At 40.3% G+C, this 576,716-nt stretch overlaps 1 protein-coding gene across 7 annotated transcripts; it reads right to left on the reverse strand.

The window, feature by feature from the left end:
* Positions 1-27,718: 27,718 nt before the first annotated feature.
* Positions 27,719-338,259, reverse strand: LOC140197690 (nuclear factor 1 B-type-like). Of its 7 annotated transcripts, none has more exons than XM_072258024.1 (12): positions 338,100-338,259; positions 328,900-329,431; positions 165,315-165,368; positions 138,455-138,523; positions 131,353-131,467; positions 130,012-130,130; positions 112,913-113,041; positions 111,691-111,878; positions 104,356-104,524; positions 100,166-100,251; positions 68,393-68,481; positions 27,719-35,869 (listed from the first exon to the last, which is right to left on the reverse strand). In XM_072258024.1, exons 1-12 carry the CDS (start codon positions 338,100-338,102, stop codon positions 35,740-35,742), a joined length of 1,683 nt encoding a protein of 560 aa, XP_072114125.1. In that variant the 5' UTR covers positions 338,103-338,259; the 3' UTR covers positions 27,719-35,739. The 7 variants fall into 7 exon arrangements, with proteins under 7 accessions (XP_072114125.1, XP_072114123.1, XP_072114124.1 ...); XM_072258022.1 differs by lacking the exon at positions 338,100-338,259 and adding an exon at positions 334,765-335,385; XM_072258023.1 differs by lacking the exon at positions 338,100-338,259 and adding an exon at positions 334,765-335,384 and having other exon boundaries at positions 104,383-104,524.
* Between the last annotated feature and the right edge of the window lie 238,457 nt (positions 338,260-576,716).

Consider the following 576,716-nt stretch of genomic DNA (forward strand, 5'->3'; position numbering starts at 1 on the left):
AACTTCTTGTTCACAAGTTAATCCTGGGAATGGGTAAATGCTTCTGCTCTGTATAAACAAAATGTGTGCCACTAAATTAGTGTTAATGAAATACCCTCCAAGAATGATGAGTGTCCTGTTGTTTAATAGAAAGTGATGATTATTTTTGGCATTTAATTCCAAGAACAATTCCCAGGAGTTAAATATTGTGTGAGACATTCGTATATGAAACACAAAGCAAAAATGCATCTTCTGATTTAGTAACCAGATACCCTTCCAAACTTCACTTCTTAGTGCTAACATGTTTTTAGAATGTAATCCATTTCAAAGTGCTTTTCTTTTCCCCCATTTACTACTAAAAGCCAGAAACAGCTGTGGAGAAATTATCAGTAACATGTTGTCACAGACAGTTAATTGGGTATTTGCATATGGAAGTTGAAGTACAGTAACGTGAAAATCAAATTAGCAGAGTTTCTACACTGCCAGAAGTTTTTCACTCAAAAGTCTTGAAATAGCAAGGTTTCATTTTGAAAAGAGAAAGCAACCATCACCAAGATCACAAAAGCCTTTCAATGTGTTATCTCTCCTTTAAAATAAATTGCCATGGAGAAAAAGGGGAGCAAAATTTCAACTGAAATTTCGCTGCTTTACATGACTCTCCCGCATATTATATCATTTATCATAAGCGTTTATAGTCACTCTGAGCAAACAATGACTGAGCCCATCATTCACATTCTTTACTTGTTAAGAACAATTAGCTCTGCTACCATTTCTGCCAGTAATCTGGTGATAATTTGCCATAGAAATTTTACAGTCTGTCATCATGATTCACACATCACCAAAACAGGCCCTTTGTCCTCAACTAGGGGTCTATGATGACCAAGATGGCCATCTAAGCTAGTTCCACATGTCTGAGTTTGGCTTATAACCTTCCAAAACTTTTCTGTCCATGTGCTTGTAATTGTTATGTTGCCTACCTCAACTACTTCCTCTTGTAGCTAATTTCATTTATGTAACATCATCCTCATAAAGTGGTACCCCTTACGATCCAATGGAATGTCTACCCATTCATCTTAACTTAATGCCCTCTTGTTCTTGATTTCCCAACCCTGGGAAAAAGACTGAGTGCAGTCACACTGTAGTCCTCATGATTTTATACACTTCTCTAAGCTCACCTCTCAGTCTTCTACACTCCAAGGATAAAAGGTCCTTGCCTGACCAGCCATTCCTTAAAGCTCTGTCCCTCAAGTCATTGCAATATCCTTATAAAGCTTTTCAATGCTTCTTTCTGTTTAACAACAACTTTCTTGTAGCAGAGTTACCAAGACTGGCCCGAAACATCAACTGTTCGTTTACTTCTGTAGATGCTGCTTGACCTGCTGAGCTCCTCCAGCGTTTTGTGTATGTGTTACAATACTCCAAGTGCAGCTTCACAAGAATCTCATACAACTGCCGCATAGGTTTCCAAATACTATACTCAGTACCCTGACAGATGAAGAATCCTCAGAACAACTAATTCCTATAGTTGCCTTGTTCTGGAGGCACCTTGAAGTACACTACAGAACTCATGTCTCAGTTTGTTCTACTGTACCTGTTAGTATTCTCTGCAGCCTGGCAATCAAATGAATTCATGCAGTAAAAGCAGCAGGGAGCAAAAGGTTGAGTAGAAGAAGAAAGGATAAAGAATATTGAGAGTTCTTGATGGCTAGCAGGGCAGGGACCAGTTCAGTTGTATTGCACATTCATTGAGGACCTTTCCTTTTTGTATAATTATGTGGAGTTTAAGTTTTTCTTGTGAATGTGCTGCATCTGATACTATGTGCCAGTGATGCTACTGCAAATAAGTTTTATCATTGCACCTGTGCATCCATGCGCATGTGACAATAAGCTCAACTTTAACAAAGCTTAGATCTGTTACCCTCCCCAATAAATGTCTCAGGTTATGATGAGCTCACAAATGACCACAAATTTATTTGGGACCAACCACGTACACACAGCTGCTAGAAGCTGTCTAAATTTAGATTTACAATGCACAGTTTTGCTCACACCTTCTCACAATTTCCTGATAATGGTGCAGGACAGAAATGGGGAATTTATGCTTAAAACAGAAACTCTGGAAATATTCAAGGGGTCAGGCTGTATCTTTGAAGACTTCAAAAGAGTTAACATTTCAGGTCATCTTCTGTTCTGGAACTTATGGTCTCTTATAATAGAACAACCTTAAGAATAGAAACTGCAAGTAAGAGAAATTCACTCAGTCCCCTAAGCGTGTTCTGTTGTTCCACATGATAAGGACTGTGGGAACCTCAATGCAGGTCCCATAGACCTCAATTCCTTAATCGTTTAAAAATATATTTCGTTCCCCATAAGATATAGCCTCCACCAGTTCATTATTCTTCATCACCCGCTGCAAGAAGGAACTTCCTATACTCCTCAAGTTTAAATTATTGCCCTATAATCTCCCAATTTTCAAGTTTCCATTCTTGAAACATCCTGATATCTATCTTGCCTTCTCAATTTCCCACCAAAGAGCTCCTTAAAACGGCATGACTCAGAGGAAGCTCCCCACCAACTTCTCTAGAGCAATTAGTAATGATCATTAAATTCTAGTTCTGCCTGTAACACTCAGATCTAAGGAGTGAATAAGAGTTAACAAAAACATTATTCTCCATTTCACCACAATCCCTTCTCTAAACACTCTCTTGATGTTTAGAGAGAGATGCTCAGCATCTGTTTGGCTGTAGTTGAAATTAGGGATTGATCCAAAGGATTGTTTCAAATTATAATTTTACATCCAGTCATGGCAGAATAATGTGCAACTTAAACCAATCAGACATCTCCATATTATAGGGGTGCTTCTCACATTTTTCTTCCTGGCAAACTACCCCTGTGCAGTATTCTCTACATGGCTATAAGAAAGGACTCACCTGGACTGGAGGAGGAGATAGATAATCTTAGAAATCAATCCTGAATAGCAATAGGCTGAGATGATTTATCTAAAGGATGCACTCTCTGATCCCTTATAATAGTAACAGACGTTAAACCTCTCTAGTCCCTTTGCAAACTGACTAATGCTGGATCACAGGAATTGCTCCCAAGGAAAATGTCTATTTTTTAAATACTGTACATTTTCAAGTTATGCGAAGCGTCCGTTCCTGAAGACCAACTTTTTTGTAAGTAAAGAGACATTGTTGGCTGAGATCACAAAAGTTACACTGGTGGGTTAATTAGCAACAGATTAATACATAGCTATTGTAAATTAATTTTAGATTTTGGTTAGAATTAGTTAAGTAGTACAGATCTGTATTACCGATTCAAAAAATGCCAGACCAAGGCAGCTGTTGCACCATTCAACCTGTATATGCTGATCAACTAAGAACCATCAGCAAGAGCATTAACAATATCATTGTGAGAAAGGAAAGCTAACCCTTGCTCAACAATCCCTATGCTAATTCCCCAAAGAAGTGGTTTGACATTCCTCATAATCGATTGGAGGACAGATTGTTGGAGTGCTCTGCCTCTTGGAACACTGGAGTATCCAAAGCAGCGTACATGAGCATGAAAACAAGCCTTTCAGTCCACTGAGTCTGTATCAAGCATTAACCTCCCATATACACTAACCCTTAATGAATTCTATTTGAAACTCCTTATTTGCTCATCAGCTCCCCCTAGATTCTCCTTCTCATCCACAAGGTAGGGGCAATTTATAGTGGTCATCTAACTAACCATTTCCATGTCTTGGGATGTGGGAGAAAACCAGTATACCTAGAGGAAACCCACACAATCACAGGGGGAATGTGCTAATTCCACAGGTCACAATCGATCTCAGGTCCTGGACGTGTGGGGCAATAGCTGAACTAGCATCAGTAGCAGTTATCTTCCATGCTAGTGAGGTAATGGACAGGTGCTTGTCCAATGTTTGAGCTTCTAATGTAGAACCCAAGTACTGGGAATTTTCTGCTTATACTATAATGAAAACTGAGACCTTAAAGGTTGGATTTGTGTATTGAAGTGGAAGCTGCACAAAGCCCAGAAGTTGGAAGAAGACACCTCTATGTCCTTGACATTTCATGTATTGTTCAGAATGGCTTGAAAATGGCTCATATGGATATCGTGTATGCCCTTCAACCTTCATCTGCAGTCCCCCCCCATCAAAGTGCTTCTTAGAGTCCCCTGGAGTCAGACATCATTCTTGTGTGAAAATGTATGTGAACTACTTGTACTTCTACTAGATGCAGCCACTTATGTCCAGTGACTCACTACTTGCGAATCCTATCACTGAGTTAACATCTACAGTACTGAGTACCAGTGTCAGATCTGGTGAAGGAAGACGTCATTGGCATCTTCTTGCCCACCAACCAGGAGTTCTTAGCTATGTGAAAGTGGAAGGGTGTGGTGATGAGAGATGCGGGGGAGGTGGGCGAGGAAGAAGGGCTGGAATGATCCATCTGCAGTTTGGATGTCAAAAAAGATCATACATTGAAGGTGCAATGGGATATGCACAGGGGCATCAGTATGATACTGTCCATTTAAAATGTTCCTGGGCTGCTGCTCACTATACCATTGTGCTGGTTCAAATAGTGTTATCATCTCAAGAGAGTGAATCCTTTGTCTCAGCCCACCGCTACATAAGATCAATTTCCAAAATTATCCATCTCCTCCTCCAGTCTAGATGAGCTCATTCCTATAGCCATGTAATCTTCACTGAGGAGCACTGCATAGGGGTCATTGGAGATGGAGAGGGAAAAAAAAATGCTAAACACCGCCATAAATGTACAATTGATTTTTTTTTAGATTATGAGAACACTCAGTCCTCTTTTATTGTCATTTAGAAATGCATACAGGCATTAAGAAATGATACAATGTTTCTCCGGTGTGATATCACAGAAAATGAGACAGACCAAAGACTAACACTGACAAAACCACATAATTATAACACAGTTTCAGCAGTGCAAAGCAATACCATAATTTGATGAAGAACAGTCCATAGGCACAGTCAAAAAAAAAACTCTCAAAGTCCCGCATCGATCGACTCCCGAATCCTCGATAGCGGCCGCAAAAGGGAGAAACTCCCTGCCATAAACCTCCAGGCACCGTCAACTTGCCGATACCTTGGAAGCGGCCGACCCTGAGTCCATCCGTCCGAAAACTCCGAGCTTCCGAGCAGCCTCTCCAATACAGCCTCCCGAGCGCCATCCTCTGCCGAGCGCTTTCGACCTCTCCCTGGCCGCTGAAACACGAAAAGCTGAGGATTTCGAGGCCTTCAGCTCCAGAGATTCCGGTTACCACACAGTAGCAGCGGTAGCAAAGCAGACATTTCAGAAGTTTTCCAGATGTTGCGCTGTGCTCTCACGTCTGTCTCCATCAAATCAGGATTGTGCATGGTCCCCTACTTCACAGATAACAGATATTCATCACCAGAGAGGCCGCACGCGCTGTCGCCGCACCGTTATCTTCTCCCCTCGTTATACATTATTCTGCCATGACTGAAGGTAGACGATCTTGTGGCACAGTTAGAGATTGGCAGGTATGATGTTGTGGACATCTGAGTTGTGGCTGAAAGAAGATCATAATTGGCAGTTTAACATCCACGAATGCACCTTGCATCAAAAGGACGGACAGGTAGGCAGAGGCGGCAGGGTGGCTCTGTTGGTAAAAAAGGAAATTAAATTCTTAGAAAGAGGTGACATAGGATCAGAAGATGTAGAATCCTTGTGGGTAGAGTTAAGAAACTGCAAGGGTAAAAAGACCCTGATGATATGTACAGTATGTACACGCCTCCAAAAAGTACCAAAGATGTGGGCTACAAATTCCAATGGGAGATATAAAAGGCATGTAAAAAGATCAATGCTGTGATAATCATGGGAGTTTTCAAGATACAAGTAGATTTGGAAAATTCATTTGCTGCTGGATCCCAAGGGAGGGAATTTGTGGAATACTTATGAGATGGCTTTTTAGAGCCCACTAGGAGAAAGGCAGTTCTGGACTGGGTGTTATGTAATGGCCCAGATTTGATTAGAAAGCTTAAGGTAAAGGAACTCGTAGGAGACAGTAATCATAATATGATAGAATACATCCAGCAATTTGAGAAGGAGAAGATAAAATCAGATGTATCAGTATTACAATGGAGTAAAAGGAATTGCTTGCAATGAGAGAGGATCAGTGTAAAGTTGATTGGAAGAGGGCACTAGAAGGGACAGCAGAACAGCAATGGCTGGTATTCCTGGTGGAAATTTGGAAGGAACAGAAAAGATACATACCGAAGATGAAGAAGTATTCTAAAGGAAGGATGAAGCAACTGCGGCTGTCAAGGGAAGTCAAAGACAGCATAAAACCAAAAGGAATAGTATATAATATAACAAAAAAATAGTAGGAATGTAGAGGATTAGGAATCTTTTAAAAACCAACAAAAGGGAATTAAATAGCCATAAAGAGAAAAAAACAAAATATGAAGTGCAGTTCACCAATAATATAAAAGAAGATACAAGGAGTTTCTTCAGATATATGTCGAGTAAAAGAGGGATGAGAGTGGATATCAGATCGCCGAAGCAGTTGTAGTAGGAAAGAAAGAAATGGGGGACAACCTTAATAAGCATTTTGTGTCAGTCTTCACTGTGGAAGACAGCAGTAGAATACCAGAAATGTGAGTGTCAGGGGGCAGAAGTGAGTGTCGTTGCTATGACTAAGGAGAAGGTGCTTGGGAAGCTGAAAAACCTGTGGGCAGATAAGTCACCTGGACCAGATGGACTACACCCCAGTGTTCTGAAAGAGATAGCTAAAGAAACTATGGAGTCATTAGTAATGACCTTTTAAGAATCACGAGATTCTGGATTGATTCCTGAGGACTGGAAAATTGCAAATATCACTTTACATTTTAAGACATGAGGGAGGCAGAAGAAACGAAGTGGTAGCCCAGTTAGCCTGATTTCAGTGGTAAGAAAGATGTTGGAGTCTATTGTTAAGGATGAAGTTTTAGGCATTTGGAGGAACATAATAAAGTAGACTAAAGTCAGTATGGTTTTCTATAGGGGAAATATCGCCTTACAACTTTGCTCAAAATGGTATTACAGGAAAAGTATTAACATGGATGGGAGACTGACTGACGGGCAGAGGGCAAAGAGTGGAAATAAAAGGGACTTTTCTGATTGGCTGCCTGTGGCTAGTGGTGTGCTGCAGGAGCAGGTGTTGGGACCGCTTTTTGTTCAACAACTTGGATGACGGAATTGATGGCTTTGTGACCAAGCTTGCGAATTATACAAAGATAGGTGGAGGGGCAGGAGGTGTTGAGGAAGCAGGATGTCTGCAGAAGGACCTAGATGGATTGGGGGAGTGGGCAAAGAAGTGGCAGATGGAATATAATGTAAGGAAGAGCATCCTCATTTACATTGCCACAACAAATAAACGTGGATTATTTTCTAAATGAGGAAAATTCAAAAATCTGATGTGCCCAGCATCTTCGGTATCCTTGTGCAGGATTCCTTAAGGTTAACTTGCAGGTTTAGTTGGTAGTGAGTAATGCAAATGTAATGTTAGCATTAGTTTAGAGAGTACTAGAATTAAAAAGCAGGGATGTAATCCTTAGGCATTGGTCAAACTACTCTTGGAATATTGTGAGCAGTTTTGGGCCCCTTATCTAAGAAAAGATGTGCTGCCTTTGGAGAGGGTGGAGAGGAAGTTCACGAGAATGATCCCAGGAATGAAAGTGTTAACATATGAAACGTGTTTAATGGCTCTGGGCCTGTGCTCTGTTTCTATGTCTTAGGCACTGTGGGGGAAAAAAACCATTTATCTTCAAGGCTGATGAGGGGATGGATGTTTGCTTATCCTGCAGCATTCTGTTGCTCTTTTCTTCTGCTGTACATGAGCAGCAAGAGTATATGTGTCTTGAAATGCATCGGGGTGATGTTCCTGTCTCAGCTAAGTAACTCTGGGTGAAACCTGTAAGTCTTAGATCAGTGGACAGTGATTTAATGTTTTGTCGGAATTCTGATTAACAGGGATAGTTTGCAGGTGAGAAAAATAAAGGCTTTGCTCCCGACAATGGAGCAGCTTGCAAGGCTGGCAATTGAGTTGTTGGAATTTGTGACTTAATCACATACACATGGACCTTAATCTTGAGTGTGTTTGCTTTGAACCTAATGACCCTGAACGCTTCTTCTTGGGGTTCACACCAAGCTTTGTTCTCATTTTGAATTCCCCTCAATCTTGCTCAATTCTCGGCTTGTAGAAAGACAACCCCTGTTATCCTCTTCATCCTGTAGAGTTACAAAGGAAATTTGGGTTACCACTCCTGGCCACTGATGTAAGACAAAGATAATTCCAAGGATGCTGAACGTGGGAAATCAAGGTGTATCAGTTGCACAGAAGAAAACTAAACAATGCAATGTCAGGAACAAACTGAATTTTTTAAATTATTTTATGTTAATCATTAATTTTCTGTGCTCCTGTGGAAATTCCTAATTACTTTGAGGTAATTGACTATTTAGAACATAGAACAGTATTTCACAGGAACAGGCCCTTCAGCCCACAATGTTGTGCTAAACTAATTAAACTAGTAATTAAATGCCTAACAAATCTAAGACTTTCACAATGTCTGTAATCCTCCATTCTCTGTCTATTCTTGAATGCCGCTATTGTTTTCAATCCACCAACTCTGGCAGCATATTCCAAGCACCCACCATGTCTGTGTATATATAAAAAAAAAACTTGCCCTACACATCTGTGAATTTACTTTCAGGTATGCCCTTTAGGATTAGACATTTCAAAGCTGAGAAAAGATGCCAACTGTCTAATCTAACTATGTCTCTCACAAGTGACTGTGCTGAGTGGCTGTGTCCTGAGCCCATTGCTATACAATCTGCTTACATGTGACTGTTCAGCCAAACGTACATGTAATCACATTTTCAAGTTTGCCAATGACATGACGATGGTGGGCCTCATCACCAACAACGATGAGACAACCTACATAGAGGAGGTGGAAGAGCTCAAGACCTGGTGCCAGGCAAATAACCTCTTCCTCGATGTCAATAAGACAAAGGAGATGGTTACCAACTTCAGGAGGAATCATACAATTCACACATCTCTTTGCAGTGCAGCGGAAACTGCAAGTTCCAAACTCCTGGGAGTGCACATTACACACAACCTCTCATAGTCCCAGAAGATGTCCTACACAATCAGGAAAGCTCACCTGTGCCTCTACTTTCTGAGGAGGCTGAGAGCTGGACTGTGCACTTCTACACTCATGTCCTTCTATGGATGTGTGGTAGAGCATCCTAACAAGCTGCCACACTGCATGGTGCTGAAACTGCACTGCAGCAGATAGGAAGGCTCTAAAATGGGCGGTCAAAGCTGTCCAGTGCACCAGCAGCATCATCCTACCCACCATCAAGGGCATATATATGGAAAGGTGCAGGATCAGGGTCAGTAACATCATGAAGGATGCCACTCACCCTGCTCGTGGACTGTTTCTCCCACTCCCATCAGGGATGAGGCTACATAGTATCCATGCCAAGACCACTGGACTCAAAATAATTACTTTTCCAAAATGGCCAATCCACAACTCCACCCACTAATTCACCCTTCCATACACTACCCACACCACTATTTTATAATTTCCTGTCAGAGTCATTTAAGGTACAGACACTCATGTGCCTGACGTCACTTTATGATCATAAAATCAATCTATGTATAAGCTATCATATGTATTTATATTTATTGTGCTTTTTATTGTGTTCTTTATCTTATTATGTTTTTTTTGTGTTGCATTGGATCTGGAGTAACATTTATTTTGTTCTCCCTTACACTTACTGTATGAACTGGAAATGTCATTAAACAATTTTGAATCCTGAATCTTGAATCTTAAACCTGCTTCATATCTCCTCTCAGCCTCCAGAGCAAACCATCCCAAGTTGTAACAGCTTCTCCTTATAGCATATGCCCTCTGATCCAGGCAGCATTCTCTTCTACATTCTTGTATTCATGTCCTTCCTAAAATGGAGCAATCAAATTGAATGTAATATTCCAGATGCAGCCTAACTACAGTGGTGCTAGAAAATCTGTGAACCCTGTAGAATTTTCTCTAATTCTGCATAAATATGACCTAAAATGTGATCAGATCTTCACATAAGTCCTAAAACTAGATAAAGAGAATCCAATTTAAAAAAAACACAAAATATTGTACTTTTTCATTTAACACACACAAAAATTGCTGGTGAACGCAGTAGGCCAGGCAGCATCTATAGGAAGAGGTACAGTAGACGTTTCGGGCTGGGACCGTTCGTCAGGAATAACTGAAAGAAGAAATAGTAAGAGATTTGAAAGTGGGAGGGGGAGAGGGAGGGGGAGATCTGAAATGATAGGAGAAGAGAGGAGGGGAGGGGTGGATCTAAGAGCTGGAAAGTTGACTGGCAAAAGGGACACCAGACTGGAGAAGGGAGAGGATCATGGGACAGAAAGCCTGGAAAGAGGGGGGGGAGGGGAGCCCATAGGGTGGAGAGCAGGCAAGGAGTTATAGTGAGAGGGACAGAGAGAAAAAGGAGAGAGAGAGAAAAAGGGAGGGAAGTGTATTAAATAAATAAGTAACAGATGGGGTACGAGGGGAAGGAGGGACATTAACGGAAGTTAGAGAAGTCAATATTCATGCCATCAGGTTGGAGGCTACCCACACGGAATATAAGGTGTTGTTCCTCCAACCTGAGTGTGGTTTCATCTTTACAGTAGAGGAGGCCATGGATAGACATATCAGAATGGGAATGGGATGTGGAATTAAAATGTGTGGCCATTGGGAGATCCTGCTTTCTCTGGCGGACAGAGCATAGGTGTTCAGCGAAACGAGCTCCCAGTCTGCGTCGGGTCTCGCCAATGTATAAAAGGCTGCACCGGACGCAGTATATCACCGCAGCCGACTCACAGGTGAAGTGTTGTCTCAACTGGAAGGACTGTCTGGGGCCCTGAATGGTGATGAGGTAGGAAGTGTAAGGGCATGTGTAGCACTTGTTCTGCTTACAAGCATAAGCGCCGGGAGGGAGATCGATGGGAAGGGAGGGACGAATGGACAAGGAAGTCGCGAACCGAGACCTTAGCAAGTTCCGGAGAGTTTTGTAGGTTTTTTGGGTTCTTTTTCACCTCCTTCAGCATTGCATTTTGTGCTGTTGGTTTGATTTTTACAGAATGCCTGCTCCTAGGGAGAATATCTACAGCACTGAGTTTCCTCCATTTGTAGACAATATCTCTTACTGTGGACTGATGAACACTCAGGTCTTTAGAAATACTTTTGTAGCCTTTTCCAGCTTCATATATCTCTATAATTCCTCTTCTAAGGACTTTTGAAAGTTGTTTTGATTGAGGCATGGTGCATGTAAACAGATCTTTCTTGAGAAGGCTCTGTCAGTAACCTGCCTTTTTTCATAGGGCAGGGCACCTTTACAACCCCCACCTCCAATTTCATCTCATTGATTGGAATACCTGACTCCAAGTAGCTTTTGTAGAAGGCATTACCCCAGAGGTTCACATGCTTTTCCCAGCAAACACGTGTAATGTTGGATCATTTTTCTCAATGAATAAATGAACAAGTGTAATGTTTTGTGTTATTTATTTAATTGGGTTCTCTTTATCTAGTTTTAGGACTTATGGGGAGATCTGATCACATTTTAGATCATATTTATGCAGAAATAGAGAAAACTCTACAGGGTTCACAAACTTTCTAGCACCACTATAGAGTCTTAAAAAGCTGCAACGTACCTTCCTGACTGTTTCCTGAGGTGGTAGAGTGGTTAAGTTGTTACAGCCACTGCCTCACTACCAGAGACCTTGGTTCAAATACAATATTGGTAAATTGGTTTATGATTGGATTAGTGAGTTGTAGTCGTGTTATGATTAGGTTGGTTAGTTGGTTGGAACATTTTGCAAGGAAATGAAACTTATTATCAAAGTATATGTCACTATATACAACCCTAAGATTCCTTTTCTTGTAGGCATACTCAGCAAATCTATGGAAAGGTAACTATAACAAGATCAATGAAAGATTAACCAGAGCTCCCCCTGCCCCTTGGCTCCATTTTGCTAATTTTTTCCTTACCTGTTTTTCCATCTATTACCCACTAGCCTCTGTCTCAACACTCTGTACCTCCCCCACTTCTTCTCCATCTGTCCATCATCTCTCCCTCATTTGATTCCACCTATCACCTACCAGCATCTGTCTCATCCTTCCCTCTCACTTCTTCACAGCTGTTATCTTTCATCTACACTCTCAGTCCAGATGTAGCCTCTCGACCGGAAATATCCTTTTACCTTCACAGAAGCTGCTTGTTCTGCTGAGTTTTTCCAATAGTTTGCTTGTGTACCCAATGTCATTACTGAAAGCTTTTAGTCAACAATGTTCATCAAAGTAGATTTGAGGCCAGTTGAAAGTAAAAACAGCTTATTCCAATACGTTGAAGCCTAGTTAGGCCTTTCCAAGTATTCTTTGGATGGCATGCTTTCAGAAGGATATTAATTATTGGGAAGAATTTAGAAAATGATTATATAAATAAGTAACCCAAATTTAGTAGTTATTTTGCCCATACCATTCTGTTAACGTTAGCACCAATGCTTTCAGAATTTAATTCTAAATTGTAACATCTGATAGAAGTCTATTCAGGGAAGCCTGAACTAGAGCATACAAATGAAAAGAAGATGAATAAATTATCGTAATTGTTCTCAAACCTCAATCCACTTGGTATTATGTTTAGTGTACATTATAACTTACAACAGAAGGTTCTCCAGATTCATTATTTATTTTAAATCCACAACACATGGGATTTAAAAAGAAGGGTGTAGGTTCACAAGTGTGACAGTGTGCCACCATTGTACTGAATATTATTCTTTATTGGTTTCATATGCAATGACACAGGATTTGTTTGGTCTGTGGGCAAACTAGCTAAAGATTCAATCCAGTAAGCTGTCAGTAACCCTGGGCATCAGGTTGAACATGTTGATAAACACACACTTTCATACGTTCCATATGTCTATTCTCCGCCCACCCAAAACTGTCCATGTTCGTTCTTTTAAAAATGTTATGCTTTGTCAGACATTTAAATCATGCATAATTTTATACCATTGTTTTCGCAATGTTTAAGTACAACATTATTAATTTACAACATTAGTAATTTTAATGGAAAAATGTGAAGCACACATCTTGGCAAAGAACAAATTACAGTAAAGTTCTTATATATTTTACTTACAGTGTTCTGGAACATCAGTTATTTTGCTATGCAATTAGCAACAGATGGAAAACTCTAGTCTAAACCAGACTGGGAATATAGAATGGATCATACTGCATTTCATGTTTATTAATTAAGGTTTAGAATAGCAGTAAATAATTATAAATAATTAAGCACTTAGGGTCTTGGTGAAACTGCATCTGGAGTAATATGCAGCATTTTGGTATCCTTATCTTAAAAAAAGAAAAGGATACACATATCATTGAGGGAGTGCAGAAAGGATTTACTGGACTGGTTCCAGGGATGGTCAAAGAGGCTAAGTGGTCTGAGCTTATTTTCTCTGGAGTTTAGAAGAATAAGAGAAGATCTTAATGAAAATCATAACATTTATAAAGGGCCTGACAAGCCAGCAGCTAGATTCTCAGAAAAAGGAATAAGCAATTTAGGACTTAAAAGAGGAAAAATTTCTTCGTGTAGAGCATGGTCAACCTTTGAAATTATCTCTCCCAGAGAGCTGAGTTCAATCAAACCAGAGATTGATACATTTCTGGATGTTAAGTATTGGGAAGTGTTGGCACGTGGCCAAGTGGTTAAGGTGTTCGTCTAGCCTTCCGAAGGTCGCTAGTTCGAGCCTTGGCTGAGGCAGTGTACTGTGTCCTTGAGCAAGGCACTTAACCACACATTGCTCTGCCACGACACCAGTGCCAAGCTGTATGGGTCCTAATGCCCTTCCCTTGGACAACATTGGTGGTATGGAGAGGGGAGACTTGCAGCATGGGCAACTGCCGGTCTTCCATACAACCTTGCCCAGGCCTGCGCCCTGGAAACCTTACAAGGCACAAATCCATGGTCTCATGAGACTAACGGATGCCTATAATAAGCATTGGGATAAGGCAGGAAAATGATATCGAGGTAGACAATCTGTAGAGCAGGCCATCACTTCAATACTTCTCCAGGCCAGATTAGAGTATCATTCACCCTAGTACCTGGTGGCTGATAAACCTTGTGGGAATCATTATCCATCTTAAGCAGAATATAATTATCCCTCTAATTATTAAAATCCCACCGGTCACCAAATTAGTATCCACTTCTGATTCCTTTGAAAAATCTCCCACTCAAAGGTGCTAGGCATTCTGGCCTTCTATTCAACAGATATCATTCTCAGCATCATGGGTAGCAAATACATTATGCCAGTTGGATAGGATCAACTTTTAATGGATTTCTCTGACTATCATTGCCTTGGCTCTCATAATAGTGATTTTACAACATTATTCTCATTTCATACCTTTCCACAAGATGTGACTAGGCTGGAATAATCTGCTCAGTCTCCCTTTATAATACAATCCCTCCAATCCAGGTAACACCTCTGAGAATCTTTTCTAGCATAATCACATCCATCCTATCTATTATGTGGTGACAAAATTGCACAAAATACAACCATTGCTTTGTAAACCTATAAGAACTTCTGTCTCAAATCTTGTACTTAGTGTCTCAGCTGATGAAGGCAAGCATGGCATATGCCTTCTTTAACACTCTTTCTACCTGGGTTATCACTTTCAGGGAACTATGTACAGTTATTGCTTGGTCTCCGTCCTATTGCACTCCCCAGGATCATGTCATTCACTGTGAATGTCCTGGGGTGGTTTAACTTTCTGAAGTGCATCTCTTTGCACTTGTCTGAATTAAATTCTATCTGCCATGTCTTTGCCCACTTTCTCACTTGATCACTATCCAGTTGTAAACTTAGACAAACTTCTTCACTGTCCATTGTTCAATGGACAGCATTTATCAGTGCAGCCAAGCTATCCCAAAAGCACTAGACAGCACAAACAAAAACACACTGGCCACAACAATTCCAATAATTAAACTAAAACTTGTGTATAAAACTCAGAACAACTGATTCATAAGCCTTAGTAATGATGACATCACTCTGAGTTTTCCCCCAGTTTAAGTAAATCATGCTCACACCTCTCTTTTCCCAGACTTGCGCATCTCAAATTTTTCAACACATTATGAATTTTGTTGATTTTTGATTCTTTCTCACTGTTGATGAACATGTGTTCCAGTTTGATGTATTATTTTACTGAAACAAAAATAATTCAGACGTATTCTGGAATGCTGGTGGGAGCACTGGGGAACTAGAGTTTGCTATGTGCATTGATTAACTTTTGGAGATTGTCCAACTTGCATGCAGTACCCAGAAAGGGCCTCTAAAATAATCCAGTGATAAGTGAAGGCCTTCCTATTGCTTGGGAATGTAATGCAGAATCAAATCCCACAATTTCTCATCTATAGTTGCTTCAATTGCCTTCCTGGCTTGCCTGTAATTTTAATCATATATTTAAGCATACATTACTTGCCGTACCTGTCTAAAATTGTAAACTGCAGTTTGGGCTTGAGCCAAGCAGTGATCTGCTTACATTCAGCCTTCGTTTTTAGGAGAGAGCTTCAATAATGTACACACACTTTGTTTCTTCCTGTTTAATTGTCCCACATAGCATTGTAATCTGGAATTTCATCTCTTTATGTGTGGAAATATGAAGAACCAAAACTTGTGGAACAGACATTAGATTATGAGAAAGCTCTGGGAAGAACTGTAGTTCAGTGCTGTTCAGTGTTTTAAAATGAACCTTAAATGTAATTTATATGCCATATATTGCCTTTAGCTACATTTTCAAAGTTTTCTGATTAATTCTATTAAATAAAGCAATCTGAAAAAACTAGTTCTGTTGGAAGGATGGTGAGTGTTGTATTTATTGCATGAGCATTTAATGTAATTTGAGCAGCATTTTAAAGAATAGGCCTAATGACATTTCACAAATTCAATTGACTACAACTCCTCCAGACTTTTTTAAAATTTAAATTATTTCCATAGTATCTCCACTTTCATACCTCTCAACTAATCTGCCAAGATAATTTTTAAAATGCGGAGAGAGGAGAAATAAAGTCATCACTCCAGTTCTGTTGAATAATTACAAAATAATTCTAATCAGCTTTAAGAAACATTAATATTGCACTTCATGCAGCTTGAAATGCTGCACATCACCCTGTCAAAATCAAAAGGCAGGCCACAGGGTGCAAACTCAATGTATATGTTCATAATGCTTGAGGGGTAGTGGTGTGATACTGTTATTGGGCTATAAGCCACAGAAACTCTGAACTTAATTCCCACTGTAAATTGTGAAGCTGAACTCGGTAGGTCAGGTAATTGTGGGTTGCAACCAGAAAATAGAACAGCAATACAGTTTCCAGATTTTGACAAAAGTCCAAAATGTTCACTCATCTGCTTCTGGGAAAGAGGACCAACTGGTCCCACGCTATGTTGCTGACTTCTGGTGCCCCTAAACAGCCCTGCAAGATATGCAATTGCAAAAACAACTGTTAGTGAAAGATCTATCACTGTCTTCTCAGGGAAATCATGGATGGACAGGATTGAATGCATTTATAACCATAATGTTAAGTGTATACTTTTAAATATTATAATTTGAAAATTATAACATTTATAAATTCTCTTCACTGTAAATGCACATGATGCATATATCCTCATGACCATTTTGAATTAATCAAAGTAGTGCAAATATGAATATATACACGATATTTTGACGGTGTTTTTGTTGTTTATGTTTATAGCAGATGCCTTTATTGTTTAGTTTCTGCAGGATAGGGAAAGGGTATGCTAATATTGCCAACATTTTCCGTTGAGCTTTAGGGTAAAGCTCACCATTATTATGGAGTGATAGTAACAGCAGTGTCTGGACTACATCATGGTTGGGATAAATACTGAAACCAGAAAATAATGATCTGATCTATCTTGCTCCTTCACAAGTATCTAAAAAAAAAAACTGTATCTAAATGATAAACTTAACCTATAAATAAGAATGTGAAATTTTGCACTTACTAATGAAATACAGTAGAAAGCATTCTGGTCATTGTATTCAAGAGAATAAAAACTTTTAACATTGCAAGCAATTATAATTATTGCCACACAACCTCTATAGTCCAGAAAATTGACTTTTACAATCATTGAGTCTTATTTGTTAAGGGTTTAATTAGTATTGAAGATTTTTTTTAACATAAGAAATATTATTCTGTTTCCCTTACCCTATCTTTCTTCTGAACGTTTGCAACAATTTGTGTTCATTATTTAAATCTAATTGAGAAATTATTGCTTATACTTCTTGGATCATAATGGATGATGAATTGGTTTTCGTTGTGCATTTCTTTTGGCTGGAAAGGCTAGTGACCTTCTTGTAATTTTGAGTCATGAATTGTGAATGTATATTGTTAGCATTTCGTGTGTTGTTTGGCAAATGGAATAATACAGTAGAGTTTGCATACTGGAAGCATGCCAATTAGGTGCTTGGTCATATCAGTCCTTGTGTATGGCTGTTGCGTTGAAGACCTTAGACTCTGTCAACCAGGATCACACAGCATGAACTATACATGTGAAACAAAAGCTCAATAACAGATACAACATAAACTCCATAACTTGCACAATATAAATACATTTTCTGACAACTGAGCTAGGGATTGGAAGGGTCCAAAGAACTGTAATGAGTTAATATTTCAATGGAAACTGACAGATGTGATGCAAGAATTTCTGCGCAAGAATTGTGAGATCAAGAGCTTCCAATTGACAGCAGGAGAAAGGCTGTGAACAGAAGTGTCGGGAGGCTGTTTGAACACCTTCCAGAAGATCTGCTGCAGTTTAATTGGTTGTGACACAATTAGCATCACTCCATTACTGCAGGCTTTGTTATACCTGTCTTCGGTCATTTGCTGTGCGTGGGGTGGGTGTATGATGGGAAGAAGAAATTGCAGATAGTTGTAAACACAGTTCAGCCCTTCTCAAAAACCAGCCTCCCATCCATAGTCTCTGTTTACGCTTCTCGCTGCCTTGAGAAAGCAGGCAGCGTAATGAAAGACCCTCACCCTGTGGTCATACTCTCTTCCTGCCCCTTCTCTTGAGTAGAAGGTACAAAAGCTGGAGAACATATACCAGTGGATTCAAAGACAGTCTCTGTCTCACTGATAAAATAATCTTGAATGGACTTCTTTTATGATAAAGAACTCCTGATCTCTCAATCTACCTCACTGTGACCTTTGCACTGTATTTTTCTGCCTGTACTCCTCTTTCTTGGCAACTGTAATATGATATTCTGCATTGCTCTTTTATCGTCTGTCCTATTTCAATATACTTATGCATGGAATGATCTGTTTGGATGGCATGCAAAGTTTTTCGCAGTATTCTGGTAAATGTGACAATAAGAAACCAATTACCAGTGATGAAGGCATCCACATTAGCAAAACGCCTACACACATAGGTGCTTCAGAGTCACCATACCCTATCTGAGACTCCTTGATCCTAGACCTAGAGGACTGGACAGTAGCAAGTGTGGTCCTTTTGTTCAAGAAAGGAAGTAAGGATAATCTAGGTAATTAAATGCCTGTGGGCCTTGCATCATTGTTAGGGAAGCTAATGGAAAAGATATTGAGGGATATGATTTATGCGCATTTGAAAATGCATGGCCTACTTAGTGTGGACTAAATGTCAACTTTGTGGGAGTAGGATATTCTTTACAAATTTGATGAAGATTTTTAGGGAGATGTTAAAGGAGCTTGATGGGGTAGGGAATTGGAGATTATCTATATGAAGGCATCTGATAAGGTCCCTCATGGTAGGATGTTCAGAAGCTAAGGATGCATGGGATTCAGGGTGTGTTATGAGCTTGGATTCAGAACTGGCTTGTTCATGGAAGACAGAGAGTGGTTGTTTAAGGCTGTTATTCTGGTTGGAGGCCTATGACCAATGGTGTTCCACAAGGATCGGTGTTAGAATATACGTCCATGTTGTTTGTGATATGCATCAATGATTTGGATGAAATGTAGATGGGTGGATTAGCATGTTTGCACCAAGATTGATGGAGTTGTGGATAGTGTAATGGACTATCACAGAGCATAAATGGGATATAGAATAGATACAGACAAGGCCAGAAAAGTGACAGATAAATGTAACTGAGACAAGTGTGAGGTGTTGCACTTTGGGACATTAAATAAAAGGAAAAGGAATACAGTAAAATGGTAGAGCTCTTAATAGCATTGAGGTACAGAGGAATCCTAGGATTCAGGTCCATAGCTCACTAAAAATGTCTGTGCAAATGGTTAAGGTGTTAAAGAAGACATATAGCATGCTTGCCTTTAATGGTAAGGGTGTTGAGTATGAGTAAGGAAGTTATGCTGCAGCTATATAAAACTTTAGTCAGACTGCATTTGTATTGTATGCAGTCTGATTGTCTCATTATAGGAAGGCTGCCTGCACTAGTAGGCATTGAACACACTTGGACTGTTCTTCCTAGAGCATCAGAGGCTAAACAGAGACCTAATAAAGTTATGAGAGGTATGAACAGGGTAGACAGTTAGAATCTTTTTCCCGAGGTGGAAATATCAAACACCAGAAGATATGCTTTTAAGACAAGAGGAGGAAAGTTTGAAGAGAAGTAGGTTACCAAGAATAGTAATGGAAGCATGCAGTTTGGTGGAGTTTAAGAGGCTTTTAGATAGACACTTGAACGTGAAGGGAATGGAGGAATATGGATGATATGCAGGCACAGGATATAAATTTGCATCAAGTTTGGCACAACATTGTGGACCGAGTGGCCTGTTCAGTGGCTCTACTGTTCTACATTTGATGATGGTTAGAACTCACGGGCTATCCAAGGTGATCAGCACCGAATCTGGGACAACTTTGGAGAAAACGTCAGTCAGAGTCATGTACCTGTAATGCTCTCTCTATGGTGGTCAAGGTCATGATGACCGTAAATGTCCTTGCTACATGATCTTTCCAAATAACCAGAGCAGAACCTCTGACATTCCTCTAAAGTTATTCCTCATTACTACATCAGAGAGACCATATTCACAATATTCAAAGTGGATAAGATGGCATCTCAGCTGGTAGCCATTGACTGCATTTATGTGCCCATAATAACTCACACAAAGAATTTTCTTTTTTTTAATCATTAAGGTGTTCTATGACCAAAAACAATAAGATGTAGGAGTGCAATTAAGCTATTTGGCCCATTGTGTCTGCTCTGCCATTTCATAATAGTGATTTATTATCTCTATCCGCACCATTTTCCTGCCTTCTCCCCATAATCTTTGATGCCCTTAGTAATCAAGAACCTGTCAACCTTTGCTTTAAATTTACCCAATGACCTGGCCTCCACAGCTTCTTGTGGCAATGAATGCCACATATTCACCACCCTCTGGCTAAAGAAATTCCTCTTCATTTCTTTTTAAAGGAATTCTGAGGCTGTGCCCTCTAATACTAGACTCCTCCACTACAGGAAACATCCTCTCCAAGTCTGCTCTGTTTAGGCTTTTCAATATTCAATATGTTTCAATGAGATCTCCCCTCAGTCTTTTAAACCTCAGTGAGTTCAGGCCCACAGCCAAAAAAATTCTCCTTATATAATAACCCTTTCATTACTGGGATAGATCTTACAAACCTCCTCTGGATCGTCTCCAATGCCAGCACATCCTTTCTTAGATAAGGGGCCCAAAACTGCTCACAACCAGTACTTTATAAAGCCTCAGCATTATTCCTTTATTTTTATAGAGTCAGCAGCACAGGAACAGGCCCATTGGCCCATCTAGTCCATGCTGAACCATTTAAACTGTCTAATGCTGTAGGCCTGCAACCAGACCATAGCCACGCCACCCCCCACCCCTCCATATCCCTACAATCCATGGCTACCTATCCAAACTTCTCTTAAACATTGAAATTGAGTTTGCATGCAGCACTTGCTTTGGTAACTCATGATCCTTTGAGTGAAAAATTTTCCCATCATGCTCCCCTTAAACTTCTCAGCTTTTACCCTTTTCCCATGACCTCTGGTTGTAGTTCCACCCAACCTCAGTGGAAAAAGCTTGCTTGCATTTACCCTATCTATATCCTTCATAATTTAATATACCTCTATCAAATCTCCCCTCAATCTTCTCCATTCCAAGGAATAATGTCCCAACCTACTTAATCTTTCCCTAGGCCCTTCAGCCCTGGCAACATCCTTGTAAATTTTCTCTGCATTCTTTCGACCTTATTTACAGCTTTCCCGTTGGGAGGTAACCAAAATTGCACGGTACTCCAAATTAGGACTTCCCAACATCTTATACAACTTCAATATTATATCCCATCTCCTGTACCCGATACTTTGATTCATGAAGACTAAACTGGCAAAAGCATTCTTTACAGTTTACCTACCTGTGCTGACACTTTCAATGATTTATGGACCTGTATTCCCAAATTCTTTTGTTTTACCGCACCCTTCAGGTTCATACTGTCACTACCTATATTCTACTCCTCTTGGAATGAATGCTAATATTACATTTACTTTCCTTACCACCAGCTGAACCTGCAAGTTACCCTTTTGGGAATCCTGCAGAAGACACTCAAGTCCCTTAGCACCTCCAATTTCTGGATTTGCTCCCAGCTTATAAAGTAGCCTACAACTTCATTTCTTCTACCAAAGTGCATGACCATATATTTCCCTACACTGCAACCTATCTGCCACTTCTTTGCCCATTCTCCTAAGTTGTCCAAGTCCTTCTGTAGATTCCCTGCTTCTTCAACACCACCTGTTCCTCCACCTACCTTTGTATCTTCCATAAATGGCCGAAAAGCGATCAATTCTGTCATCCAGATTACTGACGCATAATGTGAAAAGAAGCTGTTCCAAATTGGACCCCTGTGGAACACCAGTGGTCACTGGCAATGGCCCCTTTATTCCCGGTCTTTGCTTTCTGCCAGTCAGCCAATATTCTGTCCATGCTAGTGCTAGTATCTTTCCTGTAATATCATGGGTTCGTATCTTGTTTAGCATCATCGTGAGTGACACCTTCATCAGGAAGGATTCTGTATCATTGCACATTCTGCAGTCAGCACTGTCTAGTGGCCTTCTGCCTCCATAGCTCTCACATTAATGTACTCTCCAACCACAGAAGCTGAATACAGATACAATGAGACTCAGTGTAGAAAGAGCATGCACCATAGGGCTCCTGAAGAAAATGTTACGTTGCCAACTGCAGTTCAAGTTGCAAAACAGTGTAAGCCAAACATGATCTCATCATTGTATAATGCAGGCTGCTTAGTTTGTGAACTGAAGACAACTGAGACACAGGGCTTGAGGATTTGGAGGACAACAGGCACAAGTGGAGCAAGACAAGGACACAGCTTCCAGGGGACATTCCTGTTCAGTGTTCAATGCTTCATCTCATGGATGTACGATGAGAGAAATGCTAGTCTCACATGCCATATAGGACTCACTCACTAAAAAATCATTTTGCTATAGTTTTGGTAAGTCCTTGGCTTCCAATACTCCAACCATGAGATGAATCAGTCCACAGAGGAGCCCAGATGATGGATATACATCTGTCAGGATTTTTTACAGGACCAGTAATTGATCAGACTGACTATAATTGAGTGAATCTCTGCTGGTCTACCACAACACCTTTATAATTCCTGATGGATTCAAGTTCAAGTTCAGATAAATCCAGGGTATCAATGCCATGAGCATGTTACAGAAGCAGAATAGTATTATACCAACAATGAGTTAACATAAATTTAAATTAAAATAAATGATACATAAGTTATATGCCAATAAGCAAAAAAGCATAATAATACTGGAAAAACATAGTGGCACCAAGATTAAAGAACTCAAACCTCTATATAAAATGTCCTTTAATTTTATTGTCAATATTTACATCTGTGAACTAGTGGTACATATAGAAAAGAGTATACTATATAGAAGTTTGAGTTATCTTGATATTGCCCCATTTTTTGGCATTTCTTATTAGAAGAGCTTCTCACAGCTTTTTCTTGTCCATTCCCTCTAAAGGTGTGCCCGATATATATCCTGGACCCTGGCTCATAAGACCATTATCTTGAAGTGCTCTTTGTTGACCAAGACATCTTTGAGCTGGCTCCCTCTCTCTGCTGTTGCTTTGTCTCCTCCATATTAGCCATAGTTAGTCATTGGCTGTCAGGTTAGGGCAAGTGCACCTCACTAATTACTGCACAAAAGCCACAGAGGGGATTCACAAGGATGCTGTATAAATGGAATTTGATTTGGAATAAGTTGAGCTAACAAGGCATATAATAGGCCATGCATTGGAATAATTCGGGCCCCTCGGAAAAGAAATTGGGATGAGGGGTTCAGTAGGAGATGGATTTGGGATGAAGTCATGTGACATTATACAATTAACTCCAATAATATGCTATTCAGTTGGGGACTTGGATCTTACCCTCATTTCAAAATCAGTTGATTCTTCTTCCCACATTTCCTTGAAACTTACTAGGCTTATTGAAATGACCTGTATGATTATACTATGGTATTGTATAACATCATAAAGTGTGAGTTATGTATCTGTTGCAGTATTAATTGGAATGGCATCTGGTGCTCCAGAAAATCTACCAGTGTGGCACAACCAAAATTTTAACTGAGTGAATTAATGGAGTTTTACTAGTGGAAAGTTTCACTATAGAAGTGAACATGGCTGGTATCAATAACAGCAAGGTAACATGGTTAGAATTAGAAGATGGAGTTTCTGACTGAAAATGAAAGCCAGACATGCTCCTAGTAGTAACATCACTAATTTGAAAAAAAATTAGCTCCTCACCCAATCTCAGCTGTCAATTGCTGTCCAACTTTGAGTGGCAAGACTCTGCCAACAAGGCCTTGCCCAATGTAATACCATCATGTCTATGGGGCAGAACAAGGCTTTCTCAAAGAACAGCTGAAAAACTTCAGCAGGCAGCTGAGCTGTTCCTTCTTCTTTGCCAGCTGTCAAAGCTGCCCAGAGCTTTGAAGTGTAATTCAAGAACTACTGTATTAAAAATAAAATAATGAAAGTGTTTAGAAGAGAAAATATATATAATTAATTCATTTTAAACAATTTTTGACTATGAAGGATGTTAAAGTAAATTCAAGTAATTAGAAAAATTGGAAATAAGTACACTTACCTGCTTCACATGCAATTGTTCCTCTCCAATCAAGTAAACTGGTGGGTGTTCTGCATCTGTAAATCCCAGGCTAAATGTTGGCACAAATTTGTGCTCTATTGTTGGGATTTATGTGGTGTTGCTGTCAGGAATTAAGCTGGAAGATTTTGTGACCTTGTAGCTTCAGTCTTCCTGACATATAGATGGAGGTAATTTCTGCTCAGCCAAGAATGGCTATTGGACAAGTATTTTGACAATAGAGAGGTCAGGAGAAGTGGTGATGAAGCGAAGCCAGATATTCTTGAACTTATGGTCTTATTCATGCTGTGAAAAGCTACAGGGATAAGGCAGGAGAATGGGGTTGAGAGGGAAAATGGTTCAGCCATATTGAAATGACAGAGCAGACTCAATGGCTGAATGGCCTAACTCCACTCCTATATCTTATAGTTGTTCTTTTTAATGACATTGCAAACAAAAGCATATGAGACAGTAAGGGATAAATGAAGGAATACTCCATACAGCATATTTTTCTTGCTGCAAGAGGATGTGGTTACCAACAGGTCAAAGGGACGGAATGTTTGCTTACCTTTGCAAGAATCGTTCAAGGTATCATTAGTGACATTGACAGCAGCCGTATTTTATTAATATGACAGAGGAAGAAAAATAATCAGGCTCAAACAAAAAGTATTTGTAGCGTGCTCTGCATGTGTATATATATGAGAGACTACAAAGAGACATAGTACAGAAACAGACCCTTCAGCCCAACACATTCATGCTGTGCATAAAGTACCCACTTACACATATATAAGGACTTTGCAGAGAAAGTGCAGTTGGGAGACAATTCAATTGTTTGGAAGGATGATAAATCTGGAATGATTTCTTGAGACAGTGAGGAGGGAAGTGTTTAGATGGCAACAGCATGTTTAAAGTGGCTGAGGAGAGAGAAGCATTAACAGTATCAATTTAACATAGAGATAGGAATTGAAGATTGGGTGGGCAACAGTTTATGGGAGACAGCATTGACAAAATGGGGAAAGAGACCCAAGGAAATAAAAGGTTTGGTGTTAGCAGAGCAGTAGCTGCGGGTGGATTGTTGCAAATGGAGTATTAAAATTTGGACAACTGAAAATTTACCAGTGAATTGGAAGCAGTCATTTTCAAAGTGTGTTCAGTTAGAGAAGAACAAGATACAAGATGAGATTAGGTTTAAGGAACTCATTAGATTTGTGCTAGGAATGATGATTGATTGTTTACATGGAAGAGATACGTTGGAAGGGCAGCAAACCTTGGGTCAAGACACACAATAAGTTGAGTTAGTGGTTGAACCAGGTGACCTTAAGAAGCCACGAAGTCCTGCAGATGTTGGAGAAGGGGAGAGGGAATATATTTGGTGACAACAATTTTATAGTAATTGGGTGGAAAATAAGGGTTTTTAACTGAAAGGCATTGGATACAAGGTGGAATGTTCAAAAGAAGATAAAGTGTAAGAGGAATAGAGGTGTATTAGATGTGGCTAGCTAAAAAGCACCCAATTTGTTCTTTATGATTCTGACAATTGATAGAAGGTTTAATAGGTGGAAAAGGATATTAAGGGAGAAGGTATGTTTACCTAGCAGACAGCTCTCTACCCAAGCTGTGATATTAATGCAGAATATTGCTAGGCAAGGGGTTATTCATTTATCCGTGCACACTATGGAAGAAGAATTAGAATCAGAATCAGATTTATTATCACAGGCATGTGACATGAAATTTGTTAACTTAGCAGCAGCAGTTCAATGCAATACATAATCCAGCAGAGAGAGAAGGTAATAATAAATAAAATAAAACATAATAATAAACAAGTAAATCAATTATGTATATTGAATAATTTTTAAAAAGTGCAAAAACAGAAGTACTGTATATTAAAAAAAAATGTGAGGTAGTCCAAAGATTCAGTCCATTTAGGAATTGGATGGCAGAGGGGAAGAAGCTGTTCCTGAATCGCTTAGTGTGTGCCTTCAGGCTTCTGTACCTCCTACCTGATGGTAACAGTGAGAAAAGGGCATGCCCTGGTTGCTGGAGGTCCTTAATAATGGATGCTGCCTTTCTGAGGCACTGCTCCCTAAAAATGTCCTGGGTGCTTTGTAGGCTAAGTAAATAAAGCTTATGGCATGCATCCCTTTATTAGTTGAGGCACTGAGCTCAAGAATCAGGAAGTTGTGCTGTAGCTTAATAAAACATTGGTCAGGCCACCTCTAGAGTATTGCATTCAATTCTGGTTGCCCTATTATGGGAAGGATTGGAGGGTACTGAGAGGGTTCAGGAAAAGGCTTAGCAGGATGTTGCCTAGATTAATGACATGTATTATGACAGACATTGATAGATTAAACATCTTTTCCCAGGGTTGAAATGTCTAAAGCTAGAAGGCATGCATTTAAGATGGGGGAAAGTAAGTTAAAAGGATTTGTGCAGGATGATTTATTTTACATGTAGTGGTGGGTGGCTGGAATGTGCTGCCATGTTGGTGGTGCAGGTGGATGTAAGAGAGGTGTTTAAGAGGCTCTTAGGTGGGCAAATGAAAATACAGAGAATGAAATGATATGGGCCACGCACAAGCAGAAGGGATTAAGTGCCATTAGGTTGGCACAATTAGTTCAGCATAACTTTGTGTGTTAAAGGGCCTGTTCTTGTGTTGTACTGTTCAGCTACAGTTAGGAATGACCAGAGGGTCCAGAATTGGAAGAGCACACTTAACAAATATATGGATCTGAGAATGGCCGTAGAGCTGGAATGGTATAAGATCAATATGAAGATTTAAAAATAGCAAAGATGATTTTAAGATCAAGATGCTATTAACTGGAGCCAGGGAAGGTCAGCAAGCACAGGGCAATGGTCGTAGAATGAGAGAGGGTGGTTGGAAATGAGTTAGAAAAGTCAATAAATAAGGAAAGAATTTAGCAGGGGCTCAACATTGTAATTGGTTGAAAAAAATTATTTTCTTTTTATTACTACTAGGTACCCTGCAGAGGGCTCCAAATGTGGTGAATTCCCTACTCTGAGACGGTAGAGGGTGCAATCTGGAGCAACCTATGAAAAACTGGAGGAACACTACTGATCAGACAACATCATTGGAGGGAAATAGACAGTCGACATTTCAGGTCAAGCCTCTTCATCTGGACTAATAGGTTTGGAGCTGAAATATCGACAGTCCATTTCCCCCTATAGATGCTGCCTGGCCTGCTGAGTTCCATTAGTTTTGTGTGTGTTAGGCAAGAAAAAATGTCTTTGCGTTAGCTAAGGCAAGTAAAAGCATAGTAATTTTAAGTACCTGTAAATAACAGTAACAGAGAATAGAGAACAACCTATATAATTCACAGGGCAATCCAGTTTAAAAAAAAATTCAGCAAGAAGTTCAAATTTCAATGCTGCTTCTGTTTTTTTTGTGTCTAATATGGGTTTTAAGCTTTGAAACCTTAGTACTTGAATCAGTCAAGGCCAAACTTGAAATTCTATTGAAACTGTATCATTTACCTCCTCAGGAATGAACAAAGAGACAGAACACCAGTGGTTGTAGCATAGCTCATTTTTATTTTTAAGTTGTTTTTTTTTCTTTATTTGCATAGGGAACATATCCACTTCCAGTAATTGACTGCAGTATGAGCAGCTGCTAGCAGTATAGGCTGGATATAACAGTTACAATCACATAAGTCAAGCTGAATTTACACCAGTTTAAAACTTGTGAAGATTTAGACTCTGTAAGGGAACAGTCTGGACAGTTCTCAATGCCTTTAAACCATCTCAGACACCTGGATCCAGACATGGAGAACAAGAGTACTTTACTGTCCATGGCCAATTCAGTTACCTTTTCCTTTTGCTCCTTTTGGCAACTATAGTAGTGTGTATGGGACTAAAGCATCACAAGTTTCAAAATGGAACAACCCTGGTGCGTGGCTAGCAAGCACTTACTGACTACTTGTTACCTACTACTGGACTAAACGTAGCATCATGTATCTATGGAAACACACAGTCCTACAAAAGTTGTTCTCAAGAGAAAGATCTCAAAAGGTTTACAAGTGGGCTCCCTTCCCTTCCTCTCAGAATTACCATCTGCAGATTGACTAGGAGCCACACTCGCAACGAAAAGAATATCTGTACAATGCGCAGTGTCAAGACTTAAATGGTATTTGGGCTGTTACACACATCAATGCAATATATATATATGTGTAACTACCTTTGTGAATATGGAGCAGGTAAACAAGCTCTTGGAAGCTGACAGCTAGGCAGGATTTACCCTTACGTTCTGCAAGTTGGATCATTTTTGCAGAAAACAAGTTGTCTGAATGAATTGATTTACAACTGAACTCAACAGAGACTGCAAGATTAAACAGGCACTGCTTGTTTGACATTTTTGGTAAACATATGCTGGTATTATTTTTGATTCAAATCCTCATTTTGCATTAACATAATTCAATTTAATATCCCAAGGTCTCCATAAAAGGAACATACATTACTGTAGTGACCAAGGTTATAACAAAGTTCCTTCAGTTGATAATACACATCAGTCCCTGCAGCACAGTTTTGATAATAAAAATGCATCATGCTATTTATTTAGAAACACAACAGTTCTGTGATGAAAGTGGTTTCAGTGTCAGTGGACTTTACTGCTGCCTCTTAAATATAAAGGCTTTGCAACCTCTTGTCATTTCTGAGAAATATCGAGCTTTGTTGGAACAGATGGGACAGATCCTACAGCATTGAACTTTTCAGTCCAGTCAGGCAGGCAACACGAGAAATATTTTGTATCTGCTAGTTTGAAATATTGTGGAATATTGTTTCTACTAGTTCTGACTAGTCATCCCTTTGGCTCTAGAATGAAGAAGGGATGCTGAGATATGCTGTTTAGCTAACTACCTTGGAAGAGAAAAGATTACAGAGTCATGTTGTGGTCTATCTAACTATCAAATATGTGTGTTTTATTTACACATGCTCTTAGTGAAACTAGAAGTTCCCACTTGATAGCACTGTATACCTAACAAGATAACTATCTGCGAGTTTAAAACTTCTTAAAATCACGTACCTGTCACTCAACAATGTGTTCTTTACTGAGTACATTTGTATTCCTATCATTTCAAGAAGGCAAACTTAGTACAACCACACTGTCCTATTTAAGAATGGTTCCATATTAGCAGTAGATCATCAATGTGCAAGCTTAATTTAGGAATTAATGAGCCTGCATAAAAAAACTCAGTCTATGGAGTTCAATCCAGATAAGTGTGAAGTGGTTCATTTTGGTAGGTCAAATATGATGGCAAAATATAGGCAGTGTGCAGGATCAGAGGGATCTTGGGGTCTGAGTCCATAGGATGCTCAAAACAGCTACGCAGGTTGACTCTGTGGTTAAGAAGGCGTACGGTGTATTGGCCTTCATCAATCATGGAATTGAATTTAGGAGCCGAGAGGTAATGTTGCAGCTATATAAGATCCTGGTCAGACCCCACTTGGAGTACTGTGCTCAGTTCTGGTCACCTCACTACAGGAAGGATGTGGAAGCCATAGAAAGGGTGCAGAGGAGATTTACAAGGATGTTGCCTGGATTGGGGAGCATGCCTTATGAGAATAGGTTGAGTGAACTCAGCCTTTTCTCCTTGGAGCAACAGAGGATAAGAGGTGACCTGATAGATGATGAGAGGCATTGATCATGTGGATAGTCAGAGGCTTTTTCCCAGGGCTGAAATGATCGCCACAGGAAGACACAGGTTTAAGGTGCTGGGGAGTAGGTACAGAGGAGGTGTCAAGGGTAAGTTTTTTACTCAGAGAGTGGTGAGTGCATGGAATGGGCTGCCAGCAACGGTGGTGCAGGCGGATACAATAGGGTCTTTTAAGAGACTTTTGGATCGGTACATAGAGCTTAGGAAAATAGAGGGCTTAGGTAAGCCTAGTAATTTCTAAGGTAGGGACATATTTGGCACAACTTTGTGGGCCGAAGGGCCTGTATTGTGCTGTAGGTTTTCTATGTTTCTATACATGTAGGTGGTGGACATCTGAAACAAAAGTAGCAAATGCTGAAACACTGAGATGATCATCAGAATTTTGACACTCTGACAAGAGACTGTTTTTGATATAAGCCTTTCCCAGAACGCTAATAACAGTTCATTTCCAGTATAAGCCTTCCCCTCACTCTGTTTTCCAGTAAGCCTGACAAAGGATTATGTCCAAAACGTCGTCGTCTTTCCCTTCTCTGTGTGTGGTGCCTGATTTGCTCAACCTGTTCAGCAATGTTACTTTTAATTATAAGTGGATAATACCATGGTCTGAAAGCAAAATGCCAGACCAGCTTATGCTGCCAAATGTAAGTGGCCACTATTTTATAATGGAGACCATTATTGCTATTTTATTTTGCATCTGGAATCATAATCCAGTCATTTCCATTAAATTGGCAGAAGATTCATTGGAATTGTTCATTATCAAGAGAAATAAAAATCGCATAATGTCTGTAATGGAAAGGAGGTCAAATGACTCAAACTCACGGATGGTTGGATTGAGAACATAGATTTTTTCAGAGTGGTTAGGCATCTTTCGGGTGAGGTGAGAAGTTGCCACTGATACTGAGACCATTTTTTACAAATTTAAACATACAGTAAATTCTTAAAATACAGATATTTCCAGAGACTCATACCTAGAGAAAGTTTTTTTAAATCTTTTTTTGCTATTAAATACCTCCTGTAAGAAAAAAAAAGCTGCAACAAAAAGGTGAAAATTGACCATTTCCAACATGTCCCCTTTAACTACTAACAAAGTGGCAAAAGCACTGTGAGATGGAACAGTACAATAAGTTGCTGCTGTGGCATCTGCGCCAAACCCACCACCCACCCTCCCACAACACTGCCCCCTGAGAAGGAACTGGTGCAAATGCAGGTTTAAACAAGGCAACATCAATGGTCCAGACTTAATCTTATTCAGTTAAAACCACTGATGTTAGCTATCCTGCTGCATATTCCAGTGAAGTCTGTTCAGCTGCCAACTGCACGCTCAGGAAGTATAAAATTCAAATAAAAAAGAAAATAAAACGCTAAAGAGCAATTTTCTGTTTGAAAGGCATGTAGAGAATTAGTTTTAAAAAGTGCAAATATGAAAGAGTTAATCAGCACCCTTTCTTAAACCGTTTTCTTACAATTTTTATTTCCTTCTGAACTTGCATGTGCTACACATTAAAGATAAGCAAGAATAAATTTTGCCATCAAATTGGGAGAAGTCTCACAAAGCATGCAGCTGGTTATTATCAGCAGCAGACTTTAACGGGAACAAGTAAACCATGTCTGGTATCATCTTGGGACCTAACCGCCAGCAACATTGCATTGTCCTTTCAAAAACAGAATACTGTACACTGTATATGGGATATCTTTCTGACATTTCTGCATGGTGCAAGTGCAATGCAGTGGTGTGCAACAAAAACAAAATCCTTACCAGTGCCATAACCAAGAGGCCCCAGGTAGTTCCCTGAGTACTCTTGTTTCCACACTGTACAAGATCAATCAGGAATCTTCTCTGGGTTCATTCATTGGGTGGGTTGCCAGTACTGGATTTGTTGTCAAACCCCTTGTGCACTTTCTCTCTAATCATAAATACCAACATTTAAACTCACACAAACTTTTACTGTAGGCCATACACACTAATAAAAACAGTATTCCTTCCGACATTATGAAATGTTTCTGCAAACCAACCTTTTCAACACTAAATACAACAAAATAACCTTCATAAAATATAACTTTTCTCCATTTAAAACTGGATTAAAAATTAGGAACCTACACTTTTTAAGCATAGGATTACACAAGTTCAGCATATGGACAGTCTTTTTTGTAATATATAAATTAGGTAACTGGAGAGTTTTAACTCAAGTCCAGTTTCCAGACAGGATTTTTTTCTCTTAAAAATGGCATAATAAACTGGTCTTTCAAAAGCCAGTGTAATCATTTCTTCCCCCAATTAACTCATTTAAAAAAATGTTAGCATTACAAAAAAGGGTAATTACTTTAAAATGTTCTTAACAAAACTATACAGTGTACAAATTACAGTCTGCAAGGCAGGTGGTTCATTTTCAAGACCCCTCTTTGTTTCCCCTCACATTACACAACCATAACAAATCTACTAACACTTATTCACTGAGATGCCGTGCTTGAATCATGCTCCCACAGCTATTGCTATTGATATTTGTTTTTGCCAGATTTTTTTCAATACAAGTCTCCTTTGCTGTTAATTTTTTTCCCAATCTATTTTGCCTTAACTTTTACAACACACTGGGGAAATGGCCAAGGCTGCAAAGCACTTTAGCAAAAGGCAGAAACAGTGCACATAGAACGGGGTGGCTTCAGTTTGTCAGAATTGGCATCCTGGTGAAGGAGGAGAACAGAGACTTGACTTGAGTTGCAAAGCCCTCTAATATTATAAAGTTGATTCTCAAGAACCTCCCTTTCATTTTCTCCCTTTTCGCATGAAGAGAAAAGCTCTTCGGCATACACCTTAGGCTACACATCATATAAATGTCATAGCCAGTTAGAGCAGAAATGATTGGGTAATTCTCCTGTCAATCAAGCCTAGAGCCCTTACTGTGTAGGTTACTGAGACTGATTTTAGGCACATAATTTATAGAAAACTATCCTCTACTCACTGCAATATTTTGGAGAAATAACCCTGCTTTTATAAGGAATTGTTGCCGATTTTTTTCTTTCCACTATTCTTTCAATCAATTTTGTTTTCTGAATAAATTAATTTTTGTTACCTAACAACAGATTGTTCACTCTGTCATGTTCTGCCCAGTCTCCAACAAGTTGCCTGATGAAGTGTCAGTAAATGCTCAGAATCGGGGACAACATTTAAAAAAAAATTGTGTTCTCAAGTTTCCTTGTGAAACTTAAGATCTGTCATTACAGTTAAGCAATAAAGAGACTTGCTCAAATAATTTTCCACTGCTGATCTGTTGGGTCAATTAAAATCAGCTTTGTTTAAAATTATATTTGGAATTGTATTGTTTATATCTTGATTTGAGATTTTTGCTATTCCAAATGATTTGGCTTTAGGCTGCATTGATACTTAACAATGAGGAATTGATATCATTGATAAAATAGAAATCTCCTTGGGAAGCTAAAATATTAAGTGCTATTTGAATGAAAAAAAAACATTTTTGAGCAGAACATTAGAGAAATGAAATGAATATCATTTCACCTCTAAATCAACAGCTACACTGGTTCGAGACTGAATAGATTAAGTCACCTCTAAAGAATAAAAAGCTCAGTTGAGTCATCAGTGTTGGACATTGGACAGAAGATTTAAGACCTATAGATTTGCTGCTAGAATTGGAGGCCAGCAGTGATAGATCTCTGCCAAAGTAAATTTTTCACAAGAGAAAATCGCAGCTCCTAATTGATATTGAAGCTCAAGTCAAGCCTGTCTCCAGTGAAAATGACAACTTTTTTAATATACTTTTTTAAAAATTCAATGAGTTCATCTTGCACCCCAGGTGGAAAGTCAATAGAAGAACCAAGTTGAAAGCTTGTCACAGTAGACAGAACAGTTACTTTGCAGCCTCTGTCTTCCAAATGGCATTGTATCACAGCTGTGCTGTAGAGCTCTCCTTAAAAATCCCCCCTCCCCAAAGCATCCTCCCCTGACCATCTTTTAAGGACCTATCATACTGCATAGAAAGCAGCACCACTTTGGTCAATTAAAATGGAAAAAAAAAGCTTACATCACCTAATCTGCATACTAATGTGATAATCAATATAGCTAAAAGCTTTACCTATATAGACAAAACTTGGTATTGCATAATTCTTACAAGTTCAAAAATTCCCAAACAAGTAATTGATAGATGAAAAACATGAAAGATTAATAGAAAAAACTTGCCAAAAATACTGAAAAATATTACTGGCTGATTAAAAATTTTAAGCACCAACTATACACAGCCATGATATGCTTTATAAATGAGATAACAAAGTCAAAGTATTTGAATATTGACAATTAGTGATGTCACACTGTCCTCTGGAGTACAAAATAACTTTTTTTCATACAAATGGTAAATTTTATAGGATGAGCTATAATATATGCAGCAAACGTGTGCAGTGATGTCACTGTTTTATTTTAAAGGCAAGGCACGTAATGTGGACTATATAACTTCGTGCAAATCAAGGATAGATCCATTAGAGTTACAGAGAAACAGAAGAGGCAAAATTGACTTGCCATGCACACACTGGTGTCCTGCCACTAGCACTATCAGGCAGATAGCAAGGCTAAAGAAAAGCACCATGCAATACTCAGCACCCTGTGATTAAAAACAGCGTTTACACGGTAGAGTGCGGAAAATATTAGCGGCTGCATCCTGTTGCCATTGTAAACTGTGGTGCTCTTCACCAACACCCTCCGTGAGACACCAATTCACCTTGGCATCTGTGTCCTTGGAAACTGCTAATGCCATGCTTTTTTTTCCTGACACACCTGATACATATATATTACATTTTTTTTTTACTTCCACAGAGGTATTGGAGAACAAGGAATCAAGTGCAGAATTTTCAATTCCATTCAATTGCTTTCCTAAGCAAGCATGTCGCAGCAGGATGTGTCCATATTTCATTCTATTCTTTCCTTAATTAATGCACATTCGAAGGGGACGATAAGAACTGTTCAGAATTATTTAAAGGTTATATATTGCATCCCCTCAATTTAGAGTCCTAGGGCATAAGGACTTTTATTAATCCCCTTAATCAGATATGTTAAATTGCACTTGCCTCTTAAGTGTTCTTTTAAAGAATTACTGACATTTTAGGGGAAACATAAAAATATCAGTGAGCTTCATTCTTGCATTCAGATACTTGTAATGCATCTGATACTTTGAGGGACAATTACAGCTTCAAACTACATTATGGTGCTTTTCCAAATGCAGTCTTGCATCAAATTTGTTCTGTTCAGATCTGTATACTAAGCATTAAAAGTAAAAGGAAAAGAGGGTTCAGTGACAAGAATAACTTGTGGAGCCAATCATCAAATGTAAATCCAGTAAAACTGGATGTATTTTTTTTTGTTTTGTTTTCTGCAGTAGCATAGTGTGCATAGACTAATTGTGTGCTTTATGGGCTTTTTGTCCCCTCAGACAACAATTTTGTAGAAAACACAAAATTACATGTACATTCCTCATCCAGCCTTTACCTTACAAAGTCAAATCTCATCAACCAGGAGGACTGGGCTGTAGTTTAACTACTCTTGGACTGAGTGAAAAAAAAGATACCTGAACCCCACTAATTGGCTAAACATGCAAACTCTCAAACATCTAAAAGCTAATAAGTGTATAATGTTTATCAGATCTGGAAATTAAACAATTGTCCCCTAGTGGATTCATTGTTCAATAAAGGCCGGTCACTTAGACATAATCTGTCACCTCACCATCAAATACTAAAATCACCTTCTTAGTATCACAGATGAAATACCATTTATGCAGATTTTAAGCTTGCAAGAAATTGGTGATTGTGAGTGCAGCAATCACTTGTCTGTGTTTCTGAAGACTTTTCTATACAATCCAGAGATGCCGCTTGATCCTTGTTGTCCTCAGTTTGTCGTTTCTGCTTGGAGGAAGGGTTCACTGATAAAGTTTAAACTGTAATTCTGTACATTGGTTGGCAGGATGGTAGCCCCATTTGACACTTGGAATGGGACCAAACTAGCCCAGGTACCAGGACTAGAGAGAGAGAGAGAGAGAGAGAGAGACGGGGGGAGAGAGAGAGAAAGAAGACATAATTAAATATAACTTAATTCAGGACTATAGATATAAGAATTACCAAGTAGTACAATTAATGCTTATGCAACCATTTTAAAAACTCAATTAATAAACCTAAAATTAGTTTCCATGAAAACAAAAATTACTAATTTCAGCATTAACCAGTTCTATGCTACACAAAACTCTGATAATCTGGCATCCAGGTGTTTGGAAATTCTGATGGTTTGGTATGGTATTTCCAATATGTGAGCATGAGGTCCAGAGTGCCTCTCACCCAGAGTCACTAGACCTCATGGTCAGTGCCCAGACTGTGGACAGATGTGTGGTCAGAGGAAGGGGTTGGTCTCCAGAAAACTAGGGGTCATCAATATGAGTGGGTTTGGAGTCTGACAGAGGTTCATAGTACTTCTATATTTTCTGTTCTCTTTAAATTATGGCATTCACTAGGAAATTAATTCTAATACTGTTTACATGTAAAAAAAAGAGCGAAATTAAAGTGTGCTTAGGATTTATTAGCAATTACATCGAATAGTTCAGAAAATCTGCTAGTATGCAGCACCAGAATCCTGGAAGTTATAGATTATCAGAGTTTTACACCGGTCTTCACTTGGACTCAAACACTTCAATAGAACTCAATTCCAATGAGAAATTATACAGTAGATGTGAAACATTAACTCCAGTTCTTTTTCCACAGATGATGCCCAATGATGGAACATTCCCACCGTTTCCTGTCCTTAATTCAATAAAGAAGAGCTTGGCTACAAGGGGATTCAACCAACTATATAAAAATTACTTTAAATACTTGGGGCAGCTGCCGCCAAAGGAAGTGATTATGCTCTGAAAACTACCATAATGAGACATAATAAACAACTAAAATTGTGCAGCATCTATTTTGAAAAGTATATAAAAATAAATTACTACTGGCAGTTTTGAAAACCTTATTTGTGGAATCATAACAGGCTTTCAAAAAAAAGTGTAATCAATCCATTATGCCTCTGTCAGCCCTTTGCTAGATCACTAAATTTAGTACCAAACTCCTGGCTTGCTCTCTTTCAAGAGTGGTAATCATCAGTTAATTAATTTTTTTTTCAATTCCTCCTTAAATAGGGTAGTGTAGTACTATAAATTAGTTCTCTGTACTCTCTTTCCATAAAGATTTTCTGTTCCTCTTCCTTCACTCCCGAGCAATGATATGAAATAAATAACCTCTTGTCAGTGATTCACACTGAAGGCAATAATCTTCTTAGATGGAGATCATAGAAAACCTTTACAATTTAAAATATCTTTATTCCACAACTTCCTTTGTTTCAGTCAAAATCTGCTTAGAATTTAAGTTCTTCTGCATAACAATTTCTTCGCTCTCTGACATACCTTGCGAGTCCAATTTCAGATCAGTAGTAGAATATACGGAAGAAAACTGCAAGCAGTAATCTGATAGGAATATACAGGGGGTGCACAGGAGTTTAAATTTTTACTGCTTTTAGATGGTGGTGCCGTTAAAGGCAGATATTGTGCTTGTATATGTGTACAAACACTCAGGTTTGTGTTGGCAGCGGCATCTCTACCTTCATCACACTGAGTACCAGCTTCGCTCAGGACTGCTGCAGTTCACGCTACTGATGCTTTATTGTACTGCTAGATCCATTTCCACAAATCATCATATTTGCAGATGACACAACAGTGACTGGCCTCATCAACAATGACGGCGCATTAGGGTTGAGTTAGGGTGGCTATTAGAATGGTGCGAGTACAATCTTGAGTCTCAATGTGGACAAGACTAAAGAGATGATGGTGGACTTTAGGAAGGTGCAGGATTAATATTCCTCACTGCACATACATGGGTCCTCAATGGACAGAGTTAGGAGCACCAATTTTTTCGGGTTGCACATAATGGTCCGCCAGAGTCAAGAAAGTAGATCAGAGTCTTTATTTCCTGAGGACACTCAGGTGAGTGAGGCCTCCCCCCACCGTGCCCCGCCCCCAATTCTAACCAAGTTTACGGGAGCACCATTAAGATTTTCTTGATCAGCTGTATCACCATCTGGTATGGAAAATACAAGGCATCTGATGGCAAAACTGTACAAAGGATAGTGAGGACGTCTGAGAGGATCGTTGGGCTCTCCCTTCCACCCGTACAAGATATTACCAAGATCACTTTGTATGGAGGGCCCTCAGCATTGCCAATGATTCCTCTCAACCATCCAACAATTTTTCTGACCCTCTGCTATCAGGAGGAGGACTGTTTGTATGGGAAACAGCTTCTTTCTCCAGACCATGAGCCTACAGAACTTCCTGCCACCACCCAGGTCCCACTACAAATGAAGTGTCAGTGTCATTATACTGTTTATTTTTTAACTTGTGCATAAATGCACCTTATTATTTGTTAATTTATTTTTCATAAATAAGTCACCAATTTCCCCCGGGATCAATAAAGTATGACTATGACTATGACTATACGTTGTGTGTGTGAGTTATATGCACTGAGTTGTGCACCTTGGTCTGGAAGAACGTTGTTTTGTTCGGTGGTATACATGTATATAGTTGAGATAACATCACACTTGAACTTGACATTATGTTTAACAGTTATAGGAGAAAGCGACTGCTGGTAATTTCAATTTCTTCCACTGCCCTGGGAAAACAAAATGTTTTTATACTTTCCTATCTGTTATCACTTTTATCATTTTTCTCATATGTTCCTTACAATGTAATTTTAAATAATATTAGTCTTTGACATGATTTAAGTCACTTGCAATCATATTTTCTCTGAATTATTTATTTCAACCTAATGACTCCTTGCTCAGGCATTTCCTGCAATATCATTCTGCTGTATGTATACTCATGTCCCTTATAGCCACCCACATAATCACATGCCCTCCTACATTAGATTGCATGGTCTTGGTCTTGCAAATTCAGCTAACCCATGTCTTCTTAGCAACACACTCAGAATGATGGAGTAACTCTGCAGGTCAGGCAGCATCTAAGCAGGAATATAAACGGTCAACTTTTCAGGCGGAGGCCCTTCATCAGGACTGGAACACAAGAGGCAAAAGCCAGAATAAGAATATGAGGGTAGGGGGAGGGGGAGGAGCACAAGCTGGCCCCTTATTCCCACCCCCCTTCCTATCCAGTCCTGATGAAGGATCTCAGCACGAAACAGTGACTCTTTATTTCCCTTTACAGATGCTGCTGAGTTCCTTCAGCATCTTGTGTGTGTGGCTCAACTGAGCATTTGCAGAGCCTCGCATGTCTTATTTATATTCTTATTTCAAGTTTCTCTTTAATGTTTGCCAAGGCTCTTATTATGCCACCATGTTTTGAGGAAAGTGTTCTGTATTCCTTTCTAAATTAAAACTGGTTCAAAATTTCCAGAGGAAATATCCTGTGATTCCTTGTGCAATTTCTAACATGTAACTTCCTTCGTATCAGTGTTCTGATAGATGGGCCTGCTAAGCAGAAGACACTGGAAGCGCTTAGTGATAGCATTCTGTCTGCACTCCGCTGTTGGATACCCCGTGGAATCCAGCATGAAGTGCAAACTCTCTGTTCCTTTTCATCAGTTACAAAGGGAAATATGCCTACTTGCAGCAAGAAATGGTTGACAGACATGAATATGTTAAACATAATTTTCTTTTAAATTTAATTAAATACTTTAAAATGCATTAATTAACAAAACTGTTTTAATTTTACTTCTTAAATTATACATTTTAATAGTATTTTAGTTGAGTAGATTTTTAATGTTTCTGAATATTGAGCAGAATGATAGCTAATTTGTGCTAGAGGCCTGGTTCAACTAACCTCCAAAGCAATTTATTATTGTCTAATATTTTATATACTGTACAAGTTCTTATCCTGTCTTTTAATATTGTCTGCTGGGCATTTATAAAATCGCCTTTTATTCCTCCTCATTGGCTTTTTAAACTCTCCAGTCCATTTTCAATAACCCTCGCTATTATTATTAACTTTATTAGCTCAGACTTCATAGACTGCATACTTTCAGCACATCTAATTGTTTTCACTGAAAATTTTTTTGCTGCATTCCAGTTTTGACTGCAGTAGGTTCTTTATATGGCATAACATGCACACTGATCAATTCATTTTTGCTCAATTAAATATGCTTGGTAGATTTCAAAGTGTGTCATAATTCACTAACAAGGTGGAAGATATCCTCAGCAGCACAGACAGAACAAGCAGAAGGAAATTTACAGGATTCGTCAAGACCTCCAATAACTTCAGTCTTTTGAATCAATGGAGTTATTTTAGAACAGGAAATACTAGAGATATTCAACATGTCAGGCAGCATCTGCAAAGAAAGAAACAGAGCCGATGTTTCAGCTCTGATGTAAGGCCCTTGGCTCTGTCTGACTTGTAGATTATTTTTGGCTATTTTTACTTGTCTTTCATACTTCAACTATCTGCAGTTTGTTTTTATTCAAGTGCTTTTTGAAATCTAATTATAGCTGTGTTCATTCTAGTAGAATAAGCTTTAGATATAGCAGAGATCAGTAAATAGTTGACTTTTAACTGCCTTCTGAAATGGCCCAGTAAGCCACTCTGTTCAAGGACAATTAAGGATGAGCAATAAGCACGGCTTTGCCAGCAACATCAGCATTCCAATGAAAGAACAAATAAATATAGAACCAGATGAGAAATAAACGATGGTGAATTTTTCAAACAAATAAAGAGGTGCAAAAGAAAAAGTAGCTCTTGTTTAATAAGTAACACGACAAGAAACAGATGGAATAATAAGGTACTAAAGAAAAAGTGGAGCGTGCATTTGATGCAATCGTGAAGTGATTTCTGATGATAGATAGCAATGTAAGTCTACACTAAGCCTCTGTCTAACTCTTGGCTGAAGTAGTGTAAAGCTCCTAGGAAAAATGGCAAATGTACTTTACAAAGTGATTATCTCTGCTAACACCTAGCTAGTTTTTAAACATCCAATTTAACCAAAAAGAGCCACACCCAAAACAATTAAATTGCTGAATATTGGCAGAGTCCTCTTAGAGTGTACTTATTCAGACATACACCATTCTCACCCTTGCATAGAACATTTGGAGGTATTTGGTGAACCTGATTTTGCAGATGGGTTGGCAGAGTCAGGGATTGGATGAGGCAGAGCTAACAAGGCACAGAAGATTTCATATATATAGGAATATATGGATGGCTGGGATTATTCACAGGGCTTTTGAGAGGCCACCTTTAACAGCTAAATAATGGAATAATTTGACAGAAATTAGTACAGGCTTAAGTAATAATGAGAATAGATGTGCAACTGCTTAGTGACTGAGACATTGTGGAGTTTCTTGGCGAGGTACTGCCTTACACCCCCAAAGTCCTGGGTTCAACCCTGACAATGGATGCTGCTTGTGCATATAGACTTTACATACATTTTTGAAGAAAAGTTAAGGCAAAGGTGTGCAAAGCACAAAATATTGATTGTTATGAGATTGATTGAATATTTATCAAATTGCAGCATACTTACAAAATAAAAAATCATGATTTTGCTCTTTTATTTTGGGATACATAAAAGAATATATTCCTCAAAATCTGTTTGCGTGGAACCTTTAGTATTTCAAACAATGTTATGCAATCTTTGTAATTAAACCCAGGCTTTCAGGGGAGGCTATTATTTTATCAGCGACTTTATCTTCTTGGGAATAACTTTAGTTAAAGCAACAGGCACTGGAATGTTAAAGAAATGCACCAAGGCATTGTTTGCTAAGATGGATCAAAACTATTTCAAATCCTTTATGAGGTTTGTACTTGATTCTGCTGCAGTATAGAGTTCCTCAGAAAAAAAAGGAAAGCAATTTTGTAATGTGGAGCAATTAAAATGATTAAAATTGATAAGCACAACACTAAGCAAAATCCAAAAATATTTTAGCTACATTAAAAATTAACGGTGCTAAACATCAAACTGCTACTTTGAAGGATAAGTGGGCCATAAATATTATAGAAGATTATTAACAGATAATGATTTTGGAGAAAATAATTGTTATTGGCATTCATTAAGTAGACTTTGAACAAATACTAGATCCAATCAGTTTGGCTCAGATTCCATAAAATATATTGAGATCATAAAACATACGTTTGGGGAAACTCAACGGAAATGTGTCTTCTGGAAACATGAATCAGATAAGATAAACTTTGGTACTCTCAAGCAAATTCATACATATAACAAAATCAGAGCAGGAGAAGGCCACTCAGCCCAACAAGCCTGTCCTGCCATGCATCAGGTTCATGGCTGATTTGTCCCAGGCCTATTGTCTTCTGATCCATTTCCAAATAATCTTCAATTCCCTAACCACTCAAACAACATCCTTTTCAAATACTTCCAGTGACTTTGTCTCCACATCCTACCAGTGTACAGAATTCCTACATTCACTACCCCAAGAAGAAATTGCTGTGCACCTCACTCATAAATTATTACTTTGTTCTCTCACTTGCTTCCCTCTAGTGCAAACATTTCAACATCTACTCGGCAGATTTTAGCTGTTTCGATAAGATCATCTACTTTTCTGCTGAGTACCATAGGGTATATGCCTTATTTTTACAGCTTTTTGAAATATGATAAACCTCTTGTACCAGAAATTAGCCCTCTAAATCCCCTTTGAATTACTTTCAGTGAAAGAATATCATTTTTTAAAATCAGTGAATCAAAACGTACTCACCAAAACTACTTAGATATTAATGATTCTCTATTTTCAAACTACAACTCTAGCAAAAAAGGCCAATATGTCATTTGCCTTCTTAATTCCATGCTTCACTTGCATGCTTTTTGCACAATAGCATCAAGATTGCTCATTTGTGTTTTCTGGAAGGAGCCTTTTGATTCCTCCTACCAAGGAGCATGACTTCACTCTTTCCCACATTGAGCTTAATTGGCCAAGTTTTTTGTCCACATATCTCAACCTACCTACAGCCAGTAGACAAACACACCATAGGCGTCACTACATTCCTTCCTAAATTTTTGTGTCATAAGCATATTACATTCTGCCTCTTTCTCTTCCAAGTCATTGACAATAAATAATCAAGGGTCAGTTGGTGGTCTTTGGAACATTTCACAAGTTAGGAAACTGATCCTTAGGACACCACAGTAGTGATAGATAGTAATAATTCACAAGAAAGATAGTAATATTGGAACATATTCTCACCCCGGTATTGAAAAGAATGTAATCCAATTGCATGATTACTGTAATATCCATTGTGAAGAGTGTATAGTCATTTATAGTATGTCAGAAGTGTACTGAGTCTAGAGTAAATAATCAATATTGATTTAAATGCAGCAGGGTCATATTTCAATGCAGTGGTATTTTTTGAGGTGGCACAAAAGATTGACATCTTTAAAAGATATTTGATAATATTATACAATTAGTGTCCTTATAAATTATTAAATGTTACTCATCAAGCTTAAATTTGGACTGAAACTGACTACAAAGGAACACATAAAAATTCTATTTGGAATACAATTCTCTGATTCTATAACAATATAAGGAAAATGGACACTGAAGAACAGTCAGCTGTGGCAAGTCTACATGGATTCGAAGTCTTTAAAACGACATTTTTTTTTTGATTAACATATCCCAGACTATAGGGAGCTACTGCTAAAACCAGTAATTGGTCATGAAAATGCATGCATTATTTAAATATAAAGATCCAAAATTGAAAAAGAATTGGATGCCTTGACCAAATTGTCATTGGAAGGACTTTGTCCATTTTGTTATCCATGTTAGTTTTCCTGTTTTGTTCTGGATAGAAGAGTCAATTCTGACTTATTCACAGGTTATTAGAAATAGATAGAAGATTCTTCAGATTCATTTTAGATTTCATATAGAGAATATACACATACTTGCTGGTATTTATAAACAGGAAAGTACAAAGTAATTTCATAATGAATAAGATATGGATAGCGCCATCAGCTACAGGAGCAGAATTAGGCCATTTGGCCCATTGAGTCTGCTCCACCATTTCATCATTGCTGATCCACGTTCCTAATCTGCCCCCAAATCCTGTCTTCTCCTCGTAACCCTTCATGCTGTGACCAATTATGAATCATTCATCCTTTAATTTAAATATACCCAGTGACTTGGCCTTTACAGCTGCCTTTGGCACCGAATTCACAGATTCACTGCTGTCCGGTTAAAGAAATTCCTCCTCATCTCTGTATTAAAAAGATGTCACTCAATTCTGAGAAACACGCATAAAACGCTAGAGGAACTGAGCAGGCCAGGCGATATCTATGTAAAAGAGTAAACAGTTGATGTTTCAGGCCAAGACCCTTCATCAGGACTGAAGAAAAAAGATAAGGGCAGAGTAAGAAGGTGGGGGAGATGAGGACTAAGTACAAGGTAGTAATGATAGGTGAAACCGGGAAGGGGAAGGGGTAAAGTAAAGAGCTGGGAAATCAATTGGTGAAAGCAATAAAGGGGAATCTGATAGGCGAGGACTGAAGGCCATAGAAGGAAGGGAAGGGGGAGGAACACCAGAGGGAGGTGATGGGTAGGTAAGGAGAAAAGGTGAGAGAGGCAAATGGGAATGGGAAATGGTAAAGGTGGGGGGTGTAATTACTGGAAGTTTGGGAAATCGATGTTCATGCCATCAGGTTGGAGGCTACACAGATGGAATATAAGATGGTGCTCCTCCAACCTGAATGTGGCTTCATTGTAGCAGTAGAGGAGGTTATGGACTGACATGTCAGAATGGGAATGGGAAGTAGAATTAAATTGGGTGGCTACCGGCTGTCCCGCCTTTTCTGGCAGATGGAGTGCAGGTGCTCAATGAAGCAGTCTCGCAATCTATGTCACCAACATACAGGAGGCCAGATGCAGTAAGTGACCCCAACAGACTCACAGGTGAAGTGTCACCCCATCTGGAAGGACTGTCTGGGGCCCTAAATGGTAGTAAAGAAGGAGGTATAGGGGCAAGTGTGGCACTTGTTCTGCTTGCAAGTATAAGTACCAGGAGGGAGATCTGAGGGTAAGTGGACAAGGGAGTCATGTAGGAAGCAATCCCTACGGAAAGTGGAAAGAGGGGTGGGGTGAAGATGTACTTGGTGGTGGGATCCGGTTGGAGATGGCAGAAGTATTCTGAGGCTGTATCCTCTGGTCTTAAATTCCCCTAGCATAAGAAACATCCTCTCCCCATCCCCTCTATCGTGACCTTTCAATGTAAGATTGCAGAAAGCTAAAAGTCTAAAAGGATATATTGCAAATTTGAAATGAAATAATTTGAAGTCCTGGTTGCTATCCTGAACATAAGAACCTAAGGACTGTAAGTATATAGTAGTCTATACTGCATAATCTCCAATGGCCAACAATAAAATAACCCTTCTAAAACAGAATTATTGTAAATGTGGTTTGAATAACTGAGGTTTTAATCTACTGGGAATCCTCAACTATACATTGGCAGTTCTCACCTCCATCTGGGGAAAATTAGGCTGTGGTTGGATGTGAAATGCTTTGCTATTCTTTGCAAATAAATCCTTCCATTTTCAAAGAACTAAATATGTTGATTTTATACCTTACTGAAATAAGAAATTTTAAATTCAACCAGATCTACATTACTCATTTTAATGCTGATGCTTAAAGAAAATGGATTTTGCCAAAGGCCACTAGTCAATCACATTAGCATTCACACTGTCAATGCTCAAGATTCAAAAATTGCTGCCATTGCTAACAAGGTTCTTGTAGAATTTGTACTTCCACATTAGTGCTATTCTGTAACTAAACGGTTTTAATTCTCTCTTAATCAGAACCTCAAAGAAGAAACCCGTTTTAGGCATATACTCCATGAGAATTCGTTATTGAGAATGCATTGTGAAGGTGTAAATTATTTAAATTGTGGATTTTTATGGTAAGGGTCATGTGGGAAACTGAATGAAAATTGTAATAAATTAGGAAAAAGATCTTTGTTAAGATCTAACAGTGGAATACACACTGGGGGCAGAATTGGGTTGGGTGATGGTGTGAAATAGTACCTCTGGGGGAGACGCAGCAAGGATTAAGTATTTAAAGGGTGAACCAATGAGTCTACAATTGGTCAAGCAGAACCACTTTATGTATTATCAAGTTGGCTTCATCTATGATGCCCCGCAGTGACTTTCACAATGTGAGTCATTTGAACATCCAAAAGTTAGTACTGTGGTTCACATGCATACTGTCTGTCTAGGTATCTCTGCGTGTACTTTGAAAGTTTTGCAGAAGCTACCTGACAACCAGATTTTGGACAAAAATTCTACTGCATAATGTTATTGAGTTTAATGGCTATATTTCTTGGCCATAACATTTAACATATTTTTTAAAAAGTTAAGCAACACACACAGAGACATTGACTGTACTCTTTTCCACAGATGCTACTCAGCCTGCTGAGTTCCTCCAGCATTTTGTGTGTATTGCTTGGATTTCCAGCAACTGCAGATTTTCTCTGTTTTTTAAATACCTAATTATTTCCATTCAGCTTCTATATTAATTATATACTATATGCATGTTCTAATTTTTCTTTAATATTCTACAAAACAATTAAAAATAATTCGAAGTTTTGTCTCTTCCCAGTCGGCTACTCAGTGGGTTCACCTGAAAGCCCTTGATAAGGCCTGTGACTGTAAATGTAAAATGTGTAGTGCAAATTACCAAAAACACATACAGGGAACTTCCTTTAGCAGTGAGCAGCGAGATTTCATGCTTTGATACTGAATGCTAAATTTGCAAGTGAATGTCACATAAAGAAAATTACTGTGATGAAATAATGAAAACGTAATGTGCAAAGCACAGTGACCCTGCAATACTTATTCAGGATGAATTATCAATCTTTATACATCGGTGAACTGTGGCTGGATATGAAAACGTTTCATTTTTATACTGGAATGTCTCACATTTTTAAGGCAGTAAACATTCAGCAAAAATATAAGTAAATTTGCTTTCAGAAGCAAGGCTAAGTACTTAATCTGGTCTAATTGTACAGATTTTGAAGTAGTTTGAAGAGTCTATGAAGTCGGTACAGGCTGAAATCAGCTTCAATAACTTATGCACAGCAGATGACACATTTAAGTCTTCACAATTCCACGGTTCAACACCTAGAAAACAAGTGCTACATTCTGGCAAAGATTATGTAGGCTAGTCTGTTCGTAACCCACTGCTTCAATGGAGGAATTGGTTTCCTGTGGAAATCTGTAAACATTCGGCTGGGTGTGAAAGGTAAACTCTTTCGCTCAAAGTGGAAACATTTGCACCGATTATTATGCACAGATCACACATTAATGCCACTTCATCCATGTTTTTTCAACACAATTGCAACCACTTTCTGCTGAAATCCCACCTGTTGTGAAACTGGTCCATACACTGCTGGGCACGATTTGCCTTGGCAAGACTGACATAATGACAACATCAGTGTGTCCTAGCGACAGGAGCTGTAATATGCAACTGTGACCTTTCTTTATAATTCCCAGTAAAACAAGCAGTAAACCCCAAGGAGATGTAAAGTAAAGAGCTCCCCACCGGGACATTGATGTGCGGCTGTCTGCCTCTGCCTAAAATAATTTTCAATGCCCTCATACTTCTTCACACATGATTGCTATGTCTTACTATACCTACTAACACCAATGCACAGCAGTGATCTCCATAGGGTGCAAACCTTGTATTGGCTTGGAGTAAGTGACAGCTCAGGACATGACCTACACTAATGAAAGGGGAGGATCTATCCCCTTCCTTCAAATACTTTTTTCCCATTTCTCCCATCTACACAGTAACGTGCAAAATGCAAAATAGACTCAAAAGGCTGAAAACGCTCAGCAAAACTGGCAGCATCTTTGGAAAGAAATACCACAGAAATGAATGCCTTCAGAATTTTCTGCTTTTATTTCAGGTTTCCGGCATCTGCAGTCTTTTAATTTTCCTCCATCTCCATGGTAGCTTCCTTTACAGGCACTCTAGCTGCCATGGAGACTACTCCTTCAAGGCTTACCATGATTCTCAGCAGTAATGCAGCAGCCCCTCAAAACTGAGAAGGAATTCATCACCAAAGACTCCATAGACAATGCAAAGACATTCACCACCATAGACTGCATAGGCACGAATTATAATAAAAAACAGCTGAACAAATCCTTAAAGGTAATTATCTTTTCCAATTTTGCTATTATTTGGGGCCCAGCAACTGGGCACTTGTGCCAAACACTGCAACTCTTTGACATACCTATTAAGGGTGAATTCCAACATTTACTTAAGACTTGAAACATTAAATTACAGTGAATTTTCCTCATCTTTGCATGACGGCATAAAATCAATATTGCTAATGTTTTAAAGTATTTGGAACTTCAAAATTCTCACCAAGAATAACAAACTATTCTGTGTATTTCTCAGTATTGCACAAGGGAAGTAGAAAAAGCAGGCGTAATCATTCTTGGAGAATTGATAACATTCACAACTGTACAGTAACTCCCAGAGAGAGCAAAAAAACAAGTAGTGTGTGGTTTCTGAGAAGTGGAGACTGATGTCACACAGTATAAATGAGATGGAAGTGTGTGACTAAATGTCCAATACACCATAACTAAAAGGTTATTTCTAGTCCCCTAGCCTCGACACTGGAACAGAACCAAACCTCAGGCTTTGATATAAGACAGAACCAAGTGACTGGAAAAGTTATCCCAGAAAATTATGAGAATTTTCTATTATTTTTATTGAAATCTTTTTCATATGTCCTTTATGTGTTACATAACAAATCTTATATTTAGACATATCATCAAAGCAGATGTGTTTTGTTTAATATATCTCTGTTAATGCATGATTTGAATGGCTACTCTATCAAAATTACTGGTTCTTAAGATGTTGTTTGCAACTTTTTATGCTTATCTACTGAGAAATCCAAAAAAATAACAGAATAAAATTGATCAACTGATTAGATAATGCTCCTAAATTATGTCATAATGTAAATATGTACATATTAGTGTTAAAGACACACGTCATTAACATTTAAGATCTCCGCTACTCAAATATTCATGACCCATTCATAATGCATAAACAATATGCAGTATATTAGCTGTTTTCTCTATATCCAAGCTGCAGATACTGATAGCTTTCACTCTTCTGATTGAACGTTATTCACCATCCAAACAAGCGTGATAAGGAAATCACTTTGTAAGAATTCAGGTCCAGAAAATGCTATGCATCTAACTACCCAGTGAGAAATCTTAGCTTAAATAAAACTGAAATACCCAGGTCTTAAGGGTCAGATTGCAAGGATCTGAAAACTGCACAAAGCTCAGATGAATAGTTTATACATTGTGGCAGGGGCAGCTAGCTTCCCTCAAGACAATAAACAGGGGAATTACTGTAAATGCACCTAAGGATTGTTAAATTATCTATAACATTCTATAAGCTTCAACGTTCTTGAGTTTTTAAAGATACTTCTCTATCAGCTTAAAATGGCTTGGCCTAAGCTGAACAAAAACTACAAATAACTTCCAAATTTTATTAGATTAATGTTTTCCGAAAAACATACTTGACTGGTAGATGACTTAAGACTATTTCTAGCATAGCTTTATTAAAATATTAATTGGCGTAATCCAAAACACATAAAACTGTTGATGAAGAATAATGTCCACATGGTTAATAACTGAAATAATTATAAACCATTCCATTTCTTTTCCCTGCACCTACTGATTCCCTATTCACTGGTCTAGAGTATTCATTGGTAAAGGTTGCCTTTCATTATTCTAACCAAGATCCTGTTGGAGCTACTCCAGAAGTAAAGAGCAAGGAACATGATGTAACTCTTCTCTTATGCCTTTTCTTCCGAGTGAGGGAATGCTTTTGTTCACTCAGTATTTATTCCACAAAGACTAGATACTAACCCACAGGAAGTCACAAATGAGGATCTACAGCTAGATCCAGTTACACACCATGTATCTTAAATCAGCCAATGAAAGCTTAAGCCACCAGCTTTTTAGCAACAATGTTACTGATTGGTATTGATATTATTGGTAATTGTATTAATTGGTAATTATATTAATAGATGTTACTGGTAACTGCTATCAATAGATCTCTTTTATCTCATCTGTTATACAACTCACACAATAGACAGAGCAGTTTTTTTGCCATCATGAAAGAACTTATAATGACAAGTATTTGTAAGCTTGGTGACTTTCAGTTAGAATATACTCAGACATATTTCCTCTGTTTATTCTGACCACACTTCTTACTACCTCAGTAAAGTAGCCAAACTATTCAAAGCTCACACCCACCCAGGGCATTCTTTCCTCTCCCTGCTTCTCTCAGGCAGAACATACAAAGTCTGAAAGCACATATTATTGGGCTCAAGAGCAACTTCCATCCCATGTTATTAGAAGATTGAACAGTCCCCTGGTAGGATAAGATGGACTTTCAATCTCACCACCTACCTCAATATGGCCTTGAACCTCATTGCCTACTTGTGTCGCACTTTCTCTAATTGCGACATTTTATTTTGCATTCTGATTTATTTTCCCCCGTCCTACCAATGTACTGATAGCATGAAAGGATATGTATGGAGAGCATGCAAAAAACATTTGATTTAACCATTGTACATGTGTCAATAATATACCAATTTACCACTGCAGAAATGTTGCAATACTTTGTTTCTATACTAAACTCAGTACAATACTGAGATAAATTAAATAATATCCATTTCAACCAAGTTAAATTTAATCAATTAGTCCCAGATAAGTTGATGCAAACATTGTAAATCTGAAGATGAAAACAAAATGCTGAAAATACTCAACAGGCCAGACAGCTACTATGGAAAGAAAAAAACATGTGTTAATCAGTTATGATTTTCTCTCCACAGATGCTGCATGACCTGCTAAGTTTTCCCAACAATTTCTGTTGTTATTGTAATGGGGAAAGTACCGTCTGCAACCCTGTGACCACTGTTTCTTCAGCAGCACTAACCAAGCCCTGCAGCTGTCTGAGCTGTCATCATTGTTGAATGCTCCGTTGACCTTTACACCAACAGCTGATTCCTCCCTTTCAATGTAATGGGGCCAAAGTCTTTGGCACAAGCCCAGCAGGCCTGAGAGCTCAGACATCTGTGGAAGTTGGCACTGAGCTGCTGGACTCCATTAGCAGAGAGCAGGATTGTCCTAAGGTCACGCTCAGCTAAATGCAATGCTCCAGTAGGGCCTATGCTTGGGAATTGTCCAGTTATGTACATATTGACTGGCAGATCCTGATGGATCTCCACCTAAATTTGATCAATGAGGATTGGAAGGAAAACCCTTTGAAACCCTGTTTTCTTCAGAAGAATATAGCAACAGAGAAAACAGCATAATTTCATAACAACAATGTTCCTCAGTACTTACAGAACTTAATCATGATTGTTGACTTGTCAGTGTAACTCTACAATTTCCTTAATCCAGCCACTGCATACTATAAATCTATCCCACCACTTCACTAAAAAATTGTATCTAAAGGCAATGCTTCTGGTACTCATTGGAAACAACTGTACCATTGTTATATACATTGTTGAGCCACTTCAGTAACCAGAAGTAGCTACCTAATTATTCTGCTGCGTTCTGCAGAGATGTTGCTTTTTATAAAATAACCTGAATGGAAAATTGTGCGGAGAGAAAAACAAACTCCAGTGTGGAGCTTAGTGACTAAGAAGCAAGCTAATTGTCCCAGAAGAGAACAAGATCATACTTATGACAAACAACAAGCAGTTCAGCAACAGAGAAATTAGCACCCAAGATCAATTCATGTAATAGTAACAAAAGACTTTACTGTCACATCCTTGGACAACACTAAAAGGTGTAGTATTTAATATTCGTTATGAGCGATATTTCTTATTTGCCAGTCACTATTCACTCTCATGACTCTCTTTACCAGCTTCCTACAGAGTTGGGCAATTTACAGTAGCCATTAACATATCAACCTGCAAATCTCTAGGATGTGGGAGGAAGCAGGAGCATCCAGAGAATCCTAAGTAGTCACCAAAAGAACATGCCAACTCCACATGGACAGCACAGGTCAGAATTAAAGCTGGGATGTCTGGAGCTGTGACAAAGTAGCACCAACTGCTGCATTACTTGTGTGTGACCTTATATACAAGCACTGGTAACTTCTTTTAAATGCAAAAGTAGAAATATTTCCTTCAAAATAAAGGAATTATAAAACAGGCTTCATTCCACTTTATAATGATGCCCGCTGTTTGCCAAGATTTACTTCTAATTGATAATTAAGGCTCTGTTCACGGATCTGAGCAGATGGTATAATTACAATCTGAATGTGAATTGAATAATCAACATGTTCTTCTTGAAGTGTAAAGTAGGCCTGTATAATATTACCTTTCTTTATGAGATGACTATAATCAAGAGAATAAAAAGAAACAACACATTATTTTGCAGAAAGTCTGGCTTTCCCTTTTTAAACATCAATCAATTAAAACAGTTATGCTGAAAGCTCTCAAGAATATCAGTTTACAAATTTACGTGAATAAGTATTAAAAATCACAATGAATTAATGGATTAAATTGCTTCCAAGTGGACATCACGTAAGTTTGGCAAAGAATTTAAAAATAATAATCTGCTGAGTCTGATGGATAAGCAAAGTATGTATGTTTTTCTCACCCAAAAGTATCTCTTGCCATACCCTTTATTACAGTAATCTGAGAAAAATTATCAGCCAAACATGTTTCCATTAATGTTAATGACTTGAGGAGAAACATGATAGTTAGCTGGCCAGACAAGGTAATTGAGCTGTGGAACTGCAATGGGACAATGTTGGACATGTTCTTGAGCAGAAGGGTCAGCCACCTCCATTTGAAGTAATGTACTGTAGCTGTATTTCTGAAGGAACCTCTTCTCCAGTCATTTAGCAGCATGTTGTCCCACTGCAGAACTATGGACATCATAATCTTTACAGGGAAATCTGGCCATAGTGATTGTTTGTAGCTAAGCCAACATCATATAGCCCTGATGCTTGTGTGATTAGTATTGGTGTGTGAACTTGACAGAAACATATAAAACTCTGGTTATATTGCAGTTCAGGAAGTACATAAGAAATTGGAGGAAGGATTGACCATTAATCCGTGTATCTACTCTGTCATTCAGTAAGGCCATGATAGTTCAGGGGCTGAAATACTTAATAGGATCTGGGCAAGCCTCGCATTTATTACTCATTTCAAAGAATATCATCCATTTTTATGGGCATTAATATGCAGATAACCGATGGTGTTGGACCATGTACAGGCAGAATGGATTAGCAATTCAGTGTCATTAGCTTATTTAGTTCAGCACAATATTGTGGGCAGAAGGGTATGTTCCTGTGTTATGTTCTAATTCGTAGCTGTACTCTCTTACAGAGCTATACACTTGAGCATAACCCTGGGGCAATCCTGCACTCTGCTAATGCAGACCTTATGAAATCCAGTAGCTCAGTACCACCGTCTTAAACTGCTCCAGTCCTTCTGCTGAAAGTATTTCCACAATGTTTCCAAGGAAGGAGTTTCCTTCTTCTAAGTGGTCCAGTTTCATACAATTCATTGAGGTAGATTTTATTGTTAACCATCAGTTTGGAGTCGTGAATTAACTTCCTATTTAGAAGCCAAGTGATTGTCTATAATTGTTGTGATTTCTATAAGAGGTACACAGGTGATTCAGGACAAACAATGAAAATCTACTCTTTGGATAAGTAAATCAGCAAAAGCTGATGAAAATCAACAATAAGGAGGTATTAAACAAGAGTGAGAATGAAAGTTATAGGAAATACAAAAGTAACTTGTAGGTTGTTTAAAAAGACTGCAATAAGAAAGAGATAGTGATTTAGTCTCTTCCAGTCTGCCTTGCTTGACGGACTATATTGTGGACATCCGATTGAGAAATGTGTGGATGTATTGAAAGACATATTTTCGAACCTCCTAACATTCAGGATTGGGCTGGAAGATGGCAAATGTTGCATTCCTGTTCAAGAAAAGATGGGAAAAAGGAAACAGACAACTCCAGATCAAGTTATGTCATTTTGATCATTGGGAAAAGATACAGATCTGTTTTTTTTTGTGCATTCACTTTCAGAATCTGACTGTTGATGATAAGGTCAGTATTGATTACCCATCCATAAGTTCACTTGATGATCCACACCACAGTAAGCTGTTTACTTGAAGCATCTGATGAATATTTTATTTAATTTTATTTTAGCAAAACAGCGCAGAGAAGGCCCTTCTGGCCCTTAGGGCCACACCGCCTCTGCAACCCCCTACAAACCTGATTAACCCTAACCTAACCATGGGAAGTTTACAATGACAATTAACCCGTACGACTGTGGGAGCACCTGGGGAAAACCCACGCATTCCACCGGAATGATGCACAGAGACTCCTTGCAGAACTGTGGCAGAATTGAACTCTGATCTTTGGAACGGCTTGAGCTGCAATAGTGTTGCTCTGAGTGCTACACTACCTTGGCACCCTGCAGAGCTGTTGGGTTAGCAGTTCCAGGAATTAGCCCAGTAAAAATGAAGGCCTTTGAAAACACTTCCAAGTTGGGTTGGTGTAGAGCCTGGAGGGGAACCAGAAAGTGGTGGTGTTCTATGTTTGAACTTGGTGCTCACCAACCTAGTCTCATTTGCCTGCATTTAACCCATATGCTTCTAAAGAACCAATCTATCCAGATCCAATGTGGAATAATTTGTTCCGGTAGATCCCAATAGTTGGAGTGCAGTCAGGAAATGTTTCTGAACAGTTTTGAACTTCTGCACTGGCACATGTAGATACAGGAATCGTAAGCTTGACAGCACTTATACACTTTTGCTTGGACCTGCTTGGAATCTGATAGCATTCTCCCACAAATTGGGGCCATGAAGGGAGTCTTAGATTTTCAGGATTGTGGCAATCAGTGGATAAAGTGAGCCTGCACTTTCAAGAGTGTATATCGTATGGAGTTTCTAATTTGAAGATACATGCTTATGTGGTTGGTCCCTAATATAAATATTTGGTTAAAGAACAGAAGATGGAGATAAGGACTAATTCAGTGGTTCTCAGATAACTAGGGTATTACTGAAAGGCAAGAGAGGAAGCAGAACAGAGGCTTCTATTCTTTACCATTTATGTTATTAAGTGGTGGCTAGGTTGGTGGCTGATGCAATATAATTTGGGATAGATGTATCTCTCTGGAGGGAAAGCAGTAATAAGTAGCACTTAAAGAGATAGGAGTTTTCTTGTACAGGTAAACTTAACATACATCTCACACAACAACTGGAAAGGCAAATGATATTTCTTTGAAACATTTTAAAAGATACAAGTCTTCTTATGCACACTTAGCAGGCACTTAATCACCTTCAGTGCCTCCCCTAACAGCCTGAATAATCTAGAGAACATGCTATTAAGTACCTGTCTAGATCAATCTGATACAGCAATTCATCATGCTACCACGTCATTACCTTTAGCTTTAATTACACTGTTACATGCTATGATAAAATAAATTAAAATACAATAAGTTGCAATTAATTCAAGAAGTACTCATGGAATAAAAGACAAAACAATCAAAAAGGAATGATGTTTTTCACTCATCACCCTTTAGACTCTGTTGCAGGCAATGGCAATGGAAAGACTTATGCCTCACATATGAAGTTTACCAGCTTCCAGCTATATTCAACTTACAGTGTCAATGTATAGGTACAGTACATTAGTATGCTGCCAGAAGTAAACACAAACATTGAAGTCTCTAAGATAGTCTACAAAGTAAGTTAATTTGCTGAATAGTTTCTTCTTGACCCCTCCAGTTTAATATAATAAAATTGACATGCACCTTCTTGGTGTGTTTCCATTTACTCCTGATGTGTCACATGTAATAATGCTGTCTGAATACTGGAAGGTGGAGAATGATCTTTTGGGCTTGTGCTGTGGATATTTTGTTTGGCAACTGCTCTATCCTATCACTGATTTCGGATGGTTTCAACTGGCCAAAGCTGAATCAACTGAAGAAGTTCAACTAGCCTTTCAAGCATGTTGTTTTGAAAAGTAATTCATTTTGATGTTGCTGCTTTATCTAATGAGCAGGGTTAAAGCAACATCAGTTATCAATCCCAGGAGCACAGTTCGTTAAGTAAACCTGGATTTTCTGTTCTCCCTATTTTCTATAAAGAACCTTTGAAACTGTTATACATTGGTATTGGTTCTGGTTTAGTGTTGTCACAAGTACTGTGATGCAATGAAAAGGTTTTGTTTTCCATGCCTCTCAGACAAATCATTCCATACATAATTATGAAAACAGAATGCAGAACATAGTGTTACAGTTTCAGACAAATACTGTGCAGTTAGACGAATGATGTGCTATGGTCACATTGAGGTAGATTGGGACATCAGAAATTCGTCATTTCATGGATGAGAGGTCCACTCAAGATACTGATTAACAGCAGAATAGAAGCTGCACTTGAGCCTGATGGTTATCTATTCTCAAGCTTTCTTCCTGACAGGTGGAAGGGGAAGAGAGAATGACTGGAGTGGGAGGGGTCCTTGATTATGTTGACTGCTTTCCTGACGATGTGTAGACAGGTCCATGCACGCTAGTTTGAGTGATGGACTGGCTTGTTCACATAACTCTCTGTAATTGGGCAGAGCAGTTGCCATACCAATTTTTGATGCCCTCAGATAAGATGTTTTTCATGCTCCACCTATCTATTGCAAGTTTTTTTTTGTTTTTGGTCTTGTATTATTTTCAATTTCATGAGTTTTTTTTTGCTCTAAGCAAATGAAAGGAATTGTAAGAAAGAATGCTACAAAAATAATATTTATACCCTTTTACCTTCAAGAAAATATTCCTGAGAAACAAAAACATATGCAATATACACTGATTCGAGATGGTGAAAATAATTTTTTCTTCAATTAAGGCCAATAAGTCTCATCTTTATCTAGAGTCTGAAATGCACATTAGAGGAACCAAACAGTTGTACATGTTAAGTTTCATTTTGGAACACATATTCCTTGATAATGGCTAAGTCTGCTAAAATCATGTAGCTTTGAACAGAGAAGTACAGGAACAAAAACTGGACAACCATTCAGTATTGGCCATGGAACAAGGAAACCCAGGACCTGGAAGCAACAAGACTGACAGCTGGAGTGTCCTTTCAGGATAAAATGTGAGGAATTCAAGATTGAAAGGTGGAAAATCTGGTCTCTACTGCCAGCTTGAACACAACCAGAATTAATTATTTTTGGCAGCTACACTTGAAACTCCCTCTGTAGCCCCAACCAATAAAGCAACTGGGATGCTCGCCACAGCCACATATACAAAACAGTGATGGTCATTCTGCTGCAGGACATTTGCTTCTGGTTGACCATGATGCGGTGACAGACCCCTCTGAATAACCCTATGGGGCACCGTGGTAGCAGAGCAGTCAGCGAGATGTTATTACAGTTGGAGTTTGGAGTTCAATTCCGGCGTCCTCTATAAGGACTCTGTACATCCTTCCCGTGGAATGTTCATGTTTTCCCCGGATGCTCCAGTTTCCTCCCAAAGTACAAAAACATACTGGGTAAGTTAATTGGTCATTGTAAATTATCCCATGATTAGACTAGCTTTAAATCAGAGTCGTCAGGGGTTGCTGGGTGGTGCAGTTCAAAGGGCCAGAAGGCCTATGCCCACTGTATTGCTAAAGAAAATAAATAAAAGGCAGAAAAGTAATCTCAAAATCTCCACTCAGATCTACAGTATTTGGTCAGTAATAGTTCAACATTATACTTTTTTAAAATACGAGGCAAATTTACAAATACAAATCCCAGATGTTCCCCTGAAAAGAGTATTACCTGGACACCTCTACCTGTATTCTGCATCAAACAAGATAATTTACTGGTGCAATTTACTTCAGATTGGCTGCTTGAAGGAATATGACTACAGTGTGTTATTTCTGGTTTCTATTATGCTGTACTGCAGAAATTAAACTCAGTGGAGGTAAACTTTTCAAAATATTGCTGGCAAAATGCATGACTAACAGCCACTAAATATACGACTATACTTCATCTTCTAGGAATGTAGGTCATATATCACTGTTACATATACATTAATTCATCTTTCAGCACAAGGGCAGTATCTCCACATATTCTCTGTTAGGGCTACCATGGACAAAGCAATGAATTGGACTCAGCAAATTTTGCATACTCCCTCTTCTACAATGCTAAATCAACAATATGTTTCACACTTATAACAGCCAAGCAACTCATTAACTACTTATGCAACTGATGAAAATGGCATAATTACAGGTGCAACATAAGGAGGCAGTTTCTTCTGCTTTCACTAATGAAAATATGTACCGGAAAATCATGAGCACCTATCGTTTAGAATGGTAAATGGAGTATTATATGTTCAAAAAATCTGCAGATGCAGAAATTGATTCTCAACGTAAGATAGTCAGCAAAGATATTCCTGGTGCTAGCCAAGGCCAGAGGTTTCCATCAGGATGTCCATGAAAACCTGCCAAGACCTTTGCTTTAATCCTGGAAGTAATAGCATTCTCTTAACAAAAGAGATGCTCAGGGCAATGAAAAGACCATGGTACCATGAAGTAAAATTTCGGTGTTGTCCCATTCCATATTTACTGGTGCACCACCATAAAACTTCCATAAATTTGGCATTCGTTTTTCACTCAGAAGTAATATATTTTTGATGTCAAATATTATGAAACAGAACTTGGCTGATCACCAACAGAATCACATTTCATGTTGACCTCTTTTCATTATAACTTGGATGAGGTGGAGATGCAACAGAATATAATGAACTTGGATGAGGTGGTAGAGAAATGCCAGTTGCAGAAGTAGAATAACGAATAAAAAGGATAGGGTTGAAAGTAGGAGGGAATAAATGGAAAAGAGACCAATTGGACAAAGCAAACAAAGGTGTGACATCAGGACAAGTAATGTCAAAAAGTATCTGTCCTGAGGAAGTTTAAAAAGATATCAAAGAAATAATATCGACAGCTTCATCCAAAACAGCTGGGATATTGGATAAGATCTGAAAATGTTCCCTTTAGTATTGAGTCCAGATAGCTAAAAAATGGTGAATGAATAGATCAAAATTAAAGGTAACCAAAAGTCTTGGGTCAGACTTCAGGACTGTTCAGCAAATCTGTGAATTGCCTCTCAGGTGTGCAGACACCATCATAAGCAGTGATTACTGGATAATGAAATGAAAGGGGTATAAGTAAATGGTTAAATTATAGAAGGTACATTTGGGATACAGTAGGATAATAGGAGGTGCTAAGATTGCCATTGTAAGAGGATGAAATGTTCTGATGAAATATCGTTGACCTGAAAATGAACTCTGCTTCCCTCAGCAGAGTTGCTGCCTGACCTACTTTATGTATTTTCGGTTTTAATCTCTTTTTCCCAGCCTTTTTTGTTTCCTTTGGCGGAAATGTTGGGAGTGACTAAAAGATTGAAGTAGGGTGTTGCTGAGGGCAAGAACATTTTGCAACATTTTTATTGGACAGTCTGCAGATTCATTTGCATTTCTGTTTGTAAAAGTAAATAAATTCAGTTAATCTTTTAGTCCTCTGATAGTTCTTGAACTGCACATTCACGTGTGACATCCCTGATGTATCCATTTTGGATACCCTTTATTCTGGTGTACCATCTCTTTCTGTGTACTGAGTATCATTCGGAGATACATGTCCCATACAGCAAAGAATGCTTCATAGAAATCAGCCCATAACTCAGATATATATTCATTATTTACCTTATGTCCTTAACCACCATCTCCTTGTGTATACTACCGATCTAAGTGAACTTCTTTTCTGCACACTCTCAGCCCCATTTCATTATCTCCTTTCTCCCAGTACTTATTCAACTCCACTTAATTCCACCTTGACAATCCTCTATTGCTTGGTGGTAGGGGCACTCTCATAGTCCCTGAAGCAATCTCTCTGGTTCTTTGAACTTCTTACCATTCTGCATTCTCTTTCCTCCCCCACATGAACATTTACCTCAGACTCCTAATTCATTACGCTCCTTCTCCTCTGCCTCCTTATACAGGTCATATCGCCTCTCCGCTCTCAGTCCTGATGCAGCTTTACAACCCAAAATTCTTGTCCTTCCACAGATGCTGCTCCACCCACTGAGTTCCTTCAGCAGACTGTTTGTCGGAAACTGTTTTATATTTACAAATCTGTCTCAAGGAAATCTCTTTAGAGGTGGTCCTGATAAGCAGAGAATGATGCACTGGATGTGGAGGCTGATGGGGTGGTAGCCGAGGACAAATGGGTCTCCCTTATGGCACTTACCCCTGCAAGCGGCAGAACTGCTACACCTGCCCATCATCTCCTCCTTCACTTCTATTCAGGGCCCTAAACAGGCTTCCAGGTGGGGCAACTCTTTACCTATATATCTGTTGTGGTCACTTACGGTATCTGGTGCTCCCCATGCAGCCTCCTCTACATTGGTGAGTCTCAATGTAGATTGAGGACCACTTTGTCGAGCACCTCTGCTCCATCTGCAAAAAGCATGATTTCCCGGTGACCAACTATTTAAATTTATATCCCCATTCCCGATCTGACATGTTGGTCTATGGCTTCCACTTCTGCCATAATGAGGCCACTCTCAGGTTGGAGGAGCAACACCCCATATTTCATCTAGCTAGCCTCTAACCTAATGGCACGGACATTGATTTCACCACCTTCTGGCAATTTTTTCCCCTCTCCCTTCCCTCTTTTTCTACTCCCCACTTCTTCTCCTCATCTGCCTGCCATCTCTCCCAGGTTCCTCTCTTCCTTCCCTTTGTCCCATGGTCCACTCTCCTGTCCTATCAGATTCCTTCTCCACTTCTTTACCTTTTCCACCAATCACTTTCCAGCTTCTTACTTCACAACCCCTCCACTCCCCCACCTTCTTATTTTGGCATCTTCCCCCTTTGATAGTGATTATATTTCATTACGAGTTTGAGGAGTCTTGGTATGTCACCAAAGACACTTCCAATTTTTAAAGATATACAACAGAGAACGTTCTAACTGGTTGTATCTATGTCTGGTACGGACGGGCCACTGCACAGGATCAAAATAAAAACTGCAGAAAGTTGTAAACTCAGCCAGCTCCATCATGGGCACTAGCCTCCCTAGCATCAAGGACATCTTCCAAAGGTGATGCGTCAAGAAGGTGACATCCATCATTAAGAAGATTCATCACCCAGGAAATGCCCTCTTCTCATCTCTACCAACATGGAGGAGGTACAGGAGACTGAAGGCACACATATAAAGTGTCAGGAACAGCTTCTTCCATGCTGCCATCTGATTTCTGAATGGACAATGAATACATGAAGTACCTCACTATTTCATTTTCCTTCTCTTTTTGCACCAATTATTGATTATTTTTTTAAAAATACTGTATATACTTCTTATTGTAATTTATAGATTTTCATGATTATGTATTGCAATATGCTGGACTGCCGCAAAGCAACAGCAAATGCCAATGATATTAAACCAGATTCTGATACTGACAAAGTCAACATCATTGTGCTTTTTTGAAGAACTAACAGTAGAACTGAGGGAAACATGTCAAGCTCAGTCATGGGAACCACGGAGGCAGGAATCCTTATTTAAGCAAGAAAGTGTGAACATAGCCTCTGCAGATCAGGTATGATGGATAAGAGGAAGTTGCATTGAGTTTGTGAAGCAAGTGGATGGAATCAAGCGGTAGCTGTGAGTATTAATGGGACTGAGTTTGATAATGGCCACCAACCAACCTCTGGCATGGAAGTGAGGAGCCAGATGTGCATATAGGAATGTGAAGTTAGGATGAAACATGCAAAGAAAAGTGCAGACATGTTCCAAGGTGTAAGAACAAGAAACCTTATCTATACAGTCACCAATGTGCTTTGAGTGAGATAGTAGGGAGGATACCCATGTAGAACTAGAACAATGACTTTCCACATATGCCATGTAAAGGTGACCACAACTGGGATGTATAAAGGTTCCCATAACTACATCTTTTATATGGAGAATATGAGTGAAGTCAAAGGATTAGCTGTCTGATGTGAGATGCAAGAGCGTGGTGGTGAAGGGTTCTGATTTTTCCTCTAGTTAAGGCAGAAGTGAAGGATCATCAAGATGTGCAAGTCACTTCCTAAGGCCACTCTAAATATTTATTTTCAGTCTTGTATCACATAGCAAAAGCTGTCTGTGGATATTTAAGGGATATATAGTAAACAAAGTCTTTATCAGATTGGAAAATGCAATAGATCTCATGTAATCCTGAATATAATTTTAGTTACTAGGGTAAAAAGATGAGTAGCTTTAAAATATGAAACTTTAGAGCCTACTATTGCAAATTAATAAACAGTATTCTTTATTGAAGTCAATAATATAAATTGCCAATAGTTGAGGTCCCAACACTGGTCCTTATAGCTCCTATATGTTGCGTCTTAGTAATTTGGAATGATCCCATTATCTCAACTCACTTTTTTCTGTCACTTGATAAGTTGTCCTTTACTGAATTTTATCTTATGTGGTACTTTAATGAACGGTGTTTCATGACATCCACTGTTTCTCCATTATTCCCCTTGCACATTACATCCTCAAAGACTCTAACAGGTATCTCAAACATAAATTCCATTTCATAAAGCCACACTGAGTCAGCCGAACTGCATTATAATTTTTTAAGTGCTCATCCTTAATAATGAACTCCAGCACTTTTCCAATGACAGATGTAAAGCGATCAATGCTTTTTCTTTCTTTTTTCTTGAATAGGGATATTGCATTTGCAGGTTTCCAGTCCACTGGGATCTTTCTAGTGTCTTGGAGATTCTGCAGAACTTTGATTTATGCATCCACTGTCTCTGCAGTTATTTAATTTAGAACCTTCGTGTACAGGTCCCTAGCTCCAGTGGATCTTACAGATTTTGGACCTAGTGGTTTCCATTATACTTTCTCCTCTGAAGATAAAGATTGTTTGAGGTTCCTCCTTTTATTTGCCCCTTTATTCCTGCTATTTTTGGTGTCTTCCATATTGAAGCCAGATGCAAAATATTTATTTAGTGCTTTCACTCTTTCCTTATTTGTCAGTATCTATTCATCAAAAGGACTAAGCTCACGGTGCTACTCTTCTTCCTTTCTCTTATTTAGTTCTTTTTAAATATTTCTTGTTGATTTACTTGTAGATTCTGTTTTCAGCACGGGATAAGCTTTTTCAGCCCTTTTAGCCACGCCATCCAGCACCCCCCGATTTATTCCCAGCCTAATCACAGGACAATATACAATAGCCAATTAATCTATCAACCAGTCCGTCTTTGGAATGAGGGAGGAAACCGGAGCACCTGGTGGAAACCCAGGCAGTCACAGGGACTGGTAGCAGCAGGAATTAAACCCTGGTTACTGGTACTGTGAAGCTTTGTGGTAACCACAACCCTACTGTGCTACCCCATCTGTAATTTATCAGTATATCTAGTCTTACATCTTTCTCATTTACACCAATCCAGCTTACCCTGTTTAAATCTTGCTACTTTAACAATGAACCACAAGGTAAATTACATAACACAGTGTTCCTTCCCTGATGGGACAGCTTACAGGAGGACAGTTCATCACAATCTTGTTCGCTCAAACCTCTGAACAGTAACTATAATAACCAGAAATCAGCAATTCTGATAAGTGTCTTTGACCAGCAGGTTGAGACAGTTCACATCGCCCAAAAGAGGTTGTGTCCAAAGCATTAACGTGTTACAGTTTATCTAAGTACATTTACAGTATCTTGCTGATTTGATTCACACTAATTTAAATAAGTTATTGAAATTGCATCCAGAAGTGGTATAATGTAACACATTTTCTGCTCTTGATTTTATGTGTTCGTATTCTGGGATGTGGCAATGTGGTGATGGACAGAGCTTACTGTTCAAATCCAATGCACAAGGCAAGAGTGGTGAGTTGCCATTTACAATCAGTATAGTTGCTTTGGAGTAAGTACTCCTACAAGGCCATTGAGCAGAGGAACAATGCTGGTTTTCAATTCAGAAAGGTTCTTCACCTGGAGTGGAACGTGCAGGTGTTGGTTTCTCTATATCCATGTTTTTCATTGCACCAAAAATCATCATCTGGTCCTGTCTTCTGATCCCTGCTATATTAACTTTCTACATGTTGGTTTCCATGCTGGTTTCAATTATGGATGCAGTTAATTTGTAAACAGCTCCATAGGAAACTCTTTAACCTCTCATGCCATCTAATAATTGCATAACTACATTGCATTCTCCATCTCTGAAGGAAATTATACACCTTGCTTGTACTGTTAGAAGCCGTGACTATTGTTTGATGTATGTAACTGGTTGCTTGGCTAGTTTAGCAACATTCCTTCAAATATTTTCCAACAAACCTTTCAATCATCACACCCTGGAGTGTCTAAATGTTCAGAAATAAAACAATACAAAAGGCAGAACAGGCAATTTCCACCTATGGTACCTTTCCTCTACTAATGCTGACACCACCAATTTCACATGACCATCACAACTGCTTAGATATAGAGACACTTATGAGGCTGGTACAAACTTTCAGAGGGCTCAGACGACAACAGTTTGTTTGGAAAAATACTGCCTTTCTTTTAAATATTTTTTAAGCTTTATGATGAAGCATTGTGATCACTGGGGTGTAGTCAGAAGGAATTAATAGTGTCTTTACTTAGGAGTATTAGTCAGCAACATTCAATGAGCATTCTCTTAAGTTATATAATCAGAAACTTGAGCGTAACTTATTTACTCAGGAATGAATTCAGATAGTGGGGAGAATTTCACGTCACAACACAAAAAAGGCTGAAAGGCCTGCAGCACTTCTTGAGAAACTTGACAACTTTTATCGGTTCCCCAGCAGAAAGAAAAGCAAAACATATCATTTCGCTTTTATAAAAGGTGTAAAATGTCACTTACGGGACAGCCAGGAACTTAACCACTTGGCTAATTTTAAAATCCTCAACATTGGAATCATTCATGATATTGATCAAAGCCACATAGAAAAAAAATTGACAAAAGAGGGACCAAATACCAAAATAAGCTAATTTATCAAAGATGTAAGAACAGAACCACATAATCCACTGTAAAGCCTCCTCTGTTTATAATTCAAAGGTGATGTTAACAGAGCATAAAGCACTAATTTCTGAACTTAGAATAAAATGTTCACTCCTCAGTGGTTTCATGATCTTGACAGCAGCTAAAGTATCTGTTGTAAATGAATATTTCCTTTCTACTGACTCTCAAATTTAAGTTAATTATTTATGCATGTAGGGTTTTCTTAAGTGTCCATTTTGTTTCAATATTATTTCTGTACAGTATTTGGTTTATAAAAGGAAACTGAAGATTATGTTAATAAACTTTTGTGATACTTTGTATTACTCATTTTCCTTGTTATATTCTTCATTGAATTCTCAGCAAATTGTTTAAGAAAAGAGTGCTCTGTGGCAGGGGCAATGTGCAAATTCCAGATGGGACAGCTCTAATTTATTTTCCCTAAAGACTATATTTGCAGCATTTTCAAGGTGGCAGTTTCTACAACATTAGCATGGAGGGAGATCTGTATTGGAATTGTTGCACTGCTAGATTCTGCCATTGATAGTTTCTTCTATAATCCCTTTCCAAATCAAAGCTAGTAACCAGTCCTCACACTGTGTCAGGTTATGTTGGTGTTGTATTTTGAATGATGTTACATGCTCCTCCTTTCCCCTACACAGCCTCTGCCAAAGTCATCTGACAGGAAACTAAAGATTAAGTTTGTCCTACCGAAGAGAACAAAGAGCCCACAGAGCAGTGAACCAGTTTACTGCAGAGTGCAAACTTTCTAATCCACTCCAAACCTTGGGATTTTCTGGAAAATGCTAATGCAAAGTTGTTTCAAATGCTTTAGCATTTTGTCTATGGATCATCTTTCGACACTTTAGCATTTACACTCACCATTTCCATAAAGGTTAACTTGAAGTACCAAACATAATCATGTGGAAAATAGACGTTATTGATTGCTATGGTCTATTGTTCCCCTTTTTTAAGTCCCTGTAGTTCAAGTTCAATCTGGAATTACATCATGTCTCGTTTCCCTTGGTTACGAGACAGCTTGCGACGTGACCATGATTAGAGTGAAACAAATAATCATCTTCATGTATCAACTCCTCAACTACTCAAATACAAACTTCTTTTCCACAAGGACACCTGAAGTACGAACTCCAGCCAATTTATGGATTATAGTTTAAATTAGATTATCTAATGGCTTCTTAATGGATTATTAATCCACATGCATTCATATGCATATCTAGCTTTCTTGGATCAAAAGTTCCTGAGAGGAGTAACTACAAAATTATATTTAGATCTATGAAAATTTAATGGATTCTGCTGCATTAATCATATAGCATATTTTCTATGTACAGTGAGGCTTCTTGGCTGTAAGTTTATTTTTTGTTAAAGCAATCAATCTGTTTTTCCTCTTGCAAAGAATTAACATGTTTTTCTTATTGCACTATCTATCAAATTAAAAGTTTCTGAAAATGTTCGACAAATCTAAATTACAGCACTGGCGAAAATAAGATCAGGTGTAATAAATCATTTAGTCTGCATTTTTCTCCCAAAAACTTTGATTTAAGAACACAAATCAATCTTTTGAGCCTTTCACATACAATTATCAAGTTAAACATCCTCTTCCAGGGTATAGACTGAAACAGCTGCTTCACTGTAAGTTTAATGCAAGTTACTGCAGTAACATAAACTTATGGCAGGAAGTGTTGACCCATGTATTTGCTAGGATAGTCAAACAGAAAGGTTTAGTTTTTTTTCAAGAAGAGGAAAAGAAATGAGGGTATTGATGCTACAAGCAAAAGGATTAACCTTTTGAGTACTGATTTTCATTCTTAATTTTTATCATTTGACTATTATTCCCAACACCCAATATCTATAAAACCATCAGTTACTTGAAATTCAGAAATCTTTAAAGCTAATAACAATGCAAGAAAGGCTAAGAAACTTCCTACAATACAACAATTAAATGACGGATTGGGCGCACTGCCAAATCATACGTTTTTCTATGAATTAGAAGAAACTTAGATCTGATCTAGAATACACAAATACTCCTAACAAAGTCCCACACGTATGGCTTACTTTAAACAACACTGCCCTATTACATGACTCACTGAACCATGCTGTAATGCACAGTTCTTAAAGACAGTCATTACACCTGCAAACAGAAACAAACAAATCTAGTGCACAGTGGTAAATGACCTCATCAGGGTAGTTGGAATTTGCCTTTAAAATTCCTAAATATATTACTGTCATTGTAAAACATTGTACATACATTTGCACTCAATAAATAAAATAAGCAATATTTGCCCTGTGATTAATCTAAGCAATACATAATCAAAGAAGGCCGTTCTAAATTTTCAAAAAGCTGAATTTTTAATTGTACTTTAAGTATTAATTTGAAAAAACATGATTCTTAATAAAAGAGAAAAATGTGAGAGCCAATAGTGATGTGCACAATGTTATGTCACTGTACATATTTTCAAACGCTTCCCTAATTTACTGGCAGGGGTCTAACTTTTCACACGCTTAACAAAAAGTAATAACTTCTCTTCAAAAAAAAATCAGAATTATAACTTTTAAAACTGCAGTATCCCTCTTTGCTGCCCTGCATCTGTTCAATTTCAACATCATTAAATGTCATCTTTGCTGTATGATGACTTAATTTTGTTTTCGTGAAGTTGCAGTAAGTATATGGTTTTGCACAATTATTAAGTGCCTCTATATTTGGAAATAGCCCCACTTGTTTCACTGTTTCAAACATACAGTTATCAGTGTTTGTCTTGAGTCAATATTCCATAAATTTATAATGTCTCATCTTTTGCTCCTTCCTATAAAATTCACTATGTCACCTGGGTCATAAACTGACCTTGACTGAGCTCAATGCATGGTTTGCTCCACGAAAGATTTCTCTACTTTTGGCTAAGTGCCAGGATATACATGGCCTTATTTGCCTATCCTCTCTATCTGGAAACCCTAAGTCTTTGCTGCCCTCATTGCTCCTGAGATAAGAGGCTCAGGCAGATGGGTCTGGAACCTATGAGTCACAAATCTGAAGATTCAAATATTCGTGCACCATTGTACTGTGCTACTTCACTGCAGATTAAACTAATTATTATCCAAAAAGTTATTTTTTATAACAAAGAAATTATAAATGAAAAAGAAATAAACAGTATCCTAAGTACCAAACATTAAGGGGTTAAAATTTCTTCTGTGAAAAGCTTCCTTTAACAGAACTCCAGCCTTCTTACAGTACTCTGAACAGATGTTTTACATTTAATTCTCTGAAGAGGATGGCAGCCATGTTTATATGGAGCAGTGTGGGAAAGTACAAGTACTTTTAACATTTCCAAATCCATTGTACTCAAAGTACGAGAAAATACTGAGGTGGGAACTGACTCTTTTGATTTATACCAAATAGTAACAGTCCTGATGCTGGACAACAAGAAGAGATAATGCAGCTTCATTTTTGATATGCATGTGTAGATTTTAGAAATATTTAAAATATTACCTTTGCCAAGCAATTCCCAATGTATCGTCACTGGCACTGGGGTATAAATGCCTGCCGTTTTGATTCATGGTCCAGTCACAAATCCTCAGCTGTCAATTGAAACCTATCAGTGAGATTGGGTGTCGAGCAGAACTAGACTCCAAGAATACATGCAAAAAATTCACTTCCATTAAGAAAGGCATTAGTCTGATTAAGATGCAACACAGATTTCAATCAAGAAATATTAGAAAGTCAGCCATATTGGTTCAACATTCCAGACAGACAGATAGAGTAAAAGTTAACAAGAGAAACTGTTCACTTTGTTTGCTTAGGGAACCATTTATGTAGCTGGAACTGGCAATTCCTTTCTTCCAGTCCAGAAACCCTTTGTGTAAAGCTATAAAGCATTAATGCAGGAACCTACACTGATCTTGGATGGTTCTACATTAAATCCCTCCAGGAATTTTATTCAGTAGCAAAATTTAGAATCAGTAATGTTCTTTGTCTGTCTTTTTCTTTATAGTGACACCCAGATTTAGATTCAATTTCAGTGATAGTCCTCTGTAGTTCTCTATAAGACATCATGGGGTAGATCTGCCCCATTTATCAAAAACAGAATCCTAAAACAGTATATAGAACCCTAATAAACAGTGGAAAGTGAAATATACATACACAGAAAAAAATCTGACACAATATAAATTGTGAAGCTTAGAAGAGAAAGAAGAATATAGCTGACAAGGTGCTTACATTTGCATTTACATATATAAAATTTAACCTTACATACAAATCACACATTTAAATTACTTTACTACAAAAAATACAGATAAAAAGTTCTTCTTAACTTCATAGGATCAAAACATAGTTATGCCTGGTATAGTGCATTTATTATTAAAATAATCAATACTATTGAAATAACACCAATCACTAAGAGGGTAAAATTAGTAGATTATGAATGATGTTCATTGAATTTTCCTGTAAGGTATATCTGACTTCTTAAACAATTTTCTAGACTTTAGCTGAGTTTTGATTTTAATTATATGCAGACAAGTTTCCTAAGAGGCTCTTTATCTCTATTTCCATCAATTAACTGGTTCTTTCCCAATCTTTACTCAGTGATGTGATCCATTTAGAATTCATGTGGTAGAATCCAAGATATTTAAGACTAAGTGGGAGCAAAAGGATTATTTTACTGTGAGATTCTGATGTACTTAATAATGCCAGGAAGACAAAATAAGCCCTGACAAAGTGCATATTCCCATTTCAAAAGAAGTTCATGTTTTGGAGGGTCAAACAGAATTAATGGCTCAGTCAAAAAGAAGCTTCCACTGATTTTGTATCACTTTGAGTAGATTACATGCATAGAATTGTTCTGACAAAGAAGCCATTAGACCCATCAAATTTATACTGGATCTACTGCAGTCAATGCCATTTGGTCACCTTCTGACCTGTTTTTTTTTACCTTTGCATGTTTAACATTTCCCTGTTGAAAGCCATAGCTGAATCTGTATCCACTGCAATTTCAAATAGAACCCCCCAGAAAATGGCCAGTCCTCCTATATGCTCCAACTTTTTGAACCTGGATGTATCTCTTTTAGATATCTGCAGTTAAGCACAGCCAATCTTGCCAATGCATCCACCTTAACAATTGTCATCACACTCGTTATCTTCCCTTTTTACTCAGAGTTGGATAGCATACTTTTCTTTGATAAAAATAAATACAGTGCATTCATTGGACCAAATCATGGTAGAATTGACCTGCAGCTCAAGCTGCTCAGCTGTGGCAAATGCCTGCAAACAGCTACCTGGCTGGTGCAGTAAGGCCTCAGAAGCAGCTTGTGTCTGAGGGTCTGCCCCAATAATGCCCTGGCAATCTTTGACAGGAGCAATGCTATGGATGGCGTCTCACTTTCTGTCAAAATTGAGAGGCATTTTAAACAATTTTAAGAAGACTTTAATCTTTAGGGATTTGCACCATATGAAAATTTTATATTCATTATAATAATTATTAAAAACTATTTAAACATTTTAAAATATAATGCTTTAAATACAAGGAAGTTATCAAAAGTGAGAAAATAAAAAAAAATGTTACTCTGCTATTTAAGAAGGGTGGGAGGCAGCAGAAAGGAAACTATAGACCTGTTAGCCTGACATCAGTGGTTGGGAAGTTGTTGGCATTGATTATTAGGGATGAGATTACGGAGTACCCGGAGGCACATGACAAGATAGGCCAAAGCCAACATGGTTTCCTGAAAGGAAAGTCCTGCCTGACTAACGTACTGCAATTTTTTTGAGGAAATTACAAGCAGGGTAGACAAAGGAGGTGTAGTAGATGTGCTGTACTTGGATTTTCAGAAGGCTTTGACAAGGTGCCACACATCAAGCTGCTTAGCAAGATAAGAGCCCATAGAATTACAGGGAGTTACTAGCATGGGTGGAGCATTAGCTGATTGGTAGAAAACAGAGAGTGGTAATAAAGGGATTCTATTGTGGCTGGCTGCCAGTTACAGGTGGAGTTCCATAGGGGTCGGTGTTGGGACTGCTGCTTTTTATGATGTACGTCACTGATTTGGACTATGGAATTAATGGATTTGTGGCTAAATTTGCCAATGATACAAAGATAGGTGGAGGAGTTGGTACTATTGAGGAAACAGAGAGCCTGCAGAGAGACTTAGATAGTTTAGAGGAATGGGCAAAGTAGTGGCAAATAAATACAATGTTGGAAAGTGTATGGTCATGCACTTTGGTGGAAGAAATAAATGGGCAGACTATTATTTAGATGGGGAGAGAATTCAAAATGCAGAGATACAAAGGGACTTGGGAGTCTTTGTACAAGATACCCTAACGGTTAACATCCAGGTTGAATCAGTGGTGAAGAAGGTGAATGCAATGTTGGCATTCATTTCTAGAGGTACAGAGCAGGGATGTGATGTTAAGACTCTATAAGGCACTCGTGAGACCACACTTGGAGTATTGTGTGCAGTTTTGGGCTCCTTATTTTAGAAAGGATATATTGACATTGGAGAGCGTTCAGAGAAGATTCACGAGAATGACTCAAGGAATGAAAGGGTTACTGTATGAGGAATGCCTGGCAGTTCTTGTTCAGGAAAATGAGGGGGGAATCTCACAGAAACATTCTGAATGTTAAAAGGTCTGAACAGATTCGATGTGGCAAAGTTGTTTCCCATGGTAGGCGGTCCAGGACAAGAGGGCGTGACTTCAGGATTGAAGGACGTCCATTTAGAACAGAGATGTGGAGAAATTACTTTAGTCAGAGGTTGGTAAATCTGTGGAATTTGTTGCCACGAGCGGCTGTGGAGGCCAAGTCATTGAGTGCATTTAAGGCAGAGATAGATAGGTTCTTGATTAGCCAGGGCATCAAAGGGTATAGGGAGAAGGCAGGAGAGTGGGGACGACTGGAAGAATTGGATCAGCCCATGATTGAATGGCGGAGCAGACTTGATGGGCCGAATGACCTACATCTGCTCCTATATCTTATGGTCTTAAGTAAAAAAATAAATTTTCCATGACATCTCCAGGCCAGAAACACATTCAAATCAAAAGGGACTCTGATCCAGCACTGTGTTTGAATGTGACACTGGGGCGATCCAGTGTGATCAGGTTTCACCACTGAATACTTCATGAAGTTCAAGAACACCCATACAAAGTTAATAGATACTTCACTCTGAATGGCTACACACAGGTAATTGCCTGCCAGGCCCACTGTTTCCATGCATAAATTAACATTTTGGCCACTAATTTGCCCTGTCCTCCAACCTGTCACTCATTTTATACACCTGTTCATGTTCTCTTTATGCCGTTTTTACTCTTTGCTTGTTTCACCTTTAGCCATTTTTTCTCTCCTGCTGCATCCACTTCTTCTTCGTTGTTCTCTTTATATCTTTCGTCACTCAGAGTTCTGGCTTTGGAAACCCTAGATGCTAGCTAGACTACTGTTTCTCCAAAGGCTGCCCATTGCTTTCTTGCTGTTTTACTGATCAGTCATCGATTCCTATTGGCTACAGGAGCTCCACACACAGCAGATCAGGTGGCATCTCACTAGCACTTACAGAGAGTACTGAGTACATGGAACACCCTGCCATGGGTGGAGGTGGGGGCAGAAACACCTATCTACATTTTCATATTGGTCAATTATATATATCTTCAGCAGCTGAGGTCCCAGTACGGATTCCTGTGGAACACCGTCAGTCACAGACCTCCAGTCAGAAAAAGCCCCAGTGATGAATATCCTCTGTTTTCTATTGGCAAACCAATCCTGAATCCATCAGCCATGGATCCCATGCATCTTTATCTTCTGGATAAGCATCCCATGGGGGACCTTGTCAAGCACCCTTACTAAAATCCACGTTGGGCAACATCTATTGATGTACCTTCATCAATCATTTTCATTATCTTCTCAAAAAACTTAAACAAGTTAGCCAGGTATCACCTGACCCACATATAGCCATGCTGACTGTCCCTAACTGTCCCATATCTTCCAAATGTTCAATAATCCTATCACTTAAGAATCCTCTCCAGTAACATCCCTCCCATTGATATGAGGCTTACTATTCTATAGGTTCTTTTTTCTGGCAAAGGGATACTTTATAAGTGGGAGGCTTTCAAAAATGAAATATTGTAGGCACAGAGTTTGCATGTTCCTGTTAGAAGAAAAGACCAGGCTAGCAAGTTTAGGAAACCATGGCTTTCGATGTATATTGAGGCCCTGGCTAAGAAGACGGACTAGGTGCAAAGCAAGGAACAAATAAGGTACTTGAGGAGTATAAGAAATGCAAGAGAACACTTAAGAGAGAATCAGGAGGGCTAAAAGAAGGCATGAGGTTGCTCTGGCAGACAAGGTGAAGGAGAATCCCAAGGGCTTCTATAGGTAGATATATTAACAGCATAAGGGTAGGAAGGGACAAAATTGGTTCACTTGAAGATCCGCGTGGTCAGTTATTCATAGATCTGAAAGAGATGGTGGCACAAGCAGACACTTTCCAGTCTCCACCCAGCTAACAGGAGTGACCTGCTAGTTGTTTCCATCTCATCATCTGCAGCTCTCATCCTTGTACACTCATACAAACCTTGTTGCCTTGTCGTGTTAAGTATCTGTTCTCTCTTATTTGTTGTCTTGCTATTTTGCAGTTTATTATTAAAATGACTGCTCACCACTAATTGTCTCCACCACTCTATGTTTTGATCCAGCCTCCTCTACATCTCTTGACAGGATGAGTGAACTAGCAATTGACACAATGGAGCATGCTCACCTAAAGGAAGTCATCTGCTGACACGAGCACATGATCCAGAAGCAGCAGGAAGCTAAGGACCATCTGCTCGCCACGCTCTTCCAACTCTCTCTGTCTCAATACAGGAACCCTGCACCAGTTAACCTTCTCCCTCTGAGCCCTGGATTCCGGCGCTCAAACGAAGGAGCCGAGGATCCCCAATGCAATGTCGCAACTTCCTGTCCCAGTGCATCCTACACTTCAAGCTCCAGCAATCTCTGTATTTCATGGACTAAGGCAAGATTGCCCTTGTCATCACTCTCTTGATTAGGCAAGTGCTGACCTGAGCTGTCACTGACTAGGGCAATAAAACCATCATCGGCAATAAAACCACCATCTGCAATAAACAAGAGGAATTCAGTACTGAGATGTGCTGAGCTTTCAACCATCCAGAAAGTGGGAGGTCAGCAGTGGATTGGATACTTCGCCTGCGTCAGGCTTACGCTCAGTGCAGTGGAATTCAGGATCCCTGTGCTGGCGTGCAGCTAGAATGTGCAAGCACTGCTGGCCCACTACTACCGTCCCAGCCTCTCGGAGTGCCTGAAAGACAAGCTGTTGACCTGGGAGATCCCACCAACCTCAAAAACCTCATCACTCTGGCCCTCAGTATTGACAAGTGTCTTATGAAACAACCCTCCAGATCACCATAGAGAACCCCAGAACCATTTAAGACTGCAGGACCCACATCAGCTATGCCTCCAGAACCCATGCAATTAGGAAGAACTCTCTTAGCAAGAGTGTGAGTGTCGGCGAAGAAACAACTTGTGCATATACTGTGGAGTAGCTGATCACCCATGCATCAAATGCCCACTGCATCTGGGAAAATGACACAACCAGACAGAGTCAAGGGGCCTTCTAGCTCGTAAACACCCCCTGGTCTCTCCTCCACACGCCGAAGGCTTTACATGCAGAGGAGTCTGGGGGACTTCCAGCAGCCAGGCAACTTTCTGGACGAGACTCTGTGTGTGTACATCCTGAACTTCCTACCGAGCCTATCTTGGACCACTTCTGCATCATGACTATTAACAGATGTCCCTTCGGGTCTGGGATGGTCAGAGCTTGCACATGGCTTGTGCAGGTGAGCATCAGAGAGCACCACGAGCCCATCAAATTCCTCCTCATTGACTCACCCATAATGGGTTACCCCAGTTCTTCACTCACGATCCTCCCTTTGCCTGGTCACCTGACTCCCTGTTGAGTTGAGCACCCACCTGCCTGCAATCTCAGTTGATGTCACCCTGTAAATCCGTGAAGATGGAGGAAACCCTCAGCCTCATCAAACTCCCACAGGAATTCCACCTCCCAGGCACCACCCCTCCCCAAATTCTTCGGTCCTCTCTCTCCCCTCCTGAACCCCAAGCCATGAATAACTACATTGCTGAAGCGCTACGGCATGCCTTCATTCGACCGTCCCAGTTCCAGCCAGTGCAGGATGCTTCGTCGTCAAGAAGAAAGTTGAGGGTCTTCATCCCTGCATTGACTACCTTAATGGACAGCGCAATCCTAACATTCTGTAGGGTCCAGATCTTCACCAAACCGGAACTACAGAGTGTGTACATCTTGATCTGCATCTGCCAGGGGTATGGGTGGCTGTTCATAACACCCACTGACCACTATCATAAGACCAAAAGGGCAGAGGAGCAGAATTAGGCCAATAAGCCCATTGAGTCTACTCCGCCATTTCATCATGGCTGATCCTGGATCCCATTCAAACCCATATACTTGCCTGCACACCATTTCCCTCGATGCCCTTGATCAGCTTCCTGTTTAAATATATTCATGCACTTGCCCTCCACCACAGTCTGTAGCAGAGCATTCCACAGTGTCGCCACTCTTTGGCTAAGAACATTCCTCCTTACCTCTGTTCTAAATGTCACCCCTCAATTGTGAGGCTGTGCTCACTAGTTCCGGATACATAGGAAACATCCTCCCCACATCCACCCTATCTAGTCCTTTCAACATTCAGTAGGTTTCAATGAGATCTCCACACATTCTTCTAAGTTCCAGAGAGTACAGGCCCAAGCTGTCAAACGCTCCTCATATGTTAACCCCTTCATTCCTGAATCATAAGACCATAAGACAAAGGAGCAGAAGTAGGCCATTCGGCCCATCGAGTCTGCTCCGCAATTTTATCATGAGCTGATCCATTTTATCCTATTTAGTCCCACTGCCCCGCCTTCTCACCATAATCTTTGATGCCCTGGCTACTCAGATACCTATCAATCTCTGCCTTAAAGACACCCAATGACTTGGCCTCCACTGCTGCCCGTGGAAACAAATTCCATAGATTCACCACCCTCTGACTAAAAAAAATTTTTCGTATTTCTGTTCTGAAAGGGCGCCCTTCAATCCTGAAGTCATGCCCTCTCGTACTAGACTCCCCCATCATGGGAAACAACTTTGCCACATCCACTCTGTCCATGCCTTTCAACATTCGAAATGTTTCTATGAGGTCTCCCCTCATTCTTCTAAACTCAAAGGAATACAGTCCAAGAGCGGACAAACGTTCCTCATATGTTAACCCTCTCATTCCCGGAATCATTCTAGTGAATCTTCTCTGTACCCTCTCCAACGTCAGCACATCCTTTCTTAAATAAGGAGACCAAAACTGCCCACAGTACTCCAAGTGAGGTCTCACCAGCGCCTTATAGAGCCTCAACATCACATCCCTGCTCCTATACTCTATTCCTCTAGAAATGAATGCCAACATTGCATTTGCCTTCTTCACTACCGACTCAACCTGGAGGTTAACTTTAAGGGAATCCTGTACGAGGACTCCCAAGTCCCATTGCATCTCAGAACTTTGAATTCTTTCCCCATTTAAATAATAGTCTGCCCGTTTATTTTTTCTGCCAAAGTGCATAACCATACACTTTCCAACATTGTACTTCATTTGCCACTTCTCTGCCCATTCTTCCAATCTATCCAAGTCTCTCTGCAGACCCTCCGTTTCCTCAGCACTACCGGCCCCTCCACCTATCTTCGTATCGTCAGCAAACTTAGCCACAAAGCCTTCTATTCCATAATCCAAATCATTGATGTACAATGTAAAAAGAAGCAGCCCCAACACTGATCCCTGTGGAACACCACTGGTAACCGGCAGCCAACCAGAATAGGATCCCTTTATTCCCACTCTCTGTTTCCTGCCAATCAGCCAACGCTCTATCCACGTATGTAACTTTCCCGTAATTCCATGGGCTCTTATCTTGTTAAGCAGCCTCATGTGTGGCACCTTGTCAAAGGCCTTCTGAAAATCCAAATATATAACATACACTGCATCTCCCTTGTCTAGCCTACTGGTAATTTCCTCAAAAAATTGTAATAGGTTTGTCAGGCAGGATTTTCCTTTAAGAAATCCATGCTGAGTTCTGCCTATCTTGTCATATGCCTCCAGGTACTCTGTAACCTCATCCTCGACAATCGACTCGAACAACTTCCCAACCACCGACGTCAAGCTAACAGGTCTATAATTTCCTTTTTGCTTCCTTGCCCCCTTCTTAAATAGCGGAGTGACATTTGCAATCTTCCAGTCCTCCGGAACCATGCCAGAATCTATCGACTTTTGAAAGATCATTGCTAATGCCTCCACAATCTCCACACCTACTTCCTTCAGAACACGAGGGTGCATTCCATCTGGTCCAGGATATTTAACGACCTTTAGCCTATTCAGCTTCCCGAGTACTTTCTCTGTCGTAATTGTGACTGCGCACACTTCCCTTCCCTGCCACCCTTGAGTGTCCGGTATCCTGCTGTCTTCCTCAGTGAAGACTGATGCAAAATACTTGTTCAGTTCCTCTGCCATCTCCTCATCTCCCATTACAATTTCTCCAGTATCATTTTCTATCGGTCCTATATCTACTCTCACCTGTCTTTTACTCTTTATATACTTGAAAAAGCTTTTAGTATCCTCTTCGATATTATTTGCTTGTTTCCTTTCATGGTTAATCTTTTCTCTCTTAATGACCTTCTTGGTTTCCTTTTGTAAGGTTTTAAAGACTTCCCAATCCTCTGTCTTCCCACTAATTTTTGCTTCCTTGTATGCCCTCTCCTTAGCTTTAACTTTGGCTTTGACTTCTCTTGTCAACCACAGTTGCATCCTTTTTCCACTCGAAAATTTCTTCTTTTTTAGAATATACCTGTCTTGCACATTCCTCATTTCTCGCATAAACTCCAGCCACTGCTGCTCTGCCGTCTTTCCCGCCAGTGTCTCTTTCCAGTCAACTTTGGCCAGTTCCTCTCTCATGCCACTGTAGTTTCCTTTACTCCACTGAAACACTGACACATCAGATTTTGGCTTCTCTTTTTCTAATTTCACAGTGAACTCAATCATGTTATGATCACTGCCTCCTAAGGGTTCCTTCACCTCAATCTCTCCAATCATCTCCGGTTCATTACACAATACCCAATCCAGTACAGCCGATCCCCTAGTGGGCTCAACGACAAGCTGTTCTAAAAAGCCATCTTGCAGACATTCTACAAATTCTCTCTCTTGAGATCCAGTGCCGACCTGATTTTTCCAATCTACTCGCACGTTAAAATCCCCCACAATTATCATAACACTGCCCTTCTGACAAGCCTTTTCTATTTCCAGTTGTAATTTGTAGTCCACATCCCTGCAGCTGTTTGGAGGCCTATAAATAACTGCCATCAGGGTCCTTTTACCCCTGCGATTTCTTAGCTCAACCCATAAAGATTCTGCACCTTCCAATCCTATATCACCTCTTTCTAATGATTTAATATCACTTCTTACCAATAAAGCCACGCCTCCCCCTCTGCCTACCTTCCTATCCTTCCGATACACCGTGTATCCTTGGATGTTCAGCTCCCAGAGACATGCATCTTTTAGCCAGGTCTCAGTGATGGCCACAATATCATACCTGCCAATCTGTAGCTGTACAACAAGATCATCCATCTTACTTCTTATGCTGCGTGCATTTAAGTACAACACCTTAAGACCAGTATTTGATACTTTTTGCTTTGATTTCACTGCAACTTTATTGCACTGCAACTCATCCCAATGGTTACACATTTGCCCCATCACCTGCCTGTCTTTCTTGACATCTTTACTGCTCACTATCTTAGACTTACTTCTGTTTTCCCCTTCCTCCGCTCTATCATTCTGGTTCCCATCCCCCTGCCAAATTAGTTTAAACCCTCCCTAACAGCTCTATTAAACTTTCCCGCCAGGATATTGGTCCCCTTCGGGTTCAGGTGTAACCTGTCCTTTTTGAACGGGTCATACTTCCCCCAGAAGAGTTCCCAATTATCCAAGAATCTGAAGCCCTGCCCCCTACACCAGTCTCTCAGCCATGCATTCATCTGCCTGATCCGACTACTCTTGCCCTCGCTAGCATCCTCATGAACCTCCTCTGGACTCTCCATCCTTTCTGAGATAAGGGGCCAAAACTGTTGACAATACTCCTAGTGTGGCTTGACTGGTGTCTTACAAACTTCAGCATTATCTCCTTGTTTTCATATTCTTTCTCCCTTGAAATAAATGCCAACATTGCATTTGCCTCCTTTACCGCAGTCTCAACTTGTGAATTAACCTTCTGGGAGTCTTGTACGAGGACATCTAAGTCCCTTTCCAACTCCAATGTTTGAGTTTTCTCCCAATTTAGTAAAGAGTCTACACTATTGTTTCTTTAAACAAAATGCATTGTCATACATTTCTCAACATTATATTCCATCTGCCAGTTTTTTGCCCATTCTTCCAATGACAGTCAACCAGAAAAGGCCCCCTTTTATTCCCACACGCTGCCTTAGACATTCCTATCAGCCATTCCTCTATCCATGCCAGTATCTTTCCTGTAACACTATAGGATTTTATCTTGTTAAGCAGCCTCATGATAAGGAGCCTTGGCTCCTTATCGAATACTTTCTGAAAATCTAAGCAACTGACATCAACTGCCTCTCCTTTGTCCACACTGCTTGTTACTTCCTCGAAGAATTCTCACAGATTTGTCAAGAAAGATTTCCCTTTATAGAAACCATGCTGACTTTGTCTTATTTTATCATTAGTCTCCAAGTACCCAGAAATATCATCCTTAACAATAGACTCCAACATTTTCCCAACCACTGGGTTTAGGCTAAGTGACCTATAATTTCCTCTCTTTTGTCTTCCTCCCTTCTTAAAGAGTGGAGTAACATTTGCAATTTTCCATTCTTCCTGGACCATGCCAGGTTCAAGTAATTCTTGAAAGATTGTGGCAAATGCATTCATTATCTCTTCAGCAACCTCTTTCAGGACTCTGGGATGTAGTTCATTTTTCCATGTGACTTATTCACTTTAGGACCTTTGAGTTTGCCTAGCACTTTTTTTCTTTGTAATAGCAATGGCACTCCCTGCTGCTCCTGGACCTCTGGCATACAGCTAGTGTCTTCCAAAATAAAGACTGAAGTAAAGTATTTATTAAGTCCACTTATTAGTAATTGTTCCCCCATTACTACCTCACCAGCATCATTTTCCAGTCGTCTAATATCAACTACACCTCCCTTTTACTCTTTACATGACTGAAAAATCTTTTAGTATCCTGCTTTATACTGTCGGCTAGTTTGCCCTTATATTTCATCTTTACCCTTCTTATAGTTTTTTTTAGTTGCCTTTTGTTGGATTTCAAAAGCTTCCTAATCATCCAACTTCCCATTCACTTTTGCTACCATATATACCCCTTCTTTGGCTTTTATGCTGTCCTTAACTTCCCTTGTCAGCCACGGTTGCCTAACCCTACCATTTGAGAACTTCTTCTGTGGGACATATCTATCCTGTGACTTGTGAACTATTCCCAGAAACTTCAGCCACCTCTGTTCTGCCATCGTCCCTGCCAGTGTCCTCCTCCAATCCACCTGGGCAAGCTCCTCTCTGATGCCTCTGTAATTCCTTTTATTCCACTGTGATACAGATACATGTGAGTTATGCTTCTCCCTTTCAAATTGCAGTATGAATTCAATCATATTATGATCACTGCCTCCTAAGGGCTCCTTTACGTTAAGCTGACTAACGTAATTTGAGTTATTACAAAATACCCAATCTAAAATGACCTTTCGCACAAGCCCTTAAAAACCTATCTCATAGGCATCAATAAATTCCCTCTCTTGTAATCCAAAACCAATCTGATTTTCCCAATCCCCTTGCATATTGAAGTCCCCCAGTAGACCTTAAGGCCACAAGACATAGGAGCAAAATTAGGCCATTTGGCCCATCAGTTCTGCTCCACTATACAATCATAGCTGATTGTTTTTTTTTCCCTTCCTCAGTCCCACTCCCTGGCCTTCTCCCCATATCCTGTGATCAAGAACCTACCAAAATCTGCTTTAAGTACACCCAACAACCTGGCCTCCACAGATGCCTGTGGTAATAAATTCCACAAGCTCAGTACCTTTTGGCTAAAGAAATTTCTCCGCATCTTTATCTTAAATGGACACCCCTCCATCCTGAGGCTGTGTCCTCTGTCTTAGGCTCCCTACCATAGAAACATCCTTTCCACATCTGCCATGTTGAGAACTTCCAACATTCAAAAGGTTTCAATGAGATCTCCACCCCCATCCTTCTAGATTCCAGCGAGTACGGACCCAGAAATATCAAACCTTCCTCGTATGATAACCACTTCATTCCTGGAATTATCTTTGTGAATCTCCTCTGAACCCTCTCCAGCACATCTTATCTTGGATGAGGAGCCCAAAACTATTCATAATACTCAGGGTGAAGCCTCATCAGTTCCTTATAAAGCCTCAGCACCACATCCCTGCTTTGTATTCCAGACCTCTTGAAATGAATACTAACATTGCATTTGCCTTCTTCACCACAGAGGAAGGTTGTTCTGCACAAGGACACCCAAGTCCTTCTGCATCTCAGATTTTTGGATTTTCTCCCCTTTTAGATAATAGCCTGCATATTTATTTCTTCTACCAAAGTGCATGACCATGCATTTTCCAACATTGTATTTCATTTGCCAATTTCTTGCCTATTCTCCCAATCTGTCCAAGTCCCTCTGCAGCCTACCTGTTTCCTCAACACTAACTGCCTCTCCACCAATCTTCACATTACAATTGTGACATTACCCTTTCCTCATGCCTTTCCAGCTTCCCTTGCAATCTCAGCCTCACATCTTGGCTACTAAATAGAGGCCTATATATGATTCCCATAATGCTTTTTATTATCCTTGCAGCTTCTTAACTCCACCAACAAAGATTGACCATTCTCTGACCCTATGTCACCTCTTTCTAAAGATCTAATTCCATCTCTTTCCAATAGAGCCACACCAGCACCTATACCTTCCTACCAACTATGGCTTTCTTTCAGCCGCAACTCAGTGATGCCCACAATGTTATAATGACCATTCTCTAATTGCAACTCAAGTTCTTTCATATTATTCCAAATGCTATGTGCATTTAAATACAGCACCTTCCATCCTGCATTCTTCACCCTTAAGAATTTCGCTCTGTGGTACAACTTAACTCTTTGTTCTGTTTGCAATTGCACCCAGTCATTGATTTGTCCTTCCTTACATTCATGTTGCATATTGCATCATCTACTTGTAAACCCGCTGGCTCATCCTCAGCTCTATCACACTGGTTCCCATCCACCTGCCACATGAGTTTAAACCACTCCCAGCAGTTCTAGCAAACCTGCCCGCTAGGATACTTGGTAATGCTATGAACGCTTGGTGATGCCTTTCGGACCTTACAGCAATCCAGCCATTTTCCAAGCCTTCATCAATGAGATCTTCCAAGACATGCTGCACAGGTATGTGTATATCTACATCAATGGCATCCTCATCTTCTCCAAGGAGCCCCCAGACAATGTCTGTCACGTCCAATCAGTTGAGCTTCTCAAAAACCAACTGTACTGCAAGTTAGAAAAATGCCAATCCTATACCCAGTCATTGTGTTCCTGGTTGCTGCTCAGTTTCATCTAGGATCCATTGCTCATTGAGAATTTCAAATAGACTGATTGGGATCATCCTGGGCTGTTGGGTGCTGGCTGTGGTAAGGGGTGTGGGGGGGGGGGGGGTCCATAAGCAGACAACTCCCAGTCTCTGCCCACTAACAGATGTTCCCTTAGACCTGGTGTGAGACTAATGCAGAAATGCAGGGGTCCTGACAGAGGTATTTGAAACATTCTTAGCGATGCATGAGGACTGAAGGATAGCTAATATTCTTCTATTGTTCAAGAAAGGCTTGACGAATAAGACGGGAAATTATACATCAGTGAGGCTGATGTTAGTAGTGGGTAAATTGTTGAAAGGTGTTCTAATGAACCTGATATATGAGTATTTGGATGGACATTGTGTTCTTGGGGATAGTCAACATGGCAGGTCATGTCTAACCAATCTTAGAGAGCTTTCAAGGAGGTTACCAGGAAAGGTAATGAAGGAAAGTTAATGGATGTTACCTACATGGTAAATTCCTACATGGGGGGCTAGTCCAAAAGGTTTAATTGCTTGGAATTAGGATGAAGTAACCAACTAGATTCAGCATTGGTTTAGCGGAAGAAGCCAGAGTGTAAGCAAATGGTTGTCTCTCTGACTGCTGACATGCTGCATAGATTGGTGCTGGATCCATTGTTGTTTGTCATCTACAGTATATTAATGATTTAGACATGCTAAACTAGATCAGCAAATTTGGGGATGACACCAAGAGTGAGGGCATAGTAGAGTGAGGAAGGCTATCAAAGCTTGCAGTGGGATCTGGACGAGCTGGAAAAATCTGTTGAAAAATGGCAAATGAAATTTAATGCAAGTAAGTGTGTGGTGTTGCACTTTGGGAGGACAAACCAGGTTAGGGCTTACACAATGAGCAGTAGGACATTGAAGATTGTGGTAGAATGTAGGGATCTAGGAATACAGACCTAATATTCCTTAAAAGTGGTGTCACAAGTAGTTAGGGTTGTAAAGAGAGCTTTTGGCAAGTTGGCCATCATAAATCAAAGCATTTAGTACAGGTGCTTGGAAGTAATTTTGAAATTGTATAAGACATTGGTGAGACCAAATCTGGAGTATTGCGCACAATTTTAGTCACCTACTTACAGGAAATTTATCAATAAGATTGAAAGAGTACACAGAAAATTTACAAGGTGTTTCCGGGATTGAGGACCTGAGTTAAAGGGAAAGTTTGACTAGGTTAGGACTTCTTTATTGCCTACACAGGAAAGTAAGAAGAGATTTACAAGAGGTATACAAAACTAGGAGCGGTAGAGATAGAGTAAATGAAAGCAGGCTTGTTTCCACCAAGGTTAGGAAAGACTAGAACTAGAGTTTGTAAGTAAAGGGTAGAAGGTGAAATATTTAGGAGGAACCCGAAGGGCAATGTCTTCATTCAGAGGGTGGTGCAAGTGTGAGAGAAGTTGTATTTAAGAGAGGCTTGGATAAGTACATAGATGGGAGGGGTGTGGTCCAGGTGCAGGTTGTTAGGACTAAACAGAATAATAGTTTTATATGGACTAGATGGGCCAAAGGGCCTGCTTCTGTGCTGTGGTGCTCTATGACTCCATAGTTCCAAGAGAATCCCTATCTCCCTTCTTAAATGTTGGAACAACATAAGCTACTTTTCAGTCCTCTGGGACCTTGCCTAAAGCGAGGAAGTACACAAAGATATTGGTCAAGGTTCCAACAATCTCATCTCTTGCCTTACTCAATAACCTTGGGCATATTCCATCAACCAGCCCTGGGTACTTATCCAACTTAACGTTCTTTAAGGGACCCAACACTACTTCCTCCATATATCAAAATGCCTTAGCAAATTAGCACGGCCCACACTGATCTTTCCATCCTACATGTCTTTCTCCTTGGTAAATACTGATGCAAAAACATTCAATTAGGACCTCACCCACATCTTCTTCTTCCAAGCACATGTTCTTTCTTTATTCCTAAGCAGTTTTACTTGCTCCCTAGTTATGCTCTTGCTCTTGATACAGTATATGTATAGAAAGCCTTGGGATTCTTTTTAATCCTTTTTGTTCTCCTGTCTCTGCTAATTCCCTTCTTGAATTTGTTTCTGGCTTCTGAATAATCCACAAAGGCTGTGTTCGATTTTAGCTTCCTAAACCATATATAGAGTTCCTTTTTCTTCATGACTAAATTTACTACCTCTCTCAATATCCAAGGTTTCATGATCTTGCTATCCTTGCCCTTCCTGGAACATATCTGTCCTGTACTCTATGCAGCTTGTCTTTTAGCAACCTTCCTATGTCAGGTATGGACTTGCTCAAAAACAGCTGCTATCAATTAATTCTCTCTGGTTCCTGCCTAACACTCTCATTTAATATACTCCTGCAAGTTCTGTAATTGTCCTTCTCAAAGCTATCTTAACACTTAAGGAATTGTAATCACTGTTTCTTGACTGTTCTCCCACAGAAAGGTCAATCACCTGGCCAGGCTCATTAACCAACACCAGATCCAGTATGGCCCTTCCTCTTGTCGGACTATCTACATATTGACATAAGAAATCCCCATGGATGCACCTTACAGATTCTGCCACTTCTAAACCTTTTGCATCAAGGACGAGGTCCCAAAATGTACTGTGGACGTTGAAGTTAGCCATAACAATAGCCCAGGACAAATAAACTCTTCTCAGGCTTCCCGCCGGGTACAGGTATTGATATCGATTATAACTAACATTTTGGTGACAAACTCTGCTATCTTTAATGGGGAAAGCACTAGATCCTTTTTTGATAAGCCAGAAGTTTGTGCACCTTTCCCTAACGTGTCTGCCTATCTGCTCCTGAATATCACAGTGGCTGTAGTAAAATTCCCCTCAGGATCATCACCCAGTCAATTCATCCTACTGGACTTTATCCATTTCCTCCTTGCCCAACTCAATGGACCATGGAATCTTCAGAGTATCTCCCAGCAGAGAAAAGGTACATTTATTGTATCTAAATTTTAACCAGAAGAATTCTGCCTTGACCTCTCAAGAATATTCTATTTCTCCATTATTGTAATGATCTTTAGAAATCAGAAATCAGCTCAATCCCTTTTTGTTCCTATTTCTTGAACATATTATTTATTGAAGCAATCAGCAATAAATAATATATTTGAGAATATTTGACATATTCTAAATCATTTTTCCTACCTTATACAGGTCCTCCCCAGGATGTGAACTCACAACTTATGAACACCCTCGACATACAAACAAGTGCTTGGGAAACCAGTGCATAGATACAATGAGAGTAAATTTGCTAGCATCTGCGGTATTTTCTGCCCTATGTGATTGGGACAAATCCACATGCCTTCTCTCCCTCCCACTCCCTGCTCAATCCCACTTATGTCCCATAGCAATCAGGACTAAGTTGAGCCTCAGGCAGAGCTGGGAATGTTGAGCGGATCTAATACTAGCACATGTATTACCTGAATAAAATAGAAGCATGAACAAAAAGTTATTTTTTTATCCGTATACCAACTCCTGTCATCAGTCCAAAATTTCTTCAAATTCCCTGCCTATGTAAATATCTAAAGTGAAAGATCACACAGAGGGAAAGGTTAAAAACAAAAAAAAATGGCTTGCACTTTTAAAAAAATTCTACATCTAAAACTGAGTTTGATTGATTATAACAAGACCATGTCAATAAGAGGAGAGTTCAACTATTTGTGGTATCATTTTTTGTCATCATTATTTTTTCACTTATTTGGTACTTTCCTTTTCTGTCTTGTCCTTAAAGTGCTCTTGACTGTTAAACTATAATTGTATAATCATATTACATAGCCCTGAGCTTGAGCTCGTGTTTAAATCTGGTGTTCTACTATAAGACCATCATAGGCAAGTGTAGATGTTTAGATTTTATCAGTCCATGCAAATAAGTTCCCAATTTCATCACGTGAATGGGAAGTTCCAAGTAGTAATATTATCAATTGGAGGAAAAGGAAATTCAAAAGCAAATTCGTCTCTGGAATATCCATAATCGCTTTCGTATCAATGCATGGAATCAACAAGCCAAAACTTTGACCACAGAGGCACATGACCCAAAAGATCAGCAAACAACAAATTAAAGTCCAAATATAAAAATATAGATAGAGCACTTACATTGTACATATTAACATTACAATCAGAGCAAAAATGGCTTATAATTTTATTTTAGAAAGAAATGAAATAAAATGATTCTCAAAACATATTTTGTATTAATCCTTCAAATAAATTACCATTAAGTTTACAGGAATGAGATTCTCATCTGTTGACAAAGGGAGAAATTGAGATACAATTTCAAATACTCTAAAGCATGGGCTAATCAATATCATTGAGTAAATATGAGGCAGTATTAATTAAGGGGAAATAAAATCCTGCAAAAGTTCAAACAATTTCAAGCTCTAATAATCAGAAATACTATAATATGCAAAATATTTGAAGAAATGCTGAGCAAATTGATTTCCCTTTATGTCTGCATTCTGAGAGTTTTCATTTTGGTAACGGACAATTTGCACCATTTTGCCTCATTCATGGCATTTTTAAATTTTAATTATAGGTCATTATCATGTGAGTGAAATGTATTGCAAAATAATTAGCAACTGTACAGTCCCATATTCTGACATTAAAATACTGATTGAACAGCTGGGGTCATCAGTAAAAATCTGCTGCTCTCCCTTCAAGTAGCTTTAATAATTTTTGATCAGGTAGGCAGCTAATATATTTGTACTGAAATCAAAAATCAAAGTCCTTAGGCTTCCAATCCAAGCTTTGTTGCTTTTAAGCACAACTTTCAAATATCTCTAGACCTTTATTAGCATTTTAATCTTTCATCTTTAACATTTCTCCTGGAGCCTAATCCATTCTAAAACTGGAAAGAAATGAGGATTAGAATTTTAGCCATCAGTGAACTGGGTTATAAGAATGATTTGTGGCAATGACAGGTGAATTTTTCATGAAAAATGAAAAAAATTTCATGAAGTAACAGCCACACTATAAGAAGCTGGAAAAGAAAATCCAAAATAAAGTTGTTGTTACCCTCAATATCCTGCTGGTTCTCCAGTTGTTGCTTTGATCTAGTTTTACTTACTTCATTTGATTCACATTTGAAAATTATTAAGTTATCCTAAAAAAAATAGACTGTACTGGGCCAGTTCTTTCAGCACTTCACATGCCAATTTGCTTTCCACTTCACTCACAAATATGAATGCGTCTTTTAGTGTGGATTAAACTGCACTCTAAATTGGATTGTGCCATAGTCATACATGCAGAACCAGCAAGATGTTGCAACTCTGCTATGCCATCTTCCAATAGCTACCATCAGACAGGATGTACAGAAGCCTTAAGTCCCGCATCACCAGGTTCCAGGGCAGCTACTTCCCTTCAATCATGTGGACCACCATAATCAACACAGATTAGCAAAACAATGACCACTTTGCATTAAAATATACTTTTATTTATTCTAATTGTATTTGTTCTTGTAAACATTGTGTTTTATTTATTTTTTCTTGTGAATGCTGCTTATATGATGCCTGCAATTCTGTTGCAAGTAAGTGTTTCATTGCATCTATGCATATGACTTAACTTTGATCTTTGACTTTGAAATGGCACCAATAAATAGGGATATTGTGGCCCTGCTAATGCTATTGCTGAATCTTTCTGACCTCTTGACAAACTACTGACATTTAGCCTTGTAAATGCAAGCAGGTTCTGGACCTTGGAACACGTCTATTTGTATAGGGAAGTCCCAGATTTGCTAAGCTTCTTCACAGTGAACTCGATAGTACATTGTATTACTGAACTCCACTCATAACCAAAGACAGAATACTAATTTACTGAGGTTCCCTTGCTCACTTCAACTGATATATTATAGATGTCAGGAATAAAGTTCAAAATGAGTTTACAGTGATTATTGGCATTTACTTTAATGTTTTCGGTTACTTTAAAATGTTCCAGGATTATTTCATACAGTTTGGAAATGTATTTATTCCTCAGATAATAGTTGCTGTGTGCTTTTGGGCATTCAGAAATACTTGGAATTCTCCACTGCCTTGACAATAAAGGCAAGGAGCATTTAAAGTCCGTCTGTCAAAAGGTTTTCCCAGCTGTTGTGTGGATGGGGAAGTTTTTGGTCCACTTATAGGACTAAATAACATGGTGTGAGGGCAGGGTCTTATCAAAGACACTCTCAGCTAGCAAGTTCAGACCTAAGCAGACAAGCTAGGACGGAGAGAATGTGTTGTGGATCCAGGCCACTGTGTTCATGGCACAGGAAATTTTTGATGTTTTGCAGAGAAAGAACCCCCATTCCAATCTTTCCTATTTAAAGGATAGCTGAATGTTTTTGAAAGTTTGTTGTCTTACAGCTTGTTGGAGGGAAGCTGCTGATACTGATCTGCAAGATGTTCTGTCAACCTTGTAGACTCTGCTGCGGCAGGATTTGATTGTTCCATCTCTTTAAGCACCTCTGTTCATGGCACAAATGGGTGCTCTGTGCCACAAAATCAATAGGTGCACATGATAGGAATATGGAGGAGAAAGAGATGGACTGCTGAGCAAGGAGATCTTTCAGAAGAAGCAAAAGGCAGAGGGTGCAAGGGATGGTGAAGGTGGATCATCAAGCAAAAGTGTCCATTGAAGATGTTTAAGTGGCAGACATAGTATGTGGACCTGAATGGCGACAATAACAACTGAAACCCCACTTCTTCAAGGAGGTTAAGATTTACACTTTTTCCTAAGCCATACAATGGTACATGGACTATTCTGCACCTGGAAGTGATCATCATTATTTGTCCTCTTGAAGAATCATTCCAGAGAGATTCTGGTTAAACTGCAAAGTGTCACAGTATGTAGCTCTCTGTGCCTGAAGTAGCAGGCCTCTTTTATCCAAGAAAGACAAATTCATCTTCTTTTCAAGAGCAGTACAGCAGTTTGGCTATATGGTGAGCTTCCCAACAATGCACTGTATGATTGACTGCAAGTACATTGGCTCAAAAACTTCAACTCAGAATGCAAACCTATATAGTAACAAAGAATTAATGCTAGACTCTGAAGGAGTCCACATAATCACCCTGTACTCCTGATCATTGGATGGCTGCTTGGTAGACAAGGCTTATGGGGACAACAGCATGCCAGTTCCTGATTCCACTCAATGCTACTTTCACACAATGGTCTAATCATAAAAGACCATTATATCACTGAACCACCACGAGTCTACTGAATCCAGGAATGAAATTGAGGTGCTTTTCTTTAAACCCTAAAGAACCTCTGATGGTTTACTGCACCATTTTTACCTTCACAGGTATCCCTTGCCAGCAGCTGCAGAGGAGAAGAAGAGAATGAGCAGCAATGTAGAAGGTGATTATCATATCCTTTGCTGTATGTACTCAGGAAGAGACATGTTCAGCAACTCCATTAAAGCAAAGTCAAACAGAACTGCCAATGCTTAAATAGTGAAGCAGGTCTTGGCTGTATGGACTACATTGTAGCTTCACAGCAAGCAACACCTGTGCCACATGTAATAATAGAGTCTAATCACTTACTCTTGATTTTCAAAAGGTACCACCATTGTGCAGTCCCCCATTGGCAAGAGCCCAGGTTTACTGCAGATCAGAAATTTAACTGAACTAGTCTCTCAATTTCTGTGTTTACTATCACATTTTGGAGTCTGGGATCCTGCAGTGAGAAAGCCAAATGACTCCACAAATCCTTTCCATAATTTGCAAGCTACAAGTTAGGGGCACAATGGAATAATTGCCACTTGCCTGGATGATTGCCTAACAACACCCACTGACACTTGAAACTATCCAGGACACAGCCTGTTTGATATATGAGCAACAGACAATATGCTGTAGGAACTTAGCTTGTCAAGCAGCATCTGTGGAAGGAAAGAAATTGCAGATGTTTTTTTTCAGCTGAAACCCTGCAGCAGGACTTTCTGTATGCTCTATTCACTGCGTGAATTTTCCATCTCAGCACATGTCATCACCTTGACATAGTGGTGTCAAGAAAACAACCTCTCCCTCAACATCACAAAAACAAAGGAGCTGGTTGTGGACCACAGGAGAAATGGAGACAGGCTAACCCCTATATACATCAATGGATCTGAGGTTGAGAGGGTGAACAGCTTTAAGTTCCTTGGCATAAACATCAGCGAGGACCTCACAGGGTCTGTACATAATGGCTGTGTGGTGAAAGAATGGTTGAAGAAGTTTGGTATGGCCCCCACCAAATTCTAAGAACTTTATATAGGGGCACAACTGACAGCATCCTGACTGGCTGCGTCACTGCCTGGTATGGGAACTGTACTTCCCTCAATCGCAGGACTCTGCAGAGAGTGGTGCAGACAGCCCAACACATCTGTAGATATGAACTTCCCACTATTCAGGACATTTACAAAGACAGGTGTATAAAAAGGGCCTGAAGGATCATTGGAGACTCAAGTCACCCCAACCACAAACTGTTCCAGCTGCTACCATCTGGGAAACGGTACCGCAGCATAAAAGCCAGGACCAACAGGCTCCGGGACAGCTTCTTCCACCAGGCCATCAGACTGATGAACTCATGCCGATGGAACTGTATTCCTATGTTATATTGACTATCCTGTTGTACATAATATTTGTTATAAATTACTATAATTGAACATTTCACATTTAGACGGAGCTGTAACGTAAACATTTTTACTCATATATATGAAGGATGTAAATAATAAAATTCATTTCAATTCAATGCCAGTGGTGAAGAAACAGATTATAGAATAAGAAGAATGTGGGATCTGAGAAAGAACAGTTACGAACTTGCCATTTTCTTCAGTGCTCTCTTTATCACTGTTGGCTATGGACTCATTGATAATCATACTTTCCATAGTGATGGAAATAGTCATGTTCTTGCCAATCTGGTATTGTCTTCTGCAAGAGAGGGCGTGGTTTTGCTGGGGGGGGGGCGGGTGCTGCAGGGTTTGCCTGCCAATGTTGAATTCATAGCAGTGTGGGGAAGTGTGAGATGTAGGTGCAATGCTTGAAGCTGTGCAAAGCATGTGGTGATATGGTGCAGAATATAAATGTCAGGTAAGTTATACACACTGACAGAGATTATTAGAAGGTGAGAGAAGCAACGACAAGTGTTTTTGTCTCATGGCCTAAGCAAAAGGCAAATCTTGGTGACTACACCTCTGTATACCAGACCTTGGCATTTTATTCCTGGATTGCTACTGAAGTATTACATTTGGCTTCCTGTGGAGAAGCACCTATCTCTTCCTCTTCACCTCAGCCAATGAGCCAACTACGGCAGTGGATGAAAACTTGGGTGTCCATTCTCATCCAAGACATTTTACAATGTGGGTGTTAACTTCCATTGACTGCCACAGCCAGTGACACCTCCTCTTTCAGATGTGAGACATTGCCTTAGTCAGTGCTGGTCAGAATTATCTGGTGCTCTTCTTCCACAAAATAGAATACCTGGGTTATCCACCAGAGTCTCAAAGCTGAAAACGAGCGGTTTGCAGACTGTACATACATCCTGAAACACGCTGAGATCCCAAAGCATGTTCCCAATGCACTGGCATCTCAATCTGGGTGGAAGTTTTAATGGTATTAATTAATACTTCCACCCCTCTGTACGGTAAGCACAACACTCTGCACATGGCAGAGTAAAGCGGTGGTCAATGTTACTGCTGCAATTCTCCTTTACCTTCAGGACACAAGTTTAAACTACCTTCTGTTCAGTGGAATGAAATATAATAGTAAGTAGCCAAGTGGCATGGCTTTAGCATTTTTTCAGCTCCATCCTGTGTCCTTGCACGTTAACGGGCAGCTTTAGCTACTGTTAAAAATTTCTCTTCCAATATGGCCAACAAAACAAGAATCAGTATCACAGAACCATTTCTACGTGAATTTTTTCTTTAAAAGACCTGTTGCTTGGTCCTCTATTAACCCAGTGCCACATTCATAACAATGAAATATACAGTAAGGAGCATGACAAATGTGTCATTGTACAGATTGTACATGTCACCTGTAATTGCTTTTAAAATATACCCTCCCAACGTACTAATGTGCACTTGTGTGCTTTATATGAACCTGTCCCACAAAACAAATATATTTGAATACATATATTTGATATTAATGCATTGAAATTTGACAGAACAATGCATACTTACGTTATCTCCTACAGTAATTTCACTCTATTTTTCAATGCCACTAAGCAGTTTTATAACAGTAACAAGTGCTAACTGTTCACCAAGAACAAATAAACACATCTTAAATACACTTTTACAAAGTAGCTAATGTCCTATTACGGAGGATACTGAGTCAAAACAGAACAAGGAATTTGCTTATGCTCGCTAGAATGTTGAATTACATAGCTGTACCAAAATATTTTCAAACCATCTCTTTCAATTATTGCCATAAACAGCTAAAGAGTGAAGAAACACAAAGTAAATATGGGTATTTGCTCTCAAGAAAGGACAACAAAAATGGACAGATTTAGTTTGGAATGCTAGATGGGACAGGAAGTCCATGAACTTAAACAAGCCTGATTTTCCATGGCCCATCAATATTTTGACTGCAGTTTCCTTTCTCCACTTCCTTTAGATGAAGCATATGTGGAATGTGACCCAACTTCCTCCTCACTATATCTATACATTCAACCTTCACCTTGGTAGTCCTGTGATTTGTCTTTATGTCAAACTGCCAATCATATGCCAGAACACAATGAGAACATGGAGCCTGTGGGATCCTGAAAGCAGCACACTTCCTTGCACTCCTGAAAAGATCCCCGTGGGAGAAGAGCTATTTTACATTGGTGTGATTTTCCATTCACCATGTTATCATTACAGCTGCATTCTTTGTGAGTCCGTCACTTCCACCAAGCGCTAAACTTGAAAGAAAAAAATACAACCCAACAATTCTAAAACGTAGCATACAAGTCAATCATGAAATGTCAGATTATTCTTGACCAATGTGCTTTTTTACCATCTTTGGTGAATTAAAGCCAGAGGAATATGCATGTTAATTTGTCAAATGGAAGAACATGACTGATGCATTGTATTGCAACCAAAAGTAATCACAGAAATATAGGACTCATCCTGGTAGCCGAAGACAATTACAGGTCTCCATATGTGCTGTGCTACATTTGTGCTGCTACAGCTGTTCTCTGTGAGATATTCTAGAAGAGTGAGAGGGGTTAGCTGTTGGCATGTCAGTTATGGCAGGGCTCCATTTTGTACAACCAATTCTATCTTGCAATCTGATCTTTTCATCAATCATGCAAACCTAACAAATAGACTGAAACTTTAGTGACCAATCATTGCTCATCCGGAAATCAAGAAGTAGCAGCAGAAAATTTGGGCTTAATTTCAAATACAACCTATTAGCTATCAGGTTTGAGCAAGTCATTGCGTATTGCATTCAACGGCATAGCAATTCCATTTCGGTGGATAAAATATTTGAGAACCGTTTCTTTACCAAGTTGGGAGGTTGTCAGTCAAATTTAACATTATGAATACTAGTTCTTTATCCCTAAAATAAATATCTCTTCTAATTAACAAAATTTGCTAAATGCCAAATAGATTCCTGTCACTAAGTACAGATTATACCTTACTATATCTATTTGAGTGCCCAGGTAAGTATCCGCGTTTCATCCATATAGGATATCTAATGGAAGAATTGCTGAACTTCTCTCAGTTTGGGGTCTTTATCTTGTTATTAATGAAGTGTATAACATTGGAAAACTGGAACTGTTCCAGAATGCATGAATTTAATTCACATCACACTTCAGTTCAGTTAATAAATACTATTTCAGGCTTCACTATTCTAAGTATAGGTGACACTTAATCAGCAACACCTAGAAATAAGTCATGTTTTGCAGTATGTAGGGAAAATTGATTTTGGTAATTGCCTTTAGAAATATCAAACCAGTAAGGGAGAAAAGAGGGGTCTGTTTTTTAATGAATGGATTCACTCCTGTGCTTGTTACATATAGCTCTATGTAAATGCTAATACTACACCATATTCACAGTCTATACATTGTTCACATTTCCATTTGCTGGTTCAAATCTTAAAACTGTGAGGCTGAATTTACAATAAGTATAAAGTTATCTCACTGTTTAAAAAATGCAGGTTTTCTGGTGCAGACGCAATTTGCTCACTTGATACCCTGTGATTTTTTTTAATGTGATGCTATTCATTTCTAATCATTACAATTGCTCATTAACCTGACTGGCCAATTAACTACATATACAGACAGAGCAAGCAGTGTACGGATTTTGCTTGTTGCTGTTTCGATGAGTGTGGCAGACCCATTTTGTATGCTCTAATTAGTTATAGATAGACACTGCAACAAACTGCCACCAACTACCTCATGCTGCTTGATTAACGGCCATGCCACAGATGTCAGACAGAGACCATGGCTATAGATTCCCATCAAGATTCAGACTTCCTTTATACTGACAGATGAAAGAGCTCTAAGTAGTTAGAAAACTATAAGCCATGTCCTGTCTTTCTCTGTGCATTCTGCCACGTTTGCATCACTTTGAAAAGAAACTACCAGTTTCAACAGATCAGCTTTGCAGAGACTAATATATCTGCATACAAAGGCATTAATCAACCATTGATGGTTGCCCTAAGTTAATAGGCTGACCCCACAAACATTCACTCAGATACTTTATTTAACTAGATGGATGAATTATATTTTAGATCAATTGACAACAGAATTATGAAAGGGCACTCTCAAAATTTTATTTGTTCAATTGATATATTTCCCATTACAATATGTTTTGATAAAGAATTACCCTCTGATATTTGTGGCTTGGTACTTTCTAAAATTAAAGATTACAGTGTGAAGTATTAGTAAATATTTCTCTGCTCAGAGCACCTAAGGATTTCAGTGCAATACTATTTATTACTGAACCTGAATGATATATGTAATCTTGAACTCTGCGTCTTGTAAGCAACTTTATCGCACTTTGCTTCAAATGAAATAACTGTAGAAGTGGTAAAAAGATGCAGCTTATCACAATGTTGGCGCGACATTGCTTTGCTGTCCACAGTTCACCTGTAGAAAAAGTCCAGGTTTCCCTTGGAACACAAGCCACTTAACAATGTCATAAAATATTATATGGTCACATGATATCATACCATAGATAATATAAATCACAATGCTGGCAGCAACAGTAGAGGGAATAAGATACACAACTGATGTTATTTTACACTAAGGGTCACCACCTATTAAAATATCCACTGATAAAAAGACATATCAACTCATCCTTCCTATTATTGTTTTCCCTTTTCTTGGCTCATATATAATGATGAATATTTACTTCGTTGACTTATTCCAACCTTTCTATTTACTTGCAATTTTTTTTGCTCTGCAAGTACAAAGGAATAAGTATCCAATACCATAAAGTAGAGAAGCAGCATGAACTTTCTTCCAAATTCACATGTCTGGAGCACCAAATACAATGCAAGTGTCTGTGTCCAATTCATTTGCACTCACTTTGCTTTCAAGATCATAAACTACAATTCTATGCTATATGTACAAAAATAAATATTAAAATCGTTTACTTACAGAAGTCTCTTGATATTTTCAGTTTTTATTCCATAACTAATGTTAACGTAAGTGCAGAAATTACCAATGCTGGATATATATTTAAAATGTACCACCTAATACAGTCTGTCAATTGAAGCTCATTTCTGACAGACTGCAATCTTTTATTTCATGCTAGATCTGTTAATGCTACTTCGTACATATTGCAAAACCACCAGCTGCTATGTATGATTAACTTACATCTATTTCTAAGCTATACAGTTCAGACAAATTGATAACAGCATTTTTGTTCCAAAAATTTGCATAAATGAACAATGCTGTTAGTGTCATTTCTGATGGCTTCTAGTGAATTTAAAATACAGATAAACTGAATGATTGCTACTTAGTTTGAAAGTCTAGTATGAAAGACTGCTTACAAGTTACAGAGGAATTATAAGTGTGTAAATTATACTTTATTATGACTATACTAAATCTAGACACAGTAGATAATTTCAGTAATGTATTTAAATCCATCTTGATTAATGAAAAATAGAATTCATAGAATATGAAATACATAACTTCTATTAAATAAGCATTAAATTTGGATTTTGAGCGGTTAATTCTGAAGTGACTGCTTTGGGAAGAATATGGAAAGAAGAAAATACAAATTTATTCTTATGTTTCTGCTTTTATTGGGTAGAAGTTGCTTTGATCTTGCCATGTGCAATACAGAAATTGAAACTACATTAGGAATGACAATGCAGCATCAGAGACCTAACTTATAGGAGTTTCATGTCTTGCTTTCATGAATCGATTCTGCTGTGGCAATGAAATGTGAGTTTGTTTGGGGGGGTGTAATTCAAAATGCTAGAGCGTTCAATAACATTGCAATGCATTTAATGTTTATGATCATTTTCTCGGAAGAATTTGATTGTGCATGAAATCCCATTAGATTAGGATAGAGCATGATCATAAGAGCTTCTAACAGGTGAAGCTGCTTCAGATTGCACTCACTAACAAAACCACAAGATATATATGCTTTCCAGAAAAAAATCATAAGTAAAATGAGCACTGGTGGTTCCTGAACATGAAGCACCCAGCAATAGAAAAGATGAGGCTTCAAATCAGTGAGTTGAATAGAGGCTGGCATAGAGATGGGAGATATGTTGCTGGGAATGAGAAGTGTTCCTTTAGATAAAAGTAAAGATCTTTGGGAACAAGACTTACAGACTTCAATTTCTGAGGAAACTTGGAATGAATTTTTTAAATTGGTTAACACTTCATCGTTACGAGCTCACCTACAATTTAAAGTGGTCAGTAGGGCCCACATGACCAAGGATAAATTGTCTCGCTTTTATTTGCATATATCTCCTTATTGTGATAAATGTAATAATGGAGAAGCTTCACTCACTCATATGTTTTGGACATGTCCAAGTCTTGAAATATATTGGAAAGAAGTATTTCAAACCTTCTCGGTACCATTTCAAGTAAATTTTAAGCCTAATCCTTTGACCTCTTTATTTGGTATTGTTGGAGGAAAGGATATTATTTTGGAGAAATCTGATTGGCACATTTTGGCTTTTATTTCTCTTATGGGTAGGAGGGTGCTCTTGCTTAAATGGAGAGATGTGGTCCTGCCCACTCACGTTCAATGGCTGCGTGATGAGGTGTCATGTTTAAATTTAGAGAAGATTCGGTGTTCAATTTCTGAATCTAATCAAGACTTTCAAACATTGTGGTGTCCTTCTTTGAACTATTTTCAAAACCTTTGATTTGCCATTAAAGCACAGATGATGGTTAATAATATACATTTTTTTCTTTACTAATCAGCTTCGGTCTTGGTAGTGGGTTAGTTTTTTTTCCATATAATAAATTTACTATATTTCAATATTATGAATTAATCAATTTGTATGAATATAGAGTAAGGAGTTTGTATGTGCGATTCAGTATAATGTATTTGATATGTTTCTTTTTTCTTGAATTCTGTATTCTCCTATGTAGAAAATTAATAAAAATATTGAAAAAGAGATGGAAGAAAACCTATGTATATCTTATAGCACAATCTACTCAACAACCTTATATTGCTGCTTCAGGGTTAATTTATGCTCTTTGCAGCAGCATATACCTGGGTGACTAATAGAGGGGCAGTGTGCCAAAATTACCTCATTCACTCAACTAAAGCTGCCTTTGAAAAATGACCATGGACAGTTATGTCTTAAAGTCATTTGTTCTTCTCATTTTCTAGCAGTATTATCTACAATATCTTCTTGCAGGATCAATATACCAAGCATTAAACTTGAGATGAATGTGGTGCTTTTATTTTGAAAATCTGACTATTTTAAGGGAAATTTAATCAAAGATATTAGAAGGGAAAATTGTAAGGAGGGATTACAAATAAATATGACAGAAAAGGATAGAGAAGCAAAACCACTAATTATTACTTTGTGGCTTTTGTGGTTGGTGTTCAGATGTTCATAAACGAGCACTTGAGGTTATTTTGGCAAAGATACATTTATTTAAGCAATAATGGACATATGCATGCACTTTATTGCAAAGTTAATGTTGAAGCCATCAATTTGTCATGGATGCTGCATTCTCGATTTACCGTGGCTACGTCCATCAAGTCTGCTATTCAGTTCAACCATATTTCAAGGACTGTTTACACTTAAGCTGTTTTATTAAGTGTTGATTTATGTTAGAATACTCTGCCAAATGCTGCAATGTTTGTATTGATGTTGCTTATTAATACTGAAGCAATACAATTTAACGAAAGGAAGATATTTTTAATTGACCATCTGAGTATGTTTCAGTATGTAAGAACAGTGACAGGGGGGATGCCTCATGATTTGTACATAAATCATATTTACCAACCACCACAGATATTTATGCATTTTGACAATTTCTGTGTAGGGACAAAATAACTAATTTATTGGATTTTCAAATAATATAGGACACCATCAATAAGGATACATATTGTGGATTAATTGAATCATACAGCACAAAAATGGGCTCTTAGACCACCACATCCACACCAACCATAGTACATTCTAAACTAATCCATTTGTTTCCATGGGATTTTGGAAGTTTCTCAGTCTCCTTCTCTTTTATGTGATGAAACTTTGCATCAGTGGTGTTTGAAGACACACACTATCTGAAGACCAAAGGCAATCCCAGTCAGAACCCTTGACAATTCAATTGTGTCCTTCTCCTCTAATTCACACTATATCAACAATATTGCATTTGTCTTCTTTGAATGAAATGAGTTCTGCGGCCTTAAAATGATTCACAAAATTGATTGTAAATAATGTGTAGTTTCTTTTCCCTTTAAGTTGATATATCATTATTATGCCTGCTTGTTTTACTTATAAATCACTATAATGAACAACTTAAGTCATCTATCAGTTCCATGAAGGAAGTCTGTTAAAATAATGGAGAAAATTCAACCTTGGAAAGTTTCATGGAAATGTTCTGATTCCAGATTCAAACCAAATGATGCATGCTATTAGAGAATGGAGGAGAACATTCATCCCAATGATTCTCTATTAGCTTCCCATTATTTTCCAGTATCCTTGCAATTTTTTTTGTTAAGCATTTAACTGATTTCTCTGTTGGTTTGCAACACTTGCTGACAGAAGATCGGATAATTATGGAAAAGGATTTTGACTCATTTTTTAAAAAACCTACAGGAATGTTAGCTGTTTTACATATAGTTGAACTCTTAAGCTCTTCTGATCTCAATGTTTAGCAGCTACGTGTCATCACCACTAAAGCAGTCAAGACTCCCATAGCAATGCACATGGAACACAGTAACAGTGTGATCAATGATGCTGTTGTGAACTCTTGTTTATCCTACAGTTAATGAAGCAATAGGAGCCACATTAGGATTCTCATCACAACCAGAGCCTCATTATGTTTTGGAGTGGGGAGGGGAAGTGGTATTCACTTCTGTAAAGGCAAGTATAGGCCAAGTTCATGTTTTGATTTCTCACCAACAGTTCTACGGGGCGAAAGGCTTTGATGATCAGTGGTGTGCTAACAGTATGGATCTGTATGTGTACATATCGAGACAAAGAGTGACAGGAATTTTGCCCACCTGCTGCTGGTGTAAAAAGGCTGGGTCCCTTGAGCTGAGTCCCACAAATTGCCGGTTGGCAGGGGGTGTACCTGAACCTGTATAGGCTGGTCAGAAATAATGAGAAGTTAGCATCAATTCAACAGAAAAACAGACCTTTTATAATCTGTTATATACACACCTTTCATTGCATTATTAAAGCAAACTGTTGTATATGGCAAATTTCTCAGATACCGAGGCAAAATATAGTTTTAAGTTGAAGATAAAGTAGAAGTCGTCAAAGTATTCAGTGAGTTAGCTAGCTCTACAGATATTCCTTGTATTTCCAAGATCTGCAGTAATTTTTTTTGGGCTTTAAGAAAATGCTCTGCAAAAATTAACAACTGTATGCCTATCTCAATAGTAGGGGTAAAACAGCTTAAGTGTTGCTCCTGGCAATACTAACAGAAGAATTTATTCAACGAGACATTTGATTGTCTGTCTTTTTAAGAGAAGACATTAATTTTCTTTAATGAGTTAACATCTGCTAAATGAAATCATATACAGTGGAATACAATGTAATCAGTGCAATACTTAAGTCTAACAAAATTAACCTTTTTTCTTTGTAATGCATTCTGGTGTGATTCTGAAGATTGCTCTATGGCCTAGATTTCAATGGATGTTATCATGCTTTTATTACTGCCAAATCGAATTAGCAAATTTCAGTACATTTTTGGCTTTTGGTTCTCAGAACATAGGGAATGGTCCAATCCAACCACTAAAGGTTAAATAAATTGCCTAACAGTTTGATCAAACTGCTGGAGACATGCCATCAAAGTGGAGCAAGGAACATCTCTTCTTTCAGGAAAACCATCTTTATGAATAAACTGACAGCTGTAATATTTTTAAGGATGGAAAACATGGGCATTTGTACATAAAATTTGTGATCGCAATGAAAAACAGCATGAACTCAACATTTGAACAAAAGCCTGCTTAGAAATTTATCTCCAGCCATTTTGTGGTGCTTGGTTGCAGATGCACATTCCATTATATTTTCCAAAATTAATTTGATTACTTTAAATAGCCTGTATGTTCTAATGCAGTAGGGAAAACTGTTACCATTGAATCATGCAGCTTTACTGAAGCAGGGATACATTTCTGAGTAATCACTCCAGGAATGAAAGGGTTATCATAGGGGGAACATTTGATGGCTCTGGGTCTGTACTTGCTGGAATTTAGAAGGATGAGAAGGGATCTCACTGAAACCTTTCAAATGTTGAAAGGCCTAGACAAAGTAGATATGGAAGAGATGTTTCCCATGGTGGGGGAGTCGAGAACAAGAGAGCACAGCCTCAGGATAGAGGGGCATCTATTTAAGCAGAGGTGCAGGGATATTTCTTTAGCCAGAGGCTGGTGAATTTGTAGAATTTACAACCATAGGCAGTTGTGTAGGCCAGTTCATTGGGTGCATTTAAGACAGAGCTTGGTAGATTCTTGACTGGACACGACATCAAAGCTTATGGGGAAAAGGCTGGAGAATGGTGCTGAGGAGAAGAAAAAAGGTTCAGCTATGATTTAATGGCGGAGCAGACTCGATGGGCCAAATGGCCTAATTCTGCTCCTATCTCTTATGATTTGAAGATTTGGTTGAATGTCACATACAACAGGAAGGGGAACAAATCACCTGTCATGATCATCTTTCTTTTATACTTATAATCTTTGATTAGTTTATGATTTTGGACTTCACCTGCCTTTTCAGGTTTAATTGGCGGTTTTACATCAAAGTACATTTCCAAAAGGTTTTGGTGCACAAAATGCTGAAGCAAAATAAATGGGTATTGCAAAGGCTACGGAGTACTGCTTATCAAAAATGACTGCACTTCAATACAAATTAGCATTGCAAAACCTTCTATTCCGATTGTAAATTTGAGCGGAGTTTCTGGTTTTTCTACACTTCTGCTTTTCTATCCCACTCTAATTATCCTCAACTTACCACCTGTTCAGTAAAGTTTAAAGTTAAATGGTACAAATGTTTCATCTATGTTTAATACAAGCTCCAAGGTACAACCAGCTTATGTAATAATTCTGATGTTTCAACTCTACCTGACCTTTCTTTTATTGCTTTGTTCATCTGATTCCCACTTTCCTTAACTTGTACCATTAACAATTTTATCATTCAATTGCTCCTGCTTCTATCCCTACTCTAGAGGCCATGTTCTTCCTGCTCCTTTTTCTGCATATTGAAGCTTGCTTTCTCTCTTATCTTTTCTACTTCTGATGAGAGATTACTGATCTGGAATGCTTCTTTTGTCTTTTCCTAACCTGCTAAGTGATTTCTAGCAGTTTCTCTTTTTCCCTTACTAAAGCTGTTTGCTCTATGATTTATGAAAGATTAGCTTTATTTGTCACATGTACACTGAAGCATACAGTGAAATGTGCTGTTAGCACCAAATCAAATCAAATCAGTGAGGATGTTGCAGGGCAGCTGGCAAGTGTTGCCACCCTTCTGTCACCAGCATAGTATGCCCACAACACACTAACCCTAACCATACATTTCTGGAATGTGGGAGGAAACTGGAGCACCCAGAGGAAACCCACACAGTTACAAGGAGAATGTACAAGCTCCTTACAGATACTTGCAGGAATCGAACCCCAATCTTACAACTGGCTCTGTAAACAATTGTGCTAACTGCTACGACACAATGCTACCCCTGTAGCTAGTTTGAATGTAAAAATAAAATTGAAATCTAGAAGAAAATCACATTTTGGAATAGTGAGACTAATTTTATTTTATGGTTACTGATTTTAGCTTTTGGAACCAAGTTATTTATCCTGTCCTTTCCTTCCTTTGCTGGAGCAGAGTCTGTGGCTGCTAAATGGCTCCAGGTACCTTGCTAGATAGCTAACGTTATTGAAAAGCTCTGGATTCGAAGTGTTGGCAAATGGTTCAGTCACAGGTTCTGGCTTTATCTTGTCTTCACCCAAAACCAAAGATCAGAGAGTGGCAGTGAGGAGAATGACCCATGGCAAATATTAGCTCTCCTAACCAGGAACACTGAGGTCAATTGTAAAAGCCACTACCCTACTATTGTGTGATTAACTAACTAAACACAGATGGAGGATTAAACTGAGGGCTTTTGCAACTGAGCTGGTGCTATTCAGCTACTCACTATGTAAGCCTGGAAAACCACTGGGGAATCTCTGCTGCTTTTACACTGTCTTTATTAAGAAATGGACAAATTTGCTCAAACCATAAGTGCATGGTCAGCCACAAATAAAACTTTTTAATTGATTTTGAAATGAAAATCATTCTGTAAGAATACATGTTACAAATTTCAACAGTATAGCTGTCCCAATAAAGTTCATGACAGATGCTTTGGGTTAAGGAAAAAATATGCAGGTACAGCATTCATTGTAAGCTCACCTTTAATTCTTGGGCTCAGGACAACTACCTGTACTTTATACGTGACCAGACACGGGTCTGAACAGCTGAGAAGCTGCAAAGCCACAGCAAATCAATTAGTACACAAGTCGCAGCTGTCTGGAGGTTTTCTCAAAAGAAGACATTGTTCTCTTATTTCATTGCTGACAGTCTCCCACGGAACCCATTAGTGAGCCTTTGTTAACTTCATCCAGACAGAGATACAGAACACAGTGTGGCAGTTTAACCACAGTACTTGGGAAAAAGATGATCTATCTCAGCACGTTCCAGCACATCTGATTTTCATCATTAATACAGTCTGCGACTGCTCTCTTGAAATTTGCTGTGGTCAGTCAAAGCTCATAATACCGTTTCAATTGTAGGTTGCAGCTGCCACAAACCAAATTTTCTGGAATAATTTATTATTACCGTAAAATCAAAAGTTCGAGTATAATTATATCTCCATCCAATGCAATTCTTTATTTTGAAGGAGCTGATAAGTTAACGGTCAAATAAGCGGACCTTTACTGAAATTCATAAGTTCACAAGAATTAGCCCTCTTCATCAAATTGGCTGTGTAAAATTATTGCCACTCTATTGTGTTTGCATATTTTAGGTTCTGTTTTAATAATGCAAATGAGAGAGAAAAGCACAAAAGGCAAGAAACAAACTCATTTAACTAAGCGCGTGTAACTCAGCAAAAATACTTCTACAAGATATTATATTAGTTACCTCATGAATGTGAATTCTATTCCTGCATCAGGAATTTATAACCACAGGGTAACACCTCATCTAACTTAATGGTACTTACTGGATGATGGGGATGATGATGCCTCACCTTCGGTTGATGTAGTGATGGGTTTAGTGTCTGAAGACATGGCCAGGGTCACCGGTCTGGACATGCCATGATGGGGTGAGGGAGCCAGTACTGATGTAAAATGACCAGGCACTTTGCCCACTACTTGACCACTACTATTTGGCTGTGGAAAGGAACACAAGAACGCAAATCAGTATTCCCTCTTCATAGCTTTGAACATTGGAAATCTTTATTTTTAAACTTCAAAATTTAAGCCATCGAAAACATTTTGGAACAAGAATCCAATATTAGTAACAAGTGTCGAACATTCTTATATACACAGTTTTACCTATGATAACTCATATAGAATTTGCTGTGATCTGTTCATGCTAGTGGTCAGGTTCCACTTAAACCTCTTCCCAACCATCCCCATTTACATTTCCCAGTGTAACCTTCTATCCTTCCCTCACTTATATCCTTGCACAACAATCAATCCTTCCGAGGAACAGCATATTTGGGGAGGAAAGGGATTACCAATGTTTCGGATTGCAACCCAGCATCAGAACTGAGTATTCATATTTACTCTGTTTTCACTATTCCCTTAACTTAATCTAAATTATTTACTTCAATCACTTCCAGTGAGAGTGAGTTTCACATGATAAAAACTTTCCTTCAGCATTCTATATTGAATTGATCACTTGTCTGAAAACTTGTTCCTATTTTTCTCCCTTCATGTGTTTTAAAGATTTCTGTAAACCTATTTGCATAATTACCTCTATTTTCCCAAATAAGTTGTGACTTATTACTTGCAACCTTTTGACCTCCTACCCTATGGGACGTTCTTCTAGACTCCATGTAAATACAAACTGTTGTGCTGTTGAAATCCTGATTTTAGCATATTTACACATGTACACAGGAGCAGACTTTCCAGGAGAAATGGCAGCAAATATAAGCATTCAGCATAACTACAACACAAAACTACCAGAATTTCTGTTATCAGTACTCCTCTGTTTTCCAACTTTTTTTCCGGCATGATCAACAAAATCAACGTTCTGACAAGTAATTAAATTATTCGTAAGCCCTTCATATTGTAAGATGTCTCAAATGCAATCTTTTGATGCACCATGTGTAGGGAGTTTTTAAACTAAAATGAACAAGTAGTATTTCCCGCAAATCCTAATTTTATGTCCATAGTTGGTAACTTCCTCAGACAAATGTTTCAACGTGTAATGAATTTTAAAACAGTTTATGTCTTTGCTGCCAAATGTTGCTGTGGTATTCCAACTTGTACCTTTAACTTTATGCGTACTCTCCAAACCTTATGTCACCCCCTGTAAATGTTTAACATATTGATTAAAGTTTGTGCTATTTTGTTGATATTTTATGATTCCTGGAATCATACAAAGATACATTCTACTCCCAGCCCATTTTAATGCTCGACTCACACAGTATGTCTATTAACATTCAACAAAATAATGTTCAAACAGTACTGTTCTCATAACTTCAGAACTAAGGCATCCAACATATATCCTTTGGGATATGAACGTTGGATTTTCAGAAGGCTGCAATTTATTATGGGGAATGATAAATGTGTGGAATTAAGCTAGCAATTCCAGCATGTGGAACGTTTATAGCAAAACCTATTTGTGTTAAAATAATAGCACCTGATAAGCAAGATCGCTTTTGGAACAAAGGATTTAAAAGAGGAAACTTGGATATAGGTTCATCCAAATGAACTACACTGTTAAAGACTTTATGCTTACTCTTGTGAAAGTAGTCCATTTGCCTACTCAAAAGTTGTATGCATTTGCTTTGCAACAAATTGCTTGACTCACTTCTCTATATTATTTGGAATGTTGCTTTTATTACGTCTGATATGGCAATCCATATCATATTAAACATTTCTGCAAACCTATTAAACTTTTTTTCTTCTTTCACTAATGGCAGCAAACATACTCTCAAGGAAGAGTTATTTTGTTAGCAACCATTATGGACATCTTGCTTTTTCAAACATAATTTGATCTGTGAATTTTGTGCTTTGGCTAATCCTTACAAGACCAATTTCCCCCAAACCCATTCAAGTAGTTGAAAAGTCGAATATTGTTCTTCATAGTTTAGTATCTCCCCTTTACCCTGAAGTGCCACTTACTGGCTATCATTGAAACAAGCTGTTCGGTGAAGATAGTAATTGTAGAATTTATCTAAAGCAAACTGACTGCTCTCTTCTCTATACAGCATGATCCTCAGAACCTCAGCAAAATACATTACAGTTTAGACATAAGACATTTAAATATGTTAAAGAATTAGCTCTGGATTTCTGCAGTTTTTGGGATTTTTGGTAGAAGAATTATGACAGCTTCCTTCCTTGGAGAGGGTGCAAGAGGGAAAGAGGGTCAGAGCTAATGAGTAGTGTATTTTTTGCAGCTTGTTTTCAAAAGTGACGGCATCAATTTATTCTCTAGATTCTGCAATGTGTGCTTTAGAATAGGATGCACAATGCAGACTATTTACCAAATACTCATGAACTCTTTCTTGATTTGTGGAAGTAACACCTGATTCCATAAAACAGGATGTATTTATTAATAAAACTACATTAATAATTTTCTCGCTTTTTCCATTATCATTTGTAATACAAGAGTTACTGAATGAAACTTCTTAACATGTGAACACCATCTGCTTCATTTTTATTTCTTCAAAAATGTAATCCTACCCAGACTGTTGCAATAACAATGACTAAAGTTTACAAGGCTCAGTGACTTAATTTCGAGCTAATTTATGAAATATTTTAATAAACATTAAAAGGAAATGAGAAAACTTTAGTTGGAGCAATGAATCCAAGGGCAATGGGCTATTTAATGATTAAAATATTTAACCCATCCTTCATAATTTCCTTCTGTCATTCCGTCCACATTCATCTTGTACACTAGTATGGAATAGGCCCAACAGGCTACTTAACCCTTCCAGGACTGCAAAATATTAGACAAAATCTAACATACGTTTTTCAGTAAATGTTACATCATGAAATATAATTAAATTTAGGATAAATCTCAAATAAATTAATCAGTCAGAAAAAAATCAATTTGTAATAGCTGAGACAGATATGCATTATTTTGCATAGAAGTAAATCGAACTTGTAGCATTAAGAATTTTTTTCTATCACTAATGTGAAATGCAAATAGAGTTTAATGTGGAGGTATGTGAAATGATCCATACTGGTAGGAAGAAAAGAAAAGCAAAATATTACTTAGATGGTGTAAGATGAATGCACAAGTATAGCAAGTAATCAGAAAGGCAAATGAGTTGTTGGTTGTCATTGGAAGGAGACAGGTAAAAGAACAGGGCAGCATTATACAGAGCTGTGGTGAGGAGAATCATGTACAATTTTGTCTCCTTTTTTCCAGGAAAACTTATTTGGAAAACAAAGATTCATAAAGGAAAGTTTAAGCAGATTAGACCTATATTGTTTGGAAATTTGAAGCATGAAAGGATTTTTTTTAAACATATAAGTATTTAAGGGGCCTTGACAGATTAGACACAAAGTATTTTCTCTCTGGTGAAAGGGAATATAGACCTAGGGACTATAGCTTGGACATAAGGGGTTTCACATTTTATACCGTTAAAGAAGGAAGCTCTTCTCTAGTCATTTATGAACCTCTGTAATTCTCTACCCAAGAACAACATGGAGGCTAATTCACTAGTACATCTAAAGCTGAGATAGACTGTCAATCTTTAGGATATTAGGTAGAAAAGAGCAGATGAAGCCAAAGAGTAGGCCAGGCAAGAAGACTTTGAATGGCAGTGCAGGTCCCAGAGAACATACTACTTACTATGGTTCCAACTTTTACCAGGAAAGAAAGTAACATATGGTATAAGCCCTTTCCTCTTTATAGATTAACTCCACCTATACAGAGTCCTGTCATATGCCCTCTCTTGCCTAGAAGACATTTATCTGTGAGCTTCAAGACTCACCCCTTTTTAGGTTTATTGGCCACTATTGAAAAAAAATCATCTTGATCTGTACTGCCACCAATCCCATTCTTGTACATCGATAATCTCCCCATTCTTATATGTCGCTAACCTTCCCTTCTTTGTACATTCTTGCATCACCCTCTATGTCCTGTTAATTTAAATGTTCCCCAAAGTGAAAATTGTTCAGAAGCAGTCAAAGTGCTCCAGGTTCAAATGGTTTAGGGCACAGACAACGCTATCAGATTATAACCAAGCAGCTTGCTGTTACATCACAAATAATGCATATTATAACATCAAGAAATTACAAAATACAACTGCCACCAAGAGCAGTTGCACTGCACTGAAGTGCTTACACCAATGAATTTTGAGAGTTGAGAATATGGAATACTAGAAATAGTGTGTTCAAAGGACAAAGGTGAATTGGAGAGGAACAGTAATCCAGATTGAAAAGAAAGGGAGGGAAAGGAGGGGGAATTAGTAATTAAAAATAGGAGTGCAATAACCTAGAGTAGATAGCAGAAAGAAACAGTCCGCAAGAAAATGAATCTCATGGTTGAATACGGCGACATATATGTACTTTGATAATAAATTTACTTTGAACTTTGAAGAAGCAGAGAGAATGGAGAGAACTGCATTCAGGAGTTAGAGGAAGAAGGATACCATTAATTTAGAGTAATAAGGAAGAAATGTTCCAGAACAGGAAGGAGGCAAACAGGAATCTAGGAAAGAAACAGCCAATTCTGCAGTCTCACATTAACTTCCAGAGTCCTGCATTCATCCCTGTCACATCTGTACAGCAAAGACAGCTATGTCTAACTATTGTTTATTGACTATAGCTCTGACTTCAATACTATAATTCTAAACAAACTCATCATCAAATTCCAAGACAATGAGACATAGACATAGGAGCAAAGATAGGCCTTTTGGCCCATTAAGTCTGTTTTGCTATTCCATCATGGCTGATTTATTATCCCTCTGAACCCCATTCTCCGACCTTCTCTCCGTAACCTTTGACATCCTGACTAATAAAGAATCAATCAATCCCCGCTTTAAATATACCCAGCAACTTGGCCTCCACAGCCACCTATGGCAAAGAATTTGACAGATGCACTATCCTTTGGCTAAAGAAATTCTTCCTCATTTCTATTCTAAATGGATAATCCTCTATCTTGAGGCTATGCCCTTTGGTCCTGGACTTCTCCCCTATAAGAAACATCCTCTCTATCTAGGTCTTCCAATATTCAATAGGTCTCATTAACATCCCCCCTCATTCTGTTTAACTTCAGCAAGCACAGGCCCAGACCCGTCAAATGCGTCTCATACATTATGCCTTTCGTTCCTGGTATCATTCTTGTGCTCCTTCCCTGGACCCTCTCCAATGCTAGCACACCTTTCTCTCAATAAGGGGCCCTGCACTATTCACAATACTCCAAGTATGGTCTGATCAATGCCTTATAAATCCTCAGAATCACAATCTAGTCCTCTCGAAATGAATGCGAACATTGGATTTGCCTTCCTCATCACTGATTCAACATGTAAATTAACCTTTAAGGAATTCTGCACCAGTACTCTCAGCTCCCTTTGCACCTCTGATTTTTGAATTTTCTCCCCATTTAGAAAAAAACTATTCACCTTTATTCCTTCCATCAAAGTGAAGTGTATTTCAATTCACTGTCTAAGGAACTTACCTGATGAACAGTAGGCAAGACAAGCTTTTCAAGGTGCCTTGGTATGTGTCAATAATAATAATAAACCATTACGTAGCATTCCAGTGAGGGAAGGAAGATGGAAACAAGAGTCTAACAAGGGAAGGTGAATGAACAGCATTTCAGAGTAAGAAGGAGATGGGCACCAGTGATCTGGAATGTGAAAGAGCAGGTGATCAGTATTCTAGAAGAGGGAAGGATGGGAGCAGCAGTTTCTTTTCAAAGTCTTTTTTTAGCATGTCACATGGGTCAGTCAGCCATTCTCATCTGGCACATGGTGTCAGGATCTGTCTCCTTTCGGATTAACTGGACGTGATATGAACGTTCCTGATTCGAACCATTTCTTTTACAAGGCCGAGTGGCTAGCTCGACGCTCAAACCGGCATGAATGGAAAGCATGCTCGGGAAGTGGCCTGACTTGGATTTGAACTCAGGAGCCTTTGCTCCGAAGTCCGGCGCTGATGCCATTGCGCCACCAGCCGGCCCCTTTTCAAAGTGGGAAGCAAAGAAGTAACAATAATCCAAGGAACGTAGGGAATGGAGAGAAGCAATAATCAAGAAAGGGGAGCATGGCTGAAGATAGGTAAAATGATTCTGCCAAACTGGAATGAGAGTATGAAGAGATTTGAGAGGAATATATGGGCCTGAATATGAACAAATGATCTGAATAGGGGCATTGTTGGTGGAAGGTAGGCAGATCCTTCATTGAGGCATTTTAGGAACAGTTGAAGAGGTGGTCTATCACACACGTTTTGCTGCTCTGAAAGTGAGTCAGACTAAAGACAAACAAGAACCTTTTAAGCCATGGATTTAAATGATCAATGTAAACTAACAACACAAGTAAATTCCAAAACTTTGGCAGCTGCTGTGAGAAGTGTAGAGATCCTTAAACCTTTCACTCTTTGTGCAAGTTCAGACAAGTAACCTGGGTGTTCAAACACACAAAACGCTGGAGAAAGCAGTATCCATTGGAGGGAAAAGGACAGTCGATGTTTGAGGTTGAGACCCTTCAGGGAGAAAGGATATGGCCAGTTTAAAAGTGGGGGGGGGGGAGTAGGAGGAGTTAGAATAGGAATTGGTGGGTGACAGGTGCATCCAATTGACAGGACAATGATAATCAGGTGAGGGAGGGGGAAAATGGGAATCATGTCAGAAATTGGGAGGTGATAGGTGGAAAAAATGACTGAGGCCTGAAAAAAATGGAATCTGAAAGGTGAGGACAGTGAACCATGGAATAAAGGGAACATGAGAAGAGGAACTGGAGGGAGAATATGTGAGTGATGGGCAGATCAAGGGGAAGGTAAGGGGAAAGCGGTGGGATAAGGGAAAAAGGAAAGAAAGGGAAGTGGTTACCAGAAGCTAGAGAAAATGATGTTCATGATGTCAGGTTGGAAACTACCAACGATGTGTGTACATAAAGACTCCAAGACACACTACCTCACATCCCACTATGAAACTCCACCACCTTTGAGAAATTACGTATGTATTTATAAACGGACAGAAAAACAGTGCCACGTGTACTTGCATGTGATTTTCTGCTTTAGAGTCAGTTTTTAATGATGTAGTAAAATAAATAAGTTACACAGTAGGTCTTTGGCCAGTACTTCCAGCTCAATTATTGTAAAAAAAGATGGCCTTTCAATTGTCAAAAATTAACATTTCAGCATTAACTCACCTGGCTTGTTTGTGGATTGGATGGCCCGCAGCCTAGTTGTACAAAGTTCTTTGCTGTGTCCTGAGGGGTAAGATGCGGTGGGTATCTGATTGTAGGATGCGAGAAGTAACTACTGGGAGCAGGAGGGAGAATGGAAGAGGCTGAAAAATGTAGCGGAGATGGAGAAGGTGGGCTTCTCGTTGAGATGACTAGAAACAGAAAAGAAAAGGTTAAAAAAAATTGTGTATTTCCTTTATACCATTGGCCTTATCTGTACATCTCATATTTTCAGTTCCTGTAACAGTGAATATTATTTCTGTGCATAATATAAGCTTAGTAATGGCTTCTGTATACTGCAAAGAAGGATAAAGACTTAAGGAATTATAGCTCAGTGCAGAATTTTTTCTAAGTAAACCCCAGCACCCAATCTAATTTTCTATTACCATCGTGGTTTGTAATCAGTTTAACAGTTTGGCTGTTGTGATTGTTTGAGCCTGTTAATTCAAAGTGTACTGTTCCCTTTGATGGATATTGCTGGAGCACACTTATTTGTCCTTTTTGCAGAGCTCTTTCAGAGGAAAAGTACTCCGAAGAGAATAATTCAATTACTACCTTGGAAAAACACAGATACCATTCATGAAGAACTATATGCATGCTGAACTTCAAGATTTTTTTTTCTTTTTAAGATCAAGAACATTATACTACCATTAATGGTTCTACCATTAGTAAGCATGAATATTGAATCCTATGGGAAAACAAGCCATTGTATTTAAAATTTTTCATTAGTTATATTTATTATTGTGTCAATGTGTAGAGAGACAATGCAAGCTGATACAGATTTTTTCTGATGTTCCCTCTTCCTTATTGTTTTCTTTCAGCAAACATACTCTGCACGTTTCCAAGAATCCAACAGAAATTTATTCAACAGTTTGGCAAGACCAAAGAGGTAACAAATAGCCAGGTTCCCCCTCAAACTTCAATGTGCACTGCATAGCACAAAACAGAAGTAGATACCAAAGCAGCCACACTTTGAATACTGAGTGCACCCTCCAACTATGGTTTTGCACTGTGCAACAGCTAAAGTGGTCAAGTGAAATGTTCTTGGTTGAAATGAAATCTCCCCAACCTGGTTTAGTAATGTAATGTGCATCATCAAAAGGATCCTGAAAGGATGGTGCATCAACTGTATTTTCCAATTTGTTTGCATTTATTTAAATCACAGATAAAGTATGAATTGAATTACCACTGTGTCCTGGGATGCCAGGGTGATGATGCGGTGGGAAAGTACTCAGTCGTGGTGATGAACCTTGTGGAGATGTGGGGTCACTATATATTGGCTTCTCGGGCTTCTTCATTGTAGGAGATGACATTTCTACCAAGTCATAGATAGAAATATGAAAACAGGTAAATACTTATATACAGGTGTATTAGGCCACTCTAGAAAGGTGTATTGTTTCAGTACAACTTTGCCAGTATCTCTGGAGAACCCGCTATTACCACTTTTGGGTCAGTTGCTGTCAATCACCTGTGCGTGTAATGGCCCAAAGCCAAACAAAAAAATAGCAGAGAAATATGGTTAATAAATGGGATCATTCTTAAGATGCAAAAACTATTATTTGCTTACTCTTCTCACCCTAACAATCCAGAATTATTCATCAGCAAACTAAAAGCAAAAGACACAGTAATAAAATTACTATAACCTTCAATGAAAATAATATTGCTGCTATTTCATCTTTTAACTCAAGAAAGGAATGAACAGATCATGGCATGTTGCATAATTACATCGAAGTGCAGCCAATTTAGGGAATATGTTAACCAATAAGGTCTCATGAACAACAATAAAATTATCTGACACCTTCCTTTCCAGTCCTGTAGAAGGGTCTCAGTCTGAAACATTGTCTGTTTATTTCCCTCTATAGATTCTGCCTGATTTCCTGAGTTCTCCAGAATTTTGTGTGTGTTGCATAAAATTTTCAGCACCTAAAGAATCATTTGTGTCTACCATTTGAAATTTGGTTTGTTAAAAAGCTCAGATAGACCAGAAACAGGTTTATGTCTTTTTTATTGTATATCATCAGAAAAACATCTGAATCGAAGTAAATGTGCTTTTACTACGATTATCATTTTACACACTAACTTGCTGACTGTGAAATTAGGGAGTTTAATGATTCATATCTGGCTTGTCCTCAATAAATTATTTTCAGTTCACTTACTGAAAGTTTGGAAATGCATACACGAAGGTAGAAATTCACTTGCACTGTAAAATAACATTGTACGGAGATCTTTGCCAGTTTGTCATTGTATTCTGTGTAATGATTTGTCCACCTAAAGAATGTGATCAAAGTATATTTCATGAAAACTTCCCATCAGAACCAGTAACTTCAGGAGGATCACACAGGATGCTAGTTTTAATACCATAAATCAATGAGTTGCTTTGCTATGTCTCCCTCCTTGCTGTGAAACGGGGACATCTCTTTTTCGCTTATTAGGGAGAGAGAGAGTCTGTGGTATGCTGAATACCGGGTGAATGAGTAGTCTTTGGATACTGTAAGTCTGTGTCTTATTGATGCTCTGCTGCACACTTGAGTGCTCAATGGGAGATGCCGATGCTTTTTTGCTGGTGGGGTGGGTGTTGTTGCTTTGCTGCTGCTTATGCGTGGGAGGGGAGAGCTGGGGGGGGGTGCTTTGGGGCACATTTAACTGTCATTCATCCTTTGGGGCACTCCTCTGATTTTGTGGATATTTCCGAAAAATAATTATTTCAGGATGTATATTGTAGACATTTCTTTGACATTAAATGTACCTATTGAAACCTATCTAAGATGTGCTCTGACTAGTAAAATGAATGGTCGATGCCTCAAAGTATTGAAGGAAGTCATTATGCAAGTTGAGGAACTCAAAATGGAAAAATAGAGTCAGATAGTGACTATGCACTCAACTTCTCAGAGGCAGATCTGAGCTTTCCTAAAGAAGAATGTTCCATGAAGCCAATCAGAATATGGCATTGGGAAAAGACATGGTCAAAGAAGTCAATGCAGACTGCTACCTCCTGCAAGTTCCTGGGTGTCAACATCTAAGAGGATCTATCATTGGGCCAATATTATGATGCAATCACAAAAAGCATGCCAGTGGCTATACTTCATTTGGAGTTTGAGGAGATTTCGTGTGTCACCCAAGACTTTTGCAAATTTGTAGAGATATATAATGGAGGGCATTCTAACTGACTGCATCACTGCATGGTATGAAAGCTCTAATGCACATGACCAAAGAAGGATGCAGACTCACGTTATAATTCAGTCTGCTCCAACACAGGCATAACCCTCCTCATCACCAATGACATCAACAGAAGGTGGTTCCTCAAGAACGTGGAATCCATCAGAAGTATTTATCACATGCATATCAATACTTACAGTGAAACGTATTGATTGTGTTAACAACCAACACAACCTGGGATGTGTTGAGGACAGCCTGCAAGAATCACCACAGGACCCTCACCATCCAGTACATGCCGTGTCCTCATTACTACCATCGGGGAAGAAGTACAGGAGCATGAAGACCCATATTCAATATTTTATGAACAACTTCCCTTCTACCATCAGATTTCTGAATGGTACAGGAACCCAAGAATGCTGCCTTGGTCTTCCTCACTCGCTAATTATTTATTTATATGTTTATTTGTTGTAGCTTTTATGTCTTTTTGTATCGTACTTTTACTTGTTTGTTTGTTGTAATTTTTATGTCATAAAATCTGTCGCAAAATAACAGATTGCATAACATTCTGTATGTCAGTGGTAATAAACATGATTCTGATTCTGATTCTGACCTAGGTCTAGTTCAAGAAGAAATTTAAGGGCCTTCCTTGTATAACCAAGATCAGAGCTACAGAAACATATCCCACATGTATGTGGCTAAACACATTTGCATTATTTACACAAATATTTTACATATCCTTTGTAATTCAACATTATATACTAATAATCTGATATATTTTTTAACATACTTCCATCTTTTTTGAAGAAAAAGGCAGTAAACAACAGCCAAATGTAGCAGCACTCTGTAAAGGACCTCTACAATGGTCAGAGTCTTCCAAAGGAAAGAGTACTTATGAATGTGAGCTTTGATTTAACGTGGAACATAGTAAGTTCAATAATGATGGAATGCTTGTAATACTTATCCTCAGAGCTGATCCTCTCATTCTCAACTTCTTTTCTCATAGAATGCAGACCCTGGAGCACTGCTGCAGCCATTAGATAAGCAAGGTACCAAAGTGTTTATTCAGGCAAGGCACCACAAAAGTGAGGTATGGCTTTGGTCTTACCCAGATTCAAAACTTAGTTGGCATTTTGCTTCAATTGTGATTATCACTTGTGTTTAAGCTGATGTTTAGAGAATCAAGGACAGAGTAATGGGAACATGGAGACCATCACTTTGGGGTTGAGTTTCCTTTCAATTCTTATGATTCATATAAGGTACACCCAACTTTGATAATGGTGTTTATTGATTACCTTCCAGCACTGAGGGTGTGGAGAAGTCATCTCTCTGGCGTGCTGTATTGCCTAGGCTGAGGTAACACCCGCAGTTCTGTTACATCAAACAGCTTCAGCAACGTACAATCTCAGAGAACTTGCAATATATTTCTATGTTAGACATGGAGGACATCTTGTATTTGTCAGAGGTTTCATGGAAGGAATGTCTTGTTTATTTAAGTAATACAGATTGAGGATATTGCACCATTGGGTCAAAGGTAGAATGCAGTGAATTGGGATCGTAATAGGATTGACACTCAAGGGTGTTTCTTTTGTCCTGAATAAATTCAGGCTTCTTAAATATGTTCTGGGTTTTATTCATAGATACAAGAAGGGAACATTCTTCAGACCTCATTTATCCAACATTATTTCTGGCACTTATGATGCACAAGTGACATGCCTTGTGTCAAATGACTATTGTTAACAATAGATACATCAAACATGACCACAAAATACAAGCAAACAAGTAACATAAAGTGCTCTTTATTTTGTTCATCACAAGTTGTGAACTGAATTATACACAAATGGGGACATGCCGTTATAGAAAATATCTGCTGCGAGACTGAATATTTGGGCTATGACATCCAGTTAGAACAATGTTTTTGTTTATTGTCTTTTTATTTCCATCAAATAAAGTACATTTATTATCAAAGTACAGATATGTCACCATTTTCAACCCTGAGATTCATTCTGTTGTGGGCATACTGAATATATCATAAGACCATAAGACAAAGGAGCAGAAGTCGGCCATTCGGCCCATTGAGTCTGCTCCGCCATTTTATCATGAGCTGATCCATTCTCCTATTTAGTCCCCCCCCCCACCTTCTCACCATAACCTTTGATGCCCTGGCTACTCAGATACCTATCAATCTCTGCCTTAAATACACCCAATGACTTGGCCTCCACTGCTGCCCGTGGAAACAAATTCCATAGATTCACCACCCTCTAACTAAAAAAATTTCTTCACATTTCTGTTCTGAATGGGCACCCTTCAATCCTTAAGTCATGTCCTCTCGCACTAGACTCCCCCATCATGGGAAACAACTTTGCACATCCACTCTGTCCATGCCTTTCAACATTCAAAATGTTTCTATGAGGTCTCCCCTCATTCTTCTAAACTCCAAGGAATACAGTCCAAGAACGGACAAATGTTCCTCATATGTTAACCCTCTCATTCCCGGATTCATTCTAGTGAATCTTCTCTGTACCCTTTCCAACGTCAGCACATCCTTTCCTAAATAAGGAGACTAAAACTGCCCACAGTACTCCAAGTGAGGTCTCACCAGTGCCTTATAGAGCCTCAACATCACATCCCTGCTCCTATACTCTATTCCTCTAGAAATGAATGCCAACATTGCATTTGCCGCCTTCACTACCGACTCAACCTGGAGGTTAACCTTAAGGGTATCCTGTACGAGGACTCCCAAGTCCCGTTGCATCTCAGAACTTTGAATTCTTTCCCCATTTAAATAATAGTCTGCCCGTTTATTTCTTCTGCCAAAGTGCATAACCATACACTTTCCAACATTGTATTTCATTTGCCACTTCTTTGCCCATTCTTCCAATCTATCCAAGTCTCTCTGCAGTCTCTCTGTTTCCTCAGCACTACCGGTCCCTCCACCTATCTTCGTATCGTCAGCAAGCTTAGCCACAAAGCCATCTATTCCATAATCCAAATCGTTGATGTACAATGTAAAAAGAAGCGGCCCCAACACGGACCCCTGTGGAACACCACTGGTAACCGGCAGCCAATCAGAATAGGATCCCCTTTATTCCCACTCTCTGTTTCCTGCCAATCAGCCAATGCTCTATCCACGTATGTAACTTTCCTGTAATTCCATGGGCTCTTATCTTGTTAATTAGCCTCATGTGTGGCACCTTGTCAAAGGCCTTCTGAAAATCCAAATATACAACATACACTGTATCTCCCTTGTCTAGGCTACTGGTAATTTCCTCAAAAAATTGTAATAGGTTTGTCAGGCAGGATTTTCCTTTAAAGAATCCATGCTGAGTTCTGCCTATCTTGTCATATGCCTCCAGGTACTCTGTAACCTCATCCTTGACAATCGACTCCAACAACTTCCCAACCACCGACGTCAAGCTAACAGGTCTATAATTTCCTTTTTCCTTCCTTGCCCCCTTCTTAAGTAGCGGAGTGACATTTGCAATCTTCCAGTCCTCCAGAACCGTGCCAGAATCTATTGACTTTTGAAAGATCATCGCTAATGCCTCCGCAATCTCCACAGCTACTTCCTTCAGAACACGCGGGTGCATTCCATCTGGTCCGGGAGATTTATCTACTTTCAGACTATTCAGCTTCCTGAGTACCTTCTCTGTCGTAATTGTGACTGTGCACACTTCTCTTTCTTGCCACCCTTGAGTGTCCGATATACTGCTGATATCTTCCTCAGTGAAGACTGATGCAAAATACTCGTTCGGTTTCTCCGCCATCTCCTTATCTCCCATTACAATTTCTCCAGCGTCATTTTCTATCGGTCCTATATCTACTCTCATCAGTCTTTTACTCTATCCATAGAATAATAATCACAACAGAATCCATGAAGACTGCACTTACTTGGACAATCAACCAGTGTGCAAAATACAATAAGTTGTGTAAAAATAAAGAGAAAAAAAAATAATAAATTAATAAGCAATAAATATCAAGAACATGAGATGAAGAGTCTTGAAAATAAGTCCATTGGTTATGGGAATATTTCAATGATAGGGCAAGTGAAGTTGAGTGAAGTTATACCCTTTGGCTTAAAAGCCTATTGGTTGAGGGGTAATAATTCTTCCTGAACCAGGTGGTTTGAGTCCTCAGGCTCCTGTAGCTTCTTCCTGATGGCAGAGACAAGAAGAGAGCATGTCCTCGTGGTGGCGGGGGAAGGGAGGAGGTTCTTGATGATGGATGCAGCTTTCCTGAGAAAACATTTCATGTAGATATGCTCAGTGGTGGGGATGGCTTTACCTGTGTTGGACCGGGCCGCATCCCCTACTCTTCGTAGGATTTTCTGTTCAAGAGCATTGGTGCTTCCATCCCAGGCTGTGATGCAGCCAGTCAATAGACTCTCTAGTACATCGCTATAGAAGGTTGTCAAAGTTTTAGATGGCATGCTGAGTCTTTGCAAACTCCTAAGGAAGTAAAGGTGCTAACGTGCTTTCTTCGTAATTACACTTACATGTTGGGCCCAGAATAGGCCCAGTGAAATAATAACACTGAGGAATTTAAAGTTGCTGACCCTCTCCACCTCTGATCCTTCAATGGGAGTGGTTTATTGGACCTCTGGTTTCTTTCGCCTGAAGTCAATAATCAGCTCCTTGGCCTTGCTGACATTGAGTAAGAGGTTGTTGCTGTGGTACCATTCAGCCTACAACAGTGGTGCTGTCAGCAAACTTGAATACGGCATTGGAGCTGTGCTTAGCCACACGGTCATAAGTGTAAAGTAAGTAGAGCAGTGGGCTAAGTACACAGCCTTGTGGTGCATCCGTGCTGATGGAGATTGTGGAGGAGATGTTGTTGCCAATCCAAACTGACGGATCTGCAAGTGAAGAAATCGAAGTTCCAATTGCACAAGGAGGTTTTGAGGCCAAGGTCTTGAAGCTTATTCATTAGTTTTGAGGGGATGATGGTATTGAATGCTGAGCTGTAGTCAATAAAGAGCATCCTGATGTTTGCATCAGTGCAGTCCAGATGTTCCAGGGTTAAGTGAAGAGCCAATGAGATGGCATTTGCTGTAGACCTGTTGCCCTGGTAGGCAAATTTGATTGGATCCAAGTCACTTCTCAATCAGGAGTTGGTATGTTTCATCACCAACGAATTAAGGCAAGTCACCAAGTTGTTCTTGGGCATTGGTATAACTGAATCCAGCGTCACTTAGACTGCTGAAGTGAGAGGTTAGAGATCTCAGTGAACACTCCAGTCAGTTGAACAGCACAGTCTTTAGTACTTGGCCAGGATTCCCATCTGGGCCAGATGCTTTTCATGCATTCAACCTCCTGAAGTCTGATTGTATGTCAGCCTCAGACACTGAAATCATAGATTATTTGAGGCTGTGGGCATTTGTGATGGTTCCTGCATGTTTTGATAGTCAAAGCGAGCACAGAAGGTATTGAGCTCATCAGGAAGCAAAGCCCTGTTGTTGCCTATATCGCTTGATTTAACTTTACATTACAGTAGGTGAAAGAACTCAAGCCCAAACACAACTGTTCAGCATCCTTCATTGATTCAAGTTGTCTGGAATTGCCACTTTGCCCTTGAGATGGCTTTCAGATCACACCTGGACCTCTTCTAACTTTCTTGGTCATCAGACTTGAATGCTTCGGATCTAGCTCTCAGCAGATTGTAGATCTCATGGTTCATCCAGGGATTATGATTGCAGGAGAATTGTAATGACTTTGTGGGAACACACTCAACCACAACTGTTTTAGTAAAGTTGGACAACACAAGCAGAAACTCTGTATCTGGAGACCACTAAGCACCACGGACTCAGGCAGAATAGCTAAATCAGCTCAACCAAAGATTTGATTATAAAGGTAACTCTGGATTTGTTCCTTTGCATGAAAATTAAACACAGAATGTAAAACTTTACCCGGAATAATCTTCATAATAAAAAAAAATTTGATTATATTCAAATCATTGTTTAAATCTGTAGCCAAAGCAATTACAACAGCCTAAGTAGCCTTGAGAAGAAGCAAATATTTTATGGCTGCACCTGGAGAAAGGAATATCATATAGTTTCACACAAAATATGCTGGTGGAATGCAGCAGGCCAGGCAGCATCTATAGGAAAAAGTACAGTCAATGTTTCGGACCGAGACAATTCGTCAGGACCCTTCCACCAGCATTTTGTGTGTGTTGCTTGAATTTCCAGCATCTGCAGATTTCCTTGTGATATCATATGGCTTGTTTTTTCTAAATTTTTTACCCATAACCAACGTTGTAATTGGAAAAATCTAATTGGTTTTTGCCTCAACCACTTTCAAACTAAATGTGCAGTAAATTGTTCTACAGTATATGCAATGTACAAACAGAACACAATTTAATTGTGATTGCACACCTCCTTATGACTTTTCCTCCACTCCAACTTCCTATTTCATTTTATAGACAAAAGACAAGGAGTAGACCATTCGGCCCTTCGAGCCAGCACCTCCATTCACTGTGATCATGGCTGATCATCCACAATCAGTACCCTGTTCCTGCCTTCTCCCCATATCTCTTGACTCCACTATCTTTAAGAGCTCTATCTAACTCTTTCTTGAAAGAATCCAGAGAATTGGCCTCCACTGCCTTCTGAAGCAGAGCATTCCACAGATCCACAACCCGCTGTGTGAAAAAGTTTTTCCTGAACTCCGTTCTAAATGGTCTACCCCTTATTCTTAAACTGTGGCCTCTGGTCCTGGACTCCCCCAACATCAGGAACATGTTTCCTGCCTCTAGTGTGTCTAATCTTTCAGCATTTGACATTCCCGCCGTCCCTGGAATTAATGCAGTGACCCTACGCTGCACTCCCTCCATAGCAAGAATGTCCTTCCTCAAATTTGGAGACCAAAACTGCACACAATACTCCAGGTGGGGTCTCACCAGGGCCTTGTACAACTGCAGAAGGACCTCTTTGCTCCTATACTCAAATCCCCTTGTCATGAAGGCCAACATGCCATTAGCTTTCTTCACTGCCTGCTGTACCTGTATGCTTACTTTCAGTGACTGATGAACAAGGACACCCAGATCTCGTTGTACTTCCCCTTTTCCTAACTTGACACCATTCAGATAGTAATCTGCCTTCATGTTCTTGCCACCAAAGTGGATAACCTCACATTTATCCACATTAAACTGCATCTGCCATGCATCCGCCCACTCACCCAGCCTGTCCAAGTCACCCTGCATTCTCGTAACATCCTTCTCACATTTCACACTGTCACCCAGCTTTGTGTCATCTGCAAATTTGCTAATGTTACTTTTAATCCCTTCATCCAAATCATTAATGTATATTGTAAATAGCTGTGGTCCCAGCACCGAGCCTTGCGGTACCCCAGTAGTCACTGCCTGCCATTCTGAAAAAGGACCTGTTAATCCCTCCTCTTTGTTTCTTGTCTGCCAACCAATTTTCTATCCATGTCAGTACCCTACCCCCAATACTATGTGCTCTAATTTTGCCCACTAACCTCCTATGTGGGACCTTATCAAAGGCTTTCTGAAATTTTCATTTTCTTTCATGAACTTATCTATTTTCCTTTTGAAACCACTTAAAGTATTTTTCACAAACACTTCCAGGGGTAGTAGTTTTCATACAGTTACTACTCTGAGTAAAGATCATTTGTCCTTTGTTACCTATTAAATTCAAGAAAAAAGTCCTATAGTCCTTATTTTCCAAAACAAAAATAATCTCTTTGCATACTACTTAGCTAATCCCCACAACCCAACTAGGTAAACTTACTCCCCACATACAGCCGACAGAGCCCTTTGAATTTTATTCCTTTTATATATTTCAAAGATATTCTTATGGCAATACGTGAATATAGTCTTAGATTATTAAAACTCTCCTTGTGCAACAATCCTGCCATCCCATAGACCTGTCTGACGGATTCTCAACTATAGCAGGTATATCTTGACTTGGGTAAGAAGACTGAAACTGTACACATTACTCCAGGCATGTAGTCCCAGATCAAGCCAACAGAATATGTAATAAAACAACACAGTTGCCAATGTAAGGCAAAATAAACACACTATAATGATACTTCTAATTCTTCATCTTCATACACTACTGTGCAAAAGACTAAAGCACACATACACAGCTAGGGTGCCTAAGATATTTGCACAGTACTGTTGTAATTTATTTATTGCACTGTACTGCTGCCATAAAAAAAAAACAAATCTCATGACATGAGTGAGTGATGATAAACCTGATTTTGATGTGGGCCTCTATTATGGACTGAGAGTGGGAAGGAGGTAGGGAGAGGGGAACCATGGTTGGGAAGAGGGGAAGGGAGAAGGGAAGGAGTGGGAAGCACCAGAGAGACATCCTATAATGATCAATACACCAATTGTTTAGAATTGAATGACCATGCCTGGTATCTCAGGGATGGGCCTGTCTGCACCCACACCACCCCACGCCCCTGGCAGTCCTTCTCTGCCACCTGCCTCACACCCATCCTGTCGTGCCCTACCCTTGCCATTCTCAACATCCTTTGCTTCCGCCAGATTTACAATCTCGTTTTGCTCCGCAATGATAAATACAGTACTGTGAAAAAGTCTTAGGCACCCCAGCTGTATATGTGCACAAGGCTTTTGCTCAGCACTGCAGGTGATGAACAGAGAAACATGCATTCAGTTCAACTCATCCATGTTAACAAAAATATCAATCCAAGTTAATTCCATTTACCTGTGTATAGCCATATACATCTAAACATTCCCCATTTACGTACAGTACCTGTCCAAGTATCATATAAATGTTGCAGTTGCTTCTGCCTCTACCACCTCCTCTGGCAGCTTGTTCCTCAGTGTGAAAAACCTGCCCCTCAGATCCCCTATAGATCTCCTTTCCTAGCTTAGACTCCCTACTCTGGGGAGAAAGACTATCACTATCTAACCTATCCATACCATTGTGCTACTTTCCAAGTTGGTTTGCTGAAGTTGACAAAGAAGAAATGGAAGATTTTCAGCAGATTCAAGAGAGTAGATGTCTTCAGTTCAGTTGCTGTGCAGGATTTACTGATCATAACCTGGCTACTGCTTTGAAATCCTTGCATATTACCAGGGATGGCATGGGGGGAGGGGTGGTGTGCAGGAAGGCAGGCACAATGGAATTTTGCTGGAAAATAGGTGCTGTACAGTCGCTGGGTAACAAAAGAAAAATCAGGCTTGGTCACAAAGCTCTGCCCAGGGGTTGTGGGCCTCTCCTTCAGTATCACTCTTCTGGAATTAATATAAAAGTGTCACGTGACTCTGACAGTAGGCATTTTTACTGACAAATGCTGCTGTTGCAAGACTGAATGAAAATTAAACAGAACCTTCAGATAAAATTAACAGAGAAAGTGATTCAAGTATTTTACTTTCAGGCATTCCCAAAGTGCTTGATTAGAATTCTCCCTGGTTATTACTCCCAGATAGACTACTCCATTTAATATGTTTCCTGCACAGATTTATTACTCTTTTCTCCTAACTTTCCTTTTAAGCTAGAGTTTCTGCTAATTACAGTTATTCTTCTTACTCACACGTTGCTAACTATTTGCAAGTGCATTTCATTTTTGTGTGTTCTGGTCATGCTTATTAGAGGCACCAATTTATCAAACTGCTGAATTACTGCAAAACTATTTTGGCCAAGGTAGTGGTGACTCACTGACAAACATCTTTTGTGTAAACTTAATAACGGGTGGGGAATATTAGTTTGTCCGCTAGTAATTATTATTCAGGTCCAGCAGTTCTGCAGTAAGTCACAAAGGACTGGTATTTAAAACTTGGCCGTACAACATACAAGTGCTGTTCTTGGGTTGTCAAAGCTTCTTTGTGTTAGAACAATTTTTCTGAAGTATAAATAATATATTGTTCACCAGATTTTGGCATTTGTCATAGTTAATATCATTTAAAATATTTTTAAAAGTCACTATTATTAATAAATTGCCTTGTGAGCATTGATTCATGAGCTCCACTCTGTTAGTGAACAAGTAAACTGAATCTTTTCGTGAGTTGAGCGAGTGCATCATTTAAAGCAGTGTTTTCAGCAGGATGATGTGTTTACAGGCAGAAATTTAAATAGACTGATTCCCAAGCATAATGCAACTTAGTGCCTGACAGCCTCCCCCCCTGTGAGAGTAAGTATTTTTTATGTTAAGACACAGTGGGGTCTTCAGACAGTTGAAGATCCAGTTGCTAAGCAGTTTTAAAGCAATGCTGTGAAGAAAGGTTGCTTCAGATGTGCTGTTGCCCAGTCAGGCTGGTTACAAATACTGGTATCTGTAGCAGCTTAAGCAAAAATAAACTAATGCCAATCACAGATTGCCGCATACAGTTTCAAAGTCAATCATCCCCACGTAAGATGATAATGTCCTTATAATATTTTTAGAACTGGATTTCATCTTGACTAACTGCTCATAAACTAAGCTTAAAAATCAAGAGGGACAACACTAAAACAGCATAGCTACATCCTAAAAACAGATTATGTTCATCTTCCAGTCAAAACAATGGGACTGAAGCCATAGCTAACAAAATAAATAAGCTTCACAAGGGAGAAAATGTCAGAAGTTAAACTGGTGTATTTGTTGGATCAAGATCCAATCTATCATACTCCATAACCAATTTCAATGACTCCTTAAACTTTTGCCCTTTCCATCTTGAAGATTACTTTAATTAGGCACCTCCATTTAGTGGACTGAACCAAGTGAGGTTGAAGAAATTAATATCTTGTAAGGAGCTACCTCTTCGAGAGGGACCTTCACATTGCGCTCAATCTAATTTAACCTTCTGTGCACTGAGCACCCACATCATTTGCCGAAATATAACTAAAATTACTTTTACCTCATAATTATAAGTATTTCTGCTTTAGCCCTGTATTATCTCCTGAAAACTTTGTTATTGATGGTTGCAGGATAAAATAGGTTAATTTTAATATAATTACAATAATCCACAAGGTGATTATTATTATTATTATTGTTATAGCCCAATATAGAAACACAGAATTAAAGGCTTATGGGGTTCAGGTAGTACCATGGATTAGTTAAGAGACTAGAATCAGTACAAAGATAAATATATGGTTTTCAAATTGCCAGACTATTACTGGTATGGTGTCACCAGGTCAGATATAGGTTATTCATAATAAATACTAATGGTTTAAATGAAAAAAATGTTATATATCCAGATTTGCTGATATTACAAAGTTAGGTGGGAAAAGACTTCGTGAGGAAGATGCAAAGTGTCTGCAAAAAGGGCAAGGAGGCAGCAGAAGGTCAAGGTGGACACACTGTCAATGCACTGGTACAGTCTGACAATGTCCAATTCAATAGAAATGACAGAAACAGAAGGTTTAAATGATGGTGTACAAAAGAACACTGGCATGCTGGTTCATGAGAGGCAGAGGGTAATCATACAGGTACAGCAGTGATTGGGAAAGTCCATAGTTTAAGATTAGGAAAGTGCATAGTAAGTGCATTGTTAAGACCTCACTGTGTCTTAACATAAAAAATACTTACACTCACAGGTGGGGAGGCTGTCAGGCACTAAGCTGCATTATGCTTGGGAATCAGTCTATTTAAATTTCTGCCTATAAACACATCATCCTGCTGAAAACACTGCTTTAAATGATTTAAATCAATTTCACAGATTGGGTTGGAAAAAGCAATGCAGTTTAGTTGGAATAAAAGTACAAAACTCTGGAAATGCTCAGACTAATGCCTCTGATTTGAAATGTTAGCTCTGTTTCTCTTCCACAGGTGCTGCCTGACCTACTAAGTATTTCCAGCATTTTCAGTTTCTGTTTCAGATTACAATCATTTGCAGATTTTTTTTGTATTTCCACAACTGCTAAGGTTGTGCTTGGCTTTGATGAGACTTCGGAGTACTGTGCGCAGTTTTGGTCTCCATATCTGAAAATCAATTTGCATGAGTTTCAGTCGGTACAACAGTACAGTGAAGCACCAGATTGTTTTCTAGGATGGGGTGATTATCCAATGAGGAGAAATTAGGTGGGACTGGTTATACTCACTGAGCTAAGAGAAATGAAATGTGATCTCAGTGAGACAGTCAAAATTCTGACAAACACGTTTCCTCATTTTGGAGATTCTCATGAATTCAGAATAAATGACTGGCCATTTGATGCTAAAATAAAGGGAAATTGATTAATACCACGGGTTGTAAACTTTTGTACTTTCCACGCTGGGATCTTTGAATGAGTAGGACAGTGATCCTGTGTCATTTTGTGGAATGTTAAAGCAGATCTGAGAGGCCATTTTACATACTCCTGCTTCCAATTCAAACTTTCTCAGAAGGTCAAGAATATAGTAAACCTAATAGCTCTATGTTCCATTAACCATTAATATCTCTTATTTTTTTTCATTATCTTTAGAAGAAATCTGATTTTCATTGGATTTATTGAGTAATTATGTTTTTAGTTTTCTGAATTTAAGTGCCCTCCTTAACCTCTGGATAAAGACTAATGCCCATCTCTGTGCACTGTCAACAACAGTGAGGATCCTAGATGTGGGAGTTCTGGTCTTGGAAATACCTTTGAAGCAGCATCCAAGTAAAAGATGAAGGCGGACCCTTTAAGCTGGTACTTTAAAAAAAGAAGTAAAAGTCATCAATTTAATGTGCCATGTTCGACTTTAGTTCTAGGTCATATTCAATTGATATTATACTTGGAGCTTAAAGAACTAATAACCTGTTAAATAACTATCTAATCCTGCTAGCCTGGCCAAGCAGGCTATTCGCAGTCAAATGTAACACAACATTAAAACTGAGAACACAATAATATTACAATAATGTAACATTCTGAATGCTATGCAGTTTGCTTCTGCATACAAATTGCATAATATGTATATACAGTATATTAGTTAAATTTTCTAGAGTTCCAATGAAATATATTTATATAGTAAAATTGTCTAACTGGGAAAACCCTTAAGAGTGAACAAATCTTCATTGGTTAATTTCATTATAGGACACTCAATGGGCTGCCAATCCACTTTCTGTGCCAACTATTCCATGAAGTTGTGATACTTGTTCTTACTAATCAGCTTGTGAAGAACGAACTGCTTGGCTGTTTATCTTGTTGTTGGGCACTGAATGTGATTCATATCATAGTATGCATATAACTATCATCTTATAACTCTATTCCAATTGCTGCTTCAATGTCTGAAAGTATACAGTCATTTTTTAATGGTGGCTAACCCAAACCCTAAATGCAAAGAATCATGCAGCATGGAATCAGGCTCTTCAGTTCACCTGATCCATACCAACCGTGATTCCCATCTAAGCTAGTCCCATTTCCTACTAATGTGCTGTTCTGGGAGTAAACATTGGTTCCTGGCACAGAAACAGCATCACTTCTGATGGTGACCATGGCAACGCCTTCCCCTTTATACCTCATTATCAATCTGCATGTTTTGTTCCTTCACCTTTTTTGCTGGTTGCGCTGCCACAGGCTGGCTCTATCCCTGTTTGTCCATTCGTCGCATGGAAATCTCAGGTGATCGCTTTGCGCGACTGTCAGCACTAGCCTCTCAAAAGTCATGAGCAACATTCTCCCCCCTACATCTCAGCTATGCTTTATCCAAAGTGAGGTTCTGCATCCATGCTGACAACAGCCAAATCTGCTGTACTACCGCCTCACTCAAGGTCTCCACTTTCTGATTTGGCATGGTGTTAGTCCATAAAGGCAGTCCCTGAAGGTTAAAAATGTCATCTAATGGGAAAGACTAAAACCACTGTTATAAGTTTCAATTCCCAACAGAGCCCTCTGGACACTGTTCCACCCTTCTGCTGGTCATTGTCTAGGACTGAACTTGACTGGGTGTCTCCTAAATTAAAAAAAAAAGTCAAAGCATGCTGGTACTACTCTATATATCTATTTCTGGATATGCTAGTGACGTACTGGACTCGACCAAATACATCACGGGCACATTCCTTACACCAACGGTAGTGCATACAGGAGGTGCTGCTTCAAGGAGGTCACATCCATCATAAAAGATCCCTGCCATCCATGGCATGCCAACATCTCAGAGCAACCATCAGACAGGAGAAGTTTGGAATCCCACACCACTAGGTTCGAGAACAGTTACTTCACTTCAACCATTCAGTTCTTGAACCAGTCTGCCAGCCCATGTAATCTTAATCACTATCTCAGTAAAGCAACACAACGACCATTTTAACTTACAAAGGTCTTGCATTTTTCTTGAATAATTTATGTCTTTCTTGTGAGTTTGTGGATTTTGTGTCTGATGCTATGAGCCTGCGATGATGCTCCAAGTAAGTTTTTCATTGCATATTTACATACATGTAGGTACATAAAATGATAATAAACTCGACTTTGACTTGTTTATTTCCACGTTTGTAGCTAACAGCATGGTATTTGATCTTGGCATTGCCTTCAAAGGCTTCAGGCATCCAGTCACACAGAACACCCACCTTCCTGTCCACAACACCAGTACATCTGCCTCTGATTCAGCTCATTGGTGCTGAAATCTTCAAGCTTATGTTTTTAACTGCTAGACCACTGAGGTACCTTCCAAGGCAATAGTCAACATGTACCCTCTGTAAATATCCCTGTCATTTAAGACCTCTGAATTTTAACTCGCATTCAGCATTACCCTGTGCTCACTGACATGCCCAGGTACCTGGTCCTGTAGTACACTTACACCTCTTTGAATTTCAACACACTGCCACTGGCCTTTAGCTACGTAGATGCTAAGGTCTAGAATTCACCATGCTTGACTAGATGAATGGCACCCATGGTGCTATATAAATGCATGCTAACATAATGCAGCAGTTTGAAGCTCCTGGGGGTGCACATATTATCCATTCATTGTATCACATTGACGTTCAACTTCGTCAGGAGGAAAATGTTTTCTTTTGTCTTGGCTCTTCCTTTTTTAGTAACATTAGTTGTAAATCTGGGATGACTTCAGTGGGAAAATTGCATGAAAACTCCTTAACATACAGCTATGATCTTATTCTTGCCAAGTAATTTAAATATGATGAATCATCCTCTTAGTTCTTGTCACTTGGCATGGAACATAATTTATACTTTATTTTATATCTAAGTGTGAGTGGAAGTACACCAGTAATCTGTTTTATATTTCACAACGTATCAAGCTCACTCCAAGAACTAACCTTGATCCCTTTCATGCCATGTTCTGCTGACACTGGTAGGTGAGCTGGGAGATGGATAGAATTCTCCAGGTGGACTGGTGTCTATGCTGTCATCAATAGAGATGGTCTTAGGCCGTTTGCTGGTAAACAAGTACATAATTCAGATGAAGATGTGATGATAAGATCACCAGTTCTCTTGGAAATAATTTTAGTGCATTTTACAAAATTCAGCTATAAACATTGTCAGAAGTCCCATTAAAATGTTAGAATGACCTCAAGGAAAATAGAATTTTTACGCATTGTCTCCTGGTCCCAAATATTGGCAGCAAATTTGCAGAGAGCCAAAAGAGCATCCTACCTGTCTGTAAAGAAGTAAGTTGCACTTTTGTTCTGTAAGCAGCAACTTAATGGCATCAATCACAGCAGTACAAATTGGCATTTGTCAAAAAGTTACATCAGTCTGTTTTAACTTTCTGTAAAGCTTGTGCCAAAATAACCAGAAAAATCTTTTAAATCAAGGGAAATTGATGTGGAGGAATGTGCTAGAGAATACATTTGGTGAAAAAAATACTCTCCCTCCGGTCTATAATACAGAAAAATAGTGAAAAGGAAAACAGACAGTGTAAAGAGAAATGTTATTGTTCTTCAGTTACATTTTCTTCAGATATTCATTCATTGAGTGTGATACTATTAGCAAGGTTGGCACTTATTGTCTACCATCAACTTCATCCATAAGATGATAATGGCTCTTTCACTGAAGATTGTTCTTGATCTTGATAGCTTTACAGTTCGCTGGAAATTCCATGGTCATCAATAACTTAAATTTGCAGCATGAGATCTGAATTACCATCTCTTGAAATCATTCATCCAATTGTTAATTATTATGCCACTCATCCTTGCTGATATCAGGTAAAGATGAGAAGCTTATCCTCTGTGATACGCACAAAATATTAAACTATGTATTTTTTACGCTGCTACTAAAGATCAGTTTCTTCGAAGTCAATGGAGTCAAATTTCACATGCAGAGAACAATGCACATACCGATAATATTATGCATTTAGCACACATGACCATGGATAAGTTTCCACCACTCCTGTGTCTTTGGGTCCTTTTTGTGGCTCTAGGCTACAACTTAATAGTGTTGAAGTGAGCATCTCTGTTTAGGGAGATATACGTTTCTTTTAACAAGTATCATTTCATAGAGAACACTTAAGACCAAATTATTTTACCCTACGATGCACTTTATTGAACAATAGCTGAAGAGCTGGAGAGGGCTCAAAATATGTTCTTAGGATACATTTCCATATGCCACTGCAGGTATTGATGATTTAAATAGAAAATGTATTAAATCAATGAAATTACCTGCCCGGTGGAGAAGACAGTGACCTCTGTAGGCTGGAGTTTATGTCATGGTAGAACGGTTGACTTTGAATCTCTGCAAGGTTATAACTAATCCCACTTCCTTGTGTTATAGCCACTAAAAACATAAAACAATTGTGAATTATGATAGTCAATATTTCTGCACAAAATAATTTTACATTATTCACAAAAAATAAAATTATTTGGAATACATCTGTGTATTGGAGTAGAATTTGTTAAGAAGAACACAACATGAAAACATGGACTACTTTTAAGACAATATAGTTTGATAATTACAAGCTATACAGATGAAATCATAAACATTTCTGAACAAGATTATCATATACTGTTTTCACTTTTTTTCTTCATTATTTTTCAAAGGTTTTGGTATCTCAAATAGCTACAAAGTTTGTATCAGCAAAACTAATCAGAGACAATTTTACAAGTTTCTGCTTTGTGTTGGAGTGACTTACAAAGTGTCACAAGAAATAGTCAAAGTGCATCATAGCTCGGGCTGATAACATCTTCTAAAGTCAACAGGGTCAAGTTTATCTATCTAGTTGCACATAATCACAGTAAAAAAAAACATTGTAATCTAGAACCAATTTCTGATCAGCCTGGTAAGTTGCAGAGCTCAGTAGTGCAAGAGTGGGTAGAGATCTGGAAGACCAGATGGTGAGGGATATCCCACTGCTAGGCTGAATCTGCTGGAGAACTCTATCCACAAGCAGGGAAAGGCAGTGTCAAAACAATGATCTGTGGAAGTCCCAGAGTGAAAGCAGCCTACATTTGTTTTGTAGGGCTCAATAGTGAACTTGCCACGTTCCTCTCAGTCCAAGAAAATTAATTCCAAATGTATTTGGCTGGATATTTTGGCTCCAGCAATGTGAAACTTGTTGTAGCGTGCATGGAGCACACAATAACTAATTCCTATCAAAATTACCGTTTGTGTCTCAGGACCTGATCTATTTATTAAAGAACATTACTGCCCACAGTTTACTTGTTACACACACACAAGGTGAAAAGGCCATTGTGATTTTAAGCCTGTAAGATTGGTGTAGTCAACTGTGTGGATGTGGGGTATGGAAATCCAAAAGTCAAGGGATATCCCTTTGCTGGATAAATAATTGGATGGTAAACTTGAAAATGTGAAATACTTAATATCCAAATTAGGAATATACCTACAGTTAAAGAGTGCTCAACAAAAAACGAACATTCTTCTGTTAGCAGAGAAATTCAATTTGTAAATAAAAGCAAGAGGCAACAATGCTCCTATTACTGACAGAAGCTCATATGGAATAACTATAGAGTGTAAAAATGAAAAATAACTCCTTTTTACAAAGTGCAGAGAAATAAATCATTTGACAGATGAAATAGTCAAACCAGCATATGTGACCTTACCCTCAAGATTCTACATACAAAGAATGAGCTTGTAGGTATGAACATAGTTGTGATGATGCAAAAAGATACAATAAATATTGTCAAAGAAGTAATATTGAAACTATTGCTAAGATAGTTAAAATTGCTGAGAAAATGTTGCAGGTTTTATGGCATGTACAATGCAGGTAACACCTGGAATTATAACCATGAACCATTAATTACAGGATGAAGAATAATTCGGCAATATCTTGTTCTAATGCAGCTAAAATAATAAATGAACAACCATCATTCAATCAGCTGACCATTGGTTGCAAACAGAGAAAATAATAATTGATTTTAAAGCTAAAGGGTGTGATGGACTGAGTAAGGTGACTATGGGAATGATTAATGAACGTTTGAGGAAGATTTCAGCCAAGGGTAAGCGGAGAAACTTAACCCTCTCATGGCATGTAGAATTGATCAGAACTCACATTTAAAAAAAAATATTCATTCAAGGGATTTAGGCTTTGCAAGCTGAGCCTGAATTTAATTGTCCATCCCACAATGAGACAGGACATCACAACATGGGACACAACATCAAAAATTTCAAATAGCCTGAACACAGACATTTTTTAAACTTTAAAAGGACTGTAAATACTTCTTACAGAATTATGAAGATGGGCAGATTTGGTGATAAAAAAACTCAAAGTCGGAGACGGATGAGCAGCAGGGACAGAGTTATAAGACTGCAATGAAACACGAAACCTACAATAGCATGACGTTAGGCTTCAATCACAATTACATCTTAGAAGAAGACTGGTAACAAGATGCAGTTGGATTTTTTTTATGTATTCCCTTGGGATTAAGGATGACTCTATAATTATTAATCACATACTGTATATTATATTCAATTTAGATTGTGCATCTGGTTGTTCAAGTTATCAATATCTGCATTTGTTAGAGTGCAGGTAATGGTAGTGTAAGAAAATTTATGTAAAATATACAAAATAAAATATGTGTGATCATGGATTTACAGCACTTACTGATTCCTCATTGGAATAGGTGTTCTAAAGTTGAATCTCTACAGAGGATTGTCATGTTAGAACGGTAATGAGCCACTGAGTCACACTCCAAAGCATTAGAGAGAATGAAGCACTTGTGGATCATGCTCACTGATACCGAGTTACACAAAAAGCAGCAATAAGCAGCTCAGGTAGTTCAGAGTGGAGAAGGAACATATAGGTGACCAACTTCAGAGGTGACAAAGGATAACATGATTTGCAACTGCAGGGAATCTTTGGCATTTTTAAATATGTCCTACAGATGTAATGTGGCAGGCAAAGACAGTAGTTCAATCAAGTAAAATGGTCACATGCAGTATCAAAGTGAGATGGCTCATGGGCTGAAATACAACTAAATTGCAAAAAAAAAAAATTGGTTAGAGACAAAGATTTGATAGCTTTGGGAATAGGCTGCCATGATTCCATTGAGTTTGACAGTCATGATAAGTTACTTCCATAGTGAAGAATCTCACAAAAACATATGAAAACACTTATAGAACGAGGAGATCAGCCAAAAAGTATAAACATGTTTGAGGTCCTGCAGAGGGAATCTATAATAGAAGAAGAAAATAACTTAGATAAAATATATAATGTCAAAAAATGTTAATTCATCTGTGTTGTTGAAAAATCTAGAAAAGCAGAGGGTTTTTTTTTTAAATTGAAGAGACCTTATACATAAATGAAAGTTAATATGCATGGCACAGCAAGAGCCTAAAAAGCAAATGATATGTTGGCCATTATTGTAAAAGGACTTGAGTATAGAAAGAGAAATCTTAGTCGAATTCTACAGAACCCTGGTGAGGCTACATCTGGAACACAGTGTACTGATCTGATGAAGGATCTTGGCCTGAAACGTTGACTGTTTACAATTTTCCATAGATGCTGCCTGGCCTGCTGAGTTCCCCCAACATTTTGTGTGTATTACTTTGATTTCCAGCATCTGTGGATTTTTTCTTGTTACTGATCTGGTCTCCCTTTCTACTTGTGATGGAGAAAGTACATTGAAATTTCACTGAATTGATTGCTGGGATAGCAAGCTTGCTATAGGAACAGAGATTAGACAGATTTGGTCTGTACACTCCAAAATTTACCTGGATGCGAGGTGACTCGTTGGATCATGGCCCAGTATAGAAACAGCATTGCCCAAGAGTGAAAAAGTATATATATAAAGTAACTGATATAGCCCAGTCCATCACAGGTAAAGCCCTCCACTCTACTGAGCAGATCTACAAAGAACATTGCCACATCAAAGTAGCATCCATCTTCAAGGACCCCACTATCCAGACCATGCTCTCTTCTCACTACTGCCATTGGGAAGGAGGTATGGGAGCCTTAGATCCGATGCTACAAGTTCAGGAACAATTATTACCTTTCAATCATCAGGCTTCTGAGCCAACTTGGATAACTTCATTCACCTCAGCACTGAACTGATTTCACAACCTATGGACTCAGTTTCAAGGTCTCTACAATTTACGTACTTGGTATTCCTTATTTATTTATTTATCATTGTTTCTTTTTTGTATATACTCAGTTTATCTACTTTTGCACATTGGTTGCTTATCAGTTTTGGTATCTAGTCTCTATTGCAGTTCTGTGTTCTATAATTAATGCCTGCAGGAAAATGAATCTCAGGGCAGTATATGGTGACACATACCGCACATACGTTGATAATAAATTTACTTTCTACTTTGAATTTTGAAACATACTCAATTTTATTGGATTGTTTCCTCTGTTGAAAACAGAAATAACAAGCTCATGATAAGCACTGCAATGAAAGGGATGAGAGTCTGGAATACTCTACCCAAGAAAGGTGTGGAGGCTCAGCTGTTGAGTATATGGAAGACAGATATGATATACTATTGTTTTAGATTATGAAATAATCAAGAGTAAGGAATTATTGCAGGAAAATGATGCTAAAGTAAAACATCAGCTGTAATTATATTGAACAGCAGAGCAGACAAGTGGGGCTGAATGGGTCACACTGCCTAGAGACACTTGATTGTACTCTGTTAGGCACTTACAGTTGCTAGCCATTGAACTTGTTACAGACAGGGAAATTTTCAAGGTGGACAAAGCTACACAATTGAGCGAAGAGAGGGGAAGACAGCAACTTCCACCACTTCCAACAGGGAGTTATGAGGGAGACTGCAGGAGCTAAGCAGTTGGTCCATACACAGAGCAGCTGCTGTCTGACTCTAGCAACATAGCACAGTCACCACGTGGGCTACAGTGCAGCTCTAACACCCAACATCCACGCTGAGTAACTGCAAAGATTGCTCCAGCCCAGCCAGACAGCCAAACACAACGTGGCTCCTCCCACAAGAAGCAATCGCCCTGCATCCTTGAGATCACTTCAACTACTTGTTTGCTGTGGGAGCACCAGTGTGGGACAATGTAGTCAAATGGATTCTTTGCTGGGTACTGCAAGGTAACGTTAGAATGAATCTTTCTCGTACTGACCACAGATCTCATTCATGAGAAGAAAGTAAAGTACCAATATACACAACTTTGTCCGATGTTCAAATATAATGCAGCAAAGCCTTATTAAAATGGACTTTGTTTAATTTTATATTATCAAGATTTAAAAAAAAAATTCTACAATGCCGTTTGGCAATAAAATATGTTCTTCAATTTCACAAATTTTCCAGGGTAGACTTTAGACTTCATTGTGTAGTTTTTAATTAGTGGAGACAATAAAAGTTGGATTAACGCTTATTGTCAATTTGATGGTCATGTTAAAATCCTTTCACTATATGGACTGGGACAAAAATCATACCAGCAGCTAGAAATTATTTAAGACAGTGACGTTTCAGAGGTTCTACTGTTCAGTAAGACAGCATCAGGTAAAGTGCCAGTAATATGTGTTTTCTGAATAATTCACATTGCACAGTTGACTGCAGAGAACCAAATGGAATCTGTAATTCAACTTACATGGTCTATCCGGTGGCCTTTCTGGGTCCAGACAAAGGTGTAATTGTTCATCCTTTACCTCTTTTTTATGATTGCAAGTTACTGCTAGAAGCTAAAAACATCAGGTCTAGTCCATGAGCAAATTCCTTTCCAGTCCTGAAGAAGGGTCTTGGCCCGAAAAGTCAACAGTTTATACATTTCCATAGATGCTGCCTGACCTGCTGAGTTCCTCCAACATGTGTGTGTTGCTCTGGATTTTCAGCATCTGCAACAACTCAACCAACACACACAAAATGCTGGAGGAACTCAGCAGGTCAGACGGAGATGTCAGGGGAGCCAGTGGGAAATGGAAGAAGAAAGGGGGAGGGAGAAAATTACGGGATGTTTGAGAAATTGATGCTCATGCCATCAGGTTGAAGGTTGTCCAGACAGAGCATGAGGTCTTGCTCCTCCAACCTGAGAGTGGCATCATCGTGGCAGGACAGACAATGGACTGACATGTTGGGATGGGATTGTAGAATGGAATTAAGTGGCTGACCACTGGGAAATCTGTTTTTTTGTGGATAGAACAAAGGTGCTTGACAAAGCAGTCCCACAATCTACGTCGGATCTCATTAGTGTAGAGGAGACCACACTGTGAGCATCAGATACAGTAGATGATCCGAACAGATTTGTAAGCCTTAGCTGGAAGGACTACTTGCACCCTGAATGCGTGAGAAGGTGAATGGGCAGGTGTAGCACTTATTTTGCTTGCAGGGTTAAGTGCCGGAAGAGAGATTAATGGGGAGGGACAAATGGACATGGGAATGAAGAACAGAATGATCCCTGCAGAAAGCAAAGAACGGTGGTGAGATAAGTATATGTTTGGTGGTAGTATCCTATTGAAGATGGCGGTAGTTGCGGAGAATGATGTGCTGGATATGGAAGCTCATGGGATGGTAGGTCAGGACAAGAGGAACTCTATTCCTGTTACAGTGCCAGAAAGATGGGGTGAGTATGGTTGTCTGGAAAATGGAGAAGATGTGAGTGAGGGCAGCATCAATGTTAGGGAAAAGGAATCTCCGTTCTTTGAAGAAGGAGGACATCTCTGAAGTTCTGGAAAGGAAAGCATTATCCAAAGATGAAGGTCCTGAGAAAAAGGGATAGCACTTTTACAGAAGACAGGGTGGGAGGAGGTATAGGAAGTTAGCTGTGGGAGTTGGTTGGTTTATAAGAGATATTGTAGACAGTTTGAGACAGAGATATCGTAGACAGTTTGAGACAGAGATATCGTAGACAGTTTGAGACAGAGATATCGAGAAAGCAGAGAGAGGTGTCAAAAATGGACCAAGTAAATCTAAGGACATGTTTGAAGTTGGAGGCAAAATTGATGAAATTGACAAGCTCCATATAGGTGCATGAAGCAATGTCAATACAAAATCTTGCATATTTCTTCAGAATCCATAAGTTTGTGGTTATGGGTATAAATGACCATAGTTTTAAGTTAATGAAATAAAACAACAAGATATACAAAGCACAGGTGATTACACTGTGTCTGCTTAGTGGTAATGAATGCAGGTAACTTTCTATTTCACCATCTCTGCAGGATAAACACACTTTTACCCTCATCCTGAGCAGAAATGCATTCTGATAGATCATATGATGAGGCATGGACACTAATTTGCTTTACTGTACGGGAACCAGTTTGTAATGGGAAATACTCGCACACAGTTCTAGCTGATTATAAAACAAGTAACTAATTCTCTAAGAGTAATCCCAATTAGCCATACACTTACTTCGAGATACTCGCATAAGTTCTCCAATGCTGAATACTCCTGATTTTATAAAGCTGTCCTCCAGGTATGCTGAAAGAGAAAGAAAAGAGTAATTTAGTTAAGATATTACTAACAATTCATATTTTTTGATATTATTAACAATTCATAATTAATAAATGTTTTTCATAATTTTGTATGGTCTTGAGCATCAAAGAAACAAACAGAAGTATGGAAAAGTAATGTCATAAATAATTAACACATTGTAAGAACAGTGACTATATAACCAAATAAATAACATACTGAAGGTTTGGACCCTTATTGAATGGGTTCAAACCTAAATGTGGATTTGCATTCCATCTCTAACTACCCCCCAAGTTAGATTTGCTGGTCAATACAGTTTCTACATCTTTGAAACCCAGGTACATACTGCAGCCAGTAAAATTAAGAATGGAATTTAACTGTGTAAAATATGAAATATGAACAAGTGAGACACTCCGCTGTTCCACACAAGAGTAGGATAGTTACGAGAGGGCATCTATAAACAGAGAGGAAAGGGTTAATGCTTTATTATGGCAAGAAGATGTCATATCTTATTTATTGTGGAATGTAAGTTGCAAATCAGATTAGGTGAGGAGGGTGAAGATGACTTATGAAGGGTGATTTATAGAAGAGTGTTGTAGAGTTGTAAGTTCAGTCAGAATTTAATTTCTGATTCTAGAAGTGCTTATTTTACATTTAAAATGAGTGAGCTAGTGATTACATAATATAATCTGTCCCATTCAAAAGAAACACAGAGTAGAGCTGAAATGTTAATTATGAACATAGAAGAAACTTTATTTCTTCAATAGTTTCTTCATACATGTTTATTGGTGCCATGAAATAAAAGTGAAAGGTGTGCAATAGAACACATTTACCTATTAATACTAAAATGCTAGTGGCATTAAATACCCTCAAAGATTGCAAAGAAGTATGAACTATTGTAACACACCAGCCAATGGAAAAAATGTGTGTGAAAATTTGCAGGTCAGCTCATTAGCTAATTCTTCTTTCGGTTGAGCTCATTTAAAAGGGTACATTGAGGTGCTAAAAATGCCGTTTCTGCAACAACATAAAAACTTCCAAATGACAGCAGGGAAAACAGCAGGCGAGTGATAGATGTGGCAGAATATGAAGCAGACCCTTCTCTAGGGAAATGGTTATGGTGAAGATTGGGCGATCCTCCACAAAAATCAGGACCTGGAGCTTCTTGAATATTCTGGTTTTCTGATGTCATTGCTAATCCATTTTTGGTTTGTAAAGTTAAAGTAGCTCATATGGTAAGGGTAGTGTCAAAAATTATTTAAAAAATCATTTATGCATGAAGTAACATCACAACAGCTGATCCAAAATAACAACATGATCACAATTCAGTTAGGTTTTTTTTACTCCAGTTGTTTGCATGTGGACAATTCTGTTCTGCACCACTGTTGATTATAATTGAAGAAAAAAATACAAACAGATGTATTAAATTATAGATAAAATAAAACTTCTAATTGTCACAGGATATTTCACTGTAGTATCATTTGCTCCCTTTTCTTATGGATGAAAAGCCATGATTCGTATTATGCATTTAAATTTCTGATTCTAAATAGTTCCTTAACCTTTATCACAACTAACCAAAACCACATAAAACAATGACCACTATTCCCAAGATGCCAATTAACTGTTGCATTATCCAAATGACCAGATTTGTTCCCCATGTCTAGATAGCGCATACAGCAATACCATCTTTCTCCAACAATACTCATGCACACACTTTAGAAATTTCTCCTTTTATCAATCACTCTGCATTCATTATTAGAATGAATGTCCGAATCCCCCCTGCCCACCATTATCCTGACCCTGAACTTTTTTCCATCTTTCAGTTCTTTCTCTATAAGTCTCTTCTTTCTCCTCTGGTGGTATCATGGTTCTTATATTGTTAAACATCTCCAACCAGATAGAGTATGCATTGGATCATACTTGTTCTCATTTTGTAATATTTTCCTTACTGAAAGATACCACATCATTTGATAATTTTACCTACTTTTTTATTCAGTTACTGAGATACAGCATGGAATAAGCCTTTCTGGCCCTTTGAACCACACTGCCCAGCAATCCCCCAATTTATTTCTGGCCTAATATCAGGAAAATTTACAATGACCAATTAACCTGCAAATCAATAAGTCTTTGGACTGTGGAAAGAATCTGGAGCACCTGGAGGAAACCTATGCGGTCATGGGAAGAACATACAAACTCTCACAGCCAGGGGCAGAAAATGAACCCAGGTTGCCTGTGCCACCAACTTAAACCAATTAAATTTCATAATATTAAACAGGAGATTTAAAACAGGATATCACACCAAGGTAGGTGATTGAGCTAGAATATGGGTAGATCAAGATTTTGTTTAAGGTGAATCACCTAGATGGGCCAAATAGTCTGTCTTATTCTTTTATTCTATTGAAAGGCTGCAATTGAGTTGCATCACTGTAATCTCTACTTGGGCCTCACTTTCAAATTGAAAAGTTGAATCACACTCCAAGATTCATGCCTGGGGTAGTATATTCTGCCTTTTCTGTGCATCTAAGTTTCACTCTTCATTTCCTTTTTCAACTCCAAGGGAAAGGCTGAAGATTCAAGTTTGTTCATATTCTCCTCATTTAAAATTTATATGACAATCTCTTTAAATCATTTTTATTAATACCTTAGCAATCTAAAGATATTACTTTCACCAATTCCATGCATAATCGAATAATTTTGACATGACTGCTGCCAATTCATTTCTGTTATACCTTTGCATATGTATATTATGTCATGATATCTGAAGCAAATTTATGTAAATAATTATATTTAAATTTACATAACTAGTTCAACAATTGATTAGCCAATAATTTTGATCTGTTTAAGAAACTACATAACTATCCTAAATTTTAAGGAGTACTCTTTCATCATTTTTTCTAAAGTCGGTGCATTGCATCAGATTTGTTTGTATTTTAGGCAAGTTAACATGATTAATAACAGTATTATTTCGTTGTATGTTTATTCATAATGTATTTCCTTTCACAATTATAATTTTTATTAATTCTTAACAATTCAAGTGGCTGCATCAAAAAGGGTCTACAGTAACCCTTTTATGCTTGTTATTCCATTCCTAGATTTCACAAAAGGAGATCATATTCCAATGTGTCGAACAAACAATTGCATAATATGAGTCATGAAACTTCTGGATTCGATCATTGGTCTCAGCTGAAGAAAAAAACATTTAGTTGGTATGATGACACAGTCGCAATGATTTATTTCAGTATTCCTGGGCCAAAGGAGTAAATAACTCAGTTATGTTTCATACTAATGATTCTCTTGTTCAGAAGTGCATACATATGATATTGGGAAAGATAGGATCAGAATTGACTGTGCTGCCTATCTGTTTGGACAACTTAGCCTGCCATCATGCATTCATAGGTGAATAAACCCTTGGACAAAGTACCAGAGACCTCTGATCCACAGTTTGGATGGCATTGAAAAAATAGACAATAGCAGAGAATGGTGATTTCAGAGAAGTTTAATGAAGCCAGAGTTGCATCAACTAAAGCTTCAAAATGACCAGAAACTACAGGTCCACAATCCCCTATCTGAAATTCTGAAAACCAAAAAGCTCCAAAAAATGTTTTTTTTCCGCCAACAGCTGACGTCACTCAGGTGTGACGTGGCAGCACTAGCTAGACGTCAGTTGTGGCTCAGCTCGTCGTACTGGTTACACGTGCATTTGCTGTTCGCTGACATTTTGTGTTCACTGTTGACTTTGTGTTTAATTTCACTGTGAAAATATCAAAGAGAGCTGCAGATACCCCTATGGGTAACAATGAGAAAAAGAGAAGGAAGCATCTATCCTTATGGATAATGCAGAAAGTGGAGTTATTGCAGAAGCTTGATTGTGGTGTGTCTGTGCGGCGTCTTACTGAAGAAAATAGTGTCGGAACTACCACTGTATATGATTTAAAGAAACAGAAAGACAAGTTACTGAAGTTTTATAGTGACAGTGATGACCATGAACTAATAAAAAATAGGAAAACAATGCATAGGGCAAAAAATGAAGATCTTGACCGTATGTTGATTGAATGGATTAGACAACGAAGAAGTGAACATATGCGGCTGAATGGCATGCTGATCATGAAACAAGCTAGAATATACCATGAAGAACTGAACATTGAAGGTGAGTGTCAATATTCAGAGGTTTGGCTGCAGAAATTTAAGAAGCGTCATGGTGTAAAATATCTGAAAACCTGTGGTGAAAAAGCATCTGCTGATCATGAAGCAGCTGAAAATTACATTGATGGATTTGCCAAGATAATATCTGATGAAAACCTTAGCCCTGAACAAATTTACAACGCTGGGTGAAACAGCTTTGTAATGGTGCTACGTTCCTAGAAAAACATTAACAACGGCTGATGAGAGAGCACCAACAGGTTTTTAAAGATGCTAAGGACAGGTTAACTATTCTTGGGTGTGCCAATGCAGTAGGCACACACAAGGTGAAGTTGGCAGTGATTATAAAAAGCCAACACTCGAGATGTCTGAAAGGTGTACGCAATTTACCTGTGCATTATTATGAAAACAAGAAATCATGGGTAACCCGAGAAATGTTTTCTGACTGGTTCAATAACCACTTTGTACCAGCGGCACGAGCTCATTGCAGGCAAGCTGGACTGGAAGAAAACTGTAAAATTTTATTGTTCCTGGATAACTGCTCTGCACATCCCCCTGCCAAACTTCTTGTGAAAAGTGATGTTTTCGCAATTTACTTGCCGCCCAATGTGACATCTATATTACAGCCTTGTGACCAAGGAATTTTATGCTCCATGAACAGCAAGTATAAAGACGATTTTTTGAATTGTATGCTTTCTGCAGTCAACAGAGGAGTAGGAATCCAAGACTTCCTGAAAGAGTTCAATGTTAAGGATGCCATTTACGCAGTTGCTTATGCTTGGAATGATGTTGATCCATTAACATTAACAATGCTTGGCACAGACTTTGGCCTACAACGATGTTTGATGTAAATGAACCTACAGATCAAGATTTTGAAGGATTTCGTGTCATTAATGAGAAGATGATGATATCAAACCTCGTAACTTACGCTAAAATGTTATCGAACAAAAGTGTAAATAAGCTCGAGGAAGCTGACATCGAAGAAATGCTGAACATTGACAATGATGCACCTGTTGTGCATTCCTTGAGTGATGAGGAAACTGCTGAAATGGTGTTAAATACAGATAAGCATGAAGATAATAGCGATAATTGCTGGCCTTGAACAACGTGCATTTATCAGTGAGCAAGAGATTATGGCAGTTTACTCAGTTAAAGAAAGATTGCTTAGACATAAACCTATGTTAATGAGACAGATGACACTTGAAGAAGTCTTTAAAAATGCCGTCTGTCGTGGTACTGCTTCATAACTTGAGAATCCAGTTCCTGGCCCATCATGTACCTGTAGAGTATTTAGCTTTGTTTGCCAGACGTAATGCAATTTACCTTGCTTAGTTCGAACCTGTATATGTCCTAGAGTATTTACGTCATTTACCATATATTTGATTCGGTTCATTTGAAGCTGTATATTTTTATGCTTTATTGAATGTTTAATAAAACTGTAATAGTATTTGTAGTCTTTATTTATCTCACTTAACTATACGTTTTGTGTTCACTGTTGACTTTGTGTTTACTGTTGACTTTGTGTTTAATTTCACTATGAAAAGGTCAAAAAGAGTGCGGATCGGGAAAACCCGGAAGTTCTCTCTCCCGCACTCGTTGTTTGAGTATGCACAGACTTTTTTCTTGTCATTATTCCCTAAACAATACAGTATAACAACTATTTACATAGCATTTACATTGTATTAGATATTAGTCATAGTCATACTTTATTGATACCGGGGGAAATTGATTTTTGTTACAGTTGTACCATAAATAATTAAATAGTAATAAAACCATAAATAGTTAAATAGTAATATGTAAATTATGCCAGGAAATAAGTCCAGGACCAGCCTATTGGCTCAGGGTGTCTGACCCTCCAAGGGAGGAGTTGTAATGTTTGATGGCCACAGGCAGGAATGACTTCCTATGACGCTCAGTGCTGCATCTCGGTGGAATGAGTCTCTGGCTGAATGTACTCCTGTGCCCAACCAGTACATTATGTAGTGGATGGGAGACATTGTCCAAGATGGCATGCAACTTGGACAGCATCCTCTTCTCAGACACCACCATGAGAGAGTCCAGTTCCATCCCCACAACATCACTGGCCTTACGAATGCGTTTGTTGATTCTGTTGGTGTCTGCTACCCTCAGCCTGCTGCCCCAGCACACAACAGCAAACATGATCGCACTGGCCACCACAGACTCGTTGAACATCCTCAGCATCGTCCGGCAGATGTTAAAGGACCTCAGTCTCCTCAGGAAATAGAGATTATAAGTAATCTAGAGATGATTTCGATCATCGGAATGGATCAGTGGGAGGATGTGCATAGGTCCGGAGCTCTCCCGGGTCCTAAAGTCCACCCACGCTGAGACAGGTTAATTATCAATTTTCTAAAATCTGAAAAATTCTGAATTCCGAAATGCAACTGGCCCCAATGATTTCAGATAAGGGATTGTGAACCTGTACCAAATTTTCCCATTTGGTTGATGGAAAGTAACATCATTGCGTTCCAGGTGTTCAGTACTCAGGAATGTTTATTTAGAAGTTAAATGAACACATCTGTTCAAAATCTATCGAACATTTAAAGTCTTAGATATAGTGAACGCAGAGAGGATTTAATGTATTTAGTTTGAGATACAGTGTGGAACAGGCCCTTCCAGCCCAACGAGTTGCACCACACAGCAACCCATCTATTTATCACTAACCTAATCACAGGACAATTTACAAGAACTTATTAACCTACTAACTGACACACCTTTTGGAAAGTGGAAAGAAACTAGAGCTGTAGTTTTTACACTTCCTTCTTTGCACCCTCACTCCAGACACCCAAAATGAATGTTTAAAAAAAAGCATTATTCAAAAAGAACAAGAGGCATTTTCTTAGTCAAAATTCATCCATAAAATCTAATTTTAACATTTATCATTATCTTTGTGAGATTTTGATACTTCTTATGCCTCTCTCAGTACCCCAGAAGTGCTTAACTAATTCTCAATCACTTTCAGCATACATAAAAGATAATGCATGTAAAGCAAAGAATTAGAGAAACCTATTTCATGGAAGAAAGGGCCAACAACATGCTGTGTATACGCTGGCTCTTCTATCTTCTTACATCCAGGTCTTTTAATAAGTAAGCTTGGATCAGTTCTACGCAGAATCCTCTATGATTTATGTTTTAAATGTGTCACTTCATTATTAATTTTGGATCAAGAAAAAAATAATCATTTATGGAAGCTGAATATATCAAAATTTGTCAAAGTGGGGTTGATTAAAGGTATATTATGGTGGATAAATGAGCTCTAATTATTTGAAGATATGACAAGGTGAGTTGATATAGGAAACCTTGTAGATTCTGTATAGGTAGATTTCAAAAAGGCAGTTGACAGTCACATAAGAGTCTGCTGCAAAAATTAAGAGCCCAAGATATTGGAGGAAGTACAGTATGTTGCCATGTATTGAAAGCTAGCTGTCATACATAAATTAAATGGTTGGAATATATGGGTCCTTTTTAGGCTGGAAGGATATAACTATTGGTGTATGTCAGGGATTAGTTCTTGGCCTAATCCCTGGGATACACCAATTATTTACAGTAAATAACCAAACAGTTATTTACTGTTTACATTAATGTCTTGGAGGATGGTATTTCTTGTGTTCTTGTGAAGTCCCTTCAACTAAGACCCTGGTTGTGTTTATGATTATCCTCCAATCCAGGATTCCTCCTTGTGACTTAAGGCAGAGAGTAAGTGCCAGCATTTATGAGTGGGAATCTAGGTACTGAGCCTGGTGTGGGTTAGACCCAGAAAGGTTCAATGATTCCAATCATTTCAATCAAAGGGAGGTGAGTACGTTTCTGGCCAATAATCCCAACAAAATAATGCAAGCCCAAAATGTAGCAATTTTTAAGCATTGTAATTATTTTTATGTTTCAGTAATTTTCAATTTGTTCATCGTTTTTAAAAGCATCAGCCCATTCCCCTTAATATTTTGGAATGCTCTGAATCTTAACAACATTGAAGGACGTTCAAAGTCCTTTGACAGGTTTGATAGTTGTTTTAACAAATGATATTGTTCAATAGAAGTAAACACTGTACAGGGATTCACCGATTAGAAAACAGCTTGTAATCCAGTTGTGAGCCTCATAAATGGAACTCAGGAGTCTTATAATACTGGGATAGAGGCTATCTCAGGTAATCTTCTATCTGAAATGATAAAGAGAATGATGAACTTCTGATCTCGCAATCTATCTTGTCAAGGCTCTTACCTGTCTATCCCTTTTACCTTGTCACCTGCACTGCACCTTCTCTGTACCTGTAACACTACACTCTGCATTCTGTTATTGTTTTCCTTTTGTACGATCTCTATGTACTTCTGTATGGAATGAACTACCTGGTTGACATGCAAACAAAAGCTTTTCACTGCATCCTGGTACATGTGATTATAACAACAAACCATACCACCTTTGTGAAATTGGCTTATATGATAGAGTTGATCTTGGTTCTCATGAAAATTTATTGGCCTCTAGCAACAACAGCCGAGTGTTACTCATCTTAAACCCAAGAGATTCTGCAGTTGCTCAAACCCCAAGGTAACATACAACAAATGTTGGGGGAACTCAAAAGGTCAGGCAGCATCTATGGAGAGAATTAAATTGTTGTTGTTTATGGCCACAACCCTTGATCAAGATTGGAAAGGAAAGGGAAAGAAAACAGAATAAGAAGGTGGGAGAGGGGAAGGAGTACAAGCTGACTGGTGATAGGTGAAGCCAGGTGAGGGTCAAAGTAGGTGGAGAGGGTGTGAAGTGAGTAGCTGGGAGGTGGTAGGTGGAAAAGGTAAAAAGTTGAAGAGGGAATCTGATAGAAAGGAGAGTGGACCATGGGAGGAAGGGAAGGAGAAGGAACACCATAGGAAGGTGCTAGATGGGTGAGGAGAAGAGAAGGGGTAAGAGGAAAGCCAGAATGGGAAATGGAAAAAGGGAGAAGGAGGAAAAGGGAGAAATTACCGGAAGTTAGAGAAATTGATGGTCATGCGGTCAGGTTGGAAGGAATATGAGGTGTTGTTCCTCCAGCCTGAGAGTGCTCTTAACCTATATCAGGCCATCAACTGACATGATGGAATGGGAATGGAAAGTGGAATTAAAATGCTGGCAACCTGGGAATCCTGCCTGTTGCAGATGGCGTAAAGGCAATTAACAAAGCAGTCCCTATCACCTGCTAGTGTGTACTCTTGCCTCTCCCACCCTCCGCGGCCCCCTTCCTTTCTGGTTCTGATGAAAGATCTTGGCATGAAATGTCAATGTGTTTATTCTTCTCCATAGGTGCTGAGCTCCTCCAGCATTTTGTGAGTGTTATTAATTTACTGCCTACACAGTGAGTTTCAGACACTGACCTGTCCTCTCTTGAAAATAGCTTGGAGAAGTTGAACAGCTGAGTGAAGGTAGTGAAGGTAAAGAAGTGTGTGCAAAAGGTAGATGGGCTAATTCACTGTCTGCTACTGGAACCTCATCCATCTCAAAGTCACATAAATTAACTGTGAATATGAGAATGGAGCTAGCCATTCTCTGACACTGGCTGAACAAAAGTGTCTCATGATCTGGATTTGTGCCTGGATCTTATGTTGTGTTTCTCACAGAAAAGTGATTTTCTCTTCCGCCTATATTCCTGGCAATACCTAACATGTTTCCAAAATGACTTATGAAATCAGCACATAAAACCTTACAGAAAATCCTAAGTCCTGATAACCTCCCATGAAAAAAAAATCCCCATCTCCTCTCTAGATCTTTGGCCAAAAGGACTTTATCTCCATTTTCTCAGAAAATTGTCAGATGATTTTATAATCTCTCAGCTTTTATTGGATTGTATCTCAACGTACTCCATTCCAGAGAGAACTGTCGTAACCTTTCCATCCTCCTCTCTCAACTGAAAGATGGTATGCAGTCAACGTTCGGTAATAAATTACAAAACCAGCATAAAAGAACTGTCATTATATCACAGGCCTATTATCTGCCATTTTTTTTTGTTTCTACAGGTGTTAAAGGAAAGAGTTGATTGTCTCCTGGCTATTTTTAGTATATGGCCCGTGATCTCTTTACACAGTTGCAACCATTTGCACATTTTGGAAACAAAAGTGCAGGATCAAAACCTTTCTGAAGCAAAAGCAAAGCTTCTGCAATGCAAAAGTACTCATACACATTGCTGGCAGCGCTACATAATTAAAAGCAGACTGTAAAATTACTAGCTAAGGGCTAAATGGCTTAACTCTTTATTGTACAATCTAACTTCCTCTGTACACAAAGAATACAGTGTGCAGAACTTCTTAGGTAGGTCGACTGCAGACAGACAGTTAATGAAGGAAACATTTCATTGCTCTAATGCATTTGGCAGTGTTTGGAACAGTTCCTAAGAACAAGCAAACTCAGAAGATTTTTTTTGTGGAAGAAGTGAAACCGGTATTTCATCTTTAGTATTTCCATACAGTATGTGTATGATTGTCTGAAAATGAAAATCTGGAAATTATGCAGAAAGAAATGCCATCTATATCTTATTTATAACATGCAACCATGCTGTTTTGTGAGCAAGTTTATCAGTTAGTGTGGTGTGAACTACCTGTGCCAAAAAGTTCTTGGGTTCCACCTTGTTCTGTAATGATGTTACTGAAGGATAGTTTAACTCAGTCAGAACAATAACTAGTTAATTCTGGCATGTGTGAGAGTGTGTGTGTGTGTGTGTGTGTGTGCGCGCGCGTGTGTGCATGCATTTAGATACTTATGAAATCTAGGCTCAGATATAATGGCCTTTCTCATAGATAACTAACGAATAATCAACCTGGCCAAATATCAAATACTACAGATACTTTCAGAAGTTTAGGTTGCATCTGAGAAATGAAATTGTATTTCTTCCTTCCCACTCCCTAAGACATTCCTCTGTAATAATGGCCACTTCAGTAAGATACCAGAAGGCACTAGTGCCATGAAACTATATCCCAAAATGAGTTATTGCCTTCGGGTGAAGGAAGGAGAAAATCAGACAGAAAAAAATAACAAAAAGCAGATAACCACAATTCTGGAAACTGACTTTGTCTGGTGGTGATCAGTAGTAATCTGACACATTGGACTCCAATTACATTGAACTCCATTACACAAAACAAGCAGGACTGAGAGAAATGCCACAGTTTAAGAAAATGGATTTAATGGGTATGGACATTTTTCTACAAACAACCTAAATACTTGCTAATGTATATACATTTGCAGGAATGTTTTGATCACGAGACTCTTCTTTCACCAATGTGTTCAGAAACTGAACTGTATCTTCCAGGATTTTTGCTTGTCTGCTACACACTGTAATCAAAATGTCTGCCAGATTGAATTCAAGTCCATTTCCAGTATCCAGACACAAATCCCTATTCGGTGTTGTGTTCCTACATGTGTACATAATAAAGAACTTCAGTTCCCAATGTACACATGAAACCAGAAATGACGTTGGTGAACTGGGGACATGCGCGAAAGCGTGAAGCTAGCAGCCATGTCTGGAGTCTCCTGTTAATAAATGTGTTAGCTTTTAAACCCGCATAAAGTTTGTCTTTTATCAAGAACAAACATAACAATTCAAGAAGCAGGCTCACTACCATCTTTTGAAGGGCAGAAAAGGGTGAGCAATAAACGCTGGCCTTAGTGACAGAAACGACATACTACAAAATAAAAATAAACACAAAACTGACCATCATATTATTTATTTAGCCAAAATGGAGAAATAATACCAAAAATAGTAATGTAGATTATAAATGTGGTTGGGATTTTTAAAAATGTTTAATGTTTTATTTTAATTGAGATACAGGATAAGAGTAGGCCCTTCCAGCCTTTCATGCCACCTTGAATTCATTGTTTACAGAATTAAAATAAAATGATAACCATTGATGCCAGTACACAAGAGATTGACATGCATATGCAGGAGTCTGAAGCAACAAATAAAATGCTGGAAGAACTCAATGGGTCAAATAACATCTATGGATGGATATGGACAGTTAGCAATTTGGGTCATTACCCTTCATCTGGACCCCTTAGTGCCTGCATTCCTTTACCTTCTAGTGCTCCTACAATGTGGCTCCCGAATGCCTGACAACAGTAGGTTTTCCATACACGAGGCTTCAAGTGATTTCACTTTGACCGTCAAAGCATGGAGGGATCTTCACAAACCCCCACAGCCCCAGATGATCCTGTGATTTGAGTCTCTGAGGCCGACGTGAGAACATTCTTCAGAAGGGTGATCGCACAGAAAGCATCCGGCCCAGTTGACGTAACTTACCAAGTTCTAGGAACCTGTGCTGATCAACTGACTGGCGTGTTCACCAATATCTTTAATCTCTTGCTTCAAGCAGGCTTCAATTATACCAGTACCTAAGAAGAACGTGGTTAATCTGCCTCAATGATTATGTCCATAGCAGATACCATTTCACTGGCTCTTCACTCAACCATGGAACATTTGGACAGCAAAGATGTATACATCAGGATGCTCTTTATTGATTACAGTTCAGCATTCACTATTATCACTCTCTTAAAGTTAATTAATGAGCTACAAGACCTTGGCTTCGAGCCTTCTTGTTCAATTGGATCCTTGATTTCCTCACTTGCAGACCCCAGTCAGTTCAGGTTGGCAAAAACACCTCCTCCACAATCTCCATCAGCACAGGTGCACCACAGAGTTGTGTGCTTAGCCCCCTGCTCTACTTGCTTTCTATTTATGACTGTGAAGCTAAGCACAGGTCCAATGCAATAATTAAGTTTACAGATGACACCACTGTTATTGGTCGAATCAAAGATGGTGACAAATCAGCATATAGGAGACTGAAAGTCTGGCTGAGTGGCGCTACAAGAACAACCTCTTACTCAATGTCAGAAAGACCAAAGAGCTGATTTATTAACTTCAGGTGAACGAAACTGGAGATCCTTGAGCTGGTCCTAATCAACGGGTCAGAGATGGAGAGGATCAGCAACTTTAAATTCCTTGGTGTCATTATTTAAGACAACCTGTCCTGGGCTTAACATGTAAGTGCAATTACAAAGAAAGGAAGGCAGCGGCTGTACTTCCTTAGAAGTTTGTGAAGATTCAGCATGACATCTAAAACTCTGACAAACTTCTATAGATATGTGGTGGAGAGTATACTGACTAGCTGCATCACAGTCTAATGCCCTTCAATGGAAAATCCTACCAAAAGTAATGAATGTGGCCCAGTCTATCATGGGTAAAGCCCTCATCACCATTAAGCATAAATACAAGGAGTGTTGTCACAGGAAAGAGGTCTGTATCATCAAGGACCTCCCAGTACACTGGCTATGCTCTCTTCTTGCTGCTGCCATCAGGAAGAAGATACCAGTGCCTCAGGACCCATCAGTTTCGGGAACAGCTATTACCCCTCAACCATCAGGGTCTTGAACCGGTGGGGATAACTTCACTCACCCCAACGATGAACTGTTCCTACAACCTATGGACCTTACTGTAAAGGACTCTTTCTCTCACGTTCTCAATATTGATTGCTTATTTATTTATTATTATGATTTCTTAAATTTCTTTTGGTGCCGGCTGGTGGCGCAGTGACATCAGCACCGGACTCCGGAGCGAAGGTTCGTGAGTTCGAACCCAGTCCTGGGCACACTTTCCATCCGTGCTGGGTTGAGTGTCAAGCTCGCAACTCGGCCTCATAAAAAAAAGACTGCGCTGTGAGAAGGACGTGGGGGACCACTCACAGAATCTTTCCTCCGAGACAACCACTTGAAAAAAAGTGGTCGCCGAGGCTCTGGCAGAGTATGGCACACACACACACACACACACACACAAAAAAAATTCTTTTGTATTTGCACAGTTTGTTGTATTTTGAACATTGGTTGTTTTGTTTGTCTTGTTGTTGCAGTCTTTTATTTATTCCACTATGTGCCTTGGATTTAGTGAGCATGCTCAAAAGAAAACAAATCTCAGCATTGTATATGGTGATGAATATGTACTTTAATAATACATTTACTTGGAAATTTGGAGAATGGCACAAGGCTAAGGGCAAGCTTCCGACCGTACCATCTCAGTACATGGGCTCTATTGCATTGGCAATTGTGGTCATATCAACACTGTTGCTCAGCGAAAAGGCAGTTTATACTTGCGCTTCAGAGTTACAGACACTCTTCAGTGCTTTTGCTACTGAAGTCTGCAGCACAGCATTCTACCACTCTCTGTGAGCACTGTAGATCACAATCATGATAGCAGCATGAAGGTAAACCTGTACTACTTAATAGTAGTCTGAGTTCTGCCAAAGTACTCAGAACCTGGGTGACCACCGCTGCAGAGTTTATCAAACCAGTCATCAAACACACCACAAGCTTTGGAAGTGAGTCTGCTACCACTTTCACCTTGGAAACAATAAGCTCCAACCACTGGATATGGCTTTCACAAGCAAAAAAAAGTCTAATTTTGCTTGTGAAAATTACCTTTTCCAAATGTTTTCCCATAAAGATCCTGATCTACTGTATGTATCCAAAATATTTCCTTTTGATTTATTGATTCATGGATTAATAAGATATTTATTCAACAGACCCTTAATTGAGCGGCTCAGTCAGTCTTTTCCAAAGGCAGTGAAGTTAGAATAGACCATGTTGCTATGGGTCTGACGTCTTCCATGTGCCAGTGTGTGCAAGAATAGCTGATCCCTTTTCCTAAATGACACTAGTGAAACAGTTGTGTTTTTATGAAAATCCAGTGGTTTTGTGCCCACTTTTACTGATACTGGCTTTTCAATTAATTAATTGAATTTAAATTCCCTTGTTGCTATGGGTAGATTTGAATTAATGCCAATCAATAGTCCACACCTCCGGACTGCTAATCTTCTAATTCAACCACTGTACTGTACCAACAGATGCTGACACGTGGTGTCTGAGTCCTCTACTTTAGCTCCATACCTCTTCTATCCAGAGTCACATTGTTGTCCTCTGGTATCCTCTAAATTATTGGTAGAATCTGCATCTGAACCTAGGTCCCAAATTTGAAATTGTGCAATGTTAAATCTTTGTTTACCTTGACTACCTTTTGGTTGTTATTCCTTCACTTGTCAGAGTTTGTGTTCATGGAAGTCTTTAAATGTCACATTCAAGCAGCTGTATCAGGAACCCAGTGCTCATCAAATGGCTCTGTCACAGCCCAGGTGAAAAGTTATTTCCCTCTACAGATACCGGCTGCCTGCTGAGTTCCTCCAGCAGTTTGTTTGTCGCCCCAAACTCCAATGTCTGCAGTATCTTGTGTCTCTTTAATGTTTGCAAGTCAGAGACATCTTGGTTCAACTGCAGAGACCCCTGGTGACAACACAATTGGTATATTGTGTCTAGGTCTGGTCTCTTGATCCAATAAATAAAGAATAGTTTTAATACAGGGAACATCCTGATGCAAGGCTTTTAATCTGAAATATTGACAGCTCCTTTCCTCCACAGGTGCTGCATGACCTGCTGAGTTCTTCTAGCAGATTGTTTGTTCCGGATTCCATCAGCTGCAGTCTCCGGTGTCTCCAAACTTCATCTCCTTTCTATCATCCTTATCCTTCACCTCAGCCACACTCACTGGATACAGGTGCAGGAATCCAACCTGCATCATTTCATTGCTTGCATATTCTGCCAAACAATCAACCAAGCTAATTCTGTGCAAAGCAGAGGTGGGAAAAGTCAGAGGTGGATGTTAATAATATCGTCGTTAATCAGTAGGAACTGCCAGATGAATAGCAGGTACAATGTGAGAAAAAAAAAGATTCAAGTCTGAAAGTCTGGGCGACTGGTAAATGGCGTCAACAATGGACACTCCAGTCATGGCCAACTCAGTTCCAAAACTGCCTTCTTCATGCAAGATATTTGAGGTAAACGTACTAGTTCCATTGCAGGCAGTCAGTACAGCCTCTGGTTTTGTGTTTCAACTTCCTGCAAGGTAGCAAGCTCTGTGTGGCAATGGGTGTAACCCAAATAACTGGACGATGCAACTGTAGGCTGGGATGTGGGTTGTCCATATCAGATGAGTATGGGTAAGCTGAAGGCTTGGAAAGAGAGATATTATTGGCTGAGGTTATCAGCAGCTGGCACTAAAGAGGCATTTCTGTTGAACTTCTTAGACCTTACTAAGGTTCTTGAGGTTTCAACCAATAATAGTGACACCCATGGCCATTTGCACCAATTATTTCTGAGCAAATGCTTGGAGTGGTTTGTCTAGTGGGGAAGGAGTTTAGGATACAGCATATTTATCCTGCTTTCCACTTCCACGGATACGGCTTTTTCCTGCAGCATTTTTCACTGATTCCAGTCAGATAGAGATCCAATCCAACTGACAGCAACTGCTGGGGACAAAGTACACCACCCCACCCCTGCCAAGGACTGTGAGTTAGCTTTAAGCAAGAGATAGCAAGTCATGATGTTGACGGCCCTAGGTATGCACTCAACCATTGACGTGATATCAGTGCCGGCTACCTAGAGTTTTCATGAGAGCAGGGGTACTTGAATCTGGTAATGCAATCAGTGGGTATGAGTTAATCACACATCACAGTCTGCATCCCATTTGCAGAAGTTATTCAGTTTAGGTCGTGTGCGATCTCAAAGTCCTTTGTAAAGAGTTTTTTTGGTAAGATGTTAATTTAATCTTTTTTTTGTTTATAAAACATTGTAAAGAGTGATAATGAATTAATTTTGTTGAAATATGACAAATGGGTTGTTTTTAAACTGAAGTGGTTAAAATAAGACTCCCTAGACTTGTGGAAATGCTGGAATCTATTAGTAAGAAGATGGGTGTTAGAGTATTGAGAAAATAACAGTAGGACTAGACAGCTCCAACACAGAATTGTAAAAGGAATATCACGTTTAACAAGTCTGCTAGACTTATTTTGAGAGTGTAACAACAATGTAGATAAGGAGGAACCAGCAGACATAATGAACCAGTGACAAGCAGCTACTAAACAATATTAGACTGGACTTTAGCAAGGATATTGGAGCATAAAATTAGAAGATTGTGAGTAATATACCAGCTCCAATTAAGCAAACAGGAAATAAGAATAAATACATAATTGTCAGGTTGTTAAACTGTGATTAGAAGGGTGCTGCAGAGCTTGATGCAGGTGCTCAGAATCTATTTTGATCATTCGGATGAAAGTGCAAGTACATTATATTCAAGTTTAGTGATAACACAAATCTGGATGGCTGAATGCATTGTCCAGTGGATGCACTGAGACCTCAGGGGCATTAGAGGCAGGCTACTGAAATAGGTAAAGGCATGCCAGATGGAATGTAATGATGACAAAATGTGGTAATCACTTGGTAGGAAAAAGAGAGAAGTGAAAATGGCTCACTACTTAAGGGAGAATATGCAGACCAATAAAAAGGGCTTACCAGATGGAATCCAGGAATGGTGTACTTTTCATATGAATAGAGATTAAGCAGACTAGATCTATATTCTCCACAGAGTAGAAAAAAATGTGTGGTAAAAACACATAAACTTCTTTTGAGACTTGACAAATTTAATCCAGAGATGATGTTCCCCCTAGATTGCAGTGTCTAGAATCAGAGGTCACAGTCTAAAAATGGGAGTTCAGTTGTTCTGGACAAAAGACAGTTCAAATTTCTTCACCGAAAATGTAACGAGCCTTGGATTTCTCTATCCAATTGAGAAATGGAGGCTCAGTCAAAATATATTCAATACAGACAGCTGTAGATATTGGAATAGGGGTAAGTTCCTGATCTAACCCGGACACAGAAAAGCAGCCATGATCTTATTGAACAGTAGAGGAGGCACAGGGGAAAAACAGCTTTTACTGTTTACATTCAATATTTCAGATTGCTTTGTTCTGCAACACTTAGCAGTCTATCTACATTTGATCAGTGTTTTGCTTTTCTAACCTTTAGACCAAACCTCCCATGTCCTCACGTTATTCCTCATCTGCCCAACTTTTGCCCACTTAGTAACATCTTTACATTCCTTTGTAAACTTTTGTGAGCTTTCACACTTGTTTTCTGATCTATTTTTGAGCTGTCAGTAAATTTGGCTGCAATGCACTCAGAATATTATTGATCTTAGATATATTGTTGTTCGTCCATTGTCATCGTCGATGAAGACCTCGACACCATTATGATGATGATGGCATCGAGACTAGCACGTGATTTGGATTTAAGTGAGGGAGAGTTGCACAGCGTCAGCCTCACTCTCTTTTCCCAATTCCCATCTGGATCCAGTGGCAAGACAAGAGTCGAGACGACTAGAGATGGGACTAGACACAGTGGATGACCAGGATGTCTTCTGTGTCTTGTCCTACTCCACACGTTCCACAACGCTTGCAGAGACAGCCTTCTTGACCGTTGGACCTTCCATTGGTCTCGTCCGCTCAATCAACCGGAGTCTGTCTTCACATGCTGGGATGGACAACTCTCTATCTCACTGAGGGTTTGAGACCCGTTGGCTACCCTCACCTGGTTTAGCCAGCTTGTCGAAGCTATTGCCCAGGCTGTGGCTGCTGTCGCATGCAAACAGCTACAGAGAGCCACAGGTGAGAGCTGAGTGCCAGGTGGGGACCAAAGGTGGGCTAACCGCCTTGAAAAGGACGCGACATATATATATATTAAACACTTAGGATATACACAATGAGAATTTTTATTTCTGTCTCCCGCAAATGGTGGGTTGGGGAGTGGGGAGAGGAGCAGTCAAGCATTATCAGGGCTGGCACAGGCTGTCTGGCTATGACTTCGCAAAGGAGGTCAGTCTCCCCAAGATTAGTACATTCTTACATAACCCACAATACTCACGATGTTCTGACGGTTGTCAGGCATGGGTTATGGGTTATGATAGTTGAGTTTTCAAATGGTAATTCATACTGAAGGGCTGATGGGAATGTCTGTTGTCAGTTTAGGATGGGCATTCAACGCTATGATCAGCTGAAAGCAGGTGATGGCCACTGGAAAACCAGTAGCTTGAAATTCATGGCTGCCTCTGATCACACAGTCATGTGGACTAACAAACTATCTGGTGGAAGAACTCAAGAGGACTGAGCAGCATCATTGTGCTGCTGCGGGGTTTCTCCCACAGTTGCTGCTGGACCTGCCGGGTTCCTCCAGCAGATTATTAAATGCTCCAGATGACAGAATCTGCAATTTCTTGTGTTTGCTGTCTAAAAGTTCACTGTCAGCCAAGGGCCAGGGCTTTAGAAAAGAGAAGGTGCCTGTTACAGGCTGGATGAGTGAGAACAGCTGAGTCCAGGACCAGTTCTATAGGATATCATAGAATCATAGAAATCTACAGCACATTCCAAGCCCCTCGGCCCACAATGTTGTGCCAAGCACATAACGGACTCTAGAAACTGCCTAGAATTTCCCTACTGGATAGCCTTCTATCTCTAAAGTTGAAGGCTGAATCATGAATCGAAAGGGGTTTTTGCTGAAGGTCAGCAACTCAGTAATGGGAGGGCTTGTAAATGGCAGAAAGAGGGAGGATTCTTGTGAGTTTGCAGAGGGCCATAGTGAGGCAAGACCTCTGAATGGAGAATCAGATGTTTTGTTTATAGCGAGTACCTAGCTATAAAATGGAAACACAATGTGATCCAGACATGCAAAGTCAAGTGAAGCGGCAAAAGCTGTGCAAGCAAGCAAGTTTCTTCAGAGTGGTCCAGAGGACAAGGATAAGGAGCTAGTATGATGCAGTCAATGCAATTAAAACCACGTCCATTAAAACCCCACTGTGCATACGTGCAGAGAGATGGTATAATTTGTCTTGAGCACAAGAACCATGATGTCGCCTGCTTTTGCCAAGTCTGCCTCCATAAAGAGAAGCACCACCTTCATAGAACTTTAGAAATACCAGATGTTCACCACTGGCCACACTCTATTAATACAGCCTGAAGTGAACTTAAAAAACTCCAACTTTGACTATTCAGTGACCCACTGATCTATAGCAAGGTGTCTTCCAGTTCACTGACTGTTGTCCAAACCTGTGCAGAGTGCAGTTGTGATGAGCCAGCACTATGCACACTGAAGACCCCTCCAGTTCCTTCCGAGCACCTGACAGCAATTCGCCAATGGCCTGTGCAACACCACATCTGGCTTTCTTTGTATTAGCCCTGGGGTTCTTGTGGGTGTCACCAGCCACAATATAAATGCTTATTACTGTTGCTCTTAAGGGAAGAGGGAGAGTGGATTGCTCTACGGCAGAAACATCATGACAGCTGGTCAAGAATCTTGTACATGACTGCACACCAGTTGCATCATGGGACAGTGGAAGGCCTTCTGTTTCATGAAGACTCATGGGTCATCGAGGGCATTCCTTAAATGTCACGTGCGCATAAAATGCCTCCCTTCACCAGGTGGAACCTGAGCACTGATTCACACTGACTGTTTCCCTCAAATAAAACAAAATACATAACTGTTCCCCATTTGAGAATCGAGGATAGATAAAGCACAACTTTTTAAGAAATGGTATCAGTGGCCTATCAGAGGAATTCAAAGTCACTTGAGCCAAGGAGGTTATGATGTACCAAGACTCCTCTGAAGTTGAAGTCGCTTCGGCAGGAATCCGCGTAAAGACCGGAAGGAAGTGGCAGTCGCAGGAAGCTGTCGACAGAGCGAGGGCACGGCTGCAGCACAACATCTTGGTGGGCACTGTGGCGGTGGGGCGGGCAGGACTGGGCTGTTTCCCCAAACCACGCTACAACAAAACCCGTGGAAAGGAGAAGCGTCAACTGGTTCAGAACGAGATACGAGCAGAAGTGGAGGAAGAACGATACAGCAATATGGTCGGCATGTACAAACAAGGCGCCTGGACTAGATGGGAGCATGTGGAACCTTGGAAGTTCACCTGGACAGAGCTCCAGAGAGCCGAACCATTGCGCATCAAGTTTCTCATCCAATCAGTCTATGACGTTCTCCCAAGCCCGGCCAACCTGCACTGGTGGGGCATGGCAAACACTCCAGCATGCCAACTGTGCTGGAAGAGGGGCACCTTGGAGCATATCCTAAGTTGCTGCCCGAAGGCGTTAGGGGAAGGGCAATACTGCTGGCACCATAACCAAGTCTTAAGGTCTATGGTGGACACAACCAACACAGCGATTCAAGGCAGCAAAAATCAGCACATTCCCAAACAGTCCATCACCTTTATTAGAGCAGGGGAGAAGGTTCAACATCGGCCTAGCTCCTCGGGAGGGTTTCTCGCCACTGCATGAGACTGGCAGCTCCAAGTCGACCTAGGGAGGCAGCTCAAGTTCCCAGAGAACATCGCAGTCACTCTGCTCCACCCGGACATGGTGTTAATATCGGAGTCTACAAAGCAAGTAGTGCTGCTGGAACTTACTGTCCCCTGGGAAGACCGAATTGAAGAGGCCAACAATCGCAAGAGGGCTAGATACACAGATCTTGTTGCAGAGTGCTGAAGCAATGTCTCAAGAGCTCGCTGTGAGCCAGTCGAAGTGGGCTTTGCTGGCCATTCATTACAGCAGACTCTAAAACTCCTTGGAGTTAAAGGACTGCAATGTAGAGGAGCCACCAAGAACATTCTGGAGGCTGCTGAAAAGGCCTCATGGTGGCTGTGGATCCAGAGGGGGGACCCGTGGATTAGTGTGCCACTTGGACACAATTTGGGAGCTGATCACCCCCGGCTGGGTCGCCCAGTCGAGGTAGTCTGATGATTAAAGACCCAAAACACCCCATGACCCCGGGTTCATCACTGAAGACGTGTCCAAGTAGAACCAGAAAGTGTATTCTACAACTGCAAATTGAAGTATCGCTAATTAGAACCAGTGGTAACACAGTTTTTAGATTTTTTAGCAAAATTTAAAAATTAATTATCTGGAAATTAGACATCAATTTTCTGACAGATAAACAAAAGATGTTCCAGAAGATGTTATTATTTGAAAGACGGAAGAAAATCACTTAGCAAGTTGAGTGAATTAAGTGAATTAGTGAGGTGTAAATAGACAGTACAAAATTAATCAGCTATGTCCGTTCTATATGCCATCCTAAGGTGGAAAGAAATTATTGAAAGCAAATTGATCTATACAAATCACTGGAGAGTAAAGTAGTACTGTAATAGTTAACTATAATATCTTTTAAGTAAGATGCATTCCTGTTTAAAAAATAAAACACAGAAAAATACTTAAACTTTCTTGTTATGTGCAGCATGCTGATGCTGGAGAGGGAGATTAAATATTATAATACATATTTGTGGATAAATTGTAAATTAAAAAATGAGGTCTGCATTGTCAAGTAAACTAAGGTGATAGAAATATACTGCATTAATCACACTTGGTTGACATTTAATTAAAATTTAATCCATTTTATAATGTTTAGCTGTATTTCCACACCCAAAAATTCAAGGATCAGATTACAAACTTGTGAGTGTTACAACAGGACAACAAAAGCATCTGCTGTTTCACCAGACATAAACCACTCAAATCCATACAAGAGTTCTCAAAAATATGAATTAATTTTTTATTAAATCACTAATTCAACTTGTGAATACCAGAATGAATAGAAATCGCTCAGCACTTAATCTGAATCAATTTCAGTATTGTGTGGGAAGTTTACAATTAAATGAGATCTTCTTTCCTCATGACTTATAGTGTTCTCATAAATAGTTTTGGACCCTCAAAATACTTGTATGTACTTTTTCAGGGATGCGTGACACCATGTATAATGTGTACATGTGGAAACATCATTCAAATGGATTTCTTTTTGCTTCCACATTTAAACACATCTTTGCAATGCCAGATATAATATTTTGCTAAACATAAATGGGTCAAGGCAAAGAAATGTTTTTGATGCAAAGCAGCACAGGTTTTTAATGACCACAGCGAAAATGTTTAAGCAAACATCTCTAGAGATAATAACCTGGTTGGGATAACTACAGCCCTTATGATAACAAGACTCAGAAATAACAGCAGATGATAAGCAGAAGTGAACTGCAACCAGCTTGCAGAGCCGTCATGTTAAACGGCAAAAGGAAATTTTCATAAACACCCCTAAGCTTCATTCCCTAGTTCAATAGCCTTTCTCTAAAATATACAGTTACTGAGGCAAAAGTGAAAAATAGATTCCTAAGCAAAGATTCAAATATACAGTACAAAGAAAAGCAAGACATTCTGTAATCACTTAGCAGGTTAAGCAGCATCTTTGGGTAGAGACATTCCCTCTGTTTAATTCAACTCTCTCCCCCTATATCTCAAAACACACTTGTTTCCAACATTCCCATTTTCATTGAGCGATCCTTGATTTGAAATATCAACTAAATGTTCCTTCCCATAGCCACAGTCTGACCTGCCAAGTGTTTCCAGCAGTTTCCACTTTTGCTTTTGAGTTTCTTGCTTCCTTCCAGGTATGTTGACACACTCCACTTATACACACTCACAATGGAGCAGACACCCAAGCACACACACACTTACCCATCTACGCATGTTTGCACAACTGAATTTCCTTCCATTAAGGGGTCAAATCTCTGAAGGCAGTGTAATGTAAAGGTCACTCCATGACCTTCATCTCATTGACTTCAGCTAAAAATGGAGGAGGGAAGCCACTGAGAAAAGGGTTATAAGGAAACGATCCTCCTTCTGAAGGGCAGTTGTCCATACAGGCTCAAACCATCCCATGAACAGAGACTATAAAACATCTATCAGATTTGTTTGACTCTAGGCCCCCTTTGATTGGATCCAAGTTGACCCTTTCATCACCATCCATGTTGTTCCACCACCAAAAGCTGCCTTGTGGAAAGCCTACAAGTGGAGGAATCTATCTTTGTTGAATTTCAGAAAATGCATCTTGTTTTCAGCCTATGGAACACAACAGTTTGGAGCCGCAAGGAAAACTGGAGAGGAGGGAGGAGAAGGGGTGACAGTGATATTGATGATGAAAAAGTGTGTCATTTCACTTGATACCCCACAGTGCCACCTTAAATGCTGGCATGTTTGAAGGGTGGGTCACGGGAAGATATAAAGTCCGCAGACTGCCACAAGACAATGGGACCTGGTGTATGGAATTGCTAGAATGTTAGTTTTTAGACATAGGATTTAGATCAGCTTTACAGTTGGGGTACTCTCCTGACCAGACTCATCAGCATGCACCAGTAGTTCTTCAGGAGGAATATAAATAACAAGCTATGCCGATGACTTCTATACTGACAGAGAGACACACAGCGAGAGATCATTCTTTACAAGGGTCAGATGTATGCCCTGTGGAGACCTGTCTCTTCCTGCTGCAGCAGCCATGATATCACTTGCATTCCTCTTTGCTACAAGCAGAGTCATGCTCAGATGGTGAAGTCAACTGGTTCTGAAAAGAGTGAGGGAACCAGCAGTTCTGGGTCTGATAGCTGCAGTAGCTTCAGGTCCCAAAGTGAATGCTGGTGTGCAGTGAATGCCAAATGACTGTAATACCATTGTCTCCTATTGCTGGTACTCCAGTAGCCATGCCCCTTGTATACCTTGAAGAGATCAATTGCTGTACTTTGACTAGTGTTTGAATCACTGAATGACTTGACTGGCTTCAAGTTATGCTTTCCAACAAACTCTCACATACTGAGCATTGGTCTGGTTAACATGTTATTTGCATAATAATTTGTGCTGCTGTGCCAAATCAGTACTAAGCAGCAGTCCAAAGGGTTGAAGGTGGTGGCCAGTATTTAGACATACAGTATAGAGCTGCTCCAAATGAATGAGCTTATTGTACATTGCTGTTTCAGCAAGTTGCCACTCATCAGGGAAGTCCAGTTTGCTGTAGCAATATGTGTTATGGGGTCAAGGAACCATACATAAGCAGTGCCCAGTTCAAATTTGTAATTGGCATGACTTCACTTGGAAATGATCACCACTATAGTTTACTCTAAGTAAAAATTGATTTGACATTGCATGGTGCTTTAAAAATACATGTTGCTACACTACTCATTTTCCAGGTTCGTGTCTCTGTCTTGGTCTGGATCGGGGTCCCTTTAAATTTACCTTGCTTATGTTATAATCCGGACCGTTGATTCCCTGTTTTCCCGTGTCCCTCGACTTTGGTGATTAGAGGCAATTAACGCTCAGCTGAACCGGTAGTTTATAGTCTCCGGCTTTCAGCCGTTGCAAAGTCATCCAAGGTACGGTATGCTGATGTCATCTGGCCGGAGCAAGCCTAGTCTCTGCCGAAGCGAGTGCCAGTAATTCGCCTTTCCTCAACGGAGCAACCCTGTCCAGTTACCTTGCCGAAGCCAGCCTGCAAAGTTTCCTCATCGGGGGGGTCCATCAGTTAACCCGCCGGAGCGAATCAAGAACCGCTGTCGACTGTTCCCAGGCCGAGTTGAAAGCGCGCCACTACCCGGAGGCTCCGAGTCAAGTCCTGGCTCCGGCGGCATTCTAGCACCAAGTCGAGTCCAGGCCCTGGCGGCATTCCAGCACCAAGTCGAGTCCTGGTCCTGGCGGCATTCAAGCGCCAAGTCGAGTCCCGGCCCTGGCGGCATTCTAGCACCAAGTCGAGTCCTGGCCCTGGTGGCATTCAAGCGCCAAGTCGAGTCCTGGCCCTGGCGGCATTCAAGCGCCAAGTCGAGTCCTGGTCCTGGCGGCATTCAAGCACCAAGTCGAGTCCTGGCCCTGGCGGCATTCAAGCACCAAGTCGAGTCCTGGCCCTGGCGGCATTCAAGCATCAAGTCGAGTCCTGGCCCTGGCGGCTTTCAACCACCAAGTCGAGTCCTGGTCCTGGCGGCATTCAAGCACCAAGTCAAGTCCTGGCCCTGGCGGCATTAGGGTCATGAGTCCCGGCCCTATGTCCTGTACCCAAGGAGGGGTCCCGGCTCTCTGCTCTGTGTGTAAGCCCCGGCCCTATGTCCTGTACCCAAGGAAGGGTCCCGACTCTGTGTTCTGTGGTTCCATGTACCTGCTCTCCCGAGACCGAGGCTCTGTGTTCCCATGTTACCCCTCTCCCTAGCCCATGTCATGTCCATGCCTGATTCTGGGGTCCGAGCCCGAGGCAAGACCCAGGTACTGGGTCCTTGCCCAGTCTCGGGCTTGGGGTCCATACCCTAGCCTCTTCATGTCTCCTCTAGTTCTGGGAGCTGATTCCGAGTCCTAGCCCAGACCCTTGGTCCCAGCCTAGTCGTAGTCCTCAGTCCTTGTCCAGTTCGCTACTCCTGCTCCTGCCTAGCTCTCCTGATATTGAACAATAAACTAAATTTAATTAATCTCACATGAAGTGTCTTGCATTTGGGCCCACCCTTGCTCCCTATGCCCCCGCCATTGTGACAGTCTCCTCGTTATTTGTTACTGTAACCATCCTATTATGCTGGTTGTTTTTATGAGATTCTTTACATATTTTGTAGGTTATGCATAACTCAGTTTGAATTAAAACAAACTCAAAGATCCGTAGAAGAGAGTTGGTTGGAATCTCCTGAATAAAGGTCAGGTCGCAGTCATATGGTGTTGGCCACCCAGATTACATTGCCGTTTTAGCATTGTTACAAAGGAGAGGTCTCATTTTGCTAGTCCTTTCACTTCAATCCCAAATGGCTTTTGTGAATCTTCCATCAATCTAGGGAAAGAGGGGAGTGAACACAGGGACACAGCACAATTTGGGATATAGAATGAGGTTAATGAGAGGAAGTGAAGTGAAGCACTGCAGGTCAGATTTAACACTTCATTTTAAAATTACCATCCAAAGTGTTTCACTCAGCTTCAAGTGATTCACTAACCTGGAGTATTTTTTGTAGACTCACTGTGACTGGGACTGTCTTCTTGTCCTGAATCTGGTAAAAAGAGAAAGAAACACATCATAAAAAAGTGCTTAAAAGTAATTCAACGAACTGAAAACCAATTAGCTAGAATTAATAGTTTGTCCTGCAAAATCGGCTAATTTCAATTATAATACAATAAACTCTCGCTTATTTGATATTTATTCATCCAGAATTTTCATGCAACACACAAAATTTTCTTAGAAAATTTAGCAATACCATAAAATTTTACTTCAAGTGTTATGCAAGATGTGTGAAAATAATTTTTTTAATTTTTTGTTTATACAAAAAGACAATGCAGTCAGGGATATCACAAATTAGTCCTAAAAAAGAGGTCATTGACCAGAAGCAGATGTAACTAGACATACTGCACATTTCACAGCTATTATTGCAGATCTGCAGGGTCCACCATGTTTTGCTATTGTAGCTTTTCAAGTCATGTCACTATTGATTCTTAGCCATTGGAAACATAGATTTTGCTGTCCAAGTGTTAATCATCCAGACTAGCATCATCTCCAGAAATAAGGGGCAAACAACCCCATTTGCTGTAACCACTAAGAAATTCTAAGCAGGTTTAAAGATAATAATGCATATACTCACACAATAACCAATCAGGATACATACACATGCCTCTTCAAATGTACACCCCTGAATAAAACCATTAGTTAAATCATACCTTGCATGTACTATAACGATTCTTGCTGCAAACTAAACATCTTCTAAGTACAATAGTCACTGCTATTATTCTGCATAACTGACAATCTGAAGTAAATTATCTGCAACATAGACCCTACAATATCTGGAGGAACAGATTTCAAGACTTTGTTGTTTTCAGAATAAATATAAAACTTAAATGCTCATTTTAGTATTTAATATGATCTACAAGTTTAAAAATAAACCCTAGATATCTTTCATAGAATAAAGACAATAGTGCAATAGAATTTCAATTCATATCAAACAGCATGTTGGTTGCCTACAAGCATCATGATCCAGCATACAAACCTGCTTCCATCTTTCTCAGTTTACTGTTTAGGACCTTGCTTTATGATGTGATTGGAACAAACCAACAAGATTACCATCCAGTAATCCCTTCAGATTTGGTTTGCAACATTTTTTTTAAGCGTCTGCTTATTCTCATTGTGTTCAGTTCCAACTTATTTCAAGAGCTGTCTAAAGGCTCCTCTTTCTCCATCTCATTCCTACTCTACTCCCAGTTACAACTGACACATTCACACACACACACAAAACCAGCCCACACACATATAAACAAGAGCATTAATTATCACTTGTCATTATGCTGTAGACCACTTAATATGATAAATATGATTGTATGTCTGGCAAAGTTTGCAACACAAGAAGTTGCCACTAACAAACTATAAAATATACTATATACAGTACGTGTGTATTTATTATAAAGTTGAAAAGTGGACAAGGGGTAGACTAGAGCAAGCACTTAGTGGATGATAACAGACACTCGAGAGGCCATTATCAGACAGCCATGCAGCTGTCAAAACAGTCTGTGTGTAGATGTTGCCAGCACTTAAGGCAAGGGTAATTTTTTAAGCGACCTGATTAAAAGTTTAATTTAATTTATTTTACTTTATTTCATTTGTTATTGAAAATGATGCCAAGGTGAAACTATTACTGCATTTTTACAAAGTGAGCCAGCTTTCCTTGCACTTATTTCCTTGACGAAAAGCACCACATGACTACCACACTGGGTGAATCTGAAGACAAAGGGAACGCAGCAGACGACAGGGAGCCCATCATTGGCCAGTCTCATCTGGCAACAGGCCTTCAGGCTGGGTGAAGTAAGTCACTTGCCAAACCAGAAATAAATGAGAAAACCCAACACTTTAATTGTGTAAGAAGAGCATTGTTTGGCGAGAGATTCATGTTTAAAAGACTTACAGGAAACACTCAGGCACACACACACACATCATTGATATATATACATGTGCATTGCATGCCTACAGATACACAGAAAGCAAATGATTAAATCAGAGAAAGCAGAGTAAATTCCTTAATCTTGGATGAATTGGAAATTAAATAAACCCTACATTTATATAAGCAATAGGATCTGAAGGTAAACCCAACGGGAGGCATAGTGCCAAAACAGGACAAGGCCAATATGACTTCAAAGCCATTTCTCCACCAATGTCTAACTGCAGGCTGCATAAAATGAGCATTAGGGTTTACACACTCAAGTGTAGTAACATCATGTCAGATCATCTCTATAGAATATGCATGATGTAAAAATTTAAATCCTGGTGACATATCTCATGAAAGTTCTGAAGTTATGAAACAGCCAAATGAAACCAGCACCAAAATGCATTTGAGTGTCAATCGCGAACTCAAACAGATTCTGCTGAAGTTGATGTAAACCAAGTAGCACTGCCTGAGCAGGCAACAATTACAAAAGTAACAGGTGCATTTCTTAGCTAATACAGCCACAAAGAAATCCATGAAGGCAGATAGTACTTAACATGAAGACATTTCATTTATAACTTTCTGGAATCTTGTTAGCACTGGAATGTGTGTTAACACTTGCGGGCTGCCTCAAGCATTTCCTTAGGTTGTGTTGGTTGTTAGCGCAAATGATGCATTTTACTATATATTTCAATGTACACGTGATAAATAAATGAATCTGAATCTTCTGGAATGAGACTAGAATTGTTGGAGTTGGAAGGATAGTAATTAAATTGGACTCTGAGTTGCCTACCAAGGATAAATTTATAGTGACTTGTAAAACTGTTCAGCCCCTAACTCTTTGTTTGCGTAAATGAGAATTACAAACAGGGATGTTGATCAATTTAACTGTGCATCACATGCTCTTTTTTTTCCCCCACAGTAGAGCTCAATAAAAGAGAACGTTGTAAAGAATGAAAAACTACAAGTTTAAAAACTGAAATGTCAACTGTTCAAAAGTATTGCTCCCCTTTGCTCACTACTTAGTTGAACCACCTCTTGCAGTTATTGCAGCCAGTAGATTTTTTGGATAGTTATCTGTTAGCTTTGCACAATGTAATGGAGCAATATTTGCCCATTTCTCCTTGCAAAATTGCTCAAGCAGTGCCAGTTTAGTTGGGAAGTGACAGTGACAACAATCTTGAGGTCTTTCCAGAGATGTTTGATTATGTTAAGGTCAGGACTCTGACTAGGCCACTCACATACATCTATTTTCTTCATTTGAAGCTATTCCATTGGTGCTGTAGCAGTGTACTTTGGGTTGCCATGCTGAAAGATGAACTTATTCCCCAGTTTAAGGTTTCTGGCAGAGGCGAGCAGGTTTTTATCCAGGATCTCTCTGTATTTAGCAGCATTAATATTGCCCTCATACCTGACCACATTTTGAGTCCCTGCTGGTGAAAAGTATCCCCATAGCATGAAGCTACCTCCACCATACTTTACAAGAGGGATGGTGTTACCTAGCTGATGCGCAGTATTAGATTAATCCCTTATATAACAGTTAGTGTTGAGGACAAAAAGTTCCACTTTAGTCTCCTCCAACAACAAGATCACCTTCCACAATTTTTCAGGATCATCTAAGCGACGTTTTGCAAAGTTTTTATTGGCAAGCATATGCTTTTTCTTAGCCGGGGCTTCTTCCTTGCCATTCTTGCATAAAAACTCTTTTTGTTCGAGGCCTTAGAAATTGTGGAGCCATGATCTTCATTTGCAATTGCAGCCACTAACTTTTGCAGCTCACTCAGAGTGACTGTGGGCATCACTGTAGCCTCTTTTACAAGTGTCATTCTTCTCCAACAACTGAGGGGCGGCCTGACATTGGCAGTGTGGCTGAGTATTCATATTTTTCCACTTTTTCACGATGGACCGTACTGAACTCCAAGATATGTTCAGTGCTTTTGAGATGGTGTTGTGCCTTTCCCCAAAATCATGCCTCAAATTTCAACCAAATTTATTACTAAAGTACATATATGTCACCGTATACAACCATGAGGTTCATTTTCTTGCAGGCATACTCAATAAATCCATAATAGAATAATAACCATAACAGAATCAATGAAAGACTGCACCAGCTTGTAATTTCAACCAGTGTGCAAAAACTGTGCAAATACAAAAATAATAATAATAATAATAAATAAAGAAGCAATAAATATTACACACATGAGGTGAAGAGTCCTTGAAAGTGAGTCCTTTGGTTGTGGGAATATTTCAATGACGGGGCAAGTGAAGTGAGTGAAATTATCCGCTTTGGTTCAAGACTATTCCTGAACCTGGTCGTTTGAGTCCTGAAGCTGCTGTACCTTCTTCCTGATGGCACTAGCGAGAAGAGAGCATGTCCTGGGTGGTGGAGGTCTTTGATGATGAATGCTGCTTTCCTTCGACAGCAGTTCATGTAGATGTGCTCAACGGTAGGGAGGGTTTTACCCATGATGGACTCAGCCATAACCACTACTTTTCCATTCTCGGGTATTTTCATACCAGGCTGTGCTGAAGCCAGTTAATATAATCTCCACGACACATCCACAAATGTTTGTTAAGGTTTTTGATGTCATGCCGCAAATTCCTAAGGAAGTATAAGTGCCACTGTGCTTTCTTTATAACTGCACTTACGTGCTGGGCCCAGAACACTTCCTACGAAATAATAACACTGAGGAATTTAAAATTGCTGACCTCTCCACCTCTGTTTCTCTGATGACGACTGGCTCACGGACCCCTGGCTTCCTTCTCCTGAAGTCAATAATCAGATCCTTGGTCTTCATGACATTGAGTGACAGGTTGTTATGGTATTACTCCATCTCCCTTCTATATGCTTGATTCATCACCACTTTTAATTTGACCTACGATAGTGGTGTCATCAGCAAAGTCGAATATAGCATTGGAGCTGTGCTTAGCCACACAAACGAAAGTGTAAAGCGAGTAGAGCAGAGGACTAAGCACACAATCTTGTCATGCACCTGTACTGATGAAGATCACAGAGGAGATGATGTTGCCAATCTGAACTGACTGGGATCTGCAAGTGAGAAAATTGAAGATCTAATTGCACAAGGATGTACTGAGGCCAAAGTTTTGGAGTTTATTGATTAGTCATGAGGGAATGTTGGTATTGAATCCTGAGCAGTAGTCGATGACGGACATCCTAATCTATGCAATTTTGCTCATGATGTTCCAGGGCTGAGCGAAGAGCCAATGAGATAGCACCTGCTGTGGACCAGTTGCTCTGGTAGGCAAATTGGAGCAGATCCAAGTCACTTCTCAGGCAAGATTTGACATCTTCCAATCATTTCATCACTGTGAAAGTAAGTGCTACTAGATGATAGTCATTGAAGCAGGCTACCTCGTCCTTCCTAGGCACTGGATTAAGTGAAGCCTGCTTGAAGCAGATGGGTACCTTAGACTGGTGACTCAAGAGGTTAAAGATCTCAGTGAACCCTCCAGCTGGTTGATCAGCACAGGTCATTAGTAACTGGCCAGGCAGCCCATGTGGACCGGATGCTTTTCATGGGTTCACCATCCTGAAGGCTGCTTGCACATCAGCAATAGAGATGGAAAGCACAAGCTCACAGGGGGCTGTGGGAGTTCGTGATGATTCCTCTGTGGTTTGATGGTCAAAGTGAGCATAGATGGTTTTGAACTCATTGAAAGGGAAGTCCTATTGTTCCCTACGTCACTTAATTTAACTTTATTAGAGGTGACAGTATTCAAGCTCTGCCACAACTGTTGAGCATCCTTCGTTGATTCAAGTTTTCTATCATCGTTTCCCAGCCTTGCCTTGAATGCGCTTTTGTCTTAATTTTGGTTTGGTCTGTTGAAAATCTACTATACTGTTAAACTTTATAAAAAGAGGAGGTATTTTTTCAGGTGCTCCTCCAATTTTCTACATCAACAAATTGGGTGACTGGTAAATTAATACGTAGTATTTTACGTGAGGAAATTCAGTGTAGAAATTACGAAGGGGATGAATAATTTTTCAGCCCCACAATTTGGTTTATAATTTTCTAATTTGTTGACAGGTTTTGGAATTTTACTTTTGATTTGATATGATACACAATGTTTTGTAGATTACCTCAAAAAAACCCTACTTCAATATATATTAAATTTAAAGAATGAGACAGTAAAATGTGAAAATAGTTTTGGGGCTAAGTACTTTTTCGAGGCACTTTTTTGAGGCTCTTCACTTGTAGAACAAAGAATGTAGAAAAGTTCAAAGTTTAGAGTAAAGTTATTAACAAACTACATATATGTCACCATATGTTACCCTGAGCTTCAATTTCTTTCAAGCACTCGCAGTAAATACAAACACACAATAGAATCAATGAAAAACCATACAGGATGGACAAACAACCAATGTGCAAAAGACAATCTGTGCAAATACAAAAAGAAAAAAAAACAAAATAATATTAATAAAAATGAATAAGCAATAAATATTGAAAACATGAGATGGTGTCCTTGAAAGTGAGTCCATCATTTTGTGGGAACAGTCAAGTTGAGTGACTCAGAGTTCAGGTGAGTTAAAGCATTGTACAAGCCCTTCGGCCCATGATGTTGCATCAACTTTTTAAACTACTCTAATATTAATCTAACCCTTCCTTTTCACATAGTCCTCCATTTTGTTTCATCCACGTGCATACCCAAGAGCTTCCTAAATGTTCTTAATGTAAGGCAGATGGAGTTCAACCTGGATAAGTGTGAAGTGGTTCATTTCGAAAGGTCAAATTTGAAGACAGAATATAATATTAATGGCAATACTCCTGGCAATGTGGAGGATCAGTGAGATCTTGGGGTCCATGTCCATAGAACACAAAGCTGCTGTGCAGGTTGACAATGTTGTTAAGAAGGCATATGGTGTGTTGGCCTTCATGCACCATGGGTCGAGTTCAAGAGCTGTGAGGTAATGTTACAGCCATATAAGTCTTTAGTTAGACCCCACATGGAGTACTATGTTCAGTTCTGATCACCTCATTACAGGAAGAATGTGGATGCTATAGAGAGAGTGCAGAGGGATTTACAAGGATGTTGCCTGGATTGGAGAGTATTCCTTATGAGAATTGGTTGAGTGAACTTGGCCTTTTCTCCATGGATGAGAGGTGACCTGATTGAGGTGTATAAGATGATGAGAGGCATTGATTGTGAGGATAGCTAGAGGCTTTTTCCCAGGGCTGAAATGGCTAACACGAGGGGGTATAGTTTTAAGCAGCTTGGAAGTAGGTACAAGGGGGATGGCAGAGGTAAGTTTTTCACACAGAGAGTGGTGAGTACATGGAATGCACTGCCAGTGAAGGTGGTAGAGGCGGATATAATAGAGTCCCTTAGAGACTCTTAGTTAGGTGCATGGAGCTTAGTAAAATAGAGGGCTATGTGGTAGAGAAATTCTAAGCAGCTTCTAGAGTAGGTTACATCATCGGGACAACATTGTGGGCCAAGGGGCCTGTAATGGGCTGCAGATTTTCTATGTTCTATGTTTTATCTGCCTCTACCACCAACTCTGACTGTGTGTTCCACACCCCCACCACTCTCTGTAAAGCAACCTACCATTTCCATTTAGTTGCTAACAGTATTACTTAGAGGAGCAGAAGATTATTTTAAATAGGAGATGCTATTGTGTGAAAATGACAGGTATATCTGACTGTAAAGGGTATTATCACAAAATACTCTGGAAAAGGACCCAGAGCACTAGATTGTCAGGTAATTATATACATTTTCCTCATCCTAGCCATGACACCAACAGTCCTCCCCACTCCGATATCTGCCTACCCAGTGCACTGTCTGTCTTGTTCAGTATTATCTTCTGGCTCCTCCTTGCTCCATATTATCATAGTAATTAACTTCTTTCACAGATTGGACTCTCGTTATCTACAAAATGGATCACAGGCAGTTGCATGTTGTACCCTGCACAATTCCAAATGAAGCAAAATTTAAAGGAAAATCAGGTTCACAGGATTTGTCATTTTCCCTTCAGGGTCCTACATGTATCTGACAGGCCACTGCATGGTGGGATCCAGTGAGGAAAGCAGTGTCCAGTGAGGTGGTGCAGAGTGCTGAGCTATATTACAGAGAGGGTAAATGCTTGAACAAATCCCAAGCTGGTCAAGTACTTGCATTGCTTGGCTAGTCTTTTGAAGTAAAATTTAGAATCGTAGTGCCTGCCCAGCACTTCTCTGGATCTTGTCTCCCAGCCTCTGCAGCCTGCTGACTGTCACCTAAAATTCCCACCAATTTTACATCAAATTCCTACCTACTTTGAACTGACACCCTAAATCCAGCCATACTTACTTCCAGCTCCATTAACTGAAGTGTCACATTGACTGCTTGTATGTCTCCTACTCAATCCTTCTCCTTAAATCCCCCACTCAAACACCCATTATCCACCTGTCACTTCAAAAACAACCCCCTTGCTCCCTACCACTTCTCACTTGTTCCTTTGCAGGTAATGGTAACCCCTCCATCTAATCATCCCCTCTGAACCTCAATGTCCAGATCTCCTCACCACTGATGACCTGACCCTCTCTCCCACTCTGTGACCCGGGCTCATCTTGTTCCCCTGTATCCCCATCCTCCGCCACTTTCCCAATGCGCAGCACTCAAAGGAAATATCTTCAGAAAAAATGTCTTCTTAGTATTATCCATTTCGGACTTTATTTACTTCTGAATTCTGTAATGACAGCTCCCTGAACAAATCGGTTGATTGTCTGCTGCACATTACTTCTTCAATGCATCTTCATGTGTCAATACAGTGTCTCGTGTTCTTCATATTCATCTCTAAGTGTGGTGGTATCTTGTACACAATGAACCATTATTTCTAATTATGCATTTTCTCTCTGATTAGTCTCAAGGTATGGATTTTCTTGCCTGTGGCCCTCTATCTCTAAAATACCCCTTTAAGATTGCCTTAGAATCTACTTCTTGACCAACACTTTGTTCATTTTTCCTGGTCATCGGCTCAGCAAATGCCTCTGATTTTGCCTTTACTTGCCACCCAAGGCAATTTTCCTGACTTAAGTACAGCAAAATTCTCCCTTTGGAAACTACAGTGTCTATAAAAAAATTCATCCATTTCCCCACCCCCACAGAAGTTTTTGTGTTTTAATTGTTTTATAATATCAAATCGCAATGGATTTAATTTGGTTTTTTTTGACACTGATCAACAGAAAGACTATTTCATGTGCAAATGAAAACAGATCTCTACAAAATGATCTAAATTATTTGTATTTTTATTGACACTAATCAACAGAAAGACTCTTTCGTATTCAAGTGAAAACAAATCTCTACAAAGTGATCTAAATTAATTACAAATATGTAACACAAAATAATTGATTGCATAAGTATTCACACTCTTCAAGTCATTATTTTTAAAAAGCCAAATTAAATCCACTATGATTCAATGCTGTAAAACAATAAAACATTTGGCAGCAATTACAGCCTTAAGTCTGTGTGGGTAGGTCTCTATCAGCTTTACATATCTGCACACCACAATTTTTACTCACTTTTTCTTTACAAAACTGCTCAAGCTCCGTCAGATTGCCTGGGGATCATGAGTGAACAGACCTTTTCAAGTCCAGCCACAAATTTTCAATTGGATTGAGGTCTGGACTCTGACTTGGCCACTCCAGGACATTAACTTTGTTGCTTTTAAGCCATTCCTGAGGAGCTTTGGCTTCATGCTTGCGGTCATTGTCTTGCTAGAAAACAAATCTCCTCCCAAGTCACAGTTCTCTTGCAGACTGCATCAGGTTTTCCTCTAGGGTTTCCCTGTGTTTTGCTGCATCCATTTTACCCTCTACCTTCACAAGCCTTCCAGGGCCTGCTACCATGAAGCATCCCCACACATGATGCAGTCACCATCGTGCTTCATGGTAGGGATGGTGTGTTTTCGATGATGTGTAATGTTTGGCTTACACCAAACATAGCGTTTAGTCTGATGGCCAAAAATTTCAATCAGAGCATAGAACTTTCTTCCAACTGATGTTAGAGGCTCCCACATGCCTTCTGGCAAACTCTAGCTGAGACTTCATTTGAGTTTTTTTCCACAGTAGCTTTCTCTTTGCCACTGTCCCATAAAGTTGTGGCTGGTGAAGCATACTGGCAACAGTTGTATGCGCACTCTCTCCTATCTCAGCCATGATGTTTGTAACTCCTCCAGAGTTGTCATAGGTCTCTTGGTGGCCTCCCTCACTAGTCCCCTTCTTGCAGAGTCACTCAGTTTTTGAGGATGGCCTGCTCTGGGTAGATTTACAACTGTGTCATATTCTTTCCATTTCTTGATGATTGACTTAACTGTCCTCCAAGGGATGTTCAGTGACTTGGAAATTTTCTTGAATCCATCTCCTGAATTGTGTTTTTCAATTAACTTTTCTTGGAGTTGCGTGGAGTATTTTGCCTTCATGGTGTAGTTTTTGCCAGGATACTGACCCAACAGCAGTTTGATCTTCCATATTTTTTACTACAATCAATTGAAACACCTATCTCCATTTAACTAATTATGTGACTTCTAAAAGCAATTGGCTGCACCAGTTATGATTTGGAGAGTCATACTTAAGTAATCAATAATTTTGTGTTTTATAATTTTAATTAATTTAGGTCATTTTGTAGAGATCTGTTTTCACTTTGACATGAAAGAGTCCTTTTATGTTGATCAGTGTCAAAACAGCCAAATTAAATCCACTGTGATTCAATGTTGTAAAACAATCAAACATGAAAGCTTCGAAGGGGAGGTGAATACATTTTATAGGCACTGTGTGTATACATATAAGTAAAGATAGGGTGGAGCTGTTCTGGGGACTGTTGATAATATATTTTGCACTAAACAATTGTTGACAGTATATTTCTCCCTAAACAATTATTGTTGTACAATCTCCAATGAAAAAAGAGGAAATGATCAATCTATGCGTCATAGTCAAATTAGTGGCACAACACCTTACAGTACCAGTGACCCAGGTTCAATTCCTACCACTGCCTGTAAGGGTTTGTAGGTTCTCCCTTTAACCGTGTGGGTTTCCTCTGGGGGCTCCAGTATCATCCCACAGTCCAAAGATGTACTGGTTAGTTGGTACTGACCAATGATTAGGCTAGGATTAAATCGGGGAATTGCTGGGCGAAGTGGCTCAAAGAACTGGAATGGCCTATTCTACACTGTCTCCCAATAAATAAATAAATTCCTTATTCAGAGGCTTCCCAAATTACCAATGACTTGATTATTATTATTTTTATTTTTTTCTCAGCTCAAGCAGGTAAAACTTCAATTAATAATAATTATTATTATTATGAATTGGTATAGATTGTCGCAATAGTAATATCTACAATTGGTATCATTCCAAAATCACCACACAATAGCATTAAACAATTAGGTCTATAAAGAAATACCTATGTAAATCTCCAGAAAGCCACAATACTAACACCACTAGAATAGTCCGAAAGTTCCTCGCAGTTGAGAAATGAGTGTGTTTGGCTATGCCTCTACCTCAGGTTTTACCCACTTGAGCTGAAAAAAAAAATATAATAATTATAATATGTTTCCTCGCATTCATTAATGAATGGATATAGTATACCATACATTCCATTTGTTTAATTATGGATAATGCTAGTGAAATAATTCAATGAAATGGAAGAATTCATGTTGAGCGACATGTTATTGGTAGCTATAGAAAGTGCACTTCAAGACTAATGGAGAAATCAGCCTACAGATTGTCCCCAGGAACAGAATCCTTGCAAAACTCAGGTACCGCCTGTACTGCTAAAGTAATTTCCTAGATCCGTGTCCTTTTCAAATCAATCGCTTAAGAGAAGCTCTGTATTATGAGCTAAATATATGCCGTGAAAAAAGTATTTTCAATGGGCTTATCTGGAAACTGAGAGCAATTAACAGAGCACAATATGCACGTTTTATGTAATGTAAATTCCCAAAGAGGTGCACGATCCTGCCCAGTATCAAAAACTTTGCTGAGAGTTTCACAGATGTTGGAAATGATCCTGCCTTGCCAAGTCCTGCAGTCCTGCTTTACATAAAGTCCAGGCCTTTTTGTGCCTCATTAAGAGCAATGAACTGTTTAAAAGCAAACTTGGCTGCTGTTCCACACTGTACGCTGGCTGTCGACATTTCAAGAAAAAGGCTTGGCAGCCATTTTATGTCTGACCTATGCTGAGCACACGTACAGAGTGCCTGCCAAAAGATCTGAGTGTGCCAAAACTTTCTTGGCACAAACAACAAATTTTATAAAGATAAATTTGCCAGAAATATTGTAATTACAAAACACCAAAGCCAGGATGTTGAACATTCCAGCTGTGTCAATATAAATATCTAATTTAGTAGACTTCCTGCACCTAGCGTAGAGTAAGCCAAGTCTGAATATCTGTAGTGAAGTTAAAGGCTTCTGTTTCGTTTTCCATTTTTGCTATTAATGAGCAACAACCTGAGCTGAAGAAATCTATCATCTTGAATGAGTCAACATGCATAATAGACACATCCTTATATACAAATCAGAAGCAGTTTCATTCTAATAAAATGATGAATCAATGCATTGATACATTTTTGTTTTTAGTACAAGAATCACAAGAGTGAAAGTAGCAAAAAAAATACAGGTAAAAATACAGAGTATAAGTAACAAGTAAACACTATCAGTTATGATGCAGGATTAACTTACAGAACAATTACAGTATTGAGAAACCCTTGCTGATATGCCATCAAAATGACATTTATCTACTACATAAAGGATATTGTGATCACCTGCACAGCAAATATGAAACCTAATTAAAAAGTATGCTTCCACCTAACTTTACCCCTGAAGCCATAGATTACTCTATGTGAAATAGTTATTTAACTAACAGACAACTGTATCATTCTAGGAAGTCCCAAATAAATCAAGAAATTATAGACATCTCTTCATCTATAAGGGACTAACTGGCATGTCATGCAGGAATGCATTAATTTGTTGATTGTCCTTTAATAAATTAATTTTGATTTAATTTGAATTTGAATGTATGAGTGGCTAAGGATAGTTACGAACAGGAAAAGTAGGCAGACTAAAGTACTTTGAGAGAAAATAGTCATGCAAATTTGACAGTTGTGTTCTTGATATACAAGCTGTTCAGCAGAAATTAGAGATCTAGTCACATAAGTGATTGCAGTGAACCATATGCACAAGATTGCTATCGATATCGTTTGAATGTTTCTTATTATTATTTGCATGGTGCCCTTGCAACTTTTCATGATATTCAGTCCATCTTCCTTTGTTGCTTTATTTAGAGGAAGACTCTAGGATTTTTTTTATCTTTAAATCAGAAAACTCTTCTGGCGGGTTTACCCTCACTCTCTAACTCCGGATTATTTTATTTCCAGCTCTCTGGAACTCATCCACAAAGTCATATTGCTTTGTCCCTCCCTATATGATATTCTGAAGACATTGATCTCATTTACACTGTTGAGGTGACTCCCTACTGCTATCCACACTCTGCCTACCTGTTCTCAAACATTCCAGGGCTCACGAATATTCCTCTCTGGAAGTTTACAAAGTTTACACAATCATAAAATGCATATTGTTGTCCCCTCTGATTGTTTTTTTAATCATCTTTTTTTTACAACCTGAGAAGAGCACAGTCAGTTTACAGGAATGCATCTGGAAACATTCTTCCCTTTATTCAGCATCCGTAAGCATTTAAGGCAATTTTGTTTACTGGTGGAGATTTCATAACTCATCAAGGCCAGGAAGTTCACTTTGGAAAATAGGAGTATAGAAATTGAATGGGCTTAGTGATAAGTCACATGTTACTGATTTTGATACAGGCAGAACACCAATTTAGTGCTCTCTACTCACTATAGTAACATCAGGTGAAGACTACTACTGCTACTGGCTAGCTAGACGGCCAACAGAATCTTAGTGGGTATGAAGAACATCATGGTATCTATCTAGTATGAAATACATTTCAAGCTACTTTGTACCTCTTCAAAGGAATGTGGCCCAGAAATTAGAGCAGGGGCTAATATTCTTTTTATAACAGAAGCAGATCTGAGAATATCACAACGTCGGAGAGAGCAGCCTCCAACTTTTCTGGACTTACAGTGGTGAACTGGGACAGAGGAGAGGGAAATAAGAATTCAAGCAAAGTACAGAGAGACAGTAGTAGTTCAATTACTTTGCAGGAGTGGTTGAAGTCAATAAATACAGCTTCTTACTATCAAGACGACTGTAAACTAACACTGTACCAGATACTCAATATTAATCAACTAATCATCTCTGTCAGTAAAGGTTTATACCTCACATTCATATACATTTCCTTACCCTTGCACCTTTAACACAACCGCAGGGTGCACATCTAGGCATTCAAAGGCTGCACACCGCTAACTATCAGCCAATAATAATAGAATTACCCTAAAAGATTCCACAATATGCACAGGCATAGGTCCTTTTGGTTGCAAGTCAGGATGGTACATAGTCAGAGGCAGCATTAACCAAATGCAGCATGTCTGCTAACAATAAGGATTGTGGTGGCCATTGTTGGACAAGTCACTGCCAAGCCACCAATGAAAGTGATAACATCCTCAACTCAAATCCTCCCTCACACATTCAGCAAATCTTGCAACCTTACTCTCTTCTGACTTACCAGCCAGAAATAGTATGAGCGTGTGATTTTGGACTGAAGAGTCTGCTCCCATGCTTTATATGACCCAGCAGGCCAGCACTCTGCTCTAACAGCTTTGATGTGGCATGCAGTTTGATTTGTTTACAACCTGTGCACCTGCATCGAGATTACTACATATCAGAGTTATCAGTCATGACTTCAATGGATAACTTGCTGACTCATCATGTGGTTGCCTCAAAGGGACAAATGTAAAAGACACAATGTACTAGTGCAGGAGCAGCAGACTGATTCACTGGTCACAGTTGCTTTGGTGACCTGCAAACCCCTTCGGTTCCAATATAGGGCAAAGTGGACAAGAAGCCATTGTGCAGAGCTGCTCAAGTATACGTGGTACAGTGCAGAGTACTGCAAAATGTAAGGATCGTCACTGCTGACAGAATACCACTCACTGACCACATTATTCACTGCCTGTGGTCACCCACCAGCTGACATGGAGAAAGTGGAATCCATGTCAGTTTTGGCTTGGAAAGTTTATCAAATAACAGTTGAGAAGCCTTTTGGCACCAGGAAATACTTTTAGAGGCCATCCAGGTCTGGAAAATGGCATCTACAGCTTGAGCTCACATCTGCGGTGTGACTTTCATTGGATTTAACACTGGGAAGGCCATTAGCAGGCAAGCAGTGAGCAGAATCCCAGAATTGCTACTGCACAAAAGGGCCAAGAGTACTGCACAGAGTGCAAGTACGTCTGATGACACAAAGGTTGGGGGTGTTGTGGATAGTGTGGAAGGCTGTCAGAGGTTACAGCAGGACATTGATAGGATGCAAAACTGGGCTAAGAAGTGGCAGATGGAGTTCAACCCAGGTAAGTGTGAGGTGGGTCATTTTGGTAGGTCAAATATGATGGTAGAATATAGTATTAATGGTAAGACTCTTGGCACTGTGGAGGATCAGAGGGATCTTGGGCTCTGAGTTCATAGGACACTCAAAGCTGCTGCGCAGGTTAACTCTGTGGTTAAGAAGGTTTACAGTGCATTGACCTTCATCAACCGCGTTTAAGAGCTGAGAAGTAATGTTATAGCTATATAGGACCCTGGTCAGGCCCCACTTGGAGAACTGTGCTCAGTTCTGGTCACCCCACTATAGGAAGGATGTGGAAACTATAGAAAGGGTGCAGAGGAGATTTACAAGGATGTTGCCTGGATTGGGGAGCATGCCTTATGAGAATAGGTTGAGTGAACTCGGCCTTTTCTCCTAGGAGCAGCGGAGGATGAGGGGTGACCTGATAGAGGTATATAAGATGATGAGAGGCATTGATCATGTGAAGAGTCAAAGGCTTTTTCCAAGGGCTGAAATGGCTAACATGAGAGGACACAGTTTTAAGGTGCTTGGAAGTAGATACAGAGGAGATGGCAGGAGTAAGTTTTTCACGCAAAGAGTGGTGAGTACCTGGAATGAGCTGCCAGCGACGGTGATGGAGGCGGATAATGATCCTGGATAGGTACGTAGAGTTTAGAAAAACAGAGGGCTATGTGTAACATTAGGTAATGTCTAAGTAAGTACATGTTCGGCACAGCATTGTGGGCCAAAGGGCCTCTATTGTGCTGCAAGTTTTCTATATTTCTGAGTTGCAAAGTTGCTTGGTGTGTGATGCCATGGGTACTTCACAGCAACATCATTTTAAGTCATTTAAAAAAATCTATTGATACTCATATACAGCAATATTGGTGATTCCCAGACTGCAGACACAGCTCACGAATTCAGTTCCGCTTCACGAAAACGGAAGCACGGAAGCCAAGTCAGTCCACAGATATGATTCAAATGCAATTGCTTTATACCTCCACTACTGACTATCCTGTTAGTAAATGCACAGTCTCTGGAAAATAAAACTGAAGACCTCAGAGCAAGATTGCAGGAGCAGAGGGACAACAGCGACTGCTACGTACTCTGCTTTACAGAAACATGGCTCATACTGCCATTTTGGATGTAACACAGTAGTCCGATGGCTTCACCAATCTCTACAAAGACAGGACAGCTCAAATCTTTTAAAGGTACTGGAGGTGGAATATGCTTTCTGATTAACCCATCTTGGTGCACAGACCATGCCATGGAGAGCATTCTAACTGGTTGCATCACCCAGGACATATCCTCTTCTCATTGCTACCATCTGGGAGGAGATACAGGAGTCTGAAGACACACACTTCACATTTCAGCAACAGCTTCTTTCCCTCCATTATCAGATTTCTGAATAACATTGAACTCATGAACACTAGCTCACTATGTACTTTTTGCTCTCTTTTTGCACTACTTACTTAATTTAATTTTTTATATATTTCTTATTGTAATTTATTCTTTTTATTATTACTATGTATTGTACTTTACTGCTGCCAGAAAACAACAAATTTCATGACATATGCCACTGATATTAAACCTGATCCTGATTCTGTGCAGTGCTAATTTGATGCCAGCACCATTTCTAGTGCTCGCTGTCTTAGTTGTGTTAACAATATACAGTTACCACCTACCAGTTGAGTTTATAACTTTCTTCCATTAACTATATGTTAATTGCAGATTGATTTATCTCAGCTGTTACTTGGACTACAGATTTGTGTCTTCTGTAGTTGTTTCAAGTTTCAAAAGTCTGCAGAGAATGATAGAGGTATATAAAATTATGATGGGTATAGATAGAGTGAATGCAGGCAGGCTTTTTCCACTGAGGCTAGGGGAGAAAATAAACCAGAGGACATGGGTTAAGGGTGAAGGGGGAAAAGTTTAAAGGGAACATTGGGGGGGGACTTCTTCACACAGACAGTGGTGGGAGTGTGGAATGAGCTGCCAGATGAAGTGGTAAATGCGGGCTCACTTTTAACATTTAAGAAAAACTTGGACGTACAAGGAGGAGAGGTGTATGGAGGAATATGCTCCGGGTGCAGGTCAGTGGGACTAGGCAGAAAAATGGTTCGGCACAGCCAAGAAGGGCCAAAAGGCCTGCTTCTGTGCTGTAGTGTTCTATGGTTCTGTGGCTCTGAGTGCTGAAGTAGTGACAAATGCAATCCTTTACAGCACCGGGGTTCAGTTCCCTCCACTGTCTGTAAGGAGTTTGACATTCTTTCCATGATCACATGGGTTTCCTCAGGGTGCTCTGGTTTTCTCCCACATTGCAAAGATGTATAGTGAGAGTTAGTGCATTGTGGGCATTTTATGTTCGTGCCAGAAATGTAGTGACACTTATGGACTGTCCCCAGTACAATCTTCAAACTGTGTTGGTCATTGATGCAAATGACGCATTTCACTACATGTTTCAATGCTTTCATGTACATTAAGAAAATCTGAAGGATCTACTGTCTATACCAGTAGAGAGATTTGGATGCAGTCAGTTGTAAACTGCAGCATGTAGATGTCTGCAATCCCAGATAATTCTCTTTGTAGCTTCCCATCAAAGAAGATATTAAAGATTTCACCAACTTCCTATACACAACAGACAAATATAAATTATAAGATGGTGCAACTATTTTCAGCTCCTGCCTGGAAAAAGCCAGATGCATTGCTATGGTTCATTGCTGTAACAACTTGCAGTCACTAGTGATACAATGCTTGCAGTAGAACTACAGGTGGTAAGTTTCAATGAGGACATTTCTGCTGAAGGTCATATGACTTAATCTTTTTCCCACAATACAACTGAGGGAAAGGTTTGCACCTCCAGCACCTTGAATGGATATGGACTCTTCTTTCCTTTTTCAGGAGAATGTCTTTTATTGAATGATCACTATTTTGCTGGTCACACTGAACTAGAAAGGGTATGCAAACTAATGCATCAGTGCCTAGGAACATCTGAGTGTGCAGAAACCTTGAAGTCAGCAGTAAATCTTTCAGCACTTGGCATACTGTTACTTCAGACTTTTGAAACTTGAAGCAACTACAGAAAACACTAACCTCTAGTCCAAGCACCAGCTGAAATAAATCTACCAACAATTAACATATAATTAAAGAAGTTTTAAATTTGACTGGTAGGTGGTCACTTGCGCATTCAACTTTGTATTGATAAGACAGCTAAGACACTGAACATCAAAAAGGTAGTGATGGCATCACATTAGCACTGCACACCATAATATCCAATGAAATTCAGACCACAGATATGGTCTTAAGCTCTGGGTGCCATTTTTCTACACCTGTATTGTCTGCCATTGGGAAGGAGGTACAGGAGCCTTAGGTCCCACACCATCAGGCTCAGGAATAGTTATAACCATTCAGCCATCAGGCTCCAGAACCAGTGTGGATAACTTTACTCACCTCAACTCTGAACTGAATCCACAATCTATAGACTCACTTTCAAGGACTCTACAACTCACGTTCTCAGTATTATTTATTTACTTTTTTATGTACTTGCACAGTTTGTCTTCATTTGCACATAGGTTGTTTGTCGGTCTTTGTGCATAGTTTTCTCATTGATTCTATTATATTTCTTTGTTGCACTGCGAATGCCTCCAAGAAAATTAACCTCGAGGTGGTATATGGTGATGTATATGTACTTAGATAATAAATTTACTTTTGAAACTTTGTAAATGTGCACTTTTTGGTCTAAACGTGCATGTCAACTGAACCCCAATTTAGATCAAAGATATCACCTGTTCTGGTTGTCTTTCAGAAATGAAATCCACAATCTATGTTAAGGCAAAAATAATCAAAGTTGTAAATTTAAACTTAAATAATCATATTAACATTTGTGGTCCATATGTTTGTTCGGTTTTGCATGAATATTCAGTCAGGCATAAGATTGAAATGTACTAAAAGCAGTCTTTTATTGAAGCTGTCCAGTCCTAATATTTCCAAATTTGCATATAAATACAATTCCTGGTGTAAGTTGCTCAATTATTTGAAAAAGACAGAAAATAAATAAATAGCAGACAAAATTCTAGCTAAAAGACTTGTTAATCATCTAATTTATCACAGCTTTAATCTCAAAGTAATTGAATGGTTGTTGCAATTACTGCACATTTCATTTCATTCTTGTGAAGAAAAATTCCTTATTTTACTAATCCATGGTGTTAATTTCCCTTGGCACTTTCTGGGGGACAAAAAAAGCAAAAAGCAACTTGTGTTTTCTATATTGCTCAGATTTGACACACATTGCAACATACATCCGCTTCTGTTAATTACAACACTGATCGGTCTTAGGGGTAACATTCCCCAACGTATATTAGAACAGCCAGTTTAAAAACAAGTTCAGTCAAATATGCTATGCAATCTAACTGCGGTGAGTGCACTCTATAAACTAACAGATGGCCGCAGAGCCTGCAAAAGGATGCACGTGTAAGTTTACTTATTTTGGCACCATGTTCATGAATACTGGCTTAAAACCAACATGTCAAATGTCTGACCACTCATTGTTCTAAAGAGCACATCCTTCAGGCAAATATTTGCCTACTTCAGCAACTATACTGCAGCATCCCCTGTGCACCTCCATACGAGTTACATCAGAAGCATTTGTGGCAAGAAAATGTTTACAGTGTTCTGTTAGTTTGCAGATTTATGCCTAGGTTTCATGATTTTGAGTTACAGAATCATATAGCACAGAAAAAGGCCCTTCAACCCATTTAGTTTGTGTTGAACATCAGCCACTCACTCACCTTAATCCCTTTCTATATTTTCTAGATTCTACCACTTACCTATACATGAGGGGCAATTTACAGGAGCTAATTAACCCCCCCATCAGCAGACCAGAGTAAATTTTATTATCAGAGCATATCAAGTTCAAAGTAAATTTTATTGTCAGAGCATATACAACCCCGAGGTTCATTTTCTTGCGGGCATACCCAGCAGATCTACAGAACAGGAACTATACGAGGATCAGTGAAAGATCGGCTAGAGTGCAGAGGACAACAAACATAAATAAATAGCAATAAATAATGAGAAGATGAGATGATGAGATAAAGAGTCCTTAAAGTGAGATCACAGGTTGTAGGAATATTTCAATGATGGGGCAAGTGAGTGTACTTATCCCCTTTTATTCAAGAGCCTGATGGCTGAGGGTTAGTAACTGTTCTTGAAGCTGCTGGGGCGAGTCCTGAGGCTCTTGTACCTTCTACCTGATGCCAGCAGCAAGAAGAGAGCACGATCTAGGTGGTGGGGATCTCTGATGATGGATGCTGCTTTCATATAACAGCAGTTAGGATGTGGACGAAAATCGGAGCAACCAGAGGAAATCCACATGATCACAGGAAGAATGTAGAAACTTCGTACAGACAGCATCGGAGGTCAGGACTGAAACTGGGTCTCTGGTGCCATGAAGCAGAGGAAACACTAGCTACACCTAAATGTAAGTTTTTCTGGATCCAAAATGCCTGAAAATATAGAGGAGCAATTAAAGTTCAAGTTTATTTTTACAAACCAGTTTTTCATTACAGTTCTAACAGGACATACCACTATCCAAACTTGGTTAAATATCCTAACCAATAATATCTTAGCAGATATTAATATTCTATGCTGAGTGGCAACACTGTACAATTCTCTATTGTATCCAAGCATGGGTTTCCTTTACTTGCTGGAGAGCTGAAAACCAAAAGAAACAATATAACGTCGCCAAACACTAGCAAGGATTGTATGGGATAACCAGCTCCGATGTTTCGTAATTGTTCAATCATTAAACCCGAGCATGTTCAAGAAATATAGATTTTTGTTTTAATCTTAGAAGAAACTCAAGAACATTAACAAGGTTCTTCATTAGGTACCCAAGGAAAATGGTAATTCACCGAGTTTACTGGCACTGCTGTTTTGAGGTTCAGCATCAAATGCTCACTTAAATTAAAAACTGAATTTATAAAGCTACAGTATGTTCATTGTTCCAACCAGTTAGCAACCACTTTGATGCTGATGCTATAAAAATAGTTGGAGATTATGCGCAGGAGAACTTACTTTAAATGAACTATTCCCTTGAGCATGGCCACCTTTGCTGACTTTTGGTGCTAGGGTTGTCTGCTCAAAGGTGTCCAACTACTATACTTCTGCAGGCATGCAAAAACTGAACCTTCACCATGACTTTGCCTTGCAACCAAGACTGCCACTTATCCAAGCAGAGACATTGCCAGCCTCACCCCAAAGTCTCAATCTCAACTCTCCTCCAGGAATCAATCATACATTTCTTCAGCTAAACAGACATTGAAGGTCCTGCTGTCACCCAACCCACAACTGAAATCCCAATACCCGCCCTATCTCATTCCACTGTAACTGCTTCCACCAGTATCCCACCATTTGACCAATTTCCATGACGCACAAACTATTTTACACTTGTTCAACAATGGCAGGACAAGCAAATGCCTGTGATTTAATTGTATTGAATGTACAAAACATGTTCTACTGTGTTGGATTCTTTTTGCTGCAAGGGGGACAGAATTTTGCACTGGTGGATCCAAGCTGGTCTGATGGGTGAACCTTTCCCTCACAAGCAAGTTTCCAGGACTTTATCTTCTCAAGACCAACATCAGTATAAAGTGTTGATAACTCTGTTGCTACTCTTGATGAAACCATGGTTCAATGATGCATGATAGAATAAAATAGGAAACATATTTTTCTCTTTGAACAGATGAGCATAAGCAGATTGATATACAGTGTCCAGAAAATCTGTAGATGCTGGAAATCCAAGCAACACAGGCAAAATACTGGAGGAACTCAGCAGGCTAGGCAACATCTATGGAAAAGAGTAAACAGTTGATGTTTCGGGCCGTGACCCTTCATCAGAAATACATTGTCCTACAATTTGAATACATCATGCTTGGACTGTACTAGTCACTCCCTAGTGATCCAATAAACAATCAGTGAGAACTATTGTGCACAGGTGAGCTTGTTCTTGACCTTCACATCTACACCTTACAACAAAGAGTTGGAGGTCAGATGTCAGCACACCTGGGCTCCTACTCCAACTCTGGACCAGGATTGAAGCTCAAGCATATCATGCAGATGCAATTTACATGCGGCCTCTCAGTTTTTTTTTTAAGTAGTCGCTCTGGATCAAGTCAACTTATTTCCTTTCCAGTTCTGAGAGTTCTGAGATGAACATCTAATGTCAGTCATGAATGCATAGCTCCATTCGTTTAAATGGGATCAGCAAACTGAACTGGAAATCTCAGTGGAAATGAATGCTTTTTGTTTTCTCAAACTTTACATCATCTCAAGTATTTCAAATTAGTGTCTGTCATTTAAATACATCATTAAATACATATATTTTGAACCATTTTTAAAATTATTTAAGCTTCCTTTGAATTCAATTCAATGAGTCACAGACACAAAGTACAATGAATCCACTCTGCTTTGCATTTAGCACTATGAACCAGGACCATTTGCCTTTTGAAGGAACAAGTCAAGGATGTTGTTCATTGTAACAAGAAAGCAGGTCCAATGAATGAAAGCAGAAGCCTGAAGTAACATGGAGCTGTACAGCTGCCTTACAGTTCAATCCTGAATACTGTACTGTCTGAGTGGAGTCTGCACATTCTCCCAGTGACCACATGGGTTTTGTCTGCTTTCAACTTCCTTCCACATGCAAAGAGTGGAGAAGAAATAAGTTAATTGCCCCTATTGTGTAGGGGAAAGGTAGAATCTGGGGTAGATGTTAGGAATTTGGGGAAAATAAAATAAGATTAGTGTAAACATGCGCTTGATGATTGGTGCAGACTCTGTGGGCTAAACCCCTTTCCAGTTAAAAAAAAAAATTAGGGCAACTGTAAGGATCTCAGTTGAGAAGCATCTGAGAATTAGAGGGTCATGAATCACAATGACAGGTACCTCAGCAGGGAATCACATTTCTTATCGATTGATAGGCTCACCCAGTAAAGAAGGGAAAGGAAAACAGAAAAAGTTGTAAATACTCAACAGGTCAGGCATATATGTGGGAAGGGAAAAAAGAGCCAATGTTTCAGGTCGAAGACCTTCTGTCTCTATTGAGACAAAGGCAGCATGTTACGCTGTAGGGAGAGTGATATCTTTGATAGTGGAACACCAGGGTGACTATGATGATATGATGTTAACAATGTTATCATCAATGAGTGACTAGAGAGTGAGAACATAGACAGAGAACATAGGAGTTGTGAAATGCAAAAGAGGAGGGCTCCTTCGCTCTTAGAAAGAAAGAAAGGAAAAAAAAACAAACTCAGCCAGTATCACAGATGGAAAACAGATATGGGCTGAGAAATCAAATTACCTGAAGTGTAGAATTCGATATTAAGTCCTGAAGGTTGCAAGACACCCAGACAAAAAAGAAGGAAGTGAGTTCCATTACAACTACAGACATAGTTGCTTCAACTGTACCAACACTAACGTTGTTGCACATGCAACAACATGGTGTAGGAGGGTCAGTAGGATTTGTTTAAAGGTAGGATTTGGAATAGAATTCAAGGTTCGATCATACCACAAAACTAATTAAGTGTGTTACATGTTAATTATATTCTTATGCACTGTTTGAAATACAACGAGGTTTTCAACAAATCAGGTGACATTTTCATGAATAAGAAAAATGAAAATCTCAAAGGTGATGAAATCATTCATGAGTTAAAAAGTCTCCTCCCAGGAGTGAATATAATTAAGTGTTCTTTAGTTACCTACTGAGATTTCCAGATCTGCTTGAATTAATAAACACCTAAATCATCTGAGGAATCATTCAGTTCTCTTCATTACTAATGGTTATGGACCACAGTCCTTCAGTCTCTCAGTCTTCACTGTTCCCTCTTTCCTAAGTATTGCTTTCATGCAATTAACTTACTTTTTGAAGCTAAATGAAAAACAAATCTTAGTAAGTATTCTGTTATTCTGGCAGGTGAATATGTAAACTGGTAGACCCATCCAATCCTGACCTGATTGTCTCTCCATTAGCTTTGGGTCTTCGTTGCAAGAGTAGGAGGGGAAAGGAGAACAAAGTATCACCAAAAAGCAGGCAAATGCAAAACTGCTATTGTCCACTGACCAATGAATAACTGATGCTCTGTTCTCCAACCTTTTAACAGAGATGAACAATCTAAAATATCGGATCATATTATGAAATAGTTGTGCACACAATATACACCTTTTCTAAATTTATACAGATTAGGACTTCTATTCGTTGGAGCATTACAGACTGAGGGGTGCCCTCATAAAAGGTGTATAAAATCCTAAGGGGCATAGGTAGAGTGAATGCACATATTTTCCCAAGAAAGGGAATCAAAAACTAGAGGGCATAGGTTTAAGCGAGGAGGGAAAGAGGTAAAAAGGACCTAGAGGGTAACTTCAGTACGCAGAGGGTGACCACTATGTGGAACAAGCTGCCAGAGAAAGTGGTTGAGGCAAGTACAATATTAATATTAAAAAGACATTTGGGCAAGTACGTGGATAGGTGGGACTTAGAGGGAGATGGGCCAAACTGAAGTCTGGTAGGCACCATGGTCAGTATGGGTAAACTGAGGCTGGTTTTCATGCTATACTATTCTATGAGCCTAAGCACTGCCGATGGCAAGTCCAGGTTTCAGATGCTGAGATCCCTGCTGCCTGGTAGATGTTGGATTTTGTATCAGGTCTGATGTCTTGATCTTCAAACATCCTTTTCTTCAGTCAACCAAAGTGTACGCTGGTGCACTAAGGCCAAAACTGGATTTGGGAAATGGTCTGCATTTTGTTGGGTCTCATTGTTAATCTTTATTGTTGAGTGCCCGTGTTGTACAGCTGAGTGGAGCTTTGTCACATGGATGCTGAGTGCAAGGCACTGCCTATCAACTGCTCTGATGATCGAGTCAATAATTCCTTGGATCTTGATGTCCAAACACTCGCAAAGCTGAGAATCATCCACTCACTACTGCTCATCACGGAAGTTCAGTTAAGCTTTGTTATGAAAACAGTCACTGTAGGTTTCCTATCAATTCTGATTCTCATGTTAAGGATATTAAGGAATCACCCCATTGGGCACAACACAGGCTGTGGAGCTAATCAACAGTTTAGCTGTAATTCTGAAGACAGACTCCGGTACAAGTTGTGTCTCTGCTTAAGCTTTCCCAGTGGAACTTCAACACTTTCACCTAAACAACAGAGAGAAATATCCATTGAACATAAAAGCAGGGCTGTCTGGTTAATGTCCTTCCTGTAAATCTTCTTGCAGTTATCAGTACGATAATAAAATACGTTGCCAATACTACAATCAAGCAGCAATTATTTATTAGTAATTTTCTCACAGATGCTCAATTTGTGTTCCGCCAGGATCTGTCACCCTTACCATAGCCTTGGTATGAACATTGGTAGCAGGGTTAAGATCCAGTGGGGAGATGAGAGTGCTCTCTTTTCACAATAAAATGTGGTATCAAAGTGAAGTCAAAGGAAGCTAAGGAGAGACTGCCTCATGGGCAGAAGTTGCACCATACACAACTAGTTCCAATTGTCTGAGGTCAGTCACTCCAAGAGTTTCTCAGAGCCGTGTTCCAGACATAACCACCTTCAGGTCAGAAGTGTGGACATCCACCAATGACTACACAATGTTCAGTTATTCAGAGTTCCAAGTGTGAGATTGTCAGGTTGTACATGAAATCATCTGTAATTAACCTGCTCCCTAAGAAAATCATAAACCACCAGAGCTGCCAACAAAATATTAAACAAAAAGTGGATATCACCACTGGCCACCAAAATTCAGCAAAAGCTGAGACTGACAGCAAAATGTTACAGGAGGATGTCTAGGACAGAGTCTTGGAGGCAGCTGTGGGATTGAGTAGGCTCATAATTCTTTTAGTAGTTAGCCTGTCTCTCCAATGGAGTCAGAAAAGGAAAGGAAAAGTCAAAGGTTGACCACATGATGGTGAGGGCAGATGTAGAAATTGGCAGCAAACTTAATGAATAGCCAAGTTATGCATCAGTACAGGATGCAGCATCCTGATATACAGGAAAATGGAGTTGAGGGAGTAGCTCCAGGTAGGACTGGAACAAAGACGGTTCCACATGTCCCAGAAAATTCAGATATAACTAAAATTCATAACTGTTACTTTGATCTGGAGAAAGTGAATGGAGGTGAAAAAGTTGTTTAATGTGAGAAAAAGTTCAGCCAGACAAATCAGTTGGTTGGTGGTGTGGTACGGGCCAGGCCTCTGTTTAAGAAGCAGCTCCTTATCTCTCTTTCCCAGTTCTAACAGAGTCTTCAATCTTAAACATTAACTGTGTTTCTCTTCCTGCAAACACTGCCTGACCTGCTGAGTAATTCCAGCATTGTCTATTTCTATTTTGAATTTCCAGCATTTGCAGTTTTTTTAAAATTTTCATTCAACCTTTCCCCTTCCCTTATTCTATCACTTTACACTCACTGTGTCGCCTTCCGCTGTGCTAACAGTGGCATATAAACTGAGATCACTACAGTCTTGTTTTCTCAGACTCCCAGAATTTTCTTATGTTAAGGCAGACAAAAGGTCCACATCCTTATGATAAACTAGCTTTGTTTTAAAAGAAAAATGCTATCATTCTGCTTCCTCTCCTCTGCAAAGAGTCACAAATAGATATTTAACCCATATTTTTAAAAGCAAAATTAAAAATTTCATTTGCTGGAAATTTGAATGATTAAAAATGGAAAACACTCAAAAGTTCAGGCACCATCTGGGAACATAGATCATCAGGCTGGAGATCTTTCATTAGTTCTAATTTATCTGTCTTGAATCACTTAGATTTTATTTACTATTCAGACATTTCGGAATAGGTACTAAATGTGAAACGTGCTCCTTTTTAATAAGTAACCACTCTAAAGTGGAGGATGGATTTAGATACATTTCACAGAAGCCCAGGTTATCATTGCACTGGACGATAAACTTAATGTAGAAGGATATTCCAAATAAAGCAGCATTTCAGACAGGTCAGCATGTGTCAGGCAAGACCTACTATTCTTCAGGAGAGTGACAAAAGAGTAGAAATAAAGAACAAATACACATAAATGCAGCCCACACTTGAGAAATAGCAAACTAACATTCTTTTTCACTACAGTTGTTTGTGAATTTCCAGTTTAATCTGTCACTGCTGAACTGCAGCAACTACTTACTGGTGGTTGACAAAACAAGGAATACACCTAAATACTTTATTAATAACACTTTCTCTGTAAAAATTAATATGGTAAACAATCACCACAAACAATGAAGAGGGAAACGAAGGCAAGGCTGAGTCGAGGGTCAAAGCATGCAGGTGCAAGGCGAAATCAGAGCAAGGTCGAGGCAGATTCGAGGCGAAGTCAAGGTGAGCAGAGCGGAACAAAGTTGGAGCAGCAGAGAGGCAGATTCAAGGCCCGTGCGTCTAAATTGAGCGCGAGATTTGATTGGCTTCATTGCCAGACTGATTTGCAAAGGTCAGGTACAGGCAGAAATGTGGCAGTGGGGACTAGGGCCAGCGTGTATCGATGCAACAGGGCCTGGGTCCTAGAGCAACCTGAATTTGTACGATTTGACCACTAAGCCAGATGGATTGAAAAGGCAGGGTGTCGTGACCAGGGGTGAGGGTCAGGCTGATTCTGGTCACAGCTCCGTAGCATTTACTACATTCTGAGCTGCATTGAGGCTGCTCCGGGATTCATGTCTGAAGATTCACTTTCATTCTAAATGCTATTTGCTTACTTTTATTGTTTGCATGATTTTTCTTTTGCAGATTGGGTGCTTGACAGTGTTTTTTTAATGGGTTCTTTTGGGTTTTCTTTGTTTTGTGGCTGCCTGTAAGAAGACGAATCTCAAGGTTGTATAATGTATACACACTTTGATACTAAATGTCCTTTGAACTTGTTATAAATATCTGGCATGTTTTGTTGCAGTTCCAATATTTCTATTTCAACTGTTGCAATTATTTTGTACGAGGGTATTACGGGTAATATTTTCTTCTACAGTGAATTGTAAAGGGAAATACAGAATAAGATCAGTTATCAATAAGTACTTTCTATCAAATTTATAGATGCTTTAATAAATACTCCATCAAACAATATAAACTACATACAACCTCAAACTATACATTTTTGATAATAAATAAAGATATTAGATCTCTTTTGTTCTATTTGTATTCTTCAGTTTGCTGGCTTTCTGTTTTCCATACTATTCATTAAATAACATGCTTTGTGCACTGGTGTAATATTACTAGTCTCCATTCTACGGGGAAAAGGTCTTCATCTCTTACACTTTCAGTCCATGCCACAAAAAAAGCTGAAACAATGCACTCAGTTGTTATACACTATTTTCCAGCAATGCACAGTATTGTTATAAAAGATACATGGCACATATTTATTACATAAGGAATTTCAACCAGGCTATCAGTGTTTTTCCCAACATAATATAACTCTTCCTGTACCAAACATGATTTTACCCTTTACTGCTACTTTCTTGAATATCACCATATGTTGAAATTAAGATACTGTATGCATGGAAACAATTAGATTGTTATGAAATTATGCTTTACTGAATAGAAATGGATTGCGGTCAGAGTATCCCAAACATTAACCTCACCATTATGCATGTACTCTACATAACCTGTGAAGCCATTTTAGATCTTAGAAATCAAAAAGAAGCCATTTTGAAATCAACAAAATACTAAATAGAAAGGATTTACAAATCCACTTCAGTTGATTTTGAATCTTGCAACCAAAGTGACTCATTGCATCTTCTAGACAGCTTGAACAACTCTCCTCCACTACCGATGACACACATCCTTCATTACCAAAAACTACTTCAAAATATTTTGTTGTTTCTGACCTGAAAAAAAAAATTGTGACTATGAAGCTACACCAACAGTGTTTCTCCTTGAAGCAGATTATTCTGGATTCTAATCCTGTAGGAAGTTTCTCAAAATGATCCCAAGAACAACATTTGCATTATGGCCTTGTATATTGTAAATAGCCAAGAGATAATGGTGGCATGTAAAAGTATAAAATAAAGAGAACTCACTGTAGTTAACACAAACAATTTAATCCACTGATGATATCTCATTTCAAGATATGTAGATCTGACAGATAAAGACCATCATTACCCAGGATACTTGTGTTGCAGCCATTGGCTGCCAAAAATCTGGATATACCCAATAAACTTTATCTACCTGTATATGATAAGCATGCCTAATTCAATACAGGCAAAATGCTGATGTGTTACTTAATCCAATCAGTTTTTATTTTGATTAGCAAAAAGAATACGTAATTGCATTGCTCTAATTACTCTAATACATAATTGCACTGAATAAAAAACAAAGTGTATTCCCAGATCTAAAGGTTAAAAATTCTACATTGTTCAATTTCAAAGTTCAAAGTATATTTATTATCAAGGTACATACTGTATATGTTACCATAGACTATTCAGAAATTTATTTTCTTGTAGACATTCACAGTAAATGCAAAAAAAAAGCACAACAATGAATAAAAAACTGCACACACAGACGGACAAACAACCAGTGTGCAAAAGACAACAAACTGAGCAAATACAAAAAGAGGAAAATAAACAAAATAATAATAATAAATAAACATTGACAGCATGAGTTGTAGAGTCCTTGAAAATGAGTCCAAAGGTTGTGGAATTGTTAAACTACCTGAAAAATCAGCTTTCTTATTGTACTATTTTGTTGCAAACAGGTTACATTAAAATTTGATTTAGCAAATAATTTTAATCCAAAACACAGCCCTGAACTTACAACAGAATGACTAATGTAAGTGCCTTCAAGTGACAATGCATACTACATAAACGAGCTGGAATGATTACTGAACGTATCCTAAAATCTTGTGTTTGGAGTGAAAGTCCGTGAGCCAGCTTTGACCCTTGTACTACAGTTAAATTTGATGAGAAGTTACAAAATGCCAGTTCTTCAAAAAAAAATCTTGGACAGCTTTGGGTTACCTTCATACAATTATTTGACATGCATGCTTTGCATGTGACACATCACAAAATTTGTATCTCTTTTATCAGTTGGTTATCAAACGATCAGAAGTGAGAAAAGACTAATTTTTCACATATTGAGCTACTATTTAAAATATTCCACAAAGAATGACAGCACAAATAGAATTGAACTGCAACTTATGTAAGAAACTGGGTAAGTTCTTGAAGAAAAACATTGCACACGTACATAGGGTAAAAAGAAAGCAGTCCCTTAAAAAGCCCAAAACAAAATTAATAACTTTTGTTAAAGCTGTACTATTGTCTGAATTATTAACTGCATGTTACAGCTTACACTGGACAGCATTTTTTTCAAAAGTGTTGCTTCCACAGAATTTTTATTTTTGTTTATAATGGAGCACTTGAAGCTGAATACAAATATAATTTCAGACTACTTACATCATGTAGGAATTTGGAGAAAGGAAATTAATTTCATTAAATACCATGCATTTAATTACATAACAGTGCTGAAGTTTTGCAATAGTTCAACAAAGCTAAAAATGTTTTGTTGATGACTTTCATTTGTACTCAGAATCTGAAGCTTCTCACTTAAGTGTCCAACAATAATCAGCCAGCATTAATAGATTCCAGTTGTCCTGACACCGTTTCTCCATGACTGCAATGTTCTGGCGAAACCTTTCACCATGCTCATCGTTGACAGTGCCAAGATTTGCAGGGAAGAAGTCTCAAAGGGAATGCATATAATAAATCTTCAGTGACATGTTGCATTTCATGGTTTTTTTATGTTGGAAGCATGTTGTCAACCAGCTGCGTACAGTTTGGTGCTTTGTAGATGGCAAGAAAAATTTCAACAACATCCTTGAATGGCTTCCATGTGATTTTCACTGGTCCTACTAGAAGTTCTTCAAATTGCCTGTAATTTATGACCTGTTTGATTTACAGGCGAACAGAAATGCCTTCCTTAATCTTGGCATCAGTTATTCTGGGGAACATGTGTCACAAATATCAAAATCCTTCATGGAAATTTTTGTGCCTGGTGACAGCAGTTTCCATCCTTGTAGGCTTGAACCCAGAGTTCTGCTTTAGACTTTGACAAACCGAAGTAACTGACCAGGTCATTTAACTCACATTAAGTTATCAGAAGGGCCTCATTCAACATCAATGGTTCAAAATCTGTATCAGTATCAGTGTTGTTTTCCATTCCTGGCTCATGCATCATGGCATCTTCATCTGGATCCTCAGCCCAAAATCCATAAGGCACAGTGGATTTGTCCAAGTGGATGCATTTTTGTTGGTGGGAGAGGTGGGGTCATTGCCTTGCAGCTGCTTGTGTGTGGAAGTGGGAGGTTTGGGGTTCTAATATTTAACTGTCATTCATTCTTTGGGGCACCCCTCTGTTTTTCTGGATGTTTCTGAAGAAAAAGAATTCCAGGATGTATATTATATACATTTCTCTGACATTAAATGGATCTATTGAAACCTATTGAAAAGCATTCGGAAGTAAGATCTTTGTTGTCCAGTGTTATTGACATTTGAGAGTAGGCGTTTATGAACATGTTTAGCATAAATTAAAATACCCTGTAATGTTTAAACAATCCTGGCAATTAACGGAGGTACCCTAGTATCCAGAGTATATACTCTGCAGATTAGGCAGCATCTGTGGAGACAGCCCTAATGAGTTGTCAAGGTTGGTGTCTACGGATCAGTCAGTATTGCACTGCAATCAACTATTACTCAACAATGTGCTCTGGAACCAATCATTGTCTGCTAGGCAATTACTGGTCTCTACTCAGTCACTATCTGGTAACAATCAGTGTCCTACAACCGGTTAATATCCTGTAATCAGTCACTCCTCTGTAGCCGACTCACTTCTCGGTAACTAGACACCAAACTCCTCAGTTACAAAGAGTTAGCAAGACCACTAAAAACACTTAAAATCACACCAGCTACTCTAACAAGCAGCCAATATCAGTGCTAAAAGCACAGATTTATCCAAATGGAAGGACATTTGGGAAATGCCGAACATACATCATCACTAATCCCATGGTAGAGGTCCCTGGCTTTGACCTTACTGTCAACGGACAACCCTCCACAGTACTCACACATTATAGAGGATGACAAGCATCCCAAACCATGCAATATATTTTCACGTTCTGAATATGCACACAGAACGTGAAGATGTCTTGCACAGTCTGGGTTGTCTAGCATATTCTAATAGATGCTAGATAACCCAAAATATGCAACTCATCATCAGGTATATGGAACGAGCTGCTAGAGGAAGTGGTTGAGGCAGGTACAATAATAAACAGTAAAAGAAATTTGGACAGGTTTGGATTGGTTTATTATTGTCACATGAACCAAGGTATAGTGAAAAAATTGTCTTACATACTATCTGTACTGATCAATTCATTACCACAGTGCACTGAGGTAGTACAAGGTAAAGCATCAACAGAATGCAGAATAAAGTATTATAGTTAAAGAGAAAGTGCAGTGCAGATAGAAAATAAAGTACAAGGTCACAGCAAGGTAGACTGTGAGGTTAAAGGTCCATCTTATGATACTAGGGAACCATTCTGTAGTCTTATAGCACCCAGATTGAAGCTGACTTTGAGCGTGATGGTAAATGCTGTCAAGTTTTATATCTTCTACTCAGTGGTGGGGGGAGGTGCATGGTAGGTTCTGGGGTAGAAGATTTTGCTGCCTGCTTTACCAAGCCAGCGAGAAATATAAACAAAGTAAATCAAGGGGAGGCTGGATCTATGTCCACCACACTCTGCAGTTACGGGGAGATCAGTTGCCATGCCAAGGCATGATGTATTCAGATAAGATGCTTTCTGTTGTGCATCAATAGAAATTGTTGAGGTCAAAAGGGGCATGCCGAATTTCTTTAGTCTCCTAAGGAAGTAGGTGTGTTGGTAAGCCATGACTGTGGCAGCTGCTTCAGCAGTAGGTGAGTTGCAATGTTTGAAGTTGTCTGGGAGGCTGGAGTTAATGCATGACATCACCAGCCTCTTGAAACACTTCATGATAGCAGATGTCAGAGCCACTGGACAGTAATCATTATGGCATGATACCTTGCTTTTCTTAGGTACTGGAAGGACAGTGATCTTCTTAAAGCAGATGGGAACTTCAGATTCAAACAGAAAGGGGTTTGTAAATACCCTGGCAGCTGATATGTACGGGGTCTAAGGTCATGACCAAGGACACCAACTGGGCCAGATGCTTTCTATGGGTTCACTCTTTGGAAGACTCATCTTACCTTTGCAACAACTGGAGGAAGCCAGGATGGATGGTGACATTTCTGATCAAAATATGCATAGAGTATATTGAACTCATCAGGAAGGGATGCACTTTTTGGTGATGCTGCCTGACTTGGTTTTGTAACCCATTATAGCATGTAAACCCTGCCATAACTGACTGCCTGTCTGGGACTCTGTTTTGGATTGGAGTTGTCTATTAGCATCCCTGGCAGCTTTATTGGGGAGGGATCATATCTCGATTTCTTGTAAACGTCAGGGACATCTGATTTGTGCACTGCAGTCCTAGACTTCAGTGAGGATGGATCTATGGTTTATGGTTTGTGAACACCTAGATTGTCCTCTCTGGTACTCGCTCCTCAATATATTTGCTCATAAAGTTCATGATGGGGGTGACATACTCATGGACAGGAAAGGTTTTGAGGGATAAAGGACAAATGGACATCTTGGGTCAACAGCTAGGCTGAAGGGCCTGTTTCTGTGCTGCACTACTCAATCATTTCAACTTGTCCATAAGGATCTGGCATCCCAGGAGAGTTTTTCCTGGGTTTGTAGACTGGACATCTACATGTGAAGTTTTACTTCATATGGAGGGAGGAAAACTATTCTCTGCTTTGAAACTAGTCAATGCTCTTCAGCAACCACTATTCTCCAACTCTACAGTAACCAGCAACTGCTCTTTTATTGATACCTAATGAATCACTTACTCTTCGCTTAAAGGGTAATGGTGTGAACCCAGGAAAGGATATTAGCATCACGTGAATAACTCTCTTCTGTACGAGAAACTCAACAGGAGCTTCCTCTCCACCAATGAACCGCCTTCCCGTAGCTCCCATTGTAGCAAGTGGTGTCTCAGCCAGTCATAATGCATAGAGATCCCAAATGGATTGTCAATGTCACTAGATCAACCGACAACAAACACGGCACCGCAGCCTGACTGAGAGGCTAATAGGTACCAAGCCAACAGACATCTTCAGCAATGTTGCAGGTGGATCACCTGAACGGAACAGTCTTTTCATTTGTGTCCCAAATGCACATCACTGGATCTAGTAACATCAAACTGATGTTTCCGCTACAAAATAAAGATCAGAGAGCTTTCAGAAGAATATGAAACAGGTAGCCCCAGAAACTTAAGAAGAATGGTGAAGTTTACAGACTGGTGAAACTCCTTTAAAGAACAGAAATTCCTTAGCTCCAATAATTTTATTTCTCATTATTTAATTTACTGGACTCTCTTAATCATTTTTAAGATGTTATAACTGATCAGGTAACTCAGAGTAGAATACTTACATATGCAGAATGAATTTATAGCCTGGACTGAGGATCAGAGTTAAAACAAAGTTACAGAAAGGTAGTTAATTATGGGAGAACAGGTTTAAGTATTTGCATCATGGTTCTTTAATAAACAAATGATCACAACAAAGGCAATTTCTATCTGATGAAAGACCTGTTTTACTACTTTTCATTGGTCTCCACATCTGTTAACTTTTCGTAACTTCCATCAAAGTTGAATCTAGTTGAATCATGTTTGCAGTAAAATGGCATACTGGAGGAGATTCAAGTCAGCAGTTTGAAGCGGTGCCAAATCACAGTAGGAGAGAAGAGACTTCTGCATCATACATTAGCCTGTCAGCAGTACAAGACAATTTGAAACAGCAATGTCATAACATGTACCCAACATTTTGAATCTTCCTCACACCTTTACATTTCATATTCATCCCCAGAAGTAATTTATCTGCTGTTGAAATGAAATTCAATGAATTCTGTTGTGCCTCCTGATAGAAGGCCTGTCTGCTTGTTATTAGTCAAATTTCATTCAATGTCTAGTAGAAACATTAAAATTGCAAACCTTCAATTAAAGCCATCCTGGTGTAAAAATTATAAAGATACAAAAAACAAGGCTTCTCTAAGCAATGAATTCATCAACCTTTCATTGCTTGAAGAAACCTAAGTCTTTGGAATTTCATCATGTCAATTCAGATATATACTTAGGACAACTGGTTATTTAATACAGGTACTCAGAGGGAAAGAAATGTGCTGTGACATGTTTAATGCAGATAACGTTTTGCAGCTTTTGTTTGTAATTATCCAAAATTTGTTATTTCATATTTCTCTTAACATTTACTTGGCTCTACAATGAACTGAGGCTGTGGCCTGCCTTCATGTCTTCTGTAAAACTTCAGTCCTAAATGCTATTTGCTTACTTTTATTATTTGCACCATTTTTTTTTCTCTGAGTATTGGGTGTTTGATGGTGTTTTTTAATGGGCTCTTCTAGGGGTTTCTTTATTTTGGAGCTGCCTGTAAGAAGACAAGTCTCATGGTTGTACAATGCATACATATTTTGATAATAAATGTGCTTTGAATTTTGAAGAAAATGATTGTGTGGCCTCATGACTCACTGCCAGCCAAAGCAATTGCATGAATCCCACTCTCTTATTTATGGAAAGGACAATTTACAGTAACCAATTGACCTACCAACCGACACAACTTACAGTTGTGGGAGGAATCCAAGCAATCAAAAAGGGAAAATGCAAACTCCATACAAATGTCACAAGAGGTCAGGACCAAATCCAGGTCACTGGAGCAGACAGCAGCACTACCTGTTGCATCACTGTAATATAAGCAAGGAAAATTGGGAATGTCTAGTGAAGAATCAGGGCATCATAACGAGTGTGCTCTTTCAATAGTATGTCTTAACTCATTCTAAGTTCCAAGGACACCATTAGAAGAGTCCTTTCTCAAACACGAGGAATTCTGCAGATGCTGGAAATTCAAGCAACACACATCAAAGTTGCTGGTGAACGCAGCAGGGCAGGCAGCATCTCTAGGAAGAGGTACAGTCGACGTTTCGGGCCGAGACCCTTCGTCAGGACTAACTGAAGGAAGAGTGAGTAAGAGATCTGAAAGTGGGAGGGGGAGGGGGAGATCCAAAATAATAGGAGAAGACAGGAGGGGGAGGGATGGAGCCAAGAGCTGGACAGTTGATTGGCAAAAAGGATATGAGAGGATCATGGGAAAGGAGGCCCAGGGAGAAGGAAAAGGGGGAAGGGGGGAAAAACCCAGAGGATGGGCAAGGGGTATAGTCAGAGAGACAGAGGGAGAAAAAGGAGAGAGAGAGAGAAAAAGGATGTGTGTATATATAAATAAATAACGGATGGGGTACGAGGGGGAGGAGGGGCATTAGTGGAAGTTAGAGAAGTCAATGTTCATGCCACCAGGTTGGAGGCTACCCAGACAGAAAATAAGGTGTTGTTCCTCCAACCTGAGTGTGGCTTCATCTTTACAGTAGAGGAGGCCGTGGATAGACATATCAGAATGGGAATGGGATGTGGAACTAAAACGTGTGGCCACTGGGAGATCCTGCTTTCTCTGGCGGACAGAGCATAGGTGTTCAGCAAAGCAGTCTCCCAGTCTGTGTTGGGTCTCACCAATATATAGAAGGCCACATCGGGAGCACCGGACACAGTATATCACCCCAGCTGACTCACAGGTGAAGTGTCGCCTCACCTGGAAGGACTGTCTGGGGCCCTGAATGGTGGTAAGGGAGGAAGTGGCAATGTGTCTTGCACTGTTTTACTAAAATAATCCATTATAAGTTAAACCTAACTGAGCTCATGCAGTCAAACCATTTGCAATACTTGCATATGAAACCAGAGAAAAGCATCTAGGTCATTCAAACAAAATTAATATTTCCTATTAGTCAAGAGCTTCTAAACTCAAAATCAGCTAGCAAGCTAAGATCGATGCAATTATGACATTTACCTATAAAAATATATCCATTTCCTCACATAGTACGAGTACAGATTGTGTTATTGGATCAGCTACTATCTTTTGCTTACAAAGAAGTTAATTAATTTACTGAAAAAAATCCACAAGGGAAGATCATTCATCCTTACTTCACTTTGAATGTACATAGCTGTTCTATTCCAGAGAATAAACAATCCAAACTGCCAAATATATATGTCCATATGTTTACCAATACCCTTGGAAATGAAGTAAATTATATTTAAAGTGAAATGTCCTGAGTAATTGCCATGAGACTTGTCCATGGGCAAAAACTGGATTGCATTTTACCACTGTCTATGAGTCAAATTTTTAAATTGGAAAATACACAAAAAAATCAGAAATTGTAACCATATCTCCACAGCATTCTAATGAATGGAATCCAAAGTATATATGACTAATTAGAAAGAATTATTACTAAAAGTGGAGAGAGAAGTGAAAGGCTGACTTTTTTTTTCCAATCCTGATGTAGGGTCTCCGCCTGAAATGTCGATTGTTTGCTCTTTTCCTTGGTACTGCTTGGCCTGCTGAGTTCCTCCAGCATTCTGTGTGTGTTGCTCGAGTTATATACTTCATTGGAACAAATGAATATACACCTGTCAGACTTCTAATTTTAATTATGGAAGCTCATTCGTATGTCCATGAGTTGGTATTCCTAACCAGGGGATGGCCTGTACACTTCTAAAGGTCTTTTTATTCATATTATTTTAAGGACTTTATTCAAGTAATTTTAGGCTACCATTCAACCTTTCTCTGTCAAAGACAGCAATAAATGAAAGTATTCTGAAACAATACTTTTCAAGTATTATCAAACAAAGAAAGAGTAGGCAGAATTTTTCTTTGTAATATTGATCAATCAAAAAACTGCCCATTATTTTTGGCCTTGGTGGAACAAAGCACACAATAGATAGATTTTTCTTGCTTCCAGTATCAGTAAACATATTACTGAATAGGTATAAATAACTTTTAAGTCCGGAATTTCACAACAGTCTGATTCCAGGTAAAGGCACTGCCTACAAGTTCTTACATCACGTTTCAGCTTATTAATGAAATTGCAGCCCACTTTTGAAATTCTGTGTTCTGTAAACCATGAGTAACCTGCCAACCAATTACATCCACACACATTCGGCGACGGCTTTTGTCCAACTTGGTAGAACGTTCAATGATATGTTCCGTGGAACATTTGGTCTTGGCTTTAGAAAGATCATAATTCTGGCACTTGCTTGTCAAACAAGGAACAAACTTCCAAGCTAATTGTGTAAAACTATACTTACAGAAAGCTGTTACAAATAACTCAATGTTACTTTGAATATCAGTGCCAAGAGCTTTGTTATTCTGGATGATAACTGTGGTATCCAAATTTAATTCAAAGACTTGCCCTGACAAATTGTGTCTTTTTAACAGCAACGCATATGCTGTTCTCTGTTGATATAAAAATAGCCCCAACAGTGGGCCATCTCCCAGGAGTCCTTGCTACCAAATTGTATGCTTAGTCTTCTGTACATTTCATACGTTTGCAACAGGAATAGGAATCTGCTAGTCAGGAAAAAAACATAACTGGAATCTTTTGACCATGTTTCAAGGAAGCAGACCCAAGGGTTACATCTGAAAATGTCCTATGCCATTATTCAGATTATTAATCTTAAACATTCTCAGTTTAATTGTGCAATTTATATATATTTCATATTTTTCATGCTAGTTTCCCTGCACATTTGCCCAAATTTAACTAGAATAATGCATTTTGACAAATCTGTTCTACATTTAGAATTCTGTACAACTTTATTATGGGCAGATTTCAAAGGGTATATTCACTGTAAATATGATTTAAGCAGTTAACCCATTCCGAAGAGAGAAATATTTAGCCTTTCAATCCTGAATATCAAAGAAAAACCTATGAGTGCTAGGAATATAAAACATAAAATTCTGGAAACACTTAGCAGATCAGGCAGCATCTGTGTGCTGAAAGACAGAATTAACAATATACTCCTTAGATCCAGCTGCCTGATCTGCTGAACCACTTAAGACTCTACTTTCAGTTAATGAGATCATATTTGCTCTATGAATACACCCCAAATAACTTAATAATTTTGATTTGCAAAAGGGTATTAATTTTAGTCATAAAGCTGTCAATGAAACCACTGTAAACTGAAAGTTGTTGAAAAAGAATTCAAAGCTTCGCCAACACTTTGCACTTTCACTCTTGAAAAGCTTGTTGCTACTTTTACAATATGTTCCCTTTTATTTTACAATCACCAGCCAATGAAAATAATTTTTCTACATCTACCCCACTGGTTTCATTTTATACCTTGACATTGAATGAATTTGTCCATAATTTTCCACAATCCATGGAAATAATATGTTTAATCAATATTTAAGATACTGCTTTAACATAGTTGAATCCTTGAACTTCTGGCATTTTGAATATCTACACTCAATAATTATGAAGAACTTAATATGATTTATATAGTGGACAGGATAAAAATAAAACTGCCTCATCATTATTAAACTCCATGCCAATAACCCTAATGTTATTATCTTCCTTTTTTCTGTTGACTCATGTTAAATGCACGGTAATGAAATTTCTGCTGCTGCTAGTAAGCAGAAATCCAAAATTAATCATTAGCTTTATGCGTTTTTGCAATACATTAGGAGTATGGACTGCCCATTTGTAAATGTAGTCCGTTTTCTGGAGCATGCTTGAAATATAAAAGAATATATAGGTACTAATCTCTACAGAAAACTGCCGAATACAGAATACACTAACATGTGTATCATTAATCTCACAGGGCATGGATATATATAAACACATTTTAACAGCCTTCATGATTTCCGAAAAATGAAAGTGTTCCTTAAAGCCCCAAACACACCCCATGCCAAATGAACAAGATCAATAACTTCCATTAATTCTGCTGCACTCTATTCACAATTGCAGGAGGCTTACATAGCAGGCAGTCAGTGAATTCACTCATTAAAATTGCAAACCACTTATCCCATTTTCCTGACTTTCCAACATAACTGTCATCTTTTTGCCATCTACAAATATTCATCAAATTTTCTCTTTAAATCTAATGCAGTAATTATCTCTTATGATCTATATTAAAATCTAAACAAATTATCCTGGAAATAAAGGACCAGGGGAAAAAAATGCTCATTTAGTCTTCGAAAACGATCTTATGATCATATGTGCTTTGCACACAAATTTGGTGGTTATCCAATTTGACTGCAGTATAATTTTATTATATCGGCTAGAGTCCCACAAGTCTGAAATACCTGTAATAGAAATATAAAGTAATTAAGGCTGTATGAGTCTGCCACTACCTAGAAAATGACTGAGAGCCAAAGCATTGTGACTACTGTTGTTCACCACTTACATTAACATCAGACACTGGAAAGAAAAAAATAATTATCAATAACACCAGTCAACAATGTTGTACGGTCAACATTACAATTTATTGCAAGAGGATGTTAATAAATTTGCACAGCAACCTGGTGAGAATACAAAGAAATAAGGAGGCGCCTGAAGAAAGTGAAGCAAAATCTATCATTAAGGACCTTCACTATTTGGGACACCTCCTCTTCTCATTACTTCCATCAGGGAGGAGGTACAGGAGCCTAAAGACCCACACTCAAAGTTTCAGGAACTTTTTGAGATTTCTCAATGGTCCATGAACCCATGAACTCTACCTCACGATTCCTCCTCTGCAACGTTTATTTATTTATTTTATTGTATCTTACAGTAATCTGTTATGCCTGCACAGTAATGCTGCTACTAAACAAATTGCACGATTTATGTCAATGACAATAAGCGTGATTCTGATGCTGATTTTAAGGAATTATATTTCAGTTTAAAAAAAGATATCACATGTTCCTTGGAAAATAAGAATCTGAATAAGATAGAAGTACAAGGGGAACTTGGAAGACTAATTTACAAATGACTACAAGCACTAGCAGCACAAGGGCATAAAAATAAAAGGTGAAGAAGCTATGTTTAACCTAATTCAAATCATAGTTAAATTACACTTGGAGTTGTAGTTACAGTTCTTATGACTACACTTGTAAATAAAAACAGCGAAACTGAAGAAGATGCGGAAATGATGTCTTCTTTTAAGGATCCAGGAGGACTTGCTTCCACTCCAACCTTGTGGGTTATGTGGTGGCTAATGACTCTCCACACATGGGCAGGTGTTTGCTGATGGGGTGGGGAGAAGATTTACAAAGAGCAGCACTGAATTATGAAGATGTGCCTATCAGCAAAGCATTAACAGGCTGGCTCATTGAGTTTGACAGAAAGTCGAGAGGTGACCTAATTAACAGCTTTTAAGTTATGCAAAATCTCCTAAACATACTGCTGGATAGTTTCCACATTTCAGTGAAGCTACAGGCTATAGATTTAAGGTAATATTCAAGAAATCAAAGAGGAAATTCTGAAGAAGCTACATTGTGAGTGTCAATACAATGAGACTCACTTATCAGCATGTTACTATAGTTTCTTTTTTTTTAATTTATAGTCATTTATGTTTAACACTATACTACTGCCACAAAACAACTAATTTCACATCATCTAATTCTGTGATAATAAATCTGATTCTGATTCTGAGAGACATAGGGTCATCAGCATGGAAACAGACCCTTTGGCCTGCCCAACTGGTCTATGCCAGGGATTCGGAGCAAGAAGGCTACGAGTGAACGGCTGATTCCCGGAGCAAAGGCAGTTTTTACTACTCAGGATAAAAGACAGGCAAGACCGCGCAGGCACATGATGTCAGCCAGTAAAGCGCGAAAGGTTTAAAAAGACCGCCATATCCAGCGGGCAGCAGAGTGATAGGGCTTTGGCTCAACAGGCTTAGCTGGTAACGGGACGAAGCGAGGTAGGTCTACCTGTGTTATTTGCGGAAAGGAGGAAGTATGTGTGTGAGGCCAGTTTTCTGTGTTCGGTGTCAGATGTGGGAGGTCCTGGAGTCTTCCAGCCTCCTGGATGGCCATATCTGCACCAGGTGTGTCGAGCTGCAGCTCCTAAGCATCAGAGTTAGGGAACTGGAGATGCAGCTCGATCACCTTTGCCTGGTCAGGGAGAGCGAGGAGGAGATAGAAAGGAGTTATAGGCAGGTGGTCACACCAGGGCCACCGGAGACAGACAAGTAGGTCACAGTCAGGAGGGGGAAGGGGAAGAGTCAGGTACTACAGAGTACCCCTATGGCTGTACCTCTTGACAACAAGAACTGTTGGGGGGGGGCAGCCTACCTGGGGGAAGCAACAGTGGCCCTGCCTCTGACACAGAGTTGGGCCTGTGGCTCAGAAGGGTAGGGAAAGGAAGAGGAAGGCAGTAGTGATAGGGGACTCTATAGTTAGGGGGTCAGACAGGTGATTCTGTGGAAGCAGAAAAGAAACTCGGATGGTAGTTTGCCTCCCAGGTGCCAGGGTCCGGGATGTTTCAGATCGCGTCCAAGATATCCTGCAGTTGGAAGGAGAACAGCCAGAGGTCATGGTACATATTGATACCCATGACATAGGTAGGAAAAGAGAAGAGGTCCTGAAAGAAGACTACAGGGAGTTAGGAAGGAAGTTGAGAAGCAGGACCACAAAGGTAGTAATCTCGGGATTACTGCCTGTGCCACGCGACAGTGAGAATAGAACATAGAACAGTACAGTACAGTACAGGCCCTTCAGCCCAGTGTTTTGCTGACCTTTAAACTCTGCCTCCCATATAACCCCCCCACCTTAAATTCGTCCATATACCTGTCTAGTGATCTCTTAAATTTCACTTGTGTATCTGCCTCCACCACTGACTCAGGCAGTGCATTCCATGCACCAACCACTCTGAGTAAAAAACCTTCCTCTAATACCCCCCTTGAACTTCCCACCCCTTACCTTAAAGCCATGTCCTCTTGTATTGAGCAGTGGTGCCCTGGGGAAGAGGCATTGGTTGTCCACTATCTATTCCTTTTAATATCTTGTATACCTCTATCATGTCTCCTCTCATCCTCCTTCTCTCCAGAAAGTAAAGCCCTAGCTCCCTTAATCTCTGATCATAATGCATACTCTCTAAACCAGCCAGCACCCTGGTAAATCTCCTCTGTACCCTTTCCAATAGGAATAGAATGAGGTGGAGGATAAATGTGTGGCTCAAGGATTGGAGCAGGGGGCAGGGATTGAGATTTCTGGATCATTGGGACCTCTTTCAGCGCAGGTGTGAACTGTACAAAAAGAATGGGTTGCACTTGAATCTCAGGGGGACCAATATCCTGGCGGGGAGGTTTGCAAAGTCTACTGGGGAGATTTTACACTAGAACTGTTAATTTTACGTGCTTTAGAAATTGTCGAAAAAACTGACTTCCAGAACTGTTCCAGTATAGAACAAGACGAAAACATATATGTCATTTTAACTATTTCCATGACACATCGGCCAAACTGTATTGGTCCCAATGTGTCCCAATTATTCTTTTCTCCTGTTAAACCTCATCTCTCCAAGCCATTCATGCTGATTTATTCACTTCTTAGCTGAACTGAGGATCATAATCTGAATGCACACAAACACTCTAAGCTTGGATGTAACATATGCCTGGTTTCTCTTCTTTGATAGGGGCTAAAAGAGAAAGCTAAAACAAACTATGGAATTCAGTAGCAAGCTAATCTGAGAGTTTCAAAGAAAATATAGAATTTCCATCAAACAAAGAAAATAAAACAGAAGAAAGCAGGGAATTAGACTAAAAGGAATAAAATTCAATACAGTTTGGGAAGTGTACAACAAAGTAGAAACAGAAAAATAATTCAAAAGCCTTGAGATTATCTCTTGTCAAGTTTACGGTAGGTATGTTTAATATAATTTCATGTTGGATTGTTTAATATACCTGTGTTTAATTCCTCAGTTTTGTATTTAACCAAAACATTAATGAAATTTAATACAAACACCCTCCAAAAGAACCACAACCTTGTCGTGGTTTGGAGGACTACATGCCTCAGTGACCCAGAGAGCTTTACTGGTTGGAGTCAGGGCCTCTTTGTAGGGTCATGCATGCCAAACAGGTCAAAGGGTAGAGAACAGACTAGGAGTGGTCTCCAGGTTCAGGGGCTTAGCTCAAGACTAACAACCCTGGCTAGTCAAACAAAACTGTTACAGAAACAGCAATGAAGAATCCTTCTACATCTGTGTGCAATGGTATTCCTCAGTCTCTACCTGGGACTTACGTGGCCAACAGTAGTAATAACTGAGGATAAGCTACTGGCATGATGAAGGAAGCCCTGAACACCGCCAAGACCAAGATGAAAATTGGTTTCTGGATTGTACACAAGGACAGACGGAGATGGGGCACCTTCATTGGTACCCTAAACACTAGCAGCGTAATGGGCAGTAAGTGAATACAAACATTATAAGTGTTTATATGCTAATCTTAGCCAGAAGGACAAACTACTCTTTAGGTGTATGCTGAGTGCTAAATTTGCAAGAGAGAAAGAACAGGCAACTTAATGAAATAATTTGCAATATAATCACTCACAGAGTGGGAAAATGTACTCTGCCCACAAAAGAAGCAAAGGCGTAGGCAGAAAAACTATTATCTGGAAGTCAAAAAGAACAGAGGGAGAAAGATGCCAAAAAAATGGAACATTAAACAACCAGGAAGTCAGTTAAATGAAGATAAAGATAGAGAGACATGAGCTTTCATATTTTAATTGATGAGCACAGACTTTAAATTGAACCTGATTTTTGAGGCCACATCTGGCATGCTGCAAAATGATTTCAGAGATCTATAGTCTCCTTCCTACATCCCATTTACTAACAAGCACCTACAGCAACAGTAGTGATCAGTGACAATTATGAATAGTTAAATTAAACAGGCATCCAAATTTGACCTGCTTTTTTTTTGGCATTATCTACTACCTCAATGCAAATTGTCGGCATTACCTCCTCACAATAGATACTAATCACTCAAAGGCAAAACATTTTGGGTGACTAAGTTAAACATTTTAAAAGTTTTTGATGCAGCTGATGTTGTTCTTATGGGTGGATCAATTGCTTTATTGGTTTTTACAGGGAACACAGAGCAAAGACCAGCACAGAACAGGAGCAAGCCATGATGTGCCAATCTAATTGAATTAGCATTTAAACAAATAGCTAAACTAATCTTTTCTCCTTACACAATGTCCATATCTCTCTACATAAATATACGTATATAAGCATGTCTACCTGTACTACCAACCCGGTCAGCACATTCCAGGCACCCACAATTCACATTGTGTAAAAAAGTATGCCCGACATATCCCTTTGAACTCATATTAAATGCACATATTCCTTTGCTCTGTCACTTCTGACTACTTCAATATACATTTTAATTTCGACCCTTCAACTGGGATAGGAAATTAACCTTGATTAACAGCATAACCACATAGAACTTGTGATGAGTGCAATCATTCTCCTCTTTAAGATTCTTCCTCCAAACATGCATGAATTAGAATTAGAATCACAATCAGGTTTATTATCACTGACATATGTTGTGTAATTTGTTGCTTTGCCGCAGCAGTACAGTTCAAGACATAAAATTACTATAAATTATATAATTAATAAATAGCACGAGAAAGGAATGATAAGGTAGTATTTGTGGGTTTATGGAACATTCAGCAATCTAACGGTAGAAAGGAAAAAGCTATCCCTAAAATACTAAGTGTGAGTTTTCAGGCACTTCTCCTCCCCCATCTCCCCCACCCCCGATGGTAGTAATGAGAAGAAGGTGAAGGTCCTTAATGGCAGGTGCTGCCTGCTTCAAGCACGGCGCTTGGAAGATATCCTTGATGGTGGGGAAAGTTGCTCATGTGACGGGTCTGGCTGAGTCAGTAACCCCCGTAGCTTTTGCAATCCTGTGCATTGGAACCTCCATACCAAGCTGTGATGCAACCAGTCAGAATGCTCTCCTGTAGAAATTTGCAGGAGTCTTTGGTAGCATACCAAATCTCCTCAAACTCCTAATGAACCATAGCACCTGGCATGCCCCCTTTGCGACTGCATCAATATGCTGGGCTCAAGATATATCCTGAGATGTTGACACCCAGTAATTTGAAACTGCTCACTCTTTCCATCACTAACCCCTCAATAAAGACTGGTGTATCTACCCCCTCCCCTCCAATTCCCTTTTCTGTAGTCCACAATTCCTTGGTCTTGCTGAAGCTAAAGGCGAGATTGTTGTTGCAACCCACTCAACCAGCCAATCTATCTCACTCCTGCACTTCTTCTCATTGCTTAAGCAATGATATACACAAAAATGGCACCTGAAGCTAGAAAACGCCAGCTGGGTTCATCACACAACCTGCTGTCTATAATACATGGATCATTTTTATAATAAAAGTCCAGTGACTTAAACAGCACTGTTTCACTAAACAAACTGCTATCCATTATGGACAATCTGGCACATCCTCTCCATGACCTACTGAATAAGCAGCAGAGCACCCTTTTGAACAGACTTATTCAGCTTCGCTGACACAAGGATCATTACAGAAAATCTTTCCTACTAAATGCAATAGGGATATACAACAGTTCGTCTCTGCGCAACAGGAGAACACACATCATAGTGCAATAGTCTCTGTTTGATTATTTTGTACATTATTATTCCACATTGCTAAATTATTATTGTGTACATCATTATTCTGTACATTATTATTGGTTAAGTCTGTACACTGCTAAGTATGACTTTAAATGTTGCTAATGTAACAAAAGATTTTTCCACTTGGGTTCAATATAGTTATTAGCATTATTATTATAATATCAAGAAAATCATAGCTGATTTCATTACTCAATGCCACTTCCCTGTATAAACCAACTCAGATATTTTTTATACATTTTAACAGTTTTAGATAAGTGTAAATGAGCTGTTGATGGGTCAGCATGGACGTGATAGGCTGAAGGGCCTGATACTGTGTTGTATCTCCCTTTGGCACAATGGCACATTTCATTACTTCTATTAATTTTCATTTTTTAAACATATTCAAGAAATTATTCATAGCAAGTTGAATAACAAAGTAAGTTTAAAAACTTACAAAATCTCACAGACTTTGATAGGAAACAGATTTCAATCCCTAGCTTTGCTTTCTGGAGACAGGCTCTCAACCATTGCCTGAGGTCTATTTCTTGCTGAGAACACCAAGTAAATAGGATCAGTTCATTTGCCCTCAACATCTGGCTCAAGCAGATCTGAGGGGCCAGGGAGTGGGTCTGGGCAGCACACAGAATCCAGGTTGATTTGAGCTACTGCTATTGGGAGTACATACAGGTGGCAGCTGTAACAAGAGGAGGCAGTGTGCTTAACCTTGCTAGTCACATGAAGCACGATGAAATTTGGGACCTATGTACTTTGTACTTGGCACAAAAAAGTTAGCTTTGGCCAAAATGTTTCTTCTGCTTCAACTCTGGCTCCAAAACAGTGTTTGAGTGTAATAATATATGGAGGCTTTATAGGATTCAAAGAACCTGGGAATAGAACAGGAATAAATATATATATATATATATATATATAATCTCCATAAAATGCTGGCTTAAGAAGGCACATCTGTTATCAAGGATCCCAGCTATCTGAGCCATGCCACCTTCTTACAGCTACCATCAGGCAAGAGGTACAAAAGCCCAAAGTCATACAACACCACATCAAGAACAGATACTGTTTGGTCTCCAAGAAAACAGCACAATCCTAGCCACTTCATCAGTATAGTAACACCATGACCACTTTAGTCGCTTCGCACAACAACAGACTTGGCTTCTTTTCTGCAAATTGTGTTTTCTCTTGTATAACCTTGTACAACTTATTGTTCTGTTTTTCTTGTGAATGTTGATTATCTGATGCTATGTGCCTGTGATGATGCTGCATAAAGCTACTTGTTGCACCTGTGCTTGTGCATATGACAACAAGCTTGACTTTGACCTTAATAGAAAACCAATCATAATATTACTGATTAGCAGAACTGGCTCAATGGCTTACTCCTGTTGAATATGTTCTTTATATTCTTAATATTATCATGTTATGCTACCTTCTGGTAGGATGGTGTTACGCTCAGATGCAGCGGCCATTCAAGGTCCAATTAACAGTGCATTTGTTTGTCTTGTGAGTCTTTTTTGCCATTGAGAATCTCTACTAGATAATAAGAACATCAAGTACTGCAGAACTATCCCATCAGCAAGTTGACCGATAGAGATGGAGCTGGACATATTGCATATTGTTGATATGTTGATGCCTGGGCCTGCTGTGCTGAGATGGTGTGCAATCCAACAAACAGAGCAAGTGATTCAAATGGAGGGAGTGATCCTCTTGGGACAATCTTATTGGGATCGCAAGAACCTGTTGAACATTGGTATAGCAATAGAGCTGGACTTATTGCATATTGTTGTTGAGTTGTTGCCTGGACTTGTTGTGTACCATTGTGCGATTCAACAAATGGAATGAGTATTATTTTGGACATTTTTATTGGGCTCAGAAGGCCCAATTGGACATTGGTATCGTACAACATTGCGAGACCATTCATTGGTGAGACCGACAGCAGGATAGCAGTTGTGACAAGGATTAGGCTTCGGCCACAGGTTTGCCTTGGACACAGTTGCCTGTTGCAGCCAGCTAGGGGAGAGAGCAGGGACATCTGCATGGTACCCTGAAATTATGCTGATTCAAGGGCTGGCCAATCCTGTTGGTACTGCTCTCCAGTGTTTGCTCAGCAGAAGAACAACCTGGACTAGGGCAATCTACAGTTATGCCACTCAGGGACTTGAGTGACATTATTTATTTTTCTTTGTGAATGTATGTTTTTCTGAAATCATAACCATATGTGGTATTTGTGCTATGTGCTATTTGCAGTGTGCTGTGTGCTGTTGGAAATGTGTTTTGCAGCTTGGCCCAGAGGAGCACTGTTTAGTTTAGCTATATTCATGTATGTTTGAATGATAGTTAAACTTGAACTTAAATAGTCTCTTTACACATATCAGCCCACTGTTAATAGTCTTAATTCTCAGAATTACAGATTTGACTCCATCAAAACTATTTAAACCAAATAGGGCTATTGAGTAAATGCTTTTAAGTGTCAAGTATAACAAGGAACAGTTCCAGAATTCATCTTCAACAAGCATCTTTTGGACATGTCATAATCACTTTAAAAGCAACAGCTAGTTAAGATAAGGGCTGAATGAACAGTGTTGGCAGATAAAGTAAACAAAGATCTGTGTTGAAGTTTGCAATGAGTCATCAGACAGTTTTTTTTAAAAAAAAACTGGCATAGCCGATGCTGTTTGTGGTATTTCTGCATGATTTCATTTTTGGAAAGAGAATGAATACCAGCTAATGAGGATAAATATATAATCTGTTTGCAAGCTTCCACATGCTTTCCTTTTTTCTTTGAGCACTCCACAATCATTAACTTCTGACCTAGTTGGGCCAATGCTACAAAGTGATGAGTGTCTTTGCCAAGTAGGCTTATTTAAGCAAATTCATTTCAAATTGTTGCCACCAGCGTAGGCACTAACTCTGCAACCAGAAGAACCATGACTTTAGATCTAGGACTGTTGAGTCACACAAGTTAATGGCATAAGGAAGGATATTTAGATTATCTTAATAGATTATACTATTGTACAAATCCTCCTATGGCTGCTCCTTTGCACGTGCCTCCTAATCTATCCAATTGCTCGGATACCTACACCAGCACCCTATCACCCTGCTTCTTTCCTCTCTTTCATCCATTCCACTTGCCATTATCCACACACACTCCTTTTGCACTCACTGCCGTTCAAAGGAATGAAGGGGATCCATTTGAAACCTACCAAATATTGAACGGCATAGACAGAATGGATGTTCAGAGGATATTTCAAATAGTGGGAGAGTTTTCAAATAATTAGAGAATCAGGGGACCAGAGGACACAACCTCAGAATAGAAGGACAGAGATGTTGAGGAACTGCTTTAGCTAGAGGGTGGTGAATCTATGGACTCCATTGCCACAGACAGTTGTGGAGGCCAAATCATTGTTTTTTTTTAAAGTGAGGATTAAGAAGTTCTTGATTAGTAAAGGTATCAAAAGATACAGGGAGAAGGCAGAAGAATGGGGTTGAAAGTGTTTTGAAATACCGGTTATCCATTCCCCTCCACAGATGCTGTCTAACTCACCAAGTTCTTCCAGCATCTTATCTGTTGTTCCAGATTCCAGCATCAGCAGTCTTGTGTGTCTCCTCCTAAGGTTTTCTTTGCCTGTACCAACATTGTGGATATATTGCAAGTATTGTCAGAATCTAACGTTAGGGTTCATCATGACTACAAAGTTCAAAGTAAATTTATTATCAAAGTACATACGTAGATGTCACCATATACAACACTAACATTTGTTTTCTTGTGGCTGTGGAAAGAAAATCTTTGAAATGCAATAGAATCGATGAAAGACCAAGGAGGATGGACAAATACGTCATGTGCAAAAGACACCAATCTATGCAAATACAAAACAAAGAAAAAAGAAATAAATAAGCAATAAATGTCCTTAAACATGAGTCCATAGGTTGTGGAAACAATTCAGTGATGGGGTGAGTGAAGTTATCTATCTCCTCTTGCTCAAGAGCCTGATAGTTGAGGGGTAATAACTGTTCCTGAGTCTAGTGGTGAGAGTCCTGAGGCTCCTGTACCATCTTCCTGATATCACCAATGAGAAGAGTGCAAGAGAGTGAGAAGAGAGAAGAAAGAAGAAAGACTAAGTAGGCGACTTCCCATAAAAAACTATTTTTAATCAAAGCTAAGCTTGCACAATATGCGCACTTTAATACACAGAGGAAGTTTGCTTGCACCCTGTCTTGCTTTTGTGCTGAGATCACAATCCATGACATACTACCGGCAAATAAGAATGCAAAGCATAAGTAAAACAGCAGCACATGATCAAGTTTCTTTCATCCCTTGGTTTTAAAGTTTCCAGTGCACGACTAGATTAATACAAGGGAATGCAATGATCAGCAGCTTTTATGGGGAGGGATGAAATCACTGCTTCAGGTATAATATGCCATATTTTCAAAGTCTGCAAGCTCTGACAAGTCCTGCTTGAAATGTATTGCTCACAATAGGATAGATATTTCAACTGCTGGTGTTAATTAAAATGTTTAGTGTAGCAAGTTCTGGTTCGAGCTCTCCTGAGGCAGGCAGGCCTTAACAGGGATAATATGTGCAAGCCAGCAACAATTGCATTTTATGCTTTAATATTCTAGGAAGGGCTCCAGGTTTGGATAACTTTGCTTGATCAAGTTTCAAACTCTACCTGGAACCAGCATGTGATATTACATCTCAGGAATTTGAGTTGCCTGTTATATCCAGTGACTCTCTGGATTTGCCCCCAAAGTTTACAGACAGCTAGTTGAAAGCAAATGAGACTCAAATTCATATGATGTACTTTTGCCATAGATCCGTGGAAATTTAAAATAATTACCAGGTCTCCTATAAGCATAAAGTCCTAGACACTGCAACGTTACTCAAAATACAGAATTCCTGTTGTTTGCGTACTGCAGAATTCCTGTTGTTTGCGTTTTCCAGCATCTGCAGAATTCCTGTTGTTTGCATTTTCCAGCATCTGCAGAATTCCTGTTGTTTGCGTTTCCAGCATCTGCCGAATTCCTGTTATTTGCGTCTTCCAGCATCTGCAGAATTCCTGTTGTTTACTCAAATTACATGTTTGTTTTGTTTGTATGTTTGTGGTCTTCTGCTACTGTAGCTTATCCACTTCAAGGTTCGATGTGTTGTGTGTTCAGAGATGCTCTTCTGCACACCACTGTTGTAACTCGTAATTATTTGAGTTACTGTCACTTTCCTATTCACTCAAACCAGTCTGGCCATTTTCCTCAAACCTTTCTCATTAATAAGGTGTTATCATCTACAGAACTGCGGCTCACTGGATGTTTTCTTTTTGGTATTCATATCATTCTCTGTTGTGTACGTAAATCTCACGAGATCAACAGTTTCTGAGATATTTAAACCACCCCATCTGGCACCAACAATCATTACACGGTGAAAACCACTTAGCTCACATTTCTTCCCTATTCTGATGTTTGTTCTGAACTTCAGCTGAACCCTTGACCACATCTGCATGCTTTATGCGTTGAGTTGCTGCCACATGATTGGCTAATTAGTTATTTGCATTAAAGAGCAGATGTAACAGGTATACCTAATAACATGGCCATTAAGTGTATGTTATGTACTCCAACTGGCTACTTAGCTTTTGAGGGAACCAGCTAGTCGATAATAGCAGGATGATGTAACATGTTTATTAGAGTGTCGGGGCCTTGTGTTGCTGATTGATTAACTCTCTGTGAGTACCCATCACAATGTACAGTATTTTTTCACTTTTGTACTATTATCAAATTATGCAAAGGTCAGCTCATTTTCCAGGCACTCGTCAACAACTTGATGCAGTGTGCGAGTTCCACCTTCAACGTTTACTCATTAGCTGAGAGCCTGTGATCTTCTAGTAGGCTGAGATAGTTATGGTACACTGGGAATTGTCATGCCTGTGACCACAGGAATTATTACCCCTGTCATGGGAGTAACTAAGGCCAAGAATTTCCAAGGATGTCCTGAGAAAATCTTCAGCAGTTCAAAACCATTATGGACACAGACCTCCCCATTACTAACAGCATCTGCGGGAGGCCCTGCCTCATGAAGACAGCATACATCATCGAGAATCCGTATCGCGCCATCTTCATGCTACTACATTCAGGCAGGAAGTACAAAGGCCTTAAATCTTATACCACCAAATTTAGGAATAGCTACTTTCCTATACCCACATGAAATATATAGCAGGTTTTTCAGACTCCTGAACTGACCTGATCAAACCCTAACCCTACCTCAGCAATGAAAACTACCAACTATTTCTTGTACCACTATGCAAATATTTCTGATTGAGTCTTAATTTTTGCACTAAGGTCTTGTTTTTGTCATCCTTTTTTCTCTCTCTTCAATGTAAAAGTCATATTTTGTGTGTTGTCTGTACCTATGTGCTTGTGGTGCTGTTGCAAGCAACACTGCCATTATATCTGTACCTCACCATACCTGTGCACATGACAATGACCATGACTTGACTTGCTTTACCATTAGCAAGCCTGCCCCTGCTCAGGATACCATTTGTCCTATTGTCTGAGCATCATTTACCTAAACTATTATCACCCTGAAATCATTTGGTGTCAGCTCAAGAACGAGTAAGTGTTTCTCAGCTATAGCAAGCTGAATCTGGAATATTTAAGCATACCCATCCAGCTGCCACTTTGAGCTTACCCTTGAAGGCGCCCCGGAAGCTCTGTTATGTGCAGTATCCAAGACATCTTCAAGGAGCAGTGCCTCAGAAAGGTGGCATCCATTATTAAGGATCCCCATCACCCAGGACATGTCCTCTTCTCATCATTACCATCAGGTAGGAGGTACAGAAGCCGGAAGGAACACACTCAGCAATTCAGGAACAGCTTCTTCCCCTCTGCCATCCAATTTCTAAATGAACATTGAACCCACGAACACTACCTGTCTTTTTTTATTATTTCTGTTTTTTGCATGACTGTTTTTAATTTAACTATTATACACACACTCACCTTACTGTAATTTATTTATTTTTCTCTACTATATTTATCATGTACTGTATTGCATTGAACTGCAGCTGTGAAGTTAACAAATTTCACAACATATGCTGGTGATATTAAACCTGATTCTGAAGTAAGTTTTTAATTTATTTTCTATATTGCTCCAATCCTTTAAAGTAATAAAATGCAAATTTCAATGCTATCTGCTTGATTTTCTGGATCCATTTTTGATAATTTCTCAATACATCTTGAGCACTTTGGTTGGTTTTAAGTCAAATTTTGGCAGCTTATTAACAGATATGGGTCTGCAGCTCTTTCCTTAATGAATGTTATGCATGTTTCTCTGGCTATTGTTTGAGAATACAGTGCAATTGGGAAATGACTGTCTTATTTGTGATAAGGTATCATAAATCTCCCCAATAATAGAAAAGATAGCTGTTAGGATTGGATTGTATTGGTGAGATCCTGGGAAAATGATGAAGTTTGCTTTGGCACAGTACTACAGATCTAGTCAGCTTCCTGTGAAAAGGAAAATGCTTTATTATACAAGAGGACAAGCCATATTCTCCATCCGCCAGAATTGTATCTGGGTTCTCGCCAGTAACATTGACAAGAAGGCAATATTTATTAAATCATTATCTTGCTGAAAAAGGAGATTTGCAGATCATGCTTACCTCTTACTTAGAGGTCAATAAATTTGTATCAAGCAATATTTTGAGCCAGCACTGAAAACGTTCTCTGGGAAGAGTTGCCAGACTTTTCTGACGAGATCTCGGAAAATCAGAAACTCCAGATCACTGACTTTCTAACAGACTGTCTGGCCTGAGTACTGCAGTGACTTGGTCACTCACCATGATTTTGCTGTTGCTTTGTTCCCAAACTGCTAATTATCACATGTACCGAGATACAGTGAAAAGCTTTGATTTCATGCCATTCAGTCAGTCCAATGCATACAGAAGTGCTCTGAGGTTGTACAAATGGAAAGGCAGAAGGCTGAATATTGTGTTATGGTTACAGAGGGAGTGCAGTGCAGGTAGTCAAGTAAGACAAGGTCAGTAAGAAAATCAGTTCTTAATTGCACAAGAGGGCCATTCAAAAATCCAACCTCCAGAATAGAAGCTATCCTTGAGTTTAGTAATATGTGCTTTCAGGTTTTTGTATCTTCTGCCTTCTGGGAGTGGGGAAAAGTGAAAATGACTGGGATGAGAAGAGCCTTTGACCATAAAAATAGAGCTTTTCCAATTTGGTAATTAGGTCTTTTTGTGTTTTCTGAACCAAATGGCAATAGAACATGGTCAGTAACTTTCAAATCATCCCTGTGCCCTTTATATCTTCTGATAGAACGGCTCAATGGCTTTGGGTTCCAAGAGTATTATGTGTAGTTCTGGTCTTCCAACTATAGTCGTGCTGTCATTGAGCTAGAAAGGGTAGAAAACAAGATTCACAAGTATGTTACTGTGTCTAGAAGGCTTGAGTATATAAGGACAGGCTGTACAGGTGAGGGCATTTTCCCTGGAGTGAGGGGGAACCTTATAAACGCCATGAGGGGTATGGATAAGGTGAATTTGCCACATATTTTCTTCCTTCCAGGGTAAGGAAGTTTTAAACTAGAGGACATAGTTTTAAGGTGATAAGATATTTAGATGGAACCTGAAGGGCAACTTTTTCCACAAAGGAGCTGGTGTGCATGTGGAATGGTGTGTCTGAGGAGGTGGTAGAGATGGATATGATTACAATGTTTAAAAGACACTTGGACACTTATCTAGGAAAGATTTGGAGGTACTTGCACCAAAAGGGACGGGTTCTGTAGACAACTTGATTGGCATGGGCAAGATAGGCCGCAGGGCCTGTTTCCATTAAATATGTCTCTATGACTCTAAGGATAAACTAAACCATTAATTAAAAAATACCCTTTCAGTTCATTATTACGCCAGGCTAAGGTACTCAAGGGTTAAAAGCAATTTCACAGCAGACAACAAATGTAAAGCAAATATTGCAATCCTTTCTACAGTATTGTATGTTAATACATAAAAAGCATAATGCCTGAGGCAGTTTCTCATGCTCTGAACAAAATGATGGTCGGTAACTGCAAGTCAAAACAGCATGAAGCAAGATATATTTTGTAAGAAATACAAGGAGCTGCAGCTCACACAAAACCAAGTTGTGTGTGTTATAGGGGAACGACTGTGTGCTTTTATTCAATCACGGCCTTCAAGGGAAGACGTGAAAAGAAAACAAAAACTGTCAAGCAATGAGGAGGGGGCAGAAGATCAAAACTAATTGGAGTCCTTATGCAAAAAGTTGGCATGGATGCAATGGGCAAATGGGTAGCGGTGAAATCAGATGCAATTGTGACATTTAAGGGGCTTTTAGATAGACATATGAATGCACAAGGAATGGAGGCAGTAGAGATTGATTTGGCATTACGTTAGCACAGATATCATGGCCCAAAGGGCCTGTTCCTATCTTGTATTGTTCTAAGACACTATTTTCCCTCTTCTCTTCATCCAGTTTTCCTTTCACTCACTCCATTTTGCTTTCTGCACCTTGCTTGGCATCAAATCATCCACCTTCCTTTTCTATTGTCCCTCACTTTCTTTCCCAGGTGTTAACTCTCAATTGGGTTAGGAAATAGGACATTGTTCCTTTTATTTGCCAAGATCTCAGGTTGCATTGTCAACTCAAGCTTCATCAGTAACATCTTGTGTTTATAAAATGTAATCAAGCAACTCAAAGCAAGTCAGATGAACAATACTAACAAAATAAATGAACAAGGGCATATTGAGACAGATGATTAAAAACTTGATGAGTACAAGAAGTTATTCTGTCAATAAGAAGCCAGAAAAATGGAAACTCCAATATCTAGATAGGTTTAAGGATTGGAAAAGATTAGAGGGAATGTGACCACATGGGACATTTGTAAACAAGGAGGAGAATTTTGAGATTGCTTTATAAGGAGTTAAGTAGGTCAGAAAATACAGGCTGAGTCAGGACACAGGAATCAGAGTTTTAATGACTTTAAGTTGACAGGATGCAGAACAAGGGAGGGGAGGTATTCACCAGAATTAGCAAGTTATGGATGTAACAAGGGCATGAGTGACATTTTCAGCAACTGGGGAGCTGGGACAAGACAGGAATTGGATAGGGTTACAGAGCTGGAAGCAAGTAGTTTTGTTGGCAATGATATGCAAATCAAAGTTTGTCATGGAATCAATTATGACAGTAAGTTTGAAATGCCAGGAGAGGACTAAAATTGGTGGTCAGGGAACAAAGCATACTACAGGAAATGAAGATGGCATGGTGGGTAAAATTTTGTTCATTCACAACTGTAGGTCAGGTGACTCCAACGATTTAACGACAATCAAGGGACATGGTGGTGAGATAGAGATGGGTGTCATCCCCAAAAATTGCAGGAACATCTGTTTTAGATGGCACTTTAACACTGAATAGAACCCAACTTTCACCCGAAGTGCCATTGCACAAATACTTAGTACCAGCAATATAAATATACAAAGTTCAGACAAGAAGGTTTTACAACAGGTAGTCAAGACTGTCAATCATCACCAGCACCAACTTATCTACCTGCCATCAAGCACATACATACAGAAAGGTGCCAGAAAAAAAGCCAGTGACATCATGAAGGATCCCACCCACCCTGCTCATGGACTGTTTGCCCCATTCCCATCAAGGAGGAAGCTACATAGCATCTACGTCAGGGCCACCAGACTCAAAAAACAGTTACTTTCTCCAAGCAGTAATGCTGATCAGCGGCTCCATCCACCAGCCCAGACCTCCACACCCGTCATCACCACGACCTCATCATTTTCTGTCAGAATCACCTTATGTACAGACACTCTTGTACCTAGCATAATTTTCTGGACATACAATCAATCTATGTATATAAGCTATCTTACGTATTTATATTAATTGTATTTTTAATATTGTTTTCTTCATCATATTGTGTTTACTTTTGTGCTGTATCAGAACCAGAGTGACGATTGTTTTGTTCTCCTTTACACTTGTATACTGGATATGGCATTAAACAATCGCGTTTCTTTAAACCTTAAATCATGAAACCAATAACTCTTAAAAAAATATCTAATTGGAGGAAAGGAATGTAGAGAGTTGAAGAGGTTTCATATAATCATAGAAATCTAAAGCACATTACGGGCCCGTTGGCCCACAATGTTGTGCCGATCATGTAACCTACGCTCGAAACTGCCTACAATTACCCTACCACATAGCCCTCTATTTTTCCAAGCTCCATGTGCATACCTAAAAAAAAGCCTTTTGCATCCACCTCTACCAACCTCACTGGCAGTGCATTTCATGCACCCACCACTCCCTGTGTAAAAAATGTACCTCTGACATCCCCCTTGTACCTACTTCCAAGCACCTTAAAACTATGCCCCCTTGTGTTAGCCATTTCAACCCTGGGAAAAAGCCTCTGGCTATCCACATGATCAATGCCTCTCATCATCTTATACACCTCTATCAGGTCACCTCTCATACTCCATTGTTCCAAGGAGAAAAGACCAAGTTCACTCAACCTATTCTCATAAGGCATGCTCCCCAATCCAGGCAACATCCCATCCTTGTAAATCTCCTCCACACTCTCTATATAGTATCCACTATAGGTTTAGGGATATAATTCTGGAAGATGTTCCCCTAGCAGATGAAGGAGAACCCCTGATTATGCTCAATAATGAGAAAGAGGTCAGAACTGGACAAGGACAAGAGCGCTCAGCTGAAGGAGGTAAAAGACATAGGGAAAAGCGAGATTACAAAGTGCTTTTAAAACAAGGGTGCAATACTTAGACATCAAGGCATTATTAAAGCAGAAACCAATTAGGGACAGGAGGCGAACCATACTTGGTGTGAATTAAGGTAGAATGATTTCGAGCGACTGAACCAAGCAATATAGCTGGCCAGAAGTACAGTAGATGTGCCGAATCTGGAAGTTTGATTAATAAAGGCCAATGTACCAAAAGCTCTCTTTACGACCCTATCTACCTGTGACGCCACTTTTAGGGAATTTTGTATCTGTATTCCCAGATCCCTCTGTTCTACTGCACTCCTCAGTGCCTTACCATTAACCCTGTATGTTCTACCTTGGTTTGTCCTTCCAACGTGCAATACCTCACACTTGTCTGTATTAAACTCTATCTGCCATTTTTCAGCCCATTTTTCCAGCTGGTCCAAGTCCCTCTGCAGGCTCTGAAAACCTTCCTCACTGTCTACTACAACTCCAATCTTTGTATCATCAGCAAATTTGCTGATCCAATTTACCACATTATCATCCAGATCATTGATACAGATGACAAATAACAATGGACCCAGCACTGATCCTTGTGGCACACCACTAGTCACAGGCCTCCACTCGGAGAAGCAATTCTCTACTACCACTCTTTGGCTCCTACCATTGAGCCAATGTCTAATCCAATTTACCACCTCTCCATGTATACCTAGCGACTGAATTTTCCAAACTAACCTCCCATGCGGGACCTTGTCAAAGGCCTTACTGAAGTCCACAGCAAATATTAAAGAATTTAAATCAAAATGTTTTAGCATATTCTGGGGATGTGGTAAGATAGTACTTGAATGGAAACTCTTCTTACTCACTCCTTGTGAAACACCATTAATGTGGCCACAATTTCATTTTAGCTTTATTGTGTTCTTAGTTCAATTGACTGCATTGCAATTTGCTAATTATACAGTATGTACTTCAACTGCAAGTGATTTCTCAAGACAGAAATCTGTGAGAAAGAACACACAAATCAAACTTTTTTTGTGTTGTTCTTAGGAATATGAAAATGCAGAATCACTTGATTACTTTATTTTGGGTCATTTCCCAACGCAAGAATACAATTTATTTTGGTACCATTAATGACTAAGCCACTAGTTTTGGAATTCTCTCTGTAATAATTCTGTCTCAGCAACAAGTCAAGTTAAGTCAAGTCAAGTTTATTGTCATTTAACTATATAGACATATATAATGTCTATAACGCAAATGAAGGGTCTCGGCCTGAAACGTCGGCTGTACCTCTTCCTAGAGATGCTGCCTGGCCTGCTGCGTTCACCAGCAACTTTTATGTGTGTTGCTTTAATGTCTATAACCATATGATGGGCACGTGAAGGTCGTGAGTTCAAGCCCCAGCCAAGGCAATGCGTTGTGTCCTTGAGCAAGGCACTTAATCACACATTGCTCTGCGACAACACCGGTGCCAAGCTGCATGGATCCTAATGCCCTTCCCTTGGACAACATTGGTGTCGTGCAGCACACATCAAAGTTGCTGGTGAACGCAGCAGGCCAGGCAGCATCTCTAGGAAGAGGTACAGTTGACGTTGCAGGCCGAGACCCTTCGTCAGGACAATAACAAAGGGTCTCGGCCTGAAATGTCGACTGTACTTCTTCCTAGAGATGCTGTCTGGCCTGCTGCATTCACCAGCAACTTTGATGTGTGTTGCTTGAATTTCCAGCATCTGCAGAATTCCTCGTGTATTGGTGTCGTGGAGAGGGGAGATTTGCAGCATGGGCAACTGCTGGTCTTCCATACAACAACCTTGCCCAGGCCTGCGTCCTGGAGACTTTCCAGGCGCAGATCCCTGGTCTCGCAAAACTAAAGGATGCCTTTATTTTTATTAACCATATGATGTATATAGAAATGAGACAACTTTTCTTTGAACCAGGGTGTAAAGCACAAAATTACACATAACACATTATAACTTAAGAAGGCAAGGATAAAACCTACAGATGAATCACACATTTTGTAAGATATGAAATGAATTAATGGATGACACTTCAAATATGGTGCAGCAGGGAGTTCAGAAGCCAAATGGCCTGGGGGAAGAAACTGTTTCTCATTCTAACCGTTCATAGTCTCCTGACAGAAAGTCAAAGAGGATCCTGGATGAATGGGTGGGATCATTAATAAAACTAAGGGCCCTGTATACACAACGTTCCTGAGAAATCTCCCTGAGTGATGAAAAGGGGGACCCCGATGATCCTCTCAGTTGTTCTCACAGTCCTTTGGAAGGACTTCTGGTTCGAAGTTTGACTGTTCCCAAACCAGATGGAAATGCAACTTGTCAGGATGCTCTCAATGGTGCTCCTGTAAAATGCAGTTAGGCTGGGGGGGGGGGGAGCCTTGCTTGCCTCAATCTTCTTAGGAATTGGAGGCACTGTTGTGCCTTCTTGTTCAAGGAGGTGATATTAAGGGACCAGGTGATGTCATCCACAATGTGAACTCCTAGGAATTGGTTCCCTTCTTCAACTTAATACACCTAGGTTAGAGTACTTCTGCAACTTCCACCTTCAACGGCAAACTGCATGGACTCCGCACTCTCTCAGAGGTCAAAATACTTTTCCTGCTGCACTAGAGTGAAAAGCATTATACAGGCTCACTAAAGACTTAATGAAGACACACTTCCTCAATTACAAATCCAGAAAACCTTGAAATATACAAGAACATCTGATAATCCTTTGTATCAGTAGTTTTGTTTTATACCGATCTGTGTACCTAGTTATCAAAAACCTTCTTATCACAACTCTTATCACAAATCCAATGGAAATGACTTCATACATAAAGAATGAATTTTTCCAGTGTGTGTACATTGATCTTTCGTCTCCACTAAAGAAGCTCAAATCTCTCTGTTCTTCCACCGTTACTAATCTATCAACAATAAACAGAAATCTGATTTGGCTTCCTCAGTTTGAAATGGGATCATCCCACATTCATCAAGATTCCAACTGCCAGAGTTGTGAACATGAAAACGTCTGTATTTTAATCAAGGTAAAAAGTTGAGGCCATAATATGGATATCCAGGAAATCACTTATCATATTCCCCAAGAATGAATGTTTCATCCCCTTTCTCTTGTATGTCACAAGATTACCTCCGATTACGCTGACTTTTGCACTTTGCAGAGAACAGCCTCTGCAGAATTTGTACAAAATTCATGTATGCTTACCCAGCCACTGATGTGGGTGGGGGGAGTGGCTTATCATTCACAAATTCATGGTAACTCCTGATTTTACTCGAAAAACAGTGTCACCATTTCTCTGAGGATAAGGCCTGATAATTTCTCCATAATTAAGCACTCACTACCAGATCTGGAAATACATGTTTCCCTTCTCACTCACTTCCTCTTTCTCTCTACTTTGAGTAATCATTCTATTTTATCAAGTCTTATGTGGCATTGACTCAATACAATACTTTGGAAGTATGGCTAACACAGTGAGTGATTTATATCTGTGTATTTTCCACCTTACAAACAAAATCAACTTAATTGTGTATGTAAAAGCACAAGGCATTTTCAAAGTTAATGTTAAAAGCTTCTTCTGTCCATGGAAAAATGCACTTGAGGAATCTTGCTCTATATAAGCACCAAACTTTTGATGCAATCATGCAGAGTCCAAAATATCACACGTATAATGATGCAGCTATTATGCTCTCAGCTCTCCCTTGACTGCAATTAAATGCAATCTTAGATGAGTATGAAGCAGAGGAAGAACACTATTTTATCTCTCTATGTTATCCAGTGCAGTTTTACTGTACATTATAAGTTACAAGTTTGTTAGCGATTGGGCAGATGGGGCTGGCAGCTCATCCAGGAGAAGGAAAACTCTGATCTCAGACCTCCACTGCCTTGCAGCTATACCCACACACGGGGAAGGCTTTGGGAGTAAACCTCAAGGGAAAAATTTGGAGCTGGGGTCCCTAAGGCAGTCCTACATTGTGTTCAATACAGACTGGCAACTCCTGTGATGCTATTGGTACCAAACTGTATTGGTCTCTGCTGTTCTTTTGGGTTCATTAGATGTGTGGAGAGGGGGAGCTTGCTGCATGGGCAACAGCTTGCTCTCCATATCGTACTGCCCAGGCTTGTGTATCTAGATAGCTAGGATGCAACATCCACGGTCAACTCTGACTGATGGAGGCCATCACATCACAAGTAAAAAAAGTTAAGGTAATTTTACTACATGGTTAGTAATCATTTAGGCAACTGGAGGCAGAGTAGGGTTAACAGGTATCCTTATTGGCAAAATGGAGGAGGAAATCAGTATATGACCTTCAGCTTTTCACTGTCTATCTCCATGCTTCAGGATGTGGTTTCCTCCTGCTTCAAGAAGACCACTATAATCCATGTACCAAAGAAAAACAAGATAATGTGTTTTAATGACTATTTCCCAGCAGCTCTGACATCTACCATCATGAGGTGTTTCGAGAGGCTGGTCAGAGCATGCATCAACTCCAGTTTTTGACACAACCTCAACCCACTGCAAGTTTCCTTCTGCCGAAACAGGTCCCTGGCCCTACCGTCAGCTCTTTAGCATCAGTACAGTAAAGACACCTACATCAGAATATTGTCTATTGACAACAGTTGACTTCAATATTATTATTCTAAGCAAACTCATCACCAAACTCTTGACCCTGGGTGATAATGGCTTCCTTTGGAATCAGATCCTTGACTTCCTGATCAGCAGACCATGAATAGGATAGGCAGCAACACCTTGGCCATGGCTATTCTAAATATTGGTATTGCACAAAGGTGTGTCTTCAGTTCCCTCCTCTACTTCCTGCACACTCATGACTGTGTAGTCAGGTTCTGCTCTAGATCCATCTACAAGTTTGCAGATGATGCCACTGTAGTAGGCCGCATCTCAATACAGTACTAGGAGATAGAAAGCTTAGGAATATGGTGTCATGGTAACAACCTTTTGCTCAATGTCAACAATTCAAAGGCACTGGCCAGTGACTTCAGAAAGTCCGGGGTTAGCGCACACGCTCCTCTCTATATCAGTGGTGTTCAGGTTGAGGGGGTTGAGTTTTTCAGTTTCCAAGGCGGGAACACTACCAGTGGCCTGTCTTTGCACAACTTCATTTTTGGCATGGCCAAGTATGCTCACAATGTCTCTACTTCCTCAAGAGGTTGAAGAAATTTGGTATGTCCCCGTCAACTCTTACCAATTTTTATTGATGCTCAGTAGCAAGTGTTCTCTCTGGATGCATAACAGCTTGCAATGGCAACTGCTCTGCATATGATTGCAAGGAAAGGCAGTGAGCTGTGGACACAGCTCAGGACATCACAGGAACCAGCCTCCCCTCTATGGAGGCTGTCTACATTTCTCACTGTATCAGTAAAGCAATTAGCATAATCGAAGACTCCACCTACTCTGGAGATGTTCTCTTCTTCCCTATCCAGGCTCAAGGACAGTTTCTATCCTACCCTTATCAGATAGTTCAATGGATCTCTTATCGTTTGTCTGCACAGCACTCTTTAAATAGCTTTTACACTATATTCTGTATTATTATTGTTTGACCGCATTCTAGCTCAATGCATTGTGCAATGATTTGATCTGTACAACCAGTATGCAAGACAAGCTTTTCACTGCATGTTGGTACATGTGACAATAATAAACCAATACTAATACCAATCGGTGGCTGGGATAAAGAATGAGGCCACATGTAGCTGAGTTTGCAATTGAAACTAAGTCCAGCAACAACAAGTTTTACAGATGGGGCAAACAATTATGAATGCAGCCTAGATAGTGTATTAAACAATGTTAAATGGAGGTAACCACAGCAAATTCTGCAGTCTTCTACACAGTAAAGAAGAAAGATATGTCAGCATATATTCAATGGAAGGAGACCAGAAAATGAGGCTCAGCAGAACCCATAGAAGTTATCACTAAAAGCTTATAAATGTAAATTGAAACATTCTTGGTGAAAGCAACACACAAAGTTGCTGGTGAGCACAGCAGGCCAGGCAGCATCTGTAGGAAGAGGTGCAGTCGACGTTTCAGGCCAAGACCCTTCGTTTGCGTTCTTGGTGAAACATTCAATTGGTGTTTGCCCTTTATTTCAAATGAAGTGGAATGCAAAAAGGAGGGAAATGTTCTTCATTTATACAAGCTAAACATAGTGAACCTTAGAGCATGAGTGATGGGCAAGTTTGGAGAGCGGAAAATGAAAGATGGGAATAGTGCTGGGAATCAAGGATGCTGAATCCCTGAAGAGTTAGGGTGTGAAATGATAGGCAGAAGGACAACTTCTGCTCTCCTCACACCACTGCCTCCCCTACAACACACACAGGATTGTACCTGCCCCAAATGCTAATTGCTGTCATTCTAACTTTACTTGCCTACTCCCATCCATGGAAGTTAGAGATTGCACAGAATCAGCTGCAGATGATTCAGATGTGGATTCTATTGTAGAAGCTCAACGAAGAGGATATGCAAAATGGCATACTCAATGCATTGTCAGACCTGACTAAAAACATATAGAACACTTGCAACCCAATCATATTGCGACTAGTTGACTTCGAATCCAACAGGAACAACTACCTCTACAATGTGGTGAAACAGACTAAATTTCTTCTTCAGTACCGGCAACCAAACTTTGACATTGTACCACAAGGAGCTATTAGGCCTTTAGCCCAAGTTTGATCAAGGACCAAGATTGTAATGGAGAAAAAGAAGTAGAGATAGACAGTGACTAAATTCTAAAGTTTTAGTAGCTACACTCAAGGAAGCAAACCGGCCTGCTCACTCATCACACACGTACCATGCAATCATTCAGCCAATCGAGTCTACACTAACAATCCTGTACTAATTTGCACTGATCCTACAGTAATCCATTCTCCCTACACTACACAGCTTCTATCTCATTGTTATCAGACTCTTGAATGGTTCTCTAATATGATAAAAATGAACTCCTGATCTCTTAAACAAGCTCATCATGGTCCTTGCACTTTACTTGCCTACCTGCACTGCACTTTCTCTGTAACTGTAACACTATGTCCTGCATTCTATTTTGTTTATATTTTGTACTACCTTTAGGTACTCGTATAGGGACTGACATGTTTGGATGGCATGCAGACTAAAACTCTTTGCTGCTTTGCAGTACATGTAACAATTATAAACCAATTTCAAATTACTTTGTCTCATTGGCAGAATCGCCAACCCACCATTTGTCCAGCAAGCGAGAGAAATCAGCAGCAAGTGAAAATATAAACGAAACATTAATCTGACAGGGGGTGTATAATGTATACAGAATGTAAATATCAATCACATTAACTTAAGACCAATTGTCACATCTTGAAGAAGCTGGACCTTTCAAAGAATGAGTACAAAGTTAAAATAGTGGTAGCATTTATACAGAAAAGGGATGATAGAAACTAACACTATTTAAGCAATGGTATTGAAAAATCTCTTCATATATGTAAGCTCAGAAAGGCTATTCTGATCAATATATATTTTGTTTCAACTTATGCACTTGCGTGACAAGTTGATAAAAGACAGCAATTAACAATTGACAATTAAGACAGTGTAAGCTTGCAACTTTTCAAAAGAACATTAAAAATATATCCAAAATTGTTCAAAAATTATGTTATGAAGTATTACCAATTTTAAAATATTCCGGGACATGTGGAACAGTTTGTTCATCAGATGTCCAACCACACAAATAAATCACCATTCAATCTACAGAAACTATTTAACAAAAAAAAACAGTAAACTTTTTCTGAATATCAATCAAAACTTAATTATAGAAGTGCTAACACTAGAAGTTAAAATGTAAAATTTTTAAAAATCTTAAACGATGACTATTTGCTTGATGGTAGTTAAGAGTAATTCAAGGGAAAATAAACCCGCAGCTCATAGCTTCCTGCTAAGCAAATCTGCACTCAATACCTAACATCCACATTCTGCCAGCATTTACAAGTTTTTTCCTACACAAAAATAGGATACGGATAAATTATAATGTAGTATAATCAGACAAAAAGTAAATTAGAAATCTTTTCTCCCTATCATTCTTGTACAAAACACAAAAGAAAAATGAAAACACAAATATTGTTTTCACTATCCTCTCTCTTACATACGGAATTGAAGCCAGTAAATGCAACAAAAGAGCCTCCACTTAATTTATGATTCAATCTAGACAGTAAGAGTTTTTGTTATTCACTTTCACTGGAAGTTTAAATAAATTAAAAGATTACACAGAAGTGCAAAAGGCTTATGTGCAATTCTCATGAAGGTTACTTCTTCAAAGTTGATAAATATTTAAAGAGTAGTGGACTCTGCCCAACACATCACATATCCACTCCGTCTGCAGCTCCTGGCAGACCAGGTGAAGGAACTGATGTGAGTTACACTCAGGACCAACAAGGAGGCTGACAGCCTCATAGGTGAGACTTTCACTCAATTAGACATACTGAAGGTATAGGCTTCAAATACTTTAGACTTTATACTTTATTGTCGCCAATTGATAAGAGAACGTACAATCATCATAGCGATATTTGATTCTGCATGTCCCGCTCCCTGGATTACAAATCGATAGTAAATATTAAAAATTTAAATTATGAATCATAAATAGAAAATAGAAAAATGAAAAGTAAGGTAGTGCAAAAAAACTGAGATGCAGGTCCGGATATTTGGAGGGTACGGCCCAGATCCAGATCAGGATCTGTTCAGTAGTCTCATCACAGTTGGAAAGAAGCTGTTCCCAAATCTAGCCGTCCGAGTCTTCAAGCTCCTGAGCCTTCTCCCAGAGGGAAGAGGGATGAAAAGTGTGTTGGTTGGGTGGGTCGTGTCCTTGATTATCCTGGCAGCACCGCACCGACAGTGTGCGGTGTAAAGTGAGTTCAAGGATGGAAGATTGGTTTGTGTGATGTGCTGCGCCATGTTCATGATCTTCTGCAGCTTCTTCCGGTCTTGGACAGGACAACTTCCATACCAGGTTGTGATGCACCCTAGAAGAATGCTTTCTATGGTGCATCTATAAAAATTAGTGAGTGTTTTAGGGGACAGGCCAAATTTCTTTCATTTTCTTAGGAAGTAAAGGCGCTGGTGGGCCTTCTTGGCAGTGGACTCTGCTTGTTTGGACCAAGTCAGGTCATTTGTGATATTGACCCGAGGAACTTAAAGCTTTTGACTTGTTCCACTTGCGCACCACCGATGTAAATTGGGTTGTTCGGCCCGCTACTCCTTCTGAAGTCAACAACCAATTCCTTCGTCTTGCTGATGTTGAGGGATAGGTTATTGTCTTCGCACCATGCCAGGTTCTTAATTTCCTCTCTGTACTCAAACTCATCATTACCCGAGATACGGCCTACAATTGTGGTGTCATCAGCAAACTTATATATTGAGTTCGATAGAAACTTGGCTACACAATCATGGGTGAGTACAGCAGGGGGCTGAGTACACAGCTTTGTGGGGCACCGGTGCTCAGAGTGATTGCAGAGGAGAGCTTGTCCCCTATTTTACAGCCTGGGTCCTGTCTGTGAGGAAGTTGAAGATTCAGCTGCAGATCTGAGTGCTAAGGCCCAGGTTCTGGAGCTTAGGAATCAGGAGCTTGAAGACTCGTACGGCCAGATTTGGGAACAGCTGCTTTCCAACTGTGATAAGACTGCTGAACAGATCCTGACCCAGATCAGAGCCGTACCCTCCAAATATCCAGACCTGCCTCTCGGTTTTTTTTTCACTACCTTACTTCCCATTTTTCTATTTTCTATTTATGATTTATAATTTAAATTTTTAATATTTACTAATTTTAACTATTTTTAATCTCTTTAATATTTAATATTTGTAATCCAGGGAGTGTGAAGCGCAGAATCAAATATCGCTGTGATGATTGTACGTTCCAGTACCAATTGTTTGGTGACAATAAAGTATAAAATGTTTATTTGATATACCGATGATCGCCAGGAAAGTAAGGGGTGAGGGCAGTCAGTGCAGGGTTCCACTGTACCCACCTCCCTCACTAAAGAGTGAATCTCCTTAGACACTGTTGTGGGGGATATTCTTTTAGGGGTTAGCAGCAGGAAGCAGGTCTTTAGCAGTGTGACTGTCTCTAAGCTTCAGAGGGGAAGAGTGCAGTTAGACAGTGCGATAGCCACAGAAGAGACGCCATGAAGGCATGTTGCCTCCTGGATTAAGGAGGTCTCAGAGTGGCTGCAGAAAATTCTTGTTGCAGTGGGTTGGGATGAACAAATAGAGGTCATTGTACATATTGGTATAAGCAATACAGGTCAGCTCTCATAGCATTTATTTCTTTTCAGAACTGTCTCTAAAACACTCCATTTTTTCAAATGGAATTTCTGCACATTTATTGATGTGGTAAAGATTAAATACTGTGTGTCTACGGGCTTCCAAGAAATGTTTGAGTACATTATAAGGTACACAAACCATAGCTGATTATGAGTCCAACCTGCGCGTCAACAACAGCAACTCCTTTTCTGATAGGCCGAATGCATGATTTGATTCACTGAATGACGTGACATTAAGTAAAGACCTTTCTCTCCCTGACGAACAGGCACCCTGTCCGGCCACAGCCAAGGTGAAGAGGGTCTTAGTCATGGTAAAACCACACAAAGTTAGGGGACCGGACAAAATACCTGGTCAGATGCTGAGGGGCAGTGTGGCCCAGCTATCTCTTTGAGACAGTTCACTGTCCCTGCAGGCTTCAAGGCAGCCACCATCATTCCGGTTCCCAAGGCAGCAACAGTAACTGTCCTAAATGACTACTGCCCAGTAGCACTAACCTCAACAATCACAAAATGCTTTGAGTAGCTGGTAATGGATCATATAAAATCCCACCTTCCAGCTACATAAGACACTTTCCTGCTCACCTACCACTTAAACCAGTGTCCTGAGGATGCCACTGCATTAGCCCTCCACTCCATTCTGTCACAACTAGAAAACAATGCCTCATACACCAGGATGTTGTTCATCAACTTTAGCTCGGTGTTTAACACAATCATCCCTCAGAGGCTGATGGGTCAACGGTCCTTGTTGGGACTCAACACCCTTCTCTGTAACTAGATCTTGGACCTCTTGACTGAAAGACCACAGTCAGTCAGTCCGAGTTGACAGCAACACCTCAAGCTCCATCACACTGAGCACTGGTGTCCCCCAGGAATGCATACTCAGCCCTCTACTGTCCAGGCTGCTGACTTACGTCTTTACTGCCTGATCCAAACCACAGCTCAAACAGCATCATCAAGTTCGCTGATGGTTGGCTTCTTTGGCAACAACGATGATTGAGCATATAGTGAAGAGGCAGAGAGGCTTGTCAAATAGTGTGAGAACAAAACCAGAACCCCAACGTCGACAAGACAAAAGAGATGATTGCAGACCTCAAGAAGGCGCAGGTCAACCACTCTCTATTGCACGTCATTGGCTTTGCCGTGGGGAGACTGAAGAGCACAATATTCCTTGGTGTGCACATAATGGACGGACTAACATGGACCCACAACATCTCCTCACTAGTCAAGCGTCTATACTTTGAGGAGATTGAGGCAAGCAAGGCTCCCTGACCCCGAAGCATCATCGAGAGTATCCTGCCTGGTTGCATCATAGTGTGGTACAGAAGCTACAAGAACCTGCAGAGGACAGTAAAAAAGGCTTAGAGGATTACCAGGGTCTCCCTCCCCACTATTTGTGACATTCACCAGGAGAGTTGCAGACAAAATGCCTGAAGCATTGTTGAAAATTCCTACCACCCGTCCCATAATCTCTTTGGTTCACTACCATCGGGAAGGAGGTACTAGACTTTCTTGACTAGGACTGTCAGACTGGGTAACAACTTCTCCTAGGCGTTGAGACTAACAAATACCCTGCCACCACCCAGGTCTTGTCACTAGGACAGCAAGCTAGTTACTGTATGTACTGTCTACCATTTCCCTGTGTTGCATACCACATGCATTTTGAATTATATTTTATTAACTTATTAATGGTAAGAGTTTAGTTTATGTGCTACGTGTTATATATTTTGTGGGTGCACTGTGGTTCGGAGGAATGATATTTCGTTTGGTTGCATATATGCACAGTCAGATATGACAAAAAATTCGAACTTGAAATTGAAGATAACATCAAAGTAGCCGATAGAGAGATGGGTAAAAGGTGAACTGCAAAGTGTTGCAGTACATTAATTTCTCCTGGAATAGTAGTTTATAGATGATTGCACATTCACAAAGTCAGTAGTTGGAGCTTTTAATTTTGGACCAAGAGCGTAGACAATAGATACTCTAGGGAACTATTAGATAAATGAATACAAATTTTGAATAAATAAACTTTAAATAATCAGGAAGAAGAATTAAGAATGGGAAGCAAACCTTAAACAGGAAGTTTCTCTGTCAGTGGAAAGCATTTGGAGTCTGGAGAAGCACAACTCTTGTAATATGAACTAAACATAGCAACCAATCTACAGACAGTGAGCATTACAAACAATATTCCAACAAACTGCTGGATAATTTGCTTTTTATATTTCTTATGACAATAGCTAAATAATATTTGATTTGACTTTCTTGATGAAAGTTTCTTCTGAATTCCATTTCTGTTCCAAACCAAATCATCCAGCTCCCTTTCGAAGGAGTTCAGCTCAAGCAACAATCTGTATAATTTGTATTTGATTTATGAGCAGATCAATGTCTTATTACTTCTTACTAGTGATAAAGGAAAATAAATACTGTGAATAACTTGACAAACACATGTTCATTATCTGAGAACTAAACTCTAACATTTTTATAAAAATCTTTTATCAGGATGAATGTTACCATAAACACATTTAATGCACCAAAGGTAGTGAGCGAGCAAATTTCCTTACAACAGCCAAGATCGCCTTTTAGTCCATTGAATCTAAGTTGGCTTTCAATGCCAAAGTCAAAGTAAATTTGTTATTAAGGTATGTATGTGTCACCATATACTACCCTGAGATTCATTCAATTCCATTCCCCCATGATTTTCTCCTTCCCACTGACCACATTCCCATGGCCTCCTTTCCCCTGAGGTTCTACTACTTGCTTACACACCATTTTCAGTGGCCCACTCACTCACCAAGCCACATGTCTTTAGGGTTTGAGAGGAAACAAGAGCACAAAGAGGACTTCCATGCAATCATAAGCAAAGCATGCAAACTCCACAAGGCTGGGATTCAATCTAGATTGCATGCATTACAAGGCAGTGCGCCTCTGAATGTGCCACAATGTCCAGCCTCTGTTGTCTTACATCCAAACCAAAAAAAATAGCCCGCAAACAAACTTCCCTTCATTCTTTTAAAATAATTTCAGGGCTGTGATGTTTGATGTCTCAATTGTACAATCGAAGTGTGACAACAGACAGGAGAGAACAAAAGGTCAATCCTTCAGGTTATTCATTGTTTCAATGTGAGGAACTGATTTTATCAGAGGTAAAACAACAAAATGGTCTGATCTTTATTCAGCTGCAAATTAAACAGCATGAATATGGAAGGTGGGAGGGGCCAAAGTTTACAAGAGTAGAAATCTCATAGCATTCTGTACAGCAGAGCATGATACTAACAAATAACAATTAACCCACAGTGCAAGGTACATTAGACAACTTGAGATAGCAAAGGAGACTACTTGTTACTAACAACACTAGTTCATTTGCTGCTTCATACTCGACTTTTTGCCTCCTACTCTTAGCTAAGATAGGTCCCAGGAGCAAACTCCAAACTATTGCCAAGTTATCATCAGCTCTGAGATGACCAACAAGGCAGTGAGCAGTGTAAGGTCTCACTGATGGGCCGAGTGGCTTAATTCTGCTACTATGTCTTATGATCAACCACCCCCATCCCTGCATTGCTTTGACAGTCAGTGATGTCATATAACCAGGCTGAACTAGCTCACAGTGTTACGTTTAAATGGAACTAAATGTCTCACGCATTCAAAGACATTCCAGGATGAATATAACTCAAACATATCATTAAAAAGTTTTAAAATATTTTTTAAAACTATTATTACAAATTAAAAACAACAGAAAACACTTAAAAACAATTACATAAAATAACCCAATTAAATCAGAAAATGTAAATTACCTCATGTCTACATTTCTCATTTGAGTTGGGAAGAACAACTGTAATGAATGGGCTCACTGTTCCCTGGTATATGCATTGGGAAATCTACAGAGGTCTGTGCTTCAACACTGATCAATAGCAAAGCACAAACTTTCACAGATTTCACAGCATCTAAGCTCGAAAACCTGCACAACTTTCCCACACCCCATGTATAAGAGTGCAGGAAATTAACCAATAGTTGAATACAAGACATGAGTGAGGCTACAATTGGAATAATGGTTCAGTTTTGGTTACTCACATATAGGAAAGATACCATTAAGCTGTAAAGAGCGCAGCAAGCCTTTATGAGGATGCTGCCAGGAGTTGAGGGATTAAGTTATAGAGATTTGAGCAAGTTGAGCCTTCTTTCATTGGAGTGTAGAAGAACAAGGAGTGATCCTATCAAAATCATGAGGGAGCGGGAGGGAGGGGGAGGGAACGTCGACTCAGACCATGAGAGGCCTGCGTTGGGCATTTCCATGCCCTACAAGGCGCAGATTGGAAGTCTGTGTGGGGCACCACTCCTCGCACAGACTACAGCAATGTGTGATTAAGTGCCTTGCTCAAGGACACAAACACGCTGCCACAGCTGGGCTCGAAATAGCGACCTTGAGGTAACTAGAGGAACGCCTTAACCACTTGGCCACGTGCCCAACACAAATCAAGAGAGGCACAGATAAATATGCAATCTTCGGGTTGGAGAATCAAGAACCAGAAGGCATTGGTTTACTGTGATGAGGGAGAGGTTCAGCAAGAAACCTGAGGGGCAACTTTTCCACCTAAAGAATGGTCAGTATAAGAGCTGCCAGTGTAAGTGGTTGAGGTAGGTACATTAAGAACATTTAAAAGACACCATGTACTGTTGAAAAGATAGAAAAGGTTTAGAGCAGGGGTTCTCATACCCCTTGCTTAATGGTATTGGTTCTTGGCATAAAAAAGGTTGAACCCCCCCCACTGATTTAGAGGGATATGGGCCAAATGCAGGCAAATTGGATTAGCACAGATGGTAATCTTGGTCAGTAAAGACCAGCAAGGCTGGATGGCCTGCTTCCTGCTGTATTACTCTCTGACTTTACAGTGATCAACTGACCCGATGCTTGGCTTTTGCAGGGTCCATGATTTACAAAGCTAAAAGCAGGTAGCTCCAAGAAGAGCAACTGGCTTTATGCAGAAGTTCTGAGACATCAATTTAGATCACTGAAATGCAACAGAATGTCCAGAGTTGTATCCTGCAATAACTTAATAAATAGAACCCAACAGAGCAATGCAGTGAATGCAGACAGGTTGCTATTCTTCAATTAGTTTTCACAAATAATTTCTGAGGTGAATAATGAAAACTTTCAATAATCAAACTGCAACTGTATATTGCAATTAACACTGTAACCATTACTACATACTGTGCTTTGTGATTCAACTAAAAAAAATCTCAACTTTTTTTCATTATTATAACATTTCATTTTAATATTTCCTTATTAATTTTTGTTATTGTTATAACTGGTTCCTTCAGGTTGTTATAGCTGGGAGTGGTAGTGGGATAAGCTCCCGCTATCTATTAAATGTTCCCAATGGTATATGTCTCAAACACCCTTTGACAACCAAGCCCAGCTCCTAGCCTTCACATGTGGTTTAGCTGCAAAGCCCAGCAAAACCATTTCTACGGACTGAAGGGTTACTGGCACCTTAAAGCCAGTCACTTCAGGCAGATGGGGCTCATCAGGCTTGGTTGGCAGCTCATCTACTAGCAGGAAAACTATGATCTCAAACCTCGACTGCCTTGCAGCTATAACCACTCACGGAGAAGGCTTCTGGAGTAAACCCTGAGTCCCTAAGGGAACCCCACATTGAGTTCAATGCTGACTGGAAACTTGTGCAACACCAACACCACTGGTACCAAACTATATCGATCTCTGCCGCTCCTTTGGATTCTTCAGGAGAAGGGGAGCGTGTTACATGGGCAGCAGCTTGCTTTCCATAGCATACTACCCTGGCTTGCATATCACGTAGACAGCCGGGACGCAACATCCATGTTTGACCCTGGCCTCATTAATATATCTGCTCTGTATTGTATTAAGAATGAATATCTCTCTCCATTGTCCCTGCACAGATGATTCCCCACACTACAGTGTTACAGCCATCTCAGAGTGAATTTCAGTTAGTACCATCCAATCAAAGGGCACGGTCTGAGTCAAACAGTGGGTGGGTCAATTCGTCATCGTAAATTATCTTATGATTAGGTTAGGGTTAATTGAGTGTGGCAGGGCTTGCTGGGGTGGCTGTAGTACTAAATAATTAAATAAATAAAGTGCTAGATAGAAGCAAAACACAGCCATACACCCAAGCTGATGGTTAGGTTGCACTGAGGGAGCCAATCTTGCTTCGGACAGTGGAGGCAGTTCCACAGTTGGCGTCAGTGATCCTTCCTTAAAAAGTGGACCATATGCCAGGGCTTCCATTTTTGATTATTGTCCAGTGGCTCCTGTCAAAAATCCATGTGCGTAAATTTTAGGTAAGGCAAGGTTATGCAACGACGTCTCCCGCGAATAAGCAGGCTACACTCGTGCATTCAAATGGCTCCCCCATGAATGGCGAGCACTAAGCAGAGTTACTCGAGCATCTTAGACCTTTGAAACCATTCCCTTGAGAACAGTCAAGTCTTCAGCAGGTAGGTGTGGAGAGAAATAAGATTTTTAAAAACCTATAAGGTCAAAAAAAAGCACTGAACTTTTACATGCTTATAGTCTTAGTTTCTCTTACACTATTAGTTGTTTTTAATTAAAGTTATTAATTGTGAACATAAAACACTATAGCACAGGAAATAACCCTTTGGCTCATCATATCTTTGCCGAATATGATGCCAATTTTAACCAATCCTATCCGTGCGCAGGTGATTCACAATTCTGTTTCCTGCCTGTGTAAGTGTTTCTATTGTATGTGCTTCCACCACCTCCCCTGGGAGCATGTTCCAGGCACTGTCTGTGTTAAAAAAAATTGCCTCACAAATGTCCTTTAAATTTTCCCTACTTGTCTTAAATTGCACTTTCTCTGTAACTGCAATGCTATATTCCCACCTTGGGAAAAAGATGTCGTCTAACAAATCCATAACTCTCTTAATTTTATATAATTCAATTCTTCAAGACTCTAGTGAAGCACAAAGTTCCTGATTTGTGGCATTAGGAAGCCCACAGGCACATTGATGGGTCTCTAGGATGCTCATAAGCCAAATGTTCTACTTTCCAATGATAATGACGAATCTTTTGTAAAGTATCTCTTTCAATAGATACAACCCCAAAACACTTTTAGTATGCTATGCTTACTTTGCACCCAGAGACTTTTAAACTTCTCAAGGTATTTCATGGGATGAACTTTGGAGATGTTTTGAAAGTTTCAAAGGAGATGAGCAGAGCAATTCTACTGCTCATGGGAGGGCCATTTGGATGCCTGAGTGCGTCCTGTTTGTTCGCAAGAGATTTCCTTGCATATTTAATCATCTAAAAGGCTCTTAAGTGGATACAGAAGAGTGCAGAGAATAGAGCAAAATGGACAAAGTGCAGGTAAAAGGGATTAGTTTAGTTATACTGTATATTTAATTACCAGTTTAATTAGTTCAGCACAACATTGTGAGTTGAAGGGCCTGCTCCTGTTGTGTACTGTTCTACACTTTGTGCTTTATGTTTGTTCAGTATACTCTTGCGTATTTCTAGAACTCTTCAATCAAGATGAAGTCTGCTGATTCAGTCATCAGTTACAAGTAACAGATATAACTTTTCTTCAAAACTTTTTCAACTGTCAAACTAAATTACTCAGCAAGACCCTATCTGAGCTCCACAGCATATTTATTTACTTTTGATTACAAAATTGGTGGTTGAAATGAACTCCTATAGAATGGAATCATAAAAATAATCATGTGGTCAGCAGAGAACTGCCTACACACTCTCCACAGTTCTGTGTTCACATTTAATCTGACATCGCTTTCTTATACCATTCTTCCAATTTAACCTTGTGTTCTGTTGCTTAATGATTTCATGTGGATTCCTGAAAGATTAATTCCCTCCTAAACTTCAAAGCCAGTTAAAGAGAACCTCTAATACTGAACTTAACAATTGAGCAGCAATCTTAATTTTTGCTGACATCTGTATTTATAGGTAGTTCAGCAACAACATGCCACAAAATCGGCTGTACTCCTTTTTTTAATCTTCTCAAATATTTTTTTTGGGGTTGGTATATTTTGCACAGAGCTATTTACTAACTAACTCTGCCAAGTAAAATAAGGGACAAGCTCACAGTTGCACTCACACAGTAACTTAAAATACAATCACCAACATTCTGTAAAATATCAAGCAATTTTGATTCCACAAAACTACAGAGGAACCTAAGCAGTTATTGTTCGATAACCATTAGCAAGTATCCTGGACTACAATCTTCATTTAAGATCTGAAGTAAATTTGTCATAGCATTCAAAGTCAAAGTCAATATTATCAAAGTACATAGACATATATTACTAAATACAACCTTGCAGGCATTTGGAGAGAAATAGAGAAATACAATAGAATTTATGGGAAACTACATAAACAAAGACTAACAAATAACCAATGTACAAAAGACAACAAATTATGTAAAGTAATAATTTAAAAAACAAGAATACTGAGAACATGAATGGTAGAGTCCTTGTGTGAGTCCGTAGGTTATAGAAAATGTTGAAAATAGTGGTGAGTGTAGTTATCCGTCCAGTTCAAGATTCTGATGATTCTAGAGAAAAACTGCTCCTGAAACTGTTGTGGGACCCAAGGCTCCTGCCCGATGAAAGTAGCAAGGAGGGAGCATGGCCTGATGATGGGGGTTCTTGATGAATAATGCTGATTTCTTGTGGCAGAAATCCATGTAAATGTCAAGTCAAGTCACTTTTTATTGTCATTTCAACCATAACTGCTGGTACAGTACACAGTAAAAATGAGACAACGTTTTTCAGGAGGGCTCAATGTGGGGAGGGCTTTGCCTGTGATTATCTATAGCCACCATTTTTTGCAGCCTTTTCCATTCCTGGGCATTGATGATTCCATACCAGGCCATTCTGCAACCGTTTAGGATGCCCTCCACTGTGCATCCATAGAAGATTGTCAAAGTTTTAGTGACATGCTGAATCTGCGCAAACCTGTAGAAACACTGTCATGCCTCTTTGGATAGCACCAGGATAGATCCTCTAACATGATAACACTGAGGAATTTAAAACTACTGATCCTCTCCAACTTGCAATTAATTAAACTAATTAAATCAATTAATTAATTAAAGAAGAAAACTTGACAAAAATTTACAATTGAAGTAAGGAATAGATTTCAAGGTCTAGAAATAGAGTCTGTTGAAGATGATAGCAATCATGTAGAAATGAAATTTAACTCTCTAAAGTAAGCCTTGGTAGAATCAGCAAAGTCAGTGATTCCTAAAAAAGGAAAAAGCACAAAGAATAAATAGATGACAGATGAAATCAAATATCTAATGCAAGAAAGGAGACGGAAGAAAGCAAATCCTATAGAATATAAGTCCTTAGATAAAAAAAGTTAAAAGCTTATGTCAAAAAGCCAAAGAAGAACGGGTAAACCAGGAATGTGAGCAAATAGAAAGAATCCCTATTACTGATCCAAAAAGGTTACATCAACAAATCAAGAATATCACTGGTAAAAAGCTCCTCTGTTCTTCAGATGGATGTTTGAAAGCAAAGGACAGTATCATTATCATGGAAAAGATGAGATTATGAACAGATAGACTGAGTATATTTAGGAATTGTTTGAAGACGATTGAGGTGAAAAACCAGAAATTAAGAAAAACATTGAAGGTCCAAATATTTTAAAATCGGAAGTTCGTAATGCAATAAATAAGAGGAAGAAAGGTAAACAGCAGGTCCTGATGAATTAGTAATAGAACCAATTATCGCCCTTGAAGATTATGGAATTGAAAAACTTACTGATTTAATCAATAACATTTATGAGACTGGAATAATACCAGAAGGGATGAAAAAAATCAGTATTTATCACTCTTCCTAAGAAACCTGGAGTAACAATGTAAATTACATAGGACAATAAGTTTAATGAGTCATATCACCAAGATACTTTTAAGAATTTTGATGACAAGAGCTAAAAGTAAGATACGAGCTGAAATCGGCAAAGAACAATGTGGTTTGGTGGAAGACAAAGGTACAAGGAACAAAATATTGATGTTAAAGATACTATCAAAATGAGCTATTCAAGTGCAAAAAGATTTGTTTGTTTGTTTTATCAACTACACAAAAGCATTTGATAAAGTGAAGCACAGTAAGTTATTTGAAATATTACAGAGAACTCTAGATCTAGGTTCGAAAGACCTCCGCCTAATCAGAAATCCGTACTGGGAACAAACTGCCGCTTTAAGAATAGATGGAGAAGTGAGTCAGTTTACGAAAATCAAGACAGGCATCGTTAGACAAGGATGTGTTTTCTCCCCAATTTGTTGAATGTGTACAGTGAAACAATATTACAAAAAATAAGAGACATTTTGGGAATCAAAGTTGGTGGTGAAAACATCAATAAGTTCAGATATGCAGATGACACTGTTAATTGCAAGTACAGAGGAAGAAGTACAAAACTTAATTGATATAATTGTTGAAGAAAGTGCAAAAATGGGTCTATCTATCAATTGCAAAAAGACAGAATGTATGGTGATATCCAAGAAGAGGGAGAATCCTATCTGCAAACTAGAATAAATGGGGAAGGCATCAAACAAGTACAGAAGTTTTGCTACTTAGGAAGCTGGGTGACATCAGATGGCAGATGTGACATGGACATCAAAAGAAGAATAGGGATGGCAAAAGACACCTTTACGAGAATGAAGAGTATACTGACCAGTACTAGGCATGACAACCCTCCTCAGAGTACTGAAATGTTATGTTTATCCAGTATGTTATATGGCTCAGAATGTTGGACAATATCTAGTAACATGAGGAAACGAATTGAAGCTGCAGAAATGTGGTTTTTGTGGAGGATGCAAAGAATATCATGGACAAAACAAGTATCTAACGAAGATGTCATGAACAGAGCAAGCACAAAAAGAGAAGTAAAGTATGAGATCATGAATAGGTAATGTAACTTCGTTGGACATGTGATTAGGAAAGAGGAGTTAGAATGCACGGTAGTTATGGGAAAGATTGAAGGGAAGAAAGCAAGAGGAAGACAAAGACAAATGATGATGGCGGCAGCAGCCAGAGAAATGCAAATCAATACCAATGAATTGATCCACTTGACCTGAAACTGGAGTGTGTGGGCCACGGCAGTCAAAGCTTAAACTGGGCACAGCACCTGATGATGATGACGATGATGATCCTCTCCACCTCTTATCCCCTAATGAGGACTGGCTCATGGACTCCAACTTCTTCCTCTCATAGTCATTGATCAGCCCTTTGGTTTTGCTGACAGAGTGAGAGGTTGTTCTTGTGGCACCGCTCAACCAGATTGAATGATGTTCAGCAGTATTTAATACGCACGTGGTATTTTCCTCAATTAGCATGTAACCTGCTTATGAGCAGACAGAGCAAATTCATGGGTACAAAATGTGAAACTCTGTTTTATCTGTCTAAACCAGCCATGTGTCTCTTCTCTGACTTGAGAGTAACACAGTATTGAAAAAGCCCCTCAGTGCAGCTCATCCATGCTGACCAAAGTGCCTATCTAACCTAATTCCACTTGCCTGCATTTGCCTATTTAACTTTAGACCTTTCCTATCCAGCAACTTAGTGAAATGTCTTTTAAATATTGCTATTGTACCTGCATCAAATACTTTCTGTGGCAGCTCATTTCATATACGTACCACCCTCTGAGTGTATAAGTTACCCTTCAGATCCCTTTTAAATCATTCTCCTCCCACCTTAAACCTACATGTGTCCTGTAGATTTTGGTTCCCTTTCCCTGAGAAAAAGACTACCCACATTTTTAAGTTAAGATGATCTCTGGGCCACAAACTTAGTTAAAAATGAAGGGCATTGTTTTGTCTGTAACTGCCATGAAACACTGTTAAGAAATCCACCCACTCACACAGATAGACAGACACCGATTCAACTTGAGATAATTGATAAAATGGATTCATCAATAAATTTCCCCTATTTCCCAACCAGTAAGTGAAGCAAAAGAGACAGAACAAACTGCCCACTCTATTGCTTGGAATGCAGCACCTACAGATGATGAGATAGCAAAGCTTAAACCTACACTGAACCCCACATGCTGGAGAATGAAGCTCAGGTTCCTGATGCCTAATACGGGCAACAAGAGATTATCACCCAACTCCTCTGCTCAAGACCACAAGAAATCGCAGAGGGTTGCCTAACCCATCATAAAAACCTGCTTCCTCCCCACTGACTCTGTCTATAACTCCCATTGCCCCAGGAAAGCAGCTAATATGATCAAAAATCCTCCCATCCTGATCATTTTCTTTTCTTCCTCTTCCATTAGGAAGAAGGGTGAAAAAGAGTTCAAGAACATGTACCACGAGACTCAAGAATAACTTCTATCCTGCCGTTATAAGACTCTTGAGTGAACCTCTTATATGAGAAAGATAAACTCATGATCATGGGGTTGAGTGGGATACGGGATCACCCATGATGGATTGGCAAAGCAGACACAATGGGCTGAATGGCCTAATTCAGCTCCTATGTCTTATGGTCTTATCTCTCAGTCTAGCTCATCGTGGCACTTGCACCTTGTTTATCTACCTGCACTGCACTTTCTCTGTAACTGTAATGCTATATTTTGCATTGTATTTTGTTTTCTTATTGTACTACTTCAATGTACCTGAAAGTGGAATGCTCTTTCTGGATGGCACGCAAACAAAAGCATTTCATTTATCTCAGCTCATGTGACAGCAATAAACCAATTACCAATCCTCAGAGTGATAATTCAGCAACATGTTAATGGCTCCATTGCAGAAGCTCCCTGCAAACATCCTCAGGTAAGGCTGATCAAAAGTCAGAAATCTAAAACAGTAAAATACTTTTCATTTCCATAATGCTTTTAATATGCAAGACATCCCTGAGTTAAGAACATCCAACTTATGGACACCCCACAGGAATTTAGAAGAATGAGGGGGGTTCTCATTGAAAGTTATCGAATGTTGAAAGGCCTCCACAGAGTGGGTGTCTAAAGGATGTTTCCTATGGCGGTGGAGTCTAGGAGCAGAGAGTACAGCGTCAGAATAGAGGGACATCATTCAGAATGTAGATGAGGAGGAATTTGTTTTGCCAGAGGGTGGAATTCATTGCCACAGGTGGCTGTGGAAGCCAGACAATGAGGTGTATTTAAGGCAGAGGTTGATAGGTTCTTGATTAGTCAGGGTGAAGGCAGGAGAATGGGATTAAGAGGGAAATGGATCAGCCAGGATGAAATGATGGAGCAGACTCCATAGGCCAAATGGCCTAATTCTGCTCCTATGTCTTATGGTCTATATTTATACAAATGAGTTATGATAGCAATTTTAAATTCAGAAGTCCAACACATGTACATACGTTCATTCCTATAAACAGCAGAACTTTTCTCCACTTTAGTAATTGTTCTTTCTTATCAGTATTATGTGCTTTTGGGGCCACAAGCACATAGTGATTGATTTTTGTGTATTTAAGAACAAACTGAATTCTGGAGGTCTGTAAGAATAGTACCCATTTGCTACCCAGGGAGAACTTGATAGTAAAACTTAAAGGTCCTTCATGCCTGCATTGTCAGTCAACAACTGACACCGAAACAGTGAAGGAGAGAGAAAGACAGACTTTGGAATTATGCACCCTCCCCAACCCCATCATGCCTATCAACCTCTTCAACTTTTCTCCTGCAAGATGCTCATTAATACCAAGTGTTCAGCCATCCTTCCCTCAGTTATTATTTTGCCTGATAATACTCTTGTGCAAAGTCATCGTAATATGTTAATGCATGCTATACAAATGCAAGTTACTGTTAGTGTACAGCCTCATGCAGCATTTATGATATCAATTATTTTGCCAACAGCTGATAAACAAACAGGCAATGAAAGCTCCTTAATGATTATATCTTTATTTCCTTAACCATAATATTTTAGATTGCACACTAGAAAGTTAAAGTACATCTCACTGGCTCTAGTTTTCTGGTACAATATTTAGTTAAAACACATTGTAAGTAAGTGGTCAAAAATAAAGTTACATGAAAAACCAAGTTCATTATCTTGTGTTAATTACTTGGCAACAAACTCTGTGGTAACGTGCATCAAACAGCCAGCGCTGCGCTTGTGCCAAACACTCCCTTTTCTGAGCCTCTTCAGTCAGCATCACCACCTCATTTGGCACAGACTCGAAGCACTTTTGCATTCATGTCCGTCTACTCTAAATTCATTCCACATATCAAACCACAACTTATTTATGCAGACGCAGAACTGCTAAGGGAGAGGAATCCATTTCTAGCTTGGAAGCACACTGTACATTCCTTAAATTTCTTTTGATATAGAGCTATCTAATAAAACTTGCAATGGAATTGTAATGTCATCATGAAAATTCAAGAGTTCTGCAGCTCCTACAATGTTCGCATTTAACAAATACTTTGATCTGTTTTCTGGTTGTCTGGCTGGTCCTGACCTACTTTTGTTGGCATTTACTTATAGAGCACAGCCGCTCACGAAATTTGATACCATTTTCTGGCAGCCTTTCAGATTTTTCTCCGCAGTTTATGCAACGAAGAGGGTAAAGAGGCAGCATTTCAGAAAAATAAGACAAAAGGCTCAAAACTTTGGCTTAAACAAATGAAAGCTTGGACATTTTGGAGACAAGGTTTAGAAGACAAGCTTTAAATGTTAAGAATTTGGAATCTGAAGCTTTTTATAAAGACCTTGCATTCATTTTCACTCTTTAGATTTGCAGGGCTGCTACCTGTAATGCATTAAAAGGATAACTCAACATTACTAATTTTGTTTGGTTCCTTAAAGTTGTTATAGCCTGTGGGGGGGGGAGGTGGGTGGGTGGTGATGGGGACAAGCTCCCACCACCTATTAAATGCTCACAATAGCAATAACCTCTGACAACCAAGTCCAACTCCTGGCCTTCATGTGTGGCTTAGCTATTAAGCCCAGTGGAACCATTTCCACTGATAGGAAAAGGGGCAAAGGCGGGTTCTTGCTGCCTTAAATCTAGTCGCTTCAGGCAGATGGGGCTCGTCAGCTGTGGTTGGCAGCTCATCTAGGAGAAGGAAAATTCTGATCGCAAACCTCTGCTGCCTTGTGGCTCTACCCACTCATGGGGAAGGCTTCGGGAGTAAACCCTGAGGGGAAAATCCAGAGCTGGAGTTCCTAAGGCAGTCCTACATTGACTAGCATCTCCTGCAACGCTGCTGGTACCAAACTGTATTGGTCTCTGCCGTTCCTTTGGCTTCATTAGATGCATGGGGGTGGGGGGAGCTTGCTACATGGGCAACAGCTTGCTTTCCATATCAAACCGCCCAGGCATGCATATTGAGACAGCAAGGACACAATATCCACGGTTAGCTCTGACTGACGAAGGCTTCAGACTTGGTCTAATATTGTTTGTTTTTGTTCCAGAAATCTCATTGACAACTAAACTTTAGCTCTTAGTCTAACAATATTTGTATTCCTCTGTGAATCTCATCGCTCATTCTCCAGTATCTCAGCAAGAGAAACACACCAAGCCCAAACTATCCCAACATAGACATTCAGACAGGGAGTTAGCAATACTTTTTTTCAGCTGAAGACGTCAATCAAGCAGAAGTCCAGAATCTGCATAAAATATTGACCATCTGACTGAAAACCTACCCAGATGGTGGCGAACTATGCTCTAGTCTAGAGGAAACTGCTGATTATTTAAGAGCTGCCTTGAAAAAAAATAGCAGAAAAGTTTATTTTAAGGTGCTGGCAGCAAAATGTTGAAATCCACCATCACAAATATACATGGGAGATGCTGTGGACCTGTGATATAAATCAGCAGTAAACTAAGTGGTGTTAGATCAGTGACAATTACAGAAGCTGTCTTATGACCCAAACTCATTAATCTTACTGGTGTGTTTCAAAAGCAACTCCAGAGAAATGGGTGACAATCAATCTCTCAACGGATAATGCAACACTATAGGGAAAAATTAAATCTGTAACTGCAGTTAGTGGTCACTTGGCATTACATGGTGCTGAAGACAGCTTCCATGAAGATAGACCCAAGTTTTTAAATATAACAATAGGAGTGAAAATTTAAATGCCCTTAATTACCATTAATGATTAGTTTAGAATAAAAATTATTTCCACTCAATATTAGAAACCACATAACAAACCACATCCAAGAGTCACAAATTGCTACTTCTTGATTACTGACCTAGCAGCAATACTAGTTAAATAGACAAGTACAGCGAATAAAAAGTTCCTGGGAAAGACAAAGGGCTTTTGCAACACTAGTGCCTTTCCTCATGCAAATGTGGACCACTCTTTACTCTTATTTGTAAAAGCAGAAAAGAATGGGAAAGAACGTATACTTACTCAATTCAGATCAAACCTTAAAATGAAGGTTAAAGCAGCAATATTCCTTAAGTTATACATTCAATCCAAACATTTTGTCAAAGTGCTGACCATTCCCATAAAGAACTTGCAAAGTGATCACAATCTGAGAACAAGTGGAATGAGGTTTTGAAACCACAGAATAATTGCTAATGCTCATTTAACCACAGTGCACCCCTAAGTTTAAAAATATTTATCTGCCATCTCCTATTAGCACATTGAATAGTGCAACAGGACCACACACACACAGTTCTAAAGAGATTGAGTGACAGTAGCAACATATTCTATGACAACAGTTCATACCAAGACTGACACCAAGGCCAGCAAGGGTGATAGGTTTCTATTCATTGTGAGAAAGTACAATTTATTCATACTGAGTGGTTGTTTTTGAGAAGAAAGAAGAAAGAATATGATGTCTGAAGGCTGGATTTAATTGTTTTTTTTGTCTGGTGCAAGTAAGACTAAAAAATGTTAATAACATAGCACAAAAGTCAGTTCTCTATGAGTTTTTAGAGAGACATTGAATATGGCTTTAAGTAGAATTATGAAAACATAAGTGTTTGCAGTGTTACTGATGACATTCAAATAACACCCAAAATGCATAAAAGTATTCCTGATGGATAAATATTTAATGTTCAAAAAACTATACAATTTACATTTTTAAGTTACTTAAATACATACTCCAGAAAATTTAAATGTCAGTCAGTGCATTTCAACAGTGTACACAGTATGTCAATCAGACAGCATTAGTTAATCTAATTTCTGCTCTCACAGATTGTATTCACCCCATAGTAATTGTGTTCCACGCTATATAATTGTTGGTACAGTTTTGCTCCTCTTCTAACTTCTCAACACAATGTTTGGCACCCAAGCCTAAGCCAATAAGAACTTTGCTTTAGGTTTTCTCTGCTGTATGGTGGAAAAATGGAACTCCTACTTTTACTCTGTACTTCTAAGAAATTTGAAAGAAGGGAGAGGGAAGCTGTTTCTGTACCAAGATACAGCATCTTTCAACGCTGTATAGCCAGATACGTATGGGTTCATATATGTACAAACTAAGAAATGCAGTCATTAAGTGCAGAAGTGGACAATTTGCAAAATTTAACTTAGTTCTAGGTACACTGCAATCTGAAAGAGATCTATTCAGGTGCAGCCACCAGATAAATGTCAATGCACTAATTAGATATGATCTTTCCCTCAGTTCAATGTTTTTGATTTTCTTTGCTTCCTCCCCTCCAAAATATCCAACATAATATTTGTCAGAAGCAGAAGGAAAATCAGGGAAAAAAAGCAATCCAATTATTGACTTTAATCTTCTCTCAGCTTTACAAGATGTTCATGAATTCCTTGAGCTCACACTTGCAATTTGTTGCACCTTCCAAATTTTGCAGCAATTATTGTCTTCTAATCATTGCAGGTAGCGCATTATTCCTCACTTTGAACAACTTAGAAGAATTAAAGCTAAATTATCATTAAAAAGTAGGCTTGTTCTTCAGAAAATGAGGGGCATCCTTCAATCTTCCACTACACCTCATGCTCAAGCATGTTTCAATGAGGCAGAACTTGCCGCAATGGAAATTCATTCTTGCAGAAACCTTGCTGAAATGAATGGGTTACAGATTCTTGGTAACCTACAGAAGAATGCGATCAGACACAATGTGTGTCCATACTGCTTAAAGGGATCTCTTCTGACTTCCCATGATTACAGACCCTAACTGTAAGCTTCAGCAGATCAAGTGCTTAGAGTTATAAAGCCACAGAACTATGCAGCATGGAAAACAACCCTTCATCAAAAACTCATCCATGTGACCAAGTGGTCTAAATGAGCTAGTCCCATTTACCCATGTTTAGCCCATACCCCTCTAACTCTTTCCCATCCACGTAACTTTCCAATGTCTTTTAAATGTTACAATTGCTCCTGGTGCTACCACTTCCCTGACAGCTTGAATCAGGCCCCTACCACCCTCTGGGTGAAAATGTTGTCCCTTGGTTTCCTTTCAAAACTTAGCATCCTCAATGTAAAACTATGTGTCCTTGCTTTAGACTCATTTAGCTTGTGGGGGAAAGCTGTGGCTATTCACCTTATCCAGGTTTGTTTCAAATATTTGGTTTCCACCCTGCTTTTGGTGAGTTTCACAGTCCCAGCATTCTTTTTGTGAATCGTGCTTCTTAATCGCTTCATCTTATTCACTTTACCATGGGTAGTAGGTTTTACTGGTTACCTTATCATGGCTTATGCTTGTCTGTTACCCCTTAATCAAATCGCTCTCCAACTCCAACCCTGGCTCTAATGGCTCTAGACATCGCCAGCCCCAATTCCAACAATCCTGAGTGGATCCAGACCCTAGATTCCACCTCTGCTAATTCTGGTCCCTATGACCCTGGGTGCCCTCAGACTGCAAATTGCGCCACATCTAGCTCTGGCTCCAGCCTCGAACTCGGCCACCAGCACGTCCAGTCTGAGACTTTCCCCATTGCTGCAGGGCCCCTGGGCTCTCCTTCCCCCACCACTATACTCCAGCCCCGTGTCTTTCAGGCTCCACAGTCACTCCTTGGGTCCTCAGAGCCTCCATCTTCCTCCCCACCCCCCCCCCCCGACCTTCCCTAAACACTCAAACTCTCCCCTCTCCTCTGGAGCCACCAAGTCTTCACCATTCCCTCTAACCTTCCATTCTCTGAGGCGGAATGTTCTGTCCTCAACAAGGGTGTTGCCTTTTTTCCCCTGCACTGAACCATCAGTGAGTCCTGTGCCAGCCATAACACCAAGCTCTTCTTCCATTGCCTCGGTCTCCAAACTCACATCTTTGGAAATAATTCCCCACTGTGCAGTGATGTCCCTTCTCCAGTCTCCAACCCTCCTTCTCTTCTTGGCTACCCCACTCTGGTTCTCTGCCTGCTCTGGATCTTTTCATCTCCAACTGCCGCCAAGACATCACTTCCCTCTTCTCCTCAAAACCCTTACCACCTCTGAACGCACTGCCCTCCACTCTCTCTGCACCAATCCCAACTTTACCATCCATCCCACAGCCAAAGAGGATGCTGTTATGGTGTAGCGGACTGACCCCTATCTTGCTGAGGCCAGGCAGCAACTCTCAGAAGCTCCACATGTGTACGCCTTCAAGAGGACCCTATACTGGACCAACAGAAAACTGACTTTGAAACCACCAGTGATCTGAACAATTCTGCAGAACTCCCATCCACGGCCTCTAAACTCACAGTTCCCTTACCTCACACTGCTTGCTTCTACCTCCAACCCAAGATCCACAAACCTGTCTGTCTGTTGGGCCCCTTGTCTCTGCCTGTTCCTGCCCCACTGAACTCACGGCCTCATACCCTGACTCCATTCTATCCCCCTTGCTTCAGTCCCTTCCCACCTACATTCATAACACTTTATGGGCTCTTGATCTTTTTTTTGGCTATGTAGAACAGTCCATGTTCCAAGCCTTCCCCAGTAATGCTCCCCAACTGTTCCTTTGCCACACTGATGACTGCATTGGTGGTGCTTTATGCACCCACGCTGACCTCATCAATTTCATCAACTTTGCCTCTAACTTTCACCCTGCCCTTAAATTCACTTGGTCCATTTCTGACACATCCCTGCCCCTTTCATGATCTCTCTGTCTCCATCTGTGGAGACAAACTGTCTACTGATATCTTTTGAAAATCCACTGATTCAAATGATTATTTTGACTATACCCCTTTCCCCATCACCTGTAAAAATGCTATTCCCTTTCCTCAGTTTCTTTATCTCTGCCACATCTGTTCCCAGGATTAGGCTTTCCTTTCCAGGGCATCAGAGATGTTCTACTTCTTCAAATAATGGGTGTTTCCCTTCCTCCACTATAGGTGCTGTCCCCACCCACATCTTCTCCATTTCCTGAACATCCGCACTCACCCTATCCTCTCCCCGTCTCAATAGTCCTTACCTACCACCCCATGAGCCTCTGCATCCCACACACCATTCTCCAGATCCTCCACATCTCCAAAGGGATCCTACCACCTTTACCTCCTGCCTCCACTTTCCAGAGGGATTGCCCCCTCCAAGAGTCCCTTGTCCATTCTTTCCTCCCCACTAATCTCCCTCCCAACATTTATCCCTACAAGTGGGCAAAGTGCTACACATATCCATTCACCTCCTCCCTCACCTCCATTCGGGCCACAGACAGTCCTCCCAGGTGAGGCAAGACTTCACCTTTGAATTTGCTGGGGCTGCCTATTGTGTCTGGTAATCCCAATACGGCCTCCTCTGTAAATTGGGTGATGGCTTCACCAAGCACATCCACTACCTCTGCTTAAACAGAACTTACAGTGGCCAAACATTTTACTTCTGATTCCCATTACTGTTTGCTGAGTATGCCCAGAGGAAAAAGAATGTCAGGGATGGATATGGTAACATACATGTACTTGGAAAATAAAATTGACTTTGAAGTTTGAACATGTCAGTCCATGGCCTCCTCTTGTGCCATGATGGGGCCAGGGTGGAGTAGCAACTCCTTATATTCCATCTGGGTAGCCTTCAATCTGATGGTATGAATATCGTTTTCTTCTTCTGGTAAAAACTAATTCCCTCCCCCTCCCCTCTTTTTCTATTCCCCACTCTGGCCTCTTAACTCTTCTCAGCTCCTATCACTTCCCTGAGTCTCCTCCTCCTTCCCTTTCCCCTATGGTCTACTCTCCTCTCCTATCTGATTCCTTCTTTTCCAGCCCTTTACCTTTCCCACACATCTGGCTTCACCTATCAACTTCTAGCTATCCTCTTTCCCTCACCTCAGTTTTTTTTTCTGGCATCATCCCCCTTCCTTTCAGAAGAGTCTTAGCCTGAAACATTGACTGTTTATGCATTTCAATAAATGCTGCCTGACATGCTGAGTTCCTCAAGTACTTCATATGTGTTGCTTTGTATTTCTAGCATCTGAAGACTCTCTCGTGAGTTTGAAGAGTATTTTAATATCAGAACCTCTAATATAGCACAGTAGTCATTAACTACCAGGCAGCATGATCACTGCATGCCTACATGGATCTGAGTACTAGACTACCTTCAGCAGGCATCTCAAGATACTGAAAAATTACCACCAACATTGTTGTGGCAAAATCCACTAAATTTATTGGAAAGATAAGCAAACCAACATGTGTCTTCGGCCTGGCCGACATTCACAGCATTGAGGCTCTAATTATTTTCAACTGGTACACTGGGCAGGCCGCACTTCAACAGATTTTCAAAATAAACACGCTATCCTGACATCTGTTGTGACACGACCAGCGGTCAGAGAAAAAAGATTCAAGGATTTATTCAAAGGTCCCACTAGCTCCAGGGAACATCTAACCCATCACCACTCAAAGTAGAGAAGGAGCATTCTGTATCAAATCGAGAGCCATTAGGGGAGCCCAGGGAGACTGCATAAATGACAGAAGGAATGCACAGCTTCATACACTGCCATTCCACTGCCTGCTCTGTCAGCTGTTGCCCGCTTCACCTCTGTGGAGGCCTCTATGCTTTCCACACTGACCTAATTAGCCATCGTCATTAGCCAACAGAAATGGAAGCAAGTTTTCCTCAACCCCAAGGGATTGCAGAAGATTAGAAGAAATGAGGAGGAAGGAGTAGAATGAAGGAGGAGGAAGAAGGAAGAGGAAGAAAGTGGGGGTGGAAACAGGAGAATGAGGAAGTACAAAGAAGGAGAAGGGGAAGGAGGAGGAATGAAAGGGGAAGAAGAAGGTGGCTCTTGAATTAGAAGGGCAAATATAATAAATTTTATAAAGAGAACATCCAGATGCACTAGACAGAAGTTGTTTTTAATTATCTCACTACTTGTTATCTCCAGCTACCCTCTGCCACTCCTTTGCTATCCCCAAATCACTTGCCACCAAATGAACAGTAATCAGGATTCAATGTAACTGAAGTCCAAAGACAGAGTCCAACTTGAATACGTAGGTGAGGACAAATAACTAATTCTAACAATTGAAAATAGTAATATCATGAACAACTGGATTCTAAGAAAGAAGTTTTCAAAATATTGATCAGGTACTTAACTGCTTTGAAATCACCTTGAAAGTTTAGCACATTTTTATTTCCTATTCAAAATGATTTAATATTTACAGTTGAAATCTGATGGAAACATACACTATCCCACAATGTGATCAAGCTCTTAAGCAGTGATTTGTATGTGCACTTTCAAAAAATATTTAATTGTTGATATCCGCTACTACATCCATGGTGGGATTATAGGACCTATTTTGTTTGTTTCCTGGCAAATGGATGACCAACTATACAGTATCAACAGTAAACAAGTATGCCCTTGCAAGAGAAATCGTTTGAATGAGCAAGTAACTACAAGCAAGTGGCAACTGTGTTAATGGCAGATCATTCACAACTGGAACTTAATACCTGCACAGACTATCATCAGTGTCTGGTAATAGGTTATTGTCACTGCTGCAGTAACAAACAAACATCAGCCATCAAACTCATTGTGGAGCTAGAACAACGTCAGCAGGAGTCTAAACTGGAACTTGATATATTGTACCTCTCCCTTTGATCAAATGCTAGATTTTAAAATTGAGCTCCCTACCAATGCACTGTCTGCTTCCTGTGGCTATAGGCTTTAATACCAAAGAGAAAGTTATATACGTGTCTCAAATCAAGCTTTCAAATACTGTATTTTCTATGTTCTAAGTTATTACGCAATCTTTAATAAGAATCAATTTAAACATCTCAAACCCAAACAAACCTGTATGATCTTTCCTATACTTGTCCAACAGAACTTAAGACTGTATATATGGATGACAGACAGCTCCCTAAAGGTAAGTACTATTTATATTTGTATGCCAGATTTACTATCAGTCATCTCTTATCAATGTGTACATGGTTAATAAAGCTCTTATTCTGCAGTATCCAAACAATGAAAAGAAAATTAAATTCCTCCTATGAGATGCAAAATAACAACAATATGGAGCTCAAAAGACAGAAACATGTTTAAATGCAACAAATTACTCAAGAAATACATTCTAAAAGTTTACACAGATTCTAAAAGAGCATTCTAAAAGTTTACACACCCCTACATACCTGAAATACATCTCGGCTTTAAACATTGACTGTTCACTTTTTTCCATAAATACTGCCTGGCCTGCAGAGTTCCTTCAGCATTTTGTGTGTATTACATTATATTAACTTAAAAGCTCATTATGACTTATGTATCTAAGAAGTTTTGCACTTTAATTTGTTTTAGCTAATCAATAACAGAACAAAAAAATATGTAAACATTCAGCACTGAAAAGGGCCTTCAGCCCATTAGGTCCGTGCTGTCAAAGATCAATTCACCATAATCCTGAAATAACCTTACATTTCAATTGCTGGAAATTCTCAGCAGCTACCCTCCCTCAGATTTTATCACTCACCTTCAACTAGCAGCGATTTACATCAATGGTGCTGAGGTAAAGAGGGTTGAGAGCTTCGTCCTAGAGTAAGCATCACCAATAGCATATGTTAGTCCACCATGGCCAAGAAAGCAGGCCAGTGCCGCTATTCCTCAGGAGGCTACAGAAATATGGCGTGTCCCTTTTCAGACTCACCAAGTTTTATAGGTGCAACACAGAAAACATCCTATCCGGGTGCACTATGGTTTGGTATGGCAACTGCTGTGCCCAAGAATTGTGGGCACAGATCAGCACATGACAGAAATTATTCTCCCCTCCATGGACTCTGAATACACTTCTCATTGCCTCAGTAAAGGAGTCGATGTTATCAAAGAGCCCCAGCCAGCCAGGATATCCTCAATTCATCAAACGAAAGAGACAAAATCCTGATAGCACATAATACCAGGCTTAAGGATAGCTAGAGTCTATCCCACTGTTATAATTTAAAAGAATAGGATGAGCCTCTTGAGCAGTAAGATGGAAGTTTGACCTCACAATCTACTTGGTCATGGCCTGGCACCTTATTGCCATCCTCCACTGCACTTTCTCTGTAATTCCAACACTTGATTCTGAATTTGGTTATTGCTTTTACCTCGTACCATGTCGATGCACTGTTGTGATTAAATGATCGGTATGGATGGCATGCAGAACAAAGTCTTCCACTCTATTTCAGTACATGTGACAATAATGAAGGGTCTTGGCCCAAAATGTCGACTGTTCACTCTTTTCCATAGATGCTGCCTGGCCTGCTGAGGTCCTCCAACATTTTGTGTGTTGCTTTGGATTTCTAGCATCTGCAGATTTTCTTGTGTTAGTGAGCCAATTTACTGGCCAAATAATGTACTAACGAGCATAACTTTTGAGTGTGGAAGGAAAGCAGAACACCCGGGGGAACCCGCACAGTCACACAGTCAGCACAAGGGCAAGATTAAACTCAGTGAGGCGGCAGCTCTACCGTGCCATACTTACAATCACATGACAGTAGCAAACAAAGAGCTTGAAAGCATATTGCCTGAAAGACGTTCAGAATGCCTCTAGTTTAGAAATTCTGCAAAGTAAAATGTGATTGCCTTCCATTTGCTGAAACTAAATGCTCTCTATTTGCATTTCCAAGTCTTCTAAACACTGAAAGGCACATTGTGTTTATGTCAATGGGTGAGCAATGACACGTTCATTTTGCTATTCAATTTCCTATCTCAGTTGCTGACCTCAGATAAAGTACCACTTCTATCCACTTGATTGTAAATTTCAATCACACAAGATATAACATAATAAATGAGAGAGAAGCAAAATAAAAGATGCTTCCAAAAATGTATTCTTCACTGAGGAACACTTATGTACACGCACAATAAAACAAACTATAAAAGACAAAAAATGCTTATGAAGAAGAGCATTCTGAGGGATGAAACAAATAAGGAAGCACTGAGAGAGTTGGCATCACTATGGAAGACCTATGGGTCTTTCACTATGGGTCTTTACAGAGGGCAACCAATGGTAAATTGCCTATCATGTTTCAAACATTTTGGACAGATATTCTCTTCCTCGCAGTAGGTAAATTGCAAGTGTGCTTGTTGGGGCTTGGTGCCAACTACTGAGATCAGTGCCAGCCAGGGTGGTTTTGTGAAAGGTGATGTATTGCCAGGATTCAAAGCAGTTCGCATTGTCCATTCATTTTGGTTATGTGCATTCTGTTCAGCATCTGCTCTGTTAAAAGGGGATATTTTTATCTTCATTGGCAAATGCATCACCATAGGACAATATATGCCACAGTTCAATTTACTGCCAGCAAAATGGATTTATTATGTTAAGGGACAGATTATTGTGCATTAAAATTCATATTTTGTGATAAAATTCTCATTGAAGTATATTATGTCAACCTATTTTTGAACAGAGATGCAGTATTATTTCATTCCAAACACAGACTGCACTCCCTTTGACCCACTCAAACTCACGTTTATAATCATATTATTCTTGAGCTCTCATCATCTACTGCCCCAGCTCCTTTAAACCTGATATTGTCATCTTTCATCCCAGCAATGACAGTCCATCAGTACCTGGAAACAACAGCCCTATCTCCACCCATCTCAATTTCACTTCCCATTCCAACTTGTCAGTCCATGGCCTCCTCCACTGCCGTGATGAGGCCACACTCAGGATGGAGGAGCAACACCTTGTATTCTGTCTGGGTAGCCTGAACATCGATTGCTCTAATTTCTGGAAATGCCCCCTGCCCTCCTTCACCATTCCCCATTCCCTTTTCCCTCTTTCACCTTATCTCCCTAGCTGCCCATCACCTCCCTCTGGTGCTCGTCTTACTTTTCCGTCTTTCATGACCTTCTGTCCTCTCCTATCTGATTCCTCCTTCTCCAGCCCTGTATCTCTTTCACCAATCAACTTCCCAGTTCTTTATTTCACCCCTCCGTCCTTCTCCATTTCACCTATCACCTTGTGTTTCTTCCTCCTGTTCCCCTACCTTCTAACTCTGACTCCTCATCTTTTTACCTCTGGTCCTGATGAAGGGTCTCATCTCGAAATGTCGACTGTACTCTTCTCCATAGATGCTGCCTGGCCTGCTGAATTTCTCCAGCATTTAGTGTGTGCTGCTTGGATTCCTGCACTGGCAGATCTTCTCATGTTTGTGATTGCCCTCTCTCCATCCACTCTTTCCTCCACAAAGATGTGGTCAACTCCAAAACACATGATTATTATTCCTGAAGCTCTCATCACAGATGCTGCCTGACCAACTATTCCATCACTTTGTGCTTTTTTCCCCCAGGAACTTTGCTTTAATCCCTTCATCTCCAACATCATAGTAGCAAAATAGGTCCTATCAAAGTTACTGGTGACAATTCAATTGTGTGATTGTCACCAACACCTTTGCTAGCGTGGCAGTGACAAAAGTAATCTATCTCTCCCTTCTCTTGCTGTCTTCAACCTTTGACACAATCGACCCCTCTTCCTCCAACATCTCTGCCAATTTAGTCAATTTCATGGAACAGAACTTGCTTGCTTTCAATCATTCCCTCCATTCAATAAGAGAGTAACTACCATTGGCTTCTCCTTCTAAATCTGCACTGTTACCTCTGTATCAGAGATAGGACCCTCCCATTTCTTATCTACATGTATTCCCCTCAGTAACATCATCCAAGGACAAAGTGCTTGTTTCAACATGTAACTCTACCCAACTCTACCTCCTTACCACTTCTGTTGAATCTTTCCAATTATAGCTCAACTCCTTACAGTGCTTTTCGAGCTTTTAGCACATGATTTGTAGAAGTTTTCTTTATCTGAAACCATAGCAAAGTGTTTGCCACCTCTCAGCTGACCCTGAGATCAATGATTAAACCATTACTATTTTTGTTTCTATAGCTCTTCAAAAGTGCCCCTATCTCAGCTCCTATGCTGTTAAAACCCTCATCTAGATTCAAACTCCTAAGTATGATAACTGACCATTCCGCCCAATTCATTCATAATGACCAAAGCAAGCTAGTCCCATTTACCTACATTTGGGCCATATCCCTCTAACACTTTCCTACCTAGGCAACTCTCAAATGTCTTTTAAACATTGTAGCGGAATCCACTTCCGCCATTTTTTCTGGCAGCTTGCCCAAATTACCATCCTCCTCTGTGTAAGAAAAGTTAAACTTCAGATCCCCTTCTAACCTTTTCCCTCTCAACTTAAACTTATGTCCTCTAAGTTTTAGACATTAAGATCCTGGAAAAGAAATTACCTCATCTATACTAGGTTTGATTTTATAAATGTCTGTTAGGTCACCCCTCATCATCTTTCTCTCCAGGGCAACTATTCCCAACCTATCCAGTCTCTTCCTATAACTCCTGGCAATATCCTTTCTTACACTCTCTGTGCCTTTATAAATCCTAGGTTTGACCTCTTCACGACTGCAAGGCTGACCCACCTCATTGCGCGTTGTTATCTTGAAAGTTATCCCAAACTCTGCTGCCACTTTTCTAACTAACAATATATCATGTGTACCCATTTATCTCGGACTAGCTGATCAGTATAGGCTCCCCATTAAGTTACAAACTATTTCTCCTTGCTTTCTTTAAATCTGTAATCTTCTCTTGCCCAAGAGTTCCCCCGGGATACTTGCATTCCTCCAGTTCCTGCAAACTAATTATCTGCTGTCCCACTGGTGACTGAAACATAGTAACCCCCAAAGTTCCTTTCCTTATTTTTTTTTCCTCCAGATCTCTCTCACTTGCTTTAAGATACCTTTAAAATCTGTCTTCAGTCCTGATGATGTGTCTCAGCCTAAAACATCTCCATAGATGCTTTATTCATCTCCATAGATGCTGTCTGACCTGTGTACAATGGCTGTAAGTCAATAGCTGCTCTTCAACATACTAAAACAAGCTTTAGCATTCATGAAAATGAGGTTCACACCTTCACTGTGGTGCTTATTTGCATTACAATTTTGCAAGAACTGTGTAAGTCATGTACAGCATGTTGATTCATATCACTATGCACAAGCATAGTTTTCATGCAGAAGCACAATGGGCAAAAAATAAATTCTCTACAAATCGTAATGCTCATTGGCACTTAGTGATTTATCTCAGAGCCACATCATGAAAAATCATTTTGTAATGCAATGGAATTGCTAGTGTGGCATGTCATTTGTCTGATGATCTTATCAATTTACACACCTTTATTATCAATTAGCTCCTCCCGTTGCAGATCAGCAGCCATTTTCGCAAAGCAGGATCAAGGAGACAAGCAATCTGAAAGCAGTATTTGATGTGATGTGTATAAAGTGACAGATGGCCAGAGCCCTTGTTGGCAGGACAGTGAGGGGTGCACTTTGTCAGCAAAATTGGCAGAACTGTACAAGCTTTTGTCAGTTTTGGATGTCAATGTTTCACATTTTGGCTCAAGACTTCAGAGATGTGCATGAGTTTAACTCCCTTTTAATTCAAAACTCCCACTAGATCAGTACGGCATTAAGATCTCAAACTATTTTGGTACTTTGTATAATCTACATACTTCTTAAATTATACTGTTAGAGGTATATGTCTAGAAATTGGATCAAACAAGTCCATCTTTTTTCCACTAATCAATTGGAGTTATCCTGGATTATGTAGGGATAATCACCATTTCCAGTTGAATTAGAGCCTAATGTGAAATTGGATGGGCACCTTTACGTAGGATCAACTTTGACATGCCAAACTCCCTACCAGCAACAAGGAGTATTTATACAGATATAATGCCATTTCCACCCATATCAAAATAAACTTGAAATAAAAAAATTCAAGCGGTGGCTATAGGTTTTAATACAGGAAACACAGAAAGGCAGAGTTTAGGAGGGATAATGGCGCCTAACAGAAACTCCTTTGCTTGCATCTTCGGAAACAGCTCTATTTCTATCATTGCCACCTTTAATATCTTGATTTTTCCCTTTCAGGGTTCTTTTGAAGACCCTGACCTGGAGTTACACGCAGGCTTCGGTTCTGTGCGGAAATGGGACACATTCTCGAGGTTCCACGACTGGCTGTTATTTGACATGCCAAGGGTTTGGCCTGAGAGTCTCGCTTGTGTTTGGAAGCCTAAGATCTCGGGGCTCTGGAGACGGGCGGATTGAGGGTGGTGTCACAGCAGGAGACTTGTGTGTCATCAGGGAGACCGGAAAATCTTTCGTTGTGGGCCCAAAGACCCGAGATCTTTGCAATCTTTGGATTCAGAACTCAAAAAAAAGCAATGAAACAGACTTTTAACATCATAAACCAGCTGGTTGTTGTTATGTCTCCTGCTCTCTGTGAAAATGGGGGACACCTGCCAGGGAGAGAGAGAACCTGTGGTTTGTCGAATGTCAGATGAAATGCGAAGTCTTTGGGGTAACTTTGGTCTGTGTCTTTGCTATTGCTTAGCGCACGCTTGGGCTTGGTGACGGTACCAATGCACTTTTTTTTGCTGGTGATGGTGCCTACGCATGGGAGGGGGGGATCTGGTGGGGGGGCTTTGGGGTTCTCACGTTTAATTGTTGTTCATTCTTTGCGGCACTTCTCTGTTTTTATGGATGTTTGAGAAGAAAAAGTATTTCAGGATGTATATTGTATACATTTCTCTGACATTAAGTTTGACTTTTGAGCCTTTGAACATCACACCAGTCTGTTGTGATCCTTGCACACTTTTGACACTGGATTGGACAATGTTAAAACTGTTTCCAGGTTGGTCAAATACCATCCTAAAGTGTGAATGAATAAACAGGGAGTCCTTTCTCGAACAATTAACGGCTGATGCATTCCAGATGAAGGCACCAGTCTATCATTGTAAGTGTTATCATGACTGAGATACATGGAAACTGCAAGAAATCTATGACGAGAATCCAGTGCCTTGATTGTTCTCTCCATCAAAGTCAAAGTCATGTTATCTCTCAGCTTACCTTTCAAACACTCATTGTCTTCTAATATGATCCTGATCGTTTTGCCAGGTAGGTCACCAGACATTGTATGTCAAGAACAGCCTGCTTCCAGGAGTACCTGAGCTTCCAGTCTGCTCAGGGTGTCTGCAATGGTAGACATTTTCAGCCCTGTCCAGAGGGGTAGATCCTAGGTTGCAAGAACAACTTCTTTCCCTCTACTGTCAGAATTCTGAATCAATCACCTCCTTCACCTCCCCTTCCCAGCAGCACCGCACATCCACACATGCTTAATTCTACCTCTCTCACTTACTCTGTTATTGTCACTTCAGCGTTTATTTTTGCAGTACCTCTTATTTGCACTGATATCTTTGCACCATTCAGCTGTTTTGCAGTTGTTGCTGTATTTATTGTAATTATCATTACCAGGATTACTGTTTACTCTGTGAGCTTCTTGCAGACAAGGAATTTCATTAACCCTGGTGTACATCACAATAAACTAACACAAACCTGAAACTACTTTCTGTTTCCCTTGTTCCCCATACCAGTTTACTCTCCGACCATAGGTACAAGCCACATAAGTACCAGGATGATAGTGGAAAACACCATCAACCTCATTGGTTGCATCAATTTGCGGATGCCCTGCAGTGTCTGCCAAGCAGATGTGGAGATTTCATCACCACATACTGCACAGCGCATGATCGGCAAGCTGAGCAAGAGGAGGAGCGTGAGGATCATGAAGCAGAGTCTAAAGAGAAGCAGTAGCAGGTAAAGCAGGGGTATGACAGGGAATATCCTTCATCAGCATCTGCAGCCTGATATCCCAACTGAACAAAGGAGAGAAGCATTGTCAGTACAGAACTGCCTCAAAGAGAGATTCTTCTGCAAATATAATCCTACACCCCAATGCAGGCCTTCCGCTTGAATTGTACACCAGTAATCAGGTAGCAGTATATATACAAAGATCTCTGATACCTTGTTTTGAAGGGCAACCACACAAACAATGAAACAGGCCCTCTTCTAGGTGCCAGTGTCATGCAGGAGGCACACACCCACACCTCAAGGTTCAACAACAGCCAGCAGGTAATGAATTGACCTGAAAAACTTTAATCCTATCTCAAGCTATATGTCTTGCTCTTTCTCTCAACTTTTACAAATGCTGTTATGTTTATTTTTTGCATATATAACGTTATGTTAATGTAAGTTTGTTAACTGATGGATGCTGATGATGCTACAAAAAGTTTAATTTTTATGACATTTATATCCTATGTATACATTGGAAAGTAAACTTGACCTCAATGAATAAATCTGTGCATATCTCTGGATCTGCTGATGAGGGTAACTCATACCTTCATCCAAAGTAGACTTTCTTGTCAGGATCGCCACTCTGCATTTCAAAGATTCAAAGTTTCAAAATACACTGTTCAGAAGTTCAAAGTACATTTATTATCAAAGTGGTATGCGGTATACAGCCCTGAGATTTGTCTGCCCCACAGACAGCCATGAAACAACGAAAACCAGGGAACCCGTTCAAAGAAAAACATCAAACCCCACCCGCACCATCCCTACCCATACGCACGAAAGGAAAATTGCACAGACCACCCCAATTCAAAGTTGCCCAAAACAGAAACAAAAAAAGGAATGACCAAAAACACATCATATCGTGAACTACAGAGTCCAATCCATGAACTACATCGACATCATCTTCTGACAGAAACAAATGGGGGGGGGGAGGGACAGAGAGAGAGAGGGGGGGAGAGAGAGAGGGGGGGGAGAGAGAGGGGGGGGAGAGAGAGGGGGGGGAGAGAGAGGGGGGGGAGAGAGAGGGGGGGGAGAGAGAGGGGGGGAGAGAGAGGGGGGGGAGAGAGAGGGGGGGGAGAGAGAGGGGGGGGAGAGAGAGGGGGGGGAGAGAGAGGGGGGGAGAGAGAGGGGGGGAGAGAGAGGGGGGGGAGAGAGAGAGGGGGGGAGAGAGAGAGGGGGGAGAGAGAGAGGGGGGGAGAGAGAGAGGGGGGGGAGAGAGAGAGGGGGGGGAGAGAGAGGGGGGGAGAGAGAGGGGGGGGAGAGAGAGGGGGGAGAGAGAGAGGGGGGAAGAGAGAGAGGGGGAAGAGAGAGAGGGGGGAGAGAGAGAGGGGGGGAGAGAGAGAGGGGGAGAGAGAGAGGGGGGGGAGAGAGAGGGGGGGAGAGAGAGGGGGGGGAGAGAGAGGGGGGGGGAGAGAGAGGGGGGAAGAGAGAGGGGGGGAGAGAGGGGAGAGAGAGAGAGGGGAGAGAGAGAGAGAGGGGACCATTCAAACAGAGGGACCCTACTTCAGGAGCAGCAAGCGAGAGCAACAGCGAGACTGTTACATGCAGACACCTTCCTCCGGCTACAGCGAGCAAGAGGCTCACCTAACAAACTCGTATCTTCATTCAAAGTAGACTGTCTTGTTAGGAACTCCGCTCTGAACTTGAATAATAGTGTGCAGATTCTCCTGATATACATGGTGAGGGCAAAATGCTTCATTCCTGTAAGAGATCTCTATGAGCCTCCTGCCAGGCTCACATTATCATGTATCTGTCAGCCCTCTATCTTCGCAGGCATGCAGCATCTTCCTCTCAACATATCACTTTGACTAAGATTTGCCTGTACAAAAATGGTGGGGCTTTTATGTAGCCTTTTCCTCTTCAGTGGCAACCAAATTATGTGCCTATACTGTCCTGGAGTCATGGGAAGTGCCCTTCTCTGAATGTTACAGAACAAGACGATAGGAAATGCATAAAATTGAGTAAGGTCCTATCAGGAATTACACAGGTTCTGTTTTAACATTCATCTGTTGGTGTAACCCAGTAAACTATTGTCTGAAAACTTATTCAGACTGATGTCACACATTTTTGGTTGGGTATGCAGTTAATCATTAATCATAAAGATAACAATGTTTTAGCGCTTCATGGTCAGGTGCAACGCAATTTCTAGGCACCAAAGGGAACTGCAAATTACCTACTCAGCATCAGGTTTTCCTTTGCTTGTTAATGATCTGAAGAAGTATTCCAAGACCCAGCTGACTTTACTTGCTTCTACTGAGACCGATGCTACAAACTAGGTGTTTTAAAGTTGTACATTTGACTAACAAACTTAATATACAAGAGATAATTTCAAGATAAATGTCCCCCAATAATTGAAAATTCCCAGCTGAATGACAGCAGTTCCTAGACATAAGCAAGTCTCAACAGGGGATTGCCTTTAGTCTTTAACAGGAGATAGGGCTTGGTTGTGAGAGGTCTAAAAGAGGTAGTTCTTAGAACTTCCTGGCGTGCTTCACTGAATAGGACCCTAAAATAGGCATATTAACATATCATCCTTCGTCCTGATGAAGGGTCTCGGCCCGAAACGTCGACTGTACCTCTTCCTGGAGATGCTGCCTGGCCTGCTGCATTCACCAGCAACTTTGATGTGTGTTGCTTGAATTTCCAGCATCTGCAGATTTCCTTGTGTTTACACATTAACCTATGTTGGTTAAAAGTCGATTGGATAATTAGCTCACAGACAGCAGTCAATAAAAAGAAGTTCAGGTCAGGCAAAATGGTTATTGTAAGGACGGACAGCTGAGATTTTTGGGGGGTGGTGAAGGAGGCAGCGTAAGGACCCCCTGGTGTTGGTAGTGAGAGTAGCTCTTTGAAAAGGCATAGATGAGGTATTTGTATTTGTGTTGACCCTTAGCCCTTGATTTGGGGTAGGCAGTGAAATGTGTCTGCAAGACTTGGGAAACCAAGGAACCTTATTTTCTCCAGGTGACAACATCTATGGAAAGTAGACTCAGCTGTAGTTCCTGACAGACCAGCTCAGGGACCTGGAGGTGCAGCTGGATGTGCTCAGGTTCATCTGAGAGACTGAGGGCTTCATGGATGATAATTTCAGTGAGGTGGTTGAGCTCAAAATACAGGTTTCAGATAGATGGATAATCAGCAGAGGCAGTAAATGCAGTAGGTAGCCAGTGCAGTGTTTCCCTGTGGCCATTCCCCTCACAAACAGGTATACTTCTTTGGATAATGTTAAGGGGTAATGCTCTTTCAGGGGCTAGTAGCAGTAATCAAGTTGGATGCTAGGATAAGTAGTTGGGGAGGATGCTGTGGGATAGCATGAACCAGTTGGGCTGCAGGGCCTGCTTCTGTGCTGTATACCCTATGAATCTAAGGTTACACCTTACTTAAAATCTTCCAGAAATACAGGATTCTTAAAACTGAGAGGCACTGGTATGAAACCATATCAGATCTAGTTTCTGTGCAGCAAGAAATTCCTGTTTACAAACAATAACACTGTCCACAGTTGTACAGCTTGAAATGAAAATAGGATCCAAATATTAACTGTTGGTTTTGGCCTACTGTCAAGCAGTCGTAGTAAGGACTGCTAAGAATATGCAGAGGTGTGGCATCCACCACTACAGCTGATCAGGTAAAACCAAATTGAAGATGAATACCTGTCAGCAATAAATTAGATATGCAAATTTGGGAACCAGTTTGCCTAATGAAAATACCATTGATTCAGCAGGGCAAGAAATTTCAGACCTAAGTAGGTTTTTAACACTGTTGTTTTCAGATAACAAATCAAATATGATTACAATGGAAAACTTACTGTCAATGAGTACTGTTTGGAATTGATAGAAGATAAGCAAATTTAGCTTTTCATTAGCTGTTCTTTGTATCAGAACAGGAGTTAATTCTGAGAAACTGTAGTTATTATGTTCTCTGTAAATAAGTTTCTTCTCTTAGTAAGGGAGAGCATTATTGGCAAAATGCCACCACCTGTCAGAATGTCTGACTTCAACTGTAGGGAATGGTGGAAAAAGATTGTTCAAGGGTTAGCACACAAAGCCCTGGAGGATCTGAGCTGGTCAGGCATCACCTATGGTGGGATTTGGATATCTGGACAAAAATTAGGCTTATCTTTCATGCGAATCTTCATGGGTATGCTATTCTCTTCAATTACAATGACATGATAGGATCTGTGTGGAAGATCATTCTCCACTGCAGATGGTGGGATTTGGGTGTGGCACATGGTGCTGCTGCCTCACAGTTCCAGGGACTTCCATTTTGTGTGAAGTTCGCACATTCACAATGGCTGCATAGTTTTTTTTCTGGGTGGTCCAGATTCTGCCCCCTTCCTAAAATGTGCTTGCACTTTATTCCCCATTCCCCATTCTGATTACCTTTTTCCCTCCTTACCTGCCCTTTACTTCCTCATTATCCTCCTCCTTCCCTTTCTTCCATGCTGAATTGCCTTATGAGATTCCTCCCCCTTTCACGTATCAAAGTCTGCTACCTTCCTCATTCCTTTTAGTCCTGAGCATCAACTGTTCATTATACAGATGCTGCCTGACCTGCTGAATTCCTCCAGCACTGCAAGTGGTGCGTAGATTTCTAGCATCTTGAACCTGAAACTGCACTAATGAGGACACATTCCTCTTTCAATAGTTCTTGCAGTTCATACGAAGTTCTCACACCCTCTACCAATGTTGTAACCTTTATTTTTTTTTTATTCATTTGCTCACTGAATATGAACAATTTTGAGACTGGCATCTCTAATTGTCATTAATCTGGATCGCCAATAAGAGTCAAAAACACAGTGGGCCTGAAGTCACAGTGGATGAAGTGGACCATCCCTTCCTTGAAGCGCATTCATGAACCACAAAGGATTTCTGTTGACTTTCTGTTGGTTTCACCCTTGCTGATATTCTTCTTAAATCCCTGATTTTAATTGTTTGAATTTAAATTCCCCAGCTGCCAAGAAAGAAATCAAACACATGTCTCTGCATCCACAGAACAGAATTTTGGTAAGCACATTACTGCACCTTGTGTTCAAATCAATCTTTAATTTATTTACTAACAACTAGAACCCACTTTTCAAGGTTTTCTATTTGTTTTGTAGTAGTTGACATCTTGGGAATCTTCCACTGATCTTCTTGAACACTATTTTTATAGTGGAGTCGCAAACTGGGTCCAGGACTCTATTAATAGTCTACACAAACTTGTTTCTATTCGTACATTATAAAACTTGGGGACAGAACTAGGTCACTTGGGCCACTGAGAATGCTACACCAATCAATCATGGCTTATTTATTTTCCCTCTCAACACCATTCTATCTTCTCCCTGTAACCTTTGACACCTTACTTAATCAAAACCTATCAACCTCTGCTTTAAGCACATCCAAGTTGGCCTCCATGGCCATCAGTGGCAATGCATTCCACAGATTCACCCCCTCATCTGTTATAAAGCAGGGGTTCCCAACCATTTTAATGCCATGGATCAATATAATTAAGCAATGGGTCCATATTCTCCAAGTTGGGAACTCCTGTTCTAAATGGATGTCATTTTATAGAGGCTATGATCTTCTGGTTCAAGACCTTCCCCCCATTGGAAACATTCCCTCCATGTTTACCCTGTCTGGACCTTCGAATATGCAGTAGGTTTCAATGAGAGTTCCTCTACCACATTCTTCTAAACACACGTGAATACAGGCCAGCAGCCAACAGACTCTACTCATGTTAACCCCTTTGTTCCCAGAATCATTCTCCAGACCCTCTCCAATGCCAGCACAGCCTTCCTTGGATATGGGGTCCGAAAACTGCTCACATACTCCAAATGTGGTCTGACCAATGCCTGATGAAGCCTCAGAATTACATCCTTGCTTTTTGTATTCTAGTCACCTCAAAATTAATAACATTATAAATGCTTTTCTTACTACTGACTCAACCAGCAAGTTAATCTTTAGGGAATCCCACACGATAACTCCCAGGTCTCTTTGCACTTACGATTTCTTAATCTGCTCCCTGTTTAGAAAATAATCCATGCCTTTTCTCCTTCTATCAATGTGCATGAATAATATTTCTCTACATTAAATTCTATCAGTTACTACTTTGCCCATTCTCTCAATCTCTACTTTATCATGGCATAAAGTCTTAGATAATCATTGGAATATTAGTTTTGCTTTGGAGTCTGTCTTGGTACAATGCTCTTAATATCATCTTAACTTGATCTCTTAAATCCCCATCTTTCAAGTCCAATTAAATACTATTTTTGAAAATTGTTAACATTGAATTACTATAGTTCTGATTATTCCTTCAGTATCCTCTTGCAAACTCCAGTCCTCTAATTATTAACCTCGCCTTTACTCACAAGTCATAGATATATAGTACATACACAGGCCCCTCAACCTAACTTGCCCATGTCAACCAAGTTGTCTATGTGAGCTTATCGTATTTTCCCATGTTTGGCCCATATCTCTCTGAAACTTCCCTAAACATTTACCCATCTAAATGTTTTTTTTAAGCATTATAATTGAATTGCTTCTCTAGCAGCTCATTCCAGTTATACATCACCCTCTGTTGGTGAGATAAATTGACCCTTGGGTCTCTTTCAAATCTTTCCCCTCAGCTTAAATCTCCAGTTTTGGATTCTCCTACCATGGGGGTGGGGGGAGAGAAGAGAAGACTGATTATCCACCTTATCTATTCCCCTCATGATTTTATAAACTTTAGTGAGTCACCCTTAGCTTCTCATCACCCTTTCCAGCGTCATTTTTGCACTAAAAACAAAACCATAAGGGAAACAACATCTATGGGTCATGTACAATAAACCACAAACCAACATATAATAATGATTTTCATCATGCCTGTTGTACCTATGAAATGGTACTTGTGATCCATATCCACCTTTCAATGCAAAAAAAAACTAAAAAGCATGGGGAAATATTTACATACAATAATGAGAGAGTTAGTGATTTAAAACAAACCTACACTATTAACCCTTCAAGGGTCAAAATGCTTCAGGTATTTTTTTCTCATGGGGAAAGTAAAGGAAAACAAAAAAGCACGGTGTCAACAAATAATCATTCAATGTGATTTTGAACTAGTTTGTTGCCTGCTCTGTTGGATTAGCATTTAAAGCTGGATTAGTATTTACTGAAAGCTTCCTCCGAACTCCTTCCTGAATGAGGAAGAGTATTCAAATCTTGGAGAAAACAGCAATTACTGTACCACCTGCGAAGCTAAATAAAAGCCAAAGATGAGTCTCACAGCCAAAAGCAATCATAGATAAGTATCTCTACAAGTGAGTCCGACCAGATAAGGCAAAACAGTGCAGCCAAGACTGAGTTATGTACAGTTACAACAGTGGAGATAATGATCACATCCTGTTGGCCAGAATAAATCCAATTGTACCACACATTCAAACTGCTCATAAATCTCATTACAAGATCACAGGAGCAGAGGGATGACTCGCATCTCCACAGATGATAACCACAAGATGAAAAGTAAAGATACACGTCATTGACATATCCTGAATTGCATAAGAAAGCAATCAAATGTGGTGAAAAGATCTCTTCATAGTAGAGGTCATTTTCGTAATATACTACTTCACATACTGAAGAGACCAGGAACATTGTTCAGAGTTCATGGAGTTCCAGCCTAACTAGTCCATGCCAACATAGGTTCTCCATCCAAGCTACTCCCATTGACCAGTGTTTGGCCCATAACATTTCAAATCTTTCCAGTCCCTGTACCTGTCCAACTACCTTTTAAAAGTCGTTACTCTACCTAACTCAACCACTTGCTCTGGCAACTCATTAGTCCTGACGAAGGGTCTCAGCCTGAAACATCGACTGTACCTCTTCCTAGAGATGTTGCCGGGCCTGCTGCGTTCATCAGCAACTTTGATGTGTGTTGCTTGAATTTCCAGCATCTGCAGAATTCCCGTTGTCTACATACGTACCATTCTTTTTGTGTGTGTGGGAGGGGGAAGTTGCCCCTTCAGATCCTAATAAACTTCCCCACTCACCTTAAACTAATGGCCTCCCAGCTCTGGGGAAAAAGGCTTGGTGCATTTACCCTATCTCTGCCCCTCAAGATTTTATTCAGATCTTTCAGATCACCTCTCAGCGGCCTGTGCTCCATGCAATAAAGTCCTAGCCTGTCCACCCTCTCCCTGTAACTCAATCCCTCCAGACTTGGCAACATCCTTGTAAATCTTTTCTGCCCTCTGTCCTGTTTAATAACATCGTTTTTACAGCAGGGTGGCCAAAACTGTACACAATACTCAAAGTATGGCCTTGCCAGCATCCTGTAAAACCTCACCGTGACCTCTCAACGTTTGGAATCCCTTCCTGACTTATGAAGGCCAGTGTGCAAAAGCCTTCTTCACCAATCTTCTACCTGTTGAGCAACCTACTGTTGAAAGCTGACATCAAATCTTTACAAACATTTGGTACGTACTTCTGCTTTGCTCACACAGTACAATATGTTTTGCACCTTTTTGATGTGTAGTTTTGAGAAGAGGCAAGTCTGCACTTGGACTAGGTCAAAAAACACAAGCTGCAAATCCAAGTAAATTCAGGTTACTTTAAGCACACTTTGCCTGTTTTGTGCCAAGCTGTGAGACTGGTGGGAGATACTTGCTCTTTACTTGATATGGAATTGATCTGAGTGTCTTTTAAAAACATTTCTCTCACTAGTAAAAGACAAATAGATTCCTTCACATGGAAGTGTTGCAGATGCACAAATGAAGAGAAAAACTCAAGGGTTGTCGTAACAGTAAATCAACTAATACAGCATTTGCAATTCCTGTGAACTTGAGTAAACTTTAAACACTTAACTGGTTTTCACAGTGTTGAAAAGTCCTCAATTTGCACTGTAGGCTTTTAGTATTGGCAGAGATTTACAGATTTGTTGATAAGCTGCTTCCTGTAGCTGGAAAATTTGGACTCAAGAGGGCATTGTCCCAGGATAAGGGATTACTTATGTTGGACTAAGTGGAAGAGACATTTCTTTACACAGGAGGCTGTAGATCTTTAGATTTCTCTAGCTTTGGCCATGGGTGCTCAGTCACTGAGTATATTCAAGGTTGCGACTGGAAGAATTTTGTACCAGTGGATTCTGGCCCATCTCTGTGTATAATCTTTATATACTTATGTTCTTATTGCTAATGTGCAGTTCTGGGAGCACAAATACATATAAATTTATCCATATCCTGCAGTATCATATGCTCTATTCAATAGTATCAGCAGGTGGCATTTCACTTCTATTCAATCCATTGAAAACATTTTTATTATCCTTCCAACCATTACTGTTTGAACAAATGTAAAACTTATTTTATCCTGTCTATGATAACATAGGTATAAAATAGCTTATTTTTCTAATATATAAAAATGATGCACATAGAATCCTGGTAATGTGTTAGATAACATATCCATTGTACCTTCAGGTATATCAACATCTATTGAAATTGGTTCTGTCTGAATATCTTATTAAGAAAATGTTCTCAAAAAAACAGACAAAATTACTTAAGTATGGATAAAAGAGTTGGACAGCGGGAGGAAAGCAGAGATAATGAGTGGGGCCACTGATGAAATAATGGAAAAGAGAGTAAAAGAGGTCAAGTTGAGGTTATTATCATATTCATAAGTATATGTATGCAATGCACAATTTACTTTCAGTAACATCATAAGTACATAGCATGAGAGGCACATTCAAAAGAAAAATAAACACAAATTATTCAAAGTTATTTTCCCAAGACCATTATAATGCAAATTGGTTATAATGTTGCTATATTGAGGTAGTGATTGAGATTGTGCAAGTTGGATCAAGAATTAAATGGATGAAGGGAAGTAGCTGTTCTTGAACTTAGTTATTGAATAAGGTAGGGGAAGGACAAAGGCTGAGAAAGCACAGAGAGAAGGAGTACAGTAGAGGACAAGAATCAGGATACAAGAGCATACAATGGGGAAGAAATCTGCAGGCATTCCCTTCCAATGAAGTAGTTATTAAATCAATTCCAGGCAGTAAGGCCGAAAAACCGCAATGAGTTAGAACTTTGCTGCTAGAATCGAAGAGGATTCTACAATGTGCTGCAGTTAGCAAACCACCGGTGAGGACGTCTCAAAGTTTGGAACTTTGGGAACCTTACTTGTGCTTGTCCCCTCTGTTTCCATGCAACGTAAAAGACATTTGCTACTAGCTTTTTGCAGTTCTGAGCAAATGTGATAGAGCGAAATCTTTAACGTCTATTTTCACAGATGCTGCCTGATCTGCTAAGCATTCCATATATTTACTGTTTTAAGTTTCAGAACATACTGAGCCTGATTTTCATTATCTCATGCCTGCAGGCAAAAGAGATATGGTCATGGTTCTTAATTAACACACAACTTTTGTATTTGCAAGCAAATTGGACAATGAAGTTGCAGTTAAGAATTGATCCTGGATAATATAGAGAGGGGCTCTAAAGCAGTTGGCTTCTTTGAAAGCGATGCAGTCCCAAGCCCAAATAACCTGCATTTGAGACTTCAGAGAAGTTTCAAAGCTCCATCCATCATTTTCTAATGTTCTCTAACCACAGATATGGTGCCAGTGGAATGCAAAATTACCAAAAAAGCTACTCTTGATTACATCAGACAGTCAGTCTAAATAAATCTAAAAGATAAAATTACCATTGAGTCACAGAAATATATTTTTATAAAATGGGAAGAGACATTATCACTTTATTAACACCAGTGGTGAACAACTATCAGTGATTTATTAGAATAACCTATCGGCAAGAGGAGCCACCAATCAAAGGGGTGATGAATCAATAATTACAGCGTTTTGTTCTTGCTAATTAAAATTTGTATACAAAGCAGAAGTTAAAGCAAAACTCAATCATCAGGTCATTATATCTCTTAAAATTATATGTTTAAAATCTTCTCTCAACATTTCTCACATACTTGGCAATTAAGGAACAGCTTCTTCTTTGCCATCCATTTCCTAGACAACTGCACTGCTCCAAAGAGTGCTATGAGGTCATTCTTAATTTTTTTTATTTATTTCTGTTTTTGACAGGTACATGGATGAGAGGTGTATGGAGGGATATAGTCCAGGTGCAGGTCAGTGGGACGAGGCAGAAAAATGGTTCGGCACAGCCAAGAAGGGCCAAAAGGCCTGTTTCTGTGCTGTAATGTTCTATGGTTCTATGCACTACTTTTTTTAAACTGTATTTAATATACATATATACTTACTGTAGTTCAGTTTTTCTATATTCTTCATGCATTGCATTTTACTGCTGTGCAAATTTAACAACATAAGCTGTTGATATTAAACCTGATTCTGATTTGCTTTTGAAACTTTTAATGTTAGATAAAGTTTTTAATTCAAGGCTATCATCCATCTCAAAAGCCTGTTTCAACATACTTTTTCCCACACCAGCTGAGGTAAGAATATCCTGTATGTTGTAACATGCTAACTCAAATTATTCCACTTGACCTTTAACCCCATGTTCCCGTCATTGAGCTTACGTCAATGACTTTTTTCTTTTTCCAAATTATATTCTCATGTCGTGGTCATGACATTTTGCTAAATCTTTATTTTTTCTATTGTTTCAATATGATTAATAAACAGAAAACTTAATCCAAAATTATTCCAAAGCATTTAATCTATATGGTCACTTATGCATTGGTATTTAGTAATTTTTCCAGTAAAATGATAGGAATAAGTTCAATTTTATTCAGAGGCCAAAATCTAAGGTAATATTACAAGGCCCCAGAACCAACTTTTGACATTGCTCCAGTCACATTTTAAATATATACAGTATACTTCTGAACAAGCCTGCACTGTGTTGCTGTAAGCACACACTTCTTCTCCTACTATTAATCATTAACACTGAGGGTGAAACTCTGCTTCCAACCCACATAAACAGTTTAGTTTGTATTCTGAACTTCTGTCTGAATTGGATTGAAGTCTTCACAATGGTGAGGACCTACTCAGAGCATATTGACAGTGCAGCAGCAAAATAAAAATGAATCTGAATGGACCATCCAGTATCAAATTCAGACAACACACAGTCACTCACAGCTCTTGTATTCTTTAATCTCGCCTGTCTTCCAATTTGCCGTAGATCTTTTCTTTCATTCTTTCTTTCCTCCCACCAAATGAATGTATTATTCACAATGTACCAAGATACAGAGAAAAGCTTCTGTTATGCATACCATCCAAACAGATCATTCCACACAAAAGTACATCAAAGTAGTACAAAAGGGGACAAAAAGTTAGCAACAAATAAATGCAGTGCATGAAGACAACTTGTCTGAGAGGGCCATAACCTTGTTGTGGTTTGGAGATTTATGTGCCTCAGTGACCCAGAGAGCTATGCAGGTTGGTGTCAGGGACTTATGCTTTGGCTCTTGGTGGTGTCGCCCAAGTCAAACAGGTCAAAGGGTAGAGACCAGACTAAGAGTGGTCCACTGGTCCTCCAATTTCAAGGGTTCAGCTCGTGGCTAACAACCCTGCCAGGTAAAACAAATTTTTTTACAGAAACAACAATGAAGAACCCTTCTACATCTGAGTGCGATGGTATTCCTGACTTTCTACCCCGGACTTGCATGATGAACAGTAGTGAAAGTACCACCAGAGATGGAGGACCTTCAATGCTCCCTAAATGCCTGTGGCGTAACAGGCAATAACACACACACACACACACACACACACACACACACACACACACACACTTTAAGACAACGAAAATGCAAGGGCCACAACAAGGTAGAATGTGAGATCAAATGTTCATCTTTATTGAATAAGAAGTTCATTCAAAAATCTTGTAACAGCAAGATACAAGCTGACCCTTAGCCTGGTGTCTTTTAAGACCTAGTTGGTTCATATCTTTTGCAGTTGAGTAGAACTGATTTTCCTGAATTGTTCTTTGGTTCTCCTTACACTGATGCTGCCTGATCAGCTGAGTATTTCCAGCATTTTCTGTATGCAAGGAACCACAGAATACACATTTGTAATTTGCATGGGGCAAAACAAAGTGTGATTATGGTTGATAATGAACTCTTGCGAAGTCTTCCTTAAAGCTTTTGAAGACTAGTGCCTTAAATGAGAGACTAGTCCAGGCAAGCACCTAATACAGTGAGACTCACAGAATCATACCTCACAGAGAATGTGTCAAACTCCCTCGCCATCCCCGGTCACTCCTGTCCCATTGGATCAATGCAATATAGGCCACCATCCTGGTTTAGATACCAAACCCCATTCCTTCATTTTTGCCGGGACTTTGTAGGAATGATGAATATATACAGCTTCTAGAAGACCCTATCAGAGGAAATGCAGTGCCCGAAGAAGGCAGTTCACCACACTGATGGCATTTAGAAATGGGCAATAGATTCTAGTCTGGCCAGTAATGCTCAGTTTCTGAAAAACATATGCAATTAAATAGGGTATGTCCATCCTGAATCTTACAAGATTTCAGAACTTCTCATTAATTCATGGTACTTCTTTTTTGACAGAATGAATATAAACAGCTGAATTGCTCTTTCTCTACACGTGTTACCAAGAATCTGAATGGAACATATCAAGCAAGTTTTAATTATACCAGCAAGATTCATAGGGGTTTATAAAAACCACATATTTTATAATATATAATATGAACCATCTGTCAGAATTAAACTTAAGTTAATTTGCATACCTCTCTGAAAAATGTCACAGGTGATAAGTCTATTAGAGCAGAGCCGCAAATTGCACCATATCATGGCATTGCTATTGTTGTTGACTCATGGTCCAGTCCATCACAACTTACTAGTAAATTTCACTCAAACTTTCATCACAATAACAAGCTCAACAGAATGGTTTGAATTAACCATGGAGTGGTTACTAAAATACATACAGCACTTGTTGAATGTAAGACGGTAAAGTTGAAGTGTAGTTCAAAGCAACACATGCAAAATACTGTAGGAACTCAGCAGGTCAAGTAGCACCAATGGAATGGAAAAAACAGTCATAGATTTGAGCTATGACCCTTCATCAAGACTGGAAAGGAAGGAGAATGGAGTCAGAATAAGAAGGTAGGGGAGGAGGGATGGACTTCTGGTTTCCTGATATGTAAAATATGCTCTACAAGGACTTCATATGCAATTTTGCAGTATCTTTACACAATACTCCAGTTGTAATGAGCATCCTTGATTAATGTAGTGCTTCATGCAATATTCCAACAATGCATCATTGCAATACAGTGCACCAAACCAGCATACATTGAAAACCATAACAATTAATGCTTGTGATATTAACATATTGCAATAGATTCAGTTATTATTTGTGTTAATGTCTTTCTTTTAAGTATATTAACAGTACACAATATGAACACGTTTAGTGTTCCCAAGTTATTGTTGCAAACAATGATTAATATTTTTCTGCAAAATGAATCGAAGAAACGCTTATCCACTGGTTGAGCAAGGCTAATGATTACTTTTTCTATATATTGTAGGTAACAATACTGTATACTTCAATATTTTGTTTCGGGATGAATTAACTCATGCTTAAAGTTTTTACCAAAAAAGAGAAGAAATAGACTATCCAATTTGTACTTTGTAATTTTAAAATTTGACTGCACATTAGGTACATAAGTTCGGAGCCCTGTTATCCAGTTAAAATCAGTCTGATCAGATGAGGTACCATAAATGGAGCCAGAACAATGACCGCTACTTTGATTAGATGGGGATTATTATGGTGAAGGCTGCCGGTAAGCAAAAAAACATGCAAATCTTTTATTAAAAAACTCTATTTCATTCTGCATTTGCAGAACAACAGATGTGCACAACCTTCCATTGTTTTGACTACATTTTCAGTTTTAATTATTGTTTTGGCTATGATCTAAAATATGAATGAATTAATAACACGTTAGGTGTCCTTCTTAAGTTCATTCCTGTGAATGAGCACAACATTTTAATTTATAAAATTCAACTTCACCGAGAAAATTATTGTAACAGCTGTGGAGGCAAGTACTCCACTACAGCCTTTTTCAAAAATGAATTTAGAGGTTTTGGAAGAAAAAATGTAGCAATGATCAAAATTCTTTGAAAAGAAGTTATGCAAGTTTAGGTTGTCATTAATCCAACCCAGACATTAAAACCTTGTCGGACAGATTCAAAAAATAAAATCAGATCTGGTGGCCTACTTGAGTTTCTCTGTTCAATGACATTTAGAGGGCTGCACTATGAAGCAATAAGGACTGAACAATCTAACCACAAATTTACAGGAGGAAAGCCCAGCATCCTCCTGAACAATACTGAGAAAGCTATGCAATTGTTTGTAACATCTCCCCATATCAGCATCAGTGGCTGTGCTGTCCAATCTCATCTGGGTTCTATCGATAGACATCATCTTCTTGGCAGATATTCAAATCCATGTAAAGTTATCTACTGTAGCTGAGACTTTTGAGCTTTGTTGTTTACTCTGGAAGAAAAGACTTCAGTACTTCCCATATTTTAAAAAAAGTACTTGTGAACATAAGCTTAATAACCTCACACATGCTCACTAAATAAATTCAGCTATCTGGGAAACAGGCTGAGCTCCATTAACGTTAAAAAGTAAACATCATGCAGAGGGTGGAAACAGTCAAATCAGGCCTCTATTTTCCCTTTGCAGAAGTCAGTTTTGAATCATTGAGTCAGAACATATGGGTTCAAGTCCTCCTCCAGACACATGAACACAGATATTCAGGCTGTCATTCGGTATACAGTTGAGGAGATGCTGCAGGTTCAAAGGATTTGAAATATGGCTCCTCTATTAATTAGCCCCCTATCTTCTTTCTCAGTCGGAAGTAGAAGATGCATGGACATTATTTCAAAGAAGAGCACGGAAATCTCCTCAAGGACTAGGCCAACACTATAACAAATGTGTTGTGCACAAATTGCTGAACGTATTTCCTACATGTCAGAGAGTCATATGGGGAATCCAGCACAGATACAGGCCCTTTGGCCCATCTAGTCCATGCCAAACATAGCTCAGGCCTTCTCATCCTGGCAAACATCCTCCTTTGGTCTGTGCAGCCTCACCAATGACTTATACAAATGCAATATAGTGTCTTCATTCCTTTACTCAGTGCCCTGTAAGATGAAGATCATGGTGCTAGAAGCCTTTTTCGTCACCTTGTCTGCCAGTGCTACTGTTTTCAACCATTCACTTGTTCTCCTGGGTATTTCTTTTCCCTACCAATTGTAGTATAAGTCCTACACTGGTTTGGCTTTCAGAAGTGCATCATGTCACACTTGTCTGCATTGAAATACATTTGCCATTCTCAGCCCCACTTCCCCAACAGATCAAGAAAGCCTTGTAATCTATGATAACCTTCTTCACTATCAACAACATCTCCTAATTTTTTTCTCATCTGCAGATGTACTGATCCAGCCTTGTGATTTTGCATCCAAGTCATTTATGTAAACAACAAATAATAATGATCCCAAACCGATCCCTGTGGCCACTAGTCACCACTAGTCACCAACCTCCATTTTTAACCACTACCTTACTGCCAATTTTGAATCCTCCTAACTAGCTCTCCCTGGATTCCATGGGACCTAACCTTTCAGACCAACCTATTATGTGGGACCTTGTCAAAGTTCTTGCTGAAGTCCAAAAGTCAATATCTACTGCCCGAGCCTTATCTATCTTTTAGAGTTTTTTGAAGAGGCAATCAAAAAAGTTCATCAAGCATCACTTCCCAAGCATAAAGCTATGTTGACTCCTCCTGATCAGACTCCATCTATCCAAATGCTGGTAGTTCCTGTCCCTCTCAATTCCCTCCACAACATCAATGCTAGTTTGAAACTTACTTAACTGTTTCATAGAATCATAGAAACATAGAAAATAGGTGCAGGAGTAGGCCATTCGGCCCTTCGAGCCTGCACCGCCATTTATTATGATCATGGCTGATCATCCAACTCAGAACCCCGCCTCAACCTTCCCTCCATACCCCTTGATCCCTGTAGCCACAAGGGCCATATCTAACTCCCTCTTAAATATAGCCAATGAACTGGCCTCAACTGTTTCCTGCGGCAGAGAATTCCACAGATTCACCACACTCTGTGTGAAGAAGTTTTTCCTAATCTCGGTCCTAAAAGGCTTCCCCTCTATCCTCAAACTGTGACCCCTCATTCTGGATTTCTCCAACATCGGGAACAATCTTCCTGCATCTAGCCTGTCCAATTCCTTTAGGATTTTATACGTTTCAATCAGATCCCCCCTCAATCTTCTAAATTCCAACGAGTACAAGCCCAGTTCATCCAGTCTTTCTTCATATGAAAGTCCTGCCATCCCAGGAATCAATCTGGTGAACCTTCTTTGTACTCCCTCTATGGCAAGGATGTCTTTCCTCAGATTAGGGGACCAAAACTGCACACAATACTCCAGGTGTGGTCTCACCAAGGCCTTGTACAACTGCAGTAGTACCTCCCTGCTCCTATACTCGAATCCTCTCGCTATAAATGCCAGCATACCATTCGCCTTTTTCACCGCCTGCTGTACCTGCATGCCCACTTTCAATGACTGGTGTATAATGACACCCAGGTCTCGTTGCACCTCCCCTTTTCCTAATCGGCCACCATTCAAATAATAATCTGTTTTCCTATTTTTGCCACCAAAGTGGATAACTTCACATTTATCCACATTAAATTGCACCTGCCATGAATTTGCCCACTCACCCAACCTATCCAAGTCACTCTACATCCTCTTAGCATCCTCCTCACAGCTAACACTGCCACCCAGCTTCGTGTCATCCGCAAACTTGGAGATGCTGCATTTAATTCCCTCATCCAAGTCATTAATATATATTGTAAACAACTGGGGTCCCAGCACTGAGCCTTGCGGTACCCCACTAGTCACCGCCTGCCATTCTGAAAAGGTCCCGTTTATTCCCACTCTTTGCTTCCTGTCTGCTAACCAATTCTCCATCCACATCAATACCTTACCCCCAATACCGTGTGCTTTAAGTTTGCACACTAATCTCCTGTGTGGGACCTTGTCAAAAGCCTTTTGAAAATCCAAATATACCACATCCACTGGTTCTCCCCTATCCACTCTACTAGTTACATCCTCAAAAAATTCTATGAGGTTCGTCAGACATGATTTTCCTTTCACAAATCCATGCTGACTTTGTCCAATGATTTCACCACTTTCCAAATGTTCTGTTATCACATCTTTGATAACTGACTCTAGCATTTTCCCCACCACCGACGTCAGGCTAACTGGTCTATAATTCCCCGGTTTCTCTCTCCCTCCTTTTTTAAAAAGTGGGGTTACATTAGCCACCCTCCAATCCTCAGGAACTAGTCCAGAATCTAATGAGTTTTGAAAAATTATCACTAATGCATCCATTATTTCTTGGGCTACTTCCTTAAACACTCTAGGATGCAGACCATCTGGCCCTGGGGATTTATCTGCCTTCAATCCCTTCAATTTACCTAACACCACTTCCCTACTAACATGTATTTCGCTCAGTTCCTCCATCTCACTGGACCCTCTGTCCCCTACTATTTCTGGAAGATTATTTATGTCCTCCTTAGTGAAGACAGAACCAAAGTAATTATTCAATAAAGTAGATGCTCACGAAAAGTGTTCTATCAATGCAAGGGCCTTTTTGTTGTTCCTTTTAACAAATAAAAGGACCTTTGATGCAATGAATGACTTCTTTCAGTATATGTCTTTTGTTAAGGACCTAGAATCTTAGAATTGGAGCAGTGATAATAACGTAAAATTTGACGATAGTTTGAATGTAAGTGTATACCCGCAGGTCAGATACTCAGAACAAATTTTGCAGTGAAATTGACTGTTTTGTCATTATTTGTTGCATTCTTCAAATTTTCCACAATTATTTATAAAATACAATCATCCTTGTTATGTGAATAAAAGAAACAGCTAACTTACACAGAAACTCCCACAAATAAGAAGAGTCTGCAGTTATCCTGTTAATTAGTCGTGTTGTCAAAATGAAAAATATGTCTCGGACAAACTCCTGCAGGCTCATCTATATTTTCCCTAAACCAGCAGAACTCAAATAAGGATTTGGTATTGCAATTCAGGCAAAGCAGCTCGCTCCAGTACAGCATTGGCATGCCAAGCAAAAGCATGCATTCGGATCTAAGGCAATTCTTTAGGAGGTTAAAGAGGTTTGCTTTTGAAAGAATCTGTAACAAACATCTACAGATATATAATTGGAAGTACCTTAGTTGGTAGTATCATGGTACAGTAATTTGAATATGAATAGTGAAAGCAGCCTAATGCATCACAGGCACATCCCTCCCCACCATCAATAGTATCTGCAGGAGGCACTGGCTCAGGAAGCAAGCAACATCCACCATTAAAGATCCCCACCATGCTGTCTTCTCACTGCTACCATTGGACAGTAGGAACAGAATCCTGAAATCCAACATTATCAAGTTAGCAACGCTATGACCACTTTGTACCAAACAAACTTTGCGTTATTTGTTCTAATTGTGTTCTTTCTAGTAAAAACTGTGTGTCAGCTTAATTTGAGCATTTCTTGGGAATGTTGTTTATATGATACAATGTGTCAATGCTGCTGCAGCAAGTTTTTTTTTAATTATACCTGCATATATGTGTTCTTGTGCACATGGCAATAATCTTGGTTTTGAATCTGCAATTGACTGTATCAAAGTTTTCTAGCATATGTAGCTTTTTTTTTTGCTCCAGTTTCAAGAACCGCCCATCTTCTGTTTTAACATTATAGTGCTGTTTAACTTTCACAAAGATAATTGTTCTTTTAAACAATCCTGAAAGAATGATCTTTTTGAGTACATATACACAAACTGCAAATTTGAAACATACTACTCTATGGTTTGACATTAGAGGAATCTTAATTAATGGTACACATAACCACCAGACCAAAACTATTCAGTCATCATCCATAAGCAAAAAGTGACTTGAAACAGGGCAGCACCAACAGAGATTTTAACAAAGTACGTTGTCTCTTCCAAGAAATAGCCAGCATTTAATAGGGAAAGCAAGAGCACAATAAGCAACCATCATGGTGAGAGTATTCTGTAGCCTCACACTTCTTTGCAGTACAAAAGCTGCTCATACATTGAAATTAGACATAAGGAATATGTTGTATGATGTATGCCACTTTATGTGCTGAAGCCATGGAAAGAGATTGCAGAGGTAACAGGGAGCTACATGTGTGTTCTTGCACCTATGATCCAGGTCACACACTGTTGAAGTAACAAAATAAATAAAATAATTATTAACTGTCAATAATAAATGAAATAACTAATTAACTAAATTAACTGGTCCAGAACATGCGCACTCTTATGACTCAAGCATCCTTTTTATTTTACTTGTGCACAAGAAGAATAGCATGGCTCCTGTCACCCACACTGTTCCGACGTCTAAACAATAAACTGCCACTTCCATACAGAACTGGTTCATCAGCCATGGACATTAATCACTGCAGACTGTACATGATTGAATTCCTCACTCATAAGACCAATCACCACCTACAATAGAGGCCCCAAAGTCAATCAAAACTTCAAGCAGATAGCCAATGATATTTTAAAGTTAGCAAAGACAACTGTTCCCAGCTGTTGAGTGTGTTTCACATCCTTCTCTTTCCTTCTTGTAGTAAGCAAAGGTGTCTCTGGTAGTCTCACTTCAAAAGGTCTTGCCACTACCCTAAGCTATCCTGGGACAATCGTTATCAATGCAGATCGGCAATTTCATTGTATCCTGGATAATGGACTACCTGACTGCAGCTTCAGACTTGTGTGTCAGACATGACTATAAGTAGAACTGGGGCCCCATAGGGGACAGTACTGGCATCCCTCTTGTTTACACTGAGTCATGTCATCTGCTGAAATTCTCTGATGACTCAGCATAGTTGGTTGTATAGAGGGAGGGCAGGAGAATGAATACAGGGCCCTGGAGGAGGACTTTGTCAAATGGTACAAGTTGAATCATCTGTAGCTCAACATTAGTAAGACAAAGGAGATGGTTATGGACAAACAACAGGAATTCTGCAGATGCTGGAAATTCAAGCAACACACATCAAAGTTGCTGGTGAACGCAGCAGGCCAGGCAGCATCTCTAGGAAGAGGTGCAGTCGACGTTTCAGGCCGAGACCCTTCGTCAGTATTTTCTGTCCTGACGAAGGGTCTCGGCCTGAAACGTCGGCTGCACCTCTTCCTAGAGATGCTGCCTGGCCTGCTGCGTTCACCAGCAATTTTGAGATGGTTATGGACTTTAGGAAGACTAAGCCTGCATTACTCCCTGTTACTGATGGTGAAGACGTGGTTGTGGTGAGGACCTACAAGTACCTGGGGGGTGCACCTGGCTGACAGACTTGAGAGGAGCACCAACCACAGAGGCTGTGTACAAAAAGGGCCAGAGCTGCCTCTACTCTCTGAGGAGACTAAGGTCCTTTGGAGTATGCAGGCCTTTCCTTCTCATGTTCTACCAGTCTGTTGTCACCAGTATAACCTTCTATGCGGTGGTGTGCTGGGGCAACGGGATCAACAAAGGTGATGGCAACAGGCTCAAAAGACTGATTAGAAAGGCTGGCTCTGTTAGAGGAGTCAAATTGGACACACTGGAGGCTGTGGTAGAACAAAGGACCCTACGGAAAATCCTGGCAATACTGGACGATGTTTCTCATCCTCCGCATGCCACCTTGGTTGAACAGAGGAGCACTTATAGTACTGAACTAAGACAACTGTGCTGCTCCAAAGAGGCCATTCTTACCCTTCGGCATTAGGCTCTATAACAAGTCAACCTATAGCCGGAGGAGTAATGAGCCCCTCATGTTAGACTGTTCGTGATAACTTAATTTTTATTCTTTCAATTTCTCTTCTAATATTTATATCTGTGCACTTGTACTGCTACGGTGGGAGTGGCACTGTAATTTCCTTTGGGATTAATAAAGTATCTATCCCTGCCTGACCATGACTTCCACAATACAATTGCTCTGTTATGATCTGAGAGTACAATTCAACACATAAGACAGATTGCACATCAGTTATTAGAATCATACTCTGCTGAGAGCTCAAACAGAACTGGCATAGGTACACATGCATAGAGCCACCTCAGCCACTCCTATCACATCATTGTTACCGGACCCTTCTGTTTCCGCCCCCCCCCGTGGTTTCCTCAACGGTAACAAGAATGGGGGGAGGGAGGGTTTCAAACACTTCCCTCAATTTCAGCCAAGAAGAAGCTTTCATGAGATGCCAATCCTCCAATGATACTGATTCCTCCTACCGTTTACAGTCACAAGATGCTCCAATCAGTACTACAGCTATTGTGCTTCAGTCCAGCTGTTGAAGAGAACCGTGATCACACATGGATCTGACCTTGGCCTCATCATTATAAATTGAGAAATGCTTTATCCTTCAATTGAGCACTTTGAGAATGAATGTAATTTACTTTTTTCATATTTGTGTTATGATATGCCCATGATGAACTTCAAAATCTATGGAAATCTCAGTGTCCTCCTGCATAAAGAAATCCAGACAAGAATCAAATGTCATTTAGAATTTAAAACAAAGGGATAAAGATGAACATGCATTTTTCTGCTTTTTTGTTTTGCAAGAAATGATATATGCTATTTTTATTAAGTTCATACACCTTTTAGGGTCTGTTAGGGTCAAGCTTCTAGCTGACACCAAACTGAAACTCAATCCTTCTGATTCTCCATCTTGCCCTCTCCCTTTTTATGCCTAGAAATCTATTTATTTCCACTTAAAATAGTGTCAGCAAGTTGGCATCCACCGCCTCTGTGGTAGAGAGTTCCACAAGTGGATCATGCTTTGAGTGGAGAAGTTCCTCGTCTTCACATTCCCAAATGTCACAACATATCCTAAGACTGTGTATGTTCATTCAAGACCTTCTTTTCTTCCCTTACCCTCACACAACCAGGGGAAATATCATCTCTGTGTTGAAACCTATTAGGATTTTGCAAGTTTCATTCTTCTAAACATGGGTTCTTTGTCAATTTGGAAATCTGACGGCATGGGGGGATGATGCTGTTCCTGAAACATTAAGTGTGTGCCTTCATGTTCCTGTACCACCTCCTCGATGGAAGCAATGAAAATAGGGTACGTACTGAGTGATGGGGTCCTTAATGATGGATACCACATTTACGAAGTATCACTTTTTGAAGATATCCTCGATGCTGCACAGACTAGTGCCTATAATGGAGCTGGCTAAGTTTGCAAATTTCTGCAGCCTTTTCCAATCCTGTGTAGTGGCCCCTCCATAACAGATGATGATGCAACCAGTTAGAATGCTCTCCATGGTACATCTGCAAAAATTGGAAAGAGCCTTTGGTTGCATACCAACTATCTGCAAAATCATAATGAAATATAGCCACTGTCATGCTTTCTTTGTAATTGTATCAATATGTTGGGCCCATGATAGATCTTCAAAGGTGTAGACACCCATCAACTTAAAACTGCTCACCCTTTCCACTGCTGATCCCTCGATGAAGACTCGTGCGTGTCCCTTTAACTTCCCTTTCCTGAAGTCCACAATCAATTCCTTGGTCTTACTCTTGTTAAGTGCAAGGTTGTTGTTGCAACCCCACTCAACCAGCTGATCTAACTGTACAGCTCCCTGTCACCATCCAAAATTCTGCCAACAGTAGTGTCAGCAGCAAATTTATAGATGGCATTTGAGCTGTGCCTAGAGAAGTGAGTTAAGCACACATCCCTGAGGTGCACCAGTGTTGACTGGCAGCGAAGAGGAGATGTCAATTATGATCTGCATTGACTGTGGTCTCCCAGTGAGGAAATCAAACATCTAGTTGCAGGGGGAGTTACAGAAGCCCAGGTTTTGGAGTTTGTTGATTAATACTAAGGGTATGATGGTATTGAATGCTGAACTCTAATCAATAAACAGTAACCTGATATAAATATTGTTATTGATCAGGTGGTCCAAGGCCAGGTACAGAGATAATGAGGTTGCATCCTCTATAGACCTATTGTGGCAATAGGCAAATTGCAGTGGGTCCAGGTTTTTGCTTAGGCAGGAGTAGATTCTGGCCATGGCCAACTTCTCAAGACACTTCATCACAGTCAATATGAGTGCAACAGTCTGTATCCCAGTTTTACACGAAGCATAGCCTTGTCATCTGTGCAAGCACTTAGAGATGCAAGTTGAAAGGAAAGCTGTATTTTATTCATTTTATTTTTTGTTGTCATAAATTCTGAGAGAGTGAATTTTATTCCACATCTCAATCATGAATTCTCAAAGAGAAATTTTCCATAAGCCAAGCATGGAGTTCGATAACATCAGCTGTAATGTGTTCTAGAGGGTTGAGATTAGATAGGATTGAGGGTAGTGGGGGCGGAGAGGGGCAGAGAAAAAATGTACTGGTTTGAGACAGTGACGACAAGTTTAAATCTGAGGTGATGGAGGAGGAGGCAAGAATTAAGGTAAGACAGCATGGGAGTGGTGGTACTTGTCCAAGTTAGGATGCAGAGCGCTGGAAGAGAAGTTGAAGGACAGGCTGACAAGAATCCTGGTGTACGGAAGTGAAACAACAATGAGGAAGGATTTAGCAACAGATGGGCCATGGTGAAAACAGAGATCAGAGGGTCCCTTGAACTAATGTCCTAGGTTGGTTTTCATACTTTCCTGAGACAAGTACAAAGAGGGGTGTAATTATGGAGCGGAAGCTGAACTTCCAGTTCACGGGCTGACTTCCTCCTGTTGATATCTGCTGATTTTCTGATTCAGGAATCAGTTTCAAAACTCAGAATCACTTCAGGAAAGTTGATGCACTAAAGGAAATATAATGCTTACTTAATTAACCTCAGTCTTTGCTTCCACACAGACTTGTTCCCACCCATATTTCTCTTGCAGAGGCTGGAGATAAATATCTGGAAATTCCAGAATCTAGGTTACAGACAAGAGGCTCAGGGAGGCAAATAACATCGGTCAGAAATTTCCTGAAGCTGTAATGGTCAGCTCAATGTGTTTCAATGTAGATGCCTTAAGCAGGACAATTAAAATATACTCTCCCCAGTCACAAATTATTGGCAGTGTGTCTTTTTGATCAGTCTGCACCTCAATGGTTTTATCAGATATAGAGTCTGTAATGTACTTTGGGGAAGCAAGTGTCATAGAAAGGTATAATGTCCACATTGCAGGTATCAAAAAGGAAAAGGAAGCCTCAGTCAATAGAAGATAAAACTCCTTTATGAAGTCAATTTTGTCAGCCAGTATCTAAGCTATCTGAAAGGAGAGACAAGATTACAAGTCCTGTAAGTCTGTGCATCAGGTAACAAAGCAGCTGATGGGGATGGAGAAAAAGGTACGGTTTGCACACTAACACTGTCCCTTCTGTTACACTCTGCATGAGATACAATAGCCTGAAAAGTCAAATGGTATTGTACGTTTTCTTTATATGTCAAACAAACTGAGATACACAAACCAAAAAAAAAAATCACTCCTTCTCAGATCCTGAACTTAATTCTCGAGGTCCCTTTGTGGCACCAGACATCCCACCTCTCCCGGAAGTTCCGGGAGTCTCCTGCATATTAATAGTGGCTCCCTGATGCCCGCAATTTATATACAATATCACGGAAATCAAATTTTGAGAGCAAGCGAGCGAGAGAAAGCAAGAGAGAGCGTGAGAGTGACCGCGAGAGAGAGAGAGAAAGCGAGCGAGAAAGCGAGAGTGCGAGAGACCACAAGAGAGAGAGACCGCGCGAGTGCGCCATGGCAGAGTGTTCCAAAAAAAAATACAAAACGTACGTCACCCCAGACTACACTAAAGTGTACCCCTGCCTAATAGGAGTCAAAATAATGACAGTGTTGCTCACTGCACTGTTTGCAACAGTGACTTTTGTATTGCCTATGGTGGGTTAAGACTGTAAAAGACATGTTGAGGTAAGTTTAACAGGTGTCATTCATTCATTAGCATAGCTAACATTATTTAAACTAGCTGGCTAGCTGCTAAGGAGCTACTCTATTGCAGACATCCCACCTCTCCTGGAAGTTCTGGGAGTCTCCCGCAAATTGATGGTGCTACCTCCCTGAAATGAGTTTTTGCTGGGTGGGATGTCTGTAGTACCAGCTGAGTGCAGTGCTCTCTGTGCCAAACTTTTACTTTTTAATGAATTAGCCATGTCACGGTGGCTGCAATCTCCTCTCTGGGCTGCTTTTCTAATACCCAGACTTAAGCAGGGTGGAGATGCAGGTGGAATCTCACTGGGCCTTTAGATGCTGCAGGCATCCAGCACAGCCTCAACAGCAGGAAGAATTGTCCCAAGGCCCCAATCTTGATATACCCCTGAGCCTCGATTCCTGTCAATGCTTGCTCCAGTATTGAAAGGTTTTTAATTAGTGAAGGTAATAATAATAAAGCAATTCAGGCAGAAATGGGAACTCCCTTCAACTGAACAAGGGGCACAAAGGCTGTGGAAATACACTGCACAGGCTTGTCGGATGCTACCTGAACCATAGGTAAAGTAAATACTAAACACGTTGCAATGCAGCCTGGACAGTCACAAAGTAAGAGACTCTCTGGCTTTTTATTTATGATATTAAGGCTTCATCTCATAAAGGTGACATTTTGACTGATTTACATCATATCCTCATGGAAAAACCATGAGCTGTGGGAGAATTTCCATCCTGATTTGAAAATAGATCATTGTTCTTTCATCATTAATGTGTCTAAATCCTGGAAATTCCCTGACAATCACAGAGTGGGAATAACTGCAGAGAGTGACAGCAACAGTTCAAAAAGTTAATTCTCAAAGGTACTTTGGGACACACATTATGTGCCCATGATGCCCAGATCCTGGAAAATTAAAGATTAAAAAGATCTTGGTGATGTTTTACAAAAAACATCTGAAGTCAGCTGCACCTGACCACCCCGTGGTTGGTTAACCTTTTACATCAGTCAGGTCCTCTCTGTGCGGCTCACTCCACATGTCCAGAGAGTGAGCCACTACACAACATTGAATTCACCAATTTTAGACAAATAGAGTCATCCAGTAAAACAGCATGGAAACGAGCCCTTTGGCATCACTCGCCCACGGCACTCATCAAGCTACTACCACCTGCCTGTGTTTGGCCCATATCTTTCAAAATCCCTTCCATCAGTGTACTTACCCAAGACTTAAACGTTATTAACGTCCCTCCTCCAAATCTTTACTGTACCCTCACAATTTGCCCAGTTCCTGCTCTCACCCAGTCCCGATCATCCTCTTTCCCCTCCACCACTCACTCCATCTGGGGTCACTCAAACACCACTTTGACTGAATCCCTTCCCTCACTATTTCTCCATCGTCCTCACCTCCCTCCCTTTATCCTATGTTCCACCTTCATTTCCAATAAAATTCCACCTCCCAACCTGTAGCACGATTTCCACTCTTCCCTTATCCATCTGCCTATAATCACTCCTCAGCTAAATCCACCTATCAGCTGCCAGCTTGTACTCTAGACCTTTCTTCTCCCACTCCCCAACCGTGCACCCCATTTTATATGGGCTATCTTCACCCTATCTGGATGCAAGGTTTCAATCCAAAAAGTCAACAGTCCATTTCCCTTCATAGATTCTGCCTGAGAATCTCCAGCATTTTTTATGTTGCTAATGATTCCACCATCTGCAAAATCTTGTCTCAAATAGAATTGTATGCTGCAGTTTGGCTGAGGGCATTCTAGATGGGCCTGGCTTTATTGCATTTCAATACTAGAAAGAACTCTTCAAATTATGTGAAACCATGCAGTTTTGTTGCACTCAACCAACAGAAATGTCTCGAGTGCAGTTTTTAATCACATAGTACTTAAAAATCAAGCTCTGTGTGACAGATTAAGCCATAGTGTAGATGATTTACCAGTCATGTAATGGAACACCTGGGCTTGTTTCAAATTAATGCTTTCCAAGAAACACGGTTCAAAAAATGACTTAGGATACCACTTGTTTATGGCATATAAGATTCAACTTGGGAAGGCAAGGAGAAAGCAGAATTATTTATCCACTCTAAGCATAGAAAATCAGCAAATATATCAATATTCTTATGTTATCTGATCTCACACATCTTAGCTTTACAACATATTCCAAGTACACTGGCTGAATATAGAATAATCTCAAAACTCTTTGCATCTCAGCACCTCACAGTCAGTATATAGAGGTGTAAGCCCTGCAGCGTCCATATCTCATCTCAACACAACATGGGCCTTGTTCTCTCCTGAGCCATTGGGCAACCTGTATTCACTGTTACCTAAATGGTTGATGTGCAAAATCAATACCATCCCAATAATATGTAATCCCCTTTTCAAATTTCTCAAAGTCAATCAATATCACATTGGATACAGGAGTGATGCTCCTGTAAGGAAGAAGCAAATTCAGGAAGTGTCTTCCATTCAGCTCAAGAGAGCTATCCATGAGTCACTAGATGTTTGGAAAAAATGCTATTGCAAATGAAAGTGGAAAGAAAATTAAATGAAGATATTAATGAATTAAAACATTTGCAGATGAATAAGCAGTTGGTTCTAATAAAGCTAAAACAGTTCAGATATCTTTGATAGGCTTCATTTTGATGTTGAATTTCTTCCCATATGGTGATTTTCAATAAAGGCCTGGAAATGCTTCCACTCAGGAAAGCATTAAATGCATTGGTCATATCAGTCCAGCACATAAAAGAAACACAAGAGAGTGCAGATACTGAGATCTGCATCATAAGCAATCTGCTGTATGTACTCAGGAGGTCAAGTATCATCTACAGAAGGAAAGGAATTGTCAATGCGTCAAGCCCTGATGCATAATTTCAATCACATCTTCTCACAGATGCAGCGGGATACCGAGTTCTTCCAGTAGATTGTTTTTTAACCTAACACATAAGATGAGAAGTCACTGTTCCTAAACTCTACTGCACATTGGGCGCAAGGCATTTGGAAAAGTAGAACTGTCTCTGCATTTCCACTGGCTGTTCCGTGACCATAGCAAATGCACACATTAATTCACATTATCATTAAATCAAACTAATTCACTTCAGATATTCATCAACAATGAAATGTTATTTCAGCCTCTTAAGTTATTATGATCTTGCATTCATGAAGAAAATGATTGTAAAATTCTATATTTGTACACTTAGGGAACATAACCACAGAAATGTGGCAGATTTCCACCTCTGTAATGAAACATGCAAAAAAAAATGAACCACATTTGCAAGAAAAGAGAGATTTTCCATATACGTTTTGTGTAGCCAAGAGCTTTTGAGTACAATTCCCCAAAACTCATTTTGGTTCTGAGAATAAAATTATTCAACCCAAATTAAGCATTGTGAACACAAACTGTGACAAAACAATGTTGACTGCATATCAGATATTCCCTGTTTCATATTTATAGTCAACTGAAAGCAGGAATGAGTTACTGATCACAGATAATGCACAAAACATAGAAGATACCTGCATACTACCTTTGATGTGGGGTCTTCTATTATGCACAATAGCCTTCACAACAATGCTTCATTCTTTGCTACCTCCAGCCCAAGCTCTGCAGCTCTTTGAGCAGAATCATGTGCATCATAAGATATACTGTCCTTACTGGAGCACTAGTACATGACAGGATGCGAGACATGATCTCATTCTGGTGTATCAACCAATGGCATTCAAGAACCAATTATCCTATTCTGTTTCAAAGTTACACTTGAATTATGCAAATAGCCTTGTGATACTGGATGCATTCGCCATGATTCCATTCTTCTCCTTGGCAACTGTCTGTAACTGAAACACATTTTTCATAATCTTGGCTCTGCACTGGATGCAGAGTTGAATTTTAGACCATGAAACCATATGTTCACCAAGGCCACCTACTTCCACTTCTGAAACACTGCCCAATTCTGCCCTGACCTTCAGCTGCTGAATCCCTCATCTGCATCTTTGTTACCTATTCCAATTCCTATTACCTATTCATGGTCCCTCCCAGTCAGTGAATGGTCCCAGTCTTCATCCCAGGATAGCAGATTCTAAAACTAGAGAGCTCAGGCATAAAGTAAGAGGAGAAAGTTTTAAAGGGGCATGAGGGCAAATTTTTCTACAAAAGGGTAGTGGTTTTATGGAACAAGCTACCAGAGGAAATGATAGAGTTCGGTACACAATTACAAGTTTTAAAAGATATTTAGGCAGGTTCATGCATGGGAAACGTTTAGAGGAATGTGGGTCCAAACATGCTTAATGGTACTAGCTTAAGCAGAAAGCATGGTCAGCATTGAGGAATTAGACCGAAGGGCTTGTTGCCATGCTGTATAACTCTATGACTCCATGACTCTCCCCTCTTTTTGCTCTTGGTAAGCCTGAGGTCAACCTTAACTTTGCTGCCTGTGCACTAAACATCTGCCCAGTTCCCTCCTCACTTGCTGATCTACACTGGTCCAGTTAAGCTGTGCTTCAGTTTTAAAACTGGTTTTTCAAATCTTCTTCCTACCCCTTCTTATTTCTCAAATCACCTCGAGTTTCAGATCTACAGTATCTTTCTCTAATTCTTGTTTCTTGCTCATTTCCAAATTTAATTGCATTGCCTCTTGTCGCCCTGGGCCTCTGAACAGGAATTTCCACCCTAAATCTATGCCCCACCTCTCTATCTCTTCCTTCCTTAATCCACTCCTTAAAACGTACCCTTTGACCGAAGAGGTTGGTATCTGCCTGAATATCAACTTAGGTTGCAAAATGTCAATTTCTGGTTGATAAAGGCATTTTGACTACTCAAAGATTTTTCCTACTTTCAAGGTCTGACATGAAAGGAAGTTCTTTAATGGGGTTAGATAAATATATGCCTTTGATTGGTTTAGTTTCACACTCTTTCTTTTACACAACCTGAGAGGCAATGAGAGGTTATGCACTGCTCCTAAATAATTTCTTCTATCCCGGGTTTAAGCTTTCTAATGCACTTAAGGAATCCATTAGTAGATACCACTCTTACTCTTATGGTAACCTTACACTGCTGTGAATGTCACGTAGACCTAGGCACTGACTTGGTTGGGTAAACGTGAACAATATTTAACTGTGCACATTTGTGGTGTTAATGTTATTAGTATTCCTGTTCTGGATGCAGTGAATACTTCGTTCAAGGTCCAGATCTTGATAACTCCACCATGTAGTTTCTATGAACCTTATTGTTTTAACTGCTATCCTAAAAATGTAAACACTGCAATTCCATTCTGAGCAGCTGGAACATTAGCTGAACTTTATTGAGAAAGCATTGTATTCTTTTTCAGAAAAGTTCATCTTAAAGGTTAATTGGCTAATAAAGAATAGTTCACAGGCTCACTTTTTTTTATTAAAGCATTGCTGATGTTAACTTTTGTCTCACAGGCAGTTGCTTCTATGCTATTACATTTAATAGAAAAGCACTTAACTTTTCTACATCATGCATCATGACCATCACAGCCAAAGAAACACCACTTAAGTACAGTCAATTTGAGCACAGAAAGGTCACACAAACAGCAGCGGATTGGTGACCAGATATTCCTATTTAAGGGACTGTCAAGTCAAGTTGAATGTCATGTGCACAAGTATGGTGAGGTTCAGGTATAATGAAAAACATGCTCGCAGCTGCATCTCAGGTACAAAGTTACAGACAACATAGAATCTAAATTTTACATAAATTATACAAGACAAAGTTAGTGGAGAGTGAGAGAGGAGTAAAAGCAGTGCAAAATAAACACAGACACAGAGACTAGTCTGTGGTGGTGCAAGAGGTGGTCCCTAGTGCTCTACAACTGAGGCGGGGTTAGGACTGTGCAGGTTGGTTCGACCTGATGTACTTGTTCCTGAACCTGATAATTTCAGGCTTCTCTACCTCCTGTCTGCCAGTAGCAGTGAGAAGAGGGCATGACGAGAATGTGGGTGTAATTTGATCATACTTGCTACCTTCTTTTACAGTACGTCTGCAGATGCAGTCAGTGATGAGAAGAGCTGTGCCCATGATAGTCTAGCTGGGCTCCCTATTCTCTGTAGACTCCTGCCTTCTTGTGCGTTGGAACTGCAACCAGTCAGGATACTTTCAACAGTGTATCTCTCAAAGTCCATTAGACTATAGCTCAGTGCACCTCAAATGTTTCCTTACTCTTCTTCAAGTATGTAGTGGTGTTGTGTGTTTAATATTTCAGCAATTTGTGAGTATTGCAAATATACTGTTTGATTAAGCATTCTGTGTTGTTTACACATTGCAATGTGACTTATAGGTAAAAATACGTGAAAGGCATACATCATCATGCTACCACGTTATACATGCACGCCCCACTAAAAGTAAAAACAAAACTAAGACAAGCATTCCTGATTCCATGCTTCCTTTCATTTGGTTTTTATGTTTTTGAGTAACAAAACAAGTGGGAATTCTAGACTTTAAACAAAACAGGAGTTTCAAACAACATTCCCTTGGTGGTGCATCAGTTTAGGTTTCTGCATTGACTTTGAGCACTGCATTTCCTGTTTGAGTGAGGTGGTTGGATTGGAATTTTGAGTGACCAACAACAATTTCAAAACAAGCCATTGTAGTAACCTTTCCCCTCACCACAGTTTTGTGTTTAAGGCTTAACTGGTCTTAGGTTATACTTTTGCCTAGAATTTCTCTAAGCATCATCGCTTCTCCTGCATCAAATTAATTTATAATCCTTTGATAATCTATGACATCAAACAGTACCGTTTGCTCAATAAAAATCCAGAACCTTTGAACACTCCCGTTAATGAGTTAACATGCACCTTCCATCCAGTACAGAAGTGCACAAAGAAAGTCGTAAAATTAAACTTCAAATTTTTTATTAAGAACAGTTTGGGAAGGGTCAGTCAGTGCTGGCAGGCTCAGTGAAGCAAAGCCAGTAACCTACTGGTTACAGAAATTAATAAGAAAACACAGCACACTAAAAGATTGCAAGACTCAGAGCATTTATATCTGTGCCTATAATGTTCATTTAATAATTAAGTAACATAAATGTAATCAAAAACGCATGCCTTTAATTCAAGCAGAACTATTCACCAAAGTAACTGAGTCATAGAGAAAGAAACAGATCCTTTGAGCCACCAAGTCCATACTGACCAGCAAGCATTTATTTATGCTTTTCCTAAGTAGTTCCATTTTTTATTCTCCTCACCAATTCTCCCCAGGGTCTATCATGCACCTATACGAAGGCCAATTAACTCACTAGAACATCTTTAGCATATGAGGGAATAAAACAAAGCAAATAGGGAAAGCCCATGCGATCAGAGAGAAGGAGCATATAAACCCCACACAGACAGTACCCAAGGTCAGAAATGAACCAGAGCCTCTGGCACTGAAGCAGGAGCTCTAGCAAAAGCATCGCTGGGAACTTTCGGGAGGCAGCAGTAAAATTGGAGCACAGATCATTAAATAATTACCATTGGTTAATTCTTATGAAGCACATCGGAGATATAAAACAAGTATTCTTTTGTAATATATCCTCTTTGATTTTGCTATGGTATATTTGTTGATTTTATAGACAGATATTTAAATTCGCTTGAACACTATCACTTCCTGGACAGGTGGATTGATAGAAATATGGAACTTTCTTTCATCCCATTGAAAACTGATTATTCCAGGTGGTGTCTGTTGATGTGTAAAATTTAAAAAGACAACATCTAATAAATAATTCAGCTGGGAAACTGCAGCTGTTACCTTATGATTATGTACAATTACCAATAATTAATACTAAACTATCAAGGTACTTATTTTTATGATTTATTTAGTTTTCATGTCATGTAATGTATGTAGTGATTTTGTTTTCCCTTCCCTTCAAAAATGTGGGATATCACATGAAGAGATTTTTCAAATTTACACTAAACATCTGGAATAGTGAAGGTATTCCTTGCAACAGAAGCTTGCCTACAGAAGTAGTTAATGGCATTTTCACACTTTCCTGTGCCAATCAAAATTGAAAATGTATCAAGGTACGATAATTGGATCACAACATCTGATTGGTCAACAGATAATTGTTTAGAAGAAAGCTACAAACCGAGTTGTAGGATTGCATTGCACTCTCCCTTACGGAAATGCCAACCAAGAAATTCTTTGATTTTGAACATGAGTACATTAATAGTTGTTACATGACATAACCGTTAGACTTTCAGCAGTGATTCAAGTTCATGGTCCTTTGAATACTGTATCCCTGAGAAATATGGAAAATAAACCGTGGAGTGATGTCTGAGCAGGTGAGAGAGCTAGCAGTCACGAACTGGGTTTCAAACTTGTTTAAAGGGGCTGTGAATCAGGGTTCAGAGAAATCATGAATTGGAAGCATCAAGGCCTGAAGTGATTCAAAAAGATCACGTGGTCATGGAGGAATGGGAGGAAAATAGTATGTCTGATGTCTAGAGGGGTTAGAACCTGTTGAATTTGTTCAAAGTCAAGGCACATTTAATATCAAAGTATACATATGCATATACAACCTAGAAATTCATTTTCTTGCAGGCAGTCACAAAACAAAGAACTCATGAAAACCCCACACCACAAAGCAGTCATACATCCAACATGAAAAAGAAAGAAGAGATCTTGCAGACAGTAAAAATGCAAACAAACTATCCCCACAGTATATGAAACTCAGAGTTCCTGAAGGTAAGTCCACAGCCATGGAGCCAGTTCACTGCTGCAGCCAGTCCAGAGTCTGTTGGCTGCGGGCCACACCGGGCTTAGCACTAAGCTGAGGTGAGTGCCAATGGCTGCAGGCCACAGCTGCAGAGTCAGTTCAGCACTGAGGTGAATAAAGCCTCACAGAATAGTGAGCTGAAAACCATTTTGTCCTCTGCCCTCACCACCTTTTTAACCTCGCTAGCTGCTTGTATTCATAAAAATGGGAAGTATTTTTTTTCTCTTCAAAGCAGCTTCTGAATCTTTGCCAATAACACATTGTATTCTGTGGTTCTTGCTTTAAGACATCAGGAAGAGCATGGCCTGTTTAGCAAGTGTACTTAAGATCTTTAAATGGGCAACAATCTGCAATATCCTAGAGAAGGATACAGAGGCATAAGATCATCCAAAGAAACTGGCCCTTTAGCCTACTATGTTCATACTGGCTATGAAGTACCTATCTATGCTAAATTTATATTCAGAATACATATATTTTAATCATTTTTTAAAGTGTGTGCTATAGAGCAACACATTGATGTAAAATCTGATTTCTACTTTTAATTAAAGCTTTACATTTTCTTTAATTATACACTATGCCTAACCAAATTTCAATGATGCAGCAATTGATAAAATCGGTTTACTTTTTGAAATCTATCATGAAAGTTAAGAACATTACATCCCATTACTTTTGGAAGCTAATTTAACACATACGCAGGTAAAACACTCCAGAATGTAAATAGTGCAAAGGTCCAGGCTGAAAGCGTAAAGTCCAAAGTCAAGTAGCATTGGCACACTGCAAGCTCATTCTTTGCTGAAACTTTTGAAGTTCACAGAACAGAAGTAAACTATTTGGCCTTTGATGTTTCTGCAAGCACTTTCCCAGTGCAACTCAAAAATTAATCCACCCCCACCTGTTCACTCTCCAGAGCCTTGTTCTACTGCTGTATTGTATATCCACTTCACGTTAAAACAAAATGGTTTCTGCCTCAAATATGCTCAGATGGTCGCAAAGCATGTAGAAGGTATTTTTCCTAATCTCTCTTCTCACTCACTTAACGACAGTTAGGACTGTAATTTCATCCTTTCTCTATATATCACTTACATAGAAATAGAATAGGCGAAATATCAGACATTGAGAGAAATGATCCATATATTTTGCATGTTGGTTGTCTCTTTAATTGCTTTTTGCTTCCAGACATTAAGATGGTACAGTAGCCAAAATCTATTGTTGGATAAGGATTGAACTGATTGAGGCCTGTAAAAAGATTTCACTTAACAGGGTATTCCATTGTCAAGTGGGTTTCTCATATTAAGCCAGTGGAAAGTTCAGTTAATATAGTTGACAGTATTTTTTTAATTTCCAAACAAGATGCCATCATATTTGCAGCTCCCCTTTCAGAAATCTCGGGTTTTTTACCAGCACAATGAAAAGATGGCATGTTACATAAATCAATGGCTTGTATTTGCTGAGCATTGAAGGGCAAGGTAATCTGAGAAAGCCTGCTGCATTACATAAAGACTTCTGCTAATTTATTTATGAAGTCATTTACGATTACCCAGCTTTCTAGGAATTCCCCAGACATCTACTGTGGTTACAAAATCTTAGTGAAATTATTTGGAAACACTGTTTTTGTGATAACTCCAGCCCATCACTTTGTACAGCATGAAAGAACTCCAGCTGTTATGTCTAGCTGTAATTTTCTGTGTGTGCAGATGCAAAATATGGACTTATACTACTGCTGTAACTTTTAAGTAGAGCAACAAACTTTGATGAAATACTACAGCAGTACTAAAATTAGCTGTATTGAATTTCAAGATGCATCATCATTGGGAGTAGACTATACTTCTTCTGGTCTGACGGTGTCAGGTTTCCTCCTATACCTCAGAAATGTTCATGAGTGCATGGCCTGGCAGTGAAAGATGGAAGGCTATTCCACTACAAGTTCTTCACTGCCAAACTTAATCACACCCTCAGCCAACATCCACACTTCCAACAGTGGATGCTGGATGCCTATCAGGCATAGGGCCTTTGACTGATTTTCCTTGTCTACCCAAGAGCACTTAAGTCAAGTATCCATCCTGAAGCCAAGATTAGCCAACTGAGAACACAGCAGAAATCGAATCCAAAGCACTCTCTGTCTGCATACCTTGGATTTTAACTGCATAAGTTTGTTCAGCACAGTTGGTTTGGAGAATGGCAAGCCATTCTATTGCCCTGACTAGCTTCCAGCTAAACTGAAACAAAGGCAAGTGTCAGTATTTACTCCACTAGCAGTTAATACATGAGTCAAATGTTCTATCTCTAGACTGCACTTCTGGAGGTACAAGACTCACTAGCGCAGGCAGCCTCCGTGGAGGGAAATGGTTGATGCTCTGGGTCAAGACCCTTCATCTGGATTGAAAGATAGAGGGGACCTAGCCAGAATGAAATGGTGGAGAGAAGGGATGAAGCAAGAGCCAACAGGTGATAGAAGAACCCAAACTAGGTAAGGCAGGGGGAGGGGAGCTGTTGACAGGGAGAGGGAGGAGGAGAGAGTCAGAATAGCATTAGAAACTGGGAGGTGATAGGTAGAAATGACAAAGGGCTGAAAATGATGGAATCTGAAATGGGAGAAAGGTGAGGCATGAAATTAAAGGAGGTAGGGAGAGCAGATGGGACTAGTAGGAGAGGAGAACCAGTGGGAGGAATGTGTGGGTGATGGCAGATGAAGAGGGCAGGGGAGGGGTAAGAGATAGGGTGATTGTGGCTTGGTGGATTAGAATAAAAGAAAAAAGGAACAGAGGGGGGTGGGCAGAGAATGCAATATTTATGCTGCCAGGCTGTAGAATACCCAGGCAGGGGTACTGTTCTGCTGGACACTTCTGACCAATATAAAAGATGGTAATTTTGACTATACAATAGTCTTTCCTTTGTCCAGCCAGAAATCACATACCAACACTCGAGAATGAATAAATCTTGCATTTGATCATTGCTCACATGTGTGGAATACCTTTACAGATAGGAAGCATGATTAATATCCAATAAATATTCTAGACTGCATTCTGAACCTATTTGTAAAACTGTTTGTTGCAAGATTACAAATCTCAAATGCCTCAGTGTTGCCAAACACTTATGAGATTTCATTTCAAACCCCTTATTCACACATTAGTGAAATATGCTGAATACATCTTAAATATTTAATAAGAAACTAGCACACAATACTGGTGATTAAAGGGCATTTACTGTCAAATCCAGGCTACTATTACTTTCAGTTGGCCTGGGGAATAGGTCTAAACAAATTGAGAATTAACACATTCCTTTAAATCCCAGCCTTCCTCATGCCATGGACCTCTATCATTAACTAAGGGATCCATGGATCCTGAGTTCCGGAGCCCAGCTTTAAAGAAACCCCAAAGTTTTGAACTGCATTTTGGAACTTTTAATTCACACAAAGGTACTCACCAGAATTCTGCAAAATTAAATATGGTCACTCTGTATTGTTACAAATGCATGTTACAAGGCTGTATCTAAGGACTGCTAAAATTGCTGATAATTGGCAATCAAGTTTCAACACAGTGATGATAAGCATGAGGCAGGACACTTTGGCAAGAAATATATGAAGAATACATGTTCCTTGAAAAATAACCAAATGTAAAAAAATCCTGAATCTGGAATCTTTCTTTTTTCAGTCTTAGTTTTTTTATATTCTGTGTTTTTCAACTGATCTTACTCGTTTTGTTTTGTGTGCAAGGGTGAGGGTTTTGGGGGCCAATGTACCCGTTCCATTTTTGTTTGTTTTTTTTTATGCGGGGACCGGGGGGGAGGTGGATTTGGGGGTTGATGATTGTGCTGCCATTCTTTTTCTTTCTTGGTTTTGTGGCTATCCGAAGAAGAAAAATCTATGAGTTGTACATGTTGATAATAAATGAACCTCTGAGCCTTAAAAAAACAACTACACAAATTGCTTAAAAAAAAGTGTAGTTTTATACTCACAGAGAAACGGAAGAGGGTGAACAGTTTATAATTTTGATACCAGAGAAGTTACTTTATGCCAATTAGAAAAGGATCTCTTTCTCTCCTGAAAAGAATGTATTGCTACTGGTGGGGAACAGCTAAGTAAGGAGCCAACAAAAGACTGGCACCAAGAAATCAAACTGGCAACTTAAAGAAAGCCTCTTTCTACAGAATGTAGTGGGAATGTGAAACATGTTTTCACAGTCAGCAGTAGAAAAGCATAAATCCATTTAAATGGGAGCTAGATGGGCATATGAAAGTTGTGGGGAATGGTGGGTCATATTGACATTTTTCATGTGAAGAATGATGGACATGTGTTTGAGTATGACATAAATGTTGTAAGCCTAGGACTGGTTCAGCAGATTGAATGTTTATTTCAGTTATTTCTGCCTTATGTTTTAAATTAACCAAAATTTACATACACTTTTGAGATTTCCTGTAAAATAGTGCTATAGCAAAACTATAACATCTGGGTAGCAGGTTGGAGATACAGTACGCCTCTACCAAAGGAGGTGTAAGGCACCCCTCCCTCCGCTAGCCTGCAGGTCACACTTGGGCAAGGTGTAGCACTTGCCTAGCCCCCCCAGTCAGGGTCATGTGAAGCCATGGGAGCAGTGATGGATGGTCGTATGAGCAGCTGCATATCACAAGTCCTGGTCACGAGACTCCTGATGCCAGGCTCTCTCTGAAGAGTATTAATTATGACTGTAGTCACCTGTCTTGTAAAGACACTGCCCAGAAGGAGGAAATGGCAAACCACTTCCATTGAAAAATCTGCCAAAGACAGTCAATATCATGGAAAGACAATGATCTCCTCCATAATACAGCACAGCACATAATGAACAAACAATAACATACCATTTACATAGGATTCACACATCCTTTCTCAATGAAAAAAATCATACACCAGCTTCTCAATACTACAATATTAGAATGGCAAGGGAACTGCAGTATATTACACAGACTGCCATAAAGAAACAACATCAGAGTACTGTTGGTAAGAATTACTCTGTTCTTTAAAAAACTTAAGTGAATTTGTCAATATTTTCTCCACTAATATTTCAGACAAAACTGCATAGTTGTCCTAAAAACACATATGATTTTATTTTAAACACCAAATGGCATGTTTATGAATACATTTACAATATCACAGAGAAACAGTTCCCTGTAAGAGTTGCAACATGCTGGCTTAATCTTTCATTCTAATGTTATCCAGACAATGCCAAGTCCTATCTAAGTGTGCTTGTGTTCCATTCTAGTAAGAGTGTTGTGCTGAGTTGAGCTTCCTGGGTGATCTGCAGTGTTTCAATGAAATGAATCAGTTGACTGACTGACCCTGGACATATACCAAGTAAAGTCTCAAGAAACACCAGAGCTAGTGTGACCCTGTTCCCTTCCACTGGAGGCAGTTTAAACAACAGATTTTGAGAGTTAATCTATTTTACTTGTTGCCATTGTAAGCTTTTATTTAATTATGACTATAGCTTTAAAAAGTTTGTTAGTCTGTAAAAAGATTGTATATTTGTAAGATCTATTAGATCACAGTGGGCTATTGTCATTCAATTTTAGCTGGAATGCAAGTTTTCAAATTCAATAAATCTGCTGGAATCATCTTTTTTGTATTTAAGGGATGCTGTTTTATATTGATGAATTATAGCTAGCTGTCTAAACTGATTTAAGCCTTTAACCATACATTAAACTTAGTGATTCACATTTTAAGACCACCCACAAATTTCAGACTACATTAACCTGAAATGAGTTAAGCAATAAGGAGAATAGGGAGAATCTTTTTTTAAGTCTCTGATAATAAGATTAAGTTCAGAAAAAAAAGCTCCCATAAGCATAAAAGTAGTTTATACTTCATCACTGCTGATATCATTATTATAAAAGCATCAGTTACTTTTCAATTTTCTGCAGCCAGTTTCCAAGTCTATCCAGTAAAGCCACAGCCAATCCATCAGACAACATTAATGGCCTACTCTGGGCTGCTCTGGGGTTCAGATCTGAGGACTCAATATTAGTTCAGAATGCTGTTGTTCACTTAAATTGTTTGTATGATTTGTATTCTTCCCATGCTCATTGAATGTTTAATTTTTATTATTCTTTTTCCTTAATTGGATTCTTTCAGATTTTTGGCTTTGTGGCAAGTCCTGAACCATTCAACCTCTCTCCTAGAACAGGCATTACAGAGATGTCTCTAATCAGGTACTAACTTCGTAAATAGAATATGTGAATCTGATGCACTTTTTAAGTAACTATTTTAATATGTAAAATGTTTCAGATCATGTTAATGTGCAGTCCACCTACAGAGGTTGCCAAGAAATTAGTTACCCTAAACATCTGGAATGTCGCTTAGTCACCGAATGGAGTTTAGCCTATCCAGCTAAGCACAGATGCAGTTGTGCCAAAATATTGAACCTATATAACCAGGTAATTTACACACCAAGGATCAAAACAGAGTTTGAAGCATCTGCACAAAACATTAATATATTTAGTACTGGACTTGCAAATAGTTTAAAGCAGTGTTTCAACATGTAGCATTTGACCCTCGACATTGGATTTCAACGTCCAAATACAAATCAGACAAGAAAGAACAGAATCTTGTCAATTATATGAAGAAGAGCATTTAAAACTTCATAGTCATCAGACTTTCATTATCAATGAAGAAGGGCACTTTCAAAAGATAGCAAATGACTCAAACATTACTTTATATTCATTGTCCTGCGATTAGGCTACAATTAAAAATTGGGGGAGGGTTGCAGGGCGGCGCAGCTTGAAGAGCCGGAAAGGCCTACTCCAATCAATAAATAAATACATATAAATATAAAGATAAATATAAATCGAGGTACTTAAATCTGAAGAGGCATAACAACAGCCAAGCCAAAAACTAGAAGTAAGTCAGAAACTCTCATTGCTAGTTAGCTTTGTCCTTCAACACCTTAATAAAAATTGTTGTTTGGTAAAGAGTAGAGAGTATTTAGGTGCAGGATGCCTTAGTGGAGGAGAACACAGGGAAGGACTGAGGTGTGGCAAGACTGGGAAAACTGGAAATGGAGCCTTATCATTATGGTTGACTGTGGTTGTACTAAGCCTGACTCCTAATCCAGATGGAAATGGCTTGTTGTAAAATAAGCTTAAGATTGAGAACATAAAGCTTAACCACGGTGGCTGTGGTTTGCTCAAACCTCAGGAAAATAGTGACTTAATGGCAAAAAAGCCATACAGAAACATTAATTATTTCAAAACCAAAAGAATGTAGAGTTTTGAATGTACCCTATAATCGCAATTGGTCGTGCTACAGCATATTTAATAAGGCAGGCTTGTAAATAAGCAATATTTTTGTCATGCTGGTAGTTTTTACATATGGTTGTGATTATGATTGTTAAACTGTGGCCATAACTACATACCATGACAAAAGTAAATTAATCTCTGACCAATTTAAAAAATTACCAGCACAAAATATATTAAGAAATGAATTTAGCATCTAATTGGCAAACTATAGGGTTTTGTCCTGGACAATTCTGTTGTGACAAACATACCCACCAGACTTTGCTGTATGACCCTTGAGAATGCCTCCTTGGTAATAATAACTCATTGAATACAGCATTTATAGAGTCCAAGATGCTTTCCTTATAGCTGTATTAACCCTACTTCCTGTACAGCATCTGGAAGGTTTCCAAAAACAAACATTTTTATATAAAACTTTATTACTCGAAAACCACTAGCTGGGCCGCATCTCTTAGCACTTTAGCTTTGCCCACATTGAGCATGACACACATATCCTTTTGTTTGACAGCAAATCGTGCTTTCCCTCTTTTCCTTTTAACTTTGACTCATTTTAACAGCTCTTGAGAAGAAGAAATTGCGTTCAGAAGGGGTGCCACCTGCTCACTAAAAATCATCAAAAACAAGTGCAAATGTACAAGAAATATTAAAATGTCACGTAGACCTTTTGCAATTGGGAATGGGACTCTGGCTATACCTCTCACTGCCTCGATAAAGTTCAAAGTAAATTTATTATCAAAGTACGTATATGTTATCATATACCACTCTGAGATTCATTTCCTTGCAGGCATTCACAAGAGAACGAAGAATTTAATAGAATTAATTAAAAAACTACATACAAACAAAGACTGACAAGCAACCAATATGCTAAGGAAGACAAACTGTGCAAATACAAAAATAAATAAATAACACTGAGAACATAACTTGTAGAGCCCTTGAAAGTGAGTCCATAGGTGGTGGAATCAGTAAAGCAGCCTCCAGAATCAAAGACCTCACCAAGCCCGAACATTCTCTTTTCTCACCTCTCCAATCAGGCAGATGATACAACATCCAGAAAGCATGTAGTACCAGATTCAAAGACAGCTTCTGCCCAGTTATTATAAAACCAGTGACTGGTCCCCTTGTACCATAAGAAGGACTCTTGATCTCACAATCTAACTCACCATGGTCTTGCATCTTATTGTCTGTTTGCTCTGCACTTACTCTGCAATTTGCTATTTGTGTTATTGGTTTTCTCTTGCACTACCTTAATGCACTGATAGGATGTAATGATCTGTATGGATGCCAAAGTTTTTCATTGCACCTCAGTACATGGGACATTAATAAACCAATTTACCATTTATCTCAAGTGGATAGGAACACAAAAGATTCCATTTTATTTATCCTTAGTCTGGCACCATTTTGGGAATTGTATATCATGGAAGAGGAATGTTATCTCAGGGGTATATTTCTTAGGCTATATAGAGTAGTTAACTGAATTAAGAATATGGATTAACAGAAGGACCGACAAAACAGGGAGAGTTGAATGGGCTTTCTTGTTCAAATATTGCATTTGTTTGTAATTCAGTTCATTCCAATCACAATCAAGTAATTTCTATAAAATACTACCAATTTACTCCACTTTTAGGGAAGCAATTAACTCATGTTCTGTTTCCTGAAACAAAATCTATTAATGTCAAAAATAAAACATAAATATCATGCTTGGAAAAGTAACTCAGAAATTTCAGATTCCAAGCAGATAAATTCTATATACATTAGTCCATAAAAATTACTAGGGAGGATCTGAAACAGAGCAATCATATTTCTACCACAGAGCCATGGTTGTAAACAACTCACAGTAAATAACTAAAAGGTGACTGAAAGAAGGTGCAACAGTGTTAAGGAAAGAGCACTGCCACTTCTGATATAGGCATTTGCTTCCAACTTTGAAAAGCTTGAACCATTTGTCACTATGAATACTGTACCTAAACTTCACAAGATGTCTTACAAACTTATCTGCAGAGCTAGTCACACCACTCACTTGGGCAAACATTTCAGTCCTTCACCTAAGGAATATCACACATAACTGCAATTCCTTTATGAGAGGTACTTTGTCATCTTATCTAAAGGAGGACAGTAGCCCTTTGTTCTTTTTCAACAAACACAACCCAGTGCAATTATTTCACTTCCTTTCAAGTTTGAAAAATTATTGAATGATATTTTTCAGACCATTGCTTCATTGACTTAAAGCTAAACAGATAAAATTATCACAGAGTAAATATTACTTTGGGTAAGTATTTAACATCTGGAAATAGCAGAAGAATGAATTCCAGAAGACCTTGCAAATTGCTTGAAGAGGTGGCCAAACATTACTAGAGTGGGAAGCTGGATTTTCAGACCCTGTGTGGTGGAGACTTCTTGTACATGCAGGCCAGGTAGTTCATTAGGCACAACTGTGGCAATGGGTGGGGGTGGGGGGGGGGGGAATCTGCCAGGAATAATTCAAGGAACATACCCCGAAAGACCTGAACACTGTGCTACAGTACAGGTTTCAGCAGGATTGGCAACGTTCCGGTGGAGGGTCTGGGAGTTAATGCTGCAGGAATGTGAATGCAAATATGTGGTTTTAACCAGGACAGATGTGGAGGAAAAGAGGAAGAGGTTCCAATGGAAGTACTGATTACAGAATTCAGGACAACAACAGTAGCAACAATGAAAGGTTCTTTCCCATGTCATCAGGTTATTGCACCAACCTGAAAATCCTTCATTCTACCTCAGACTATCTTTCCTGTATCTTGCACTAATGTTGTTATTTTTAAGTGTATGTATATGTATAATTCATGTTAATTTTAGTTTATGTAATTTATACTTGTTTGTAATGTACTGTGGTGCTGTTGCTGCAAAAAATGCTCATTTTCATGGCATTTATAGTATATAGTATGCCCATGAAAATAAGTGAACTTTAATTATACCCAAATTTTAAAATAAAGGGCATAATTAGAACAAAAGAAAATGAGGTACATTTTGTTTCAAAGTGATCATCGTATTGCTCTACTGCGATAATGTTTAGGATTGTGCAGCTTGTTTCAAGAACCAAATGGTTGATGAGAAGTTGCTGTTCTTGAACCTAGTGGTGTGAGACTTCAGGTTTCTGTAAACATATCAATAGGAATTATCGGTCTGCAAGGTACAGAAGATAAGCTATTGTTTTTAAATTATCTCTCTGTAATTTGAGAAAAGAGAAAGTGTTCAACATGTTCCAATAACAGTATCAACTTTGTGAACATTGTAATAGTTTTCACTCTTAGATTATTACCAGCAATTTTAATAAATTTGAACTGTCTCTGAGAATTAGGGATGTTTAAACACTGTAAATTTCCTTGATATTTCTGACAGGATATACAGATTTGCCCCATTTTTGGGGCAATTCCAGAGCCTCTTGGCCTCATCATTTGTAACCGATCTGCTATAGAGTCCTCTCTGCCCATCTGCAGGTTGCAGAGAGGTCAGGAAGACTGGGCATAAGTGACTGGAGAGGGCAGCAACTACAGCTAGGAATTCTGAACCAGAAGATCCAGTTACAGTGGCTGCTTCATGCATGACTTTGGATTCAGATGGAAGTTTCAGCCAAAATTCCAGAAATGATTCGGCCTGAAGGAACATGCTCAATGCCTCACAATAAGAGCAATCACTTTTACCAGGAAGACGGATAATATCCACTGTGTCCTGCAATTTCAAGGAAGGGCTGACGCATTTGTAAATGCCAGCTTTTCGTTTCCTGTCAAACAACAGATTTAGCTTGTGACATCTATTCCAAAGGAAATCACAAGGAGAAGCCAAAAAGCTGTCTTTCACAACTGCATTCAAAAAAAAATAAAAGAGCTCTCTGGATCTGGAGTGTTTAAGATTCTTACTGACCTATGAATCCCCAGAAGATAAAGCTTTTCACTAATATAAAGTATAGGCAGAAAATGCTGGAAACACTCAGCTGGTCAGGCAGCATCTGTGCAAAGAGAAACAGAATTAAACTTCCAGATCTTTTGTCCCAGACCAGACTAGATCTGCATCTCCTTCCACAGTTCAGTGTTTGCAACATTTTCTGTTTTCATTTCAGATCTTTCAGCATCTACTTTCTTTTTCATTTTCATCAACCTATTCTTAAACCATTGGAGGTTTCTTTATTGGGGAGAGTGAAACTATTCTCTATTCCTTTCAACAACTGCCTGCAGGGTCTAATTTGCCTTCTCATATTTTTTTTCTATCTGATATGGGTCAAGAGACCTAGGAGGAACAGATAATTAAAAGAAAAAAATTGCATTAACAACACTACCCTCAGATTGTGATTATGTAGTTTCTTCATGATTATTCAAGTTATTTAACAAAACATCAATACAAAATAAAATACATGAGCAAAATTCACCCATACACTCAAGAAGCAAATAATAATTGATCACCAAATACTTGAGTTGCATACAGAATTTTCAAAAGCTCCTCAAACTGATATCCCTCTGGCGATTTGACTGTGATTCAATTTATTAAGAATTTAGCCCCTTTTCAGCATTAATCAGTATGGGAGGAGGAGACCGCACAGATAAAAAGCATTTTCAACGTTGCAGTCCAAATAAACAATGACATCAGATGGTTGAGAGTTTATAGCTGTAAAGCTGCCAATAGATTTGCCCATCTAAGATAGAAAGTGTATACAATCAAACAGTGTTCCTGAAAACAAAAGTTTTATAAGACACTCATTGACATTTTCAGGCAAGGTTCCAGTTTTGAGCTGAATATTCACAGGGTCCAAATTTTTGCCACCAAGCAACAGACAGACACATTGCAACATAATAAGTTTGATATATTAAACACTGTCAGAATGTGTGTGAGCAAATTGAGTGTAATGGCATGTATCCTAACACTTAAGTACAAATCTCAAGCAGCTTTAGACTTTGTATTTTTCCCTGTTTTTTTTCTCTTGTGGAAGTAGTTTAATAGTGCATTTAAACTATGGTAAGATTCATTTGTCCATTTGCTCCTTCAACTGTTTTGTTTCTTCTAGTGCTGCCAATATTGCAATCCAAACATCTGTTCTTCTATTAGAGGTCAATGAATCACACTCATAAGCAGCAACCCAAGCTGGCTTCCACTCCCTGGTCCGGAACCTCCCAGTCAAACCTCACCACCTCAGACAGTACTGACTCAGATCAGAGATCAAATGCAGGATTGAACAACACCGGTGTATTAAAAACTCAGTTAGCAGAAGAGCCTGACTTTAACATACTGAAGGTAAACTGTTTCCTGTAACAAAGTCATGGTACCTGGAATCTGTTTCCTGTAACAAAGTTAACAGAAATTAAAGCATTCTTACTGCTAGTCTCAATCCTAGCTTTGGCCAGTTGAAGACTGAGTTCTCAGTCCAACGTAACAAAAAGAAGTCAGCCTCACAAAAGCACAGGAGGCCATTGGGCCCATTGAGCATGAGCCAGCTCCAAGCAATCAAGTCCTATCAATTTCATACACCTTTTCTTTTCCTGCAATCCTGAAGATAATTCTCACTAGAACTTATCCCCTTCAATTCTGAGAGCCTTGACTGTAAACTTCAAATCATAAATATTCTCAGAACAAAACAAGCTTTTCCTCACAAATCATTCTGCTTTTCGTCCAAAATTTTAAATCTGTGCCTTGAATCATCCACTAAAGTTTCTCTGTAACTTTTTGAATCTTGTACAATCTAATTAAATTTCTCCTCAGCCTTTCTTGCTCCATCAAGTGCAAACCTAACTTCTCTGCTCTGACCTAACATCCAAAATCCATGAACCTAGAATCCATTCTGGTAAATCCTTTTTGCTCACTCAACAATCCTAAAGGAATAGATACATTACTCGGTTCTTAGCTCAACTAGTATTTTTTTCTGAAATATGTTCTGGCTTTTATCTTAATAAGCCAATTTAGCTTTTATATAACATCCCTGTTTTTGTAGTCTATGAATCTTAAAATTAAATCTACATTACTAACTGCCCTCTCAACTAGCCTTGCCTTCTCCATGGATGATCCAGGTTTCTCTACTGTTAAACCCCCTTGAAACTTTATCATTTATCCATGTAGTCTTCCTAGAAAATAATATAATTTACACCTCTGTCAAATTTCATCTTCCAATTAGAAGGCCTTGCCGCCAGTTTATCTGTATCTCTGTTATTATTATATTGTTTCACACACTTAGTCATCTACAACTATGAGTTTTTCTCTGTGCACTAATATTAAGTTATTAATATATATTGAAAACTCAACTCATCCACTGGTCATATAAAAAGCTTCATGCCAACTGATATTGTTTCACATTAAATAAAACACTTCTTTGGAAAGGATTGACCTTAGTAAAATTATCCATCTGGTGGATTGATAAATAAACAAAAGGACCCAATTTTTTCCAGTTTACTCATATTGAACTTATATTACAGCAAAAGGATCTCAGCCTCAGTCTTATCGACCCAAAAGAAATTGAGTTGTTTTGGACAAAGTCTGACATCCGAAGCAATACTTAATCTCCTTCAGCTACACTACCAATCTTATTCATACAACCCAATTTAGTGAAATATAATATTCCAATATTTGTCAAAGTGACTTGATGTTTCACAACCATAGTGTGCAATCTGCTCAATTACCCTATGTGTCTCTGTAACCTATTTTCTTTTAGCACAGTTATTGTTCCATATTATATTTGGAATAAATTGGCTTATTAAAGTAAAAGTCAGAAAATATTTAGATGTAGTTTCTATAATTTTCTGGGCATTTTATGTAATACTTTATATTTTACCAGTATTCTGCTTACAAACTCAAGTAGTGAAAATCCATTCATGCACATATAAAGGGCATCAATTCCTTTAATCTTTCCTCATATAGTAGTCAAGCTGGTACTTTAAGTAGGCAATCCATTACACATTTTCAATAACAAAAAGAATGAATAATTAACATTGCAGCCAAACAAATATGTTACAAATTAGAATGAACATTCTTATAAACTACATATTAAATGAGAATATTTTAACCATGTCCACTACAAATAATGCTTGTACAATCAAACTCAGATTATACCAAGTGAAGTTGTTCTCTCACTTGAAAAGCTAGTCTATAAATTCTTAGCTGCAATACATTTTTTCTGACAGTGACATTTATGAAAATTCTTTAGTTCCAATGTGCAATTTCCAAGACAAATCATGTTCCTTTACAGCAGAGGTTCCCAACCTGGGGTCCATGGATCCCTTGCTTAATGGTATTGGTCCATGGCATAAAAAAGGTTGGGAACCCCTGCTATAGAGGTTTAACTGGGTAATTCCAACCACTAACACACTGCTGTGAGGATGGGACACACACAGTAATCTTGAACCCCACATAGTACTAGTGGTCCTAAGATATACCCCTCAGTGACTTGTCACTGATTAACAGCTCTGCTGTCAGACTAGGTGCCAGGCCAGGACTGAGAACTCCACTCAATTCAGTTCCCTTCCTTACCACATCTCCTTTGACTGATGACACTACTGAAGTCACAACTCTTAAATGAAGGCCTGGCTTAACTTCTGACAGAGTCCATGATTCCTTTCCTGATTATCAGCAATCTTCCCCGCAACCAATGAAGCCACCTCATTACGGGACTTAAAAAAACTTCTGTAAAACCAAGGTGCACAAAGGTAAGTACAGAAGGGTCATCGAAACAAGGTCAATAACTTGAGCCTTAAACATTCTTGAATTTTGTCACAATAGGCACATAACTTAAATGGTCATTGGTACACCAGGCAACAGCCCAGCATCAAACCTCCTTGCATCAATAGTATGTGGGACATTGTGTATTCAAAATAAACCCTTTAGCCACGTGATCTTTTAGTTCTATACAAACATTTCATTGAATTCTATTATTCCACCACCACTACCAACTTCAAAATTAAATTCTGTAACACAAAGCAGAACATATGAAGAACTCAGTGGATCAAGCAACATCTATAAAGTCAAAAGGCATGTGTCGATATTTCAGGTTGAGACCCCCCCTCAGTGTACGAAGTTCCTTTTCTCTTCTGAGATTCTGTAACATCTTACCCTTCCCCGTATACAACTTCTCTCATTGGTCCTCCCTCATTGGAGCCTCCCCTCATTGGTCCTCTAGTGCTTTAAACAATCATATTAACCAGTTTTATTTAAAAACTCTCACTAACCTTCACGAAGGAACCAAAAGTCCTTTCAGCTGAGGGAATTCAGGAAGTTAACTATTCCACTCCATAGATACTAGTGTTTGCCAAACAGAAAGATGCAATAAGTATGAACAATCCACACTTTACAATTAAAAGTACCAGTAAAATGCTAATGCATTTTGTCCAGTTGGAGAAAGTATTCAACTGTAAATCAACTTCTCTGAATTAATTCCTTAATTAGTGCAGGCAAGCTTAATTACAATTTGCATTAAAACCACGGACTCAATTACAGAACTGTGATATTTCTCATCAGATAACAGTACTTCCTGTCATCCAGTCATCAAATCATTAGAGAAACCCATCACCATAATTATGAAATTCCAGACTACATGGGAAGAAGTAGTGTCCAGTTTAAGTACCGGAATATCCTGGATTCCACAGAGATCAAACTTGATTTCATTCTTTCAACAGAGACATGCTTTCTTGGAGCTACCTTCTAAGCCAATGGGATTCTGCTAAACCTCGTCGATGTATATTAATAACTAATCACTAAAATAAACTAATAAAGATAAATACTTTCTGGGTTACTAGATACCACAGATACTTCAATTGAAATATGTGCAGAATATCTAAAATTAAATATAAACACAGCAAATATTGTTTGTACAAACATTCTATCTATTGCCTGAACAACAAAACTTTCCAAAACACTTTAACTGATTGACCATTTTATTATATTATTTAGAATATATTACTTAGAATATGCATTGATGTAACATTTGATTACAAGGATTATGTAATTCAAAATTCAAAATAAATTTATTATTAAAGTACATATGTGTCACTATATACAACCCTGAGATTCCTTTACTTGTGGGCAATCACAGTAAGTACAAGAAACACAATAAAAACAAAAAAAGAGGTCGCACCTAACACAGCGGCAAACAACCAATGTACAAAAAAAAACTACTTATGCAAATACAAAAAGAGAAAAAAAAATAATTCAATAAATAAGCAATAACATTGAGAAAATGAGATGAAGAATCCCTCAAAGTGAGTCCGTTTCAGTAGGAACAGTTCAGTGATGGGACCAGTGAAGTTATCCCCTCTAGTTCAAGAGCCTGATGGTTGAGGGGCAATGACTGTTTCTGAACCCGGTGACGCAGGGACGGAGGCCCCTGTACGTTCTTCCTGATGGCAGCAGCAGCAAGAAGAGATCATGGCCTGGATGGTGGGGGTCCTCGATGATGGATGCTGCTTTCCTGTGACAATGCCCGGTGGCGATGTGCTCAATGGTGGGGAGGACTTTACCCATGATGGACTGGGCCGTATCAACTATTTTTTGTTGGATTTTCCGTACAAGAGCATTAATGTTTTCATACCAGGCTGTGGTACAACCAGTCAATATATTCTCCACCGCACATCTTTAGAAGTTTGACAAACTAATTCGTCCGCCTCTCCCCCAACTCTGGAGTTAATTTATATTTTTACCCTAAGGTTGGTATGATCACTTCTCATAAACAGTCCGCTCAAATTATGATACATCTTCTGGGACTATTTAACTGTACCGGATTCAGAAGCAAAAGATCTAATATATTCTGAATCCTGGGAATACTCACTAATTTGTTCACTTATTTTGACAATGTCCAAAAGAAAGCAAACACTTCAGCAAAATGCTATCAGGCAGTGACAAATGCTCCCAAGGGATGCGTGCAATCCACTGCTTGGAGAGTCAGATCAGTGACCCTTGTGTTAGCAATCCCCACACAGAATCGAAGGAAGTGGTAACACTGCTAACAATGTAAAGGTCAAATGGCTGGCTGCCATTCTGTGCGTCAAACAACAGAGGTCAAGGGCTTCAGGTAACATAAGGCTTCAGGCTGAATGTAGGAATAATCAATCTGCTTTAACAAATCAACTTTAGTCGGCTAAGCTGCACAAGGCACATGGCTTCTCGTTGCAGGGGTCTTGACTTTGAGGCAGGGAGTCAGACAGCAACTCTCATAAATACTGTTCTGAATGTGCCGGAACAAATTAAAGTTGATGTATCTGGGACGCAGGGATGTTGTAGCCTAACCAGTACAAAACAGTGGTTTGAATAGACATCAGTCACTTCCAGGGTCTAATTTGTTGCAGCTTTTCTATAGCACGAGAAAAATTTCTAACACCACATTGTGCCAATGTATTATCATCCTCAATCATAGTATTAATATTTGAGTTGAGTAGGTTAAATTTGGTGAATCGAATTTTACGAATGCATTGCTCAACCTAACAGACCTCTAGTCCTCAAAATGAAGCAAATGCTTTGGTCAGTCAGTTGTGTCACCGACTGGACCAAACACTTGGTAGGAAAAAGAGTGTAAGCATCAGGTGGTTTGGAGAGGACGTGTATAACATGTTCAGAATTATATTCAAAATACAGGCTCTGGTTCTGCAGCAGGAGTACTCATGCTCCCGATATCAGACTAGTTACTGGAAATTGCACTGGCGGTGTTTGCGGAAGGTGTATAATGTATCAGCACCTACATTTAGCGGGTTTGGCCACTGCCTATCTTTACACACCCCTGGAGATCTGCAGTGAATTGATGAATATTTTCCAACAGGGCAAAAATTAATCACGTGGACAACAAAGGTATTTCTATCGTTCAATAAACACATTCTGCCATATGTTTTTTTCCACCTCCATCAAGGCTCGATTATCAAACTGCAATGCTAACAAATCAAGGATGTTCTCCATGTAAACAGACTCCACTTCAACCCGAACCTCTGCCCCCATTCTCCAGAAATAAAAACATTGTACTGATACAGGTATGAAAAAATATACAAACAACCAGCTTTGTAAAGTACTTCTCAAATCGACCAACCACAATTGCACAATTATGTTTAAAGTCTAACATGAATTCTGTGATTTAACTTCTGTCATCATTAACTTAGAGAGAGGTTGAGCAGGGTAGGACATTGATTTTTCTTTGGAGTGTGAGAGAATGAGTGTGATCTTATACATCTAGGAGAGACATAGATAGAGTGAATGTGCACCAACTTTTTTCCCATGGTTGGGGAAAGAAGAACTAGAGAGAATAGGTTTAAAGTAAGAGGGGAGAGATTTCACAGAAAACTGAAGGGCAACTTTTTCACCTAGAGGGTGGTCAGTATATAGAATGAGCTGCCATAGCAAATATTTGAGGCAGATACATTAGCAATATTGAAAAGACACTTGGACAAGTTCATGCAACACACATGAAAGTTGCTGGTGAACGCCGCAGGCCAGGCAGCATCTCTAGGAAGAGGTACAGTCAACGTTTTGGGTTGAGACACTTCGTCAGGACTAACTGAAAGGAGAGCTAGTAAGAGATTTGAAAGTGGGAGGGGGAGGGGGAGATCCGAAATGATAGGAGAAGACAGGAGGGGGAGGGATGGAGCCAAGAGCTGGACAGTTGATTGGCAAAAGGGATATGAGAGGATCATGGGACAGGAGGCCGGGGGAGTGGAGAAAGGGGGAGGGGAGAAAACCCGGAAGCTGGGCAAGGGGTATAGTGAGAGAGACAGAGGGATAAAAAGGAGGGAGAGAAAAAGAATGTGTGTATATAAATAATTAACGGATGGAGTACGAAGGGAGGTGGGGCATGAGCGGAAGTTTGAGAAGTCAATGTTCATGCCATCAGGTTGGAGGCTATCCAGAGCATGGATGTCCAGTCCCTATATACTACCATCCCCCATCAGGAAACTTCTCAAGCTTCCGCTAATGCTCCACCTCACCCTCGTACCCCATCCAATATTTATTTATATACACACATTCTTTTTCTCCCTCTGTCCCCCTCACTATACCCCTTGCCCATCTTCTGGGTTTCCCCCCCCCCTGTCTTTCTCCCCGGACCTCCTGTCCCATGATCCTCTCGTATCCCCTTTGCCAATCACCTGTCCAGCTCTTGGCTCCATCCCTCCCCCTCCTGTCTTCTCCTATCATTTTGGATCTCCCCCTCCCCCTCCCAAATCTGTTACTAACTCTTCTTTCAGTTAGTCCTCACGAAGGGTCTCAGCCTGAAACGTTGACTGTACCTCTTCCTAGAGATGCTGCCTGGCCTGCTTCGTTCACCAGCAACTTTGATGTGTGTTGCTTGAAATTCCAGCATCAGCAGATTTCCTCGTGTTTGCGTTGGACAAGTACATGGATAGGAAGTGTTTAGAGGGATATGGGCCAAATATGAGCAAATGGGCCTAGTTAGATGGGAATCTTGGTCAGCATGGACCAGCTGTGCTGAAGGGCCTGTTTCTATGCTGAAGGGCCTGCTTCTATGCCGAAGGGCCTGCTTCTATGCCAAGGGACCTGTTCCTGTTTTTGGGAGCTGTTTCTATGCTGTAGGAAATGTTTCTATGCTGAAGGGCCTATTTCTAGAGGAATAAACATGATTCTATAACTTCCGGAGTAATATTAGGAGGGAGATGTTTAAACTTCAAAAAGTAGTTCCAAAACTAATAAAGCCTAATATTGTGAAACGATAATTCAGGTTCAATATCCTCATTAAGGTTAACCAATTTCTAAACATGAACTTGTTTTCACTGTATGACATTATTACCACACTTAGCCTACAAATTAGAGAAGAAACTATAATATGCCAATCAATCAATTGAAGTAAAGACATGCTTATAACTTGATTCTACCTTTTATACAACAGATTCCTGTTTCCCCATCCTAACCTGTAGCCACTCCATTCAAGCATACCCATGGAACCACACAACCCACAAAAGAATTCTGTGATCCCTTGCAAAATGTGTGTTATTTATGGCAGTCTTCATTGCAAAACTGCTAAATAGTGCATTACCATTACTTTGAAGTTTGACTGCAACAACATGTCCTCGCCAAACTACTATGATGCACTGCCTGGGGATGTGCATGTTTATATTTTTCTGTGTCTAATGCTATGTGCTACCCTGGGTCAGTTTTCACTGCTCCTGTGCATGCATGTCCATGTGCAAATGAGAGTAAACTCAACATTGGCGATGACTAAGCACAAGAGATTCTGCAGATGCTGGGAATCCAGAATAACATGCACAAAATGCTGGAGGAACTCAGCAGGCCAAGCAGCATCTATGGAGAGGAATAAATAGTTTGCCGTTTCGGGCCAAGTCCATTCACCAGGACTTTTCATCAGACCCTTCAGTTGCCTGTGACTACAGTCTGTTGTTCTGATCTACTTGTCTCCTGATACGAGAGGAGAACCTGGGAATTTCTACAAAGTGCCTGCTATTGAATTTCAGCAGGATATGTAGCAAGTAAGATGATAAGAACTTAAGTCTACTCTGTATCAGTGTATCTACTCAGACTTCACTAGATTTGGCAAAAGGAACAGTGAGCTCTTCAATGCTGAGTCACTCACCACAAGTGCTTCAGGTAAGACATGACTGCTGTGCAAAGCCCATTACAGCATACAGGGAGTTCTCCAAACACCGCATAGCTGGATGCACAACAGGGTGTCAGGAGATTATTGAGCGACTGAATACCTCTGGAGCAACAAGAAAAAGTGTACGAGGTGCTCGCATGAACCCTGGCTACACAGTGCACTACTGTGGACTGCCAATGATGTGACAGGATGATATAACAGATGATATGAAGATATCTACATCTAAGGAAAGAGTACACCCATACATATGGAGTCCTAAACATGGCAATCAGCCCTGCATCCAGGAATGCATCGTGTTGTCTTCAATGTAATGGAAAAACCCTGCTTCCAAATGAACAAGAAGCAATAAAAAGCACCAAGCGGGATACAAAACCAATAACCTTTTTTGTTGCTTCTGGTTTCCAGATCGATTAAAATTATTTCTAAAACTATCAACAGGACAGCACAGCTGCCTGTGACTACAGTCTGCTGTGCTGATCAACTTGACTCCCGATATGAGAGGAGAACCTGAGATTCTTTCCAAAGCAGTTGCACAGCTGGCAGAGCTGCTGCCTCACAGCAATAGCACTCCAAGTTCAGTCCCGAGCACGGGTTCGTTCTGTGTGAAGTGTGCACCTTCCCTCCATGGCCCCGAGGGTTTCCCCCCAGGTGCACTAGCTACCTCCCAAGTTCCAAAAATATGTAGGTTGAGAGGTCAGTAGGACACGGCAAATTGTGCCTTGTGCAGGGGTGAGCAGTACAATCTGTGAGGGAGTTGAGGGAAACGTGGGGAGAATAAAATTGTATTAATATAATTCAGTGCCTGGTAGTGTGCTGAATGGGTGAGCTAAAGGGCTCCGTTTCTATGCTTTGTCACCATAAGACACTGCATTTAATTACCTTGCATTGACTGCTCAATAGCACACACACATGCAGCACAGCGTTCAATAACCCACTGCTTAAAAAGGCACACAAGAAGGCTGCGACAGGAACACAGGTCAACGCATGACTCATCTCATCAACTAACGCAATATTCTACATGCTCCCAGGTGAAGTAGAGGCAGGGCCACTGGCAGGAAGACTCTCACAGGCTCCAAATCCAGAAAACAGCAGCTCAAAGCTTTCACAAGAGCCACCAACACCCCACTGAAGCAACACTTGGGGGACAGGAGTAGTCAACACTTGCTACTTTACAAAGAAATATGTGTGGAAGCTTTCCAGCGTTAGGAGCATTTTGGACCTGCATAAAATTTACATTTTGGCACCTCTTTCAAGTCTGTATTAGTTACCTTTGTCGCTCAAGAACCACCCTTTAAATTAGTGTGAAATGTGGGCTTGACTAGGAACGTCTAGATGTCTGCAGGACTGGTTTGTATTGGTGGAAGAGAGCCAGGCAAAGAGAAGATGCTATCTAGGATATGTCTGCTGGCACTCGCAAAGTACAACTGAACGTCACAGCCGTGAGCACATGCCAAGTATCCTATGCAAAAGACACTGCTCCCCCAATGATCCCAATAACGTCTGCTCTTCCTGCTCCTTATCTGAAGATGTTATCCCTTCAATTGGACATACAACCAGCCGTCACTGCCGTACATTGTTGTAAAGTGAAGAGCAGACTACCAGCTTCCTCCAATTCTCATTGGTGCATACTCTAACTCATTAGTTTTTCCTCTATTATTATGTATTGCATTGTACTGCTGCCACAAAGTTAACAACATATGTCGATGATACTAAACCTGATTCTGATTCATCAACACAACTAAAACGCATTTTTAATATTTGAGTAACTTGCTCAATAATAATTCAGGTGTACAACTGGTTTAGGCTGAAGTGTTGTTGCTGTGCTTTCCAGTATGGAGTCATTACTGGAGGCATCAGCCAGGCTTCCAATTTATCACTTGTTGCCAGCCCTTTCCTCCATGAATGGGAGGGGGTGAAATACCACAAGACAAATAGACAGTGGTACTTGCCGAAGTAATGTTTGGGCACCTGGGTAAAAACCTTCCTACAGTCGTACAGCAGGCATGAGAACAGGGTGCCTCAATACCCACGAGTGCAGTGATGACCCCTGTACTAATGGGAACAGAGCCACAAACTATCTGCTCATTTCAACAGTGCTCACTGGTGACACAGCTCCCGTTCATGTCAGCACTAGAGGATAAAGCTTCAGGGAACTGTCAATGATAAACAGCTGAATACATAATGAAACGTGGCCTTAATGGTCTCCCAAAGAGCAGGGACAATAGACTGTGATTCTTTTTATGGCCACTGAAGCAACATGTCCACCAGGAACATCAGAACAAGTTTTTAAGAAGGTGTGTGGTGTGCTGGCCTTCATTAGTCAGGGGAATGAGTTCAAGAGCCGTGAGGTAATGTTTCAGCTCTATAAAACCCTGTTTAGACCATATTTGGAATATTGTGTTCAGTTCTGGTCACCTCATTATAGGAATGATGTGGAGGCTTTGGAGAGAGTACAGAGGAAACTTACTAGGATTCTTCCCGGATTGGAGAGTATGTTTTATGAATACAGGTTGAGCAAGCTAAAGCTTTTACTTTGAAATGACTTGATAGAGGTGTACAAGATGATATGAGGCATAGATCGAGTGGACAGAGACTTTTTTCCAAGGGCAGAAATGGCTGATATGAAGGGACATTATTTTAAGGTGATCAGAGGAAAGTATAGGTGGGATAGCAGAGGTAGTTGTTTTTTTTTTATAAAAACACAGAGTAGTGGATGCATGGAACATGTGGCCAGGGATGGTGGTGGAAGCAGATACGTTTGGGACATTTAAGAGACTTTTAGATATGCACATGAATGATAGAATAATGGAGGGCTATGTAGAAGGGAATGGTTAGATTGGTCTCAGAGTAGTTTAAAAGGTCAGCACAACATCGTGGGTTGAAGGGCCCATACTGTGCCATGCTGTTCTATGTTCTGTGTTCTGTGACTGCAGCCCCAAGAATATAAGAATATAGCCTGAGTGCAGGCTAGGAACTCCTGCAAGCTGCATCCCTGTTAGCAATCCCCCCTCTGGTTTGCCATGCAAACTTGCAGCAGTAGCTGAGGGTGGGGTGACCTTGTCCCATTCCTTGCTGCCTGAAGAGCACTAAGCAGGAGAGCTCCCAACTAGCTCCCAACTACAATAAACACGTGGAAGGCTCCAAGCTTAGACAAACCAAACAGCAAAGTATTCACAACCTCTCCCAATATTTTGTCCAACCTTTCCTAAAAAAGACACTATCAAAATTCTCAGGAAGAAAACCATTCAAAGAACCTGCAACTGTGAGGCCTACAATATCAACAGACTGATGGACTTCTCCTCCACCTCCTCATACAACACAGGTCTGCTCCAGACACTGAACAGATTTGTGGAACTTGGGAAAGCAAGTGTCCAAAATTGTACAAAAACTCCCTGATTGAGTCAGCAGCATTTCAAGAACCTGCATTTATTAAGGATGTTTGCTTTCTGCTGCCAGATAGAGTCAGGTCATTGCAAAAGTTGCGACCTTCCTATTGGGGTCCGCACCTTTCAACTGTGGTGCAATTTTAACCCTACCTCATCTTCTCCTCAAGGACCTGTCTCACTTGTCAACTCATCCTGACGTGAAGGGACTTGGAACTTGCCCTGTTCCTGTTACCACCTCCAAAAGACCTAGGATCACAATGAAAGCAAAGGATACCACGCTGCCCTTGAATGAAAAATTGCTGAGTTTGTGAGCAGCAATTCCAAACTTACGAAGATCTTCACTTCATTGCCAAATGCCCAACAAAGAAGAATACCAGATTGTGATAATTTGCATGTGCATTTTCATCTACGCTGTAAACAAACTGTAAAATTATATTGGTGGGAATCTAAATATCTGTATGATATAAGGAATAGAGGTGAAGTAATACTGAAACAGGACACATTCACAAACTCCCTTGCTACAGATTAAAATTTATGTGTAGCATTGCCAGCCAGATACTGGTAACCAATATATTTTTTCGACGGTATCTGCTGAATTTCCCTTCTCAACCAACCCCGAGATTAAGAATATTGCTCAAAGGTTATTACATTGATTTTTCCAACTGTGAACAGGAATCAACAATTTCTGGTAAAATCTTGAATTCTGTCATTCATTGTACAGATTGGCAAAATTTTAAAATATATATATTTCCAATATTTTTTCAGCCTCATCAAATACTTGAGTGATGTGCTTTCTTTTTTAAAGAGTGAACATGGTTGACTTTTAAAATTCAACTAGTTTTGTCAAGAAGCTTCCTCTCTTCCCTAATGTTACTGCACAAGAGATGTTTTGATCCTGCTTCAAACTAAAGCAGCACAGGAAGCTAGCAGGTGTTACCATTGTTATTTTAGTCCAATTTGTTATTAGTTGCAGAGTAATGATAAAACTAGGTTCCATTCAATAAATCACACTATGTTGCTTTAAGTCTGCAAAACAAACCCTGAAAATATTAAACTTTGAAAATGGCAGGGGGAAATTAAAATTAAACATAAATGATAAATTAATGTGTGCAGCCAATGTGTGTGCATTCTTGATCCTGGGTAGTTATGCTAACACTGCATGCTTACACTTAGTTTGAAAGCTCATTTTTAAAGAAAAGAATTTGTAAAAAAAGCTTTATTTCTTAAAATCACTCTAATTCTGAGAAATAAAAGACAACAGCTTAGGAACAGCAACCATCAAAAACTTTTCAGAATCCTTCACTGCATTGCAGATGCCAGCTAGCGAATCAGAGCCACCACACACGTACACAATCAGCTCTCGATGCCAAGTCTAGTTCCACTGGCAACCATTATTGGCTCCGCGCATGTGCCTTAATCTCTCTTGGCATGAGAAGAGCAAAATGGTGGCTCACAAATCAATGGTACAGAGATACAAAAGTGCTTCCGTGCTCTGCAGAATACAATAATTTAAACTAAGAAGGCGCTTTTTATATTAATCGATGTCTTGAATCATTACCAACAAATTCAACTTCGCTACCCAATCTTTCAAAAGCACAAAATGCAATTTAGGTTTTCAGATTTCAGTGGCTCATTCTGAGCTTTAGACTGCACTGCCTTTAACAGGCAGTTCTTTCCTCCAACTGCTTCCTTTCCAATCCTGTTACTGAGACGATGTCATTTCAATGAAAAGATTTTTGCTAAATTTATAATCGTTATTAGATCAAGCACAATGTTCTTATAATAAATATCCTAAAAGACAGAGGAAATCGTTAAAACTACAAATTAGTCAAAAACTATGTACTTTCTGTCTAGTTAGCAAACTTCTGCTTCACAAAAAGCTTATAAAGTGGGCAATTCTTTTGTATAGTTCTCCTTTTGAGGATGCAGAGAAAGGAAGAAAGTTCCTAAAATAATTAAGTTATGCCACAACTTGTGAGACCAGTTGAAAATTTGTTTTTCTTTAGCTTAACAGTTTTTGTTAATGATCTGAGCTAGATTAGACACAGTCATCAAGTGAACATCACTAGTGGCTCATTTTCTCCCTCACATTGCCAGATGCCTTAAGGTATTTTGATTCCATGTAATTAAAACAAAATTCAAATGTCTTTTATTTTAGTTCTTATATTGTAATTGTTAATGTTTCCATTTTAAAGAAAATAACTGAAAGGCAAACATCATATCAGAGTTCAATAAAAATGCCTGTGCATATGTAAGGCAGGAGAGCCAGCTTGTACCAAAGGCAGAGGAAAAACAGGTTCTGTTGTATGGGCAATGTCACCCAGTGTTTTCAAGCTGGTGTTTGACGAGGCTTGCAGTACATGTGGTCAAGTTGGTCAATGTGGTAATGCTAATTTTCCTTCCTTCAAACTTCTCCCCAGATCCTTCAAGGAGGTGCAGCAATGGCTAAAGATCTGATACATCAAAATAGGTTATCTTGAAAACATCATTAAGAAAAAGGTAATAAACAGACTTCTGAAACTGCTGTATGTACACAAGTTTCTTTGACAGCATTTATTCCCAGTGACTATATTTAGATTGCTGCACCATGTGCAAACAGATTGTACTCAGACCCGTGTATACCTGAGCGTTACTTGTACCTTTATAAAAAATGAAATTGCAACAACCCCACAACCCTTCACACTGCACAAGCTGGCAAATTCATTCCACTAATGCAGCATCACCCAAATACAGTCATTGGCACCAATTGAAAATCAGAAATTTTGAACGATAAAATCAGATTTCTAAAATAAAATGCGAAGCACGTGCCAGTTCTACAGTTATTAAACCCAGATTAGTTAGCTTAGGTATTGCTGGCCAACAGGGTCTCTTGTACGTTGCAGCATCCTACCAGCCCAAGATGGTTTAAGTTGGTGATTTGACATTTTGGAGGTTTGTTTACAAGCAAACTGCAAGCAACTATTGACAAAAGAAGCAATCAGAAAGCTTATAAATTTGTGGATTATTCAGGTCACACTGATCAAGCACACCCTAAACACACAGATGAATTCTCTACGTCCCTTCTAGCCTGCAACTGCATACTATTATTCAGAGTCCTCCTTCGATATGCAGTTTAACCAACCACAACAAAGTATCATAATGTTATATTTAAATATTCAATTTGATACTTTTTTCTAAATTACACCTATTGTTTCTGCAATGTAATGCCTTCAAAAAGGAGAAGTCTCGGTAAATGGAAAATATCAACATAATTACAAGACAGGGCCTCACCTACAGATTAGGAAGCGGAAAAAAAATACATCACTGGGGATTATTTTCCATTATTGCGCTAAACTTTGGCAGAATAACAAACGTATAAGCAGACACTACAGAGAAATTATTTGACAATAATGCATAAAAAAGTACAAACACCTTCCATGTTACAAAAAAGTCTATTCATTCAGAATGTTTCAAATGATTTTTAACACTGTCATATCTAATTTTACCAACATAATAAACCTTTGCTTCAGGGGTGGCAGATCTATTACCAATATGTTCCTTCCTGTACTGTCTAATAAAACCCAGGGAGTCTCCAGAAACAATGACACTACCTGACCACCAAGACCTTAACAACTTCTGGATTTATTGTACTGACATGACTTGTGCCAGTGGAACAGAATGGTCTGCAAATTGTAAATCTAGCAGGCACATCTAGCTGTAGCAGTAACCTCTGTTCCTATTCATGACTCTTATTGTGTGATCTTAAATCTACATTCTGAAAGAGAGACATCCAAGAACTGTTTCAGCTTGAGGCTTTCAAAATTGAACTGGGTCCTGTCTGCAAAACGAACTACCCACTTGTCTCTCAAATTAAAACTAGAAACTGCACTGTGCATGGAACCAAAGAGAAAAAAAAACTTAGTGACTTAATGTGAAAGTGGTGCTACATACTGTACTCTAAAAGGTAGAAACCGACAACTTGAAAAGCTTCTGCTTTTATTGGAAAGTGTCTGAACACTGTCAGTCACAAGACTGTGTCCCATGGCAACAGCATTTCTATAGCTGATACGAAACAGGCTGCCCACTTTAAAGTAGAAGGGATACAGGTTCATGCCCGTTACTTTCCAAATGCCCATTTCCAGTTCTTGCCAAGTAAACCCAGAGGAAGTTGTAAACAGAGAAAATACTCCGCCCTCACAAGAACAGGCTGTCTATCAAGCTCAACAGTTTTACACACTTCCCCATGGTCAGTTAATGATGGACATTTACAAAGATCCGGCCTCTCAGAATTAAAATGGGGAAACCTAAAGGAGGGAGAGAGAAAAAAAATCAAAGAAATATTTAAATTGTTTCAAGTTCTCTTGTAAATGAAACTTCAAGGAACGTTTTGGGGAAGAAGTCAAATCATATTGTACACTATTGGATGAAAAGTAGCATAAAGTTTCATATTTTTAAAGAATATTTCAATATCTATGTTAAAAAGACCATGAGGTTACTTGTGGACATCGTTCCAAATGAATAATACCACTTCATCAATAAGCTGTGACAGCTGATAACTGGTCTCATTTCAACTGTTAAAGTGGGTGAAGAGCTTTCTTCAGAAAATGAACATTTATGAAACTACATGCAAGTAGTGAAAAATAACATCCTATATTTGCCAGATAATTTCTTGCCTATAATCTTACATTTTCCAGGTAAAATTAAGGCTTGAGAAATAATGTAAGCAATACAAATTCTGCAAAGGTTTTGAAATCCTGAACAAGGTAGCTTCAAAGTGGAAGACAGAATAGTAAAAACACTTCTCAATACATTGAAAAAATTATATTCAGCCAAGGAATAATGGAACCACCCAACAATTATGCCCCCTTACCTTGTTCCTGAGCATAGTAAGCCAAAAACAGATCTAACTCTTTCACCGATACAGTTATGTGATGTGGCTGCACGCAGAGCATTGGGTTGGAGCACTGAGGGGATTTGACAAGCCGTTCACCATCAGTACTTTCCAATGGGATGCCTTTAAACAGGATCACCATTACCAGATCCAGCCGCCACACTTTGTCAGCTTGCCGCAAGCAATCGATTCTCCGCATCTTGCCTTTCTGATCAGGGTTGGACAGGACACAGCAAGGATGCTTCTTGCCTGTAACTGTGAGCACAAAATCCTCCCGATACTCTTGCCTGATGTCCTTGCGGAGTTTCGCAAGCAACCTCGATGCCCACTTCTGCTTGATTTCTGGCTTCTCACTCAGCAGCTCATCTTTGACTACTCTCTCTTCATCCTTGGACATTCGCTTCTCATGCTTCTTGAAGTATTTACGTTTACGGGCTTGTAAATTGAACCAGGTGTATGCAATTGCACGGACATGTGGAAGAAGTGCTTCAATAAATGGATGGAATTCGTCCTTTAATACAAAAGACACAAGAAAGAAAGGCAGAAAAACGTCAACAACTGTAACAATTTTATTTTGATGATATCAATGATATGATGTATAGAAAAAAAGCAATAAAGATCAATAAAACTGACAGAATTGGGAAGAATGAAAATATATTGCTTTGTCCCCTTATCTTGAGATGACTAAAGAGCTAAACACCAAGTCAGACACAGTCCTAACCATTGCTAAATATCCAACATTTGAGAGTGTTCTCAGCAAGGCAACACCAGAAATAAAATATGACATTACATCAAGTTTTATTTCCGGTCAAAAGACCTTACATTTTTGTAGCTCCATTTTAGTTTGCACCTTAAGTAAACCTTTACATGTTCCGTTGATGAAGAGTCATGGAGAAAAGAGGTTGCTGTTGCAAGGAAGTTAGGCTGGAAAAGCGATAAGCATATCTGTTAATGCGTCCAGTCATTTTTGCTTTCTATTTTACATTTTGCAGTGTGAGGAACAGATCAAATGCGCCCATTGGAAAAGATATAAATTATTAAGTTCACAACATCCATTGATTTGTTATTGCATTCTATGCAATTATTTTCCAAAAAATTGAAACCACAGCTGCTGTGCGACAATGAAAAATTGTAACTTCTGCACTAAGCTTTTTTTCTTGTGTTTTGCATACGGTAACTGGAATGTCAGTGCAAATTTGCTTAATGTTTTAATTCAAACAGCATTTTCTACCTGGCAGTTCTAATGAACTGTTCTCTTTTTAATACTGCCTTCAGCAGCTTTTTAAATTTTACTTAATTATTTATGCTTTTAATAAATAAGATCTTTACATCATGTAACAATATCCTGGCAAATCATATCGACTCAATAATGGTTAACATTTCCACCTCCCAATAAAGCGCTTGAAAATTCCTGGATAATTCTGAATGCTATCTTTAGTGAGCAGTTGGCCACATAAGTACAATGAATGTAAACAGTAGTAATTTTAATTTGGTACTTTTTAAAAATTATTATACTATAATAAAAAAAATCACACCATCAGTGGTTTTATAAAATATAATAAGACACTAAAGAGTTAAGCCACAAACTTTTCTGCATGAATACCAGCTCTGTTATGGGTAACCACAGCCTGGGATATAAATGCTTCTGCTCCTCATCTCCACTCCCATTGTTCAGTTTCCCAACTATCCACTTACGAAGAATCTTAGATTTGGAACCAGGTGCAAAAAAAGAAGAAAGTTATTTTGTTCTTTCTAACGTGTAATGCATTTATAACACCTGTGAAAAAAATCTTTTGTCAAACTTAGAAATTTTTTAGCACAAAACTTAGCAACTGCAGAGCAACCAAGCAAGCCAACAGCATCAGCTGCGCAGTTCTTTCAGAATCAGAAACTCTAAAACAATGATTCAAAAACCCCAAGCTACAGAAAAGGGAGATCTACTTACCACCTTCCTCTGCATCCCCCCTCAGCAATTCTAGATGTAGTTTGTCATTTTAGTTTAAAACTTGCAAAAATAAATTAGAACCACTTCACTTAACCTTGTTTTGCATGTAAAGTGCTTAATAAAAAACACTCTGACACCAATTTATTCTCATGCTTTGTGAAACAGTACATGATCATTTCTCCCGGCTCTAAAGTTAGATTTTTAAAAATAAATGTGGGATTGAATTGAAAAAAATATTAAAAGGATTTCCAAAAATGTTTTAATTATTTTAACATGCTATAGTCAATTTATTAATTGAAATGTAGTTTAATGGATGTTACAAATTTTCTCAGTAAAATAATGAATATGGGAAATGTATAAGTAAATCTTTATAACATCCGCCATTGTGGCTCATTGTGCTGAAAGAAACAGTGCAGCAATGCTACAATTACTGTTCTTTTGGTTTTTCTTTTGAATTAACAAAAAAAATTGACTACCTTAAAATTATACATTGGCATTTTTCCTGATAAAAAGGCAACTTTTAAGCATTCTGTCTCACGCAAATTTAAAATTAACTTGAAACAATGCGTCCAACATTTGGCTGAAAAAGCAATAGGCTTCAAAGGAAAATCAAGCAAATATATGTTTTATGTGTTGTTTTAATCCAAGATGATGAACTTTGAATTGGCACAGATTTCTTTCTCAAGCCAAGACAATCTTCCATTTTTTTTAATGTGCTGATGGCATTTGCCATTCGACAGGCAAAGTCAAGTCAAGGTAGTTGAACTCAAGTTATTTCATTTGGTCTTATGCCATGGCTAGCCAAAGCTGTAGAGAAATCGCTTAAACTATAAAATGATCATTTCAAGTTAAATCCACATATTTGTTTTATATACTTAATTATAATTCTTCCGAAATTTCTATTTTCTGCTTTAGACAAGTTCAAAGAAAATTACGTGTTGTATTTTTGCCTTTTTCATTATTTATTTTAAAGATAAACATTTGTTTTTTTCTCCTTCATTTAACATGCACCCTTTTTCTAAAATTGCCTTTCTTATTTTAAGACATTCAGGCACTTTGGAACAGAAATCAAATCCGTGCATAAATATTTTTGTCTTTATTAAAGTCATTGTTTGTGTGAAATCATTTCCCTTCAGCCAGTTCAAATACTATTGTAGTTTTAAATTTTACTCATTGTTAAATTGAAATTTTGCATTTTTTCCTTAATACATATTAAGTAAAATATTTAAATACTTATTCTGCTCAATAAGTAAATTTCAAGCTCTTTTCAATGGCTGAGACCAACCCTTAACCGTACGGATATCACTAGACAATTCACAAAGCGCTGTGTAAAACTACACTCCAGTTATATATGAGAAGGAACTAAATCTTGAAGTGCGTAAGATTAAAGAGTCACTAAGTATTTATATTTTGCCTAATTGTAATATTCTTGTAAAGTTCATCAAGCCACAATGCCAGCACTATACGTAAAGCTAACAATACTTCAATGATAGACACCAAAATGTTAAATACTCTCAATCTTTTTCATTATTACTGAAAACTTCCACATTTTGTGAAAAGTGAAAAACGTGTGATTAAATTGTTGCAATAATATAAATGGAAAGAAGATTGAAATTATACATAGGTTGATAAATGGTTCATCAATGATCATACCAATTGACAAATATTCATAGGCAACAATGAAAGGTACTTTTCAATACTGTGTAAATGGTCAAACATTTTTCTAGTGAATACCAGGTACTACATCTTCAAAAAATATGCTGCTAAATTTTTAAGTACTACTTGCTTATTACAATAAACAATGAGCTTCATGAATTGTATTTGGACAAAGCTTTCATTGTCTTAAAAGTGTTGTTAAAAAAACTATCAGAATTCTTAGATTCATCAATTTCTGTTTATTTCTGTAACTGCTTTGCACAGTTATTTTGGCACATTTTGTTCCTGAAATATTTCTGACTGCAATTTTGAGCTATGGCATTTTACGGAAAACAAACCTATCTCAGTAAATCTTTTCAGCACGCCAAACTAAACAGAGAGAAGGAAACACAAAAGTGTTAGCAAAACAACTATGCGACTGTTCTCAATTATGAAAACCACATCATTTTTTCATCTTCAAGCTCAATTCATGTACTTAAGGTATCTTCTTTTCTGCCATAATCAGTCATAAAAAATAATTTTGATCAGCGACTCATGAATTAAAAGTATGCATTTGAGTTAGCAAGCATATAAAGAAAATACATATTTTAGTTACTTTAAACATTATGAGTTTTACAACTATTATAAAGTTCATGATAAACATTTAAAATCTATAAATAATGGAAATTGTATGCAAAGCACAAATGTATAGCACAAAAAATTGCCAATTTGCTTACTTTGCGGATTTTCTACTAACACATTAAAATTCTGTAATATAACTGATATGGCATAACAAAGAAACATTATTCTTAAACATTTATGTTTGTCATTAGTTTCTTTGCACTTTTGTATTAATTTAACATACCTCTTGTAAAATTAATCCTATTGCCTGCCTAGTACTACCCTATAAACAAAAGTGGACTTTATTGAGAAAAAGACACCTTTACAAATGTCAATCAAAACATGTTTTGCTGATATAATGTTAATGTTTAGAGTAGCTATTTGAAATTCTGATTAAAATTGCATTTCCCGTTCATGATGACATAGGTTGCCAAATCTATTTCTTCTTTCTATGTTATATATCAAAAGTTTTCTGCACCGACTTAAAAGAGACAAATATAAAAAAGTTTAATTGCAGTTAAAGTTTAAAGCAAGTAAACTATATATTCAAAAACTATTCTGTCTACCATATCAAGTACAACTTTTTGAATTGCTGGACGGAATTGGCGTGGTTTACATATTTTTTATCTACACTATGTTTTCTTTAACAAGGTTCACAGGGCACATTTACCACCCTATCACTGCAGTTTTTCCACTCAAAAAAGCCCTTCCCATCTTGGATAAGCATCATTTTCTCCTCAAATCTAAACACAGCCTGCCCATTTTTACAGAATTATAAATGTCTTAAATTGAAAATTACGTATTTCGACCTCTGCGTTTAAGAAACTTAATTTGTAAAATATTAATCCGCAAGTAGATTGTTTCAATGTAGTTAAATATAAATAAAAATTTACTCAAGAATATAAATTTCGAAATTCAAAACCCGAACCCATGCAAAATCGTATTAGATATATTTTATTTTACGTTGCCGGAAAAAAACGACCGACTTGACTTGTAAAAGTCCATAAACGACATGAGATTCATTGTGATAAGTCCTTTGTCCGATTACCTTTATGGGCCGTTAAATTTATCATGACACGTTTGGAAACTGACTAAAACTAATTAGGAGCTTCAAAAATGAAAGTAGTAACAAAAAATATCCTACCACTGGATCAAATTATTCTTTACACGTAATTCTGTTACGAAATGTTTCAACGACGGTATGAAAACTAGAGACACTAGAGGGGTAAGAATGAAATAGAACCAATGGATGGAGTTTGTTTATAAAACAAAACTGCTTTTGTTATGGGCAGGTGACTAAAACGTTTTATTTTCCGAATAAGTGAAAACACTAACATTGCGTAGTTTTGCGCTGTCTCTTTACAATGGAAAGTCCTTTGCTTCAGACTGGCGATTTTGGGAAGTGACTATTTGGTATCCGTCCATTCACTGCCAGGTTTGTACTGAACTCCACTTGACTGACATTTGCTTTTGCTCGTATGAGGCCGGTCTCTCTGGATGTTACTGTACTGCTTTACCGAGCGGCTCGGCGCGATCAGCAAATACGTCCACCCCCCTGCAAACTGCAACAGGATCTAATGCAACCTTTTCACTCTTACCCCAGTCCTCCCAAAGCAACATGCGCTATTAGAAAATACAAATACCTGTGTGAGACAGATCGGGGAATACATCATCACGATGCCAAAGAGAGAGAGGGAGAGAAACAAGAAAGGCAAATCCTTGAATAACTCCGGCAGATCTCAGGGAGCGGAGCCTCTGAGTAACGTGTTATCCATTCATATACTTGTCGAATAAAAAGTCTCTGATGTGGAGAAGTCGCAAAGTCTGCCGGTATTCGCGCCTAAAGATGCGATGGCAAGTTTCCCAGAAAAAATCTGGAGTCAAGATTTGTGAATTTTCCAGTGGGATATCCTGAGTCTGTCTGCAGCCAGTGGGATAGTGCAGCAAGCACTGTTGCGAGTGCACGCCAGTCAAGTCCAACACCAAGTCCACGCAGATGCTAGAATAGAAGACGAAACTTTCGATTCAACGCAGTAAAACGTGAGCTGGCTGGAACAGGGACTATGTCCCACGAGTGGCACTAGGATGGGGGGGGGCGGTGACCAGGTACCAGTGCTGAACGCCCCCTCGCTTCTCAAGCACGGGGTAAAACAGACCGAATTCAAGCCTCAGGTCCGCTCTGCTCAGCTCACTTGATTTCTTTATTTATTACACAAACTCAACCTTCTCTGTCGCCTCCTCCTTCCCTCCCTTCGCCCCCCCCAACCGACTCCGTGCACGCATTCCTATCCACCAACCCTCGATCTTCTCTGCTATTAGGACAAAAGAGTCTCCTTACAACGAGGGGGGGGGTGAATGAAGGGGGGGGGGACCCCTCCCGATTCTGTCAAAAGCTGCCGCGCATAGTGTCATTTTACAAGCGGAAGAATTTGGATAAGTGCTTGCCGTAGACAACAAAATGGAAAAATTTCCAGATCGTGAAACCCTGAAATTCAAGGAGTCACTTCCATCAGAACAACATCTCCTGAAGTACCATTCGCAAAGATTCACTTAAATAAAACCAGTCGAAAACGGATCAGAGTGTTCGTCTTTTCACCCACTGCACCTTGCCCAACATCCAGGCGCAATGTCAGTTTGCGAACTTCGTGTCCCTCAAAACTTGGACACCATCTAACAAGGAGTTCTTATTGTTTCAGTTTTATTTTAAGTGATTATTTTTATTTGCATTAGATGTCCTTGTCAGATTCAGTACTATAATATCCCAACAGGTTAGGGATAATTAGATAATTATAGTTTACTGAGTAGAATGGACTCCCCCAAAAACCATCATTCTTGTGGTTTCGCGTCGTCTTTAGATAATATTTACAGTATATTAGCACGGATTCATGTTTTGCACCTATTATCAAACAATAACCTTGTATTTTGCCCCACCTACGTTGAATTCAGTATTTATACACTTAAATAATAATGGGCATAGAGTTAACGAAGCGTTGAAATCAGTATCATTCCAATGATTTATCAGAAAGTGGTGCGTTGTAGGAGTTTGCATGGCGCAGCTTGTGCCTTTATGGAATGCATTTTATATCGTTTTTGTTCCAGTTATCTACCCCCTCCAACGTGTCTGGCGATATGGTATTTTTCTATCTTCTTAACTAGTCACTTTTTCTCATCTATTACTGCCTCCAATACTCGGGCTGGAAGGCCGACGTCTTCCCTTTCCCTTTGGACATTGAAGCAAGTCACGAAGCCCAAAGTCAAAATGTGAATTAAAATCCGGACCTGCCTTTAATATTATCTCCGAATAAGAGTTAATTTCAGTAGTTATATGCGGAACTCTAACACACGAAAGTGTCGTTCTTCTAAATTAGTCTAATTCCTATTTAGATAAGCGCAAGTTTGGTTTTGTATTTGGCGCCCTTTTGAATTATTGCAACATGTTATATCACTAACTACTTTGTGGGAAGTCAGTATTTTTTAAAGGTTACTTAAACTGCATCCAATCCTTGCATTACTCTGCACACAAACCAGATTCCAACCTTCTTTCAAGTCAATTAAGTAGCCACCGTTCATACTGTGGAATGTTCATTGAAGATCTGGCCCGCTGCAATAATTATTAACAAAGAAAATGTGTCTAATATATTCCTTTTTCCCTGAAAAAAATTCCACCTGTTTAAAATATCTAGGTAGCAAGCGTTCCATAGTAAGATGACAGTGTTTTAAAATCGTGCCAACCACAGTATTAATAATATTGCGACCAATAATTCACTGAATCCTCCGCAGATTTTGCTTTTGTGCGCTCTACGGCTCCGCATTTGTATTACTGCAGAGAGGAGGAGGAAGGAAATATGCAGTAAAAACTCCGCCAGTTTTGTATGTCTTCTTAAATGTTTCTTCCTCTGGTTAAAGGGGAGAAAGGATGTTGTGTAAGTCTGCAGGCTTTGAACAGAAGCATGGAGAAAATGACGGTAAACTTTAAACATCATTCCATCATTGCAAAGTAGAAGGTTGACATAATGCAGTTGGACCCGCGCTTTTGCTCCCTGTTCGCTAACATTTCTGCTCGCCCCCGTTTAAGGGGGAAAAAAGTTACTGGGTGTGCGCGAAGTTGCAGAGTGCATTCGTTTCATAAAGTCTAAGAAAGCGGACTTCGCCCTCCCCTCGCTCTTTACCAATTATCCCCCCCCCCACCCCCGCCACCACCCCCACCCCGTCTTCCTGCCGCCTTTCCTCTGCCGCTTGGTGCGGTGCAGAGTCAGAAGTTGCCGAGTTCCTGGTCTGATCTCTCAAGTTCAATGGCAGCCGGTGAGAAGTTGCCCTGACTCGAAGCTCTGTGCATTCCGATCACGCCACATCAGCATGCCGTGTCAAACACCGAACTCTCTCCCTCCCCCGTCGCCAATCAAACACTCTATTAATAAAGGCCGTCCGCCGGTACGCGCTAGGGACATGGTGGAGATGTTTATAAATGTATTATAAAAATACGGAGACCCGAAGGAAAATAGCAAAAAGGAGGCGTAAAACATTATAATTTAAAATAACACGAGACCAAAATCTAAGAGGAGTAAATCAGTGAATGAAAGAATCAGACTGCAGTGTCGGATTTAAATTTTTTGTCTGATTTCAGCCAATATAATGCGACCATCAATCTCAGATTCTCTTGGAGCTGTCGCGCAGAGGTAGGGGAAGAGAGAGAGAGAGAGAAAAACTAAAAGTAGGGAAATTTGCCAAGCTCAGCGCTTTTTGGATACAACCACTACTGATTCATTACTGACATTACAAAAAAACAAATCTGATAGCGGTGTGACCTACATCGAAAAAGCTGGTGATTGCGGACAAAAACAATCCAATAGTATCGCCAAAAAATAATAAAATAATTGCAAAGTGAAATCAGCATTTAAATAATCTGCAGCTCGGCGACCAGTACACAACCTGAGCAAATATAACAAGGAAAAATATTAACATATTTGTTGTAACGTACCATTGCAATGTTGCAATAAAGTATACTGATTTGCAGTTTGCCTACAACGGTTTATAGCGTCACAATTCTCCTCAAGTTCAAATTGAGCTTCTGTAAAACTGCCAAAAGGCTTTTTCCCCCTTGTTTCTCTTGAAGTGGCCTTTGCAAACCGGAAGCGAAACCTCGGCTTTAAAAAAAAGCGGCAAAGTCAAAGTCAGGCAGTTTGTCCTTGCCAAATCTATGCAAACCACCCCCCCTTCCCAAATCCCTTTCTCTCTCCCCCTCCCCGCCTTCTGCTGGAATGCTGGACTTGGCTGTGAGTTTGACTCGGTGCCAAGAGAATGGGCGGTCCATCGGTAGACCTCCCCCTCCCTCTGTCCGTGTTTACATCCCTCTGCTTGGCATGTCTTTCTACACCGGGAAAGGGGCCGGGGTTCAAATTCTCTCCCACTGCCACGCCCCCATCTCATGAGTTTATTTAACCCACCTTTCTCATTGCGCTATCTTCAGTCTCCCTAATCACTTCTATTGAATTTATTTTTCACTATTTTCTCCCCAACTTCACTTTAAATCTCTTCATTCGTGACCCTCCTTTAGCTTTGTACCCCTGTTTACTAATATTGTAATTTATTTTGTCGCCCAGTTCTTTTGGCTCTTTGTTTCAATGTAGGTTTTCTCGTTTATGTCTTTTTTCACCAGACACTCCCCCCTCCCTCTTCCATTCGCCACCCCACCCCCCCCCCCCCGATTGACAAACTGCTGGCGAGGTTAGGGGTGGGTGAGGAGGAGGGAGTAAAACACCCGCGCAGCTCAGAGCGGCGCTTCTCTTTCTCTCTCAGACACACACGTTCCCACCGCAGCAACTTCTCCCCGTGTTACTACAGCCCATATCTGCAGACCAATGAGCAGCAGTCACCCTGGTGTGCAAATCCTGCAGCTGGTCGCTGCCTCCGCCGATTCGCTCGAATGCAGCTTCAGAGTCTGTAAAAGCAGCATAGTGCGTGTGTGAGCGAGAAAAACTGCCGGCAAGCACGGGGGGCGAGAAATCCGTTCTGTAGTGCGCAGGATTCTTTCTAAGAGTCGTTCTTAACACGCTCCCGATGACTGTCATACTTGGTTTCTGTGGTTGGAAGAGGGTGCAATCCAATTTGTTCCAACCCACGCAATCTCGGTTTCTGGCGCAATAAGACAAAAATAAAGCTGGGAGTTCAACTTGCAAGAATCCTACATCAAGACCTTGATCCGTGCCGCTGCCGGTATAACAAAAGTTTCATCTATTGCTTCTTCGGCAAGATCAGTAGTAAAGAGCAGAAGAAGGTAGTATAGAGAAGTGGTGCATTTTGTGTTAACAATGAACAGGTCAATGAAGTGTTTTTTTTCCCCCAAAATAATCACCTTAAATTTATAAACCCAAAGGCAGCTAAAGGTCGTCTACATATTCTACATTCACCTACAGACCAATTCCAAAGGATAATTTGCTCAGATAAAATCTGTACAAAACTGAACAGTTCTAGACTTTAGATGTTTCAAGGGCATCTATGAATAAAATAAATCCTTTTAAATACAGAAACCATTGTACTATGTCAGGCTGCATGAGCCTTGCAAATTTATAAACAATCTTGTCTTGGAAAGATCGAAATAAAAACCCACAATTTATTTTTGAGAAGTTGCAAATCACATTTTTCTCTCACACTTATTTTAATATAGCTAGTCTGGCAGAAGATTGTACTGATGCAAAACTTTTGGAATGTTAGCCTTTTCCTAAGTGACCTCAGAACTATCATCTTCAGTGGATTTTGTTCAATAATAGAAGTAGGCCCTTAAAACTCACTCTAACATTCAACAACATCATCCTCAATCTTCTACTTCAACTCATTTTTTTCCTCGATATCACCCAATTTCTCCAGTATCTAGAAAACATCTGTCTTGGTTGTGAAAACAATCCGTGGCAGTCTCCACAACCCTCAAGACTCAGCTAGGGAAAAGTCCTCCCTATAAGTGCCTACTTGAATCCTCTAAGAATTCTGTATATTTCAATGAAGTCCTCACTTATTCTGAACTCTATCAAGCCCTATCTGCTCAGTCTGTCAGCATACTGTGATCCCTCATCATAGTGCATATGGCATCACTAGCCTGAAAATACCTGGTCTGATCTTGGAAGCTAAACAGGCTTGGTTAATACGTGAATGGGAATACCAGGTGCGTAGGCTTTTCACCTCCTTGAATCCTACTGAGAACTGAAAGGCCTGGATAGAGTGCACATGGATTAGATATTTCCATTAGTAGGAGAGACTAGGATCTGAGGACACAGATATAACTGAAGAGGAATCTGGAACTCCTTGCCACAGAGGTTGTGGAGGCCACGTCAGTCGGTGTACTTAAGGCAGGTTGATAGGCTCTTGATTGGTAAGGGGGTTAAAGATTATGGGGAGAAGGAAGGAGAATGGGGTTGAGGAAGATATCAGCCATCTTTAAATGACAGAGCACGTTCAATGGAATTCAATTCTGCTCCTATATCTTTTGATTTTATGCAGATCTGCCTCTAACCACTAACCCCCACTCCAACAATCAAATTAGTATTTGCAGAACTGTGTAAGAAAATTAATTCATTTTATGCCAGAGTGTGCCTTTCACCTTAAACAAGACCAACCTATTTAACCTCTTCCCCCATAACTAAAATCCTTTCAGTGCAGAAACAGGTCCTTCAGCAGACCACATCCATTCCAATTTTTTTTTGCTTATCTGCACTATTTCTATTTGCCCACATTATGTCAATGTTTTTCTATAGCCTTGTCTATTCAAGTATTTGTCCAAGCATCCGTCATATCCAAGATATCTTCAAGGAGCGGTGCCTCAAAAATGCGGCATCCACTATGAAGGATCCCCATCAGCTAGAGCATGCTCTTTTCTCATTGTTACCATGAGGAAGGAGGTACGCAAGCATGAAGGCACACACTCGACTATTCAGGAACAGCTTCTTCCCCCTCCAATTTCTGAATGGACAATGAACCCATGAACACTACCTCACTACTTTTTTTCCTTTTTTTTGCACTATTTATTTAACTTAACTATTTCAGATATATTCATACTGTAATTCAGTTTTTTTACTGTTATTTATTGCATTGTACTGCTGCCACAAAGTTAACGAATTTCACAACAAACACCAGTGATATTAAGTGATTTTGATAAATGTAGTGGTTATATCCATCTCCTCTGGCAGCATGAACCAGATACAACCACTCTCAATGTGAAAAATATTCCCCTCAAAAAAACTACTCTGAATTCTACTGTTACCTTAAACCTTTATCTCTCACCTTAAAGCTCTTCCCTGTTTCCTTAGATATCTGACAATCTACTCCATAAATTCTTACAATTTGACATATCTCTGTTGGGTCACCCCCTTAGCAGCCTTCAATTCATAGAAAATGATTCCAACCTCTTTAATCTCTCCCCATAACTGAGATCTTCCAACCCAGGCAATATCCTGATGAATGTCCTCTTTTTCCAGTGCAACCGCATCCTCCCAATGACGTAGTGAGCAGTCCTGCACACGGTACTCAAAGAGTAGTCTAACTAGTGTCTTCTGAGATTGCATCATAATGTCCTAACATTTATATTCTAGGCTTGAACATAAGTAAGCAAGCATGCAATATGTCTTCTTTGTTACCCTGTCTACCTGTGTGGCTACTTTCAGGGAACTATAAACTTAAACCCCATTATCCCTCTGTTCATTAACATTCTCAGCATCTTAATATTTTCTGCTTTATCTAGGGACTCCAATCTGTACACAGTATTCCATGTGTGGCCTCACTAAGACCCTTTAATAATCAGAAATAGTATCAAATCGGGAGTAAAAATTATCCATGTCCTCACCAGCAATAGTATTCATTGTAAGTAACATGATGTTAAATTTATTAATTTTGTACTGGTTATAGGAGTTGAGTACTGAGGAAAGAAGTGTCAGGTTTAAGATGGTGCTGGTGAAACACAGTGATGCTTTAATGGCAGCAAACAAATCAACTAACTACTCTATTAATCACACTATTGATGGACAATGACCATTAATAGCTAGCCTGTATCTTTCCTTTTAGGGTTGTGCTTTTGAACCTGGCACTTTTGTGTTGTTTTGGGGCATTATTGAGCTGGACCCTTGAAGGTGCAGTGCGTTTATGCCAGCGTGCCAAGGCCTGGGCCTGAGAGCACGGAATGAGCTGATGTTTAGCCAATCTGCGCAGGGTCTCGGGGCCAGGGGCAAGGGATGGGCCGGAGTTCAGCCTGCTGCTCTGCAAGGTTTCCTCATCTGTGGCTGAACTGAGGCCGTGGCCTGCAGCTAATGGGCTCCTGGACTGGCTGTAGCGATGAACTGGCTTCATGGTTGTAGATTTTTGTGAAATTTAATTCCAAGTATTATTTGTTTACTTTTTAATGTTTGCATGATTTGCTTTTTTTTTCCACATATTTAGCGGTCATTTTTAATGGGTTCTATTGGTTTTTTGTAGAAGACAAATTTCAAGGCTGTATACAGTATACAAACTTTGATAATAAATGTACTTTGATATTGCTGCAATGTAGAAACCATTAGTGAGGCCACACTTGGAGTACTAGGTACAGATTTGGCTAACCTACTATAGAAAAGATGTGGTTAAATTGAAAAGATTGCAGAGAAGATTTACAAGGATGTTGCCAGGTCTAGAAGGAATGAACTATGGAGACAGGGTGGGCAGGCTAGGTCTTCATTCCTTGGAATGTAGAAGAATGAGTGATGGCCTTATGACATAGTTTAAAATAATTGGAGGTATAAACAATGTAGACCCCAGGCTAGTGGGGGAAGGTAGACTCATAAACTAGGGGGCGTAGATTAAGGCTCAGGGCCAAGTTTTTTCATGCAGAGGACAGTGAGTGTATGGAATGAGCTGCCAGAGGAAGTGGTTGAGGTGAGGAAAATAGCACTTGGCTAGGAAAATGGAGTGTCGAGGCATAGAGGGCATATGCTGAACACAGGGAATTGGGATGAGTTGGGCTAGCATGGACTGGTTGGGCTGAAGGGCCTGTACACATGCTGTGTAAGCGTTTAATACAACATTATGTAAACATGTTAATGAACAAACAACAGTTGCAGGACAATGCAAGGAAAAAAAATAAAATAGGGTAAGCTCAGCTTGCCCATGTCTTCAATTGCAAGGCCAGTACAATCCTTTCACTTTGATGGCTCTACAGTGAGGTGATTAGCTGGGGGATTAATTGTTAAGTAAAAGGATTACTATACATATAAATTATTACATATACTAATGGTTAGTTTACTGTGTTTTATTTCAAAATAAGTCAATCAATTACAGAATATATATATATATTAAATAGTTAAATTAACAATAGTGCAAAAACAGAAACAATAAAAGTGAGGTAGTGTCCGAGGGTTCAATGTCCATTTAGGAATCGGATGGCAGAGGGGAAGAAGCTGTTCCTGAATCGCTGAGTGTGTGCCTTCAGGATTCTGTGCCTCCTTCCTGACAGAAACAATGAGAACAAGGCATGTCCTGGGTGATGGGGATACTTAATGGTGGACGCTGCCTTTCTGAGACACTGCTCCTTGAACACGTCCTGGATATTATGGAAGCTAGTACCCAAAGATGGAGCTGACAAATTTTACAACTTTCTGTAGCTATTTTCAATCCTGTGCAGTCGCTCTCCCCGCACCCCGCAACCCCACCCCATCCCAGACAGTGATGCAGCCGGTCAGAATGCTCTCCACTGTACATCTGTAGACATTTGGTAACACACCAAATCTCTGCAAACGCCTAATAATTATAGCTGCCGTCTTGCCTTCTTTATAGCTGCATCGATATGTTGCGACCAGGTTAGATCCTCAGAGACCTTGACACCCAGGAACTTGAAACTGCTCACTCTCTCCACTTCTGATCCTTCTATGAGGAAAGGTTTGTGTTTCCTCACCCTACCCTTTCTGAAATCTACAACTAGCTCTTTGGTCTTACTGACGCTGAGTGAAAGTTTATTGCTGCGACATCACTCAACCAGCTGGTGTATCTCGCTCCTTTACACCCTCTCATCTCCATCTGAGATTCCACCACCAATGTTTGTGTCATTAGCAGATTTATAGATGGCATTTGACCTATGCCTAGCCACATAGTCATGGGTGTAGAGAGAGTAGAGCAGTGGGCTAAGCACACATCCCTGAGGTGTGCCAGTGTTGATCATCAGCAAGGTGGAGATATTATTACCAATCCACGCATTGTGGTCCTTTAATTGAGAAGTCAAGGATCCAATTGCAGAGGGAGGTACAGAGACCCAGATTCCATAGCTTATCGACCTGGACTATAGTCAGTTAACAAAATCCTGACCTACAGTAGGTGTTTATATTGTCCAGGTGAACTAAGGCCATGTAAAGAGCCATTGAAATTGTGTCTGCCATAGACCTATTGTGGTGATAGGCAAATTGCAGTGGGTCCTGGTCCTTTCTGAGGCAGGAGTTCATTCAGGCCATGCTCTTCTTGGGCACTGGTATAATTGTTACCCATTTGACTGTAGCAATGAGAGATTGAAAATGTTCTTGAATACACCCGCCAAATGTTTGGCACAGGTTTTTAGAGCCTTACTATGTAGTCCTTTGGGGCCTGCCACCTTGCAAGGGTTCACCTCCTGAAAGACAGACTGACATTGGCCTCTGAGACAGAGATCACAGGATTACCAGGTGCAACAGCAGAGAATGTAACTACAGCTGTGAAGATCCCTGTTGCACCTGGTGACCCTGTGATCTCCGTCTCAGATGTGTTAAGTTCATCTGGTAGTGAAGCATCACTGCCATTCATGCATCATTTATGTTTCATGCATAAAAGCACGCAGACATGGTCAAGAGGCTCAGTTGTTGTTCAGACCAAACATCACAATGGGGAAGAAGTGCAATCTAAGTGACTTTGACTGTGGAATAATTGTTCGTGCCAGATGGGATAGTTTGAGTATCTCAGAAACTGCTGATCTACTGGGATTTTCACACACCACAGTCTCTAGAGTTTACAGAGAATGGTGTAGAAAATAAAAGACATTTAATGAATGGTAGTCCTGTACATTTTTATCCAATTAAGTGCCAGATTTTCCAAAAATTAGCTGAGAATCCAATAGGCTGAATTATCATGAAAGTAGTCAAAAAGTACAAAAATGTTTAACGGAGCAACAAATTATGTATTTAAATGAAATGCCGAGCAAACTAGAACACTGCCAATGCTACTACAGTACTATAAAGCTGTATATTATTTGCTAATAGTTATCAATGGAGGAATTCATCCAATGTATGCTGCTATGTTCTTTTGATTGACTATAAACAAACAAAATCTACATAGACACCTAGAGCAGATAATTGACTGCCTTTACTGCCTTCGTGCATGAAGTAGTGTCAAATTTTTTAAATTTGGTATCCTTCGGCCCAGGGGAGTTATGTAAAACAGGCACACGCAACTGATGCTATTTAAATATTGTTTGCCCTAAGCACGGGGTACTGTCTAATAGCCACACAAATACACATGACTGACAGTAGTTAGAAACTGCTTAGCAACAGTGTCCTGTCCCAATTAAGCAGTAACGTGTCCCAAATAAACAAATGAAATCCCTGCTATTTTCCATATTAGTTTCTGTTCTTTAAGAGTTATCCCAAATAAGTGGTTGCTGTAATTAACCAGAATACATTGCATTATTACATATAAAATAAATATTTTATATTTTTAAATATTTAAAATGAAAATATTTTATATTTTATGAATAAACTTTGCAATACTTTCACATTTGGAGTTAATACACAGCAGTGTTAACTGATTTTTTTAAAACCATTGTACCTTTGCATTCATGTTATCACCCTGGGGGTAAGCCATTTCAGTTTTTCAGGGGCTTCCCTGCACAACTTACAGTTTTAGTGTCCAGTAACAGAACGCTAGACTGAGGCCCTTCCACACAACGTTTAAGCATTAAGTGCACTGAGTTTCAGTGCATCCTTCAGCACATACTCCTGCAGTCTAGAACATGCCAGTCTGCAGCATTCCCTCTTGCTGTGCTGGAAGAGCTAATATTAATTTACACCAAAAAAGCAGCAGATATTCAAGACTTGTGGATGAAGAGTTGCCATTTAAGTGAATCTTCCCAAGACTCACCCCTGTTACACTCTTTTCTCTCCCCACTGTGACACAATCAGGACATCAAACTATCCAAATGATATAAGATAAAGCCAAAGGTAACAAAAAAAATCTGGAAGATCATTATTACGTTACAATACTTTGTTTCGCTTTGTCTGAGTCTACTGTTTTCCCGATATGTGTGGCAAGCTAACACTAACCATCCAGGAGTTCACCAAAGGGCTCCCAAGTATTTATAGAGAAGCACTTGTCCCCTGGCCTAATGGTCAACAGCTTCAAATTTCTGACCACAAATAACTTCAAAGTCTCAGTCAGAATTGGGTTTAAAAGATTGATCAGGGAAGAATTAAATTTATTATCTCTAACATAATGGCATGAAATTTGATATTTTGCAGCAATAGTACAGTGCAAAACAAAAATTAATGTTACAATTCAAAATAAATAACTAGGGAAAAAAGAGAGCATACAGTAAGGTAGTGTTCATAGGTTCATGGTCCATTCAGAAATCTGATGGTGGAGGGAAAGAAACTGTTCTTAAAATGTTGAGTGAGCGTCTTCAGGCTCTTATTGTCATATGGGGAGGGCGTTGGTGGCAGACCCAAATGCAAGGCACAGACACTGAAGTACTAGGAACAGGACTTGACTACTGAATGGGGACGAGAACACAGACTTGGGCAAGGACATTGGCTAGGCAAGCGGGACCAGGACAAGGAACTGGGAACCAGGAGCCTGGGCTGGGACTTCGAGCTGGAGACTGGTCAAGGACCCAGAACCTGGGTCTTGGCTCAGGCTCAGACCCCGGAACTAGGTGAGGACATGACATGGCTACAGGACTGGACATGGCTTGGGTTCTTCGGGGCGAGGACATGACGAGGCTTGGGTTCTTCGGGGCAAGGACATGACGAGGCTTGGGTTCTGACTCCAAGCCAGAGACTGGACAAGGACCCAGAACCTGGATCTTGACTCAGGCTCAGACTCTGGAACTAGGTGAAGACATGACATGGTCTTGGGAGACAGGACTAGGTGAGGCCACAGGACAGAATGAGAGACTCCTGGGCAGGACATAGGAACTCCAGTACCAGATGAGGGAACTCCAGCACAGGATGAAGCACATGGACGGGACAAGGCGCATGGACAGGACAAGAATGCGATGCCTTGACTAGGACAGGACGAGGTTCTTGGACATGGCTTGGACAGGAACCTCAGAACCTTGGACTCAGGATGACAGGAACGTAGAACACAGAGCCTTTGTCTTGGGGAGGACAGGAACACAGAGCCTTAGTCTAGAGCACGGGAACACAGAGCCTTGGACTTGGGAGCCAGGAACACAGGGACATGGAACACAGAGCCAGGTCACCTCCTTGGGAACAGGACTTAGGGCCAGGACTCATACACAGAACACAGAGCCAGGACCCCTCCTTGGGAACAGGACTTAGGGCCGGGGCTCTACACAGACTGCTGAACACGACGAGACAGTTCCCAACACTAGGTAGCGGCAAACAGCCAGACCTACCTAGCAAAGGCGTGGACACAGACTCAGTTCCAACTCAACGATAGAGAATTCCTTATCTTGACACAGCAAGGCTCCAGTCTCACTCCAGTGGTAAAACTTGACAAGGCTGCAGGCAAGGCTCCAGAAGGAAAGGGAAGGGAAGGGAACAGTCCAGCCTCAGGGTAATGGCAAAGATGGCCTGGCTTACCCAACAGAGGCAAGGACAGGAAGGGACAGATCCAACAATAGGGTAACAGCAAAGACAACTTGACTTACCCCACAGAGGCGAGGACAGGATACTGACGAGACAAACCAGCAACCACGGTCGAACCCAGGGGCACTTATATTCCCAGCCCCAAGAGGAGCATCAGGTGTCTATGATTAAGCCCAACTGAAACAAGGGACAGCCGGAAGACCCGGAGTCCGGAGTCCACGGACCAGACCGTGAACTGGAACATGGACCTCACGGACGGGACCATGACACCTATACCTCCTCCCTGATGGTAATAACAAGAATAGGGCATGTCCTGGATTACCTGCTGTCCAGTCCTTGTTGTGGAGCGTGAAGACCTTGGGCTCAAAGTTCTGTGTCTGGAATGCTGGGGACATCTAACTACCACAGTAGATATTGAAACAAAATCTAGCTTTCAATTTAACAGTTGAATAACTCCAAATATAAAGTTTGACTTTGTTTCTGAATCAGAACATGGAAACAAGAATAGAAGCTAGGAGAAACTGGAGCAGTTGTAGACCATTCATCTCTTCAATCCTGCTGTGCAATCCAATGGAATCGCAATTGATTTCTATGCAAACATGATGCTCTTTCTCTCTCCCTATATCACATGATGCCTTGTAATTAGGAATCTATCTATCTCTTTAAGTGTATTTATCAACTTGGCCCTCATATTTGTCTGTGGTAGAGAAATGCACATGTTCACATCCTATCAGTGTAAAACTTTCTACTTATCTTAGTCTTAAATGTCTCAGTCTATGAATGGAAAGGCTTCAACATTTCCACATTCTCATCAATTTGTAAATGAAAACATAGGCTCTGACTTTATGCCCTCAGGAAAATGTCTTTTGTTCTGATAATTGAAACAATATAAATAAAGTTGACTCAAGTGTTTTATGAGGTTGGTGTTGATTAAAATGTAGTCATGTATCTACAAATTTGAAGCAATCAGTAAACTATTTTGTTTCAAGCTGAAGCCACATAATTGCATTGTTAAACCTAAGGTCACTAATTTCAAATTAGGGCAGATTTATTTTGTTAATTACATGAACAATGTAATAAAACTTCCCATTAATGAGCACAATATTCAGAATCTTATCTAGGATTGGTCATGACAATACAGACTCATGAATTGGATTTCATTTTTATTTATTTACACAGTGCATGATTGTATTCTGTAATAATTGTACACCTTCAGACCATCCTAGAAATTTGACTCTTGGCTGTTTATTTGGGAGAAAAACTAGTGACAGTCATTCAATCATAGAGCATGAAAACAGGCTCCTCGGCCCAACTCGTCCTTGCCCACCAAGTTGCTTATGTGAGCTCATCCCATTTGCGTATGTTTGGCCCATATCCCTCTCAATCCTCCTATCCATGTACTTGTCTAAATGTGTCTTATACATCGTAATTGCACCCATCTCTATCACTTTCTCTGGTAACTCTTTCCATATACCCACCACATTCTGTGTGAAAATCTTGCCCCTCAAGTCTCCCATAAATGTTTCTCCTTTCAAGTTATATCTATGCTCTCTAGTTTTAGATTTTCTCCAATCCTTTCAGCAAGGTTTTCAAATCTACCACTTAGAGATGAGTTTGGTGATCTTGTTTAGTACCTGTAGACTGTTCTTTTGCTTGGTGTCCATTTTGTCTGAATACACCATTGTAAAGCAACTTGGAATAATTGTACACACAAAAAGGCTTTAAACAGAATTAAATTATTAAATATTGCCTCCAATAGCCACTATTCATAATGAGGACAAAATAACATGCAACCAAACTGATCTGCTTTTGTACTTTGTACTGCTATACTATATTATAGAACTGGGATTTTAAAACAAACTGATAGCTTCATGGACACTTCTAACAAGATGATCACTTCAAAAAACATTCAGGTTTATTTAATTCAGAGTATCAATTTCCCAGCAGTAGCAGTGGGATTTGAATTCATGTCTTCAGATAATCCATTCTCGCTGACCTCTGATTACGAGTCCATTAACTTTGTTTGCATTGTCTGTATTTCATTTACTATCTGTTTCTGTGGCAATTATGACCATCACTGCCATTTGCCACAAGAAGCGTCTTAAAGTTACCACTGATTTATCTGCAGTTGACCAGTGAGCTCTTACAGCCTCTAGTTTTGTTATGACTTTTACATTGACTCCAGCTTTTACACTTCACTGCTTGTATAAACCATTGGTTATTGTGCCTTCTGCAGCTCTGATTAGGGTTTTCTATCCAAATTACATATTGGCAACAAATTCTTCAAGCCACAGAACTTTTGATTCAAAACAAAGTGATAGCTTTTCTTACTGTTTGAAAAACTGATTTAAAAACTAAATTCTATTTAAAATTGCCTGCTTTTATCAAATACAGGCTTTAGTCAACTACAGTCTGCTCACGAACCTCTTGGTTTCTTTTTCCCAACTTCTTTTACATTTTGTAAAATAAAACAGTAATACATTGAAATGACTTTGTCATGAGTGGTGAACTGTTCTTTAAGTATTACAGTTTGAACAAAAATGCATCTTTAGCTGGATCAAAAATCCAAAGGTATTTCCACTTTTCAGCAAGCATTCAAACTTCATGCCCATAAATCTGTTTGTCATGAGACTGACCTTTGCTCTTGGTCTTGGTTCTCTGATTATCTGGAACTATGAAGAAATACTGGGGGCCAGCAGTATGCCAAAATGAGTGCACCGCACTGTGAAATCTTTGCTCTTTGACAATAAATTACACTTCAAACATGAGACTTTGGAAAATAAGTGGATTTTAATCATAAAGTTTCAATCTGAGGTTGTAATTTAAGCAGGTATCGGAAGGCACAGTGCAGAAAAACATCAGAATGACTACATATATCTCCTTTTCTTGTTTGAGCATGTTTTAATTTTGAAAACAAATGATCTTCATCTATAGATTTTCTTCTGATTGGAAAAAATAACATTTCACTATTAAACATATTTCTCTTTTCTATGTGAAAGGACCCTCGGTTTTCCTGCTAATGGGTGGGAGTGGTTGTAGGAGTGAAGGAAGAGAATTCTCTCTGTATGAGGTAATTCAAATGATTAGTCACAGCATTCTCAAAACCACCACTAAAATATGTATATCAATTTTTTGAAAACTTAAGCAGAACTGAATAGAAGTGCATTACTTCTGATGAACTGGTACAGTTCTGGTACTAAAGAACACAATTTATCCATGTTGTTCTTTTAAGATCTTATTATATAATTCTCATTTTGAAATTCCTTTTGTCCATAAATTTAGAGTATAGGGAGAAGCAGTGTAGAAACAGGCCCTTCAGCCTTTCAAGTCTGTGCTAATGGTTACCTATACACTACTTCTGCATTTTTATTCCCTCCACAGAAGCTGCTAGGCCCAATGAGTTCTTTCAGCTTTTTGCATGTTGCTCCAGAATCGAGCAGCTAGACTCTTGTATGTTCCTTATGTGGTTCCTCTTCATTTTCCTTTCTTATTAGACTAAACTATCTGCAGCCCTTTGTTACATCCACCTATCACCTTCCAGCCTCTGTCACAATCTCCACCCTTCCCTCCCCACCTGATTGTCGCCCATCCGCACCTGAATTCACCTATTACTTGCCAGTTTTTAACCACTCCCTGCCCCTCACCACTTTATTTAGGTTATCTCCCCTTGTTCTTTCAGTCAAGATGAATGGTCTCCACTCAAAACATATACTGTCAGTTCCCCTCCATAGATGCTGTCAGATCCATGAAATTCCTTCAGCAGCTTATCCCTTTGCTCCAGATTCTTTACTGAAACAAGCTCCAGTTCGGCACCTAGTTTTGAACAAGTTGATATGAGATTACCAAGTAAAAATGTTTGACTCCAGCAGAGAAAATGTTATCAAGATGGAGCAGATGCTGAGAATCAGATACAAAATTACTTAAAGAGCCATTTTGCTCACCTTTCCTTCTCATCCTTGTTTTCAGTTTTTATTGGTCATATTCTCTCCCGTCAAAACCTTCTCTTCCTTTACAATAAAGGATGTTAATAGCTTATTCCTATTTACAACACTAATCTTAGTACAGCCACATCTATCCACCAAATCTGTGAATTCAAAATAAGTGTAAGGTCAAACGAATGCTTAATGGTCAACTTTTGTTGCTTTTGGGTTCATAATCTTAGACCCCCTAATAATGTAACTAAACTTTGACTGCTACAGCCTGCCCTACTGTTTTCAGGTGTATTTTATAATCATGAAAACCTTTTGGACATTTCTCATCAATTAGTGTTGCTATACTAAGGTAGTGATTAGAGTTGTGTCGGTTGGTTCAAGTCTTCAATAGTTTACGCTGTGCTTAAACCTGGTGGTGTGGGATTTCAAGTTTCTTTATTTCCTGCCTGAAGGTAGCTGCAAGAAGATGACATGACCTGGATTGTGGGGATCTTTGATGAAAGATGATGGACAAGTCCTTCATCTGGATCGAGAGTTCTCTATCCCCTCTGTTCCCACCTGCTGGCTAAACCTCCCTTATTTTGGGAATGCCCTCAAGCCAGATGAAAGGTCTCAACCCAAAATGTCGACTTTCCATTTCCCTCTACCTATACTGTCCAACTCATTGAGTTCCTCAAGCAAATCATTTTTATTTCAGTCTCCTATGTCCTTTCTTAAACATGAGGGCCAAATCTGTACATAGAACTCCAGGAGTGGTCTGACAAATATTCCGTAGAATTTAACAATACTTTCCCAGTTCTTGATCCCAACTCTCTTGCATTTTCCTACCTACCCAGTTGCTTCACCTGACTGTCAATTTTTGTGATTATGGCAGTCTGGATAAAGATTCTTCATTAATGAGTGGTCCCTTCATTTTAGTTACAATGTTAATGGTCACACTTACTATTCCAGCTTTACTTCACTTACTAGCCGAACCACTCCCATCCTTCGACTTCCTGCTGACAGACAGAAGGTACTGCTGCAGAAGAACCAGAGTTGTCAAGCTGGGTAACAGCTTCTTCCCATAGGCTGTTAGATTTATTACCACCTCACTGCCACCTGGCTGACAAGTACATCCAATCTGAATGCCCCTCCCCAACTCAGCGACACATTCTCATCCTGCACTGGTCATTTTTCATCTTTCATTGCTGCTGTTCCACATACTTATACGACATCCTGTTTTATTCTAATAGTGCCAGTAGCATTATACTGTCTTACATAAACATGTGCCTGGCACTTTATATCAATCTGTCAACCATCAGGCCACGTCACTCAGGGACTTGTGCTAATATTATTTTGTGACTTCATGTGCTAGATCAGAACTATACGTACTGTGAGTGACTATCTGTACTGTGTTTTGCAACTTTGCTCCAGAGTAATGATGTTTCGTTTAGCTGTATACATGTGTATACAATTAAAATTGACCTTGAACATGAACTTCAATTTCAAATTCCCTAACTTGGTGAATCTATGTCTCTGATCATTAGTATGAATCTATATATTATTAGCTCATAAACATGGGCACTGCATTAGTATATACTAAAGTTTACTAAGTTTGCAATAGGGTAATTAACTTGAGTTTAGAACAACAACCTAGATCACATTTCCTCTCAATCTTTTCTATTGTAAGCAGCATAAACACAGATACTCCAGTCCTTTCCTGCAACATGCTCCTCACTTCATGAACTGTTCTGGAAAATATTTTTCTACTCTCTGCCAAGGCCTTCACATCTCCCCTGAAGTGCAATGACCAGAATCTGACACAGTATTTCAGGTGTGGCTGAATGACTAGTTCAGTGTAACCTTCCTGTTTTTGACCTCCATACCACTATTTATAAAGAACACGATCCCACATGTTTTTAAACTGCTTTCTCAGAAAAAAAAACTGGTTGACTCAGCTGAGAGGGCAAAAAAATGGTTGATCCAACTAAGTTGTTTTTATTGATAAATGGACAGCTTTGTTGATTTAGTTATCGCTCAATAGGTACTGTGACATTTGCCAGATTCAATTTCACATCATCACACATGGTGGAAGAATACCTGGCTATAAATTAACAAATACATTTCAACTTGCAAATCATAATATTGCAGATACTTGATTCTAATATTGAAGCTACCTTAGAGTACAACACTATTTGGTGACGGTCCCAGATATCGTCACATGCAGAGTGAAACAATCATCTGATGAAACCAAGGTGAGCTGAAATTTGCACAGGCTAGCGTCAGTGGAAAAAAAAGAGGGACCAGTGATTGTCATCCTGATTATTGCCTTACAGTGAAAGGTCTACAGAGTTCTTGAAAATGCATACAAATAGGAGATTAGATCTAGGCATCTATTTATAAATAATAGGTCACCAATTTAATGTAGAGATGTCTCAATCCTTTTCTCTTGAACGATTACATGTATTTGGAATTCTCTTCCTTGAAGGATTATGAAAGCAGAATCTTTGAAGACTTAAGATAGTGGTAGGTAGATACTGGATTACCAAAGGGGGAAACGTCACCAAGGATAGGTATCAATGCAGACTAAGTTCAGCCACCATTTTATTAAACGGTGAACAGGTTCAAGGGGATGCATGACCTTCTCCTGGATCTCGTTTATGCATATTGATATTAATTTTACTATTATCGCATGTACCAAGATGTAATGAAAAGTGCCATCTAGACTGATCATGCCATGCATTATTATATTGATGCAATAAAGAGAAAACAGAGTGCAGAACGCGGTGTTGCTTACAGGGAAAGTGCAGTGCAGGTAGACAAATAATTTGCAAGGGCAACAAAGAGGTAGATTCGGATATAAAAAGTTCAGCTTTAATCGTATGAGAGGTTTGTTCAACAATCTGGTAGCAGTGGAATAGAACTCTAAATGTACTCTTAGTCGGCAGAATATCATGCCAAAGAGGCACTATTTTTGCATCCTTATTGTTCATAATCAAGCATACATTTAAGTGCAACTAGTCATGTGGACACTAAGATTCACTCTACCGCACAGGTCGAATGTTAACCCACATGATAGGATTCGGGATCAGCTAGCAGGTTAAATCCACTGTAAGTGCCAAAATGTCCTCCATCTGACTTAACCTGAGCACTTTAGGATGCACCCAGGTAGACACGTCAGGAGAGATGGGGTGGCTACGTCAATACATTGATTGTTCATTAACAAGTGTTTGGAACTATGTCAGGGCATGTGGATCTCCTGAGCTTCCAGGAAGATATTGGAGCACATTGGTGAGGGCGAAGGACTTAACATGAAACTCTGGCAATCTGCAGTCTTTGTGTAAGGCTAACTTTCCAGAAGCTTTTAAACCAGATGACACAGAGGAATTTGTATGAGTTGTACTAGCTTTGTGAAGATTACTGTACATGTTCAAAACTTTGAACCTGTCCGCCAGGGTATTGTACTTGGCCAGCCTCCGTTCCCATATTATTTGTGTAGCTCATGCTTTCACATCATCTTACACAGATGAACGTGGCAAGCCTCATTCACGGTAGGTCAAGGACCCCTTACACATGGGAAAAGGAGCATCAGACAGATCAACCCCCTAAGAAACCAGAGAGAAGCGAAAACAAAAAACAGATGCAGATGCTGAAAGTCCAAAAGGATAATCAGAAAACCACCAGTCAGGGAATTTACATTTCTGATAAAATATTTAATGTACTTCTCCAGTGATTCTGCCTTTTCTGCAGGGATTTGCAGTAAAATGTTTGACCTGTAGATGAAGGTGGAACTTCCTTGACAGGTCTAAACATCAGTGTCCATTGAGTTTTAAGGTATTTCAATAAGTTGTAGGTGATCTTAGATTGTGCAGTGTTCACCAAGCTTGGCAATTAGCTTGGAGACGTTTCATCGCCAGTGAAGGCAAAACCTCAGTATGCAGTCGTTATTGTTTCTCTCTGGGAGTGCTCGCGTTTATATAGATCTCTATTTGCTTACCTCGGTCCTGATTGGCTACCCCTTCAGTTGACCTTTCAGTTCTATTGGCTTACTTTTCTTTGGGTCTTAGGGGTTCATAGACGGCGCCTATGTCGATCTGTTTGTTTACGGATTTATCAGAAAAGAACCATGCTTCTAAAATTTCTTATGCCTGCTTTGTGTTTGCCTGTGCTAGGAACTCCATAGTATCCAATACAAAGTGCTGTCCTTCTTGTGGACACTGTGGAGGTTCTGGTGGAGGCAATCAGAAAGCAGGCGCAAGAAATTTTTGAAGTGTAGTTCTCTTCTTATAATTCTGTAAACAAGCCTATTGGAATAAATGCCTTCTACGAATCCCTAAGAGCCAAAGAAACCCGAGCCAATAGAGTTCAAAGGTCAGCTGAAAGGGGTAGCCAATCAGGACCGAGTCAAGTGAACGGGAACAAAATAAACAAGCATACACAGGGAGAAACATCAACAACTGCATCCCGAGGATGTCACCTCGACTGGCGATGAAATACCTGCAAGCAAATTGCTAGGCTCAGTGAACACTGCAACATTAAGCACCTCATCCCAAACTATCAATATTCACCACCATCCATAGGTGATCCTTGTTGTATTTGGAAACATGATCTGCTACCAGTTGGACTTGGTGGACACCACTGCACAAAAGTGATCAGCAACTCTAACTTCTAACTCTTGTGATGCCTCTGGGCACCACCAGAGACATATACTGGATCTTGCAGTTTGCTGACCTTTATTGCATTAGGCAATGCCACTGGCTTTGGCACTGAAGGAGGTAAACAAAACTAGTAGATGCTTGTGGCTTTTGTTGGCTTTTTATAGATGTAATGTGTAACCTAACCATATGATTCAGAACTTTGGTGTTCAGTAACTGTAAAGACTTTCATTGCGTTAATTATTCAGGTGGTGTGTAACCACAAGGAGAGATTTCCCCAGATGTGTGTAGAATTCCTGAAAAAGTGCCAAGGATTGTTCATCTCACAGTACTTTATCCTTCCTGATTTATGCACGCCACCAAGAAAATGTGGGGGGAGGGGAGTGCCTCTGCATGAACAAAAGATTCCAGGTAATACATGGCTTGATAACCACACACCTCTAGGGGGGAACCAAGCAACAAGGTGCAACATACTCGCGACTGCCTAGCCCAAAAAAAAATGTCGGGAAGCAAAGCTTGCTGAGGATGTGCTTGAGGAGAGCTGGCTAATCTAGAGATGTCCTTCAGTTTGGATCAGTAATCGTTTTCTGTACATGTCACATCTGAGAGACTCAGAGGTACAAACCAGGGGTGAGCTGAGGTTTGGTAAATTGGTAAATTTGCTTATTATTGTCACATGTACCGGGATATAATGGAGACCGTTTGTTTTTGCCTGCCATCCATACAAATCATTTCAAAATATAAAAACATTAAAGAGACTGAAGATTTAAAGATCAGCTTTATTTGTCAAATATGCAGAGAAATGAGTTGTTTACATCAAATCTAGCACTGACTGTGCATCTTTGGAATGTGGGAGGAAACCAGAGCACCTGGAGCAAATGGATGCATTCACAGGGAAAAAGTACAAACTCTTTACAGACAATGGTGGAAATCAAATATTGACCTTACAGCTAATGCCATAAGCAATAGCATTATCCATTATGCTACCATGCCGCCCCCCCCCCCCACACATTGGCATCTGTGGTCTGTGGAGTCCTGGGCCAGTGACCCCGAGGTTGGGCTAAACCCTCTGGGCCCTTGAGGGCACGACTCTAGTGCCCAGGACTGTCCTCGGGTACTCCCAAGGGGTAGAAGGAGAGGGGAGTGCTCAGCCCCGGGTGGCGGAAGGGGGTTGAGAACCTGGGCCTGCCCCCAAGATGAGGGGTGGCGGTGGCAGTCAGGCCGGCGTGAGGAGTTTTGGCGGCTCCCAGCAGTGACGAGCAGGCGATTAAAGCAGTTCAAATGAAAAGCAACGACCAATATAGTGTTGCAGTTACAGTAACAGAGGGAGTGCAGTGCAGGTAGACAATAAGGTACAAATACCATGTTGAAGTAGATTGCCAAGATGTTATTTTATCATACAAGAGTTCTGTTCAATCATCTTATAACAGCCAGATAGAAACTCTCCTTGAGCCTAATGGTGTGTGAGTTTCAATCTTTTGTTTCTTCTGCCCAGTGGAAGGAAGAGAAGATGGGAGGGGTCTTTGATTATGTAGGCTGCTTTTCAGGGGCAGCAAGTATAGAACCATCTCTTCATATAGAGAGGAGGGAGATGACGAATCGGGGAGAGGCAGCAGAGCAGAATATCACATCACTCTCAGAGATTCATTAAATATATAGGAACCTTCCATTTGACTGCAGAGTAGCAACTCTTTTCCAGGACCTTCCTGCAACAACCCCAGTTTCAGTCCCTCCAACTGCCTTGTAATCCCTTTCCCAACTCCCATATTCCAACATTAATTTATACTCTCAGCATTCTACACCAAGGAACTTACCACTTACCAGCACTAACTATAAATGTTCTTGTGTGGGCATGAAGCCAAGTGGTTAAGGCATTGGACTAGCGACCTGAAGGTTGTGAGTTCGAGCCCCAGCCGAGGCAATGTGTGTTGTGTCCTTGAGCAAGGCACTTAATCACACATTGCTCTGCGACGACACTGGTGCCAAGCTGTATGGGTCCTAATGCCCTTCCCTTGGACAGCATTGGTGTCATGAAGAGGGGAGACTTGCAGCATGGGCAACTGCTGGTCTTCCATACAACCTTGCCCAGGCCTGCGCCCTGGAGAGTGAAGACTTTCCAGGAGCAGATCCATGGTCTCGCAAGACTAATGGATGCCTTTACTTTATAAATGTACTTGAACAGGAAGTGAATCCAAAAAATAATTTTTCCATCTATGATGGGAGCATAGTTTCCCACCTGCAGTTTGGAAGTACCATTGTATTCAGGAGCACTGTGATGCCTTAGTATTCTTAGAAAACTTAGTATGGTAGTGAATAAGTAAATGAATATACTCAACACACGTTGATAAATACTGTCTTGTTATGCCTTTTGGCATTTATTGTGGCAAACACATATTTTACTAAGTGCAAACAAGTAAGGCTTTTACTCAAATTGGCGGGAAACGCTGGTGGAAGATACCAGTGTGCATTGCATCATGCAACTGCTAATGTGTTTGCTCTTCCTTTTCCTGGAACTCCTGAACAGAGTAACTCTGGTAGTAGGACATGCTGTTTTGGTCCTTGCTGACTGGAGCCTGGCTTCATGCCTGAGTTCCTTTATTGGTCTAAAGCCCACGAAGATCCAGCCACAGGATTAGGGCTATGGTTCAGCAGCTTCACTTGTACCTAAGCAAGTTAAACAGTCACTGGAGCAGAAAGCTACAAGGCTCCATGCCGGGGCAGGGGTGACGCACGCAGAAGGAACAGTGTATGGCAAATGAGCAAGAAGGGCAAATATCTTTGCACTGTGTTGCTACCATAAAACAGCAAATGCCATGCCATTTAAGTTTGTAATAATAACTGTCATTCTGATTCTCAACCCACCTGATTTTTTGATATTCTCCAGGGAAATAAATTTGGTGTCCTTATCTGGAGTCACTTCCTCTGTCCTTGTAACGCTATATTCTGTATTTTGCTACTGCTTACAAGAGAAAATCTGCAGATTCTGGAAATCCGAGCAACACACACAAAATGCTGGAGGAACTCAGCAGGCCAGGCAGCATCTAGGAAAAGAGTACAGTTGGCGTTTCGGGCTGAAACATCAACTGTACTTTTTTTCCCACATGCTGCCTGGCCTGCTGAGTTCCTCCAGCATTTTGTGTGTGTTGTTCTGCTATTACTTTTCCTTTTGTATCATCTCAGTGTATTTATGTATGGAATGATCTGTCTGGGTGGCCACACAAATGAAAGCTTTTCACTGTATCTCTCTACTTGTGACAATTATAATCCAATTACCAAAAAGCCAGGCCAGACCAGACAGGAAATGTGGATGATTCTTAACTCCCCTCCAGCAAATCGTTGAGTTGCATCATTATTGAAACAATTCAAAAAGGGGACAATTAGGGATGAGCAATAAACTCTGTCTTGCCAGCAAAGCTCACACCCTGAAAATTAAATAAAGCGAATAAGATGCACACAGTTGGCTTTAAATATCAGTGTTAATGACAGATAGGAATGTGAGCAAGTGCATAGCAGAACAGCATGGCAAGTTGGAGAAACAACGATGTGTTGGATTGATTATACTCTACATATAAAAAATGTAAGTACAGTAAGTGTAACTCTGTGAACATCTTTCCTAATCTGTTGATGTCATTAAATGATTGATGGGATCTTAATTCTTCATAGTAACAAGGAATATCAAATTGGCAAAAAAATATTTTTGAGGATAGGTTTCTGTAATGCATCTTGGAGCGTTTCCAGGAATATTTTTGTCATGGAATCAATGTAGGGAACAAGTAATCTTAGATTTACATAGTTAATTGGTATTGTGCAGAATATGAAAACCATGAACAATTAAGTAGCATTTTGTATGTAGTTCAAGGTCATTATGGGTGAGAGATTTCAACTTAACTAAAACTAACATTGATGAGCTACCGCATCTAGGGTGGGGTAGGTTGGGAAAATAAATTAATTGGTTTGCCAGCAGGTAGCAATGGCAAGAGGTCTATAAACTTGCAGTATGTTGTCCAGAACAGAATTGTGAAGGAGGAACAGAGGACCTGCAAACTTAAAAAAAAATACAAGGATACAAATTGTGAATGAGTTAAAAATAAAATGATTGAATGAGTTTCTCAAATTATGTGAAAAGAAAGCAAAATTAAAGGTGTGTTCCTTCAAGGCAAAGTGTGCTCCTTAAAGGCAAGACTAGTAGAATTATCATCACAGGGAATAAAAGAATTGGTAAGGCTTTAAATCCTTAAATTATATAAGCAACACACTGAAAATGTAGGAGGAACTCAGCAGGTCAGGCAGCATCTATGGAAAAGAGTAAACAGTTGAGTAAGCAGGTCCTGATGAAGGGCCTCGGCCCAAAACGTCGACTGTTTATTCTTTTCCATAGATGCTGCCTGATCTGCTGAGTTCCTTCAGCGTTTTGTGTGTGTTGCTTGGATTTCCAGCATCTGCAGATTTTCTCATGTTTGTGCCTCAAATTATGTATCTTCTTTTTGGAGCTTATGATAGTGGTTGTCAAGGTATTAACAAAAGACAGCAATTTAAAGTAATAAATATCACATTAGAGAACGTACTGGATAGAATAAGGAGACTTAATTCCAAAGGCCTGGGTAAATAAAGAAAGTTGGTCACAGATGAGAGGCATTAACAGAGGAACTGCTTCAAACTTCCCTAAATTATGCAAGAGTCTCACTAAATTTCTTGTTAGAAAAATATTGCATTGTTGCCTAACAAAAGGAGAGAAGAAATGGGGAAATTTGGATCAAGTAATGGTTTTGGTATTGATTTATTATTGTCACATGCATTGAAATAAAGTGAAAAGCTTTTGCTTATGGGCCACACAGACAGATCATTCCATAGTATATCGAAGTAGGATAAAAGGAAAACAGAATGTCGAATATGGTTTTACATTTACTGGGAACGAGCAGTGCAGATTGTAAATTAAGTTTTCTTAACCATTTGCATCTTTTTAACTGTTGGCAAATGATGGGGAACCAGTATTAAGGATGCATAAACCTTCCAGGGGAGGAGGAGAAGATGGTGGTGCGACGCAGCGCATGCGGCCTCTCCGGTGAACATATCTGTAATCTGTCAAGTAGGGTGCCGTGCACAATTCTGATTTGATGGAGACAGACGTGAGAGTACGGAGGAACATCTGGAGAAACTTCTGAAATGCCCGCTTCGCTGCCGCTTCTGCTGTGTGGTAACCCGAAACTCCGGAGCAGAAGGCCCCGAATCCTTGGCTTTGCTTGTTTTGGCGGCCGGGGCGAGGTCGAAGGCGCTTGGCAGAGGATGGCACTCGGGAGGCTGTATCGGAGGGACTGGTCGGAGGCTTGAAGTTTTCGGATGGATGGACTCAGTGTCGGCTGTTATTGGGTGCTTCCAATGCATTGGCAGTTGTCGGTGCCTGGAGGTTTATGGCAGGGAGTTTCTCCCTTTTGCTGCCTGCTATCGGGGACTCAGGAGTCGATCGGGACTTTAAGACTTTTTTTTACTGTGCCCATGGTCCACTCTTCATCAAATTATAGTATTGCTTTGCACTGCTGTCACTATATGTTATAATGATGTGGTTCTGTCAGTGTTAGTCTTTGGTTTGTCCTGTTTTTCTGTGATACCACTCTGGAGAAACATTGTATCATTTCTTAACGTATGCATGCATTTCTAAATGACAATAAACAAGGACTGAGTGTGCTCATAATCTAAATTAAACTTCGTAGATAGAAAATCATAAAGTGATTGGGAAAGGGTAATTATATTCACCAAAGTAGATAACGGAAATCAAATGGATACTGTATGTTTGGGTTTTCAAAGGCATTTAATAAGATGGATGGCAACATTAAGTAAAGATTTACAGGATTATTTATTTATTAAAATACAGCTGGAACAGGCTGTTCTCGCTCTTCAAGCCACGCTACACAGCAATCCCTTGATTTAATCTGAGCCTAATCATGGGACAATATACAATGACCAATTAACCTACCAACCAGTATGCCTTTGAACTGTCGGAGGAAACCAGAGCACCCAGAAGAAATCCACGCGGTCACAGGGAGAATGTATATACTCCTTACAGGCAGCGACGGGAATTGACTTGCGCTATAAAGCATTGTGCTAACCATATGCTACTATGCTGTCCCAGTGAGCACTACTGGAATGGAGAGGTGGTTGGTTAAAGAATGAAAAACAAAGTAACACTAGACAGTCTTTTCAGGTTACTAAGATTCCACAGCACTGAATCCTCAGATTACCACAATTTACATCAATCATCCAGATGAAGGAAGTGTAGTGCACCAGTGGATGACAGAAACATAAGAGACAATATGATCTATGGAGGATTCAAAGGGATAAGCAATTGTCAAGCTTTCAGATGTAGAACCAATGAAAAGATGAGATGATTGACAAAGACAAGAACAATAGGAAAACATAATATTTTTCAAATAGTAAGGAACCAGTAAATATGATATACAGAGATCTTGGAGTGATGGTTCCTGATCTTAATTCAGCAAACAATTAGAAAGGCAGATGTTATGTTGGTTCTTAATTCAAGGTAGACACAAGAGACTGCAGGTGCTGGAATCCAGAGCAACACATAAAGCACTGGAGAAATTCAGTGGGTTAGGTAGCATCTATGCAGGGAAATGGACAATCGATATTTAGAGTCATGACTTTAGCAGTCCAGATGAAGGTTCCTGACCTAAAACATCAGCTGTCCATTTTCCTCCATAGATACTGCCTGACCTATAAAGTTCTTTCAGAGTTTTGTGTTGCAACCCCCACCCCCAGTTAAAGGTGGTTAGAATACTAAAAAAGTAGGGAAAACTTGCTGCAGTTATATGTTGAGAATGCACCTGACATGTTGCTTGCAGTCTTGAACCCCATTCAACCCCCCACTACACACACACACACACAGAATACATCTGTGCAGGAGTTATTGCATAGATTTGTGAGAAGTGTCCCAGGGATGAGGGAATTGTCCTATGAGGAAAGATTGAGTAATATTGATTTATATTCACTGGAGTTTCAAAGAATGGAAGATGGTCTCATTGAGATACACAGGGTTTTGATAAGTATATCAGAGGTAAGGCCCTCCCAGCCATTGAGCACATCTATATGAACCGCTGTTGTAGGAAAGAAGCATTCATCATCAGGAACCCCCACCATCAAGGACATGCTCCCTTCTCACTGCTGTCACCAAATAGAAGAGACTAGAGCCTTAGCACTCGCACCACCAGAACTGTTCCTACTTCCCAACCATCAGGTTCGTGAATAGAAGGAGATAACTATACTCACTTGCCCAATCATAGAAATGTTCGTAGAACCAATGATCTCACTTTAAGGACATTTATCTCATTATCTCATGTTTTCAATATTTATTGCTATCTATTTATATTTGCATTTGCACAGTTTGTTGTCTTCTGCACTCTAGTGGATCTTTCATTGATCTTGTTATAGTTATTATTCTATAAATTTGCAGAGTATGCCCACAGGAAAATGAATCTCAGGGTTGTATGCGGCGTCATACATCTACTTCAATAATAAAATTTACTTTGAACTTTATGTGCATGAATGGTACACAAAATGAAGATTTTCATGGTACCTCAGTACATGTGACAATAATAAACCAATTCCCAGATACCAGAACATGGTGGGAATGGAAATGATTACAGCTTGAGAAGAGGTAGTGTTTTCTTGTTCATAATCAAACACAAGTAATGTTTGAAGGCATCTGAAGACCATTATACATTAGCTGTGCATGTGTGTGAGCGTACAACCGTGTAATTGCTGCATTAATGAGTGTTGGTGTGTGTGCAGGCACGTGGAAGATGGATCAGGGGTTGGTGGGAAGAAGCAGTGTGCAATAAGAGGATAACTTCGCTCAACTTCAATTGCCCCGTCACTGAAATGTTCACACAGCCAATGAACCCGCTTTCAAGAACTTTTCATTTCATGTTCTTGTTATTTGTTCCTATTTATTTATTTATATTTGCATTTGAACAAATTGTTGCCTTCTGCACTCTGGCTGAATGCTGTAGTTAGGTGGTCTTTCACTGATCCTGTTATAGTTACTATTCTATCGATTTGTTGAGATTGGTTATATACAACCTATCTCTGGGTTGTATATAGTGACATATATGCACTGTACTTTGATGATAACATTTACTTTGAACTTTGATTGACAAGATGCATCCAGTGAAACTGCTTTCTTGTCTTGGGGAATCTCAGGCACATAACGATAGGATAAAGTCAGCCATGGAAAGCAGGAGAAGAAATTTTTCATCATGGAGGTTTATACACTTTGGAAGCCTCAGTCCTAGTTGACTGTGGATGTTTGGTCACAAGCAGACTGAAGATTGAAAATCAATGCATTTTAAGACCATAAGATATGGGAGCAGAGGTAGGCCATTGGAGTCTGCTCCGCCATTCAATCATGGGCTGATCTAATTCTTCCAGTCATCCCCACTCCCCTGCCTTCACTCCATACCCTTTGATGCCCTAGCTAATTAAGAACTTGTCTATCTCAGCCTTTAATACACTCAATGACTTGGCCTCCACAGCCACTCGTGGCAATAAATTCCACAGATTTACCACGCTCTGACTAAAGTAATTTCTCTGCATTTCAGGTCTAAATGGACGTCCTTCAATCCTGAAGTAATGCCCTCTTGCCGTAGAATCCCCTACCATGGGAAATAACATTGCCATATCTAATCTGTTCAGGCCTTTTAACATTCACAAAGTTTCGATACCGATCCCCCTCATTCTCCTGAATTCCAGGGAATACAGCCCAAGAGCTGTCAGATGATCCTCATATAGTACCCTTTTCATTCCCGGAACCATTGTCATGAATCTTCTCTGAACGCTCTCCAATGTCAGTATATCCTTTCTAAAATATGGAGCCCAAAACTGCACACAATACTCCAAGTGTGAATTCACGAGTGCCTTATAGAGTCTTAACATCACATCCCTGCTCTGTACCTCTAGAAATGAATGCCAACATTGCATTCACCTTCTCCACCACCAACTCAACCTGAAGGTTAACCTTTAGGGTATCTTGCACAAGGACTCCCAAGTCCCTTTGCATCTCTGCATTTTGAATTCTCTCTCCATCTAAATAATAGTCTGCCCATTTATTTCTTCCACCAAAGTGCATGACCATACACTTTCCAACATTGTATTTCATTTGCCACTATTTTGCCCATTCCCCTAAACTAAGTCTCTCTGCAGACCCTCTGTTTCCTCAACACTACCTGATACTCCAGCTATCTTTGTATCATCAGCAAATTTAGCCACAAATCTTTTAATACCATAGTCCAAGTCATTGACATACATCGTAAAAAGCAACAGTCCCAACACCGACCACTGTGGAACTCCACTGGTAACCGGCACCCAGCCAGAACAGGATCCCTTTATTCCCACTCTCTGTTTTCTGCCAAACAGCCAATGCTCCACCCTTGCTAGTAACATTCCTGTAATTCCATGGACTCTTATCTTGCTAAGCAGCCTCATGTGTGGCACCTTGTCAAAGGCCTTCTGAAAATCCAAGAACACCATGTCTATTGCATTTCCTTTGTCTATCCTGCTTGTAATTTCCTCAAAGAATTGCAGTAGGTTTGTCAGGCAGGATTTTCCTTTCAGGAAACCATGCTGACTTTGGCCTATCTTGTCATGTGCCTCCAGTTACTCCGTAACTTCATCCCTAACAATCGATTCCAACAACTTCAAAACCACTGATGTCAGGCTAACAGGTTTACAGTTTCCTTTCTGCTGCCGTGCAACCTTCTTAAATAATGGAGTACCATTTGCAATTTTCCAGTCATCCGGTACAATGCCAGAATCTATCGATACTTGAAAGATCATCTTTAATGCCTCTGCAATCTCTCCAGCTCCTTGCTCAGGACTCAAGGGTGCATTCCATCAGGGCCAGGAGATTCACCCACCCTCAGACCATTACGCTTCCTGAGCACCTTCTCAGTCGTAATTTTCACTGCACAAGCTTCATTTCCCTGACACAAGATAATTTGCAGATGCTGGGGTCAAAGCAACACTCACAACACGCTGGAAGAACTCAGCAGGTCGGGCAGCATCCGTGGAAACGATGAGTCGATGTTTCGGGCCGGAATCCTTCGTCAGGACTGAAGGGGGAAGGGGCAGAGGCCCTATAAAGAAGGTGGGGGGAGGGTGGGAAGGAGAAGGCTGGTAGGTTCCAGGTGAAAAAACAGTAAGGGGAAAGATAAAAGGGTAGGGGAGGGGAAGCAGGGAGGTGATAGGCAGGAAAGGTGAAGAAAGAATAAGGGAAAACACAATGGGTAGTAGAAGGAGGCGGGACCAAGAGAGAGGTTGTAGGCAGCTGGGCGAGGGGGGCAGAGTGACATAGGGATAGGGGAAGGGAGGGGGAGGGAATTACCGGAAGTTGGAGAATTCTATGTTCATACCAAGGGGCCGGAGACTACCTAGACAGTATATGAGGTGTTGCTCCTCCAACCTGAGTTTAGCCTCATCATGGCAGTAGAGGAGGCCATGTATGGACATATCTGAATGGGAGTGGAAAGCAGAGTTGAGGTGGGTGGCTACCGGGAGATCCTGTCTGTTTTGGCGGACAGAGCGGAGGTGCTTGACAAAGCGGTCCCCCAATCTGTGTTGGGTTTCACCGATGTAGAGGAGGCCGTACCGGGAGCACCGGATGCAATAGATGACCCCAACAGACTCACAAGTGAAGTGTTGCCTCACTTGGAAGTACTGTTTGGGGCCCTGAAAGGTGGCAAGAGAGGAGGTTAGGGACAAGTGTAGCACTTGCGCTTACAGGGATAAGTGCCAGCTGGGAGATCTGTGGGGAGGGACGTGTGGACCAGGGAGTCGCGGAGGGACCGATCCCTGCGGAAGGCGGAGAGGGGTGGAGAGGGAAAGATGTGCTTAGTGGTGGGGTCCTGTTGAAGGTGTCAGAAGTTGTGGAGGATAATGTGTTGGATCCGGAGGCTAGTGGGGTGGTAGGTGAGGACAAGGGGTACTCTGTCCCTGTTGTGGTGGCGGGAGGATGGGGTGAGAGCGGAAGTGCGGGAAATGAAAATGAAATTTCCCTGACACTCTTGAATGTCCAGTATACTGCAGATGTCTTCCACTGTGAAGACTGATGCAAAGTACGCATTCAGTTCCTCTGCCATCTCTGCATCTCTCCATCTCTCATTACAATATCTCTAGTGTCATTTTGTATTGGTCCTATATCTACCCTCAACTGTCTTTTACCCTTTATATACTTAAACAAGCTTTTAGTATCTTCTTTGATATTAGTCACCCAGTTTTGTGTTAATGAAAGCAAAACATGAATAACACCAGTTAAGAGATTTGTATAGGGGCAAATGGTGTCATTAGATGGACATTTTAGTTAGCATGGCTATGTTGGGCTGAAGGGCCTGTCTTTGTGCTGTATTACTGTGAGACATTTGCAACATTTTAATCTCCCAGATATCCACTTTGAATTTCCCTCCTTTCTTGATGCAAGTTTAGTAGACTAGACATCTACTGCTCTTGAGTCAATGATTTGGCAAACTCAAAATTAATTTGTAACATGGAAACATTAGAATTCAAATTTGATAAAAAAACAAATATGCAAATAAAAAGATTTTGACAATAAGGATTCCCAGCAAGCCAGTGAGAATAAGGAGACTGTCGAATGAACTGAGAAATAAAAAATAGGAATGGAATTAGTTTATTACTGTCATTCAAGGAGAACAAGCAATTTTCTTCTGAGTGTAATACAGTATGCCAAACCAATGCCCTTTTAGCATAATTGCCCTTCAAAGTTTTACAAGTTGAAATGGCACCACCTTTTCAAAGACAACAAATGACATTGATTTAGATAACTTCTAAAACATTCAATGATAATATCTTGAATAGGCATATAATATTGTTAAAGAAGGTATTAGCCCTCGCCACTTTTTTACTTAGAAGATTTTTTTTATATTTTCAAGAGCACTTATAGGGTTTGCCTCTGAGAGCCCTTTTCCTAGATTTCTTCTTTTATTTAGCAAGTTTTGTTGCCCCATGCCATAAATTCATTGATGGCTTATTTTGTGTGGCGGTTTATCTTGGCAAATATTACAATGGGAATGATTTTCCTTTTGTTTTGAGTAGAACAGTGTAACCAGAGAAGCTTGGTATACACAACTAGGGAAAACAAAATACAAAGAACTGGAAGTTCTTGCTGGCAGCAGATATTAAACTTGTACTAAAAGCGAAGGTTGTGGCGGTGCCAGAAGAATGCACTACTTACCACCACGGAGTTTGGTAAGAAACAAATCCAAGTTTGATGCTGAGTTTTGAGCAATTGGTACACAAGCTGCAACTGAAGACTTCCAATCACAAAGGAACAGGTATCAGATATTGAAGGAAGTTCATAAATCCAGATTATAGTCACAGAATCATACAGCACTGAAGCAGGCCTTTCAGCCCAACTGGTGGATGCCATCCAAGAGCCCCATTTCATCTACTCCCATTTACCCATGTTTGGGCCATATTCCTTTAAATATCTTCTGTCCATATACCTGGTCAAATGTCATTTAATTGTTGCAAATGTACCTTTCTCATACACTTCCTTTGGCAGCTCACTCTAGATACTGACCACTCTCTGGGTAAAAAAAAGGTTACCCCTAACATACCTATTAAATTTCTCCCCTCTTGCCTTTAAACTATGTCCACTTGTTCTTGCTTTCCCAGTTCTAGGAAACAGACTGCGCACATTAACCCTCTCCATGTCCCACATAAAATTATATAACTCTGTAAGATCAAAGTTGTTGTTATTATTCTTTGTTGAAGTATTCAGACTAAGTGTTTTTCTGTTGATAGGAGAATCTCAATTGGGTCAATGCTGTGGCTGGTTCTTTTTTTTGACTGTAGAAAGCTTTCTGTCAATGCTGATGAATGTTATTGATATCAGTAGACTACAAGATGTCTGGTACTGGCTGAGCCTTCATGGTTAGGGGGCAGTGTGCCAATGAGCCCTCACTGGAGCACATTATCCAAGCTCTCTGATTGCTCTGCACCTGGGCCAGAGAGATGCATTCAAGAACAATAAAACCTTTGCAAAACACTTGATTGATGAGATCATCCATACAGCTAAGGACTCCTCTAACTTTCACTCCATTAAGAAGAAGAATGCACTGGTATGTGTTGGGAACTCCAACCATCTGTATTCTCACATCTGATCTGCATTGTCTCATAAGAGTGTTTGAAAGATTTTAAAAATTGGATGCAGAGGAAAGCAATGTTCTTCTCAGATCCACCTCAACTGCTGACATTTCCTGGAAAGGGAATCACAAACTATGAGGCATAGGTTGAAATTGAGAAGGGAAGGATTTAAAAAGGATCTGAGGGGCAAATATCATGCAGAGGGTCGTGCATATATGCCAGAGGAGGTGGTTGAGGTAGATATAATAACAACCTTTAAGAGATACCTGTGCAGGTATGGAGGCAAATGGGACTAACTTAGATGGGATTTTGGTTGGCATGGATAGTTGGGCTGAGGTGTTATATTGCTGTATAAATCTAAATGCATATTGTTCTATAATGAAGTCATTACGTGTGCTTTCAGGACACAAGAGAGTGAAATACAATATCGTATTTTAAGAAAAAGATGCACTAATAAAGCACTTGGCCTGTTCCATTCTGAATGTTCCAAAGAGCTTCACAGCAATGCCCTCAAATTATAACATTGGACTTTGATTTACTGGTCAAATATAGCCTAAACCTTAATTGAAGAAAAGTTGCCTTTGAATATTAAAAAAAATGATATGGGAGAGACATAAACCTTGGATGTTAGCAGGCCAAATTGAGCTGAGTCCGGCCTGCTGCTCATAGTCAATCCCTCTGGACTCAGCCTGCCCACACTTATCTGGGCTGACTGACATTGAAACACTCACACACTGGCCTCAAAGATAACTAGGCCTCAGACAATTTCCTTCTTAGGCCCCGCCTCATGAAACAACCTCGCAGCTGGAGTAACAGCTGTGTTTCCTCTCAAAACACGAGGCTTTTCCTTTGTAAAATAATATTTAAATGTTTCTGATATTTCTCCTAAACTCTAGACCAAGAATTCCCACTGAAATGAAAGGGGTCTCTGATCCTGTGCCAGGCTTCACTAGAGTTGCACTGGAGGGAGCAACTCTCAGCAAGACAGGGCTTCACCATTGGACTCCACATGGAATCCAATGATAAAGTGGGATGACAGACATGTCAACATCTGTCATTCCACTTGTATTTACCCGGTCTATGCAAGTCCCAGTGGTGTGTGAGAGATTAAACACCAGCAGTTCTGAGAACAATTGGGCACAACATGTGTATCGTCTGAATTCCAAGTACTTTGTACATTTCGTAACTTCTTTACATGAGAAAAGTGATATGTTGTGTCCCTTCATTTAAGTGCAATGTTGAGCACTTGATCGATACAGTCATTCATTGCTGATTATCCAATGTGACAGGTGTTTCCTGATGTGGGATCCAGGAGCACAAAACCTTCACGCTGTCAATCACTTCATTTCCACACCAGAGAGGTATGTGATCAAGGCTCTGTCTATGGGGCGTTGTGCAGCAGATGGCAGGCTTTATGACAGCTTGTCTTGTGGACTGGAAGCAGCAAAGACAGATGTCCTCTGACAAGCCCAGGTGTGTTTGGAGAGCCCACCAATGAGTGTGCTGACATTGCCAAAACATCACAGGTATCATTGGATCTGCATCGTGACAAACCCCTCTTTGCAACACTCACCACAGAAGCATGTCTCCTTGTCCATTTATATGATGTAATTTCAACAACAGGTGCAACCAAGAGTAATGAAGCAAAGGAAAAAAATGGAGGTGCAGAATTAGTGAATGACCCATGAACTGCATTGGATGCTGGGAGCCATATGTACATGAAAATATGGCATCAAAAATAAGGATGGCCTAGGTGGTGGAGGTACTGCCTCACAGTTCCTGTGATTCATGTTCAATCCCGACTTCAGGTACTTCCTGTGTGCAGACACTTTGCACATTCACCCTATGACTGTGTAAATTCCCTCTGTCTGCTCCCGGATCCTCTCACATTCACAAAAATTAATAAATAAATAACAGTTCACTTACCGAGGGGCAGATGAGTGAACTGCTGCTATTATGTAGTGGGTTGCAAGTTTTGGGGAGTGTGGAGCGGCTGGGAATATTGAAACATGGGAAGAATTAAATGGGAGAAAAATACTTTTTCCTCCTTCCTCTATTCCTCACTCCACTGTGGCCTATTATATTATCTCTTCTCACCTACCTAGTTACTTCCCATGTCTCCTTCTCCTTCCCTTTCTCCTATGGTCCACTCTCCAGTCCTATCAGATTATTTCTTCTCTAGCCCTTGACCTATCCCACCCTCCTGTCTTCACCTATCACCTTCCAGCTAGCTTCCTTCCCCTCCCCCCACCTTTTTATATTGGCTTCTTCTACCTTCCTTCTCAGTCCCGAAGAAAGGTCTCGGCTCGAAATGTTGACTCTTTATTCATTTCCGTAGATGCTGCTTGACCAGCTGAGTTCCTCTAGCACTTTATGTGTGCTGATTTGGATTTCCAGCATCTGAAGACTTATAAACTGGGATAGTTTGGAATTGGTGTAAACAGGGCTTGATGGCTGGAATGGCCAAGGGGTGTGGCTGAAGGTCCTCTTTCTATGCTGTATCCCTCTACGAGTCTTTGACCAAACACTACAGTAGTTGAGCTATTTCGAGTCTCTAGTCAAGCACACTTACAGTGAGATACAAGTAAACTTGTTTGCAGCTGCACCAGAGGCATGTAGGTACAGACAACACGTAGAGTACAAATTATACTTAAAACAGAGAAAAGGGAGACAAAAGACTGCGTAAAGACAAACCTCAGAGACAAGTCCATCTTGAAAATAGCAAACACAAGCCATCTAGTAGCAAGTTTCTAATTGCCAAGTTTCTTATTTATAAGTGATGGCAATACTAATTATTAGGCTTTACAATGAGCATGCTGGAAAAGAACCACGAGACTGTGCGTTACCACCAAAGCTGCGAAGGTGTAATACTAAATCCTTGAAAATTATTCATTGCGATTTCACTGTACGTTCCCCAAACTCATTGGGAAGAGGCTGATATCCAAAACTCAGACCACCACCAGTTACTGATCAAGCTAGTAAGAAGCATATGGAGAAAGCAGAGATGCTTCTTATTTTTAAAATATTCCCTCCTTCTTTCCATTGGCACTGATGTACCTTTGTCTTCTCACAGTCCTTGGAATTGTCTTTTATTAGGAAACCATGAAAGCTCCTTAGTGTACCTCACTAAATAGGAAGTGTCTGTATCAGGCACAATCATTTTGATTTCAATTGACTTCTGGAAAAATTAAATTTGGTATAAAAATGGATACCTGATTGAACATCATCAGTTTCTCACCTGGTAAAAGTGGTCCTCAGAGTAGCAGAGAAGAATTTTAGTCTAATCTAACTGGCACAGTAACTGTAATCACACTGTTCATTGTACACAGTCCCTGATTTTACTTTGTTTGCAGTTGGTGTGATCATGTCAATAAACACAAGAGGGCGGATTAAGTTAAAATTATTCCCCCATCTTGCATCATGGATGAATCTGGCAGGTAGCCAGGAGAGGGATTTGAAGGTACATCATGCATGAAGGTACCCAATGGTTACGTTCAAACAGAGAAGACTAAGATCAGGATCTCATGTGGGGAATTGTAGGCACAAATCCAAATCCCACAATTCTTCCCTTTATAATCAGATTTTCACATCATCATCAGCTACTCTGATAAACATAGGCTGTGTCTCAATGGGGTTCATACCCCGAGAGCACACTTCAGGAAACAAAACTCCAATTAAAATCCTGAAATGAATTTTTGGCAGTTGTGCCACAGTTGCCTAAGATAATTAGCCCATTTGCATCACTTTGCATGAACAAGGGCATATTTTTGGAAGTTCTGTGTGCATCACTGACTGAAGCAATCATTTTAGAAACAAAGGGAAAACAGCTAAAATTAATGATTTCTAGAAAATTGGGTGGCAAGAGTTTGCTTCAAAAAATATACGCTCAAATATAGCTTGGCCTAATGAGATGTATATCCATTGTTGATAATGCTTTCAAGGACCCATTGTTTAATAAGTTTAAGCAATCACAATCTAGCTATTCATCACTACAGAGACAATACAAATCACCTCTTAGCCCAGTACTAGTATAGCAACCTCATGCAGGAAATCTGAAGAATAGATTGTTAACACATTGAAAATTTTTCACTGATGCTTGGTTGGAAGAGACATGATTATCAAAGAACAGGTACTTTATTTTGCTCTCAACAAGCAAATAAGTCAGTTAATAAGTTAAGTTACTGGTGTTCATACTGGTTGGTTCCAATACAAGATATTCCATTCCCAATCTCCATGATCAAAACATTGGTTTGAATGAGAAATTTGTTTAAAAAGTATTGAAGTTTATATTGCTGAGTTCATTGGTTTTGAATTGTACTGCCATTTTGTTTCATTTCCACCAGTCTCTGAGGCATGTGATCAGAAGCAGAAAAAGGAGATATAATCCTTCCTGATATCATCTGCTCATTGACAAAGCAACTATGCAAATTGATAACTAAACACTACTTTAATAGAGTAGAGATGATTATAACCAAATTTCTGAAACCAAAATGTAAAAGTTGCAAGCAAAATACTGCACATGAAAAATGCTCAATTCAGCTTTAAGTGGAAAGTAGCTCATCTACTTGATTGGCAATAATGAGAGGAGATTTCTTAAAGTGAAAGGGGGTGGGGAGGAAAAAAGAATCAGGCAATTTCTGATACCAATGTATGGTCCTCCCGTGCCACAGTTTTTTTTTTTTGCAGACTTAGGTTGTCTCACTTTCTTCCATCTCTCCAGGTAATCCCAGACAGCCCTGATGATATTGAGATCAGGACTCTGCAGAGGTCATACCATCTGTTGCAAAACTCCTTGTTCTTCTTTTTGCTGAATATAGTTCTTCACGATCTTGGCCACGTGTTTGGGGTCATTGTCTTGCTGTAGAATGAAGTTGGGACCAATTGGACCTGATATGTGTAAAGGATTAGAATCAGCTTGTGCTTCTCAGCGTTGAGGAGTCCCTTAATTCTGACCAGATCACCAACTTCATTGACAGAAATGCAGCCCCAAACCTGCAGGAGACCTGCGCTGTGCTTGACAGTTGGCCTAAGTCATTGGTCCATGTAGTGCTCTCCTATAAACAAACTGCATCATGCTTGAACCAAAAAATTTCAAATTTTGCCTTGTCGGTCCAGAGCACTTGCTATTTTTGTTTAGCACTCCAATCCTTGAGTTTTTCTGCATAGATGTGTCTCTTGGCTTTGTTTCCGCTTTGGAGGAGTGGCATTTTGGCAGCAACTCTTCCAGGAAGACCACTCCTGACTAAACTTCTCTGGAACGTAGTAGGGTGTTCTTGGGTCCTCGTGGTTTCTGTGAGTTCAGAGCTGATAAGTGCTGAACCTCAGATTTAGAAGGGATGTCAGTTTGATTTATCTCTCTGTTGTACTCAGTTTCCATGGTTGACTACTACACTTCTGTTCCTCAACCCTGTCCATTTCTTTGTGCTTCTTTAGATGGCTTGCACAGCACATCTTGAAACACCTGTCTGTCACAAAATTTCTGCTTGGGAGAGACCTTGCTGGTGCAGGATGACCACCTTGTGTCTTGTTGCTGTGCTCACTCTTGTCCTGCTGTAAGAATTGATGATTTGAAGGTTAAACTGTCGTATCTGCCACACCCTCACCTTTTAGTTTGGTTGTCCACAACTGTTCACAATACTGAAGATGAGGCCTCGCCAGTGCCTTATAAAGCCCCAGCATAGCATTCCTTTTCCTGTATTCTAGACCTCTTGAAATTAATGGTAACATTGCATTTGCCTTCCTCACCACTCACTCACCCTATAAGGTAACCTTTAGGGTGTTCTACACAATAACTCCCAAGCCCTGTTGCATCTCAGACTTCTGGATTTTCTCCCCATTTAAAAAATAGCCCACACATTTATTTCTACTACCAAAGTGCATGACTACGCATTTTCCAACATTGTATTTCATTTGCCACTTTCTTGCCCATTCTCCTATTCTGGCAAAGTCGTTCTGCAGCCTACCCATTTCCTCAACACTACCTGCCCCTCCACCAATCTTCCTATCATCTGCAAACTTGGCAAAAAGCCATCTATTCCATCATCTAAATTATTGATATACACCATAAAAAGAAGTAGTCCTGACACCAACCCCTGTGGAACACCACTAGTCACTGGCAGCCAACCAGACAAGGATCCTTTTATTCCCACTCATTACCTCCTACCAATCAGTCAATGCTCTAACCATGCCAGTAACTTCTCTGTAATACCATGGGCTCTTAACCTGGTAATCAGACTCATGTGTGGCACCTTGTCAAAGGCCTTCTGAAAGTCCAAATATACAACATCCATTGTATCTCAGTTATCTATCCTACGTGTAATCTCTGCAAAGAATTCCAACGGGTTCATCAGACAATATCTTCCATTAAGGAAACCATGCTGACTTTGTCCTGTCTTGTTCTGTGTCACCAAGTGCTCCCTAACCTCATCCTTAGCAACTGACTCCAACATCTTCCCAACCACTGAAGCCAGGCTAATTGGTCTATAATTTCCTTTCTGCTACCTTCCTCCTTTCTTAAAGGGTGGAGTGGCATTTGCAATTTTTCCAGTCCTCTGGCTCCATGCCAGAGTCCAATAATTTTTGAAAGATCATTACTAAAGCCTCCAGAGTCTCTACTGCTTCCCCCTTAGGGTGCAGTCCATCTGGTTTGGGTGACTTATATATGCTTAGGTCTTTCAGCTTTTTGAGCACCTTCTCTCTCTTCTCGACCCTCACACTCTTCAACATCTGGCACACTGCTGGTGTATTCCACAACAAAATAAACATTTAATTCATCTGCCATTTCCTTGGCCCCCATTATTATTTCTCTGGCCTCTAGATTTTGTAGGAGTCCTATATCCACTTTATCTCTTTTTTAAACAAACTTGAAAAAGTTTTTACCATCAAGTTTTTACTATCAATTTTGATATTTTTGCTAGCCTGCTTTCATATTTCATCTTTCCCCCTCCTAATGATTCTTTTAATTGCTCTCAATAGGCTGTTAAATGCTTCCTAATCAAAGGTTCAAAGGTCACATTTAATCATCTCTCTTAACTCTAAGTTTTGCTTTGCTCTATGCCCTCTCTTTTGCTTTTACATTTGCTTTGACTTCTCTTGTCAACTACAGTTGTACTATTTTGCCATTTGAGTATTTCTTCATTTTTGGAATACATATATCCTGCACCTTCCTCATTTTTCCCCAGAAACTTGTGTTGTGCTATTGCTGCTGCTGTCATCCCTGCCAGTGTCTCCTTCCAATTTACTTTGGCCAACTCCTCTCGTATACCACTATATTTTCCTTTACTCCACTGAAATACTGCTATGCCACACTTTACTTTCTCCCTATCAAATTTCAAGTTGAACTCAATCATATTGTGATCATTGGCTCCTAAGAGTGTTTTTTTTACCTTAAGTTCCCTAATTACCTTCGGTTTATTACATAACACCCAAGCCAATATAGCTGATCCCCTCGTAGGCTCAATGACAAACTGCTCTAAAAAGCCATCTCATAGGCATTTAACAAACTCACTCTTGAGATCCATGTCCAACCTAATTTTCCCAATTAACCCGCATGTTAAAATCTCCCATGACTATCATAACACTGCCCTTTTGACACGACTTTTCTATTTTCTGTTGTAATCTGTGGTCCTCGTCCCAGCTACTGTTGGAAGGGGCTGTATATAACTGCCATCAGTGTCCTTTTATCCTTGCAGTTAATTGACTCAACCCACAAGGATCCAACATCTTCTGATCCTATGTTACATCCTTCTACTGATTTGATGCCATTCTTTACCAGCAGAGCCATGCCACCCCCTCTGCCTACCTTCCTATCTCTCTGAGAGGACATGTAACCTTTAGCTTCCAACTACAACCATCCTTCAGCCACGATTCAGTGATGGTCACAACATCATACCTGACAATTTGTAATAGTGCAACAACATCATTCGTCTTATTTGTTATCCACCGTGCATTGAGGGTCATACATCAGGAAAGCACTAGATCCTTTTGTCCTATAATTTGTATTTTTTTTGCTTGTGATTAATAGTTATCAATATTTACACCCAAATTATTTTGGAATGACAATTGTGCATAGTATTTATTATCATAAAGATTTCAAAGCTTCAAAGATACAATTTAATGTCAGAGAAATGTATACATCCTGAAATGCTTTTTCTTCGCAACCATCCACGAGAACAGAGTAGTGCCCCAAAGAATGAACGACAGTTAAATGTTAGAACCCCAAAGTCACCCCCAGCTCCTCCCTCCCGCACGTAAGCGGCAGCAAGCAACAATCCCTCCTCCCCCTACTGGCAAAAAAAAAACTTTGGCACCCACCACTGAGCAGTCAAGCGTGAGCAAAGCAACAGCAAAGACACAGACTTGCAGTTACCCAAAGTCTTTGTGTTTCACCCGGTATTCGACATACCACAGGTTCTCTCTCTCCCTAATAAGGGAGAAAGAGTTGTCTCCATTTTCCCAGCGAGCAGGGAGACATAACTAACAACTCGTTGGTTTATGATGTTAAAAGTCCACCACGTCACTTTTTTCGAGCTCTGTACCCAAAAAAACTGGGCACACAACCGCAGATACTCCGACTCCCCCGATGGCACATGGGTCTCTTGTTGTGACACTGACCCTCAGTCCGCCCATCTTCAGAATCCCGAGATCCTAGGCTTCCAAATCCGAGCTGGACTCATAGGCCGAGCCTTTGGCATGCCGAATAACAACGGCCAGTCATGAAACCCCAAAAGTGGGTCCCATTCTCACAAAGAACTGTAGTCAGCGTGTAACAATTACTTGCCCAGTATTACTAAATTAGGGTTGTGTATGATGAACTTGTACTGTCTGAAGACTCACTCTTGTTGCTGCTTGCAAAGATGATAGAGGTAGAACTATCAGTATACTCCTCATTGAACTCACAATGCCCAACTTAACAGTGGTGCCTGGTACAACAATGTATCAAGGTCATACCTAGTGTTGCAATCAGTTCTTAAAGATTTGCTGACAGGTACTAACATGCTTTGATTCTTTTCCTTCTGAGACAAACTACCAGTCTCACTGCACATGTACGTATTTGCTCCTGAATGTTGCTTCTTGTTTAATAATATAAAAAATATACTAAGTCCTCATTTGTATTTCTTAATGTGGTATTGCAAGTTATAGTACATCTAATATATTAATTTTACCTGAATGCTATATAATTTATTAATTCATAGGATGAGGCTGATATCTATTGGCCACCCCGATCTCGGAAGTTCAACTATGGCAAAACTTACACATTGAATGACAGGATCATGGGGAGTATTGTGGAACGGAGAGATCTGGGGTTTCGTGTACATAGTTCATTAAAAGTAATGACACAGGTAAGCTTATTATTAAGAGGGTATTTAACATGCTTCCCTTCATCAATCACACTACAGAGTAGGGATGTCATATTACATCAGCACAAGATGTTGGTGAGACTGCACTAGGAACATTGTGGACTGTTCTGGTCACCTAACTATAGCAAGGATCTCATTAAGCTAGAAAATGCAGAAAGATTCACAAGGATGCTACTGGTACTGAATGGCTTGAGTTAATCTGTGACAGTTTTCCTTGCAATATAGTTGGCTGAGGGGTGACCTTACAGAGGTAAATAAATTCATGAAGGGCATAGATAAGGAAGATGTTCGCAGTCTTTTTCCCATGGTATGAGAATCTAAAACGAGAGGACCTAGGTTTAAGCTGAGAGGTAAAAGGTTTAAAAGGATAGCAACACACATCAATGTTGCTGGTGAATACAGCAGGCCAGGCAGCATCTCTAGGAAGAGGTACAGTCGACGTTTCGGGCCGAGACCCTTCGTCAGGACTAAATGAAAGAAGATCTAGTAAGAGATTTGAAAGTGGGAGGGGGAAGGGGGAGATCCAAAATGATAGGAGAAGACAGGAGGGGCAGGGATGGAGCCAAGAGCTGGACAGGTGAATGGCAAAAGGGATATGAGAGGATCATGGGACAGGAGGCCCAGGGAAAAGGAAAAGGGGGAGGGGGGAAAAACCCAGAGGATGGGCAAGGGGTATAGTCAGAGAGACAGAGAGAGAAAAAGGAGAGAGAGAAAGAATGTGTGTATATAGATAAATAACAGATGGGGTACGAGGGGGAGGTGGGGCATTAGCGGAAGTTAGAGAAGTCAATGTTCATGCCATCAGGTTGGAGGCTACCCAGACGGAATACAAGGTGTTGTTCCTCCAACCTGAGTGTGGCTTCATCTTTACGGTAGAGGAGGCTGTGGATAGACATATCAGAATGGGAATGGGATGTGGAATTAAAATGTCTGGCCACTGGGAGATCCTGCTATTCCCCCCTCCCCCTTTTCCTTTTCCCTGGGCCTCCTGTCCCATGATCCTCTCATATCTCTTTTGCCAATCACCTGTCCAGCTCTTGGCTCCATCTCTCCCCCTCCTGTCTTCTCCTATCATTTTGAATCTCCCCCTCCCCCTCCCCCTCCCACTTTAAAATCTCTTACTAACTCTTCCTTCAGTTAGTCCTGACGAAGGGCCTTAGCCCGAAACGTCGACTGTACCTCTTCCTAGAGATGCTGCCTGGCCTGCTGCGTTCACCAGCAACTTTGATGTGTGTTGCTTGAATTTCCAGCATCTGCAGAATTGCTCGTGTTAAGGTTTAAAAGGGTCCTGAGGGCAAGCTTTTCCCAAGGATATTGGGTCTATGGAATGAGCTGCCCAATGAAGGGGCATAGATGGGTGCAACTACGATGTTAAAAAGACATTTCGACAGGTTCAGTGATAGTAAAGTTTGAGGGATATAGACTAAATGTAGTCAAAAGAGACCAGCTCAGGTCGGCATGCACATTTAGGTTAAAGAGCCTGTTTCCATGGTGTACAGCTCTGTGACTCTATAACTACATTGGTGAACCTCAAATTACATGCAAAATTGACCAGGCAAGAATCATAAATGTACTTAATTGAAAGACATTAGTGAATCAGACAAAGATTTTAAACAACAATCTCATGTTTTATGGTTACTACTACTCCTTTTCGTGTAAGTACTCAAATTAAAGTTCCAATTTGTATGATGGGTTTTGAGCTCAAGTTTCTACATTGGTGGTCCAGGCCTCCAAGTGCCAGTCATAACAAAATGTTTCTGCAACAGGTTAGCATACCTGGGTTGTTATACATATTAGTAAAGCTCTCTAGGAAAGTGACAATGGCTTGAAATTGAGATTAACAATCAAAAAATTAGAACTTAGAACATAAAGCATTACAGCACTGTATAGATTCTTTGGCCATGATGTAGTGCTGACCTTTTAACCTACCATTGCCTCCTAGATAGCCTTTCATTTTATCATCCATGTGCCTATTTATGGGGTTCTTAAGTGGCCCTAATATATCTGCCTCTACCACTACCCCTGATAGGGCATTGCACACACACTCACCACTCCCTATGTAAATATCTTACCTCCGGTATCGCCCTATACTTTCCTCTAGTCAATTTAAAATTATACCCCCTTGTATTAGCCATTGAAAGATACATGCAATACATTTTGTTTTACTGCTGTGCAATCAAAATCAACACTTGATGTATTTGCCTACCACTCTCCCCATGTCTCTGAATACTTTGAAACAGCCCTGCTCCCCTTGACAGTTATTGAATTTCCACTTAAAATATTCCTTCAGTAATATTAGAGAAACTGCAAAGTCTTAAGGGAAACAAAGATGATTTATTTTCCCTGTTGTTTTCAGATTGAATGCATGCATTATGAAAATAAAATCCGTAAAGTCACTGCTATTAAGTTTTCTATTTTTATTTCCATTACTAAAAGGTTCACCAAACTAGATCTCCAGAACTAATCAGCATTAAAAAAAAGAGTGTCACTGCCAAGGTTGCTGTTTACCTTCAAATAGCAGAGATGGATATTTGCAACAGCCTGAACGTGAATGCAAATAGAGGAGTAGAAAATATGTTCATGGATGTATTGTTCTACTTGAAGGTACAGGGAGAGTGTTTTTGCTTTTGGGGATTGATAAATAAGTCCATAATGACTAGAGCCTGATTTAGCAAACTCACTACTTCTCTCTCAAGCATTACTACCCAAGCCAATGCAACATGGAATGAATATCCTTTAAATCCACAACAACTTCTCATGAACAGTTTGAACAAGAGCTTGGCCAATTTGGAAGCATTATTTTACTTTAAAATATTCAAGTGTTCACTATCTGCACATCCACTTATATACATCACTGGTGTACCATAATACAAAACTCTACTTTTTCTTTGCCAAGATTATTTACTATATTTTTCCAGTAGTTAACTAGCACATACTTTAAAAAGCCTGATTTTACAAAGGTAAGGGGAAGCTCCACTTCCAATTTGTTTCTCAATTTGATCATGTTAACAAGTTATGAACAAATTATTGATAGGTCATACTAATTATTATATTTTCATTAGTCATATTTGATAGAAGACACAAATGCTGATTTTTTAAATCAAGTAATAAATTCTTAATCCGGTCAAATAATATGCATGTCTACCAACTTGAATGTGTACAGACAAACTTTTTGCCAAATGTCCACTGCTTCTTGACTTTTCTGAATGCTAATTAACAAACGATCTGTTTTTAAGCGATCACAGAAAAGAACAGTGCAATCCTATGAGAAAATCCGCTAAACAGCAATCTGACATAGCTTTGTTTGCAAAAAATAGTCATGGCTGCTGGAGTTGTCATATGAGCAATCGCAATATGCATAGCAGGGGAACACATGTCTAATTCTCTTTAAGCAATGCCTTCTTAAATTGTGCCATGCCAATGCAAGGAGAACAAAATCACATCCAGGGTCTTCAATACCAAAAGTGGGAGTAAGTCAAAGGGAGAGTTTCTGGACCATTCTCATTCATTGCCTGAGTACACCTGTCAGAAGAGCAGATTCATTCACTAAAAACACAAGAGTTTCTGCAGATGCTAGAAATCTTGAGCAACACACACAAAATGCTGGACAAACTCAACAGCTCAGGCAGCATGCATGGAGGGAAATGAACAGAACATTTTGGGACTAAGACCCTTCATCAGAAATGGAAAGGAAGGGGCAGAAGCCAGAATAAAAAGGTGGGGGAGGAGAAAGTGTACAAACTGGCAGGTGATAGGTGAGTCTAAGTGAGGAATTAAATGGGTGAATGGGAGAAGGTGATAAAGAATGACATGAGAAGCTTGGAGAAGATTGGTGGGAGAGGCAAAGGGCTGAAAAAGGAGGAATCTGATAGGTGAAGATAGTCTATAATGGAAAAAAAGGAAAGGAAATGGGGAACCAGAGAGAGCTGATGAGCAGGTCATGAGGATGGGGGAGGGGAAGCAAATGGGTGAGTGGGCCAATAGAATGAGGGAAAACAAAGTGGGTGGTGAGCCAAACAGAGGGTAATATTTACTGAGAGTTAGAGAAATCAATGTTCGTGCCATCAGATTGGAGACCATCCAGATGGAATATGAGATGTTGCTCCACCAGTCTGTATCTAGCCTCATTGTGGCTTTTGTGGTGGACAAAGCAAAGATGTTCGAAGAAACAGTCTTCCAGTCTATATCTGGGGTCACTAATGTAGAGGAGGTTGCACCAGGATTCTTTCTATCTGCCTCAGGTGTCATCAATGTAGAGGAGGCTATATGAGCCCAACAGACTTGCAGATGAAGCACCACCTTACCTGGAAGGACTGTACAGGGCTCTCAGTGGTGGTATCACTTAGCAAAGTTGCAGGGATAAGTCCCAGAAGGGAGAATAGTGGGGAGAGTTGAGTGGACAAGAGAATCATAGATGGAGCGATTCCTCTGGATAGTGAAGGAGGGACAGATATGCCTAGTGGCGAGATTCCATTGGAGATTGTGAAGAATTTATTTTAATGCTAGGAGCATTGTAAGAAAGGTGGATGAACTTACAGCATGGATTGATACCTGTAGGTATGATGTTGTAGCTATTAGTGAAACATGGTTGCAGGAAGGGTGTGATTGGCAACTAAATATTCCTGGATTTCATTGCTTCAGGTGTGATAGAATTGGAGGGACAAGAGGGGGAGGTGTTGCATTGCTTGTCAGAGAAGATATTACAGCAGTGCTCTGGCAGGATAGATTAGAGGGCTTGTCTAGGGAGGCTATTTGGGTGGAATTGAGGAATGGAAAAGGTGTAGTGACACTTATAGGGGTGTATTATATTCCACCTAATGGGGAGCGAGAAGTGGAGGAGCAAATTTGTAAGGAGAGAGCAGATATTTGCAGTAAGCACAAAGGTGTGATTGTGGGAGATTTTAATTTTCCACACATAGACTGGGAAGCCCATACTGTAAAAGGGCTGGATGGTTTGGAGTTTGTAAAATGTGTGCAGGATAGTTTTTTGCAGCAATACATAGAGGTACCAACTAGAGAAGGGGCAGTGTTGGATCTCCTGTTTTAGGGAATGAGATAGGTCAGGTGATGGAGGTATGTGTTGGGGAGCACTTCGGGTCCAGTGATCACAATGCCATTAGTTTCAATATAATTATGGTGAGATTTTTGATTGGAGAAAAGCTAACCTTGAGGAGATGCGAAAGGATTTAGAACAAGTGGATTGGGACAAATTGTTTTATGGGAAGGATGTAATAGAGACATGGAGGTCATTTAAAGGTGAAATTTTGAGGGTACAGAATCTTTATGTTCCTGTTAGGTTGAAAGGAAGGGTTAAAAGTTTGAGAGAGTCATGGTTTTCAAGGGATATTGGAAACTTAGTTCGGAAAAAGAGAGATATCTACAATAAATATCGGCAGCATGGAGTAAATGAGGTGCTCGAGGAATATAAACAATGTAAAAAGAATCTTAAGAAAGAAATTAGAAAAGCTAAAAGAAGACATGAGGTTGCTTTGGCAAGTTAAGGTGAAAATAAATCCAAAGTGCTTCTACAGTTATATTAATAGGATAGTGAGGGATAAAATTGGTCCCTTAGAGAATCAGAGTGGACAGCTATGTGTGGAACCAAATGAGATGGGGGAGATTTTGAACAATTTCTTTTCTTCGATATTCACTAAGGAAAAGGATATTGAATTGTGTCAGGTCAGGGAAACAGGTAGGGAAGTTATGGAAACTATGATGGTTAAAGAAGAGGAAGCACTGGCCCCTTTAAGGAATATAAAAGTGGGTAAGTCTCCGGGTCCTGACAAGATATTCCCTAGGGCCTTGAGGGAAGTTAGTGTAGAAATAGCAGAAATATTGCTCATGTTGTTCCATTGTTTAAAAATAGTTCTAAGAGGAAACCTAGCAATTATCGGCCTGTGAGTTTGACGTCAGTGGTGAGTAAATTGATGGAAAGTATTCTTAGAGCTGGTATATATAATTATCTGGATAGACAGGGTCTGATTAGGAACAGTCAACATGGATTTGTGCGTGGAAGGTCATGTTCGACAAATCTTATTGAATTTTTTGAAGAGGTTACTAGGAAAGTTGATGAGGGTAAAGCGGTGGATGTTGTCTATATGGACTTCAGTAAGGCCTTTGACAAGGTTCCACACGGAAGGTTAGTTAGGATGGTTCAATCGTTAGGTATTAATATTGAAGTAGTAAAATGGATTCAGCAGTGGCTGGATGGGAGATGCCAGAGAGTAGTGGTGGATAACTGTGTGTCAGGTTGGAGGCCGGTGACTAGTGGTGTGCGTCAGGGATCTGTACTGGGTCCAATGTTGTTTGTCATATACATTAATGATCTGGATGATGGGGTGATAAATTGGATTAGTAAGTATGCAGATGATACTAAGATAGGTGGCGTTGTGGATCATGAAGTAGGTTTTCAAAGCTTGCAGAGAGATTTAGGCCAGTTAGAAGAGTGGGCTGAAAGATGGCAGATGGAGTTTAATGCTGATAAATGTGAGGTGCTACATTTTGGTAGGACTAATCAAAATAGGACATACATGGTAAATGCTAGGGCATTGAAGAATGCAGTAGAAGAGCGGGATCTAGGAATAATGGTGTATAGTTCCCTGAAGGTGGAATCTCATGTGGATAGGGTAGTGAAGAAAGCTTTTGGTATGCTGGCCTTTATAAATCAGAGCATTGAGTATAGGAGTTGGGATGTAATGTTAAAGTTGTACAAGGCATTGGTAAGGCCAAATTTGGAGTATTGTGTACCGTTCTGATCACCGAATTATAGGAAAGATGTCAACAAAATAGAGAGAGTACAGGGAAGATTTACTAGAATGTTACCTGGATTTCAGCACCTAAGTTACAGAGAGAAGTTGAACAAGTTAGTTCTTTACTCATTGGAGTATAGAAGGTTGAGGGGAGACTTAATAGAGGTACTTAAAATTATAAGGGGGATAGATAGAGTTGACATGGATAGGCTTTTTCCATTGAGATTAGGGGAGATTCAAATAAGAGGACATGAGTTGAGAGTTAGTGGGCAAAAGTTTAGGGGTAACATGAGGGGGAACTTCTTTACTCAGAGAGTGGTAGCTGTGTGGAACGAGCTTCCAGCAGAAGTGGTAGAGGCAGGTTCGATATTGTCATTTAAAGTAAAATTAGATAGCTATATGGACCAGAACGGAATGGATGGTTATGGGCTGAGTGCAGGTCGGTGGGACTAGGTGAGAGTAAGCGTTTGGCACGGACTAGAAGGGCCGAGATGGCCTGTTTCCGTGCTATAATTGTTATATGGTTAGATATAATAATGTGTTGAATGTGGAGGTTTATGGGATGGTAGATGAGGGCAAGGGGAGCCTGACGTGAAATGCACAATATTTGGGTTAAGCAGGTTAGTTTACTCAAGTTTGAATTTTTGGTGCAAAATAAAATAAACTATTTGACCATCGAAACAAAGGAAGTTTAGAAACAAGAGGAAATGAAATGAAATGAACCAATTGACTTCAAGGTCTGACAACTTAAGTAAAATACAAAAGGTCCAGGTATGATCTCCTGAAAGCTATCTCACATATGAAGTGGCCCTTTCAGACCAAACTTGAAACATATAAAAGGATGCTTGACATGCCATCATCTCCAACAAAGTAAAACCAAACAGCACAAGTGAGAATAAAATTTCACTCCCAGATGAGTTCAATGTCTTGTATGCTCATTTTGACCAACAAACATGGAGGCACCTTCACAAACTCCCACAGCCCTGTGGTTTTAGCCTTCGAGGCCAGCATGAGAGCATTTTTCAGGAAGGTGAACCCACTAAAAGCGTCTGGCCCAGAGGGTGTTCCTAGCCAAGTACTGAAGACCTATGCTAATCAACTAGCTGGAATGCTTATTGACATCTTTAACCTCTTGCTTTGGCAATCTGAGGTACCCATCTGTCTTGAGCAGGCTTCAATCATATGGGCAGCCAAAAAGAACCTGCCTCAATGACTATTGTGCAGTGGCGCTTGTATCCACTGTGATGAAATGCTTTGAGAGGTTGGTCATGAAGCATATCAACTCCTACCTGAGGAGTGACTTGGATCCATTCTAATTTGCCTACCATCACAACTGGTCAACAGCAGTTGCTATTTCATTGGCTCTTCACTCAACTCCAGAACACCTGGACAAGGAAGATACCATACATACAAAAGGATGCTCTTTGTTGACTATAGCTGAGCACTTAACCCTATTGTCCAAGCAAAAGTAATCAATAAGCTCAAAGTCCTATGTCTTGATACCTCCTTGTGCAACTGAGTCCTTGTTTTCAGTTAGTACAGACTAGCAACATCTCCTGAACAATTACCATCAGCACAGGTGCATCACAAGTCTGTGTGCTTAGACCCCTGCTCTATACAAAAGACTTTATACTTATGAAGCTAAATACAGCTCCAATGCCATATTCAAGTTTGCTGACAGCACCACTGTAGTGAGCTGAATTAAAGGTGGTGACAAAAATCAGCTTATAGGATGAAGATTGAAAATCTAGCTGACTGGTGCCATAACAACAACCTCTTACTCAATGTCAGCAAGATCAAGGAGCTGATTATTAACTACAGGAAAAAGAAATTGGGGGGTCCATGAGCCAGTGCTCATTGGGGGAGCAGAGGTGGAGAGGGTCAATATCTTGAAATTCCTGGGTATTATCATATCATAGAATCTGACCTGGGACCAGCATTAATTGCCATTTCAAAGAGAGCACAGCAGCACCTCTATTTTAGAATTTTATGCAGATTTGGTATGTCACCTAAAACCCTGACAATCTTCTATAGATGCATAGTGGAGATATTCTGACTGGTTGCAACATGGTGGTATGGAAGTGCCCAAGAATGAAAAAACCTACAAAAAGTGATGGATACAGTCCTGTTCATCACAGTAAAAGCCCTCCGCAGCACTGAGCAATACCACAAGAAAGCAGCATCAATCGTCCAGGCAATACACTCTTCTTGCTGCAACCGGCGGGAAAAAGGTACAGAAGCTGTAGATCCAATGGCACCAGGTTCAGGAATGGTTATTACCCTTTAACCATCAAGCTCTTGAACCAGTGTGGATACCTTCACTCAGCAAGACATTAAACTAAATGTTGGGCACAACTTTTTGTCTCACTATCAAGGTCTCTACAATTCATATTCTCATATTTTTATTATGGTATTATATTTTTATTATTACCAATACTTGTTTTTGTACAATTTGTCAGCCTTTGTGTGTAGTTTATCATTTGCTCTATTGTATTACTTAGTTCTACTGTGAATGGCTAAAAGAAAATTAATCTCAGGGTAGTATTTGGTGACATACTGTACCTATAAAAAGCATTCACGGCCGTTGGAAGTTTTCTTGTTTTATGGTTTTACAACATTGAATCACAGGATTTAATTATGCTTTTTAAACACTGATCAATAGAAAAGTCTCTTTCATGTCACAGTGAAAAAAAATTGACAAATTGGTCTACATTTATTACAATCATTGAACACAAAAAATTGATTGCATAATTACTCCCCCCTCCTTCAAGTCAGTGTTTAGTAGATGCACCATCAGCAGCAATTACAGCCTTGAGAGTGTGTGGATAGGTTTTCTATCAGCTTTTCACAACTGGACACTGCAATTTTTCCCCATTCTTCTTTACAAAACTGCTCAAGCTCTGTCAGATTGCATGCAGATCATGAGTGAACAGCCCTTTTCAACTCCAGCCACAAATTCTCAATTGGATTGAGGTCTGGACTCCGACATGGTCACTCCAGAACATTAACTTTGTTGTTCTTAAGCAGTTCCTGTGTAGCTTTGGCATTCTACTTGGGGTCATTGTCCTGCTGGAAACAATTCTTCTCCGAAGTCACAGTTCTCCTGCAGATTGCATTAGGTTTTCCTCCAGGATTTCACTCTATTTTGCTGCAGTCATTTTACACTCCCCCTTCACAAGCCTTCCAGGACCTGCTGTAGTGAAGCATCCCTACAGCATGATGCAGCCAACACCTTGCTTCACGGTAAGGATGGTGTGTTTTTGAAGATGTGCAGTGTTTGGCTTACGCAAAACATAGCATTTAGTCTGATGGACTAAAAGCTCAAATTTGGTTTCATTAGACCGTAGAACCTTTTTCCAGCTGATGTCAGAGTCACCTACATGCCTTCTTGCTAACTGTAGCCAAGATTTCATGCAAGTTTTTTTCCCCCAACAGTGGCTTTCTCTTTACCATTCTCCAATAAATCTGCAACTGGTGATACACACAGGCAACAGTTATATGTGCAGTCTCTCCCATCTCAGCCACTGAAGCCTGTAACTCCTCCAGAGTCATAGGTGTCTTGGCCTCGCTCTTACACAGTCACTCAGTTTTTGAGGACAGGCTGCTCTAGGCAGATTTACAGGTGTACCGTATTCTTTCCATTTCCTGATGAATGACTTAACTGTACTCCAAGGGATGTTCAGTGACTTGGAAATATTCTTGCATCCATCTCCTGACATGTGCTTTTCTATAACCTTTTCACAGAGTTGCTCGGAGTGTTCTTTCGTCTTCATAGTATAGTTTTTGCCAGGATACTGACTCACCAACAATTGGACTTCCCAGATACAGGTGTATTTTTACTACAATCAATTGAAACTCCTTGACTGTGCACAGGTGATTGTTATTTAACCAATTATGTGACTTCTAAAACCAATTGGCTGCAGCAGTGATGATTAGGTGTGTCATTTAAAGGGGGTGAATACTGATGCAATCAATTATTTTGTGTTTTATATTTGTAATTAATTTAGATCCCTTTGTAGAGATCTGTTTTCACATTGACATGAAAGAGACATCTTCTGTTGATGAGTTTCAAAAAAGCCAAATAAAATCCATTGTGATTCAATGTTGTAAAGCAATAAAACATGAAAACTACCAAGGAAGGTGAATACTTTTTATAAGCACTGTATGCGTACTTTGATAATGAATTTACTGTGAGCTTTGAACATGTTTTAATTCAAATTGCCTTACTCAAGTAATCCAGTAGTTTCTAGATAGTTGTAAAAAAATCAAATATTATGAATTTATCAAAAAGCAACAGAATGTTCATAAATCCATTTACTATTTCCAAAGATAGCGAATTTTGCAAGCAAATATAAAACAAAACTAATCTTAAATAAAACCAGAAACAGAAAATTTTGGAAATGCTCAGGAAGTCAGATAGCATCTGCAGAGAGCAAAACAGCGTTAACAATGCAGGTCAAAGACCTCCATCCAATTTTTTTTATGCTCTTGTAACAATTAGTTTTCAGTCAGCAAAAGATAAATGAAGAACAATCAGGGAAATTTGAGATGACTGCATCTGCAGATAGTGAAACAGAGTTAGCATTTCAGGTCAAAGATCATTCGTTGAACACACAAACATGAGGGAATCTGCAGATGCTGGAAATTCAAGCAACACACATAAAAAATGCTGGTGAATGCAGCAGGTAGAGGTACAGTCGACGTTTTGGGCCGAGACCCTTCGTCAGGACTAATTGAAAGAAGAGATAGAAAGAGATTTGAAAGTGGGAGGGGGAGATCCGAAATGATGGGAGAAGACAGGAGGGGGAGGGTTGGAGCTAAGAGCTGGAAAGTTGATTGGCAAAAGGGATACAAGGCTGGAGAAGGGAGAGGATCATGGGACGGGAGGCCGAGGGAGAAAGAAAGGGAAGGGGTGCCCGGAGGATGGGCAAGGAGTTATAGTGAAAGGGGCGGAGGGAGAAAAAAAGAGAAAAATAATAAATAAATAAATAAATAAATAAATAAGGGATGGGGTACGAAGGGGAAGTGGGGCATTAACGGAAGTTAGAGAAGTCAATGTTCATGCCATCAGGTTGGAGGCTACCCAGACGGAATATAAGGTGTTGTTCCTCCAACCTGAGTGTGCCTTCATCTTGATAGTAGAGGAGGCCATGGATAGACATATCAGAATGGGAAAGGGACAAGGAATTAAAATGTGTGGCCACTGGGATATTTTGCTTTTTCTGGCGGACAGAGCGTAGGTGTTCAGCGAAATGGTCTCCCAGTCTGTGTCGGGTCTCACCAATATATAAAAGGCCGCATCAGGAGCACCGGAAGCAGTATGTCACCCCAGCCGACTCACAGGTGAAGTGTTGCCTCACCTGGAAGGGCTATCTGGGGCCCTGAATGGTGGTGAGGGAGGAAGTGTAAGGGCATGTGTAGCACTTGTTCTGCTTACAAGAGTAAGTGCCAGGAGGGAGATCAGTGGGAAGGGATAATGGGGGTGGGGGAGTGAATGGACAAGGGAGTCGCGTAGGGAGCAATCCCTGTGGAAAGCAGGAAGATGGAGGGAGGGACAGATGAGCTTAGTGGTGGGATCCCGTTGGAGGTGGTGGAAGTAACGGAGAATTATATGTTGGACCCAGAGGCTGGTGGGGTGGTAGGTGAGGACTAGGGGAACCCTATTCCTAGTGGGGTGGCGGGAAGATGGAGTGAGAGCAGATGTGTGTGAAATGGGAGAGATGTGTATGAGAGCAGAGTTGATGGTGGAGGAAGGGAAGCCCCTTTCTCTAAAGAAGGAGGACATCTGTTCACTCGTTGAACAGCTTTGATCTGAAGTGGTAACTCTGTTTCTCTTTCCACAGATTCTGCCTGACCTGCAGAGCATTTCCTATTTTTATGTAGAGACATTGAGTGAGCTATTCAGCATGGAAACCGGCCCTTTGCCCCTACTGGTCACACTGACGAAGATTCCCCATCCAAGCCTCTGTATATCTGTGGGGAAACGCCTGGGTAATATGGGTTCAGAATTTATATGCGTAAATTACTCATTAGAAGGCATGCCAATAAGAGTCTGAAGATTTAATGATCTCTTAAGCTTCTTGGAATTCACCATTGATACCAAGGAAGAGATTCGTTCTCTGGGATGAGGATTGAGTAATTCTCTAGCAAATTCAGTAACAGTAAATGCAGTCACAGTTACTTTCTTTAATAATTCTGTGGAGGGAATCCCTCTCCAACACCAAACCCACCTCACCTTCCCTCTAAAACTGAGTTGTTGGCTACTTACAAAATGTCAGAGAAATGTCAATTGGAATTAGCACTGACCTTCTGAACCCCACAGCTCAAATTCCCAAGTTTCGAGGTGCCCACTTGTGAACTGCCCTTTGGAGCTCTCAAATGACCATACTAACAGTGGCAAAAGTTCAACAAAATGAAATTGCTGGAAATCTTCAATAAAAACAAAACACTGGAAATACTCAGTTGTTGAGAAGGCATCTGTGGAAAGTAAAAATAATTAATGTTTCAGCTCAAAGATTTTCAGTTAAATTGGGAATGAGAGATTACAAGTTAATTTTAAGTTGCATGGTTATAATGATGTTCAAGAAAAGAAACTGTTTGAAACATAAATGATAAAGCTTTTGGCCTTTATAAATCAAAGTATTGAGTACTGGAGATAGCCCTGAAGTTGTACGACATTGGTGAGACCTAAGTTGGTGTATTGTGGCAGTTTTAGTATTCTACTTACATGAAAGATGCAAATAAAGTTTAAAGAGGTTCCGGTGACATCATCATTCAGAATGGCAGCTTAAATCAATAGCTTCTCTGGAAAAACGCATATTTTACCCCATTAATCCATCAAATATAAAATCTTTTGAAAATATCTGAATTGATAAGGGGGGCAAGAATGGGGAAAAAGAATGGAGATAAAAAAGCACCACTGCGGAGCCTATGGAAGAGAGAGGTACAGCACGTGGCTCTCCTGCACTTGCGTGTGGCGGCGAGGCTGACGCTGGGCCTCATGCAGGCGAAGCAGCAAATATGATAAAGATTCTGGAAGATATAGGGGAAGTCCAAAAAGATATAAAACAGCAACTCAATGATATAAAGTCAGAGCTCGCCAAAGTCAATCAGAAAATAGCGGTGGTGGAAACTCAAATCGAGAAGATGGAAGATCGCGTGCAAAACATGGAACAGATACTATGTAAGACGATAAAAATATTAAATCAACAGGAAAGTAATTTGCTTGACCAGGAGGGAAGATCGTGACAGAAAAATATCAGGATTTATAATGTTCACGAAGGAGCGAAGGGATTGTCAATGATGTACTTTGTAGACAAGCTGCTGTGGGACACGCTGGAGATTCCCCCGACTATGGAAATTGAAATTGACAGGACGCATCGTTCGCTCATCCCACGGCCTCCCGGAGACAGAGAAAGTAAACCACGCTCAATAGTACTTAAATTCCTTTGATTCAGGAGCAAGGCAGAGGTTCTATGAAGGGCCTGGGGTAAGAAGAGGATGTTTTGGGATGGGAAATTAATATATTTCGATCATGACTACCCCCTGGCAGTCCTACAGAAATGGAAGGAATATTCTGAAGTGAAACGAATATTAAAGCAAGAAAAGATTAAATTCCAAAACTTGTACCCTGCTAAACTGAGGGTATTTTACCAAGAAGGGATACGACTATATCAGATGGTGGAAGAGGTGACTACAGACATGAAGAACAGAGAACTGCCCATTAGCATGGTCAAACCAAGGGAAAGTCTGGCTGAGTAGTTATCCCAATCTGCTTGGGAAATAGTAAGAGAACCTAGAAAGCAGGGGATGGGAGCAAGATGAGAGAAGGGTATTAGGAAGAGACTGTGAGTTCACTGAGGACAGCCCTCACCTCCTCCAGAAGAGCCATAAGGTTTAGCTAACTTTGAAAGTGCTGATAAACTAAACGGAATCAAAAATAGACGGTGATATACCTATCTCGAGAAGTATATTATAATGTGGATTTTATATTACTCAATTTTTTAAAATTCATTTATTCATTTCTTTTTCCCCATCTAAATGAGGATCTATACATGGGAGGAGTACACAGGGAAATCACTTCTGTGTAATGGACATAGTTCTTTTTTACATACTTTTATAGGTACTGCAAAGTGGGCCCTCAACTCACAGGTAGAAGGGGCTATCCCCCACAGCTAGACTTTACTTGTAGCTCAACCCAGGGTCATCTAGAGACCCCAGCCTTGGAATCACACCTTTGTTACCTTTTTTTTAAATTATTCGCATTTCTTGACTCTTATTTGTTCAGGGAGTAGATCGATTAAGTCATATTCTGCAAATTTCAATGATATACTAAGAGATAAATACATATGGCTAAGGACAAAGTAAAATTCATTTCATTTAATGTCAATGGGCTGTTGAATCCAGTCAAGCGCAGTAAAATTCTATCAAAAATGAAAAAAGGACAAGCCCATGTAGTATATTTACAGGAAATGCACTTAAGTGATAATGAGCATGGAAAATTAAGGAGAATGGGCTTCACTAATTTGTTTTTCTCCTCATATAAATCAGGATATAGAAGAGGAATTGCTATTCTCATCTCAAGCAAGCTAAATTTTGAAAAAAGTATTCGAAATGGGAGATAAGGAGGGCAGATATATTCTATTCTTACTTTCTTCTTCTTACTTTTTAACTTACATTATTTTTTGTATTTTTTTCTCACGGTAATACGTTGAAGCTGCACCCTCTCTAACATGCTGGTAGAGAGAGTTTTATTTGGGCTTTTTTTAGCGCTGGAAATAGTTACATCCCAACACACGGGACAGAAGCAAGGTCACATTGTGTATTCCAGGGACCAGCTGTTTGCGCTAATGCCGGCCGGTTTAGCGAGCAGAGTGGCGGACACCGCTGCTGAAATCTGGAGGAAAACACACAGAGGATGCAGAGGGGGATCACAAAGTCGAGGAAAGCGGACCGGGTCGAGACAACAGAGACTTATGGAGAAGGGGAGTTCGGTGGGTAATACCGTTCCGGCTGACCAGAAGTGCACTGAGAGCGGTAAGCGTAAAGGAGTTGGGTGCTTACTGATCTGGTTAACAACAGATGGTGCAATCTGGGTCATATTACGATCGAGGAACGTGTTTGTAGATTGGATATTGAACTTTTTACTGTTGGACTTCGGCCACATTCCACCGTGTTACAACACTTGGCGGCACGGGAGGTTGTTCCTGCCTGTGGCCATCGAATGTGCAGCTCCTCTCATGGAGGGTCAGACACCCTGAGCCAATAGACTGGTCCTGGACTTATTTTCCATCTGGCATAGTTTGCATTTTGTTGTTTGATTGTTAGTGGCTTTTGTATTGCTATATTTATGCTCTATTCTTGGTTGGTGCGGCTGTAACAAAACCAAATTTCCCTCAGGATTAATAAAGTATATCCTTCTATCTATCTATATAGATGGAAATCTAGTTACTTTATTGAATATAAAGTAAATGTTATTTCATAACATTTGGAAAAGATAGAGACAAAATAATCACCTGTGGAATTTTTTACAATAGATGTAAGTGACTATGCACCTGTATATTCATCTGTTGATTTTGACCTACAACCAAAGAATACTATTTGGAAACTAAATTCAAGTCTACTCAATGATCCCTATTTTAAGGAACAGGTTAAAAAAGAAATTGGTCTTTACTTAGAATTCAATGATAATGGAGAGGTTTCACCTCCCATTCTATGGAATACTCTGAAGGCTGTCTTAAGAGGGAAAATTATAGCAATATCATCAGATAAGAAAAAAATAAGGAATAAGACATTGGAGGAATTTCAAAATAAGCTGAAGGAACTAGAAAAAAACACAAATTGAGTTTGGCACAGAGGAAATTTAAAAAATTGTGAATGAAATTAATAGTTTGGCTACGCAAGAAATTAGAAAAAATTTAATGTTTCTGAAACAGAGACACTATGAAAGTGGATCTAAATCTATGAAAATACTGGCATGGAAATTGAAAAATAGGATAGCAGAAAATACAATTCATAGAATTAGGGATCCAAGAACAAAAGTAATAAAAAATAAGCTAAGTGAAATTCAAGAAGCTGTTGAAATATTTTAAATAACTCTATGTTCCAAAGTTCTGGGGGAAGCATAACCCAAATTGACACCTTCCTGAATTCTTTAGAGCTACCCACTTTAAGCAAAGAACAAAACAGAATGATGATTGCTGACATAACTGAAGCTGAACTAAAAACTGCAATTAGTAGGCTTAAATTAAACAAGTCACCAGGATCAGATGGGTATATGACAGAGTGGTATGAAGAGTTTAGAAGTGAGTTAATCCCTGTTTTACTCCCCACACTGAACTGGGCCCTAAGAAAGGCGCAAATGCCACCCAGCTGGAAGGAGGTGATAATCCCAGCTATACCGAAAGAAAGCAAGGATAAAATGGAATGTGGGTCATTCAGACCAATATCTGTTCTTAATGTGGATTATAGAATATTTACCTCCAGCATGGCCAAACGATTAGAAGAGTTTCTACCCACAATGATACATAATGATCAGACAGCTTTTATACAACAACGCCAAACACAAGACAATATACGAAGGACACTTCACATTATGGATCATATTTAAAAAATGAAATTGAAGCAATAGTGATAAGCGTGGACGCTGAAAAGGCATTTGATTTGGTTAATTGGAATTTTCTTTACGGAGTTTTACTTGGATTTGATCTACATGACACAATTATTAAAACTGTACAGGCACTATACGACAATCCTACTGCCAGGATTAAAATTAATGGATATTTATCTAATAGTTTTACCCTAGAAAGGGGCACGAGACAGGGTTGTGCATGGTCACCGCAACTCTTCGCATTATACCTGGAACCATTAGCTCAATACATCAGACAAAATGAAGATATCAGGGGAAAGGGACAGAGCATAAATTGGCCTGTTACGTGGATGACATTTTGATCTATTTAGGGCAACCAATATACTCTTTACCTAAATTGATGCAATCCTTTGAACCATATGGCCAATTATCAGGATACAAGATCAACATAGATAAAACCTAACTACTTTCATATAACTATAGCCCACAAAGAGAAATTGAAAGTAGGTATCCTTGGGCATGGCAAACAGAGTCTGTCAAATATTTGGGCATCATTATGCCAAAAGATTTGGCAAGATTATCAGAATGCAATTATCAGCCTATATATAAAAAAATTAAGGAAGATATAACAAGATGGAACTAACTCCTTTCTTGGTCTCAGTTCAAGGATTGAATCTATTAAAACTGCCCAGACTACTGTATCTCTTTCAGACCCTACCAACAGAGATTAACCAAAATCAATTCAATGAATGGAACAAGATGCTATCAAGATATATATGGCAAGGTAAAAGGCCTAGGGTTCACCTCAAAACTTTGCAATTAACAAAGGAAAAGGGGGGATGGGGCCTACCTTCTCTTAGAGATTATTATTTTGCAGCCCAGTTGAGAGCCGCGATATGCTGGTGCAACCCATCATGTGACGCTCAATGGAAAAGCATTGAGGAGAGGATACTTTCCATCCCCATACAGGCAATTTTGGCTGATAACAACCTACAAAGTTACATAAATAATATTGACAATCTGTGGGTGAAATGGACTCTTAAAATATGGAAAACTATTATAAAAGAATATAAACTAGAGAGAGACATTGCAGTTCTTAAATGGTGTGCATATGCCTTGGATTTTACGTCGAATAAACTGGATGCTAGATTTAAGGACTGGACAGCTAAAGGAATAACAGCTATTTGCAATACAATGAAAGAAGGAACATTGTTCAGTTTTTGAAATGCTCAAAGAGGAACACTTATTAGAAAAACAGGACTTTTACCAGTATTTACAGATGCGACAGTATGTTAATAGGACAGTTAAAAATGTGACCAAGGCAAGTACATGCCTGATAGAGCTATTTAGAAAAGCATATAATTCAGACAATGGTAGTAGAATAATTTCAAGCGTGTATAAGGGTTTGTCAAATCTTAAAACACATTCAACTTCATACATTAAAACAAAATGGGAGAAGGAAGGAGGGATAATAATATCTGAGGAAGACTGGACAGTAATATGGAGGTATCAATGGAAGTGTACCAATTCACAGAAATGGAGGGAGTTCGGGTGGAAAAACTTGATAAGATATTTTATTACACCCTCTCAGAAATCCCATTATGATAGTAACCCCCCTGCTTGCTGGAGAAATTGTGGAAATCAAAATGCAAACCATTATCATATTTTCTGGGAATGCCTCGTTATCAAAGACTATTAGAGTGGGATACATAATGCTCTACAAGACATCTTTAAATGTGAAATAACCTTGTGTGAAATATGTGTAAGGCCATATATTTTGGATATATGCCTCAAGAATCGGTGTAAAGAGATAAATATTTAATGAATGTACTTCTGGTGGCTGGTAAAAAGACCCCTACCAGGAAATGGTTATCACAGGAGAGCCCAACTTTCAATGTATGGATGGAAATTACAATGGACATTTACAAAATGGAGAAGATAACAGCATCTGTTAATCATAAGTTGGAACAATTTTATTCATACTGGAAAAAATGGTTTAACTACATAACACGTTATAGGCCTGATTTTATTCTCACAAGTCAATGAATATTTTGTAAAAAAAAAATCACTCCCTACTCTGTACATAGTTTTCTTCTTTCGATTGTTCTTTCTTTCCTCTCCTTTCTATAAGTGTATACCTCAGATAAATATTATGTGAAGATTTGTGACAAATATGATTATATGATATATATGTACAGTATCTGAAATACATCTTATGGAAATGTTTGTTTAATGATGAAATTCAATAAAAAATAAATTACAAAAAAGAAAATAAAGTTTAAAAAGTACAGAGAAAATTTACAAGGATATTTCTGGGCCTGGAGGACTTGAGTTATAAAGAAAAATTGAATAGGTTAGGACTTTATTCCTTGGAATGTATAAGATTGAGGGAAGATTTTATAGAGTGGTGTAGGTAAGGTAAATGCAAACAGGCTTTTACCACTGAGGTTGAATGGGATGACAACTAGAGGTTAAAGGTTATGGGTGAAAGGTGAAAAGTTTAATGGGAACATGAGGGGAATTTTCTGCACTCCGAGGGCCATGAAAGTAAGGAAAGAACTGCTATCGCAAGTTGGTACATGTGAGCTCAATTTCAACGTTTAGGAGAAATTTGGATAAGCACATGGATAGTAGGGATATGGTCCAGGTGCAGGTCAATGGGACTAGGCCGTTAAAATGGTTCAGCAGAGACTAGATGGCTGAGTAGTGTGTGGATTTATTCCTTTTAGTGCAACAACTCCCCTTAGCACTAATTATTGACGGATAACTTACACATGTGCATTGATTTGTTGCTCTCTCTGCAATGTGAATATACATGTTAACTTCTTCTCTGAGTGCATATCTTTATTTATTTGATAGGTTGTTGTACAGGTACAACAAATTGGTGACAAGTCTGAACCTGAATGTCAGCCAATATCACCAACTACACCAACAGTTATAAGACGACATAATTTGGTGGAAGGGAAAGAGACAGCGAGAGGAAAGTTTGAACTGAACCAGTATGGAGAAGGTGGTCACCGATACTAGAAAAGAGCATGTGAGTACCAGTGCACAGTACACAGTGAGAGACACAAAACTACAAAACTAAAGTAAAATTAAAGTGACGATGGCCTTAGTAAAGAAAGTTGATGAATTCAATAGTGCCAATGAGGATTGGGAATTGTATATCAAAAGGATTGAACTGTATTGTAATGCTAATGATGTGGATGAGGTAAATAAAATCTCCACACTTTAGCTTAGTGGGTGCTAGAAGGTACAGTTTCTTACACAACCTAGTAATTCCCAAAAAGCCAGCAAGCAAGACGTTCGATAAAATTGTTTCAATTTTACAAAATCACTTGAGCCCAAAACCACCAATAATAGCTGAGAGATTTAGATTTCAAAAAAGGAACCAATCAAAGGATGAAAGCACTTCTGAGTACATTGCAGAACAGCACAAACTTTACGACTATTGTGACTTCAGAGTTGGACTTTCTGATGCATTAGGGACAGGCTTGTAAGTGCCATAAATAGTCAAAGCAACAAAAGAGGCTGTTGTCCGAAACAGACTTAACCTTAGAACAGGCATTAACCATTGCAATATCATTAGAGACTGCAGCCAAGGATGCAGCTGAACTACAGAAAAAGAGTTTAGAATGTGAAATGCACAAAATGTCCCTGAATGGTGCAAAAAGTCAAAAATCTTATTGATGTGCCAAATCCACCCATGATGCAAATGACTGTTAGTTCAAAGAAAAAGTTTGCAGGAAGTTTGCAGACAAGGCCACATAGAGAGAATGTGCAAGTCAGACAAAAAGCACAACCAAAGAGAAAAAAAAACAGTGAAAAGTTTCAAACGCAAACTAAATAAATGCATAAAGTGACTGAATGTGAAACTGAATCAAACAACACAGACTCTAATAATGGTGAACTGTAATGCCTTCAACTGCATAGCATTACTGAAGCAGATTGTGAAATCACATGGATCACACACATGTGTCTGGTGTAAAACTGAAAATGAAGCTGGATACAGGGTCAGTTTTGTCTGTAATTTCAGAGGCTGACTACAACAGACTGTTTTCCACCATTAGAAAAAATCTCAGTGATGCTAAAGACCTACACAGGTGAAAAAGTGTCTCCCAAATGCAAACTGAAAGTGAACGTGATGTAGAAAGACAAAACACAGCAGTTAGAGCTTTATGCATTGAAAAGTGGAGGGCCGGCAATTTTTAGACGTGAATAGTTGAGAAAATCCAATCAAACTGGCACACAATCAAAGCTCTCAACGTGCCATCAACAGGCAACTGCAACCCAATCTGTAGCACTAACCGGAGACTGTCACAGCTGCTTAGTGCTAATGAGAAGGGCTTGAGAAGGGCACAGGTAAACTCAAAGGCATAAAGGCCAGAATTGAACTGGATGAAACAGCGACAACAAGATTCCATAAAGTGTGTCTAGTGCTTTACGCACTACATCCTAAAGTGGACGCTGAACTTCAGAGTTCAAAGATGTTTGACATTCTCTCCAAGGTAAAGTGAAGCGATTGGGCCATGCCCATTGTTCCGTTGATCAAGAAAGGGAAAGACAGAGCTGTTCACATATGTGGAGACATCAAAGTGAGCTGTGTACCATGCAGTATCCCCTGCCATGAATAGAAGACATTTTGGCATCATTGGCAGGTGGACAGGGGTTTTCAAAAATTGACTTGTCACAAGCCTATCTGCAAATGGAGACTGAAGAGTCGAGCAGGAAGTTCCTCACAATCAACACTCACAAGGGACCATTCCAATGTAAGAGTTTCGTCTTTAGCATTGCATCAGCTCCAGCAGCTTGGCAAGGAGCAATGGACCAAGTGCTCCAAGGTATCCCAGGAACACAATGTTACCTTTATGACATCACCGTGACTGGCAAAAATGATGAAGAGCACCTCTAGAACCTTGGTAAAGTGCATAACAGCCAGAGTGAGTATGGTCTCCATGCAAAGAGAGAGAAATGTGAGTTTTTCAAGAACGAAATCTCATATTGTGGACATATCATTGACAAGCATGGCTTACATAACTCACAAGAGAAGACTGAAACAGTTCTGCATGTACTCCAACTGGAAAATGTGTCACAACTCAGGTCATGATTGGGCCTTGTAAATTACTACCACCAGTCTCTCCCAAACATTGCTATAATGCTACATCTATTGAATGCACTGTTACAGACAGGAGCAAAGTGGGAATTGTCAAAAAGATGTGAAAAGCATTCAAGGAAACAAAGAGACTAATAATATCAGACGAACTGCTCACCCAATATGACCCATCTCCTCCCATCAGATTGGTGTGCGATGCATCCCCTTATGCATCCCCTTATTTTATCACACACTATGAAACATGGATCTGAACACCCGATTGCATTTGCTTCAAGGTCATTGAACGGCACTACACACAGATCGACTTAGAGGCTGTTAGTCTAGTATGGGGAGTAAAGAAATTATATCACTCCCTCTATGGACAAAAGTTTATGCTCATGACAGACAACCGGCCCCTTGTGTCCATTTTCAATCCGAGGAAGGGAATCCCAGTGATGTCTGCTACCCAGTTGTAATGCTGGGCACTTTTTCACGGGCCCACTCTTATGGTATCAAGTTCCAGGGTATGAAACAACACAGCAAAACTGACAGCTTATCACGTCTTCAGCTGTAAGAAAAGTCTTCATTCTGTGATCCAGAAGAAGTGTTCCACACAGCATTGGTGGACCAGCTGCTGGCAACAAATTCTGAAATACAAAGAGAAACAAGGAATGACCCTACATTGTCAAAAGTCTATGACATCACCATGCAAGGATGTCCAGCTCTTGGTAATCCTGTGTTTCCAGAGTTTTCAGTGAGAAAAGGCCAACTGTCTATATGCCGAAGAACCATGATGTGTGGATCTTATGTTGTGGTTCCCTCTAAACTGCACACCAGAGTGTTATAAGATCTGCTTGAAGGACACCTGAGTACAGTTAAGGTGAAGAATCTTGGCCGGAGCTATGTGTGGTGGCCGGGAATAGATAGACAGATAGAAGACTTGACCGAAAGCTGTTCAGGATGCCAAAAAGTTCAAAATGCACCCCCACAGGCATCATTACACCCATGGGAGTAGCCACCGTCACCATGGCAAAGAGTGCATATTGACTTCGCTGGGACATTCATGAACCCCATGTTTCTGATTGCTGAAATATCGTCCGTCCCATTTCCCTCCACAGATGCAGCCTGATTTGTTGAGCTCCTCCAGTGCATGTCTGTTGCTGATACGACCCATTTTCTGGGAACGCAATTCCACTGTAATGTGTGGTGCCCGGTACTCTTTGCATTGCTGCAGCTGCCCAGGTGACACCTTTTAAAAAAACATTCCAATTACACTGGGTATAAAGACAAAATATAGTCTTACTCAATACATCTGGTTACACTGGACAGCAAAGATTTTGCGTCCTAGATACTTTTGGGTGAGTCATATGGATTTTGGGCTGCTGATTATGACAATCACCGTGAAATTTCCCTATCATGCAGCTTTTTTTGAAATTGCCTATATTTGTTATTTTAATTCATAATTCAAGTCAAAATAACTGATGCCAAGATTAAGGAAGGCATTTTTGTTGATCCACAACCCAAACAAGTCATCCATGACAGGCAATTTGAAGAACATCTATTGGGACCGGAGAAAATCACATAGAAGACATTCAAGAATGTTGATGAAAATTTTCTTGGCACCTACAGAGCACCAAGCTACATACAGCTGGTTGACAACATGCTTCAGCCATACAAAACCATGAAGTGCAACATGCCACTAAAGATTCATTTTCTGCTCTCCCATTTAGACTTGTTCCTGACAAATCTTGGTGGAGCCAGTGCCGAGCATGGGGAAAGATTTCACCAGAACACTGTGATCATGGAGAAACGGTATCAGGGCAACTGGATCTATCAATGCTGGCTGATTATTGTTGGACATTTAAGCAAGAAACCTCAGACACTGAGTACAAATGAAAATCATCAACAAAACATCTTTAGCTTCGTTGGACTATTGCAAAGTGTCAACACCATTATGAAATTAAATTCAATACAAGTTAGTTTCTTGCTTCTCCAAATTCCTACATGATACAAGTACTCTGAAATTATATTTGTGTTCAGCTTCAATGGGTCTATCATAAGCAAAGAAAATTTCTGAGGAAGCAACACTTTTGAAAAAGTAATTGTTGTCCGGCATTATCCGTGTGCAAATGGAGGTAAGGATACTGTTCCAGCTTTTGACAGTTCTATGCAGCCAAGAGCAGTTGTGACCTGCTGGTCTTACCTTGCAGTGGTTATCAAAGCTCCCAATTTTTTTCACAGAATTCTACATTTAGCCATGCATATTCGGGTAAGGCAGATGAATGCTGTCTTCCTTTCCAGGATGAGCAAGAATATAGAACCACGATGTTGTGTTGACTTATTTAAGCCTACTCCACAATAAATCTAACCCTTCCCTCCTACACAGCCCATAATATTTACATCCATGGGTCTCCCAAATATCCCTATCACTACCCCTGCGCAGTGCATTGCAGGCACTTACAACTCTCTGTGTAAAAAAGCCCAATGCTGATACCTCCCTTAAACTTTCCTTAAATGGATGTCCTCCATTACTTGCTACTGCCACCCTCAGAAAATATATGATGGCTGTTCAGGAGATTTGCAGACTGCTGAGGGCTAAATCTGTGATGTTCAGGACCGGTAATCTAGAACTATACAAGAAGTCCAAGCACAACATTTGGAAGTCTATTTTATGAGTGGAAAAACAATGCCAACTGAAGTTATAGACGGAACTGGATGCAGGCCCTTGCTTCCTACAAGGCAAAGCCTAACACCATGAATGGCTGATGAGTTCATGAATGCACTCCCAGATAAGCTGAACACTTTTTAGGCACACTTTGAAAGGGAGAATAAAATGACAACTGTGCAAATCTCTGCAGCATATGGTGACCCTGTGATCTCTGTCTCGGAGGCTGATGTCAGAACATCATTCAAGAGGGTGATCCCTCACAAGGTGTCAGGCCCTGACGGTGTTCCTGCCAGGGCAGTGGGAACTTGTGCTAACTGACTGGTGGGAGTGTTGAAGGACACTGCACTGCTGCGGTCATAGGTTCCCTGCTGCTTCAAAAAGGTTCAATCATACCAGTACCCAAGAAGAGCAGGGTGAGCTGCCTCATCAACTATTTCACATCGACTGTGATGAAGTGTTTTGAGAGTTTGGCCATGGCCAGAGTCTATTGCTGCCTATGCAAGGACCTGGACATACTGCAGTTTGCCTGTCACCACAATAGGTCTACAGCAGATGCAATCTCACTGGCTCTCCACTCTGCCTTGGATCACCTGCACAACAGCAATACCTACATCAGGCTGCTATTTCTTGACTACAGCTCCGTGTTCAACACAATTATATTTCCAGTAATAATTAACAAGCTCCAAAACCTGGGCCATTGTACCTCCCTTTGCAACTGGATCTTTGACTTCCTCACCACGTGATCACAGTCACTGCAGATTAGAATCAACATCTCCTCGCTGACAATCAACATTGGTGCACCTCAAGGACGTGTGTTTAGCTCACTGCTCTACCCTCTCGACTGTGCAGCTAAGCACAGCTCAAACACCGTCTATAAATTTGCCGATAATACAACTATTGCTGGCAGAATTTCAGGTGGTGACAAGGAAGCTAGGCCAACAAATTGAGTGGTGTTGAAACAACAACCCTGCACTCAACATCAGTAAGACCAAGGAATTGGTTGTGGATTTCAGGAACGGAAAGCCGAGGGAATACACATGAGTCCTCACTGAGGAATCAACAATGACAAAGGTGAGCAATTTCAAGTTCCTAGGTATCAACATCTCTGAAGATCTATCCTGGGCCCAATTTATTGATGCAATTGCAAAGCAGACACAACAGCAGCTATACTTCATTGAGAGTTTGAGGAGACTTGGTATGGCACCAAAGCCTCTCGCAAATATCTACAGGTGTACCATGGAGAGCATTCTATCTGGTTGCATCACCATCTGGTATGGAGATGTGACTGCACAGGATTGGAAAAAGCTACAGAATATTATAAACTCAGCCAGCTCCATCATGGGCACAAGCCTCCCCAGCATCAAGGACAAAAGTCCATGCCTCAAAAAGGCAGCAACCATCATTGGGATCTCCATCACCTTGGACATGCTGCTCCTCATTGCTACCTTCAAGGGGGAGGCACACGATCCTGAAGACACACATTTAATGTGTTAGGAACAGCTTCTTCCCCTTTGCTATCAGATTTCTGAATGGACACTACCTCACTATACTTTTCTCCCTTTTTGCACTGCACTACATTAATTATTTTATATATATACTTCATGTTGTAATTGCTAGGTTAATTATTATTATGTATTGCAATGTACTGCTGCCGCAACAAATTTCACGACATCTGCCAGTGATATTAAACCTGATTCTGATTTTTGTTTATTTTTCACAATGTACAATCTATGTTAATTTAAGTTTATGTTAATTTAATTTGTCTTCATCTTGTAATGTATTGCACTGCAGCTGCAAAAAGCTGATTTTCATGGCATTTATACTCTGTATAATGTATGCCTGTGATAATAAACATGAATTTGAACAAAAGACTGTAAAGCCTTTGAGTTAGTTTGCCACAGCTCCAGGCTAAATTTCACAAATACCTGAAAAATATTCTAAAAACTGATTTAAAAAACTAAAAGGTCTGGAAATTTTAGGTAGAGTAGACCAAATTGCAGAATAAAATCCATTTATTCATATTACTTCTCAAAAGATGTCCTACCATCCTTTCCAAGTCTTCCCCCAATCAGTTCCAGTATCTTATGTTACAGTAGAATACTTCATGGTTTACTCATTTCGGAGGGGAAAAATGTTGTACACTGGAAGTACAATTGTCCAGCTGGCAACCACACGGAGATGCGTAATCTCTGTCCAAAAAGCTGGGTGTTAAAATGTGAATTTGTACAAGTGCCAGCAACAGTAGTTACTTGAAGCTGTTGTGGTTTGTACAGTATTCTGCGATTGGGCAATCACTTAGCATCCTCCCAACCAAGAAGTGACTGAAACTCAGCTTCAGGATTATGAGCATCAATAAGCCTGCCTGTCTGGTCAATTAGTCAACACATTCCAATATATTTACTGAACGCATTTCCCCTTGTTTATTTGGAGAGAGGCAGAGCTAATGTGCAGGCTTCCCTATTCACAACATGTGCCTGTCACTCACATTGTGCCCTTGTGGTGATCAGCCAAGGGTGAATTTTTTTAAAGAAACTTCCAAGCACCGAATACTTTACTGAACACCATTTAGCTGGTTTAATCTAATAAACAATGTTATACACTACATGACTAAGCAGCACATCACTGGTACCGAGGAATGCTGAAAAATTCTCGGCTCTCAAGACCCTTATAATTCCACACATCTAAAGGAGAGAAAAACACTTGCACTCCTTACATTGTTTTGGCCAGAAATATTTTCACAAGGGACATGGCAGCTGGTAATGGATTTATTCCGGTTCAGCTTCCTTCCTTATTCCCACTTTATCGTTGATCCGCAAGGAATCCGTGAAGATTGCAGCATCAGAAAGGGCGAGCGATGTGCAGGCCAGTTGCGCCCTCTGGGCGGTCGACCTGTACAGCGTTAAGTGGGGCTGAGTGGATCAAGGTTGCCTAACAGCAAACCGCAATCTGCCAAGACCTATCTCCTGCATTAAACACGCACCACTCTTCCAATTCTGCTCCCTGCCAATTGGAATTGATACATTGGTCAGCACCAGAAAGTTGTAGCAGGAATAAATGCCCTAATTAAAGACCCTGACCTGAAACATAACTCTTTCCCCTTCCACAGATGCTGCCCATCTTCTGAGTGTTTCTAGCACGTAATGTTGTATTCCAGTTTTTCAGCATCTGCATTTTCTAAGTTCTATTGAAAACTTTGAAAGGTTCTGCAGATTCACCACCCTCTGGCTAAAGAACTGAGATGATCCTTCTTTAGCCAAAGGATGACAAATCTGTGGCATTACTTGAAATGGATGGCTGTGGAGGGGAAGTCATTGGTTTAAAGTGGAGGTTGATAGGTTCTTGATTAGTAAGGTTGTCAAAGATTACTGGAAGATGGCAGGATAATGGGATTGAGGGAGATAATAAATCAGCCATGATAGATTAGCAGACAGACTTGATGGGCTGAAGAATGGCCTAATTCTGCTTCTATGTCTTATAGTCTTATTAGGTTCCAAGTTTTGTTATCTCAGTAAATGGTATTTCATTAATGCAACATCAATGTGAATGGTTGTAAACTGTAATTTTTTTTGATTGAAAAACATGAAATAAAGTGGTAGTTACTACATCTCAAAAACATCAGGGCTGACAGTAGTAATCAAATGCTTAAAAAAGCATATCATCCACATGCCATGACGTGGACCAGAACTATAGTCCCTATATATAGAGAGAGGTTATAAAGAGAACCCTATGATAATTCTGAAGAAACACTGTACCCAGAAAGTGGTTGGGTCTTAAATGCAAACAGAACAGTAAACAATAATAGCATCAGTAATAGCAGCATCAGTGGTGTGATCTGAAAGGTATGGTCAAGGGAAAGAGAGGAAGAGTTAAAGAACTGCTTTTTATCAATTGACTAGACGATATGCAGGGATTCATGTTCAATTTTGAATGAATATGCCATATTTGTCACCGACGTCATCAAGACCTGTGTGGATTGGTGCGTGCTTTCGAGAATACTCTGGACATTACCAAACCAAATTCCATGGATGAACCAGGAGGGACAGGTTGCCTAAGGCAAGATCTATAGCATTCAAGACTTCTGATATAGAACTATATAAGAAGTCCAGGTACAACTTAGAGAAAGCAAATTTAAGAGCGAAAAAAATTGTGCAATTCCAATTGAAGTTAAAGATGGAATCAAACGAATGTCAACTCTGGCAAGGTTTGCAGCCTATTACTTCCTACAAGGCAAAACCTAACATTATGAATGGCTGTGATGATTCACTCCCAGATGAGCTCAATGGTTTTTATGCAAGCTCTGAAAGGGAGAATAAAACTACGCCTGTGCGTATCCCTGCAGCATTTGGGAACCCTGTGATCTTTGTTTCAGAGTCCAATGTCAGAACATCTCTCAATGGGGTGAACCCTTGCAAGGCATCAGGCCCCAGTAGTGTACCTGGTAGGGCACTAAAATTATGTGCCAACCAACTGATGGGAGTGTTCAGGATATCTTTGATCTCTCATTGCTGTAATTGGAGTCTCCCACCTGCTCCAAAAGGGTGTTCATAAGAGCAGGGTGAGCTGTCTTAATGACTACCTGCACTCATATCTACTGATGAAGTGCTTTGAGAGGTTAGTCATGGCCTGAGTCAACTCCTGCCTTGGCAAGGGCATGGACCCACTGCAATTTGCCTATCACCACAATAAGTTTGTAGCAAATGCAATTTCACTGTCTCTCCACTCGGGCTTGGACTACCTGAAAAATAGCAATACCTATGTCAAACTGCTGTTTATTGAATACAGTTCAATTTTCAACACCATCATCTGACTAGTGAAATTTAAGAGACTACTAGACAGGTATTTGGAGGAATTTAAGATGGGGGTTATATGGGAGGCAGCTTTTGAGGGTCAGCACAACAATGTGGGCCGAAGGGCCTGTAATGTCCTGTACTATTCTATGGTCTATGTTCTATCATACCCTCAGTTCTAATCAACAAACTCCAAATCCTGGAACTCTGTACCTCCCTCTGCAATTGGATCCTTGACGACCTCATTGGGAGACCACAGTTACTGCGGAACTGAAATAACATCTCCTTGCCGACAATCAACACCGGCCTACAGCTCTATTCTCTCTGCACCCTCGACAGTGTAGCTAGGTGCAGCTCAAACTCCAACTATAAATTTGCCGAAGACATAAATATCACTGGCAGAATTTCACATAGTACCGAGGAGGCATTCAAGAGTGAGATAGATCAGCTGATTGAGTGGAGTTGCAACAGCAACCTTTCACTCAACATCTGTAAAACCATGGAATTGATTGTGGACCAGGAAGAGGAGGTCAAGGGAACACACACCAGTCCTCATTGAGAGATGGGCAGTTTCAGTCTCCTGGTTGTCAATATCTCTGAAAATTTATTCTGGACTATACGTATTAATGCAATTACAAAGAAGGAATGGCAATGACTATACTTCATTAGTAGTTTTGGTATATCACCAAAGACAATCATAAATTTCTACATAAGACATAGAAACATTCTGACTGGTAGTATCACTGTCTGGTATGGAGGGGCTACTGCACAGTATCAGAAAATGCTGCAGGAAGTTGCAAACCCAACTAGCTCCATCATGGGCACTAGCCTTTCTGGCATCGAGAACATCTTCAAAGAGAAGTGCCTCAGAAAGGCAGCATCCATCATTAAGGACCTCCATCACCCAGAACATGCCCTCTTCTCATTGCTGCCATCAAGGAGGAGGCACAGACGCCTGAAGACACACACTCAACATTTTAGGAACAGGCTCTTCCCTGTGCCATCAGATTTCTGAATAGACAATGAACCTATGGTTTGCTCTTTTTTTGCAGCAATTACATATTGAATATATATATATATTTCTTGTTGGAATTCATAGTTTTTATTATGTATTGCACTGTACTGCTGCTGCAAAACAACAAATTTCACGACATATGCCAGTGATCTTAAGTGTGATTCTGATTCTGATTTAAGTGCAAGCTACATGAGGAAGACATAGAAGCAATCTGGTTGAGTAAAACGAGTTTGGGTAAAACCTCATGTGCCATATTAACAGTAGGCTGGATCAGTTCGATTCAATGGTTTGTGAGATTATGCCACATATTATTACAAATATGGATATGTTGAATGAAGTTATTGCATGACATTTACAATTTTAATTTATTTATCTATCTATAGCTACAGCATCGGTAACAGGCCTTTCCAGTCCAATGAGCTCACCCCACCTAATTACACCCATGTGACCAACTAATGTACTAACCTGTACATCTTTTGAATATAGAAGGAAACCAGAGTTCCAGGGGGAAACCCAAGCAGTCATGCATAGAATGTACAAAGAGCTTACAAACAGTAGTGGATTGAGTTTGGGTCACTGGTACTGTAATAACATAATGATAACCACTATGCTACTGGGCCACACCTGCAGTAATTTTCTCTGATATTACTAGCTACTTTCTTTATTTATTTCTTCTATTTGTTAACCATTAGCCACTAATTTCAGATTTTAAAAACTTGTATTTCATGAACTCAGCCTTTCTTCAAATATTGTATATTCCAACAAAAAAAGAACAAATGAAATATATATCTGCTTGGGACGTGCATTGCTTCAAAATTTTCTTGTTAGCAAGAATTACATTCTGAAGAACGTAATGTCATATTTTCCTCTGTGTCCAGTCGCCTGTTGAGAACCAATATCTGCTATGACCACAATGATTTTAATTCCATGGCCCAAAATGTTTCATTTACACAACAGATGTCCAATCTGCCTCCACTCCCTTCAAGATGCTTAGCCAAGCTCATTAACATCTCATCTGATAGTTAAAATTCACTCCCTCTATGATCACTACAGTGTATACAATCTACAAAATACACAACAGTTACATTGCCCAATACTCTAACAGCCCCTTCCGCAATCTAAGCTCTACCACCAAGATCAGCCATTCCTCATCTGGTCTTGAAAACATGCCTGTTTTTTATTGTTGCTGGTCTAAGTACTGCAACTCCTTACCCAGTCGCATGGTGGCAACACTTCCAACAGAAGGACTGCTTGCAATGGTTCAAGTAGTAACACATACAAGGATAATTAGGGATAAATAATTAATAACAATCAAGCCAAAGATGTTCAGATTCCATAGGTAGACTTAGATAATGAAGCTCCATGGACTCATTGTTTCCTTTACTGAATTGAGGCTCAAATAATCTCCCTCCATATCATTCATCTTTGCCCAGGTGAACATCTCATATTGTGCTTCCGACCTCCCTTAATTAAAAAGTGCTGGTTGGGGACCCACATTGTATTCCTAAGTGTCAGTTTTACCAGGTCTGCTAGATGCCAATGCTGCCTTGATATCATTCTCTCCTCTGTGGTCCAGCATCTGCAGATTTTCTCTTGTTTGCAATTTAATACAGGGTTTACTGTATCGGGTATTATTTTCAAAATATGAAATTGTGATTTCTATTATGAAGAATAAGCCCGAAGATTATTTATTCTGACTTATTTCTGGCTCACACTGACCATCAACCACCATTTACCGTATTCTGTTATTAATCATATTTTTCTCATCTCCCCACATAGTCATCAACTTGCCCCAGATTTTACCAGTCAGTACCATTGATGTTGCTGAAGAAATGAAGAACATAAGTAGAATATTATAAGCACATTAAAGGAAGTATACTAATCTCACAACAGAGTTTCAGAAAGAAAAAAATTGGAAGAATTGGCACAAAGCATCTCTGTAAAATTAATTTGAATGCCTTTTGGTTTTAATTGCAAATGGAAAGTTGAAAATGTATATTCCTAATGTTGAAATGCCTCACTTGTATAAAATAAATCATAAACTAGCTTTTGTAGTCTAACATGAAATATGCCCCAAAATGAATTGTTTCAGGTATATACGATCTGCTTTACATTTTCTATTGGAGTCAAGTCAAAGAACTGAGATGAGTCAGTGACCTCTGTGTGCTGGTATTGATTCACTTAAGGAAATGACACAAACTATTGCTGATCCTAGATGATTTATATAAAACAAAGTTACAGTCAACTTCATTATGAAACTAAAAGAAATTAATTTAATTTAGAAAGCACCCTTGATTTACAAAAATAATTTCTTTATTACTTATTAGATCACTTTCTAATTTAAATGTTTTAAAAGTCCTTCGGCTGATCTATTTCCTTTAGCCAAGGGGTCAAGGAATAAAATAATTGGTAAAAAAGTTTGGAGGGAGAAGAGGAAAGATGTTTTTCATCAGATGGTCATAGAGGACTGGAATTCACTGACTGAAACTGGGTAGAGCTGCTGCCTCCCAGCACTCAAGACCAGGTTCCTTCCTGATCTATGTGAAGTCTGTCCATTTTCCTTGTGATTGTATGGGTTCACTCTGGATGGGCCAAGTGGCCTAATTCTGTTCCTATATCATATGGTCTCATGGGTGCTTTGTTTTACCTCCACATCCCCAACATGTGCAGATTGGCAGATTAATTGATCACTATTACTGCTCCTAGCTTATAGGTGGGGGGAATAAAAATGAAATTCATATTGGGCTAGTGTAAATGGGTCAACATGGACATAGTGGGCTGAAGGACCTATTTCCCTACTGTATCTCCTTATGATTCTCTTTGTACTTAAACAATATTTGGATAGTGCCGGTGACTTGCAGGCTTTGGATCCCGTGCTAGGATATGAGATTAGATTGAGTCAGTCTTCTTCAACCAATACAGACATGATGGGCCTAATAGTTTCCTTCTGTGTAGCTAGATTTTCTATTCTTAAAGCACAATATTTATTTTGATAAAATGTCTAGTTTGTCTAACCTGTACTACCAGCACAAGGAAGTTTCTTTCCCCTGTTATAAGACTATTGGATGCTCTCCTAGTACAGTAAAATGGATCCTTAACCTCATAATCTACCTTGTCATGGACTTCCATCTTATTATCTACCTGCATAGCACTTTTCTATAAGTATAATACTTTATTCTGCATTCTGTTATTATTTACCCTTGCACTATCACAATGCTGTGTTGTAATGAAAAGTTCAGTATTGATAGCATGAAAAACAAAGTTTTTCACTGTACCTTGGTATATGTGACAATAATAAATCAATTCACAAATTTATTATTCCATATTTACAATTTATTAGGCCAAAGTGATTGATGATCTTTAAAAGTAAGATATCAAAAATATTTATTAATAACCAAGTCGACAGCAATTCATTCAAATTATCCAGAACAAAGGCTTTCATAAGAGTAAAAGTCTTATGAAAGTAAGAATAACTTTAATACTCTTCTGGAACATGTGGTCTTATTGGTATAAAATTTAATTATCCACTTAGAACAATTGGCTACGGCTTCATACATCAGTTTACAAAGTTGTGAAGTTCAGGAATTCCACTGCTTAGTGAAATTCTTCACAAGATCACTCGGTAATCGGAGTTAAACTGCTATAAGGAAATGTAAATCACTTCTGTACAATATGTCGCATTACTCCCAAACTTGCCAAACAATTCCATGTATTAGGTATTATTAAGACTACAAAGCCATGGGTATGCAAGGACTTGTTGGTCCTTTGAGCCTGCTCCTTATTCCTTGGTAGATACTTCCAACAATCTCCTACCTGGAAAAACTCTGGAGAATCCAGAGCCAAAAGTTGAAAACAGACCTAGAGAACTCAAAACCAGTCAGGACACCATATTGATCATATTTGTGTTGACTATTAATTCTTGATGCAGATCCATACACTGCTAACATTTCTACTGAGCTTTGCTGCACTGATGTCTTGTGTTCTCCTCTGTGTTAATTTAGCTCCTAATTTAGCAGATATAAAAGGGCATTAAGGTAAGCCTGTATTCAAATTCCTCACTCCAATAAGTGGTCCTGGGTACGTATTTAGGTATGAGATGAAGAGTGACCAAATTCATTCAGATATATTACACTACTGACATTCAAACTCCACCCTCACACATGATACATGAGGAACTGATTGATATTTATCCTATTGTAATGTTCTTTTACAATGGTCTAGATCCATCCCTGATTTGGTACTAATTCGTGTTAAATTGTAAAATACCACAAAATTTTTCTTCATTGCAGTCTGTATTTCCTCTTACTTAATCAAAAAAGCTGCAGCATTTTTATTGGAAATGATCAGAAGTATTAATATTCCTCTAATGTTGGGATTGAAACAAGTTTAAAATCAAGAAATAACTGCAATTGCAGGAAATCTTAAATAAAAACAGAAAATGCCAGTCAGGCAGCATCCATGCATAGCAAAGTAGAGTTTAATTCTTCAGGTCAATGATCTTTCATCAAGTTGTGATGAATGTAATCTTTCTCTTTTTTGTAACTACGACACTTTGCATTGTAGGGAGAGTTTTATTCCACATCTAATTCATTTCTGACACGGTGCAGCACTTAAACCCTGTGTACAGTGCCTTAAGCACTGCTGCCTTACAGCTCCAGGAAACTGAATTTGATCCTAATCTCCAGTGTGTTATGTATGGAGCTTGCATGTTCTGTGTACAAACACATGGATTTTCACTGGGACGTCCAGTTCAGAATCAGAATCAGGTTTAGTATCTCTGACATATGCTGTGAATTTTGTTGTTTTACATCAGTAGTGCAGTGCAATGTATAAAAATTGCTAAAAATTATAAGATATATATATATATATATATAAATTCAAATATCTTGGCAGCCTAATAACAAGTAATGGCAGGTGTGACACAGATATCAAATACAGAATAGCAATGGTGAAAGAAGCTGTCCAAAAAATGAAGACCATATTAACAGACAGAAAGATGAGCACGTACACTAAAAACAGAACACTGCAGTGCTACATTTATTCTATCCTGACTTATGGAAATGAATGCTAGACCATTTCTCCAGCAATAGAAAAGAGACTAGAAGCAGCTGAATTATGGTTCTACAGGAGAATGTTAAAAATATCATGGACCACACACACACATCAAATGAAGAAGTTCTCAGAAGAGACCAGGCAGTTAGATCACTCATATCAACAATAAGAGAAAGACAACTCAGATTCCTAGGACACGTCTTGCGGGAAGATGAACTAGAAAAACTCATACTCTCTGGAAAGATTGAGGGGAGTAAACCTAGAGGAAGACCTCGGCTTATGTACATCAAAAGCATAGCCAGGTGGCTACACATCAAGGAAATGGAAGTCATCCAAAAAATGAAGGATAGATCTATATGGAAAACCATGGTCACCAAAGTCCGCATCGGATATGGTACCTAGACAGACATATATAAATTAAACAAGTAGTGCAAAAGGAGAGTAAAAATATAGTGAGATAGTGTTCATGGGTTCGTTGTCTTGTCATGAGAGCCCTTAATGATAGACTCTACCTTTCTGAGGTATCGCCTTTTGAAGGTGTCCTTGATGCTGGAGAGGCTAGTGCCCATGATGGAGCTGGCTGAGTTTTCAGCTCTTTGCAACATTATTTGATCCTGTACAGTGGCCACTCCATACCAGACAGTGATGCAACCAGTTGCATCCGATTCTGATTCTGATCTGTAAAAATTTGCTGGAAGTTTCCTTCCATGCCCAAAAGATAGGCTGTGAATTCGTCTTTAGCACAAGTAGATGACCAAAAATCACAAGGGAGCTGAGGAGCATATATGAAAGATAGAATTTGCAGAGGTCAGGGACAAAAGAAGAGGAGGAAATGGGACTAAAGCAATTGCCCCCCCCCCCCCCCCCATATCAACCAGTATGAACTTAGTGGGACAAATGACTATATTTTGTGTCAATATAAGAAAAGATATTCTGGAACATAAAAGTGATGAACAAAAAGTGTGCATGTTATGAGATTATTTTTGGGTGACACCAACCTTCTCCAACTACTGTATTTTCAGCTTTAAAACGCATCCTCTTCTATCATCTTTTTTGTCTCAATCATTTCCAATATGTCTGCTGTCAATTCCGCTCTATCCCTTCCTACAAGTACTGCTTTCTATTTCCCTTGATATGGCTCTGCCCTCTTTTTCCCCCCTTCTTTCGATGTCCTTTTTGACCAGTGTTAGCGCATACTACTGAAACAATAGATTTCATTAGCAAATCTACTCAAGCTTTCAGGCAATAAAAACTAAAGTATAATTTCCTAAGTGTAGTCGACAGTGATAATAATTTTGGTTCAGAGAACCCAGTTCAATAAATAGCTTCTCCACTTTGATTTAATGGTGAAACTGAATTAGCAGAAGAGCACTTCATCATCATGGACAATCCAGGCAAAACACACATCACTGGATAATTGGTTGAGTCTTCCATCCATTATATACTGTCACTAAAATCATACCACATTTAGACAGACAGGGGAAAAATGTTTATACACAAATATTCACCAATTTTTAGTTTGCTGAGGCTTTACAAAACCTGTTGTATTTTTTTTGTGTTGGACACTCTTCACCTGCAACATGAGTAGACTGGAAAGCACATCAGTCACTAAGAATTGCCTCCATGACTCATTCAGTCAGCTTTAGTGACTATTATTGACTGCAGTATTGGCAAGATGCAGGGAAACACAAAGGCTAATTTTGAAACACGAATTTGAATAATTGAACATTTTTGTTAATTGTCATTTGGCTAATTGATGGGAGTACTGTGGCTGGTTAAGAAATGACTTGATTGCGTAAGATGGCAAAGAAGGAATAATCGATCATGAAGGCTGAATTTTCCATAAAGTTAATTAACCTTATAGTAAAACTGAATGAATCCTTAAAGGGACTTCACAACATGATGTTAAATTAGCAACTTGTATTCTCGATTCAGCTGAGCAACATTAAAAATAATCAATAATTCAAAATGGCAGTGTTTTCTTAAATTAAAAAAATGACAACCATTTTCCATCAGATATCTGTTGCAACTGAGGTAAACTGTGTCCACCCAGTTCTAGATTGAAATACTTGTGTTAGCAACATAGAGAGCAGGTGGTCACTTGTTATTCTTAAAGGGGTGCACACCCAATTTTGCATTTGCCAAAATATATAGTAATCTATGCATTGTTACATCTAGCTAAAGTTCTGTCAGTTTGAAGGCTTTATCAATCATCTTCCACTTTACATACCGACCTCCCTTCCATCACAAACATTGTTTGACATCTTATGTTAAGTCACACCTTTTGTATTATGTTAATGTTATTCTAATAGTAGATAACATTGCCATTTGCTCAATCATCGCCTTATGCTTCAATTAACTGTTTATTTTGTTTTCATTTCCAAGAATTATTTACGTGACAGATAAAACTTCAACTTGACTATTAGCTTGTGTTCAGTCCTCTCTTCTCTCCTCTATTTCCTGGAAATTACTGCTTATATTAATCAAAACTGCTGTAGTGATTCTGTATTTTACTCTGATTAATTAAACTCATTTGCTTTATTTGATATATTACAATATGTGGCACTGCTACCAATGCAAATAAAGTGCAGGAAATGGTTAGTGATCATCATCAAATTATTTCTTGTCATGAATATGATTAGTCAAAGATATAAAAGCCTCTATGCAACTATTGATCTGTAAGTGTACAGAAGTTCCCTGTAAGTTAATGTTACATTTTGATATTGAGTGCTCCTCTTTCCGACAGCTGTTAATAAAGTTTAAACATTACAAACACAATATTAATTCTAAAAAGCATTTTCATAAAGAGCATCCTTTGTTTTAATAGTGTCAATGTTACCAATCCTTTTCTTAATTTTTTTTTAAAGTTTTAAGAGTATTTTGTTTATATACAAAATGCTGAAGAGACTTAGTGAAGTAACTGGGTGAGTTACTTTAAATCGAAGGAACTTCAAGTGGTGTTCTCACTATTTCACAGGACTGAACTATTCCCCAATAACAAACCCCTTCTTTCTTTGTAATGTATAATTTTGTGTTTGAACAGTAAGGTTCATGTTTTTGGATGCACTTCTCTTCTTTACTGAGCAATTAGAAAAACAATCAGTGCAACGTTTTGAATATTTCAGAATAGCAGCTTAGAATCATTGCATTTTTTTCAGAGGGTTAACTATCACAGCATGTTTTCAGTTATTAAATGGGTTGTGGGAATGCTTTGGGCTGCTATTTTCAGGGCAAGTTTGACTGTGAGGAAAGAAAGTATGAAATTGCTTCAGTGAAAACACTTTGTATCAATGAGAATGGTCAACACTTGGTTGTTTGAAATATAAGTTTACTGGGGGTATATATTTTCCTGTGATTATTTGGTTAATAATTTCCTTCCATTGGTAGCAGTGGAAGATACGGACAGTAACTGATAGCACTTACAGTGAGCTCTTTAACACGTACCAATCAGACCATCAGAAAATAAACTTTTTATTCATATAATAGAAATTGTATACATTACCATAAGATATATGAGCAGAATTAGGCTATTTGACCCATCAAGTCTGCTGCACCATTCAATCATGGCTGATCCTTATTTCACTCCTCAGCTCCACTCCCTGGCCTTCTCCCCATAGCCTTTGATGCCATGTACAATCAAGAACCTGTCAACCTCTGCCTTAAACACACCCAATGACCTGACCTCCACAGCCGTGGTAACAAATTCCACAAACTCACCAGCCTCTGACTAAGGAAATTTTTCCGCATCGTTCTTTTAAAAGGACAACCCTCTATCTTGAGGCTGTGCCCTCTTGTCATAGACGCCTCACCGTAAGAAACATCATTTCCACATCTACTCTGTCTAGGCCTTTTAGCATTTGAAAGGCTTCAATGAGATCCCCCTCATCCTTCTATATTCCAGTGAGTACAGACCCAGCCATCAAACGTTCATTATTTGATAACCTTTTCATTCCCAAAATCATTCTTGCGAACCTCCTCTGAACCTACTCCAAAACCAACACATCTTTTCTAAGATGAGGAGCCCAGAACTGTTCCCAATACTGTATGAAGCCTCAGCATCACATCCCTGCTCTTGTATTCAAGACCTCTTGAAATGAATGCTAACATTGCAGTTGCCTTCCTCACCACCCACTCAACCTGCAAGTTAACTTTAAGGATGTTCTGCACAAGGACCCGCAAGTCCCTTTGCATCTCAGGTTTTTGGATCTTCTCCGCATTTAGAAAATTTTCTGCACATTTACTTCTACTACCAAAGTGCATGACCATGCATTATCCAACATTGTATTTCATTTGCCACTTTCTTGCCCATTCTCCTAATCTGTCTAAGTCCGCTTGCAGACAACTTGTTTCCCCAACACTACCTGCCCCTCCACCAATCTTCTTATCATCTGCAAACTTGGCAACAAAGCCATATATATAATCATCTAAATCATTTATATACAGCATAAAAAGAAGTGGTCCCAACACCGACCTCTATGGAACATCGCTAGTCACTGGCAGCCAAACAGAAAAGGATCCTTTTATTCCCACTTGCTGCCTCCTACCAATCAGCCAATGCACTAACCATGCCAGCAATTTTCCTGTAATACCATGGGCTCTTTACTTGGTAAGCAGCCTCATGTGTGACACCTTGTCAAAGGCCTTCTGAAAGGCCTAATATATACAACATCCACGCATCCCCTTTATCTATCCTACTTGCACTAATCTCCTCAAAGGATTCCAACAGGTTTGTCAAGCAAGATTTCCCCTTAAGGGATCTATGCTCTCTTATTTTTCCCTGTGTCACCAAGTACTTCATAACCTCATCCTTTACAATTGACTCCAACATCTTCTCAACCACTGAGGTCAGGATAACTGGTCTATAATTGCCTTTCTGCTGCTTTCCTCCTTTCTTAAAGGGTGGAGTGACATTTGCAATTTTCCAGTGGCACCATGCCAGATGCAATGATTTTTGAAAGATCATTGCTAATGCCTCCTCAATATCAACTGCTCCTCTTTCAGAACCCTTGGGTGCAGTTCATCTGGTCTAGGTGACTTATGTACCCTTAGGTCTTTCAGATTTTGAGCATCTTCTCTCTTGATATAGTAACTGCACTCACTTCTCTTCTTTCCACACAACATCTGGCACATTACTTGTGTCTTCCACAGTGAAGACTGATGCAAAATACTCATTTAGTTCATCTGCCATCTCCTGTCTTCTGTTATTTTTTTCTCTGGTCTCATTTTCTAGCATTCCTATGTCCACTCTCACCTGTCTTTATTTTTTTTACATAGTTGAAAAAGCTTTCACTATCCACTTTAATATTGTTCACTAACTTGCTTTCATATTTCATTACAAATTGGCTGTGAACTCAACCTATTGACAGATTACCATTATTTTCTATCACTCTATATAGCGCATGTCTAGCTAATATAAATTTGAATTCTTAATCTTCTCTTCGTTGTTAAAGGTTTCCACTGCTTATTTGTGATGCTGTTAGGTTTTATATTAAATCCTGTGGATTTAGATCCTTCATTGAGAAATATGTTGATTGCCCCCAAAATGTTTCATTACTGCTGGAGTAGTAGTGGAGTCAAATATGATATGAGTGAATCGATATGGACCTTGTGAAGGCAGAAGGGATAAATGCAGTTAGGCAATTTAAATCATACAAATTCAATTGGTTACACTGACAGGAACCCGTGCTCTAACTTTCATGGAGTATAGGAATTAGGGCATTATGTTACAGTTGTATATGGTATTGGTGAGTCTACACTTGGAGAAATGTGTCCAGTTTTGGTCACCCTATTAGGAAAGATATAGTTAAACTGGAAAGAAAGCAGAGAAGATATATAAGGGTGTTGCCAAGACTAGAAGGCTTGAAATATGAGGAGATTGGCCAGGCCTGCTTTTTATTCCTCAGACCTGACGAAAATGATAGGTGACCTTTTAGAAGTTTTTAAAATTGTGAGAGACATAGATAAGTGGATGGTAACAATCTTTTTCCACAAGGCAGAACTGCGCAAAAACTACATGGCTTAAGTTCATGGTGAAAGGGAAAAGATGCATGGAATGATCTGTTAGAGAAAGTTGTTGAGGCATTTCCAACAGGATAATTTAAGAAACACTAGGAAAGGTAAATGGAGGGGTGGGACTTATATGTGACTAATACAGGAAACTGGTACTAGCTGGGTGAGTATCATGGTCAGCATGGACTCGTTGGACTCAATGGCCTATACCTGTGCTGTATTGTCCATGATTCTGTGAATCCAATTCACGGTATTCCCTGTTCTTTCATTAAGTGATCTGACAAGATGAGAGTTAAATGTCAGAAACTGCATTTATTCTGAACCTTTCATGACCTCAGAACTTTCCTAAAGTGCTTAAGAGGCAACAAATATTGGCACAGAAAACTGCCACAGGCAGCATAAAGAAGACTAAATTTTAAATGTTATTTGAGGGAGAGATAACAGAAGACTAGGGAAAATTTCCTGTAGTTCATAGAATTGAAACGTGAACAATTTCTGCCCATTTGTGAGTTTAGTTGCATCACACAGGATTACAAGCTCATATATTCAAAGAAGGAGATGTACTAAGGTTCCTCTGGCTCACACTAATGCAACTGTGCCAAGTCTATCTTTAATATCTTTGACTTATAATAGAATGCTGCAGGACGTTTAGGATTTATATCAGAGAATAACATGACAGAAGGAAGCTACTCAATCCATTGTACACGTTCTTATCCAATTAGCCAGAATCCCTCGACTTTATTCCATAGATTTGTAAACTTTTCCCTCTTGGTTGTTTATCCAAGCCTCTTTCAGGAAGTTCGTTTCAGAGAACTCACTCTATATTTTTTCCTTATGTTTCCACTGGTTCTTTAGCCAATTTTCTTCAATTCCAGTTCTCCTGTCACACAGTTTCTGCCATTGGAAACTTTCTTCTTATTTATTCTGCCAAAATCTTTCATGATTTTAAGCACCTTCATTGAATTTCTTTTTTTATTTTCTTGGTTCTACAGTGAACAATGTTGGCTGCTGCAGTCTCTCCGGCCCTGATCCTACCCTTGTATTCTCTTCTGAGCGGTAACTTCACTTTTGATTGATGCTCAGAATTTGCCGCAATACTTCAGCTTGAATTCACTCAGTGTTTTATAAGCACCTTGCCTTTGTATTCCATACATCTCAATAGAGCCATAGATTGATGATATGCTTTATTTAATCAGTTCTTTTGGGTTACTTTGTTTCGTGGCTGCCTGTATGTAGACAAATCTCAAGGCTCTATAATGTATACTTACTTTGATAATAAATGTACTTTGAACTTTGAGATTTTATTTGTTCCTTTTCCTTCTAGTTTTCACCTTTCCTACTACCCTCAATGCCCTTTCAAACAGTACAGCCTTTAACTCATGACAACTGTGCCTACTATGATCTCAAATGGAGTTAATCTCACCTGCCTGCACATGATCCATATCCCTACATCTCCTTTGTGTTTGGTGCCTCTTAAATGCAATTATCACTTAGTTAGCGATGCCTCTTATTATTGATATATATACTAGGAAGTGCAGTTGTTCTCAAACTTCAAGATTGCTGGGGAAAATAGATTATGATTCCCTCAAGCCTGAGTCTCCTCATGCAGTGCTGCTCTTGTCTTAGCCCATTTCATTTCATGCAATCCCTGCCCTTCTTATGTAAGGTCATTAGCTGTACAGGTCAACCTTCACTAATCCAGCACCATTGGGACCTGAGGAGTGCCGGACAACTGAAAGTGACGAATTACAGAAGGATCACATTAATCGTAATCAGTGCCGGATTATCGAAGGAACCGGATTACAGGTAGTCGGATTAGTGAAAGTCAACCTGTAATGAAATTTATGTCCTTTGCCCTTTAGTATTCTGAACAGTTAGATTTTCTGGGTCACCAGGATTAAATATCTTTTAGTTTACAGCACTACAAAGTTCTGTTCTGATCAAACTTCTTTATAGCCAATAAAAGGTTTTCCCATCTTGTTCTTAGATTGAGGAAGTAAACTGATAAATGACTCAGAGCCAGAGGCAGAAATAGTAGAGCCTCAATCAGGGGTTGCCCTACATTTTTAGATTATTCTCTCCCTAAGCGCTTTGGAATTCTGAGAACCTTCGAGAAGACTTTATTTGGCAATTGGTTTATTATCATCACATTGTTGGTAGAATCTTAGATGTAGATGAGGGGGTGTACAGGAGTGAGGTATACCAACTAGTGCAGTGGTGCCGCAGCAACAGCCCTGCACTCAATGTCAGTAAGACGAAAAAGCTGTTCATGGACTTCAGGAAGGTTAAGATGAGGGAACATGAATCAATCCTCTTAGAGGGAACAGAAGTGGAAAGAGTGAGCAGTTTCAAGTTCCTAGGTGTCAAGATCTCTGAGGATCTAACCTGGTGCCAACATATCAATGTGGCTATAAAGAGGTCAAGACAGCGATTATACTTCATTAGGAGTTTGAGGAGATTGGGTATGTCAACAAAAACACTCAAAAACTTCTATAGATGTACCGTGGAGAACATTCTGACAGGTTGCATCACTGTCCGATATGGGGGGTGGGTGCACGGAGGGGCTACCGCACAGCACCAAAAGGAGCTGCAGAGGGTCGTAAAGTTAGTCGGCTCCATCTTGGGTACTAGCCTACAAAGTATCCAGGACATCTTCAAGGTGTCTCACAAAGGCAGCGTCCTTTATTAAGGACCCCCAGCACCCGGGGCATGCCCTTTTCTTAGTGTTACCATCGGGGAAGAGGTACAGAAGCCTGAAAGCACACACTCAGCAATTCAGGAACAGCTTCTTCCCATCTACCATCCGAGTACTGAATGGACATTGAACCCGTGAACACTACCTCACTTTTTTAATATATATTATTTCTTTTTTGCATGATTTTTAAACTATCCAATATACACATACTGTAATTAATTGATTGATTTTCTTCTATAGTATGAATTGCACTGAACTGCTGCTGCTAAGTTAACAAATTTCCTGATGATAATAAACCTGATTCTGATTCTGTACCAAGACACAGTGAAAAACTTTGTTTGGCATGCCGTCTTGAAATAAATACGCTAAGGACGTGGAAGTAGGAAAATAATTACTGAATGCAGAATATAGTGTGCTGTTAGAAAAAGTGCAGTTTAGGTTGGGAAATAAGATGCAAGGGCTAGGACAAAGTAACCTGTGAGACTAAGAGTCTATTTTTGTTATACAAGACTTCCTTTCAAAAGTCTTCTGACAGAGGGATATAAGCTGTATTTGAAACTGGTGGTAGTAGCTTTCAATCTTTTGTATCATCTCTCTGATGGGAGGGAGAAGAAGAGAGAATGGGTGGGGTCCTTGCTTATGTTGGCTACTTTCCCAAGCATGGGGAACTGTAGAGAGTGTCAATGGAAAGGAAGCTGGATTGTGTGATAGAGCTATGTTCACAACTTTGCAATTACTTGTATTCTTGGGTAGAGTGGTTGCCTTCTCCAGCTGTAATGCATCTGCATAGGATGTTTTCTATGATGCATCTGTAAAAAATTGGTGAGTGTCATCGGGGACATGTCCAATAATATTAATCTGTTACCCTGCACATCTTCATACCACCTGACACTTCTTGCTATGCACTTGTCACAAAGTGGATATAGTGAAATATTATCAAACTGTTTCTTAGGATGGAAAAACTGATTTAGATTTAGAAGAATGTTGCACAACCTAGAAGGTTGAATTATAGGGAGAGGTTGGGTGGGCTAGGACTTTATTCATTGGAACAGAGAAGACTGAGGAGTGATCTTACATAGATGTGTAAAATGATGAGGGGTATAGAGAGAGTGAAAACAGACAGTCTCTTTCTCATGGAAGGTGAACCAAGATTTAATGTGAGAACAGAAATATTTAAAGGACAACTTAGTCATACAGAGGGTAGTGCATATATGGACTGTCATAGTCATAGTCATACTTTATTGATCCTGAGGGAAATTGATTTTCATTACAGTTGCTCCAACCAAGAATAGAGTATAAATATAGCAATATAAAACCATAAATAATTAAATAGTAATATGTAAATTATACCAGGTAATAAGTCCAGGACCAGCCTATTGGCTCAGGGTGTCTGACCCTCCAAGGGAGGAATTGTAAAGTTTGATGGGCACAGGCAGGAATGACTTCCTGTGACGCTCAGTGTTGCATCTCGGTGGAATGAGTCTCTGGCTGAATGTGAGCTACCAGAGAAAGTGGTTCAGGCAGGTACAAGAACATTATTTATAACACACTTGGACGAGTATATGGTCAGGAAAGATTTAGAAGGATATAGACCAAACGTGTGCAGGTGGGGCTTTTAGCATGGATAATTTGGGCTGAAGAGTCTGTTTCTATGCTGTGTTACTCTACGGCTGGAAGTACAAGGATAATTGAACCAACAGGGCCTACATTCACTCGAGTTTGAAGAATGGTGGAGGGGGATACCATTGAAGCATGCTAAATTTTAACATAGATAAACCATTTGGATCAAGGGAGTGGTTTTCTACTGGATGGGAATCCTAGGACTAGGGACCATAGTGCTATTTAAGAGACAGATGAGAAATTTCTTCTCTCAGAACCTCTTCAATCCTCCACCACAGATAGCTGTGGATGTCAAGTACCCAAATATATAGAAAAAGATAGACTTTTAGGTGAGAAAAGGATTCAAGGGCTTTGATTGTACTGAGATAATGGATAACCATGATCATAATGAATAGGGAAGAGTAGAATGCCCTGCTCCTCTTTTGTTCTCTGTTTCCATGTTGACCCATCGCCAGCCCTGGAAAGTTCTTGAGAACTTCAGGGGAGCAGAGCTTTGGATTCAACCTTGCTCAGAAACTTCCAGAATACTTCAAGTTCAAGACCATCCTCTTAAATTATCCTTTCAGTGGATTTTAGTATTGCTTGAAAGGACAGCATTTGGTACCAATCTTTCATTTTCCTTGAGAAAGTAAAGGCCAATGCTATTGGTAGCTCTGCTCACTCAGAATAACTCTTTTATTTATTAAATAAAAGCAAAAGAAGATCTTTTCAAAATACAATCAGTGGCCACTTTATTAGGTACACGTGTACAACTGCTTGTTAATCCAGGGCATGAAAGTGTGTAGATATGGTCAAGAGGTTCAGTTGGTGTACAGAACAAACATCAGAATGGGGAAGAAATGTGACTTTGACTGTGGAATGATTGTTGGTGCCAGGTGGGGTAGTTTGAGTATCTCAGAAACTACTGATCCCCTAGGGTTTTATGCACAACTGTCTCTAGAGTTTACAAAAATACATGCAAAAACAAAATGAAAACATCAAGCGAGCAGCAGTTCTGTGGGAGAAAATGCTTGGTTAATGAGAGGTCAGAGGAGAATAGCTAAACTAATTCAAGCTGATAGGAAAGTGACAGTAACTCAAATAGCCATGTGTTACAATAGTGTTGTGCAGAAGAGCATCTCTGAATTGTCAACAACATGTCAGACTTTGAAGTGGATGAGCTATAGCAGCAGAAGACCAGGAACATAAACTCAGTGGCCACTTTATAAGGTATAGGGGGTACCTAATAAAGTGTCCACTGAGGGTAAGCTGCTTTTGTGTAATTCTCTGTAGAGTAAGGATTCAAAAATAAAGCAGAATATGTCATTCAAGGCACATAAAATATAATTATCACCTGCTTCCTATCTTTTCCCCCATTTATAATTCAACTTGTACATTGCTAGGTCAGAACAATCCATTGGGCTTGGTTTTGAAATGAAATGTATTTTAAGAACTGAACTTTTTCAAAGGACAGAGAGAAAAGAGGTATTAAAGATATAAACAATTGAAGCAGTCTCTTGAAAAGGATAATCTTGATAGCTTGGAGCTCTCATGATCGATAAAGTTCCAGGATAAACTTCTGGTTCTCTTGGGAGATTTCGATGTTTGGAGGTAAGAATACAGATTTAGAAAAGCAGATCCACAATGTCAGAAAATTGTGATGTTCATCAGCTTAATAATTTACACTTATCTCTGCTGTAATTATATTCAAAAATCAATTGCATCTATAGACTGTTGCTCATATTTGAGTCAAACATATTTAGAAATACTAAATTACCTCTCACTTCACACCACAAAAGCAGAGGTATTAGAGGGAAGGGAGAGCAATCCCATATGTGCAATGTCAGGATTTGTAAAGTACGAAGAAGAAGCCTGTCTGTAAATGGTTCCCTTTATGTCTGATTTCGTCTTGTGAGATCACATACAAATGCTTTTCTTCAAAACAGGAACAGCAGTGCCCCCAAATGCAAAGTAAACCAACTGCATCATATCTGGCCACACAACACGATTGCAGAACAGAACTCTCAGGTATAGCTCCGATGCCCCTAATAACTTTGAGACTGCATCTGCACTGTGGATGGACTAAACGATTGCACTACCCATGGTAATTGATTGACTACAGTATGCCTGATAACTAAGTGATTGCAGTCTGCCTATAAGATATGTAGCCACATTGCCTGCATTGACTGAATAGAGTGGCATAATTTAGGAGAGAATGCAGTTGCTAAAGAACTGGGTGGTGGCATCTCTACCAAGAACTGAATATATCACAGCCCTACCACTAAGTGACTGATCAGAGCACTCTAAAATACAGTATGACGCAACATATAAAATACACCAGCAACTGCAAAAGAGTGATTATATCATTTCCAATGACCAGTTGAAAGCAGTGGCCTTAGTGGCGGATTGTGTTGCTCCCAGCGACTGTGCTATTGAATCATCCCCAGTGCCTGCATAATTACATAGCCAGGAATGGACTGGGTTTATGTGGTATTGCCCTTGACAGTTATAACAATTTAACCTAAGAATGGGGATGGACACATCAGCCATACACTGAGTAACTGTGCTTTCCGTATTAATACTGAGTGGCTGCACGAGCCTCCAATGTCCATGGAAATATATTCAGTGACAATGATGACAATGATTACAGTACTGAAATCGTGAGAAAATGTACATATGTCTCCCTATATAAGAGTAATTGTAATTAGACTATATGTAAGGGGATTGCTGTGCCTTAATGACTATGTGAATTTATCCTCATCAGGAACTAAACGATAATGTGCCTTACAACTGGATGCGGTGTTCCCCAATAATGATTACTGTGCCCTAAAGGACTAACTAATTTCAGAGTCCTGAGCATCTATGTGAACGTAAGCAGTGACGCCATTGACTCAATGATTATAGTTCTCCCAATGGCTGAGTGGCCGCCTGTCCCAGTTGATGGATGGTTTGCTGAATCACCAATGAATGAGTGAAGTAATGCACCAGAAGATGAATGATGAAATTTACTGAAGCACGCCCAATGACTAAACAAATGAAACAACCACGATCAGCGCATGATTGCATCTCAACCAAGAACTAACTGAATGCAGTTCTGTCAATGACTATAGTCCCAGGTGACTGTACGATAATAGCTGCATGCTCCAAAACAGTGTGATAGCCCTGAAACCAAGTACTGAGTGACTGCACAGTCCCCAATTACTTGAGAGAATTGTGTTGCCAATTGCATGTCTAACAAGGGCAGATTGATTACTATATTTTTAATGTTGCGATGATTGCAGATTTTATACATGACTTGCAAGAATGTCCTCTTCAAATGTATGGTTACAATATCTTTAAGCTTCTTGAATGAAAGCAGAAGCCCCAGTGTTTACATGGTTGCTTTACAACCAAGGCTACGCAGTAAGGGCAGTAAAATTCCAAATGACCGTGCCATTGTTATGTTGTCAATCACTCTATTGCAGTAGTGTTTCCTCTGATCAATTGACTGCAGAAATGCCAACCAGCAGGCAATTACAGTGACTGAGTGCCAGTGGAATTGAATCTTAGCTAAAGTTTGTCCCCAGTAATTCAGTGCTGCAACATTTCAAGTGACTGAGAATCTGCAATGACTGCAGTAACCGTCCCTGCAGTCTTCTCAACCGCAGAGTGATTGCATTGTCCTTGGTGAAAGAGTGATTGCAGCATTTCCAATGATTGCGGTACCCAAAGTGTAGAGTGCCAGTGACTGACTGATTCCAGCATCACCATGATTGGCTCTCAACAAAGTGACTGCAAAGTCCCAAAGACCTTGCTGAGTAATTGCAGAGGCCTAGGTGATTGAATGAATGCTGCACTATCAATAATCCTGCAGCTGCACTCCACAGCCTCTGAAAGCATGATTAATTATAATCTCTACATAAGACTCAGCACTGTCAGTACCTTGCTGAATCATTGCCCACACTGGCTCAAAAACTACTTGGAAACAACTGGTCTCAATGATTTAATTATCATTATGTTCCCATGACTATTATGGAATGCTGACTTCAAAAGCTGCATATTTGGAAAGGTTTAGTGAAGGAATTCACACCCTGGGATAAAAAAAAGTTTGGGAACCCCTGGTTTAGAGGGATATGGCCAAACCCAACCAAATGGGAGAAGGGTACAGTAGATTGGTATGGTGGTCAGCATGGATGAAAAGGGCCAAATGGCCTGTTTTCATGCTGTATTATTCTACGGATCTATGATCCAAATGACTGAGTAACTGCCATGATTGATGGAACACATTATCCTGAAGTACGAGTAGACTAAACTGCCCCTTGTGGCTGAATGCTAATAATGTCCAAAACAGACTGGGTGAACACACGATCCCCAGGGTCTGGGTATCTGCTAACTCCTTGCTGAATGAGTGGTGTTAATTCATCAACTAACAAGTACCTGTGATGGTAGGACTTTCCCCGTGAACCATGGAGCCCTGAGGATTGTTGTAGAACAGAGGGACCGACAAGTACAAGCACGTTTCCTTGAAAATGCGTCACAGGAACACAGGGTGGTGAAGAAGGCTTTCTGCACATTGGCCTTCATCAGGCATGGAATAGAGTATAGAAGTTGGGTTGTTATGTTATAGTTGTACAAGACTTTGGTGAGGCTGTGCTTGGAATATTGTGTTAGTTTTGGACACCCTGCTCCTGGAGAGATGCCATTTTGCTGGAAAGAGTGCAGAGAAGATTTACAAGGATATTGCCAGGACTTGAGCAGCTGTGTTATGGAGAATACTTGCTCTCCATAGGATCATTGAGGAAGTCAAGAAGAACAACCTACCAGCTGTGCTTACTTACATGGATTTCCGCAAAGCTTTTGACTCCATTCACCGAGGTAAAATGCTGAAGATCCTGAAAGCTTACGGAGTGCCAGACATCTACTGAGAGCAATAGAGTCCAGCTATACCAAAACCATGGCGAAAATTGTATCACCAGACAGAGAAACAGCAGTGTTCAAGCTCCTAGCTGGTGTGCTTCAAGGAGACAGTCTGGCACCCTACATCTTTATAATTGTCCTTGATTACACTCTGCGACAAACTACCAAAGATCATGACAAGCTTGGTTTTACCATAAAACCAGGACGAACCAAAAGGGTCAGACCAGTTACGCTCACAGATCTTGATTTTGCAGATGACACAGTCCTGCTCTCTGACCAGATGGAGGAAGCACAGCCGCTACTGACAAAAGTGGAAATAGAATACAATAAAGTTGGACTTCACCTAAATGCTAAAAAGACAGAGTACATGGTGTTTAACTGCGACGAAGGTACTCTCAAGACTGTAGAGAATGATACCATTAAGAAAGTCTTTGACTACAAGTACCTCGGGTCAAAAATGATGAATTCGGAGAAGGACATAAAGATATGGAAGGCGCTGGCGTGGAGGGCTATGAAGGACATGAAGGAAATCTGGAAGTCAAACCTGACCAGAGGGCTTAAAAAGAGGATTTTCATAGCAGTCATAGAGTCCATTCTCATGTACGGATGCGAGACGTGGACACTCACCAAGCTGATGCGAAAGTCTCTAGATGGTTGCTATACACGAATGCTCTGGATGGCTCTTGATGTGAGTTGGCAACAGCACATGACGTATGTTGAGCTCTATAACAACCTACCGATGCTGTCCACTAAAATCGAGGCGAGAAGACTGCAACTAGCGGGGCACTGTCTATGCCACCCCGAGCTACCTACCAGCCTAGTCATCATATGGGAGCCCAAGCACGGGAGGATGAACCCTGGGCACCCTCCCAAGACTATGGTCAACACGCTCCTAGAAGACAGCAGCGCGGCTAATGTAGATGAACTGAACACACTGATGACGGAAAGGGAGAAGTGGAGAGTCTGTCATTGTGCCCGATGCCAGCCCCCGAGGCCTGAGTCGACGTCGTAGTAGTAGTTATGGAGAGAGGGGTAAACAAGTTGGGACTTTACTGAATGGAGTGTAGGAGAATAAGAGGTGATCTAGAAAAGGTGTCACTCCACCATGGACTGTTCCAAGCCTGACTGTGAAAGGAGGGGAGTTGGACAAAGGGCTAGCAACCCCATTCTGTAAAAACCTAGAGTAACGGGAATGGCAACTGAAGCTCCAAAGGTCTCATTCCTGGGAGAGAAAGAATGATGATGTATGAAGTTGTGTGGTGAAAGCCACAAGTGCATGGAAGCTGCGGGACCAATCATCCAGCATGTTCACCATTGGAACTTGGAATGTAAAGACCATGTATGAAAGTGGAAAGACAGCACAGGTAGCAGCCAAAATGAAGAACAACAATCTGTGCCTGCTCCACATCAGTGAGACATGATGGGCAAAGTCCGGGCAGAGGCACCTGATGTCAGGGGAGCTACTGCTTTATTCAGGGCAACGGAACATGATTTCTTGTACAAAGAGAGGCATTCATGCTATCAAAAATAGCACAGAAGGCATTGATAATATGAAGCCCCTGGTCCCTCCATCAGCTTGGCATTCTTTAGAACAAAGAAGAAAAAGATCAAGATGACCGTCAACAACAGGAATTCTGCAGATGCTGGAAATTCAAGCAACACACATCAAAGTTGCTGGTGAATGCAGCAGGCCAGGCAGCATCTCTAGGAAGAGGTACAGTCGACGTTTCAGGCCGAGACCCTTGATACCCTTAAAGTTAACCTCCAGGTTGTGTCAGTAGTGAAGAAGGCGAATGCAAAGTTGGCATTCATTTCTAGAGGAATAGAGTATAGGAGCAGGGATGTGATGTTGAGGCTCTATAAGGTGCTGGTGAGACCTCACTTGGAGTACTGTGGGCAGTTTTGGTCTCCTTACTTAAGAAAGGATGTGCTGACGTTGGAAAGGGTACAGAGAAGATTCACTAGAATGATTCTGGGAATGAGAGGGTTAACATATGAGGAACGTTTGTCCGCTCTTGGACTATATTCCTTGGAGTTTAGAAGAATGAGGGGAGACCTCATAGAAACATTTCGAATGTTAAAAGGCATGGACAGAGTGGATGTGGCAAAGTTGTTTCCCATGATGGGGGAGTCTAGTATGAAAGGGCATGACTTAAGGATTGAAGGGCGTCCTTTCAGAACAGAAATGCGAAGAAATTTTTTTAGTCAGAGGGTGGTGAGTCTATGGAATTTGTTGCCATGGGCAGCAGTAGAGGCCAAGTCATTGAGTGTATTTAAGGCAGAGATTGATAGGTATCTGTGTAGCCAGGGCATCGAAGGTTATGGTGAGAAGGCGGGGGAGTGGGACTAGATAGGAGAATGGATCAGCTCATGATAAAATGGTGGAGCAGACTCGATGGGCCGAATAGCCTACTTCTGCTCCTTTGTCTTATGGTCTTATGAAACGTCGACTGTACCTCTTCCTAGAGATGCTGCCTGGCCTGCTGCGTTCACCAGCAAAGATGACCGTCATACAGTATTATGCAGTGACAAAGAAACAGGGATGCTTACAACTACAGACTACAGAACAGAGATGTATCCTGAAAGCGATATTATGACTCTCATGGGAGACTTCAATACAAAAATAGGATCAGATAACACTGGCTATGAATACATGATGGGAACACACGGACTGGGTATGATGAGCAAGAATGGAGAACACTTGCCAGTGTGTGCACATTGAATAACATGGCCATCAGAGGCAGCATCTCCCCCCACAAAAGAATTCGCAAGAACATCTGGGTGTCATCTGACCACATAACAGAAAACCAAACAGGCCACATCTGTATGGCCAAGAAATTCAGATCTCTTCAAGCTGCCAGAACGAGAAGAGGAGTAAAAGTTGCATCTAACCACCACCTCTTGGTTGTGAAGCTAAAATTTCAAACTGAAGAAGAATTGGATGGAATCAGCATCAATAAGGCAGAGATTCAACAGCAACTTTTTGGGAGACAAAAAGACCTAAGAAACATTCAAATTGGTTCTCAACAGTAAGTTCCAGTTCTACAAGAACTGCAAGAGAAAGAGGAATTACACAACAAGTGCCAGAAATTTAAGGAGACAGTAGTCTTGACCTGTCAAGAGATTCTGGGTGCCAAAAATAACCACCATGAAGAATGGTTCTCAGCTGAAACGTTATGCAAGATTGAAGTGAAGAGGCAGAAGAAGTGAGTAACAGCAGGACTAGAGCGGGGAAGGTGAAAGCACAAGAAGAGTCTACAGAGGTTCACAAGGCCATGAAGAAGAGTGCTAACTCAGCCAAGCAGTTATATAGATAGCCTGACAAAAGAAGTAGAGCAAGCCACAAAGTGTAACAACATGAGAAAGCAGTATGACATCACCTGGAAACTGTCTGGAAGGTACAGTAAGCCTGAGAGGCCTGTCAAGGATAGGGATGGAAAGCCCATAGTAGGAACAGAACAAGTGGGTTGAGCACTCTGAAAATCTGCTGAATAGTCTCACATCTCTAAACCCATCTGACATTCCTCCAGCCAATACTGACCTGCCTATAAACTGCAATAAGCCGACCAGAGAGGAGAGCAGGAAAGCAATAAAGCTGCTAAAGAATGATAAAGCAGCTGGTCCAGAGAACATTCTTGGAGAAACTCTCAAGGCGGACCTGGACACTACAGTAGAGATGTTGTACCCTATCTTTTAGAAGATCTGGGAAGAAGAATAGTACCAACAGTCTGGAAAGAGAGCAACCTTGTCAAAATTCCAAAGAAGGGAGAATTTATCAACTGTTCCAAATACAGAGACATCACATTCTTGTTAGGAAAAGCTCTCTACAGGATAATACCAGGGATGTACAAGATAATACTAGAGAGCATGAAGGATTCTGTAGGTGCTAAACTAAGAGATGAACAAGCAGGCTTCTGTAAATCAGAACATGTAGTGACTAAACAGCCACACCAAGCATCATAGCTGGACAGCCACTTAAGTGGAATTTATCTCTGTACATCAGCTTCATTGATTATGAAAAAACCTCAGACAGTGTAGAGATGGAGACCCTATGGAGAGTACCAGTCCTGCAGAGTCAATCATGGCAGACAGCTTACCAGTAGCTTTCAAGTGAAGACAGGAGTCAGACAAAAGTGCCTGATGTCCCCTTTCCTATTCCTTCTGGTCATAGACTGGATTACACAGACATCTACAGCAGGGGTCCCCAAACCTTTTTGCACCGTGTACCGGTTTAATATTGACAATATTCTTGCGGACCGGCCGACCGGTGACGGGGGGGAGGGTGGGGTGTTAATCACGACCGGAATTTAGGTGATAAGTCAACCAAGTCACTTATAAGTGACTAATACACTCATTTTCGTTTCTAAAAGGGTTTATCTAATGAATTTAATATTAAATACACAGCACATATTTTCCTCGTATGAACATATAAGGTCATTGCAACATACCAATATCGCTGAATCAGTGGGAGCCCTGGGCTTGTTTCCCTGCAACAAGATGGTCCCATTGAGGGGTGATGGGAGACAGCGATACTTGAAAGGGGTTCCTTATGTCCAGTCTATTCAGCAATTTAGTTTTCATTGCATTCATTGCAGAAAAGCCTGCTTCGCGGAGATATGATGTTGGAAATGGAAGCAACACTTTCAGTGCTTTCGTGGCTATCTCAGGTTATTCAGCCTTGACTTTGATCCAGAAAGCCGGCAGAGATGTTATGTCAAACATACTTTTCAGCTCACCGTCATTTGCAAGCTCGAGGAGTTGATCTTCTTCCCGCGCTGACATGGATGACGCGTGGGTAACAACCTCGCGTGCGTAATGACCTTGCGTGCATTCAAGTTCCAACAGTGGGCATGACAGGGAATGAGGAAAGGTGCAGCTGACTCATATCGTTTCTTCACGGCCCGGTAGCACATGCTTTGCGGCCTAGTAGTGGTCCATGGCCCAGTGGTTGGGGACCACTGATCTACCGCACAGAAAGGGAATGTGGACCCAATAGAAACAACTTGATGACCTCAGCTTCGCTGTTCTGTCCCATACCCACGAGCGGATGCAGGAAAAAAACAAGAGAACTGGCAACTACATCAGCACAAGTGGGCCTTAAAATTCACTAAGGGAAAACTGAAGTTCTCAAGATCGACTCAACCTGTGACGACCCAGTCACTCTTGGGTGAAGTCCACTTGAGGAGGTAGAAGCCTTCACCTACGTGGATAGTGTCATTAACAGACAGAGCAGCACTGATGCTGATGGCAAGACAAGGATCAGCAAAACTAGTGCAGCCTTCATAGAGCTCAAAACTATCTGGTGCTCCAAAGAGCTGTCACAGCACACTAAGGTCAGCTTGTTCAACTCCAGCATGAAGTCATTTCTTCTGCAATGGGCGAAGACTTGGAGAACAACAGAGATTATCATTAGGAAAGTGCAGACCTTTATAAATAGCTATCCGAGAAAAATCCTCTGGATCTGCTGGCCAGAGGTCATCAGCAGCATCAACCTTGGGCAGAGAACGTACCATAGAACATAGAACACAGAAAACCTACAGTACAATACAATACAGGCCCCTCAGCCCACAAAGCTGTGCCAGACATGTCCATAACTGAAAAATTACCTAGTGTGATCCATGGCCCTGTACCAGACATTGATTTAATAAAAAGAAGGCGGGGCTGGGTAAGACATGTTGCATGAGCCAAGTTCTAACATTAACATGGAATCCCCAGGAAAACAGAAGAGAGGCCAGCCAAAGAACACCTGGCAACATGATCTTGAAACTGACACCAAGAAGATGGGCTACACAACTTGAAAGGAACGTGCACAAAATGCTGGAAGAACTCTGCAGACCAGGCAGCATCTATGGAAAAGAGTAAACACCTAATGTTTCAGGCTGAGACCCTTCATCAGGACTGGAAATGAAGGGGAGATGTCAGAATAATGGGTGGGGGAGGAGAGGAAGAAGTACAAGGTGGCAGGTGATAGGTGAAACCAGGAGAGGAAGAGAGGGAGGGGACGAAGTAAAGAGCTGGGAAGTTGATTGGTGAAAGAGATAAAGGGCTGGAGAAAGGGGCTTCCGGTAGGAGGGGACAGAAGACGATGGAAGAAAGGGAAGGGAGGTGATGAGCAGCTAAGGATAAAAGGTGAGAGAGGGAAACAGGATTGTGGAATGGTGAAGAAGAGGAGGGGTCAGCAATTACCAAAAGTTCAAGAAATCGATGTTCATGCCATCAGGTTGGAGGCTACCCAGACAGAATGTAAGGTGTTGCTCCTTCAGTCTGAGTGTAGTCTCATTGTGGCATAAACTGACATGTTGGAATGGGAGTGGGAAGTAGAATTAAAATGGGTGGCCACCAGGAGATCCCACTTGTGTCAGACGGAGTGAATGTGCTCCGTTACACAACTTGAAACACTGGCCCAGGGGAGGGGTCTCTGCTGAGTTGCTGTCAGCGGCCTATGCCCCAGTGGGGGTGATAGTCTTAACTAACTAGAAAAGGTGTATAAAATCATTAGGAACATAGTGTAGATGAACGTACAGAGCCTTTTTTTTTCCCCCCAGGAACTAGAGGAAATAGGTTTTACACAAAAAGGTTAATAGGAATCTCAGGGGCAACTTTTACACCCAGACAAAGATTAGTACATGGAACAAACTGCCGGGGAAGTAGTTGAGTCAGAAACATTAGCAACATTTTAAAAGTCCTTGGACAGGTACAGGGGTGTATGGGGTGGTTGGGTCCTGACTAAATATCAGGAAATGCCAATAGCGATTATATAGCGTCCACCACCCAAGACAACTCTGCTTTCACGTAGGACTTAGGTCCGGGTGCACCCTGTCTCACTGAAGGAGCTCTGTCTATGGAGAATGTTTGGCGCCAGAAAAGTAACCAGACCACTGGTGGTGGTGTCACCTAAAATCACTGAAGTCTTCGGCAGCAGAGAGATGGATTCCAAGCTTTGGTGGAGGATTGTCTTTGTACAACAACAGCAAAGGTTGGGCGACGTCTAGTGTATGATTCCCATTTGGGAACACCACTGGAGGCCAAATGCTCTAGTTAGATGAGCACTGCGGCAACAGAAAGCAACGGCAAACCACTGTTGTAATTTCTGCCTAGTCAATCATGGAAGGAAACAAAAGAAGGAAACCAGACAGCAGCATAAATGGGGTTGATTCTAATCAACAGAACAACACTTCGCTCGGTAGGGGTAGTCATGTGTTGCAGGTGACACCAGACCGTCATCCAGAGACTGTAAGCAATAGGGAAAGGCTAAGGGTAGCAACATGGAACATCCATACACTTTACCAGAAAGGAAAGTTGGACAACACATTAAATGAAATGAAAAGGTTGGAAGTTAATATCTTAGGCCTGTCAGAAAATAGATGGACCATCAGTGGCAAATTCACTAAGAATAGTTCTCTGATAATGTATTCTGAAGGTCAACAGCATATATATAGAGTTCGAATTATTTCAAACAAACAAGTATTAAAATTCCATATGGGTTATAAGGCAATATCCAACCGGCTGCTCTTAGTTAAATTAAGTGGTAACCTTTTTAACATTAGCATAATCCAAGCCTATGCACCAACAAATGATGCGGATGAAGAGGATATCAACAGGCTTTATGAAGATCTCGAATGTGCTTATGAGCAATGTAAATCTCAGGATATAAAACTAGTCATGAGAGATTTTAACTCCAAAGTTGGACAGGAAAGGGTTGATAATATCATAGGACCTTTTGGATTAGGGGAGAAAAATGAAAATGGAGAAAGGTTTACTGATTGGTGTGTCAGAAACAACCAAGTGATCACCAATACTTGGTATAAAAAACATCCACGTAGATTGTGTACTTGGATTAGCCCTGGAGATAGAACAAGGAATCAAATAGAATTCATTACCATCAATGGACACTTTAGAAATAATATCACAAATTCTAAAGCCTACCCAGGAGTACACTGTGGTTTAGATCACCATCCCGTAATAGCTACCAGTAAAACAAAATTAAAGAAACTTAAACATGGAAAAAAGAGAAAGTATATGTTGGGAGAACTTAAAAATGATAACATACTTAAGCAACAATTCAAAACAGCTGTAGAAGAACATCTCAATGAATACGTAACAACACCCATTTGGGACAGATTTAAGTATGCTTACAGCAATCAGCAGAGGAGATAATTCCAGGACAAGAAATCCAACACACCAACAAAGGGTGGATAACCCAAGAATTTCTAGATCTGATGGAACAAAGAAGGTTAATGAAGAATAATGAAGTGCAATACAGAGAACTAGACAGACAGACTAGACAATTGTACATTATTGCAAAGGAAGAATGGCTGAATCAAAAATGCAATGAAGTAGAAGGCCATATTAACAGCAGCAAAGAAATGCACAAGAAAACTAAAGAAATTACTGGAATTAAGAAAACCTCCTCTACAGGATGCATAAGATCAGCAGATGGATCCATACTAACAGATCCACATAAAGTCTGTGATAGGTGGATTCAGTATATAGAGCAGCTTTTTGAAGATAATAGAGGGGAAGCCCCAGATATTAAACCCTCTAATTCTGGCCCACCTATTACCAGAGAAGAAATAGCTAAAGCAATGAAAAGCATGAAATATGGTAAAGCCACTGGACCTGATGGAATATCAGTGGAAATGATACAAGCCCTAGAAGATCCAGGCATAGATAATCTTTCTGAACTGTTTAACGGCGTATATGAGCCTGGTGTATTGCCTGACGATCTCTTGAAATCAGTATTTATAACTCTGCCAAAAATTCCTGGAACTATTGACTGCGAAAATTATAGAACAATCAGTCTTATGAGTCACATAATGAAGATTTTGTTGAGAATTGTTCTGAGTCTAATTAAAAACAAGTTGAGGCCAGAAACTTCTAAACTGCTATGTGGGTTTATTGAGGATAGAGGAACTAGGAACATAATTTTCATACTGCGAATGCTTTCAGAAAGGGCAACTGAATATCAAAATGATATCTTTTTATTTTTTATTGATTTCACTAAAGCATTTGACAAAGTGCAATATGAAAAATTATTTCAAATTCTCGCTAAACTAAATATTGACGGAAGGGACCAACAACTGCTTCAAAATTTATATTGGAATCAAACGGCAGCGGTAAAAATTGATGATAATGTAAGCAGTTGGACTAAAATTCAAAGAGGAGTTAGACAGGAATGCGTTGCCTTACCAGAATTATTTAATATCTGTAGTGAAATGATTCTCAGAGAAATAGAAGACCGAGATGGGATAAAAATTGGAGGTGTTAACATCAACAATATAAGATATGCAGACGATACCACCCTTATAGCAAGTGCTGCAGAAGACCTACAAATCCTCCTAGACAAGTGCAGATTTTGGTCTAACCATCAACTGTAAAAAAACCAAGTGTATGGTAATATCAAAACAGCAGGATACTCCCAACTGCCAATTGTACGTCGATGACCAAGAGATTGAACAAAAGACCAGCTTTAATTACTTTGGTAGCTTTATATCACATGCTAGAAGTAAAGTAGAAATAAAAAGAAGAATTGCCATTGCCAAAACCAACTTCCAAGAAATGAAACCCATTTTTACCAACAGACACATTTCTATGACAACAGGGCTTAGGCTACTAAAATGTTACATCTGGTCAATCTTGCTGTATGCTTCTGAAACATGGACTATAACACCAGAACTCCAAAGAAACTTAGGAACAACAGAAATGTAGTTTCTTAGAAGAATGCTGAAAATATCATACAGAGATAGGGTAACTAATGAGGCAGTGCTCCAACGTGCCCAAACAAAAAGATCTTTAATGAGAACGTTAAATGAGAGGAAATTTAAATTCCTGGGCCATGTCATCAGAAAGGGAGAAATAGAGTGCCTTACATTACAAGGCCGTATACCTGGGAAACGCGGTCGAGGAAGGCAAAGAAGAAAATATTTGGACGCTGTGAAAGAACTAATAGATCTAAGTGTGCGAGATATCATTGACGCTGTGAGGGACCGTTTGATGTGGAGAGCCAATGATCACCCAAGCGCGTAACACGCAAGGCATATGAAGAGGAAGAAGGACAGGTACATGGATAGGAAAGGTTTAGAAGGACTTGGGCCAAATGCAGGCAAATAGGACTAATTTAGATGTGAATCTTGGTCTGCATGCACCAATTTTTCCAAAGAGCCCATTTCCATGCTGCATGCCTCCAAGACTCGATAACAGTGTGATAGGAGCATCTCCAATGACCGAAAAATTTGCACATTCCTATTGTTCCAGTGGTTGCATTCTAAATGTAGATGTTATATAAGCACACAAAGCAACATTAGTCAGCTATTCAGCCATTCTGGAAGACTCTCGATGTTCTATTTGAAATTCATCCTCCAACATTGTGCACATATCTTTGATTACTTTGGTACCTAATATGTTATCAATCGCTTGGACTCCATTCATTTCACACAAATAAAATGCAGAGTGTCAAAATCTCATGTAGGCTGCTCAGTCAAAGTCCTCAATTGGTTCTTCTGAAGTAGAACCAACTAAACTTTGGCCCTTTGGGGAAAAAAGTTGATGACAGACAAAATGGGACAAAACCCATGGTCTACTGGAGAGCAGTGATTTCTACCCTCCTCTGTTCTTTCGAGATCTGCTCAATTTATAACAAGTACTCAAGGCAAAACTACCAATGTTGTCTCTATGAAATCCTCCAAAATCATCGGAAGGAGAAGTGATCTACTGTCAATGTCCTCTCCCGGTCCTGCATTCCCAGTATCAAGGTCCTAGTTACTTATTTGGTTACGTTAGTCTGGCCACATCATCTACATCACTGAGACCAGAGTGCTAAAACAAACACTCTATTCCAAGCTCAGAAACAGGAAGAGATTACCAAATGGGAAAAGGAAAAGATTCAAGGGTGTGCTCAAAACCTCCTGTAAGAAATATAATATGCCACTACCTGCTGCAAATCCAAGCAGAGAAGGAGTATTCTTGGCTAGAACCTTGAGGCCACACATTGGGAACAAACCAGTGGTCCCCAACCTCTGGACCGCGGACCGATACCGATCCGCGAAGAATGCAGCGGTAGCCGGGATGCACCCAGCACATCTTTAAGAAAAAAGTTGAAATAAACAAGCTAATTAATTTGGTGCCGCCCAGCATGTAAATGTCGGCCCGGATCAGAGGTGACACAATCGGCAATTGCCTTCCAACAGCACACAATATCAAAGGTCTTTTTTCACTATCCCTACACAGTATGGTTTCAATGTTCAAAGAGATTTGCGAAGAGTTGAAGTGCATCTTAAATTAAAATTATTTCTAAAAGTATATTTAAAACTATGAAAAATATATTTAAAATTTTTACTTCAAATAATTATTGGCTTAACGAAATGAAAGATAAAACTATCACTTCACTTCCCTTCTTAATAAGATTTGGGATGCCATTCAAATTAATTAGCTGGCGTACAGCTGAGAGTCCAGACTCAATGTGTACATGGTGCTTTAGCTCAGGTCAGTCAAGATGCTCCCCTGTACTATGCAGTGTGCAGCTGTAGAAGGAACAGCAGATGTGAACTCCAGTACCATAGTGTATTGGTGACTACAAACTGGCTTCATCTGGCTTATTGCTGCCTGCTGTAGAACATAGAACAGCACAGCCACAGAGCCTTTGGCCCACACAGTTTGTGCTGAACACAATGCTGAAATGATCTAATACCCTTCAGCTGGTATATTATCCACATTTTAAATACCATTATTGTACCTGCTCCTCCATTCAACCCCAGCAGTCTGTATCGGCTACCCACCACTCACTATGAAAAAATCCTGTGGTACACATCTCTAAACCTTCCCCTTCTCACCTTAAATGTCCGTGCTCTCATACGTGACTGTCTATCCCATCCATACATCTCATTATAAATTTCTGTCTGGAAGTTATCCATGTTGAGTAACTGGGATTGTACCTAAGTGTTAAGGTGTGGATGTGAGTGTTAGTAGTGATAAATCATTGAGAGTATGGTGGGACATTTGATTATTAGATGAGTGATGGTTTTGCATGAGTGCAATGGTATAAGAGTTCTGGAGAGGAATTTGTTAACATAATCTTGCCCATATGTGTGAAAACTCTTTAAATCTTTTCCAGCATTCTACTCAGGTCCGGGGAGCTTCACTCCTGCCATGATCTCACTAACCACCTTCTAGCAATGAAGCTTTACCCGGTCTTTGGTAAGTTCTCCTCTCCTTTCCCAGCTTAAAGGAAATTGACATCTTTAATTTAAACTTTGTTGAAATGGATTCAGGCAAAACTAAGTAGCCTCAGCTCCTGCTAATGACTCGCATTGGCACCTTATGAATAAGCACTGACGTGATAAACTGTGTGATTGGCACTAACTGGAAGCTGCGATCGTTGTAATGAAGTGCTTATAACAACCTCAAATTTGACCTGCATTGGATTACATTGACACATGACATTTGGCATGACCGTATAAGCACACATTTCTGAATTTGCCCTGTAAAAGTAGTTGAGATGATGACTTGGCATTTTAACTCCAAGATTAATCAGACAGATGAATTAGATGCAAGCCTGAAAGACACGTCAACAGTGGATTGGTAATTCATTACCAGGGTCAACAAGATAATCTATTTATCCACCTGGACAGAATGCTGAGTACTTTCAATTATTGTATTTGTGAATCTTTAGCATTTAGAGCACCAAACAGATGCTTACTTTCATTTGGGCTGTATTAAACAGAACATCAAAAAACTGACAATTAAATGAGGCTGAATAGCTGTCATTTTAGAGTTTTTATGACAACAGTTTCCCCGTTTCAGGAGATTCTGAGCAGCATTTAATCATGATAAACTAGTTTTCTACAACTACAACTATATGGTTTATATTCATCCAGCAACTAAAACACAACAAGTTGCTTTACCAGTGTGTCATTGAAATGACATCCACTCGCGAGAAACCTTTGGGGGAAGAAACCAAGGGATTGGTCAAAAACTGCTGCATAAGAACAAGAATTAAGAATAGATTCTATATCCCATTGTGTCTGCTCTATCATCAAGAACAACCTCCTACTCAACATCAGTAAAACCAAAGTGCTGATTATTGACATGAGGAGAAAGAAGCCATTGGACCATGAGACAGTCCTCATTCAGAGATTGGAGGTGGAGAGAGTCAGTATCATTTCATCTGTCCTGGAACCAGCACATAAGTGCCATTACAAAGAAGGCACAGCAGTATCTCTACTTTCTTAGAAGTTGACCAGATTCAGCATATCATCTAAAACTTTGACAAACTTCTATAGATACACAATAGAGAGTATCCAGATTGATTACGTCATGGCTTGGTATGGAAAGACCAATGCCCAGGGATGGAAAAGCCTATGAAAGATACAGCCCAGCTGATGAGACTCTGGAGTGCTTCCTCTGAGCTGAGAGGTGATGTTGCAGCTATATTGGACCCTGGTCAGATCCCACTTGGAGTACTATGCTCAGTTCTGGTCGCCTTACTATAGGAAGGATGTGGAAACCATAGAAAGGATGTCAGCGCAGCATTGTCTGCAAACAGCAACTCTCTAGTCAGTACCAGTCGCGCCTTGGTCTCGGAACCCGCCCTGTGATCCTAGGTAAACGTGAGCAGCCAGTGCCTGTGGCCTGTTGAGCACCACATGAGCAAAATCCTTGCCAATGATGCTGGGAAGTGAGATGCCTCAGTAGTAGTTACTGCAGTCGCCACAGTCGTCTTTTTTCTTGTAGAGGGTGATAATGTTGGAGTTGTGCATGTCCTGAGGCACTGACCCTTCCTCCCAACACTGGCAGAGAAGTTCTTGCAGGAAGTGTGGCAGAGCAGACTTTTTACCAGTCTTTATAGGACCATGAGACATAGGAGCAGGATTGGGTCGTTCAGCACATCGGGTCTGCTCTGCCATTCAATCATGCTGATCATTTTTTCCCCTCAGCAGGCCTTTTCCCTGTAACCCGTGATGCCATGTCCAATCAGGAACCTGTCAATCTTTGCCTTGAATGCACCCGACTGACCCAGCCTCCACGGCTGCTTGTGGTAACGAGATCCGCGGATTTACCACCCTCTGGCTAGGTAAGTTTCCCACATCCCTGTTTTGGATGGACACCCCTCTGTCTTGAGTCCCTGCCCTTTTGTCCTGGATTCCCCAGCTGTAGGAAACATCCTTTCCACTTCTACTCTGACTGGGCCTTTCGACATTTGAAGGGTTTCAATGGGATCCTGCCTCATCCTTCTAGGTCCCAGCGAGTTCAGGCCCAGAGCCTGTGTATGATAACCTTTCGTTCCCAGAAAAATCCTGTGAACCTGAGTTCAACCCAGATAAGTGTGAATTGGTTCATATGGAGTTCAACCCTGATAAGTGTGAAGTGGTTCATTTTGGTAGGTCAAATATGATGGCAGAATATAGTATTAATGGTAAGACTCTTGGCAGTGTGGAGGATCAGAGGGATCTTGGGGTCCGAGTCCATAGGATGCTCAAAGCAGCTGCGCAGATTGACTCTGTGGTTAAGAAGGCATACGGTGTGTTGGCCTTCATCAATCGTGGAATTGAGTTTAGGAGCTGAGAGGTAATGTTGCAGCTATATTGGACCCTGGTCAGACCCCACTTGGAGTACTGTGCTCAGTTCTGGTCACCTTACTATAGGAAGGATGTGGAAACCATAGAAAGGGTGCAGAGGAGATATTCAAGGATGTTGACTGGATTGGGGAGCATGCCTTATGAAAACAGGTTGAGTGAACTCAGCCTTTTCTCCTTGAAGCGATGGAGGATGAGAGGTGACCTGATAGAGGTGTACAAGATAATGAGAGGCATTGATCATGTGGATAGTCAGAGGCTTCTCCCCAGGGCTGAAATGGCTAGCACAAAAGGACATAGTTTTAAGGTGCTTGGGAGTAGGAACAGAGGAGATGTCAGGGGTGTTTTTTTTACACAGAGTGGTGAGTGCGTGGAATGGGCTGCTGGCGGCAGTGGTGGAGGCAGAAACGATAAGAGTCTTTTAAGAGTCTCCTGGATGGCTACATGGAGCTTAGAAAAATAGAGGGCTATGGGTAAAGCCTACGTAGTCCTAAGGTAGGGACATGGTTGGCACAGCTTTGTGGGCCGAAGGGCCTGTATTGTTTTTCTACATTTCTATGTTTCCTCATTGGGTGAACACAGTGTGAACCAGAGTTAACATCTCCTCATGACTGACAATCAACATATGCACATCTCAAGGATGCATTCTTAGCCCACTGCTTTACTCCCTCTACACTAATAACTGTAGCTAAGCACAGCTCCAATACCATCTATAAATTCAACAGTGACACTACTGCAGTTGGCCGAATCTCAGCTGGTGGCAAGGATGCATGCAGCAGTGAGCTAGATTGGCTGATGAGTGGTGTCACAACAACACCCTTGCAGTAAGACTACGGAATTGATTGTGGGCTTCAGGAAAGGTAAAATGGGCAAACACAGACCCGTCTTCGTCGAGAGGTCAGCAGTGGAAAGCGTAAGCAGCTTTAAGTTCCTGGCCACTGGCCTCAGCACAATTCAAAGACATCTTCAAATGACGGTGCTTCAAGAAGATGCTATGCGTTATTAAGAACCATCACCACCCAGGACATGCCTTCTTCTCATTAGTACCACTGGGGAGGAGGTACAAGAGCCTGAAGAAACAAATTCTTCTGCTCCACTATCAGATTTCTGAATGGTCCATGAACAATACCTCACTGTTCTGCTCTCTTTTCGCATTATTTTTTAAAAATATTATTTATTTTGTATGTATTATGCTGTACTGCTGCTGCAAATCAACAAACTTCATAACATACGTCAGTGATAATAAATGATTCTGATTTTGAGATAAAGGGTCCAAACTGGAAATACTGATGGTTCATTTCACTCTAATGATGCTGCCGGACCCTGATCTCCTCTGGCAGCATTTTTGCTGCTCTCTGTACCAGCAAGTGCAGTCTCTTGTGTCTCTATTTGGGCTGGTAGGGCCATTTGGGTGGAGACGATTGTGGATTGCAATTGTTGCTGGCTGCATGCAAGATTCAGCATGGAATAGAGGCTGTGGTGTATGTACGGTGATGTCTAATGTTGCAATGGGCTTTGAACACAATAGGCCAGAGAGCAGTTAATTTTGCCATCAGTCGAAGGTCTCCATCCTACTTTGATTGCTGTGGAGGCTCTCTTTCTCCAGGAAGTTATGTTAAATTTCCATTACTCCATTCCATCTGTACTCCACTCCTGCAATCCCATAGACACCAATGTCCTCAGACACTTCCCTCCTCAGTCAAACCCATCATTCAATATCACTTGAATTACTATCATCATCTATCCGGACACACCCCGTTTTATAGCTCTATCATCTCCAGTGATGTGGACTACAAATTACAACAGGAAATAGAAAAGGCTTGTCAGAAGGGCAGTGTTATGATAATTGTGGGGGATCTTAACATGCAAGTGGATTGGGAAAATCAGGTCGGCACTGGATCTCAAGAGAGATAATTTGTAGAATGTCTGCGAGATGGCTTTTTAGAACAGCTTGTTGTTGAGCCCACTAGGGGATCGGCTGTACTGGATTGGGTATTGTGTAATGAACCGGAGGTGATTAGAGAGATTGAGGTGAAGGAACCCTTAGGAGACAGTGATCATAACATGATTGAGTTCACTGTGAAATTTGAAAAAGAGAAGCCGAAATCTGATGTGTCAGTATTTCAGTGGAGTAAAGGAAATTACAGTGGCATGAGGGAGGAATGGGCCAAAGTTGACTGGAAAGGGACACTGGCAGGAAAGACAGCAGAGCAGCAATGGATGGAGTTTATGCGAGAAGTGAGGAAGGTGCAAGAAAGGTATATTCCAAAAAAGAAATTTTCGAGTGGGAAAAGGATGCAACCGCGGTTGACAAGAGAAGTCAAAGCCAAAGTTAAAGCAAAGGAGAGGACGTACAAGGAAGCAAAAATTAGTGGGAAGACAGAGGATTGGGAAGTTTTTAAAAGTTTACAAAAGGAAACTAAGAAGGTCTTTAAGAGGGAAAAGATTAACTATGAAAGGAAGCTAGCAAATAATATCAAAGAGGATACTAAAAGCTTTTTCAAGTATATAAAGAGTAAAAGACAGGTGAGAGTATATATAGGACCGATAGAAAATGATGCTGGAGAAATTGTAATGGGAGATAAGGAGATGGAGGAGGAACTGAACGAGTATTTTGCATCAGTCTTCACTGAGGAAGACATCAGCAGTATACCGGACACTCAAGTGGCAGGGAAGAGAAGTGTGCGCAGTCACAATTACGACAGAGAAAGTACTCAGGAAGCTGAATAGTCTAAAGGTAGATAAATCTCACGGACCAGATGGAATGCACCCTCGTGTTCTGAAGGAAGTAGCTGTGGAGATTGTGGAGGCATTAGCGATGATCTTTCAAAAGTCGATAGATTCTGGCATGGTTCCGGAGGACTGGAAGATTGCAAATGTCACTCCACTATTTAAGAAGGGGGCAAGGAAGCAAAAAGGAAATTATAGACCTGTTATCTTGACATCGGTGTTTGGGAATTTGTTGGAGTCGATTGTCAAGGATGAGGTTACAGAGTACCTGGAGGCATATGACAAGATAAACAGAACTCAGCATGGATTCCTTAAAGGAAAATCCTGTCTGACAAACCTATTACAATTTTTTGAGGAAACTACAAGTAGGCTAGACAAGGGAGATGCAGTGGATGTTGTATATTTGGATTTTCAGAAGGCCTTTGACAAGGTGCCACACATGAGGCTACTTAACAAGATAAGAGCTCATGGAATTACGGGAAAGTTACATACGTGGATAGAGCGTTGGCTAATTGGCAGGAAACAGAGAATGGGAATAAAGGGATCCTATTCTGGTTGGCTGCCGGTTACCAGTGGTTTTCCACTGGGGTCCGTGTTGGGGCCGCTTCTTTTTACATTATACATCAATGATTTGGATTATGGAATAGATGGTTTTGTGGCTAAGTTTGCTGATGATACGAAGATAGGTGGAGGGGCCGGTAGTGCTGAGGAAATGGAGAGACTGAGGAGAGACTTGGATAGATTGGAAGAATGAGCAAAGAAGTGGCAAATGAAATACAATGTTAGAAAGTGTATGGTTATGCACTTTGGCAGAAGAAATAAATGGGCAGACTATTATTTAAATGGAGAGAGAGTTCAAGGTTCTGAGATGCAATGGGACTTGGGAGTCCTCGTACAGGATACCCTTAAGGTTAACCTCCAGGTTGAGTCGGTAGTGAAGAAGGCGAATGCAATGTTGGCATTCATTTCTAGTGGAATAGAGTATAGGAGCAGGGGTGTGATGTTGAGGCTCTATAAGGCGCTGGTGAGACCTCACTTGGAGTACTGTGGGCAGTTTTGGTCTCCTTATTTAAGAAAGGATGTGCTGACATTGGAAAGGGTACAGAGAAGATTCACTAGAATGATTCTGGGAATGAGAGGGTTAACATATGAGGAACGTTTGTCCGCTCTTGGACTGTATTCCTTGGAGTTTAGAAGAATGAGGGGAGACCTCATAGAAACATTTCGAATGTTGAAAGGCATGGACAGAGTGGATGTGGCAAAGTTGTTTCCCATGATGGGGGAGTCTAGTATGAAAGGGCATGACTTAAGGATTGAAGGGCGCCCATTCAGAACAGAAATGCGAAGAAATTTTTTTAGTCAGAGGGTGGTGAATCTATGGAATTTGTTGCCACGGGCAGCAGTGGAGGCCAAGTCATTGAGTGCATTTAAGGCAGAGATTGATAGGTATCTGTGTAGCCAGGGTATCAAAGGTTATGGTGAGAAGGCGGGGGAGTGGGACTAAATGGGAGAATGGATCAGCTCATGATAAAATAGCGGAGCAGACTTGATGGGCCGAATGGCCAACTTCTGCTCCTTTGTCTTATGATCTTATGGTCTTATAGATCTGACGATGGCAGGGGAGTGGGACTAAATGGGAGAATGGATCAGCTCATGATAAAATAGCGGAGCAGACTTGATGGGCCGAATGGCCAACTTCTGCTCCTTTGTCTTATGATCTTATGGTCTTATAGATCTAACGATGGCCATCCTTTCTGAACAATGAAGATTATTCCCGTACCCCTAAGTCGTCATCTGTTCAAATCCTCCCAAGATCTGGATAATTTCCCCTATCCACTCTCCAAACCCCTTTCCCTGTGTGATCCTTTTCAACATTTGTATTAAATGTTCTTAACAATCATTACTACTTTAAGGCTATACCACCTACAGATTGTGCTCTTTCAGTGACAAAACTTGCTAGGAACCATATAGCATTGTGACAAAATACTACAGTTAAAAAATGTAGACCTGGCAATTAGTTTAAAAATTGTTAGTTTGAACCCTGACCATATTTCCAGTATCTGATACAATGATCTTGATGTACTGCCTCCAAACCTTCCCTACCCCCAATGCCCCAGCCATCCTCTCTCAACAACTCTCCAGCTGTGTGATCTTCTCCCTTACTCTCTTCCCTTGAAATAGTTGGAGAGTGAAGGATAAGGATTGTTTTGCTATACATAACATCTTGAAACCTATGCACAGTAAAGTGATGTAATCATTCAACATAATGTACAGCAGGCCTAGGGACCACAATTTGAGTGTCCTCATCCCTTCCAACTTGAAGAAACAATCACTCTGAAACTCCTTCTCAGAATCTTCTACGTCTCTATGATACACCTCCCATTCCAATTTCACACTTAGCATTGCCTTCTCAACCAAAAAAGCATTATGGTTGTACTGACTCTAAGGCTTACTTCCTTAGGTGCAAAGAACAAAACTACATACAGCAGTCTAAAGCTCTGTGCAATCACATTAAAGCTTTCTGCTTTTAGATTAGATTAGATTAGATTATGAGGACACGCAGTCCTCTTTTATTGTCATTTAGTAATGCACGCATTAAGAAATGATACAATGTTCCTCCAGAATGATATCACAGAAACACAAGACAAACCGAGACTAAAAAAACTGACAAAAACCACATAGTTATAATAGATAGTTACAACAGTGCAAAGCAATACCGTAATTTGATAAAGAACAGACCATGGGCACGGTAAAAAAAAGTCTCAAAGTCTCTCGAAAGTCCCATCATCTCATGCAGATGGTAGAAGGAAGAGAAACTCTCTTCCTGCCATGAACTTCCAGTGCCGCAAACTTGCCGATGCAGCACCCTGGAAGCACCTGACCACAGCCGACTCTTGAGTCCATCCGAAAACTTCAAGCCTCTGACCAGCCCTCCGACACTAAGAACCGAGCACCATCTCTGCCAAGTGCTTCGACCCCGGCCCCGGCAACAGGCAATAGGCAAAGCCAATGATTTGGGGCCTTCCCTCCAGGGCATCTCGATCGTACAGTAGCAACGGCAGCAAAGCAGGCATTTCAGAAGTTTCTCCAGATATTCCTCCGTGCTTCTCACGTCTGTCTCCATCAAATCAGGATTGTGCACGGCCCCTACTTACAAATACAATATCATTTCGGAGCGGCCATGCATGCTGTGTCGCGCCGCCATCTTCTCCTCCCCTCCTTTTATTCCAACTCCTTATCATAAAAGCCAGCACAACTCTACTTTTTAAATTGCCTACTGCATTTTCATCTTTACTTTCTGTGTCCTTTGACCCAACACACCGACACTGATTTTTAAAAAGCACTGATTAATAATTATTGGCACTGAGAGAGGTAGAATATTACAGCACAGAAGCTGACCATTCAGCCCATTTATCTATGCTGGCATTTTGGAAGCTGGTCTCCTTTGTTGCATGCCCGCATGAAATCTTATAATCCAAAGATGCTCAGACAAATAGGCAGTCAGATACATTTCACAAATAAGAGGCTACCTTTCAGGGAAAAGATGCAAGGACTGTTGTTGCATTATACATAATAATGATTTCAAAGCAGGTAACTGATATTGGGTTGACATGAAAAAGAAAATAAATCCCGTCAAATTTAAGCTAGAAGATAATTTGCTATAATTTAGCCCATGAGTTAAATAACTTAAAAAAACTAGTAACAAATATATTGCTGAGAAAGTCTATTTAATATAATATTAATATATTTACCGGGAGTCTTTAACTCCAGACCACAAGATCACTAGATATTAAAAATCAGCTGCTTTGAACTTGCTAAGCTTTGAATCAAATAAGCAGCATATTGGGACCTCTGGGCTGTTTTCCATGCTTCCTCACTTTGGTTACTTGAGATCTTTTTAGACTTCTAAACCACTTTTCAAAAATGATAAATACATAGACTGAAAATTGTTAGGCTTCCATCGCAGATGTGGTCTTTAATGTGAATGAATTTTCCAAAAGGATAATAATGATGTTAACAACAAATACAGCTGAATTTAAGCAACACACATCAAAGTTGCTGGTGAACGCAGCAGGCCAGGCAGCATCTGTAGGAAGAGGTACAGTCAACGTTTCAGGCCGAGACCCTTCGTCAGGACTAACTGAAGGAAAAGTTAGTAAGAGATTTGAAAGTGGGAGGGGGAGGGGGAGATCCAAAATGATAGGAGAAGACAGGAGGGGGAGGGATGGAGCCAAGAGCTGGACAGGTGATTGGCAAAGGGGATACGAGAGGATCATGGGACAGGAGGTCCAGGGAGAAAGACAAGGGGGGGGGAACCCAGAGGATGGGCAAGGGGTATAGTCAGAGGGACAGAGGGAGAAAAAGGAGAGAGAGAGAAAGAATGTGTGTATATAAATAAATAATGGATGGGGTACGAGGGGAAGGTGGGGCATTAGTGGAAGTTTGAGAAGTCGATGTTCATGCCATCAGGTTGGAGGCTACCCAGACGGAATATAAGGTGTTGTTCCTCCAACCTGAGTGTGGCTTCATCTTTACAGTCGAGGAGGCCATGGATAGACATGTCAGAATGGGAATGGGATGTGGAATTAAAATGTGTGGCCACTGGGAGATCCTGATTTCTCTGGTGGACAGAGCGTAGGTGTTCAGTGAAACGATCTCCCACTCTGCGTCGGATCCCGCCAATATATAGAAGGCCACATTGGGAGCACCGGACGCAGTATATCACCCCAGCCGACTCACAGGTGAAGTGTCGCCTCACCTGGAAGGACAGTCTGGGGCCCTGAATGGTGGTAAGGGAGGAAGTGTAAGGGCATGTGTCACACTTGTTCTGCTTACAAGGATAAGTGCCAGGAGGGAGATCAGTGGGGAGGGATGGGGGGGACGAATGGACAAGGGAGTCGCGTAGGGAGTGATCCCTGCGGAAAGCAGAGGGGGGGGAGGGAAAGATGTGCTTAGTGGTGGGATCCCATTGGAGGTGGCGGAAGTTACGGAGAATAATATGTTGGACCTGGAGGCTGGTGGGGTGGTAGGTGAGGACCAGGGGAACCCTATTCCTAGTGGGGTGGCGGGAGGATGGAGTGAAAGCAGATGTGCGTGAAATGGGGGAGATGTGTTTGAGAGCAGAGTTGATAGTGGAGGAAGGGAAGCCCCTTTCTTTAAAAAAGGAGGACATCTCCCTCGTCCCGGAATGAAAAGCCTCATCCTGAGAGCAGATGCAGCGGGGACGGAGGAATTGCAAGAAGGGGATGGCATTTTTGCAAGAGACAGGGTGAGAAGAGGAATAGTCCAGATAGCTGTGAGAGTCAGTAGGCTTATAGTAGACATCAGTGGATAAACTGTCTCCAGAGACAGAGACAGAAAGATCTAGAAAGGGGATGGAGGTGTCTGAAATGGACCAGGTAAACTCGAAGGCAGGGTGAAAGTTGGAGACAAAGTTAATAAAGTCAACGAGCTCAGCATGCGTGTAGGAAGCAGAGCCAATGCAGTCGTCGATGTAGCGAAGGAAAAGTGGGGGACAGATACCAGAATAGGCACTGGAACATAGATTGTTCCACAAAGCCAACAAAAAGACAGGCGTAGCTAGGACCCATGCGGGTGCCCATAGCTACACCTTTAGTTTGGAGGAAGTGGGAGGAGCCAAAGGAGAAATTATTAAGAGTAAGGACTAATTCTGCTAGACAGAGCAGAGTGGTGGTAGAGGGGAACTGATTAAGTCTGGAATCCAAAAAGCACCGGAGAGCTTTAAGACCTTCCTGATGGGGGATGGAAGTATATAGGGACTGGACATCCATGGTGAAAATAAAGCGGTGGGGGCCAGGGAACTTAAAATCATCGAAAAGTTTAAGAGCATGAGAAGTGTCACGAACATAGGTAGGAAGGGATTGAACAAGGGGGGATAAAACGTGGACTGTACCTCTTCCTAGAGATGCTGCCTGGCCTGCTGCGTTCACCAGCAACTTTGATGTGTCTTGTTTGAATTTCCAGCATCTGCAGAATTCCTGTTGTTTACAGCTGAATTTACCATTTTTTAAATAGTGTGTAGTTTTAAAGATATGTAGACTTTTAAAAAAGTATAGAACTTATAAATTAAAGAAAACAAAGCACAGCCCATGTGCCTATGTGCCCATGTGATCTCATGTGTTACGTGCGGGGGGGGGGGAAATCAGGTCATTGAACATTTTGACAAAATGATCAGGATTCTTATTGTAAGGGCTAATTTTGGAAGCATGTGAAAAATGAGAATCCTGTACATTCATGCATTTTTAACAATTTTAATGTGGAACAGGTTAATAAAGCTTCAGAAAATATGCACAAAGGTTTTGTACAAAATTCACACTTTCAAGATGTTTTTAATAATTTATTTTTAATGCAGTCCTACCCAGACACTTCAACAAAACAGTTGAGTCTGAAAATGTCTTACGTTGACAGAAGATTATTGACCTTCCTGACTGATGACTCTAGTTTTTCGCAATCCATCTCAGAGAAATGTTGCATATTGTTAAACTGCTTATTCATTTTAGATGACTTAGATGATTTTTTTCTTTTGGTAGCAGAATGAGAAAATCATAAAAATGTACAGCACAAAAATGAGCCAGTCTGGCCCACTTTATCCATGCAACAAATGCCCATCTATGCTAATCCCATTTGCCTGCATTAAGCCTGTATTTAAAGGAGCCATAATTTAAAGGAAATTTTGAATTAATACCTGATCCCCTCAGGCTGTTAAGCAGTGCAGCATATTGCTAGAAATGAGAATTTATCCTTTTTCAGAGTTCTGAACCGGCACTGTGTAGAGTTATTGCCCATTTCAAGTTCCATGCAAAATACATTAAGAGTAGGGCCATAGTCCTTTACTGTCTGATAAATACACATCAAGAAGAAAGACCTTAAAAATCCTCCCAGGACAGCCACAATAGAGCCAATGCTGTATCCATGCTAATATCTTTCGTGTAAAGCCATGGGCTCTTAACTTGTTAAGCAGCCTCATGTGTGGCAACTTGTCAAAGGCCTTCTGAAAATCCAAGGACACAACATCCACCAATTCTCCTTTGTCTATCCTGCCTATTATTCTTTCAAATAATTCCAACAGATTTGACAGGCAAGATTTTCCCTTAAGAAAACCATGCTGACTATGGCCTATTTTATCATGTGCCTCCAAGTACCCTTAACAATTAACTCCAACATCTTCCCAGCCATTGAGGCCAGACTAGCTAAACTATAATTTCCCTTCTTCTGCCTCTCTCGCTTCTTGCAAAGAGAAATGACATTTGCAATTTTTCAGTTCTCTGGAACCATGCCAAATTCCATTGATTCTTGAAAGATCATTACTGATGTGTCCATTACCTCTTCAACCATCTCTTTCAGAACTCTGGGGTGTATAACATCTGGTCCAGGTGACTTATTTACTTCAGAGCCTTCATTTTCCCAAGCACATTCTCTCTAAGAATGGCAACTTGACATGCTTCTGCCCCCTGACACTCTTGAACTTCCAGCATACTGTTAGTGTCTTCCACAGTGTAGAATGATGCAAAATTACTTATTCAATTTGTCCGCCATTTCATTGTCCCCCATTACTACCTCTCCAGCATCATTTTCCAGCAGTCTGATATCCACTCTTGTCTCTCTTTTACACTTAATATATCTGAGGAAATGTTCTGTTTTCTCTTTAATATTACTGGCTAGCTTACATTCATATTCCATCTTTTCCCTCTTTATGACTTTTTCAGTTGCCTTCTGTTGGTTTTTAAAACCTTCCCAATCCTCTAACTTCCCAATATTTTTGCTCTATCATATGCCCTCTCTTTGGCTTTTATGTTGGCTTTGATTTCTGTTGTCAGCCATGGTTATGTCATTATTCCTTTAGAGTATTTCTTCATTGGGATGCGCCTTCTGAATTGCTCCAGAAATTCTAGCCATTGTTGCTCTGCAGTCATCCCTGCTAGTGTTATTAATGTTGGCCAACTCTTCACTCATGCATCTGTAATTCCCTTTACCCACTTGACACATACATCTGATACATCTGACTTTAGTTTCTTCTCAAATTGCAGGGTGAATTCAATCAAACAGACTAGGATTAAATATAAAGAGGAGGAAGTAATTTATCAGATACTTACCTCGCCCAAACCTGATTATCCAAAGACAATCCAATACTGGCCCACTCACACAATGACCGCACCGTTTACCCCTGCCTTATTTTTATTCCCCCTTTCTAATAAATCTCATGCACTGATTGTGTGCAGTCCAACTCCAAAAACTGCCGTGGAGTGTTGCTTTTTTAAAGCTTTAGCCGCAGACCTAAAAGAAATTGTTGTTCCTTCTCATGCTTCCACTCACCAGTTGGGTGTAGTCCAACTTAGTTATTAACACAAATAAGTTAATAAAATATAAAACGTAATTGAAAGTGTATGTAGTGTGCAGCATGGGTAAATACTAAAGAGTAAACAGCTTGCTGTCCCAGTGATGTGAACTCGATTGTGGCAGGGTATTCATTCATCTCACAGCCCAAGGAAGAAGCTGTTATCCAGTCTGACGGTCCTAGTCCCGATTCTCCTGTACCTCCTTCCTGACAGTGGCGGGTCAAAGAAATTGTGGGATGATCCTGGTAAGTGTCATGAATAGAAGGGAGGGAGATCCTCTCAGCAGTTTTCACTATCCTCTGTAGGGTCTTGCAGTCCAATACCTTGCAGCATCCGCACCGCACAATGATGCAGCTGGGAAGGACACTCTGATGGTGCTCTTGTGGAAAGTATAGAACCTACTCTGCCTTCTTGACTAATGAGGAGGTGTTGTGGGCCTAGGTTAGATCACCCATTATTTGCACTCCAGGGAGCTTTGTGCTGTTCACGCTCTCCATGGCAGAGCCATTTACGTGCAATGTAGAGTGCTCGATGTGTGCAACCCCGAAGTCCACATTCATCTCTTTTGCCTCGTCCATGCTGAGACTCTGTTTGTTGTTCTCACACCATTTGACAAGCCTCTCTACCTCCTCTCTGTATGCTGACTCATCACTGTGGCTGCTGAGGCAACTGTTGTAATATCAATGATGATGCGGTTGGAGTTGGATCTGGCAGTACAGACATGAGGCAGCAGCGTGAACAGCAGCAGGCTGAACACACAACCATGGGGCACTGGTTGTTAGTGCGATGGCACTTGAGATGTTGTTACTAACTTGGACTGACTGGGGTCTTTCCATCAAGAAGTCCAAGATCCAATTGCAGATAGGGTAATGAGTCCCAACAAAGATGGCTTGCCCACCAGCCTCTAAGGGATGATCATGTTAAACACCAAGATAAAGTCTATGAAAAACAACCTGGCATTGTTTTCTAGGTAGATTAAGGTGGAGAGGAGGGCCAAGGCTATGGCATTATCAGTGCAACAGTCCAAGGAAGCTGGAAGGTGGTATTTTACATGATCCTTTGCAGCTACTCAAAGTACTTCATAATTGTTGAGGTTAGTGACACTGGACGGTATTCAGTCAGGCCAGTTACCATCGCCTTCTTGGCCACCAAAATGATGGTGGCTGCCTTGACGCCTGCTGGCACAGTGGACTATTGCAAGGAGATAATAAAGATGTCTGTTAACACCTCTGATAGATCAGCTGCACCATCCCTAAGCACCTGACCAGATATGTTGTCTGTCCCCGCAGCTTTGTGTGGGTTTAACCTGGCTAAGGTCCTCCTCACCTCAACTGCGATCAGACAGGATGCCTTTTCTTCATGGGGAGAGGGGGCAGAAAGCTACGAGGGGTGATTGTTAAGTTTGTGGCCTAAGGTAGAAGGAGTCAATCTTAGAATACCTAGCACATTTATTTTTCCTACATTTACACACTTAGTCCAGCAGTCGTGGAGCATACAGGTCTCTTCTTTGTAGAAGTCAGTGTCTTGGACCTCCAGAAAGTGGTCCACAGCAGGGGTGATTGATAAGTTTGTGTCCTAAGGTAGAAGGAGACGAGTTATTAACTTCAAACTTTTTGCATTTTCACTCAAAGAGTTGAACTGCACGTGCATGTAACAAGAGCTGTATAACTCATTTGCCCCCTTCCACACCTTTGGGACACCTTCTTCACCGTCTGTAATGGTCCTACCCATTATTTCATCCTCCGTCGGATCCTTGCCTGCAATCACAGTTTCTTTGACTTTGTCATGTTAGGCAAAGATCGCAAGATCTTACATCTGCAGACCCCAGAGCCTGCTGGCCCAGACGCGAGCAGGCATGAACTTCAGATTGCAGCCGCTGCCATTGATCTCACCGGCTCCAACACCTCAGGGCATATCCAAAACCCGGACTCCAGCAACGAGCATGGACACCTTCAAAGCGATTGTGCAACCACCAACTGCGACTCCAGCCTTGAACTCCAGGCCGGGTCTTTATGTGCTGCTATTGTGACTCCCGTCGCCCCTTCCCCCACCACCACTCTGCAACCCCATCTCCCTCAGATCCCACTGTCAGCTCCTGGGCCCTCAGGGGCTCCACCTTCCTCTCACCCCAAACCTCCCCTCTCCACTGACACTACCAACCTCCCTCCCGCCTCTGATCCCAGCTCTCACCCGTGCTGGATCTTTACCATCCCCTCTGACTTTCAACTGTCGGAGGCAGAATGCTCTGTCCTCAGTAAGGGCCTCACCTTTGTCCCTCTTCACCCACACCTCAGCGAGTTCCGTGTTCGCCATGATGCAAAACTCTTCTTCCGTCGACTCCATCTCCGAGCCTACTTCTTCGGCAAGGACTCTTCCACCCCCACTGATGACCCCTTCTCCCGTCTTCAACCCTCCTCTTCTTCATGGACAACCTGCTCTGGTCTTCTGCCTACTCTGGATCTCTTTATTGCTAACTGCTGACGGGACATCAATCACCTCGACTTCACCGCACCTTGTTCCAATTCCAACCCCACTCCTTCCGAACGCTCTGCTCTTGACTCCCTCCGCACTAATCCTAACCTTACTATAAAACCTGCCGATAAGGGGGGTGCTGTTGTAGTCTGGCGTACTGACCTCTACCTTGCCGAGGCACAGCAACAACTCGCAGATACCTCCCTTTATTTACTCCTCGATCATGACCCCACTAAGGAGCACCAGGCCATTGTCTCCCACACCATCACCGACTTTATCCGCTCAGGGGATCTCCCATCCACTGCTACCAACCTTATAGTTCCCACACCCCACACTTCCCGTTTCTACCTCATACCCAAGATCCACAAACCTGCCTGTCCTGGCCGACCTATTGTCTCAGCTTGCTCCTGCCCCACCGAACTCATTTCTGCATACCTCGACACGGTTTTATCCCCCCTTGTTCAATCCCTTCCTCCCTGTGTTCATGACACTTCTCACACTCTTAAACTTTTCGATGATTTTAAGTTCCCTGGCCCCCACCGCTTTATTTTCACCATGGATGTCCAGTCCCTATATACTTCCATCCCCCATCAGGAAGGTCTCAAAGCTCTCCGCTTCTTTTTGGATCCCAGACCTAATCAGTTCCCCTCTACCACCACTCTGCTCCGTCTAGCGGAACTAGTCCTTACTCTTAATAATTTCTCCTTTGGCTCCTCCCACTTCCTCCAAACTAAAGGTGTAGCTATGAGCACCCGTATAGGTCCTAGCTATGCCTGCCTTTTTGTTGGCTTTGTGGAACAATCTATGTTCCGAACCTATTCTGGTATCTGTCCCCCACTTTACCTTTACTACATCGACGACTGCATTGGCTCTGCTTCCTGCACGCATGCTGAGCTCGCTGACTTCATTAACTTTGCCTCCAACTTTCACCCTGCTCTCAAGTTTACCTGGTCCATTTCCGACACCTTCCTCCCCTTTTTAGATCTTTCTGTCTCCGTCTCTGGAGACAGCTTATCTACTGATGTCTACAATAAGCCTCACACATCAAAGTTGCTGGTGAACGCAGCAGGCCAAGCAGCATCTCTAGGAAGAGGTACAGTTGACGTTTCAGGCCGAGACTCTTCGTCAGGACTAACTGAAGGAAGAGTTAGTAAGAGATTTGAAAGTGGGAGGGGGAGGGGGAGATCCAAAATGATAGGAAAAGACAGGAGGGGGAGGAATGGAGCCAAGAGCTGGACAGGTGATAGGCAAAGGGGATATGAGAGGATCATGGGACAGGAGGTCCGGAGACAAAGACAAAGGTGGGGGGAACCCAGAGGATGGGCAAGGAGTATAGTCAGAGGGACAGAGGGAGAAAAAGAAGAGTGAGAGAAAGAATGTGTGTATAAAAATAAAGGATGGGGTACGAGGGGGAGGTGGGGCATTAGCGGAAGTTAGAAAAGTCGAAGTTCATGCCATCAGGTTGGAGGCTACCCAGACAGAATATAAGGTGTTGTTCCTCCGACCTGAGTGTGGCTTCATCTTTACAGTAGAGGAGGCCGTGGATAGACATGTCAGAATAGGAATGGTGAACACCTACGCTCTGTCCGCCAGAGAAAGCAGGATCTCCCAGTGGTCACACATTTTAATTCCACATCCCATTCCCTTTTGCCAATCAACTGTCCAGCTCTTGGCTCCATCCCTCCCCCTCCTGTCTTCTCCTATCACTTTGGATCTCCCCCTCCCCTCCCACTTTCAAATCTCTTACTAGCTCTTCTTTCAGTTAGTCCTGACGAAGGGTCTCGGCCCGAAACGTTGACTGTACCTCTTCCTGGAGATGCTGCCTGGCCTGCTGCGTTCACCAGCAACTTTGATGTGTGTAACTCATCTCTTTCTACCTAGGCCACAAACTTATCAATCACCCCTGCTGTGGATCATTTCTACAAAGAAGGGATCCGTATGCTCCACGACCGCTGGACTAAGTGCGTACATGTAGGAGGGGACTATGTTGAAAAATGAATGTACTAGGTTTTCTAAAATTGACGCCTTCTACCTTAGGCTACGAATTTATCAATCACCCCTCGTATAATCCTAAAAGTAGCCCACATTAAGAAAACTATGAATCAAAATTTTCTCCTCAATTTCTTGATTATATGTGGCTATATGACAAACCTTTGCTTTCTGTAAAATGTGGTATAATATTCTTTGTTAGCATAAATATACTAATACAGAATTAGTGGCACTTCTTTAGAAGGTTAAGGAACACAGGCAGATTATTAAACTATCAAAGAGGGAATTAATCAGAATAAGTCCATACTTCGTTGCAGAAGCCTGATCATAATATTACAATGATTTAAGTACAAATTAGATGTTCAGATTGTTCATTTATTTTAATAACTGGGAATAACTAAGAGGAAACTTATTGGAATAATCCTAGGGATACTTTAGAATTAAGCTATATGAGTTAACCTGCTAGAATTTAAAAATAAAACTACAATCAGAAACGTGTAACCAATGTAACATATTTTATGAAGGGTTAAATTGAGGAAACCTGCACTAGACGTTTAGCAGTCTAAGGGTCAGAGAAATATAACCATATAACCATATAACAATTACAGCATGGAAACAGGCCATCTCGGCCCTTCTAGTCTGTGCTGAACTCTTACTCTCACCTAGTCCCACCGACCTGCACTCAGCCCATAACCCTCCATTCCTTTCCTGTCCATATAGCTGTCCAATTTAACTTTAAATCAGGAGAAATCATTCATGCCATCAGGTTGGAGGGTACTCCAACAGAATATAAGGTGTGGCTCCTCCACCCTGAGGATGACCTCATCGTGACACTTTTACTCTGTTGTTAGCACTCTTCCTTCTGAGGCTCCAGCCTCTTCTTTCAGATTTGAGCACGTGATCTACACTGACAAGGTGGAACAGAGTGAGTGCTGCCAATGTCAGAACCACGGTTTTTTAGATGCAGTATAAACACAACTGACAGTATATTCCTGATGGCATAAACATCAATTTATCAGCCTTCCGGTAATGGCCACCCCCACCCCCCACCATCAACATTCCCCATCCCCTTTTCCACCTCCACTTTATCTCCTTGCCGACACTCTCTGGTGCTCCTCCCCCTTTTCTTTCTTCCATGGCCTTCTGTCATCTCCTATTAGATTCCCCCTTCTCTAAGACTGTATCTCTTTCACTAATCAGCTTCCCAGCTCTTTACTTCATCCCTCCCACCCTCCCGACTTCACCTATCACCTTGTGTTTCTTCCTCCCCTCCCCTGACCTTCTCACTCTGACTCCTCATCTTTTTTCCCCAGTCCTGAGGACGGGTCTCAGCCCAAAATGTTGATTGTATTCCTTTCCATGGATGCTGCCTGGCTTGCTGAGTTCCTCTAGCATTTTGTCTGTGTTGCTTGGATTTCCAGCATCTGCAGATTTTCTCTTGTTTGTGGTTTGGGTAGGTTATTTGATAATGTTGGCTGCTTTACCAAGATGGTAAAGTGCAGACCAGTCCTGGGCATGACTCTAAACTGCAAAGAATGGACGCAAATCTCAAGATTTTGTTATTGTCATGGGAGATCTAAATGCTAAAGTACGACAAGGTGCTGATGGAAATACCATAGGAAAATTTGGACTGGGGAAAAGAAATGAAAGAGGTGAGAAATGGGTAGAACAGTGCAAGATGAATAATCAGGTCATTATGAATACCTACTTTAAAAACCATCCGAGACGCTTGTGGACCTGGAAAAGTCCAGGTGATAACACTAGAAATCAAATTGACTTTATTACTATAAGCCAAAGATTAGAAACTCAGTGACTCAATGCAAAACATATCCAGGTGCAGACTGTAATAGTGACCATAACCCAGTAGTATGTCATGTAAAAGTAAAACTTAAAAAAACTAAAGAAGCAAAAACCTGAACAATCCCTTGACTACTTGCAATTAATTAAAGAAGAAAACTTAAGACAAAAATTTACAATTGAAGTCAGGAATAGATTTCAAAGTCTAGAAATCTATTTCTAGAGTTGAAGATGATAGCAATCATGTAGAAATGAAATTTAACTCTCTAAAGGATGCCTTGGTAGAATCAGCAAAGTCAGTGATTCCTAAAAAAGAAAAAAGCACAAAGAATAAATGGATGACAGATGAAATCAAGAATCTAATGGAAGAAAGGAGACGGAAGAAAGCAAATCCTATAGAATATAAGTCCTTAGATAAGAAAGTTAAAAGCTTATGTCAAAAAGCCAAAGAAGAATGGTTAAACCAGGAATGTGAGCAAAGAGTTAAAAAACACACATGGACTAAGATGTTAACTGTCCTGTGCTATCACCAGTGGGATCATCAGTTGATCTGCCACCTGTCTTCAGGAGTTTCAGCCCGCTTGCGATCAAGACTCCCTTGAGGTGCTGGGCCAGCAGTGCTAAAGCACCACCTCCCACTGGTGAGCTTAAAAACTTGGCATCTGCCTCTATTAGAGTTGCTGGTCACTTCCATCCAACAGATAGTCTGCTCTTCAGGTGTCTATGCAAGTACTGAAGGGTTTGCAAGATATGTATACACTGTCTGACTATCTACCCCTCTGGAAGAATAGAATCCCTATTACTGATCCAAAAAGATTACTTCTAAGAAATTTGATGACAAGAGCTAAAAGTAAGATAAAAGCTGAAATAGGCAAAGAATAATGTTGTTTTGTGAAAGACAAAGGTAAAGAAACACACAAATTGATGTTAAGGATACTATCAGAACGAGCTATTCAAGTGCAAAAAGATTTGTTTGTTTTATCGACTACACAAAATCATTGATAAAGTGAAGCACAATAAGTTATTTGAAATATTACAGTAAACTCTAGACCTAGATTCGAAAGATCTCTGCCTAATCAGAAATCTGTACTGGGAACAAACTGCCGCTGTAAGAATAGATGGAGAAGTGAGTTAGTTTACGAAAATCAAGAGAGGCATTAGACAAGGGTGTGTCTTCTCCCCTGATTTATTTAATGTGTACAGTGAAACAATATTACAAAAAATAAGAGACATCTTGGGAATCAAAGTTGGCAGTGAAAATGTCAATCATTTCAGATATGCAGATGACACTGTGTTAATTGCGAATACAAAGGAAGAACTACAAAACTTAATTGATATAATTGTGGAAGAAAGTGCAAAAATGGGTCTATCTATCAATTGCAAAAAGAGAGAATGTATGGTGATATCCAAAAAGAAGGAGAATCCCATCTGCAGGCTGAGAATAAATGGGAAAGACATAAAACAGGTACAGAACTTTTGCTACTTTGGAAGCTGGGTGACATCAGATAGCAGGTGCGACTTGGACATCAAAAGAAGAATAGGGATGGCAAAAGACACCTTTACGAGAATGAAGAGTATACTGACCAATACTAAACTAGGCATGATAACCTGCCTCAGAGTACTGAAATGTTACGTTTATCCAGTTATGTTATATGGCTCAGAATGTTGGACAATATCTAGTAACATGAGGAAACAAATTGTAGCAGCAGAGATGTGGTTTTTGAGGAGGATGCAAAGAATATCATGGACGAAATGAATATCTAACGAGGATGTCATGAACAGAGCAAACAGAAAAAGAGAAATAATGTATGAGATCATGAAAAGGCAACGTAACTTCATTGGACATGTGATTAGGAAAGAGGGGTTAGAATGTATGGTAACTATGGGAAAGATTGAAGGGGAGAAAGCAAAAGGAAGACAAAGACAAATGATGATGGAGACAGTAGCCAGAGAACTGGAAATGAATACCAATGAATTGATCCACTTGACCCAAAACAGGAGTGTGTGGGCCATAGCAGTCAAGGCTCAAACTGGGCATGGCACCTGATGATGATGATGATGATGAAAGTCCAGACAGAGTTCATGGCGGAGAGACTGTGATTAGACAAACTACAGTATATCTTTTTGATCAAAAAATGCTATGCAATTGCTATTAAAATTAGGTCTATTCTTTACCTTCCAGTCATAACACATCTTTCCAATAACTGGCAAACGTTGCAAGCTGATAATGCACAGGGAAGCAGTGAACCCAGGTTTAAAATGGAAATAGCTGGAAATATTTATTTGGTTATGCAGCATCTGTGAATAGGGAAACTGAATTTTTCTGTTTTTGTCTGAACAGGTGCTGCATAACTTTCTGGGTTTCTTTGGGGATTTATTTTTTTAAATTTTGTATAAATCAGTTCAGCCCTAAAGGAAGCATTGCATCCAATTCTGGGCACTAGGCGCCAGGAAGAACTTAAAAGGTACAGAAGAGATTTATGAGATTGGTTTCCATTGTGAGGGATTCATTCATGGGGATAAACAGTGGAAGCAGGTGGTGTCTGTAGAGATGAGAATGATGAAAAGAGGTTTCGCAAAACCATGAATGCCTGAAGTAGAATGCAGAGAGACTAGCCTGGAAATTTAATTGCGTTGCATATGTTTTTTCCCCAATGTACTGCAGAATTGATTTCTGGTGGCGGTGTGCTCCCTGGCCATGTGAGTGAGTTGGAGTTTCTGTTCTCCAGATGCATGATATGATTCTTCACAGAAGCTACTGGCTACATAGCAGTAAAACCAAATACTGTGCAAAGCACATTTCATGATACCACTGCAACACTACAGTGCCGAAGAAAGTGCATCATCTTCAAATAGCCCAGTTGTGAGGAAATCAGCAACTAAAGCCAGCATTCAAATCTTCAGATAACTCCCTCTATGACCAAGCAAGAGTCTTTTCGCTTTAGGGAATGCTGCAGCTGCTCACATATTTTCCAGCAGTGTCCGTTCCCACTGTTGCAAAGGTGTGATTGTCTACTGGAAGGACTGGGTGCACTCTCCTATCTTTTGACACACTATTGTTGGGACGGCCATTCCCTCTGAGGCCCACCATATAAAGTGGCTTTAAAAGCTCCCAGCATAGAAGGAGGTTGCACTTGTGATAGTTGCATACTTGAAACACATCATCTTGAATTTATATGTGGAATTACTAGACATGACTATGCTGAAGTCCCAGTGCCATTGACACCTCCATGGATAACTCCTTACTTAAGTAATTTCAAGTCAAAGATCAGAGTCTCGTTTGATGACCTTAGACTGGGTGGAGCTGCAGTCTGCCAGGTACAGGACAGTCCTTCCTTTTTATTACTTATATTTTTCTATTTCTGCAACTTTAGATTGAACAATATACATTGATTAATTATTTGGTGAATAAAGGCTGCACCATCATCCCCTATAGTCTCTGTGTCAATTTTACATTAAATAGTTAATCAAATTGCTGGTTCCCTCTTACTTATCATTGATCCCCATTGGAAAATCAGTGTAGGAAGAATCATTCATATTCTAATACATGAATGCATTAATTATTGACAAGCACCGATCACTAACTGTGGTTTAAGAGCAGAGTGATACAGCACAGGCCATCACATCAAAGTTGCTGGTGAACGCAGCAGGCCAGGCAGCATCCATAGGAAGAGGTACAGTCGACGTTCATTGCAAACGCGGAACTCGCTGAGGTGTGGGCGAAGGGGGACAAAGGTGAGGCCCTTACTGAGAACAGAGCGCTCTGCCTCAGAGAGTTGAAGGTCGGAGGGGATGGTAAAGACCTGGCACGGATGGGAGCTGGGATCAGAGGGGGGAGGGGGAGGGAGGCTGGTGATATCAGTGGAGAGGGGAAGGTTGGAGTGAGAGGAAGAAGGAGCCTCCAAGGGCCCAGGAGCTGATGATGGGATCTGAGGGAGAAGGGGTTGCAGAGTGGTGGTGGGGGAAGGGGAGATGGGAGACATAATCGCAGCACGTGAAGACCTGACCTGGAGTCCACGGCCTCCTCTACTGTAAAGGTGAAGCCACACTCAGGTTGGAGGAACAACACCTTATATTCTGTCTAGGTAGCCTCCAACCTGATGGCATGAACATTGACTTCTCTGACTTCCGTTAATGCCCCACCTCCCCCTCGTACCCCATCCGTTATTGCCCATCCTCTGGGTTTCCCTCCTCCCCCTTTCTTTCTCCCTAGGCCTCCCATCCCATGATCCTCTCATATCCCTTTTGCCAATCAACTGTCCAGCTGTTGGCTCCATCCCTCCCCCTCCTGTCATCTCCTATCATTTTGGATCTCCCCCTCCCTCTCCCACTTTCAAATCTCTTACTAGCTCTTCTTTCAGTTAGTCTTGATGAAGGGTCTCGGCCTGAAACGTCGACTGTACCTCTTCCTAGAGATGCTGCCTGGCCTGCTGCGTTCAGCAGCAACTTTGATGTGTGTTGTTTGAAATTCCAGCATCTGCAGATTTCCTCATGTTTGCAGCACTAGCCATGCTGGCCAATGTGTCTTCCAGAGCTTGGTCCATTTGCCTGGATTTGGACCAGATCCCCTTGTCCGTGAACTTGTCCAAATATCTTTTAAGTATTGTATCCACCACTATCACTTCCTCTTGCAGTTCATTCACTTTACCCACCGTCCCCTGCTCTGTGTGAAAAACCTGCCCTCAGATTCCTTTCAAATCTTACACTTCTAACATAAAGTGTATGCCTTTTCATTTTAGACTCCCCTACCTTGGGAAAAAGACTGTAACCATCCACCTTAACTATGCCCCTTATAGTCTTATAAATATCCATAACGACCGTCGACCCTCAGCCTCTTATGCTCCACGGAAAATATGTCTTAGCCTTTACATTCTCTCCTCATTACGGAAGCCCAGAAGCCCCAGCAACATCTCTGTCAATTTTTTCTTGCTTAATTATATCTTTCCTATTGTAAGGTGAGCAGAGCTGTCCACATTCTTTCTGGCACAGTATCTCTCACATCTCATAGAATTATTAACATGACATCCGAACTCAACACCCTGTCGAATGAAGGCAAGCAAGCCGTACATCTTCTTAACCACTTTGTCAATCTGTGTCAGGGAAATATGTCCTTGTACCTCAGGACCCTGTCACTTATAGTGTAGGTCATTCTGACTTGGTTCCATGTGGCTGTATGGCAAGGATGGAACATCAACAAACTATGGCCAGCTCCACGCAGAAACATGTAGATAAAGTTTTGTAATGCATAGAAGATTCCTGAACCAGTCCCATCTGTCTACAATTGGCCCAAATCTCTCTGACCCTTTCCTCTCCGTGAACCTGTCCAAATGTATTTTAAACATAGTAATTGCACACACCTCTATCACTTCCTCTGGCAGCTCGTTCGGACCGGGGTTGAACAGGAAAGGATAGGTAAAACCCATCGAAGGCAAGAAAAGTGGCAAGGCATCTTAGTTTATATAAATATCCAATATTTACTGCCAACCAGTTATCTGAATCACTTCAGTTGTGATGTCCTCTGTGTCTAAACTCAGACATCACAAATGTGTCAAAGGAATTGTATACCTCCTTTTAAAAGGGAATATATGTTTAAAGTAGGGGAATGGAAGTACTTGGACCCACCTTCGAGAGAGCAGCACTGATATGATAGGCTAAACAGTCTCTTCCTGTGCGGTATCTGCGGAGAAATGTAAAAAGGCAGACTACCTCCTCGAGAAGGAGGTAGAACTAAGAATTATAATTCTGAGCCTTTTTAAACAATCATTTTGGAGTTATTTCAGGCAAATGGTGGTAATAACACAAGCTTTATTTGCTGAATATGCTCTGATGACCCATTCTTACCCAAAGAGTGAAGTAAGCAATGTGCATACTGTAGCTTCTTGTAAAATATGTCACAAAATTATTTGCAGCAATATCCCACAAAAGATAGTGGATTCAGCCCAGTACATCACAGATAAAACCTCCCAACCATTGAGCACATCAATATGAAACATTGCCGTGGAAGAACAGCATCTATCATCAAAGACCCTCACCACCCAGGCCATGCTCTTTGCCCACTGCTGTCATCAGGTTGAAGGTACAAGTGCCTTCTACCCCCCAATCATTAGGCACTTGAGCCAAAGGGGATGATTACACTCAGTTAAGGGCTCTTTTATCTTGTTATTTCATACTTGTTATTTATTTATATCTGCATTTGCACAGTTTGTTGTTCATTAATCCTGTTTACAGTTACTGTTCTAATAGATTTGCTAAGTATGCCCGCAGAAAAAGAATCTCAAAGTTGTATGCGGTGATATGTAAGTACTCTGATAATAAGCTTTACTTTGAACGACTGAACGTTTCCTTCAAGGAAGACCTGTTTAGAACTTAAATAAACACAGAGTTGCAAAATTAATACAGAGCTCTTATCAAAGATTACTATGCATAACCTGTTACCCAAAGTCATTTTTATTACGTTAATCAGAAAATAAAAGGTGCCTATTTCACCCATAGGTGGCAGTGAAGTCCTCTTGAATGTCTTGAAGATTTTGTAAGCAGTTGTGTTGGTTAAAGGAACTGTTGAATTTATGAGACCAGGAATGCTGATAATCAGAGTGCAATCTGTCAAAGTGTCTTGAATAATCATAACAATCATAAACTCACTTTCCCTATCTCACAACAATATTCTTTCAAACCATCCTGCCTGATAATCAATTAGCCTGAATGGAATCAAATGAAGTAAAGTAATTAATAGCAACATTTAAAGTCTGTGTTTCAATCATAACCTCTCAGAGCTGTAGAGTTCAACAGCACAGATACAGGCCCTTCTGCCCATCGATCTACACTAACCCAATTTGCATGTATTGGGTCAGTGTCTTTCTACTTCTTCCCTCTTTAAGGCCTATCAAAACATCACCTAAACAGAGTGATACTATAAGTAGGGTTGTAAAGAGAACTTTTACCACATTGGCTTTCATTGGGTGCAGGAGTTGGGATATTGAAGGTGTACAAAACATTGGAGAGGTCAAATTTAGAGTATTGTGTGCAGTTCTAGTCACCTACGTATGGGAAAAATCAATATACTTGAAGGAATGCAGAGGAAATTGACAAGGAAGTTTCAGGACATGAAAACCTGAATTATAGGGAAAGATTGAATAGGTTAGGACTTTATTTCCTGGAGTGCAGGAAAATGAGAGGTACTCTTGTAAAGGTATGCAAGAATATGAGGGTATACATAGGGTGAATGAATGCAGACTTTATGTCCTAAGGTTGAGTGAGATAGGTTTAGGGTGAAAGATGAAATATTTAAGGGAAACATCTTTGCTCAGAGGGTGGTGCAAATGTGGAACAAGGTGCCAGCAGAAGTGGTGGATGCAGGTTCAAATGCAACACTTAAATTTGGATAGGCACATGGATGGGAAGGATTTGTGGGATGTAGTCCAGGTTCAGGTAGATGGGAAGATCAGGTCAGTATAGACTAGATGGACTGAAGACCCAGCTTCTGTGCTCTGGTACTCTATTTCTATCATTTTATATCTGATTCCACTACTCCCCTGACAGTGAATTCCAGATATTAATCCCCCTCTGTATTAAATACATTTCCCTCAAATCCCTTTAAAACTCCTTTTTAAAAAGTAGTTGTAAGAGATAGGTGTAAGTAAAAGAAAATGTGGGGATGTTTAATTTTTGAGGTAGTTCCATTCTTGCAGGTACTCTATTTCATTGGACCAGAGCAAGAGAAAGCATTCATCAAGATTAAGAATATTTTCCTATTAGCATTCACTTTGGGATTGCCAGATGCATTGGGCTCTTTAACTCTAGTCTTCCAGTATCTACTGGTCAGAGATATCCAAATGCCTCCCTGATTCACATTACTAGATGTCACTGAAGGTCGGATGACTACAATTCGGAACTCCTTGCCATCCATACCTAAGTTCCTTCCTAAAACACATTGGCTTAACTGTGTGATTTGATCAATCCTAATCCCATGATAGCTGGAGCTGACACACTGTCTCTTAAAAACACCCAACAGTTCATTCCATAACTCAAAGACTCCATTCTGCATATGTACTCACATTATGTTCTTCCACCTCAAATGAAAACGGAGCAAGTACTTCAAGTATACATTCTGATTGACCTGGCTAGGTATCAATGTAGATACTTATTGCTGCTTTATCAATTAACATGGTGGTCTTAAATAGACTATACATAATATTCACTCAGATGGGATAATGCTGCTTTCTACTTCCTTTTTATCTAGAGTATCACAGCAAGACTGTTTGAGAATTTACTCATTCAAATCTGACCAATATTGACTGTCACATTCTTTAGTGACTTCCACCCCATTGGAGTTGGCTCCATACTGTGACAACTGAAGCAGTGGACAACAGTGAATGAACATACTGAGGCCAGGTGTCTCATCTAACAGCCATAGCAATCCTCCTGCCTTGTGCACTCATGCCATCTACTGGTTTCTTGCTGAACACATTTAGTGCGTGACTCTCCCTTTGAAGAAGCTGCCAGTATATTATTATTTCTGTTGTCATATTCTCCGTTTGCTTCACTGACCAAAACTGTTTTTAAGTTCGATTCCTTTCTTCAACATTAGAGCCAGCATTTTAAATAACTTTTCCTAAGATCGCGTATCGGTCTGTCTGCACACTGAATAATTTTGCAGTGCTCATTCCAAAAGGTCTGACATCTTTTGCCAATTTTTTTCAGACAGAATATGTTATTTTCCTCCCTTTTCTCTTGTTTCCTGACTGAATATATCATACTTGTAAATGTCAATGTTGGTTTTGGTTTGAAATGCCTCTTCAAGACTTTTATTATGTATAATATCTTAAATAATACCTCAGCTGATATTTGCGTTTCCAGAACACTTGCTATGTAGTGTCCATGTCTCTGACCCCACCAGTAACAACAATATCATCTTCCCCTTCTTGTATCTCCACACATCTATTGTTTTGTGTCAATCCCTAGGGTTTAGACAAAATTGTTTGCCTTCAGAAACATTTCCACCTCTTCAATAGTTTTCTCCTTAGGCAGTCCCTCGGGATTGTGGATAACTTATTTTTACCCTGGTTTTGTAGGCTTCTGAGGAGGCCAATGTGGGAACCACAGATGCTTTCACAGATGGAGCAGGTGGCAACTGTACAAACAGTTGAGTAGTTTGTGAGGTGGTCAGCTCCTTCTGCCTTTTACTCAATGAGTCTTGTACTCTATGTTCTCAGTAACATCTGAATGTTGCTTCTCTTGCAATTAATGTTGAGGAGTTTTATGATGAAAAGTATAGTAAGAGTTGACTGCCTTTAACATCAAGACCGCAATTGATCTAAAGTGAGATCAGGAACCAACAATGAAAAAAAAATCTATAGGATTGAAAAGAAAACAGTCCACTAGATAAAGTTATAATTTACACCAATTAAAAGTGGCTGTACTTGTCAAAATTTCAATGTACTGCCCTCAGGACACACTGTAGGTCCAAGTGGCCATTGTCACCACTAATAACCTTACATCACCGGGACAAAAGCATAGATATTCACTGACAGTTGCACAATCTTCAAATTCATTTACAGTTCCTCAGAATGTAAAACAGTCCTTGCAGCAAGACCTGGAAAATATCCAGCCAAGGGCTAAGAGGCAGCAAGTAACATAAATTCTACTAGTCTCAGGTAATGACCATTTCCAACAAGAGAACGTCTAACTGATGAGTTTCACTGAGTTTTCAGTCCTTAGCATCTTAGGGTCACATTGACCAGAAACTAACTGGACCAGCCACGTACGTGCTGTATCTATGACAGTAAGTTGGAATCAGGGTGTCCAGCTTCTCCTGACACTCCAAAGCTTTCCCACCATTCCAAAGACACACAACTCCAATGCAATAGAATACTCTCCATTTCTCTGGCTGAATGCAGCCTCAATATTAGTTAAGAAGATCAGCATCATCCAGAACAAAGCAGACACAACAGCCAGTTTATTCACCATCTGGATTACTCACCCTTTGGCTACAATATTCTGGAGATGCAGTGTCTGCAACCTCCAAAATCCAACTTCTTTACGAAAGGTATAATTCTAATCAAAGGAGTTTTTTTTCTCATTGACCGCTATTGTCTTCAGTAGTAGTTCCACTGAAAAAATGCACAGCAGTTACTCACCCAGGGGACTCCAACTCCATCACCCAAGCCAGTGACCTCTATCACCAGGAAAGTAAAAGGCAGCAGATACATTAGAAGATCACCACATGCTAGTTCTCCTACGTCCTGACTTGGAAATACAGGAGACCCCGACGTTACCAGGAAGGATACGGGGAGTTGCATCCCTCAAAAACCATCCTTATTGTTATGTTTCAGAATGTTAAACCAATTTTCCATTAAATCCTATATTACCATATTATAAGTGGTGATGCATTCCTAGGGACTTTTTTTTTCTCCCACGAGGCATGATGAGTACCACATGAACACACATAAAATGTTGGAAGAACTCAGCAGGCCAGGTAGCATCTGTAGAAAAGAGTAAACAGTCGACATTTCAGTCCAAGACCTTTCATCAGAACTGGAAAGGAAGGGAGAAGTAAGAAGGGGATGAGGGGAGGAAGAAGTATGGGGTGGCAGGCCTGAAACGTTGACTGTTTACTCTTTTCAACAGATGCTGCCTGTCCTGCTGAGTTTCTCCAGCATTTTGTGTGTGTTGCTTTAGATTTTTAGCATCTGCAGATTTTCCCGTGTTGATGAGTACCATAGTGGTGTTTCATGGCTAGGAGCCATTTAGAGATCTGCTTTAGGAACTGAAATGGTCATCTTTTAAGTGGCCAGCAGTTGCATTTGGAGACATGAGTGACTGCAGATGCTTCCTTTTAACGTCATCTGTCACATGCCTTTCCATTCCATCAACCTGCCAATGTCCTCTTCAAGTCTACTTTCTTCACAGGTCTGTATGCTTGAAATTTTCATATTAGTATCTGAATATCCCAAACTATTCTATTGTTTTTTTTGCCAAAATATTACACAGTATATATTTCCTTGAACATTTATGCTCCCCTAAGTTATGTTCACCAGCGATAATTTTCCAGGCAACTGTGCATGTTGTCCACAATATTATCACAGAAACTTAGTTACTTATAATTGCATATTTCGTACTGTTTCCCTATTCAGGCTTCTGCAAGAGTGTTCACCAATGAAATAGGTATAAGTTTCAGTAAGCTTTGTGCAGATGTAATTCAGGAATCAGAGTTGAAATCTTACTTCATTTATAAGTCAGGTGTCAAGCGATAGAGCAAATTAATTGAGCAATTTCATAAGATTTAGAAATCATATTCTTGTTATATCTGGTCCATCATTTGTTACAGTATTGGCTCCAACAAGCAACAATTTCAATCACTTCTCCCACTGATAAACCATCTTGGAAAAAAAAAGACACCAAGCTTATTTGTCCTTAACAAGTATATATTTCACTGGACATTATTTCACCAACTCACTTCAACAAATGCCCATGTGACCAGCTCACAAAGTTATTCATATGTATTGTGGAGGAGGTAGGTAAGATTCATCAAATGAATTAACATAGAGTTGGGTACAAATGAAGGATTGTTCCTGCAGTATACAAAGAAATTATTTGTTTCACCATACACCATGTTAACCAATTAGACACTGGAATTCTATCAGATATCACATTTTTAGGCTTACTGTTGGAGTTTGATGTTAGGTCAGTCAGAAGGTCAGATAAACCTGAACGTCTCCAGTATGCCCTAATTGAACTGAACTCTATTAGAATAGCTAATGACTTTCAAAGCATCCAGATTGATTTGTATTTGTCTAGGACTTGGAGGAAGGTAGATTTATATACCAATCAGATTACTCCTAACCATGGCAAAGCAGAGTGGGCAAATCCAAACCAAATCTAATGGCGTGCCTCAGAAGTACACGCACACTCTCTTATTAGTCACTATCTAGACTCACACTTGATGACTGTGTAAATTGTTCATGTGCTTACCGCTAAACAGTTGATTAGCTTTGCAGTCGTTGCTTTGTGAGTAGAAAAAATGGTAAGTAGAGCAAAAATGAATTTAAAGTTTGTCATCTAGTCAGGAGTTGTAGTCATATAGAATCCTTAAAACTTATCTTAGCCCTACCAAACATTGTTCTCCACTTAGATTCAAATTTTCACACTTTAAATTCTTGTTTGGATATTTGATAGGTAAATAATTAGACCATAAACCATGCGATATAGGAGCAGAAGAAGTTCATTTAGCCCATTGAGTCTGCTCTGCCATTTTATCATGGCTGATCCAATTTTCCTCCCAGCCCCAGTCTCCTGTCTTCTCCCTGTATCCCTTCATGCCCTGACTAATCAAGAATCTATCAACCTCTGCCTTAAATATACATAGACACTTGGCCTCCACAAATGCTTGTGGCAAAGAATTCTACAGATTCACCCCTCTCAGGCTAAAGAAATTCCTCCTCAATACTGTTCTAAAGGAGACCCTTCTAATCTGAGGCTGTGTCCTCTGGTCTTAGACTCTCCACAATCCACTTTATCAAGGCCTTTCACCATTTGATAGGTTTCAGTTAGGTCACCCTTCATTTCTCTGAATTCTAGTGAATGCAGGCCCAGAGCCATCAAACGTTCTTCATATGACAAGCCATTCAATCCTGGAATCATTTTTGTGAACCTCCTTTGTACCCTCTCCTGTTTCAGAACATCCTTTATAATATAAGGGGCTGAAAATTGCTTACAATTCTCCAAGTGATGCCTCGTCAGTGCTTTATAAAGTCTTGACTTTACATCATTGTTTTTATATTCTAGTACTCTTGAAATGAATGCTAACATTGCATTTGCCTTCCTCAACATAGACTCAACCTGAAAATTCATCTTTAGGGAATCCTCCACAAGGATTCCCAAGTCCCTTTCTGCCTCATTTTTTTTAAACACAAAATAATCTGCAGATGCTGTAAAAGATCAAAGCAACACTTCCAGTACGCTGGATGAACTCAGCAGGTCGGGCAGCATCAGTCAGAAACAATGAGTCGACGTTTCGGGCTGGAACCCTTCGTCAGGACTGAAGACTGAAAGATGGGGAAGGATTTGAAGAATGCTTGTAGCGTCAGTTGATAGACCAGTAATTTGAAAGACAAAGGGATGGGGGAGGGGAAGCATTGACATCATAGCCCCGAAAACAATGGGTGGTAGAAGCAGGAGGTGGAACCATGAGGGAGCTGGGGGAGGGGGTAGAGTGGAATAGGAATAGAGGAAGGGAGGGGGAGGAATTACCGGAGGTTGGAGAATTCTGTCTTCATACCAAAGGGCTGGAGACTACCTAGACGGTATATGAGGTGTTGCTCCTCCAACCTGAGTTTAGCCTCATCATGGAAGTAGAGGAGGCCATGTATGGACATATCTGAATGGGAATGGGAAGCAGAGTTGAAGTGGGTGGCTACTGGGAGATCCTGTCTGTTGTGGCGGACGGAGTGGAGATGCTCGACGAACTGGTGCCGCAATCTGCGTCAGGTTTCACTGATGTAGAGGAGGCTGCACTGGAAGCACCTTGTTTTTTTTTTCTTTTGCATTTTCTCTCCATTTAGCAAATCGTCAGTCCTTTCCTTACTTGCACCAAGGTGCATGACCATACACTTCCTGATACTATATTTCATCTGCCACTTCTTTGCCCATTCTCCTAATGACTTACTGTAGTTCTTCTATTTCCTCAGAACTACCTGCTTTTCCACCTATTGTCTGCAAACTTTGCAACAAAGTTACCATTTCCAACATCCAACACAAAAAAAAATCAGTCCCAATACAGACCCCTGTGGAACAGCACTAGTCACTGGCAACCAAGCAGAAAAAGCTCACTTTATTCCCACTCTTTGCCACCTGCCGGTCATCCACTGCTTTATCCATGCTAGAATCTTTCCTGTAATACCATGGGCTCTTAACTTGTTAAGCAGCCTCATGTGTGGCACCCTGTCAAAAGCCTTCTGAGAACCCAACTACACAATATCAACTGACTCTTCTTTGTCTATACAGTACTACTTGCTATTTCTTCAAAGAATTCCTACAGATGTGTCAGGCAATCTTTTCCCTTAAGGAAACCATGCTGACTACAGCCTATTTTATCACGTGCCTCTAAGTACCCTAAGACTACATCCTTAATAGTCAACTGCAACATCTTTCCCAAACAGTGTGGATAGCCTAACTGGCTTATAGTTTTCTTTCTGCCTCTCTCGCTTCTTGAAGAGTGGAGTGACATTTGCAATTTTCCAATCTTCTGGAACCATTCCTGAATATAGTGATTCTTGAAAGATCATTACTAATGCCTCTATAATCTCTTCATCCACCTCCTTCAGAACCAATGTCGACCATCTGATCCAGGTGACTAATCCACATTCAGACCTTTGAGTTTCCCAAGAGCTTCTCTAGTTATGGTAACTTTACTCACTTCATGACCCCTGACACCTGGAACTTCCATCAAACTGCGAGTGTCTTCCACAATGAAGACTGGTGCAAAATACTTATTCAGTTCATCCCCCATTTCAATGTCTCCCATTACTACCTCTCCAGCATCATTTTCCAGCAGTCTGATAATCCACTCTCACCTCTCTTTCACACCTTATGAATCTGAAAAAAAACTTCTAGTATCCTCTTTAATATTACTGGCCAGCTTACATTTGTGTTTCTTCTTTACCATCGTAATGATGTTTTAGTTGCCTTCTGTTGTTTTTTAAAAGCTTCCCACTTCTCTAACTTCCCACTAATTTTTAATTTACGACATACCCTCACTTTGGCCTTTATGTTGACTTTGACTTCTCTTGTTGGCCACAGTTGTGCCATCTCACTGAGATGAGATTCACAATACTCTCTGCAAACAAAGCATTTAAATAACATGATAGGAGCAAAATTATTACTATTTAGCCACAGGTGAGCAACTGAAGCAGTTTTTTTTACCTCGTCTCTGCATGATTATGATGATATGGCGTCGCCTGCTTTCTGTAGTAGACAATACCAGAATTTAACCACTTCTTGGGTCAACCATAAAAGGCCTCCTCTACATCCCTTGCCTGTAATCTCTGCTTTAGAACTTTCCCGCCATAGCCCAGTCTTGTCAGAAATGTGTAAGCTTCACTGAGGTTCCCCCTCATTAGTGTAAGTACAGTTGTCCCAACCTCTCTTCATATATCAGTCCCTCAATCCCAGGAATCAGTCTAGTAAACCTTCATTGCTCCTTCTTCTTAGCTTGGACATTCTTTCTCAGATAAGAAGATTAAAACTGCATACAGGATTCAAGGCATCACCTCACCAGTGCCCTGTACAATTTCCCAGCTCCTGTACTCAATTCATTATGCGATGAAGGCCAGCATGCAGTTTTCTTCCTTACCTCTCTGCTACGTTTGCATACTTTCAGCGCAAGGATAACTAGGTTTCACTACACCTCACCTTTTCCTCATCTATCATGGTTCAAATAATAATCTGTTTACCTGTTCTAATACTGAAGTGAACAAACTCAAATTGATCCATAAATCAAGAACTAGAGGATATAACTTAAAGTGAGAATGCAGATATTTAATAGGAACCGGAGGGAAAACATTATTACCTACACAATGGTCAGTATATGGAATGAGCTGCCAGAAGAACTGGTTGAAGTACTACCATACATTAACAACGTTTTTGAGAAAGGAACTTGGGCAGATAGAGGAAGCTTAGAATCATGTTTAATACCACTGACATTCCTGTAGGTTGTGAAATTTTGGCAGTACAGTGTAATACCTAAAGTTAAAAATCCAAAATATAGATTACAAAATTAAATTCAATAAGTAATGCAGAAAGAGAGCAAAAATAATGTGGTAGTGTTCATAGGCTGGTTCATTGTCCATTTAGAAATCAGATGGTGGATGGGAAGAAGCTGGCTGTAAAATGGTGAGTGTATGTCTTCAGGCTCCTGTACCTCTTGTCTGATGGTAGTATTAAAAAGAGAACATATCCTGGATAATGGGGCTTCGTAATGATGGATGCCACCTTTTGAGGCATCACCTTTGACGATGTACTCAGTGCTGGGGAAGCTCATGCCCATGATGGAGCTGGCTGACTTTGCAACTCTCTGAAGCTTTATATGATCCTGTACAGTGGCTACTCCATACCAGATGATGATGCCACCAGTTAGAATGCTCTCCATGGTACTTCTGTAGAAATTTGTTTGAGTTTTTGGTGACATACCAAATCTTCTCAAACATTTAATGAAATATAGCCATTGCTATGCCTTTTTTTGTAATTCCAATTATGTTGAACCGAGGAACAAGAAATTACACACCTTTTCCACTGCTGGCCAGTTCTGGGCACATGGACAAACTTAAATGGGAACATTGGTTCATACGGACCTGTCAGGTCAAAGGGCCTAGTTCCATGCTGTATGACTCCATGACCTCTTGATTGTCCTCACCTGGCATGCACTTGCACAGTCACTCCATAGATTTTGGATTTGCTCCTGATTTACTTACCTCTAGCTGATGTGCTCCCCGTGAAGTTTACCCTGCATCATGCTGCCAATACTGTCTCTGTTATGGTAACGCTAGATTCTGCCTTTGATTATTGTATTTTACATCTGCACTACCTCAGTAGAGTTATGTTTGTGAAGATATTTATGGATGGCATGCAAAACTAGCTTTTAGCTGTGCCTTGCACATGTGACAATAATAAACTAATTACAAATATGTTTGAGCTGCAAAGGAAAGCACTGCGCAGCATCCACGTACTCTGCACAGAGCTGCTACCTTATCGTGGCTCTGACCATGAAGATAATGGTCATGTCGGTCAGTAAAGTTGTGTATAGAAATGACAATAAAACAACACCTGTGTTCTTCTGGAACGAGATAAGTGGCCTCAATACAAAGCCTCACACAATGGAAGGAGAGTGTCAGTATGATGTGGTTGCAACCTATTTGTACTCCATACCCTCCTTCTGACAAGTGGATATGTGTTCCTTGATGGAGTACTGAGACATTGAATATATTAAAATTGCGTTCTTGCTATGCAATTTGAATACAGTGCACATGAGTTTGTTTGGATGAAAATAATGAGTACAGGTTGATAATAATAACAAATTAAAAATGTTGAAATGGCAGGCTATATTGAAAAGATAGTCACTTGCACAATGGATAACTGGGTGATGTTTACTGAGCGATTCAGCTGTATTTTGAAGCAAATAAAATAGCCAAAGAGAAGCAAGTACCAGTTTTGCTGAGTGCATTGGGTGCAAAAGCATACAGTTTGTTTAGATGTTTGACTGGTCCAAGCAAACCAACGAAATGAACTTTGCTGATATTGTGTAAGTAACGCAGGAACATTTAGAAACAAAACCATTGCTGATTGCAGAATGCTTTAGGCTTCTTAAGCAGAATCAAAAGGAATGAGAATCCATTTCAGCATACATTGCTGAATTGAAGAGATGGTTAGAACATTGACAGTTTAGTGATGGGCTTAATGATGCACTGAGAGATTGTTTAGTTTGAGGAATATTACAAGAAAGCATTCAAAAACAGCTCCTAACTGAGGCAAAACTCATACTTAAAAGAGCAGTTAAAATTACTGTATCAATGGAAATAGCAGACATAGATAGAACTGAGTTGCAGTCAGGAATGTAAGTGAGTGAGAACAAAAGTACATCGTCTAAACAGAAACCAGCCTGGCCGAAAAAATAGCGTTACCTTTGTCGCAGGGGTTCACATACAACAAACCAATGCAAGTTTCAAGGAGAAACTTGAGGAAAATGCAACAAAGAGCATATCAGGCAACCAAAAATAAATGGACTGCACAGAGAAGTGAAAAAGATAAAACATCCATTTGCAGTTTCAAAAAGATCACTAATCTGCATGCTGCTGATGAAAAATCTGATAATGGTCAGAGCGGACACAGGACTGAGTAGCCTTAGGATTTGAATTTGTGAAAACTAACAATAGGCAAACAATATGGGATATGCCAAAAGTCAACGGCAAATTGACAAAAATGGAATTAGACACTGGCACAGCTGGTTCCATCATTCTACAACATCTTTAGCATCATTTCAAAGATACTAAACTGAAGCCTACAAATATCAAACTACAAACTTATACTAGAGAAAAATAACTTCTGTGGGAATGACATTTGTAACAGTGAAGTGCAACAACCAACAAGCCAGCATCGTGTGATTGTGATTGACTGAGGCAACCACAACCTAATTGGAGAAACATCCACCATTTGCAGGCCACGTCCCCTGAAAGAGTTAACTGAAAGCCAATTGAGAAAGTTGATGATGTCACAGCAGTGTTCAAGGGGCATTGGAAAACTCAAACATATCAAGGGTAAAATTATGTTAAATGAAAATGCCACTCCCAAGTCTTACAAAGCACATCCAGTTCCTTATACCATCCATAATAAATTAGCCAGTGAGCTAGATCGCATTGAGGCTGAAGGAATTCTCTCCAAAGTTGAGAGGAGCCCATGGGCAGTGTTAATAGTCCCAGTAACCATAACCATATAACCATACAGCAATTACAGCATGGAAACAGGCCATCTCGGCCCTTCTAGTCCATGCCGAACTCTTACCCTCACCTAGTCCCACTGACCTGCACTCGGCCCATAACCCTCCTGTCCATATTGCTGTCCAATTTAACTCTAAATGACAACATCAAATCTGCCTCAACCACTTCTGCTGGAAGCTCATTCCACACAGCTACCACTCTCTGAGCGAAGAAGTTCCCCCTCATGTTACCCCTAAACTTTTGCCCTTTAACTCTCAACTCATGTCCTCTTTTTTGAATCTCCCCCACTCTCAATGGAAAAAGCCTATCCATGTCAACTCTATCTATCCCCCTCATAATTTTAAATACCTCTGTCGTCCCCCCTCAACCTTCTACATTCCAAAGAATAAAGACCCAACCTGTTCAAACTTTCTCTGTAACTTAGGTGATGAAACCCAGGTAACAAGAAGCCAAGAAGAATGGGTCTGCGAGGATCTGTGGTGATTTTAAGGTCATCGTCAACCCAGTACTGAAAGTAGGTGAGTACCCTCTGCTCAAAATGAATGATATATTTGCAAACCTTTCTGGAGGAAAACACTTCAGCAAAGTGGATTTATTTGAGGCCTACCTACAGATGGAGATGGAAGAAAAGTCCAAAGTGCTTCTCATCATAATCACTCACAAATGCTTTATTGCTATAATAACCACAATTTTGGAATAGTATCTCCACCTGTACTTTGGCAGAAAACTATAGACCAGGTAGAGCAAGTCTGTCCAAACACTGGTTGCTACCTGGATGACATCATTGTTACTGGTGAGGATGACTAGCAACATCTCCAAAATCTCAAGACAATGTTAAAACAATCAGAAGATTATGGGCTCAAAGCACAATGCAACGAGTATGAAGTCTGGGTAACTCAAGCATCACTTACTGTAATCACACTATTGATGCATAAGGATTACACTAATGTGCTGAAAAAATTCAAGCAGTGGTGGATGCCCAAAGCTAAAGGACATATCATAGTTGCAGTTCTCTTTAGGATCTGTCAATTACTGTAACTGATTCTTGACAAATTGGCTACTGTGCTCAACCCATTGAACTCATTGTAAGTTCTCCTGGGCTCCTATCTTTTTCTTGTAATTATTTTTATGTTGCAGAGTTGCAAAGCATAACTTCACCACCTATTAAATGCTTCCAATGTCTTGCATCTCAAATAGCCTTTGACAATCAAGTCAGACCTTCACATGTGGTTTAGCTACAGGAGTGGGGGCAAAGGCAGGTTACTGGCGCCTGAAAGCCAGTTGCGTTGGGCAAATGGGGCTTATCAGCCGTGGTTGGCAGCTATTATAGGAGAAGGAAAACTCTGATCTCAAACCTCTACTGCCTTGCGGATCTGGAGTCCTTAAAGCAGTCCTACACTGAATTCAATGCTGACTGCCAACTGCTACGATGTCACTGGTACCAAACTGTATCAGCCTCTGCCATTCTTAGGATTCATCAGCTGTGTGGAGGGGGAAACCTGAGGCATGGGCAACAGCTTGCTTTCTGTACCATACTACCCTGGCTTGACTAGATAGCTAGAACGCAACATTCATGATCGACCCTGATCAGTGGAGGGCCTTCCTCTGACTGTGTGGCCAAGCATAGCTCACATGTAATCTTTCAATTCACTGTTGTTGGTAGACTCTCATATGGCAATGAGGAGCCTTACAGGAAGTGAGATTGATCAGCTGATTGAGTGGTGTTGCAACAACAACTTCAGTCTCAATGTAAGTAGGCAGCATTGGTGTCTGTTTTCCAGACTTCCAACATGGGACTTCATCAAGCAATCAGGGTGGAAAGGGTAAGCAGCTGCAAATTCCTGGGTGGCAACACCTCAGAGGATGTATCCAGGGTAGATCACATAGATACAAGAAGGAACGCCAGCTTCATTAGGAGTTTGAAAAGATTTGGTATTTCCCCAAGGCTCTTTCAGATTTCCACAGCACAGACATTGTGACTGGTTGGAGCCTCTAATGCACAGGATTGCAAGAGGCTGCAGAGAGTTACATACTCAAACAGCTCCATCACAGGCAGAACCTTCCCTATTATCAAAGATACCTTCAAGATGCAGTGCCTCTAGAAAGTGGCATCAATGATTAAGGATTCTCAGCATCTGGCATCTGGGACATGCTACCTTCTCAGTCCTTGCATTAGGGAGGAAGCATAGGAGACTGAAGACCCACACAATGATTTAGAAGATCCTGACGAAGGGTCTCAGCCTGAAACGTCGACTGCACCTCTTCCTAGAGATGCTGCCTGGCCTGCTGCGTTCACCAGCAACGTTGATGTGTGTTGCTTGAACTTCCAGCATCTGCAGAATTCCTGTTGTCAATGATTTAGAAACAGCTTCTTCCCCTCCACCATCAGATTTCTGAACGGTCCATGATCCCATAAACACTACCTTATTATCCTTTTTTTAAAATTTATAGATTTTGATGCATTTGCACTGTATTGCTGCTGCAAAACAACTAGGTTCCTGATATATCTGTCAGTGATAATAAACTTATTTTTGATTCTACTCCTTTACAGTAAATATCAGAGCATAAACTTCTGTTCACTTCACCCCTTCCTGATTTTTAATCTGGTTTGAAGCTGCTGAAGTGGCACTAGAAAAGGCGGAACAGTGCACTGGGTCAATCAGCCTAAGGTCATTGCTCTCTGCTTTTTGTCAAGCAGGCTTGTATATATTCAAATCCAACAGAGTGTTTTACTCAAGAAATATATAAACATAATTAAATGATTCTAATAAGAAAACCAAATGTACAAAAGGCATAATGCTTTAAAATACATAATGTAAAAACACTTTAAGGAAAACCCCAAGGCATTCTTCAATTATGTGAAGAGAAAAAGGATGACAGGAGTGAAGGTAGGACCGATTAGAGATAAAGGTGGGAAGATGTGCCTGGAGGCTGTGGAAGTGAGCGAGGTCCTCAATGAATACTTCTCTTCGGTATTCACCAATGAGAGGGAACTTGATGATGGTGAGGACGATACGAGTGAGGTTGATGTTCTGGAGCATGTTGATATTAAGGGAGAGGAGGTGTTGGAGTTGTTAAAATACATTGGGACAGATAAGTCCCCGGGGCCTGACGGAATATTCCCCAGGCTGCTCCACGAGGTGAGGGACGAGATTGCTGAGCTTCTGGCTAGGATCTTTATGTCCTCGTTGTCCACAGGAATAGCACCGGAGGATTGGAGGGAGGCGAATGTTGTCCCCTTGTTCAAAAAAGGTAGTAGGGATAGTCCAGGTAATTATAGACCAGTGAGCCTTACGTCTGTGGTGAGAAAGCTTTGGAAAAGATTCTTGGAGATAGGATCTATGGGCATTTAGAGAATCATGGTCTGATCAGGGACAGTCAGCATGGCTTTGTGAAGGGCAGATCGTGTCTAACAAGCCTGATAGAGCTCTTTGAGGAGGTGCCCAGGCATATAGATGAGGGTAGTGCAGTGGATGTGATCTATATGGATTTTAGTAAGGCACTGGACAAGGTTCCACATGGTAGGCTTATTCAGAAAGTCAAAAGGCATGGGATCCAGGGAAGTTTGGCCAGGTGGATTCAGAATTGGCTTGCCTGCAGAAGGCAGAGGGTCGTGGTGGAGGGAGTACATTCAGATGGGAGGGTTGTGACTAGTAGTATCCCACAAGGATCTGTTCTGGGACCTCTACTTTTCGTGATTTTTATTAATGACCTGGATGTGGAGGTAGAAGGGGTGGTTGGCAAGTTTGCAGATGACACAAAGGTTGGTGGTGTTGTAGATAGTGTAGAGGATTGTCAAAGATTGCAGAGAGACAGAAGTGGGCTGAGAAGTGGCAGTCGGAGTTCAACCCGGAGAAGTGTGAGGTGGTACACTTTGGAAGGACAAACTCCAAGGCAGAGTACAAAGTAAATGGCAGGATACTTGGTAGTGTGGAGGAGCTGAGGGATCTGGGGGTACATGTCCACAGATCCCTGAAAGTTGCCTCACAGGTGGATGGGGTAGTTAAGAAAGCTTATGGGGTGTTAGCTTTCATAAGTCGAGGGATAGAGTTTAAGAGTCACGATGTAATGATGCAGCTCTATAAAATTCTGGTTAGGCTACACTTGGAGTACTGTGTCCAGTTCTGGTCGCCTCACTATAGGAAGGATGTGGAAGCATTGGAAAGGGTACAGAGGAGATTTACCAGGATGCTGCCTGGTTTAGAGAGTATGCATTATGATCAGAATTAAGGGAGCTAGGGCTTTACTCTTTGGAGAGAAGGGGGATAAGAGGAGACATGAAAGAGGTGTACAAGATTATAAGAGGAATAGATAGAGTGGATAGCCAGTGCCTCTTCCCCAGGGCACCACTGCTCAATACAAGAGGACATGACTTTAAGGTAAGGGGTGGGAAGTTCAAGGGGGATATTAGAGGAAAGTTTTTTACTCAGAGAGTGGTTGATGCGTGGAATGCAATGCCTGAGTCAGTGGTGGAGGCAGATACACTAGTGAAGTTTAAGAGACTGCTAGACAGGATATGGAGGAATTTAAGGTGGGGGGGCTTATATGGGAGGCAGGGTTTGAGGTTCAGCACAACATTGTGAGCCAAAGGGCCTGTACTGTGCTGTACAATTCTATGTTCTATGTTGTAAACTGATTACCCTAACCCAAAACAAACATTTTATTGACATTTTGACAACTTACTTGTCAACGAACAAAATAATACCATTTCCAGTTAATATCCTATGCTTGAGTCAGAAAGGAAATAGTTACTTCTAAGTTGTTATTTTAATTGAACATGATTTGAGGCTTGAAACAATTTAATGATTCTCTTGTGCATAATGATTAATCATTCACCAACTCAGCACTTACAGGAACAACCATTCTTTGAAAGAGGACAAGAGATCATTGTCTTGACTTTTAAGCTGATTTAAAATCCCCTGTGATCAATGATGTTTGTTATAATTTGCCTGCAGTTATATGTATTATGATCAGAACTTCACAAGTATCGTAGAGAGCACTCTGTTCAAAATCCTAAAGATGAAAGTTTTAGTGAAATTAATGTTGCCTATGATTTAATCACTGCACAGAATATGCTTTTAACTAGAGATTTTCCCAGAATTTCATTGCCATTTCTCAGATCTTTTCATGGTAATGGGAAAATGTGTGAAACAAGGAACTTAACTACTTCGATATTTTAAAGTCAACAATTTACACTTTCATATAGTCCACTTTGAAGTTTCTCTCCCTACTTTGCCACCTGCATTGAAAGATATGATCCCAATTATTAATATTCCTTTCCCTTTCTGAAACACTTCAAGCATCTTCTGTTGTAATTCCCATAATTCACCATTGGTCCAGAGCAGCGGTCCCCAACCACCGGGCCGCGGACCAGTACCGGGCCGCAAAGCATGTGCTACCGGGCCATGAGGAAACGATATGAGTCAGCTGCACCTTTCCTCATTCCCTGTCACGCACTGTTGAACTTGAACATAGGGTTGCCAACTGTCCCGTTTTAGCCGGGACATCCTGTATATAGGGCTAAATTGGTTTGTCCCATACGGGGCTGCCCCTTTCCCGTATTTCCCCCGCTAAGGTAGAGTGTTCCTATTAAAACTTCCGTGCCGAAATGGCGTAAAGCAAAGAAGCAATTACCATTAATTTACATGGGAAAAATTTTTGAGCATTCTCAGACCCAAAAAATAACCTACCAAATAACACATAAAACTGAAAATAAATAACACTAACATATAGTAAAAGCAGGAATGATATGATAAATACACAGCCTATGTAAAGTAGAAATAATGTATGTACAGTATAGTCGGGAAGATGAAGGCAAAACTGATTCATGGGGGAAAAATCAGCATGTACGCGCATGCGTACATCACATGCGCACGTCATGCATGCACACGCAGGTGCCCGCGCAAGGCTTCATGGTCATGGTAGTCTCTCCTGGGGTAAAGTGTCCCGGGATTTGACTGCTACTTTTGTCCCTTATTTGGGAGTGAGAACGTTGGCAACCCTAACTGTAAAAGACATGTTGAGGTGAGTTTAACCCCATCTGGACACCAACCACCACCCACCCACCCCACCGGTCGGCCGGTCCGCAAGGATATTGTCAATATTAAACTGGTTCGTGGTGCAAAAAAGGTTGGGGACCCCTGGTCTAGAACAATATGCTTCCATGCTGCAACAATCAAATAAAATGATTCAAACACGAGGAATTCTGCAGATGCTGGAAATTCAAGCAACACACATCAAAGTTGCTGGTGAACGCAGTTGGCCAGGCAGCATCTCTAGGAAAAGGTACAGTTGACGTTTCGGGCTGAGACCCTTCGTCAGGACTAACTGAAAGAAGAGCTAGTAAGAGATTTGAAAGTGGGAGGGGGAGGTGGAGATCCGAAATGATAGGAGAAGACAAGAGGGGGAGAGATGGAGCCAAGAGCTGGACAGTTCAACCAACCTGATGGCATGGACATTGACTTCTCTAACTTCTGCTAATGCCCCACCTCCCCCTCGTACCCCATCCGTTATTTATTTACATACACACATTCTTTCTCTCTCTCATTTTTCTCCTTCTGTCCCTCTCACTATACCCCTTGCCCATCCTCTGCGTTTTCCCCCCTCCCCCTTTTCTTTCTCCCTAGGCCTCCTGTCCCATGATCCTCTCATATCCCCTTTGCCAATCACCTGTCCAGCTCTTGGCTCCATCCCTTCCCCTCCTGTCTTGTCCTATCATTTCGGATCTCCACCTCCCCCTCCCCCTCTCAAATCTCTTACTAGCTCTTCTTTCAGTCAGTCCTGACGAAGGGTCTCGGCCCGAAACGTCGACTGTACCTCTTCCTAGAGATGCTGCCTGGCCTGCTGCGTTCACCAGCGACTTTGAAATAAAATGATTCACAGCTTTTGTACTAGTTCAGGTATGTTAAAAGTATCAAACCAACGTTTAAGCAGTTTTTATCATATTAATGACATTTTCCATTGATTAGCTTTCTGCAGAGAACACGGGACCTATTGAAGGGTACTAGGTCTACAACATAGTGCCGGTTCTGACACTCTCCAATGGATAAAAAATGGGAATGACCTTACCTGCTGACAACATCTCAAGTGTTGGGGGAAAACTCAGAAAGTTTACAAGCTGTTGCTTAAAAAAAAATTATCTTGGTGCAAAATATCTGATCCCTTAACCGCAGGCTGTGACCATAGTTCAAAACTTTAGTTGAGGAAGCATACTCTCAGTATCAAATCTTCCAGCCCCTCTCTGAATCTTGTACAGTTCAACCTGATCAGCCCTCATTCTTCTCATCTCAAGCAAGTACAGAAAAATCTATATTTCTCCTCAAAGGATAGATGTATTCCAGAAATCAATCTCGCCCCTTCAAGTTTAGAAACCAAGATTTCCCAGAGCACACCAAATGAGATTTCATCAGACACTGAGGTGTCATGAACTTCACTGGTTCATTAATCCACATTATATAGTCTGCTGCTTTTAAGAGGCTCTTGTATAATTTAGGAACATTTATCCAAAATGTGTGTAGCAGATTAGGTAAGTGAATCTCCTCAAGGATTTATACATATTTGAGTTATAAGGGAAAGGAAATACTATCTAAGTTCTTAAAAAAATGCAGCACCATTTGCCACAAATGTTTACAACTTTGTAATTCTTATCAATAATAAATGCTTCGCCCACATTCACACAACTTTGATCCTGTTGATGAATGTAACCTCGGCATGCAATGTTGGAACTCAGAAGTTTGAAACAAATCCTTGTGTGCTGCCTGTCAGTAGTTATTTCTCTTGTTGTTGAGAGCATCAAAAACATTATGATCATGGGAATTGGGAACTTAAGCTATTGTTTTCAATAATGCTTGTGCTCTTCAACTTTTTAAGTTTCCTCAGGGGGAAAAGAAAAGCATTCTGAAGTTGAAACATTCAGGAAATCTCAATTTTTTGTGACTATTACAGAATGTGTCATGTGAATGGCGTTATTTTTGCTGATATGTAAGGTTGATTATTAAGTTTATATCAAAGGATTGGATTAGTTAGCAGTAGCAGGTACTTTGAAATTCCAGCCATGGTGTTTGCTACTGTTCATATCATTTACCCCTCCAAGAGGATTTTAACTTTGTCGTAGGGTTTGGAGGCGTGCATGCCTCATTCCCAGACAGCTATGTTGAATGGAGTCAGGGCCTTGTGCCTTGGCTCTTGATAGGGTCACCCATGCCTAACAGGTCAAATGGTAGAGGCCTGACTAAGAGTAGTCCACTGGTCCTCAAGGTTCGGGAGTTCAGCTCAGGGCTAACAACCCTGACTGGTCAAAAAACAATTGTTACAGAGACACCAATGAAAGATCCTTCTATACAGGCAGAGATGGAGAACCTTCATTGCTGCCCTAAACGCTATAAGTTATCATTTACCACTCATAAACCCTTCAATGTAGTGGAAAACAGAGTGTTCCAACTGAGCAGTCAGAGACATGTTGGAACTGTTGAGCTCTGGCATAAGCAAGCAAGCGAGTTTGTTTGTATAGCACTTTTCAAACACAAGGCAGTTCAAGGTGCTTTACATAGAACAAGATATAAAACTCAAATATTACATTTCAAACAATAGATAAGAGAAAAAATTGGGGAATAAAGATTGGTTGTAGTTTAGAGAGCCAAAACCATGCAGAATGCAAATAGCAGACCAATAACTCGGGGTGGACAATCCAAGGCAAGTTGATCCTGTCTTTGTGAAGATGCTCAAGGAAGGTCTGCACTCAATATACCAGAAGATGTTGGATCTACAGACAGCAATAGATAGCATTATTCCCACAGTCCTGATTGAACCTGGGTCTCCGTACCTTCCTCTGCAATTGGGTCCTCGACTTCCAAACCAGAAGACCACAATCTGTGCGGATTGGTGATAACACCTCCTCCTTGCTGACAATCAACACTGGCACACCTCAAGGGTATGTGCTTAGCCCACTGCTCTACTCTCTTTATACCCATGACTGTGTGGCTAGGCATAGCTCAAATACCATCTATAAATTTGCTGATGATACAACCATTGTTGGTAGAATCTCAGATGAAGATGAGAGGGTGTACAGGAGCTAGTTATACAAACTAGTGGAGTGCTGTCACAGCAACAACCTTGTACTCAATGTCAGTAAGTCGAAAGAGCTGATTGTGGACTTCAGGAAGGGTAAGATGAAGGAATATTTGCCAATCCTCCTAGAGGGATCAGAAGTGGAGAGAGTGAGCAACTTCTAGTTCCTGGGTGTTAGGATCTCTGAGGACCTAACCTGGTCCCAACATATATCGATGCAGCTATAAAGAAGACAAGACAGTGACTATACTTCATTAGTTGTTTGAAGAGATTTGGTATGTCAACAAACACACTCAAAAACTTCTATAGATGTACCGTGGAGGGCATTCTGACAGGCTGCATCACTGTCTGGTATTGGGGGTGGAGGTGGGGGGTGGGGAGGCTACTGCACAGGACCGAAAGAAGCTGCAGAGGGTCGTAAATTTAGTTGCCTCCATCTTGGGTACTAGCCTACAAAGCACCCAGGTCATCTTCAAGGAGCAGTGCCTCAGAAAGGCAGCGTCCATTATTACAGACCTACAGCACCCAGGGCATGCCCTTTTCTCACTGTTACCATCAGGTAGGAGATACAGAAGACTGAAAGCACACACTCAGCAATTCAGGAACAGCTTCTTCCCCTCTGCCATCCGATTCCTAAATGGACATTGAACCCGTGAACACTACCTCACTTTTTTAATATATATTATTTCTGTTTTTGCACAATTTTTAATCTATTCAATATACATATACTGTAGTTGATTTACATATATTTTTTCTTCTTCTCCTATGTTATATATTGCATTGAACTGCTGCTGCTAAGTTAACAAATTTCACAACGCATACCAGTGATCATAAAGCTGTTCCTGATAAACCTATCACATGAAAGGGTCATGGGTCGGGGAGATTGTCCTGAGAGTGTTGTTGCAAGGTGGCTGCAATAGATGTAGTCAGTGCGATGAGTCATCTTAGACACCAATCCTTAATTAGTCTTTCAAGCCAAAGTACCGTAATTCTTATAGCTCTGTGTAACTACTTGGGCTAACTGTCAAAACATTACATTAACTGATAGCTGAATTATTCCAGTGTTTCAGAACTTAAAATTCCTCAGTGCTGCTGGTATTTTCATTACTCACAGTGTGCTTAATGTCTAATATGCACACATGAAAATGCCATCCAATATGTATTCAGTGCAGGCACTTTTGTGTCACACCTGTGTTGTGATTGTCAGTTTTCATTTTGTGGCTTATCAGCATCTTCATTAATACTTCAACCATTTCCACAGTCAATTGCCACTGAAAGGCAGATTCTGAAAGTGTTTTGCCTGCTGCTCATTATTATCATCTGGATATATTTCAAAGCATATTAAAGATGTAATAGAATTGAGTTTGTGAGCAAAGTTACAATACGGTCATAATAAAAACAAAAGTTGTCGAAGCAAGCTACTGATAAGCCTTAGAAAATTAATGAAACTTTAAGTAATAGAGAAATTCGCTAAAAGTAGAATGGATTTAATAAAGTAGAATATAAGATGTATTGCTGTTTTTCATTAATGCTTAAATCTCCAAACATGAAAAAGTATAACCATATTGAACAACACCATGACTGAAGAATTTTGAACTTGATGTCTGACTCTTGCCATGTATAATTATCATTCAACCATACATGAATACAGCCGAATGAAATAGTGTTCCTCTGGGGCCAAGGTGCAAAACATACATATCACATTCAAAATAGTGAGCAAAAAAAAGTTACATAAAAAAACAAATATATAGCCCAAGTCCCCAAGTGACATGTCCCACGAATTGATGGTACAGTTCTCGGCAGTGCATAGATGCATGCAATCCAAGCTGTCATTTCACCAATCAAACACTGGAGGGCAGCACTCACAGGAGAATCCAGTCCCCAAGTGAGCACGGACACCGCATTACATTGCCTCCAGTGTCACCTCTCTTGGACTTCAGCAGCAGGCAAGCCCACGGCTTGATGCCTAGTTCTCACTACAACCAAGGCTACACAGCTCCCCTGCCATCCATCACACCACCAAACAAGGGAAACAGGCTTACACCATCATACATTATGTCCAACAGGGTCTTGTGATCGTAAGAGAAATGTCCAAGACGGTCACTCATGGCAATACTGCACTGTGTGATGTTAACCAAAGGTTTTTGGACCCAATTTTGTTGTGTGTACCTTGTCACTCATACTCGGTGCTCTGCATACATTAGGAAACTTGCATGGTGAGTTTGCTGAAAGATTAAATCTGTATCCTAATTACGTAAAAGAAAGTTGTTGGCAATTGAGTGAGATATATTCCATTCCCATTTGGTTGTTTTTATCTCCATTAGTGAACAAGTAACAAGCCAGGATGTATCAATCTTTATAGAGAGCAGTATTGGAGGCCCTCCATTTGGTCAGGTTTGAGCGTGCGTGTTGTGTCTAACTGTCTACATTCAGACAATATGCAAGCCAGTACATGAGCCAGGACAATATGATATGGAGAGCAAGCTTTTGCCAATGCAAGCATACAGACTACCCTTCTCCATGCAGCTGATGAATCCAAAGGAATGGCAAAGACCAATCCAGTTTGATGCCAACGGATTCACAGGAGTTGCTAATCATGCTAAACTCTACATAGGACAGCCTTTGGGACACCAGCTCTGGGTTTTTCTGTGGGGTTTACACCCGAAACCTTCCCCATGAATGGGTATAGCCATAAGGCAGCGGAGGTTTGAGATCAGAGGAGAAGACTGCTTTGCCTTGTTGAGCTGCCTACCACAATTGATGGGGCCCATCCCCCCAAAGCGACTCATTTTAAGGCACCAGTAACCTGCTTTTACCCCTTCTCCCATCAATAGAAATGATTCTGCTGGGCTTAGTAGCTAAGCCACGTGAAGGCCAGGAGTTGGACTTGGTAATCAGAGGCTATTTCAGGTGGACGCCATTGGGAGCATATAAAAGATAATAGGTTTAATCGAGAGTAGTATGGCAATGTCAAACAGCAAAGTGCAGGTGGGTGGAGACTCTCAGGAGGTTTGGTGGGGTGGAGGGTGGTTTCAGGGTTAGGGCTGAGCTACAGGAGTAAGGCTGCAGAACTGTTGGCACACAAGGTAGAGGAGGGGCCCTGGAGAGATGAAATTGCAGTAATTTAGGAGGCAGCCTTCAACGAGGATAGAAAGAGCAACTGACAGGAAGAAAGTAGGAGAAGGCTTGGATGAGGGTGTGGAGGAGTGAATAAAGGCAAATTGGGGTCAGGAGGGAATGAAGGAATGGGCTGGGGAAGAGGGTGCAGACAAGAGCATATATGTGTGCACGTCTGTGCGTGCCCCCACAAAAGGAGTATGTAGCTAACCCTTGCCTCCAAATATATTGCATAACTTTCCTTTGGACCAAGACCTCACTGTGTCAAGGCAGTGTGGTAGCTGGGTCCTACTCCCAACTAAGAATTGGGCGATGATAATTTGTAACTCCTTCTTGCGTGTTAGCGCTGTACTATAGTTGTCCCATGTTAAAGGTAGTTATACACAGTCACCTCCCAAGGTCTCAGTCAGCAGTGGAAGCAATGCATCCTCAACTCCGATGGACTGCCCAAGAAGAGGAAGAGAACTGTCATGTGGGTGGATCAGAAAGAGCCCTGGTGGCAACAAAGCCACATTCCGCAGTATTGCCATCTCTGAAAGATTTTTAAATGCTTCTGGATACCTCTAGAATTCTAGAACTACCGAAAAATCAAATCAGGAAAAATATTGCTCAATTGGAATATTAAAAGTTTAATTTATCAGTCCACTAAAAACAAACCAGTAAAGAAAAAGAAAGTTTACCTAGTTTTTACCCTTCTTTCCACATCACCGTAAGATCTCTTTTCTATTAACTGCATAACCTCAAAGATCCTGCCTCTAACTTGGCTCAGGAAATGCAAACAGATTCCCTCCAATAATCGTAGGAGATTACAAGCTCATCTTCAGCAGATGATGACCCTATGCAGATTTTATATATCCCTTTTGCAGATGACATGAAGGTTGGTGGTGGTGTGAACAGTGTAGAAGGTTGTTGTAGGTTGCAACACGATGTTGATTTGGAATGTGGAGATGGGATTAGAAGTGGCAATGGAGTTCAATCTGGAAAAGTGTGAAGTGATACACTTTATAAGGTCAAACGTGAAGGTAGAAACAGAGTTAATGGCAAGATTCTTAGCAGTGTGGAGGAGCAGAGGGATCTTACGATCCACATCCATAGATCCCTCAAAGTTGTCGCGCAAGATCATAGGTTTGCTAAGAAGGCTTAAGCTGTGATGGCCTTCATTAGTCAGGGGATTGAATTCAAGAGCCACAAAGTAATATTGCAGCTTTATAAAATTCTGATTAGAATATTGTGCTCAGTTCTGGTTGCCTTATTATAGGAAGAATGTGGAAGCCTTAGAGAGATTTACCAGAATGCTGCCTGAATTAGAACATGTCTTAGGAGGACAGGTTGAACATGCTAGACCTATTCTGTTTGGAATGAAGGAAGACAAGAGATGGTTTAATAGAGGTGTACAAGATGATCAGAAGCATAGATAGAATGGACAGACAGAGACTTTTCTCCCCAGAATGGAAATGGCTAATACAAAAGGGCATAATTTTAAAGTGATTGAAGTATGGGTAGGTTGTCAGAGGTAGTATTTTTATACACAGAGTGGGAGGTGCATGGAATGCACTGCCAGAAGTGGTTATAGAGGCAAATACATTATGGACATTAAAGAGGTTCTTATATAGGAAAATGGATGAAGAAAAATGGAGGGCTATGTGGGAGGGTTTAGATTGATCTTAGAACAGATCAGCACAATATTATAGGCTGAAGGACATGTATTATGTTTTATTGTTCTACTTTCTCTGTTCTTTACTAGCAGAGTGTACTGACAGATTGGTGATTAAGAGTTTGCTGCCTAGTACAGGGCTCCCACACTCAATTGTCTGTGCACTAATGTCTCAAAGTTACAAGTATTTACCAGCAAGCTGAGGAAACTTATGTCCCATGAAACTTGTTTCTGATTGCGATTTTTTTTGTACTAAAGTCTTGTTTTTGCCAAGTCTCATTTTTTTCTCTCTCTCCACTATCTTGTATAATTGATGTATAATTTATATTCCGTGTGTTGTCTGAACTGCATTTAGACTTTACTGCAAGCAAAGTTTTCATTGTATGACTTGATATTAATCTAGAGCCTTCTATTCATTTTGACTCAAATCTGTGGAAAGAGTTGTGAATTCCCATCAGCAGCACTGAAAATATAAATAAAAAAATCCTATTTCAGAGCAGATTGAAGTCACTTCCATCTCTCGAATAGTCTTCAGTATTCTAATCTACAATATGTCCTCTAATAGTATTGAGACAAAAGTGGATGACTCCACTAGCAGCATGCACTCCCCTGGACCACAGCCAGTACTTCAAGCTCAGCATGCAGTGGAGTTGTCTCGAAATATAGGAACCATGAAGATGACCTCATCTGTGCCTGCTGACATCTGTCTACTTCTTCTGACCACTTGCTAAGCAACGTGTAATGTATGTAAATCACCTAAAGTTGACATAAACGTAGGGAAACTTCACTGCTGCCAACATTACTGACAAGTGTTTGGTTTAACCCTTTTGCATTGTCCACAACATGACTTCTACATATCCAGTTGACACATCTGGGTGAACATTGCAGTTAATACTGTTTGATTACTGTGAGCACACTCCTGATAGTTCCCCTAGTGCTGCTGAGTCTACAAATGACTGACTCAGTGAAAGCTCATTGAGGAGTAAGGTAAAGAAAAGTGACCTGTCACCTTATGTTATTTATACTATCTGTATCAACTATGCTGAGAATACTGTTCTCAATTTGAGGTTTTGTAGTCCCAGCCTGAATGAGTCCAGATTTCCGGTTGCAATTGCTCCCCTGGTCTGGCAGCTGCCCTGCTCAAGACTGCAAGAAATCGCAGAGAGTTGTACGTCACAAAAAACAACCTCCCCTCCATGGACTCCGTTTCTACTTCCCAGTGCGTTGGGTAGGCAGCCAACATAATCAAAGATCCCTCCCACTTTGATTATTCTTTCGTCTCTATCCTTCGTTGGGCAGAAGATACAAAAGCTTAAAAACAAACACAATCACATTCAAGAGCAGCTTCTATCCTGCTGTTATAAGGCTGTTGAACAATCTTCCGATATGATAAAGATGAACTCTTGATCTCACAATCTACTTCTTTGTAGCCTTTACATCTTATTGTCTGCCTGCACTGCACTTTCTCTGTAACTGTAACACTCTATTCTGCATTCTTTTATTGCTTTGCCCCCTGAACAACCTCCATGAATTGATGTTTTGAAATTATTGATGTGGATAGCATCCAAAGAAAGTTTTCACTTAATCTTTGTACAACGATAAACCAATTACTGCTTCTAACAATAATTTCCATAATGAGCATTAAAATGTATATTTTTAAACAGTTACTGAAGAAACTTACTTTTAACTTTTCTCTGCGCTTTAGTGCAGAACATTTTAAGTATTCTATAAAGTATCTATGAGTGATCAACAAATTATTTTATTTATATTTAATAGTTGTTTAAAAAGAGGAAGGTTAGTATTGGTGTAGAATAAGCAGAGCAAACAATTGACTCCCATCTAAAGTATTGAAAGTAGGGCGCTTCTGTCCCAGTGCTAATACTGCATTCCAAATGCAGTAACTTTCTCCATCTTTTCTCAGTCACATTATTCCTTCAATGCTCCTTCTTCATTTAATTCTCAGTTCTTTCTCATTTTCATGGGCTTTTGTTTCTCTCATCTTCAAAAGTTCAATGGTCAAGTTTAATGTCAGAGAAATGTATACAATATACATCCTGAAGTGCTTTTTCATTGTAAGATATCCACGAAAACAGAGAAGTGTCCCCAAAGAATGAACGACAGTTAAACACGAGAACCCCAAAGACCCCCCCAGCTCCACCCTCCTGCGCGTAAGTGGCAGCGAGCGACGATCCCCCCTCCCCCCACCAGCAAAAACAAACATGTATTGGTACAATCACCGAGTCCAAGCGTGTGCTAAGCGATAGCAAAGACACAGACCTTGCAGTTACCCCAGAAGCTTTGCATTTCATCCAAATTTGACAACCCACAGGTTCTCTCTCTCCCTGGCAAGGGAGAAGGAGGTGTCCCCCATTTTCACAGCAAGCTGGAGACATAACAACAACCCGCTGGTTTATGATCTTAGAAGTCAGTTTTGTCGCTTTTTTCGAGTTCTGTGTGTAAGGGGGTTTCTTCTTTTATGTTATTGCTAAGGCTAATAAAATGGCTTCTTTGTTATGTTTAAAATAAAATGGCTTCTCTGTGATGTTAACTGCTGAGACAGTGGTTCTCTCTCTAGCAGTTTGTTTGAGTTATAATTACTGATAACAAGATTTGTATTCATTTGCTAACCAATTGGGATAGATGTTATTCTCTCTTGTGTGTCTGTAAGCTATTGTTTTCGCGGGCTTTGGGGAGAAGGCGTGATGGGGACAGAGAGAGGAGACGCGATGCTGTAAGCTGGGCGAGGATCGGACCCCAAGCGGGAGTCCAAGGCCCAAGGCTTTTCATAGTCATAGTCATAGTCATACTTTATTGATCCCGGGGGAAATTGGTTTTCATTACGGTTGCTCCATAAATAATAAATAGTAATAGAACCATAAATGGTTAAATAGTAATATGTAAATTATGCCAGTAAATTATGAAATAAGTCCAGGACCAGCCTATTGGCTCAGGCTGTCTGACCCTCCAAAGGAGGAGTTGTAAAGTTTGATGGCCACAGGCAGGAATGACTTCCTATGATGCTCTGTGCCGCAGCTCGGTGGAATGAGTCTCTGGCTGAATGTACTCCTGTGCCCACCCAGTGCATCATGTAGTGGATGGGAGACATTGACCAAGATAGCTTGCAACTTAGACAGCATCCTCTTTTCAGACACCACCGTGAGAGAGTCCAGTTCCATCCCCACAACATCACTGGCCTTACGAATGAGTTTGTTGATTCTGTTGGTGTCTGCTACCCTCAGCCTGCTGCCCCAGCACACAATAGCAAACATGATAGCACTGGCCACCACAGACTTGTAGAACATCCCCAGCATCGTCTGGCAGATGTTAAAGGACCTCAGTCTCCTCAGGAAATAGAGACAGCTTGGACCCTTCTTGTAGACAGCCTCAGTGTTCTTTGACCAGTCCAGTTTATTGTCAATTCGTATCCCAGGTATTTGTAATCCTCCACCATGTCCACACTGACCCCCGGGAGGAGAACAGAAGAGGAAGGACGTGCTGGACACGCTCTGGTTGACCACTGTGGTTGGTCCCAGGCGGCGGGTCGAGAAGGTCGGAGGGCATTGAATGGTGGAAAGAAGACTCCATTAATTGAGCTCCAACGGTTGTGCATGAAGTGGTTGAACTTTGATAAGTCTGGCGCCTTTTACTTTCCTTTTATATTTTATCTCTATTAATTACATAGTTCCAGTAAATACTTATAAAATGTAATCATTTAATCGCATATGGTGTACTGTCTGTTATTTGGTGTGGTGGGGTACATCACACAGTATCTACAGAAACTTGATTACCCAGTTTGGTGGGGCCAAAGGCTGCTCCCCCAGACGAAAGTGAGCTGAGCGAGCCTGAGGCTTACCAGGGGGCTACATGTCTGAAGATTGCAAAGACCTCGGGTCTTCGGACCCACAGCAAAGGATTTTCCGGCCTCCCCGACAACACATGAGCCTCCGGCTGTGACACCGATCTTCGATCTGCCCGTCTCCAGATCCCCGAGATCTTAGGCTGCCGAACACGATTGAGATTCTCAGGCCAAACCCTCAAAATGCTGATACAATTGAACACAGTGAGAATGGAGTAGGACTTGCAGTAAACATGATGGGCTGAAGGGCCTGTTTCTGTGCTGTATGACTCTGTAACTAAACAGCTGCATGGACAGCCAGTTGAGGAAACATTCAAGACACATAGGAATGTCAGAATTTGGTGGAGAGGTTTAAAGAATTCAAAGATTCAAAGGTTCATTTGTTATTTAAGTATATATGCAGTATACAACTCTGAGATTCGCTTTCTCCAAATAGCCACGAAACAAAGAAAACCAAGGAAGATATTCAAAGAAAACCATCACCCCCCCCGCAAAAAAGAAAGAAACAAAAACTTGCAAGCCCCAAACTTCCAACCCACTCCCTCATACAAAAAAACTAACAGATTATTCCACTCAGAAAACAGCAGCTAGAACATCAAACACCAAACCTCCAACCATCTCCCTCACACAAAGAAATCTAACAGATTGCTCCACATGGAAAATGGCAGCTATAACATCAAACCCCAAACTCCCAACTCCCAACATGTCAATTGGCAACAAGAAAGAACAGATGAATCCACATAGTACAAGGCTCTGCTTTTCTGCGTTGTTTTCAGGGTGAGAAGAGATGCCTGCATTGCTGTATAATGGTAGTTTTAGAGTTCGGAGTCTTTACATTGTGGCCAGAAAAGCTAAAGTTAATTACAGTAGCTGTTCTCGGTTTGTCTTTCTTAGAACAGTAAATATTTCATGGCACAGAGGAAAAAAAGCATTCAGCTCTTTTATTTTTCAGCAGAATCCAAACATATATGAGAGAGTTGCCTCAAGAAAAGGACCATATCCCCAAATTGTCTGCTAATCATCATCATCATCATCATCATGATCAGGTGCCGTGCCCAGTTTGAGCTTTTACTGCCATGGCCCATACACTTCTGTCTCGGGTCAAGTGGATCAATTCATTGGTATTCATTTCCAGTTCTCTGGCTGCTGTCTTCGTCATCATTTGTCTTTGTCTTCCTCTTGCTTTCTTCCCTTCAATCCTTCCCATAATTACTGTGCATTCTAACTCCTCATTCCTAATCACATGTCCAATGAAGTTCCTAATCACATGTCCAATGAAGTTTGCCTTTTCATGATCTCATACATTATTTCTCTTTCTGTGTTTGCTCTGTTCATGACATCCTCGTTAGATATTCGCTTCGTCCATGATATTCTTTGCATCCTCCTCAAAAATTCACATCTCTGCTGCTTCAGTTCGTTTCCTCATGTTACTAGGTATTATCCAACATTCTGAGCTATATAACATAACTGGATAAACGTAACATTTCAGTGCTCTGAGACGGGTTGTCATGCTTAGTTAGTCTGCTAATAGAGACAGCAAATAAGCTGGTTATTGGCCGTGAAAACAAAATTAGAAGCAACATTGTAGCTTTTTGTGAGTGGGACCTGTCAATCAGCCTTTGCATGATAACACTACCTTCGAAGTTCCATGAGATTTCAACAAGGTTTCAGTATCATAGTGTTGCCTCATTTTCCTAAAGTGCATGCAATATCCCTGTGTAGACTGGTCAGTATGATGTGGATCCTACATTTTGAGTCGTATTTTCCTGATTTGCCTATATTTTTAAAGTAAATTCATTATCAAAGTGCCTATATGACACCATATACAACATTCACAAGAGAACAAAGAACATGCCACCATCTATATCCCTGGGGATCTTCATTGACCAGATGTCAAGTAGACTAGCTGCATAAATAATGTGGTTACAAGAGCAGGTAAAAGATTGGGCATTCTGAAGCAAGAAGCCCACCTCCTGACATCCTGGTTTCATCATCTATAATGTACAGGACAGGTGTGTGATGGAATATTTAATAAGTCCTCTTGGAGTGTGGCTCCTGCAGCTCTCAGGAAGCTCAACATTATCCAGGCTACAGCAGCCTGCTTGATTAGCACTTCATTGAACACCGTAAGAATTAATTCCCTCCACTGCCACTGCACAGTGCTATAGTATGTACCACTTATAAAATACAAACTACAGGTCATAACTATGGAGCTATTTCAGCCCTGAGATGAGTTTCAATGGCTACAAGCCACGGCTGCAGAGTCATTTCAACACTGAGGTGAGTTTTGATGGCTGCAGGCCACAGTTGCAGAGTCATTTCAGCGCTGAGGTGAGTAAAGCCTCACAGAGTAGTGAGCTGACTCCAGTTCGCTCTTTGCCTTTAGCCACAATGCCTGATCATTTAAATCTGGCTCACAACTTAAATCAGCTAAACAATGGTTCATTTTCCACTCTCGGGCCCAGGCCCTATCATGTCAAATCAGCTCAAAGCTTCAATCTGGTCCCAAGTCCGCTCCAGCAATGGCCGCCGAGGCCAGATTGGCATTCTAAAGAGTCCAGCTTGCTGAATTCATCAGGACACTGAAAAAATGTAAAAACCTTTCCAAAGCACAACACACAAAGGGAAATTACAGGTTATGGATTGCATAGTCAACAAAAAGTACATTTAGTAGTTTTGCTTGCTGCCTGCCAAATGTTCCCAAGTCTCACCAGTGCCACCTTGGAAAGCAATCGTCAATGAGTCTAAATCCGAGAACTAACTCTTTGACAGCACCATTGGAGTACTTTGAACTGAAGGACTATAACTGGTCAAGGAAGTGGATAACCACAACTTCCTCAAAGGCAATTGAGGATGGACCGAAAACGCCACTCTCACCAATGATTCCAGATCAGACAGAGTGGATAAACAACAGAAAATTCAGAAATCATTCCTGAAGAATAGTTAAGATGTGGAATTTGCGTTCCAAGTTGTGGCATGGTGGTGTAGCAGTGAGCACATCACTTTGCAGCAGCAGTGATCACTGATTGGCGTTCAGTTTCCACCGCTGCTTTCAAAGAGTTTGTATGTTCTCCCCATGACAGTGTGCATCTCCTCCAGGCACTCTGGATTTCTCCCACATTCCAAAGACACACAGTATGGCTAGGGCCAGTGAGTTGCGGGCATTCTGTGTTAGTGCCGGAAGCGTGGCAACACCTGCAGGCTGCCCACCACCATCCTCGCTGATTCAATTTGACACAAATGACACATTTCACTGTTTTGATGAACTGTCCTAGTGACAAATAAAGTTAATCTTTAAGATTTAAAAATAATCTTTAGGGATTAGTTGACATAAATAGCAGAAAGACATTTGATTGGCAGCTATATAGCCATTTGCAGGGGAAAGAAATATGCTGATAGAATAAGATAAAAATGGCCGGACAAACCTTGAAGTGGATGGACTACAGCAGCAGATCACAAAGATACACTCAGTGGCCACTTTATTGGGTACAGGAGGAACCTAGTAAAGCAGTCACTGAGTGTATGATAACACTACCTGCCATTGTTAATAAGTTATGAACTATTTTATTAAATTATGAATGAATTCCTTGAGCATCATAGAGCTCTGGCCTTTTACACAGAAAAATATTCCTGAGTAAGGATTCACTGATCTACTTTCTCCCAGCTAACCTTCAATCCATGTCCAACATACATGAAAATTAAAAAAAAAGAGAATATGAGGGAAACCTTTAGCAGGTCAATAACATTCATAGAAAGAGCAACTGAATTTCAATCTTTATGAAATACTGTCGCAGGAGAGCAGCATCCATTGTCAGAGGCCCCCACCACCCAGGACATGGTCAATTCTCACTGCTGCCATCAGGAAGAAGGTACAAGAGCCTTACAACTTGCACCACCACGTTTAGGAATGGTATACTACCCCTCAGCCATCAGGCTCTTGAACAAAGAGGATAACTTCAGTTGGCTTCACTTGCCCCATCACTGAAATGCTCCCACGACCAAATGATTCACTTTCAAGGACTCGTCATCTCATGTTCTCGATTATTTATTTATTCATTCATTATTTATATACGGTATATATAAATATAGTTTCATCTTTTTGCATTTGAGCAGTTTGTTGTCTTCTGCACTCTGGTTGAAAGCTCTAGTTGGGTAGTCGTTCATTAATTCCGTTATAGTCACTATTCTGTAGAATTTGAATATGCCCAGAAGAAAATGAATCTCAGGATTGTATATAGTAACGTATATGTACTTTGATAATAAAATTTTCTTTGTACTTTGAATTAATATCTCAGGTCCAAGCTCCTTAGTCAGGTTGTAATGCAGCTTGCTTATTACTAATGGATTATCCTATTGCAGGAAGAGGAAACGCTCCGTGCATAATAAACGCTTGTGGATAGGCCAGCTTCAAGCTGCATTACCTTTGTTAACCCTGCCCAGGTCAGGTTGATTTATGGGCGTCAGCATCTTCTACTGTGTAACAAAGGCCCATTTGTTACTTACAAAATACCACTTAACTCCATGACATTTACTGAGTCTGTTATGAAGAACACAGAGACCTATTGTGAAAAAAAACACCAATGGAAAGGATAGTAAACAAATCTAATTCATTAACAGGTTAACAAATAAAGTTAAATTAGTGTCTATAAATTTTATATGTGCTACAAAAGGCATGTCTGTTTCCTGAAGACTAGAGTCCACAGTGACATCTGCAGGACAGGTCTGACCTGTTTATAACTTGGCATATTACTGATTCAGCCCTATGATGAGGCATTCTGCCAAGTGCTTCTGACAGTCTGTTCGGGGAACAATCTGACAGAATTCTCCATCTCCATTTCCCATAAGGCCTCGAGGACATTCCGCGCAGAGTGCTGCCTGAATGACTTGTGAACCAATTATGAGCTTGCACAGGCTTTTCTGTCAGGCATGGATGTAATGGCATGGAATGTTCCGCAGCAACATGGCCAGACTGATGCTTATACCAAAGAGGACAAACAGACCTCAACATGTAGTGACTTGATGGTCGGAAGTCTCTCCCCTTATACACACCTGGAGTCTCTGCACTGCTGCATACATCTTTTGAGACAGTTAGAATTGGCGGGGAGGGGGAGGGAAGACCAGCATTACATAGAATAAGCATTTGTTAAGAATGGGAAAGGGCTGCAGTGGTCCTTTTCAAAGTTCATCTCAACCAGCTGGATATGACAGGACAGTGCTGTTTCCAGGGGAGGTGCAGGCTGACAGAAAATGTTACTGGTAACTGCTGGAGCATCAGTCAGGTGCAGGTGTATTGAGTATACTCACAAACTGCTGGTCTTCCAATGTCAGGTGCTGCCCAAAAGTAAACTCCAAACCACTGGAATCATGTGCTCTGAATCTTGGAGGGTGGGGTCTTCCTGCCAAGGAACTCTTAAAAACTGACCCTGCATAACGTTTACTTTATTGAGGTACAGAGCAGAGAAGACCCTCCCGGTCTGTCGAACTGCACTGCCCAGCAACCCCTGATTTAACTCTAGCCTAATCACAGGACAATTTACAATGAACAATTAACCTTCAAACCGTTACGTCTTTGAACTGTAGGAGGAAACTGGAGCACCCGGAGGAAACACACACAGTCATGGGGAGAATGTGGTGAAGTCTGTGGTGGCCAGTGCTATCATGTTTGCTGTTGTGTGCTGGGGCAGCAGGCTGAGGGTAGCAGACACCAACAGAATCAACAAACTCATTCGGAAGGCCAGTGATGTTGTGGGGATGGAACTGGACTCTCTGATGGTGGTGTCTGAAAAGAGGATGCTGTCCAAGTTGCATGCCATCTTGGACAATATCTCCCATCCACTACATAATGTACTGGTTGGGCACAGGAGTACATTTAGCCAGAGACTCATTCCACTGAGATGCAACACAGAGCGTCATAGGAAGTCATTCCTTCCTGTGGCCATCACACTTTACAACTCCTCCCTTGGAAGGTCAGACACCCTGAGCCAATAGGCTGGTCCTGGACTTATTTCCTGGCATAATTTACATATTACTATTTAACTATTTATGGTTTTATTACTATTTATTATTTATGGTGCAACTGTAACGAAAACCAATTTCTCCCAGGATCAATAAAGTATGACTATGACTATGACTATGTACAAACTCCTTAAAAGCAGCAGCAAGAACCTCTATATAACTTCCATATAACCTGTATATACCCTCTATATAACCTCTACATACCCACTTGGTTATACCACTCAGAGAATATACAGTACGTGAAGGTAAATTGGAAGTGATACTGATGTAATGTACATCTTCTGAACAAATGTCTTGTACAGTGAATGGCAACATAAGAATGCATTTCATTATATATTTGCAACTTTTCTGAATAATGTACTGAATATCATTGTTAAAAAATAACAGATCCATCATTGTTTATAACTTGGCACACTTGCAGCATTGAGCCTCAGTTTTCAGTGTTCAGTTTGCTACTTGTTTCTATCCAGACATGGTGAAACTTATATGTTTGATCAAACCAAGCCTTTCCTCTCAAGTAAGAAACCAAATATCTTCCACTTGAATTTGTTACTACAGTTGTTGCTGTCTCTGCCCCTCCTCCTTCACTCCTTCATTCATGAATGCTGTCAAGTGTTTGCCCTGGAAAGTTTTAGATGAGACCAAGTAAATGATATTTCCGCCTCCAATCCCCTTATATTGCCTCAATGCATTACTGGAATGAAATGATCTGTCTGGATGGCTTGCAAAACAAAGATTTTCACTGTGCCTCAGTACATGTGACAAAATAAACCAACTTCCCAATTTACTTTACCAAAATGTGATGGAATATTGTCACATAGATCCAAGCAATTTCAGTCAAAGATAATTCTTCCTAAAGGTGCTTCATACGACACAATATAGACAAAAGGCACAACGTTAACTTGTGACGAACTAACATTGTTTCAGTGTAGCCCAAGGCTACTTACTTACTTCTGTCTCACACCAAGCTTTGTTTGATCTCTGAGTGTACTTGCTCACTTCCATCCAAAGTCATAGCAAAATCATATGAAAAGTTTAAGAAAGATAGCCTGTCAGAATCTGTCCTGCAGCGTAGAAGTTTCAAACATCAGAGGACATGATTTTAAGGTTAGAGGGGGAAAGTTTAAAGGAGATGTGAGGTGCAAGTTTTTTTTTACGCAGGGAGTGGCAGGTTCCCAATAGGGAAGCAGGCAATTTGGTGGAGTTTAAGAGGCTTTTGGTAGACACATGAATGTGAAATGAATGGAATGATATGGATAACAAGCAGGAGGGGATGTAATATGAATCAGCATCAAAACTGACACAAAATCATGGGCTGAATTGCCTGCCTGATGCTGTACTGCTCTATGTTGAAGATTTGCAGATTGCAATTCACGTGTAGCTGGTTACTGGAATATTAGGCCATTTGACCATAAGATACAGGAGCAGAATTAGACTATTTGGCCCATTAGAGTCTGATCCACCATTTCATCATGGCTGATCCATTTTCCCTCCTAGCCCCAATCCCCTGCCTTCTCCCAGTATCCCTTCATGTCCTGACTAATCAAAAATCCATCAATCTCTGCCCCAGATATACCCAAAGACTTGGCCTCCACAGCCAACTGTAACAATGAATTCCACAGATTCATCACTCTCTGGCTAAAGAAATTCCTCCTCATCTCCATTGTTAAAGGACGTCCCTCTATTCTGAGGCTGTGTCCTCTCATCTTAGACTCGCGCACCATAGGAAACATTCTCTCCACATTCACTCTGTGTAGGCATTTCAACATTTTGATGAGTTCCAATTAGGTCACCCCTCATTCTTCTGAGGTCCTGTGAATACAGGCCCAGACCATCAAAATCTTTTCACTTGACAAGCCTTTCAATCCCGGAATCATTTTCGTGAATTTCCTTTGACCCTCTCCAATGTCAGCACAGCATTTGTTAGATAAGGGGCCCAAAACTGCTCGCAATAGTTCAAGTGGGGCTTCACCAGTGCTTTATAAAGCCTCAACATTACATCCTTGCTTTAATATTCTAGTCCTCTTGAAATGAATGCTAACCTTGCATTTGCCTTCCTCACCACCAACTCAACCTGCAAATTAACCTTTAGAGAATCCTGAATCAGTACTACTAAGTCCCTTTGCGCCTCACATTTTTTGAATTTTCTCTCCATGTTGATAATAGTCTACCCTTTTATTTCTTCTATCAAAGTGCATGACCGTACACTTCCCAACACTGATTTCCATTCTCCTAACCTGTCTAAGTCCGTCTGTAGCCTCTCTACTTCTGAAAAACTACCTGCCCCTCCACCTATTTTTGTATTGCCTGCAAACTTGATAAGCAGCCTCATGTGAGGCACCCTGTCAAAGGCCTTCTGAAAATCCAAGTACACAACATGCACCAATTCTCCTTTGTCTATCTTGTCTGTTACTTCTTCAAAGAATTCTAACAGATTCATCAGGCAAGATTTTCCCTTGAGGAAACCATGCTGATAATGGCCTATTTTATCATGTGCCTCCAAGTACCCTGAAACCACGTCCTCAGCAGTCATCTCCACCATCTTCCCAACCATTGACATCAAACTAACTGACTTATAGTTTCCTTTCTTCTGCCTTTCTCTCTTCTTAAAAATGAAGAATCGGTTGACTCTTGAAAGCTCATTACTAATGTCATCTCAGTCTCTTCAGCCACCTCTTTCAGAACCCTGTGGAGTACACCGTCTGGTCCAGGTGACTTATCTACTTTCTGACCTTTCATTTTCCTAAGAACCTTCTCTCTAGTAATGGCAACTTCACAAACTTCTGCTTCCTGACACTCCCAAATTTCTGGCATACTGCTAGTGTCATTTCCAGCGAAGACTGATGCAAAATACTTATTCAATTCATCCACCATTTCCTTGTCTCCCATTACTACCTCTCCAGCATTGATTTTCGGTGGTCTGACATCCACTCTCTGCTCTCTTTTACACTTTATGTATCTAAAGAAACTTTTGCTATCCTTTGTAATATTATTGGCCAGTTTACTTTTGTATTCCTTCTTTTCCTTCTTAATGGTTTTATTTTATTTTAAAAGCTTTCCAATCCTCTAACTTCCCACTAATGTTTGCTCTATCAAGTTTTGCTCTCTCTTTGGCTTTTATGTTTTGACTTCTCTTGTTCACCACAGTTGTGTCATTTGCTAACTAATTCTATTTTAACTGATACCAGCATTAGTCATAATAATAATAATAATGACTTATTTATAGAGCACTTTTCATACAGATGATGAGTTCAAGGGGTTTTACAATGAGATAAAGTACAAACATGAAAATAAAAGACAAAAATAGAACGTAGAACATAGAATAGTACAGCACAGTACAGGCCCTTCGGCCCACAATGTTGTGCCGACCCTTAAACCCTGCCTTCCTTATAACTCCCCACCTTAAATTCCTCCATATACCTGTCTAGTAGTCTCTTAAATTTCACTAGTGTATCTGCCTCCACCACTGACTCAGGCAGTGCAATCCACGCACTAACCACTCTCTGAGTAAAAAACCTTCCTCTAATATCCCCCTTGAACTTCCCACCCCTTACCCTAAAGCCATGTCCTCTTGTATTGAGCAGTGGTGCCCTGGGGAAAAGGTGCTGGCTGTCCACTCTGTCTATTAATATCTCGTATACCTCTATCATGTCTCCTCTCATCCTCTTTCTCTCCAAAGAGTAAAGCCCTAGCTCGCTTAATCTCTGATCATAATGCATACTCTCTAAACCAGGCAGCATCCTAGTAAATCTCCTCTGTACCCTTTCCAATGTTTCCACATCCTGCATGTAAAATATGTTAGTTAAAAGCAAGGTTAAATAAATAAATAGATTTTGAGTGTAAGCTGACTCTGCATCCATTATAGTTTTAAGCATTGAGTTCCAGTTTAGGAGCGCAGTTCAAAAAAGCTGACCCACCAACTATCTTTTGTGGGAGACTGTTTGAATTTAAGAGACTGGCAGAAGAAGACCAGGGAGCTTGAGCAGAATTACAGACTAAAGTAATTCTGTGATGTACTCTAATCCTAAACCATTGAGAGCTTTAAAAATAAGAAAGAACAATTTAAAATCAATTCTAAAAGATAAAGGAAGTCAATGCAGAGTAGTTAGGATGGCAGAGATACACTTCCTCATCCTAGTTAAAAGTCTAGCAGTGGCATTCTCAAAGAGATGAAGTTTGTCAATAGATAGCTTTGGAAGGCCAGTAGGAAGTGCATTGCAGTAATCTAGCCTATTTCATATGAAGGCATGAATTAATTTTTCAACAACATTATGTGACAGAAATAAACTTGCTATACACTTGTAATATTTATTCAGTGTAAAATTGCTGCTCAGGTCACTTTCTTTATGTGGGATTTAAAATTCAAATCTGAATCAAGGATTATTAGCCTGAACCCAGGCTTATTACTTCTTATTTCACAAGGGGAGCCAAGTCCCCAAGTTTATCTTTTTTGGCTTTGGGACCAAACAAAATTATTTCAGTTTTCATCTTCATTTAATTTTTGGAAATTATTGCTCACCCATTAATTATTGTGGCCATACGAGAAGTCAGAGAAGATAAGGTGTTATCATCAGGCTCAACTGAGATATACAATTGTCTGTCATCTGCATAACAGTGGAAATTAAGTTTATGTTCTTTAATGATGTTTCCTAAGGGAGCATATATAAGGAGAAGTGTAGGGACCAAGACAATTTCTCTAAGCAACACCAGAAGGTACATCGTATTCTTTAGAAAATTGGTCTCCCAGCAGACAAAAAAAATTTATTTCTAAGATACAGTATATGAGCAAAACCAATTAAGACACAACCAGAGTGCCCAACCCAATTCTTAAGGTGATTTAGGAGAATGTATTGGTCAATGTGTTGAAGACAGCACTTAGATCTAGGAGGATTAGAACTGAGACCCTGTCAGCATCAATGTTGAGTCTAAGGTCGCTGAAAATTTTGGCAAGGGCTGTCTCTGTGCTGTGGTTTGCTCCAAAACCTGACTGGAACTTTCTAGAAAATTGTTGTCATTCAGAAAGTTGTTGACTTGTTGACAATAACTTCCTCAAGAATCTTGCCCAGGAAGGGAAGATTTGATATGTGATGGCCAGTGCTATCATGTTTGCTGCTGTGTGCTGGGGCAGCAGACACCAACAGAATCAAAAAACTCATTCGTAAGGCCAGTGATGTTGTGGGGATGGAACTGGACTCTCTGATGGTGGTGTCTGAAAAGAGGATGCTGTCCAAGCTGCATGCCATCTTGGACAATGTCTCCCATCCACTACATAATGTGCTGGTTGGGCACAGGAGTACATTTAGCCAGAGACTCATTCCACCGAGATGCAGCACTGAGCGTCATAGGAAGTCATTCCTGCCTGTGGCCATCAAACATTACAACTCCTCCCTTGGAGGGTCAGACACCCTGAGCCAATAGGCTGGTCCTGGACTTATTTCCTGGCATAATTTACATATTACTACTTAATTATTTATGGATTTATTACTATTTAAATATTTATGGTGCAACTGTAATGAAAACCAATTTCCCTCAGGATCAATAAAGTATGACTATGACTATATAGGCCTGTAGTTAGCAAGTACCTCAATATCAAGGTTTGGCTTTACTGAACCTTCCAGCATTAACTCTTTAAATGATGTGAAGCAATCTAAATATCAGCTCAAGGCTCTACAGATTTGAAAGAGGAGAAAAACCACATGACCCATGAGGAAAGCTGATCCAATTTTCCTCAAATGCCCTCTTCCCTACTGAATAAAAATCTTACTCAGCTTTGAATGTATTCTAGGGTTCAGCCTCTGCACATTCAGAAACCTTTAAAGGAATAAGTCATTTTTCATCTCAGTCTTAATTGGGCACCCCTATTCAAGAGACTATGCCTTCTGGTCCTGGATTTTACATTAGGGGAAACATTCTTTCACTGCTACCACAAGCCAGTTCCCAAAGAATTCTGTATGCTTCCACAAAATAGCTTCTTACTTGTCCAAATTCCAATGAGTACAAACCCAACACTGGTGAAACATTTCTTTGTATGTCAACAATAAACAGGATCATCTGAATGCACCTCCTCTTAACTGCCTTCAGTGACAACTTATTTTTCCATAAAAAATGGAATGAAAGCTCTTGATAATACTGCAGATGTTATCTGACTAGTGCCTTGCACACCTCTCTACTTTTATACTCCAGTTCCCTTAAAATAAAAGCCCAATTTCATTAGCCTGGAGACACAGAGAGTGCAGATGCTAGAATCCAGAGCAACAAACTGTTTACTTGAAAAACACAGCTGATCGAGCAGCATTTGGAGGGGGTTGCCTTCTCAATTGCCTGCTATGCCTGCATACTGCCTTTTTGTGCACAAGGTCCCAATGTTTCTTTGTATTGCTATCTTTTGCAGTATTTCTCAATTTAAATAATGACCCACTTTAACATTCTTTCTTTAAAAATGAATTACTTCCTACATTAACTCAAATTTCCAACTTTTTGATTCAGATTCAGATTTATCTGTTACGTGTACATCAAAACATACAGCAGAATGCATCATTTGTATTAATAATCTACATACCTAGGGATGTGCTGCGGGAAGCCCACAAGTGTTGCTCACGTTCCAGTGCCAGCATAACGTTTTGCCGCACACCTAACCCGTAAATCTTTTAAATCCTTCTCATACCTTGCCTGCATACCTTCTAACATATCTACCCCCATGCACCACAATTTCTGTGTCATCAGCAAATTTAGCTCCAGGGTATTTTCTTCTTCCCTCTAAATCTTTAAAATTCATTGCACACAGCAGCAGTCGTAGCACTGGTCCTTGCAGAACCCCATTAATTACAGATTGTCAACATGAAACTTTTCCTCTTATCCCTGTTTGCTGTTTCTGCTCATTAGCTAATCCTCTATCTATTTTAATATACTACCTCTAACACAAAGTAGTCCTGTGAAGTAACCTTCGTTGTGACATTTAGACAATCCAAATACATTGCATCTACTGTTTCTCCTCTACTTACTCTAACTGATAGTTCTTCAGATTTGTCAGTCATTATTTTCCCTTCATGAAACCATGCTGAATCAGATTGTGACTTTCCATTTTTCTGCTGTTAGGTTCTTAATGATTGATTCTGTTACTTTTCCAGCTATAGTATTTAGTTCTTTCAGAAAAAAATCCTCATTTTATAAACAAAGAGAATTGATTTACGTACCACTAAATGTGATGATGCGGATCATTACAACACTTCTGATGGAAGGAAACAATTGACAATAATTGAATGCTTAATTAAACCAACACCCCTGTGTCTAATGGAGGAGTGGAACTTTCCTTTGCGTGTGTTTTTTATTAGCCGTGACTCCAAATGAGGCCAGTCCTCATTAGGAATAAAAATCAGATAATTCAGAAACAAAACAGGTGAAAAATTTTAACTCGAGGTAGACTAGTCTTTCATTCAGAAATGTGAGAACTTTTCTACTGATCAACTGATTTTCTCTTGTTTGTGATGTGAGAACTTAAATTGTGCAAGAATAATCTCACAATAAAATTGACAAAATCTAAATATACCAGGTCTTATTTAATTATTTTAAATAAATTGCAGTTTTAAAATTCTGTAAATATTTATGACTATCTGGAAAGAATATTTTCATTGTTCAACCATGTTTTCTTCTATGATCATAGTTCGATTGAATGTTGGAGAATTCAAGACATATTTCAGAAGGAATAGAATAGAATAGAAGAAATCTCTGAACTCACAGATTTAAAAAGCAAACAAATTCTGGCATTTGCTTACATAGCCACTTTAGGCATTGCATTGTACCCCAGACACATATGATATTGTGAGGATTTAAAAATGCTTTGTATTTGTGAACTGGTAGGTAGATTAAGTGGTCATTGTAAATTGTCCTCTGATTAGGCTAGGGTTAAATCAGGGGTTGCTGGGTGACATAGATCAAAGGGCTGGAATAGCCTATTCCATGCTGTATGTTAATAATTATAAAATATAAGGGCAATCTCATTTATCTTGGAGAAGCCACACGCACGATAGGTGTAGGCTGCAGAAATGGAATTCTGATGGTAGATCCATATATTAAATCTGCTGATTATACAATGAGGCTTTGCTTGTTTAAGTAATATTCTTTAAGTAAAACTCACAATCAATGAAATTACTTGTGTTGAAGTTCTGAAACCAAAGCAATCAATTAAAAGGTTAATAATCAGACACAACTACCAACACTTGAGAATTATCACAAAATTGATTCATGAATTTGAGTATTAATGCTGTGGGAGGATGCCATATGGCACATTAAGCATTTATATTCATAAATCAGGAATTATCAAAGACTATGGTTATAAAAATGCTAATACATTTATAAAGTGCTAGTCTATGTTCTGGAGAAAATTATTCACTAGGATCAGTCAGTGTAATATTCATGAAGGAAGACTTTAGTATTTCATTCATTTCAGTAGATTTCTGCTGTTGTTTTTAAGTAACATGTAATAGTAAAGGATGAGGAATACAATTAGCAAAGGATTGACAAAATATACTGTGTAGTTAAGCTTTTTGAAAAAAAATCTGAAAAAAAAAGTAATTTTTCCAGCCAAGTTATTTTTTAAGCTTTTGGAAAAAGGCATAAAGAGAGAAATGTTGACTGAATTAAAACATGATTAATATTTAAATTAATATATGGGATTTTGTATAATTAAGTTTTGCCAGGTTTGGTGTGAGGTTTGCATAGTTCCTACAGAGTTCTCAGTGTGATCTTGGAAGACATTCATTTATAAAATTTGCAAATATATTTCCAACAGTAAACAACAACTTTTCAAATTTTCAAAGAATTGCCTACTAAAGAAACTGAAAAATATTTTGATGAATGAGGAAAAGTCTTATATCTTTGTGAAATTTAAATAAAATTAGCTTAGACATTACAGAATCTATATAAAAAATCATTGGGACATTAGTTGAATGAATAACGTCAATAAAATTAACAAGCTTAAATATGACAAATACACATTCTACCCGATCTTATTTATTTATGTAATAAAGTAAACTTGTGTTATGGCTGTGATTAAGAGCTGTTTAAATCATAACAGATTTATAAATAAATAAGTGAATGGTACAAATTTGTGAAAACAGTTTATCCTCTTAATGATCCAACAAAAAAATGAATTAAGTGCAAAAATTTGAAGTAAAATTGTGTTTAATATAATTCAATGATAATTCAACAATTAGTTTATGACATCAGAATTGTGCACAGTCATCATCCTGTTCCAAAACTTTATAAATTGCTGAATGAGCTTTGATATTAAAAGATATTATAAATGTAATAATTATGTTATTTTCTTCTTGCATTCTAAACATTTAGTGTGTTCATATCATGTTTGTACTTCACATAAGACAAGTATTTACAATTGCTGATTACAAATGAGCTATGTACAGTCTAAATTTTACCAGACCAGAAATTTAGTTACTAGTTTGTACAATAAACCTCATCAAACAGATATGATTAAGCAAAGTACACTCTATAAATGTAGAAATCATAAAGGACTATACTAACACCAAGAAAAAAATGATAACCTTTGTTCTATAATCTCCTTTTTATTGTCCCCTCATCCTAGATAAGTGCAAAGTGTATTTTTGGTCCTTGCTACATTGTGCTATTTTTATCAATTTACAACTCGAAATAATACTTTGTATTTGCATACATTCCCACTTTTACACAACATTGCCAGCTAAGGTATTATAAAGGACAGAAAAAAACAACACTAAGAACATGTCAAGAAAGTTAAGAGCAGCTATCTCAGAACTAACGTATATTTTACTCATTTAATGATAATGCATAACAATCAATTCATTATTAATTTTTAAAATGGGAAGTTTAAGTTGCCGATGGGGAATTAGGTCCAAGTGTTACCTGTATTTGAAAGTAAAAGGAGTGTGCTTTCAGGCACTGTTTAATCTTGTACAAAACAGAACCAATTTCAAAATAGTTAATCACCTTCACAACCAACATGCCTTCCTAAACACCCTCAGATTTTGATATATTTTCATTTCTAATATACACAGGCAAATATTACATAACACTTGTTTTATGATTTACTTGTAAAATGACATTTATTTTTTCAAAAACCTCTAAGAGCAACTAGACATCTGATTGAGACATATAGTTACCAGCATCGAACATGTAGAGCAATTTTTAATGGATGTTCTTGAACTCTCAATACAGCTTTATTGTATTTTATGAAATCATTTCCAATGCCAGAGAAAATAATACATTTGGAAAGACAAAACCAAAGTTCATCAACTCTCCACAGTTGACGTCAGAATAAGTCTAAATTAACTATGTTGTTCACTGCTCATTTAACTCTGATACTTCAAACTTTCACTTTTACAGAGAGATGTCTGATCAATAAATACCACATAAGTTATGAAATCAATGTTTGCAAAGTTGCCATGAAAACTGAGAGCATTTTTGCATACGCACAAAATCTAAAAATTGATCATATTTCAAATGTTTCAGAAAAATCTACTGCGTCTATAGACAAACGATGTCAAAAGATGACAAACTCAAAGCATTCGATCAGTCACTTAACAAACCTTGCAGGACATGGGATGCAAAACTGGCAACAATCTTAACCTCCTGGAAAAGTGCTCCTACTTGAGAAATTTCATAGAATTGGCTTGAGCAATAACTATTTGTCCCGGCAGTTCAGATACAACAGGCATTTTGATTTCCGCACTCCACATTTTCTACATTTTTTAACTGGTTCGGAAGACGTGCAGAATGAGAAGAGGATTCGAGTCAGAATCTCTGGATACTAAAATCCCTAAACAAGTCACCGGAGTCCATTAGCCAATAAAACAAATCCAATCTTTGCAGGAACAAGATAGGTAGGTAAAACTATGAGAGAGATCCTTTCCACCTTGGCTGCACAGCCTGCTGCATCTCTCCTTACCCGCTGGGCAGGAATAGAGTTCTCATTGTCTCAGTGCATTAGTAATAGTGAAAAAGAAGGCAATGCATTAGGCATAATAATTATCCAAGCAAACAAGCATCTTCAATGGGAAGGAATTGGAAAGTTACTCCTTTGGACAAAGCAAGTCTGAGTGAAATTAATATTCATAATAGAGAGTCAGCCAGCAGAAGGTTTTCATTCACAATCAGAGTGAATATACAGGGGACTATTGTCTACATTACAAATGAGAACATGTTGGAAGTATAGCATACTACTTGTGAGGAAGGAAAGTTTTGCTGCTTCCTACTACTGTTCAACTTGAACTTGCCATTATCTAAAAAAAAGGGGACTTTGATCTGGGGGGTTATTTGAGCTCAAAACAATTAAAGCTACCCTGCAGCATTTAAGAAACCCGGGCTGAATATGCATGCCCTCATTAACAGATATATAATGAGGCCAAACAGCATATTAATTAGTGATGGCTTGAATGTTATTGTTGTTAAAAAGGAAAGCACATTAAATTAGATGAAGCGTGGGGTTGTATGATGGAATATGGAATGACTAGCTGTACAAGACAGTCTCAGTGAAGTTCAGTGAAGTGTGGTTGCTTAAAAAGAGATAGAGAGAGAGGGGGAGAGAGAGAGAGAGAAGGAAAGAGAGAGAGGGAGAGAGAGAGAGCAAGGGGAAGAGAAAAGAAGGATGTTGGACAGTAGAATGAAAAGAAGATAGCAAACAATGACAGCAAAAGCAAGAACAATGACCCAAAAGTGCCCTGAACTAGTCGGGCACATTTAATCAAAAGTCTTATGTGACAGAGGGTCAGTCCCACTCATTTGCATAAACCAATTTGGATTGCATTGCTAAATTTGCAGGGCTTTTTTCAAGAAAGATTATTTCTTGGCTGCATTTTCAGAAAAATGTGCAAAGAAGACCCTGTGCCTCTGTGCAAGAGGAAACAAAGGTTTGCAGCGCACTGGCTAGGGAAAGCATTACGAGATAAGTTGTCCAGAAATTGTGTACTTCTGCTCTTCGACTGATTAGGAGTTGTGGGGAGGGGTGGGGGGGAGGGAAGAGGGAATCATTTTTACAAAAACTTCCTAATCACTGCCAACTCACCATCCACCAAGTCCTGGCTGACATGTCATAACACAGCTGCCATTTTATGGAGCCGTCCGATGCTTTCCCAGCCATTACGCTGTCAGCAGCCTTCATCTGATGCAGCTTGTGGAAGATAAGACACCTAATCAAGAAAATATCAGCCGTGGCATGCTGGGTTACTCTGTAGGCCAATCCGTATCAGACTGCATCATGGGAACAGCGGAAAGGTTTCATCATTACCACTACCCTAAAATTCACAAGTCCAGTATGTGACTTTTTGAGGTAAATGGTGAGGTGGGGCGAAGCAGGGAGACGTGTGGTAGGAAAGCTGGCAATAGCTCTTTGTGTGTACAAGGACAAATTCTTGTGAGTGGGTGGCTCATTAGATTTCAAGACAAACTGCCTACGTCTGTTGTTTATTGTCAGTTGCATTGTAGCAAAGGGAGTCTTAATTGCCTGAAAGTAATATTGCTTTGGGTATGTATACGGATTACTGTGACACTGAGAGGACATGGTTCAGGTGACGTAACATGGACACAGCTCAGAACACACAGGTAGTGCCTGCAACTGAGTTCAACACTGTGTAGCCAAAGGCTAAAACTCTAAATTTACAGTGAAGTAGAACTAGATTGCACAGAAGTGAAAATAACATGGAAGGAGCTATCAGCTACTCAAGCTATCCTTGCAGAATTATTAAACGCTTGGACTCAGCAATATTTCTGGACATCTGAATGAACAAAAATAACAAAGAGAGACTTATTTTGTGTGTGAGTATTTGCAAGCATGCATGTGAGTTATGAAGATGATTTACATTTCTTGGGAATAGTTTGTGCTTTATACTCTTTACAATTTGAGCTTCTAAGTGGTAAATATGCATTCAAAGTACGTCTAATTGCTTTTATTCAACTACTTAGCAGCTTTGCTTAAAATAGAAACAGCAGCTGGACCCTAGCAGGTGGTGGCCGGACTCCCTTTTATTTCAGAAGTTCACATGCAGTGATCAGTGCTTAATTTCTGGTCTTATTTTACAGATGCTCAAGCATAGCTGTCTTATCCTTCCATCAAAGCAACTGTCCCCAGTTCAATTAAGCTAATTAGTTTGCGTTAACCATGACTTTGCTAATGAGTTTCATTTGTCTTATTAACGGAAGGGTAACATTTTGCTGCGGTAATAGGCAAAACAGAAAAACAAGAATATAATACTGCAAGAATTAATTTCTCGATGATGGCCAACAACTGTCAGCAGGATACGTGTCTGCATTAAGATGTTGGTGTGATGTGGACAATAGACCCAGTCTGGAGCCTAGCAATGTGACAAACCATTGAAGCAAGGATTGTAGTGTGAGTAATAAATCTCAGTGACCTCTGTGCTAAGCTCCATCACATAAAGTATGGAAAAACTTACTCAATATATGGTACATAGGTAAAAAAAACATATGAACATAAATTAATTCTTTGAGATGGATTCAAAGCTATTGAAATTACTAATGAAGTTACTTAATTAGTAAAATTTACTTCTTATAATGAAGGAACAGGATGTGGTTAGGGAGGGTTTATTAAAAGCCTTTGCAGAGAAGCAGAAAGGGATGGTGAAATGGATATTTTTCTTCTTTGGATAGGAAAAATATCAAACATGGTTTGTTTCTTTGGTGAAATAAAATGAAATGTGCATTTCAGAGCAGTCTTTCATTCTCCAAAACCATTTAACTTTATGCATTAACAGGAACAGATAGATACTTTATTGATCCCAAATGAAATTACAGAGTCACAGTAGCATTACAAGTGCACGGACATACAAAATACAAATATTAGAAGAGAAGTAAGAAAGAATAAAAAATAAGTTACCTCTAACAGTCTAATGGGGGGGGGGGTGTCATCACTTTCCTGGCTATAGGTTGACTCAGTATAGAGACTAATGGTCAAAGGTACGAATGACCTCTTTGGAGCAGTGCAGTTGTCTTATTCTATTACTAAAGTGCTCCTCTGTTCAGCCAAGGTGGCATGCAGAGGGTGCTAAACACTGTCCAGAATTGCCAGGATTTTCCATAGGGTTCTTTGTCCTATCACAGCCTCCAGTGCGTCCAGTTTAACTCCTATAACAGAGCCCCAGCCTTTCTAATCAGTTTATTGAGCCTGTTGACATCACCTGCCATTGCCCCAGCATACCACCACATAGAAGATTGCACTGGGAAGAATAGACCGATAGAACATGTGAAGGAGAGTCCTGTATATGCCAAAGGACCTCAGTCTCCTCAGGAAGTAGAGGCGACTCTGGCCCTTCTTGTACACAGCCTTTGTGTTGGTGTTCTATTCACGTCTGACATCCAGGTGCACCCCTAGGTACTTGAAGGTCCTCACCACATCCATATCCTCACCATCAATAGTAAAAGAGAGAAGCGCAGGCTTAGTCTTCCTAAAGCTATCACAATTAGTTTTACTGATCAATCAAGTGAATTATCTTAATAAGACCATAACACATATGAGCAGAACTAGGCCATTGGGCCCATGAGTCTGTTCTGCCATTTTATCATGGCTGATCCGTGTTCCCACTCAACTCCATTCTCCTGCCTTCTTCTTGCAACCTTTCATGCCCTGACTAACAATGAACCAATCAACGTCTGCATTAAATATACCCCATGACATGGCCTCCACCACCACCTGTGGCAACAAATTCCACAGATTCATCACATTCTTCCCCATTTCCGTTCAAAATGAATATCTCTCTATTTTACGCTGTTCCCTCTAGTCCTAGACTCCCCAGTTATGGGAAATATTCTCTCCACATCCACTCCATCTAAGTGTTCCAACATTTGAGAGGTTTCAATGAGAGCCCTCTCATTCTTCAAAATTCCAACATGTAAAAACCCAGAGCCATCAAATACTCCTGATATGATAACCCTTTCATTCCTGCTACGATTCTCGTGGACCTTCTCTGAATCCTCACAAATGTCAGCACGTCCTTTCTTAGATAAGAATTCCAAAAGAGCTCACAGTAGTCCAAGTGAGGTCTCACCTCAACATTGCATCCTTGCTTTTATATTTGAGTCCTCTTGAAATGAATGCTAATATTGCATTTGCCTTCCTCATCACTGACTCAACTTGCAAGTTAACCTTTAAGGAATTCTACACAAGGACTCCCAAATTCCTTTGGACCTTGGGTTTTTAAAATTTTATCCTCGTTCAGAAAATTGTCTGCACTTTTATTCCTTCTACCAAAATGCATGTCCATATACTTCCTGACACTGTTTTCCATCTTCCACTTCTTTGCCCATTTTCCTATTTTGTCTAAGTTCTTCTGCAACCTCCCTGCTTCCTCTACACTACCTGTCCTTCCACCTATCTTTGTATCATCCACAGACTTGGCCACAAAGCCATCAATTCCGTACTTCAAATGATTGACATATAACGTAAAGTTATGATAAGGAGGGAGATTTGAATAAAAGGACCGTCATATTGGATTTGCCTTTGCAAATTTTCAGCTTTCAACCTTATTAAAACAGAAAAATAGGAAATGAGTCTACTATATATTACCATGATGGATCTGGTTTTGGAAACCCATCAAGATTGGTGAGATTTCTTTAAGAGGAATCATGAACTATAGACGCCAGTAATAGGTGGTTTCTTGTATTGTACACTATCAGACCGAAATAATATGAAGTTTCTATGACTGACTGGCTGTCAAAGGAAACAACATTTCGATTCATGCAGCCAGGAAGAGATCAAGAGGTATTTTAAACATAGAAAACAGGAGTGTAACATGGCCAGTTTGCCAAGCAGCCTTCTCAATTCAATATGATCGTGGTTCACCATTCAAACCATCATGTCGCTGCTTTCTCTACATATCCCATGATCTGTTTTCCCATACGAACTATTTGCACATTCTTGAATAAATGGCAGAAAATTCCACACCTAGCTTCATGGTGCAGGATGAAAGACTTCAAATTGTATGCATCCCTCCTGGGGCAAGATGGCCCATTTCAAGATGGGTTGCATCTTAACAAGCCTGGGACCAATGCTCTGACATAGGTTCAGTATTGTGTTTCAGAGGATTTTAATTAATTCAGCAAGCATTTGGCCAACGGCAAGTAGCATCAGAGAAGATGAATAAGTTGCATAAAGGTGTGTTAAATAGAAGTAGGAAACAGTGCAGTTGTAAATGGGAGCTGTTTGCTTGGAAAAGAATCATAGTGGCTTAAATACTAAATTGAAAATCCAGAGGTTGGATTAATAACAAGGATACAAGTTCCATGCAAGCATATTTTATCAAAATCCTCATTATATCCTCCTTCAGAGGCTTGCTGGTCAAGCCAGATGCATATAGTTAGGAGTGGGTTCCCTTCGAAGGTCTTAAATGGATTCTTACGTCATCAGATCAAACATGAGTGTAAGAGCCATGTATCTATTCTCTATCCGTTTTGTATTCTGTGTAGCACTTTTGCCATGTTTGTTATGGGGTTTGGACCGGTGGAGGTCATACTGTCTGCTGACTGCTGAGGTATTGCTGAGATAACGCTCAGTAATGCCTAATTGTATGTTTGCTAACTGCTAATAAAGGTTTGAATAAAGCATTCGACTTTAGGAAGAATCATTGGAGCTGTGGGTGCATCACGCAAGTATTAACAGTCCATATGGTCACGGGCAAGCGGCAATTGTTTTGTCTTGCGTTTGGTTTAGTTTTGTTGATCTGTAGATGTGAACTTCCCACTATTCAGGACATTTACAAAGACAGGTACGTAAAAAGGGCCCAAAGGATCATTGGGCATCCGAGTCACCCCAACCACAAACTGTTCCAGCTGCTACCATCCGGGAAACGGTACCGCAGCATAAAAGCCAGGACCAACAGGCTCCATGACAGCTTCTTCCACCAGGCCAGCAGACTGTTTAATTCATGCTGACATAACTGTATTTCTATGTTATATTGACTATCTTGTTGCACATGCTATTTATTATAAATTACTATAATTGCACATTTAGATGGAGCCATAACATAAAGATTTTTACTCCTCATGTATATGTAGGATGTAAGTAATAAAGTCAATTCAGTTCAATTCAATACAATGAGCAAGTGCTTGCTTTCATCAGCTAGGACACTGGATACAAGAGAAAGGAAGTCATGTTACATCTATATAAAACTTCGGTTAGGCTGCACTTGGAATGATGGGTGTACAATCCCGTTACAGGATACTGTGGCTTGAGTAAGAGTGAAGAAGAGGTTTACCAGGATGTTGCCTAGATAAGAGGGAATGTAAAGAAAGGTAGGACATAATTAGTTTTTATTTCCACCTGAGCCTTGTAGGTTAAGAGAAGATCTGATAGGAATTTATAAAATTATGAGAGGCATGGATTGGGGAGACAATCAGTATTTTTTACCCAGGATAGAAATGTCAAAAATGTCAATATACTAGAGGGCAAGCACTTAAGATGAGGTGACATACACGGGCATGATTTTTTACAGGGAGAGTGGTAGGTGCCTGCAACAAGCTGCCAGGGCTGGTGATGGAAGTTGAAGGCAGAGTGAGGCTCTTACAGTGACAAATAAGTATAAAGGAAATGAAGGAATATTGATTATGTGCCAGCAGAAGTGATTTGGTTTCCTTTGGCATCATGTTTGGCATAGATATTGTGGGTTAAAGACTGTGCTACATTCTATGTGAAGAAATTTACTGATTGTCAATTACCACCCTCTCATAGATGTTGAATCTGATTTTCTGTATTGAACACATCTTGGGAAAAGCACCAATTAGCAAGGGCACAGAATGTATCTTATGTGGGAGACACAATAACCAAAACTTACACTAGCTTGTGAGAACTGACCAGTCTATGTGTCTGAGCCCTGAGAGGCATAGTTATAGATAGATAGATAGATACACTTTATTAATCCCGAGGGAAATTGGGTTTCGTTACAGCCACACCAACTAAGAATAGAGCATAAATATAGCAATACAAAAACCACAAACAATCAAACAACAAAATGCAAACTATGCCAGATGGAAAATAAGTCCAGGACCAGTCTATTGTCTCAGGGTGCCTGACCCTCCACAGGAGGAGCTGCACGTTCGATGGCCACAGGCAGGAACGACCACCCGCGCTGCCCAGTGATGTATCTCGGTGGAATGTAGCCGAAGTCCAACAGTAAAAAGTTCAATATCCAGTCTGCAAACACATTCCTCGATCGTAATATGACTCAGATTGCACCATCCGTTGTTAACCAGAACAGTAAGCACCCAACTCCTTTACGCTTACTGCTCTCAGTGCACTTCCGGTCAGCCGGAACGGTCTGGAAGCCGTCCATGGAGAAGTTTTGATTGGGTATGTCCTCATGCAGCCCTGTTCCAGTGAAACACATAACACTGCACTCCCAAAATGTTCTCTGACACCTGGCTAGCACCCTGAATTTGTCCATTTTATTACCCACCGAACTCCTCTTCTCCATAAGTCTCTGTTGTCTCGATCCGGTCCTCTTTCCTTGACTTTGTGCTCCCCCTCTGCATCCTCTGTGTGTTTTCCTCCGGATTTCAGTAGGGGTGTCCGTCGTTCTGCTCACTAAACCGGCCGGCATTAGTGCAAACAGCTGGTCCCTGGAATACACAATGTGACTTTGCTTCTGTCCCGCGTGTCTGGATGTAACTATTTCCAGCACTAAAAACCCAAATAAAACTCTCTCTACCAGCATGTTAAAGAGGGTGCAGCTTCGACGTGTTACCGTGAGAAGAAAAACAAAAAAAACCAAAAAATAACATAACGTGGGTCTGTGGCAGAAAGTCAATGAACAAATTCAGGAAGGACAAAGCTGCATGAACTCATCTTTATTCATCCAACTGTTGACCATATGCTTTGTCAATGGTAATATTGGCAAGAGTAACTACTACATAGTCCCTGTGGAGACAAAGGCTTCCTTCACCCTAAATGCTTCGGGAAGGTGGAATATGATGATGATGGTGATATGTCCCATGATGCTATTGCAAGTAAGGTTTTCATTGCACCTGGGCATATATATACTGCACTTGTGCATATGACAATAAACTTGACTCTGACTCTGTGACCTTGAACTTGATAAACAACAGCTCAAAACTGGGCATCCATAAGATAGCATCAAGAATGTATTGCACCACATTCTGTAAGCCGTGACCCTCACTCTACATTCACCAATGAGTCGTGGTTCAAGCTAGGAATTGAATTCAATGAAGGACAGTGAACCAAGAGCAACGCTGAGCATAAACAATAATGAGCTGCGCATGTGGCAATCCAAGACAGTAAGGGGGTTTCTTTTTTTTTTGTGTCACTGCGTAGTATAATTAAAATGGATTCTTTGTTATGTTATAATTGAAAGGGCTTCTTTGTTATGTTAACTGCTGAGAAAGTCCTCCTGCTAGTAGTTTGTTTGGATCACGTTACTGATAAGAAAGGTGTTACGAACCAATTGGGATAGTTGTTATGCTTTTGGTGTGTCTGAAGATATTGTATGCGTGGGGTTTTGGGGCAGAAGGTGGGAGAGGGAGACAGAGTATGGACCAAGTGCTGTGAGTCCGCTAATGGGGTCGGACCCCGAGCGGGGCGTTCGGCAAGGAGAGGAGACGGAGACAGACTCGTGTAGAGTGTCTGGTTGACCACCATTGTTGGTTCCAGGCAGCCGGTTGAGATGGTCCAAGGGGATCGCAGGGTGGAGAAGAAGGGTCCTGAGCTCCAACTGTTTGTGCACGAAGTGATTGAACTTCGATAAGTGTGGCGCCTTTTATTTTCCTTTTATATTTTATTCTCTATTAATTATATAGTTCCAGTAATATCTATAAACTGTAAATCATTTAATCGTATCTGGTGTATTGTCTGTTATCTGGCGGGGTGGGGTACATCACACAGCATCCACACAAACTATCACCCAGTTTGGCGGGGCCGAGGGCTGTTTCCCTCGGCGACAGCGAGCCAAGTGACCCTGAGACTGGCCAGGGGGGCTTAACTATATGTGATAAACATACTTAAGTCGTCCACCTACCAAACCAGATCAAAGCTCCGCAGATCTACCACCCAACTTTGTATACTAAAGAATAATTAACAGGAGAAGAAGATTTGACTTGAATTGAATTGAATTGATTTTATTTCTTACATCCTTCACATACATGAGGAGTAAAAATCTTTATGGTACTTCTCCGTCTAACTGTGCAATGTGCAATCATAGTAATTTATAATAAATAGAACAGTCAATGTAACATAGAATACACTCAAATCAGCGTGAGTTAATCAGTCTAATGGCCTGGTGGAAGAAGCTGTCCTGGAGCCTGTTGGTCCTGGCTTTTATGCCCAGATGGTAGCAGCTGGAATAATTGTTGCTGGGGTGACACGGGTCCCCAATGATCCTACAGGCAATTTTTACAGACCTGCCTTTGTAAATGTCCTGAATAGTGTGAAGTTCACAACTACAGATGCACAGGGCTTTCCGCACCACTCTCTGTAGAGTCCTGTGATTAAGGGAAGTACAGTTCCCATACCAGGCAGTAATGCAGCCAGTCGGGATACTGTCAATTCTGCCCCTGTAGAAAGTTCTTAGGATTTGGGGGCCCATACCAAACTTCCTCAACTGTCTGAGGTGAAAGAGGCACTGTTGTTCCTTTTTCACTACACAGCTGGTGTGTACAGTTCACGTGAGATCCTCAGTGATGTGGATGCCGAGGAACTTGAAGTTGTTCACCCTCTCAACCCCAGATCCATTGATGTCAATAGTGGTTAGCCCGTCTCCATTTCTCCTGTAATCCACAACCAGCTCCTTTGTTTTTGCGACATTAAGGGAGAGGTTGTTTTCTTGACACCACTGTGTCAGAGAGATGACTTCTTTCCTGTAGGCCACTTCATTATTGTTTGAGGTAAGGCCAATCAATGTAGTGGCATCAGCAAATTTAATTAGCAGATTAGAGCTGTGGGTTGCGACACAGTCATGGGTACGCAGGAAGTAAAGGAGGGGACTTGCTACACAGCCCTGAGGGGCTCCTGTGTTGAGAGTCAGGGGGGTGGAGGTGAGGTAGTCCACTCTTACTACCTGCCAGTGATCTGACAGGAAGTCCAAGATCCAGCTGCACAAGACAGGGTCAAGGTCGAGGTCTCTGAGCTTCTTGGCGAGCCTGGATGGAGGAGCGTTCTCAGCCTCATCAGAGAGGGAGTCCTCTCTACTGGCACTCTATAGATAGTACTGAAGCATTTGCAACTACCTTCAGCCAGAAGTGTGAAGAAGATCCATCTCGGCTTCTTCCTGAGATCGACATTATGCAGAAGCCAGGTGTGATCTAGTTCTACTTACTCCACCATGATATGGAAAAATAGCTGAGAGAACTCAATGTAGTGAATTCCCTGCCATGTTCTAGCTGAAATGAAAAATTCTGGCAATAACTCTAGAACTAACCTCACCTCTAGCCAACCTGTTCCAAAGCAGCCTCAAAAGAGGTATCCCACCCAATAATGTGAAATAAAAAGAAAAAATCCTCAGTTGTCCAGACCACAGGAAACAGGACAAAGCCTTTCTGGCAAATGACCAACGAGGTCTATTCTCAATTATTATGGAAGTGAAGGAAGAACTCATTCACATCACTGCCTTCCAAACTGTAACAATTCTCTGATCCTGGTTTTACCAGCTCTGATTTACCAATAACCCACTAACCAATGCTCAGTTCACTAACATCGCTCCGCTCTGGGCAACATCACAATACTGGTGAAACCATGAGCAAAGGAGCTGAACCACAGAGATGAGATGAGAATGACTACCTTTGACACTGAGGAAGCATTAGACTGTGTGTGGCATCAAGGAACCCTGGTAAAACTGATGATAATTGTCATTGAGGGAAAACACTCCACTGGATGGAGGACTTGCACGAAGAAAGATATGTGGTGTGTTATTGGAAGTCCATCATTCCTAGCCCCGACGACTATTGCAAGAATCCACCGATTACCACTTCTGGTCAATGTTAGAAGCAATCAGTTAGGTCATCAATCTGCCCTAATCAATTGTTTGTATCATTAGACCAGCAGTGGTAATGTTCACTGATGATTGCAGTCTTCATTTTCACTCCTGAATCCTTCGGGCATGACATTATCCTTGCTTACATTTATCTAACAAGATGTTGGAAGGTTACTTGAATGGAAAATAATAATTGCACCGGTCACACTGGTTACTGATCATCACCAACATAATTTATGTCAAACTATTTCCTCAGAATATACACCACCATTGCCATTGGTATTTCCACCATCACTGGGTTCATCAGTAATCAGAAGCTCAAATGCACCTGTTTCATCAAAAGCATTGCCACAGGATCAGGTTAGAGTCCAGGACCGATGCCACAATTGACTCATTCCCTGATACTTCAAAACCTTTCCACCATTCACAATGTGCAAATCAACAGGAATATTCTCCAGCTGCCCGGATGAATAGAGGTCCATCAACGCATCATTAGCTTAGTGCCATCCAGGATCAAACGGTATACTCCACTGGCACATCAGTCACAATCCAGAGCTGTCACTCTCTCCACCATGACAGTGTGTAATGTGTGGGATTTTAGTCACTGCATCATTGGAGCTCATTACCACGAGAACTGTAAGGGGTCAAAGAGGCGATTCATCATTTTCTCCACTGTAAATGGGAATGCGTGATAAAATTGCAGACTTTAACTTATTCTCCTCTGTTATCCTCTTAAAGTGGGGTAATTTTACTTAAGATAGTCCTGCGATCTTACTAAATTAGTATCATCTTGAATAATATTAACTTCTGAACTCCAAAGGCAATTCAGCAGGTCTCGCAATTTGAGTTTTTCATCTATTTTGAATAATTAATTTTTAAAAAGTCCCAAAACCACTGACATCTGGGAGACATTTTGGCATGTTTCCTCCTTAAGGTAACAGATTTATGAATATATAAATCTTTATAAAGCATCATCTTTTGATATTACAGATATGCATGCAGGGTTGTAAGATGGCTCTGATCATTTTCAATATTTACATATTTTTCAGGCTGCTCCAGTGTCAGCAACGTTCTGAATTTTGATCAGTATCTTTCAACTAATAACATGCATGTGTTCTAGATGGTGATGTCAGTGGCTATTCGTGTAGAGACTACATGTCATCCTTGCAATGAATGACTCAAAAGCAATTTTTTAAAGCTATAGCAAGCAACATGTATTACATCAAAAAAAAATCAAGGAAGTATTGGTTTTATGAGAGCTGCTTGCAGAACCTAGCAGTTATGACAAGTTTAACTTTGTCAGATCTGATGAAGGATTGCTCATCATGAATGCTGACTATTTCTCTTTCCACAGTTGCTGCCTCATTTGCTTGAATTTTACAGTATTTTCCATTTTTTGTGCTCATATCATCTTGGCTCAGTTTTCCTCATATAAATCTTGTCAACTGGAGAAGTCCTACTACTATACGATTACCAGCATGTTATACAGACAAAATAGCTTAAATGTGTTGGTAATTGCTGTAATGAAGCCACTTCAACTCTTCCAATATCAAGCAACATTCTCTTAGTTCCATGCATATCTCCCTCATCTTTTCTCCCATTGAAAATAAACTTGCACCTCTCTTTCCAAGTTCTGACAAAGGGGTCTCAGACCCTAAGCATCGACTCGAAACATAGACCCTCTTGCTGCCTGGCCTATTGAGTTTTTCTGATTTTCCAGTTTTATTTCTGATTTCCAGCATTTGCACTTTTAGGATCTTCAATTATATCAGAAGTGGCTTTAACAGAATTGTAGTTGCATATTCCCCACAGGACCTCTGGAGGATTTCTCGCCTTCTCTTGATTAGTTCGGAAGCAACCATTCAATTTCTAAGAACTGCTGAACCATGTTTAAAATTTAAATCTAAAATTTGGCATGGCTTATATCCATAGGTCTATTTAGCTTTGCATTTTATCTCTTGTCTTACGATCTGGTGGCATGGGTAATTAGTTACAGGATGCTTATTGTCTTCAGCCTGATTCACCATTCAATGAAACCTTGGTTCATCTGTAACCTAATTCCATTTGCCTCAATGCATTTTATTTTTGAAACACTATTAGTCCCAGATTAGAGATTAACAATCTAGTAACAACTGTTATTTGAGAAAAAGACCAAACTTCTGTAACACTGTATATGCAGGGATATCACAAACACAACTGATTTCTGCAGATGCTGGAAATCCAAAGCAAAACACACAAACTCAGCAAGTCAGGTAACACCTACAGAAATGAACAATGTCATTCACGGAGGGTGTGGGGGGTGCGGAGGGGGGAAGGTGTAGATTTGTTTGGTGGTAGGATCCCTTTGGAGATGGCGGAAGTTGAGAGAATGATGTGTTGGATGCAGAGGCTCATGGGGTGGTAGGTAAGGACAAAAGGAACTCTATCATTGTAAAGGTGGCAGGAAGATGGGGTGAGCGCGGATGTCCAGGAAATGGAGGAGATACTGATGTGGGCAGCATCAATGGTGGAGGAAGAGAAATCCCATTCTTTAAATAAGGAGGATATCTCTGATGTCTTGAAAAGGAAAGCCTCATCCTGGGAACAGATGTGGCAGAGATGAAGGAACGGAGAAAAGCAGTCTTAGAGGAGACATCTACTCTGTCTAGGTCTTTCAACATTTGAAAGGTTTCAATGAGATCTCCTCTCATCCTTCTAAATTCCGGCAAGTACAAACCCAGAGTCATCAAACTTTCCTCATAAGATAACCCTTTCCTTCCTAGAATTATCCTTGTGAACCTCCTCTGAACTCTCTCCAATGCCCGCACATATTTTCTTGGATAAGGAGCCCACAACTGTTCACAATAGTCAAGATTTGTCTCAGTCACATACATCTACAATATAGAAACAAAGTACAGAGCAATTACCCCAACATTCTGTAAGGGGTAGTGTCATGAATTTGCAGCCAAAGGAAACGTTCCTTAATTCTGTTGATAAGTAATATTGCTAGATGAATGAGGACAACCTGATGCATTGAGCAGTGTGAGAGGCTGTTGGTACAGTTGATGGGAAATTATATTTGATGAGACAATTCTTCAGGATTGCGTTGCCATCAGCACTTGCAACTATCCCTTTTCTTCTCTAGCAGTGGCCGATAGCCGCAGCAGGTAAGTTTTACACCATTGAAACGGGTCTGAAATAAAGTCATAGAGTTGACCTACAGCAATCATAACAATCTAACTCTCATAAAATCATAGGAATGTACAGCATTGAAACAGGACCCTTTGGCCCATCAAGTCTATGCTGACTATCATGCCTATCTGTACTAACCACACTTTGTGCATTAATTCCATATCCCTCTATACCAGAAGATTCCCAACCTTTTTAATGCCATTGACCCCAACATTATCTGAGGGTTGGAAACCCCTGTTTTATACTCTTCTCATTCAAATACAGCTCTAGATACCACTAGATGTTGCTACGGCTCCTGCCTCTACCACTTCCTTTGGTAGATCATTCAAGATATCAATTACTGTGCATGAAAAATGTACTCCACAAATCCGATCTAAACCTTCCCCCTCACCTTAAACTCATGACATTTAGTTTTAAATACCGTACCCCTACCATGGGAAACAGACAATGATTAGTTATCCTATATAAGTTTCTCAATTTTATATTCCTTTTCATGTCACCTCTCAGCTTTCTTTGCTCCAGAGAAAGAAACTCCCAGCCTACACAACCTCTTCTGATAACTCAAGCCCTCTAATCCAGATATCAGCTGTGTAAATCTTTTTTGCACCACCTCTAACTTAATCATGTTCTTCCTGTAGTGTGGCAACTAGAGCTGCACACAACACCCCAAGTATGGCCTAACCAATGTTTTGCACAGCTGTAACTTGACATCCCAACCCATACTCAGAGCCTTGGTCAATGAAGGCAAGCATACCATTTACCCTGGCAACCTGCGTTCCAGTTTTCAGGGAACTATTCAGCCCTTTCGGTCCAAGCTGGCCATCAGACTTCCTTTTACATTAATCCTTCATTCATACTGTTTCCATCCTCCCTCATTTCTATTACATACTGGGGACAATTATCAAAGGCCTATTAACTTATCAACCCATAACTTTTTGAGATGAGGGAGGAAACTGGAGCACATGGTAGAAACCCAAGTGGTCAAAAAGAGGACGTGCAAATTCTATACAAACAGCACCCTTTGAACCCAGGTCAATCAAGTGTTGAGGGAGAGGCTCTGCTTGCTACATCGCTGTGCTTCCGCCACAGATACATAAGGTAAACACAGGAGATTCTATAGATGTTGGAAATCTAGACCTTTGCTCTGTCTGCAACAGGGAAGACTTCCTGATGGCCAACCATTTTAATTCAACTCCCCATTTCCATTCCTACATGTCACTCTATGGCATCTTCTGCTGCCACAATGAGACCACTACAGGTTAGAGGAGCAACACCTCATACTCCGTTGGGTTAGCCTCTAACCTGATGGCATGAACATCAATTCCACTAACTTCCAGTAATTTCTTCCCCTCTCTCTTCTCTCATTTCCATTCATCATTTTGGCTCATTTCTTACCCTTTCTCTTCTCCTCACCTGCCTATCACCTCCCTTCAGTGCCTTCCTCCTTCTCTTTCTCTCCAATGGTCCTTCCTATCAGATTCCATTTTCTTTAGCCCTTTACCTTTTCAACCTATCACTCCAAGCTTCTCAGTTCATTCCTCCTTCCCCACCCAGCTACCTTCCCCCTCACCTGGCTTCACTTATCACTTGCCAGATTGTCCTCCTTCGCATCTCCCATCTTCTTATTCTGGCTTCTTTCCCTTCACTTCCAGTTTGATGAAATATCTCAGTCCAAAATACCGACTGTTAATTCCTCATCTCATGCCTGACCTGCTGGGTTCCTCCAGCATATTTTGTGTGTTACTTAGAAACAGAAAGTGAAGTGAAAAGGGAGTGAAAGATGTGCTTCATGGTAGGATTCTGGTGGAGGTGGTGGAATTTATGGAAAATGATGTGCTGGGTATGGAGGCTCTTGAGGTGGTAGATACGGAGAAAGAGAACTCTTTTCCTGTTATGCTAGCTGGAGGATGGAGTGAGAGCAGATGTATGTGAAAAGGAGGAGATTCAGGTGAGGGTAGCATCAATGGTGGTGGAAAGGAAACCCCATTCTTTGAAAAAAGAAGACAAGTCAGATATTCTTTAATGGAAAACCTTATCCGAAAATCAGATATGGTGCAGACAGAACTGAGAAAAAGGAATAGCATTTTTACAAGTGACAGACTGGAACAGGTTTTGTCAAGATAATTGTGAGAGTCAGTAGATATTCTGTCTCCAGTGATAAAGACATAGAGATCGGGACGGGAACATGAGGAAATCTGCAGATGCTGGAAATTCAAAACAAAAAATGCTGGTGAACGCAGCAGGCCAGGCTGCATCTATAGGAAGAAGTACAGTCGATGTTTCGGGCCGAGACCCTTCGTCAGAACTAACTGAAAGAAGAGATAGTAAGAGATTTGAAAGTGGGAGGGGAAGGGAGAGATGCAAAATGATAGGAGAAGACAGGATGGAGCTAAGAGCTGGAAAGTTGATTGGCAAAAGGGATACGAGGCTGGAGAAGGGAAGGGACCATAGGACGGGAGGCCTAGGGAGAAAGAAAGGGGGAGGGAAGCCCAGAGGATGGGCAAGGAGTTATAGTGAGAGGGACAGAGGGAGAAAACAGAGAAAGAGAGAGGGAAAATAAATAAATAACGGATGGGGTACGAAGGGGAGGTGGGGCATTAACAGAAGTTAGAGAAGTCAATGTTCATGCCATCAGGTTGGAGGCTACCCAGGCGGAATATAAGGTGTTGTTCCTCCACCCTGAGTGTGGCTTCATCCTGACAGTAGAGGAGGCCGTGGATTGACATATCGGAATGGGAATGGGACATGGAATTGAAACGTGTGGCCACTGGGAGATCCTGCTTTCTCTGGCAGACAGAACAATAAAATAACTCTCAAGTTTGTATACAGTGACATACATGTATTGTGATAATAAATTTACTTTGAACTTTGAACTCCTCCAGCTTGGAAATCATCCGAATCATCATCAGGTTTATCTGGGGATCCAAGATGGAGCAGGTCAGATGGGTCCCAGAACAATTAGGGAAATATGTATGCAATGTCGTCCTCACTCTGATGAGCACCTTCATGTGTGGCTGCATTAGGCTGTGCTTAGAACTAAGTACCTGGGCACTTTGTGCTGAGGTTCTACCTGTCCCTGTTGCTGTGAAGGACGGGTCTGTCACCATTGCCTCACAAAATCGCAGTCAGCTGGATGTTGTCATATGCCACATTATCTGTCCTTCATGGAAAAATTGTTCGAGACCAACACCTTTCACCAGAAGTCCATCAGTCATGAAATGTCCTGCAGACACCGCAGGAAAACACAATGGGATGGTTCTCTGAGCAGACTGTCCAGGCCATCTGGCAAAATGCCTCATCACCAGAGCACAAAGACCTTGCCTGGCTGGCAGTGAAAGGGGCCCTCCCAGTCAGATCCTTCCTACATGCCCAGAGTATCTTTCCCACCCTGCGCTGCCCAGAGTTTACGGTGGTGGGGAGGAGATGGTAGCTTTGTGTTTGCAAAGAGGGTGTAGAGGAAGATGCAAGAGCTTGTGTCATGGTTCATGCTAAGCAGCTGAGTGACAGAGGACAGAGGATCTATGGTCTGTTCCCAGGGACACACACAAAGATATACATCAAGTGCTGCGGGCAGATGCAAGACACCCTTTGGTCTGCTCAAAGTACGTCAAGATGTCTGTAGAGGAATGCTGCAGGCTGGCACATTCCAGGCTGCATGAGTAAGTGCTGAAGGACGCACTGAACCTTTGTGCAGCCACAGAGAGTGCTCGGTGGAGAAAGCGCACAGTCGCTGACGGGGGAGAGGGTGGATTGGGTGAGGAAGTCCCTCAATTATTGTAGTATTGTACAGCAGTACTACTGGTTTAAAGGAATGCTCTAGAACCATAATGAAAGCATTGTCTATGAATGTAAGAATGAAAGACAGTGCACAGCTTATTCTTGCAAATAGTTTACTTTATTATGGATAAGGTTAATTTCGATATTTAAAAAGCCAAGTGTGAGATTACGGAATTTCTTCTGGGATTCCAGCTCCTGAGAGATTTGACCCTGACCATCTCCTCTTGGGGCATTTCTGTCAGGATGCTATGCCAACACTGCTACTGTACTGATAAACCGGAGCCCACTCCTTGCCCAGCTATGACATTCTCCCCAGCCACTCACACAGCATGCTCTATTGAATAGCTAGTCGTTCTATAAAAGCTGAAGACCTGGCATCAGCATTAGATCTACTGAGCAGTGTTGACTAAGAACTGCATGCAATTCAATCATCAGTCATAAATTTATAAAGTCACGGTAACACAGCAGAGAAACAAGTCCACTAGCCTAATTTGTCTACACTGACTAAGATGCATATTGACATTAATCTCCTTTGCCTATGTTTGTCCCATAATCCTCTAAATCAGGGGCTCCCAACCTCCCAACCTTTGTTATGTCATGTACCAATACCATTAAGCAAGGGGTCTGTGGACCCCAGGTTGAAAACCCCTGCTCGAAACCTTTTCTATCCAAGCATTCCAGATGTCTTTTAAAAATATTACGTGCCCATCTCCAGCATCTTCTGTTTCTCTTTCGAATTTTGAGCATCTCTTCTGCTTTGCAGCTCCTCTGCCAAGACCAACATCTGAAACTTGTGTGGAACCCATTGTCTCCCATCTTGCGCTGGGTCAACTTGATTTGTCAAACGCCTGACAGCATCTGCAGTGGCAACAAATTGCACACACTTTTTATAAGATATTGACCAGCCTTAATACTGCAGGATTTTTTTAAGTGGACTCTTTCTGAGGCATAGGGACAATGAATACAATATACAAATGAGCAGCATGAAGCTTGTGTCGAAAGACTCATGCATGGACTTACTGCCGTACGTGAAACAGATAGTTATTTTCAGGGGTTGCCCACTTTAGCATTATAGTAGTCAGCTATAACAAACTCTGCAAATTCAATACTCTCATTAATTTGATAACAACTTTAATCCTATTGTTATCAGACTCTTGAACTGACAATCATATGCCTGCTCTCCCAGACTTCCTCATCTTGGTCATAAAACTTTGTTTTTCTTCCTGCGCTACATATTCTCTGAATTTGCTACACTGTATTCTGCATTTTGTTTTTCTTTCTATTATCTCGATGTACTTATGTATGGAATGATCTGCCTGGGCAACATGCAAACAGAATGGTTCACTGCATCTTGGTACATATGCAATTAATAAACCAAATCTAATTTACTTCATAACACATCTACACAATTCCTATGCAGCAGGACTACAGAACATGAAGTCAATTCATCTACAGTTGGGGTCAAAGGAAAGAGCAGTCACATCGAAGAAGATCATTTCCAAACATCACTCAAAATGCATTGATCTATTGCGCTCTGAGTCAAGCAAACTATTCCCACTATTCAGGACTTTTACAAGGACAGGTGCATACAAAGGGCCTGAAGGATCACTGGGGACCCGAGCCACCCCAAGCTCAAACTGTTCCAGCTGCTACCATCCAGGAAACAGTACCGCAGCATTTTAAAGCCAGGACCAACAGGCTCTGGGACAACTTCTTCCACCAGGCCATCAGACTGATTAACTTACACTGACACAATTGTATTTCTAAGTTATATTGACAGTTCTGTTGTATATCTTACTGTACATACTATATATTACAAATTACAAAATTTGCACATTGCACATTCAGACAAAGACGTAACATAAAGATTTTTACTCCTCATGTATGTGCAGGATGTAAGAAATAAAGTCAATTTGATTCAAACTTTTGCCAAATCCTGGAAACATATCTGAGTTCCATTAGCCTCTATGTTTGTAGGTTTATATCAAGAAGCAATCCAACAAATACATGGAAAGATTGTCATATCAGATAATTAAATATTTTCTTTGCTCTATGAGTTTGTTCTATCTCTGGCTGTTCTTTCATAATAAAGTGAGATTGCAGAAGACAACAATTAAACTTTATTAGAGAGATGAGAGTGGTTCTTAAATGTAGCATAGGGAATGTAAATGGATATGGAAAGCCTGCAAGCAGGCTTTTCCCACTGAGCTTGGGTGAGACTGCAACTAGAGGTCATGAGTTATGGGTGAAAGGGGAAATTTTTAAGGGGAACATGAGGGGGAACTTCTTCATGCAGAGTGTGGTGAGAGTGTGGAATAAGCTGCCAGCGCAAGTTGTGGATGTGAGGTCAATTTCAACATTTAAGAGAAATTGTATAGGTACATCCAAATGTTCCCCATGTTGGGGGAGTCCTGAACCAGACTGGCTTGAAGGGCCAAATGGCCTACTCCTGCATCTATTGTCTATTGTCTACATGGATAGGAGGGGTATGAAGGGCTTTAACCCGGTGCAAATTCGTGGGACTAGGCAGATTACTGATACAGCACAGAGTAGATGGGCCAAAGAGCCTGTTTTTGAAACGTAGTGTTCTATGACTATGCATAACATAGGATTCTGTCTCTGAGGTACAAACCAATCTTCTTGCTGTAGTTATATAAGGAACGTTTAATAGCTTTTAATCGTGTGGCAAGGAGAATAAGGGTTTTTCCATTATGTCAACCTTCCATAGTAAATTAGTAAACTCTAAATTGAATTCCCACTGTATCTTCAGCTGCGCAGAACTGAGTCCCTATTCGCCTGGGTCACAGACATGTTTTAGTGTAAGCTTCCTGTTCTCTGCTCTCTTATTAAACTCCTTTATTTCAGTTAGCCAAGTACATATTCCTTCCACCGTAACTCAGACTACAGTTTTAGGCTTGTCAACGACTTAGTGGATAAAAGCTCCTTTGTTGTCCTGACTGCAGACATTGTGCTAAATGCTGCTTGTTTAAGATAAAAAGAGTTGCTTTTTATCTCATCAAAGCTATATTTATAGTCCCTGTAGTTATCTTTTCTGTGGAGAACAAAAGGATTATTTTAAACGTGGAGTATGTGCTATAATCAAAAATGACCATCAATTTAGAAAATAATAATGTCAGTCTTGAAGGAAAGATGTTAACTGCCTGACTACAGAATAAGAATGGGATACTGAAAGCCTATATCATCCCTGGTTCGAGTCCAGTGTGCACATAAGTCCCTTAAAACCAAGACAATTGAATCAACCCATACCTTAGTAATGCAGCTGAATCCTACCATCTGTTAGCTTTGAGAATACACACATTTTCTAACCATTGTCTGGTTATTCATAAATGAAAGGATAACTTGTATCATGGTGTCAAAGAAGTGAGTATCAGCAAATAATCCATAATTTAAATGATATGCTTTACTATTAGAAATACAGAGCAATGAACAGGTATTAAGCATCAATGGGTTTGGAAATTTACGGTTTTTTATTGTAATTTATATGACTGCTGATTTGAAGCTGTCTGACACATGTTCAACCATAGCTCATCTCACTATGACCGGGGAGTGAATATCTAATGCACAGATCTTCGATAACACAACCTATTATGTCAATATCTACAAGAGCCTAACACTGCCTTAAGTGGTACTATGTTAACTTTCGATAATTTAAGCTTTATAATTTATGTTTCTCATGTTTGTAATGCACTGTGGCGCGGCTGTACTGTACGTATGTCCAGGCCAGTAAACTTCAACTTGAACTTGAAGTGGAAACACAAAATACTGCAGGTAAGACCATAAAGTTCAAATTTCAAAGTAAAATTTATTATCTGAATACACACATATTACCACAGATTCTTTTTCTGTGGGCATACTTAACAAATCTATAAAACAGTAGCTGTAAAATGTAAATATCAGGAACTATTAACTGTAAACAAACTACGCAAATGCAGATATAAATAAATAGCAATAAATAACAATATAACAGAGTCCTTAAATGAGCGTAGCTACCCCAATTTGCTCAAGAGCCTGATGGTTAAGGGGTAGTAACTGTTCTTGAACATGGTGGTGCGAGTTCAGAGTCACCTGTACCTTCTACTTGATGGCAACAATAAGAAAGGAGCATGACCTGGGTGATGAGGATCTTTGATGGTGGATGCTGCTTTTCTATAGCAATATTTCATGTAGATCTGGACAATGGTTGGGAGGGTTTTACCTGTGATGTACTGGGCTGACCACGAACTTTAATAGGATTTTCCGCTCGAAGGCATTGGTGTTCCCATACCAGGCTGTAATGCAGCCAGTCAGCACACTTTCCACATCACATCTATAGAAGTTTGCCAAGGTTTACGATGCCATGCCAACCCTCCACAGACTCCAAAGGAAGTAGAGGCACTGTTGTGCCTTCTTTGTTATAATATTTACAGCAGGCGGTGAAAAAAGGCGAATGGTATGCTGGCATTTATAGCGAGAGGATTCGAGTACAGGAGCAGGGAGGTACTACTGCAGTTGTACAAGGCCTTGGTGAGACCACACCTGGAGTATTGTGTGCAGTTTTTGTCCCCTAATCTGAGGAAAGACATCCTTGCCATAGAGGGAGTACAGAGAAGGTTCACCAGATTGATTCCTGGAATGGCAGGGCTTTCATATGAAGAAAGACTGGATGAACTGGGCTTGTACTCGTTGGAATTTAGAAGATTGAGGGGGGATCTGATTGAAACGTATAAGATCCTAAAGGGATTGGACAGGCTAGATGCAGGAAGATTGTTCCCGATGTTGGGGAAGTCCAGAACGAGGGGTCACAGTTTGAGGATAGAGGGGAAGCCTTTTAGGACCGAGATTAGGAAAAACTTCTTCACACAGAGAGTGGTGAATCTGTGGAATTCTCTGCCACAGGAAACAGTTGAGGCCAGTTCATTGGCTATACTTAAGAGGGAGTTAGCTATGGCCCTTGTGGCTACGGGGGTCAGGGGGTATGAAGGGAAGGCTGGGGCAGTGTTCTGAGTTGGATGATCAGCCATGATCATAATAAATGGCGGTGCAGGCTCAAAGGGCCGAATGGCCTGTTCCTGCACCTATTTTCTATGTTTCTATGTTTCTATGATGGGTCCAGGTCAGGTCCTTTGAGATAGTGACACCCAGAAATTTAAAGTTACTGACACTCTCTCCCTCTGATCCTCTGATGATTACTGGCTCATGGTGCTCTGCTTTCACTCTTATGAAGTCTACAGTCAGTTTCTTGATCTTATTGACTTTGAATGAGAGTATGTTGTCATTACGCCACTCAGCCAAGTTTTCAATCTCCCTCCTGAATGCTGATTCATCACCCCCTTTGATACAGCCCACAACTGTGGTGTCATTAGCAAACTTGTATATGGTGTTGGAACTGTACTTAGCCACACAGTCATGGGTGTAAAGCAAGTAGAGCAGGGGGCGAAGTATACATCCTGTGGTGTTCCTGTGCTGATGGAGATTGTGGAGGAGATGTTTTTGCTAATCCAAACTGATTGGGGTCTACAAGTGAGGAAATCCAGGATCCAATTGCACATGGGGGTATTGACGCCCAGGTCTTGGAGTTTACTGATGAGTTTTGAGGGAATGATGGTGTTAAATGCTGGTGTAATTGATGAAGAGCATGCTGATGTACGCACTTTTGCTGCAAAAATATAGGAACAGAATTAATCCATTTAACATACACAAAACGCTGGAGGAACTCAGCAGGTCAAGCAGCATCAATGAAAGTGAATAAACAGTCAACATTTGGGGTTGCCACCCTCTGTGAGGACTGCAGTGGAAGGAGGAAGATGCCAGAATAAAAACATGGGGAGAGGGGAAGGAAGACAAGTAAGAGGGTTATAGGTGAAGCCAGGTGGATGAAAAAGGTAAAGTGAAGGAATCGGAGAGGCGAGGGGACCATGGGAAAAAAAGGAGGGCCATTCAGCCCATTGAGTCTAGTCCACCATTAGTTCAAAGCTGATTTATTAGCCCTCCAGAAAATGCTTCAAAAAGTAATGAATACGGCCCAGTCCATCATGGGTAAGGCCTTCCCCAACATTGAGCACATCTACATGAAGCATTGTTGCAGGAAAGCAGCGTCCATCATTAAGGACCCCCACCACACAGGCCACGCTCTGTTTTCATTGCTGTCATCAGAAAGAAGGTACAGGAGCCTCAGGATTCACACCACCAGATTCGGGAACCATTATTAACCCTCAAACACCAGGCTCTTGAATCAGAAAGGATAATTTCACACAACTTCACTCACTCCATCACTGAACTGTTCCCACAACCTATGGACTCACTTTCAAGGACTCTGCATCTCATGTTCTCAATACGTATTGCTTATCTACTTATTATTATATTTTTCTTTTGAATTTGCACAGTTTGTTGGCTTTTGCACATCGTTTGTTTTTCTGTCCTGTTGTGTGCGGTCTTTCACTGATTCTGACATACTCTGGTTCTGTCAGCTGTGTAAATCTGGGGAAGATAATCTCCGGCCCCGCCAAACATGTGAGATTGAGATGCAAAGCCCTAAAGCCCTCTGTTTGTGCGGATGCTGCGTGATTCGTTGCCTTGTTACAAATAAGTACCATAAAATAAAAGACAATACACAGCATACAATTAAATGATATAACTTTATAGTTCTTAATTTGACTAAAGGGTCAGTAAAGAAAAAGAAAAAAAAGGAAAGGGCCCATTTTAATGAAAACAGTCTTATGTACACAAGTTGGAGTACACAGTTTCCCCTTCACCACTGCTTCTTCCATCTCTCCGAGCTTCGTCTAAATATGGCCCCGCTCTGGGTCGAATCCTATGACCTCTTCTCACTAGCATCCTCTCCCTTCATCTCCCACCAAACAAAAGACCCAGCTCACACCGGTGTGAGGTACACAACACGAAAGCACACTCCTTTCATTGGACAGCTCACATTCCAAAGCACCCATTATCTCTAACCATATTCCAAACACTGCTTCGACAGAAAGACCATTACGTTAACAGAGAAATCTCTCCCAGGGTGTTACAATTCTATTGTGTTTCTTGGATTTACTGTGTATGCCTGCAAGAAAACCAATTGTAGGATTGTATATGGTGACGTATATATCATTATCGTCATCAGGTGCTGTGCCCAGTTTGAGCTTTGACTGCCATGGCCCACACACTCCTGTTTCGGGTCAAGTGGATCAGTTCATTGGTATTCATTTCCAGTTCTCTAGCTGCTGTCTCCATCATCATTTGTCTTTGTCTTCCTCTTGCTTTCTTCCCTTCAACCTTTCCCATAACTACTGTACATTCTAACTCCTCGTTCCTAATCACATGTCCAATAAAGTTACGTTGCCTTTTCATGATCTCATAAATTATTTCTCTTCTTGTGTTTGCTCTGTTCATGACATCCTCGTTAGATATTCGTTTCATCCATGATATTCTTTGCATCCTCCTCAAAAACCACATCTCTGCTGCTACAATTAGTTTCCTCATGTTACTAGATATTGTCCGACATTCTGAGCCATATAACATAACTGAATAAATGTAACATTTCAGTACTCTGAGGCGGGTTGTCATGCCTAGCTTAGTAGTAGTCAGTATACTCTTCATTCTCGTAAAGGTGTCTTTTGCCATCCCTATTCTTCTTTTGATGTCAATGTCGCACCTGCCATCTGATGTCACCCAGCTTCCTAAGTAGCTAAAGTTCTGTACTTGTTTTATGTCTTCCCCGTTTATTCTCAGCTTGCAGATAGGATTCTCCTTCTTTTTGGATATCACCATACATTTTGTCATTTTGCAATTGATAGTAGACCCATCTTTGCACTTTCTTCAACAATTACATCAATTAAGTTTTGTAGTTCTTCCTCCATACTTACAATTAACACAGTGTCATCTACATATCTGAAATTATTGATGTTTTCACCGCCAACTTTGATTCCCAAGATGTCTCTTATTTTTTGTAATATTGTTTCACTGTACACATTAAATAAATCAGGGGAGAAAACACACCCTTGTCTAATGCCTCTCTTGATTTTCATAAACTGACTCACTTGTCCGTCTATTCTTACAGCGGCAGTCTGTTCCCAGTACAGATTTCTGATTAGGCGGAGGCCTTTCGAATCTAGATCTAGAGTTCTCTGTAATATTTCAAATAACTTATTGTGCTTCACTTTATCAAATGCTTTTGTGTAGTTGATAAAACAAACAAACAAATCTTTTTGCACTTGAATAGCTCCTTCTGATAGTAACCTTAACATCAATATTGTGTTTCTTGTACCTTTGTCTTCCACCAAACCACATTGTTCTTTGCCGATTTCAGCTCGTATCTTACTTTTAGCTCTTGTCATCAAAATTCTTAGCAGTATCTTGGTGATATGACTCATTAAACTTATGGTCCTATGTAATTCACATTCTATTCCTCCAGGTTTCTTAGGAAGAGTGATAAATACTGATTTTTTCCTCTCTTCTGGTATTATTCCAGTGTCATAAATGTTGTTGATTAAATCAGTAAGCTTTTCAATTCCATAATCTTCAAAGGCGATAATTTGTTATATTACTAATTCATCAGGACCCGCTGCCTTTCCTTTCTTCATCTTATTTATTGCATTACGAACTTCAGATTTTAAAATACTTGGACCTTCAATGTTTTTCTTAATTTCTGGTTTTTCGCCTCAATCGTCTTCAAACAATTCCTGAATATACTCAGTCCAGCTGTTCATAATCTCATCTTTTTCCATGATAGTGGTACCATCCTTTGGTTTGAAACATTCACCTGAAGAACATATATATATATATACAATGCCTATAAAAAGTATTCACCACCCCACCCTTGGATTTTTCATGTTTCATTATTTTTCAATATTGAATCATAGTGGATTTAATTTGGATTTCTTTGACACTGATCAACAGAAAAAAACTCACATGGAAGTGAAACAGATCTCTACAAATTGATCTAAATTAATTACAAATATAAAATACAAAATAATTGATTACATAAGTATTCACCCCCCCCCTTTAATATGTCACTCCAAATCATCACTGGTGCAGCCAATTGGTTTAAGAAGTCACATAATTAGTCTCTCTAACTTCCATTAATGCCCCACCTCCCCTTCGTACCCCATCCGTTATTTATTTATTATTATAATTTTTTTCTCTCTCTCTTTTTCTCCCTCTGTCCCTCTCACTATACACCTTGCCCATCCTCTGGACTTCCCCCCTCCCCCTTTCTTTCTCCCTAGGCTTCCCGTCCCATGATCCTCTCATATCCCTTTTGCCAATCAACTTTCCAGCTCTTAGCTTCATTCCTCCTCCAAAATGTCTTCTCCTATCATTTTGGATCTCCCCCTCCCCATCCCACTTTCAAATCTCTACTATCTCTTCTTTCAGTTAGTCCTGATGAAGGGTCTTGGCCCGAAATGTCGACTGTACCTCTTCCTAGAGATGCTGCCTGGCCTGCTGCGTTCACCAGCAATTTCCTTTCTCTTTTTGTTTTCTTTACTAACCCTGTAGTCAGATTAAGGTTTATAAAGTTCAATCGTTTAATTGCATAAGGTGTACTGTCTGATATTTTGTGGTTCGGATTTGTAACTGGGCAACACATCACGCAGCATCCACACAAACGAGATTTCTCAGTTTGGCTGGGCCAGAGGCTGTCTTCCCCTAGACAAATGTGTGCTGGCCAAACCTCAGGGTTACAATTGTGGGGCCTCATCCAGGATTGATTGCGTGGAATGCTGTGTGATTGCCCTGAGCATTGAACCAGTGGGTTGTGTTTAAGTCTGTGCTGGTATGGCCGCTGCCAGATGGAGTGCTAGTGTGCCCCCATGGGGTTACCAGTAACTATGCGTGCGTGTTGAGTGAGGCGGATATTCGTACCCCGGGTGAATTGTTAATTCGATTTTTGAGTACAGTTAAAGCTTTTGGCAAAGTTGAGGTAGTAGCGTGGAGGTTTGATAAAATAGTGGGCTCAGACCTTGTTTTAGCTCAGACTACTGCTGACATAATGGCGGTAGAACTTCCCGTTTCTGACAGTGTCCCAGGTGAGGCAGGGCCATGGCCTGTCCATCATGGCAGGAAGGTGGAGAAGGCAGCGGAGTGGGCCGAATCACAAGTCAAGCTTCCTGTAGCTGGGGGTGGAGACTTCAAAGACTGGATTCTATAATTTCTGAGGATTGACGGGAAGGAGTGGTCAGATTTGGAATGTCTAATTAGTCCCTGTCTCCCAATGAAGGGTGAGAGTTCCAAGTTGGCGTCAGCCCTTACCTATCTGTCAAATAAGTGGCCCAGTGCACAGGCAGAAGATTCCCCACTGGAAGCTAAGAATATTCTCCGGAATAATGCCCACACCAAGGGGGAAGAGGAGTATGAGACTTGGGTGGAGCAGACCTCTCAGTTGTTAGATGAGTGACAGTTGTTATGTACCCCATAACTGGGTTGCCAAACCAGCGGAAGTGGAACACTCGTTGGAGTCTGGATTACTAGGAACTAATAAAGTTTTATTAAAGAAACAAATAATACAGTACTCTAATCGTAAGGATATAAATGTAACATGTTAGCAATGACAATACACACCTATACACAGAACTAGGGTAATAGGAATCAACCAAGCTCTATCGCAGTCTAGGGGTAAAATGATCAGTCTTACAGTGATGCAGAGTTCAGTTCAGCTTAGTACAGTTCACAGTAATCGCTGTTGTACCATTGGAGAGAGGGAGGGGGGGGATGCAATTTGGTTCAGGCAGACCTTTGATGTCTTTACAGTTGGTTTCGGGCAGACCCTTTTTGATGTCTTCTATCCCGCTGTGGTCACCAACTGTGACCCCTCTGTTCCGGATACGATCGTTCTTCCGCGGTGAACCCGGCACCCAGGCAAGGGTGGACACACACACCAGGTTCCCACCGATCGTACCTTTATACTCTGTGAGCCTATGGTCAGTTCCCGTGAACCAGACCTCCAAAGTCCCACCGCCTGCGGGGGCACACCGCTCTTTCCAGGGTCTCGTTGTCTCGTGGTCTCATGGTGTCCCGTGCCTTAGCGAACCTGCTCTTTTTATTCCCCTGCTGGGGTATCACCTGTCCATCAAACTTCAAACAGTTCAGGTTCAAAGCAACCGGTCTGTCAATATTCTGAATTGTGTTTCTTTTCCGTTAATCCCTCTCTCCTTTCTTATTAGCATTTTGAATCTTTCTCCATTGTCTCTCTTACCTCTCTCATTAGCATCAATCATCCGATAGCTTGGTTTGGCGTCACACAGTGCTCTGATGACGTAAACGACAGAGATTGTTTGAAAGTTTGAGGGGTTTGGCCGCTAATGTAGTGAGAGCTGTGAAAACTCGCCAATCCTCCGCTACCCTTGCTGAGTATCTGAGCGCATTGGAGAGCGCCTTTGGTGCAACAGGGAGCCCGTAGCGGGGTTTCAGAACATGCAGCAGGAGGAGGAAAAGCTTTCTGCCCTCATTTTTTGGCTGGAGAGGCAGCTAAATTGTTTGCGGCACAAAGGGGGCAGCTGAGGTGGATAAGTTAAGAATGGACCAGATAGCCAAGGGCACCCAGTCCTAGGACATGATTGCTTGGGGTCTCTGACAGTCCCATAAGACGCACCCCCTCCCTCCTTTGTTGAGCTGATTAGAGAGGTACGGGAGGAGAAGAACACATCAGAGGTGTGGGAGGGCTCGTCAGCAGGGTACAGTTCTCGGTAGTAGCCCCTTGTGGTGAAGTGACTGTGGCTAGCCCAACCCGGAGCTGAGAACTGAGATGTCCCAGGTGTTAACTGTGGCTGTGGGCTCCTCGTATGATAGGACTGGTAGAGAGGGGGACCCCTAAGTGGACGGACTGCGCAGAGGGTTGTGGGTGGCCATGGTTCTGCGAGAAGGGGGGCAGCCGGTATTATCTGCTATAACCGTGCTGTGGTGAAGAGGGACATTTCAGGCGAGAGTGTGAGTAGCAGGAAGCCCCTCGGAGAGTGAGCCCCCGGGTACCTAAGCAGAGAGAAATGTCGGGAAACTTAGAGGAGACCCTGTGAGGAAATGGCCTGGTGTCTCTGGGGGAACACATTCCCAGCAATATATTAAGGAACTCCCGAAAGCGAAAGAACCTATTCCTGAAGGCTTAGTGGGACCATGCTCCAGTGTGTCAATGTGGTTAGAAGGTATTTATGTTAAAGCCATACTCGACACCAGGTTGCAGGTCACGTTGTTGTCCCTTTCGTTTTATAACTGGAATTTGAAGCCATTTACCATTGACACCATTCAGGGCACTGGAGATCTGAGGGCTTAGTGCTAGTGATTATCCATACAAGGATTATTTGTCAGTGAAGCTGGAGCTTTTGGAGGCCAATGTGGGAGTGTCTGATATCCCTGATACATTAGTTCTGGTTTGTACAGACCACATTGAGAAGGGTGGCATTTCAACACTAGTGGGGACCAACACCCCTCTTGTGAGGAGGCTTATGGGGGCCTGCAAGGAGAAGGCTGGTGAGAGCTTTCTGGGAACATTGTCTGTGCGCCCAGGGTTTTGTGTCGCTTCTGAGGAAGTGTGTGGCTGCATAGGGGCCAATACTGAATTTGGGCGAGGGACTGTATGGTTCACTCAGTTGAAGCCAATGGTGGTATGGCCCAGGGAAGTAGCAAGAGTGATGGGGACCCCCAAATATCCCGGAGTGCCTGAGGGCGAGGCCCTCTTAGTGGTCACTTTGGAAGACCACGAGGGGGAGTCAGGATTTCCTGCTGGGGTACTGGTGAGGCCTGAGTTGCAGAAGCCCTCAGTTGTACAGATGAATAGGATGGCAGTGATTACCAGGAACACTACGAAGAGGGAGGCCTCCTTCAAGTAGGTGATGCCCCTGGAGCAACTGTTCCCAGTGACGGTAATGTCTAGTGTCGCTATGAGACAAGCCAGGGAAAAACTATTGGAAAAAGGGGGAAAGTTGACAACTGAGTCATTTAACTTTGGGGATCCCCGGTGCCTGCAGGTTGGAAGACGAAGTTGGTTGAGAAGATGTTGAAGTTGGAAGGTGTTTTTTCCGCTAATGACTTTAATGTGGGTTGTTCCAATAGCACTCGTCGCACAATCTGAGTGACTGAGGACACCCGTTTAGAGAGAGGTTGTGGAGACTGGCCCCTGCAGATGTGGAAGACACTTGGCAGCATTTGTGTAAGTTGAAGTAAGCTGGGATCATCACCGAGTCCCGAAGCTCCTATGCATCTCCAATAGTAGTGGCCCAAAAGAAGAATGGGAAAGTACGGATGTGTGTGGACTATAGAACTCTGAATAAGTGCACCATCCCTGACCAGTATATGGTCCCGAGGATTGAAGGCACGCTGGCCTGTCTGAATGGTGCGAAGTGGTTCAGTGTTCTGGACTGGAGGAGTGGATATTACCAGATCCTCATGAGTAAGGCCGACAAAGAGAAGATGCCATTTATATGTCCCCTGGGATTTTTCCAGTTCGAAAGGATGCTCCAGGGCATATCGAGAGCCCCTGCAACCTTCCAGTGGGTCATGGAGAAGACAGTGTGGGATGTGAACTTGCCTGAGGTATAGGTGTATCTGGATGACCTTATAGTGTTTGGATCCACCTTGGAGGAACATCAAGCGAGGCTACTGAAGGTACTCAGCTGCCTGAAAGCCGAAGGGTTAAAACTTTCCCTGGACAAGAGCCAGTTCTGCAAAGCATCTGTTAGCTATGTTGGGCACATAGTCTCACGGTATGGAGTAGCTAAAGATTCGGCTAAGATAGAGGCAGTGACCACTTGGCCAAGACCCCAGACTGTGAACACTCTGCGCTCAATCCTTGGGTTCTGTGGTTACTATCGGAGGTTTGTGAAAGGCTATGCAAAAGTGAGTCACCCATTGAATCAGCTTCTGTGCAGTTACCCTCCCTTGAGGAAGAAAGGTTGGAGGAGAAAAGGACAGGAGGGTGGAGAGTATCTTAGCCTGTTGGAACCCTTTGGACTGAGGTGGGATGTAAAATGTGAAGAGGCCTTTCAGTCATTGAAGGAGCTGCTGACCCAGGCACCAGTGCTGGCTTTTGCAGACCCTTGATTGCCGTACGTACTGCACACGGATGCCAGCTGAGGGGGCTTGGGAGGGCGTACTGTATCAGGATCAGGAACCAGGTTGAGACCCATTGCGTTTGTCAACGGGAGTCCGTCGCCCTCCAGGAAAAACTATTCCACGTACAAGTTGGAATTTCTGGCACTGAAATCGGCAGTGGTGGATAAGTTAAGTGACTGCTTCTACAGGGCTAAGTTTGAGGTGAGGATGGACAACAACCCCCTAACCTATATCCTGACCTAGGCGAAACTGGATGCCACAGGTCATCGGTGGTTGGCAGCATTGTCTACCTAAGATTTCGGCCTGAAGTATCAGCTGGATGCTGGAACATTGATGCATGAGGGACTGGACAGGGACAAGAAGTGTGAGAGTGTTCCTGCCTTGGGATTGAAAGCCATGGTCAGTTTGCCATCACCGTGAAGGCAGAGGAAAAGGAGGAGCGGGATCGAGCGGTAGATCAATTGGGAATTTCTGATGACGCCATCCCCAAGTTTACCATTATCTGACTGCTCTGAAGACAAATCAGCTGCCGGAATTGAGTTCTGGGGAAATGGCAGCTGCTCAGTGAGATGATCCTGGCATCGATACCATTTGGTCAGCGGTCGAAAAGGGAGACATGGCTCAGGCAGAGAAGATGAAACACACACCAGTGCCTCCATTACTGACTGAATGGCCTCGGATGGAGTTGCAGAACCAGATCTTGTACCGGGTCATGTCACCCCCAGACCAGCCTCGGCATTGCCAGCTGGTTCTGCCGGAGACCTATCGGAGGATTGCATTGAAGTCACTTCATGATGATTCTGGATATTTAGGAGTGGAAAAGACCCAATGGATTGCTCAGAGACTGATTTTACTAGCCCTGGATGAAGTCAGAGGTCAAAGAATACTGCAAGTTGTGCATTCGATGCATATGGCAGAAGACACTGCCTACGCGGGCAGCTCCCCTATCTCACCTTCAGAATGTGGGACCTCTGGACCTGGTGTGTATGGATTTCCTGTCAATAGAAACTGGTGCCAGCAACACGGCAAATGTTTTAGTCATCACGGACCACTTCACCATGCTCAGGCTTTTCCTACCAAGGACCGGAGGATGTCTACGGTGACAAAAGTGTTATGGGAGAAGTATTTCATTTATTATGGCCTTCCCAGGTGGACACATAGTGATCAGAGACAGGATTTTGAGAGCAGACTCATCCATGAGTTACTGGGCATGCTTGGAGTTGAGAAGTCGAGGACCATGCCCTATCACCTGCAAGATGATCCCCATCCAGAGAGGTTTAATCGGACCTTGCTGGACATGCTTGGGACTCTAGAGATCAGCAAGAAGAGCAAATGGAGTCAACATATTGGACATCTGGTTCACAGTTACAACTGTACCCGAAATGAAGCTACTGGGTCCTCGCCATATTATCTGATGCTTGGGCATGAAGCGAGGTTGCCCATTGACCTTTGTTTTGGGACTGACGAGGGTGATTTACCACTGAAGACTTACCTGAAGTACGTGTTTGGCATGAGAAGAAAGCTGAAAAGGGCTTATGAATTAGCAGGGGTCGCGGCTGCCAGACAGAATCAAGGAAATAAGAGGAGGTATGATCAAAAGGTGGGGTTCTCCCAACTCTTGCCGGGGGACTAGGTCCTCATAAGGAATTTGGGGCTACCTGGGAAACATAAATTGGCTGACCGTTGCAGCTAAGCCCTATGTGGTGGAGAGTCAAATGCCAAACCTACCAGTTTTCCAGGTGAAACCAGAGGATGGGAATGGGCCTGTCAAGATTCTCCATCAGAACCACCTGCTGTCCCTGGGACAAGAGGTGCAGGTAGACCCAAAGCCCGACCTGGAGGACTCTGCGGTGATGTGGGGTGACTGCAGGGCTCACAGCAGGAGAGGTTAGGCTGGCCCCCACCCCTGAGAGGGATACTGATTCAGAGGATGAGGACCTGGATGTATGGTATACGCTGCCTTTCGCTAACTCCCCATTCATTGAGGAAGAGACTCCCAGCCCTTCTCCCACTGAGTCAGGTGAAGTGGGGCTTGGCCACAGGACAGAGGGGTCCAAGTTGCAGGTGGGCACGAGTGATAGGTTGGGGGAGGCCTCGCCAGGTAGACTGGAAGAATTCCCCGTTAGTGTCTGAACCTGAAGAGTTAGGTGAGGGGGTATGGAGGTCTCAGAGAATTAGGAGCCCACCAGGTAGCTTGGCCTACGTAGCACCGGGGAAACAGAGTGTGACCCCTACTGTTTTGGGGGGCTATGTCACTGCCTTTTGCACCTGGATTGGACTTTGTGTTTTGTAGGAAGGGTTGGCGAATTATCTCAACGTCATGAGGACAAGACTAAATTTGGTGGAGGGCGAGTGTAATGCACTGTAAGGTTTCACTGTTAATGTAATGGCCTCTCTGTAATGTTTCCCTGCTAAGGTAATGGTTTCTCTGCAGCTGCAATGTCTGGTTATGACTAGAGATAACAGGGGCTTTGGAATGTATGCTATCCAAAAAGAAGTATGTTGTTCTTTCTTGTGGGTTGGGGAGCAAGGATTTCATGGTCTTTAGTCGGCGAGAGATGAAGAGGGAAGACGCAAGTGGAGAGAGTTGGTAGACCGCCAGACAGAGTGGACTGGGAGCGAGGGTCTGAAGGTCAGTGACGCTCGGAGGAGGTTGATGTGGAACGAGTGGACATATCCATGAGCTCTAACATGCACATTAGACTGTTCATTAAAATGGGCCCTTTTTCTTTTTATTTTCTTTACTAACCCTAGAGTCAGATTAAGATTTATAAAGTTCAATTGTTTAATTGCATATGGTGTACTGTCTGATATTTTGTGGAGCAGATTTGTAACCGGGCAACACTACGCAGCAGCCACACAAACAAGATTTCTTAGTTTGGCTGGGCCAGAGGCTGTCTTCTCCTAGACAAACGTGTGCTGGCCAAACCTCAGGGTTACAGTTAAATGGCGATCATCCAGAAAACATAGAAAACCTACAGCATAATACAGGCCCTTCAGCCCACAATCCTGTGCTCAACATGTACTTACTTTAGAAATTACCTAGGGTTACCCATAGCCCTCTATTTTTCTAAGCTCCATGTACCTATCCAAAAGTCTCTTAAGAGACCCTATTGTATCCTGCGTGCAGTCAAGGTGTTTCAATTGATTGTAGTGAAAATATACCTGTATTTGGAAGGTCCAACTGCTGGTGAGTCAGTACCCTGGCAACAACTACACCATGAAGACAAAAGAACACTCCAAACAACTCTGCAAAAAAAGTTATTGAAAAGCACATGTCAGGAGATGGATACAAGAAAATTTCCAAGTTACTGAATATCTCTTGGAGTAGAGTTAAGTCAATCATCAAGAAATGGAAAGAATATGGCATGGCTATAAATCTGCTCACAGCAAAATGTCCTCAAAAACTGAGTGAGTGTGCAAGAAAGGGTCTAGTGAGGGAGGCCACCAAGTGACCTATGCCAACTCTGGAGGAGTTACAGGCTTCAGTGGCTGAAATGGGAGAGACCGTGTGTATAACTGTTGCCCGGGTGCTTCACCAGTCACAGTTTTATGGGACAGTGGCAAACTGAAAGCCACTGTTGAAAAAAACTCACATGAAATCTCAACTAGAGTTTGCCAGAAGACATGTGGAAGACTCTGATGTCAACTGGAAGAATGTTCTATGGTCAGAAGAAACCAAAATTGAGATTTTTGGCCATCAGACTGAATACTTTGGTGATAGCCAAACACCGCATGTCATCAGAAACTCACCATCCCTGCCATGAAACATAGTGGTGACTGAATCTTGCTATGAGGATGCTTCGCTGCAGCAGGTCCTGGAAGGCTTGTGAAGGTAGAGAGTCAAGTGAATGCAGCAAAATACAGGGAAATTCCGGAGGGAAACTTGATGCAGTCTGCAAGAGTACTGTGACTTGGGAGAAGATTTGTCTTCCAGCAAGATAATGACCCAAAGCAGAATGCCAAAGCTACATAGGAATGGCTTAAAAACCAAAAAGTTAATATCCTGGAGTGGCCAAGTCAGAGTCCAGACCTCAATCCAATTGTGAATTCGTGGCTGTACTTCAAAAGGGCTGTTTACACACAATCCCATGCAATCTGACAGAGCTTAAGCAGTTTTGTAAAGAAGACTAGGGAAAAATTGCAGTCTCCAGATGTGCAAAGCTGCCAAAAACCTATCCACACAGACTCAAGGCTGTAATTACTGCTAAAGGGGCATCTACTAAATACTGACTTGAAGGGGGTGAGTAAATATGCAATCAGTCCTTGTGTTTAATAATTGTAATAAATTTAGAACAATTTGTAGAGATATTTTCACTTTGACACAAAGAATCTTTTCTTTTGATCAGTGTCAGAAAAGCCAAATTAAATCCACTGTGATTCAATGTTGTAACATAATAAAACATGAAAACTTCCGGGGTGTGAATACTTTTTATAGGCACTATATTTAAGACCCAGCTGGTAGCCAGAAGTCTGCTGGTGGCCTAGCGTCGGACCTCGGGACGAAAGGTCCCGAGTTCGAATCCAGCTTCGGCCGGCTCCCCTGCATGCTTTCCATCTGTGCTGGGTTACGAGCTGGTGATCTCTTTGGAAACTCACCTGGCAGAAGGCAATGGCAAACCACTGCTGTAACTTGCCCCGTACGCGGTTCCCCACTACGTCAGAGAGGCGTGGAGGGAAATCGTCCGCTAACCAGAGAAACTCCTGATGTGATGTACCTTTCCTTTTATATTTGATAAGTTATTTTGAACTTTGATCTCTTAACACTATTCTGCAGCCTTCTCCCCATAATCTGTAACAGCTTTACTAATTAAGAACCTATCAACCTTTGCTTTATATGTGTTGAAATCTGGACCAAAAATGCATATTGCTGGTGGAACTCAGCAGGTCAGCCAGTATCTGAGGAGAGAAAAGGACAGTTAATGTTTGGGTTGAGACCATTCATTTAGTCTGAACGATTGTGAGGCCATAGTCAGTGTAAAGAACTGAAGAGACTGGGTGGATTGAGAGCTGACAAATAATAGGGGACTCCACATGAGGAATGGTGATGGGCAAATGGAAAAACAGGGAGGAAAAAATGGTGACAGAGGCTGGGAGGTGATGGGTGGAGGTGACAAAGAGCTGCAGAAGATGGCATCTGACGGGGAACAAAGGTGGAACATGGAACCAAATGAGAGAGGTGAGGAAAACAAATGGGAACAGTAGGGGGGAGGGGACTCAATGGAAGGTGTGTGTGGGTGATGGGCAGGTAAGTGCGTGGAGAAGCGTAAAGAAACAGGGAGATGGCGAGGTGGTTTGCTGGGTGAGTGTAGGAGGAAATTGGGTGGATTCACTCCTTTATTTAATGTGTCTGTGCATTCACATTGTGAAATTAATCCTTGTGGAATTGTGAAATTAATGAAGATGTGTATGTTCCTGAGGCATAGTAGCAGTTCTTGCCAGTTATACATTATATTTGTCACAGAATCATAAGATCAGTATGGAATCTCAGCACACTAAGTCAATACTATTTCTTTATAAAACAATCAAGACAATTGTATTTCACTCCTCTTGTCTCCCAAGGCTGAAAGTTATTTTCTCTCAAATGACTATCAAATTCTCATTGAAGAAAAAGTAAGAGAAGCCCTGGAGGAATAAAAGCAATAGGCTAATTGGCCTCTTGTGTCTGTTCTTCCATTCAATGAGATCACCCTGTTCTTTCATCTCAGTTGTACAAGCTTCATGTCTTCTTGATTTCCTCAATATCTACAAACCTATTGATGTCCATTTCAAGTATAGTAAGTGATAAACCTTTCACAGCACTTTTGGACAGAGATTTTCAAAGACCCATTTTGCTTCAGAGGTAATCCCTTCCATGTATGGCCTAATTTTGAGACTGCAGCTTCTGATTTTGGTCTCCCCAACCAGGGAGAACTTCGCTCCCTCATCAACTTGTGAATCCTTGTAAAGCATCTTGCATATTTTAATGGGATCACATCTCTTCATTTTTGAAATGAGGAGATTATCAACATAATCTGCTTAATATCTCCTTAAAGTACATTCTTTCTCATGCCACAAATCAATTTGGTAAACACTCATTCACTTCCTTCATTCCTCCTTGGTGAGAGAAACCATCCATATCATTTTCATAGAGGCATTCACATCGGCAAATTATATATATTCTCACCTCATATATATTTGTAGTAGGGCATCTTTACTCATAGTCAAACACTAAGCCCAGCTTACTACTTGTCTAAATGCTTGTTGCATCTCCATCTTAACTTTGAGTGATTCTTGTACAAGAACATCCATCCCCCTCTGAACACCAACATGTTTCTCTGCTATTTTATTTTTCCTGCTAAGGTATCTGAGTTAATTTTTTCCATGTTATTTTCCATCTGCCCATTCACTTTGCCTGCCCGTATCCCATTGAATCCCTCCTGCATCCTCCTCATATCTCACACTACAGCCCAGCTTTGTAACTTCAACAAATTTACATAAATTTGGGGCACTTGTCCAAACATTGATATAGAGTGAGAACAGCAAGTACTCCAACACCAACAGGACTGCACCATCAGCCAGGGCCCTAACACCACCCAACTACAGCCCCCATTCTATAATTCATCTGGTCCTCCATTCACGGCAGTACATTGCCCACAAATGTTTAGTTTGTTGCCTTATCAAAGGCCCTCTGAAAATCCAAATTCACTACATCGTGTGCCTCTTGCCCGGAACATAAGAGATTGGGGGCATCAAATGATAGAGTTATGTAACATCATGAGAGGTATTGACGGGATGAAAGAACATTGCATGTTTCCAAGGGCGTTGTTAAAAACAAGAGGGCACAAGTTTAAAGTCATACTTGGGAGAATTAAAAGTGGTATCAAGGGCAGTTTCTTCATGGTAAGGGTGATGCGTCTTTGGAATGAACTCCCAGAAATAATGATTGAGGCAGGCACAATAATAATGTTTAAAAGTCATCAAGATAGGTACATAAATAGGTGTGATGGGACTAGCTCACCGGGCATCAGCGGGTATAGACAAGTTGTACCGAAGAGCCTCTTTGCAGGCTGTAAGACTCTATCACTTAGATGGTGATCGATTTGATACCTTTCAAATCTGTCAGAGCTGTTCCAGAATTTTAGATTCACTATCTCCAAGAAAACCTTGTTCAAAGCTTGGTGTTCAGGCTAGCATTGCCAATAAGCCAATTTATTGTTTTTATTTCTTCACAATTTTTTTTAACTAATGCATCCATCTTTTTTTCTGGTCTACATTCTCTCTAGACCTAATTTGCTCCAATATTTCTAGGAGTGCTTATTTTTGGCTGTTTACCTCTGCAAAAGAAGACACAAAATGGTTGTTTAATTTAGCTACCATTTTCTCAAACCCCAACGGAATTTATTTTCATTCAGTAAGTGACCCGCATTTGCATTTGAGATCAGCTGTAGGAAATATTGGCAACAAAATTAGTCCAGGCACCATAAGTCGAAAGCGTTTCTGCTGTTGTCTGCCTGGATACTTCTCTGCTACTCGCTCTCCCTCCAAGTCTAACTAGAGAGCCTTAGGCAAAGGCTATGTCCCTCTGATGGCCAAGTGATGATCATAAGACCTAGAAACAGAATTAGGCCATTTAGCCCTTTGAATCTACTCTGCCTTCCATCATGGCTGATTAATTATCCTTCTCACCCCTTTCTCCTGCCTTCTCCTCATATCCTTTGATGCCCCAATTAATTAAGAAACTGTCAACTCTGCCTTAAATATACTGAACTACTGTGTGCCAAAGAATTCCACAGATTTACCACCCTCCGACTAATGAAATTCTTCCTCATCTCTGTTCTAAATGGACATCCCTCAATTCTGGGACTCTGCCCTCTGATCCCAGACTCCCTCTGCTATAGGAAACATCCATTCCACATCCACTCTTTCTAGAGCTTTCAATATTCGACAGGTTCCAACAAGATTCCCCTTCATTCTTCTAAACTCCAGCATCTACAGGCCCAGAGCCATCAAGCGCTTGTTGTATGTTAACCCTTTCATTCCTGAGATCACTCTTATAAACCTCCTCTACACTCTCTCCAATGCTAGTGCATCCTTTCTTAGATAAAGCACTGTTTGACCAATGCCCTATAAAGCCTTAGAATTACATCCTTGCTTTTGTATTATAGTCCTCTCGAAATGAATGTTAACATTGCATTTAGTTCCTTCCTACTAACTCAACCTCCAAGCTAACCTTTAGGGAATCCTGCACAAGGACTTCTAATTCCCTCAACACCTTTGATTTTTTTTAAATTTTCTCCCCATTTACAATTCCCCACCTCTTTCTCATTGTTGCATACTTGCCTGACCTTTTGATACAATATGTATCCTTGGATGTTAAACTCCCAACAATGACCTTGTTTCAGCCTCAACTCAGAGATACTCAGAACATCATACCTTCTAATCTCTATCTGCACTTCAAGATCACCTACCTTAATCCGTAAACTGCATACATTCAAATATAACACTTTCAGTCCTGTATTCATCACCTGTTTTGATTTTGGCCTCCTGTTACATTTTAACTTATTCCACTGCCTGCAATTTTACCCTATCTTCTACCTGCCCTTCCTCACAGTTTCACTGCTCACCGCATCTACTTTTATGCCATCGATCCCATCCTCAACCTTATCCCTCCAGTTCCCATTTCCTTGCCAAATTGTTTTAAGTCCTCCCCAAACAGCTCAAGCAAACCTGCCCTCAAGGAGATTGGTACCCCTTGAGATCAGCTGTAACCTGTCCTTTTGTACAGGTCATATTTTCCCCAGAAGAGATCCCAATGATCCAGAAATCTGAAACCCTGCCTCCTGCCCCAATTCTTCAACCATGCATTCATCTACAAAATCATCCTTTTCTTACCCTCACTGGTGTGGGCCATAGGCAGCAATCAAAAGATTTCTACACTGGAGGTCCTGCTTTTCAGCTTTCTGCCCAACTCTGTCCCTCTCTTCAGGACCTACTCCCTTTTCCAAACTATGTCCAAAGAGTGTGGAATGAGCTGCCAGATGAGGTGGTAAATGCGGGTTCTTTTTTAACATTTAAGAATAAATTGGACAGATACATGGATGGGAGGTGTATGGAGGGATATGGTCCATGTGCAGGTCAGTGGGACTAGGCAGAAAATGGTTCGACACAGCCAAGAAGGGCCAAAAGGCCTGTTTCTGTGCTGTAGTTTCTATGTCATTGGTACCAATATGTATCACAACTTCTGGCTGTTCACTTTCCTCTTTTATTCTGCCATGCACCTAATCTGAGACTCCCTGACCCTGGCACCTGGGAGGCAACTTATCATCCAGGTGTCTCTTTCACATCACAGAATCTGCTTTCTGCTCTAATTATCGAATCCCCATCTCTACTGCCCACCCTTTTCTTCCTTCCTGTCTGAGCCACAGTACCAGATACCTGGTCACTGTGGATTCCCACTGGTGGGTCATTCCCCCAACAGTATCAAAAGCAGTATACTTGTATTGAGGGGAATGGCCACAGGGGTACTCTGCATTGGCTGCCTATGTGATTCCCTGACTTCTCCCTCTGATAGATCAAAGAATTAAAGTTAATGAGGAACTGACACAGAAGCCTGGGTTAGGTCAGCTAGGATCAGATTGAATGGCAGGACAAACCTGAGGGGTCAGGCGTTTTTCGCCTGCTCCTGTTTTCTTGAGTTGTATATTTGTTGGATTATTACTGAGGCTGGTTTCACTATGAAGGCCCTATTTGATTCTTTATCAATCATTCTAATAGCACTCAGGAAAACAAAAATGAATCAGGAAGCAATAACATTTATCTACAAATTTCAGCTTTCCCTACAGAATATGAGCTAAAATATAGAAGTTAATAAAGAGGCCTAAAATAAGGACATTGACTATGAGTAATGAGTACACTTAAGTAGTCATAACTCTTGGGATTCATGTACTCTTCCTGGTTCCAAAGAACATACCTTTGTAGTTTATCATTCCTGAATTTCAGAAGCCCAACAACATTTATGAATCAGTGTACACACTCTAACTGAAATAAATGGTTATGAAGTCCTGGTTTCTCAAATGGTGAGATTTATAAATGCATGGTAACTTGGAAAAATTGGCATACATCAGCTGTTACTGCTTGTTCTGCACCAAAGGCTAGGAAATTGATGCCCTGGCTACTCAGATACCTATCAATCTCTGTGTATTTAAGGCAGAGATTGATAGGTATCTGAGTAGCCAGGGCATCAGGGTGGGGGAGTGGGACTAAATGGGAGAATGGATCAACTCATGATAAGATGGCGGAGCAGACTCGATGGGCCGAATGGCCGACTTCTGCTCCTTTGTCTTATGGTCTTATGGTCTAATTCAAAGAGCAAAGAACCTTTAGAACATAGACCAATACAGTGCAGGATCAAACCTTTTGGCCCATGGTGTCAGTGACAAGATCTGCAGTCCCACACGAAGCATGGCTGGACCTATGCTTGTGGGATATCAATTGCTGCCACCAAGTTTCAACACCTTAACCTGTAGAGACATGGCTTTCCAGAAATCTGCAGGTCAGAACACAGGTTCCTTGGGAATCCTGCAGGATAGGATCTATGGATATAATCTAATCATCCTCTCTCACTATGTCTGCCCCACCTCTGATGCCCGTCCTGCAGCTCCTCATCTTGTAGCATACCCAATACAACCTCCGATTAAGCACCTATGATGTGGAAGTGATATGTAGCAATGGAAGTATACCTGATCTGAGGTGACTGGGGTGAAGAGCAGCAGCCCTTTGAACCTCCAGGCAGCCTCCCGAGTATTACACAACAGACTTCAGATGCAAATGTCAATTTCACTACAGTTAATGGCTTAAACAAATTCAGATAAATAAATCATTTAAAATACTAAATATAATCAAGAAATGTAAATTACCACTTCCTTCTATCAGATATTACTGTATAATTATACAAATGAATGGAATCCAAGTCAGAGTGCAATTGGAAAACTACGTGGAAGTATCCTGCATATGAGATTGGGACCTCTGCTTTCCCACTGCAAAACCAATTCCAATTCATTATTTAGCTCCAATGGCCTAACCATTTGGACAAATATACTCTCAGCAAAAGGAATATATTTTAGTTTCATTGTGTACATGACTTACCGTTAAAAGCATGGCTGTGCAAATCATTTGAAATGTAATGCCGTTAATGGGAAAAGAACTATCCTTTTCTGTGTAAAACTTGTATCCTTTCTTTTTTTCCTTGGTTATTCTGCCACTAATCTTGACAACACTAATTTAAGAGGTATATATAGACATAAACACCTACCACCCCATGAAAGGGTTCCTATTCTCCTCACCTAACACTCCACTCGTCCATACCCACCACCCAATGAACCCCTGCATCCAATACATCATTCTCCACAACTTGCGCCATCTCCAAAGAGATTCTACCACGAAACACATCTTTACCTCTTCTCCCCCTCCACCCCCTGCTTTCTGCAGGGATCCCTCCTTCCATGATTCTCTTCCGCATTCGCTCCTCCACACCAATCTCCATCCCGGCACTTACCCCTGCAAGCAGCCAAAGTGCTACACTTGCACATTCAACTCCTCTCTCACCTCCATTCAGGGCCCTGAAACCTGCTGGAGTTGTCTATTCTATCCAATGCTCCTGATGCGGCCTCCTCTACACTGGTAAGACCCATTGCAAATTGGGGGACCGCTTTGTCAAGCACCTCCACTACATCCGGTAAAAGTGGAACTTCCCAGTGGCCAAACATTCTAATTCCCATTCCCATTCCAGTTCTGCCATGTGGGTCCATGGCCTCTCCTTGTGCCATGATGAGGCCATCCTTTGGGTGGAGAAGGAACACCTTGTATTCCATTTGGGTAACCTCCAACCTGATGGCATGAATATCGATTTTGCCTTCCGGTAAAAAATGTTTTCCCTCCTGCTCCCCTTTTCTTTTATTCCCCACTCTGGCCTTTTACCTATTCTTACCTGCCTATCACCTCTCCTTGACACCCCTCCTCTTTCCCTTTCTTCAATGGTCCACCCTGATATCAGATTCCTTCCTCCCCAGCCCTTTATCTTTCCCACCCACCTGACTTCACCTATCACCTTCTAACTATCTTCCTTCTCCTCCCCCACCTTTTAATTCTGGCATCTTTTCCCCCTTCCTTTCCAGAACTGATGAAAGGTCTTGGCCAGAAAGGTCGACTGTATGTTCTTTTCCATGTATGCAGCCTGACTTGCTGAATTCCTCCAGCATTTTGTGTGTTTTGCTTTGGATACATAAACATATGGCTAATTAGCTCTGAGCCATCTGTTGAATATTTTTGTTGAATAGTCCCTGCAAGACTCATGTGAAGACATCGTTATGTATGTACATAATCTGATAAAGAATGACTCTTTTTAAATTCTTTCTTTTCAAGTTGATGTAAATGGATATATTTTCCCAAGTACCTGGGAGATATTTGGAGATGTGTATCTATCAAATAGTTAATCTTCAGCTCACATGTCATCTTGAAATCAAAATCTGATTTTCAGAACCAAGATGACAAGTGATTATAGTAGGAGAGATGTGGAGGGAGGTTTGGAGAAAGTGCTGGCAATGTTTCTTCAAATTTTCATGGCTACTAATTGAAAGGAACTTTAAATGTTCTGTGTGACATTTAGCATCAAAGAGCAAGGATAATATTGTGCACAAAGAGATGTGATTTGCCTCAGTTGGTATCAAAGAAAATGACAGCATGTTTTATATTCACTCAAAAGCTAAAAGTGAAAAGCCATGAATGATGTTATAATCTTCTTTGTGCTGATCTATTTAAAAGTATATGAAATGTCCTAAGCTACTAACTCAACAAGAAAATAGTTATAAACACAAGAGATACTGCAGGTGCTGGAAATCCAGCGCAACATACACAAAACGCTAGAGCAACTCAGCAGGCCGGGCAGCATCTGTGGAAATGAATAAGCAGTCAACTTTTCAGCTGAAACCCTTCATCAAGACTGCAAAGGACAGGAAGAAGCCAGCATAAGATGGTGTGTGGAGGGAAATGAGTGCAAGCTAGAAGGTGATAGATGAAGCCCGGTGGGTGGGGGGATGAAGTGATAAACTGGGAGGTGACAGGTGGAAAAGTTGAAGGGCTGGAGAAGTCACCTCAGGAGAGTGGAACGTGGGAGAAAGGGAAGGAGGAGGGGCACTGGGGGTTGGTGACAGGGAAGAGAGAAGAAGTGAAAAAGTAAGGGGGGCCAGAGTGGGGGATTGAAGAAGACGTAAGAAGGAGGAAATTAATGCTCATGTCATCAGGTTGGAGGCTACACGAATGGAATGTGATATATTGCTCCTCCATCCTGACAGTGGAGTGGCCTCATCATGACAGAAGAGAAGGCTATGGACCAATATATCAGAGTGGGAATGGGGATTGGAATTAAAATGATTGGCCACCAGAAAACCCAGCTCTTTATGGATGGAGCAAAGCTGCTTGACAAAGCAGTCCCCCAGTCTATGTCAGATCTCACCAGTGTAGGAGAGACCACATTGGAAGCATTGGATACAATAGACAACCCCAATAGATTTGTAGGTGAAGTGTTGCCTCACCTGGAAGGGCTATTTGGGGCTCTGAATGGAGGTGATTGGGCAGGTGTGGCATTTCTTCGACTTGCCAGGAGGGAGATTAGTGGGAGGGACGAATGGACAAGGACTCACAGAGGAAGCGATCCCTGTGGAGAGCTGGGGGAGGTACAGACATGTTTGGTGGTAGGATTCCACTGAAGATGGCAGAAGTTGTGGTGAATAATGTGCTGTATGCAGAGGTTCATGGGGTGATAGGTGGGAATGAGAGGAACCCTTTCTCCATTAGGGCGGAAGGAAGATGGGGTGCGGGCAGATGTTCAGGAAATGAAATTTAGTTATAAGTTATATGGAACTTGGTTTAGTCAGGAATTTAATGAAATGGAGAAATAATTGTACAATTCCATAGTACAGTAAAACACTAATAATCTGCTATTCCGTTGTTTGGAAATCCTGATAGTTCAGTATTTGGCTTGCTAGATTTACTTTCAGGTACTCACTTTAAACTTACCAGGACACCATTTCCCACTCTCCTTATGAACTCCAAATAAAATCATCAGGACTGTGTTCCTGCTCTACCTTTAAACATACTGCTGCCCTTTTCCTGGGCTCCTGTTTTTCCATTTTTCCATTGTCCCTGCAAGTTCATGAAGTTTGTTTGAATTGTATAAAACTGAGTGTGAATAGAAACAGGCAATTTCTCTTACCATGGTGACTAATAGCTGCAATACACAAATGGGAAGAGAGGAAAAGTGAAGATTTTTCCTTTCACCATAAGATTGGTCAGGTACTAGAAATCATCTGCTAAATAACATTTCAAAAAGTACTTAAACATGCATCTAAACTATTGTAGGCTATAGACAATGGAGCAAGAGCCAAGAGTTAAGACTAAATACTCTTTTATTTGGCCCATAGGCATATGATGAGTTGAAAAATCCCCTGAGAAGTAAAATGATTCTTTGTGTGTATTGGATGTTTAATCAGGAAAAGAAAAATCCAGAGAGGCATGTATTGGCAAATAGAACTTGGGTAATATAGAGGATGTAGGAGAGAATTTTAAGAAAAAATATTAGGAAGGCAAAAAGGGGACACGAGACACCCCTGGTTTGTAAGATTAAGGAGAAACCCTACATGTTCTATAACATTATGAGCCAGGTAAAGAGTGGTCCCCTTAAGAATCAAAGAGGTGATCTATGAGTAGATGTGAGTGAGATCCTAAATGAACACATCATTTTCATTCACCAAGGAGGATGACTTGGAAAATATTGAGTTCAGTGAGGAGCAAGTCTGGAGCAAGTCACTTCTAAGGAGGAGGAATTGCTAGTTCTCATGAGGTACATTAATGTTAATAAATTCCTCAGGCCCAATAAGATCTTGAACAGCACATTAGATGCTGGAGGAACTTGCAGGTCAGGCAGAATTTATGGATGAAAATGGACACTTGATACTTATGGGTTGAGACCCCTCACCAGGACATAATGAGATTCCTTGTGTCTGTAATGAGAGCTATCCCAGGTTATGATGGGAAAGAAGGGAGGAAATAGCTGTGGTCCACAATGTAAATTTGTGTACCTTTGTTTTAGTCATAGGTGCCAGAAGACTGGAGGATATCTATTGTTGTTCCTTTTATTTAAAATACAACAGGGGTAATCCACGTAACTACAGGTTGGTGAGCCTTACATCAGTGGTTGGAGATTATTGGAAAAAGACCTGAAGGATAGGATTTGTGTACATTTAGAAAAGCAGGCTCTGATCAGGGGTAGTTAGTATGGCTTTGTGCATGGGAAGTCCTGCCTCACTTATATGGCTGAGCTTTTTAAGAAGATAACCAAAAAGACTGAAAGTAGAGGGGCAGATGTTCTCTGTATGGACTTTAGTAAGGCAATTAATAAGATCCTGTATAAGAGGCAGATCCAAGTAGGGATGGTTAATCAAATTCAAAGCTGATTTGGTGATGAGGCAAAGTTAGTGATGAAAAGATGTTTTCTCAATTGGAAGTCTGTGACCAACAATGTATCACAGGGATCGGTGCTGGGAAATCTTGATGGTTGTGATATACCTTAATATAACAACTTGGTTTACATACAGTAAGAAATTATAGTAAGTTTGTGGATGGGACAAAATTTGACAGTGTACTTAACAAGAAAGGTTGGTTATGGCTGCTGTAGAATATAGATTAAATTGAAATTTGCATGGAGCATTAGCAGGTGGCATTTAATATCAACAAATGTGAGGTGATGTATTATGGGAAGTCATGTAGGGGTAGGAAAATCGAAGGGCAGCAAGGAATTTTCATGGATGGAGTGACCTTGGGATTCAAGCCCCTAACTCCCTGAAAGTTCCAAGACAGGTACGAATACAGGTTGATGAAGAAGGCGTGTGGCATCATTGCCTCTATTAATGAGAAACAGATCATAAAAATTGGGTTATAAAATTGCAACTATAAAACCACTGAAGACTACACTTGGGAATACCTATGTAATTCTGGTCGTCACATGAGAGGAAGAATATAGTTGCACTGAAGAGAGAAAGGAGGATATTCACCAGGATGTTGTCTTGATTACAGGACTTTAGTTATGGGGAAGCATTGTTTAGGTTGGGATTGTTTTCTCTGGAGTGAAGGGGGCAAAGGAATGACTAAATAAAGGTATATAAAATGATAAAAGATAGATAGTATTTTTTATCTTTGATGATGATCCCAAAGACAAGTAGCCATAGGTTTAAGACTGAAGAAAGGGTTTTAAGAGTATTTAAGTGGAAAGAATTGGTGGAATCAGATACAATCACTCTATTTAACTGACATTTAGACCAACATTTGAATAGGTAAGGCATGAAAGGATATGAACAAAAAAAAACAAAAACACTCCAAAATTTGTACTACTGCAGTTGCAAAAAATTACTCTCTTAGACATAACCAAGGCTTGATGCTTAGGGCTATGCAATTAATAAAAAACATTTAATTAATTTTCTGGATAAATGCAAGTTTCAAAAAGGCCCTGATTAGCTCTGGAAGATGTGTATTTTTTATATGTTTGATACAATCATTACTGATCTGAAACCTATAATTTACAATTAAAATAGCTAATAAAAGAAATGAGACTGAGCATTAAATTACCTGTGTAGTGGGAAGAACAATTCAACTGGAATTGTTTATTTTTATAAAGCTTTAACTCTCCTACCTTGCTCAAATAACTACAGTGAATTATTCTACCTTAGCAGGTAGCAAGAGATAATCAAATGACTAACAAATATTGAGAGCTTGAGCAGGTTCAGGAAATAATATTAGAAGTTTCCAAATGCTCCTTTGATTTGAAATTCTACTACCTTTGAAATATGATCTCCTTCCTTAGCTTGGTTTTCACTGAGGGCATATTGCTGCATTAATCTAAAGACAATTCACTGATAGCAATTTTTGTTTTGTGACGTTTGAACACAGGGACTCTTTGTAAATGAGTTCCTTTGAATTAATGTCCCGGTACACTGTCTATAGTAGTATGTGAAGTTTTAAATAAACTATGGTGCCATGGGGTCAGAAGAGCCACTCTTGTGCACTTGCAGTTTCCCTGTGAAGTTCCCCGTTTTGGCTGGATCATTGTGAAATGCTGGTGAACGGGGAAAGAGTCTTTCCCACAGGACCTGAGGAAGAATCAATAGACAATAATTTCCTTCATTCTCCGGGTCGCTTTTGAAAGTCTTCATACCGCTGACACAAAAACACCATTGTGAGGTGCTGGGGAAACATTACCTGGGAAATAGATGATCACAAAGATACAGTGGTATGAAACTTGTTCCAAAACAAGCCAAAATATCATTAAAGAAAACAAGAGAAGGGAAAAAATAGTAAGATCTAGCAATTAAATAGCCCATTTTACTCTCTCAGTATGTTCCAAAGCAAACAGATGGAGTTCAATATTGCTGTAATGTAGGAAATGGGAGTCAATACATGTAGAGCACATAGAACAATGAGATAATAGCCATGATGATCATATTAGGCTGCAGTCTTTTCAGGTGCTAATGTGTTTCCAATTTTCTTGATAATGCAGCATATAAAGAAGTTTATTGGTTATATTAACATTCACGCTGTATTGATATTATCACTAGCAATTTGAGACAAAATAATCAAATTAATGTGTTAATCACACATGTGAAATTTGGAGTTTATCTGCAAGAGAATCTCCCCCAATATTCATAGGGATCATCGGTTACTTGTATGTGTGAGATTTCTATGAGGAGGAAAGATTCTATAAACTCCACAGTGTATGCATAGGCTGCTGTTGAGGTTATGCACAGAATTGTTCTTTCTATTGTTTCTGGCAGATGGCAGAAATGGGTGAATTAGTGGTCATTCCTCTGGGCATAATCAGTCAATATCAACATGAGGGGATGAGGAGGAGAAGATCTTTCAGTCTGAGTGGATATTAATGTAGCCCCCAGTAAGCCTCAGGCTCGCTCAGCTCACTTTCGTCTGGGGAAGCAGCCTTCGGCCCCACCAAACTGGGTAATTAGTTTGTGTGGATGCTGTGTGATGTACCCCACCACACCAAATAACACACAGTACACCATATGCGATTAAATGATTACACTTTATAGATCTTACTGGAACTATGTAATTAATAGAGATAAAATATAAAAGGAAAGTAAAAGGCACCAATCTTATCAAAGTTCAACCACTTTGTGCACACAGTTGGAGCTCAATCAACGGAGTCTTCTTTCCACCATTCGATCCCTTCCGACCTCCTTGACCTGCCGCCTGGGGCCAACCACGGTGGTCGACCAGACGCTCCACATGAGTCTGTCTTCATCTCCTCCCAAAAACCCTGGGCCTTGGACTGCCGGTCAGGGTCCATCCCATCGCCCAGCTTACAGCATCGTGTCTCATCTCTTTGTCCCCATCCGCCTTCGGCCCCAAAGCCCACGAAAGACAATAGCTTACAGACACACATCTACCCCAATTGGTCCGTTCCCTCTCTTATCAATAATATAACCCAAACAAGCAGAGAGAGAGAGAACTCCTTACATTGCAGTTATTATTACAGAAAAGCCATTTTTGATAACATAACAAAGAACCATTTTGTTAGCCTTTGCAGTAACATAAAAGAAGAAACCCCTTACATTTACAACAACCATTCAAAGAAAGATTGTCCTATGTTCTCTTGAGGTAAGCTCAATTTCTGTAAAGGGTCCACCTCTTCCAGGACTATTCCCTGTATAAGCATTGGTATAAAGGATATCAAGATTTACAGAGGTATATTGATCAGCAGATTAATGGGTGAAGAAATGGCAAATGGAATTTAATTGAGTTAAGTGAGTCGTGTTACATTTTGGGAAGGCAAATAGGATTTCCACAGCGAACAGTAGAGCGCTGGGGGGAGCAGAGGAACCGAGGAGTATAGAACATGGTTCCTTGAAAGTGGGATCACAGGCAGATTGCTAGCTTGTTGGAAGAGGGAATTTAAATGACTGTTCCAGATGTTATGCTTTGAAACATGAAGGTTTTCAGACTGGGTGTCGTCGGGGAGGCCGGAAAATCTTTCGCTGTGGGCCTGAAGACCTGAGATCTTTGCAACCTTCGGGCACAGAGCTCGTAAAAGCGACAAAATGGACTTTTTCACATCGTAAACCAGTGGCTTGTTGTTATGTCTTCCACTGACTGTGAAAATGGGGGACATCTCCCTCTCCCTTGCCAGGGAGAGAGAGAACCTTTGGGTTGCCAAATGCTGGTTGAATTGCGATTGGCTTTGGGGTAACTGCAAGGTCTGTGTCTTTGCTATCGCTTAGCTCATGCTTGTGCTCGGTAGCGGGTGCGCTTTTTATTTTTGCCAGTGGGGAGGGGGGGATTGTTACTCACCACTGCTTACACACAGGAGTGGGGAGCTGGTGGTTTGGACTTTAGAATTCTCATGTTTAACTGTCATTCATTTTTTGGGGCACTTCTCTGTTTTCGTGGATGTTTTGTGAAGAAAAAGCATTTCAGGATGTATATTGTATACATTTCTCTGACATTAAATTGAACCTTTGAACCATTGTACGACTCTTCTGAGCAGTAATAACCAGGAAGTGAAACAAAAGGTCTTTAATCCTTTGCTTTTTACTTGTGTTAAGATAAACAGCTTTTTCCTGTTCATTCTATAACTCATTAATTATTTCATACAAAAATTGAGATGGTGGAGGAATTTAGTGGGTCAGGCAACATCTGTAGAGGAAAATGACCAGTTGGCATCTCAAGTCAAGATCTTTCATCTGGTCTAGATGAGTTAAGATGAAAGGTTTTGAGCTGAAATGACAACTGTACGCTTGCCTACTCAGATCCTCTCCCTGATCTCTTCAGTTCCTCCAATAATTTTATATGCATTAATTAAGTCGCCAATTAATAGACATCCCTCCAAACAAGTCATTCATATCTTGAAAGAAAAATTATGGCATAGAAGGAGGCCACTTGGTGTATCTTATTGCAAAGTAGAATTTAGGTTAATCTTACTCCTAAAGCTCCTGTCCAGAGCCTTCAAGTGACCAACTGTATTTATATTTGATGAGATGTTCTACTTCCACTTGCCCTATCCCAACACCCTCCCACCCACAATCAGTCATTGAAACAACTATTTTTCTCTTATCCTCCCTCTAATACCACTAATTAATAAAATCTATCTACCCTCATTTGTGGCATTTCTACTTCAGGAAATGGGTCCTGCCTGATTCCTCTGTCCAGGTTACTTGATTTTAAACACCTTAATTAACCACCTCACCCACCAAGCCTCTTTTGTTCCAAAGAATACAACCTCAACTGATAGAGTTCCCTCCATATAGCTTTTTTGTCTAAAACTTCCTCATGAGCTCTTTATCCCAGAGTATTTTTACATCCTTACTGTAGTGTGGCAACATAGTACTCCAAATATGGTCTAATTAATTTTCATTACAGTCCTATTGTTTTGTGATGCCTCAGTCTCTAAAGGCAAGTACCCTGTCGCCAAGTCTGTTGTTCAAGTATCAACGGAGGCATTCTTAAAACTTGCTGTTCCTTGGTATATTTTAATATCCTGTACTCTTTTCCCTTGGTTGACATTCCCAGTTGCATCAGCTCATTCTTCTACTAAGAATGAATCAGCCATTCCAAAATATGGAGGCGTTAAATTTGTAAATGGATAAGGATTTATGTATCTGTACAAATTTACTGCACTAGGTTCACTGTACTTCATACCACTGCTGACTTCAGAGCTTTCCAAAAAAGCAAGACATGTGTGAAGCATAAAATCTGAAATAAATATGTCAGAGTGAATGGCTGGGTTCTTTGATGTACATTCCCCATTGCAGTAAATCCACATATCTTGAAACCAGAATTAAGTAGCAATACACTACTCTCTTGATGAACCTTGCAAATGAAATAATAGCAACCTTTTATTTACTGGCAGCATTTCAACTCTACCAAAAAAAAGAGTAATTTATTAAGGCCCTGATTTAGCTGCTGCGGTATTCTCTAGTGGAAATGCAAGTTGAAGAATTGTATTTAATCTGCTACTGTTAAAATGAAGTTGTGGCCTTTTAGGACTAACTGAGGATAAACCATTCTAGCAGAAAATTCAAATGGTAGAGGAGTGCAGCTCAGCAACAGTCTATTCGGCCCTCCATGTGTTTACCAGACATCAAGTAGCATCCATACTGATCCCCCTTACCAGCAATTAGTCAAGGCCTTCTATGCCTTGACACAGAAATTACCTTCTTCATGAAGATTTCTGCAAAACCCATGTCATTCTTCTTCACAAGAGGTTTCCAGGCATCACTGATGAGACATGTAGGATGGAGTATAGGAGATTTGTACTACTTCACCTGGCACTATGGTAAATGACAGAAGTGTGTACATAACACTTTTTAAGGTGCTTGGAAGTAGGTACAGAGGAGATGTCAGGGGTAAATTTTTACGCAGAGTGGTGAGTGCATGGAATGGGCTGCTGGCGACGGTGGTGGAGGCGGATATGATAGGGTCTTTTAAGAGACTCCTCGATAGGTACATGGAGCTTGGAAAAATAGAGGGCTATGGGTAACCCTAGGTAATTTCTAAGTAAGTACATGTTCAGCACAGCACTGTGGGCCAAAGGGCCTGTATTGTGCTGCAGGTTTTCTATGTTTCTATGTTCTATGTTTCTATAACCACAGAATCAGATTTATCACCACTGACTTGTATGATGTGAAATCTGTTTAGCAGGAGCAGTACAGTGCAAATGGATGTCACCTTTTGGAACCATCACATTTTGAAGGTGTATGGATGCTGGGGAGGCTAGTCTCCATGATGGAGTTGGCTGAGTTTACATTTTTCTGATCCTGTGTAGAGGCCCCTCCATACCAGATGGTGTGCAGTTCCGCGCCTGCTGATGATGTTATTCAGTTCCTGCCTGAAGTTGGCCTGAGATGGATTGTACTCTGCTACCAGGCTGATGGCAGAAAACTCCCTTGGCGGATAAACTGAATGATATTTGATCACTAGATAGATACTTCATTGATGCCAAAGGAAATTACAGTGTCACAGTAGTATTAAAAGTGCACAGATATACAAATGTTAGAAGTAAGAAAGAATAAAAGATAAGTTACCTCTAATGGGGCAGGGGGCGTCATCACTTCCCCGGCTATAAGTTGAATCATTACACAGACTAATGGCCGAGTGTAAGAATGACCTCATAGCACTCTTTGGAGCAGCACAGTTGTCTTAGTCTATTACTAAAAGTGCTCCTCCAATCAGCTAAGGTGGCATGCAGATGGTGAGAAACATTGTCCAGAATTGCCAAGATTTTCCATAGGGTCCTTTGTTCTAACACACCCTCCAGGTGTTCCAGGTTGGCTTCTTCTTGGAAGTTCATCAGGAACAATGATGATATCAGTGACAACTGTAAGAGCAAAGCTCAAACTGGGAAGCGCAGATGCGCCTGCAGGCCAGGTACATTACGGCCATTGAAAGGTCGGGTCATCTCTCCTTGCAGTCCTGGCACTTTTGATCGAGGTTCTTCAGCAGCTGCGCTTCGAATGTGCTGGTGCCTTTGTAGACTGCCAGGTGTTGTGGTCTTTGGCCAAAGCCTCTCAACCAGTCACAGGGATATTGCATGCTTTCAAGGACATTTTCACACTGTCCTTATAGCGCCTTGTGGGGCCTCCCTGCTTTCTGGTGCCATGTGCCAGCTTGGTAAAGAATGCCATCTGTCGAAGGAGGTTGTCTTCCATCCGATAACATGTCCAACCCATCGAAGTTGAGCCTTCATGATCAGCGTCTCTGTGCCAAAGCTCTCAGCCCTTTGTTGCACTTCGGTGATGGGGACTCTGTCTGGCCACGAGATGCCCATGACCTTGAAAAGGCATTGCAGGTGGAACTGGTCAGGCATCTTGATGTGCCGGTAGTATGGAGTCCATGTTTCACAACCATTCAGCAGAGAAGTCAGGATGACTGCTCTGTAGACTGCCATTTTGGTCTTTAGTGTATGAAGAGCTTTGATCTTATCTGACAAAGACCATTTGGTATTCATATCACTTTCTCCTGTACATAAAAGTCTTTGCTACTGGGCAATATTTTTTTCCATTACATGTAACTTGTATCCTGAATTTCTCAAGTACTATAAGAAAGTTCTGGAAGCACTCAGCAGGTCCAGAAGTTCTAGTTCTTCTTGACAACTCTATTCAAGTTCAAGGACCCTATGGTTTGAGATGTGTCTATTTTAATGCAAGGAGTATTGTGAACAAAGTGGATGAGCTTAGAGCGTGGATCAGTACTTGGAGATATGATGTTGTGACTCTTACAGAGACTTGGATGGCTCAGGGACAGGAATGGTTACTTCAAGTGCCGGGTTTTAGATGTTTCAGAAAGGACAGGGAGGGAGGCAAAAGAGGTCGGGGCATGGCATTATTGATCAGACATAGTGTCACGGCTGCAGAAAAGGTGGACGTCGTGGAGGGATTATCTACAGAGTCTCTGTGGGTGGAGGTTAGGAACAGGAAGGGATCAATAACTTTACTGGGTGTTTTTAATTGGCTGCCCAATAGTAACAGAGATATCAAGGAGCAGATAGGGAAACAGATCCTGGAAAGATGTAATAATAACAGAGTTGTTGTGATGGGAGATTTTAATTTCCCAAATATTGAATGGCATCTCCCTAGAGCAAGGAGTTTACATGGGGTGAAGTTTGTTAGGTGTGTCCAGGAAGGTTTCTTGACACAATATATAGATAAACCTACAAGAGGAGAGACTGTACTTGATTTGGTAATGGGAAATGAACCTGGTCAGGTGTCAGATCTCTCAGTGGGAGAGCATTTTGGAGATAGTGATCATAATTCTATCTCCTTTAGAATAGCATTGGAGAGAGATAGGAGCAGACAAGTTAGAAAAGTGTTTAATTGGAGTAAGGGGAATTATGAGGCTGTCAGGCAGGAAGTTGGAAGCTCAAAATGGGAACAGATGTTCTCAGGGAAGAGTGTGGAAGAAATGTGGCAAATGTTCAGGGGATATTTGTGTGGAGTTCTGCACAGGTACATTCCAATGAGACAGGGAAGTTATGGTAGGGGACAGGAACAGTGGTGTACAAAGGCTGTAATAAATCTAGTCAAGAAGAAATGATTACAAAAGGTTCAGAGGGCTAGGTAATGTTAGAGATCTAGAAGATTATAAGACTAACAGGAAAGAGCTTAAGAAGGTAATTAGGAGAGCCAGAAGGGGCCATGAGAAGGCCTTGGCGGGCAGGATTAAGGAAAACCCCAAGGCATTCTACAAGTATGTGAAGAGCAAGAGGATAAGACGTGAAAGATAAGGACCTATCAAGTTGACAGTGAGAAAGTGTGTATGGAAACAGAGGAAATAGCAGAGGTACTTAATGCATACTTTACTTCAGTATTCACTATGGAAAAGGATCTTAGTGATTGCAGTAATGACTTACAGTGGACTGAAAAGCTTGAGCATGTAGATATTAAGAAAGAGGATGTGCTGGAGCTTTTGGAAAGCATCAAGTTGGATAAGTCACCGGGACTGGATGAGATGTACCCCAGGCTACTGTGGGAGGTGAGGGAGGAGATTGCTGAGCCTCTGGTGATGATCTTTGCATCATCAATGGGGATGGGAGAGGTTCCGGAGAATTGGAGGGTTGTGGATGTTGTTCCTTCATTCAAGAAGGGGAGTGGAGATAGCCCAGGAAATTATAGACCAGTGAGTCTTACCTCAGTGGTTGGTAAGTTGATGGAGAAGATCCTGAGAGGCAGGATTTATGAACATTTGGAGAGGTATAATATGATTAGGAGTTCAACCCAGTTAAGTGTGAAGTGGTTCATTTTGATAGGTCAAATATGATGGCAGAATACAGTATTAATGGTAAGACTCATGGCAGTGTGGAGGATCAGAGGGATCTTAGGGTCCGAGCCTATAGGACTCTCAAAGCAGCTGCGCAGGTTGACTCTGTGGTTAAGAATGCATACGGTGTTTTGGCCTTCATCAATTGTGAAATTGAGTTTAGGAGCCGGGAGGTAATGTTGCAGCTATATAGGACCCTGGTCAGACCCCACTTGGAGTACTGTGCTCAGTTCTGGTCGCCTCACTACAGGAAGGATGTGGAAACCATAGAAAGGGTGCAGAGGAGATTTACAAGGATGTTGCCTGGATTGGGGAGCACACCTTATGAAAACTCGGCCTTTTCTCCTTAGAGCGACAGAGGATGAGAGGTGACCTGATAGAGGTGTATAAGATGATGAGGGGCATTGATCATGTGGATAGTCAGAGGCTTTTTCCCAGGGCTAAAATGGTTGCCAGAAGAGGATACCGGTTTAAGGTGCTGGGGAGTAGGTACAGAGGAGATGTCAGGGGTAAGTTTTTTTACGCAGAGAGTGGTGAGTGCGTGGAATGGGCTGCTGGCAATGGTGGTGGAGGCGGATACACAGGATCTTTTAAGAGACTTTTGGATAGGTCCATAGAGCTTAGAAAAATAGAGGGCTATAGGTAAGCCTAGTAATTTCTAAGGTAGGGACATGTTTGGTACAACTTTGTGGGCCAAAGGGCCTGTATTGTGCTGTAGATTTTCTATGTTTCTATGTTTTAATTGTCATTCAACCATACCCAGGAATACAGCCAAACGAATCAGCATTCCTCTGGGATTAATTATAAAAAATAATAATGTAGCCCATGTCCAAGTGTCATGGCCTGTAGATTGATGGTGCATGGATGTTGCCCTGGAGCCATGTTTCTACAAGAACAAGCCGCAGCAATCCCTCATCTTGTGCAAGTGCAGCTGCGAACGAACATAATCCAGCATGTCTTCCTGGGATGAACACTGGAGGGCAGCACCTGTGGGAGAGGCCAGCTCCCAACCCAGTGCAGAACTCAGTAGCACACAGCCAACTCTAGCACCTCCTTCCCCAGCATCCAACTCTAGCGGTCCCTAGGCATGAGGGTCTGATCCGTGCAACAACTGAGGTAATGAAGCTCCCCCACCGTCAGTCTCACCAATCGACCAGTGAATCAGACTTGTAGTATTCTACACTACCGATGTCCTCTGATCACAAGAGAAAGTTCCAAGCCAATCATTTCTACCATTTGCTGGCCCACAAACTGCTTGGGCACTGCCACTGACTCCTTCTTCCCCAGGTGGCAGAAGCAGCCTCCAACACGGTGTAGAAGAAGTCCAGCTCCACCACTATCCAGCAATTCACTAGCGGGATAGACCTGCAGGACTTGATGTTCTTCACATTCTGCAACGTCTTGCGATCATAAAAAAGACTAAAAGGATGAACAATTGTACCTTTGTTTGGACCCAGAGAAGCCATGCAACAGAGCATGCTGCAATCTTACCAGAGAAGGAGAGAGCTAACTAACTGTACTACTGCAGAGTCCCGGAAATCTACAGAAAGTTAAAGCAATTGCTGATTTTTAAAAAATCGCCCACAAAACTTACAAAATTTACTGTTGTAAACTAACATAATCAAGGAGAGTATATGACAATTGTGAAGGGAAATTTATTTGGGTAGTGCCGCAATATAACTGGCATATTAGAAATTAACAGACAGAATCTGAGGCAATACCATGGCGTTACTGTGTTATAATTTCTTAGACTTTTTTTGTTGTTGCTTTATTCTTTCTCGCTAGGTCGGGAAACCTTTTAGTGTTTACAACTTACAATGTTTGATCCTTTCAAGAATATAATGGTAAGTACAACGACATCCCAGAATGATAGGGTATTCCAGATAAATAATGAAACTGTTTTTTAGATATTACTGGATCAGATCGCATCACAAATTATATGGCCAAGCCTCTGAGGTGTTTGATTTTACCTTTGATTCTAGTTCTGAGTTCGACTCTCAATGAAAAACTTCTGTGATGACAGGGAAGAGGCTCATTGAAAGGGAAGTATATACAGAGAATGACCTGCTGTTTCAATGCCAAGTTATATGATTCTCCCATAAGAATATTGTGAAACAATGAGTAAAGTTGATTATGTTTTTAAATACTTGTTGTGCAATATGTTTTATAAAATAAAATAGGAAACTAGGCCACAGAAGGCTAGTAGGTAATGGCATTTTAAAATATACGTATTGTTTACTGGACCCTGTAACCTGCTGCAGAAATGGAATGAAATGGTTTGGGTTATTGATGACTTTGGCGTTTGTTCAGATGTTTAGCACTTTCTCCTGAAGGTAAGTAGAACCACTTAGACTGAATGATGAATAAATTGACATTTGTGCTAGTGTCTGTAGGTTTGATATTTGTATATAGGCACACCCTCAGCTCAGACCTTCGCACGTTCCTGTGTTTACAATTCCAGCTAAGCCCGTTTTTGCCACGGTGAAGTAGGAATGCAGTAATCAATTTGATCAGAAGTGTATCAAGACTCTGCCCACTATTTTATAGAGCACATATCAAATGGAGCAATCCAGCAATATGCACAAACATCATCTACAACAAAGCCAGTTTTAATAGCAAGCTATAACTGAGGACAATATTCACCACATGGAAAAGAATTAAATGGGAGACTCGGAATCCAGCTTAATATCACTGGATCATGCTGTGAAATACGTTGTCTTTCCAGCAACAGTACAATACAACACATAATAGAGAAGTTAGAGCCAGTTGCCTGTATTTGTCCTATCCAAATGCCTCTACAATGTTGCAATTGTACTTAACTGGAGCACTTTCTCTGGCTGCTCATTCCAGGTACTCACTACTCTCTATGACTCTGGAACTGTCAGAGCCTGTGATTTTCAGTTTAGAGATTTCTTGGATGTTCCAGCAGCCTGCAGGCTCCGAGAGGATTCAGAGAGGCAGAGGGAATGTGCATGAACCTCGTGGCAAGAAGGCTGCGGGACGGGCACAAGCCGATGTTCGATTCCATATCGCCAATTAAAGCTTCCATTGTTCACTAATTAAAACAATGAGGGAGATTGAAACATCGAGGCAAATGTGGAAGGTGTGTGCTGGCTACCTGCCTTTTGATCGCCGGGGGATTGCACTGCTATTGGAGAAGGAGACTGCCTTGTAATCACTGGGAGATCGCTCTGCTATCAGAGAGGGAGACTGCCTTTTGACCGCTGGGAGATTTCTCTGCTATTAAAGAAGTGAGAAGCTGAAAATATGCCCAGAGTATTTTACCCTGGTTTTCTGTGTTTTGGATTTGGATTTGGACTATAGACTTTGTTTCAGTCTACAAGTTTTTTTAATCTTGTGTTTTTCACCTGATCTTTCTCCTTTTATTGTGTTTGGGGGAGGAAAGATTTGGGGGTTGATGATCAGGCTGCCATCTCTCTATTTCTTGATTTTGTGGCTATCTGAAGAAGAAGAAGAATTGTGGAGTTGTATACTATGATAATAAATGAACCTTTGAATATTTTCAAACCTTCAGTTTTCGACCTCTCCAACAAAATGCATAGCTTATTCATACTCTCATGATTTCATTAAGTTCTATGAAGTACCCTCTCATTCTCTGACACTCAAAGGATTACAGATCCAGCATGGCCAACATCTCCCTATACCTCAGGCCCTCTAGTCCTGGCAGCATCTCCTCTCTGCCACTTCAGCTTGTTTTTCCTATTACAGGGTGACCAGAACTGTACACAATACTCCAAGTGTGGTTTCACCAACAACATGCTACAACTGCAACATAATACCCCTACTCATAAACTCGATACTGTTACTAACAAAGGCCAGCACGCTAAACATCATCTTCATTACCCTGTACACTTGTGCAAGTCCTTCCAGCAAACTCTGCACTTACACTCACGGGCTCGTCTATTACACAACATTCATCAGTGTCCTGTCACTGTATGAATCTTACCCTGGTTTGAATGCCCAAAATGCATCACTTCACTCAAATCTAAGTTGAAAATTATTTGCCATTCCTCAGCCTTGATCTCCTTAACTGATCAAGATATCTTTGTAACTATGAACAAGGCTCCCTAACTTAGTACCATCAACAAACTTGCCAGTCATGCCATAACCATAAAACAATTACAGCACGGAAACAGGCCATCTCGGCCCTTCCAGTCCGTGCCAAACTCTTACTCTCACGTAGTCCCACCAACCTGCACTCTGCCCATAACCCTCCATTCCTTTCCTGTCCATATATCTATCCAATTTAACTTTAAGTGACAACATTGAACCTGCCTCAACCACTTCTGCTAGAAGCTCATTCCACACGGCTACCACTCTCTGAGTAAAGAAGTTCCCCCTCATGTTACTCCTAAACTTTTGCCCTTTAACTCTCAACTCATATCCTCTTGTTTGAATCTCCCCCACCCTCAATGGAAAAAGCCTATCCACATCAACTCTATCTACCCCCCTCATAATTTTAAATACCTCTGTTAAGTCCCCCCTCAACCTTCTACGCTCCAAAGAATGAAGACCCAACTTGTTCAACCTTTCTTTGTAACTTAAGAGATGAAACCCAGGCAACATTTTAGTAAATCTCCTCTGTACTCTCTCAATTTTGTTGACATCTTTC

This window comes from Mobula birostris, chromosome 5, assembly GCF_030028105.1.
Source record: "Mobula birostris isolate sMobBir1 chromosome 5, sMobBir1.hap1, whole genome shotgun sequence".
NCBI classification, from domain to species: domain Eukaryota; kingdom Metazoa; phylum Chordata; class Chondrichthyes; order Myliobatiformes; family Myliobatidae; genus Mobula; species Mobula birostris.

What these genes read in the sequence shown, in the direction of transcription:
- LOC140197690 (XM_072258022.1), bottom strand. Translation starts at nt 334,794, where the DNA reads ATGATGTATTCCCCGATCTGTCTCACACAG. An exon ending in CTGTCTTCTCCACCGGGCAG is followed by an intron (nt 130,131 to 131,352) that starts GTAATTTCATTG and finishes CTTGTTTACCAG; the next exon opens with CAAACGGCCTAAGACCATCT. An exon ending in TTGGGAATTGCTTGGCAAAG is followed by an intron (nt 35,870 to 68,392) that starts GTAATATTTTAA and finishes CTCTCTCTCTAG; the next exon opens with TCCTGGTACCTGGGCTAGTT.